The 576716-nt window shown below is 37.1% G+C and overlaps 1 protein-coding gene and 2 long non-coding RNA genes across 3 annotated transcripts in view; all 3 read right to left on the reverse strand.

Moving 5' to 3' along the window:
* Nucleotides 1-31840: 31840 nt before the first annotated feature.
* LOC309802520 lies at nucleotides 31841-306609 on the reverse strand. Its single transcript, XR_014293818.1, has 3 exons — nucleotides 306412-306609; nucleotides 173496-173574; nucleotides 31841-32009 (listed from the first exon to the last, which is right to left on the reverse strand). It is a non-coding gene; the product is annotated as an uncharacterized lncRNA (long non-coding RNA).
* LOC309802078 (large ribosomal subunit protein eL21-like) lies at nucleotides 233865-234393 on the reverse strand. The gene has a single exon (XM_082617316.1). It carries the CDS (start codon nucleotides 234373-234375, stop codon nucleotides 233893-233895), a length of 483 nt encoding a protein of 160 aa, XP_082473442.1. The 5' UTR covers nucleotides 234376-234393; the 3' UTR covers nucleotides 233865-233892.
* A 265401-nt stretch (nucleotides 306610-572010) lies between the features above and the next one.
* The window catches only part of LOC309802519, a 65992-nt gene continuing 61286 nt past the window's right edge, over nucleotides 572011-576716 (reverse strand). The window contains exon 4 of the long non-coding RNA XR_014293817.1: nucleotides 572011-572064. This is a non-coding gene — a long non-coding RNA (uncharacterized lncRNA). The remainder of the gene's footprint in view (nucleotides 572065-576716) is intronic.

A 576716-nucleotide genomic window follows, 5' to 3' on the forward strand; every position in this document is an offset into this window, starting at 1 on the left:
GTGTAAGTGTTTTCCAGTCTGTGAGTCATTCACCCAGCAGTAATGGATTTTGATTTTACTGTGATTGCGCCCCTCCTACCATCTCATTGTGGCTTCTCCTTTGTCTTTGGATGTGGGGTATCTTTTTTGTTGAGTTCCAATTTCTTCCTGTCGCTGATTGTCCAGCAGCTAGTTGTGATTCTGGTGTCCTCGCAAGAGGGAGTGAGAGCAAATCCTTCTACTCTGCCATCTTGGTTCCTCCCCATTTACATTTTATTTTTTAAATTTTTATTGAAATATAGTTGATTTACAATGTGTTAGTTTCAGGTGTACAGCAAAGTGATTCATATGTATATGTATATATATTCTTTTTTAGGTTCTTTTCCATTATAGGTTATTATGAGATATTGAATATAGTTCCGGGTGCTATACTGTAGGTCCTTGTTGGTTATCTATTTTATATATAATACTGTGTATATTTTAATCCCAAACTCCTTATTTCTCCCTCCCCACCTTTCACCTTTGGTAACTATAAATTTGTTTTCTATGTCTGTGAGTCTATTTCTGTTCTGTTAGTAAGTTCATTTGTATCATTTTTTTAGATTCCACATACTAGCAATATCATATGATATTTGTCTTTCTCTATTACATTTGATGAGAAGTTTCCTGTCAGTGTGAATACCTTTCCTTTGTAGGGTATCTGTCCTTTCTGTCTGATAGCTTCTAAAATAATTTTTTTATTGTTCTGAACTTTAGCTTAGCTGTGTCTAAGTTTATTTTTTATTTTTATTCATATACTTTTATTTACCCTGCTTGTTACTTTGAATCCACTGTTGATCTTAGGACACTTGTGAAATTCTCATTTCTTCAAAAATTTCTTCTATGCCATTTCCTCTATTCTCTTCTTCTGAAACTATAATATGATAGAAGTTAGGACTGCACATTCATAATCTATCCTCCATTGCTTTATTATCTTCCAGTCCACCTACCTATCTTTTTGTTGTTTTATCTGGCATGCTGCATTCTGGTGAATTTCTCTTTTAATTCACTAATTTATTCTTCTAATTTATTTCTTAATTTTGTCCAGTGCCAAGTTACTATGTCCTTTAGTGTTTGATTATGAAGACTGTATAACTCCTTTCCAACATTTTCAATTGGATTTGTTTCATATCTTGTTGATCTTGCTTCATTTCTGCCTTTTTTTTGTTTCATGTTGTTGCTTTTTAAAATAGAAATTATACTTCACTTATATTTGCATGCTAAACATATTTATTTTAAAGATTTATCAGACTGTTTCATCATATTAACTTCTTCTAGAGACAATGTATGTTTCTTCTGCTGATATTTTTGGCTATCTTTCTCAGCATCCACCTTAGTTTGGATTCTCCATGGAGTAGACCTTGAGAAAAAAATTTGAGTGCAGCTAGTTTATTTGGGAAGTGAAAAAACACCAATAGAAGAATAGAGAAGGGAGACAGGGAAACAAAACAGGTAATAAAATGATGCATCACCAAGTCAGTTACCCCTGTGTGTAACTAGAGGTCACTTCTACTAGGAAAATTCTGGGATTCAGTGTAGAACAGACGTCTCGGGGTTATCCCATCCATAGAGCATGAGGATATTTATGCACAAGTTTCCTTTAGTCAGTGTAAGGATGTGCCAAGAAGGCATTAGTTCTCCACCACTTTTAGTTTGTCAGATCAGTGGGCAAAGCAGGCTTCAGTTACCATAAAGAAACTAAAACAAAGAAATGCAGGAATTCCCTGGTGGTCCAGTGGTTAAGACTCACGCTTTCATTGCTGAGGGCATGGGTTCAATCTCTGATCAGTGAACTAAGATCCCACAAGCTAGTGGGGCCAAAAAAAAATTTTTTTAATGCAGGTGTTGGGAGTCAGACCAATGGGCACTCAAGTGGTGAGAGCAAGGATATAAAGTCAAAGCACCAAGAGCATCTATTACAGGATTAGATCTTTTCATGTTTTGGAATTTGTTTTGTGAGAGGAATTTCACTTGTATTTTGTTCTCTCCCTTTATCTATGTTTTACATGTTTTAGCATAGCATTTATCCAGCCTTCCATCCTTAGCCCATATGCATCCAAGAGCACATGGTGCCCTTCTGAGGCACCTGTCCCGCATGCTGCAGGGGCAGTACAGTTTCAGTCAATGGACTGCTAGCTAGGCTTCTCTGACCACTACCTTGTTGCAAGAATGTGTCTACGTTCTCACCTCAACCTGCAGCTTGTTAAAAAAGCCTTAGCTGTAGGGAATGTTCTGAAACTTTTTTCAGTCCTATTTTATCTAGAGAGCCTTGTCTTTAAGCAGTCTTGTTTACAATGCAGAATGTTCAATTCTGCTCATCACCTGCTTCTTACCCTGGAGGAGGGCAAGATTGTAAGTTCAGACCCTTTCACTGAGTCACTGATTTGCATTATTTAAACTTTCACTTTGCAAAGTTACTTATTTTCTTTTTTAATCTGGCTGTGTATTTTGGTGCTCTATGTTTATATTTTACCAATCATTTATGTGTATTTGGGCAGAGGAATACTACAAAGTGTAGTTTTACTGTGCTATGGCAGCTGGATGTTTATTACTTTTTATTTTAGATAAAATCATAGAATTTAAAAATTTAGATTATTTTTTTTGAATTCTTATTTACATGAAAGGAATGGTGCCTAATGGGAAATTATAGTTACACAAAGCTCGTGGAAACCATTTTCTTTTGACACTTTATTTTGTATGTGTCCTTTTTTAATTAATTTTTTCTCTATGTGAGTTTTTTGGGGAGAGAAGGGAAAATCCACCTTTCTGTACCCTTCTACAAACACTAAGTTGCCCTGAGAGAGTCTCAATTTAGAGTTTTCAAATTCATTTAGAAAAAGCTATAACTATAATCTTTTCTGTGTCCTAAATATGTCATCCTAAAAATAAATCAAAGCTCCTGATATTTGCTGTTGACGTAGATGTTCTAAAAATAATTTCCCCAATTTTTAAGGTATAGATAACTTAGAATGGTCCCAATAAGTAAATGAGACTAGTAAAAGTTTGAGAAATGAAATATCCAAGAATGGAGAATTTAAAATTGCAGATAATAATTCTGAGGAATTTTAACCACTTTCCATAACTATGTCAACAGCTGAAGTATGAACAGAGAGAATCTATCTCAGGTCCTCTTTCCAATCTTGCCCACACCCTCAGTCCACACTCCAGACTCTTCAGAGTTTGCACAGCTCCTGACCTTACATGGAACGAGAGTTCCTCATGATTGCTATGTCTCACATGTATGGATAAAGGAGACAACATAGACTTCCCAGGATTGAGGATGACGGCTATAAGAACAAAAGAAAAAAATATCCTGGGCAAAAGTAATTCTGATCAAAAGAGAATTTCACACTAGGACCTAGTTAAATTTTTTTCTTATTTCATTTTTTATTAAGGTTGAATTGACATATAACATTATATTAGTTTCAGATGTAGAACATAATGATTCAACACTTGTGTATATTGCTGTATGAGATTATGAATTCTTTTCAGGGGAAAGAAGGGAGCTGAAAGAAGCAGAGTGAGCATGCAGAGACAGGCTCCCCTGGCCCCAGAGTGCGCCTCTGCAGGCCCCCAGATGTGGGCCAAACCAGAAGGCTGAACCTCAGGCCAAAGCTCTAGGACAAGCAAACAGGCCTCTTCCACAAAAATACCGAGGGTGTGTTTCAGTCTGCTGTCTGTGTAGGGCCCTGGGGATGAAAGCTGGCTGAGAACTCTCTCTCTGATTGTTACAGCCCCACAGGACCCAGGAATGCAAGCTTACCTAGAGGTGTGTAAAACCCCTGCTCCAGAGATATCGGAGATATTGGTTCTCTGGAGCACAGCAGAGGGAGATACAAAGGTAGGGCCTGTCCTTGGAGGTCTCTGCAAAGGATTACAGCCTGCCCTTAGAAGTGTGTTTAATTCGAAGCCTGCTGCTATGAAGATATACTAGTAGGCTTCTTTCACAGAGAGACTGGGGTCCTGGGTCTGTTACCTCTTGCTGTGCCCTGGGGGTGGTCATTATTATTATTTTTTTTTAGAAGATGTTGGAGGTAGGAGTTTATTAATTAATTTATTTATTTTTTCTGTGTTTGGTCTTCATTTCTATGCGAGGGCTTTCTCTAGTTGTGGCAAGTGGGGGCCACTCTTCATTGCAGTGTGCGGGCCTCTCACTCTCGCAGCCTCACTTGTTGCAGAGCACAGCCTCCAGACGTGCAGGCTCAGTAGTTGTGGCTCACGGGCCTAGTTGCTCCGCGGCATGTGGGATCCTCCCAGACCAGGGCTCGAACCCGTGTCCCCTGCATTAGCAGGCAGATTCTCAACCACTACGCCACCAGGGAAGCCCGGGTGGTCATTATTTAAGAATCTTTCTCCATTGTTTACACTCCTGTGGGACCCGCGAGCATAAGCTTCACTGGCCATCAGAGCCAGGTGGTCTAGAGGTGTCCCCAGTGGCAGCCACAGAAATTGGGGCACCAGAGGATGGTACAGCCTCCTTTCTGAGGGGTACTGGTGAGCATAGGGAGAGCATAAAGATGGTGCCTGCTAGCCTCCGTTCCCACAGGGTACCCCAGCAGGCCCCTAGGTGTGTGCTAAATTAGACGCCTGCCCACCAGGCCAACACTTTACAATAAGCAAATAAGCTTCTGACAGGAAACCTGGGCATCTCTCAATAGGCTGCTTCTGTGCCGGACTCTGGAGGAGAGAATCTGAGTACATGGGGCCCTTTAAGAGGCATTTTTCAGTTCCCTATAACCTGCAGATTCTTGTGGATATAAGCTCTGTTGGTTTTCAAAGCTACACGTTGGGGGATGTCATCTCTCAGGTGCAGGTCTTAAAAGTTGGGGTGCCCGATGTGGGGTTCAAACCCTTCACTCCTCAGAGAGAAGCTCTGGGTTTTGAGTTCACTCCAGATTATGGGTCACTGTGCTGGTGGCGGGTTTTATGGTGAGATTGTGTCTAAGCCACCCCTACTCACTTCGATTTGGGTTTTTTCTCATTTGCCCAATGTGTAGCAGTTGCTTAGCTGGTTTTTAGAGTGTTTTCCAGAGGAAATGTTTCCATATGTAGCTGTGGATTCAGTGTGTCTATAGGAGGAGGTAGGTTCAGGATCTTTCTACATCACATCTTGACCTGGAACCCCTGGACCTGGTTAAATGTTGAAATTCACTTCCTTTACCCATTCCCTATTTTTACTCACACACACCAAGGGAACAAGAATAGTTCTAGAGATGATGTTCTAGAGATGTTCTGGAGGAGATGTTCTAGAGATGTTCTAATGCAAGGTAACCTACAGTTCTCTGCTCATGCCAGATGAGAGAGACAAAGACTCATCCATCTAACATCGCACAACAGTTTCTTTCACATCATGCATGTTTTTATATTGGATAGGACAAAACGCTATATTATAAAATTAAACAAACTACTACCAGTGGAGAAATCACAAAATCCCCAAATCCCCATCCTCAGAGAATTTTTAAAAAATAATATTAAGACCCAAATAGTCTTCCTGAAGACTAAGATGGAAACTAATATTGTGTGCCAGATAATATGTTAGGGAGGTGTGTGTGTGTGTGTGTGTGTGTGTGTGTGTGTGTAGGAATATATGATGTGTGTATATATGTGTGCAATCTTTAAGCATCACTTATAACTTGCCAGCCAAATATTGATAGTTTATCAATAAAGAAACTGAGATTCAGAGAGTCAGAAAGGAGGTGAGCCAGGATTCAAACCATTTCTGTCTCTCTTCTAAGCTTATACTCTTTGTGCTACAGTGTGGTGGTATAGTGTGAGGGCTGGAAACACTACATGCGTATCTGGCACATAGTAGTAACATGAAATAAATGCTAACAATCATTACTGTTATTACACATTTCCTCCAAATGGATTAGCACATGTCCTGTGCTACTTTTATAGAAGTAATTTATAGAACGTCTGCTTTCCATTTTTAGATCACATTGTGGCTACTTACTACTTATATACAAAATAGAGACAACCAAATTAGAGCAACCAAATTTGCTGGGGCTTTCAGAGAAAGCTATTCCTCCAGAGAATCAAAACCTCTGACCCATTCCTCACAGATGTTTACAGGGAGGCTTAGAAGCTGTGACTGGGTCTCCTGGTTAGACTCCTGATGTTGAATTTGACTCTTCAGCTCTTCAAGTTTACTCAATATTGGGGAAGTGCCAGGGAGAAGTAAGGGTGGAAAGGTTCATTTAGTTATTTGGGAGAATGAAATGCCAGTTGAATCACCACGGAGTAGACTAGTATCTGCTTACAAACCCCTGGGGCTTTCTGAATAAACAGCCAAGAGGGGACTGAAAAGTGCACTTGGGATTTTCTCTGACTTGAAACACTTGGAAAGACGCTTGGAGAAGTTAGAAGGAGTGACTATTCCATAGGGGACCTTCTCCCTCTCTTTGTCAGCCTTCTCCATCCTGCGCTCAGCTATTCTTAGCTGCCTATCACTCGCCACAGAGTATTTTGTTCCTTTAACTTCTTTTTTAACAGAAGACCAGAGGCCCTACTTGCATAGTAGACCCAATGAAATAGCTACATTTTAATGAAATTGGTGCAGCTTTTATGACACCAGTGGGTAGCCCTCACCACTACCCAGAGAAACCCCAGAGCCATCAGATGTACTTCACATGCAATTAATCTCTAATGCTCAATTTTGTAAGATATGTAATAATACTACCTGGATAGAAATGAGAGTTTCAGAGAAGAGTCATACTAAAGATGAAGAGAGAAGCTTTAGGAGGAATTGGTTTTCAAGAGAGCAACTAAGTGTGAACTTTATTAAAAGGAAAAGAAATAATGGGAATATCTTGCATTAAGTAAAAATGCCTGACATCTTCAATTTTTCAGTTTCTTTTATTTTACCCTAGACAAATGTTTGAGGGTTTGTTTTTATAATGTATACCATGTGTAATGTTACATTTGCAGCCTCAAAGATTTAATATTTGAGCAAGGGGAAGATTTGCTGTATCAGGAATTACTGAGAGAGAGAGAGAGAGAGAGAGAGAGAGAGAGAGAGAGAAGGAACCCCCACTGTGACTAAACCCTTCAATAGAATTTAAATCCCTTTCCCTGCAAATATTTTGAGAACTTTTCAATCAAGAGTTTTTATTTTTAACTATCAAACTAACAAAAGACAATAAAATGCTATCTAAATCACATGCTACATTTTGTAGTTTTCATGAAAAATTCATCATCTCACTTGATCCTCACACAGTGGGAGAAGGGAAGAGAAAGCATTATTACTCTCTTTTCACAAGTTACAAAATGGATATTTGTAGAGAGCAAGTTGTTTGTCCAAGGTCAACCAGGTTGCTGATGAAGACTGTGACTTCTGATTTATAATCTAATGACTTTTCCATTCTACCATCCTGATTCTAGTGTCATTTCCAGACCTTTTAAAAACTCTTTGTATATCCCAACATAAATGTCATATAATATTAAAGTCATAATAATGATTCTTGTTTAAGCTTGGGAGAAAATTTTCCTAGAAGAGATCATTCCATTACTTTCTAAAAAAAATCTCAGTTGTAACCATGTAGCTTTTGGGACACAAGACCTCTTTCTGGTACCTTCTTTTCAGGTTTCACCCTTTTCTTGGATTCTCCACGTGGGCTAACAGTATCTCCATCCACCCTGTAGGCCATGCTACACTTTTCTTGACTCTTTTCACTACCAAGTTCTTTAATCCTACCTTCAAAATATCTTTGATCCCAAATAACTCCCATTCTGCTCATTTCCACTGTCACTGTTCAGATTTAAACCCTTATCTCTTTTCTGAAATTTGCCCATAAACCATGATTCTAATTCTCCTCACTCTATCCTCCTTCCTGTGACTTGAAATTATTGTTGGAAAACTTTGCTTCGATCATGATTCTTCCCCACTTAAAAACCTTTATTGACTCTTTGTTTACAGGCAGGGTAACATGCAAACATGTTAACAAGTTATGTGAGACTTTCTACACCTACTACACTCGACACCTCTTTCTTCTCATTTCCTTCCTGTCGTTCCCTCTGTGCTGTACCTACAGTGGACAAATCCCTGACTCACCATTCCTTGAATGTGTTACGTATGTCCAAATGCCTGTGCCCTTGTTTGTGGCCAACTTCTTTCCCTTTACATGCCCAGGTCCATCTATAAAGTCCTAATCAATTTCTAGGACTCAGTTCAAATAAAATTTCCCTGCTACCCCCGTGCCCTCAAGGAATTTCTCAAAAGCCTCTCTCTGTTTTCCATCATGTTAACCATTCCTTTATTTCATCCCTTTCAGATTATGTTTTAATTATTCATTTTGTAGCTGATATTTGGGAAACAGAGTTGAACAGGGCTTCGTGGGAAGGGTCAGGGCCCCATAAATTAACCCTAAGTTATTTGATTAAATGTAGCTAGAATGAAGACTTGCACAGCCCACACTCTGAATTAGTAACATTTAGACTTCTCCTCTACCTTTCAAAAAATATCTTCCAAGCTTCCAGGGGGAGAGGGCAAACTTAATTATTTTCTTACAAGGCAGGAGGGAGTAAAAGGACCCAGCACCAGTTCTACATATATTCAGCATTATTAGCTACTAGAGTCTCATTTATATAGTCACTCAAGCGGACACCAGTAGAGTAACAAAGGGTTGGCCTGAGTGATAGAATACATGTGATTTGGTGGGCCATTCCAAACTCTGCCTGCTCTCCCACTATTTTAAGAGCAGGTGTTTGTGTGTGTGTGTGTTTGCATATACCTCTCATTCTCCTTGATTAGTACAGCTGTTCTAACCTTTTCCATTAACTGACAATGTAAAAATATGAATATTCACCGCAACACCTAAAAATACTTCTGCAGAGAAGAGCCCAAGCCTCCTTAGGCACCACTGCAGATCCTCTCTGCTTCACCTGTTTCTAGTTTCAGCCACTAGCTCTGGTGACCAGTGTTGAGCAGGCTCCAATCACATTCCCTCTGAAGCAATCCTATATGTTGCCCTATGGTCAGAGAACATGCTCTTTATAATTTTTGAAGGCTTGTTTCGTAGCCTGGCATATGATCCATTTTGGTAAAAATTCCATGTGCACTTGAAAAGAATGAATATTTTGCCACTGTTCAGGAATTCCCAATAGAGGTCAATAAGGTTAATTTTGTTATTTCTGTTATTCTATTTTCTATCATGTGGATTCTTTGTCTGCTTCTTACTGCACATTATCAGTTACTGATGGTCTCCTAAAAGGATTGCAGATTTTACTATTTCTCCTTTTATTTTTTTGCCCTATATATTTTGAAGTTATATTATTAGGACGTATAAAAATTTAGAATTTTTATCTTCTCCTTGTAGATTAAACTCTTAATCATTATAAAATATTCCTCTCTTGTTTTACTGTTGAATCTTCCCTAAGTGTATATTTGGAAGCTATGCTATTAGGTGCATAAAAATTTAGAATTGTTATGTTTTTCTTACAGCTTTAACTGTTAATCATTGTGAAATGTTCCTATTTAACTCTGGTATTGAATCTTACCTAAGATCTTTGTCTTCTCCAGCTTTCTTTTGGTTAGTGTTTTCATGGTATTCCTGTTTCAGTGTCTTACTTTCATCCTTGTATTTAAGATGTGCCTCTCACATGTACCATATATTTTTATTTTTATTAAATCCACTTTACCATTTATTGTCCAGTTACATTTAATGTAGTTATATTTAGTCTATCATCTTATATTAGTTTTCTGTTTGTCTCACCTGATTTATAAATTAGTAATTTTTAACCACTTTTCAAGTAATGCTAAAGCCTTAGAATACTCCTCTCATCCCCTTTTTGTGTCATGAACTTCTATTCTACATACATCTCAAACTTCACCAGAAGTCATTATTATTGTTTTGTACAGTCATTATGCTACGTTTTTATCATATCTGTTGATTGTCATACCTTCCTGCATCTTGGAGTTTTAATATAGGAACATTTTTCCTTCTACCTCAAGAACTCCCTTTAGTATTTACTTCAATTGGGATATACTGGAGATAAGTTCTCTCTGTACATGTTTGCCTAGAGACATATATTTTGTCTTCCTATTAAAGATTGTTATCATCAGATATAAAATCCTAAATTTGAATTTTAATTTTTCCCAGTACTTTGCAGATAGCACTCTACTGTCTTCTGGACTCCATCATGTCTGTTGAGAAACCAGCTGTAAGTCTTAATGTTGCTCCCCTGAAGACAATGTGCATTTTTCCTCTAACTTCAGTTAAGCCTTTGATTTAATCACTTCTATTTTATTTATATATATAAAATATATTTTTATCACTTCTATTATATATTTATATATATATATATATATATAATTTCTATGTATTTTATCCTTCATCGGGCTATAGAGTTCTGAATCTTTGGCATAATGACTTCTGCTAGTTTTGAAAAATTTTTGGCCATTCTCTTGAAAAATTCATTCTGTCCATTTTCTGTCTCCTGTAACTCCTATAACTGCATATCGGTTAGACCTTTTTAATGTTCCATATATCTCTATTGATATTTTCTGTACCTTCCCTTTTTTTTTTTACTCTCCATGTGTGAGTTTGAATAGTTTATACTCATCTCTTTTTCTTTGTCCAATTTGATATTAAAGCCATATGTTAAAATTTTATTTCAGTGACTGCATTTTTCAGTTTCAGAATTTTCACTTTATTATTTTTATAGACTTTTTATATGTAGTAAAATTCTTCATTATTTTACCCATTTTCTTGAACAAATTAGTCACAGTTATATAAACTAGTGTCTTGGTCAGTTGCAGGTCTGTTCGTATTGTCAATTTTTCCTTTGGGTCCTCTTTCCTGGTATGTTAGGTAATCTTTGTTGAATGACAGACTTTGTATGTGAGAAATTATAGACAATGGGTGTTATTCTCTCACTACAGAGGATTCCCTTTTTTTCTGGTAAGTGACTAGAGTAGACATCTAAATCCTATGAGAAAATGATTTGATTTCAGACTAAGTTTCAGAGCTCTTAATATCAATCTTACCTGTATTTCATCTCAACTCCTAAGGTGAAGTCCCCATAGGGGCCCCAAATGAGATTCTAGGGTGTTTATCAGGACCTTTTACATTTGCTGGGTCCTGAACTCACATTTTTTTCTTCAAAACGCTGAGAACAATTGAAAGTTTTATTGAGTTTTTTGTTTGCCTTTTATACCACACAACTTAAGAGTTGGCAAATTATTCAAAAGAGAAACTAATGTGGAGTGTCAGGCTTGCTTCCCTATACCTCACTTTTCTCCAGGATCCTGGTGTCTCAAATCCTGCTTACCTTAGAAATCCTAACTCTAATTTTTGTCTCCTTAGTGCCATGAGATCACCGAAACTTGGCTTATACTTCTGCTCTTAGCAGTTACTTTTTTCTGACTTCTCAGCCTTCTATCCTGTACTGCTTAAGAACTGTCATATGTCCCAAGGAGAAAAGTAGTAAGCAGACCGTTGGGATCACCTCAGTGAACTCTCCTTCTATTCAGGATTTTGGTCTCTCCAGTTATGAACTCCCTGAAAAGTCTCTGATGATTCCAAATAGATGTTTTCCAGACTGTATTCAGATTTTCTAGTCACTAAGTGAAGTAGAAATACATTAACTTAACAATCACAGCTTTTTGTATTGTTTCTCTTTCCACTATGAAGTGAGGCTATCTCTTACAAGAAAGGCTATGGTTTTGAAGAAAAAATATAAGCATGTAGACTCATTTTGTTAAACAGATTTACTGAGTATCCCATTACTGTTCTGGTGCTGTGCTAGGTGCTGAAAATAGAGTAATAGCACTATCTTTATCTTCAAGGATTCCCAGTCCAGTTGGGTGACAAGAAAGTAGACATATGATGAGTTCAGGTGTTAAGTGCTGTCATAGACATGTGCATAGGATTCTCCCATAAACTAAGGACAAGGAGATTCATTTAGTCAGACAGTTGGGGAGGAAAACAAAACAAATCCTGTCACTATGGCACATTCCGATTTTCTCCATTTAAAAGGTCCCTCCTGCTATATAGGATCAAAGGGTACAGCTCCCCAGGTATCACAGAGGTGGGTCAAAGTACTTTTAGCTCTTTATTGTCCACTACATATTAGTTACAAAAACACTGTGGGAAAGAAATGAATGTAACCTATATATCAGCTGGGGGCTTCCTGCCCTTTGGATTTCAGGGTATAATTGACCCAGATTCCATACAACTCCATAGCCTATGTTATCTACTAATTTCGAGAATTTATCATCTCAAGGTCCCAGGGCTACTGCCACCTACAACATGTACTGTGTGTAGTTTTACTCCAAGTATATGTCAGTTTGGAACCTTTATGTTGCAAAGAATAAGAATTCCAACTCAAACTATAAGGGGCTTAAATATTAAAGGGGATTTACTGAATTTCCTATCTGGAAACTTAAATTGAAGAGTGAAGATTAGTGAACTCCATTTTCCCACATCATTACCTCTGTGCTCTGCTGTTCACAGTGTAAGCTTCATCTAAGCCTGGTTCCCTCATGGTCACAGGATGCAACCAAAGTTGCATTCTTCTTCATTCAAGTCCACGTGAGAGGGGTTTCCTCTTAAAATTCCAGCAGAATTCCTAAACTTCATCCTGATTCTACCAGCTAAGGTTACATGCCTACCAGTGAAGCTATGGCTATGGCCAGGAAAATAATGTACTGTATGGAGTGGAGTTATCCTTCCTCAAGCACAAGAACAGTGATTGAAGGATGGACACCAGAATGAAATCTGGATTTTGTTAAGAAAGGCGAACAATAGACTACTGATTTTTGGTACATAAGTAAAAATGTCTACTATATACACCCAGACATACAAGTCAGTTTCCAAAGAATCTACCTACACACAAAGTTTAATGAAAAATGTAGGTGCTACCAAAGATTTTCTGAGCAACACAGAGTTAGTTGTGTAATATGCATATCACGGTGCATAACTGATAAGAAAATTCCATCTTAGCTATGGTTGCCTTCCTCTCCCAATTTTCTTTTCAACTGTCCCTTATCGGGTGTTACTTCCCTCAGACTCTTCCCAGAGAAAGTGTCCAGATTCTCTGATTTCTTTTTCTGTCTAGGAAGTCTTGATATCAGGCAGCAGTGGATTTAAAGTGGGGAGTGTGAAGAGACTTCTAGCTTCTTATTCACTTATCTCTCAAAAACTATGGTCTTCTCAAAAGGAATTAATGGAGAATAAAAATTTCCCCATCTTATTACATTATTAAATACTTCTTTTTAAAAGGGAAATATTTCCACACAATAATTTGTATGCAAATATAGCAGCATTATTCATGATAGCTAAAAGGTGGAAACATTCCAAATGTCCATCTATGGGTGAAAGGGTACACAAAATGTAAAGTATCAGTACAATAGAATACTACTCAGCAATAAAAAGGAACAGTTACAGATAAGGGTGCATTGTGAATGAACCTCAAAAACATCACACAAAGTGAAAGAAGCCAGATGAAAAAGGCCATCTATTTTATGTCTATTTATCTTAAATGCCAGGGAAAGCAAATCTATGGAGACTGAAAGGAGACCACTGGTTGCCTGGGCCTGGCGTGGGAATGGGGGTAGATGGCAGATGGGCATGCAGCTTCTTCAGGGGGTGAGAAAAATGTTCTAAAATTGGATTGAGGTAAAGGATGCACAACTCTGTAAATTTACTAAAAATCATTGAATATTTAAAATGGGTGAATTTTATGGGACATCAATTATACCTTAATAAGTCTGTTTAAAAAAAAAAAAGTAGGTGTGATTGTGCTTTGGTAACCAAAACATGAGTAAATTGAACACGTGTCTCTTTCAGGTGAAACATTGACAGCCAGCACATGAGTCACCTTATCTCTTTCCCCTGACTCAGTGGTCACAGGAGTGTTATGACAGAGCTTCCATCAGCCTGGGCCTCCGTGTGACAGCTAAGAGCAGAGCAGCCCACCGCCCCACAGTGAGCGTGGGCTGTGAGCAGAAAACAGACCCTTGTGGGATAAAGGCATTGGGGAGAAATATCAATATATATATTTTTTAAATACACACAATATAAACGAGAGGTATTAATAACACCAAGGTGCTTTTCATTAAAAACCCAGATTTTTTGGTACCACATAAACAGCCTATTGCTGGATATGGAATGGCTTTAGACTGCTCCTCGTAAGCCACCAGATAATTAAGGCTTCGAGGATTTCATATTCCATGAATAGGAAAAAAAAAAAGCCTATTTTGCCTCATAAATGCCACAAAACCAGGATGTGAGACAGTATAAGTTTCACCTGCTTCCTTGATTTTCCCAACCTCCACGAGTCTCATAGCAATGAGAGACAAAGCCATGTAATACTTTGAGCTTCTAAAAATAATTAGAAGCTGCAAGGTTTCTGTGACTTATTCTTAAGTCAAAATAATTTATGCTATTTATTATTTAATGACTGATGCTTTGACATTCTCATTGCACAGCTGCAATTGAAAATATCACATTGTGATATTTATGTTGGGGGCAGGCATTTTTGTTTTTATACTTTGTATTTACTTCATTCAACATCCTTTTCACTTCAGTGCTCCCTCTCTCCCCTGTCAAGAACAAACTCATGCAGGGAGCTCTGATCAGCTGTCAGGATCTGTGAGCTCTGAGAGGGACCTAAATTTGGTAGGATACCCTCCCTTCACAAGAGATATTCCAAAGGAACCAGCCAAGTGCTGGGCTTTCATCCCCTCACAACCCACATTTTTCAAAAGTCTTTAAACTCCTTCCTTCTCCCTTCAACTCTCAAGAGGAATTGCACTGATAAGGTTTCTGTTCATCAAAACAGTGGAATGGCAGTGGCTCTGCTATTCCCAGGACACTTCCTTCTGGAAAAGGGCGGCTTCTCCCCTGAGAAGCTATTATAAAGAACAGGAGTTCTCCAGCTCCCATCGTGAATGTATCACTCCACTTCAGTTATTGTTTCTGTGGATTCCTTTTCCTCCTGTCTCTCTCCCCCACCCTCAAGCAGTTTTTAAAATCCATTACCTAGGGAGTTTCAAACTGTATCTGACCTATTGATTCCATGGGCTGTCTGTGTCCAATGGGCATGCAATACAATATACAACCTGAAGCCCAGAAAAAGGCAACTCACTGAGGAGATAAGGAATACAGAACAGTAAACCACAATTTGGAATTTCGAGGGAAATGAAAGAAATATTTATGAAGTGTCCTGATAATGGGGCTGGGAAATGAGATGGTGTATGTAAAGAATCTAAGTAAAGCATAAAGCATTAGGCAGGTATAAGATATTGCCTTTATTAATAATAATTTAAAAATCTAATCTGAATTTGTTAGGGGCTACATGTGTTTCATCCAGATCTCTCCTGGATTTCAGGATGTTTTGTTGCTGGCATACACCCATAATCAGAGGCTATTTAAAAGGGAGGAGGGCATTGTATAAAAACTGTCCGTTTTCACACTTTTGTAAATCCAGGAAAAGGTTTTGTGGGAGGTAACAAGAACACCTCAGAAGTGAACACTGCTTAAACCACTCTGCAATGCAGGGCATCCATCAAAGAAGGGTCTGCTAGAAAACTGCATCTTTTGCTCTTTGTAGTGGGTATGGATGTCTGGTCTGAGATAACTGCCATGCCATGGACCAAAATATTGGATAATTTAATTCTGTTTAATTCAACCAAATCTTTATTTGGTGCTAACCTGTGACCCAATCGCTATGTTCGTCTCTCTGGGGATATTAAAAATATGTAAGACATGGCCCATAACCTCAAGGAGTTAAGATTATAATTGAAGGAGCTTACGATCGAACTGGTTTTAAAAGGGGGAAGGTGTTACAGATTGTAAAATTGATTCTTCATTTCTTTCTTTAACATATTAGCTTGAACAATCAAGAAATAGTCATGCTTTGGAGGAAAAATGAACATATACAAATAAAATGGTAACACGAGCTTTTATATTGTGCCTCAAGCAACAAAGCCTCCGTCTTCTCTGTTCTGCAGAATGAGTGGGGAGACCTATAGGATTAGATATATAATGTGTGGCCACTCTTCAGTAACCACTATTGAACTTCAAAATGAGTTTAGTCATTAGCTTTGACAAATGAGGAGCCTGCTATTGATTTTTACACATGTCTATCATGGGATCTATTTAAAAAGATCAGTCAAATCCAAGAAAGATTATGTTAATCTTATTGGTTTGATTTCCTAATAGGAGGAGAAGGAGCAGGGAGTGAAAGGAGAGGTCCAGAAATGGGCAACATCTGTATCATTTTCTTAAATCAATTCAAAAAACAATTTGGAGAAAAATCAAGTGCCTCTGTCTTATATAAGAAAGCTAGGAAGATATTGATAAATCATTCCAGACAATGTTAACCAACAGCTTGAGAAGTTCACGAAAAAGGACATTGACAGGAGGGATACAATTACTAATGTATTTGTCTTTTTATGGTTCAGTTAAGAGTATCTTAGGTAGTCGAGCACATGGCAGCTCGTCAGACTTCACAGGGTAGCTGTCAGAGTTTTGACTGATGTACAAGTGTTACTTGCTCACGTTTGCCCTTCCTTTCAGTCGAGTGCACACAGGTAAGACAGCTTGTTGGTAATTTTTATTTAATGCTCCCAGGATCTGTGGCTGAACTTTTATTGAAAGTTCTGACAGTAAAATTCCACTCCCTGAAATTTCCAAGATTTCTGCTGTAAGCACTTCTCCGCTTAAATAAGATCTTCCTCTGGGATTAGACAACTCTTTAGGGTATTTTCTGATGCTTTCTGGTCTTGGAGACAGCTGTTTAGTATTTGGGGAGCGTTTTATTTTGTTTTGTTTTGTGTTAGCTCCACTGGAAAGGCTAAAAGAAAAATAAAACACAAGGAATTAGCAGTGCAAAGACTCAGCAGGGCTGTAGGGAGGCCTTCATAATTCTGAACTGGCAAAAGCCAAGTTGTACCCGCTTTGACAATTTTCATCTTTCTTACTCTCTCTCTTCTTTCCTCACCTCCAATCTAATCTACTCATTATGTGAAACTGCTCATAACAGTCTTTGACGTGCTTCTAGAATTTTACCTTATTTTTCTAAAAATTGCGTCTTCTAGCCTAAAAGCTCTTTCAAACAGGCTTGAGTCCTGGACTGTTTGGTGTTTGATCAGAAGTCTTTTCAGGAATTACAGACCAGATTTTACACCAGGAATTACAGACCAGACTGTAAAGGAAATACAGACCTGTTTTTACCCCACTTAAAATCCTTGGGCAGATGTTTGAAGGCAGTCAATTGTAATATGGCCTTGAAATGCCTTAACATAGTAAGGCAGCCATCTAGTACACATCATCTGATAACTTCATCCATCCATAGGAGATTGTGTCAGTGAGATATTCAGAGACAGGTCACAGTGTTTCTAAGGTCATAAACAAAGCTATCATGATTCCCAATGAGAAACCCAAAACTTGATATTCTCACATAGAAAGTCTGAAGGGCTATGATGTAAGGCTTAATGAGCAGATCTTTTGAAGGCATACTTTAGCAGTTATTGGAATTAACTTCTCCTAAACTGGCAGTCATATGGTATATTTGTATTGTATTCATGTAACTTCTTGCATTTGCATAATTCCAACATTTTGGAATTCTACCTCTAACAGCATGATAATTGCTTCATACAGGAAATGATATTTTATCACAGCATAAAAATGTTGGAAGAATATAAACTCAGAATAAAGTCCAGTCCTTTAAACTGAACAGGTTTAACTTTATGGAAAAATCATTTCATTGTTGTATCAGTCAAGATAAGTTTGATCATTCTGCAGAAAAAAATAAGCCTAAAACCTTAGGGCCCTTAAAACAAAATGCATTCCTTGGTCAAGCCATGTGTATGCTGTTTTTTTTTTGTTGTTGTTTCATTTTGGTTTTGTTTTTGGAGGCTTTACTATATCTTTCCATAATGTGAGAAGCATGGAAAAAGTAAGAGAGTGAGGCAACCTACATGCTGCAACTTAACCTTTCTGTGTGGAAGAAATAAATACAATCTCCATTCATATTTTATTGTCCAAAGCAAACCACATGGGCTCAGCCCTGGCTCAGCAGGGTAGAAGTGTATAAATACTCTTACATGGAGTGGCTCTGGATATTAGTGGATATTATCTAGCCCATATTTTTTACCTTAAAGATGAAGATGTCCCAGTGATTTTTCACCTCTGTATCCTAAATGCCTATCACTCCATCTGACCCAGAGTATTAGTAATTGACTAAGAACTTAAACCCAGGTGTTTTGGCTCAATTTATTCCCCATCCTGAGACCCGTTCCAATAGTATCTGATACTGTTAAACGTGTACAAAGATAAAGATCGTATTTATAGAGAAGTCCCAAGGAATGCTCCCTTGTCATTATATTTTTGTTTCAGAACCATCCCCCAAGGTAATTATGACAGGTGTTTTAATCCTGATTATGGAGTTAAGGAAACTGAAGTCTAGAGGGAAGGAAAGTGGCTTACCCAAGATCCTATAATAAATGGTGGAATGAGAGCCTAAGCCAAGATTCCTGCCTAAATCCCTGAATCCTAGTGAGTTGGCAGGAATTGTGTATGTCAGCAGCCCAGTGGCAGTGAGCCCTGGGATGAGAAGTGCCCCTTTGACAGCTATTGCCCAGCATCTGTTTCAGGGTCAGTTCTCTTCAAACTGTTGTCTTGTGAACTTCTTTTCATTGAGTTCTGATTCAGTTTGGATGGGAAACCCTATAGGCTCGGTTTCTCTAAACGTGCTGAATCAATCCTTTGCCCTGACATGTCTCTCCTGACTCCAGGGCAGGCAGAGAATACACCCGTGTTGGGAGGTACTAGAGCTCAGGTCAAACTGGAGAGGTAGCACACGTTTCCCTTATGCGGTGAGTTTGAGACTTGTGGGCAAAGCAACACAAAATGATGGGCTGCTTACAGAAGAAATGCCCCCACAGAATTTGATTTCAAACTTTTTATGAGATTTACTTACAAAAAAAAGTTATAAAATATTATTTCTCATGATTATATTAATTTTTTGTTTTTGTGATTCTTTGATTTTATCATACAAGATTTTTTCCTTGTTCCTGTCTTATGTTACAGTATACTTTCTCTGTTTTATTGGCTGACAAACATTCAAACTTATCTCCCTTTTACTGTGAGGCACCAGGAAGATATAAAAGGATACTGTTTGTAACTCTCAACTTAAAAGAAACCTGTTCTGTTTTCTAAATTGCCACTGGTACTCAGCTACATGTACATGCTACCAAAAGGTCATCTCTCTTGTCAGCCTACTGAATTCTCCCTGAGATTTTGTCTCTGGGTAAAAGCATCTTTTTGAATCTTCAGAGAGCAAGTTTGCCTGACCCTCCCACAAAAGTATACAAAGATCAGATAGCTACACTAAGAACAGGGCTGTATATATTTATATTTTAATTGTAGTTACAGAAAAATCAAACATTTTCTTAGAAAATTATTTTATGCTGATAGGAATGTGGTTGTTTTAGGTGTTGAAGGACTATTCCTTTCCCTGTGGTTTCTGGGAAGTCCAGATGTTTTCAAGATGGTGTTACATGTGAAAACTGTGTATTTAGGAAGATCTGACATCTTAGACATTCCCTGGAGGTAAATAAATTTTACATTTTGAAGTTCTTACATGAATATAGACATTTATATAATGAGTTTTTGAAATGGCCTAGAAATTAAAATATCATTTCAGTTATGTCTATATAATCTCTTTAAAGTTATTTTATTTTAATATGCCAGTAAATCTCATTTAACATATATTTAGGTACTGATATGATCTTTGAAATGTCAAGTTATTAAATGAAAATTGAAAGATGTCAAAATTGATTTGTTCTGAGAAAATTGTGAAGTCCTGTCAATATTTAGGAAAATAGAGAATTCACCTTAAGATGAGTTAAAATTTATATTTTTCTTGTCTGTAAAATGGTGTGACAATATCTCTCAAACTGATATGAATATTAGGTATGTTAGTATTTAAGACAATGGCAATTTTGCTGACACTGGTGTAGAAACTTTTTTTCAGCAGTAACTTTAAAAATCAAGTGCTTATATAATTGTGGGTCTATTTCTGGACTCTTCTGTCTCATTGGTCTATTTGTGTATCTTTGTACCAATAATACATTCTAATTAGTGTAGATTTAGAAGTCATATCTGGTAGTGTAGATTGTAGTGTAAATCTTCTGAATATGTTCTTAAGATTATTTTAGTTATTCTTGGTCCTTTGTGTTTCCATAAAAATTTTAGAATGTTTGTCAATATCTGCAAAATGAAATTTTCTGGGATTATGATTGAGATTGGATATCAATTTTCCCAAAATACAATCTATAAATGCATCATATTTCCCACTTACTTTAGTCTTCTTTAATTTCTCTCAGTAGCATTTGGTAGTTTTCTGTGCAGAGGACTTGCATATTTTTTGTTAAATTTATTCCTAGTATTTTATATTATGCTCTTGTAAATGGTGTTAAGTTCCATTTTCCAAATGTCTGTGGCTAGTATATCAGAAAGCTATTTAGTTATATATATGTATTGATTCACTGTGTAGCCAGGGATCTTGCTAAATTCACTTATTAATCCTATTGGTTTTTGTGGGTTCTTTGGGAGTTTTCAGGAAAACAATCATGTTTTTTGTGAATAATTACTGTTTTATTTCTACATTACCATTCCATATCATTTTTTTCCCAGCTTTATTGAGATATAATTGACATATAACATTGTATAAGTTTAAGGTGCACAGCATTATTTGACACCTTTATGTGTTGTGAAATGATCACTGCAGTAGGGTTAGTTAACACCTCCATCTTCCTATATAATTACCATTTCTTTTTTGTAGTGAGAACATTTAAGATCTACTTCCTTAGCAATCTTCAAGTGTACTTTATTGTTATATTATATCTAGAACTTCTAAATGGAAGTTTTTGCCCTCCCTATACCTTTAGTTTCTATTTCTTGACTAGGACCTGTAGTACAGTGTTTAATAGAAGCATAATGCTCTAGGTTTGTGTGTGTGTGTTTAAACCATAAAGGGGTGTTGGATTTTATCACAAACTATTCTGGATCTATTGAAATCATAGGAATTTTTTCCTTTAGTATGTTAACATGATTACACATGTTTTTTAACGTTCTTGTCAGATTTGAGTTGCACAGTTATACTATTTTCATAAAATAAGTTGGAAAGCATTCTTTTTATATCCTTGGAAGAGTTGTGTTTGATTGGTGCTATTTTTTCTTTAGATATTTGAAAGAATTTATCTGTGAAGATATTTGGGCCAGTTTTCCTTGTGGAAAGATTTTAAATTCAATATTCAGTTTCTTTTTTTTTTATTATTGGAGTATAGTTGCTTTACAATGTTGTGTTAGTTTCTAGTGTACAGCAAAGTGAATCAGCCACATGTATACATATATCCCCTCTTCCATGGATTTCCTTCCCATTTAGGTCACCACAGAGCATTGAGTAGTGTTCCCTGTGCTATACAGTCTGTTCTCATTAGTTACCTATTTTATACATAGTAGTGTATATATGTCAATCCCAATCTCCCAATCCATCCCAGCCCCCTTTCCCCCCTTATTATCCGTACATTTGTTCTTTACATCTGTGTCTCTATTTCTGCTTTGCAAATAAGTTCATCTATACCATCTTTCTAGGTTCCACATATATGCATTAATATACAGTATTTGTTTTTCTCTTTCTGACTTACTTCACTCTGTATGACAGTCTCTAAGTCCATCCACATCTCTACAGATGACCCAATTTCATTCCTTTTCATGGCCTAGTAATATCCCATTGTATATATGTACCACATCTTCTTTATCCTTTCCTCTGTTGATGGACATTTAGGTTGACTCCATGACCTGGCTATTCCAAATAGTCCTGTAATGAACGTTGTGCTGCATGTGTATTTTTGAATTTTGGTTTTCTATGTGTTTATGCCAAGGAGTGGATTTTTGAGTCATATGGTAGTTCTATTTTTAGTTTTTTAAGGAAACTCCCTACTGTTCTCCATAGTAGCTGTGTCAATTAACATTCCCACCAACAGTGTAAGAGGGCTCCGTTTTCTCCACACCCTCCCCAGCATTTATTGTTTGTAGATTTTTTGATGGCCATTTTGACTGGTGTTAGGTGATACCTCATTGTAGTTTTGATTTGAATTTCTCTAATAATTAGTGATGTTGAGCATCTTTTCATGTGTTTATTGGCCATCTGTATGTCTTCTTTTGAGAAATGTCTGTTTAGGTCATCTGCCCACATTTTGATTGGGTTGTTTGTTTTTTTGTTTATTGAGCTGCATGTACTGTTTGTATATTTTGGAGATTAATCCCTTGTCAGTTGCTTCGTTTGCAAATATTTTTGCCTATTCTGAGGGTTGTCTTTTTATCTTGGTTATGGTTTTCTTTGCTGTGCAAAAGCTTTTAAGTTTAATTAGGTCCCATTTGTTTATTTTTGTTTTTATTTTCATTATGTGAATCTGTCAGTGTGATACACCACATTAACAAATTGAAGAATAAAAACCATATGGTCATCTCAATAGATGCAGAAAAAGCTTTTGACAAAATCCAACACCTATTTATGATAAAAAAAAAAAAAACTCTCCAGAAAGTGGGCATAGAGGGAACCTACCTCAACATAATAAAGGCCATATACAATATACCCGCAGCAAGCATCATTCTCAATGTTGAAAAGCTGAAAGCATTTCCTCTAAGATCAGGAACCAGACAAGGATGTCCACTCTTGCCACTATCATTCAAATAGTTTAGGACGTCCTAGCCATGGCAATCAGAGAAGAAAAAGAAATTGAAGGAATCCAATTTGGAAAAGAAGAAGTAAAACTCTTACTTTGCAGATGACATGATACTATACATAGAAAATCCTGTAGATGCCACCAGAAAAGTACTAGAGCTAATCAATGCATTGGGTAAAGTTGCAGGATACAAAATTAATAAACAGAAATCTCTTGCAATCCTATGCACTAACAACAAAAGATCAGAAAGAGAAATTAAGGAAACAATCTCATTCGCCATTACAACAAAGGAAAAAATACCTAGGAATAAACCTACCTATAGAGGCAAAAGACCTGTACTAGAAAACTATAAGATATTGATGAAAGAAATCAAAGAAGACACAAGCAGATGGAGAAATATACCATGTTCTTGGATTGGAAGAATCAATATTGTGAAAATGGCTATACTACCCAAAGCAATCTACAGATTCAATGCAACTTCTATCAAGCTACAAATGGCATTTTTCACAGAATTAGAACAAAAAAATTGTACAATTTATATGGAAACACAAAAGACCTTGAATAGCCAAAGCAACCTTGAGAAAGAAAAACGGAGCTGGGGGAATCAGGCTCCCTGACTTCAGGGTATACTACAAAGCTACAGTAATCAAGACAGTATGGTACCAACACAAAAACAGAAATGTAGATCAGTGGAACAGGAAAGAAAGCCCAGAGATAAACCCACACACCTATGGTCACCTAATCTTTGACAAAGGAAGCAAGAATATACAATGGAGAAAAGACAGTCTCTTCAATAAGTGGTGCTGGGAAAACTGGATACCTACATGTACAAGAATGAAGTTAGAACACTCCATAACACCATACACAAAAATAAACCCCTAAATGGATTAAAGACCTAAATATAAGGCCAGACAGTTTAAATCTCTTAGAGGAAAACATAGGTAGAACACTCTTTGACATAAATCACAGCAAGATCTTTTTTGACGCACCTCCTAGAGTAATATTCAGTTTCTTTAAAATATATAGAACTATTCAGTTTTCTTGTCTTTCGCCCATTTTTGGTTATGTGTTTTTCAAGGGAATTATTCATCTAATTTTTCAAATTTATTGATAAGTTGCTCATCATATACTTGTATAATCTTTGTAATGTCTGTACATATAGAGGAATACCCCATTTTTCATTCCTATTAAGGCTACTTGTGCTTTTTCCTCTTTGTTTTAAAATACATATTTCTAGAGGATTATTACTTTTATTCATCTTCTCCAAAAAACAATTTTTTGGATTTCTTCATTTGATCTATTGCTTTTTTTACAAAATATTTGGGGTATTTTTTAATTAACATTTTGTTATTGATTTCAACTTTAATTATGGTCAAAGAACATACTCTGTATGGTTTGAATACTTTGTTTTGGTAAATGTTTTATGTGTGTAGTTATACTAGCTTTCCAAAAGAAAATGTTTGCTGATTTTTTTTATCCTTTAACTTTTTTGTATGTTCATATTTAAGGTGTGTTTCTTGTGATTAGCATATTGTTCACTTGCAGTCTGACAGAATTTGTCTTTCAAGTGTAATATTTAGTCTCTTTACATGAAATGCAATTAGTAATATTTGTGAATTGAATTCTATTATCTAACTATATTTTTCTTTTTCTACCTGTTTTAATTTAATCTCATAAAACTTGTAAATATGCAATACAGTATTAACTTAATCACCATGCTGTACATTATATCCCCATGACTTATTTTATAACTAGAAGTTTGTACCTTTTGATACCCATTTCACCAAACCTGCACTCTGTCCCCCACCCTGCCCCCAGCAACCACCAATCTGATCTCTGTTTCTATGAGGTTTTTTTTTTAAGATTGATGTAAAAGTAAGATCATATGGTATATGTCCTTCTCTGACTTACTTCACTTAGCACACTCTCTAAAGTTCATCCATGTTGTCACAAATGGCAACATTTCCTTCTATTTATGGCTAAATAATATTCTGTTGTATATATATATATATATATACCACATTTTCTTTATCCAGTCATTCACTGATAGACAGGTTGTTTCCATATATTGACTATTGTAAATAATCCTGCAATGAACATAGGTGAGTATATATCTCTTTGAGTTAGTGTTTTTCATTTGCTTTGAATAAATACCCAGGAGTGGAATTGCTGGATGATATCATAGTTCTATTTTTAACTTTTTGAGGAACCTCCAACTGTTTTCCATTGTGGCTGCACCAACTTACAGTCCTAACAGTGCCCCAGGGTTCCCTTTTCTCCAAATCCTTGCCAACACTTGTTATTTTTTTGTTATTTTTTCTAATAGGTGTGAGGTGATATCTCATTGTGGTTTTGATTTGCATTTCCTGCATGATTAGTGGTGTTGGGAATCATTTCATGTAACTGTTGGCATCTGCATGTTTTCTTTATAAAAATGTCTTTTCAGACCCTTTCAGACTTTTTATTTTTTAATTTATTTGATTGAAATACAGTTGATTTACATTGATGTGTTAATTTCTACTATACAGCAAAGTGATTCAGTTATACATATATATACATTCTTTTTCATATTCTTTTCCATTATGGTTTATCACAGGATATTGAACATAGTTCCCTGTGCCATACAGTAGGACCTTGTTGTTTATTCATTCTGTATATAATAGTTTGCATCTGCTAATCCCTAGCTCCCAATCCATCCCTCCCCAACCCCATTCCCACTTGGCAACCACAAGTCTGTTCTCTATGTCTGTGAGTCTGTTTCTGTTTTGTAGAGAAGTTCATTTGTGTCATATTTTAGATTCCACATATAAGTGATCTCATATGGTACTTGTCTTTCTCTTTCTGACTTACTTCACTTACTGTGATAATCTCTAGGTCCATCCATGTTGCTGCAAATGGCATTATTTCATTCTTTTTTATGGCTGAGTAGTATTCCATTGTATATGTGTACCACATCTTCATCCATTCATCTGTTGATGGACATTTAGGTTGTTTCCATGTCTTGGCTATTGTAAATAGTGCTGTAGTGAACATTGGGGTGCATGTATCATTTCAAATTAGAGTTTTCTCTGGATATATGCCCAGGAGTGGGATTGCTGGATCATATGGCAACTCTATTTTTAGTTCTTTAAGGGTCCTCCATACTGTTTTCTACAGTGGCTGTACCAATTTACATTCCCACCAACAGTGCTGAACAGTTTCCTTTTCTCCACACCCTCTCCAGGATTTGTTAGTTGTAGACTTTTTAATGATGGCCATTCTGACCAGTGTTAGGTGTTACCTCATAGTAATTTTGATTTTCTGCCCACTTTTTAATTAGATTGTTTTTTTTACTGTTGAGTTCTATCAGTTCTTTACATATTTTGGATATTAACCTTTTATCAAATATATGATTTGCAAATATTTTCACCCATTCAGGAGCTTGCTTTTTCATTTTTTTTTTTTTTTTTTATTTTATTTTATTTTATTGTTACGCGGGCTTCTCACTGCTGTGGTCTCTCCTGCTGTGGAGCACAGGCTCCGGACGCACAGGCTCAGCGGCCATGGCTCACGGGCCCAGCTGCTCCGCGGCATGTGGGATCCTCCCGGACCGGGGCACGAACCCGTGTCCCGTGCATCGGCAGGCGGACTCTCAACCACTGCGCCACCAGGGAAGCCCGCTTTTTCATTTTGTTGATAGTTTCTTTTGCTGTGCAGAAGGTTTTTAGTTTGATATAGTTCCACTTGTTTATTTTTGCATTTTTTGCCTTTTGGTGTCAAATCCAGAAAATCATCCCCAAGACCAATGTCAAGGAGCTTACCACCTACTTTTCTTCTAGGAATTTTATGGTTTCAGGCATTAAGTTCTAATCTTTGATGTATTTTGTGTTGATATTTGTGTATGGTATAAGATAATGGTCCAGTTTTCCCAAAAGCATTAACTGAAGAGACTTTCCTTTTCCCATTGTTCTTGGCTCCTTTGTTGTAAATTAACGTACTACATAAGTGGGTTTATTTCTGTGCTCTCTATTCGGTTCCATTGATCTGTGTGTCTCTTTTTATGCCAATACTATACTGTTTTAATTACTATAGTTTTATAATAGAGTTTGAAATCAGGGAGGGTGATACCTCCTGCTTTGGTCTTCTACCTCAAGATTGTCTTAATTATTCATGGTCTTATGTCCCATTCAATTTTTGGTTTGTTCTGTTTCTGTAAAAAATGTCATTGGAATTATTTCTTTAACATCTTTATTGGAGTATAATTGCTTTACAATGGTGTGTTAGTTTCTGCTGTATAACAAAGTGAATCAGCTATGGATATACATATAACCCCATATCTCCTCCCTCTTGCATCTCCCTCCCCCCTCCCTATCCCACCCCTCTAGGTGGTCACAAAGCACCTGATCTCCCTTTGCTATGTGGCTGCTTCCACTAGCTATCAATTTTACATTTGATAGTGTATATATGTCCATGCCACTCTCTCACTTCATCCCAGCTTACCCTTCTCCTCCCCGTGTCCTCAAGTCCATTCTCTATGTCTGCATCTTTATCCCTGTCCTGCCCCTAGCTTCTTCAAAACCATTTTTAATTTTTTTAGATTCCTATATATGTGTTAGCATATGGTATTTGTTTTTCTTTTTCTGACTTACTTCACTCTGTATGACAGACTCTAGGTCCATCCACCTCACTACAAATAACTCAATTTCATTTCTTTTTTATGGCTAATATTCCACTGTATATATGTGCCACAACTTATTTATCCATTCGTCTGTCAATGGACACTTAGGTTGCTTCCATGTTCTGGCTATTGTAAGTTGAGCTGCAATGAACATTGTGGTACATGACTCTTTTTGAATTATGGTTTTCTCAGGGATATGCTCAGTAGTGGGATTGCTGCATCATATGGTATTTCTATTTTTATTTTTTAAAGGAACCAACATACTGTTCTCCATAGTGGCTGTATCAATTTACATTCCCACCAACAGTGCAAGAGGGTTCCCTTTTCTCCACACCCTCTCTAGCATTTATTGTTTGTGGATTTTTTGATGATGGCCATTCTGACCACTGTGAGGTGATACCTCATTGTAGTTTTGATTTGCATTTCTCTAATGATTTTGATAGGGGTTGCCTCGAATCAATAGATTGCTTTGGGTAGTATGGACATTTTAACAATATTAATTCTTTCAATCCATGAACTCAGAATATCTTTCCACATTTTTTTTTCTTCTACAATATTTTTCATCAGTGTCTTGTAGTTTTCAGTGTACAGGTCTTACGCCTCCTTGGTTAAATTTATTCTTATATGTTTTATTCTTTTTGATGCAGGTGTAGATGGGATAGTTTTAATTTCTCTTTCTGATAATTCATTTTTAGTGAATAGACATACCACAGATTACCATACATTGATTTTGTATCCTGTGACTTTACTGAATGTGTTGATTAGTTCTAACAGTTATTTTGATGAAGTCTCAGGGTTTTGAATAAATAATATCATGTTATCTGCAAATATTGACAGTTCTACTTCTTCCTTTCCAACTTGGATGCTTTTCTTTTTCTAGCCTAATTGCTCAAGCTAGTACTTCCAATATTAAGTTGGATGAAAGTGGTGAGAGTGGGCATCCTTTTCTTGATCCCGATTTTAGAGGAAAAGCTTTTAGCTTTTCATTGTTGAGTATGTTAGCTTATCATATCTGGGCTTTGTTATGTTGAGGTATATTCTCTCTATACCCACTTTGTTGAGAGGTTGTATCATAAATGTTGAATTTTGTCAAATGCTTTTTATGCATCTATTGAGATGATCATGTAATTTTCATCCTTCATTTTTTTAATGGGGTATATCACATTGATTAATTTGTGGATGTTGAACCATTCTTTCATCCCTGGGATAAATCCCACTTGATCATGGTGTATGATCCATTTAATGTATTCTTGAATTGATTTGCTAATATTTGTTGAGGATTTTTTCCCCCTATGCTTCACAGGGATATTGGCCTCTAATTCGTGTGTGTGTGTGACATCCTTGTCTGGGTTTTGGTATCAGGTTAATGCTGGCCTTGTAAAATGAGGTTGAAAGTGTTCTTTCCTCTTCTATTCTTCAGAAGAGTTTGAAGAGACTCTGTATTAATTCTTTTTGAATTCTACCAAACATTTAACAAGTGAAGCCATCCCCCAGTCCTGAGCTTTTTCTGTTGGGAAGTTTTTTTTTTTTTTTTTTTTTTTCTGATTCAATATTCTTGCTAGTAATCAGTCTGTTCAGATTTTTTATTTCTTGATGACTCAGTATTGGCAGGTTGTTTGCTTCCAGGAATTTAGCCATTTCTTCTAGGTTGTCCAACTTGTTGGTGTATAATTGTTTAGGCTCTCTCATCTGTATTTCTGTGGTTTGGGGTGTAATATCTCTTCTTTCATTTCTGATTTTGAGTCCTCTTCTTTTCTTGGTTTTGTTGAACTTTTCAAAGAACCAGCTCTTAGTTTCATTGATCTGTTTAATGTCTTTTCAGTCTCTATTTTATTTACTTCCATTCTGATCTTTCTTATTTCCTTCCTTCTATTAACCTTGCACTTAAGTTGTTCTTCTTTCACTAGTTCCTTGAGGTGTTAAATTATGTTGTTTGAGATTTTTCTTATTTCTTGATGTAGGCATTTATCACTATGAACTTCCCTCTTAGAACTGCTTTTTTTTGCATCCCATATCTTTTGGTATGTTGTACTTCCATTTTTATTTGTTTTAAGGTTTTTTAAAATTTCTCTTTTAATTCTTTGACCCAGTGGTTATCAGTGCATATTTTTTATCTCCACATATTCGTGAATTTTCCAGTTTTCTTTTTATAATTTATTTCTAGTTTCATACTATTGTGGTTGGGAAGAGATGCCTGATATAATTTCAATCTTCTTAAATTTATTAAGGCTTGTTTTGTGGCCTAATATATGATCTATCTTAAAGACTGTTCTATGTGCACTTGAAAAGAATGTGCATTCTGTTGCTTTGGGATGAAATGTTCTATATATATAAAAATATAAATATATATATTTATAAATATAAACGTTAAAAACAATATTCAACTGTCCTTTTTTTACCATTTAGTCAACAAATACAATGAATTTTTCTAAATTATTGAACTTTACTTTTTTAGAATGTTTGACACTTTTCCCATTTCTTCTTGAATATTCCTCTTACATAAACTACTCCAAAAATGAACTAATCTACTGTTGCTCTCACAATCCTGATTCTTCATTTTTTCCTCCGATTTCTCTTTCCTCCCCACATACAATGTACCTAACTGCTCTTCCCATACTTTATTTTCTTTCTACATTGTCTTAAGTCTCATTCATTCTATAGCAGCAATTATTTGTAAAACTATAGTTCCAATTTTCTGTTGCCTGTTGGATATTCTATTGTAAAAAATATCTGAACTTCCAACCTTAAAAGTCCAAAGAAGAGTTTTTTTCATCTCTCCCACTATTAAATTCTAAAGCAAAACACACATAGATTTTCACAGTTCTGTCACTGTTAACTAGGGATAACATTCTCATAGTTATCCAAGCTTGAAATTTTAGTTATCCTTTAATTATACAAACTTTCACCATGAAAGTGTCCATGAAAGTGTTCTAACTAAATTACTTAGTGTTTAAACTGTGATGAATTCATCTTGAATTCATTTTCTTCTTTCTACCTTATCTATAAATTCATCTTTTCACCTTAACCTAGACTACTGAATAGGCCCCTAAATGATCTCCCTGACTTTAGCTTTTCTCTTTGCCAGTCTATCCATCAAGTCACTTCTATTAACCATCTGATCATTCTGTCTTATTGCTTGGAAAACAAAACAATTAGAGGAAGAAAAAAATGCTTTCTACTGGCTAGAGAGCAAAGCCTGAAATTCCTAATCTGCTTTATTGATCCAACTTTTCTCTATATTCTCATATTCTCATATTCTCTTTCTCTATTCTATTTTTTAATGTGTATCTTGTACTATTCTTTTATACATATATTTCAAGTTCTTACTAGGAAAAATTAATCCATACTTTCTGAATGTAACCTGAAATCTTATACCTTTGCTAATTTTTTGTGCAGAAGTAGTACAAAGTTGGGTGAGTTTTAACCACTTCCTTATCCATGTCTGCTGGCCAGTTAGCCACCTCAAATATAATGCACACTTTCTAACCCAAGTGGAAATAGGGAACTGGTACTGAAAATATAACTTCAAGACAAGGCTCTATCAATCATTGAAGTTCCTGACAATCACATGTTGCTGCTAAGTCTGTCCCACTTGGAAATATTGAAGCAACCACTCTTTTGAAACCCTCCCATCCTATTAAATCTAAACTCAAATTCTAACACATCCATTCCTCTTTCTTTGATTCTTTAAATTGGAAGAATTTCTCCTGGCACTACTTTTAGCATTTTCTTTAACTTCTCCAATGATCTATTTTCTGTACAGTATTATATGTCTTTATGTACCTACCTTACCCCTGCTTATTTATAGACAAGATGAGGAGAGGGTTCATAATATGCTTTCTGTATATTCCATATTGTCCCTCACAGGCACTCAAATATTTGAACTATTTGTGCCTGCTTAAATAACTGTTTATAATAGTTTGAATATAGCCAGATTCTCCCCTTTTAATTAGGTCCAGTTGTGTGGCATTTGCTGACATCAGAAGTCTAATTATTTATATTTTTATATGACAACAGATGTTGTACCTGTTATTTGATCTCTTTTCTACTGGTCAACTTTTATTTTGCTTTAATATTATTCTCTGCTTCCTTTAGTATAATATCTTTGTAAAGAAATATATGTATATACATATTTATATGAATATACCTGAATAAATATATATCTCTATATACATCTAAGTTATAACTGCTAGGACATCTTCAGATGATACATTTCTTTGATTCTATGACAATGACTTGTGTGTCTATCTTTTTACATCCTGTCAGTACCTCACTCACTACCAGACACATAGTGCTTAGTAAATGGTCAGTTCCTGAATGTTTAGTAAATTGATTTTTTGAAAACTCAAAATACAGAGCACTGATTTGTATATTTGCATATTAATTATAACAATTTTTAGTATCTTTCTGTCATAACTAAAAATGGAACTGGTTTTCAATTCTCAATTAAATGTGACCACCAAGTCACTTATAAAGCAGGAAAAAATATTTAAACAACGTTTTGGGGAGGGGGACTATTTTCTCCTCAAAATCAAACTGAGGAATCTGTAGAATGCCATATACAGTTATGAATTTGGAGTTATTCTGAAATTAAACATCTGCATCTTCCACATCTGGGGCAGCATCTGTTCTGTGTTGCTAGAAGAAAAAAACAAGAAAAGTGGGGTAAACACCGCAGCACAATATCAAATTCTACAAATCTAACAAGTGTATTTATTTATTGTCGATCAAGTGGCCAAGAAGCAGTGTGAGGCCCATACTAAGATGCTTGATAATTGCATTTCTCAACTCCCTTTAGAAAATGCCATACTCTAGGCCTGGGAATAACAAGCTTTTGCATAACAGCACAGGGACCTATAAATAAGAAACTCATTAAGCTACCTGTAGCAGGCCTCTACTCCAACCCTGCACTAGCTTGGGGAACTTAATGAGGTGATAATGAGGAGAAAATGGTTTAGCTCCTTTTTGGCCTGGTTTGCAATGGTAGGGAAATCCCAGTCTTCAGTGAAACAGCCACCATAGAGCCCAATTCATCATTCAGGGTGGGTCTATACCAGAGAAATAATTTGCTTCTAGGCCCCGAAGTTATTTGGCTGCCCTGTCTATGGAAACAAAGCAAGCTATTCATTCACACTTGAAGGGACTGTCCGAATAACACCAATAAAGGGTGTTAAACTAGCTGGTCATTAGCATTTGAAGGGAATGGCCAAATAACACCAACAAAGGGTGTTAAACCAATCCACATTGTGTGTGTGTTGGGGGGTGGTGGTGGGAGCACTGTGCAATTCTAAGTGGATAAATGCCAGCATTATTTTCTCACTATAAGCCCAGCCTCCTAAGATTTCATATTCATTCACGGCTGGACCAAACCTTCTTGGCCAAGCTCTCCCCTTCTTTTTCCTATAAAGAAACTAAAGCAGTGTGCTGGGGTTAAGAATATAACATTTAGCATATTCGAGACGAGACAGAGATCGGATCACCAAACTGTTGGGCATCCAGGCTACAGTGCCAAATTCAGTAGGATATTCTATGGCGATCCCCAAGAGGGGTCCAAGAAGAATAGATGAATGATCAGTTTCATTAAATTTAAGCTTTTCTCAGTCCGGTTAAATGCTGCTATTGACAACCCTCAAAGTAAAGAAAAAACCAAAATTGACAAACAGATCCTAAAATGTATAGGAAAGAACTGAGACTAAAGAAAGTGAAACTCTTCCTGAAGGAATGATGGGAGCTTACTCTACCAGACACCAAAATTCATCATAAAGCAGTGGTAATTAGGGCAGTAGGGTACTAGTGCAGGGATAGATAAATAGATAAATGTAAGAGGAAAGAACAACCATAAACAGATACATGCATCTATGGAAATGTGATGTACAACAAAGGAGATGTTACAGATCATGGGAAAATGAGCAACCTGATTAAATGATGCTGTGGCAATTGTTAATCCATATAGAAATATCAACATATAGCCTTACACAATAAGATACAAGAAAATAAGCAAAATAAAAGTTGACCAGTAGAAAAAAGATCAAATAACAGGTACAACATCTGTTGTCATATAAAAATATAAATAGACTTTTGATGTCAGAGCAAACGCCACAGAACTGGACCTAATTAAAAGGGGGTAGAATCTGGCTATATTCAAACTATTATAAACAGTTAGTTAAGCAGGCACAAATAGTTCAAATATTTGAGTGCCTGTAATGGACAATATGGAATATACAGAAAGCATATTATGAACCCTCTCCTCATCTTGTCTATAAATAAGCAGGGGTAAGGTAGGTACATAAAGACATATAATACTGTACAGAAAATAGCTTGTTGGAGAAGTTAAAGAAAATGCTAAAAGTAGTGCCAGGAGAAATTCTTCTATAAATACACAGGGGTAAGGTAGGTACATAAAGACATATAATACAGAAATCCTCTCTATAATGTCTCTTAGGGAAGGACGTTTATCCTCTAGTTGAAAGCAGCCCAGAAAATTCAGGAAAAACATATAGTCAACTACAGTCAAGATTTCGTACTGTAGGTGTTACTATTATTCTACCAGGTGGAAGTGGCAAGATAATGCACATATGCTACAGTGCTCAGTAATTTTATTTACATTATTAATTCTTTAAATATTTTTGTGGGTTACACAATAAAAAGCCTCATTTTGTAGATAAGAAAATGTCAGCTAAGAGATTAAATAGCTTATCTTGCCTGAAACAACTAGTAAGTGCTGGAGCCAAAACTTCACACCCAAAGAATATAGTTTTCAGTAATAGCACATAATTGAGACCCAGAGAACCTACAGACCTCAGCTGATAGGCATGGTGATAATTCAGAGATAACTTTCAAGTAGAGAGTTTCAAGTAAATTATGGCCTATTGGACATATGAATTTATCTTTACCCTTCACCAAATCAACAACAAAGGATAAAAAGCATTGCAAGCTCACAAGGACAAAGCTAATGGGAGACAAAAAGATAGCATTTGAGAATGATGCACATTATATAACAAAGCACAACAAAAAAATAAAGTTGAACTCTTCTTATCCACAAGGGATAAGGGAAGGCAAGGCCAGTAAGAAGCAAGTCAATTCATGCTGCAGAATGGGGTTGAGGTTGTAGAGGTGTAGGAGTTTGGGGGGTTGGGGGAGGCAACAGAGCACTAAGCCAGGATGCAGGACAAGGCTGAAACAAGATGACTGGTTTAACACTTGTTCAACTCCCTGGCACTCTCCCCTCCCCAGGTTACGAGGCTAAGCAAATGTGCCCTCCCACACCCTGCATCTCCACAACAATTTGTGGTCTATTAGTCAGATTGATCTACAACTTCTGCCATAACCTTGAAACTCAACAGTCCCCAAAACTTCATTTTCCTCTTAAAACTAATTTCCCTTCTGAATTTCCTCATTTTGGTGAATTTTACCATCATTATTCTATTGGGTTATTTTATTAATTTGTAGTAGTTTTTTTTTTGATATACAGATATGCATCCTTATTGATTACATATTCTCCCAGTTTGTGGTTTATCTTTTCATGTTCGAATTTTAATAAGTAAATTTATAATTATATTTATCAAGATTTATTTTTTAGTTAGCATTTGTATGTGTGTCTTGCTGAAGAAAACCTTTGCAATTCTGAGTCTTTAAAGATAGTCTTCTATAATTTATTCTAAAAGCTTAAAGTTTAGACTTACACCTTTAATTCTAATCTATTTGGAGCTTATTTTCTTGTATCTATTGTATAAGGCTATATGTTGATATTTCTATATGGATTAACAATTGCCACAGCATCATTTAATCAGGTTGCTCATTTTCCCATGATCTGTAACATCTCCTTTGTTGTACATCACATTTCCATAGTTGCATGTATCTGTTTATGATTGTTCTTTACTCTTACATTTATCTATTTATCTATCCCTGCACTAGTACCCTACTGCCCTAATTACCACTGCTTTATGATGAATTTTGGTGTCTGGTAGAGTAAGATCCCATCATTTCTTCAGGAAGAGTTTCACTTTCTTTAGTCTCAGTTCTTTCCTATACATTTCAGGATCTGTTTGTCAATGTCCTGTAAAAATACCCATTAAGGTTATGATCAAAATCACACTGAAACTTTTTAGTAATTTTGAGTTTTTGTAAACCATGAATATGGTATATGCTTTATTTGTTGAGATTTTGTCTTTCTATATATATTTTTCATAAAAGCCTTGAATTTTTTAGATTTCTAGTTACCATCTATTTTTTTTATTTTTTTATTAGTTTCTGCTTTATAACAAAGTGAATCAGTCATACACATACATCTGTTCCCACATCCCTTCCCTCATGCATCTCCCTCCCTCCCACCCTCCCCATCCCACCCCTCCAGGCGGTCACAAAGCACCGAGCTGATCTCCCTGTGCCATGCGGCTGCTTCCCACCATCTATCTACCCCACGTTTGGTAGTGTATATATGTCCATGCCTCTCTTTCGCTTTGTCACAGCTTACCCTTCCCCCTCCCCATATCCTCAAGTCCATTCTCAAGTAGGTCTGTGTCTTTATTCCCGTTTTACCCCTAGGTTCTTCATGCCATTTTTTTTTTTAAATTCCGTATATGTGTGTTAGCATACGGTATTTGTCTTTCTCTTTCTGACTTACTTCACTCTGTATGACAGACTCTAGGTCTATCCACCTCATTACAAATAGCTCAGTTTCGTTTCTTTTTATGGCTGAGTAATATTCCATTGTATATATGTGCCACATCTTCTTTATCCATTCATCCGATGATGGACACTTAGGTTGTTTCCAGCTCCGGGCTATTGTGAATAGAGCTGCAATGAACATTTTGGTACATGTCTCTTTTTGAATTATGGTTTTCTCAGGGTATATGCCTAGTAGTGGGATTGCTGGGTCATATGGTAGTTCTATTTTTAGTTTTTTAAGGAACCTCCATACTGTTCTCCATAGTGGCTGTACCAATTCACATTCCCACCAGCAGTGCAAGAGTGTTCCCTTTTCTCCACACCCTCTCCAGCATTTATTGTTTCTAGATTTCTTGATGATGGCCATTCTGACTGGTGTGAGATGATATCTCATTGTAGTTTTGATTTGCATTTCTCTGATGATTAATGACGTTGAGCATTCTTTCATGTGTTTGTTGGCAGTCTGTATATCTTCTTTGGAGAAATGCCTATTTAAGTCTTCTGCCCATTTTTGGATTGGGTTGTTTGTTTTTTTGCTATTGAGCTGCATGAGCTGTTTATAAATTTTGGAGATTAATCCTTTGTCAGTTGCTTCATTTGCAAATATTTTCTCCCATTCTGAGGGTTGTCTTTTGGTCTTGTTTATGGTTTCCTTTGCTGTGCAAAAGCTTTGAAGTTTCATTAGGTCCCATTTGTTTATCTTTGTTTTTATTTCCATTTCTCTAGGAGGTGGGTCCAAAAGGATCTTGCTGTGATTTATGTCATAGAGTGTTCTACCTATGTTTTCCTCTAAGAGTTTGATAGTTTCTGGCCTTACATTTAAGTCTTTAATCCATTTTGAGCTTATTTTTGTGTATGGTGTTAGGGAATGATCTAATCTCAAACTTTTACATGTCCTTGTCCAGTTTTCCCAGCACCACTTATTGAAGAGGCTGTCCTTTCTCCACTGTACATTCCTGCCTCCTTTATCAAAGATAAGTTGGCCATATGTGCATGGGTTTATCTCTGGGCTTTCTATCCTGATCCACTGATCTATCTTTCTGTTTTTATGCCAGTACCACACTGTCTTAATTACTGTAGCTTTGTAGTATAGTCTGAAGTCAGGGAGCCTGATTCCTCCGGCTCCGTTTTTCGTTCTCAAGATTGCTTTGGCTATTCGGGGTCTTTTGTTTTTCCAAACAAATTTTGAAATTTTTTGTTCTAGTTCTGTGAAAAATGCCAGTGGTAGTTTGATAGGGATTGCATTGAATCTGTAGATTGCTTTGGGTAGTAGAGTCATTTTCACAATATTGATTCTTCCAATCCAGGAGAATGGTATATCTCTCCATCTATTTGTATCTTCTTTAATTTCTTTTATCAGTGTCTTATAATTTTCTGCATACAGGTCTTTTGTCTCCTTAGGTAGGTTTATTCCTAGATATTTTATTCTTTTTGTTGCAATGGTAAATGGGAGTGTTTTCTTGATTTCGCTTTCAGACTTTTCATCATTAGTGTACAGGAATGCCAGAGATTTCTGTACATTAATTTTGTATCCTGCTACTTTACCAAATTCATTGATTAGCTCTAGTAGTTTTTCGGTAGCATCTTTAGCATTCTCTATGTACAGTATCATGTCATCTGCAAACAGTGACAGCTTTACTTCTTCTTTTCCGATTTGGATTCCTTTTATTTCCTTTTCTTCTCTGATTGCTGTGGCTAAAACTTCCAAAACTATGTTGAATAAGAGTGGTGAGAGTGGGCAACCTTGTCTTGTTCCTGATCTTAGTGGAAATGGTTTCAGTTTTTCACCATTGAGGACGATGTTGGCTGTGGGTTTGTCATATATGGCCTTTATTATGTTGCGGAAAGATCCCTCTATGCCTACTTTCTGCAGGGTTTTTATCATAAATGGGTGTTGAATTTTGTCGAAAGCTTTCTCTGCATCTATTGAGATGATCATATGGTTTTTCTCCTTCAACTTGTTAATATGGTGTATCACATTGATTGATTTGCGTATATTGAAGAATCCTTGCATTCCTGGAATAAACCCCACTTGATCATGGTGTATGATCCTTTTAATATGCTGTTGGATTCTGTTTGCTAGTATTTTATTGAGGATTTTTGCATCTATGTTCATCAGTGATATTGGCCTGTAGTTTTCTTTCTTTGTGACATCCTTGCCTGGTTTTGGTATCAAGGTGATGGTGGCCTCGTAGAATGAGTTTGGGAGTGTTCCTTCCTCTGATATTGTTTGGAAGAGTTTGAGAAGGATAGGTGTTAGCTCTTCTCTAAATGTTTGATAGAATTCGCCTGTGAAGCCATCTGGTCCTGGGCTTTTGTTTGATGGAAGATTTTTTTTTTTTTATAAATATTTTTTTCTTAATCAATATATGTGATGAGTGTGGTCACTGTCAAATATTTTTTTTATAACAAATTTAATCAGTTATACATATACATATGTTTCCATATCCCCTCCCTTTTGCGTCTCCCTCCCAGCCTCCCTATCCCACCCCTCCAGGCGGTCACAAGGCACCAAGCTGATCTCCCTGTGCTATGCGGCTGCTTCCCACTAGCTATCTACCTTACGTTTGGTAGTGTATATATGTCCATGCCGCTCTTTCACTTTGTCACAGCTTACCCTTCCCCCTCCCCATATCCTCAAGTCCATTCTCTAGTAGGTCTGTGTCTTTATTCCTGTCTTACCCCTAGGTTCTTCATGACATTTTTTTTTCTTAAATTCCATATATATGTGTTAGCATACAGTATTTGTCTTTCTCTTTCTGACTTACTTCACTCTGTATGACAGACTCTAGGTCCATCCACCTCATTACAAATAGCTCAATTTCATTTCTTTTTATGGCTGAGTAATATTCCATTGTATATATGTGCCACATCTTCTTTATCCATTCATCCGATGATGGACACTTAGGTTGTTTCCATCTCCGGGCTATTGTAAATAGGGCTGCTATGAACATTTTGGTACATGACTCTTTTTGAATTATGGTTTTCTCAGGGTATATGCCCAGTAGTGGGATTGCTGGGTCATATGGTAGTTCTATTTGTAGTTTTTTAAGGAACCTCCATACCGTTCTCCATAGTGGCTGTACCAATTCACATTCCCACCAACAGTGCAAGAGTGTTCCCTTTTTTCCACACCCTCTCCAGCATTTATTGTTTCTAGATTTTTTGATGATGGCCATTCTGACTGGTGTGAGATGATATCTCATTGTAGTTTTGATTTGCATTTCTCTAATGAGTAAAGATGTTGAGCATCCTTTCATGTGTTTGTTGGCAGTCTGTATATCTTCTGTGGAGAAATGTCTATTTAGGTCTTCTGCCCATTTTTGGATTGGGTTGTTTGGTTTTTTGTTATTGAGCTGCATGAGCTGCTTATAAATTTTGGAGATTAATCCTTTGTCAGTTGCTTCATTTGCAAATATTTTCTCCCATTCTGAGGGTTGTCTTTTGGTCTTGTTTATGGTTTCCTTTGCTGTGCAAAAGCTTTGAAGTTTCATTAGGTCCCATGTGTTTATTTTTGTCTTTATTTCCATTTCTCTAGGAGGTGGGTCAAAAAGGATCTTGCTGTGATTAATGTCATAGAGTGTTCTGCCTATGTTTTCCTCTAAGAGTTTGATAGTTTCTGGCCTTACATTTAGGTCTTTAATCCATTTTGAGCTTATTTTTGTGTATGGTGTTAGGGAGTGATCTAATCTCATACTTTTACATGTCCCTATCCAGTTTTCCCAGCACCACTTATTGAAGAGACTGTCCTTTCTCCACTGTACATTCCTGCCTCCTTTATCAAAGATAAGGTGACCATATGTCCGAGGGTTTAACTCTGGGCTTTCTATCCTGCTCCATTGATCTATCTTTCTGTTTTTGTGCCAGTACCATACTGTCTTGATTACTGTAGCTTTGTAGTATAGTCTGAAGTCAGGGAGCCTGATTCCTCCAGCTCCATTTTTCGTTCTCAAGATTGCTTTGGCTATTCGGGGTCTTTTGTGTTTCCATACAAATTGTGAAATTTTTTGTTCTAGTTCTGTGAAAAATGCCAGTGGTAGTTTGATAGGGATTGCATTGAATCTGTAGATTGCTTTGGGTAGTAGAGTCATTTTCACAATGTTGATTCTTCCAATCCAAGAACATGGTACATCACTACATCTATTTGTATCATCTTTAATTTCTTTCATCAGTGTCTTATAATTTTCTGCATACAGGTCTTTTGTCTCCTTAGGTAGGTTTATTCCTAGATATTTTATTCTTTTTGTTGCAATGGTAAATGGGAGTGTTTCCTTGATTTCACTTTCAGATTTTTCATCATTAGTATATAGGAATGCCAGAGATTTCTGTGCATTAATTTTGTATCCTGCAACTTGACCAAATTCATTGATTAACTCTAGTAGTTTTCTGGTAGCATCTTTAGGATTCTCTATGTATAGTATCATGTCATCTGCAAACAGTGACAGCTTTACTTCTTCTTTTCCAATTTGGATTCCTTTTATTTCCTTTTCTTCTCTGATTGCTGTGGCTAAAACTTCCAAAACTAGGTTGAATAAGAGTGGTGAGAGTGGGCAGCCTTGTCTTGTTCCTGATCTTAGTGGAAATGGTTTCAGTTTTTCACCATTGAGGACGATGCTGGCTGTGGGTTTGTCATATATGGCCTTTATTATGTTGAGGAAAGTTCCCTCTATGCCTACTTTCTGCAGGGTTTTTATCATAAATGGGTGTTGAATTTTGTCGAAAGCTTTCTCTGCATCTATTGAGATGATCATATGGTTTTTCTCCTTCAATTTGTTAATATGGTGTATCACGTTGATTGATTTGCGTATATTGAAGAATCCTTGCATTCCTGGAATAAACCCAACTTGATCAGGGTGTATGAGCCTTTTAATGTGCTGTTGGATTCTGTTTGCTAGTATTTTGTTGAGGATTTTTGCATCTATGTTCATCAGTGATATTGGCCTGTAGTTTTCTTTCTTTGTGACATCTTTGCCTGGTTTTGGTATCAAGGTGATGGTGGCCTCGTAGAATGAGTTTGGGAGTGTTCCTCCCTCTGCTATATTTTGGAAGAGTTTCAGAAGGATAGGTGTTAGCTCTTCTCTAAATGCTTGATAGAATTCGCCTGTGAAGCCATCTGGTCCTGGGCTTTTGTTTGTTGGAAGATTTTTTATCACAGTCTCAATTTCAGTGCTTGTGATTGGTCTGTTCATATTTTCTATTTCTTCCTGATTCAGTCTTGGCAGGTTGTGCATTTCTAAGAATTTGTCCATTTCTTCCAGGTTGTCCATTTTATTGGCATAGAGTTGCTTATAGTAATCTCTCATGATCTTTTGTATTTCTGCAGTGTCAGTTGTTACTTCTCCTTTTTCATTTCTAATTCTATTGATTTGAGTCTTCTCCCTTTTTTTCTTGATGAGTCTGGCTAATGGTTTATCAATTTTGTTTATCTTCTCAAAGAACCAGCTTTTAGTTTTATTGATCTTTGCTATCGTTTCCTTCATTTCTTTTTCATTTATTTCTGATCTGATTTTTATGATTTCTTTCCTTCTGCTAACTTTGGGATGTTTTTGTTCTTCTTTCTCTAATTGCTTTAGGTGCAAGGTTAGGTTGTTTATTCGAGATGTTTCCTGTTTCTTAAGGTGGGATTGTATTGCTATAAACTTCCCTCTTAGAACTGCTTTTGCTGCATCCCATAGGTTTTGGGTCGTCGTGTCTCCATTGTCATTTGTTTCTAGGTATTTTTTAATTTCCTCTTTGATTTCTTCAGTGATCACTTCATTATTAAGTAGTGTATTGTTTAGCCTCCATGTGTTTGTATTTTTTACAGATCTTTTCCTGTAATTGATATCTAGTCTCATAGCATTGTGGTCGGAAAAGATACTTGATACAATTTCAATTTTCTTAAATTTACCAAGGCTTGATTTGTGACCCAAGATATGATCTATCCTGGAGAATGTTCCATGAGCACTTGAGAAAAATGTGTATTCTGTTGTTTTTGGATGGAATGTCCTATAAATATCAATTAAGTCCATCTTGTTTAATGTATCATTTAAAGCTTGTGTTTCCTTATTGATTTTCATTTTGGATGATCTGTCCATTGGTGAAAGTGGGGTGTTAAAGTCCCCTACTATGAGTGTGTTACTGTCGATTTCTCCTTTTATGGCTGTTAGTATTTGCCTTATGTATTGAGGTGCTCCTATGTTGGGTGCATAAATATTTACAATTGTTATATCTTCTTCTTGGATCGATCCCTTGATCATTATGTAGTGTCCTTCTTTGTTTCTTCTAGTAGTCTTTACTTTAAAGTCTATTTTGTCTGATATGAGAATTGCTACTCCAGCTTTCTTTTGATTTCCATTTGCATGGAATATCTTTTTCCATCCCCTTACTTTCAGTCTGTATGTGTCTCTAGGTCTGAAGTGGGTCTCTTGTAGACAGCATATAGATGGGTCTTGTTTTTGTATCCATTCAGCCACTCTGTGTCTTTTGGTGGGAGCATTTAGTCCATTTACATTTAAGGTAATTATTGATATGTATGTTCCTGTTCCCATTTTCTTAATTGTTTTGGGTTCGTTATTGTAGGTCTTTTACTTCTGTTGTGTTTCTTGCCTAGAGAAGTTCCTTTAGCATTTGTCGTAAAGCTGGTTTGGTGGTGCTGAACTCTCTCAGCTTTTGCTTGTCTGTAAACGTTTTAATTTCTCCATCAAATCTGAATGAGATCCTTGCTGGGTAGAGTAATCTTGGTTGCAGGTTTTTCTCCTTCATCACTTTAATTATGTCCTGCCACTCCCTTCTGGCTTGTAGAGTTTCTGCTGAGAGATCAGCTGTTATCCTAATGGGGATTCCCTTGTGTGTTATTTGTTGTTTTTGCCTTGCTGCTTTTAATATGATTTCTTTGTGTTTAATTTTTGACAGTTTGATTAATATGTGTCTTGGCGTATTTCTCCTTGGATTTATTCTGTATGGGACTCTCTGTGCCTCCTGGACTTGATTAACTATTTCCTTTCCCATATTAGGGAAGTTTTCAACTATAATCTCTTCAAATATTTTCTCAGTCCCTTTCTTTTTCTCTTCTTCTTCTGGAACCCCTATAATTCGAATGTTGGTGCGTTTAATGTTGTCCCAGAGGTCTCTGAGACTGTCCTCTGTTCTTTTCATTCTTTTTTCTTTATTTTGCCCTGCAGCAGTTATTTCCACTATTTTATCTTCCACCTCACTTATCCGTTCTTCTGCCTCAGTTATTCTGCTATTGATCCCATCTAGAGTATTTTTTATTTCATGTATTGTGTTTTTAATCGATGCTTGATTTATCTTTAGTTCTTCTAGGTCCTTGTTAACTGTTTCTTGCATTTTGTCTATTCTATTTCCAAGATTTTGGATCTGGGAAATAGAATCTTGGATCATCTTTACCATCATTATTCTGAATTCTTTTTCAGGTAGACTGCCTATTACCTCTTCATTTGTTAGATCTGGTGGGTTTTTATCTTGCTCCTTCTCCTGCTGTGTGTTTTTCTGTCTTCTCATTTTGCTTATGTTACTGTGTTTGGGGTCTCCTTTTTGCAGGCTGCAGGTTCGTAGTTCCCGTTGTTTTTGGTGTCTGTCCCCAGTGGCTAAGGTTGGTTTAGTGGGTTGTGTAGGCTTCCTGGTGGAGGGGACTAGTGCCTGTGTTCTGGTGGATGAGGCTGGATCTTGTCTTTCTGGTGGGCAGGTCCACGTCTGGTGGTGTGTTTTGGGGTGTCTGCGGACTTTTTAGGATTTTAGGCCACCTCTCTGCTAATGGGTGGCGTTGTGTTACTGTCTTGCTAGTTGTTTGGCATAGGGTGTCCAGCACTGTAGCTTGCTGGTCGTTGAGTGAAGCTGGGTGCTGGTGTTGAGATGGAGATCTCTGGAAGATTTTCGCCGTTTGATATTATGTGGAGCTGGGAGGTCTCTTGTGGACCAGTGTCCTGAAGTTGGCTCTCCCACCTCAGAGGCACAGCACTGACTCCTGGCTCCTCAATTTGGGATGATTTGCTGTCTATTCATGTATTCCACAGATGCAGGGTACATCAAGTTGATTGTGGAGCTTTAATCCGCTGCTTCTGAGGCTGCTGGGAGAGGTTTCCCTTTCTCTTCTTTGTTCTCACAGCTCCTGGGTCTCAGCTTTGGATTTGGCCCCGCCTCTGCGTGTAGGTCGCCGGAGGGCGTCTGTTCTTCGCTCAGACAGGACAGGGTTAAAGGAGCAGCCTCTTCGGGGACTCTGGCTCACTCAGGCCGGGCGGGAGGGAGGGGCACGGAGTGCGGGGCGAGCCTGCAGCGGCAGAGGCCGGCGTGACGTTGCACCAGCCCGAGGCGCGCCGTGAGTTCTCCCAGGGAAGCCGCCCCTGGATCCCGGGACCCCGGCAGTGGCGGGCTGCACAGGCTCCCGGAAGGGCGGTGTGGACAGTGACCTGTGCTCGCACACAGGCTTCTTGGTGGCGGCAGCAGCAGCCCCAGCGTCCCACGCCCGTCACTGGGCTCCGCGCTTTCAGTCGTGACTCGCGCCCGTCTGTGGAGCCCCTTTAAGCAGCGCTCTTAATCCCCTCTCCTCGCGCACCAGGAAACCAAGAGGGAAGAAAAAGTCTCTTGCCTCTTCGGCAGCTCCAGAGTTTTCCCGGACTCCCTCCCGGCTAGCTGTGGCACATTAGCCCCCTTCAGGCTGAGTTCTCGCCGCCAGCCCCAGTCCTCTCCCTGCGCTCTGACCGAAGCCCGAGCCTCAGCTTCCAGCACTGCGCGCCCTGGCAGGCGAGCAGACAAGCCTCTCAGGCTGGTGAGTGCCGCTCGGCACTGATCCTCTGTGTGGGGATCTCTCCGCTTTGCCCTACCCAGGTATGTGGGGAGTTTCTTGCCTTTTGGGAGGTCTGGGGTCTTCTGCCAGCGTTCAGTAGGTGTTCTGTAGGAGTTGTTCCACGTGTAGCTGTATTTGATGGAAGATTTTTAATCACATTTTCAATTTCAGTGCTTGTGATTGGTCTATTCATATTTTCTATTTCTTCCTGAGTCAGTCTTGGCAGGTTGTGCATTTCTAAGAATTTGTCCATTTCTTCCAGGTTTTCCATTTTATTGGCATAGAGTTGCTTATAGTAATCTCTCATGATCTTTTGTATTTCTGCAGTGTCAGTTGTTACTTCTCCTTTTTCATTTCTAATTCTATTGATTTGAGTCTTCTCCCTTCTTTTCTTGATGAGTCTGGCTAATGGTTTGTCAATTTTGTTTATCTTCTCAAAGAACCAGCTTTTAGTTTGGTTGATCTTTGCTATCATTTCCTTCATTTCTTTTTCATTTATTTCTGATCTGATCTTTATGATTTCTTTCCTTCTGCTAGCTTTGGGGGTTTTTTGTTCTTTCTCTAATTGCTTTAGGTGCAGGGTCAGGTTGTTTACTCGAAATGTTTCCTGTTTCTTAAGGTGGGATTGTATTGCTATAAACTTCCCCCTTAGAACTGCTTTTGCTGCGTCCCATAGGTTTTGGGTCGTCGTGTCTCCATTGTCATTTGTTTCTAGGTATTTTTTAATTTCCTCTTTGATTTCTTCAGTGATCACTTCGTTATTGAGTAGTGTATTGTTTAGCCTCCATGTGTTTGTATTTTTTACAGATCTTTTCCTGTAATTGATGTGTAGTCTCATAGCATTGTGGTCGGAAAAGATACTTGATACAATTTCAATTTTCTTAAATTTACCAAGGCTTGATTTGTGACCCAAGATATGATCTATCCTGGAGAATGTTCCATGAGCACTTGAGAAAAATGTATATTCTGTTGTTTTTGGATGGAATGTCCTATAAATATCAACTGGGTCCATCTTGTTTAATGTATCATTTAAAGCTTGTGTTTCCTTATTGATTTTCATTTTGGATGATCTGTCCATTGGTGAAAGTGGGGTGTTAAAGTCCCCTACTATGACTGTGTTACTGTCGATTTCCCCTTTTATGGCTGTTAGTATTTGCCGTATGTATTGAGGTGCTCCTATGTTGGGTGCATAAATATTTACAATTGTTATATCTTCTTCTTGCATTGATCCCTTTATCGTTATGTAGTGTCCTTCTTTGTCTCTTCTAATAGTCTTTATTTTAAAGTCTCTTTTGTCTGATATGAGAATTGCTACTCCAGCTTTCTTTTGATTTCCATTTGCATGGAATATCTTTTTCCATCCCCTTACTTTCAATCTGTATGTGTCTCGAGGTCTGAAGTGGGTCTCTTGTAGACAGCATATAGATGGGTCTTGTTTTTGTATCCATTCAGCCACTCTGTGTCTTTTGGTGGGAGCATTTAGTCCATTTACATTTAAGGTAATTATTGATATGTATGTTCCTATTCCCATTTCCTTAATTGCTTTGGGTTGTTATTGTAGGTATATTCCTTCTGTTGTGCTTCTTGCCTAGAGAAGTTCCTTTAGCATTTGTTGTAGAGCTGGTTTGGTGGTGCTGAACTCTCTCAGCTTTTGCTTGTCTGTAAACGTTTTAATTTCTCCATCAAATCTGAATGAGATCCTTGCTGGGTAGAGTAATCTTGGTTGCAGGTTTCTCTCCTTCATCACTTTAAATATGTCCTGCCACTCCCTTCTGGCTTGTAGAGTTTCTGCTGAGAGATCAGCTGTTAACCTGATGGGGATTCCCTTGTGTGTTATTTGTTGTTTTTCCCTTGCTGCTTTTAATATGATTTCTTTGTGTTTAATTTTTGACAGTTTGATTAATATGTGTCTTGGCGTATTTCTCCTTGGATTTATTCTGTATGGGACTCTCTGTGCCTCCTGGACTTGATTAACTATTTCCTTTCCCATATTGGGGAAGTTTTCAACTATAATCTCTTCAAATATTTTCTCAGTCCCTTTCTTTTTCTCTTCTTCTTCTGGAACCCCTATAATTCGAATGTTGGTGCGTTTAATGTTGTCCCAGAGGTCTCTGAGACTGTCCTCTGTTCTTTTCATTTTTTTTCTTTATTTTGCTCTGCAGCAGTTATTTCCACTATTTTATCTTCCACCTCACTTATCCGTTCTTCTGCCTCAGTTATTCTGCTATTGATCCCATCTAGAGTATTTTTCTTTTCATTTATTGTGTTTTTAATCAATGCTTGATTCATCTTTAGTTCTTCTAGGTCCTTGTTAACTGTTTCTTGCATTTTGTCTATTCTATTTCCAAGATTATGGATCTTGGAAATAGAATCTTGGATCAGCTTTACTATCATTATTCTGAATTCTTTTTCAGGTAGACTGCCTATTACCTCTTCATTTGTTAGGTCTGGTAGGTTTTTATCTTGCTCCTTCTCCTGCTGTGTGTTTTTCTGTCTTCTCATTTTGCTTATGTTACTGTGTTTGGGGTCTCCTTTTTGCAGGCTGTAGATTCGTAGTTCCCGTTGTTTTTGGTGTCTGACCCCAGTGGCTAAGGTTGTTTCAGTAGGTTGTGTAGGCTTCCTGGTGGGGGGGACAAATGCCTGTGTTCTGGTGGTTGAGGCTCGATCTTGTCTTTCTGGGGGACAGGTCCACGTCTGGTGGTGTGTTTTGGGGTGCCTATTGCCTTATTATGTTTTTAGGTAGCCTCTCTGCTAATGGGTGGGTTTGTGTTCCTGCCTTGCTAGTTGCTTTGCATAGGGTGACCAGCACTGTAGCTTGCTGGTCGTTGACTGAAGCTGGGTGCTGGTGTTGGGATGGAGATCTCTGGGAGATTTTCGCTGCTTGATATTATGTGGAGCTGGGAGGTCTCTTGTGGACCCGTGTCCTGAAGTTGGCTCTCCCACTTCAGAGGCACAGCACTGGCTCCTGGCTGCAGCACCAAGAGCCTTTCATCCACCCGGCTCAGAATAACAGGGAGAAAAGGTAGAGGGAAAGGATTAGTAGAAGAAAGAAAGAGAGAGGGAAAGAAAGGAAGAAGGGAAGAAAGGAAGGAAGGAAGAAAGAAAGGAGGGAGGGAGGAAGGATGGAAAGAAAGAAGGAAAGAAAGGAGGAAGGGAGGGAGGAATGAAAGCAAAAGGAAGAGTGAATGGAAGAAGGGAGGGAGGGAGGAAAGAAGAAAGAAGGAAAGGAGGAGCGGAGGGAGGGAGGGAGGAAGGGAAGGTAGGAAAAAAAAGAAAGAGCAGGTAAAGTAAATTAGAATAAAGTATGAAATATAGTAGCGTTATTAAAATTAGAAAGTAATTATTGGAAAAAAAAAAACGGACCGATAGAACCCTGGGACATATGGTGGAAGCAAAGCTATACAGAGAGAATCTTACACAGAAGATTACACATACACATTCACAAAAAGAGAGCAGGGGAAAAAATCAAAAATCTTGCTCTCCAAGTCCACCTCCTCAATTTGGAATAATTCGTTGTAAAAAGAGGAAAAGGGGGGAAAGTCTTAAATCTTGTCCTCAAAGTCCACTTCCTCAATTTGGGATGATTCGCTGTCCATTCATGCACTCCACAGACGCAGGGCACATCAAATGGACCGTGGAGCTTTAATCCGCTGCCTCCGAGACTGCACAGAGAGATTTCCCTGTCTCTGCTCTCACAGCTCCCGGGTCTCAGCCTTGGACCCGGCCCCGCCTCTGTGCGTAGGTCGCCGGAGGGCGTCCGTTCTTCGCTCAGACAGGACGGGTTTAAAGGAGCCGCTGATTCAGGGGCTCTGGCTCACTCAGGCAGAGGGGAGGGAGGGGCGCGCAGTGTGGGGCGGGCCTGCGGCGGCAGGGGCCGGCGTGACGTTGCAGCAGCCCGTGGCGCTCCGTGCGCTTTACCGGGAAAGCCGTCCCCGGGTCTCGGGACCCCGGCAGTGGCGGGGTGCACAGGCCCCCCGGAAGGCGGGGCGGACAGCGACCCGCGCCCGCACACAGGCCCCGCGGCGGCGGGCGGCGGGCGTCGGCGGCGGGCGTCGGCGTCGGCGGCGTCGGCGGCGGGCCGCGTCGGCCGGCGTCGGCGGCGGGCGGCGGCGGGCCGCGGCGGGCCGCGGCGGCGGCGTCGTCGTCGGCGGGCCGCGTCGGCGACGGCGTCGGCATCGGCAGGCCGCGGCGACGGGCGGCGGCGGCGGCCGCCCACGCCCGTCTCCGAGGTCCGCGCCTTACCCGCGGCTCGCGCCTGTCTCCGGCGCTTCCCTAAGCAGCCCTCTTAATGCCCTCTCCTCGCGCACCAGGAAACAAAAGGGAAAAAAGTCTCTTGCCTCTTCGGCAGCTCCAGACCCTTTCCCCGGACTCCCTCCGGGCTAGCCGTGGTGCACTAACCCCTTCAGGCTCTCTTCCTGCCGCCAGCCCCAGTCCTCTCCCTGCGCTCTGACTGAAAGCCGATACCCGAGCCTCAGCTCCCAGCCCCCCCGCCACGGTGGCCGAGCAGACAAGCCTCTCGGGCTGGTGAGTGCCTGAGGGCACCGATCCTCTGTGCCGTAATCTCTCCGCTTTGCCCTCCACACCCCTGTTGCTCCGCTCTCCTCCGCTACTCCGAAGCTTCCCCCTCCGCCACCTGCAGTCTCCGCCCGCGAAGGGGCTTGTAGTGTGTAGCAACCTTCCCTCCTTCACGGCTCCCTCCCACTGGTGCAGGTCCCGTCCCTATCCTATTGTCTCTGTTTATTCTTTTTTTCTTTTGCCCTACCCAGGTATGTGGGGAGTTTCTTGCCTTTTGGGGGGTCTGAGGTCTTCTGTCAGCGTTCAATAGGTGTTCTGTAGGAGTTGTTCCACGTGTAGATGAATTTCTGATGTATCTGTGGGGAGGAAGGTGATCTCCGCGTCTTACTCTTCCGCCATCTTCCTCCGGGGTCCCCCATCTATTTTTTTGTTATTGTAACTATTCTACTTTTTGCTGTTGTGTACAAATGTAATGGGTTTTTGTATAATGATCTTATATTTAGCAAACTTACTAATCTAATCTTCCAAAAATTGTTTTGCATATTCTTTGTAGTTGTCTATATTGAGAAATATTACACCAATTGTTTATAAAATGTTTTGTTTCTTCCTCTCCAAACCTTAAAAAAATTTTTCTCCTCTTATTGTATGGGCTGGAAACTCTAGGACAATTTTGGTAACAATTAGTGTTACTGGACATCCATCCTCATAGTAAGTTATGATTATAATGTTTCACCATTAAGATGTTATTTGCATAGTTTGCTAAAAGATTTTATAAAAATGTATTAATATTGACTTTTATAAACTGCATTTTATCAATTAAGAAAATCACTTTCTCAGAATCAATCCCCAGACAAAATTGCAGAGTAGAAGGACCTGAGCTCATCGCTTCTCATGAAAACACCAGAATCACAACTAACTGCTGAACAACCATTGACAAAGGACTGCACCCTACCAAGAACGATATTCTACTTCCAAAGACAAAGAAGCCAGAATGAGACAGTAGGAGGGGCACATTCATGATACAGTCAAATCCTATACCTCCTGGGTGGGTGATCCAGAAATAGGAAAATAATTATATTGCAGAGGTTCTTCCACAGGAGTGAGCATTTTGAGCCCTGTGTCAGGCTCCGCAGTCTGGGGCTCTGGCATTGTGAGGAGAAGCCCCCAGAGCATTTGGCTCTGAAGGCCAGCGGGGCTTGATCTTAGGAACTCCACAGGAATGGGGGAAACAGAAATGTCAGTCTTGGAGGGTGCACACAAGGTCTCATGAGCACCAGGACCCAGGGACAAAGCATTTACTTCATAGGAGCCTGGGCCAGACCAACCTGATGGCCCTGGAGAGCCTTCTGGGGTGGTGGGGTAGCTGTGGCTCACTGTGGGGACAAGGGCCATGGTGGTGGAGATTCTGGGTAGTACTTAGTGGTATGAGCTGTCCTGGAGGACACCATTTTGACACCAAGACCTGGCCCCACCCAACAGCCTGAAGGCTCCAGTGCTGGGACACCTGAGGCCAAACAACCAACAGGGCAGGTATACAGCCCCACCCATCAGCCATCAGCCAAGCTGCTTGAAGTCTGACTGAGCCCACAGCTGCCTCTAAACACACCCCTTAACACAGCCCTGCCCACCAGTAGGCAGGGACCAGTCCCTCGCACCAGGAAGCCTATACAAGCCTCTTAGACCAGCCTCATTCACCAGGGGACAGACACCAGAAAAAAGAGGAACTATAATCTTGCAGCCTATGGGACCACAAACACAGAAAGTTAGACAAAATGAGATGTCAGGGAAATATGTTCCAGATGAAGGAACAAAATAAAACTCCAGAACAACAACTAAGTGAAGTGGAGATAAGCAATCTACCTGAAAAAGAATTCAGAGGAATGATAGTAAAGATGATTCAATAATGGATGCACAGACCAAGAAGATACAATAAATGTTTAACAAAGAGATAGAAAAGACCTACCAAAACAAACTGAAAACAATTAAGAAATAGCAATAGGAACATATGTATCAATAATTATCTTAAATTAAGTGGATTAAATTCTCCAAGCAAAAGACATAGGCTGAATGGATAGATAAACAAGACCCATATATATGCTGTCTACAGAGACCCACTTCAGACTTAGGGACACATACAGACTGAAAGTGAGGGGATGGAAAAAGGTATTCCATGCAAATGGAATGAAAAGAAAGCTGGAGTAGCAATTCTTAGACAAAGTAGACTTTAAAATAAAGACTGTTACAAGAGACAAGGAAGCACACTAGATAATGATCTGATTAAGAGACCAATCCAAGAAGAAGATACAACAATTGTAAATATATATGCACCCAACATAGGAGCAACTCAATATATAAGGCAAATGCTAACAGCCATAAAAGAGGAAATCGACAGTAACACAATAAAAGTGGGGAACTTTAACACCCCACTTACACCAATGGACAGATTACCCAGACAGAAAATTAATAAGGAAACTCAAGCCCTAAATGACACAGACCAGCTAGATTTAAATAATATCTATAGGACATTCCATCTGAAAGCAGCAGAATAAACTTTCTTCTCAAGTGAACATGGAACATTCTGCAGGATAGATCATATCTTGGGCCACAAAGCAAGCCATGGTAAATTTAAGAAAATTGAAATCATATCAAGCATCTTTTCCAACCACAACACTGTGAGATTAGAAATCAATTACAGGAAAAATACTGTAAAAAACACAAACACATGAAGCCTAAACAATATGTTACTAAACAACCAGTGGATCACTGAATAAATCAAAGAGGGTATCAAAAAATACCTAGAGACAAATGACAATGAAAACACAACAATTCAAAACCTAGGGGACACAGCAAAAGCAATTCTAAAAGGGGAGATTATAGGAATACAATCTTACCTCAGGAAACAAGAAAAGTCTCAAATAAACAACCTAACCTTACACCTAAAACAACTAGAGAAAGAAGAACAAACAAAAGCTAAAGTTAGTAAAAGGAAAGAAATCATAAATATCAGAGCAGAAATAAATGAAACAGAGACAAAGAAAACAATAGCAAAGATCAATGAAACTAAAAGCTGGTTCTTTTAAAAGGTAAACAAAATTGAAAACCTTTAGCCAAAGTCATCAAGAAAAAAAGGGAGAGGACTCAAATCAATAAAATTAGAAATGAAAATGAGAAATTACAACTGACACCACAGAAATACAAAGGATCATAAGGACTACTACAAGCAATGATAGGCCAATAAAATGGACAACCTAGAAGAAATGGACAAATTCTTATAAAGGTACAGCCTTCCAAGACTGAACCAAGAAGAAATGAACAGACAAATCACAAGTACTGAAATTGAAACTATGATTTAAAAGCTCCCAACAAACAAAAGTCCAGGACCAGATGGCTTCACAGGCAAATTCTATCAAACATTTAGAGAAGAGTTAGAACCTATCCTTCTCAAACTATTCCAAAAATTGCAGATGAAGGAACACTCTCAAGCTCATTTTATGAGGCCACCATCACCCTGATACAAAAATGAGATAAAGATATCAAGAGACTGGCAACTTAAAACAATCTTGTACATATATAGACTTCTATATTGAAACCTCATGGTAACTGCAAACCAAAAATCTACAACAGATATGCACACAAAAAAGAAAAAAGAATTCAAATACAACACTAAAGGAAGCCATCAAATCACAAGAGAAGAGAACAGAAGAGGAAAAGTAGAAAAAAGACTTATGAAAACACTCCCAAAACAGTTAACAAAATGGCAATAAGAATGTACATATTGGTAATTACCTTAAATGCAAATGCATTAAATGCTCCAACCAAAATACATAGACAGGCTGAATGGATAGAAAAACAAGACTCATATATATGGTGTCTACAAGAGTCCCACTTCAGACCTAGGGACACATACAGACTGAAAGTGAGGGAATGGAAAAATGTATTCCATTCAAATGAAATGAAAAGAAAGATGGAGTAGCAATACTGATATCAGATAAAATAGACTAAAATACAGACTGTTACAAGAGACAAGGAAGGACATTACATAATGATGAAGGGATAAATCCAAGAAGAAGATATAACAATTGTAAATATATATGCACCCAACATAGAAGCAACTCAATATATAAGGCAAATGCTAACAACCATAAAGGGGGAAATCAACAGTAACACAGTAATAGTGGGGAACTTTAACACCGCACTTATACTAATGGACAGATTATCCAGACAGAAAATTAATAAGGAAACACAATGAAACTAAAAGCTGGTTCTTTGAGAAAATAAACAAATTGATAAACCTTTAGTCAGGCTCATCAAGGAAAAAAGGGAGAGGGCCCAAATCAATAAAATTAGAAATGAAAGAGGAGAAGTTACAACAGACACCACAGAAATACAAAGGATCATAAGAGACTACTACAAGCAACTGTATGCCAATAACATGGACAACATAGAAGAAATAGACAAATTCTTAGAAAGATACAATCTCCCCAAACTGAACAAGGATGGCTTCAGAGGTGAAATCTATCAAACATTTAGAGAAGAGTTAACACCTATCCTTCTGAAATGATTTCAAAAAATTTCCAAGGGGGTAACACTCCCAAACTCATTGTATAAGGCCACTATCACCCTGATACCAAAACCAGACTAAGATACCATACCACAAAAAAAAGAAAATTACAGGCCAATATCACTGAAGAACATAGACACAAAAATTCTCAACAAAATACTAGCAAACCAAATCCAACAATACATTAAAATCCCACCGTGATCATGTGGGATTTATCCCAGGGATGCAAGGATTTTTCAATATCTGCAAATCAATCAGTGTGATACACCACATTAACAAATTGAAGAATAAAAACCATATGATCATCTCAATAGATGCAGAAAAAGCTTTTGACAAAATCCAACACCAATTTATGATAAAACTCTACAGACAATGGGCATAGAGGGAACATACCTCAACATAATAAAGGTCATATGTGACAAACCCACAGCTAACATCATATTCAATGGTGGAAAGCTGAAAGCATTTCCTGTAAGATCAGGAACAAGACAAGAATAAGACAAGAAGTGCCCTTTTACTTCTTCATCATCAGAGTGCCAGAACACAAACGACCTCTTTGCCTCCACAGGATTGTGGCATCTGCCATGTGGTATCACCAGGTCCTATGTATGTCAGTTGCTGCAGAGATGGATTTGGAAGATGGAGGAGAGATGCCCAAGCAACAAGACCCCAAGTCTAACTAAACACCACAAGAAATCTTGAGATTTGGGAAGCAGGGGCCTCTCATCTCCTACTGGCTGGAGCCAAGGAAGTTGAAAAGCTCACTTCTTTGGAAGCACCTGTCCAGAAGGTGAACTTGCTTTCTGAGAGATGGAGAGTAATTTATTTGTTTTGCTACATACTGTTCCATATTTCTTTTAAAGGGACAGTAAAGCAGACTGTGATGGGGAGCATGCCAGATGTGGGCTTGGATGTTCCAGTGGCACATTCCCACATGGTAAGATATTCACTCACCTCCACTGTTCCTGCCCATTCCTCTTTTCAACTGAAAGACCCAATAATACTCCAAACTTCCCATCTCCTTTAGAGAGACATGAAACTGTCAAAGGAGCTAGACAATAAAAGGGTATGTTCCTAAAAACTTCTGGGTAAGATGGCGGAAGAGTAAGACGCGGAGATCACCTTCCTCCCCACGGATACACCAGAAATACAGCTACACGTGGAACAACTCCTACAGAACACCTACTGAACGCTGGCAGAATACCCCAGACCTCCCAAAAGGCAAGAAACTCCCCACATACCTGGGTAGGGCAAAGCGGAGAGATCCGCACACAGAGGATCGGTGCCGAGCGGCACTCACCAGCCCGAGAGGCTTGTCTGCTCGCCCGCCGGGGCGCGCAGCGCTGGAAGCTGAGGCTCGGGCTTCGGTCAGAGCGCAAGGAGAGGACTGGGGCTGGCAGCGAGAACTCAGCCTGAAGGGGGCTAATGTGCCACAGCTAGCCGGGAGGGAGTCCGGGAAAACTCTGGAGCTGCCGAAGAGGCAAGAGACTTTTTCTTCCCTCTTGGTTTCCTGGTGCGCGAGGAGAGGGGATTAAGAGCGCTGCTAAAAGGGGCTCCACGGACGGGCGCGAGTCGCGACTGAAAGCGAGGAGCCCAGTGACAGGCGTGGGACGCTGGGGCTGCTGCTGCCGCCACCAAGAAGCCTGTGTGCGAGCGCAGGTCACTGCCCACACCGCCTTTCCGGGAGCCTGTGCAGCCCGCCACTGCCGGGGTCCCGGGATCCAGGGGCGGCTTCCCTGGGAGAACGCACGGCGCGCCTCGGGCTGGTGCAACGTCACGCCGACCTCTGCCGCTGCAGGCTCGCCCCGCACTCCGTGCCCCTCCCTCCCTCCCAGCCTGAGTGAGCCAGAGTCCCCGAAGAGGCTGCTCCTTTAAACCTGTCCTATCTGAGCGAAGAACAGACGCCCTCCGGCGACCTACACGCAGAGGCGGGGCCAAATCCAAAGCTGAGACCTAGGAGCTGTGAGAACAGAGAAGAGAAAGGGAAACCTCTCCCAGCAGCCTCAGAAGCAGCGGATTAAAGCTCCACAATCAACTTGATGTACCCTGCATCTGTGGAATACATGAATAGACAACACATCATCCCAAATTGAGGAGCCCGGAGTCAGTGCTGTGCCTCTGAGGTGGGAGAGCCAACTTCAGGACACTGGTCCACAAGAGACCTCCCAGCTCCACATAATATCAAACGGCGAAAATCTTCCAGAGGTCTCCATCTCAACACCAGCACCCAGCTTCACTCAACGACCAGCAGGCTACAGTGCTGGACACCCTAAGCCAAACAACTAGCAAGACAGGAACACAACGCCACCCATTAGCAGAGAGGTGGCCTAAAATCATAAAAAGTCCACAGACACCCCAAAACACACCACCAGACGTGGACCTGCCCACCAGAAAGACAAGATCCAGCCTCATCCACCAGAACACAGGCACTAGTCCCCTCCACCAGGAAGCCTACACAACCCACTAAACCAACCTTAGCCACTGGGGACAGACACCAAAAACAACGGGAACTACGAACCTGCAGCCTGCAAAAAGGAGACCCCAAACACAGTAACATAAGCAAAATGAGAAGACAGAAAAACACACAGCAGGAGAAGGAGCAAGATAAAAACCCACCAGAACTAACAAATGAAGAGGTAATAGGCACTCTACCTGAAAAAGAATTCAGAATAATGATGGTAAAGATGATCCAAGATTCTATTTCCCAGATACAAAATCTTGGAAATAGAATAGACAAAATGCAAGAAACAGTTAACAAGGACCTAGAAGAACTAAAGATGAATCAAGCATCGATTAAAAACACAATACATGAAATAAAAAATACTCTAGATGGGATCAATAGCAGAATAACTGAGGCAGAAGAACGGATAAGTGAGGTGGAAGATAAAATAGTGGAAATAACTGCTGCAGAGCAAAATAAAGAAAAAAGAATGAAAAGAACAGAGGACAGTCTCAGAGACCTCTGGGACAACATTAAATGCACCAACATTCGAATTATAGGGGTTCCAGAAGAAGAAGAGAAAAAGAAAGGGACTGAGAAAATATTTGAAGAGATTATAGTTGAAAACTTCCCTAATATGGGAAAGGAAATAGTTAATCAAGTCCAGGAGGCACAGAGAGTCCCATACAGAATAAATCCAAGGAGAAATACGCCAAGACACATATTAATCAAACTGTCAAAAATTAAACACAAAGAAATCATATTAAAAGCAGCAAGGCAAAAACAACAAATAACACACAAGGGAATCCCCATCAGGATAACAGCTGATCTCTCAGCAGAAACTCTACAAGCCAGAAGGGAGTGGCAGGACATACTTAAAGTGATGAAGGAGAAAAACCTGCAACCAAGATTACTCTACCCAGCAAGGATCTCATTCAGATTTGATGGAGAAATTAAAACGTTTACAGACAAGCAAAAGCTGAGAGAGTTCAGCACCACCAAACCAGCTTTACGACAAATGCTAAAGGAACTTCTCTAGGCAAGAAACACAACAGAAGTAAAAGACCTACAATAATGAACCCAAAACAATTAAGAAAATGGGAATAGGAACATACATATCGATAATTACCTTAAATGTAAATGGACTAAATGCTCCCACCAAAAGACACAGAGTGGCTGAATGGATACAAAAACAAGACCCATCTATATGCTGTCTACAAGAGACCCACTTCAGACCTAGAGACACATACAGACTGAAAGTAAGGGGATGGAAAAAGATATTCCATGCAAATGGAAACCAAAAGAAAGCTGGAGTAGCAATTCTCATATCAGACAAAATAGACTTTAAAATAAGGACTACTAGAAGAGACAAAGAAGGACACTACATAATGATCAAGGGATCGATCCAAGAAGAAGATATAACTATTGTAAATATTTATGCACCCAACATAGGAGCACCTCAATACATAAGGCAAATACTAACAGCCATAAAAGGAGAAATCGACAGTAACACACTCATAGTAGGGGACTTTAACACCCCACTTTCACCAATGGACAGATCATCCAAAATGAAAATCAATAAGGAAACACAAGCTTTAAATGATACATTAAACAAGATGGACTTAATTGATATTTATAGGACATTCCATCCAAAAACAACAGAATACACATTTTTCTCAAGTGCTCATGGAACATTCTCCAGGATAGATCATATCTTGGGTCACAAATCAAGCCTTGGTAAATTTAAGAAAATTGAAATTGTATCAAGTATCTTTTCCGACCACAATGCTATGAGACTAGATATCAATTACAGGAAAAGAGCTGTAAAAAATACAAACACATGGAGGCTAAACAATACACTACTTAATAACGAAGTGATCACTGAAGAAATCAAAGAGGAAATTTAAAAATACCTAGAAACAAATGACAATGGAGACACGACAACCCAAAACCTATGGGATGCAGCAAAAGCAGTTCGAAGAGGGAAGTTTATAGCAATACAATCCCACCTTAAGAAACAGGAAACATCTCGAATAAACAACCTAACCTTGCACCTAAAGCAATTAGAGAAAGAAGAACAAAAACATCCCAAAGTTAGCAGAAGGAAAGAAATCATAAAAATCAGATCAGAAATAAATGAAAAAGAAATGAAGGAAACGATAGCAAAGATCAATAAAACTAAAAGCTGGTTCGTTGAGAAGATAAACAAAATTGATAAACCATTAGCCAGACTCATCAAGAAAAAAAGGGAGAAGACTCAAATCAATAGAATTAGAAATGAAAAAGGAGAAGTAACAACTGACACTACAGAAATACAAAAGATCATGAGAGATTACTATAAGCAACTCTATGCCAATAAAATGGACAACCTGGAAGAAATGGACAAATTCTTAGAAATGCACAACCTGCCAAGACTGAATCAGGAAGAAATAGAAAATATGAACAGACCAATCACAAGCACTGAAATTGAAACTGTGATAAAAAATCTTCCAACAAACAAAAGCCCAGGACCAGATGGCTTCACAGGCGAATTCTATCAAGCATTTAGAGAAGAGCTAACACCTATCCTTCTGAAACTCTTCCAAAATATAGCAGAGGGAGGAACACTCCCAAACTCATTCTACGAGGCCACCATCACCTTGATACCAAAACCAGGCAAGGATGTCACAAAGAGAGAAAACTACAGGCCAATATCACTGATGAACATAGATGCAAAAATCCTCAACAAAATACTAGCAAACAGAATCCAACAGCACATTAAAAGGATCATACACCATGATCAAGTGGGGTTTATTCCAGGAATGCAAGGATTCTTCAATATACGCAAATCAATCAACGTGATACACCATATTAACAAACTGAAGGAGAAAAACCATATGATCATCTCAATAGATGCAGAGAAAGCTTTCGACAAAATTCAACACCCATTTATGATAAAAACCCTGCAGAAAGTAGGCATAGAGGGAACTTTCCTCAACATAATAAAGGCCATATATGACAAACCCACAGCCAGCATCGTCCTCAATGGTGAAAAACTGAAACCATTTCCACTAAGATCAGGAACTAGACAAGGTTGCCCACTTTCACCACTCTTATTCAACCTAGTTTTGGAAGTTTTAGCCACAGCAATCAGAGAAGAAAAGGAAATAAAAGGAATCCAAATTGGAAAAGAAGAAGTAAAGCTGTCACTGTTTGCAGATGACATGATACTATACATAGAGAATCCTAAAGATGCTACCAGAAAACTACTAGAGTTAATGAATTTGGTAAAGTTGCAGGATACAAAATTAATGCACAGAAATCTCTGGCATTCCTATATACTGATGATGAAAAATCTGAAAGTGAAATCAAGGAAACACTCCCATTTACCATTGCAACAAAAAGAATAAAATATCTAGGAATAAACCTACCTAAGGAGACAAAAGACCTGTATGCAGAAAATTATAAGACACTGATGAAAGAAATTAAAGATGATACAAATAGATGGAGAGATGTACCATGTTCTTGGATTGGAAGAATCAACATTGTGAAAATGACTCTACTACCCAAAGCAATCTACAGGTTCAATGCAATCCCTATCAAACTACCACTGGCATTTTTTACAGAACTAGAACAAAAAATCTCACAATTTGTATGGAAACACAAAAGACCCCGAATAGCCAAAGCAATCTTGAGAACGAAAAATGGAGCTGGAGGAATCAGGCTCCCTGACTTCAGACTATACTACAAAGCTACAGTAATCAAGACAGTATGGTACTGGCACAAAAACAGAAAGATAGATCAATGGAACAGGATAGAAAGCCCAGAGTTAAACCCACGGACATATGGTCACCTTATCTTTGATAAAGGAGGCAGGAATGTACAGTGGAGAAAGGACAGTCTCTTCAATAAGTGGTGCTGGGAAAACTGGATAGGGACATGTAAAAGTATGAGATTAGATCACTCCCTAACACCATACACAAAAATAAGCTCAAAATGGATTAAAGACCTAAATGTAAGGCCAGACACTATCAAACTCATAGAGGAACACATAGGCAGAACACTCTATGACATTAATCACAGCAAGATCCTTTTTGACCCACCTCCTAGAGAAATGGAAATAAAGACAAAAATAAACACATGGGACCTAATGAAACTTAAAAGCTTTTGCACAGCAAAGGAAACCATAAACAAGACCAAAAGACAACCCTCAGAATGGGAGAAAATATTTGCAAATGAAGCAACTGACAAAGGATTAATCTCCAAAATTTATAAGCAGCTCATGCAGCTCAATAACAAAAAACCAAACAACCCAATCCAAAAATGGGCAGAAGACCTAAATAGACATTTCTCCACAGAAGATATACAGACTGCCAACAAACACATGAAAGGATGCTCAACATCTTTACTCATTAGAGAAATGCAAATCAAAACTACAATGAGATATCATCTCACACCAGTCAGAATGGCCATCATCAAAAAATCTAGAAACAATAAATGCTGGAGTGGGTGTGGAAAAAAGGGAACACTCTTGCACTGCTGGTGGGAATGTGAATTGGTACAGCCGCTGTGGAGAACGGTATGGAGGTTCCTTAAAAAACTACAAATAGAACTACCATATGACCCAGCAATCCCACTACTGGGCATATACCCTGAGAAAACCATAATTCAAAAAGAGACATGTACCAAAATGTTCATAGCAGCCCTATTTACAATAGCCCGGAGATGGAAACAACCTAAGTGTCCATCATCGGATGAATGGATAAAGAAGATGTGGCACATATATACAATGGAATATTACTCAGCCATAAAAAGAAATGAAATTGAGCTATTTGTAATGAGGTGGATAGACCTAGAGTCTGTCATACAGAGTGAAGTAAGTCAGAAAGAGAAAGACAAATACTGTATGCTAACACATATATATGGAATTTAAGAAAAAAAAATGTCATGAAGAACATAGGGTTAAGACAAGAATAAAGACACAGACCTACTAGAGAATGGACTTGAGGATATGGGGAGGGGGAAGGGTAAGCTGTGACAAAGTGAAAGAGCGGCATGGACATATATACACTACCAAACGTGAGGTAGATAGCTAGTGGGAAGCAGCCACATAGCACAGGGAGATCAGCTCGGTACTTTGTGACCGCCTGGAGGGGTGGGATAGGGAGGGTGGGAGGGAGACACAAAAGGGAGGGGATATGGAAACATATGTATATGTATAACTGATTAAATTTGTTATAAAGCAAAAAAATAAAATTAAATTAAATTAAAAAAAAAAAAAGGGTATGTTCCTTAAAAAAAAAAAAAGTGGTGCCACTCTCCCCACTTTCATTCAACATAGTTTTGGAAGTCCTAGTCATGGCAATCAGAGAAGAAAAAGAAATAAAAGGAATCCAAATTGGAAAAGAAGAAGTAAAACTGTCACTGTTGGCAGTTGACATGGTACTATACATAGAGAATCCTAAAGATGCTACCAGAAAACTATGAGAGCTCATCAATGAATTTGGTAAAGTAGCAGGATACAAAATTAATACATAGAAATCTCTTGCATTCCTATACACTAACAATGAAAGATCAGAAAGAGAATTTAAGGAAACAGTCCCATTTACTGTCATATCAAAAAGAATAAAATACCTAGGAATAAACCTACCTAAGAAGGCAAAAGACCTGTACTCAAAAAATTATAAGATACTGTTGAAAGAAATTTAAGAGGACACAAACAGATGGAAAGATATACCATGTTCTCGGGTTGAAAGAATCAATATAGTCAAAATGACTGTACTACCCAAGGTAATCCACAGCTTCAATGCAATCCCTATCAAATTACCAATAGATTTTTTTGCAGATCTAGAGCAAAAAATCTTAAAATTTATGTGGAAACACAAAAGACCCTGAATAGCCAAAGCAATCTTAAGAAAGAAAAACAAAACTGGAGGAATCAGGCTCCCTGACTTCAGACTATACTATAAAGTCACAGCAATCAAAACAGTATGATACTGGCACAAAAACAGACTTATAGATCAATGGAACAGGATAGAAAGCCCAGAAATAAACCCATACACCTATGGTCAATTAATCTACGACAAAAGAGGCAAGAATATACCATGGAGAAAGACAGTCTCTTCAATAACTGGTGCTGGGAAAACTGGACAGCTACATGTAAAAGAATGAAATTAGAACATTTGCTAACACCACATACCAAAAAAACCCCTCAAAATGGATTAAAGACCTAAATGTAACACTGGATACTACAAAACTCTTAGAGGAAAACATAGGTAGACATAAATTTACTCTTTCACATAAATTGTAGCAATATCTTTTTACATTCACCTCCTAGAATAATGAAAATAAAAACAAAAATAAACAAATAGACCTAGTTGAATTTAAAAGCTTTTTCACATCAAAGGACACCATAAACAAAATGAAAAGACAACCCACAGAATGGGAGAAAATATTTGCAAATGATGTGACTGACAAGGGATTAATCTCCAAAATATATAAATAGCTTGTGCAGCTCAATAGCAAAAAACCAAACAACCCAATCAAAAAATGGGTGGTAGATCTAAATGGACATTTCTCCAAAGAAGACATATAGATGGCCAAAAAGCACATAAAAAGATGCTCAACATCACTAATTATTAGAGAAATGGAAATCAAAACTACAATGAGGTATCACCTCACACTAGTCAGAATGGCCATCATCAAAAAGTCTACAAACAATAAATGCTGGAGAGGGTGTGGAGAAAAGGGAACCCTCCTACACTGTTGATGAGAATGTAAATTGGTACAGCCACTTTGGAGAACAGTACTAAAAACAGAGCTACCAATCTAGCTCTAGATCCAGCAATCCCACTCCTGGGCATATATCAGGAGAAAGTCAAAATTTGAAAAGATACATGCATCCCGATGTTCATTGCAACACTATTTACAATAGCCAGGACATGGAAGCAACCTAAATGTACATTGACAGAGGAATGGATAAAGAAGATGTGGTACATATATATAATGGAATGTTACTCAGCCATAAAAGGAATGAAATAATGCCATTTGCAGCAAAATGAATGGATCTAGGGATTATCACACTAAGTGAAGTCAGACAAAGACAAATATATCATATGATATCACTTATATCTGGAATCTAAAAAAAAAAAAAAAAGATACATGTGAACTTATTTACAAAACAGAAACAGACACCCAGACTTAGGAAACAAACTTATGGTTACCAAAGGGGAAATGTTGCGGCAGGGTGGAATAAATTAGGAGGTTGAGATTAACATATACACTGTACTATATGTAAAATAATCAACAAGGACCTACTGTATAGCACAGGGAACTGTATTTAATACTCTGTAATAACCTCTATGGGAAAAGAATCTGAAGAAGAAAGATATATGTATATGTATAACTAAATCACTTTTCTGTACACCTGAAACTAACACAACATTGTAAATCAAATATACTCCAATATAAAATAAAATAAATAAAAGAAAATCATTTTCTCCTTTAATCTACCTGTATAGTAAATTATAGTTGTATATTTAATAGCATTAAATCACACTGAAATTCCTATAATAAATGTAATCAGGCTTTTAAAAATAGGTTTTTGTGGAATTTTTCATATAAATTCATGAATGAAATGGGCTTGTGATTTTCCTACCTTGAACACCCTTTTTTGATTTCAGAATTATACTAGTCATATTATGACTTACAGTGCCCTCTATTTTTACGTCCTCTGGAAAAATTTATATAAGATTGAAATGGTATGTTCCTTCAATGATCGGTAGAACTTTTCAGGAAAATCATCTGGTTCTGGCTTTCAAATACTTTAATGAATACAGAATATATAGTTTTTCAATGTCATTTCAAGTCATTTGTATTGTTACATTTTTCTAGAAATGTGTCATTTTTCTAATTTCTTGTCATTAAGAGATTCACAGTTCTTAGTCACAATTAAATCTAACCTGTATACAGATAGAAAACCCAGAGATCAACCCACGCACCTGTGGTCAACTAATCCATGACAAAGGAGGCAAACATAAACAATGGAGAAAAGACAGTCTCTTCAATAAGTGGTGCTGGGAAAACTGAACAGCTACATGTAAAAGATGAAATTAGAACACTCCCTAACACCATACACAGAAATAAACTCAAAATGGATTAAAGACCTAAATGTAAGACCAGACACTATAAAACTCTGAGAGGAAAACATAGGAAGAACACTCATTGACATGAATCACAGCAAGATCTTTTTTGACCCACCTCCTAGAGCAATGGAAATAAAAACAAAAATAAACAAATGGGACCTAATGAAACTTAAAAGCTTTTGCACAGAAAAAGAAACTATAAAACAAGATCAAAAGACAACCCTCAGAATGGGAGAATATATTTGCAAATGAATCAACTGACAAAGGATTAATCACCAAAATATATAAAAAACTCATGCAGCTCAATATTAAAAAACAACCCAATCCAAAAATGGGCAGAAGACCTAAATAGACATTTCTCCAAAGAGGACGTATAGATGTCCAGGAGGCACATGAAAAGCTGCTCAACATCGCTAATTATTATAGAAATGCAAATGAAAACTACAATGAGGTATCACCTCACGCCAGTTAGAATGGGCATCATCAGAAAATCTACAAACAGTAAATGCTGGAGAGGGTGTGGAGAAAAGGGAGTCCTCTTGCAGTGTTGGTGGGAATGTAAATTGATACAGCCACTATGGAGAACAGTATGGAGGTTCCTTAAAAAGCTAAAAATAGAATTACCATACGATCCAGCAATCCTACTACTGGGCATATACCCAGAGAAAACCATAATTCTAAAAGACACATGCACCCCAACATTCATTGCAGCACTGTTTACAATAGCCAGGTCATGGAAGCAACCTAAATGCCCATCGACAGACAAATGGATAAAGGAGATGTGGTATATATATGCAATGGAATATTACTCAGCCATAAAAAGGAATGAAATTGGGTCATTTTCAGAGATGTGAATGGACCTAGAGACTGTCATACAGAGTGGAGTAAGTCAGAGATAAACAAATATCGTATATTAATGCATATTTGTGGAATCTAGAAAAATGGTACAGGTGAACCAGTTTGCAAGGCAGAAAGAGAGACAGAGATGTAGAGAACGTATGGACACCACGGGGGAAAGTGGAGGTGGGGGGGTGGGATGAATTGGGAGATTGGGATTGACATATATACACTAATATGTATAAAATAGATAACTAATAAGAACCTGCTGTATAAAAAAATAAAATTTAAAAAATTACTGTTAATTAAAGAAAAAATCTAACCTGTATACAATTATTTCCCATTTTCTTACTAATATTGTTTATGCATCATCTCCATTTTTCTGTTTTTTAAATCAATTTTACTTTAGGTTCTCTTCAAAGAATCATTTCTTTGTAGATACTCTCTTTTGTATTCTTGTTTATTTTTAATTTTATTTGTATTATTTCTAGTCTTCTATTGCTTTAGGTCTATCTATCATATTTAAGTTTATTGTTCTTTTCCTGACTTCTTATATTAGATGCTTAGGTTGTTATTTTTCAGCAATTTTTTAATTTTATGTAATGATTTAGGGCTGTAAACATCCTTCAAGTTATCACTTTTGCTGCATTCTACAAATTTTGTATAGTTTAATTACATTCAGTTTTGTTTTGTTCCTCCAATTCCATTCTATCTTCTTTGTACTGTCAGTGGTTGTGAACTATATTTTTAGTTTCTAAATTATGTTTTTTGGGGGTTTGTTTTTTTTTTTTGCGGTACGCGGGCCTCTCACTGTTGTGGCCTCTCCCGTTGCGGAGCACAGGCTCCGGACGTGCAGGCTCAGCAGCCATGGCTCACAGGCCCAGCCGCTCCGCGGCATGTGGGATCTTCCTGGACCAGGGCACGAACCCGTGTCCCCTGCATCGGCAGGCGGACTCTAAACCACTGCGCCACCAGGGAAGCCCTAAATTATGTTTTTAAAATGTACCTTTTTGTTATTAATTTCTTACTAAATTGGATTGACACAAAAAATCATGGGCCTAAGGCATAGTTTCCTTTCCTTATCCCAGTACTAGTATTAGCATTTACCCCAAAGGCAGAATTTACTTTCCTATTTGCTTATCTTGCCACTCTTTTTCCACTTTCAGCTCACTGTTCTTTTTCTTATGTGTTTATTGGTTCTAGGAAAGTTTTGCTCTTACACATGATTTCAGCAATGCATTAAAGAATAGTTGTGCTAGTGTATCCGGAACCTAGTTAGTTTCTAGTAGTGAAGCCTTTCATAACAACTGCTTAATACCTAGAAAACTCTAAGAATCTTCTCCAACTACATGTTGGCAATTTTTATTCACAAAGTCAAATGAAAATATAGGGCATTCAAAAGCTTGGAATGTTGTCAAATATTTTCACCTATTCAGACTACTCTTTATGGTCCCCCAACTGCATGCTAAGAAGAATAATGTCCAGAACTAGTAGTCTAAAAAGGTTTGCTTTAACTAAGTTTGCTTAATTTCAGGCTCACACCATTTCTGGTGTATGTAATTATGTATATTGATTTAAGAGATCTTCCTTTCTGGCTCTTAGTGAAAAACAAGTAAACAGAATAGACGGTGTTGTCAAATTTTCTTGGCTGTATAAAGAGGTGATTGGAATAGATAAGCTCTAAGATGCCTTTCAGTTCTAAGAAAATTTGCCTGTGTCTAAAAACAGTAAAACAGTATTTCCCATTAATTATGTGCCAGTAAATAATTGAGAGTTAAGTAAACATTGCATTTTCCCTCTGTTTATGGAGTAGCAACTTCTAAAGTATCTTTTCACCTTTTAATCCTTACAACAATCTAATGCTGTCCTCAAGTCACTAATAATTGTTGCTGTATTTACCTGTTCTTTATGGATTGAGATTTAGCACAGTCTTTGTTAATAAATGCAGGTGGGTAATCCATCCCTAAAATCAAAGTTCAAGTATGTACCCTTGGAACAGGACTCCAGGGAGAGAGCAACAGCTCATCTTGCATCCTGTAACCAGACAGTTCAGAAGGAACAGGCTTATTAAACTGAGGCAAATTCGACCCAGTGTTATTTATGAAGTCAGAAACCAGGAAGAGGAAACTGAGTTTGTAAGGTTAAGAAAATATAAGGAGTGACCTTGAGAACAATTGTCATGTTCTGTGGAAATAAGTACTGAAAGAATATTTATTAAAAATACAGGTAGTTTGTATATACACACATGAATTCACACACACACACACACATATATGAAATGAACTTCTAAGAATATATCATTACTTTCTTTGTAAAAGTCCTCTAAAACTAGGCTTTCTTTTTACTCAGAATAATTTAAATTTAATTGAAGTACTGAATACAGTAGAGTCCTTAATGGCCTTTGCAGGGTCTCAAATATATTCAAAGATCTATAAATAAAACTTTAGAAAATAAAACTTGAAAATGTTCATTCCTGAGATCACATTCATAGGAAATCTGTACATGTAACCACTATTGGCTTTAACTGTTACATAATAATATAATGTAAAAATAATAAATATTACTATGCAGAATGGAGATAATTATGTAATTGTTAGGCAATAATTGCACTTTATAAAAGTTAGTAAAAGGATTCAAGATTGATAGAATTGTATGAATCACAGTACTGTAAGGTACAACATTTTATATTTTTCAACTGGAAAGGTTGACAGTTGAAACATATGTGAAGGAGTACTAAGCAGCATACAGATATTCTTATTAAATTAGATAACTCAATAAATAAAAATCAATCTCTGCCATTAACTTTCTGGAAGTAAATGAACTTAATGTCTTTTTTTTTCAGGTTTGAAATTCCTGCTTATTCTCTAATTTTCAATTATAACTGAGAGAACTTAAGTCTAAAAGAGGAAGAAAAATGTCTGGGTAATGTATCTTATAACATTAATGGGTAAAAGAGAGGCTTCTATATAGTCATTTTAAGAAGGAGCTCATACAGAAATGGACTGGAATGTTCTCTCACTCTCAGAATTTTCTTCTTGTGTATCAATTTTCTTGTGGGAAGTGAATATAGAGAGTAACAGCAGCATTGTTTGTCAATGTCTTCATGTGACTGTTAGCAATGCATCCTTGCACATATTGTTTCAGACAAAAAAAATTAGTATTTTGCATTAGAAGAGGATAATTAGGCAATAAGATACAATAAGCGAGTGTGGTTATCATGAGATAAACACACACATGGGGTGTTATGAGGCACAGCCAAGTGTCTGAAATCCCTCTAGGGTATGATTATCTCGTGATAACCACACACCCTAGAGTTGCCTTATTGCTATTATAAAATATCTTTATTATAGGAAGAAATGTGCATTTCTGTGCAGAAAGGAGACGGAGCTGGCAATTTAGAATGCCAAACAGCAGTTTCAGCTGAGCTACGTGGTTTACATAGATAAATCTATCCCATTGGAGTGTTTCCCCAGCCAAAAACAAATGTTCCCTAAATCCAAGCAGTCATAATCTATAGTGATGTGCAGCTATTTGGAGCATTTGAGAAATTCCCTGCCTGGTTCTTAAGCTGTTGGTTTGATGGTTGTATGGGGTGAATGCTGAGATGCACAATGGCAACAGAATCTACACAGTGTCCTGAGAACCCAAATTGTGATTCACAGAAATGTCAACATTCTGGACAACTTTTTCTGGTTTCTTGATCAGAATTAATGTTTTAAATTCCTTACAGAAACAGCATCTAATAAATGAAAAGTTAGTAAGGGAGAGAAATTACTAGGGCTGAAACATGAAGATTGAGATGAACTCAAAATGGTGAGAAAAGAGTCTAATGAGGTTCCCAGATAAGAAGTTATAAACTTGAGGCCAATAGACTACAGAAACCAAGGGCTTTAAACCTAAAGAAAAGAAGGCCAAGGGAAAGAATGATATACATCCATAAATACCTGAATTATAATCATATGAACTGGATTTATTCTCTATGGCTCCAGAGACAGAATTAACTTAAGTAAAAATCATAGGAAAAGGGATTTCATTTTACCATAAGAATCCACTTCTAAAATTTGAGTGATTACAAAATACACTTGTTTTTCCTGAAAAAAAATTCAAGCAAAGACTGAGTGTTACATTGAGATTCCTCCATTAGAGATGTCCCATATCTCAAAAATTGATTCTCTAATAAAAATAAAAGTTATGGCTATATATAAAATCTGAGAAGAAGATTCAACAATACCTAATATGCAAGAACTGGAAAGAGACTGTGAACCTAAAGTATTTCTTAGATATCTTCTATTAGGAATAGAAATAACTAGTTCTTATATGTCATGAATTTTTAGGTATACTAAATATAATAAGATTCAATTGTATGAGACATCCTTGTATATATGTATAGAGGATTGGCTTACATGAACCTATTTGATTTAAAAATTAAGCTCACTCTTCTGTAAAGCTGATCAATTATTAATCTAATATTCTAAACTGTTGAAAACAGGTTGGGCAGTAAACATTTTATTTCGATAAATTTCCATTGTTAAATTGTGAGGTAATATCAGCAGTGGACCAGCCTATACATTGTGTGTAAAATAAAAATCAATATTTATATTCATGTTGGGCAGCCAAATCCTTGGAAAAAATTCAGAGAACTTAGCCCAGTTTTGGTACTTTCACAGTACTCATCAAAATGTGTCAACTCTAATGTAAAACTGTTGCTTAATATAGGATATGAAATCAATGTAATTGATTTGATTGAATTTTTTAAAAACCTTCTAAGAATATATGCCATACTTTAAAAAAATGCAACAAAGCCAATAATTGGTTTAAGTGTAAAAATAAATTGTGTCTAGAGATCTCCTACCCAGCCATGGTGATGCTTTATTGGTTTCTGCATTTCACTAACTGATATGCTTTCATGTAAAATCAATACCTCGCAGTCTAATATATTTTGCATTGTTATGGTGTGGGTTCTATAGGCTAAACTACATTTTTGATGTATAACTCCAAATCTTTATTTTACAATAAAACTTGCCATAGGGAAAATTTAAAGAGGCACCATTTGCTTTCTAAATATGCAAAAGCATCTTTCACATAATTGACAATTGTTTCAATGGAATGCTATCATTTCTAATCTAAATCCCCATGTTTTAATTTAGCCCTAGGCCATACCTTTTATAGAAATTGCCATCCATGAAATATCAGATGCTTCAACAGGGCCAGACTTGTGTACCTCCCTAGTAGAGCTGTGTGAAAATTTCACACCTGCACTGAAACTGCCAAAATATGCTTCTTCACTCTTTTCAGTACCAATGGGAAAACATGTATTTTTTCCCTTTGGGCAGTTTTGACAGTTTCAATACAAGTGAAAAACAGTTTTTGCCAGCATAAAAAAGAGAAAAAGGGAGAAATCTTGAAATTACAATGTGAGAACCTCAGAGTCTTAGGAGGAGGTGGAGGGGAGAGGAAAGTGAAAATCTAATACTTAATCTTATCCAAGGCTGACCACATGATCAGCAGAGTTCAGGGTTTGCTGGGGAGGATCACAGCAAGTGAAAGAGCCTAAATATTTTAAGGGTAAAGCCAATACTAAACAAAAATAATAAAAAATGGCAATAAAACTTGAGCCTCCTGCAGCATTTTCCCTCAGAGTTAGATCCTAAGTAAAGTCAATTACTTCCACGAATCTATTCCACATTGCCAAGCTTACTTTCTTCCCAGCTGGCCCCCACCCTGTGTACTGTCAAAATTTAGAAATCTTCCTTGGCTTTAAGGAGAGAAATAAAAATATAAAAGTCAACTAATATATCCCTGAGCCATTTCATTGCCCTATGGAAAAATCACCTTTTCTTTTTCATTTTCTTTCTCTTGAAATTTTTGAGGAATCCTGCACGTGTATGGGAAAGAAGCTTCTTTGCTGAAAGGGTTTTAAATAGAAAATTGTTATTTACAATGACCACTTTCCTCAATCACTGCAATCCCAGAACACTCAAAAGGCTTGAGTGTTCTAACAGGTCTAGAAAATACATCTAGATGTAGCTCAGGGAATTCAGCCAAGCAGAGAATTCTTCTGGACCCATGGATTCCTATAGCATTTTTACACTCTTTAGTCATGCTTTAAAACAACTGAATACCCAACATAAATATCAAATCAATGGAAAATCAAATGTGCTGAACCATTTTGCTTCCACCCAAACTCATCTGGTAGAGTACTATACTTTCAGACCACGTGAAATGAATTTTAACTTGACTCATGTGGAAGTCTGTACTACATGTAGTTCAAAGCATTTACATAAAGATGCATCTCTTGTCACTTTGAAGATAGGGTTACTGTGTAATGAGAGACAGAAATGATGGACCTTTTATAAATATATGAAGAGGGGAAATAGCTTTCGTCTTGTTTGGCTTTTGTGATAATTTTAGAAGGGGGACAATTCTGAGTTCTATATTTGTAATTTAGAGAAAAACTGCTGGTGAATGTATCTGAGGATTGCATTTGCCCTTTGGATTATTTTGTACTTTGTCCATTAAATAATGAAAACAGTCATTTGAGTAAATGCTATTATTTAAACTTTTGTGTACTCAATTACTGTAGACTGTTGGATTTGGGAAACTAACACCTAGGCATAGATAAGCAGAAACTATACCATGTGTCAACATTTTTGGGGGGAAGTAGACAGAGGTGTAAATTTGTTTTACTGTTTTTATAGTAAAAAAATAAACATGGACTTTTCCAATGACATCACACTAACTTTGTACTCTTATTCGTAGCTGAGGGTCAACTTTCTCTCCCAAGGACTCCTTCCAATCAATCATCTTCCAATATGGTGGTTCTGGGAATTGGGGCTGGGCTGACAGCGCCTTTTCACTGCCAATTGTGCCTTCTATGGAGTCATTTCCGGCTACTTTCCTCTACTGAGTTAGGACCTCCAGGCGGCCCGTGTGCCCCCTGCCCCATGCCTGCTAATGCCAACTCCAACAATCTAGTCCTGAAGCCACCTGTGCTGCCTCAGCACCACTGAGGCAGGTGTTATCATTGAAACTGCCTCCCTGTATTGCCTTGTCTGGAGACCCTGGAAGGTTGCTCCCAACTAACTCTGCATTACTCTTTCCAAACAGACTTTGGGTGAAAAATGTTGTTTCTTGTAAAAAATGTTTAGCTTTCTCTTTCCTGAGGACTCAGATACATGTGCATAGGGGCCAGTCAAAAAGATGTGCAGGTGACCTACCTCACGTTATCCTCAGTGCTGTTTCTTTCCTTCAACAATGGAAGAAATGCTATGGGACAAAGCTCTTGCCTTTGGCTTCCTCTTCGGACAATTTTTTTTTTCCAGATGGCTCCTCTGCTCATCCCGACTCCCAGACAAGAAAACATACCCCAAGTACACAGATAGTTTGGCCAAATTGTGGCAGACCCTGCTAATTTTCTTCTAGTGTCCATTTGCTCCTTCTTCATTTTAGTTATAGAATCTCAGCAGGGCATGTGGCAAGTCAGCTAGACACAATATTTCCCAGCCTCCCTTATGCTGACATATGACTTAGTGCCTAAGTTCTTGCAGTAGGTTTGGCAAGAAGTGGTCTTTTGAGGTTTTGACCTTAAAGGCTGTCCCACATACATTTCCCTCTTTCTCCTGGCTGGGAAATGGCAACAGCTGGAATAGCTGCCTTGGGCCAGAGATGAAAGGCATACACTGAGGATGGCAGAGTATCCAGCAGCCTGAGCACTACATTTCCTATGGACAAAAGGAAGCCTCCCTCCCTGGACTGCTCAGCTCTGAGCTGTAATGCGAGAGGGATATAGGCTTCTAATTCATTTGTTCTACTCTATTGTTGAGTATCTTTATTACAGCATTTTGACCTGTATTCTAACCAATTTACTAGGTTTGAGAAGAGAGGAGACATTCCACATGCATTATATCATATACCAGAAAGTGTAGTAAATTAGTGAACTCAATCAACTTTCTTCTATATTTTGGAAGCCTAGGTTTGGGAGAAAATAATCCCACAATTACATCATGGAAATGGTAATAAAAGATACCTGGATACCTTTAACATGGAGACTAATATAGCTTGCAAATAAACCGAACCAGTATCTCAAGATGAAAAATGAAACTGTATGTAAAAATAGATTGTATATGTAAGAATTTTGTGGACCATAGTGTTAGTTACATAATAATTAATGATTATTTTACCAATAATAATCATTATTACTTTTGTTTTATCCAGAGACCTAAACAGAACATATTTCTGCTATTATTTCAAGTATACTTTAAAAATCAGAAAATGGTATGTTTCAATCTTTGCAGTCATTCATTCAGTATATATTTGTGGACCATGTGCAGAAGAGTCTGACTATATACCATAGAAGGTCAATGTAACAGTGATCCTACAAAAACTCAAGTTTCATATATGTTTGAATTCAGATAAATATTCACACATGATTCTAAAACAAATGTCTCTAAGCAAATTTCCAAATGGCACATTTGTTGATCCGGGTTTATGAATATAGAAAATATGCATACAGAAAAATATATAGGACAAATGAGGACACTGCTTAAGAGAGGGTTAGTGGAATTTTTTTTTTTTTTAATTATAAGGAAACAATAACAAAATGAATGACTGGTTTAAAGAAGAATTGAATGAGAGGAGAAGGGTATTCCTATGGGGTTGCATAATATAGGAAACTCACATTTTTTCCTATTTGAAATCTGTGGGAAGCATTTTTTATGTTACGTACCTCTTTGTATGTGTGGTTACGTAACGGCCTTGTCTTCTCTTGAAGATAACTGGTTAAGCCTGTGAAATGTTCATTGATCTAAGTGGATGGGTCTGAGGGGAAGGGCTTGTCAGCTGGGACAGCTTATCAGAAGAGGGCTGTTCTTCTCACCCCCCTTCTTCCTATTTATTCCTAAACGAGAGAAAATTCCCCTGGGAGCATGGAGGCCTCAGCGGGAACATTGGAGAGACTCAAGAGATGAGAAACGGTTTGTAAATGAGCATTTAAAACATGAAAACACTCTTGCTTTTAAAGCCAATGAGAATAAAGTACCAGTGGGAGACGTGAGTTGACAGCTGGGACTCTTCATCTGTCTGGCCAAGGGATTCTGAGTCAATCTCTGACGGATGAAAAGTAGTACTGGGAGAACTCGGGCCTGTCAGAATCTGCTCAAAATTCCTGGGCTTGCCATTTCAAACCAAATTCAAACCTTCCAGAGCTTGAGATTAAAGAGAGTGTTTACAGAAAAATAAAAGAGGCTTGAAAATGCTTATTAAGAGGCATCTTAGAAATCTTTATAAAGCGTCATCTGGGATGATTTACATGCAAATGAATCTGAATGTGCTTGGCATACATTATGTAGGGTTTTCAGATTTGATCAAATCTGGGCTGATCACGGAGAAAGAAACACACACACTACAGCCACGAGAGACTGAAGCAAGGACAGCTTGCCCGTTCCTGGTTTGTAGCAGAGCAGGGATGAGAGAATACATGAGTGCTATTCATTCAGTCACTTAAGGACAACTTTTGCTCCCAGGGCTGTAGTTTTAGTCCAGAGATAGCTCAAGAGTTTTCTGGGAGCCTAAGATGCCCTCAGAGCTGCATATCTGTATCAAAGAAGCCTTGAGCAGGAATTTACCCCACATCCAGAAGATGCCAGAAGCTATACTCTTATTCCAGTGTTTCTTGGGGGTCTGCACTACTTCCATCAGGAGTATCTAGGCTTCCCAGATGGTCTCTTGTCTGAAGGGACCTCTCTCAGTGACAGGACAGGAACCAGGACCCTAGGTCTTTGCTAATCATAGCCTGAATTATTAAAGAGGTTTCCCAAGTTCAGGAAGTTGCCACAGAATGTAGGATGTAGATAAATGTAAATAGAGACAAAAAACTGCCACCAGGCCCTCAAACTGCCATAAGCAGGAAAGCCATGACAAGGTTATATAACAAGCTAAACTAGGTCTCTTGGAAAAGTTATGGAACTTCTGAGTTCTTACTTAATGCTAAGTGACTAATGGTCAGCACAAAAAATATGAGTCCTAGAAACTGCACAAAACAAACATGTAAGGGAGTATGTGTTGCTCCATCAAATAGATAGAATCATCTGCTTTGTGCATTACATAGTACAGCATCCCCAGAATATCAGGTAGTCACTAGCCCTGCCCTCTAGCCAGATTTTCCTGATTTTTTTCCCCCAGTCTCTTCTAGAATCAGCAACTCAAGCTCAAGGACAAAGTGGGCACTGAAGAAAAATATGAAGTAAGCACAAGTTTGCTTTGATGCCTGTTCCCTCTTATTTCTGCACCCTTGTTCATGTCTGTCCTTTATACCAAGTCTCCTCCAATCCCAGGTATAGACCTTACACTTAAAAATAAGCTCGATGCTTTGTGACCACCTGGATGGGTGGGATAGGGAGGTTGGGATGGAGGGAGATGCAAGAGAGAGGAGATATGGGAACATATGTATATGTATAACTGATTCACTTTGTTATAAAGCAGAAACTAACACACCATTGTAAAGCAATTATACTCCAATAAAGATGTAAAAAAAAAACTGGTAATGCTCAAAAAAAGAAATAAAAGAGCTTCAAGGATATATTTTACAATACAGGAAATAAAAAAAAATAAAAAAAATAAGAGTTGGTGAAGATGACCACTAAGGGTTTTCGTCCTCAAAAAATATTTGCTATATTTAAAAATAAATAAGCACCTATTATATAATAATTTAGTTTATTTTCTATAAATATCTAGTTTACCCATTAGTGTTTCATTGGATAAGTCTGGTTATCAGTACAAAACAAAATTTCCCCCAGATCATTCAAATGAAGAGGCTCTTATGAAAGGAAACCTATTGGAGGTGTAGGCAGGGTCAAGAGAACAAATGAAGAATGGTGAGGAACCCAGAAACCAGCAGCAGAAGAAACCATTAACACTCCTACTGCTGAAGGAACAAGTGGAAAAACAGTATTACTGGAGCTTAGAGAGAGTTGGAGTCATAAAGGGAGGCAGCTATTTCTAGAGGTATGATGACAAAGCAGGCAGAGAGCAGGAAGATATGCCCCAAACATGTTCTCCTCCTGCTGATGTTTCCCATTGGCTCAACTCAGCCAGAAGCCAGAGCACAAGGGAGTCCAGTCGCTGATGCATCTGTAGGGGTTGGCCAACCAAGGCACCAAGCAGGGCAGAGGATATAGAATGGAGTAGTGCATGGGTAGAAGGTAGAAGAAAAATCAGCTCATTAATTTTCTTTCCCTATAGCTCAGTGAGGATGTTCCTTTCTAACACCCTACATTCTACATGGTATTTAAGTCATTCTAAGTTCTGGTTGTAGGAATTCAGGTAAGCTCAGTTTCAAAATCCCTTTAGTATAACAAAAACTTCCTAATTATTTTCTATCTTCTATTCATCTTCTCAATAATTAATTTTCTGAAAATACTACACAATACAATTATTCTCTTACTGTAAAACCCAGCTCAAATGCCACCACTTTTATTATGATTTTCTTTGTTGTCCCAGGCACAGATGAGGCCTCCTGTTTTTGAATTCTTAAATACACTGTCTGAGCCACTTGCATGGTATTTATCACATGCCTCATCCAGAAAATTATATACATGTTTTCCTCCTATATCATATCAAATCTTCTTAAAAGCTGGGATGGCTTCTTGGATATATCCATATCCCTTACTAGGGACATGTGGGAAATAAGGCTGCTTATGGTTGGTGCCATGTGGTGGAGGACCTTGGTGTAGGAGCCTATGGTTGCAATCCATGGATGCTCTAGGACAGAGCAGACTGGAGAATGAGTCTAGCCACATAAAAGAATATACCTGGACAGACAGAGGAGGAGCTTCAAGATGGCGGAAGAGTAAGATGCAGAGATCACCTTCCTCCCCACAGATACATCAAAAATACACCTACATGAGGAATGGCTCCTATAGAACACCTACTGCACGCTGGCAGAAGACCTCAGACCTCCCAAAAGGCAAGAAACTCCCCACGTACCTGGGTAGGGCAAAAGAAAAAACAGAGACAAAGAATAGGGATGGGACCTGCAACAGTGGGAGGGAGCCGTGAAGGAGGAAAGGTTTCCACACCCTAGGAAGGCCCTTCGTGGGCAGAGACTGCGGGTGGTGGAGGGGGAAAGCTTCAGAACTACGGAGGAGAGCACAGCAACAGGGGTGAGGAGAGCAAAGTGGAGAGATTCCCTCACAGAGGATCAGTGCTGACCAGCACTCACCAGCCCAAGAGGCTTGTCTGCTCACTCGCCGGGGCAGGTGGGGGGTGGGAGCTGAGGCTCGGGCTTCGGTCAGATCACAGGGAGAGGACTGGGGTTGGCGGTGTGAACACAGCCTGAAGGGGTTAGTGCACCACGGATAGCCGGGAGGGAGTCTGGGAAAAGGTCTGGAACTGCTGAAGAGGCAAGAGACTTTTTCTTTCCTCTTTGTTTTGTGGTGTGCAAAGAGACGGGATTAAGAGCGCTGCTTAAAGGAGCTCCAGAGATGGGCGTGAGCCGCGGCTATCAGTGCAGACCACACAGACGGGCATGAAACATTGAGGCTGCTGCTGCAGCCACCAAAAAGCCTATGTGCGAGCACAGGTCACTATCCACACTGCCCCTGCCGGGAGCCTGTGCAGCCCACCACTGCCAGGGTCCCGTGATCCAGGGACAACTTCCCTGGAAGAATGCACGGTACACCTCAGGCTGGTGCAACGTCATGCTGAACGCTGCTGCCACAGGCTTGCCCTGCATCTGTACCCCTCCCTACCCCCGACCTGAGTGAGCCAGAGCCCCCGAATCAGCTGCTACTTTAACCCTGTCCTGTCTGAGTGAAGAACAGATGCCCTCAGGTGACAAACATGCAGAGATGGGGCCAAATCCAAAGCTGAACCCCGGGAGCTGTGCTTACAAAGAAGAGAAAGGAAAATCTCTCCCAGCAGCCTCAGGAGCAGCGGATTAAAGCTCTACAATCAACTTGATGTACCCTCCATCTGTGGAATACCTGAATAGACAACGAATCATCCCAAATTGAGGATGTGGACTTTGGTAGCAAAGATATATTATTTTTTCCCCTTTTTCTCTTTTTGTGAGTGTGTATGTGTATGCTTCTGTGTGTGATTTTGTCTGTATAGCTTTGCTTTCACCATTTGTCCTAGGATTCTGTCCATTCCTTTTTTTTCTTACTTTTTAAAAATTTTTTCTTAATAATTATTTTTTATTTTAATAACATTATTTTATTGTCTTTCTTTCTTTCTTTCTTTCTTTCTTTCTTTCTTTCTTTCTTTCTTTCTTTCTTTCTTTCTTTTCTTTTCTTTCTTATTTTTCTCCCTTTTATTCTGATCCGTGTGGATGAAAGGCTCTTGGTGCTCCAGCCAGGAGTCAGTGCTGTGCCTCTGAGGTGGGAGAGCCAACTTCAAGACACTGGTCCACAAGAGACCTCCCAGCTCCACGCAATATCAAATGTGAAAATCTCCCAAAGATCTCCATCTCAACTCCAAGACCCAGCTTCACTCAACGAACAGCAACCTACAGTGCTGGGCACCCTATGCCAAACAACTAGCAAGATAGGAACACAGCCCCATCTATTAGCAGAGATGCTGCCTAAAATCATAATAAGGCCAGAGACACTGCAAAATACACCAGCAGAGGTGGATGGACCTCCCCACCAGAAAGACAAGATCCAGCCTCATCCACCAGAACACAGGCACTAGTCCCCTCCACCAGGAAGCCTACACAACCCACTGAACCAACTTTAGCCACTGGAGACAGACACCAAAAACAACGGGAGCTACGAACCTGCAGCCTGCAAAAAGGAGACCCCAAACACAGTAATATGAGCAAAATGAGAAGACAAAAACACAGCAGATGAAGGAGCAAGGTAAAAACCCACTAGACCTAATAAATGAAGAGGAAATAGGCAATCTATCTGAAAAAGAATTCAGAATAATGATAGTAAAGATGATCCAAAATCTTGGAAAGAATAGAGAAAATGCAAGAAACAATTAACAAGGATCTAGAAGAACTAAAGATGAAACAAGCAACGATGAACAACACAATAAATGAAATTTAAAATTCTCTAGAAGGGATCAATAGCAGAATAACTGAGGCAGAAAAACGGATAAGTGACCTGGATGATAAAATAGTGGAAGTAACTACTGCAGAGCAGAAAAAAGAAAAAAGAATGGAAAGAATTGAGGACAGCCTCAGAGACCTCTGGGACAACATTAAACACACTAACATTCGAACTATAGGGGTCCCAGGAGAAGAGAAAAAGAAAGGAACTGAGAAAATATTTGAAGAGATTATAGTTGAAAACTTCCCTAATATGGGAAAGGAAATAGTTAATCAAGCCCAGGAAGCACAGAGAGTCCCATACAGGATAAATCCAAGAGGAAACACACCAAGACACATATTAATCAAACTATCAAAAATTAAATACAAAGAAAATATATTAGAAGCAGCAAGGGAAAAACAACAAATAACACACAAGGGAATCCCCATAATGTTAACAGCTGATCTTTCAGCAGAAACTCTGCAAGCCAGAAGGGAATGGCAGGACATATTTAAAGTAATGAAAGATAAACACCTAAAACCAAGATTGCTCTACCTAGCAAGGATCTCATTCAGATTTGATGGAGGAATTAATACCTTTACGGAAAAGCAAAAGCTGAGAGAGTTCAGCACCACCAAACTAGCTTTACAACAAATGCTGAAGTAACTTCTCTAGGCAGGAAACACAAGAGAAGGAAAAGACCTACAATAACAAACCCAAAACAATTAAGAAATTGGGAATAGGAACATACATATCGATAATTACCTTAAACATGGATTAAATGCTCCCACAAAAGACAAAGACTGGCTGAATGGATACAAGAACAAGACCTATATGCTGTCTACAAGAGACCCACTTCAGACCTAGAGACACATACAGATTGAAAGTAAGGGGATGGAAAAAGATATTCCATGCAAATGGAAATCAAAAGAAAGCTGGAGTAGCAATTCTCATATCAGACAAAATGACTTTAAAATAAAGACTATTAGAAGAGACAAAGAAGGACACTACATAATGATCAAGGGATCGATCCAAGAAGAAGATATAACAATTGTAAATATTTATGCACCCAACATAGGAGCACCTCAATACCTAAGGCAAATACTACCAGCCATAAAAGGGGAAATTGACAGTAACACATTCATAGCAGGGGACTTTAACGCCCCACTTTCACCAATGGACAGATCATCCAAAAGGAAAATAAAGAAAGAAACACAAGCTTTAAATGATACATTAAACAAGATGGACTTAATTGATATTTATAGGACATTCCATCCAAAAACAACAGAATACACTTTCTTCTCAAGTGCTCATGGAACATTCTCCAGGATAGATCATATCTTGGGTCACAAATCAAGCCTTGGTAAATTTAAGAAAATTGAAATCGTATCAAGTATCTTTTCCGATCACAATGTTATGCGACTTGATATCATTTACAGGAAAAGATCTGTAAAAAATACAACACATGGAGGTTAAACAATACACAACATAATAACCAATAGATCACTGAAGAAATCAAAGAGGAAATAAAAAAATACCGAGAAACAAATGACAATGGAGACATGATGACCCAAAACCTATGGGATGCAGCAAAAGCAGTCCTAAGAGGGAAGTTTATAGGAACACAATCCTACCTTAAGAAACAAGAAACATCTCAAATAAACAACCTAACCTTGCACCTAAAGCAATTAGAGAAAGAACAAAAAATCCCCAAAGGTAGCAGAAGGAAAGAAATTATAAAGATGAGATTAGAAATGAATGAAAAAGAAATGAAGGAAATGATAGCAAAGATCAATAAAACTAAAATCTTGTTCTTTGAGAAGATAAATAAAATTAATAAATCATTAGCCAGGCTCATCAAGAAAAAAGGGAGAAGACTCAAATCAATAGAATTAGAAATGAAAAAGGAGAAGTAACAACTGACACTGCTAAAATACAAAGGATCATGAGAGATTACTACAAGTGACACTATGCCAATAAAATGGATAATCTGGAAGGAATGGAGAAATTCTTAGAAATGCACAACCTGCCGAGACTGAACCAGGAAGAAATAGAAAATATGAACAAAAAAAAAATATGAACAAACAAAAGCCCAGGACCAGAGGGCTTCACAGGCAAATTCTATCAAATATTTAGAGAAGAGCTAACACCTGTCCTTCTCAAACTCTTCCAAAATATAGCAGAGGGAGGAACACTCCCAAACTCATTCTATGAGGCCACCATCACCCTGATGCCAAAACCAGACAAAGATGTCACAAAGAAAGAAAACTACAGGCCAATATCACTGATGAACATAGATGCAAAAATCCTCAACAAAATACTAGCAAACGGAATCCAACAGCACATTAAAAGGATCATACACCCTGATCAAGTGGGGTTTATTCCAGGAATGCAAGGATTCTTCCATATATGCAAATCAATCAATGTGATACACCATATTAAAAAATTGAAGGAGAAAACCATATGATCATCTCAATAGATGCAGAGAAAGCTTTCGACAAAAGTCAACACCCATTTATGATAAAAACCCTGCAGAATGTAGGCATAGAGGGAAATTTCCTCAACATAATAAAGGCCATATATGACAAACCCACAGCCAACATTGTCCTCAATGGTGAAAAACTGAAACCATTTCCACTAAGATCAGGAAGAAGACAAGGTTGCCCACTCTCACCACTATTATTCAACATAGTTTTGGAAGTTTTAGTAACAGCAATCAGAGAAGAAAAGAAAGAAAAGGAATCCATATCAGTAAAGAAGAAGTTAAGCTGTCACTGTTTGCAGATGAGAGAATACAAAATTAATGCACAGAAGTCTCTGGCATTCCTATACACTAATGATGAAAAATCTGAAAATGAAATTCAGAAAACACTCCCATTTACCATTGCAACAAAAAGAATAAAATATCTAGGAATAAACCTACCTAAGGAGACAAAAGACCTGTATGCAGAAAATTATAAGACACTGATGAAAGAAATTAAAGATGATACATATAGATAGAGAGATATACCATGTTGTTAGATTGGAAGAATCAACATTGTGAAAATGACTCTACTACCCAAAGCAATCTACAGATTCAATGCAATCCCTATCAAACTACCACTGGCATTTTTCACAGAACTAGAACAAAAATTTTCACAATTTGTATGGAAACACAAAAGACCCCGAATAGCAAAGCTATCTTGAGAACGAAAAATGGAGCTGGAGGAATCAGGCTCCCAGACTTCAGACTATACTACAAAGCTACAGTAATCAAGACAGTATCTTACTGGTGCAAAAGCAGAAATATAGATCAATGGAACAGCATAGAAAGCCCAGAGATAAACCCACGCACATATGGTCACCTTAGCTTTGATAAAGGAGGCAAGAATATACAGTGGAGAAAAGACAGCCTCTTCAATAAGTGGTACTGGGAAAACTGGACAGGTACATGTAAAAGTATGAAATTAGAACACTCCTTAACACCATACACAAAAATAAACTCAAAATGGATTAAAGACCTAAATGTAAGGCCAGAAACTATCAAACTCTTAGAGGAAAACATAGGCAGAACACTCTATGACATAAATCACAGCAATATCCTTTTTGACCCACCTCCTTGAGAAATGGAAATAAAAACAAAGATAAACAGATGGGACCTTATGAAACTTCAAAGCTTTTGCACAGCAAAGGAAACCATACACAAGACCAAAGGACAACCCTCAGAATGGGAGAAAATATTTGCAAATGAAGCAACCAACGTAGGATTAATCTCCAAAATTTACAAGTATCTCATGCAGCTCAATAACTAAAAAACTAACAACCCAATCCAAAAATGGGCAGAAGACCTAAATAGACATTTCTCCAAAGAAGATATGCAGATTGCCAACAAACGCATGAAAGAATGCTCAACATCATTAATCATTAGAGAAATGCAAATCAAAACTTCAGTGAGATATCATCTCACACCAGTCAGAATAGCCATCATCAAAAAATCTAAAAATAGTAAATGCTGGAGAGGGTGTGGAGAAAAGGGAACACTCTTGTACTGCTGGTGGGAATGTAAATTGATACAGCCAGTACGGAAAATAGTATGGAGGTTCCTAAAAAAAACTACAAATGGAACTACCATATGACCCAGCAATCCCACTACTGGGCATATACCCTGAGAAAACTATAATTCAAAAAGAGTCATGTACCAATATGTTCATTGCAGCTCTATTTACAATAGCCAGGAGATGGAAGCAACCTAGGTGTCCATTATTGGATGAATGGATAAAGAAGATGTGGCACATATATACAATGGAATATTACTTAGCCATAAAAAGAAACGAAATTGAGTTATTTGTAGTGAGGTGGATGGACCTAGAGTCTGTCATACAGAGTGAAGTAAGTCAGAAAGAGAAAAACAAGTATCGTATGCTTACACATATATATGGAATCTAAGGGGGAAAAAAGTCACGAGGAACCTAGGGGTAAGACGGGAATAAAGACACAGACCTACTAGAGAATGGACTTGAGAATATCGGGAAGGGGAAGGGGAAGCTGTGACAAATTGTGAGAGTGGCATGGACATATATACACTACCAAACGTAAAATAGACAGCTAGTGGGAAGCAGCCGCATGGCACAGGGAGATCAGCTCGGTGCTTTGTGACCACCTGAGGGGTGGGATAGGGATGGTGGGAGGGAGGGAGATGCAAGAGGGAAGAGATATGTGAACATATGTATATGTTTAACTGATTCACTTTCTTATAAAGCAGAAACTAACACACCACTGTATAGTAATTATACTCCAATAACGATGTTAAAAAAAAGAAGAAAAAGAAAAACAGCACTGGAGGAATTAGACTTGCTGACTCCAAACTATACTACAATGCTACAGTAATCAAAAGAGTATGGTAGTGACACAAAAATAGAAATATAGATCAATGGATCAGGAGAGAAAGCCCAGAAATAAACCCATGCACCTATGGTCAATTAACCTACAACAACGGAGGCAAGAACATACAATGGAGAAAAGACTGTCTCTTCAATAAATGGTCCTGGGAAAACTGTACAGCTACATTTATAAGAATGATATTAGAACATTCTCTAACACCATACACAAAAATAAACTCAAAATGGATTAAAGACCTAAATGTTAGACCAGATATTATAAAACTCTTTAAGGGAAACATAGGCAGAACCGTCTTTGACATAAATCACAGCAATATCTTTTTGGATCCACCACCTAGAGTAATACAAATAAAAACAAAAATAAACAAATGGAACCTAATTAAACTTAAAAGCTTTTGCACAGCAAAGATCATCATAAACAAAACAAAAAGACAATCCACAGAATGGGAGAAAATATTTGCAAATGATGTGATTGACAAGGGATTAATCTCCAAATTATACAAACAGCTCATGCAGCTCAATAGCAAAAAAAAAAAAAAAAACCCAATCAAAAATTGGACAGAAGATCTAAACAGACATTTCTCCAAAGAAGACATACAGATGGCCAAAAAGCACATACAGAGATGTTCAGCATCGCTAATTACTAGAGAAATGCAAATCAAAACTACAATGAGATATCACCTCACACGGGTCAGAATGGCCATTATCAAAAAGTCTACAAACGATAAATGCTGGAGAGAGTGTGGAGAAAAAGGAACCCTCCTACACTGTTGGTGGGAATGTAAAGTGGTACAACCACTATGGAGAGCAATATGGGGGTTCCTTCAAAAACTAAAAATAGAACTACTGTATGATCCAGCATTCCCACTCCTGGGCATATATCCAGAGAAAACCATAATTTGAAAAGATACATGCACCCCAATGTTCATTGCAGCACTATTTACAATAGCCAAGATATGGAAGCAACCTAAATGTCCATCAACAGAGGAGTGGATAAAGAAGATGTGGTACATATATATAATGGAATACTACTCAGCCATAGAAAAGAAAGAAATAATGCCATTTGCAAAGATATGGATAGACCTAGAGATTGTCATACAGAGTGAAGTTAAGTCAGAAAGTGAAAGACAAATGTATAATATTGCTTATATGTGGAATCTAGAAAAATGTACAGATGAACTTATTTGCAAAGCAGAAATAGAGTCACAGATGTGGAAAACAAATTTATGGTTACCAAGGTGGGAAGGATGAATTGGGAGATTGGGATTGACATATATACACTCCTATATATAAAGTAGATAACAAATGAGAACCTATTATATAGCACAGGGGATGCTATTCAATATTTTGTAATAACCTATATGGGAAAAGAATCTGAAAAAGAATGGAACATGTATATGTATAACTGAATCACTTTGCTGTATACCTGAAACTAACACTATATTTTAAGTCAGCTAATCTCCAATATAAAATAAAAATTAAATTAAAAAAAAAGAATATACCTGGCAAACTAGTTAAGATAGTTTTGGATGTGAAAATACTAATTTGTTATTCTTGTTGCTTTTTTTTTTTTTAATGGGTCTTCAGAAACAGTGCTTTAACTCACATAAGTGATTTTGGACTCTAAAATCTTACCACCAGATACATCCTTTATGCATCTGGGTGAAGAGACAGGTAATGTTGAACATGGTTTATCATAGAGTGTCACTTAAGAAGAGGGAGCCTGATGAAAAAATTCTCACATGAGAAACAAGGGAGTTCTAGAAGGAGGCTTTGGCTTACAAAGTTACAGTGTTGTTTAGGTTTCCAGGATGGTTAGAACTAATCTTCTGCTGGGTGATCTGTTGCTTTTCCTCACATATATATAGGCTGTTGATAGTTATTAGAAAATTATTTTAAAATGTCCCAGGTGCTGTTTCTTCAAATACTGTAATGCCCCATTCTCTTTTATCCTACTGGGGCTTGAATTAGAATATGTTATTTATTTTTCAATGTGTCCTATTTGTCTCTTATGTTCTTTAATTTTTCCATTATTGTTTCTCTTTGTGTTTTAGTTTGGATATTTTCTATCTATATTTTCCATCCATCCACATACCAAGTCATGAAAACTAGTTGTAGTTTTCATTTCCAAAATTTCCATTTGATTCTATTTCCTAGTTCTAAGTTTCTAGTGAAATTCTCCATTTTCTATTTGTTTTTATCCATCTTTTCAAATATATTATTAGTTTATTTCAGCCTTTGCTAATACAAATATTTAGATCACTTTCTTGTCTTGCCCTTTTTTAAAAAAACCTTGTTTTATTTGTTGGGTGGAGTTGTATGGTTCTCTCTCTTGGCATGACTATTTTTGATAGAATGGTTGATATTGCATATATGAATATCACAGGAACTAATATTCAGTTGATATTATCTTCTTTTACAGAGGTTCACCCTTTCCTCTACTAGGCAGATAGAGGTTTATCACCTTAATCCAATCAATCATTGAGCTGAGCTAAGACAAGAGTGCAAGCTTAGTAAAGCTCAGAGTAGTTCACTCTTGTTCTTAGGGTGTAGCTATCCATGGTTTTTCATTTTAGGACCTAGTATGTTCACCAGGATCCCCCCTTTTTTGGGATGGGGTGGCACTTCCTCCTATACTCAACACTCTTTTTTTGTAGTAAGGCAAGACTACAAAAAATTCCCCTCTGCTTTTTATAGGTGTTCTGCTTAGTTTCATGTTCTCCTGTCCTCTGTAGCTTCAGAACTCAACAGATACCTTGAGGGGGAAACCAGCTGTGTATCAGGCCAAGTTCTTTATCCGTTCCTTCTCACTGTGACCTTAAGTACTCAAATTTCCAATTTTATCTCCCAGTCTCATAAGACTGCTTGTTTCTCTGTGACTCATCAGTGACTCTCTATCCACACAAAATCTGGATTTTCAAGTTTTTTTCATGTGCTGGAATCAACAAATGCCTTCAAAGGAAAATGGCTATATTAAGCTCATCTTTGCAGTTCTCTCTCTCTGTAAAGATTTTTCTCTCTTGTCCTGGTTGCTTCAGTAGTTCTCTGACGTCTGTAACAGATTTTTTTTGGGGGGTGGTATGGATGACTTTTCTAGTGGTTCTCAATGGGATTGTTGGTCTATTAAAAGCTATTCTATTCTGCTCTACAGTTGTCCTAAATATCATTTCAAAAGAAAAGAAGTAGGTAAAAGTAATTGAAATACAGTTGACCCTTGAACATAGGTTTGAAATGCATGGGTCCACTTATATGTGGATATTTTTCAATAGTAAATACTATAATATTACATGGTCCGTGGTTGGTTGAATCCATGAATGTAGAGGAATTGCTGATATGGAGGGCCAACCATAAGATATATGTGGATTAACCCCTGAATTGTTCAAAGTTCAACTGTAGTGTACTCAAAAATCTGATTTGTTAACTGAGAATTAGGACACCTGGGATATATCTCTGGCTCTGCAATTAATGAACTATATAGCATTGGGCAATTTACTTTGATTTCCTACATCCTTGTTTTCCTATCTGAAAATTGAAAATATTAGACTAGTTAAGCTCCAAGATACTCTCTTTGATTCTGTGAGTTTGTATTCTCATGATTTGAACACTTTTGTTAGTTTATAAGTAGAATTTGATATACTGTCATAGGCCGTCCTACAGAATCATCATCATCATCATAATAAAAAATAGTAAGTAATTAAATCAGAGATATGCTTAGAAAATTATTGTCTTTAGGGTTCCATTTTCACTGTAATTTAATTAACATAACCAAAGACTTTTAAAATTACTAAGCTAACAAGTTTTTGTAAGTTTATTTATATTGACCATTACAATTAATGTGACCATACATAATTGTTTGCCTGGGACATTCCCAGTTTATATTTGTTGTCCCCAAATAATTAGGCACAGTTTCTCCATTCACTCTAAAAGTATTTTGTTCTGGCTGAAAAATTATATGGTCATTCTAGTTATAATTCCAAAAGAAAGAGGAGCTCTAGCTTGATTACATGCATAACCATTTTTATGAGACTGCTTTGAAATTAGAATATTGAGTAAGCCAAAAAGCAAAAATGACTATTGACAGAAACTATATTATATTAATTTCTTTTCAGATATAATACTGATAGAGTCTAGAATATTCAGGCATTGTTTGGGTCCCTAGCTACACAGTGATTTTCTAAATGTGTTCATGTTTCTCACAGAACAGAGAGAATCACTTGGACAAGAGGTTATTTTGCAACAGGCTAATAAGATATCCAGTGAGTATCAGGGCTTTTAACAAGCATAAACAACTACAGATACAATATCATCAAGAGTGCAAAAGTGAGTGATGGTGAACTGTTTGTAAGGGGACATGTACCTCTTATACTAATGATCTCTATGGACCTATCTACCTGGTGTTCAGAGATCTCATAGTTTAGTTGTGAGGTTACAATGACTTCAATGAAAATATTTCAGTTTATTACTAGATTTATATATAAAACAATATGTTACTAGTTGCCTATCTTACAGGCAAAAATGTGTGTGAGAGACATATTTTGAAAATACTCTGGAAATTAAAAGGAATTACCTTTATTCGTAGGGTTCCAGTTTAAGATGTGACTTAGGAAGATCCTGAACTCACCTCCTCCCATGGACACATTGAATCTACAGCTACACATGGAACAATTTCCTCTGGGTTGACACATAATCTCACTATAAAGCCAACCCCCAGCACAGCCACCCACAATTGGGAAGAAACTCAAAGCCCAGAGCTTCTCTCTGATGAGCAAAAATTTGAACCCCTCATCAGCATCCCCAATTTTAAGGTCTGCCTATGAAAGAGGAGCACTCAAAACATCTAGCTTTGAAAATCTATGAGACTCAAGTCTCCAAGACACAAAAGGCTGTAGAGAACTGAGAAATGGCCTTTAATGGGCTAACAAGCTTAGACTCACTGCCCCACCGCCCAGTGCAGAAGCAGCCAATTGAGGCACCCAGACTTTATGTGAAAGGGTCTGATATGATTATCTTAAAGTGTTGGCCTGAGGGGCAGGCATCTAATTGAATGCACATCTAAGGGCCAATTGAGGTAATCTCTGGGAATAGAAGCTGGCAGTTTCCATCATTGCACTCTCCCTCTGCCTTGCTCTAACTTGCTGACCTCTTCCAGAAAGGAACTTGTACCCTCTTCTGGGGCCCCAATTTTTTGTGGCTGACACCCACAGGACACTTCTAGATCCTCTGACTCTGTTGGCCAGTAGGGATTACACATGAGGGTCCCACAGGACTGTAGCCAATAGAGAAAGAGTTTTTAAATGACTACCATCTCCAGGGTACAGCAAGAGGAAGCATTCTGAAGAGCCTAGTCTTTTCTGTGAAAGAGACCTATTAGCATATATGCATAGCTACAGCCCAAGGGGTCTCCTAAGACCTCAGAAGACAGGTACCATCTTTACACTCTTCCTCTGTCATGCTCCAGGGTGCCAGCATCTCCTGGAAGAAAACTTTTACGTGCATCTGCAGCCCCGATTTTTATATCTGGTGACCCGGATTTCATGGGTGCAACCCAGGGGATTGCTCTTGATCACATGGCACTGGTGGCCAGGAGGACTAACATTCTGAGGTCCCATGGGACTGTAATCATCAGAGAGATGGTTCTTAACACCCCCAGGACACTGCATACACAGAAAACTGAAACGCAGCCCCAGTCTTTCAGTATAAGAGGCCTGTTTGCTTGTCCCAGAGCTTTAGCTTGAAGGAAAGCTTCTGGTTTGGCCCACATCTAGACATCAGTGGAGATATTCTCAAGGAACCAAGGCCAGTGATGCAATCTTTGTGCTCTCCCTCTGCCTTACTCCAGCTCACCAGTATCTACCAGGAAGGAGCTTATGTCCTTGTCTGGTGCCCTGACTTTTCTGTCTGCTGCCAGTAAACACCTATGGAATGCTATTGGACTTATACTTGTGGTCCCACAGAACCGTGTATATATATGCATACTTTAAAAGCTGCTGCCTGAGGGTATGACTTCCAATCAGCCTGAATCTAAGTGCTGACTGAGATCCTCCCCTTTGGGACCCAGACAGGTTTTGGCATACCCTCAAATACTGAGAACCATTAAAAATAAAATAGGCTTTTTGGACAATCTCAAGGTTTATAGAGACAACCAAGATGTAGAACAGGGTTAAAGAATGAGTTTCATCTCCTACTTGAGGCCAATCCTTCAAGACTGGGAGAGGTGGCTGTTTTATCTAGTGCATAGAAACCAATACAGCAAGTGAAAAAAAAAGATCAAAATATCAGAAAAAAAAAACTTCTTAATGAATTGGAAATAAATAATTTACCTGATAAAGAGTTGAAAATAATGGTCATAAGTGCTCACTAAACTTGGGAGAAGAATAGATGAACACAGTGAAAATTTCCATAAAGAGACAGAAAATATAAGTACCAAATAGAAGCAACAGAGCTAAATACAAAGGCACCCACACCAAGACATATTACAACTAAAATGTCAAAATTTAAAGACCAAGAGAGAATTCTAAAAGCAGCAAGAGAAAAAACCTTGTTATGTACAAGGGAATCCCCATAAGATAATAAGCAGATTTTTCAGCAGAAACTTTGCAGGCCATAAAGGAGTTGCACAATATATTCAAAGTGCTGAAAGAAAAAACTTCCAACTAAGAATATTCTGCCAGGAAAAACTGACATTCAGAATTGAAGGAGAGAGAGAGCTTCAAGATAAGCAAAAGCTAAAGGAGTTCATCATCTCTAAGCTAGCCTTGCAAAAAATGTTAAAGAGACTTCTTTAAGATGAAAGAAAGGATGCTCATTACTAACAAACAAACAAAAAAACATATAAAAGTGTAAATCTCACTGATAAAATTAAATACATAGTAAAGTTGGGGAATTAATCATTTATAAAGCTAGTATAAAAGTTAAAAGACAAAAATGGTAAAAATAACTGTAACTACAATAATTAGCTAAGGGAAACACAAAAAGATGTAAAATGTGACATCAAATATATAAATCATGGGGTGTGTGTGTAAAATGTACAGTTTAGCATGCTTTCACTTAAGTTGTAATATGTAAGCCTCTTGGTAACCACAAAGCAATAACCTATAGCAAATGCACAAAAGATAAAGTCATCAATTACAAAGGAAGAGAACATGAAGAAAGGAACACAAGAACTACAAAACAACCACAAAACAATTAACAAATGGCAATGTGTACTTACCTATCAATAATTACTTTAAATGTAAATGGACTAAATTCTTCAAAGATAGAGTGACTGAATAGATAAGAAAACAAGACCCATCTTTATGCTGCCCACAAGAAACTCATTTTAGATGTAAAGACACACAAAGAATGAAAGTGAAGGAATGAAAAAGATATTTTGTGCAAATGGAAACCAAAAGAAAGCTGGGATAGCTATATTTATATCAAACAAAATAGAGTTTAAAACAAATATTGTAATAAGAAACAAAAAAGGGCATTATGTAATGATATACAGGTCAGTTCAACAAAAGGATGTAACATTTATAAGTATTTGTCCACCTAAATATATAAAGCAAATATAAAGTTAAAAGGAATAGACAGCAATATAATAAGTAGAGGACTTTTAATACCCCATCGCATAAATGGATAGATCATCCAGACAGAGAAACAAGAAACACTGTCCTTAAACAAATCAGACCAGAGCAACTTAACAGACAGAAAACATTCCATCCAAAAGCAGCAGAATACACATTCTTCTAAAGTGATCATGGAACACTCTCTACGATAGATTATATGTTAGGCCAGGGGTCCCCAGCCTCCAGTCTGCAGACCAGCACCAGTCTGTGGCCTATTAGGTACTGGGCCACACAGCAGGAGGTGAGTGGCAGGTGAGCAAGTGAAGCTTCATCTGCTGCTCCCCATCACTCCCCATCGCTACCTTACTACCTGAACAAACCCTCCCCCCCTCCCCCACCCTGGTCTGTGGAAAAGTTGTCTTCCATGAAACCAGTCCCTGGTGCCAAAAAGGTTGGGGACTGCTGTGTGAGGCCACAAAACAAGTAAATTTATAAGATTAACATTATATCAAGCATCTTTTCCAACCACCATGGTAGGAAGCTAGAAATCATTAAAAGAAAAAAACGAAAATTCACAAACAAGTAGAGATAAAGCAGCATGCTACTAAATAACCAGTTGGTCAAGAAATCAAAAGAGAAATTAAAAAATACCTTGGACAAATAGAAATGGAAATACAACATACCAAAACTTATGTGGTTCATCAAAAGCAGTTCTAAGAGGGAAGTTCATGGAGATAAATGCCTACCTCCAGAAACAAGAAAAATCTCAAATGAACAACCTAACTTAATGCATCAAGGAACTAGAAAAAGAAGAACAAACAAAGCCCAACATTAGTAGAAGAAAGAAATGAAAACAATAAGAGTGGACACAAATAAAATAGAGACTAAAAAAATATTAGAAAAGATCAATGAAACTAAGCTGGTTCTTTAAAAAGATAAACAAAATGGACAAACTATCAGCTAGATTCACCAAGAAAAAAAAGGACTCAATATCAGAAATGAAAGAGGAGACATTGTAAATGTTACCACAAAAATACAAAGGATCAGGAGAGACTACTATAAAAAATATACACCAATAAACTGGACAACCTTGAAGATATGGATAAATTCCTAGAAACATACAACCTACCAAGACTGAATCATGAAGAAATAGAAAACCTGATCAGATGGATTACTGGTAAGGAGATTAAATCAATAATCAAATACTTCTCAACAAACAAAAGCCCAGGACCAGATGGCTTCACCAAGTAAATTCTACCACACATTTAAAGAACAATTAATACCAATCCTTTCCAAACTGTTCCCCAAAAATAGGAGAGGAAAGAACATTTTCAAACTCATTTAAAATCAGCATTACCCTGATACCAAAACCAGATAAGGATACCACAGAAAAAAATTACAGGTCAATATCCCTGATAAACACAGAGGCAAAAATCCTCAACAAAATATTAGCAAACTGAATTCAGTGATACATTAAGAGGATCCCACACCATGATCAAGAGGGATTTATTTGAGGGATGCAAGGATGCTTCAATATCCAGAAATCAATCAAGGTAATACACCACATTAACAAAATGAAAGATCAAAAGCATATGACCATCTCAACAGAGGCAGAAAAAGCATTCTACAAAATTCAACATCCATTTATGATAAAAAAAATAATCAACAAAGTAGGTATATAGGGAATATACCTCAACATAATAAAGGACATATGTGACAAGCCCTCAGATAATATCATTCTCAATGATATAAAGCTGCAAATTTTCCACTAAGATCAGGATCAAGACAAGGATGCATACTCTCACCACTTTTATTCAACATAGTATGAAAGTTATAGCCTAAGCAATTAAACAAGGAAAACAAATAAAAAACATCTAAATTGAAAAGGAAAAAGTAAAACCATCACTATTTGTGAATGACATGATTTTTTGTTTGTTTGTTTGTTGTTTTTTTTTTTTGTGGTACGAGGGCCTCTCACTGCTGTAGCCTCTCCCGTTGCGGAGCACAGGCTCCAGATGCGCAGGCTCAGCGGCCACGGCTCACGGGCCCAGCCGCTCCGCGGCATGTGGGATCCTCCCGGACCAGGGCACGAACCCATGTCCCCTGCATCGGCAGGCGGACTCTCAACCACTGCGCCACCAGGGAAGCCCAATGACATGATATTGTATATAGAAAACCCTTAAGACTCAACCAAAAATCTGTTAGATTAAACAAATTCTGTAAAGTTGCAGGATACTGTATCAATATACAAAAACCTCTTGCATTTCTATACACTAATAATGAACTTACAGAAAGAGAAATTAAGAAAACAATCCCATTTACAATTGCATCCAAAAAAGAAAAACCTAGGAATAAATTTAACCAAGGAGGTGAAAGACCTGTACACTGAAAACTATAAGACACTGATGAAAGAATTTGAAGAAGACACAAATAAATTGAAAGCTATTCATTGGTTATGGATGGGAATAGTTATATTGTTAAAATGTCCATATTACCCAAAGCAATCTACAGATTCAATGCAATCCCTATCAAAATTTCATTGGCATTTTTCATAGAAATAGAACAAACAATCCAAAAGTTTATAGGAACCAAAAAAGACTCTGAACAGTCAAAACAATCTTGAGAAAAAACAAAGTTGGAGGCCTCATGCTCCCTGATTCCAAACTCTATTACAAGTCTATAGTACCAAAGCAGTATGGTATAGGCATAAAGACAGACATGCAGATCATTAGAACAGAATAGATAGCCCAGAAATAAACCCATACATATATGGTCAATTAATTTATGACCAAGGAGGCAAGACTATACAATGGGGAAAGGGAATTCTCTTCAATAGTGTTGGGAAAACTGGACAGCCACTTGCAAAAGAATAAAACCAGACCATTCTCTTAAACCGTACACAAAAATTAACTCAAAATTGATTAAATACTTGAATGTAAGACCTGAAACCATAAAATTCCTAGAAAAAAATATTGGCAGTAAGCTCTCTGACATTGATCTTTCTGATGATTTTTTTGACTTGACAAAGCAAAGGCGAAAAAAGCAAAACTAAGCAAGTGGGACTACAAACTAGAAAGCTTCTACATAGTAAAGAAAACCATCAATAAAATGAAAAGGCAACCTAATGAATGGGAGCAAATATTTGCAAGTCATGTATCTGATAAGGGGTTAATATCTAAAATATATAAATAAATCATACAACTCAATAGCCAAAAAACACAAACAACATGAACAAAAACGGGCAGAGGATCTGAATAGACATTTTTCCAATGAAGACATGCAGATGGCCACAGGTGCATGAAAAGATGCTAAACATCACCATTATCAGAGAAATGCAAATCAAAACCTAATGAGATATCACCTCACACCTCTTAGAATGGCTATTATCAAAAGGCCAAGAAATAAGAAGTGTTGCAGAGGATGTAGAAAATAGTGAACCTTTGTGCACTGTTGGTAGGAATATAAATTGCTGCGTGCACTATGAAAAACAGTATGGAAGGGCTTCCCTGGTGGCGCAGTGGTTGAGAGTCCGCCTGCTGATGCAGGGGACACGGGTTCGTGCCCCAGGTCTGGGAAGATCCCACATTGCCGCGGATTGGCTAAGCCCGTGAGCCATGGCCGCTGAGCCTGCGCGTCCGGAGCCTGGGCTCCGCAACGGGAGAGGTCACAACAGTGAGAGGCCCGTGTACCGCAAAAACAAAACAAAACAGTATGGAGGTCCCTCAAAAAATTGAAAATAAACTACCATATGATTCAGCAATTCTACTTCCAGGTATTTATCTGAAGAATTTGAAAATGCTAACTGAAAAAGATTTATGCACTGCCATGTTCATTGCAACATTGTTTACAATTGCCAGGATATAGAAATAACTTAGGTGCCCATTGAAGGATGAACAGATAAAGAAAATGTGGTTTATATATACATAACGGAATATTTTTCAGCTTTAAAAAAGAAGTAAATGTTGCCATTTGCAACAACATGAATGGAATTTGAGGGCATTATGCTAGCGAGACAGAAAAAGACATCACTGTATGATCTCACTTATATGTGGAATCTTAAAACAAAAACAAAAACAAATACACAAAAAAACAAGCTCATAGATACAGAGAACAGATTGGTGTTGCCAAAAGTGGGGAATGGGGAGTAAGGGAGTGGGAGAAACGAGTGAATACAGTCAAAATGTCCAAACTTCCAGTTATAGGGATGTAATGTACAGCATAGTGACTATAGTTAATAAAAACTGCATATTTGAAAATAGCTTAGCGAATAAATCTTAAAAGTTCTCATCACAAGAAAAAAAATTTTAGAACTATGTACAGTGATGGATATAAGTAGACTTACTATGATTTTTGTACATTTTGCAATATATACAAATGGTGTACATCTGAAACGATTATGGTGTTATGTGTCAATTATGCCTCAATAATAAAAGAAAAATACATATGAAAAAATAATTCATCATTTTAGTATAAGGCCATCAGTGAGTTTTCTCTTTGGTTGATTATGGAGTGTACATAAAACTTTTAAATTGTTTTTAAAATTCTATGTCAGCAATAAAAAATAGTGTCAAAACTTTATTGGAGACTGAAAAAAATATATGTTTAACTATTCTTTTCTCTGTTTATGCAAATTTCATTTTGGTGGTGATTCCCAGCTGGCATGCAGTAAATTAGTGCTTAATTTTTCTAACTCTACTAGTAGAAGTGCCTAGAAGCAATAGTATGCCTGATATATCTGCAATCATTTCATTCACTAGTTCATTCATTCATCAATAAACATCTATTAAAACACTATTTTTGATGCTGGCTTATATTGCCTTTATCATTTAAATTTATTAAATCATAAGAATTTCCAAACTGTCTGGTATTTAAACCCATATTAATTAATGACTAATATGATTCCATTATCTATACATAGCAGTTTTCTTAATCATTCTATTGTTGGCTATTTTTGTTATTTCTGGAGTTTTTCACAACTGTAGACCTGTCATAAACATCTACATATAAAGCATTTTGCATGTTTGGGATTATTTCCTTAGAAATGTTTATCAGAATTAGAATTACTGGGTCAGTAGAAATAACATTTTTAAGATCTTTTATATATTACCAAATTGCTTCACAAACTGTATGTATCAATGTACATTACCAGCAGCAAGATATCAATTAGGCTTTAAAAATAAAACTTACCACTTTCATTATGGACAGCACAAATAAAAAAGGAAAATAGCAATAAAATCATAATACAAGGCATTACAAAGCAACTTTTATTCTTGAAGATTTCAAATACACATTACTTTCAAGATGAAAAAAAAATTTTCCTCAGTCTTTTCAGATGGCAAATTTGTTTCCTTTTAAATGTGTTTTATCTTTGAATTTACAAAAGAAAAAAATCAATTTTAACGTGTAATAAAGCATACAAATATCTGTAAAATAGAATACTTGACTTTAGGTGAAGAATTAGAACCATGTTTCTAAAAGTATAGTTTTATTTGTAAAAAAAAAACAAAATTAGAGACAATAATATTGTAGGTGAAGCTCTGCTTCCTTAGTAGCTTATGGTCTAACTTCCTCAAACGTACTTTTTTTTTTTTTTTTTTTTTTTTTTTTTGCAGTACATGGGCCTCTCACTGCTGTGGCCTCTCCTGTTGCAGAGCACAGGCTCCGGATGTGCAGGTGCAGCGGCCATGGCTCATGAGCCCAGCCGCTCCACGGCATGTGGGATCCTCCTGGACCGGGGCACGAACCCGTGTCCCCTGCATCGGCAGGTGGACTCTCAACCACTGAGCCACCAGGGAAGCCCCCAAACTTACTTTTAATACTACTAGGAGATTGACATTTACCAACTAATAAATTCAGAAGCATGTAAGTGGGCTTACACCCATAATTGTATTACTTATATTTGGGTACATAACATCTGCCCTTAATTCAACCTGACTAGAAACAAGTTTTATTCCAGCTTTGCATTTAGACTATTTTCCATATTTAAGACTGTGATATTCATTAACTTTCCCATACTGCTTTCACTGAGCAGCAATTCTAGTTAGTGCACTGTACTTTACAATGGATGTTTATTTAGTATGCCAAATAATAATCTGACATCACTTGGCTTCCTGATATGGTCTTTGATGTTCTCCAATAAAGTTTGATCCCACTTACATCCATATTGCTACTTATGGCAACATAGTTCTGGAAAACCTTACTGAAGAACCCCCTTCTCTTAAACACACACACAGAAACATATACATCAAAAAGTTAAATGCTAAACAAACACTCTTTGAATAATGACTAGGAAAGGAATCTCAACTGTTAATCTTCAAGAATTTTTTTACCAAAAAGAGAAATTTTAACATATTCCATTTTATGATCTAACACAGTCACCTCACACTTTCACGTATACACAGACTGTAGTCAAAGTTGTCTTTGCAAAAGCTAAAATACGTGAAGCATTCCATATAATCACCACAGCAGAACTACCCAGTTACAGCTCTCATTTGATCATTAATTACATTAAAAGTTTTCAAATTGTAACATATCAAATTCCTTAAATTTATTCAGAAAAAAACAAATGTATTAATTGATCAGGATTCAAGAGAATTTGATTGCTTACATGTAATACTTCACAGACTTTGCAATGCAAAAATCCATATTGAATGCTGTGATGATTGATTTATCATCCAAGTAATTATTGGGTAGAAGTAATTATTTTATGGGTATGCAACATATTTAATAAATCTTAATGCTGTATTTAGTACAGGAAATGAATGAACAGTCTTCAAAAATGGAAGCTTACATTATATTTATGGTCTGTTGTTTGGAAACCAATGATTTTTTCTTCTGGGCATTTGACATTGCATTCCCCTCCTGATTTCTATGATATATTATTCTCCTGACCTTAGTTCTCTGACTGCTATTCTCTGATTACTCTTTGCCATGAAATTAGTAACTCCTAAGCATATTCACAGAATTCCTTCTCCTTTTCACTTTAGGGAATTCATATACTCAAGAAGAAACACTTTACCAACTTTATTTTGTCTTCTCTCAGTTTGATAATGTAGACTTTTGCAGCTATGAAGGTTCAGGTGTCTCCTGAAAAGTATCATTTAGATTAACTATCAAAACCTAAAGGTGGATATGTCAGAAACTAAGGTTTGCACATTTCCTCCTCCACAATCTGCCACTCCTTAATTTTTCATTATTTTCTAAATTGTTACCATTTTTTTGTTTTCCTTTGACACCTCTAATCATCTTCTGTTTTCTCTTTCTTATCAGCACCTTTGCACCAGATATAACAAAGAGACCCATATCTTCTTTCCCTCTCCATATTACCCATCACAAGTGAGGCCCTAACCATTATCCAAACATGGATAATCACACAGATTTTAACTTTAGTAAAGCTTCCTTGAACTGCCTTGCTCATTGGACTTATTTGTGCTTGTAACATTAAATCTGAATTACTCTGACTTGCTAAATTGGTTTCACTCTCTTTCAGGTAAGTTTTGTTCAATACATACAATTTGTGTGTTTCTTTTGAATATACCATTTTCTTCCTTCTTCCCAAATCTATTTTCAAATAAATCCCTTCTATTCTTGGTTTGCATAAATTTCAGTTGCATTCAGCACTCTGCCATTGCAATTAGACTCCTAACTCTTCTACTTCTCTCACACAAAGTTAGAACAGTGCTTGCCAGGCTCAGCACCTACTATCTATTCAGTCAATACTTCTGTTGACTAAACTATGCCATGGGATAAATATACAGATTTATACATATATCTATCTTTAATGGGGAGATGGTGGTTTTTCAGTGTGTGATGGATAGCATCAGAATATTAGAATCTATAGGGGGCCCCCTTTCCCCCTATAAGAACATAGAAATCCAAGATTAAAATAAGAGAAAAAGTCAAATGTTTATAATAGCTATCTGCAGAAAATCACCCAAGACACTGTTTGTGATATGTGGCGGAGAAGCCTTGAGAATGCCTGGGCCCAATTGATGTAATGAGTGTGCAACCTCAACTTTAGCCTAGAAATATAATGAACTTGGAAACCAGAAATGAATCAGTCACATTGAGACCAGTCTAAAGAAAGGTGTGAGCAGAAATAGGTTGGTCTGAAAAAAGTCTAAAAAAAAAAAGATAAGTTGGAGACTATGAACATTCATGAACACTGTCAGAGGGAGAGGAATATTGAATGTGGGAGGATAGGAGCCTTCTGAGGAAGGAACCATTCTCTATGCCCTTCCATGTCATCAAGTAAAATTTCACTTAGGATTTCCATGGGCTCTGACTCAATGGACTGAATAAACTTTATTTGCCCTTCCAGATCCAGTTTCCATTCTTCTCTGCTTTGCTCTGTGCCCCAGGATGTTACCTTCCTCAGCCTGTATGCGAGGATTTCTTTAACTCAAACTTCTACTTGGTCTCAGTCAATGGGATAGAGGTGGGAGTGCACCAAGAGGGGGAGGGAACCAGGAGGAGAGGTCAGGGTGCAGTCCTTGACCTAAAGCTACAGTTTCTGTTAGGTGGCCTCTCTTCAAAGGCTACAGCTCTCACCAGGCTCTGGTCACAGCTAGCTCCCTTTGACCTTTCCAGTCAAGCATTGGGAATACTGGCCATTGTGTTGAGACTTCTTGGGTTCTTCTTCAGCTCATCATTATCCTTAAGCCCTGATCATGCCTATCTAAAGAGACACTTAACTATATGCTCTTCAATTACCCATTCTGTGTCATCTGCTTCTTCCTGGGACCCTGACGTATACACATCATAATCACCTATTGACTGCTTTCTAGCTTCTTTGGAACTCTGTTACTGAAATAAGGGATAGAAAGAGGCATATTCTGGTCAATAATTTTATACACATATGTATGTGTGTATATATTTAATGTGTGTACATGTGTGTGTATGTTTGTGTGTGCACATGCCTCCCTCATTATAAAAGAATGAGCTTTTGTTCTAACTTAAAAATCTCTAAAGGGTTTGGCTTGCCAGAATCAATCTTTGAGAACATGTTCTACTTTGGCTACACTGACAAACCTGAAATGTGGGGTCACTAGGCGTTATAGAACTTTAGGCTGAGTGAGAAACAGGCATAAGGATCTTACCTAATTTGGGAATTTTTAGGAAAATGTCAAAATTGAAGCCAGAAGCTAGTTTAGATTTTAATTATATAGTGGAAGTTGTATGATGGAGTTGGGCCGAATCTGGTTTCTTCTGTGGAGTAGAATTACTGGAGCAGTCCTATATTGGACTATGTTCTTTAGTTACATGATCTCTGTGTACTTTTTGACTACTGAGTCATTTTTTAGATCTGTAATGGGAATATTATCTTTCAGCCTGGGGCCAAAATGTTGCATTTTGTTGGCCTGCCTAGACAAGATAAAAACAATTCTTTAATTTTCTAAAAAGAGATAAGCAATAATCAACAACCATAGAGAAAAAAAAAACTTTAGACATAAACAGGCAATTCATAGAAATGACATGCAAATAGTGCTTAACAATATGAAAAGATGCTCAAATTTGCTCAAAAGGAGATCTTAGGGGTAAGTGAGAAAACTGACAATCTGAGCCTGAAATATTTCATCACTTTAGAAAATAAAATTTTTCATCACTACTAGGGTCATGTGAAAACAAAACAAAAACTTCAGAAACCAGCTGAAAGAGGCTCCCATTGTCCTACACAGGACAATTTGAGCATCAATAAGGGACAGTGTGTGAAGACAACTAAAGCATAAAACTATACTTAAATCCATGAGATCACAATGATATTAAAACAACAGCTAATTTGTCATATTTGAAGCATGCCAGGGAAGCAACTCCTTGTTTTAAAAAATGATAAAAATAATGAAAAGAAACAAGTGTTTATCCTGCACTTCCTCTACAAAATTACTTGACAAGGAAAGTTTCTCTTGATAGAAATGTTTCAACAAAAAAATGAAGAAGGAATGATAGATTCAGAATATCACCATTTTCAATCCCTAATGCAAACATCAGATAAAGAAAAAATCAGATACAATGTGGCTCCTGACAGATATGTATTACCAAAAGTATTCTTACTGAAAAAGAAAGAAAAAGTCAAACCTGAATTCAATCAAGCCACTAGACCTAACTACCACTAATCAGGAAATACAGAGGATAGTGAAGTATGTTAAATGACACCATGGGAGTAATCAACAAAATTCAGACTGTTAGAAATACTATGGGTCTGTGAGGTATTTAAATATTTGTAAAATTAGCTGCCAACACTTAAAGCTTTAGGATATTTTAAACAATAATCATTAAGGCCAACTTTTACTGAAAATTCAAAATATCTGGTAATACTGTGTCTTCAATATAGAAAGCAACATTTATCTTGGGCCAGGTAAAGTTATATCCTTAAGACAGGCCATGTTTTCTCCAATTTACCATAGAACTCACCAGGCTCTCTCATCCTGTTACTATAGGTCTCTAGATTTTCCATCTCTGTTTCAATGGATTTTGTCATCAACTATAAGACTGAACCATCAGGCGTGGTTGTGCTCCTACCAGACATTGTCTGGACGTACCACAGCTTTCTTATCCATTTATCTACTGAAGGACATCATGGTTGCTTCCAAGTTTTTACAATTATGAATAAAACTGCTATAAACATCCATGTGCAGGTTTTTGTGTGACATAAGTTTTCAACTCCTTTGGGTAAATAACAAAGGATGTGTTTGCTAGATCATGTCATGAGGGTATGTTTAGTTTTGGAAGAAACTGCCAAACTCTCTTCCAAAGGGGCTATACCATTTTGCATTCCCACCAACAACAGAGGAGATTTCGTGTTGCTCCACATCCTTGTCAGCATTTGGTGTTATCAATGTTTTGCATTTTGTTCATTCTAAAAGGTGTTTAGTGCTATCTGATTGTTTTAATTTGTACTTCCCTGATGATATATTATGTGGAACATCTTTTAATATGTTTATCTGACATCTGTGTATATTCTTTGATGAAATATCTGTTAAGGTCTTTGGTCCATTTATTTTTATCAGATTGATTGTTTTCTTATCATTGAGTTTTGAAAGTTCTTTGTGTATTTTGCTTAATAGTCCTTTATCATACATGTCTTTTGCAAATATTTTCTCCCAGACTGTGGCTTGTGTTTTCATTCTCTTGACATTGTCTATTGCAGAATATACATTTTTAATTTTAATGAAGTCCAGTTTATTAATTATTTCTCTCACAGAAAGTATCTCTGACATTGTATCTAAAAAGTCATCACTATACTCAAGGTTATTTAGGTTTTATCCTATGTTGACATCTAGGAGTTTTATAGTTTTGTGTTTTTTTTTTTTTTTTTTTTTTTTTGCGGTACACGGGCCTCTCACCGCTGTGGCCTCTCCCATCACGGAACACAGACTCCGGACGCGCAGGCCCAGCAGCCATGGCCCACGGGCCCAGCCACTCCGCGGCACGCGGGATCCTCCCGGACTGGGGCACGAACCCGCGTCCCCTGCATCGGCAGGCGGACTCCCAACCACTGCGCCACCAGGGAAGCCCCAGTTTTGTGTTTTATATTTAGGTCTATGATTCATTTTAATTTTTAAAAAGGTGTAAAGTCTGTGTCTAGATTTTTTTTTGTTTTTTTTTCCATGTAGATTTGCAGTTGTTCCAGTGCCATTTGTTAAAGAGACTATATTTGGTCCATTGTATGGCCTTTGCTCTTTCATGAAAGATCAGTTGACTATGTTTATGGGGTCTATTTCAGGGCTCTCTGCTCTGTTCCACTAATCTATTCATCTATTCTTTCACCAATACTACATTGTCTTGATTACTGTATCTTTATAGTAGGTCTTGAGTTGGGTAGTGTAAGTCCTCCAACTTTGTTCTTCTTCAAAATTGTCGTGGCTTTTCTGGGTCTTTTGCTTCTCCATATACAGTTTAGCATCAGTTTGTTTATATCCACAAAAATAACTTGCTGTGATTTTGACTGGGATTGCATTGAATTCATAGATCAAGTTGGGATGAACTGACATCTTGACAGTATTTAGTCTTCCTATCAATGAATTTGGAATATCTGTTAATTCTTGTTCAATTTTTTTTTCAGTTTTGTAGTTCTCCTAACATACATCTTGTTCATATTTTGTTAGATTTATCCCTAAGTATTTCATTTTGAGCAGTGTTAATGTAAATGGTGTTATGTTTTTAATTTCAATTTCCACATGTTCACTGGTGGTATATAGGAAAACAATTGACTTTTGTATAATTAACCATGTATCCTGCAACTTTTCTATAATCACATATTAGTTCTAAAAGGGTTTTTTTGGTCAATTTTTTCAGATTTTCTATATAGATGTCCATGTCATCTGTGAACAAAAAATTTTATTCCTTCCTTCCAATCTCTGTCCCTTTTATTTCCATTTCTTGTCTTATTTCATCAACAAAGACTTCCAGTATAATGTTGAAAAGGAGTGGTGAGAGGGTACACGCCTACCTTGTACTTGTTCTTAGTGGGAAGGCTTCCAGCCTCCCACCATTAAGTATAACGTTAGCTGTAGGTTTTTTGGTAGATCATTTCTATCAAGTTGAGAAAGTTTCCCTCTCTTCCTAACTTACTGAGACTTTCTATCATGAATGGCTATTGGATACTGTCAAATGCTTTTACTCTATCTATTGATATGATCATGTTATTTTTCTTCATCAGCCTGTTGATGTAATGAATTACATTAATTTTCAAATGTTAAACAAGCCTTGCACAGCTGGGATTAATCCCACTTGGTGATGGTGTATAATTCTTTTTATACATTGTTGGATTTGATTTGCTAGTATTCTGTTGAGGATTTTCACATCTATGTTCATGAGAGATATTTGCCTGTAGTTTTCTTTTATAACAAGATATCCCTGTCTGGCTTTGGTATTAGGGTAATGCTGGCCTCATAGAATGAGTTAGAATTAGTTATGAAGAATTCCCTCTGCTTCTATCCTCTAAGAGATATTGTAGGAAGTTGTTATGATTTCTACCTTAAATGTTTTGTAGAATTCACTAGTAAACCTATCTGGGCCTGGTACTTTCTCTTTTGGAAGGTTATTAATTGTTGATTCAATTTCTTTAATAGCTATAAGCCTATTCAGATTATGTATTTCTTCTTGTGTGAGTTTTGGCAGATTGTGTATTTCAAGGAATTGGTCTATTTCATCTAAGTTATCAAATTCATGGGCCTATGGCTGTTCATAGTATTCTCTTATCACTTTACATTTTCATAGAATCTGTAGGGATGTTACCTCTTTTCATTTCTGATATTAGTAACTTGTAACCTCTCTCTGTCTCTCTTTGTTGACCTGGCTAGAAAGTCACCAATTTCAGCTTTTGATTTCACTGATTTTTCTCCATTGATTTACTACTTTCTTTTTCATTGATTTCTGCATTACTTCTTTTTTTTTTAATCCAGAGAAACTAAGACACAAATTTATTCAAATAGAATATGACACACACTTCTACTGAAAACAAAAGTGAAATTATTTAGGGTAAATAAATGGATTGTTCTTTTTTTTGTTTTGTTTTTTGGTACGTGGGCCTCTCACTGTTGTGGCCTCTCCGGTTGCAGAGCACAGGCTCCGGATGCTCAGGCTCAGCGGCCATGGCTCATGGGCCCAGCTGCTCTGCAGCATGTGGGATCTTCCCGGACTGGGGTACGAACCTGTGTCCCCTGCATCGGCAGGCGAACTCTCAACCACTGCGCCACCAGGGAAGCCCTGGATTGTCCATTTTTTAATACTACTTATTCAGGTCTACCATTCTTATTCACTTAACCATTACCTCAGATAGTATTTATTTACCATACGTCCTCCCAAAACCTGAACCTAAACCCTGTTATTTGGGGTAATTTAAGAAATTAAGTAATTAGAAAAAAGCAAATTAAAAATGGGATTTTACTTTTTGTCAAACAAGTTGGCCAGATTTTTTAAATTAGTGTGAGTAAAAATGTGGGGAAATGGATAAATTAACACAATTTTCTAAAATTTGAACATATTTATTTGACCACATATATACTTATATTAAAAACAGTAGGTACTTTGATCCAACAACTCTTTTTGTTAAAGTCCATTTTTTTCTGAAAAAAAAATCTGCATTACTTCTTAATAAGAAGTATTTCTTAGAAATAATATTTCTTTTCTTCTGCTTACTTTGGATTTGTTTTTATTTTTCTAGTTTCCTAAGCTGGAACATTAGATGATTCATTTTAGAACCAGTAGACAGAAAATATTATACTTATAGATACTAATATACTTATTATACTTATAGAATTATAATATAGTTTGATTTTATAATTTTCCTCTGAAAACTAATTTCACTGCATTCCACAAATTGATAAATTGTTTTCCTTTCATTTTGTTCAAAATACTTTAAATTTCTAGTGAGATTTCTTCTTTGACCCATGTGTTATTTAGAAGTATATTGTTTAATCTACATACATTTTGGGATTTTCAGTTATCTTTCTGTTAGTAATTTCTAGTTTAATTCCATTGTGGTCCTTATATCCAGTTGAGTGATGGTGTTGTTGAATTCAACTATTTACTTATTGATTTTCTGCCTACTGGATCTGTCCATTTCTGATAGAGTGTTAAATGTCTCCAATGTGATAGTAGATTTATGTATTTCTCCTTGCAGTTCTATCAGTTTTTGCCTCACATAGTTTGATGCTCTCTTGTTAGGTGCATAGACATTAAGGATTATTGTGTCTTCTCAGAAAATTGATGCGTTTATCATTATGTAACACCCTTCTTTACCCCGATCTCTTTCCTTGCTTTGAAATATTCTTTGTCTGAAATTAACATCCTGATTTCTTTTGATTAGTGTTAGCATGGTGTATATTTTTCTACCCATTTTACTTTTAATCTAAATGTGTCTTTATAGGTAAAGTAGGTTTTTGTAGACATCCTACAGTTGGGTCATGTTTTTTGATCCACTCTGACAAACTCTTCCTTTTAATTGATGCATTTGGACAATTGACAAAGTAGTTATTGATATAGTTGGATTAATAGCTACCATATTTGTTACTATTTTCTAATTGCTGTGCTTGTTCGTTTCCATTTTTGACTTCTACTCTTTTTCTGCTTTTGTTTTAATTGAGAATTTTATATGATTCTATTTTCTCTCTTAAGATAGTAGTTATAATTTTTTTACTTTAAATGGTTGCCCTAGAGTTTGCAATATACATTACAACTAATCCAAGTCCACTTTCAAACAATACTATCACCTCATAGGTAGTGTGAGTACATTATAACAACAAAATCATCCTAATTCTTCCTTCCATCCCTTGTATAAATATTGTAATTTATTTTATTTTTATATATAAGCATACATAAGTGTGTGTGTATATATATATACATGCACACACACACATATAACTATGCTTAGGAGCATATAAATATATATACTTATATATACACTGACATAAGCATACATAAGTTATATACATAAACATATATAATCAAACATTGTTGCTATTATTTTGGACTGTTACTTGTTAGAGCAATTAAGAATAAAAAAGAGCTGTAATTTTACCATTTTTCCTTCTTTTATGTGTTTTCTTTATGTAGATCTGAGTTTCTGATCTATATCATTTTCCTTATTTCTAAAGAACTCCTTTTAAAATTTTTGCAAGGCAGGTCTACTGGTAACAAATTTCCCTCAACTTTTGTTTGTTTGAAAAGTATTTTTCCTTAATTTTGAAGGATAATTTCACAGGGCACAAAATTCTAGGTTGGTGAGGTTTTTTTCTTTCAATGTTTTAAAGCATTTAACTTTACTCCCCTTTTTCTTGCATAGTTTGGGAAGTCAGATGTGGTTCTTATCATTGTTCCTTTATATGGAAGTTTTTTCCTCCTGGCTTCTTTCAATATTTTTTTCTTTGACTTTCTGTAATTTGAAAATGATATGCATATGCATATATTTTTTGACATTTATCCTGCTTGGCGTTCTCTGAGATTCCTGGATCTGTGTTTTGGTATCTTACATTAAATTTGGAAAATCCTCAGTCATTATTGATTCAAATATTTCTTCTGCTATTCCCATTATATATGTATATATTACAACTTTTTTAGTTGTCTCATGGTTCTTGGATATTCTTTCTTTTTTTTCAGTCTGTTATCTTTACTTTTCAGTTTTGGATGTTTCTATTGAGATGCTCAAACTTAGATATTCTTTCCTTAGCCACATCTACTACTAATGTGCTACTAATGAAGCCAGCAAAGGAATTATCCATTTCTGTTAGTGTTTTTTTTTAATCTCTGGCATTTTTTTTTTCCTTAGAGGTTTTACCTCTCTGCTTACATTTTCCATCTGTTCTTGCATGCTATCTACTTTGTCCATTAGTCCCTTAGCATATTAATCATAATTGTTTTAAATTCCCAGTCTGATCATTTCAACATCCCTGTGATGTTTGTTTCTGATGCTTGCCCACTCTTCAAATTGTGTTTTGTTTTGATTTTTTTTTTTTTTTGTCTTTCAGTATGCCTTTTTGTTGTTGTTGTTGTTCGCTGGTTTGGGCTTTTGTTTTGATAACTGGACACTATATACTGAGTAAAAAGAACTGCTGTCAATAGGCCTTTGTAATATGGTGGTGAGGCATGAGGGTGGAGAGAAATGTTCTACAGTCCTGATTAGGTCTCAATCTTTTAGTGATCTTATGTTTCTGGACTATGAACTCCACAAGTGTCTCTGAGGTTTTTTCTCCCCACTTATGTGGGAGAGTATAGGTAGAGTGGGCTGGAGTTGGGAATATCCTTTCCCCAGGTCAGTTAGGCTCTGACATAACATAGCAGCTTAGGCTCTAGTTAATGAGCTTCTCCTGAATGTAGAACTTGTTAAGAAAAACAGAGTGCTTTGGCATATTTCAAAATGGTTCCCTTTCCCCACCTCCTGCAGAAGCATGAGAGGATTTTTCTCCTGTATTTACTGTGGGAACACGGTCAAGCTCCTAGAGATAAATCTCGCAAAATTGTGAGGGTCCCCCCTGGAGTTTTTAACTCAGAGTTGTCTACACTGAGCTTCTAGTAATTTGCCAATTACAGTTCAGAATTTTCTACCTAGCCCTGGGTACCACAGTGGTTTCTACTTAGGAGTCTCTGATAAAGTTGTTAGTCTATGTATTCACCTGTTGGTATCTCCAATTTGCAGGGCAGCTGTTTTCCCTTTGTCCCCACCACTTGCAGATGCTGGAAGAGTTGTTGATTTTTCAATCTGTTTAGCATTTTACTTGTTAGGACAGATTAGCAATCTCTAAACTCCTTACATGTGGAACTGGAAACCCTTGTCCTCATCTATACTTCATAGTATGACATTTGCTGACTCTGAATTATTAAAGTTTAGTTGGGAAAAGGAGTGCCCCTCAGCACAGATTGATGAAAAGGGAAAATAATGCAAAGTGATCTGAAGTTTGGATAACCAGAAGATAGAAATTACCAGTAGCTTTTAGAGAGACAATGCTCTGTTTAGACAAGATGATTTTGAGGTGATAATATTCATGTGAAAGTATCTCTTAGGAAGTTGGGAAGATGCATGTGGGTGTTTATTCTCAGTATTGCCCTATATGTGATGGTTCAGAACTGGAGATCTATCACATTCTATTTAGAGAGGAGAATGTCAAATATATTTTAACCAGTAATTTGAAAAGAAAAAATAGTCATCCAAATAAAGTAATATTATTTCCTGGTGCATACATTTCTGATCAATTCTTATATATCTGTCTACTTAGTGACTTCTCTATAGTGATTATTAATCCATGGTTAGTCCACCTTGCCTCATAGCAGAGTACCTAATCTACTTGTTCCACTGTCCCACTCTTCAGGTGATGTTTTTCAGGCAATGTTAATTAATATTTATATGTTTCTAAGCAAAATAAATTTAAGTAGTAAGTCTGCTTTTAACAAAACAATATCATATTCCAAAACTAAAAGTAAATGACCTTTGGATTATTTGTACTCATATGTTCTCCCATTGGCATGGAAACAGGAGAGTAGCTTTATGAACTGTGTATAAGGGAGAGGAAGGATTACAGAAACTGGAATTAGTAATAAGGACAGTCAAAACAAATGAGGAAAGATGCACAGACAGAAAATAAACAGAAAATAAGACCATTTTAATTAGTTAAGACAAGGACTTTAATTCTAAGCTTTACTTTATCAGATATTTTCCTTCAGCCTCCTAGAACAACACTCTTGCCCTGTGGACACACTTTCAGGAAGCAGAGCAGTGAGGAGAGGTTAACTACAGATTTTTACTTAGTAAAGTTTTCTCTTCAGCTACATCATTAAAATTGACAGAGACAACGCCAGAATTTTAGATGGGTGCCAAATGGGGCTCATGAATAAAAATAAGGAAAGATCAATTATAAATAGTTGCTTGATAGGAAAAAAAGAGAATTTCAGGAATGGAGGAGACTATTTCCATGTCCAGATAGTTCAGTGCTAACTCAGCACCCAATTTATAAATTGAATTCTAACCTGAGTATACATTTAGTGAAGCATTGCAGGTTTATAAATAATTCTTGTGACCTGCAGAAATTTGATTCATGGCATCCTAATTGAGCAGGGTGAAATGTATAGAACCTTGTGTGTATGAAAGAGTGTTACATGTACATGGGTGTTTGTCCATTGCACCATTATTTCTCTCAGCTCCCTATAACCTGAGGCTCAAACCCTCATCCCTGCCTTCTGGATAAATCCTGAACACTTGCCAAGCAGGAAGGACTCTCCAGAATTTTGCCCTAAAATGCATTTCCTCTTTGCCTCTTTATCTTCCATTTACAAATTTTCAGCTCTAGCCAAAATCAACTACTCAAGCCTCTTGCTTCTCAACCTCTTATTATTTGTGCAAGTAGTAGCCCCAGCTGCAATATTCACTACTTTGGGCTCATCTATGGTCTCCATTTCTTCCACAAAGCCTTTCCTGATTCTCCTGTTGGCATAATATTTTCCTCCTCTGAAAGCACTTATTGAATATACAAGTTTTTCGGCATACATCTCCCACGTCTCTTAACACAAGTTAATTTTGTGTATTTGGTATAAAGTGTCCATCAAACTATATCATTGTGTCTCCCATGACAAGTACTCATTACAGGGCATCCTACTTAGACCCTCACGCTCTGAAAAAGTGTCTAACTTGGGCATAGGTTAGTGATGCCTCCTACTCTCAAGTTTGATTTTTGCAATGTGCAGTCCCAGGGGCAATATCTTCTTTATGCCAGGCACTGTTTTTGAATGTGAGTTTATTATTTCTAACCTTCACCCTCCTAAGAGGTGGGTGGCCTTCGTCAGGAAACTTAGAATTCAAATAAGTTACTCAAGGTCATGAAGCTTATAAATGTCTGAGCCAGGTCTCTATCCCAGCCCCACCAGCCTCTATATCTTACTTGACTTTTACTGTGCCCTGATATTTTTCCTATATTTTTCTTATTTGATCATTTATCTTTAAAAAACAGAATAATTTCTTCATACAGAATGTGTGTCTGAGTGTACATTTTCTTTTAAGTACAGAAGCCCAAATTCTCCCTCTGCTCAGCCCATGTCCCAACTTTTTCCCTAACACCCCCCCAACCCCACCCCCCCACACACATTCACTTACTCTGTCTCTGTCTCTCTGATGTACATGTCTGTTTGGCATGTGGTGGAGGTTTCTGTGTACTTAATAAAAATTCTGGAATTCCTGCCTGGTTACTCCAAGAACTTCACAGGTAAAACAGTAGGATCCCTGACAGTAGTTGGGTGCAATATTTTCCACCATAGCCCCCTAAACTAAGACCACTGAGACCCCAAAGCCACTGGTCAAAGGACTCTCACCTCTAAGATTTATACCAAGGGAAGGAGCTCACTCTAAGAGGTGACAGCTTTTTGTACACAAACTTACTCCAAAGATGTTTTTGTGTCAAAAAGGAGTGATAAATGTTTACCAAATCCCTGCATTTATCCCTCAGATTATTCTCTGACCCAAATTTTAGGAATTTGTATCATGACAGTGTGAAAAAACATTAAAATAAACATACACACAGTTTCACCTCTATTCCCTTGCTCAGGAAAAGAGTGTTATATAAAAGAAATTATTCAGAATACAGCTTTTCCTTAGTTTGCATCCCAGTTCTACTGCTTACTTACTGTCTGGCCTTGCCTCAAAGTTATTATCTATAAAATGTGGATGATATCACTACTTATTTAGGGTTATTGTGATTGGATTAAAACAAGAAGAATGCATGTCTCAGAATAAGTACCCAAAATGTTAGCTATTACTATTATTATTGGTTTCTAAAAATTTATGGTGATTATTGACTCCTGATTAGAAGAAGAGTTGAAAGAAACTAATAGAGGCTAAATTGAGTTATATTACTTATGTTGGGATAAGATTCATAAAACATAAAATTCCCCATTTTAACCATTTTGAAATGTTCAATTTAATGGCTTTTAGTGTACCTATAATATTGTACAACCATCACAGTTATCTAATTCCAGAAGATTTTCATCACCCCAAAATGAAAACCATACCTATTAAGCAGTCAGTTCCAATTCTTCCCCAAACCCTCAACTTGGGGCAACCACTGGTTTTGCTTTCTGTCTCTATAGATATACCTAATTCTGTATATATCGTTTAACTGGAATCATAAAATATGTAGTCTTTTTGGTCTGGCTTCTTTCAGTTAGCATGTTTTTAAGGTTTGATCCTGTCGTAGCATGTATTCTTTTTTCATGGCTTCATTCCCTTTTATGGCTGAATAATATTCCATTGTATAGGCACATGATATTTTGTTTACCCATTAATCAGTTGATGGACATTGGGTTGTTTCCACCCAAATGTCAGCATTGTCTGAAAAGTATTAACTAATAGTGGGGTGGTGGAACAAGTGAATTATGTTTTGGCTATTGTGTTTTTCCATCCTCTCACTTTCAACCTATTTGTGTCTTTAGATCTAATGTGAGTCTGTTATAAACACCATATAGTTGGATCATTGTTTTTTATTCATTCTTCTGTGGAGTAGGTGATTGTAACAGCTAAGTTAAACACTACAAAGCTCTCTTACTGAAACAGAGCTATTCTTTCTTCACTGAGCATTCCCCTGGTTGTGGTATGTTTTGATTAGATTTCAGAGACCTAACCATTGCTTTTGTAGAAGGAGAGTTTGGAGTTCCCTACTCCATTTTTGCTGATGTCATTCAATCAATTGATTTGTATTTTAAAAGGATTGTAGAATTTGAAAAGCACAGCTGAAGTGTCAACAGGGAAAGGAGAAGAGAGATGGGAGCATGTGTTCTGGGTCCCCAAGACTACTCCCAGGTTTGATGATTCTCTAGAATAACTGGGTATGTAGTTGTACTCCTGATGATGATCTTTTACACTGAAAATACACAAAATGAAACCAGGAGAAAGAAAAGACACATGAGGCAAAGTCCAGAGGAAACCAGACACAAGCTATAAAGAGTCCTCTTTGAATGGAGTCAAATAGAGTGCACTTAATTCTTCCAGCAACAAATTGCAAAATCAATAGTGACAAGCTCATTAGAAACTCATTGCCCAGAGTTTTTACTGGGGGTTAGTCATGTAGGCACTCTCTGCCTGACTCAAAAAAATTACAGACTCCCCAAAAGAAATCAGGTGTTTGGTATAAACAACACTGTTTATAGAAAGAGTTTAGGCATAGTGAGCCATTCTTATCAGTGAGGGTGATGGGAACCCTCCTGAAATCCGAGGTCACAGATATCAGCCAACCTTGCAGCTGGTCTTTCCAAGACAGCAGTCTCAGGCCTACTATGCTAACTCCTTGTTACACAAGGCACTTGCCATGTGGTATTAAACTCTGGTATATAAGTGAGTGAAAAAGATACTTAGGAAGTTTTGTAGTATATTTTGTGATGAAAATTTCCCCCTTTGTCTTCTTTTCTTTATTAGGAGATGCCAATAAAGACTTTCAGCCTCATGGTAACCACAAGCAAAAACCTATAGTAGATACATAAAAGAAAAAGGGAAAGGATTCTAAGCATACCACTACAGAAAATCACAAAGTAAGAGAGCAAAAGAAAAATGGAACAATGGAACAGAAAAACAGAAAACAATTAACATAAGGGCAATAAGTGCTATCAATAATTACTTTCCTATCAATAATTACTTTAAATGTAAATGAACTAAGTTTTCCAATCAAGACAGTGTGGCTGAATGGTTAAAAAGGAAGACCCAGCTATATGCTGCCTACAAGAGAGATTTACTACAGATGTAAGGACACACACAAACTGAAGGGATGGAAGAGCTATTCCATGCAAATGGAAACCAAAAGATAGCTGAGTTAGCTATACTTATATCAGACAAAATGGACTTTAAAACAAAGACTGATATAAGAGACAATGAAGGACATTACATAATGATAAAGGGGTTAATTCAACATGAGGATGTAACATTTGTAAGTAATTATGCACCCAACATAGGAGCACCTAATGTGTAAAGCAAATATTAATAGGCCTAAAGGGAGAAACAGACCATAATACAATAATAGTAGGGGATTTTAATACCCCACTTTCATCAATGGATAGATCATCTGGATAGAAAATCAACAAGAAAACTTCCGCATTAAACAACACATTAGACCAGATGAATTTAAAAGATGAATACAGAACATTCCACCCAAAAGCAACAAAATACACATTCTTCTCAAATGCACATAACATTCTTCAGCATAGAACACGTTAGGCCACAAACACGTCTTAATAAATTTAGGAAGATTGAATTCATATCAAACATCTTTTCCAACCACAATGGCATGAAATGAGAAATCAGTTATAAGAGAAAAACTGGAAAATTTACAAATATGTGGAGATTAAACATATTTCTGGGCCTCCCTGGTGGCGCAGTGGTTGAGAGTCCGCCTGCCGATGCAGGGGATACGGGTTCGTGCCCCGGTCTGGGAGGATCCCATATGCCGCGGAGCGGCTGGGCCCGTGAGCCATGGCCGCTGGGCCTGCGCATCCGGAGCCTGTGCTCCGCAACGGGAGAGGCCACAACAGTGAGAGGCCCGCATACAGCAAAAAGAAAAAAAAAAAAAAAAAAAAAAAAACATATTTCTGATCAATGGGTCAAATAAGAATTCAAAAGAGAATCAAAAAATTCTTAAATTAAAATGGAAATACACATACAAAATCTTATGGGATGCAGTAAAAATAGGTCTAAGAGGGAAGTTAATAGCAGTAAATGCTGACCTCAAGAAACAAGAAAAATCTCAAATAAACAATGTAACTTAACATTGCAAGGAATTAGAAAAAGGACAAATGCAGCCCAAAGTGAGAAAATGAGTAAAAGGAAGGAAATAGAGATAAGAGAGGAAATAAATAAGAGACAAAAAGGACAATAGAGAAAAAAAATCAATAAAACTAAGAGCTGACTTTTTGAAAACATAAAATTGACAAGCAAGACTCAATTAGAGAAAGAGAAGACTCAAGTAAAATTAAAAATGAATTAGGACTAGGGCCATATCTCTTGCACCCGTGGCTGCCAGCTTCCCTGCACATTTGGCACTGCCAGGGCTCCTGCAATCCAAGCGGTCATACCACCTCTATGCCTGGTCCTCAAAGGGACAGACCCAAGAGCTCCAAGGTAGCCTTAGGATCAGATTCCTGTGGGTGGGCCACACACAGAAGTGGGGATAAAACCAAAGCTGAACCCCAGGGATGGGCTGACTAAGGAAGAAGACTGAAAATCTTTCTATCAGATGTACAAGCTGCATATTAAATCCCCGCAATCGGCTAGGTAGACCCTGCATCTATGGAATATCTGAGCAGACAATGAGTGTTCCCACAAATGAAAACAGTCTAGCTCTGGCAGCTGTGGACTTTGGGGGCAAGCACATGCAGGAACTGGGCCAGATCAGAGTCTAAGTGTTCCCCACAGGGCACACACCAGGTCCAGAGACAAGCCCAGAGGTAGAGGAGAGCTTCTTGCAGAGGCAGAGGTGGGTTGTGGCTCACAGTTTGTGCAAGGACACTTACAATGGAAACCTCAGGGAAACAAAATTATTACTATTAATTTTATTATGTTTTGATTCATTCTGTTGTTGGTTCTGGCTTTTTTTGTTTGTTTCTTTTTGTTTGTTTGCTTGCTGTTTTAGATTTTTTTGTTTGTTATTTAGTCTTTTGGGATCTCCATGTTTTATAACATATTTTTTATTTTTATTTTTATATTTCAATTTCTACTTTGCTTCTCTGTTGTCCTGTGTTCTTTCCCTTTTTATTTTATTATTTTTAAATCATTTTTATTAGTTCTGCTTCCTTGTTTTATTCTTCAGTTGGCACACTGCATTGGTTTTGTTTTTTGCTTATGTGCTTTTGTTAGTTTTAATCCTAAATGTTTGATTTCGTTTTTGAGTTCTATTTGCTTGATCTCTTGCTTTTTGTTTTATTTGGCTGTTTTTGTTTCTTTTACATGTGTGTGTTCCCTTGTTTCTGTTTTTGTTTGTTTCATTTTGTTTTTAACATTTTCTCTGGGGTTTTGTCTTTTTTTAATATATTTTCTATTTTAATTTTTTTATATTTCTATTTCTGTGTTGCTTTTCTTTTATTCTGTCTTCTTTGCCCTTTCTCTTTTTTTGTGCTAATCATTTTTGTGGTTTGTTTTGTTTCTTTGCTTTATTCTTCAGTTGGCACTATGCTATTGGATTTTTTTTTAAACATCTTTATTGGAGTATAATTGCTTTACAATCTTGTGTTAATTTCTGCTATATAACAAAGTGAATCAGTTATATGTATACATATACCCCCATATCCCCTCCTTCTTGAGGCTCCCTCCCACCCTCATTATACCACCCTTCTAGGTGGTCACAAAGCACAGAGCTGATCTCCCTGTGCTATGTAGCTGCTTCCCACTAGCTATCTATTTTACATTTGCCAGTGTTTATATGTAATGCTACTCTTTCACTTCGTCCCAGCTTACCCTTCCCCCTCCCCATGTGCTCAAGTCCATTCTCTGCTTTGCTTTTGTTTTGTGTTTTTGTCAGCTTTCTTTTTATAATTGTTTAATTTCGTTCTTGGGTTCTGTTGTTTGGTTGTTCTCTTGGTTTTTTATTTATTTGGTTCTGTTTCTGTTTCTTGCGTGTGTGTGTGTGTGTGTGTGTTTCCTTGTTTCTGTTTGTTTGATTTTACTTTATACCATTTGTCTGGGGGTTTGTTATTCTTTTTTTTTTTAATCACCTTTATTACCAGTATGAGCGACTTGTGGGTTTCTTGGTACCTCCACCAGTAGCCAGGCTTGAGGCTTGGGGATGGGAGCACTGAATCCAGGCTACTGGACCACTAGAGAATTTCTGGCCGCAGAGAAGATTAATCACTGAGAGCTCTCATGGAGACCACTATCTGAATCCAAGATCCAGCTTCACCCAACTGCCAGGATCTCCCAGCACTGGACGCCTCACACCAAACAACAAACAAGACAGGAACACAGATCCACCTGTCAGCACACAGACTACCTTTAAGTCATACAAAGCTTACAGACTCCCCAAAACACATCACCTGAAATGGCCCTGCTCATCATAGGGAAAAGATTCAGCCCCACCCATTAGAATGCAGGAATCAGTCCCTCCCATCAGGAAGCCTATGCAAGCCACTGGAACAAACTCACCACTGGGGGCAGAGAAAAGAAGCAAAAGGAACTATGCCCTGCAGCCTGGGGAAAGGAGACCTCAAATACTGTAAATTTGACAAAATGAGAAGTAAGAGAAGTATCTTACAGGCAAAGGAGCAAGATAAAAACCCACAAGACCAAATAAATGAAGAGGAAATAGGCAAACTACCTGAAAAAGAATTCAGAGTAATGATAGTAAAAGTGATTCAAAATCTTGGAAATAGAAGAGAGAAAATACAAGGAACATTTAACAAGGACCTAGAAGAACTAAAGAGCAAACACAGTAATGAACAACACAAAAAATGAAATTAAAAATACTTTAGAAGGAATCAATAGCAGAATAACTGAGGCAGAAGAACGCATAAGTGAGCTGGAAGATAGAATGGTGAAAATAATTGGCAGAGAGAAAAGTAAAGAAAAATGAATGAAAAGAATGGAGGACAGCCGCCGAGACCTCTGGGAAAATATTAAGCACACCAGTATTTGAATTACAGGCATCCTAGAAGAAAAAGAAGAAAAGAAAAGGTCTGAGAAAATATTTGAAGAGATTATAGTCGAAAACTTCCCCAACATGGGAAAGGAAATAGTAAATCAAGTCCAGGAAGTGCAGAGAGTCCCATACAGGATAAACCCAAGGAGAAACACAAAAAGACACATATTAATCAAGCTAACAAAAATTAAATTCAAAAAAAATATTAAAAGCAGCAAGGGAAAAGCAACAAATAAAATACAAGGGAATCCCCATAAGGTTAACAGCTGATCTTTCAGCAGAAACTCTACAGGTCAGAAGGGAGTGGCAAGATATATTTAAAGTGATGAAAGGGAAAAACCTACAACCAACATTATTCTACCCAGCAAGGATATCATTCAGATTCGATGGAGAGATCAAAACCTTTACAGACAAGCAAAGCTAAGAGAATTCAGAACCACCAAACCAGCTTTACAACAAATGCTAAAGGAACTTCTCCAGGCAGGAAACACAAGAGAAGAAAAAAATCTACAAAAACAAACCCAAAAGAATTAAGAAAATAGTAATAGGAACATACATATTGATAATTACCTTAAATGTAAATGGGTTAAATGTTCCAAACAAAAGACACAGACTGGCTGAATGGATACAAAAACAAGAATAGTATATATGCTCTCTACAGGAGACCAACTTCAGACCTAGGGACACATACAGACTGAAAGTGAAGGGATGGATAAAGATATTCCATGCAAATGGAAATCAAAAGAAAGCTGGAATAACTATATTAGTATCAGATAAAATAAAATTTAAAATAAAGACTGTTACAAGAGATAAGGACACTACATAATGATCAAAGGATCAATCCAAGAAGATATAACAATTATAAATGTTTATGCACCCAATATAGGAGCACCTCAATACATAAGACAAATACTAACAGCCATAAAAGGGGAAATCGACAGTAACACAGTCATAGTAGGGGACTTTAACACCCCACTTTCACCAATGGACAGATCATCCAAAATGAAAATAAATAAGGAAACACAAGCTTTAAATGATACATTAAACAAGATGGACTTAATTGATATTTATAGGACATTCCATCCAAAAACAACAGAATACACATTTTTCTCAAGTGCTCATGGAACATTCTCCAGGATAGATCATATCTTGGGTCACAAATCAAGCCTTGGTAAATTTAAGAAAATTGAAATCGTATCAAGTATCTTTTCCGACCACAATGCTATGAGACTAGACATCAATTACAGGAAAAGATCTATAAAAAATACAAACACATGGAGGCTAAACAATACACTACTCAATAACGAAGTGATCACTGAAGAAATCAAAGAGGAAATAAAAAAAATACCTAGAAACAAATGACAATGGAGACACGACGACCCAAAACCTTTGGGACGCAGCAAAAGCAGTTCTAAGGGGAAGTTTATAGCAATACAATCCGACCTTAAGAAACAGGAAACATCTCGAGTAAACAACCTGACCCTGTACCTAAAGCAATTAGAGAAAGAAGAACAAAAAAACCCCAAAGGTAGCAGAAGGAAAGAAATCATAAAGATCAGATCAGAAATAAATGAAAAAGAAATGAAGGAAATGATAGCAAAGATCAATAAAACTAAAAGCTGGTTCTTTGAGAAGATAAACAAAATTGACAAACCATTAGCCAGACTCATGAAGAAAAAAAGGGAGAAGACTCAAATCAATAGAATTAGAAATGAAAAAGGAGAAGTAACAACTGACACTGCAGAAATACAAAAGATCATGAGAGATTACTACAAGCAACTGTATGCCAATAAAATGGACAACCTGGAAAAAATGGACAAATTCTTAGAAATGCACAACCTGCCAAGACTGAATGAGGAAGAAATAGAAAATATGAATAGACCAATCACAAGCACTGAAATTGAAACAGTGATTAAAAATCTTCCAACAAACAAAAGCCCAGGACCAGATGGCTTCAAAGGCGAATTCTATCAAACACTTAGAGAAGAGCTAACACCTATCCTTCTCAAACTCTTCCAAAATATAGCAGAGGGAGGGGCACTCCCAAACTCATTCTACGAGGCCACCATCACCTTGATACCAAAACCAGGCAAGGATGTCACAAAGAAAGAAAACTACAGGTCAATATCACTGATGAACATAGATGCAAAAATCCTCAACAAAATACTAGCAAACAGAATCCAACAGCACATTAAAAGGATCATACACCATGATCAAGTGGGGTTTATTCCAGGAATGCAAAGATTCTTCAATATACGCAAATCAATCAATGTGATACACCATATTAACAAAGTGAAGGAGAAAAACCATATGATCATCTCAATAGATGCAGAGAAAGCTTTCGACAAAATTCAACACCCATTTATGATAAAAACCCTGCAGAAAGTAGGCATAGAGGGAACTTTCCTCAACATAATAAAGGCCATATATGACAAACCCACAGCCAACATTGTCCTCAATGGTGAAAAACTGAAACCATTTCCACTAAGATCAGGAACAAGACAAGGTTGCCCACTCTCACCACTCTTATTCAACCTAGTTTTGGAAGTCTTAGCCACAGCAATCAGAGAAGAAAAAGAAAGAAAAGGAATCCAAATCGGAAAAGAAGAAGTAAAGCTGTCACTGTTTGCAGATGACATGATACTATACATAGAGAATCCTGTACACAGGAAGACCTGTACACAGAAAACTCTAAGACACTGATGAAAATAAATTGAAGAAGTCACAAATAAATGAAAAGATATTATGTGCTCATGGGTTGTAATAATATTGTGTTAAAATGTCCAAACTACACAAAGCAATCTACAGATTTAATGCAATCCCTATCAAAATTCCATTGCCATGTTTCACAGGAATAGAACAAACAATACAAAAGTTTGTATGAATTCACAAAAGATTCTAAATTGCCGAAGCAATGTTAAGAAGATCAAAGCTGGAGGAATAACATGCTCAGATTTCAAACTATATTACAAAGCTATGGTCATCAAAACACTATGGTATTAGAAAAACAGGCACAGATAAATGGAACAGAGAGTCCAGAAATAAACGTACACATATATCGTCAGTTAATTTATGACACAGGAGCCAAGAAGTACAATGGGGAAAGGACAGTCTTCTCAATAAATGGTGTTGGGAAAACTGGACAGCCACATACAAAAGAATAAAACTGAAGTAATCTCTCATACTATACACAAAATTAACTCAAAATGGATTAAAGACTGCAAGGTAAGACCTGAAACCATATTGGTCTTGGCAATGGTTTTTTGGATTTGACACCAAAACAGGTGCAAACAGGTGTTGTCAAAAGGCAACAAAGCAAAAATAAACATGTGGGACTATATCACACTAGAAGACTTCTGCACAGCAAAGAAAACCATCAACAAAATGAAAAGGCAACCTACCAAATGGGAAAAAATAATTATTTGCAAATTATATCTGATAAGAGGTAAATATCCAAGATATAAAGAACTCATACAACTCAATAGACAAAACCCAAACAATCCAACTAAAAAAAAAAAATGGGCAGAGAATACAAATAGACATTTTTCCAAAGAAGCTATACAGATGGCCAACAGGTACATGAAAAGATGTTCAACATCACTAATCATCAGGAAAATGTAAATCAAAATCACAATGAGATATTGCCTCACACCTGTCAGAAAGTCAAGAAATAACAAGCATTGGCGTGGATGTGGATAAAGAGGAACTCCAATGTACTATTGGTGGGAATGTAAATTGCTCCAGCCACTATGGAAAAGAGTATGGAGGGTCCTCAAAAGTTAAAAAAAGAACTACCATGTAATCCAACAGTCCTACTTCTAGGTAGTTAATCCAAAGACAACAAAAACACTAATTTGAAAAAACATAGGCAGCCCCATATTTATTACAGCATTATTTACCATAGCCAAGGTATGAAAGTAACCTCAGTGTCCATCAATGGATGAATGGATACAGAAAAGGAGCTGTATATACAAGTACACACACACAAAGGAATATTACTCAGCCATAAAAAATGAAATCTTCCTATTTGGACAACATAGAAGGACCTTGAGGGCATTATGCTTAGTGAAGTAAGTCAGATAAAGACAAATACTGCATAATTTCACTTACATTGGGAATCTAAAAGAAAAAATGGGAGTGAGCAAATGGGTAAAAAGGGTTAAAAGGTACAAACTTCCAGTTATAAAATAAATAAGTCATGGGAATATAATGTACAGCATGGTGACTATAATTAATAAGACTGTTGCATATGTGAAAGTTGCTGAAAAAGTAGACCTTAAAAGTACTTATCACAAGAAAAGTAGATTTTGTAAATCTGTGGTGACAGATGTTAACTAGACTTATTGTGGTGATCAGTTTGCAATACATACAAATATCATATTATATTATACATATATTATATGTCAATTATATCTTGACTTTTTAAAAAAAGACTTGAAATATTTGTTAATGCTCTGGAGTGGTATTTTGTTTGGTTATAATACAATGCTGAGATGGATCTTAAGTTGGAAACATAAAACTCCAATTTTATTCAGATTTTAGGGGCAGAGTTCTGGGGAGAGGTGGGCTAGACTAAGGCAAATGAAAAAGCATGTCTCACTTCAGTGTCTCAAACAAACAAACAGAGCACCGGGAAGCCTCATTGTGGTCCTGATGTCAAAGTGTATACCATAAGTTAGAAGGCATTCTTCCATCTCCCCAGGGTATCTCCTATGGAAACAGTCCAGGCCATCATGGTAGCTGCTTAGGAGTTTGGGATTCAAACAATCAATGTGAGGACAACAGGAGACAAGACAGAAGTGTCAACTGCTATCAAATGGCCCCCAAAATGCACACCAAGCATATCATGGGAACAATGGAAGGCGTGGCAGTGAGGCTCCATGTACAGGATAAAAGGGGAAAACATGGTCATTTGCAAACACATGGGAGTCACCCATGAAATCCATCCTACTGGGCTTCGGCTGCCATTGCAAAATTCCACAGACTGGGTAGCTTAAACAGAAATTTATTTTTTTCACAATTCTGGAGGCTCGAAGTTCAAGATCAAGCTTTAGTCAGTTTTGATTCCTCCTGACACCTCTTTCCTTGGCTTGTAGATGGCCAAATTATCTGTGTCATCACATGGTCTTTTTTCTGTGTGTGCACATCTCTGATGTCTCTCTTCTTATAAGGACACCAGTCATATCAGATTAGGGTCCCACCCTTATGACATCATTTAACCTTAGTTACCTCCTTAAAGATTTTATCTCCAAATAGTCACACTGGGGGTTAGGATATCAACTTAGGAATTTTGAGGGGACACAATTTAGTCCATAACACCGTTCCACACCTATTCTATAAAAACCATCTTATTCATACCCCCTCATCCAGGGTCTGCAGGAGGTTGGAATTCTACTGGGTAAGCCAAGTTAACTGTATTGTTATTTTTTATCATATTATACTTTCTCTCTAATAACTCATCCTGAAGATGCTTTCATGGTTAATTTGAATATTTGAAAATGATTAAGTAAGCTACAAGCTCTTTTCAACATTTTTAGAAAAGAAGCAACACCATGCAGAATCTTACTACTAAAGCCAGATAGAACTATCATTTTTGCACCTAGCCCACGTTCAAAGAACTAGTTTGAATAAATTCACCATTTTTAGAACCACAATTATGTAAATGATCATCTCATTATATATATATATGAATATATATATATATGAATGAATAAATAAACATTTCTTTCTTACAATGCAAACTACATGTAGTTATGCTCATGGAGGGAAACAAAGAATTTTAGGTTCAAGCAAAATGCTGATCTCCAAAGTAGTAGTTGGCATTTTTAGGTAGTTTTAGATGAAAGCCTCAGTGTGAGTTCTTTGTCTGTCATGCCTTCCAGATGAGGAAAGATGTAATAGGCTGTTTGATGGTCTCAAGCCCAATCTTTATGCCTCTACCCTCTCTCAGTATGTAGTCAGGCAGTTTCTGGTTTTGTTACATCGTTAATTTAGCATGCTACACAATTTTAACTGGTTTTGTTTATGTCATTTAATTTTCTCTTAGGGTTCAGCACCACAAATATTTCAGAAACAAAATAAACTGGGTCACTGTGGTTGCTCAAATCAGTAGGACACCATTCACGTGGCTCAAATGCATCTTAGCCACTGGAGATGACCATGGCACACAATGGGTTTTTTTTTTTCTTTGTGTTTTCATTTTAAATAGTTTTATCACAAGATGTTGATATTCAGGACACTTTGGAGCAACCTTATACTTCTAATCAGAGTTTTGGTAACTGGTTTTAAAGTGTTACTTAAGTATTTTTCTCATCGTTACTTTCAAGCAAAAGTACTACTCAGTGATTAAGAGATGTTACTTTGATTAAACAGTTTATCCTTAATAACCTGAGACATCAATCCATGGATACCTTCTATGGTAGTTTTACAGTATTCTTAAGTAGTTTTAGCAAGTTTGTCTTCTGACTTTTGGTCATGTGTTTCTACACCAAACATGAAACTCCCTCATCTCACCTGGGCTTTTGACTGCTCTAAAACAAATCAGACAAATCAAACAGCTGACCAGTGGTACAGTCTGCATTAATCAGCAAGCTAGAGGAACACAGAATATTTACCCAGTATTTACTCCATGAAAGCTCAAGTGATTTGTGATCCAGAGGATTTGAAATATGAGACTTCTAAGACATGTTGCTTGCAGTGTACACCAAAGCCTTCTATTTTATTAAGTGGGGTCTGGTACTCAGAAGGTCCTTCTCTAGAGGTTTGTAACTCCTTGGATATGTCCTAAAGTTTCCAAGATTCATTTTGCCTGCAGATACTGTTCTGTTGGATATAAACAAGCCCCGGGTATAAACCTCCTGAGAATTAATGGGACCATCCAGTATAGACATACCCAAACTTCCTCTCTAGGAAGTGATCCAAGCCTAATGTACATTGTACACAGGACCTAAGATCATTTTCTACCCTCTGATGTTCTCTGTATCTCCCAAAGCAGAACAATGTTGGTGATAGCATCTAGAGAAGTGAGTGTTGACATCATTATGTCTAATTCTCTGTGATTTGGAATTTTTTATTAGCATTTTTACAGAGGATGTATTGACCTAAGCCCACTTAATTATCTAAAGCCTCAGCCTATGGGTAATAAATACGATTAATATAGTATTTAAGGTAAGTGGCACTGGGCAGACTCTCCATTGATTGTGGAGTGTGTTAAGGTTTTGTCTTTCATGTCCACATAAGAAAAAAGGAAAGCTTAAGGGAAAGGACTCATTAAAAGTCCTTTGTCTAAAAACCTAGGGAAGTTTGACATCGTGTTCTTCCTGACCTCTGAGTGATCACTACTATGGCCAGGACTAATGTTTTTAACATCGCAGCTTGAACATGGCCCAATATTTTAAATTACATCCATAGATTAAGCCTTCTTATAAATATCCTGGTTCTGATGCCTTACATTATTGGATATATTTCTGCTTCCTTTGCTATCATAGACCCTAGACCTAAATAATGAAAGCTCTTTATAGTTCATCCAAAGCTCACTGACTCTGACATGTGGTATTCAAATTTTGTGAGTAATTTCCAGGGTACTTCCTATTTTTCTGCTGAGTTGTATGCCAAGATAACTTTTGGAAGGTATAGCAGCATGGGTAATTGGCAATTATCCAGGTTTGTGTTAGATACATTATGGAGGTGTTTCTGTAAATGAGGAATCCATGCAAACAGGTAAATTTCTTTATCTAATAATAATTCTCATTGGGGTTGTTCCCTTAATTTATCTCCCTTTCTCATGTATTTATATGAAATTGCCTCAAATGATGCTTTCTTTTTTCTCTGAAAGAGCCCATCAATAGATATCCAAAGACAACCATAATTAGGTAAGCTGGCCAATTAAATAAGGAAACACAATATCTTGTTAGCAATTGGCATCAATTGTTGGGTGACATTTTGATAAACTGCTTCAATATAGCATATAGCATTTTGGCGCCTTTTCACTTCTTAAAAGGTCATGGTCTCTGAAAAGTAATATTGAAATAGTTTATATTTAAAGGGTATAGGAAAATTCAAATAAATAGCCTGTTCCACTTCTAGATCTTTCTTCTCACAATAAAATCCCTGACAGTCTATTTGTCTTTTCTTTATTTATTGTACTTTTTGAGGTTTCCATTATTATAAGGGGAAGACGATATATCTTTTTATCTCTAATCCAGATTTGCTATCACTTGAAGCCTCACTCTATTTTCAACAAAGAATTTAACAGGTGACTCACTTGGGAAGATTTGTGTGGTTACAAGTGGCTCCCCTCCTAAGAGAGAAATAGAAATATTTCTACACCAATACCCACTCGTGAGACTTATAGGAAACTTCTTCAAACCACTGTGAGGAGTGTGTATCACATTGCTCAAGGGTGGAAACCAGGGTCAACTCCACCAGGACTCCAGGTTAGTGTTTCTTACAATATGACCCCACAAACCATCTACCTTAAAACAGCACCTGAAGTGCTTTATCAAAAATGCAGATACTTGAGTCGAAGTCCAGATCAACTGAATCAGAATCATTGAAGGTGGAGCTGAGGATACCTCATTTTTACAAGATCTCCAGGTAATTCTTAAGTATACCTTTGAAAACCACAGCTCTGTGCCATAAACAGGTAATCTGACCATTGGGAGACTTTGAGCTCAATCCTGCCTCTCTTCCTTTACACATATTAAACTTCTCATATTCTCATCCAGCAGGAAATCACTTCTATTTCTAACTTTAAGATGAAAAAACAAGTTGCCTTTTTCCAAAATGACTCATCCTTGACTTTTTGTCCAGACTGATGCAAAGGATCTGTCCTGCACATTGTGGACTGCTCGTGGACATTTTGGGGATGTGTATAACATCATTTTATTAGGAGTGGATAATTTTTCTTTTCAATTGTCCTATGCAGTGTAGGAAGTGCCACATAAATTTCTTTTACAGCCTTGTTAGAAATGTCTGAGAGCTGCAGCAAATACAGGTCTGTGTGTGAGCAGAGTGTGATCAGGGCTTTGCTGAGCATGAATTGGTTGAATCAGCCAGTGGTCCCATCATTCAGTCAGTGGGCCACAATCACAAGAGTTCAGGTGACATAATTGCTCTTTCAAAAAAATAAAGCTGTACTTATTTTATCCTTTACCCACTACATAATAAGTTTTATTGATTGTAAATAAGTATTTGATATTTAGTTCAACAAATTTTGTAGTTTAAAGGTTCCAAAAAGCAATCATCCCACAACAAAATAGCTGAAAATACATTGTAGGTTAGGCAAATTGCAGGAGGTTAACAAGGCAGGAACATATTCATATCAAGTCTCCTCATTCCTAAATGCACCTGCCCTGGAGGTCAAGGCTCAAAAAGCCAGTAAGACCGCAATACATTCCAGGCCCAGGTAATGGTCACCTCACACATCTTATGAAAGAGTCCTCATTCAGCTTTGAGAAAGGAAATGAGGCATATCCTTCTATCCTCAGATCATACCCAGCAGCCTGTATAATTTAAAAGGCAGAATATTTAGTGAGCTTCAGCTATAAACTATTGCCCTACTGCCTAGAATATATCCTTTGGGGTCCTAGTGTCCCTCCTTCCCATGCTCCACTAGCTCTGAGACACTGGATGTCTTATCAACCTACAATGGGAGAATTCATCTTTTCTTTGACTGATTCTTCAGGTTCAGGGTCCTGTGCCTAACTGGCTTATTTGTGCCAATTTATATTTTGTGATTTTCCTCATATGCTTTGGATCTCCTGAAAAAGAATATGCTTCCTGCTTGTCCCTTTCTGAGGCATGGAAAGCTAGACTCAATACTCAGCCACGCCACTGGCCTTTCCCATTCTTATATGTCTGTGTTCCTCCTTTTCTTGAGCACCTGCTTTCTGTAGATAACATTTGCCCAGTTCTCTTAATCAAGTGACTCCTGGATCTGGTCCTTCCAGATCTACATAGCCAGTCATGACTTTGTACTGACAGTGAAAGTAAAGAACTACTGACTGTATAAAAATATAACCCCAGTTCCCAACTCCCTTTAATGATTCTTCACTGAATTCCATAAAGCCCAAGAAGAATTAAGAGATTGTAGTCCATCTTGGAGGTGGGGTAGAGAAATTAATATGTATGGAGTACCAGCTGAGAGCTGAACATGTGATCTTCCTTATGGTAAGAAAATGCTTCTTGGGGATGGGAAAAGGAAAATTGAGCACACACAGCAGTAAAACCTAGATAAAGTGATAAAAGTTACTTTAAGAACAAAAGTATGAGAGCATATCATTATTAAGAAACACTGGGCATAAGAAGGTGAAATATGAAAATAGTCAAGAGACTAAAAAATAATTCAATATTAAAAAATAATGCTTTGGAGGAAAGTTTAGAAATCAGATTCAGAAACTGAAAAGTTCACCCTTTAATACAATGAACATAATGATCATGTCTCTTGTGTTTATTACTCTATCTTCTTCTTAACATGTTTTTTGGCACTTGATAGGAACGCCAAAATATTTCTTAAATGAATGAATGAAATAATTTCTCGATCAGCAAAGTAAACTGCATTATACAGTGAAAATATGTACAGTGACATTGGTGCACTCACTAACATTTAAAAAAGTGACCTGAATGCCAGTGTCCAAAATAAACGTGGGTTTAGAAAATAAATTTTGCTAGTTGATATTATTCCAATAAAGGTTGAAATCTCAGTCATCTATCTGCCTACTTTCTTCTAAAACTATTAAAAGCTTTACTGTTTCTTAATGCATTATTCTTAATGCATTAATTTACTATTTCTTTGCATGGTTATTTTTCACATTATTTAGAGAAAATCTGTCTTCTTGCTAAAAATGTTTGCATTGTATATACAGTACTACTTATTGCTTGGATAATGCCCTATTAATTTCAATGGATTCCTTTTGACATAAAAATGGATTTGCACTGAAGGGCAAACACTACCTCCATATGTATCCAGGCTGCATTACAATTGAATCCATCACATTATACATTTATAGGTGTCTACCCCTGTTACACTGCTAAAATGGCCTGCCATAAAAAATGGCCATGTGAAAAGCTGGTTTAAATTTCATGCATTTTTACTTGCAAAGTATCTGGATAGATGAACAGAAGCCTCCAAGATGAAATCTTTTCCAACATGAATATGCTAACATGACTAACATGACTCCCTGGAAGCAACACCTCAGCACTTCGTCCAGTGTCTTTTCTTTAGATTCCAATGACAGATTTGTTTTAGGGTCAGCATGTTGGAAAGCAGTAAGAATTTATTTTTTCAAGCTCACAGTGGTAAATGGCACATTGAGAGAGGAAAATGTAATCTCTTCTGTTTTCTTTGGCACAACTGATGCTAGTAAATGAGGGCCCCTATATGGAAATCAAAAGCCCTATTTAGCATGTAGGACCTTTTGGATTATATCTTTAGAAATAACTGCATGGTATACCTATTAAAGTTTTAAGACAATTAAAATGTCTTCCTTTTCCTTATTAAGCATGGAAAACCATGCCTACAAAGCTGACTGAAGGTATGGAGGCAAAACATGATTCTCAGGGACAAACATAGAAACCAGACTTAGTAAGTCTTTCTATTTGGGGTGCTTCTAAAAAGTGAGGGTCAAGAGTTTAGGAGAACATCAATTTTGTGGGGTTTCATCAAGTTTCCTTATTTTTCCGTAAGTTAGAACTCTCAAACGGAGGTAAGTATATTATAGCAAATAATAACATACTAGTAGGAGGAAAAATAAAACACTAGATCTCTATCTATGACTTAAACAAGAAAAATTGTTGGCTCATGGCTTGAGATTTTACTTCTCACATAATAAAAACAAAATAGAACAGGAAATGACAATAACACCACCAGATTGGAATCAGAACATTTGGGTTTACGATCCAGTTCTGTCCTTTCTAGATATGTGATTTCAAAAAGTCATCGGGCTTCTATTATATGCTGTATATATAAAATGAGGATTTTCCATAAGAACTTGCTCCACATATTTTTAAAAATTAAGGCCAGCATTTAAAAATCAGTTTTTGCATAAAAACATACTTATGGTCTCAGTTGCTTTATATGTAAAATGGGGATAAAAATAATCTACTACTTTGTGTCCTTTATGTAGTGTGAATAATATATGGTTATATACTTTGGAAACTTGAAATTAGTATTATTTACCACTTATTAAACTCATATTATTCTTGACTTTAGTAGCTTCTTTTGTCTCTTCTAATTTTTTTTAGTTCTTTTTCTTCTTATGATCTCAGGAATTAACCACAATATTTCATACTTGATGCTTTGAAGACTACAGCTTTAGTTAGGCTTGGCCCATGAATTCTGACTCATAACTTTTTCCATTCAAATTATTAAAAGATGACTTTATTTATCATAATGTATGAATGGAATATAAATGAGGCTCAGTGTACATCAGCTCCCTTATATGAATACACATAGGTCTAGTACATGTACAAGGGGACATGAAGTGAATTTTGAGATGGTAAAGATGAGGGTACTGTTCAGTTTCTTTTTTCTTCCCTTCCATCAATAAAATCTATTGAAACACACAAGATGAAGAAATAATACATATTGATGCAGATTGAACTGGCAAATTGTGTTTTTAAATATAGGGTGCATATTACTCTTTTGTCCCTCAATATGTTAAAATATGTTTTATAAAATTGTATTGTAACCCTCAAATTAGTCTGATCTTTTTAAAAAAGTTTTTTTTTTTTTTTTTTTTACAGAAGTTAGTGGATCAAAGATAAATTTAAAAATTAGCCGTACCTTGAGTTACAAAGGATTTGTAGAACTCTTTCTGTAGCTGGGAGTTTGAGAACCAACTATTAATCATGTTATAACTTCAAAAGATATAAATGCATACCAAGCAGAAAGAATTCAGTTCAGGTCTGCTGGCCCAAATACAATGGGCTGAATACAAAGTCCTGAGATTTCTTAGATGCATAATGTACTTACAAATGGTCCATGCTATGCTAATAAAACTATTGTGACTTGGAGCTTTTGCAGTAGAAACTGACAGATGAGGCCGGGTTAAGTACTTTTTCAGACAAGCTACTACAGTAAATCATTAAGGCACACAAACAATCATCCTTCATCAACGTGCAATTTGTTTCATAGCAATTGCAAATCGAAAACAATGTAAACAAACAAATCGACAACTAATGAACATCCCCCCACGGCTCACTGTAAATAGATCTACAACTTAGAAGAACACTTTATCCAACACATTGTCAACTCATTGTAAACACATCTACAACTCATAAACAACTCATTACCCAGTCTGTTGTCACCTCATTGCAATTAAAGTTGAATGTTAACTGTACTGTATGTTCCTGCTCTGAATCAGATTATACCCTAAGAAGAAAATGCTAAGGAGAGCCCGTTCCGAAATGAGAAGGATTTTATTTTACTTTTCTCCCACATCAGCTTTACTTCTAAAATTACTTGACCAGGCTCACATAGAAATTAAACTGTATTTTTAGCCTTTCCTCAGGTATCCCACATTTTCCATTTGCATAGAGAAGGCAGTGGTTTCTTAGCACAAGTTTCTTTCATAGAGGAAAAGTAAATGTGTAAAGTATTCCCCAAGCAGTAGTAAAACTCACAGCTTTTACTGTAATTGCTTTGTGTGAACTGCATTTTGGTATCCCTACCTGGTATATAATCTTTTGGTTGGGGCCAGTTTTTCTTACAATCTACAGGATGAATATTTTTGGAAAGCAAACATGAACTTATGAATGTCAACACAATTCTCCTGTAATGTTAATTTTACCTAAGGATTTAAGTGGATTTATTCACCATTCTGATTTACATAATCCTTATATCACATAGTGTGTATTGCCAGATTATATGTGTGTGCTTATGTATAATATGTAGGCAGATATGTATGCAACACATAAGTAGACTTGGCGTTATTTGACCCGTTATACAAAGGGTTAGTTTTTGTGATGAGGGTACAGTTTTATAGTAAATTTTTTTTCTGATTCAGACTAAGCTTCAGCTTTCTTGGTTAATCTGTGTGGAAGACAGAAGGATTTGAATTGGAATTCTACTAAATGAAAATGATTTACAGATTCAAGGTACAATCCCATATACCAAACTATATTTATAATTTAATATGCTTATGAGCATCATACTCATACCAGTCAACACAAAAGGGCCATGGTATGGTGAAAGAACAACCAACAACGAAGGGGTCTTGGTTCTCTGGCCAATTCTGCTTCTAAAGAAATAAGATATTCCTTAAAGTTGTATTCCAAAGGGTGAGTCACAGATTCCTTCCGAGGAAAAATCTCTAAAGTTCTTTCCAACTCTAAATTTTATTCTGAATATTTTAAGCATGCATGGTATAGCTAGCACTGAGGTGCTTTAGAAAACATATAAGAAATTATTTTTATCTTATGAAATAGAAGGATGCATTAAAGTTTAGCAGTCAGATAACAATCTGAATACAGTTCTGTCACTTCCTAGCTGTATAATGTGTCCTCTCTGAGCCTTAGTTTCTATATTTATAAAATGAGTATGTGGAATTATTGTGAGAATTAAAGATTCAAATACTTGTCAGGTATCTAGTGCAATGCTTAGTGCTGAACAAGTGTTCAGTGGACAGTAGTAATGATGATGATGATGATAATCAAACTAGTTTATAATCTCTCTCTAGAGAAAATCCAGACCAATAAAAAATTAATTCATTCATCCCTATAACCTCTTGCATATTCTCTTGCCATTATAGAGAGACCATAACATTATACATTATTCACATTAATGTTTCTTGGGAAAATACTTTTGGGGAGGGCCATGGATTTTCTATTTCCTTCTTTTCTATTTCCTTTTTCTGTGACATATTCTATCATGAAGGCACCCTAAGTATTGAAGTATGAGCACCAGATTTAAATACTATTAAAAATAAGGATGATATTTTTACTGCAAAAGAGGCTTTTGAAATTTTTCTCTTGTATTAATTTAATATACTAAATTATTATAAAGAGAGGTATCTTGTTAAAGTAAAGATCAGTGCACTATGAACTGAGAAAGTGTAGGTTTTAGTCTTAGTTCTGCCCATAAGCAAGATATTGAGCTTAAGCAACTCCCTTAACTCATCTAGATGAAATCAAGTATTTGATTCCCCAGTTCTCTCTCCCATTTCCCACTCCAAATTCCTTCCAGATCATTTATTCATTCAACAAATACGTGTTGATCACTTCCATGTGCTAGGGACTCTTCTAAGTACTGGGGATCCATTATGAGCAAGACGGACAAGTCCCTGTCCTCAAGGAGCTGACGTTTTAGTGGATGAGACAAAGTGAGTAAGTAAGCAAGTTAGGGCAATATCAAGTAAAATTGTGGTAAAAAATGAAGCAGGTAAGAGGCTTGAGAGTAATGGCAAGTCATACTCTTTAGATAGAATGGTGAGAGAAGTCCTCTCTAATGATGCCATTTGACTACAGACCTGAATTAAGTGAGAAAGAAGTCATGCATTTTTATAGGAGACTCAATAGTTATAGAATACAAGGATTAAAATGTTATATCTTTCTGTTTCTGTCTTAAGGCTAGCAGAACCCATTCCCACCATTCTTCATAGCCTCTGTCGTTTAAGGTGCAGGAAATATGTTTCTCTCTTCTACCCCACCACACACGAATTTATCATCCCCATCCCCTGTCTTCTTCTGATATCAGAAATCAAGACTTTGTACATTTTTCATAGGTTTAGCTTTCAATTCCCGTGGCTGCAAATCAAAGTATTATTTATAAAAAGTGAATATGTTAGAATGAACACAAAGAGGCCAACCATTTGAGATACAGAGTTACAGGAGATGAAGTCAGGGACTTAGCAGAGTTGGATCATGTAGGATGTTCCAGGCCAGCATAAAGGCTCTGGGTTTTGTTCTGATCAAGATAAGATTCTGCTGTCACTCTGTGCTGGATAGACTCTAACAGGGCAAAAGTAGAGAAGAGAGATCAGCCAAGAGCTTCTTACAATAATCTAAGCAAGAGATGATGGAGGCTTGGACGAGTATAGTAGCAATGGGGGTAGTGAGAAGTAGTTGGATTTGTGACTTTTGAAGATCTAGGACTCAGGACTTGTAGATGGGTTGGCTAATGGTGCAGAAGGTGAGATGAAAAGAGAATTCAGTGTCCTGCAGAACTGATTGTGCTTGACCAGTTATGAGTTGAAAGACCTTAGGCAAGTCAGTTCATCTCTCTGACCCTCAGAGTTCCCTCATCAAATTGTTATGAAGATTAAATGGATTGGATGGCACATAATCACCCCCCCCCATAAATATTAGCTTCTATCTCCTCATCCTTCCTTTACAGTCCAAACATGCTAGAAATAGTTCTGAGATTATGACACGGATCATTTTATCTTGTGATTGTTCTTAATGATACATAGAAAAGATTTTAAAAATAAATTCTGAGACAGATAATGAAAATAATAATGTCATAAAAAATTAAAAGGTATTATTAGACACTCCAGATAAATGTTAGAAACCACTTTTCTTGACCAAAATCTATGGATTCCCAGTAGTAGTAGCTACAACTTACAGGTATGAGTCAGCAAAGAGGCTTCCCAGTAGAGCTGGCTATGGGCTTTCCTGAGACCTGATGCCTTCTGGAAAAATTGGGCCTGGCTTCAAAATGGCTGTCAGCTTCCTCTGAAGTCACAGGCAAGGCAAATGTCTTACTTCCTTGGGATATTCTGACCTAATCAAGTACTCAATTTTTGCCCCCAAAGATTTCTATCCATGAGAATGTTAACCATTGACACATTCTCAGGTTATCTAGTGCTCAGATCAACTATGAAGAGAAAGTCACCATTGCAAGATGCTTTCTAGACAGGTAAAACACTTGTGGCCACAGACTGCATTTCTAACCCTCAGAATGATATGTTCATGAAAGTGAACAGAGGAGAGATGGGAAAACAGAATAACATGATGATAATAGCCAGTGTTTATTGAGCACCCTCTATATCCCAAACACCTTACACTTAATAGCTCATTTGCACAGGTCCTCTGTGAAATACGTACTATCCTTATAATTTCTACTTCCATAAGTAAACTGAGAGATGGAGAGGCTAATCTTTTTTTTTTTTTTAACGCAGCTAAGCAGTGGCCAAGCCAGGATTTGAACCCAGATCATCTGGCATCCGAGGCTGCACTTTGAAGCATTTTTCAATACTGCCTCTATCATCATGTTCAGAAAAATAAATCAAAGAACAAAGTATCAACTTATACTAAGCCATTAAAAACATTTCTCTGTGTTAGGAACAGCATTTCATTAATACTAATATGATGAGAGAAGGTGAGCTGAGAGGTAAATGAAGATCTGAAAGCTTATTTACACTCCAGATCTGTGTCTGATAATCTTTACCATTTAAACGACCCAAATCCCTAATGCTGCAGTATAAGCCACATTGTTTTAGATTTCTCTGAGACAGTCTTTAAGTCAGCTGTTCTCCCCATTGCCCACCAGGTCAGAGCTTCTGGGTGGCCTTCAAAGGAAAAGTCAACTAGAATAGACTGAAGAGTTTATGAAGTAAAAAGAAAGGATGACAAGAGCTCAGCAGGGAAATAATATTATACCTTCCATGTGAAAATTCCCAGAAAAAATATGTTCATTCTTACCTCTCAACTCTCTCTTTTTCCTCCACTCATTCTTTGTCCTATACACCCAGATTCTTCTTGAAGCCTATCACATTTCCAGATGAAAATATGTGCTCAAAATGTGCTAATATTTTACATGTGTATAAAACAGATGTATGCACATTACACTATAGGTACTAGGCATTTAAGACACATAGTTGCTAATATTTGTATCCTAAGCTTTAATTCAACCAGGATACTACATAGCACGTTGCTCCGTGTCACATGTGCTTCAAAGTAAACAGGGTTGGTGATGCTTTAGAACCTCCATAAAAGTAAACATAAATGATTTTAACAAATGTTCTGCTTTATTTTTTCTTTCTGGTTAATTTTTTATTTTTTAAGATCTAGGTTTCTCAATGATATGCATTTTTCCAGTGAATCATGTCACTTACAAAATTTACTGTTGACCTGTAGTTTGATGCTTACAATATTATTAGTATCTAAAATCATATGCATTCCTGGAAACAATAGGAAAGGACCCTTTTCATAAATTCAAGTAAACCTTGCACTGCCAGTATAGAACTCACCAAAGCTATCGAAAATTCAGGGTATTATTGTACTTAAAACAAGTGAATTCTACCAACCTCCACACCATCTGTTACTTTTTTCATCACTTTTCCATAATGCATCCTCTTCACTACTTCTGAACTTCTCTTATTCTTCTGCTTCTTTTAAGTCATGTCAGAATTTGCCTATTTTGGCACTCAATGGAGACTATCTTAGAACTTTCTTCTAAGTCTTGGCTGACTTCAGGCTAAATTCCAGATAACTAGGTGGGTTTGAAATATGTATGTAGAGAAATTTTATATGAAACATCTGTTGTACAAATGGAGATGATTTTTAACAAACCCTAGTCTTTGTTTGATCTAAATAAATTTTGTTTTCATTTTGACTTCCTACATAAGATCATAGCTATATGGTCTTCTACTACCCCTTCCCTCAAAACTGGAAAAAAAAAAATTCATTGCTAGGTACTGTGTTTAAATACCTACCCACAGTGTTTTTTATGCTATTCACAGAAAACTTGGAAAATGTAAAGAACATAATATATTAAAAATCACTGATACTAAATTTCCTTTGAAAACATAAAATGTCTTATGTGTTAGATATTTAGACTATTTTCTATGTTTTACTGTTATAAACTAAACAGAAGTGAATATTCTTGAACACAAGTAGTTGTTAATTGGGATTTAAAAAATATATATCTTCAGCCATTTGTCATCAAATTTCTATTTTTCAGAAGGCAGGGATTTCTCAGAAGTCAGCTGAACTACACATTCATAGATCTTAGAATTTAGCTCTTTCTTCTTATAGTCTTGTTATCTAAAATGTCTAAAGAAGTTTTAAAATCACATATTGCAATAAGTGCTAGCTATAAAATGTTTATAAAATATGTTTTAATTAACTTTTCAAATCTGCTTATTAATTTTACAAAGAAGGGACTACTAATGGAACACTTCATAAATTAAACATCCTTATGTACTTAGCATGGAAAATGTCTATGAGAATCTCGCAGGAAAATTGCAGTTTTTCTATTGTACTTTAGCTATCATAGATGTTGAAAATGACTATCAAACACACCTTATAAAAATAAATATGTTACTTATTTACAATTTTGTTGACTTTTTTAATATATAGTTTTTTGAGTCACCAATTATTTTATTTCTAATTTTCACAAAGAAATTACAAAAATTTCTTAACCATGAAAGAGTTCGGACTCTGAATGAGATGTTTCAACTGTTGGATTTGTGACCTATGTAGTCAGTGAGTGATGGATTAGGAGCAAAAAGGTTAAGCCGTGTGTGTGCTGCTACTCTTTAGCCAAGAAGTAAGTTCAGGACACCATAGTTCAGATAGGTCAAAGCCTAGTAAAGGCAAAGATCAGGGAAACGAAGGGTTCAGAGAGCTGGGGTCCTGGAGAATTTCAAGGAAGCAAGGTCTAAGAACCTCTATTGGAGGTAGGGGCCAGGCTATTGTGCCAGTCCTGGCCCAGAACAGAGACTAATGTTGTAATCCTGAACCACTCTCTCTAGGGTGGTGTTTTCTGTCACTGAATAGGCTGGAACTGGTCATGGGGAAAAGATGAAGGGCCTCTTTTCTTGAATTTCCATGGCTTAGTTAATTAGAACCGATAGGGCACAAGATTCAGAAGCCTACAAGAGAACATTAAAACCAGTGGAACAATCTAGCCTCCGTTGTTAGGAGGGTTTGGAAACAGATTAGACTAGAGGACAGAGACTCCACTAGACCTTGACCCAAATGAACCTCGGCCTCCTGGCTACAGTCCACTAGCATACACGCAGCTTAAAATAGTCAACAACAGAGTTATCAGAATCAGGTCCTTCAACTGGAGTAAAGATGTGTGAGAGAATCATAAGAATCACCAATCACCAATGTGATATATTGTAGGAAAAGCACAGTCAGAACAGCCAGATGAAAATCTTACCCCTGTATTTATTAACTGTGGCATTAACTCATTGATCCAACTCTTTGAACTTTAATTTTCTCTTTCATAAAATACTAAGTAACAGCACTACCTCTTTGTAGTTTCTATCATGCATTAGGGACAATCTAAACAAAAGGTAAGACACATGGGATGTGCACAATAAGTAGAAGGTATTATTACCATCATTATTATTACTACTATTATTTAAAATTCTACAGAATAATAGATATTATTATAATATAAGGTGTTATAATAATACAATAAAGAGAAGCCTTAAGATTCTCAAATAACCAACAAAATCCAGTGGTATTTCTCCTTCCACTTTACCTTAGTTTGTCCAGTTAACCATTTTCTCCCAAAAGCTTAATAATTTTCACTCCATTCTGACACTTTCAAGGACCCAGTATAGTTAGGATTCATTTTGTCATTTAAAAACAAGTCGTTAGAATTACATAGGTGAAATCTTATAATAATTATAAATGCCATTTACTGAGAACCTGCTTATTACCAGCACAGTGTGTTAGGTGAACTCCACATATTAGTTCTCATTTTATATTCACAAAACTCTACAAGGTAGGTATTATTATCCATTTTTTTGTTGTTGTTGAATGAGTAAATGAAGTACTTTATCTATGGTTACCTAGCTGACAGGAGGTGGAACTAGGAATTGACATATGTTTAAATGCAAGGATCTAAAATATGCACCTAGTGTTCATTTGAAGGCTTATTTAATCACAACTAAACATGAATTTATATAGTTTTCCCCTCTCTTTCACAGGTATGGAGTTTCTTCTGATTTTTGAGCCTTCTGCAATTCCTAGGATGATTTAGGGGAAATTCATCAATTCCTTCAGTAGTCAGTCAGTGATTCTTTATTCTGTGCCTACATTCATCAGGGACCTAGTAACTTGAGGGTCCTGTTGGCTCTTTTTATGTTGTTATGAACTAGAATGACTGTGATATGAATATGGGTTTGGAGGTCAGAAAAGAGGTCAGGACTAGGGATGCAGGTTTGTAGCTCACTGACACATAGAGTGCTCAATAAATATACCTGTGAAATCAGTTAGTTTATTAAGCCACAGAAATGGATGAGTTCATTTAAGAGTGACTTATATGGTGAGAAGAAATAAACAGAAACTGAGGAGCATGTAAAGATTAGTAGAGGAGGCCATAGGACATAGAAGTAGGAAAAAAACCGGGAAATACTGACAACACTGGTCATAGAGCCCAAAGGAAGCATGATCTTCAAGAACTGAATGATTAATTTTTTCCAATTCTATTATAGCCAGGGCAATAATTGAAAAGCATCCAATGTGCTAACCACAGTGGTGAGGCTATTTTTTTTTTTTTGGACTAATGGTATCAGAAACCATATTGCAATGTGTCTCAGAAATAAAGAAATGGTAACATAAGTGAAGTAATAGACACTGTTCTTTCAAATACCTTATCTGTGAAGGTAAGTGGAGTGGTGATGCAGAAGGTAGAGGACATTTAAAGTTAGAAAGGAAGAAAAATATCAATATGCTGCTGAAAGTTGAGGCTAAAGATAAATGTCCAATCTGAACTATGACTGAAGTCTTTGAGGGAATTAGGGACTGGGGTGGGGCTAGGCAGGGGATCTGTGGTCTAGGAAGCCATTTCCTGCCTGGAGTTAGAGGACAGAATCTTCTTAGATTAAGATTTGAGAGGTGAAGGTAATGAGATGCCCATAAACTTGGCAGAATTCGAAGTTGAGCATATTCTTTGAGAAGAGAGGCTGTGGAGTATGGGCTTGAGGAAAATAGTAGAAACCTGAAATAATTGTGTAGCTGATAAGACACCTGAGCTGGCAGGCAGTGTTGAGAACTTTAATAAAGTTCTGATTCTTGATTACTTGGGTTTTTGTTCTATTTGGAAACAATCCCATAAAACACCCACAGATTTCTTTATAGCTTTAAGGTTACCAACCAGTTGAAGGTCAAATGACTTACTTATCTAAGGGTATTTTGTTGGAAGAAAGACTTAGGTTCTAACTAATTTTGTAACATTAGGTGAAACACGCTTCTTCAATGAATAATAATGAAATATTTGTTCTGAGCAGTGCTGATTACAATAGCAATGAAAGTCTACGACGCTACCAGTAAAATGATTGCCATTTTTTCTCAATTTGCAGCAAATATGCAAGAGACCTGGAAAGGAATATTTTATAACTAAACAGTGTATTACAAATAAAGGCATGATTTTATATACATGAATATTACAAAATTCTAAAAAATTAATTGCTTAACAGGTCAAAAACTCAGGTCAAAATCAGGTTCTTTAATGCTATACTGCTCTATATATCACTTCAAAAGTTGGCCCCCAAGATCAGTGAAACTTTTTTTTCCTCAGTTGTGGCTAGAAATAAGTTAGAAGATTTTTGGTTACGATGGATATCATAAATAAACTATTAGTATGGGATAAGAAAAAAAGACTTGATATATTCTAAATAGTACTCATAGAGTTTGGATTTTGTAGCACCTGTACAGTTTGTCTATTCAGCAGTTCTCACCTAGTCATTATATTCCCTGGTGGGTCCTCATCTCATTGTAGGGATTAATTTTAAGAAGAAGGATAAAATTCTTTAAATTACTTCATGACACCTCATGTAGTAATATCAAAAAAAAGGAAGGTATTTGGAAATGTCATTCAGAATCCTTACTCCTAACCTTACAAAAAGGGACAAAGAAACTTTTTAGGAAGTGTAGTTCAGAATCATTATTCTTGAATGCACTTGAAAGGAAAGGTGATTCAGTGAAGCCCTATTGAAAGAGCTGATGTGAAGTGACTCAGAAGAGTCTTTTCACTTTTAGTGACAAGTATTCAGCTTAATATTGTTACCTATTCATCAACCATCTAACAATTCATAAAACATTTATTTTGAGTAAGACACACAGCGCAAGGATTCACAGTTTCTACCCTCAAGGTGTTCACAGTCAAGTACAGAAAAACACCATTAAAAAACAAAATTATAACTGAGGGTGATTCATGCACAGTGGATGTACACATAAAGCACAAAAATAGCACAGAGGAGGGAGTGATTTCTTCTACTGGAGGGTCAGAAATGCCTTTCAGGAGAGATAACATTGATTGACATTGGACAAATCAATTTTAGTTCACTGTGTATGATTAAATGAGATAGCTACTTCCCAGTTTACAGACAACTGCCATAAGAAAGGATGAATAGCACTAGGATATAATGTCCAAATCAAAACCTCACACCCTCCAAGTTTCCCTGACTCACTCGTTTGATCATCCTGTATTTTGTGTTTCTACTGTACTCACACGTGGGTAACTATTTCTATATTTGTTTTTAATTGTTCAATTCCTCAAAGTACTTCATGTTTTTCTCCCTAAAATTTCTCACTCTGATTCTGTCCCAAACTGAACTATTTTGTGCACAAATACCTCAAATGCTATTTGAAACTCCATTCATAATAACCTGTGTTTCATTTCATCACTAGAGTGAAAAAGGGGCACAAGCATGAGACTCAAAAGTTGTGCCTCAGTAAAGCCAAAAGTCTGTGGTGAATTATTTCTAGATGAAAAAATCCATAACAAAATGATTCCTCATCAGATTATAGTCTCAAATAGAAAGAGTTGCTAAATTTAGAGCAATAAAAACAGATAATTAGAAGAAGAGTCTGTGTGTTAAGCTGCACAGTGTTTTTGGAACCACCTAATACGTTCAGAGTTATTTGACTTCTTTTAATATTTTAAACATTTATAGTATATATTTATACATTTAAATAAGCTTATTTTTTTTATCAAGAAAGATATATTTTAGGTGTTTTTCATTCTTCTGACCCTAACCTTTGCTTCCCACTATCTTTTTATTTAAAAAATACATTGTTGTCTTAGTTCACAGTTATCCCAGACCCTTTTTGAATAAAGAGTCTTCTAAAGGAAGCCCTGACTTCATTACAGTTCTCTTTTTAATCTGTTAAAATCCATCCAAATTTGTGTTCTCTAATTGCATAGGAGGTTTAGAGAAATGTCCAAGAATCTCCAGGACTTGTAACCTTTTTTTCCCTTCACTTGTTTCCAAACTGCATCTGTGTTGTCAGGCAAAATATTAATAGACCTTGCTTAGCTAGATTTAGTAGAATCTAGGACAGTGATTTATAGCGTAGAGGGAAATCCATGTTAAACCTTCAGGTATGGAAGTTCACAGTTTATGCTGATATCTATTTGGATTCGTATGTCGTTTCCTAGCTTATAAAAATAAAATGATGTGTGAATGGGTAACCCGGAAATACAAAACATAATGTTTAACATTACACTTACCACTTGCAAGTCAGAAGGTGTGTTAGTACTTTAAGGATTCCCAAAGTGAAAACATGTCAACACAATATCGGATAGAGTTGTGCTCTGAGACTATATTGAAGGGTGAGCAATATCCTTTTAGACTAAGAAGGACAAAAAGTAAGGTTGGAGGCCTATTGTCTTCATATTAGACTAGAAATTAGACTAGGTGTGCAGCACATCTGGACTTTGAATACATGTATACATATGTATACAAACACAGAGCATGTATGGCACAGTTAGTATATATGTGTGTGTTTGTATACATACACACGCAAGCACACATGGAGTGTATGTGTGTTTCTAAATATATACACATATACTGTTGTTGTCATCCTTAGGGTATTGGCTTGTCAATCCAGCCGCTGAGAAACAGGCCAGATTGGCCTTTGCCTCCAGCAGGATATCCTGAGGTAGAATTTTGCATGTGGCAGGCAGCCAGTATAATACATCACTACAGCTGGATTAGGAGGATAACACCAAGGCCAGACCAGGAATAAGAATAAATCCTTTTTGTAGAATTGTATAGGGGGTTTTGAAGATGACTTATCTTTTTTTTAATCCAAAATCACTAAAACGGAAGGAAACATTTGTCATCAAGGAAAAGGTGAAGAAAAGGACAGTGGGGCTCTTGAACTAGGGCATGAACCTACATGAAGTTGAGACTCCAGCCAGCCATTGAAAGGGGAGGGGGAGGGGGTGACTGCACTGTGGATACAGCAAGACAGGGTTCAAAGGCAACCAAGAAGGACCTCAGGAGTTTGGATCCTGGATTCAAGTTTCTCGGCCCTATTACTGAGCTTTTCCCCAGGAAATTTATAGGGATTTAAAAATAGCTTCAGTGTAGAGTCCAGTTATACAAATACCTTGGTATTTTCAAATATGAGCTAATAGCCAGGCCTTAAATGAATGGCCCTTCTTCTATCCTATTGATGACATTTAATCTCTGAGTTTTTAACTGAGTCTCAGCAATCTGCTTAAATCAGATCATCTTCTTAAGGAAGATTTGAAGTTTATTTTGCCAGAATCTACTTTGGTTAGTATTTAAACAATTTTACAGATCTCAGAAATGATTTTAAATAAGCTCATAACAATACAAGAACATTTTGCTTATTAGCATAACCTTTTACCAACCACATCTACTCCCCATACAAAAACATAAGAATTTAGAATTCACACTTGGTGGCCATCTGGTTTCTCTCTGAACATTACTTTAAGTCTCTTTCTTTGGGTTGTTATTAAGATATTTTAAATCGTGATGTTCTTGCACAGCATGTCAGATAGAAATAATGATAATAAAATAAGTGTGTATAGCAATTTACTCAGAAACAGGAGAGAGCAAAAGAAAATTAGCAAATGTTTAATTCTAGGCAGAGGGCCAAACTATCCCAAATCCCCTCCTCCATCTGCCCTTGCCATATTTTTAAAAACCCACCTTCAAGAAGTAGAAATTTCTTTGTCTATGGCAGCAGAGTTTTCATAAAGTAATAGGTAATAGAGGGGTTAAGTGCAAGACTCTAGAACCACAGTTCTGCCACTTATTTGCTGCATGACTTTTGGAAGTTTACTCAACCTCTCTGTACCTTGGATTCCCCATCTATAGTACAAGAGTGATATTCATCTAAATTAGATTTACTGTGAGGATTACCTCATGTAATGTATTCAAACAGCTTGGTAAGCACTAGGACAACCACAGTATAAGGCCTCAAATGGTTGGTTATTATTTATTTATTTTTAATTTTATTGAGGTATAGTTTATTTACAATGTTGTATTAATTTCTGCTGTACAGCAAAGTGACTCAGTTATACATATATGTATTCTTTTTCATGTTCTTTTCCATTATGGTTTATCACAGGATACTGAATATATTTCCTGTGCTATACAGTAGGACCTTGTTGTTTATCCATCCTATATATAGTAGTTTGCATCTGCTAATCCCAAACTTCCAATCCTTCCTTCCCCCACCCTATTATTACTTTTTTAAGAATACTAATTATTAGTCATTTGCTTCATTAATCTGTCTTTAGTCAAGGCTATATACCTTGTGTAGTCTTTAAAATCTTTATAGGGGACCACTTCTAGTTGTATCTGTACTCATGAAAATGCAATTTCTTAGTACATCTGGATAAAATTTAGCTGCTCATCCTTAACTCCCAAATCACCTATTCTTAATAGGAGCAAAGGGATTTTCTGTGGAATCAGCACAGTGTCATGTCCCAGGTTTCCCATGGTTAGTGTATATTTGGATTGTGGCCAAATCCCTATTAAACTTTATATCAATCATGTTCATTGGATTCCACTGGAAAAGAATGATAAAGGAACTAGAGAGGGAAGTGTCTTCATAAAAACTCAATGTGTACTGTTTCTAAACAATGAGCACTTGGGGTCTAAGCTTCTACATTAGCGATATTTGTAACTTAATGTAAAATGATGACATCAGAAATTATTTTTTTTGGTCCCTCTTTAAAAATGTGCCAGTATATGGCTACCCAGGTACATTTTTATTGTACATTCTCATAGCAGAAGGGGCATTGGGGATGCTTTTACAAGCAGTTGGGTGAGGACCTGGCTGTAGCTAGAGAACCTCATTTAATGGGCAAAAGGAGATGATGACTCAAAATTTCACAACTGTCTATTCCCCTTTACAGTATTTAAATTTCCTTTTCTTTTTTTTTCTTTGCTCTCCTGATTCCTGAAATAATTATTAAAATCTCTTTAAAGTTGACATCTAAAATTTTCATAACAAGTTAAACAGCCAGAGTATAAAATTCCTGGTTTGCCGTGAATATTGACATTTAAAAACAAAATCCCTAAATACTTCTGGAATTTCAATCTACTGTAATCTACTTTCAAAAAAATAAATAAATGAGATTGCTTTAACAGTTGAGAATTTTATAGCCTTCTCCTCAAATTGTATATTTATTCCAATTTCCCAACTAAATTTTATCCCAATACACACATTTTTACTTGTGAAGGTCTTTTACTGATTGCTCTATGTTACTTGTCTCTAATAAAAATGTGTGTAAATTAATCTTATTTATTTCCCTTTGGTGTAAGGCTCTACAAAAAAATTTTCTAATTTGGTTATGATTACAATTATTATTAGTACTAGTAAACAAAGGATGAAGAGTAGAAATGACATAAATCTGTATAGATAATAATTATATATGATAAATTTCATTGGAAACTCATTTCATAATGAGATGGATGGGACTGGTTTCATTTTCAATTGATTCATGTGTTTATGGATGAATATTACTGCCAGAAGGAAGCAGAGTTGAGCATCAATTCTATTCCTTTCCTCATTTATGGATATAAACACTACAAAACCTTGTGCACATAAGTAGGTAGATGGAAATGGAAGGAATTTTATTATAGCATCATCACTCAATTCTTGGTATTCCTCTGAGTTATATGCCAAAATATCACATAGTGATCTATCATCAAAAAATATTTCTAGTATTCTATCAGCTAACAACTTGACTAGGTGCTCCTTTAATTTCACTGAAAAACAAAGAACTATAAACAACCTGTCTTGAGAAAGGCTCTGTCACCCAGTCATTAGAGTCATTCATTGCCTCAGTTTCTGAGAAGTATACCAAGAAGGTTTTATCAATACCTATCAAATAACTATTAATTATTCCTGCCACTCTTTTACTTTGAAGCATCTTGTATGAGTCATGATACACTCAAGGCTGGAAAAATTAAAATATGGTTAATTTCAATACATGTTTGCCAATATATTTTTAAATAAAATGCTTTTATCTTATCACATGCTTTGAATATATTTTTTTCAAAACTTAGAGCTGAAGATTTAGTTCATTCCGTTTTTGGAAGATGGTGGCCATTTAACCTACTTGGCAAAACCAGTTCTCATTGTCTAACCAATCAATCAAATCAAATTTACCTTTAATAGAAAAAAAGTCTGACATTATTACATCACCCTGTTACACATATCACTCCTGAATTCCAGCTCTAAGGTACACTAGGTAGGTAAGTAAGTAGGTTGGTAGGGAAGTAGGTAATTATAAAGATAGATTAGGCATGAAAATTTGCCATAAATCTGTTACCTCATGAACCTCCATATTTCTCATAGTCTCTCTTTGCTTTGCTCCCAAGGGTCTCTCCAATGAGAATTATTCATTCTTTGACAATAGTTCACAAAGGAAAAAAGACAAGATTCTTGGAAGAAAATATAACCTCTGTTACCTACTTTACAAATATACTTGAATTAGAACATGCCAGAGAAAGACAAATATTGCTTATATGTGGAATCTAAAAAAAGATACAAATGAACTTATTTACAAAACATAAATAGACCCACACACATAGAAAACAAACTTATGGTTACAAAGCAGAAAGGGGGGGGAGGGATAAATTAGGTGTTTGGGATTAACATATACACACTACTATATATAAAATAGATAACCAAGGGGCTTCCCTGGTGGCGCAGTGGTTGAGAATCTGCCTGCTAATGCAGGGGACACGGGTTCGAGCCCTGGTCTGGGAGGGTCCCACATGCTGTGGAGCAACTAGGTCCATGAGCCACAATTACTGAGCCTGCGCGTCTGGAGCCTGTGCTCCGCAACAAGAGAGGCCGTGACAGTGAGAGGCCCGCGCACCGCGATGAAGAGTGGCCCCCGCTTGCCACAACTAGAGAAAGCCCTCACAAGGAAACGAAGACCCAACACAGCAAAAATAAATAAAATAAATTAATAAACTCCTACCCGCCCCCCCAAAAAAATAGATAACCAAGAAGGACCTACTGTACAGAACAGGGAACTATACTCAATATTTCGTAATAACCTATAAGGGAAAAGAAAATGAAAAAAGAATATATATATATATATATATATATATATATATATATCTGACTCACTTGGCTGTACACTTGAAACTAACACAATATTGTAAATCAACTATATTTCAATTAAAAGAAAAAAATGTCATCTTGTGCCACACCACCCCGTTCTAATGTCATTCTTCATTCTCACAGCACTTTGGTCACAGGAGGCTTCACAGACAAACAGTTTTAAAAATTATCCCTTCTTTTGGTATGCTGGACCTTTTTACACCTGGGGCCAAACTGGTGAGTGGTATGACTTTCTTTTATAAAGTAGGAGGATAATTGTTAAAGAGGAGATATGAAAAAAGAATCAGGATGGTGCATCAGCCACAGACCCATTACCAGATAAAAGTTCATGTGGATGTTGAGGACCAGGAAATTTATTTCCTTAAAAACTACTGCTGCCACATAGACTTTGGAAAGGCATGCCTCCCATGTACATGTATCCTGCATGAATATTGCTCAGCTATAGGGCTCCAAGACCCTCTGAAAGTGATCTTAGCAAAGGAACTGTGCAGACCTCATGCACTAGGAGAGTAAGGGACTATCAGTTTGGTATGAATTCAAGTGCTTGAGGTGTTTCTCAATCCCACTGCCTCAGCTTTTGATGCCTGGAATTCCATTATCAAAGATTAATTTTACTTTCATCAGCCATAAAATGCTCTTTCAACCCCTAGAAAGATATCATTGAACCTTGTAAGCCACTTGTATCTTAAAACCTTAGTGTAAATGAGATTTTAATCCTTGTCTAAAAAATGTAAAATTGGAGAGCATATAAGTATTAATGGAGGTAGAGGGAAATAATGACATAAAAATGGCTCACTGAACCTAGACTGTTTCATTCTGTCCAGGACTACTTTGTTCTCTGGCTTTCAGCTCCAAGGGTCTCTTGACATGAATATGTGATTTTCTATGACCTGTCAATGTAGATGAGTCTATTTGCATCAGTAATTGTAGCCATGGTTTACTGCATGATATAGGGTACCTATCTCAGTCTAGCTTCCATACATATTTTATCACTACTTTAAAACTTGAGATGATCCCCTGTCTTAAGTATCATTATCCCAATTTAGGAAAAAGGTCTCCTTAGTCACACAGGTAGTATGTTTGCCTGGTTTCAAAATTCATGGTCTTTACAACGTATGTAAATTTCCTTAATCTATAAGGCTATGTTATAGCGTCCAAATACCAGGCATCCTTTCATCCTTATTTTTAGCTTCCACACATAATTATTAGTGAGCAATGTATAAAAGTGAAGATGACTTAGGGAGGTACAAGGGAAGATTTCAATCACATTCACAACCTCAGACATAGCTCTTGTTCTTATCTTTTTGGTATGAGATGGAGCAGTCTCTTCTTCCCATGTGATGTAGCCTTGTTGGCTCTTGTTTTTTCCTCCCCAGACATGATAATCTCCAACCTCGAATGCCTCTCCCCTCTATTATACAGAGAAATTCATCTAGATCAAAATTATATCCCCAAATGGCATATCTTTGTTCATTTAAACCAAAGACCTGACAATTATCAGACCCTACTAGTCTTTGTAAACAAATTAGAAGCTATTTCTTGTGTTTTTAGCATGCTCTTTAAAAGTCTTAGACTCATCTTAAGGGGCTCATCATGGAAGGGTCCCAACAAATGTGGACTTTTCCCTTCATAGAATTCTCAGACCAGCTACTAAGCAAATAAAATATTCTCTGTGTTGTTTACATTATAGTCCCATGTTCAATAGATAATAAGAGTTCACTAAATTTATGGTGGTAATCATTTCATGATGTATTGATATGTATGTCAAATAATTATGTTGTATACCTTAAACTTATATAGTACCATATGTCAATTACATCTCAATAGAACTGGAAAAAACAGAAGAACCTTAAACTTATACATGTCAATTATATCTCAATGAAGCTGGAAAAAAATAAAAAAATAGATAAGAATGGGTAATGAGGCAGGAGATGGTTTGTTATTAGTATTCTTGTTGTTACATCGAATCATAAGGTAATTTAACTTTTCAACTTGTAACTTTCCTATCAATTTCACAAAGTTGTTGTGAGGATCAAAATTACTTATTTTTTCTTTGAAAACTATTTGCTCTGAAAGGTATAAAGTACCATGCAAATGTAAATGATATTATTCTAACAGATTTTTAAAAAACATCAGAGTATTAGGCAGATGGGTCGTGAAAATAGACTCTGTGGGTCTAGAAAGATATCAGTGTTTAATCATTTAGTGAATCATTTAGTGAAACACATGCAGGTAAGTCAAGCGTGCATGCAAGGTTGAAACCACTGGCTTACAGAAAAAATTATGAAGTATAATCTAAACTATTTATTATGGCATAAAATGTCCTTCAGAGTTTGGCCCCTGCCTCCCTTTTCCCCCCAGCTTTATTGAGATATAACTGACACATAACATGTTAAGTTTAATGTATATAATGTATAGATTTGATACACTTGCATATCATAAAATGATTACCACTGTTGCATTAGCTAGCATATCCATCACTTCCCATAATTAACATTTCTTTTATGTGTGAGAACATTTGAAATCTACTCACATAGCAACTTTCAAATATATAATAATACAGTATTGCTAACTAAAATCACCATGTTACTTATTAGATTCCCCAGAACTTACTGATCTTATAACTGGTATCCTTTGACAAACACCTCTATTTCTGCCACCCCACGAACCCGTGTAACTACATTTCTGTTTCTATGAGTTTGCCTTTTTTAGATTCACATATAAGTGATATCATACAGTATCAGTCTTTCTCTGACTTATTTCACTTAGCATAATGCCTTCAAGGTCCATCCATGTTATTGCTGATGACAGGATTTTTCTTTCTCATGGCTGAATAGTATCTTATTTTATACATATATACACCACATTTTCTTTATTCATTCATCCATCAGTGAACACAGATTGTTTTGATGTCTTGGCTATTGTGAATAATGCTGCAGTGAACATGAAGTGCAAGTATTTCTTTGAGATCATCTTTTCATTTCCTTTAGATATATACCCAGAAATGGAATTGCTGGATCATATGGTAGTTCTTTAAATTTTTTGAGTAACCTCCAAGCTATTTTCCATAGTAGCTGTACCAATTTACACTCCCACCAACAGTACACAAGCATTCCCTTTTCTCTACTTCCTTGCTAACATTTGTTATCTCTGGTCTTGTTGATGTTCTAATAAGTGTGAGGTTGTATCTCCTTCTGATTTGCATTTCGTTAATTATTAGTGATGTTTAGCATCTATTTATGTACCTGTTGGACATTTGTATGTCTTAATTTTCTGCTGCCTTTAAGTCTTATCTCCTCTGTCCCTCCACTCCAGAGCACCTATCTTCTTAAATTCCCTACACTTTCTTGTCTTGTCTTTGCATGTGTTATCTCCCAAGCCTGAGATTTCCTTAAGCTGTTTAAGTCCCACTGGTCCTTTAAGACCCAAATCTGACTTCCCTAGGCAAAGTCAATGTATAGTCCTTATACTATTCCGGCAGGGTTTTCCATGCACATCTGCTATTCTGACTACTCCTACTAACCATTGTATGCACTGTCTGTTTGCTTTTTGCTAAGCAATTTATTTGGTTCATTATATTGAATATCTCAATTCTCATGATTAAAATGTAATCATTTGTTGATTTGTTATTTCAAGTTAATGACAACTAACATTGTTAGTTGCACTTTGTATGTCACATGTCAGCTTTTGAACAAATTAACATACTGAAATCCTGGTTTGTGGTAGCACAATACTTGGCACTGGGATAGAGAAAATTAGTCTTTTTTTTTCTAACATCATTATTGGAGTATAATTGCTTTACAATGTTGTGTTAGTTTCTGCTGTATAACAAAGTAAATCAGCTATATGTATACATATATCCCCATATCCCCTCCCTCTGATGTCTCCCTCCCACCCTCCTTATCCCACCCATCTAGGTGGTCACAAAGCACCAAGCTGATCTCCCTGTGCTATGCGGCTGCTTCCCACTAGCTATCCATTTTACATTTGGTAATGTGTATATATCAATGTTACTCTCTCACTTCGTTCCAGCTTACCTTTCCCCCTCCCCGTGTCCTCAAGTCCATTCTCTACGTCTGCGTCTTTATTCCTGTCCTGCCCCTAGCTTCATCAGAACCACTTTTTTGTTTTAGATTCCATATATATGTGTTAGCATACGGTATTTGTTTTCCTCTTTCTGACTCACTTCACTCTGTATGAAAGACTCTAGGTCCATCCACCTCATTACAAATAACTCAATTTCATTTCCTTTCATGGCTGAGTAATATTCCATTGTATATATGTGCCAGATCTTCTTTATCCATTCATCTGTCAGTGGACACTTAGGTTGCTTACATGTCCTGGCTATTGTAAATAGTGCTGCAATGAACATTTTGGTACATGTCTCTTTTTGAATTATGGTTTTCTCAGGGTATATGCTTAGTAGTGGGATTGCTGGGTCATACAGTAGATCTATTTTTAGTTTTTTTAAGGAACCTCCACTCTTCTCCATAGTGGCTGTATTAATTTACATTCCCACCAACAGTGCAAGAGGGTTCCCTTTTCTCCACACCCTTTCCAGCATTTATTGTTTGTAGATTTTTTGATGATGGCCATTCTGACCAGTGTGAGGTGATACCTCATTGTGGTTTTGATTTGCATTTCTCTAATGATTAGTGATGTTGAGCATCCTTTCATGTGTTTGTTGGCAATCAGTATATCTTCTTTGGAGAAATGTCTATTTAGGTCTTCCACCCATTTTTGGATTGGGTTGTTTGTTTTTTTTGATATTGAGCTGAATTAGCTGTTTGTATATTTTGGAGATTATGCCTTTGTCAGTTGCTTTATTTGCAAATATTTTCTCCCATTCTGAGGGCTGTCTTTTCTTCTTGTTTATGGTTTCATTTGCTGTGGAAAAGCTTTTAAGTTTCACTAGGTCCCATTGGTTTATTTTTGTTTTTATTTCCATTTCTCTAGGAGGTGAGTCAAAAAGGATCTTGCTGTGATTTATGTCATAGAGAGTTCTGCCTATGTTTTCCTCTAAGAGTTTTACAGTGTCTGGCCTTACATTTAGGTCTTTAATCCATTTTGAGTTTATTTTTGTGTATAGTATTAGGGAGTGTTCTAATTTCATTCTTTTACATGTAGCTGTCCAGTTTTCCCAGCACCACTTATTGAAGAGGCTGTCTTTTCTCCATTGTATATTCTTGCCTCGTTTATCAAAAATAAGGTGACAACATGTGCGTGGGTTTTTCTCTGGGCTTTCTATCCTGTACCATAGATCTATATTTCTGTTTTTGTGCCAGTACAATACTGTCTTGATTACTGTAGTTTTGTAGTATTGTCTGAAGTCAGGGAGCCTGATTCCTCCAGCTCTGTTTTTCTTTCAAGAGTGCTTGGCAATTTAGGGTCTTTTGTGTTTCCATACAAATTGTAAAATTTTTTGATCTAGTTCTGTGAAAAATGCCATTGGTAGTTTGATAGGGATTGCATTGAATCTGTAGACTGCTTTGGGTAGTATAGTCATTTTCAGTGTTGATTTTTCCAAGCCAAGTACATGGTACATCTCTCCATCTGTTTGTATTATCTTTAATTTTTCATTATTGTCTTATAGTTTTCTGCATACAGGGCTTTTGTCTCCTTAGGTAGGTTTATTCCTAGGTATTTCATTCTTTTTGCTGCAATAGTAAATGGGAGTGTTTCCTTAATTTCTCTTTCAAATTTTTCATCATTGGTGTATAGGAATGCAAGAGATTTCTGTGCATTAATTTTATATCCTGCTACTTTACCAAATTCATTGATTAGCTCTAGTAGTTTTCTGGTGGCATCTTTAGGATCCTTTATGTATAGTATCATGTCATCTACAAACAGAATTTTACTTCTTCTTTTCCAATTTGTATTCCTTTTATTTCTTTTTCTTCTCTGATTGCCATGGCTAAAACTTCCAAAACTATGTTGAATAATAGTGGTGAGAGTGGGCAACCTTGTCTTGTTCCTGATCTTAGAGGAAATGGTTTCAGTTTTTCAACATTGAGAATGATGTTGGTTGTGGGTTTGTCATATATGACCTTTATTATGTTGAGGTAGGTTCCCTTAATGCCCACTTTCTTGAGATTTTTTTTTTATCATAAATGGGTTTGAATTTTGTCAAAAGCTTTTTCTGCATCTATTGAGATGATCATATGGTTTTTATCCTTCAATTTGTTAATATGGTATATCACATTGATTGATTTGCATATATTGAAGAATCCTTGCATTCCTGTGATAAACCCCACTTGATTACTGTGTATGATCCTTTAAATGTGCTATTGGATTCTGTTTGCTAGTATTTTGTTGAGGATTTTGCGTCTATGTTCAGTGATATTCGCCTGTAGTTTTCTTTTTTTGTGACATCTTTGTTTGGTTTTGGTATCTGGGTGATGGTGGCCTCATAGAATGAGTTTGGGAGTGTTCCTCCCTCTGCTATTATTTGGAAGAGTTTGAGAAGGATAGGTGTTAGCTCTTCTCTAAATGTTTGACTGTCTTTCTTTAAGGAAGTCACCACATAGTGAGGAGTCAGGCATTTAACCAAAAAATGAAGTTAGAAAGGCTTAACATCAAGCAGTACAAGCCTGACACTACTTAAGAGTACATGGAAGAAAGTGGCCATAATCCACTACAAGATGAAAACAGGAAAACATGGGACAAGGGAAAAGCTCAGCAGAGCAGGATATTATTCCCATTACAAGAAGTGAAATATATGATGCCTATACGACCAAAAATTTCGATCACATTGCAAACTCTGGGTTGCTTTGTAAAGTGATGAGAAATGCTACAAGTTCATATAGCAGTTGACAAAAATGTATCAAAAATCAATTTTGTCAGCAGCTTCTCTAAATCCCAGAGCTCAAATAGGAAAAGTCACCATCCTGCTCTGAAGGTTCCACCTGCCTTCCAAATGGGAAATGCCAACATGAACAACATATTTGGAGCAACTGCAACCACCTGACTTCCTCCTTCAGTGGGCTTTCCTCTCGTTACTCAACTGGAAATCTTTGTTAGCTTTCAACCTAGGGACTATGAAACAGCTGGCATTTCTACCTTTCTTCCTGTTTCCAAATCCAAAAGAAGTGATCTGGTAAAATGAACATTGAGTATGAGAAGTAACCACTGCACAATCTTTTCCCAAATCATAATCTATTATTAATAGAATTCAAATTAACTGAATTTTACTCTATGACATATGTTAACATTGTTAGGTATGGAAAATACATCAAAATACATAATACCAAATATGGTAACATTTTAATTACATTTAACAAAGATTTACATAAATTAATATATGGTACATCTAAAATGTTATTGAGGAAAACTGTAGTGCCACTACGAAGTTGTAGCTGGGGAGGTGAGAAATATAAACATCTTTTTAAATGTTGAAGTCATGGAGACAAGTGTTTGTCTAGCTGCTTTGATTTACTCTGTTCTGTTGGCTGGTGGGTAGGAGGGAAAGAAAGGAATCTTGGCAAAAAGTATACAATTCTAGTATATGTTGTTTTTAATATATATTATTACCTTAGAATATACTAAAGTTAAAAATATAATACATGTTAATTTGCACAATATTGATGTGAGTTTGAGATGAATGTAAAGTAACTAATACAGTGCTTAGTAAAAAGCAGATAGACAATGTACACAACTGTCAGTAGCAGGAGTAGTCAGAACAGTAGACACACACACAAAACTCTGCAGGAGTAGAGAAGACCATACAATTCTTTTCACCTAAGGAAGTCAGATCTGGGTCTTAAAGGATGACTGGGAGTTCATCAAACAGCCCAGAAAGGAAATCCCAGGCGTGGGAGACAGCACGTGCAAAGACATGGAGATAGACTATACAGCATTTAGGAGGGTGAAGGTGAGGTATGGGGAGGGGTTGGTGAGACTTGGAAAGGAGGCAGAGGCCAAAGTCTGAAGGATCTTTTATGCCATAAGAAGACATTTAGATATTATTTTATTCAAACTTTTTCCTATAAGCCAGTGGTTTCCATTCTTACCCAGGGAGATTTTCAAAATACTTATGTTCAGCTTCCTCACAACACATGCAAACATATAGCCAGATTTTGCAAATAAAAATACAAGATACCCAGTTAAATCAGAATTTTAGATAAACACAATTTATTTTTAGTACATTTTTTTAAAGTGTAGATATGTCCAGTGCAGTATTTGGAACATACCTAAAATAAAAGTATTTGTTTGCTTGAAATTCAGATTTAACTGGGTGTCCTGTATTTTTTTCTGGTAAACTTGCCCCCTCAAAATAATCAAATCAGAATCTCCGAGGTGGGGGCCTAGCCACCAACGTTTTTTAAAGCTCTCCAGGATTTTTATGTGCAGGCAGGGTTAACAACAATTGGTCTAAGTGATGAACAGTCAAAGAGTTTCAAACAAAGGACTGACATGTTGAGAAAGATCACGGGGAAGAAAGGTCTGACCAGTACAGTAGAGGGTAAAGGAGGGAGAGGCTGGCGGCAGGGAGCCTGTTAAGAGTTACTGCAAGCATCTGGTGAAGACATGGCATTGGCTTGAACTAAAGCAGTGGTAGTAGAGACAGAAAAAATGAGATTCTCGACCAGTGACAGGATGTGTTGACTAAGAACTTGTGGGAAGGAAGGGCACAGTAGGAACAGAAGTGCCCACTCATCCCTGCCAATGTTACCATTCCTTAGCTCCCCCTCTCCCTCCCCACTTCTTCAGCTTGGGTTTGAGCACAGCTGCATTTTATTATCTAGGTGACCTTGGACAAGATACTTAACCTTTGTGAGACTCAATAATTCTTCCATAAAATGGTGAAGGGGTAGTAGTAACCTATCTTGGAACATTATTTTTTAAGGATTAAATGAAATACTACATTTAAAATCCTCATTATTCTGCCAGGCATGATAAGCACTAATATGTTTTGGCTATTTATTGCTATGTTGTTGTAATTATAAATTTAATCAACCTGATTCTGATTGCTTTTTTTTTTTTCTCTTCACATTCTCTCCCTAGTTCTTCCTCATTTCTGATTTCTTACTCATGTTTTCCCTTTTCTTATCCTTCAATAATGACTTTTTGAATCCCAGAGTGTCAGGAGTTACCTCTTTAGGAACAGATTTGCTGAGGCCAGTTTAGAATCATTTAAGCAATGACAAGATAGAACCAGGCTCAATATGGCAGCTATAACTAATTCTGAGATTAAATGACTGAAAACAGCTTAGGGAATCACCAAACTATTCCATTATTCCACTCTTTGGATAGCCAGTGTCACAACATCACAGGTTCCAAAAATGTCAGAGTGGAAAGGGACTTTAGAATGTATAGACCTACTATGATAATATATAAATCAATATGATAGCTGCACTTAGGCACAAACTTTTGTACTTAATTCTTTTAACCTGTGACAATCTCACTCCAAATCCAGTATTCTGGAGAGGCTGTAGATAAAGTAGTTAAGAGGGCAAGCTCTTCCTTGATCGGACCCTGAATCAAAAATAATAGGGTCAGGGCTTCCCTGGTGGCACAGTGGTTGAGAGTCCGCCTGCCGATGCGGGGGACACGGGTTCGTGCCCCGGTCCGGGAGGATCCCACATGCCGTGGAGCGGCTGGGCCCGTGAGCCATGGCTGCTGGGCCTGCGCGTCTGGAGCCTGTGCTCCGCAACGGGAGAGGCCACAGCAGTGAGAGGCCCTCGTACCGCAAAAATAATAATAATAATAATAATAATAGGGTCAAAAAGTCATTTGGGGGGCAATCTGGGAAATTTGCATATAGACTGGCTAGTAGATGACATTACTAAAATGTTTATTTTTATGCTGTGGCAATGGCATTGTGGTTAAATGGGAGAATGTTCTTATTTTCAGAAGTATCATAATGACTAACTTACTTTCAGGTGGTTTAGCCATCTGAAAAAGTATGTGTGTGTTTGTTGTATACTCTTTTTTTAAAAAAAATAATTCTAAATGTTAAAATAAAGAAGCGTCAAAGAAAGTAAGTTTTTAAAAGTAATAGAATAAATGACTATTGTTACCAAAAAAAAAAAAAAAAAAAAAAAGAAGGAGGAGCAGGCTCTGGAATCAGATCAGGTTCCAATCCTAGTTGGCAACACTGGACAAGTTAGAAAACCTCCCTAAGCCTCAGTTTCCTTATCTATAGAAACAGGTTAATAATTATAAGAATACCTACCTGTTATTCCACTGTCATCATTGTAATAATTGAACAATAAAGGTGAAGTGCTTAGCACCAGGGCATGGCCCATGCCAAGAGCCCAACTGGAGTTCTTGCCCCAGCGTAATCTCAGAGCACATGGGAGTAAAATCAGGAAAATACTCTCTGTTCAATCCATGGTTTCTGTCAGATCACTTTTTTTTCCTTAACTTTTTAAATTGATCTGTCTGCAAGAAACTGGGACATCAGTAAAAAGCTGGACCACTCTTTTGTGGGATAAAAAAGTACAAACAGAAAGCCTCTTACTATAGAGGAGGTAGCATAAAGGTGGCATTCCCCCTCACTGTCACCTCTAAAGCCAGCAATAAGCAAATCATAAAAGAAATTTGCTTGGAACTTTCAGCTCCACAGTAATAGCTGAAACAAAGGTAGAAAATTGCAGCTCTCTGTGTAATAACTAAGTCTCTTGTTATGTGATGCTGTATTAAATATAAAACATTTTCATTTCCTTTGTATAGGAAATTCAATAGGACCTGAAAAGGGGGTCAACCAAGTACTGTGACTCCCACAATGAAATGTGAGTGGTGCTAATAATCCTTTTTAAACTCTGGAGTGACTGCAAATAACCAAACAGATAAAATGTAGCTTTCATAAAACTCGAGGTTTGGTGGAGAATTAGCACGAGACTGGTGCTTGCTACTTGCTAACGGAAGGCTGGCCAAGAGCTCAGATTTATGCCATGAAATTTAAATGGTTTTCTCCTGAGGTTTTCTTCACAATATCATTGTATGTGGCTGAGTTACTTTATTGGCACTTTTGTATGGGGATTGTTTTTGGAGGAGTGGGGAGTGTAGGGGGTAGGGGCAAGGGTAACCTATTTCTTTAAGAAACCCAGCACTTATGGGGCTCTAGGGGATTTTAAAGCAGGGAATTTGGAAGAGTAACACATGCAAGAGTCTCCAAATGGTGAGGCAGAATCAAAAACATTTACAAAATTACGTTGGGGAAAAAAATAACATGGTAAGATCACAGTTCTTTTGTTGGGGTGTTTATAACATAACACATGGCTTCATCTCACTAGGCTTCTGAAATTAGAATGATATTGCTAGAAGATTTTTATGGATCAGGCTTTGAATTTGAATGCAAGTTTGCAGGGAATTTTGTACAAAGAAACCTCAAATTGAATTCAGACCTGGGTATTCTAGCAGCCAGCAAAGGTTATTCATGGTGTGTCCAATACAATGTCACTAACTAACTTAGAAACAGGAGGTCACAGACAGAAGTTAAGGAGGGTTAGGCCTATCAGCAATTCAAGCAGAATTTAATTACAAAAAGGGTAGCTGAATAATGGCACTCATAGCTAAAGGCAGCAATAGATGCAGGAATTGTAAATCAGTTCAAGGAAGGGAGAGAAAAAGAAAATCAAAAAGAAAAACAAATCAGCTTTCTTAAAAATATCCTAGGGTTAACTGAGCAAGCCTCAATGGATCAGAGAGTCAAGGCTTTATCCTTTCAACATCCCTGTGCTTTGAAAAAGACACCTAAACAGCAGTTCATTGATTTCCACAAAGGCCAAAGACCTGTGTCATCCACCCAATTGAATTCTTTTGTGCTGTACATGTGCTTACCCTATATTGTCTATCCCCTTACAATTTTATCTCCCCATGTATACATTTCTCACACCCTGGGTAGGACACAATTATTCCATTCTTGCCAACATGCACTATATAATCACCTTGGGAACTGACATTTCATTTTTGCCCTTGCAATACACAAGAGGAATTAAAGGTCCATGTCCTCAGTGTCTTTAATGTCTCATTCCTTCCGTGCATTTCAAGGGTAGTAGCTAAATGCAAGAAAGAATTCATCTCAAGCTGGAACTTAAAAAAATGCACATCCAATAATAATTATGCTGTTTTTAAAATGACTGTATTCCTGGACAAGGAAATAAAAAGCAGCAAGGCCAACATTAAAATGCCAAAATAGCAGAGGATGCCTGTGAAATGGAGCTTACAATGGGACTGCCAGAAAGCTTGAGCTAACATTAGAAGCATGTGAAAGTTGGCAACCCAGGCTCACGTGGAGCTAAAGAAAGTGTTTTTGTATATTCCAGTTCCTGTTGGTTCTGATCCCTTGAATGTTGCTCGGGGTATTACACTCCCAATTCCAAACAAATTTCAGCTAAACCTCAAAATATTTTCAACTATAAGAAACCAAACATGATTTCTCCGAAGCATAATAAATCAGCTCAAATTTCAGTAAAGCTTTAAGAATCTACGTAGAACACTGAGGTGTTAACAAAGTCCCTAGGAAAGAACTAACCATTCTCATGTCTAATTTTTAATGGTTTTTTTTTTGTTATCTATTTATGCTTTATGTTTTCCGATTTTATATTTTTAAGCAGTTTCACTCCTACTGCCCTGTACCTCTCAACCAAGCATTCCATGCTTTTGAATCAGGCTGCTTATTTAAAAAAAAATAACCCAATTGACATTTATTGGACAGGTGGTAGGCAGGCATCTCCTCTATAGGGAGAGAAAATGATTTTAGGTGTTTTCCCCACTCTCCTGCCTTTCTGACTAAGTGAATTTCAGCCCCTGATCCAAATCACAAAGGTCATCCATTAGCAGAAAGCAGAAACTAATTTGGCTTTTCCTGGCACCTTTCATACTCAGTGACTGTCTAATAGTTTGCATAATGAGAAGGTGGAGCCTTGGAGAATGCTTTGTATGCAGGTTGCACATTAGAATGTCACCGTATTCTTAGGGCCAACTTATAACACAAATTTAGACATAAGAATCTATTGAGAGAAGGTGGCTGTTAAATGTAAAGCATGCCAGTTAATAAATTAACTGCCTTTTCTAATTTAACTGGGTCTCAAATAACTATTTTACTCTTCATTATTAACCATAAAACAACAGCTACACAAGTAGATTAATGGTGCATTTTTTTCCCTGTTGTCACACTGTCTTCTCTCCTCTGTCATTAGTTCAACACTTCAAAACAGTAGGCCTAGGAAAGATATTTGAGAGTTTTAAACCAATATTTGATTGGCAATATGGTTACTGTGACATCCTAGATATAGATGGAAAGTGTGAAGTGGATTTACCCTCTGCTTTCCAATGGCTTCTCTTACAGAAAAAAAAGAGAGAACAGATTAAGAAAACCTAGAAGAATAAAGGTGAAGAATCTGCTGATGCAGTCCTACATGAAGAATTGCATTACTTATTTTTAGATTTATGCTTAGAAGACAAAGAAATCTATATGAGCCCTTGCCTGCCTGCATCTTTCCTCTAAGCTCTTAAAAATAACACATATATATACACATACATATATATATATTATATTCAGTCCAATCACTTTGATATTATTCCAGAGAAATACTTTTTCATTCTCTGCTATTGATTTATAAATTCTTACTTTTCTTACGCTTGTCAAAACTTTTCACTTATAACCCAAGAGCTAGGAAACCAAAACAAGTACTGTCCTGAGTGTCATTGTGTGGTGATCCTAAGTAGCCCCTAAACACTTTTGTCGATATTTATTGATGGGATCCACAGGCACTCTGAGTGATCCCACTCTGGAGTGGCATAAACCCATGGCAGAGAGGTGGTCCAGCTGTAGGCCAGAGCTGGTGAGGCAGCGACAGGATGCTCAGGGGCCATTGACAAAATGTCAAACATTTCAAATTTCTGACTAGCTCTCTGGCTAATGCCATGCTAAGCAGAAACATGGCTATTTCCTCCAAGGAACCAACAGACACACAGACACACAAACACACAGAAATAAACACAGATTCTGTCTTTCCTTCTCCTCCAGTTGCTCACTCTGTCTCACATGCATGCGTGTGTGTGTGTGCACACGTACACACACACACACACACAGTCTACAGGGAAATTAAGCGGTGCCAAAGTAACAGTGTACTGAGAAAGTTCTTGGATAAATTAACAACGCAATTACATTACATGACATGCCACAAGATGGATGAGGAAAACTTGGCTGGTATTATGTTCTGTTTTCAAATTGCAATTTATTTGAGGGTTTTAATGGATGCCTTATTAAAACATCTCGGCCCTGGTCAGGTTTCAGCATATGTCACAGTGGCCTGTGATTGATGACACCCTCTGCTGCTTCTCTTGCACATTTGCAGGGAATTTAAGCAAAGAGGGAATGAGCTGAGGCCCAGCTTTGTATTGATCGTGTGGAGGTGCACTGCCTGGGAGCACAGTCTAATAACATTCTCTTAGCTGAACTGCTTCACATGAAGGCATTTATTACAAGAACTAAAATGTTATATTGCTCAGAATAAAAGGATATTGTACAAACAAAAGAGTTAGCACTGAGTGGGGGAGACTGAGAGAGGCTATGGCATGCTCCGAAACCATGCCTTGTTATCTTTCACAGGCCACATTTCTAAGCATTGATGGAAAAAAATGAATAAAGCTGTGCTTAAAAAGGTAAAATGCTGCGAGCTTTATTTTTGCTTATTTTAACCAGTTACAAGTAACAGCTGAATTTCATGAGAAAAAGATGCCAGGTGGGGACTGAGAGGTGAGCAGCCTTAAAGTCATTTGGAAAATAAGTATCAAAATGGATCTCAGGACGTTATTTGTAGTGCCATCTGAAATCTCTCATTTCATATATGCCATAGTTAATTTTTTTGACATGCTCCCATCAAAACAGCAAGAGCTATTCGTACCTAAGGAGTAACTGTACTACCACCCAAACAATAGAAATTTGATAGACTTTTGTCACATTTTAATTATAAAAGGGTTCCATTTGAAATTTTATTACTTGAAGTTTTATAAGCCTTTTTGTTTATTGTCAAGAAATTTATATTTCATACTGCTTACTCAAAAAGCATGAATCCAGTTACATATGTCATATACATGTGTACATCTAGTCATAGAAAAAAGACTAGAAAGATACAAAATAAAAGGGTAATGCTAGTTATCACTAGAAAAATAATTATTGTAATTTCTTTGTGCTTTTCTGTAGTGTAATTTTCTGCAATAAACACATTACTTTTAAAATCAAATAAAAAAGCATTTCAAAGACATTTGTAACATCTTGATTTATAAAAGTAATTAGACAAATAGGTATCCTTTGAAAGAGTCTAGAAAAAATATAATCAAGGAAAATGATTCATTTTGCAGTAATATTTGAGTCTTTCTTAGTAAGCAGAACCTATGCATTGCAAATTTTAAAAGAAATCAGTAACAGTTGAGACAGAATGAAAATATCCCTGTGCAATACAAAAAAAGTTTTAAAAAACTAAAAATAAGGAAAAAGTGTTGCATTTCCAAACTCTGATAATGTTAAGGTTTGTCACTCAGTTCAAAGGCTTTTTTTTTTTTTTTTTGCTTGACCTGCTATGATTGCTATTATTTGAACTGCCACATTTATTATTTTGTTAGCCTTTGAGGGCCTATAAAAATCTCACCTAATTATATTGGAATCACCTAGCATCACAGCCAAAGCCAAAGAAGATGAGAAAATGGCCAACAGCTTTTCTCAAAATGGAAGAAAAAAGTTAAAGAATGAACAAACAGCAGAAACCAAGAACACTCAGGAAAGCCAGCTTTATGAGTCTCCCAAGAAATGGATAGAGAAAACATTTTTTAAACGTTGACAGAAATTGTTAAGTTGTAAAAATGGATTTCCTAGCATTGTCAGTTGAATGTACCTTCTAATGCACAAAACACCAAATTTACAGTCTTTGAATAGATTGTGACAGCTTTGGTGGAGTGATGCTGTGCAAGAAAAGGGAAATGTTACTTAACCTCCAAGGCCTCTTTTTCTCTTGGATTTTAGATTTCATGTTCCTCTTCTGTCTTCTCATGGCCCCTTATCTTTTAGTGACTGAATATTTATCTGTGTATCAAAAGGGAATAACTTTCTTTTTACCATGAAAGTAGTTACATAATATCACAAACTATGGGTTCCTTTGTTCTAGAATGAAGACCAATTCTCCAAATTTGGAAAATTACTTAACTTCAATTCAGTGAACATTTATTGAGCACCATCTACCTGTAAAGCAGTGTGCCTGGTAGTAGTAACATGATTCTTTGCCTCTTTGTGATGATAGCCAACTTTAAAAGTGAGGATCTTCTCACTATAAATTGCATAAACTACATCCACACATGCCACAATTTAACCACCCATCAACCTCAGGTTAGAACTGAAGCAATAAAATGACAAAAAGCTATTGCCCTTAAAGTGGTAAGGACAGAAACATGTATCAATACACAGTTCAGCCTGTGAGAAGAGCTATGGGTGGAAAAAAAATTAATTCATTGTCTTCTAGGATAATTCACATTGTATGTGAATTTTACACCAAGTTTCCTATAGCATAAAGCAGGTGATGAGCTCAAAGCAGATGTGAAAGGAGAGCAACAGCACATGGCAAATGTCAGAACAACACTGGGAGGCACTGGGGTAGCACAATTTTCAAGAGCAGAATCCCCGGATGGCATGGGGAACAGAATGTAGAAACATGGGGCTAAGGGAAAAAATAGACACACAAAAAAGTTCAGGAGAATACAGGAATAAAGAAGGAATGCTGTATACACCTTAAACTAATACAACATTCTATGTCAATTATATTCAATGAAACTGGGAAAAAGAATGCTGCTTAGGACACAAAGTCTTCAAATACTGTAACTATTCTTTGAGTATCTTCTAGACTGAGCTCCATACAACATATGTGAAAAGTAAATGGAAACTCAGATTCCCACCCAGAGGTGGCTAAGTTAATACCACTGTCTGTCTCATAAAATGTTCTATCAACTACTCTCTGGTGAGGAATATTTCATAACCAAAACTAATTAACATACATATGATTCACTCGTAACTTCTAAGTGAATCTGTGTAAGTATGTTCATGGTGGTTGTGTGTTCTTCTCAAGTAATCCCTTTACATTTTCAAAGTCCCTATGTTATTTTTGGGTTCTTGGTTGCATTAGCGACTAATTTTGGCTAAGTTAGTAAAAGGCAATTTCCTGGAAAACTTTCAAGAAGCTCAGAGAGCCAATGAGAGGTTAGGTAACACAAAACGGGGACAGGAAGATCAGCTGAGGACTGTCTGGTTCTAGATGACCTCACTCCCACATCTGATAATAATTTTGCAAAGAAGCCACTGGTTCAGGAAATCTCTCTTCACACATCATACCCTAGGCCTTTTTACATTGTGGATGGGTTCTAAAAGGAGCAAGCAAGAGAGGGTAACCTAATGGATGAGCACTTTTCAAGCCTCTGCTTGTATCATGTTTACTTATATCCTATTGGCCAAAACAAGTCACATGGTCAAGCCCAGAGTCAGTGTGGTGGGGAGACACAACCCAATGGGTATGGAAGGTATAATTTATCAGGAGCCATTACTCTATTTATACATTCAGCTTCTGGCTTCATAGAAGGGGAGTGCCTGTAATTTTCCTCCAACAAAGCTTATTCACAATGAACAAAATAATGAAATAAAAGGGACTAGGGTAATATTAAGAAGAAAATGGGTAATGGGTGGCAAAATAAATGATAAATGGCCACAGTGGGACCCTATTTAGATTTCTGAAATGAAATTAACTGAATCCAGATAGACACTATTTTATTCCTCTGAAAATTCTGGGCTATAGATAGGTATCATCCAGAAGGGATTCACGATTTTCCTAAATGACCAGTTTCCCATTACAATGCATGTGAACTTTCCAGACTAGCTAAGAAAACTATGAATTATTATCTTGGTCTCTTTTTTTTGAACAACCTTAATAAACATTCCTCAACTGATTTAGGTTACATCTGTTCACATTTCAGTTCTTGTGTCTAAATGAAAAATAATAGAAGCCAAATATGAAATGTATATTTTGAAAGAATCTCACTGCTCTAGAAACTTGTTATCTTATATGTCACACACTTTCATTCAGTTTGCTTAGTAAATAACAGTTACTGTACATAACCACACTACTAAAAGTACATAGAGAAAGGAAAATAAGTAGATATTTTCTGGCATTTTAGTGCACAAAATATAACCTCTTAACCTGCAGCCTCCAAACGTTAAGTCTCAAAACCGAGTCCATTAACCTTTCTAAATGGTTGTGATATTAAAAACTGACTCTTAACAGCTATGGGTCATCATCTAATGCAATAACCATCAGCAATAAAGAATTATGGATTAAGAACATTATCTATCTGTAAAATGGTCATTTATGACATTTGTACACAGACCACCTCTAAAATGCACAGATACCCATGACCAAGAGTTCAGACCTAATAATATACATTATGCTTTTATTAGTATAGTTATGATACTAGTGAGTTTTTAAGAGAAAATCATTACATTTATAAAAGTTCAGGGTGTTTACTGCAAACATGAAACTAACAAAGAAAAACTTCAGAATTCCCTTTCATTGAACTATAACTCAGCCAGGTGGGGCTAATTAACTCAGATGGTCAAATAAAAAAAAGCATGATTTTGTCTAGTCGTCGTGCTACAGGACAAATGTGGACTCTTCTACATAATTGAGGAACAGCAACTCACATGAAAGCTTCTGTGTCTTATCAAATAGAAAATTGTTCATTTGAATTGAGCTTTATTTTGTTTTTATAATTTAGACAATTAATTCAATATACTCTTATGCAATAGTTACTATGTACCATCAACAAGGTGTTTGAATTCCATAGATATGAATGACACTTCGATTTAACAGGGACTTAGCCTCAGTCAATATTCTGAAAGGCCAGAAGTGCCACAAAATACAATCTTACTCCTGCAAAAACAGATCTACAAAATTAACCTAAGAGAGCTGTATTTTCTAAACATATTTACTGTATTAACTTGTGTTTTGTCTTTAACACTACAAAAGCAAGAGGAATTGTATTCAGGGTTGAAATCACATTGGACCTTGTTCTTAGGAGGAGAAAGACAAAGATACAGGAAAAAAATAGACAAGAATTAATTTGGGGTGCTTTACATCTTGCTTATCTTTCTAAAAAATCTTCTGAGAACTTGTGTGTTGCTAGAAATTTGTTTATTTAGATTTCTCCCTCTACATTTAGTGAATACTTTATATCTTCACTGGAACTATATGACTTTTGGGTACAGAATTAATGCCCCTTATTCATATCATTTTTATTTTAAAATCCAAAGTAACAATGAAATAAGAAAATGCAGTGTTCAGAAAAACAAGGTGTAGTTTCATTAATAGGGATCTGCTGTTTATGCTAGATTTTTCTAAAATGTTTAAAAACACATTTACAAGCAACTTGTAAATACGCATTCTCCATCTCAAAGAGCAATAAACAGGTCATCCTTAATGACTCAACTTTAAAAGTTGTTTTTTTCCCACTGCTTCTAGGAATCAAAGTTCTGATGAATTAGAACCTGAGCCTGCTGTAAAGAGGCAATAACCTCTTGGTCAGTGAAGATCTTTATCTCCATGATATAACTCAGATCATCTGGGCCACACACTTTCGTCCCAGAGTCCCTCAAGATACCTCTCACCAATGTCTTTATGACTCTCTGGGCTAAGATAACAAATACCTGATCTAGTATCAATACATAATGTGTAAGGCTGAAAAAAATTTTGTCAAATTGAATTGTTAAAGAGAAACCTCTTTTGTACTCCCCCGCCCATAATTCACTCCTAACTTATTGTTACTCCAATCTCAGGTCAGCTATTTCAGACCAATGCCAAAGAACTCAAGAAATTCTACAGGGTTGAATTAGTAAGTCATATTAGTAAGTCACATGTCATATTCAAGTTGTTAGGTTAATAGAAAAATAATCTCTAAGACCCAGAGAATCTATAATAATCATAGAAGCATAAATTTTGATTTTTATTTTCTCTTATAGAAGCCTAAATATTTATTTGGCATGCCAGAGTATAAGCTCCTTGGAAGAGGGATTTATATTTTATTAGCATTTGCATCCAGCATGTGTAAAATAGAAATCAGAGCTTCATGCATGATATTTACAAGTTGATAATAACAAGTATCTAGCATCACATAGTTGAATGTTCAATGTATTTCAGAGAGTCTAAGCTCTTAAAAGAGTTTCCAAATCAAATTCTCAATAGGACCACCAAGTATAAATAGAGTTGAAGCAGACAGATTTCTTTCTTTTGGTAATTTTCCTTAGAATCTGTCCTGTAATGTGGTTAGTTTGCCAGATTGCTTTCACCACAGGATGTTAAAACAACACAATAATCAACCAAACTATGTTAACCAGAGTCCCTAAAGGCATATATTTTAAGAAATAAGTAGAAGCAATGCAATTTCACAATAAATATAACATCGTTTTAAATTCTGTTGTCAGCAATTCTAATTCTCAAAGGTGCCTCGTGTATTATCTCTTTATAAAAATATCTAGACTTTACTTCTGTAGTTATCCTTGTAACTTTTATAATAACCCATTGGGATTTCAGATATATGTTCCTCTTTCTTATTTTTTCTACTTCTGCTTCTTCTTTATCTCCTTTACTCTTCCTCTTATTCTTCTCCCATCCCCCCCTCCACTTTCCTTTTGCTTGTTGAAAAAAACATTATTCATAGTATGGTAGATATCCCATCTCTCCATATTTCATTTCCACAAATGCTGGTCATCCAACAAGCTTGATTCCAACCACTGTCAGCTGGATCATTAACCAGGCACTGACATAGAGGGAAAGGGAAACTGCTTTACATGAAGCATTACCCTAAAGCACAATGTAAGTCGATCATTTTTTAATTATACAGAGGAGTATTGAAAATAGTCACCTTCGTAGGCTATTTACTTATCTCAACAAAACAGGTACCACTCAAAACAAAAAAAATTGGAACTTCCCTTCTGAAGTTGTACTTAGGGCCTATGACATTTATTTATTTATTTTTATGACATTTTGTTGAATAGTTATTTAGATATACACATTTGAGCACTTTTTATTTAAAAATGGTTCAGAGAATAAGTTGGATAAACAGCAGCTTTTTAGACTTCACCGTAAGTCAGAAGTTTTTTATATACAAATATTTTTAAAGTTAGGTTTTCTTTCAAATAGAAAGAGTTCTGCTTAGATGATCTGGCAGGACTTGCCTTCCTTTGGTGGAAGGGCTGAATTCCTATATGCCTTAAGGAACCAGACAACTGATGACAATCATATTTACCTAAAATGGTAGTTATCTTTGCAATCCTTTTATGACTTGAAGATCTTTAAGAAAAGGTAGGGAATAAAGATTATGGGGATCTTTTCCACTGGGAAGCTCCCCTCTAAGAGCACTCAATTATAGTAATGATAACAACATGGAAATATAACAGAGAACGTGAGCCCCTTCCATCTGCTTCCAGTTGGATCTCCCCAAAATACTATATATTAGTGTGTTACAGTTCACTGATCTCAGCAAATCCTGTCTGATTTGCCCAGGAGAGAGACCCAGAAGTTAACACAGACTTTCTGACTTGTTTACTACTTTTCTATCCTTACTCCCACTGTTCTTCACTCTAGCACCTGACACAGCACATAGCACATGGAGACATTCACTCTATTTCCTAGGAAGATGAAAGAAGTAATAGATGGTAAACTTTAGTATGTTGCCCACTCGTCCTCTCTCCACAGATGCAAGGGGAACAGGACTTAGGATACACCTTAGGATATTAGGCTCTCAAATGAAATATCCAGTACACATTGATATTCCCTCTATCTTTTCCTCTCTCCAAACGATTTTTTAACCACTAAGATTCTGGGAACTCACCATTATTTGGACCTTGGCATAAAGCTACCTATTTTCCTAGTGAAAATAATTTCTCTACTCCATCCTCATCTTCTCATCTCATATTTAAAAAAAAAGATATGTGGGTGTATATATACCTTTCATTCCCTTTAACACAGGTTGGTTTTGGGGTAGACATGCAACCAAGTTGTAGGTGACAATATATGTTATGTGTGAGGGGAAACATTCTAAACACACTTCTAGGAAAGGTTTCTTTCCTGAACAGAAAAAACACGAAATACAGGCAGTTGCATTTTCTGCCTCTAGTGTTGGTATACGGATATGTGATACCTGGAGATGTGATACCTGGAATTATGTGCCCATCTTGAGACCAACAGAGATAATAGTTACGCTGAGGGTGACAGAGTGGGAAACGGAATAGGATCTGGATTCTCAGTGATGAAATTAAGCTGCTATATTACCGAATCCTGAGATTCCATACCCTCCGACTTATTATATGACATTTTTAAAAACTTCCCGTTTGGGATATTTTGAGTTTTCTGATGAATTACAACCTTAAACATCCTAACATTTCTCAAAATGAATTTTAAAAACACTCCTTGCTCTGCATCTCTGAATCTGGGAATCGTCTTATTTTCAACAGCGTCTGATCCTTATCTGAGGCCCTTAAACTCCTAGGGCTGTTTGGCAAGAGGTTTAAGGAATCATCTGAAAATCTTCACTCACTGCTGTAACAGACATGGGATCTTGGATTTTTAGACATGGAAAGAAATTCCTCTCCTGATTTTGGTTCTCTGCTTTTCATTTTGTCACTTTAATTTCTTAAACCATTGAAGTTATTTATCTTCTGTAGCTTGTAAAAAGGCAAGATAGCAAAGTAGTTTAAAGCATAGGCTCTGCAATCAAAGGTCCCTGTTCAAATGTTATGATCTTCTTTACCTTGAGCAAATTATATGACACTTGTAACTATTAGGGCCTCTCTTTCCCAGCTGTAAATGGATGTACTAGAACCTGCTTCATAAGGTTATACCTCAAACATAGTTAGCCCTGACTGCAATAAACTTATTTTATATTCATTAAAACTTCAATTAAATTTACCTTGACAGACAGGCCACCAATAGACAGACTTTGGGAATGTTCAGGCCAATCCAGATAGAGGATTATAGGCTTAGAAGGAATAATTAGGCATGGAAATATAACTACTTATTTGGGGCTTCATTAAGAATTCTGAGCAGAATCTTGTGTCTCTTGAAGGAGACAGGAGAAAAAAGCCCTCTATCCAGAAAGAGTGCTGATGGAGGGCTTCTTCACCCTTGTACTGGAAAGGACACTACTTATGAGCCCTGCCAAGCTGAGATGAGAGCACCAAGTTGAGTATCACCCAGAACCTTCCCTAAAGGGTGTATGTTTCATGTTATGTCTGTGAAGAGGAATGGAAATAGAACATTTTTATATACTTTGAGAAGTAACAAAAAAATATTGAAAGCTCTGCCATTTCCTTGATTTCATCTCACCTTTGATTTTTTTTCCCAGGTCAAATGGTCACAGCACTGAAGATTTGACCATAAAACAGACCAAAGAATTGCAGAAGAGCTCCCTGTCTCTCAAAATAAGTTTAAGCACCTAGTACAGTGGCAGAGCTTATAAAAAATTAAATAATGGATGAACACTGCTGTACCTTCAATGCATCATTCAAGTCTTGGAACATTTGCAAGTGTTTATTTGCAAATAGGTGTTTCTGGGCTTTCACATCTCCAAATTCCAATTTTGCATACTTTAAATTCTTAACATGTAGATAATGCAATGTTTACATGTGGACTCCAAAAGTCTATCTTTATGGCACTGACACTACTTAAAGCAACATTTTCTGGTAATAATGTGAAAACCTTGGATTTTAAATGTTTCCTTTAAGAATAATTGCCTAGTTTAGCACTGCAAATGGTTTGACAAGGCAATAAAGCTTTGTGACTTTACAGCCCTGTGCTTAGTTATGCCATGACATTTGGTGACTATTAGGCACACTTAATCTGATGGCTTCCCTGCACTTAGCCCACTCCACACCCACCAAGAGTTAAAATTAAAAAAAAAAACAAAACTCTCAGAACATTAGGATAATTTTTGAAGAGTTCCATTGTTCCTGGAGTCCTCATCTCATTATTAAGTATTCATCAGTGCATCCCTGGGAGAGGTAATGGAAGCAATCATATTTGGGGGTTAATTCCAGGGGTATGAGACAGTCATAAGTGGGGAAGGAGCCACAGAAAAGCCAATAGCACCTTTTAAACTCTTAAGATTTGTGCTGTACTAATTATTATTTGGCATAGACAATCATCTGTGCTTTTTACAATTATTAAATTCCCTCTATTCACTGGGGAGAAACAGTTACATGTTTTGATATCTGCCTGTACCTTAAAGTAGTCTTTGAGGAGTGCCATGTTAAGTAGAAGTACAAAACCAAGCCCATGTGTTTTCTGACCTTATGGGAATTTGATATCTAACTAAGCACGGACATGCATTAAATCATATTCTTGTCCAAATCTCCAAATCTCTTGAATTAAGAAACTGTTTCAGGAAGTTTTTTTTTTAAACACTTTGTCTACATGAGAAACAAACCTCAGACACAGGCTGGGGTCTTGCTCAGGGGAAAACTGTTAAAACGTAGCACAGCAGAAGCACTACAGAAACCCAGTATTTGCCTAACAGATTTTGCACAAGTCTCCAAGGTACTTTGTACCTCACCACTTACCCTTCTATGTGATTTGATTTGGATGTATGTGGCCTCTCCTGTTGAGGAGCACAGGCTCCGGACGCACAGGCTCAGCGACCATGGCTCACGGGCCCAGCCGCTCCACGGCATGTGGGATCCTCCTGGACCGGGGCACGAACCCGTGTCCCCTGCATCAGCAGGCAGACTCTCAACCACTGCGCCACCAGGGAAGCCCTGTAGGCTAAGATTTTTATGTGTCCCCCTTTTTTATGATCATCTCTAAACTGTGCCCTTAAAAATAATAGACTTTTAGAATATCTAGAATACTAAAATTTATCTTTCTCACCTTATGTTCATTTTCTTCCAAAACACACATATCTTGTGGATTTCTTTATAGAAAATAAAATGTTATCAGCCACTTTCAAATACAAAATAAACCCAGTTTACCCTAATAGAGTTATCGTTACAAAAAGAAGCTTATCCGTAGTATGTAGATAGCTAATAAAGGAATGTACCTACAAGATACTTTGCCTGCCCAAGAATGCCAGGACCTCCAATATATTTTTTTCCTGAATTCTGTTAAACTAATTCTGTGTGATAGGCAAATATGTCCTCCACATGCTGGTGAATTAAAATTCAGCTTTCAGTGAATAAGATTAATTGCCTCTTCAGACAAAGCTGGATTTGCGCTCCTATTAAAGACAGGGAAGGGGGGTAGAAGCAAGGGGCAGGGTGCCAGCTAGACTGCAGTATTCAGTTACACGTGAAATGATTTGTAATTCTGAGTAATCACTTAGGACAAGCCCTTGCACCATTTTATCTATACATGACTCTAGGCCAAAGTCAATACTCATAGTAAAATAATGAGATGAAGCTAACTGAGCCCTTTTATTAATGCTCCAAGGAGCAAATCTGATGCTTGAGTTTTTCCCCATTGAAAGTATCCACTTCTTCCTAAAAAATGAACAAGTGGGTCAGGATGCCCAGTAGCAGCCAGGGTATCTGCTTCGGCAAAAGCATAAATAACTGACTCTTCCCACCTCCTTCTTTCTGTTTGTGCACCAGGCTTCGCCCGACTGCAGGTGAAAGCACATGAATTTTGCATTACCTCTAGGCTCATTAAAGAGATCTGGCTCTCCCCTAATAGTTTCCCCTGACTTAGGGGGAGACACACATACACACACACACACACAGCATGATGAACCTTAACAGAAACAATGCAAAGTACTTTTTCTCTTCCTCATCAGTCTTATAAAGAAAATCCACTGTTCTAGCAAATGCACAGCTTGGTGACAGAGTTAGCAAGCAACTGTTAGGGAAATGAGATGGATAACCAGCTGTCCCAGCATCTTGGATATGGGGCACGGAAGAGAGAGGGTGCTGGGAAGGAGGGGGAAAGGAAGGGTATGGGGAAATCCTTGATTGTAGCCCCCAAATTGCACTTTCCACCTGTGTCACCACCAGTCAGGTAACCAATCTGGCAATTAGCATTAAATGTCTCCCTCACTAAGTAATGGGCAGTGTATTACTCTTCTCTGTGCTTGTTGAAGGCTTAAAGATCTACTAGGAATTTAAAAAATATATATCCTTAATGTTGTTTTCTAAAACTTGGAGAAATATTCTAATTTACTTGGTGGGTAAAATTGTCTTTTATTGGAAAAACCCAATAGAATATTTCCGCTCTTCACAGAAAATGTCTGAACCAACTTTTACTTATTAAGGCAAATGCTTCATACGTATGTACTCCAAAATAAAACAACGTAGGTATAATAGAAGAAAGGAAAAAAGATACCTGCAAATTCCAAATTTGTCTCCTATTAGCTAGGTGATTCTTCCACGTCGCTTGACATCTGAGCACAATCTTCTCATCTCTAAAATGAGGATTACACATTAACAGGCAAATTGTGAAGAGCAATGCTTAGTTCAACATCTGACACATAAACACAATTATGCATATCCCTCCCTTCCTTGGATTATTCATGTTACAGGAAGTGTGAAATATCGATATAAACAGACCATACAGAGATTTCAGTTAAATTACTCCTTCCAAAATTTCTCTGATTAGGGCTTTCTGTAGAGGACCAAAATAGCTTTTTTGAATTCCATTTCCATTAGTGTGCTCATTGGTAGAGATACCAACAAATATGAAATTTCCCTCCAAAAAGCTTTAATGAATTGTCAGTCAAACAATAAGTGATGAACCACAGAGAAATTGCTGAAAGATTCAAGTACCTACATACAGAGCACATACAAAATTCACATTAATTCTATTTTTCCAGGCTATAACACAGTGTTGCACACAGCCTGAACTTGGAATGGTATTTTTTTTAATGATTTCAGGACACACAGTTCCTATGACTAAATAGCTCACACTGTCCTGGGAGAAACTTTGAGTCTAATGAGGATTCAAGGTACACAGCACACACACACATTCACATGAACACACACAAAGCAACTTGCCAGACATACAGGGAAAAGGGACTTTAGGTAGAAGACACAGCACATATGAAGTCACCAACAGTTAAGAAAGCTTCACGTTAGGGGGGGCCTGCAAAATGTTTGGCGTACCTGGAGTGCAGAGAGTAGGTGGAGGAGTGGAAAGAACTGAGGGAAACAAGGGGAAGCGCAAGCGTCAGATGGTACTTATCAGCAATTCTGAAGTGTTTGCACCTGATATGGAGGCTAGACAGGCTCAAATTCTAGGGTGAAAAAGAATCACGGGTAGGGAGCTTGTTAAAAATACAGAGTCTAGGTCCTTCCACCATCAATTCTAATTCAGAAATCCTGCGGTGATCCCCGAGACTGCTTTCTAACAAGCTCTCCAGGTGATTCTGATGGAAGGTGATACACAAAACCCACTCTGAGAAACTGCTGCAGTGTATGTACTAAAAGCCATTTTATCAGGGGAGTGATATAATCAGATATATGGGATAAGAAGATAAATAGTTCCCAGAAGAGGATAAATTGCAGGACACCAAGACTAAAAGGATGTGCATAATCCAATCAGGAAGCTTTTTCAATGGAGCATCAGGGAAATAATGAGGCCACTGAACTAAGTACTATTAGATAAGAATGTAGGAAAGAGGTACAGAAATTTAGCAGGATCTGGTGGCTTACTGCTTGGAGAAGGGAGGAATCTAGCATGACTTCCAATTTTCTGTTTTGTGTTCTGCTGTAGATGACTATGTTAGCTGAAATGAATTATATAGGGAGATGAGTAATTTAGGGAATATGCATTAAATTTTGGATATATCAGGTTTAGTAAAGTGGTTAAAAGTGTGGGCTTTGGGGTCCAATAAGCTGGGTTTGGAGCCTAATTTTGTCACTTAATTTCTATGCGACACGGACAAGTTGCTTTACCCTTCTGATGTAGGAGTAGGGGGAAAAATTCAGACTTTTAAGTTAGTTAATATAAGAAAAGACCTTAGCAGAGTGCCTTAAAGTGATTAATAAATGTTAATAATACTAATACTAATAATTAATTTTAATGTCATCATCATTAGCTAGCTGGAGATATTCCATAGAGAGATGAAAATATCATACAGATGGTTGTTAAAACTTTATTACAGATAAGATCATCCAGAGAGAGAGAAGCACTTGAAGAAATAAGGGCTAATAGAATCCAGGAGAATACAAATACTTTAGTTGATAGATGAACTCGATAAAGCTGAGGAATAGTCATACAGAAAGAAAAGCAGAAGATATACAGGTTAAGGGTATACAGCTGCTTAAGATAGAGAAAGCTGTCAACAGTACCACATGATTCAGAAAGGTTGGGTAAAATAAAAGTCAAAAAATGTCCATTGTATTTGACAAATGGGAAGACGCTGGTGACCTTAACTAGAATGATTTCAATGATTTGGGCAAAAGTCTCTTTTTAGGATGTGGAAGAGTGAATGGGAGCTGAGGGAATAAGTAAATTGATTGTGTAAATGGAGAAACAATGTGATAGCAAGGAGAGTCATCAGGTAGAAAAGGATTGGGTTTTCTTTTTTAATATGGAAGGGACATGAGCACATTTTCAAGCTTAGAGAAGTGACCCAGTGCAGAGGAAGAAAGAATCGTTGACAGAGGAGAGTCTAAGAGGTGATGGAAAAGGATGAAATAGAAAAAAAAAAAAGAGAGAGAAAAAAAAGTGGGTCCTAGCCTTGGACAATAAAGGGAAACATCTTCCCCTGGCTCCGAAAGGAAGGACCTAAATGAATGGTCAACGTTCTAGAAGCTGAGGTAGCAGTATGTAAAGATGAGTGTACTACAAGAGAATATCAAGTTTCTCTCTAAAATTGGAGGAAAATCTCTGGTGAAAGTGAAGGGGCTATACTGGGAAGCAGACTAGGAACTAGAGGAGAGAGCTAAGAATTTGGAATAAATAACAAGGGACAAGGAAGCTGACCAAGGACTGTAAAAGCCACCAGGCAGCACAGAGGCACATAATGGTCTGTGAGCTTATTTGGTTTTCTCTAGCTCTCTTCAAAGCATGGGTGGTTTAAGATCAAAGTAGATGGATTGTGGGCTTAATTTAATTTACATCTTACAGAGCAGATGTGGTAGAAGGACAAGGCAATAAAAAGAGAGTGTTGGAGAGAATGGAGTTAAAGTACCAGATCAAGTTTAATAGAGAAGCAAGTGAAGGTGGAGAAAAGCTGTTAGTCTGAGAGCAAAAGGAGCACTCAGAGTACTGGAGGGCTCAGTGAGGTGGAAGAACAGGCCAAGAAGAGCAAATGAATACGAAAAATGGAAAGACAGAATTGAGGGATTATAGTATAAATTTAGGGGCATATCATTTCAGAGGTGAAATAGTCTCAGATATTGATAAAATTGTGTGTATGGCCATGGACAGGGTTGATATTCAAACCATTTCATGACAGGTCAGGCTGCCCCTGAAGCTGGAGCAGCGTCTTGCTGTTTCTCAGAATCAGGGATATTCCCTTTAGTTGCTGGACTGTGGAGAATTCTAGAGAGGTCCCATAGGAGTGGAGAGACATGGCAGAGGGGGGAGGGAGCATCTGGGTAGACAGTGTTTAACATCCAGTACACATGTATTTTACTATTTCAACAGCCAGGATATACTGTTTGAATACCAGCTCTAGCCATGAACTGGGTGACTGAAGGGGAGGAAAGATCAAGATCATTGCAGTAAAAGAAGTTAAGGAAGGGTGCTGAATGTGTCATCCTCATGAATGTGGAAATCTTCCAAGATGATGAATATAATCCATATGAGAAAATATGGAGGGGAGGGCTCAATTATTCAATGAATACAGGCAAGTGCCCTGGTGATTGGTAGAAAATATCCATGAAGAAAGATGAAAACAATATGATCTAATGCATAGCAATCAAAAAAAAGACAGCAATTTCCCAATAAATGCAGGAAATCAATGATCTGTAAGCAACAACTTGAAATTTAGGAAGTTGACTTCTATTCTGCTTAGAAATATGGGAATCGGGAGAAACAATTCAAGGCACTTGGTTTTGTTTTTATTTTTCCTTCTCTTCCAAAGGCAAGGGCCCAAATCTGAGGTTTACTTTCTGCTTCTCAGCCTAGAATATCTGGCTATTGTTCATGTCAACTCCCATGTCATGTGACTTTTAACTCCTGGCCTCTGTCAGGTAGACATTGTCATTGTTTTCATTATTCTTTGACACTCCAGATAAAGCAGATTATGAATTTGTTTATTTGTCATCAGGAGACTTTGTATTTGCCTTTTGTCTAAAATGGGGCCATTTAAGCAGAGGCTGGCTGGGGTTTGGAGGTGATCATTGGAACCCTAGAATGCCAACCATGTATAGCGCTTTCCATTGCATTCTTCCTTCTTTTTTTTCTTCGTTCCTATCATCCTAACTTCCTACTTCCTTTTGTCTTTATTTTTTATTATTTCCTCCCAGCTTCTTGTTTAAATCTAAAGTTATTCTCAGATATTCTGAACTACCCAGCTGGCCTCTCTCCGTCACCTGCAAACCTAGAATCTCTTAAAGCTGGAGAAACAAAGACAGACATATAAATAAAAATCTATCTGTTTGGGCACCGGGGCATCCAAATCTATTTGTGTCATTAGTTCGCCTTTGTGTTTTGTAAACCCAAATTAGTTATTTACTTCCCAAGTTTTGGCAATGGTCTCTGAAAAGTTCTCTCCCTCAGTTTCCCCTATGTAGAAAAATATCCATCATTTACCCCGTCATTCTCCTGAAACTGTTAACAGATTTAAAAATTTAAGCTACTATGTTAAAAAGGTACTACATTTTTAAAGCCAAAATAAAGCTGGTGTGACTGTAAAATTGGCATTATTAAAAGCATGTTATTCAACATGCTTTTAATAATGTATGCTACATAAGTGGTTAAAATAATTTAAAATGAGTTTTTATTGTAAATTAGAATATAGAAACATTTAAACCCTAACTTCAAGTAAAAATTGACCTATTTGAGGGATTTTCTCATTTAGCAAATGTCTACTTTTCTGTAACATAAAGATAAAAGGAAGTATTTGTACTTACGCGTATGTAAAACTAAAAATATGTAGATTTGATACATAGAAATGCACTTAGTAAAAAGTGAACATTTTCTCTATTAAAATAAAACAACTAATAACTCTTGATATTTCATTTAAACATGTTATTAGAAAATGGGCATCTCAAAACCCTGCGTGTCTTTTTCTTCTTCTTCTTCTTCGTCTTTGAATAACTCCAGCAGGAAACCTCAACATTTTATTTGATTATTTAAGAGTTCCCTTTGGAGTGGAAGTAGATAGAGCTTGATATCACTATGTATAAATAAATAATTAGAAGGTTTTCTATGTCCAGATAAAATTCTAAAATCTGATAAGTAGGTTTCATTTTATCTCTTGTTATTTTAGTGGTGGGAAGGTTAGTTTTTTCTTCCCCTCAGTGGCCTGTAGTCCTCCCAAGATTGCTGCCCCTGGGCTCTCCTGTGGCTTGAGGGTTGTATTTAGGATCTCATCAGCCCTTTTAATCTGACTGCCATTCTGCATTTTAATCTCTGCTCCTCAGTCCTCTCATAAATAGGGAAGTACTACAGCATCTTCCCTTTCTCTCCACCTCCTAAAACCACACTCAGTCCACAACAGCACAGGAATTATAAAATGCCAGATTATAGATCTGCTTCATTATGAAAATGTTTGGTGATACTTTTCTTCTGACAGTCAACAATGTAAGATTCAGTAAACAACTTATAATTGTGTATGCCATTTAATATTGTGATGGTTGCTAGTGATGGCTGCATGCTTTATAAAAAGGTAAATGGAATTCATCAGTTCACTTCTTAATTTTTTTAAAACAAATATTTGCTTAACACCTAAAATATGCCAGGAATTGGGCTAGGCATTAAAATACAAAGATGAATAAACATGTTCTCTGCTTTCAAAAACTCACAGTCCAGTCAAGAGACAGTCATGTAAATAAACTATTATAACAACGTATGTCAAAAAATAATTAACGTATAAAATTACATTTGGGCACAGAGAATGGATGAACTAACTGACTAAGTGGAAGGTCAGGAATGGTCAAGTTGGATATCACACAGAAGATAATGTTTGCACAGTTTTTGAAGGAAGAATATGAGATAATAGAAGGAAGCCATTTCAGGCAAAGGCGTATACAAAGGCCCAGAAGAAAACAACAACAACATGACAGTGTTACATAGCTGTCAGTAGTGTGGCATATAAAGAATATAAGGTGACACTTGGCATATTGCTGAATTTGGACATTATAAATTCCTGGGAGGAAGTAATGTGATTTGTTTTCCGTATCAGAATCTCCTCAACTTGGCTTGTCCCTGAAGTCCCAGGGTAATGCAGAAGGAGACAGGTATGGCTCCTAGAATCTTAGAAAAACCCATCAGATTCATGATGCTTTCCAGAAATATATAATGTGATCATTCAAGCCCAGTTCAAAGGAGTGCCTTTCACAAGTAAGGAAAAAGTAAAGGCAATTTTTTCTAAGACAAAATAAAATGTATATTATCCTTGCATAGCCCTATCAGAGCACAGAACAGAATTTGTAGGAGTTTAGAGAAATGTAATACCTAACAGAGTTCATCATCAACAACTATACCACAAGCAAAATCATTCTTTTAAAGATCCTCTGCCATTATCATACCTTGTATTCTTCTGGAGCATTCCCACTGTGACACTGACCTCACAGAGAACTCCAATACTTTATCCTTACTGCTTCATTTCTATCTACCAACCCCCTCAGGAATTCACTTCCCTCCTTCAGTTGCTCTTGTTCCAGAGCCCTTCTTTATAATGACTATTTTGCAAATGTCCTTAATTCTCTGAGCTTTCTCCTTCCATCACATCCACTTTGCAAACCCCAGTGGTGAATCCAACAATGCATTTTCTCTGAGTAGCATCCACAGAACTAAGCACTGCTGGACAAAAATCTTACAATAGAGAAGACTGGGATGGTTCATTCATGGTCACCAGCCTCAAATGGTCATTCAACAGAGACTAAAGTGATTGCCCACTCATCACCACAGTGACTATTCAACACCTTCTCCATGCCCTTTCAATTGTCCCACCCGCTTTTGTTCTCAGCAGATAACCCAACCTTATGGTTCACCGAGAATATAGAAGCGACATAATAAATACTATATAATCTTCTCATGACTAAATCTGCATCTGCAGTCATCTAGTCATCTCCTTCTTCCCTGTTATTACACAGAAGGAAGTAACCCTTCTTTCAAAATTCTTTTTCAGTGTTTCATGTAACGTTTTAAAAAATTTAACCCCAGCTCAATGCTATTACTTCCCAAGGCAATCGTGCTTATATTCCCACCATTCCAGCTCTTTCTTGGATCACCAATGATTTATATCATCAAACCAGTTCTTGTATTACTCAGCCTCTTAGTTACATTCAAAATCCTTTCCCACTCTTCCCTTCCTGAAAAAGTCTCTTTGCTTCTGCAATAGCACATGCTCCTGGTCATGTTTCTGTTCCTTTGGTCCTTCCTTCGTGGATCCAAAGCAGAGCCTGAGATGAGGATTTGTGTGCAAGCAGTTGATTTGAGAGGTGATCCAAGGGCACAGGTGTTCCTAGACTTTGTAGAGTAAGATAGGCAAAGAGGCTAAAACAATAGAAATGTGTTATCAAGGGCAACATGGTAGGAAAGAGGAGCAAAGAGATTAATTCCTCTCAGGCCTCCTGAGAAGTATATAGAATGCTTCCCCTTAATTGTCTAAAAAATTTTGCTGTTTCTTCCTTCTTTTCCTATCATTTAAATTTTGTGTTCCTCAGAACTCAGTCCTGGGCCATCTTCTCTTCAATATCCCTTCCCAGTAATCTCAGACATTCTCATGCTATCAATAGCATAAAAATGTTTATAATCCCTAGATTTTTATCTACAATGTAGATTGCTATTCCAAGTACAGCTTTCTACATGATATCTCCATTTGGAGGTTCAGCAGGCATCTCATATTTAGAATTCTCTTGATCTTTCCCCACTTCTGGCCCAAATCTGCCTCTTCTTTAATTTTCCATATCTTTATAAGTTGCACTTCCATTTGCTCAGTTATACAAACGCAAACCTGAAAGTCATTTGACACCCCCCCTTCTTCTCCCTACCTGCATCCAATCCATCACCAAGTTCTATTAATCCTACTGCCAAATTATGTCTCAAATTTGTCCAATTTTTATTATCTCATTCCTCATCTAGACTACTGCAAGAGTCTGCTTCCATTTTTGCTTTCCACCAATCAACTCTGCACAGAGTAGACAGAATGATCTTTCAAAGGCATAAATCAAATTTTGTTATTCCACTGCCTAAAGGATTTGTGTTCATATTATCTTTAAGTAGATAACAATTTGTATGAGTTTTCTTGGGACAAGTCCTGGTTTGTGCCAGCTTAACTATTAGCAGTGTTCACTATCATTATCCAAAGGGCCCCATTTTGGACAATAAATCATAGATCACCCTACTCTTAAATACAAATTCCTGTAATTAGACTTACTCCAAACTCATCTCATGTTATTACACACTAGCCAACTTGAAAGCACCAACTATTTTCTGTTTCAGTTTCCTCGCACATGCTGTTCCCTCTGTGTACAGTATACTCTCGGAGCCTCCACCTGGGCAACTCCTACTCTTTCATCAAGAATCCATTTAAGGCCACCTTCTAAAACAGCCTTTTTTCAATTTTGTCATACAAATATTTTCACTAGGACATTTCCTTTTTTTTATCCTCTCACTTTCATTTGTAATGTAATTATAAATTTATCTGTACATTCATTTGTTAATACATACCTTCCCCATTATATAGTGAGCATGAAGGCAAGAAAACACATCCTCCACTTAGTAATGTATATTCCAGCACAGCCCTGGACCCCACTGTGGGTGTTCTCTAACATTGTTAAAAGAATGGAGAACAGAGGAGAGAGAAATACCAATCGAAGCCTTTTAATACACCCATTTTCTAAATCTGAATAAATACAAAACCTCTTCTTACTCTGACCTACTAGAGTGCAGTGAAGATGTTGAAAGAAAACACCAACATACGAGGTGCACATAAAATTTTCTAGTACTTTGTGAAAATGAACAAAATCATTTAAGCACAATGGAGACAAGTTCCACATAGGTAATAGTTTAAAATGCCTTGATCAATAGGGGAGATTTATTATTTTATTAGCTCTCTCAAAACAATAAACTAAAAAAAAACATAATGAAAAATTCAGATTAAAACAAAAAAGCATTCATATGAGAATACATACCAAATTAGTTCTCTGATTAAGGATCATAGATTGATGAAGTGTTAGAGCCAGAAGTCCCTGGACATGAGCTAGTTCAGTTCTATCATCTTGCAGGAAAGGAGCTGAGACACAGGGACCGGAGATAAAGTTAGAAAGTTCACCGTAATGAATTGTCTCCCAAATTTCTTCATAATGAGACAGGCCTATTATAAAAATATTTATTTTATAGTGACTGATACAAAATCTTAATAATACATAATATGTACTTCTTTAGAAATGAAAATAAATATACTAGGCCTATAAGAAGATGAACTTTAGGTAATCTTTTATACTAAGAACTATCTTCTACACATTGGTCTCATATGAGGGAGAAATTAAGATGTTGTGGAAAAAATACACATTCAGATTTGTAGAACCCAGCTGAAAGGTGAATTATTAAATTACATTTCAAAGCATTTTTTCAGTGAAATAAGGTATCAACTATTGTCATATAGTTAAGGAATTACTTTATTTTCTTTAATTAAAATGTGTTCTTGGTTAGTTTTCTCCCCGTTGATGGCTTTTATTTTTCACTTTATGAAGAAAATATCTCTATGTAAGTGATTCTGACAATGAATTCATAAATCTCTCACTAAGTTTTGAGCCTTCAAAAACTGACACATATTTCACAGAGGGGTACTTGCTTTAAACAGTTTGGCTCTAGCATCATATACCAGATACTTTCTTTGCCATGTGAAAAATCACATATCCTTTACAGAAAGCTCACCCCGTTTGTCTTTCCAAAACAAAAGAGTCACCAATCTATCTCCCCACCCCAAATTGAAAGGTCATATTGTAAGAAATGTGATTTCTATAGACGACCAGCATCATTGCCGTATGGCAACGTGAAAGGCTACAATGGCAGGATTAACTCAAGGGCATAAGAAACACTGCTCTATGCCAATATAAATATCCCATTGTAACTTCTGAGAGTGTTCTGAGAGGCCAAACATTTTCCATACAGACATTCTATGCCCTAACAAATTCTTCTCCAAATTCTTCTGAACAAATCCAGATTTAGTGACTCACAGATCTTACGCACAGTACTTTAATTCCAGAATGTAAATATGGTCAGCCAACTCTTATGCTGTATCCTAAATTTAATAAATATTAAAATGATGTTACATGCTTAAATATGAATGTTAAAGAATGCAAGAACTTTTAGTGCATATTAAAAAGAGTAAATTTCCATTCAATAAAAATACCTGTCAAAGAGCCTCAATAATACAACAAATGAATGGAATGGAGAGATAGATATGGAAGAAATTATTTCCTCATCAAGACTCTCCAATATGTGACATTTTTCAAGCTGGAAAACTTACCACACAGAATATTCTCCACCCCAGAAATGTAAGCCGGTATTTAGCAGTTATGTGAACAATGACTTTGAAGGTTGCTAAGAGCCCCATGTGAGGTTTTCATTACAAAGACCTTATTTCAGATATGTCAGGTCTAACTTGGAAATTGTAATTATTTCTATAGAAGTTCAGGGATTGACTTCTTTTCTTGGGTATTTTGGCTTCCCTTGTTTAGGGGGGAAAGTGACTAATGATGCCCTGGAAATGATTAACTTAAAAAGAAACAGCTAAGAGTATTTGATCCTCCTTTGATGAAGTGTGAACACTAGATCCTTTTCCCCAAAAATGGAACCGGACTAAGCTAGCTCTGAGGGAAGGAAAAGGGTGTAAGTAAAAAGGAATGCATTTGTTACTGTCCCTTTATCTCAGAGAAGCTATTTCAAGTGATCACTGGTGGAAACTGCTGATAGTCAATCTCGTATTTTCACTCCACGTTTGACATCAATGTTGTCAATACGACATAATCGTCTCTGTCAAAAGCATCATTCATTTCCAAACTGCAGAGTTATTTACAGTCGTGTCTTCACTCAATGTAACACTACCACTCAACACTCAGCTGTCCCTTCTCTGTTTTAAGTAAACATTTGGGCAGACTTTTAAAGAAGCTCTATTTTAGGTTAGGCTAACAACCTGAAAATGAACCCAAAGAGAAAAACTTCTTCTCTTGTCCAAATACCATTTGGACAAATGGATAAAGTTTTTCACAGAAACTAGCACTTCAAATTGAGTTCTGTTTGGTAAGAGACATGGTGCTGAAAAGTGACATGTATAATGACAGCAATATGGATCCCCAATAAAGAAGACTGGGTTGTATTTTGTTCTAATTATAACCATTTAAATTTGTGTGCGCATTTTTTAAAATTTGGAAATCAATTATAATAATGTAGCTTCTAGTTAAGCACCTACTCTAAATCTTTTTGCAAAACATGGCTGATGTGGGTGTTTGAATACAATTAAATAGAAAATGTTGTGAGGAAAACTCAGTCTTATGTTTCTAAACACCCGAATGAACGACTACTTATTTCATGGCTTCTATGCACTCAGTATGGTGCTAGCTGTATAGCATATGAAAAAATGATGGCAATATGAAGGAAACAAGGGTAAATGGAAATCAGGCTGTGTTTTTAAAATAAATTTGATTTGTCTTTTCCATCTACTCTTTCAGAGAACAAATCTTAAAACTCTTGGTATATCCAGAACTATTTCCCAGAGGCAACTACTTATGTCTTTTCACTAGCAGAGGACATGATAATGGTAAAAAGAGGTGGATGGAATTTTGAAAATTGAAAGCAGGATTAAAGCTAATTTGACAGACAAACAGAATTTTGGTGGTCTAATGACTTTCAGAAGCTACTTATTTTCAGAGCTTTTCCTAAGAAAAGTATAAATATCACTATCAATCTGTGTGGGATCCCTTCTTCTTGATATAAAATGCATCAAGCATATAACCTAAAAAATAAATCAGGCATTCTAAATGTATTTTTGTTATCTGAACAAACTGGAATGGGTTATTTTGGAACCAGTGCATTTGAAAATAATAATAGCTACTTCTTACTTTGAGCCTACAGTATGTCGGACACTTTGCATAAATGAGCTCATTTAGGCCTCCCTCCAGAACATGGATGTGTTATCATCACTTTCATTTTACGTATTAGGCATCCAAGATGGACAGAGTTTAAGGGCTTTTCTTGAGGTTCTATAGTTAATATTAATAGTGGTTTAGCTAACATTACCATCAACATAAATACTATGACTTTTTCATGGGCTTTCTCTTCTAATTCTCACAGAATTTAGAGTTTGGGACTGTTAATATCCTCATTTTAAAGATCAAGAAACCAATTAAATCTTAGACTTATAACAACTAGTGTTATAAAAGATATTACTTTGCTAGTTCATGATTGGGCTGAGATGTGAACATAGGTTTTTTTACTCCAGAGTCAGTGCTTTTCTCAACTAGACATGCCCATCTCTCCAAAACCAAAATTGGAATTTGAATCTATATCATTTGTTTTTTGTAAGTGCACAAGTTCCATTTTACCTCACTATCCTAATAGAAGTTAAGAACATCAAAATGTAGCTTATTGTCTCTATTTCTCTGTCTTGCAATTTCCTTTTGCCTCCCTCTTCCTTATCCCATGCTTATCCAGGCCTACCCAGGACCCTTGGACTCTCTAATGAGAATTCTTCCTTTAATTTTGTTTATCACATGGTTTCTGGGCCAATGCTAATGTTTGTTTTTCATTTTATTGTGTTTTCCAATATTTTCCCAGCTTTTCCTATAGCACTCTAATACCAAGAGACCAGGCTCCTAAGAATGCAGACCATTCTTCATGCTGAATACCACACTGTAATTTTCTCCAATTCATTCTATATCATGGTTTGTTGGTTGGAGACAAAGCACAGCACTACCAGATATGCTGCATATCTGATTATGTCCTTGGCCTCAAGCCCTCCTTTATTACCAAAATTGTTTGCATTGACTATATTCTCATCGTGTTTCCTCTCAAACTCTTGCCTTTTTTCCTCCCATTTTCCATTCATTTTTTTACTATTTTATTTTCCTTTCTATTTCCACATGTGCATGCCCCTCTAGCATTCCATTTTGCTCAATCTCCATGCATCCTCTTCATGCTTTCTATACACTCCCATCACCGCTATTTTCTTGCCCACATCAGAATAAAAAAAGATTTTGAGTCCATTTTGGGGTTGCATACACACCGTTGAGACAAGCAAAAACAATATATCCAACTACACAACAACTCATACATAATGATAGTTGTGAGTTGTTTTTAATAAACACATCTTTTACCATGATTGTTCCTGTCTTTGTGCATGTGTCTGTAATTGTATGTTTTATGCTTCCAGTTTACGTTCCTACTTCTTATGTTCTTGATTAGCATTAAAAAAATAAAAAGGCCAGTTAATAAGCATTAGTTATTGAATTGTCACCTCCTCATTCTAGTCACTGACAATAATTTGGAAGTAGCACACATCTCATCTGATTATTAGGCCATCAATTTACTGTGACCTGGGGCCACTTCTAAGTGATTAACGGTGTGTGAGCTTGTTGCAATATTAAAAAGATCACCCTGAACCTTAACTCTAAGCATAACAACATCTTTAGAGGCTTACAATAGTTTTATTTATTTCTAGATATCTACAATCAAATAATCACATAAATAAATCTATTACTTCTTAATTTTGAAAAATAGGCTTAAATTAATTATGTAAAATTTAATATCTATAGTTATTATGAAAATTTGTGTTCTTCTAAAATTTGTTAGCCAGTGATGAGCAGCCTGGGGGACACACACACACACACACACACACACACACACACAAACACACACACAGGCATACTTATATGATTCCAAATGAGAAAATGAAAGCATCCCTTTTAGGGACATTTTACTTCCAGGTATTACAATTCTATGGGATATTTCAGAACCCTTCTTGAGTTACAAATTTCTTCTGAATAGTAATTTACAGTCTACATTGTATCTCACTTACTTCCTGCAAGGTAGCTAGGGCAAGTAATACTAGAAATGGAATGGTATTGGGGACAATTAAATGGTTTTCCAAGGTCAGGTACTAATCTGGGAATTGAACCTGGTCTTCTGATTCCTAGCTCATGGTTCTTTCTATTTTACATAGTTACTTAGATATTAGATCAGATATGTACTACCTAAAGTGAAAATTAAGCTTTAATTCTTTAGACAGAATGAGGTTTTAAAAACTTATTCCATCATACTCTATTTGTGATGAAGGAAAGGAGCATTCTGATTAATTTTGTTTTCTGGTTTGTATTTCCAAGAATTCAAACCTGGAAAAAATACATTTAATATCATGAGAGAATTTAAACTAACGTTAATTCAAAGAGCACTTTAAAGTCTTGTAGGACTTTAGGGTTTTAATTTCTTCCATTAATTTCTATTGTTTCATAGAGATAATGTCAGCTAAGAAACTTCCAACACCAAAGCATTTTTTTTTCCTATCTGGAATTTGTGTCAATATAAATAAACCACAAAGTAATAAGTTGTTGCTGTTGTTGTTTTTCAGAGCAGAAACATTTTAAATGCTTGCACATTTTGACACACAAAAAAAGCTTTTAATTATGTGAGTATACTATTTCTAAGTAAGGGCTTCTTTCTCCTTAAAATGATGGTTGCAAATATTTTGAAAATACACTTTACTATGCTTTCAGATGGAATATTTATTTTAGATATATGCAGTAATCATCAGTTTCACTTGAAAACCAGGCCTATAAATATAATATACATTTTTCCCTGAATGTCATATATATTGAGTGAGGAAGGTAAGAAAGATAAGGAAGATAAAGGCTAAAATGAATCATAAAATAGAGGAATGAAGCTAACCTCAATAAAAGTGTGTTTTATGTGTGTGTTAGTTCCCTACTGATGCTTATTAAACTACCAGCAATGTAGTGACTTAAAGTAGCATAAGTTTATTATCCTATAATGCAGGAGGTCAAAAGTCTAAAATGGGTCCTATGGGGCTAAAATTCAAGGTGTCAAAAGAGCTGAGTTCCTTTGGAGGCTCTATCAGAGAATTCATTCCTTGCTTTGTCTAGCTTCTCGAGACTGCCTGCATTCCTTGGTTTGTGGCCACATTACCCTGACCTCTGCTTCCATTGTTACATCTCCTTCTCTGACTCTAACCCTCCTGCCTCCCATTTATAACGACCCTTATGATTATAATGTGTCCATGCAGATAATCCAGGATAAGCTCCCCATCTCAAGGTCCTTAACTTAATTACATTCACAAAGTCCTTTTTTCCATGTAGGTTTTGGAGATTAGGATGTGGACATCTTTGGGAGGTCATTCGGCCCTTCACAATGTGCATAAAATATTATAACTTTTAAATCAACATAGAGATAATGACATATTTGAAAAAAATACTCTTATGTGGATTAAATGGATATTGGGATCTGTGTAGAAAAAGTATGGGATGTTAATGTTACCTGTCAGTTGTTTTGAAATACATTTAATATTTGATTAGTAAATCCAATACCTGAAAGCAGTCTTCTAATGTGGGAGCGTGTGTTTCTTCTTTTAGAGTAGCATGCAAAAATTTAAATTTTGAAAATGTGTTTTAAGCCAAACTTGTACTGTGGAATATGTTTAAAAAATAGTTTTCATTTAAAATTGGCATTCATGAGTATCCTGCCAATAGCCTCTATAAGATTAGCTATGACATCATTAGTAAAATAAGCAGTAAGGAAGGCCAGAGTGTATTATTAAACTGATTTCCAATCTAATGGTGTCCTAGTGAATGAGGAGTTAAGGAAATTTTGTGCCACCAAAATTAATTGAGGTAAAGGCAGAGGGTAGTTTTTGTGACTCTTGTGCAAGCACTATCGCATCCTATGTTTTTGAAGTTACTTTTAATAACACCTAGAAAATGGGCAAATTAAAATGACATCCTTTAATACTTTGAATCAAATAACTTTACTATTTAAAGATGTGAGAAAAAGACAACAGGTTATTATTATTATTATTCCATCCTAATTCTTAAATATGACTCTCTAGAAATTACTAGATTTGTCTTTTATGATAATTCTATTCTTTGAATATTTTAAATTTTGTCTTACCTTTATGTATTTGTCCCCTGGTTCTACTAACTGCGGCCTAGAATCAAGAAAATGCCATCTATATATATATATATTATTCCAGTGATGTGTTAGAGCCTGCTTGCACCAGATCCTGAGAATTGATTTTGTGTGTATCTCCTCCCAGCTCTGAGTTCACTGACATAATACTAGTAGCTTGAAATGGGCCATGGTGGGAGTATTTACACCACAGAATCAGCAAATGCTACAAATAAGAGCGTTTTCTCTCCCAGAAAGCTGATTATTAAACATTTACTAGCATTTCTCTGCACACAGAATCAGTGCTAATTGGGTTAAGGATTTAAAGAAGCTTTGAATTAATCATGACAACTTGGAAGCTAATGTGATTTCTATTAAGTGATGTAACATGGCATGTTTTGAACTGTTTAAACTTTCTCGCTTGTGAGATCTGTGATGCTGGATTATAGTTCATTAATATTGTCACACAATTAAAAGGCAAAGATAATGTAGGAAAGTAAATTTCTACTTTGTAATACATAATATTGATTTCAAGTACCCCCTAATATAATGCACTGAGAACACACCACTTCTGGTGTATTCTTGTCAAAAATGCATAACCTTAACTATGAGAAAACATCAGACAAACCCAGTTGTAGAACATTTTACCCCCAAAATGATCAATACTCTTTAAGTGTCAAGGTATGAAAAGACAAAGAAGAACAGAGGAATTGTTGCGTACTAGAGGAGATTAAGGAGACGTGACACCAAATACAAGGTAGGATTCAGTATTAGATTGTGAACAAGAAAAAGGAAATTAGTGGGAAAATGGGCAAAATCTGAATGAAGTCTATAGATTAATAAATAATATTGTGTGAACGTTAATTTTCTGTCTGCAGTAGTTAATCTACATTTATGTGCGATAATAACTTCAGAGGAAGCTGGTGAAAGTATATACAAAACATTTTATACTCTTTTGCAACTTTTAAGTCTAAGGTCACATCAAAATACAAAGTTAAAAATGTTTCTTTAAAAGAACATGTGCTTTGGAAGTAGGCAAATGTGGATTTGAATCTTGGTTTTACAAAGATTTACTGTGTGACTTTGGACAGAGTATTTAAAGTACTTTTTAATGATATAATGCTTCCTAAACTTTCTAACACAGTGCCTGAAACACAGTATGCATTGAATAAACAATATTTAATGAAGTTTTACTGATGTTGAAGAAAATGTAAGAAAACTGTTACTATTTTTTTTTGACAATTTTAAGTTTCTGAATGTCCTTATATGGCTCTTCCAAGTCCTTGGATATATGCATGATTGCAAAAAACCAAAAGTTTGTGTTTCCAGCTCATGCAGCTATATATATATATATATATATATAATATATATATGTATAATATATATATATTATACATATATATAATATATATACAAACAACACAATCAAAAAATGAGCAGAAGACCTAAATAGACATTTCTTCAAAGAAGACATACAGATGGACAAAAAGCACATGAAAAGATAGATGCGCAACATAACTAATTTTTAGAGAAATACAAATCAAAACTGTAATGAGATATCACTTCACACTGGTCAGAATTGCCATCATCAAAACGTCTACAAACAATAAATGCTAGAGAGTATGTGGAGAAAAGGGAACCCTCCTATACTGTTGGTGGGAATGTAGACTGGTACAGGCACTATGGAGAACAGTATGAAGGTTCCTTAAAAAACTAAAAATAGAACTACCATATGATACAGCAATCCTACTCCTGGACACATATCCAGAGAAAACCATAATTTGAAAAAATACATGCACCCCAATGTCCATTGCAGCACTACTTACAATAGCCAAGACATGGAAGCAACCTAAATGTCCATCAACAGACGAATGGATAAAGAAGATGTGGTACATATATATATATATAATGGAATATTACTCAGCCATAAAAAAGAATGAAATAATGTCATTTGCAGCAACAAAGATGGACCTAGAGATTATCATATTAAGTGAAGTAAGTCAGACAGAGAAAGACAAATATCATATGTTATCACTTATATGTGGAATCTAAAAAAAAATGATACAAATGAGCTTATTTACAAAACAGAAACAGACTCACAGACTTAGAAGACAAACTTACAGTTACCAAAGGGGAAAGGTGGGGGAGAGATAAATTAGGAGCTTGGCATTAACATACACACACTACTATATATGTTGATAAAATAGATAATCAACTAGGACCTACTGTACAGCATAGGGAACTCTGCTCAATATTCCATAATAACCTATAGGGGAAAAGACTCTGAAGATGAATGGATATATGTATATGTAAACTGAATCACTTATCTGTACACCTGAAACTAACACAATATTGTAAATCAACTATACTCCAATATAAAGTAAAAATTAAATTTAAAAAAAGGTATGTGTTTCCAAAAGATGGCATTAAAACTTCCATAGAACTTCTGTTGCATAAGTGTCACAGCCTTGGGCCTAAAAGAAGGAAAAGAGGGTGAAGAGTCCTAGTGCTAGATTGAACTGGCCTAAGGTAGTATGAGCTATACTTTGAGATCTGGTAATGTAAACAGAGTGTCATGGCCTTGTTATTAAACTCTGAAGACACAGATCTCATAGTTTCTGAATTGGATAATAACGCAGTTGTCTGCCAACTCCTTTATGCAGTCTCCAATGTTGTGCAATCATATCTTCCTGCACAAATGCCAACTATATGGCAGCTTAATTTTAATCATGTAAATCTGGAAGTGAGATGTGCTTCTAGGTTTACCAGAGATTTCCCCTGGTGACAAATAATTTATACTTTCTAATAAGTTTTAGCCTTGTGGGTTAAAGGCCAAATGTTCCAAGAAATGCTGCCCAAGACCCATGCTCACTATTGCTCTCTCTGTATGAATGTATTTATACACACATATATACATAAATATACACATACATATATATAAAATGTTTATATGTGTATGTATATATATATACTATATACAGTTATATCTACATATGTGTGTATGTATATACATTAAAAATCTGTATATATATATATATATATTTATACACACACACATATACACATATACTTCTCAGTCTTATCCAAATATAAGCCCCATTTGTGACAGCTAAACCAAAGCCAAATTAAGGGGATGACATCATCAAAGCATATGTTAAAACTTCTCTTGTAATTAATAAAAAATTAATTTTAAGAAAGTAAGAAAGGTGGCCTTTGTTTTATTATGCTAAGTTCTCAATATGATATTCATTTTTATTTATTTGGATTGATCACGACTTCCAAATAGATTGGCTAACCACCGTGAAGCCATGTATTGCTTTTGAAATGTGTATAAATTATTTTAATAAAAATTTCACCTGTAGAAAAAACCACCTACTCCCATTCTCTGTAACCTCATTCTTAAAGCAAACTTTACATCTTTTAGATATCAGCCTAAAAATAGAACAACAAGCAAATGACCCAATAACATCAGTAATATGAAAACATAAAATCATGAAAATTCTTCTCATAGTTGCCAAGAAGAAACTGAGAAACGGTACTCATGAACTGTCTTAACTGATATCAGAAAGCCCCTTGCATGTGGTTACGTCTAAAAATATAGGTTTCTAAGAAACATAGGTTTCTAATTCTCAGTTCAGAATGTTTTTCACCCAAACATTCTCCACCCAGGCATGTGGAAAGCATTCTGTGAAGTGAGTAGCAGGTTTCAAGAACAGCTTTCAGCTGCAGAATCCAGACTTTGCTATTCATCTTCGTGGCAAGGAAGGAAAGACCACTCTCAAGTACTTCCAGGGGCTTTATAGGTTCTCTTGTTTCAACTTAGTATTTCTAGTCTTCATAAAACAGGAGCACTGAGGATGACATAGTGAAGTAGTCAGTTTATTCCAAGTGCTGAAGTGCTTACTCTACCTTAAATTTTACAAGTTTAGGGCTTCCCTGGTGGCGCAGTGGTTGAGAGTCCGCCTGCCGATGCAGGGGACACGGGTTCGTGCCCCGGTCTGGGAAGATCCCACATGCCGCAGAGCGGCTGGGCCCGTGAGCCATGGCCGCTGAGCCTGCGCGTCCGGAGCCTGTGCTCTGCAAGGGGAGAGGCCACAACAGTGAGAGGCCCGCCTACCGCAAAAAAAAAAAAAAAAAAAAAAAAAAATTTTACAAGTTTACAGTTTTGAAGTCATTTGAACTCCTCATTGGCTCAGTGGTGCAATATTTTTTTTAGGTTATTTCTGACCGTAACAGACACTTTTAGACCTGCAGTGATGAGCAAACCCCAGAGGCAAAATACAATAAAGATTTAAGGGGCTGTTCCATGCAGCACTGTAGCTGCTTTGTGTAGGAGAGGAACAGAAGTAGGAGGGCTGACCTGGTGTGATTATTTCTGACAACTCTGTAGTTTGTTTAATTTTCAATGTATGCTAGCACTTTGGGGCATTGGAAAGTATGGTCCAAAGAAAGATAAGATTTCATCTAAGACTGTGAAAGGGTTTTTTGTTTTTATGCTGTTATTCTTTTTAGATTTGGTAAACAAATTGTGTTTGAAGGAGATATAATATCCAGAAACCAAACTCAAATTACCTCCACTATACCCACACCAGCCCCTTGTGATTGGCTTTCTTTGCATGTGGGAAAAGATGAAACACACTGCATTCTATATTTCAATTATTTTCACTGAATAAAGAAAACCCAGCTTATGCTATTGTTTATTCTATATGATAAAGGAAATGTAATCTATTTCTTATCATAAAACTCTGAGTTTACTGCAATATTATCAGAGATATGTTTGCTGTCTCTGAAGACATCCGTCTTGGAAGTGTTTGGGTTATCCTTGTTGGTATTTTACTTTACTAGATCTATAAACTGGATTATAAACAATTCAGTTGAGCTTTCATTAGAGAACCATAGAATTTTACGGGGTCCCAGGCTCAGCCAAATATTCTTTTATGGATATGTTTAGCAGATTCCTTTCCTAGTGAAAGCAATTAATGTGAAATTTCTTATACTCTTTCTTCAAGAGTAATACTGGTAAAAAAAAAAAAAAGAAGGAAGGAAGGGAAGAAGGAAGGAAGGAAGGAAGGGAGGAAATATATTTTTATATTTTATATATGAACATATACTGTTTATAATATATACTCATTTATATATATACTCATATATACATACATACATATACACACACATACATACCAGTTGGCATACTTACTTATCCATATGTGTATATACCTATTACATATATCGTTTTATCATATTTATTGATGATCACATGGATGTGGTACCCTGATAATTGGCTGAAGACTACTTCACCAGACTACTGAAGACTACTGAAGAATTTGCTATGGTGACAATTCACTGGCAAATATGAATGTAGGGGCCAGGAGCTGAAGGAGCTCTGAAATCACACAGAAACCTTTGTCTGTCACACTCGTTCTCCTCTAAATCTTCAACTTTTCCTTGTTCCTTAGCTCCTTCCTCTTGTTAGCCCAGAGGAATAAATTCTGGCCTACCTGTCTTTACAAAAAAATATATTTTCTCCTTGCCACATTGGTATCCTACTAATTGCAAGGATTTCTGCCTATTTCTTTTCTTATAATCAAGCTTCTGGAAAGAATAGTCATCATTTGCTGTCTCTAGTTTCTTACCTCCTTTCCACCCTTAACTCTGTAATCTGATTTCTGACCCCATCAATCTTTGAAACTAGTTAATTTTCAAACTGGCTTCTAGTATCACGTATATATTAATGAGTCCCAAAGGATTTCATATAGATAAACCCACAGGTCAATGATCATTCCTCATCCAACTTGACCTATCAGCAGCATTTGACAAAGGTATCACTTCCTCTTTCTTGGAATACTTTTTTCACTTTGCTTTTGGAATGTTATACTCCCCTGGGTTTCCTCCTGCCTCTTTAGTTGTTTCTTCCCATTCTTCTTCACAGGTTACTTCTCACCTCCCAGATGTCTCAACTGTCAAGTGTCCCAGGGCTCACGCTGGACTTTGTCTCTTTTACATCTACACTAGCCTTGGTGATCTCATCCTATACAACAAGGTTTTAAATATCATCATAAATATCATGGGTGACTATCAATTTATATTTCTAGTTTGGATCTCTCATCTGAATGCCAGACTCATATACCAACTATTAAACATCTCCATTTGGGTATCTGATACTCGTTTCAATTTGACATTTTCAAAACCAAGTTTTCTATCTTCTTCACTCCCTACACCATCTCAGTTAATGGCAACTCTGTCTTTCCATTTGCTCATGCCAAAACCTTGGACTCATTGTTACATCTTCTATTGCCCTCACACTCCATATATAAACCATAAGCAAATACTGTTGGTTCTTCCTCAGAATAAACCCAGAAGCTCACTACTTCTTTCCTTTTCCACCTCTATCACCCTGTCTAACCACCATCATCTCTCTCCAGGATTATCACAATGGCCTCCCAACTGATTTTTTTGCTTCTAGCCCTTGTTCCATTTAGTCTATTCTCAACACAACAGCCAACGTAATCCTGTTAAAATGTGAGCCGGATAACATCATGCTGCTGCTCAAAACTCTATAATGGTTTCTCAGTCAGAGTAAAAGCCAGAGCTTTTACAATGTCCTACAAGATCCTCTATAATCTGGCTTGCTCTTCGCTTCCTCTTGCTAATCTCTCCCTCACTCTGCTCTAGCCTCACTGCTCATCCTCTTTTCTCTCAAACTTGCCAGGCATGTTCCAGGCTTGGGACCTTTGCACTTGCTGTTCCTTCTTCCCTTGATATCCACTCTTCCCTTGATATCCACATAACTCACTCCCCTGACTCCTTTATAAATGTCATCTCTTTGAGGTCTTTACTGGACACCTACTCAAAACTGTAATGCCACCATCCCTGTTATCTTCTTTATTTTCTCATTAACACTGAATATTACACACATTCTATATATTTTAATATTTTCACTTGTTATCTCTCCCCCTACCTCACCTTATTCCCACTAGAATACAAACTCCATGAGGGCAGGGATTTTGAGCTGTGTCTTATGTCTACAGCTGTAACCTGTAGAATAATTCATTTGCCTGACATATAAACGAATAAACAAATATAGGAATGAAATCTCTTGTTTCCCAGACATATAATTTCAACTAGATATTTGGCATCCCAATATATGGCTCACTGCTGCCTCAAACATAAATCCACAACTAAGCTCACCACTTCACCTATGTGCTGAAACCTCAGTTCTACCACTTCCAGTTAAAAGATTTCATTCAATCTTCAATACCTTTCCCTGTAGAGATCAAAATATACTCAATATTTGTTCCTTCCTTGCCTTCAATCTCTACTCTGCTTTTCATCCTACCACCCTAAATATCTGTTCATAGTCTCCTTCTGCTGGATGGTACTTGTCTTCTGAATGTCCATTAAATGATGGTATTTCCTGCTCATCCTTGAAAATTCTGTCCAGAGTTCTCCTCAGGAAATCTTTCCCTGCTAACTCCTCCTTCACCCTATCTCCTCACTCTCACATCTCTGTACACACAATGACTGAGCACCCTGGGTAAGCACTAATGTGATATTTACCACATTGTATCAAGAGTATCTTCTCACCACTCAGCCTCCCCATAGACTATAAACTGCAAGGGCAATAACCACATCTAAATCACCCAAGCCTTAGCAGAGAACCAGACCCATGTTACGTGCTCAATAAATTATGGTAGAATGACAAATAAGTGAGCAAATAGATGAAGGAATAAATGAATGCACTAAGATCACAAAGAATATTAGCAACAATGGATTAGTATTTTCTTGTATACCCTGAGAGCTTTGCACATTTTTATTGGAGCATTTAGCAATACAGCTTACAGATGAAAGTAAAAGATTCATGATAACATAAAATATGTCTTCACTACCTACACTAGCTAGAAAACAAATAAACTAACATAGTTTGACCTGAAATTATCCAGTGAAATTCTTATGTCTATTTTTGCAATTTTCTGCATAAAGTGGCCTCACAACTTTCATAGCAAATTTATAATGAATGTAGAAATGTAATGCAGGCCAACTTGGAGTCTTCTGTGTTTCACCATTAAATGGAGTTTAAGATGGTCTTGAATTCTGGCCAGTGCCATAGAATTATTTGCTTTCTTCCCCTTTGCCTTTTTTTCTCTAGATTTCACATGAGAAAGTCCAGTATTTAATCAAATTACCTTCATGAACTGTATTTTCATTTAAATAACACAGAGATCAAAAGAGGTAATAGTTCTGGAAATTATGCTACCCTTCCATAATCCACACTAACACCTGTGGAAATCCTACAGGAAACTATTAATAATTGAGTCTGACGTGGGCAGTAAAACTCACAGTATGCTCTTATTAGGTTCGTTATTCATGTTGCTTCCAAGCACTGTATTCCATTTTCTGTGAATATTATTTTTTTTTTTTTTTTTTTTTTTTTTTTTTTTTTTTTTTTGCGGTATGTGGGCCTCTCACTGTTGTGGCCTCCCCCGCTGCGGAGCACAGACTCCGGACGCGCAGGCCCAGCGGCCATGGCTCACGGGCCCAGCCGCTCCGCGGCACATGGGATCCTCCCAGACCGGGGCACGAACCCGCATCCCCTGCATCGGCAGGCGGACTCTCAACCACTGCGCCACCAGGGAGGCCCTGTGAATATTATTATTAACTTTCATAATGTGCAACATTCATATATGCATGCCTTAAAGAAAATATAAAAATATAGATGCTATAAATCAAGGGCTAAACAGAAAGCTATTTGGAATTTCATTATTAAGAGGATAAAAAAGAAAAAAAATTCCCATTATTTTATATAAATAGCATACCAGTATGATTTAGGGAATGGTTACATTTATTGACCATGCTTACCATTATATTAATTAAGTGCAAAGGTGATCATACATTTTTCCCTCCATGATGTGGGATGCATAGTTTGTGCCTTGACTTTGTTATTTAGGTTTGGGGCTTTGTTTCTGCTGAGTTAGCTTTAAAAAACTGTTTTGAGGAAAACGATATTGACTAAAAAATCTTAATGTGATGTTATCTATGGTGCTTTGAAATATTAAGCTGCCTTAAGAATCTGAAGACATCCTAACTTTTGTCTGTATCATGTGAAAGACGAGTTGTGTGAAAAAATAAACTATAATGTGCCATTTATAGCATGATGAGAATTATTCTCAAAAATAATTTTTCTAATTTTTGAGTGGCATCAGCTGCCTAAGCAAGGCCAAGGGTATTAATTATAGAGAAGATGCTAGAGAGGAATACTTATGTACCTTTCATTGTTATAGAACCTCATTTGGGAGTTAATATCAGGGCTGTCTCCAGTACCATTCATCTGACACTTGGTAAATGAGTTGTCAGTAATGGTGAAAATATATTAATACTGCAGATCACTTGAAATGGGTGCCCTTATGTGTTTTACCAGAAAATTCTCCCTTTGGTTAACTCAATAGCTTTTCTGACACATTTTCGTTGCACTGAAATGTCAGAGTTATGAATACTGATAGACCTTCTCCTAAAGTGCCCCTCAAGTTCACTGCCATTTACTCATTAGGTTTGCTTTTTATTGCATGTCAGAAAGTGCCTCTTTTTAAGCACCTACTAATAAATGGGAATTGATGAGAACTGTATCTCCAGAGCAGGCAGTAAATTCAAAGGTCCTAAATGAGGACATCTGTGAGGCATCTAAGACCAGGGCATGTGCCCATGGATCTTGATCTGGCTTACAGGGGATAGTTGATTTGATGTTAAGATTGAAGAGGCACACGTTCCTAAGTGGTGCTTGAAGTCCCAAAATGGAAATAGTTCCTTTTCCCATTGACAAAAGAACATAATAAGCTATCCTTTTATTTTATTTTATTTTATTTTATTTTTTTGCGGTACGCGGGCATCTCACTGCTGTGGCCTCTTCCGTTGCGGAGCACAGGCTCCGGACGTGCAGGCTCAGCGACCATGGCTCACGGGCCCAGCCGCTCCGCGGCATGTGGGATCCTCCCAGACCGGGGCATGAACCCACGTCCCCTGCATCGGCAGGCGGACACTCAGCCACTGCGCCACCAGGGAAGCCCTACGCTATCCTTTTAAAGATGTCTGCAGAATCATTTTCAATGGTAATTTATTTAAATGAGTCACATGAATTGTAACTTTGCAGAAAGCGTTAATACACTATTTCCAACTCTAACATAAAATGTGTAGGGTGAAGGTGGCAGGGGGTAGATGAAGATGCAAAGATAAAGAAAATGGTGGTGGTTGCTAAAGGTGGAGACAGAGGCAGGAGGTGAGTGCATATGCTCACTCAGTCATCTTAAGAATCTGAGGGTGAGGCTGCGGCAGAAGAGGCAAGGGGACGGGAGAGAGAGTGATGCCTCTGTCTCAGGTATAGGGCTCTCTTGGGCTGAGCATGGTCTGGAGATCCAACCCTGTGCTATTTAACTCTGGGAAACTTCTGAAAAGCAAGAGTATCTCTAGAAAATAGGTCTTTAGTCCATGAAGTTGTTGATGAGCTGGCCTTGGTAAGCTCCTATTAAATGGAAAAAATTGTGAATTAGGCTTGCTGCTGAAATGAGATATAGGGAAAATGTTGGTTGTGTGAGTTCCAACTGTGGCAGGTAATAGCTTGCTGACTCAAAAGGAAGGCAGGAAATCAGTAAGTCAGAAAGGTATAACTATCCAGCAACAAACCATTGGTAAGAGAAGGGAAACCTAGAACCCAACAGTTTTTCAGATATTCTGAATCAGTGTTTACCAATGATCTATTTACCACCTTCATGGTTTAGGCATATCCACAAGTATTTTTAAATTAATATTTTTACTTAAATCAACCTAGTTACTTTTTTACCTAGCCTTGTTCTGTGTGATAATATATGTGATATATCTTTTATCTTTTCTAATATATATTAAAATAAATACATAACTGTTAAAATTAAAAATTTAGGAATCTCTGGTCTACCTTAAAATTTTTCATGTTTTGCCTTTGGTACAAGTCCTGTGCTTTGGGAACTCTATTCTAAATATGAAGAGTGAAATGTCTGTCACAGATTTTGGAGGAGGACCTGACAAGCAGGGACCAGGGGAAGGGACTTAATATTATTTGTTTGCAATTTAGATCCTGCATCAGAAGGATTTAAAGGCAACTTAAGACATGTATGCAAAAAGAATGTTAAGGTAAAAAATGTAAATATCAGAAACTTGTAGAAAAAGAAAGCAAATATACTGCCCCTCCAGGTTAAAATGGTTACTCTGTTGAGTATTAAACTTAGTTCTGTGGCTTCTGGAAAGGTCAACATTATATCCAACTTGATCATGGGCTCTATGACCTCTGTTGACCCTTGTTACCTAAGGGAGATACCCATATGGTGAAGTAGAGCATTCTTTTTCTATGTTAAGAAACTTCGAAGTTCCTAGAATTTCTATTGAAAATCCACATACCCAGCCATAACCTTCAAACCTGACAGATTTCACTAACAGGAAGAGTGGGAGAGCTGGATCTGTCAAGGTGAGCGGTACTCACGGGAGTCAGTGAAGCTTGACAAGGGGCTTGCCTGGCAGAGGTGAGAGTGCATCTGAGGTTTGATGTTATGAATCTGTGGGCAGCCAGGACTGCTGACTTCTGTGCCAACTATTCCAGTTGCTTTTGCTCTGTAACAAATCACTTTAAAGCTTAGTAGAATTAAAATAAAAATTAGTGTATCTTAAGGTCTGTGAATTAACGGGTCTCATCTGGGCAGCTTCCATTTGGGGTCTCTCATGCACTTACAGGCAGCTGTCAGATTGGTCTGGGGGTCATCTGAAACTCAACTGGGCTGGGCGTTGAAAATGGCACTCTCCATGGATAGCTATTAATACTGGCTGTCAGAGGCCTTCAAGATGGTGGAGGAATAAGATGTGGAGATCACCTTCCTCCCCACAGTACATCAAAACTACATCTACATGTGGAACAACAACACCTACTGAATGCTGACAGAAGACCTCAGACTTCCCAAAAGGCAAGAAACTCCCCACGTACCTGCATAGGGCAAAAGTAAAAAGAATAAACAGAGGCAAAAGAATAGGGACAGGACCTGCACCAATGAGAGGGAGCTGTGAAGGAGGAAAGGTTTCCACACACTAGGAAGCCCCTTCACTGACGGAGATGGGGGATGGGTGGGGGGGAAGCTTCGGAGCCATGAAGGAAGGTGCAGCAACAGGGGTGCAGAGGGCAAAGTGGAGAGATTCCTACACAGAGGATTGGTGCCGACCAGCACTCACCAGCCTGAAAGGCTTGTCTGCTCACCAGGTGGGATGGGCGGGGGCTGAGGGCTGAGGCTCGGGCTTTAGAGGGCAGATCCCAGGGAGAGGACTGGAGTTGGCTGCATGAACACAGCCTGAAGGGAGCTAGTGCAGCACAGCTAACCTGAAGGGAGTCTGGGAAAAAGTCTGGACCTGCTGGAGAGGCAAGAGACCTTTGTGAGGAGAGGGAATTCTGACTCCATGTGCCCACAGAAGGCAGAGCACTGCCTAAACAAGCTCCAGAGATGGGCAAAAACCGTGGCTATTAGCTTAGACCCCAGAGACGGGCATGAACTGCTAACGCTGCTGCTGCTGCCACCAAGAACTTTATGTGCAAGCGCAGGTCACTATCTACAACATCACCCCCCAGGAGTCTGTGCAGCCCACCACTGCCAGAGTCCCGTGATCCAGGGACAAGTTCCCTGGGGGGCACACACACCATGCCTCAGGCTGTTGCAATGTCATGCCGGCCTCTGCCACCTCAGGCTCACCCCATGTTCCAATTATGACTACCTTACCCCTCCTTCCCGACGGCCTGAGTAATCAAGAGAGCCCTAATCAGCCGCTGCTTTAACCCCCTCCTGTCTGGGATGGGAAAAGACTCTGAGGGCAGCCTAGATGCAGAGGCGGGGCCAAAACCAAAGCTGAACCCTAAGAGCTGTGTGAACAAAGAAGAGAAAGGGAAATTTCTCTGTGCAGCCTCAGGAGCAGCAGATTAAATCCCCACAATCAACTTAATAAACCCTGCATCTGAAGAACACCTGAGTAGACAACAAATGTTCCCAAAATTGAGGTGGTGGACTTTGGGAGCAACTGTAGACTTGGGGTTTGCTTTCTGTATCTAATTTGTTTCTGGTTTTATGTATATCTTAGTTTAGTATTTAGTGATTATTATCTTTGGTGGACTTGTTTATTGGTTTGGTTGCTCTCTTCCTTTATATATATATATATATATTTTTTTCCTTTTTCTCTTTTTGTGAGTGTGTATGTGTATGCTTCTTTGTGTGATTTTGCCTGTATAGGTTTGATTTTACTATTTGCCCTAAGGTTCTGTTTGTTTTTTGTTTTTGTTTCTGTTTTGTTTTATTTTTCTCTCTTCCTTTCCTTCTGAGCCGTGTGGCTGGCAGGCTCTTGGTGCTCCAGCCGGGTGTCAGGCCTGAGCCTCTGAGGTGGGAGAGCTGAGTTCAGGATATTGGACCACCAGAAACCTCCTGGACCCACGTAATAACAATCAGTGAGAGCACTCCCTGAGATCTTCATCTCAACACTAAGACCCAGCTCCAACCAATGGCGAGCAAGCTCCAGTGCTGGACGCTCCATGACAAACAACTAGCAAGACAGGAACACAACACCACCCATTAGCAGAGAGACTACCTAAAGTCATCCTAAGTTCACAGACACTCCAAAACACACCACCAGACGCAGCCCTGTCCACCAGAAGGACAAGATACAGCCCCACCTACCAGAACACAGGCACTAGTCCCCTCCACCAGGAAACCTACACAAGTCACTGAATCAACCTCAGCCACTGGGGGCAAACACCAAAAATAGCAGGAACTATGAACCTTTAGCCTGTGAAAAGCAGACCCCAAATACAGTAAGTTAAACAAAATGAGAAAACAGCAAAGTACACAGCAGGTGAAGGAGCAAGGTAAAAACCCACCAGACCAAACAAATGAAGAGGAAATAAGGGAGACGGAGTCAAGATGGCAGTGTGGGAAGACGTGGAGTTAACATCTCCACACAAGTAGGGTGCCTGTGGGCCACTGGTGGCAGACTCTGATGCCCAAGGAGATGGGAGGAACTGCAAAATGAACTGTTAGGATGTAGGGGGACTGAGGGGGGAGGAGAAGTGGAGGCCACACAGGATCGGCACCCCTGAGGCCAGGGAGATCAGGAGAGGCAGGTGGGAGGGACTCTCCAGGAAGAGCGGGAGAGGAGTGGAGGACGATTGCCTGGCCTACTTTGGCCGGGGAGCCTGCTGAGCTCCCAGGCCAGTATCCCCCCTCCAAAGCCCCAACCGGGCCTCATGGGTCCTTGGGAACATAAGAGGGAGGCTGGGGAGATCAAGAGAGGCAGGTGAGAGAGGCCCTCCAGGAGGAGTGGGAGAGGAACAGAGAGCTATTGCCCCAACCACTCAGGGCCAGGAGCCTGCTGAGCTCCCAGGCTGATACCCCCTCTTCAAACCCACCTTCAGGCCACGTGTGTCCCTGGGGGCATAGGAGGAAGGCTAGGGAGATCAGGAGAGGCAGGAGGAGGGGTCCTCCCAGACCAGAGGAGCAGGAGAGGAGAAGAGGAAATTTACCCAGCCCGCTTGAGCCCAGGAAGCCTGCTGGGTTCCCAGGTGAGGTCCCCTGCCCTCTGAGACCAGGTATGGGGGGCACACCTTGGCCCCTTCTGTTCCTTGAGCCTAAGCCCCACCCACCACAGCCCCCAGGTCCTTATCCAGCCCTGTGGGTCCTGAGCATTGGCCTTGCCAACCACCCAAACCTCACCCTTGCTTACACCCTGCCCTCAAGAGCCATGGCTTTCCCCCTTCCTTTTTTTCCTCCTTTTTTACTTTTGTGGTACTGTTGTACCTTCCACCTGTTGATTCATCTATATTTTTATTTTTATATTCTTCCTAACATAACCGTTAGTTTCCTAGTCTAATTTTATTTTCTATTTTGTTATTTTTATTTTATTTTCTGCCCCAGGCAGCTTGCAGGATGTTGGTTCATGAGCCAGGGGTTGGGCCAAAGCTCCTGCAGTGAGAGCTCTGAGTCTGAACCACCGGACTAGCAGAGAAACTCACACCCGAGGGAATATTCATCAGGGTGAGGTCTCATGTAGTTCCTCATCTCAGAGCCAAGACCCAGCCTTACCCAAAAGCTTATAAACTCCAGTGTTGGAAGCCTCAGGCCAAACAACCAGTAAGAGAAAGGAACACAATCTCACTCATAAAAAAAAAAAAAAAAAAAAAAGATGGCAAAAAAATATGTCATAGATGAAGGAGCAAGTAAAAACCTATAACACCAAATAAATGAAGAGGAAGCAGGCAACCTACCTGAAATAGAATTCACAGTAATGATAGTAAAGATGATGCAGAATCTCGAAAATAGAATGGAAGCATGGATTGAAAAAATACAACAAATGTTTAACAAAGGTATAGAAGAACTAAAGAACAAAAACAACAGAGATGAACAACACAATAACTGAAATAAAAAATACACTAGAAGGAATAATTAGCAGAATAACTGAGGCAGAAGAACGGATAAGTGACCTGGAAAACAAAATGGTGTGAATAACTGCCACAGAGCAGAATAAAGAAAAAAGAATGAAAAGAATTGAAGACAATCTCAGAGACCTCTGGGATAATACTAAACACACCAACATTCGAATTATAGGGGTCCCAGAAGAAGAGAAAAATAAAGGGTCTGAGAAAATATTTGAAGAGATTACAGTTGAAAACATCCCTAACATGGGAAAGGAAATAGTCACCCAAGTCCAGGAAGCACAGAGAATCCCATACAGGATATCCCATACAGGATAAAACCTAGAAAAAACACACCAAGACACATATTAATCAAACTAACAAAAATTAAATTCAAAGAAAAATATTAAAAACAGCAAGGGAAAAACAAACAATAACAAACAAAGGAATCCCCATAAGGTTATCAACTGATTTTTCTGTGGAAACTCAGCAGGCCAGAAGGGAGTGGCAGGATATAGCTAAAGTGATGAAAGAGAAAGACCTACAACCAAGATTGCTCTACAGCAAGGATCTCATTCAGATTCAATGGAGAAGTCGAAAACTTTTCAGACAAGCAAAACCTAAGAGAAGTCAGTACCAACAAACCAGCTTTGCAACAAATGCTAAAGAAACTTCTCTAAACAGAAAACACAAGACAAGAAAAAGACTCACAAAAACAAACACAAAACAATTAAGAAAATGGTAATAGCAACATACATATGAATAATAACCTCGAATAGAAATGAATTTAATGCCCCAACCAAAAGACCCAGACTGGCTGAATGCACACAAAAACAAAACCCATATATATGATGTCTACAAGAGACCCACTTCAGACCTAGGGACACATACAAACTGAAAGTGAAAGGATGGAAAAAGATATTCCATGCAAATGGAAATCAAAAGAAAGCTGGAGTAGCAATACTAGTATAAGATAAAATATACTTTAAAATAAAGACTGTTACAAGAGATAAGGAGATACACTACATAATAATCAAAGGATCAATCCAAGAAGAAGATATAACAATTATAAATGTTTGGTACCCAGAATAGGAGCACCTCAATACATAAGGCAAATGCTAACAACCATGAAAGGAGAAATCCACAGTAACACAATAATAGTAGGATACTTTAACACCCCGCTTACACCAATGGACAGATCATCCAAACAGAAAATAAGTAAGGAAACACAAGCTTTAAATGACACAACAGACCAGATAGATCTAACTGATATTTACAGGACCTTCCACCTAAAAGTGGCAAACTACACTTTCTTCTTAAGTGCACATGGAACATTCTGGGGGATAGATTACATCTTGGGTCACAAATCAAGCCTCAGAAAATTTAACAAAATTGAAATCATATCAAGCAACTTTTCTGACCACAACACTATGAGATTGGAAATCAATTAGAGGAATAAAAATGTAAAAATCACAATAACATGGAGGCGAAACAGCGCACTAATAAATAACCAAGAATTCACTGAAGAAATCAAAGAAGAAATTAAAAGATATATAGAAACAAATGACAATGAATACACAATGACCCAAAACCTATGGGATGCAGCAAAAGCAGTTCTAAGAGGGAAGTTTATAGCAATACAATCTCACCTCATGAAGCAAGAAATATCTCAAATAAACAATCTAACCTTATGCTTAAAACAACTAGAGAAAGAAGAACAAAGAAAACCCAAAGTCAGTAGAAGGAAAGAAATCATAAAGATCAGAGCAGAAATAAATGAAATAGGAATGAAGAAAATAATAGAAAAGATCAATAAAACTACAAGCTGGTTCTTTGAGAAGATAAACAAAATTGATAAACCTTTAACCAGACTCATCAAGAGAAAAAGGGAGAGGACCCAAATCAATAAAACTAGAAATGGAAATGGAGAAATCACAACTGACACTGAAAAAACACAAAGGATTATAAGAGACTACTACAAACAACTATATGCCAACAAAATGGACAACCATGAAGAAATGGACAAATTCATAGAAAGGTACAATTTTCCAAGACTGAACAAGGAAGAATTAGAAAATATAAACAGACCTATCACAAGTAATGAAATTGAAACAGTAATTAAAAATCTTCCAACAAACAAATGACCAGGTGGCTTCACAGGTGAACCATATCAAATATTTAGAGAAGAGATAACACCGATCCTTCTCAAACTCTTCCAAAAATTGCAGAGAGAGAAACACTCCCAAATTCATTCTTCAAAGCCACCATCACCCTGATACCAAAACCAGAAAAAGACATCACAAAAAAAGGAAAACTATAGACCAATATCACTTATGGACATAGATGCAAATATCCTGAACAAAATATAAGCAAACAGAATTCAAAAGACCATTAAAAGGATCATACACTATGATCAAGTGGGATTTATCCCAGGGATGCAAGTATTCTTCAATATATGCAAATCAATCAATGTGATACACCACATTAAAAAATTAAGGATTAAAAACCATATGATCATCTCAATAGATGCAGAAAAAGCTTTTGACAAAATTCAACAATGATTTAAGATAAAAGCACTCCAGAAAATGGGCATAGAGGGAACCTAACTCAACATAATACAGGCCATATATGACAAACCCACAGCAAGCATCATACTCAATAGTCAAAAACTGAAAGCATTTCCACTAAGATCAGGAAGAAGACAAGGACATCCACTCTCACTACTCTTATTCAACATAGTTTTGGAACTCCTAGCCATAGCAATCAGAGAAGAAAAAGAAATAAAAGGAATACAAATTAGAAAAGAAGAAGTAAAACTGTCACTGTTTGCAGATGACATCATACTATACATAGAAAATCCTAAAGATGCCACCAGAAAACTACTAGAACTAATCAATGAATATGGTAAGGTTGAAGGATACAAAATTTATGCACAGAAATCTCTGGCATTCCTATACACCAACAATGAAAAATCAGAAAGACAAATTAAGGAAACTCTCTCATTTACCACTGCAACAAAAAGAATAAAATACCTAGAAATAAACCTGCCTAAGGAGGAAAAAGAGTTGTACTCAGAAAAGTATAAAACACTGATGAAAGAAATCAAAGATGACCTAAACAGATGGAGAAATATACCATGTTCTTGGATTGGAAGAATCGATATTGTGAAAATGACTACACTACACAAAGCAATCTACAAATTCAGTGTAATCCCTATCAAACAAACAATGGCATTCTTCACAGAATTAGAACAAAAATTTCACAATTCATATGGAAACACAAAAGACCCCGAATTGCCAAAGCAATCATGAGAATGAAAAATGGAGTTGGAGGAATCAGGCTCCCTGACTTCAAATTATACCACAAAGCTATAGTAATCAAGACAGTATGCTACTGGTACAAAAACAGAAATATAGATCAATGGTACAAGATAGAATTCCCAGAGATAAACCCACACCCATATGGGTACCTATTTTTTGACAAAGGGGGCAAGAACATACAATGGAGAAAAGACAGACTCTTCAATAAGTGGTTCTGGGAAAACTGGACAGCTACATGTAAAAGAATGAGATTAGAACACTTCCTAACACTATACACAAAAACAAACTCAAAATGGATTAAAGACCTAAATGTAAGGCCAGACACTATAAAACTCTTAGAGGAAAACATAGGCGGAACTCTCTATGACATAAACCACAGCAAGAGCTTTTTTGACCCACCTCCGAGAGTAATGGAAATAAAAACAAAAATAAACAAATGGGACTTAATTGAACATAAAACTTTTGCACAGCAAAGGAAACCATAAACAAAACAAAAAGACAACCCTCAGAATAGGAGAAAATATTTGCAAATCAAACAACAGACAAAGGATTAATCTCCAAAATGTACAAACAGCTCGTGGAGCTCAATATCAAAAAAACTCAAAAAATCCAGTTAAGAAGTGGGCAGAAGACCTATACAGACATTTCACTTAGGAAGACACACAGATGGCAAAGAGGCACATGAAAAGATGCTCAACATCATTAATTATTAGAGAAATGCAAATCAAAACTGTCATTACGTATCACCTCACGTGGGTTAGAATTGTCATTATCAAAAAATCTAGAAGGAGTAAATGCTGGAAAGGGTGTGGTGAAAAGGGAACCCTCTTGCACTGTTGGTGGGAATGTAAATTGATACAACCCCTATGGAAAGCAGTATGGAGGTTCCTTAAAAAACTAAAAATAGAACTACCATATGACCCAGCAATCCCACTACTGGGCATACACCCTGAGAAAATGATAATTCAAAAAGAGACATGTACCACAATGTTCACTGCAGCACTATTTACAATAGCCAGGACATGGAACCTACCTAAATGTCCATTGACAGATAAATGGATAAGGAAGATGTGGCCCACATATACAATGGAATATTACTCAGCCATAAAAAGAAATGAAATTGAGTTATTTGTAGTGAGGTGGATGGACCTAGAATCTGTCATACAGAGTGAAGTAAGTCAGAAAGCGAAAAACAAATATCATATGCTAACACATATATATGGAATCTAAGAAAAAAAAAGACTGTACTGATGAACCTAGTTGTGGGGCAGGAATAAAGAGATAGACATAGACAATGGACTTGAGGACATGAGATGGGAGGGACAACCTGGGGCAAAGTGAGAGTACCATCAATGTACATACACTACTGAATGTAAAAGAATTGGCTGGTGGGAAGCAGCAGCATAGCACAAGAGGATTGTCTCGGTGCTTTCCAATGACCTAGAGGGGTGGGATAGGGAGGGTGGGAGGGAGGCTCAAGGAGGAGGGGATCTGGGGACATGTGTTTGCATATGGCTGATTTGCTTTGTTGTGCAACAGAAACTAACACAGTATTGTGAAGCAATTATAGTCCAATAAAGATCTATTAAAAACAAACAAACAAACAAACATATAAAATGGGGGAAAACAGGAAGTCTACCTGAAAAAGAACTGAGAGTAATGATAGTAAAGATCCAAAATCTTGGAAACAGATGGAGAAAATACAAGAAATGTTTAACAAGGACCTACAAGGGCTAAAGAGCAAAAATACAATAATTAACAACAAAATAAATGAAAATAAAAATACTCTAGAAGGAATCAATAGCAGAATAACTGAGTCAGAAGTACGGAAAAGTGACCTGGAAGATAAAACTGTGGAAATAACTGCCACAGAACAGAATGAAGAAAAAAGAATGAGAAGAATTGAGGACAGTCTCAGAGACCTCTGGGACAACATTAAATGCACCAACATTCAAATTATAGGGGTCCTAGAAGAGGAAGAGAAAAAAAAAAGGGTCTGAGAAAATATTTGAAGAGATTATGGTTGAAAACTTCCCCAGCATGGGAAAGGAAATAGTCAATCAAGCCCAGGAAGCACAGACCATCCCATACAGGATAAATCCAAGGAGAAACATGCCAAGACACATATTAATCAAACTATCAAAAATTAAATTCAAAGAAAAAATATTAAAAGCAGCAAGGGAAAAGCAACAAATAACATACAAGGGAATCCCCATAAGGTTAACAGGTGATCTTTCAGCAGAAACTCTGCAAGCCAGAAGGGAGTGGCAGGACATATTCAAAGTGATGAAAAGAAAAAACCTACAATGAAGATTACTCTACCCAGCAAGGATCTTATTCAGATTTGATGGAGAAATTAAAACCTTTACATATAAGCAAAAGTTAAGAGAATACAGCATCACCAAACAAGCTTTACAACAAATGCTAACAGAACTTCTCTAAGTGAGAAACACAAGAGAAGAAAAGGACCTACAAAAACAAACTTATAACAATTAAGAAAATGGTAATAGGAACATCCATATCAATAACTACCTTAAATGTAAATGGATTAAATGCTCAAACCAAAAGACACAGACTGGCTGAATGGATACAAAAACAAGACCTGTATATATGCTGTCTACAAGAGACCCACTTCAGACCTAAGGACACATACAGACTGAAAGTGAGAGGATAGAAAATGATATTCCATGCAAATGGAAATCCAAAGAAAGCTGGAGTAGCAATACTCATATCAGACAAAATAGACTTTAAAATAAAGACTATTACAAGAGACAAAGAAGGACACTACATAATGATCAAGGGATCAATCCAAGAAGAAGATATAACAATTGTAAATATTTATGCACCCAGAATAGGAACACCTCAATACGTATGACAAATGCTAACAGCCATAACAGGGGAAATTGACAGTAACACAATAATAGTAGGGGACTTTAACACTCCACTTTCACGAATGGACAGATCATCCAAAATGAAAATAAATAAGTAAACACAAGCTTTAAATGACACAATAGACCAGATAGATTTAATTGATATTTATAGAACATTCCACCCAAAAGTGGCAGAATACACTTTCTTCTCAAGTGGACATGGAACATTCTCCAGGATAGATCATATCTTGGGTCATATATCAAGCCTTGGTAAATTTAAGAAAATTGAAATCATATCAAGTCCTACCACAGTGCTATGAGACTAGATATCAGTCACAGGGAAAAAACTGTAAAAAATGCAAACATGTGGAGGCTAAACAGTACGCTACTAAATAACCAAGAGATCACTGAAGAAATCAAATGGGAAATCAAAAAATACCTAGAAACAAATGACAATGAAAACACAATGACCCAAAACCTATGGGATACAGTAAAAGCAGTTCTAAGAGGGAAGTTTATAGCAATACAATCTTAACTCAAGAAACAAGAAAAATCTCAAATAAACAACTTAACCTTACACCTAAAGCAATTAGAGAAAGAAAAACAAAAATACCCCAAAGTTAGCAGAAGGAAAGAAATCATAAAGATGAGATCAGAAATAAATGAAAAAGAAATGAAGGAAACAATGGCAAAGATTAATAAAACTAAAAAAGCTGGTTCTTTGAGAAGATAAACAAAATTGATAAACCATTAGCCAGACTCATCAGGAAATAAAGGGAGAAGACTCAAATGAACAGAATTAGAAATGAAAAAAGAGAAGTTACAACTAACACTGCAGAAATACAAAGGATCATGAGACACTACTACAAGCAACTCTATGAGAATAAAATGGACAACCTGGAAGAAATGGACATATTCTTAGAAAAGTACAAACTTCCAAGACTACACCAGGAAGAAATAGAAAATATGAACAGACCAATCACAAGCACTGAAATTGAAACAGTGATTAAAAATCTTCCAACAAACCAAAGCCCATGACCAGATGGCTTCACAGGTGAATTCTATCAAACATTTAGAGAAGAACTAACACCTATCCTTCTCAAACCCTTCTCAAAATAGAGCAGAGGGAGGAACACGCCCAAACTCATTCTATGAGGCCATCATCACCCTGATACCAAAACCAAACAAAGATATCACAAAAAAAGAAAACTACAGACCAATATCACTGATGAACATACATGCAAAAATCCTCAACAAAATACTAGCAAACAGAATCCAACAGCACATTAAAAAGATCATATACCATGATCAAGATGGGTTTATCCCAGGAATGTAAGTATTCTTCAATATACACAATTCAATCAATGTGATACATCATATTAACAAACTGAAGGATAAAAGCCATATGATAATCTCAATAGATGCAGAAAAAGCATTTCACAGAATTCAACACCTATTTATGATAAAAACTCTCCAGAAAGTGGACATTAAGGGAACCTACCTCAACATAATAAAGGCCATATATGACAAACCCACAGTCAACAGCATTCTCAAATGTGAAAAACTGAAAACATTTCCTCTAAGATCAGGAACAAGACAAGGTTGCCCACTCTCACCACTATTATTCAATATAGTTTTGGAAGTTTTAGCCACAGCAATCTGAGAAGAAAAGAAATAAAAGGAATCCAAATTGGAAAAGAAAAAGTAAAACTGTTACTGTTTGTATATGACATGATACTATACGTAAATAAACCTAAAGATGCTCCCAGAAAACTACTAGAGCTAATCAATGAATTTGGTAAAGTAGCAGCATACAAAATTAATACACATAAATCTCTTGCATTCCTATACACTGACGATGAAAAATCTGAAAGAGAAATTAAGGAAACAATCCCATTTACCACTGCAACAAAAAGAATAAATTACCTAGGCATAAACCTTTCTAAGGAGACAAAAGACCTGTATGCAGAAAACTATTAGACACTGATGAAAGAAATTAAAGATGATACAAACAGATGGAGAGATATATCTTGTTCTAGGATTGGAAGAATCACCATTGTGAAAATGACTATACTACCTAAAGCAATGTATAGATTCAGTGCAATCCACATCAAGCTGCCAATGGCATTTTTCACAGAAGTAAAACAAAAAAATTTACAATTTGTATGGAAACACGAAAGACCCCGAATTGCCAAAGCAATCTTGAGAAAGAAAAACGGAGCTGGAGGAATCAGGCCCCCTGACTTCAGACTATACTACAAAGCTACAGTAATCAAGATAGTACGGTACTGGCACAAAAACAGAAGTATAGTTGAATGGAACAGAATAGGAAGCCCAGAGACAAACCCATGCACATATGGTCACCATATCTTTGATAAAGGAGGCAAGAATATACAATGGAGAAAAGACAGACTTTTTAATAAGTGGTGCTGGGAAAACTGGACAGCTACATGTAAAAGAATGAGATTAGAACACTTCCTAACACTATACACAAAAACAAACTCAAAATGGATTAAAGACCTAAATGTAAGGCCAGACACTATAAAACTCTTAGAGGAAAACATAGGCGGAACTCTCTATGACATAAATCACAGCAAGATCCTTTTTGACTCACCTCCTAGAGAAATGGAAATAAAACCAAAAATAAACAAATGAGACCTAATGAAGTTTACAAGCTTTTGCACAGCAAAGGTAACCATAAACAAGATGAAAAGACAACCCTCAGAATGGGAGAAAATATCTGCAAATGAAACAATTGACAAAGGATTAATCTCCAAAATATACAAGCAGCTCATGCAGCTCAATATCAAAAAAACAAACAACCCAATCCAAAAATGGGCAGAAGACCTAAATAGACATTTCTCCAAAGAAGATATACAGATTGCCTACAAACACATGAAAGGATGCTTAACATCACTAATCATTAGAGAAATGCAAATCAAAACCAAAATGATGTATCACCTCACACTGGTCAGAATGGCCATCATCAAAAAATCTATAAACAATAGATGCTGGATAGGGTGTGGAGAAAATGGAACCCTCTTACACTGTCGGTGGGAATGTATCTTGATACAGCTACTATGGAGAACAATATGGAGGTTCCTTAAAAAAGTAAAAATAGAATTACCATATGACCTAGCAATTCCACTGCTGGGCATATACTCTGAGAAAACCATAATTCAAAAAGAAACATGTACCACAATGCTCATTGCAGCACTATTTACAATAGCCAGGACATGGAACCTACCTAAGTGTTCATCAACAGATGAATGGATAAAGAAGATGTGGCACATATATACAATGGAATATTACTCAGCCATAAAAAGAAATGAAATTGAGTTATTTGTAGTGAAGTGGATGGATCTAGAGCCTGTCATCCAGAATGAAGTAAGTCAGAAAGAGAAAAACAAATACTATATACTAAGACATATGTTTGGAATCTAAAAAATAAAAAAAGGTTCTGATGAACATAGGGGCAGAATAGGAATAAAGACACAGACATTTAGAATGGACTTGAGGACACGGGGAGGGGGAAGGGTAAGCTGGGATGAAGTGAAAGAGTAGCATTGACATATATACACTACCAAATGTAAAATGGATAGCTAGTGGGAAGCAGCCGCATAGCACAGGGAGATCAGGTCGTTGCTTTGTGACCACTAGAGGGGTGCGATAGGGAGGTTGGGAGGGAGACACAAGAGGGAGGGGATATGGGGATATATGTATACGTATAGCTGATTCACTTTGTTATACAGCAGCAACTAACACACACTGTAAAGCAATTATACTCCAATAAAGATGTTAAAAAAAAATGCCAGCTGTCAGCTGGAAGCTTAGCAGGGCTGGAGCATCTAGACGTGCCTTTGTCATGTGACTCCTGCTTCTCACAGTGCAGAGACTGACTTCTGAGAGAAATGTCTCAACAGTAGACACTCCAAAAAGCAGGAAGCAGAAGCTTCCAGGCTACTTAAGTGTTATGCTCAGAACTGGCACACCACGACTTCCTTTGTGCCCTACTGAAGATAACAATCATAGGATTCATTCAGATTCAAAGAGGTTGGAGAAATAAACTCTTAATGGAGAAATGGAAAGGTCACAATGTAGAAGAGTATGTGAAATGGAAAATATTATGTGACTATCTTCAGAAAATATAATCTACTATATCCTCCAAGAGGCCTCTGCACTCTTTATTAAAGGAAAACCACAAACACAGGAGTAATCTGGGTTGGAGGATAGTATTTTAGGTATTGTGTAAAGTTGTGTAGGCAGTGAACTCTAAGTTGTGGTGACCTTGGCATGAAAAGGAATTCATTATGTAATACTGTGAGAAGAAAGAGCCCTAGACTAAAATTCTCCTGGCTCTGCACTTTGTTAACTATGTAGCCCTGGGATAGTAACTAGACCTATATCTCTGTATTACTAACAACAATTCAGAGTTGAATGATCTATGAGAGGCTTTCCCATTCTTAATAATTAGGAAGCTATGAACTTAATGGTCACTTGCCTGCTGTGGATCAGAGGGAATGATATGATGAATGAACTGTTCATAAATTAAAAGAACACATTTGGAGCAGGGTTGGCTTTTCTGGGAATCAATAGTTGACATTAAATACTGTAGAGAAAGTTATTGATGGCATTGATTGCTAGATTATTCCTTTGGCTCTGTACTCCTAGGAAGGCATTTCCTAGTGATCTTCTATAATGGAAAAACTTTTAAGTTGTTTTTTTCTTTTCTATGTTTTTCACTCTAATCTAAACTCCAGTAAATAATCTCTCGTCTTCTATCAGGGGTAGAAGTTTATTAATTTATTTTTGATCAGAATAATCACTTCTTAATATTGGTTTATAAATCCATATTTTCATTCACTGAATGTCTTCAAGTAGGAACAGGATAGACCCAAGTCTATGGCTGTGGATTGCTACATGTGACTTCGTACTTAATATTAAATGAGATAATGCATATCTCTGCCAAACTATATGTGAGAGCTGAGCTTAATAGCATGTAAAAGAGGACCAAGCCAGTTCATAGTCTCTCTGCTTTCAAGAAAAATGTGAGCAGCGCATAGACATAAAACCTGTGCTTTATGCAGGTGCTATGGGAACTTGAAGCTTTAGTGAATGAGATGTGTTCTCTCTGGTGAATAACCCAAGCAAGGGCTGGAAAGCAAATGTAAAATGTCAGACATCTTCTGGGTAGAGTTCATAGCGGATCTTAGCACAGGATATATGTCTTGCTAGATTTTTGCATAATGAAAAGTTTAAACAATAGGACCAACTTGTATTTTCTTTGACAACAACCACTTCCTGGACTTCTGGGGCTTCCCAAGTAAAATTGGTATCAATCTATCTCACTCCAGTCATGAAAAATTGCCTCCTCTCTGAAAACTGTCCCTCATTTACCTTTGCATATTAAATGGCAGAACAGCTTGTGGCATATTCCAAATTTTCTACTTAAATTGTACAGAAATACAACTGTATACTATCAACCAAACATTCATTGAGTGACCATTAGATACAAGGCATTGTATTTGAAGGCTATCAAAGGGTTTACTCATTCAATTCTTTTTTTTTCTTTGCATATTTAACAAATATTTTGAGCGCCTATTCAGTGCCAGGCTCTGTTCACTATGACAGAAGTTATTGGTTGTCTACCTAATAGACATATGCCTCATCCCATCACACACACCCTTGCACAGAGGCAGCCTAGTATTAATTTTTAAAGTACCACCTCTGAGGCCAGACCACCTGGGTTACAATCCTGGTGTCACCGCTAAATAACTGTGTGACTTTAGGTTATTTAATGTCTCTGTAAATCATAGATAATAGTGCTAACTACCTCATATCCTTGTGGTGGTGATTAAATAAGTTAATATACTATAATCAGTGGAAAAGGGCCTAGCACATCGTAAATGCCATATAAGAGTTAGCTATTACTATTGCCACTATTACTAAAACTACTACTACTACTACTAATACCACAAACACTACTAACAAACTCTTGATTTTGTTCGAGTATTAGTGGCTGTGTCCTTCAAAGGAGGCCAAGTCCTAGTCCAAAGATGCATATCGACCTTAGTTGAAATTGGTCATGTAAATTCCATTCCTATTTTCGTGGTTGTTTTAGAAATAGGCACGTGATGCCATTCTGTCCAGTGAAATGTGAGGCCATTATTGTTTGAGCGTGAAAGCTTGAAACTGCTTTGGAATGCAGGAAACTAGCTTAAGGATGAACACGTGCATTCTGAGAATGGCAGAGAAAAAGATGACGATTTCATTGAGCTCCTGAGTCAACAAACCCCCAAAACAATTATACTGGACTTATTGTTAGATAATAAAGATAATAATAGCTTTGTATAAGTTATTTTCAGTTGAGTTTTCTGCAACTTACTGTTGAACGTATCAAATGAAATGATGTATCATTCCTAATCATGATGATTCATGACATCATTGAAGTTCCTTATTTATTTAAAGAAATATGAGAATCATATCCAAGGCTTTCTCATAAGGAAGAATGAAAGACCACTGGCAGAGGATGGAAAGTGTATCCTATTTACCCTAACTCAGATGTGGTGATATTTATTTTAACATCTACAAAAATTACAGTAAAGATAAGTAGAAAAAGGTATAAGTTTGATTCCATTGGTCTTTCCACATAAGAGCAATAATCCTCTAGGTCACTCTCATTCTGCACAGAGACATAACACTGCATAAGGGGAAACATCATCATGGGTCTATTCTGTAAGATGTGTGATAGTTGATTAAGTGTAATTAATCTATTAGGAAGTACCAGTAACAAGAAAAGTTAATTTGAGCCAGAGTTTCTCAGGTTAAACAGGAACTACTTAGATAGGCTCTCTCATGCCCTGTTTCAAACATTCTGACTCAGTAGATTAAAAAATGTCTATGGGCAACACTTGAAGAAACACCAGTTTGAGCATAGATTCAAAGATATGTAAAAATAGATTATTGGTCTTCAGTTTAAACAAATATCATTTGCTAACAGAAGAGGAAAAATCGAAATGAATGTTTTAACTCTTCAGTGAGATCATCTTAATACATACTCTAAATTAGTTTATAACCTGTAAATAAAAGGTTAATTTTGGTTGAAAAGAGTAAAATGACTTCATTTACTATATTTCCATCAACTCTAACCCAATGCCCTAAATACTTTACTGAAGAGAATTTGATATCTAGTAGTTCCACCTTGAGAAACTACCTAGGATCACAGAGGAAAATTACACAGAAGTAATTCTCACCTTTGTAGGAAGAAAGCACACATTAAATATCTATATCACCCTATCAGGATCCAGGCAGTGCCTTGAAAAAACCAAGGTACAGGGCTTCCCTGGTGGCACAGTGGTTGAGAGTCCGTATGCCGATGCAGGGGACACGGGTTCGTGCCCCGGTCCGTGAGGATCCCACATGCTGCGGAGCGGCTGGGCCCGTGAGCCATGGCCGCTGGGCCTGTGCGTCCGGAGCCTGTGCTCCGCAACGGGAGAGGCCACAATAGTGAGAGGCCCGCGTACCGAAGGAAAAAAAAAAAAAAAAAAAACCAAGGTACAATTAACCCATAGATATATGACCATTTAAAGTTTCGTACCTGATGGAACTATCCATCTGAATAATCAGATCACACATCTGTGTTATTGAGTTCTTGTTCTTACATTCTAATCCCCTGTTACCTTCATAATTTATGTATCTGAGACGTCATCTGCCTGTTTGCCGTCAGATCCATTCCCTACCCTCTGCTACTCTAGCTGTATCCCAGTCTCACTTACTGACTTCTAACTAGGTTCAGCTGATAGAAGGCACCAAAAGGAATTGGGAGGGTGCATAAAAGGAAAAATAAATGGATTTTTCTGTCTCTATCTGTATGTGTCTCTGTCTCACCCTCTCCCTTTCCCTTAGGTGACATCTATGATAGCAACTGGGCCTCTGTTCCAAATCAGGCCAGATGTTTCTGCCTTACTGGTTTCAGCTATCATCAGGCATACCTAACATGGTTTCTGCTTCTGAATGTGGTCCCAGAGACTGGGAACTAATACTATCTTTTCCCTTTAACCCCCCAGCCTAGTGGTGATAGTGGCTTTTTGCTGTTGCTAATTATCTGGGTTACCATACTGTCATCTTTTTGGTTTCTCAGCATTCCCCTGTATTAAAATTTCTCTTGCCTGGAGTGGTTACTGTTTTCTTGACTGATATGCTATCCTTGGTTCTTATTCTGAACTATGCAAATTATAGACATTTTTTGTAACATTCTAGATTTAACTTGACTTCTACCAGTTATCCTACTTTTCCAATCATTGACTATTATACCATCTTCACTTGTATTCAGAAGTGACCTACATGCCCCTGATTTCATGTATTCCCCAAACAAGATCAACCTGGTTGAAACACAGCCTAGTTTTATATCAGTGTGTGATTAATTAGTTGTTTCATTTAACCTATGAATAAATGTGAGAGACCAAGAGGGTATCTGAACTTATATAAAAGCCATGTTATAATGGACTTCTAATGTAGTTTTCTTAACTGTATATGATGGAGCTTTCATGGAGAGACTTTCAGATATAAACAGTAGAGAAAACTTTTAATATGAAATGTCCCACCTAAGAAAAGCCACAACAGAAGGCATATAAAGGGAACTATTGAAGGACAAATGAAAGGCAACAGGGTAAGAGAATTATGTAATAGCAGAGCTAAAAGCTGGGCAAATTTAAATTTCTGAAAAGGTATGCTGTGTGTTAAAGTTATCATTGTTAGAGAAATGTAGAAATTGGCAAAGGAAATTCACACATAACAATATACAGTCCTAAGTATTGCCATATCATCTTTAATTTTCGCAGACTTTCATTTAACACACATAAACCTCCGAATGTTCCAATACTTAAGGGCAACCAATAACAAAGGAGAGTTGTGTGGGGGACCACATCTTTTATTTTTACTCCCTTTGAGAAAATGTGCTGAGCTTAAAGGCTAGTTGCTGCCAGGCTTCAGTCTGCCCCACAGAGAGAGGAGTTTTCAGCAGTTCAAAAGAAATTTTATCAGGTAAAGGTCATATTTTAGTTAATGATTTCCCTGCTTCAATTCCTCATAAACTGTTTTGTCTTTGAAACATGCCAAGAGATATATGTAAGCTGTCTGGTACATAGTGCTTTAACCTGTGTTGTTTCAAATCCATAGCAAAGCAATTTTATGTAGTAGGAGTAGCATTCTCTTACATCTGCTATTCCTTTCTACAAGCAAATGGGATCATCAGACACTATAAGCTCTAGCTATAGTATTTGAAATGGATTAGCAAAACTACTCTGAGCTGTGGATTTCCTGAAGTCAGAGTGTTAACTATCTATCATGTATCATGGTGGAGGAAACTCCTTAGATAAAGAAAAACTCAGTTTCATTGGCTGACAAATAATTAACCTTTAAGGAGGTGATTAGCCTCATTTTCCCCCCTTATGTTTGGAAGGATCTGATACCTTAAAATTTTTGGAGATAGCTCTGGGAGATGGCTGAGTGCAAGAGCCACAGAGTCAAGAACTTGACAGGGTATGATTGGGAATCCTGGGTTTGTTTATTAAACCAATTTCCTAACTTTAAAAGTGACAATAAGAGTAATGGGCCTTAAGATGTGTTGTGAATTTCCCATAGGAATATGTACACAAAATCAAACTCTGCTTTACAGTATGGCAATTTTAGCAATTTCTTGAACATCTCTATTTCCACCACTACATTTTAGTACTCAAGGTAAAATCCTCTCCAGACCAGAAGGATGCCACGTAAGGGAAAGAACAAAAAAAAAAAAAAAAAAAAAGAAAGAAAGAAAGAAAAAGAAAAATCCACTTTCTAGAGTATATAATTTTCTTTTGAAAACAGAAGTTTGTGGTGTTTACCTATAATAAAAGTGTAATGGTAAAGTTCGAACATGTTCATATCACCTCCTTGCATTTTTAAATTTCAATTTTTGGCAGTCATCAGGGAATAAGACACTTTTAGATCCATCATAATGACCCCACTACCCCCCACAAAAAAACCCCTCAAATTTTCTAGGCGTTTCTGATGCAAAATAGTTTGAAGATGTATGTCCTGGCTGGGTCTAAAAGTCAAAATGGAATTGCTCCTTACATGCTGTGGCATGTACCTTGGAGACCTGGGTTTAGATTCCATACTTCTACTTACTAGCTGTGTGACTTGATAAGACATTTCATCTAAGTTTATCTTCTCATCTGAACAGTGGAGGTTATTCCTACCTCACAAGGTTGTTTGGGTAATGAAATGAGATAATATAAGGAAAGTGATAGCTCATAGTTGATGTTCACTTACAAATCTCATCTACATGACGTTTCCCTCTTAATTACCTATTTTAATTACAAAAATCTAAATGCTATTATCCAAACCATTTGCCCTGAAACATATAATTACCAATGCAAAGTCAAGGCTACCACTAGCCTGTAAATGAAGAACTTGGTAATTGCTCCTTCTCCTGCCCTAGCCATCAGTTACCTCATCACACAAAGCTTCTCCAATGTACCTGTCCATAACTATCTCAAAACCTAGGACGTCTACTCACAAATGTATTACAAAGAACAGAGCTAATTTTTTTTTTTAAGAACAGAGCTAATTTTAATGTTCAACCAAGGCAGTAGCAAAAGGCCAGAATCCCTGTTCCTTTCCTAAATAGTGTGCCTTGTAGCATCCTATAATGTCATCTTATAGGTAGTTGCCTATCCATGTGTGCGTACCACTGGCTTTGAACCAGTATGTGTGTATACAATTAATTTTGTCTTTAGATTGAATCCTTCCTGATCTTGTTCTAATAGGCTGAAACCAGATAAATAAATGATGAACAAAGCTGATTATAAATGTGTGGACGAAAATGGATTACTAAAACATATTAGAATTACAAGATTTCAGACCCAATAGTTTCGTTTTGTTTTGTTTTGCTTTGTTTTTTAATGGTTTAATGGATGGGGGATCTTACACGTCTGAAGCAAGGTCCTGAAGCAACAACCCAATGTGTGCAGCTGATCGCAGGGCAGGACATGGCAGCAAGCTTCCCTTTGGGGGCAGGGGGAGGCTACCAGTTATAGGGGGAACTGAGGGCAGGTTGGCTCATTGGTTGCCAGCAGAGGAGCACATCCCTCATCAACCCTTTGATAAGCTATATAGTGGTTAAAGTTAGAAAAATCATTAGCTGGGGCCTGGGGCAAGCATGTAGGAAGGGCAGTTAGGCTAGTAGGATACAAGTGAAGCAAGCACTGGTTGAGCTTTGCAGACAGAGTAGTTCTTTTTTTTTTTTTGCTTTATAACAAATTTAATCAGTTATACATATACATATGTTCCCATATCCCCTCCCTTTTGCGTCTCCCTCCCACCCTCCCTATCCCACCCCTCCAGGCGGTCACAAAGTACCGAGCTGATCTCCCTGTGCTATGCGGCTGCTTCCCACTAGCTATCTACCTTATGTTTGGTAGTGTATATATGTCCATGCCGCTCTTTCACTTTGTCACAGCTTACCCTTCCCCCTCCCCATATCCTCAAGTCCATTCTCTAGTAGGTCTGTGTCTTTATTCCTATCTTACCCCTATGTTCTTCATGACATTTTTTTTTCTTAAATTCCATATATATGTGTCAGCATACAGTATTTGTCTTTCTCTTTCTGACTTACTTCACTCTGTATGACAGACTCTAGGTCCATCCACCTCATTACAAATAGCTCAATTTCATTTCTTTTTATAGCTGAGTAATATTCCATTGTATACATGTGCCACATCTTCTTTACCCATTCATCCAATGATGGACACTTAGGTTGTTTCCATCTCTGGGCTATTGTAAATAGGGCTGCTATGAACATTTTGGTACATGTCTCTTTTTGAATTATGGTTTTCTCAGGGTATATGCCCAGTAGTGGGATTGCTGGGTCATATGGTAGTTCTATTTGTAGTTTTTTAAGGAACCTCCATACCGTTCTCCATAGCAGCTGTACCAATTCACATTCCCACCAGCAGTGCAAGAGTGTTCCCTTTTTTCCACACCCTCTCCAGCATTTATTGTTTCTAGATTTTTTGATGATGGCCATTCTGACTGGTGTGAGATGATATCTCATTGTAGTTTTGATTTGCATTTCTCTAATGAGTAAAGATGTTGAGCATCCTTTCATGTGTTTGTTGGCAGTCTGTATATCTTCTGTGGAGAAATGTCTATTTAGGTCTTCTGCCCATTTTTGGATTGGGTTGTTTGGTTTTTTGTTATTGAGCTGCATGAGCTGCTTATAAATTTTGGAGATTAATCCTTTGTCAGTTGCTTCATTTGCAAATATTTTCTCCCATTCTGAGGGTTGTCTTTTGGTCTTGTTTATGGTTTCCTTTGCTGTGCAAAAGCTTTTAAGTTTCATTAGGTCCCATGTGTTTATTTTTGTCTTTATTTCCATTTCTCTAGGAGGTGGGTCAAAAAGGATCTTGCTGTGATTTATGTCATAGAGTGTTCTGCCTATGTTTTCCTCTAAGAGTTTGATAGTTTCTGGCCTTACATTTAGGTCTTTAATCCATTTTGAGCTTATTTTTGTGTATGGTGTTAGGGAGTGATCTAATCTCATACTTTTACATGTCCCTATCCAGTTTTCCCAGCACCACTTATTGAAGAGACTGTCCTTTCTCCACTGTACATTCCTGCCTCCTTTATCAAAGATAAGGTGACCATATGTCCGTGGGTTTATCTCTGGGCTTTCTATCCTGTTCCATTGATCTATCTTTCTGTTTTTGTGCCAGTACCATACTGTCTTGATTACTGTAGCTTTGTAAGTAGTTCTTATTTATTTATTTACACAGCCAAAATGGTAGGCATGTCTTTGTTATTTCTTAAAGCACATAGGAAGTGAGAAGAAAGATGAAGAGGAAAGGACTTCTAGAATCTTTCTATATTTTTCTGAGCTCACTAGCATAAATAGCCTAACTTACTCATCCATAGATGAGACTTTCTCTTGCAGAATTTGCATGCATCCTGAGGTATGACTGAAAATTATGAGTTGACAATGAGACTTTAAACTTTGACTAATGCCCTTTGGTTTTGTTATTGTTTTTGTTATTTGTCTTGTTATTGTTTTTGTCCTAAGTTTCAAAAATAAAGTTGGAAGATACATCTCTAGAGCTTTCTCTCTTGGAATTCCAAGGAAATATTAAAAAATTGCTTTACTATTCTTGAGGAATAATAATAACATTGATGTAGGCACCATGAATAGAATCATTTATTGATAGAATATTGTAGACATAAGGAAATTTTATTTATTCTTCTAACATATCTTATCCTGAAGTGTTATCTTTATGATGACAACATTATTAAAACATGAAATATTCGGGGGTTTGTTTTCCTGATATATGCATGTATGCATATGTGCAGGAGGGAGTGGGCAGGTGATATATGAGAAGAGGGCCTGCTGATTAAGGAACCATACCTGATGCCAAATGACCAGTATACCTGATCCTCCCTATCTGCTCCTCATACCCCAACTTAACCAGTTGCCATGGCATTGATAGACATAGCTCAAGATAATCAAAGATTTCCCATTGGTCTGTCACTATGATGTGTATAAAATTCAAGTCTCTCTAGGTCACATTTAATAGCCTAAATAAAGACAAAAAAATGAAGTTTTACTGCTATTTAAAATAAATCACAGTAAATGAAAAAAAATTGTCAAAATAACAATATTGTCCTAATATAAACCTATGGTACATGGGAATCTGAGTCAGGGCAGCACAATGATCTTAACAAAGCAGTGCAGGGCCCACCAGTTACACACATATGGCCCAACAGCCTATTTGCTTTTGCTGACCCTTTGAAGGCAACACACATGCCACAACTGGTTGGAAGATCAGAATTGAAGGCAGAGACCTGAAATTTAGATTTTGTTAAAGAAGGTGTTTCCTGAAACATACTTACCTCTCAGGCTTACATTAGGTCTTTACATTTTATAAGGCATAATTTGAAAATTTCTGGCACACCCAGACACGGGGCCAGAAGACAATGAAGTTATTCATTACTTTTGGCATGAATCCATCTGTTCCTAGAAGAATCTTAAATTGTCATTGATTTTATAACATTTTCAGCTTGAAAACACATACATCTATGTAAGTCAATGAGTTCTTTTTGTACTCCTGTATTCTATTCCAAACTCAGCCACAAAAGTAAACTTTTGGCAAAAATGGTTCAGGTTCAGCAAAATACCAAATAGGATTTGCCAAACATTATTTTCCCTTACATTTTAAGGCCCTCCCTGCTCATTCTGGGGAAAACACAACCCACATATCTCTAATTCATTTATATTTAATAAAGTGAAATATTTTGTCAGTGGTCTGCTGTCCAAAAGGGCTTTGGAGGTTCTTGAACAGTCTTCTCCTTGTCTTTCATGTCTCCACTGATCTGATTCCAAAAGACATTTTCTAACTAGTGATGCTTAAATAGTAAAAGATTCCTTTTAGTTTGAAACCCGGTAAAATGTGCACTTTTTTTCTCACTTTTTATCAAAGTTCTTATGACCTGATCTTTTAAATATAGTTTTCAAATATTTAACACAACCTTACTGAGTTATATGTTTTGTTCTGTTTTCTTTCTCTTTGTGGTACATAGGCCTGTCACTGCTGTGGCTTCTCCCTCTGCAGAGTACAGGCTCCGGATGCACAGGCTCAGTGGCCATGGGTCACGGGCCTAGCCGCTCCACGGCATGTGGGATCCTCCCAGACCAGGGCACGAACCTGTGTCCCCTGGCATTGGCAGGCAGACTCTCAACCACTGCGCCACCAGGGAAGCCCCAGTTATATGTTTTCTTTTCTTTTTTTTAACGTTAAAACAGAAAAAAAAAAAAAAAAGAACTCTGAATATGGTAAAGTACTTTGCAGCTTGCCAGTTTGTGTCAGAATGAAGATTAAATAATCACCACCTTGTTCTTTTTGCTATTTGACTCTACTTTAAATAATTTAATGTAGATTAATACAGTCTCTTTTTCTGTAAGCAGCACCCAAACCACGATGTGTCTTTTCCCATATTTAATATTAATATATATTATTTAATATGGAAGAGTTGGCTTTTCCTGACCACTCTTACCACCACAGTCATACATACCCAATCCCTATTATTCATATTTGATTTTCATTTGAAAATAATGCAACACATCTGCTGCAATCATGGAAAAAACAAAAAAATATGTAAATTCTGGGGAAGTCAGACATGTTGATGACAGTCTGCAGCCTGATACATTTGAAAAGACTATGCAAGATGCAAAGGAAATTTCATGAAATAATAAACCACAAAAGAGTGCTATATGTGAAGAACAGCCATGGAGCAATAGAGTTGGAGTGCTACAGCATGATGACAGAGACTATTTTCCAGAGAAGTAGATTCCCTAACCTCAATCTTGATGTCAAATGGACTAACAAAACGCAGTCAAAATATTTTTTTCTCTAAGCTAAATATCTCATATTATTATTAAATTATTTTATTTCATCAAGTTATCTGTAAACATTCAATCAGCTGGATTCCAAGCTCTCCTATAGCAGTGGGTTCCAGTTTTGAAAATCATCAATAAACCATAGGACCTTTGGAAGAGGACATAGACAGAGACATTGAGGAACACTTCATAATGGAATTGACTGGAGAGCATAGCACATTATTGGGTAATTGCATAGGTGTTCCTGTGTTTAAAACCTTCCTCTACCATTTACTATCCATTCTCTTTGGATAAGTTACCTAACTTATCTGTGCCTCAGTTTACTCAAATAAAAGAGATTATAAGTAGCACTTACTTGATATAGCTGTTGTAGAATTTAGTAAAGTACTTCCTGTAAAGCAAGTATATCTCTCATAAATAGCTCATCCATGTCCCTCTCTACATCTTTCCAGAGCCCATTGCCTGCTGCTTTGTCAATACTTGCTCAACTGAATCTTCAAAACCAGGCTACACATATATTTCCTCCTTGAAGAGCTCTGCAATCAATCTAGTTTAACTCCAATCTCTTCTACTCAATCTTACCTCAGGACTCCAGTAGTGATTAAACTATTGTTTTGGGAATTTATTGTTTTGAAATGATATCAGCACTTTATCTGTCTGATTTCTATCTCTCCAATTAGAAAGCCAGCTCTTGAGAGTAGAAATATTTTATATTTTTATTTATTTATTTATTTATGTTTTTGAGGTACGCGGGCCTCTCACTGTTGTGGCCTCTCCCATTGCGGAGCACAGGCTCCAGACACGCAGGCTCAGCAGCCATGGCTCACGGGCCCAGCCACTCTGCGGCATGTGGGATCTTTGTGGACCGGGGCATGAACCCATGTCCCCTGCATCGGCAGGCGGACTCTCAACCACTGCGCCACCAGAGAAGCCCTTATTTTGTTTTTTGCTCCATCTTATCTTCTTCTCTATACCATGTATACATACAGCAATATTCAAAATAATCTCTTTAGTTCATTCATTTCTTTAATGAAGAAGGAAATGTTACTTAAAAAAGGATTTTTTTACTTGATTTTTTAAAACTGGTAAATACATGCAACTTAAAATGTAACCATTTTTAAGTGTACAGTTCAGTAGCATTAAGTATATTCACCCCGTTGCACAACCAATATCCAGATCCTTTTTGTCTTGTAAAACTGAAATTCTATACCCATCAAAACAAATCCCCATTTCTCTCTCTCCCCAGGTCTTGGCAATCACCATTCTATTTTCTGTTTCTTTGAGTTGGACTACTCTAGGTACCTCATATAAGTGGGATCATACAGTATTTGTATTTTTGTGACTGGGTTATTTCACTTAGTATAACATCGTCAAGGTTCATCCATGTTGTAGCATATGTCAGAAAATCTTTCCTTTTTAAGGCTCAATAATATTCCATTGTGGGTATATACTACATTTTGTTTACCCACTTTTTCTATTGATACACTTTTGCTTACCTCCACATTTTGGCTATTGTGAATAATACTGCTAGGAACATGGGTATGCACATATATCTTTAATATCGGCTTTCAATTCTTTTGAATATATACCTGGAAGTAGATTGCTGTAAAAGAATTTTGATATCTAATAAATGAAGATATTTTTACTGCAGTTAAAGAAATGATTGATACCTTATTTATTAATTCCATAAATAGTTATTGAATATCAGATACTGCACTAGGTCCAGGAGTGAGGGGGGCATGCAAAGATCAACAAGTCATGGTCTGTACCTTAGGAAGCTCATTCACATGATTTCAACTTCCTGTTGTATTAACAATAATAAAATGTATGTGAGTCCTAAGAAGGGAGAAAAGGCTTCATCCAGGAGGTAATCTTTGGGCTGATTCTCAAGTCAAAAGTAGAAATTTACTAGGTAGAGGATAAAGGAAAGGCATTCTAGGGAAAAGAAACAACAGGTACAAAAGCACTAGCTGTGGGGAGGGGTCGGGAAGATGGTGGAAGAGTAAGACGCGGAGATTACCTTCCTCCCCACAGATACATCAGAAATACATCTACACGTGGAACTGCTCCTATAGAACACCCACTGAACGCTGGCAGAAGACCTCAGACCTCCCAAAAGGCAAGAAAGTCCCCACGTACCTGCAGGGTAGGGCAAAAGAAAAAAGAATAAACAGAGACAAAAGAATAGGGATGGGACCTGCACCAGTGGAAGGGAGCCATGAAGGAGGAAAGGTTTCCACACACTAGAAGCCCCTTCACGGGCGGAGACTGTGGGTGGCGGAGGGGGGAAGCTTTGGAGCCACGAAGGAGAGCACAGCAACAGGGGTGCGGAGGGCAAAGCAGAGAGATTGCTGCACAGAGGATCGGTGCCAACTAGCACTCACCAGCCCGAGAGGCTTGTCTGCTCACCCACCGGGGCAGGCGGGGCTGGGAGCTGAGGTTCGGGCTTTGGTCCCATCACAGGGAGAGGACTGGTAGCGTGAACACAACCTGCAGGGCGTTAGTGCACCACGGCTAGACAGGAGGGAGTCTGGGAAAAAGTCTGGGGCTGCCGAAGAGGCAAGAGACTTTTTCTTCCCTCTTTGATTTGTGGTGCGCGAGGAGAGGGGATTAAGAGCGCTGCTTAAAGGAGCTCCAGAGGTGGGCACCAGCCGTGGCTAACAGCGCAGACCCCAGAGACGGACATGAGATGCTAAGGCTGCTGCTGCCGCCACCAAGAAACCTGTGTGGGAGCACAGGTCACTCTCCACACCTCCCCTCCAGGGAGACTGTGCAGCCCGCCACTGCCAGGATCCCGTGATCCAGGGACAACTTCCCCGGGAGAACGCACGGTGTGCCTCAGGCTGGTGCAACGTCATGCTGGCCTCTGCCGCCGCAGGCTCGCCCCGCATCCATACCATTCCCTGCCCCCCACCTGAGTAAGCCAGAGCCCCTGAATCAGCTGCTCCTTTAACCCCGTCCTGTCTGAGCGAAGAACAGACACCCTCAGGTGACCTACATGCAGAGGCGGGGCCAAATCCAAAGCTGAGCCCCCAGAGCTGTGGGAACAAACAAGAGAAAAGGAAATTTCTCCCAGCAGCCTCAGGAGCAGTGGATTAAAGTTCCACAATCAACCTGATGTACCCTGAATCTGTGGAATACCTGAATAGACAACGAATCATCCCAAATTGAGGAGGTGGACTTTGAGAGCAAGATATATTATTTTTCCCCTTTTCCTCTTTTTGTGAGTGTGTATGTGTATGCTTCTGTGTGAGATTTTGTCTGTATAGCTTTGCTTTCACCATTTGTCCTAGGGTTCTGTCTGTCAGTTTCTTTTTTTTCTTTTACTTAAAATTTTTTTCTTAATAATTATTTTTTCTTTTCTATTTTAATAACTTTATTTTATTTTATCCTCTTTCTTTTTTCTATTTTTTCTCTCTTTTATTCTGAACCATGTGGATGAAAGACTCTTGGTGCTCCAGCCAGAAGTCAGTGCTGTGCCTCTGAGGCGGGAGAGCCAACTTCAGGACACTGGTCCACAAGAGACCTCCCAGCTCCACGTAATATCAAACAGTGAAAATCTCTCACATATCTCCATCTCAACACCAAGACCCAGCTTCACTCAACGACCAGCTGGCTACAGTGCTGGACATCCTATGCCAAACAACCAGCAAGACAGGAACACAACCCCACCCATTAGCAGAGAGACTGCAATAAAATCATAATAAGTCCACAGACACCCCAAAACACACCACCAGACATGGACCTGACCACCAGACAGACAAGATACAACCTCATCCACCAGAACACAGGCACGCATCCCTTCCACCAGGAAGCCTACACAAGCCACTGAACCAACGTTAGCAACTGGGGACAGACACCAAAAACAACGGGAACTACGAACCTGCAGCCTGCAGAAAGGAGACCCCAAACACAGTAAGATAAGCAAAATGAACGGATAAGTGACCTGGAAGATAAAGTAGTGGAAATAACTACTGCAGAGCAGAATAAAGAAAAAAGAATGAAAAGAACTGAGGACAGTCTCAGAGACCTCTGGCGCAATATTAAACGCACCAACATTCAAATTATAGGGGTCCCAGAAGAAGAAGAGAAAAAGGAAGGGACTCAGAAAATATTTGAAGAGATTATAGTTGAAAACTTCCCTAATATGGGAAAGGAAATAGTTAATCAAGTCCAGGAAGCACAGAGGGTCCCATACAGGATAAATCCAAGGACAAACATGCCAAGACACATAATAATCAAACTATCAAAAATTAAATACAAAGAAAACATATTAAAAGCAGCAAGGGAAAAACAACAAATAACACAAGGGAATCCCCATAAGGTTAACAGCTGAACTTTCAGCAGAAACTTTGCAAGCCAGAAGGGAGTGGCAGGACATATTTAAAGTGATGAAGGAGAAAAACCTACAACCAAGATTACCCTACCCAGCAAGGATCTCATTCAGATTTGATGGAGAAATTAAAACGTTTACAGACAAGCAAAAGCTGAGAGAGTTCAGCACCACCAAACCAGCTTTACAACAAATGCTAAAGGAACTTCTCTAGGCAAGAAACAGAAGGAAAAGACCTACAATAACAAACGCAAAACAATTAAGAAAATGGGAATAGGAACATACATATTGATAATTACCTTAAATGTAAATGGATTAAATGCTCCCACCAAGAGACACAGACTGACTGAATGGATACAAAAACAAGACCCATATATATGCTGTCTACAAGAGACCCACTTCAGACCTAGGGACACATTCAGACTGAAAGTGAGGGGATGGAAAAAGATATTCCATGCAAATGGAAATCAAAAGAAAGCTGGAGTAGCAATTCTCATATCAGACAAAAGAGACTTTAAAATAAAGACTACTACAAGAGACAAAGAAGGACACTACATAATGATCAAAGAATCGATCCAAGAAGAATTGTAAATATTTATGCACCAAACATAGGAGCATCTCAATACCTAAGGCAAATACTAACAGCCATAAAAGGGGAAATCGACAGTAACACATTCATAGCAGGGGACTTTAACACCCCACTTTCACGAATGGACAGATCATCCAAAATGAAAATAAAGAAAGAAACACAAGCTTTAAATGATACATTAAACAAGATGGACTTAATTGATATTTATAGGACATTCCATCCAAAAACAACAGATTACACTTTCTTCTCAAGTGCTCATGGAACATTCTCCAGGATAGATTGTATCTTGGGTCACAAACCAAGTCTTGGTAAATTTAAGAAAACTGAAATTGTATCAAGTATCTTTTCTGACCACAATGCTATGAGACTAAATATCAATTACAGGAAAAGATCTGTAAAAAATACAAACACATGGAGGCTAAACAATACACTACTTAATAACAAAATGATCACTGAAGAAATCAAAGAGGAAATCAAAAAATACCTAGAAACCAATGACAATGGAGACACGACGACCCAAAACCTATGGGATGCAGCAAAAGCAGTTCTAAGAGGGAAGTTTATAGCAAGACAATCCTACCTTAAAAAACAGGAAACATCTCAAATAAACAACCTAACCTTGCACCTATAGCAATTAGAGAAAGAAGAACAAAAAAAAACCCCAAAGTTAGCAGAAGGAAAGAAATCATAAAGGTTGGATCAGAAATAAATGAAAAAGAAAGGAAGGACACGATAGCAAAGAGCAATAAAACTAAAAGCTGCTTCTTTGGCAAGATAAACAAAATTGATAAACCATTAGCCAGACTCATCAAGAAAAAAAGGGAGAAGACTCAAATCAATAGAATTAGAAATGAAAAAGGAGAAGTAACAACTGACACTGCAGAAATACAAAAGATCATGAGACATTACTACAAGCAACTCTATGCCAATAAAATGGACAACCTGGAAGAAATGGACAAATTCTTAGAAATGCACAACCTGCCAAGACTGAACCAGGAAGAAATAGAAAACATGAATAGACCAATCACAAGCACTGAAATTGAGACTGTGATTAAAAATTTTCCAACAAACAAAAGCCCAGGACCAGAGGGCTTCACAGGCGAATTCTATCAAACATTTAGAGAAGAGCTAACACCTATCCTTCTCAAACTCTTCCAAAATATAGCAGAGGGAGGAACACTCCCAAACTCATTCTATGAGGCCACCATCACCTTGATACCAAAACCAGACAAGGATGTCACAAAGAAAGAAAACTACAGGCCAATATCACTGATGAACATAGATGCAAAAATCCTCAACAAAATACTAGCAAACAGAATCCAACAGCACATTAAAAGGATCATACACCATGATCAAGTGGGGTTTATTCCAGGAATGCAAGGATTCTTCAATATACGCAAATCAATCAATGTGATACACCATATTATCAAATTGGAGGAGAAAAACCATATGATCATCTCAATAGATGCAGAGAAAGCTTTTAACAAAATTCAACACCCATTTATGATAAAAACCCGCCAGAAAGTAGGCATAGAGGGAATTTTCCTCAACATAATAAAGGCCATTTATGACAAATCCACAGACAACATCATCCTCATTGGTGAAAAACTGAAACCATTTCCACTAAGATCAGGAACAAGACAAGGTTGCCCACTCTGACCACTATTATTCAACATAGTTTTGGAAGTTTTAGCCACAGCAATCAGAGAAGAAAAAGAAAGAAAAGGAATCCAAATCGGAAAAGAAGAAGTAAAGCTGTCACTGTTTGCAGATGACATGATACTATACATAGAGAATCCTAAAGATGCTACCAGAAAACTACTAGAGCTAATCAATGAATTTGGTAAAGTTGCAGGATACAAAATTAATGCACAGAAATCTCTGGCATTCCTATACACTAATGATGAAAAGTCTGAAAGCGAAATCAAGAAAACACTCCCATTTACCATTGCAACAAAAAGAATAAAATATCTAGGAATAAACCTACCTAAGGAGACAAAAGACCTGTATGCAGAAAATTATAAGACACTGATGAAAGAAATTAAAGATGATACAAATAGATGGAGAGATATACCATGCTCCTGGATTGGAAGAATCAAAATTGTGAAAATGACTCTACTACCCAAAGCAATCTACAGATTCAATGCAATCCCTATCAAACTACCACTGGCATTTTTCACAGAACTAGAACAAAAAATTTCACAATTTGTATGGAAACATAAAAGACCCCGAGTAGCCAAAGCAATCTTTTTTTTTTTTTGTAAGTAATATCTAGCAGTTTATTAACCAATGGAGTATACTGCACAACCAACTACCTCACATCTTTCAGGAACAAAAACCACTAAATTTGAAAAGTAAAAAGATGTCACCCACTGAATTCAGACACAGTTAAAATGTGCTTTAAATATTTGTTTGGGTAAGGGGGTCACACGCTTCTACTCAATTAAGAGAAACATTTATACAGGCCAGGTCTTTTATTTTCTTTACACCCATCATGCCATGAATTCATAGGTAATGGGCTCCAACAGTTCAGGCTCCTTTCCATTGGTTCTCACTAAGTGTGCTTCTCTGGGTGGAGCAGGCTGGCGCTTCAGTTGAACCCAAGTACCTTTCTCTTTGGTTTCCTTCTTTTTCTGATCATTTTCCTTCACCTGTTTCAGGAAGCTATCCTGGCTCTTAGAGTGCATAATATGCTTGATACGCACATTAATTCTCTTGGCAAGAATCTTGCCCTTAACTTGTTTGTTTACAATGATGCCAACAGCATGCTGGGTAACACTGTAGACTCTCCCAGTTTTGCCATGGTAACATTTGTGGGGCATTCCTTTTTGAACAGTGCCCATTCCCTTGATATCTACAATATCACCTTTCTTGTAGATTCGCATGTATGTGGCCAAAGGAACAACTCCATGTTTTCTAAAAGGCCTAGAGAACATGTAGCGGGTGCCCTTCCTCTTTCCCTTTGTGTTGGTCATTTTGGCGAATTACTGGAAGATGGTGGTTCTGGCCGAAAAGAAGCCCAAAGCAATCTTGAGAATGAAAAATGGAGCTGGAGGAATCAGGCTCCCTGACTTCAGACTATATTACAAAGCTACAGTAATCAAGACAGCATGGTACTGGCACAAAAAAAGAAAGACAGATCAATGGAACAGGATAGAAAGCCCAGAGATAAACCCACACACATATGGTTACCTTATCTTTGATAAAAGAGGCAAGAATATCCAGTGGAGAAAGACAGCCTCTTCAATAAGTGGTGCTTGTAAAACTGGACAGGTACATATAAAAGTATGAGATTAGATCACTCCCTAACACCATACACATAAATAAGCTCAAAATGGATTAAAGACCTAAATGTAAGGCCAGATACTATCAAACTATTAGAGGAAAACATAGGCAGAACACTCTATGACATAAATCACAGAAAGATCCTTTTTGACCCACCTCCTAGAGAAATGGAAATAAAAACAAAAATAAACACATGGGACCTAATGAAACTTCAAAGCTTTTGCACAGCAAAGGAAACCATAAACAAGACCAAAAGACAACCCTGAGAATGGGAGAAAATATTTGCAAATGAAGCAACTGACAAAGGATTAACCTTCAAAATTTACAAGTGGCTCATGCAGCTCAATAACGAAAAAACAAACAGTCCAATCCAAAAAATGGGCAGAAGTCCTGAAAAGACATTTCTCCAAGGAAGATATACAGATTGCCAACAAAAACATGAAAGAATGCTCAACATCATTAATCATTAGAGAAATTCAAATCAAAACTACAATGAGATATCATCTCACACTGTTCAGAATGGCCATCTTCAAATAATCTAGAAACAATAAATGTTGGAGAGGGTGTGGAGAAGAGTGAACACTCTTGTACTGCTGGTGGGAATGTAAATTGATACAGCCACTATGGAGAACAGTATGCAGGTTCCTTAAAAAACTACAAATAGAACCACCATACAACCCAGTAATCCCACTACTGGGCATATACCCTGAGAAAACCATAATTCAAAAAGAGTCATGTACCAAAATGTCATTGCAGCTCTATTTACAATAGCCAGGACGTGGAAGCAACCTAAGTGTCTATCAACAGATGAATGGATAAAGAAGATGTGGCACATATATACAATGGAATATTACTCAGCCTTAAAAAGAAATGAAATTCAGTTAGTTGTAGTGAGGTGGATGGACCTAGAGTCTGTCGTACAGAGTGAAGTAAGCCAGAAAGAGAAAAACAAATACTGTATGCTAACACATATATATGGAATTTAAGAAAAAAAATATCATGAAGAACTTAGGGGTAAGACAGGAATAAAGACACAGACCTACTAGAGGATGGACTTGAGGATATGGGGAGGGGGAAGGGTAAGCTGTGACTAAGTGAGAGAGTGGTATGTACATATATACACTACCAAATGTAAAATAGATAGCTAGTGGGAAGCAGCCGCATAGCACAGGGAGATCAGCTTGGTGGTTTGTGACCACCTAGAGGGGTGGGATAGGGAGGGTGGGAGGGAGGGAGATGCAAGAGGGAAGAGATATGGGAACATATGTATATGTATAACTGATTCACTTTGTTATAAAGCAGTAACTAACACACCATTGTAAAGCAATTATACTCCAATAAAGATGTTAAAAAATAAACAAAAAACAAAACAAAACAACAATAAGAAAACACTAGCTGTAAAAGAACACACCACATTGAGGAAATCTCGAGGTTGCTATGGATGGAACATAGGCCATGTGGTGGGGACAAGGGACTAAAACATGAGGCTGAGGCCAAATGTAACTCTGATTGTGAAGGACACTGGATGACAAAGTAAGAGTTCAAAATTTAACTTCTAGGCGAAGGAGCTCCAAGAGGAGTCAGTTAGGAGAGAATGCTGATTTGAATTGCTTCTGGGAAGATCAAGAGCAGTATGAAGATGATGCCAGAGATAGTGGATAAGAGGCCATTGAAACAGTGCAGGCAAAAAAATAATAATGTCCATCTTTCTGTTTGGTTATTTTTGGCAAAAGTGACTACTGAATAGGGTTTAGAGGCAGAAAACCAGAGACTGAGGCCTTGCTTTTCACTTATTAGCTGTCACTTAACCTTCTCTGAGTTTTCAGATCCTATCTATAAAATATGAACAATAATACCTGGAGAATTATGAGGATCGAGCAAAGGCATGCATATGAATGCACTTTGTAAACTGCCAACATTCTGTGCAAATGTAAAGTAATATCAATATTATCATTATATACTCATCAACCTGATAGTTTATTCAAAACAATGCATTTTTAAGTGTATTTTCCAACTAACAAGGTATCCTAGTTTCAGTAATAACACAGGTTGAATAAATCAAATCTCATTAAATAGAAGTCAATTTTTTCCAGTCTCTTGCATTTAATATAAATGATGTAAAATAGTGTGGTAGAAAATAAAATTGGTCTGACTAATTATTTCTGATCTACTTGAATTCATTTTTGCCCATGTTTTCTCCAAGTTACATGATCCTTTTACTATCAGTGAAGACTGCAAGTTTCAGATGTGTATACAACCCCCAAAAGTTCTTGTTTAACCTCGCAGTTTTCTTAGCCACACACACACAAAGATAGAAATAGGGAACATTTGTCAAGATGATTTGATATTGTGCAGATGGGCATTATATAAATGCAGATACTGTTGGGATATTTAAAGTACTGTCAATGAAAAGGAGGACATTTTAGTTCCGAACTGACATAGACTCTAGACACAATGATGATAATAGGAGTTAGCAAGACTGTCCATTTATTCCATGCATTAGCAGCTCTGAGTTGTACATTTCCCAGCTACACCATGAGAGGAAGTCATGGCAGGCCTTGAAGGTTCTTCCCCACCCCACCCCCCGAGAAGAGATAGAAAGAAAATAGCAATTATTTTTTGAATCTATAATAAATTTGCTAAGAATTTGACTTGGAAAAGTAAAAATGGAATTGTGACTACCCTTCCTCTCATTCGTGAGGAGTCAGGAGGATAACTGTTAGAATGATTTGGACAGAAATTTTTAACTAAGCAAAAGGGTTACATGTCAATCAGAAAGTAAGTAATAGGTTGTTTGCATTGATTGGGTCATGTGTCAATATTTTTGGCACCTATAGTTTGAGCAAGACAGTAATCCTTTATATACAGGGTAAATTGCTTTGCATTTCAAATATGCCTTCAATTTAGGAGAGTAAGTGGTAATGAAGTTCAAAAGGTGGCATGTTGTACTTCATATTCAGTGATGGCTGCAAGTGTTTACTTAAGGATCTACCATTAGAATCCTGCATGGATTTCTTTTACCAACTCTGTCTCTGGTTTAGTAGAGCTGCTACCTACTATGCTATCAGCTCCAAATCAAAAACTTTCCTGCTGCCTCGGTTTCCTTTGTCATAACTGTATAATTTTTTTCTTTCAAACACTGTGAGCTGATTATCAATTTTTAACCCCCAAATAATAGTTGGTATTTTATTTATAATGTACACTCTATTTTTTCCATAATGGATCTGAGTCAGAATTACAGGAACATTTTAGTGCATATCTTCATAAATATTTGCACATTTCTGACTGCTTTCTCTCTCAGTGTTTACCTATCTATAAGGATATATTTCCTTCCTGTCTCCTGTCAGCCAGCCCCTTTGGCCATGTCAAGTTGGTTCCTACAGTTAGAAGAAATTAACAACAGCAATATAAATACACTTCTCTACCAAAGGACATTATTTGGCGGAGTAAATCCCAGTAGAATGATTCAGATAGTTTTTCCAAAGTTAAAAATGAACAATTAAGTGAGATTTTACAAGCTGGTAGAGATAGATAAGTCAAACTTAAGCAAAACCTAGAGCTCAGGCATAGCCATCCAGGAAAGGAGTGATAAATAAGAGAACCGCATGTAATAGCTGCTGGTCCAAGTCAGCAGGGCATCTTCAACAAAAACGTGATCTTAAGACACACCAAATGAATGAATGAATGATAAGTGACCTCAGGCATCTAGAAGTTAATTAGTAGAGAAAACAAACAAACAAACAAAATATACTTTCTTTAAGCCATTCCATACTTCTGACAGTTTCAACTTCCTTAGTTAGTTTCTTTATTATTTTCCATAGTGTATAAAAGCACCTGGCTGATATGCAGAAAAAGAGAGAAAGTACATTTGTGGATGTATTTTTCTTTGTGTTAGGAGGCTATATATTTGTCATAGCAATATTCCCTATAAGCTATTTTCTAAACACAGATGAGAAGAAGAGCTTAGATTGTGGTGCCAAAACTAGAATAAGATGTGTGATCACCTGCAAGGAGGAGGCTGCCTCCCAGGTAGGCATGGGAGTATATGCTTTTGTCTTTTTTTCCACCCAGCCTCCAATCCCACTTGAGGTTCCCTTTGGAAAGCAGCCCCTTCCCTTGTGTGCATTTGTGTTAGGAGTTGGTGCCCACTGCCTTCTATAGGAGCTATGGTGTCCAGATAATCCCCTTCCCTGCCTCAGCATCATCAAGGAGACACACCTGACTCACGCTCAGCAGATTAGACACGCTTTTCTGGGAGGTGAATTTAATGGGGTGCAATGAGAAACATCAGCCTCTTCCTGCTTCAGAATCTGTGCTTCAGTTCTTGGTTCCCAGTCCTCCAGAATTCCTCTCTTCTTGCCTGTTTTTCCACCTGATCCTCCAGGTCCCCACTGATTTGGTAGTCCCAGAGATTTCCAGGTAATCAGGAAATTCCCTTCTGGCTCAATATAGACAGCCATTTCTGATGCTTGCAGCTATGAATCCTGATTAATACAGGTAGAGTTAACAGACACGAATCTTGCTTAGAGTGATATTTGGGTACTCAAGCTCCTTGTTGTAAGTGTAGCATGAACTCAACTTGATGAAATTCTCTCTGGCACTAGATGAGTGACCTACTTAGTCCACTGAGATCCATTACATCTGACAATCAGCAAACAAGCACTAAGGGTCACAGATGTAACACCAGAACATAGAACTGCAGGAAATGCTAAAATGAAAGGCAGATTCCACTGTTAACCCAGTGGATGGAATGACCCACTGTGATTCTTTCACTAAGATAGGATAGAATCATAGAAGACTTTCAAACTTTAGGCTGCATAAGAATCACTTTGGAAGCTTGCTTAAAAAATGCAATGCCCCACTACTTTATATAAAATAGATAACTAATAAGGACCTACCATATAGCACAGGGAGCTCACTCAATACCCTGTAATGACCTATATGGGAAAATAATCTAAAAAAGAGTGGATACATGTATATGTATAACTGATTCACTTTGCTGTACACCCAAAACTAACACAACATTGTAAATCAACTATATCCAATAAAAAATTATTTTTAAAATCCCATGTCCCAATCATCCTCTCAGAAATACTAACCTAAGTGTTATGATTTGAGTCCTACTTCATTTAAAGAATATTCCTTTCTCCCTTCCCAAGTTTCCTACAATTTCTATTAGGAAATTGGGAAAATTGGGAGGAAGAGAGAAAAAAATATTGTCTATAAAATGACTCTATTACTTAAGAAATGTAACAAATCAACATACAGTAGTGTTGTATCCAAAGTGTACTTAGCCTGCTAGGATTCAATTATGTCGGCTTAGAAAATGGAAACAAAACAAATAGAGAGAAAAACTATAAACAGTGTAAGCGATTCTTTAGAAAAGGGCATGTGTCGTCAGCCAGGCTCAGCAACACTGCACCTCTCAAAGTGACCATTTCACCAACTGCAGGTGATTCTAGTGTCTATACATGTGGACATTTCTATCAATATGGTCCCCAAACATGCATCAATTACTTTATCAGGTATTCAACCGAGCAAGCAACAATCTGTCCCAAGCTGTCAGAAAAAAATACCACATTGGATTTATCAAGAGACTTCCTTAGGAATCTTCAGGGTAATTTTGCTAGCAGTGATTTTAAGCTACATAATGAGCTCAGAACTTGATCCCCTAGTAAGATGACTCTGCTCTTATTTAGCCCATCACTGACAGAGGCAATACAGTGTAAATCAGAGGTTAAATGCCTTCATTCTAGAGCCAGATTGATTGAGTTCAAATTCTTGCTCTGGCATTTATTAACTGTGTGACTTTGAGCAAGTTGCTTACCCTTCCATGCTCAGCTTCCTCATCTGTAAAATAGTCTCTCTTTCATAAGGAGGTACTCCAGGTTACAGAGTGGCAAAACCACACGTAAATCTTGGTGCAGATAAAAGATAGAATCCCTTCCTCACTTTTCTCCACTTCCCAAGACCAGAGTCCTTCAACGGGGCGCTCGACTAATGTTGCTGCACTGAAATTCAAGCCAAGTGAAAGCAAGGCAAATGCTGGAAAAACATCTGCCTTGGTTTCAGTTGGCAACCACTGTGGCTGTAAGTAAAGCCACAGTCGCAAGATTCCACATGTGTGCTGAAAAATTCAGCCAAGTCTTTCAGGTACCGAATTATCAGAGTAAGGATCATGACTTGGATTAAAACTGGAAGCCTAGGGCTTCCCTGGTGGCGCAGTGGTTGAGAGTCCGCCTGCCGATGCAGGGGACACGGGTTCGTGCCCCGGTCCGGGAAAATCCCACATGCTGCGGAGCGGCTGGGCCCGTGAGCCATGGCCGCTGAGCCTGCGCGTCCGGAGCCTGTGCTCCGCAACGGGAGAGGCCACAACAGTGAGAGGCCCACATACAACAACAACAACAACAACAACAACAACAAAAACTGGAAGCCTTCCCTGACCACCAGCCTAGATTGGGTCCCCCAGTGGTATACTCTCAAGGCATCCTCTGATTCTCCATGGTAATACTTAAAACAATTTTATTTAAACAATATTTAGTGTCTATCACTCCTCTGTCCATGATATCATTCAGCCCCAATGCCCCCAGAATGTAAACTCCATGAGGATTCATCCACTTCTATATCACCAATATTTAACATAGTGTTGTGAGCAATTCAGGCACACTCAATGAATATTTCCTGAATAAATGAATGTGTGAATGACAATCATATACATGTATAGATTTAGATATTTTCTATTTTTAAAGTGTAGGCTATGAGTAAGGAATGGGACCAATATCTTTTTCTATATTGTCAGTTTTAAAGTCAGCCATTTCTCCACCATACTAAGTGTTCACTCAATTCATCTGAATTCAACCACACTTCTTTAGCACTACCATGTGCTACAGTGCTCAGGATACAAAGATGTTCTCAATGAGTTTATCCTCCCACACATTCCCTTTTCCCATCAAACACACAGGAGGGGGAACTTCATGTTGTTCTTTCATTAAACAAGTCTTTTTCGAGTGATTGTTGTATGCTCTTTCTGTGCCTTCTTTCAATGGTATAGACAAGGACATGTACTCTCTTTGTCATGTATTGTGTGACTTTGCCTGTGAATAATTATTCATTTTCTGCATGAGTATAAATGGGTCCCCTGGTTGAGCCACCTGGGTCTGAGGCAATGATATGTTCTTGTCTACAGAACAGATAACATTGCAGTTAAAGACCTCAAAATCTCACTTACTCAAATGTATTTCTTACTCTCCCAAGTTCTTTGCAAGTTCAATGGCTCTCCAGGGCAGCTCTCTTCCAAGTATCAGTGATCTGATCATTTCCATCTTGTGTCTCTGCTATCTCAACATTTAGCTTGCAAGGCTGCTATGTCAGGGGAGTAGAGACAATGAAGAACTCACATTGCTCTTCTATTCTTTACTCCAGAGAGACATTCTATCTAGAGTCCATTGATCAGAAAGAGTCACATGTCCCTACCTAACTGTAATGGATCCAGGAAGGAGAGGAGAACCAGATATGGTTAAATGCTGAAAGTTTCCACCATGTTGTTGTATCATATACTTATCAGAAGCAATCTCAATCAGTGGAGTGAACGCTGAGATAATAGTAGACCACTAAAGCTGGACTAGATATTAGGGAGTATCTTCCATTCCCCTATTTTATAATAAAGGAGACTGAGGCTGAAAGATCATCCATGGCTTCAGAACTACTTAGAGGAAATACCAGAAGTGGAAATTAGGTGTCCAAAATCTCTATCCAGTATACTTTCTCACTGCATAATGATCCTCTCAAAACACAGTCCACGTGACATTCTACGTGGCTTCCGATCAGTAGGAGGCTGCAGAATGAGATAAAAAACAGAGCCTTTATGGTTCAACCAGAGCCAAGTGTCTCATGTCGGTTGATTAAATGGATTAGAGCTGTCTATCTAATTTCAGTAGAAATTCCATTTCTTTAGACTTTCCATTTTCCATACACTATGTTATTTTCAGTGAGAATTTCAGTAGGCAGGAAGTAAATTTGTTGAGCCCTGAGGCTTGGATTTTAAATTTTTATTAAGCATGTATGTTGACCTCCCACATCAAGCAGATAGCTAAATTCTGGTTTGGAAAATTTGCTGGCATTTATTGGGCATATATGAACTGGATTGTATCTTGCAGCACAGTGAGCTTGTTTTATAGGTTATTCTTCTCTATTTATAATTTTTACTGGTGTTGAAAATAGGTTTAAAATTGGGCAGTTTAATTCCCATAATAGCTGAAAACACATTTGGTACAGGGGAAGTTTTCAAAGAGAGTATATTTAAAGTTACCTGATCTAGGGTTCAGTTTATAAGCGGCCAAAGTGTACATAATGTCTGTCTCTCTTCTTTCTCCAGAGTCTCTTCTTCTCACATATTTGTACCAAACATGCTTCTCTACTCAAAGGCCTTTTTCACTCTGACATAAGCGGTGACAAAGAAGGTGATGGTGGCAAACATCTTCTTGGCAGGAGATGGAAACTCATGGTCGCTCAGACAGACATCAACCAAACCCCAAAGTGCCCCCTGACACAAGTGTGCCCTCTAATGTGCTTACAAAGTCCTTTTAGGGGCACAGTAGCCAGAAGCACATCTTCAGGCCATTTCAAGTTCCGGTCAACAGCCACTTCTGGACATTTCCTAGGAAACTTATCTCTGTCCTCTGGCACTCCTTCAGCACAGCCCCTCCCACTGTACCTAGCAGGCTGAATAGTTCTGACACCACACCATTTTCTTTCTAAGTCACACTCACAGTAGCATGGAAGGAAGGAAGGAAGGAAGGAAGGAAGGAAGGGAAGAAGGAAGGAAGGAAGAGAGGAAAGAAGGAAATTATATTCAAAATAGGATTAGGTCTCATTTTCTTCATCCCTTTCAAGTTATGTTCTTTAGCCCAGTGCCCTCCAGCTGTGCATGGAGATCAGTGACTTTTTCAGATTCAATGCCAATGATCAGTCAGCAAATTGTCTGGCAAGCAGTGCCAAGACACCAAGCAATTGGCTGGTGCCCTCTGATGAATGTACACTTTCCCTCCCCTTCTCTGTAACCCAGTTAGCTACATGAGTCGCCATGACTCTCTCCAGTCCAATCCAATGTCCAAAGTGGGCATTATAGCATACAATTCAATATGTTCCTATTTAGCAGTAGGACAGCTCATGATAGATTTTATCACAATGTTCTATGAATTATTGGGAGTAGAACAGGTAAGGTTTGTCAGGGCAACTAGATCATACTCAAGAGAATGTCCCTTTACATAGCCCCACAGGAGCACAGCATTTCTCTGTAAGACACCATATTTATCCTTGATACCCTTACCTATCACCAGACACTAAATTATGAGACATTGGTCAAGTCACTGAACTTCCCTCCATTTCACCCCTCTGAACTACTGAGTGGAGATCTTAAGGTACTTGTTCTTCTTTCTCACGTGGTATGTAAGGATAAAAATGAGACATAGTTATAAAATGCTTTGAACAATTATAAAATAACATATGATAATTACATGCTCATTTGTCGCTTGTGCGGGTATTAAACAATACAACCACTGAGAACTAACTTGGAGTATTACTGCATTCGTTGGAATTATATCTGGCTGGCTGTGACAGAAAGTCTAAAATAACAAAGGCTTATACAAGAAATAAGTTCATATTTCTCCAATAAAGTCTCAGGGAATAAAGTCTGTTGCTGGTAAGGCAGCTCCAGGAAGTTACCCAGGTTCCTCCTGGTTCTGACTTCCTTACAGCAGGGCCCTTATGCTCTTAGTCCAAAATGGCCCCTAGACCTTAAGTCAACATATCTGTAATTCTGATACCAGAAACAAGGAAGGGAACAAAGCAAAGGAAATGTCAATGGGTATATGGCAGCTACCTTTTAAGGTCGTATACTGAAAACTGTCATACAACATTTCCACTTACATATCATTAGCCAACATTTAGTTAAATAGTCAGACTTAGCAGCAAGGAAGGGTAGGAAATGTTTCTTACAGACAACCATGTATCTAACTGAAAATCAAGGAAGAATGAGTTTTAGGGTTGGCAACTACCAGTTTTTGCTCCACCTAATAAAATTGAACCTGCACATACCTTATGATCCAGCAAGTCCATATCTGGGTGCATGCCTTAGAGAATCTTTATCACATGGCAAGACTGACAAATGGATAGAAATTTTCATTGTGGCACGATGTCAAGTAGTTAAACTGCCTATCATGAGGGGAACGGATAAATAAACTGTGGTTTATTCTCGCTATGGAGCACCATACACCAACATTCATGATTTAAAATAATTAATCTTATTTACTTAAATCAATCTAGATATATCTCGAACAACTTTTGGGGAAAATAGCAAGTTACAAAATATATATGAAGTATGATACTGTTTATACAAATTTTAAAAATACATGAAGCAATACTATGTATTATTTGTGGACAAAAATACATTTATAGAAAATGTTTAAAATATGTCTGGAAATGGTATGAACGTCAGAGTAACTACCCCAAGAGAGAAGGGGGGGAAGGATGGGAGAGTGGGCTTTAACTGTATTCTATAACATCTTCTTTAAAAACAAGCAAAAACAAAGAAAGTTCTGAAGCAAAATGGCAAATTGTTAACTTCTATTAAATCTGGGCTATGAGCATTTTGATATCTGCCTCGTTATTGTCATCATGTTTGAAACATTTCATGATTATAAACAGAACACTTAGTTATAGAATATTAGGCACAGCACAGGGTGGTGTTATTGATGGCAGTTGCTGTTTCTTGGCGCATACAGAAATTTCTTATGGCAGAGATAGATTTGTGTATAAGTCTGTGATGGTTAAGAAACGTTCTTGGCTCATACAGAAATTTCTTATTGCATTAGTTCTGCAGCCATGCAGTAGGTATCAGTTGCATAAATACAATGGACAGTGAAGGTCTGTCCAGTGGTATACATATATTGACTTCCAAAAATCATTGGAAAGAACTTGGGACAACCTCTCTTCTGGAAGCTTCCCTGAATAAAAGGAAACAGGCAGCAGTAGGACCCATCACCAGCCCATTGCTCCAACCTCATCTTCCTCCACTCACTACTTTATTCTCCATACTTGGTGACACCAATTGTCTTTTTGAAGCTTCAGTCATTTAAACTTATTGTTTCTCTTACCTAGTATACCTTTCCCCATGCAGCCTCTTTCTCAACACTCAAGGCTCAGTTTAAAAGACACCTTCTCAGAGAGGCCACCCAGGACCACCCTAACTAAAGTTGATTCCCCAACTCCTACCCATATCACTCTCTATTCCACTACCATGCTTTATTTTAAAATTTCCTTCACATTGATTATCATGATCTGAAATTATTCTAATGATTTTTTAATGTATTTGTCATCCGCCACAAAGTGCAAGCTCCATGGGGGTAGGTACTTGATCCATTTTGTTTACTGCTGTATCTCCAGAATCTAGAACAGTAGAGACTTGGCACTATTGGCTCTCAGTAAGTAGTTGTTGAATGAATAACAAATGTCAGCACATGTTATAACCTCTAAAAATCAAGGAGGGAAGCTTAGAGGTTTTTCCCTACTTGGTTAGGGAAATTAATGGCCCTAGAGACCAATAATTTCAAGAAAGCATAGTTTTGTTATTGTTTTTTGTTTTAATAGACTTTTTAGAGCAGTTTTAGCTTTACAGAAAAATCATGTAGAAGGTACAGAGAGTTCCCATATACCCCTTTGTCCCTTCACAGACACCTTGCATTAATGTGGTACATTTGTTATAATTGATGAGCCAATACCAATACATTATTATTAATTGAAGTCCATAGTTTACATTAGGGTTTGCTCTTTGTGTTGCACAATGTACAGGTTTTGACAAATGCATAAAGTCATGTATGCACCATTACTGTATCATACAGAATAGTTTTGCCACCCTAAAAATTCTCTGTGCTTCACCTATTCATCCCCCTACCCTTCCCCTGAAGTCCTGGTAACCATTGATCTTTTTGCTGTCTCTCTGGTTTTACCTTTTCCAGAAAGTTGGAATCATATAGTAGGTATCCTTTTTAGATTGGCTTCTTTCACTTAGCAATATGCATTAAAGATTCATCCATGTATTTTCCACTCTTTATAGCTCATTTCTTTCATTGCTATTGTAATGTACTGTATTGTAATATTTATACTTAAATATAAAATGTATGTTTATTTTATTTTAATGAATAATGATCCATTGTATATATGTTTCATAGTTTATCCATTCACCTACTGAAGGACATCTTGGTAGTTTCCAATTTTTTGCAATAATGGATAAAGTTGCTATAAATATATATATATATATATATATATATATTTTTTTTTTTTTTGCGGTATGAGGGCCTCTCACTGTTGTGGCCTCTCCTGTTGTGGAGCACAGGCTCTGGACGCACAGGCTCAGTGACCATGGCTCACGGGCCCAGCCGCTCCGCGGCATGTGGGATCTTCCCGGACCGGGGCAGGAACCTGAGTCCCCTGCATTGGCTGGCAGACTCTCAACCACTGCACCACCAGGGAAGCCCAAGTTGCTGTAAATATTAATGTGCAAGTTTTCATGTGGACATAAGTTTTAAACTCATTTGGGTAAATGCACAGGAGCACGGTTGCTGGATTATATGGTAAGCTTATGTTTGTAATAAACTGCCAAGCTGTCTTCCAAAGTGGCTCTACCATTCTGCATTCCCACCAGCAATGAATGAGAGTTCATGTTGCTCCACATCCTTGTCAGCATTTGATATTGTCAGTGTTTTGTATTTTAGCTATTTTAGTAGTGTATCTCATTGGTGTTTTAATTTAAATTCCCTAGAGACATATAATCTTGAGCATCTTTCATAGGCTTATTTTTTCCATCTCTATATCTTCTTTGGTGTGGTACTATTCACCTCTTTTACCCATTTTTAAAAAATGGATTGTTTTCTTATTGTTGAGTTTTAAGAGTTCTTCATATATTTCAGATATAAGTCCTTTATTAGATATGTATTTTGCAAATAATTTTCTCCCAGTTTGTGGCTTGTCTTTATTCTCTTAAGAAAGCACTAGTTGTCATAGAGACAGTTGCCTCAATAACTTTACCTAGTGTATTCCTAATGTCCTCTGAGAGCCCAAGCGTGCCTGGCTCTTTGCTTCCAGTGCCTGATTTCTGTTCCTCTACACCCATTTTGCCTCATAGCACTGACATTAGGAGGGCAGGTGGGAAAGCAAAACATCAAGTATTATACCAGTTTCTCTGAATTCATCATATGAAAGACATTGATTTAAAATTGACTAGTAGTTATCCAAAGGCTCTGTACAATCTATTCCAGAGGATGGGGCAGAGACTTGTACCTATAAGAAGGTACAGTTTACTAATTTTTTCTCTTTTGTACTATATTAAAAGCTTCTAATTCCATTGCTAGAGATACTTCCCTTTCGCAATCCTGTGCCACCCCTTCCCACCCTTCAGAAAGGGGGGAATTCAGGGAGACAATGCATTTACAGTTAACTCTCACTAGAAGAACACAAGTTTGTGGAGAAAATTCATCAGTAGCTATTGTTAAAGAAAACTCTTCTGCTAGTTCTCCTGGAGATTATTGAGATACATAATAATCATTTATTGACATAAAGGCCTATACCTACAGAAACAAATTGCTTTCCTTTAAAGTCTTGGCAATCAAACATCCTCTGATTAAACTCTAAATTAAAAACCTTTCCACTGATTACTAGCCTGCTTATAAATTTCAGTTTCCAAATGCCACGGGACTATGTTCTTGGTCTTGGGTATATTATTTCTTCCAATAGACTCCTATATGCACAAAAAGGTTCATGCAATTTTAGAGGTTCCATTACAGATCCCCAAAGAGGATTTATTTTCCTTGTTTCTTCCTGGTTTCAGGCACAGTAACTAGAGTTCTCAAAGGAAATTCCATTGTCATGCTAAAATTTGAAATAGCAAATAAAATTTTTCTTATTACTTAATAACAGCATAAGTTATTTTCAAAGGGGAAACAAGGTAGGTGTTATTTTTAAAAAGGAATGAAGATAGTGAAAGAAATAAATATTGCTTAGTTTCCAATTCTTGAGGGCATCGTTTCCAAAATGTCTCATTTGTATATCATTTGAATGTCCAAAATTGACTCCTTTCATAGATGGAGTAGACACCCTCTGTGACTTGCTTAGAGAACCTTCAGTGTAGCCTCCAAACTAAAACTATTTTCTTCACCGAGTTGTCTCTGTGCCCCAAATCCCTACCAGGTATGTTTTCCCTTTGTGCCTCTACATTCCTTATAAGAATTCTCCTACTCCCTGCTGCTCACAAAGCAACAAAGTTGATAATGTACATTATAATATTGGAGCAAATAATATATTAGATTATCAATAGTTTATTATTTTTGTCATTTCATAGTATTCCATTGTATTATGTTCCACAATCTGTTCATCCATTTACCAGTTGATGACTATTTGAATTTTTTCCACTTGGGACTATTATGTATAAAGCTGCTATGAACAATTCATATACAAGTCTTTGTACGAAGGTATGCTTTCATTCTTCTTGGATAAATAACCAGAAGTGAGATTGCTGGATCATATGGTAAATGCATCTTTAATCTCATAGGAAATGGTCAAACTGTTTTCCAAGTGGTTTACTATTGTACATTCCCCCCAGCAATGTATGAGGGTTCTAGTTTCTCCTCATCCTCAAGGCAAGTAACTTATAGAGGAGGATAGAAAGAATAACAGAAAGAGATAGAGGGATTGGTACAATATGAAGCCCTTGTCAGGATCTCCCTGTATTGGGAGATACCTCCCAACAGCTGCCCTTCTCTCTCATCTACCTCACTCACCTCTACCTGCAGATGCTCAGAAATGGGTATTGCCCTAGTAGGAATTGTCCCTGGATGAGACAAAGGTCTGCCTTAGATTATCAAAGTTGTTTTGTAGCCTATCTACCTGGTTCCTTTCCCCAGCCTTTTCAGATCTCTCAGTCCTCCTGACCCTTTTGCCTTCATTCGAAGCCTTTACCTCTTTTGATCTTAGTTAGTTGTGCCCTCCTGGTTGTCACCTGTCCAGTGGGCCTGTTTTACCTTCCCTTTTCATTGCTGCCTGGACTTGGGCTCCTTACGCATAAACCTACTTTGCTCAGCCTGGTGGCTTTACTCTTCAACTCTTTTTGCAAACTGGCCTAAGCTAATTTGCTCACATGTATTTTGACCTTTTTGGTATATAATTATAGTTACTATATATAATTACAGTCATAGCCTCTTCAATAAGGATACGTTTCTGACCAAAGTCTCCCAAATGTGTTGACATTTATTAAACATTTACTAGCAAGCAGGCATAGAACATTTTGTACAGTTTGCTCCATAAGTTCAAAGAAACAAATTCTCTGTGTCTTAAGTGTGCCTGCCACACCTTGTATGAGAGATGGTCATCATCTAGTCACCCCTGAAAACTGAATTTCTGATTAGGACAGTGCATAGCATGTGACTCAAACTAAGAAGTACCTACATACATCACACATGTTGCTTTTTTTTTTCTTTTTGCAGAATTATTTTAAAGTAAATTATAGATATCATAACAGATCTTGAATCCTGCCTTTGAAATAACATTTATTGAGTACCCACCACATACCCGGCGGTCTGCTAGGTGTTTTAAAATTGCATTTATATTCTTCAATTAGAAAATTATATAATAACTCAGTGAAGCAGGTATCATTGTATGTCCCTGTTTTACAAATAAGAACTGTAATTTACCCAAAGTCATTTGAAGGGATAGAGCTCTAGTTCAAATCTAAGTCTACCTACCCCCAAAGCGATATTTCAGCCATCTTTCAGTTTAAGCAATATAAACATAGTTTTTTAGTATCCACTCAAAGATGTAACTAACTCAGTGTTTATTAATCTTTCTTATACTTTCTGATTAATGAATACCTACCTTGGAGAATGTGATGAAAGCACTGGCATCTCTCCTATCAGAATGGACGTACATGGCTTATTTTGTCAATAACTTCAAGAAATTTGTGAAAACTTCACCTTTCCTCCCTATGCCCACATGAATCTCAGATTAAGATCCCTGCAATAAGGAACATGAAGTGTTTCCCTACTTTAGGACTGTAATCTACAGTATTTGCTCTGGTTCCTCTGTTTGTACTTCTGAACATGTTACTTGTTTCTAAGGTACAGAAGCTATTTACCCTTTCTGTAATGGTGTTCCTATTTCTTTGGTTTAAAATGCCCCTAGACATAGGCAGTCAATCTGCAGATATTAGCAGCAGAAACCCCTTCTTGGTGACTATACTTTGTACTTACAAGGTATAGTTTTCCCTGAATTCATACCTCAGAAACTGTACTTAATGAGTACAAAGCCACTGTGAAAATAGGGTCTTTAACCCAAAGACCACATCCCTGCCCATTCAGAGGTCAACTGCTGCCTGACAGGTTACTTCAGAGAACTGGCCATGAAAAAGCATGACCTTTATCACCTCAGCACAACAGCACACCTGTATTTTTCTGTTGCCCTCCAGGTTCTTCAATGCTTTTGACATTATATGAACTTTCCTAGGTTTGGCATGTTGCCAGGGCTCTGTGTCATGTGACCAAGGGCCTTCTCTAAAAAGAATGCACAAACCACTCATTAGCATAATTTAAACATTAATTATGAAAACAGTCCCCCAAATGCCATGAAAGCAAATAAACCGCTGAGCAACTGCCAAGCAAACTATTTTACTGCTGAGGTTCAGAAAAACAATAGAATGATTATCAAAAATGCATTACTAGGCCTAGTTATATTTCACACAATATTTGATAATCCATAGGGCCCACGTCTGTTTGCCCATAAATAAGATATACAATTAATGGTTCTCTTTTATCTGACACATCATAGTGAATCTGTGAGAACATCACTTAACCTCTTCAATCCATCTTTCAACTACTGTATACTTACATATAGGAATGAACGGAAATGTAACTTTCTTGATTTTATTCTGTGAATATGTACTTTTGTGTTGCCTCTGATAGAGTGAAAAATGTATATTCAAATACAGAAAAATTGCTATTGTCGTACGTTAAGATTCTGAAGCTTGTTAAAATGTAATAAACTACTGAATTTGGCATTGTTGGTACTTGTTGAATCCATTCCAAGGTATTTCATTATTCGGAATTACTAGAAGAACCTCATCACAGGCTAGCTTTTCCAATAACTCAATCTTGAGGCATGAGTAGAAATTATAGCCTGAAAATGAAGCTATAATGTAAACTGAACATATATGAGTTTTATCCTAGGCAGAAAATAACCTAGTATTATAATTAATCTCTGCTTTAAAAAAAAAAAGTGCTTTTAAATCATTCAACACTGATTCTTAAAAGAAGCTATTATCTATAACGTGACCATCAAACAAGTTTTGGTAAAACCAGATATAGGCAACACTGTGAGAAGTTGCATTTTCCTAAGAAACTATCTTTTTCTTCCCTCTCTAATATTCATAGCATTTTGATTTTAGTTTTTAATCTCATTTACAAAATTTAAGATTCAATGGGTCAATTAATTTTTCTCATATATAAAATGGGGACAATAATAGTAACTACAGGCACACTTTGGAGACATTGCAGGTTTGGTTCCAGACCACTGCAATAAAACAAGTACTGAAATAAAGTGAGTCACACAAATATTTTGGTTTCCCAGTGCATGTAAAAGTTATGTTTATATTATACTATAGTCTTTTAAGTGTGCACTATATTAAAAAAAGTATGCCTTAATTTTAAAATACTTTATTGCTAAAAAATGCTAACCATCACTGAGCCTGCTACAAGTTGTAATCCTTTTGCAATTGTACATCAAAGATCACTGATCACAGGTCACCACAACAAATATAACAATGAAAAAGCTTGAAACATTGTGAGAATTACCAAAATGTGACACAGAGATATGAAGTGAGCAAATGTTACTGGAAAAATGGTGCCAACAAACTTGCAGTGTTGCCACAAACCTCCAATTTGTAAAAACTCAGTATCTGCGAAGCACAGTAAAGTGAAACAATAAAACCAGGTATGTCTGTACTCAACTGGCTTCTTGAGAAAATTAAATATAATAATGCATGTAAAGATCCTGGCATGGAAGACTTCTAGGTTCAGCTCCAACATGGAAACATCTTGGATGTTGTCACTCCTGTCTCTATAATAAGAAAAAGCTGGACAAATAAAAAATCAACAACTCTTTTGGATTCATAAGAGAAATGAGGTCACAAGGCAAACCAGCACCCACAATCTGGAAAGACAAACAAGTCTAGGGGGTCACAGCCAAGATCTGCTTACCTGGAACAGAACAGATGGAGTCATAAACTAGTAAGAACACTTAAATGATAATTTTGATGAATTGTTGAAGGCTGAGTCTGGACTAACATGAGAGTGAGAAACTCTCGGGGGCTGCAGTCTTAGGAAGGCCCCCACACTCTCATGGGTTTTACCTCCAGGAATCTCACAAAGTTCTCATGGTGAAAATAAGCAAAAGATCTCCTAGTTCATGGCTCTGGCTTTGGCAGGAGTTAGAGAAAAGTAATCACTCTGTAGTAAACCCAGACCTTCTCCATAACAAAGGCCTACTCTCAAAGACAGAAGACTTTGCCAGAGCCTTATCTCAGCTGGGGGATATTCCCCCAATAGCCTTCCTGTCTCACCTAAGATTAAAAAGAAAAATCTACAGGGGTCAGGGCTTCAAAGAAATAGGAATGCTGAAGCCAAAGAAGTGAATGGGGGAGGAGGAGAAAGCTATACCATGGAGAAATACTTGTGAAGATTGCTTCCCAGAGACACAGTCTCTCTAAAAGACTAAGATTTATTCACAAGATTATAGAACACTTCCCTTCCCCCATACCTGACCATCACATTAACAAGGCTGCTATTGATATATAATAGTGATATATTATAGCTAAAGAGCTGCAAGCTGCAGACTCCCTCTGGGAAGGAGTATTTAGGGAAGCCTAAAGTCAAGAAAGGAGACAAAAACTAGGACAATGGAGAAATTTAAACCCTCTATTATTTATAGCCACAGCAAATATTAAACATAGTCCAACTACTAGATGGATTTATATATCTCCTTACACTCAATCCTATTTACCTCAGTTCCTATTACTCAATACATTTTTACTTTCAACAGAAATTACAAGGCTAGTGGGAATGAAAAAGTTACAGACATTTTGGAAGACAACTTGGCAGCTTTTATAAAGCTAAACATAGAATTACCATATAATCCAGCAATCACACTTGTATATATTTACCCAACTGATTTGAAAACTATGTCCACACATAAACCCGCATATAAACACTTACAGAAGCTTTACTCATAATCACCCAAAACTGGATGCAACCATGATGTCCTTTAGAGGAAAATAGATAAATAAACTATGGCACATCCATATAATGGAATATTATTCATACACTAAAAAGAATGAGCTATCAAGCCACAGAAAGACATGGATTACATAAATATATATTACTAAATGAAGGAAGCCACTCTGCAAAGGCTAAATACTTTAAGATCTCAATTGCACGATATTCTATAAAATGCAAAACTATAGAGATGGTAAACAGATCAGTGATCACAGGGGTTCAGAGCAGGGGTATTAGTAAGTGGCACACAGGTGATTTTTTTTAGGGCAGTCTAATTGTTCTGTATGACACTGTAATTATGGATACACGACAAGATGTATTTGTCAAAACTCATAGAAATTTTCAGCACAGAAGCAAACCTTAATATATAAACATTAAAAAAAAAAACATTTAGAATGTTGGAGGTTCCCAGGATGAATTGTAGAATGTGAAAAAATAATCTAACTGTATTACAAATATATGTAACAACCTCACTGAAGGAGGTAGGGTGAAAAGGTCTTTATCTTTGTAACTATGGAAATGAGTAGAGTCTGCATGACTAAAGGCAATAGAAACTGCACATAAGTACTGTACTCTAGTTGATTAAGTTGCTTCCCATAGAGGCATGGGTTAACAATTCTGCAACCACTACTTATAAGCAAGAGGTTGAGGCTAGAATGATCCATGATGTAATGGATTCGAGTTAGAAACATCAGTATTAATTCATATTTAGTTTAATATAGATATTGATGGTTACATGTAGAAATATTTATAAATATGTGTATATACAGATGTTAGTATACACATATGTTTCCTTGCTATGTCAGCTAAGAGGGGGGAAAAGCAACAACATCCCAGTAGCAATGAGCACATCTAGCACCCAGATCTTGATTTCTAATTCTCCATTGGAAGGAACCAGGGATCCTAGAGAAATTGCTGAGTTTAGGACTGAGGCAGGAAATATACAAGATGAAGCTGACGCATCTTATAGTGTCAGAAAGTAAGCAAGTGCTCAAAAAAGAAAAGAAACCCACAATAATCAGGGCATGTTAAAGGGACTTGGAAGCCAATCAACAGAGCTCCCTATTGCCAAAGTTGGAACAATTTAAGCAGGAAAATAAATAATGTTAGATTATAATAAAAAATATAAAGCAAATACCATGAGTCCATATTGATATAACAAATCATTTGGATAAATAAATAAGTTGGGGAGAGCAGACAAATCCCTCATGTAGAAAAATTCTAAATAATTTATGTATCTACTCCACTCTCAATGAGGTAGAACATAACTCCTTACTTGTTAAATGTGGGCTATACGTAGTGACTTCCTTCCAAAGAACAGTATGGAAGGGGTTAGGGAGGGAGGGAAACTGTAACTCTACAGTTGAGAGAACCTGACACACACTACCTCAGCTAGGTGGTCAAGGTTAACATCAATAATGATGTCATCTTGACAGCATGAACCCTTGCTCTGACATGATGAGAATGAAACTTTATTCTGTAAAGTATCTTCCTATTATCTTATTAAAGTATGTTTGTTATCTTCCTCCCCAAACCCATAACTTCAGACTAACCATGAGAAATATCAGAAAAATACAAATAGAAGAACATTCTACAATCTATACCTGACCATACTCCTTACAACCATCAAGATCATCAAAAACAAGGAGTTTAAGAAACTGTCACACCAAGAGGAGCCTAAGGAGACAGGACAACTAAATGTAATGTGTTATTCGGGAGAGGATCCTGGAATAGAAAAAGGACATTAGATAAAACTAAAGGAAATCTGAATAATGAATTTTAGTTAATATGTATAAATATTGGCTCATTAAATGTGATAAATGTACCATATTAATGTATATGTACCAGATGTAGCATTACATGTACATATAATTAATTATTAATAGGTGGAATTGGGTACAGGGTATATGTGAACTCTCTGTACTATCTCCTTAATCTTTCTATACACATAAAATTATTCTAAAACTAGAAGTTTATTTTTTAAAAAAGGACCTGACATGGGTCCTTCCTCATAAGAAGTACTTGATAAAGGTCCGCTGTTATCATCTACATGATAAATATTACGTTTTCAGGGATTTCTGTGGTCAAAGAGTAGTCAGATAATTATTAGATATTTGAATAGACTATTGACTGTAATTAACCTGAGTAATTCAGAAATTAAAAGGAATTGCTGAACCATGGATTAGCCAGATTACCTGTCTCCCATTTTGCTTATGAGTCAACCATAGAATAAACAGTCAAAATTTGAGGTAGAAAAAAAGCAAATCTTAAGTGATTTCCCTCTTACCACCCAAAGGAAACGTGAACAGTATTGCCTCCTGATTAAAAACCCTGTATTGCTTTCAGGGTGGTGTCATCCAATACACTTCTGAAGGCTTGTGCACAGTCCTCTTAGTGCCATTTACATTTCAGTAGTGAACTCCTACAGATCTAAAGACCCTTAAGATACAAGCAGGCATCCAATACTACTAAGGCTCAGAGAGGCTCTGGAAAAATATGAGAAGGGATAAGGTATGCGAATAATAATGATAGACTATTTCATTGGAAGAGTAATTGAATTGTCTGCTTTAAAAAATTTACTCCTATGCCTTGGCATTCATTTCTTATCTCATCTTTCAGTAGATCCTTTTGAGAACTTCTTAGTTGTTGAAGAAATTGTCAATTGACCATTCATTTACAATCAGGGCCACACAGCAGGGGGGAAAATGCCAAAGTTTTATTTTTAGTTCACTTTACAAATTTAAAAGAATCACTCAAACTCCTATAAATCTGGGTGAACCACATAGACATAACCTCACCTCTGAATTCACTGAACTTTATCCTACCTTCATGTGTGTTCTCTTTTAGATGGGTTACAATTGTTGATGTTTGCCTCCATCACCTCTGGTATCTCTTTGGATAAATAAGAATTTAACAAAACCATGAGGACCTCTGGATTTAAAGGTTTCATTATTACATTGTAAATAGAAAAGCAGGCACACAACCTTGTTTCTGCCATTGCCTGACAAGGTCCATCTTATTTTAAAATTTTATGAATTAATGAAAACCACTGTCTGTTTAATTTTTTTTAAGTAAATACTAAATTTATCTACCAAAGATGAAGCTTAGTGTATAAAAGGATCTGGTTTTTAGTACTCCAAAAAGGAATGTGCCTACCAATAAGTCCCTCTGAATCTCCCTTTCATCAGGATGTACACATGAGAGTGTGCACTCAGTGGCTACACTGGCCAGTAAAATGTCCGCGTCAGCCTGAATTATGAAGCTGGTCAAGTTAGTCATGGGAAGGCTCTATTTGTCAGCACACAGGTCCCATTCTTAGAAGCACTTGCTTTAAACATGATGTCAATAAATCCTCTCCAAAGTGTAAATTTGTACTAGAATAAAGTATATTACCACCCTTTTCAGGAGTATTTGCATTTTGATAGCAATGCCTAAAGATTAAGAAAAAAATTCCATAAAATTGAAAGGTGTACCTCTCTAATAGTGGAATTTTAGATTCTGTCAGATGATGGAGAGAGAGGAAAGGAAAAATGCTTAGAAAGGTTTTTGCTCAAAACCTCTTGAATCACAGCAGACAGGCAACCTCCTATTCTTCTGTCTCCCAATTATTTCTCTCTTTACATGGCCTCTTGCTACATGAAATACTTGACTTTATCTACATTATATTTATTTTATAGAGTTTTAACAACATTGAATGACATTTTCAGAATAAAATTCATATATAATCCCATGTCGAACATAGTTTTTGCAAGTGTTTTTACATAGTTATATTTCAGTGTAATCAGCTTTACTGATTGTGTTTTATTCTTGCCAATGTATTCATCCATTCAACAAACATTTGTTAAATGTGCCAGGCACCATTCTAGGTGTTAGAATATATCATTAATCAAAACAAAAAAAATTACTGATTGCATGCAGCTTACATTCTTTTGGAAGAAAGAAAGATATAAACAATAAACATAATACCTAAAAACTTGTATATGCTATTTTTAAAAATAATAAAGTGGGGTAAGAAGGGTTGGTAGTGAAGATTGAGGAGAAGGATAAAATTTTAAATATTATATCTGGGGTAGGAATCCTTAAAAAGTGACGTTAGAGCAAAGACTTGCAGGAGGTGAGTTAGACGTTGTAGATACTTAGGGAAAGAGACTTCCAGACAGGGCAAATAGTCAGTGCCAATGACCCCTTAGTTGGGGCTGTGTCTTGCATGTCTGAGGAGCAGCAGAGAGGCCAGTGTGGCTGGGGCAGAGTGAGCGACAGAGAAGTTACAAAAAGATGATGTCTGAGAGCTATTGAAGTCTAGAAAATGTAAGGCCTTGTAAGCTACGGTAAGGGCTTTGGCTTAACTATTCTGTGATGTTGGACAAGTGGTTAACCATTGTAAAGCTCAGTCTAATCTGTGCAGTGAGGAACAACCAACTGAAAAGAGAAGTATAGCTAATATACCAGCAATGGAGAGGAAATGGAAAAATAAAAATTAATTAATATTAAAAAAAGCCCCAAAAGGGGAACAAAAAAGGTGGGACAAAGAGAAAACAAATAGTAAGATAGTACATTTAAACCCAACCATAATGTAATAATAATTACATTACGTGTAAATAGTCTAAATACTTCAATTAAAGAGCAGATTGTCTGATGAATAAAAAACCAAGACCCAACTGTATACGTCTATTAGAATCACACTTTGAATATAAACTACAGAGTGGTTACAAGTAAAAGAATGGGAAAAGATGCTAAGTTTGATAAAAAGAAAGTTGGAGTGGCCACATTAATATCAGACAAAATAGATTTCAGAGTAAGGATTGGGGCAGATACAATTAGGATTGCCGTGTTTTATCAATGTATTGACCCTTTTTCAAACATCCACATCCATTCTTGATAAAAATGCTCAATAAATTAAACATAGAAAAGGACTTCCCCAATTTGTTAAAAGGTATGTTTGAAAAACTCACATTTAGCATCATACCTATTGGTGAAAGACCTTGTAAGATCAAGAACAAGGAAAGGATTCCCCCTCTCACTGCTTCTATTCACATTATACCGAAGGTACTTGCTGATAAGGAAAGAAGAAAAAAAGAAAAGGCAGACAGATTAGAAAGAAATAAAAATTTCTTTGCAGAAAATATGATCATCTATATAGAATATTTTAGGCAATATAAATTTTATCTATGTATAGTAGTAACAAACAATTGGAAATTTCAATTTAAAAATACTATTTACAATATTAGGGAATATGTAAAAACTTAGGGATAAATTTTATAAAAGGTGTATAAGAATTGTACACTGAAATCTACAAAATATTGCTGAGAAAAATTAACAATGATTAATAAGTGTAGAGATATATTATTCTTAAGATTATAAGACTCCGGACTTCCCTGGTGGCACAGTGGTTAAGAATCAGCCTGCCAATGCAGGGGACACAGGTTCGAGCCCTGGTCTGGGAAGATCCCACATGCCACAGAGCAACTAAGCCCATGGGCCACACCTACTGAGCCTGCTCTCTAGAGCCCGCCAGCCACAACTACTGAGCCCATGTGCCACAACTACTGAAGCCCGCGTGCCTAGACCCCATGCTCCTCAACAAGAGAAGCCACTGCAATGAGAAGCCTGTCCACCACAACGAAGAGTAGCCCCCACTTGATGCAACTAGAGAAAGCCAGCGTGCAACAATGAAGACCCAACAAAGCCAAAAATAAATAAATTAATTAATTAATTAATAAGCAAAACCACTCTTACTTTAAAAAAAAAAAGTTTATAAGACTCAATACTGTCAGTATGTCAATCCTCCCCAAACTGAGGTATATATTCAATGTAGTTTAACTCAAATTCCAGTAGAAACTCTCATAGATTACTAGTAGAAATGCAAAATGGTACAGCCACATTGAAAGACAATTTGGCAGTTTCTTATAAAGTTAAACATAGACTTACCACATGACCCAGTAATTTCACTCCTAGGTATTTACCAAGTGAATTAAAAATTACATTCACACAAAAACGGGTAGTAGCTTTGTAATTGCCAAAAGCTAGAAGTAATCAACTCAATAATAAATAAACAATCCAATTAAAAATAGTTTAAAAAATTAGAATTTAACCAGGTAAAAGATATGGATGCCAAATAAGCACATGAAAATATACTCAATAACATTAGTCATTAGGGAAATGCAAATTAAAACCATAATCAGATACCACTACACATCTAGTAGAAAAGCTAAAATTTCAAATACTGACATTGCTAAATTTGCAACAAATTCACATCCATGGCTGGTGGAAATGCAAAATGATTAACTACTTTGGAAAACAGATAGTGGTTTCTTAACAATGTCATCATAAACATTTGCTACAAAGATTTGTATAGACATATGTTTTCATTTCTCTTGGGTAAATTTATAGGAGTAGAATGATCCAGAGGACTTTCTAAGTAGTGAGTAATGAACTACATGGTAGCAGTAGGAAGAAAGATACTTTCCCAGAATTTCCCAGTGTTAGAAAAGAGGAGAGTTAACAATGAAGTTCAGGAAAGTGAACGGTGTTACCTGGAGCACCATGAACAGTGAGAGAATTGATGAAGAATCCTGGAAAGGGAACAGCTCTGGAGGTAGGTAAAATAAAGGGTTCTATTCTCTAATATAAACTAGAGGGGCATGGCCCTTGAAAGGGGCTGAGAGGAAGAGCTGACTTAGTTAACTTGTAGGCCCACAATCTTTCCAAATCAGTTCTGGGACAATAAGCAATCTCATAAATGTAATAGAAATGTAAGCACCCACAAAAGATCTGAGAATTTATCCTCCAGATCAGGATGCATGCCACTCAACATTCCCCAAATGTAATGTGGCTCCAAGAGCTCTAGTTGTTACAGGGAAGACGTTCTAGGCTGAACTAGTCATAGAAGCCCAAGGGCATGCAAGAGCAGTGGGTTGTGTGATAGGACTAGGCACATGAGGGAAACACTAACTTAATTGACTAGAGCATAAGGTGTGTGAAGAGGAAAATAAGATTGAGGAGAAGTAAATCGAGGCCAGACTCAGAAGGGCCCTGAATGTCCTCCTTATGATTCTAATTCTATTGTATATTTGGTGCTTAATTCTAGAATTTCACAGTTGGAAGAATAGAGAACATTTTGTTAAGAACTATATGATTGCATGGTGAAAGCATTATTTTTTTAGGGCTCATATTGCTGTTAGCATACATTACAGGCTGAAAGTGCACTAACTAGTCTTTACTGTAGGGAATTGAATGGTGTGGCTCCATCTCCTATATGCACCGGTACCTACGGTACTAGCTACAAATGATTTAAAAGAGAGAACTCAGTCCCCTTCATGCCTTTGCTCATACTGTTTCCCCTGCTAAGAATATGTGTCCCTCCATAGGAACCACATCCTATGGTTTAATGGTTAAGAAAAAAGACTTTAGAGTCAAAGAGTGCCTGGTAACATAAGAGCTCCGTAAATGTTAGCTGTTTCTATTAATACCCATCCTTTAAGCCCACGTGTCAATCCCTTGATAGTTTCCCTTTCATGCCCTCCATATCTCTCTCTTCCAAGCCATAAGGATTCTTTCTTTCTTCTGAAAATCCATATCACTCTGCCAATGTCTACTCTTTAGTTGGCACTCTAATAATCTGTATACATTCATTATCCCCCTTGCTAGATGGTGAGCTCCTTGAAAGCAGGTCCATACCTGTCTGCCTTCATGTCCCTCACAATGCCTGAGAGGATGCCTTACAGTAGATGTCATAGTAAGCATTTATTGATCATGATGTCATAAAAAGGTATCATTTAGCTTTTAAAGATATTTCCTACTCTGAAAGCTGAAATTTGGTAACATATGAAAGGCAATGATCATTATGAAAGTGTTTTTGAAAATATCAAGGTACTAATATTTGAAACTAACCTGCCAAATACAGACACAGATGTAGAGAACAAACTCATGGACACCAAGGGGCGAAGAGGGGGCGGGATGAATTGGGAGATTGGGATTGCTATATATACACTACTATGTATAAAATAGATGACTAATGAGAACCTACTGTATAGCACAGGTAACTCTACTCAGTGCTCTGTGGTGACCTAAATGGGAAGGAAATCTTAAAAAGAGGGGCTATATGTATGCATATAACTGATTCACATTGCTGTACAGCAGAAACTAACACAACATTGTAAAGCAACTATACTCCAATAAAAAATTTTTTTTAAAAAGAAACTAATCTGCCCCCTCCATACTGAGATAATCAAAATAAATAATATATAAAGAAATCTGCACATCCATGCAGTGTATGATAGCTATACTGATCCAGCAGAGATGACAAGGAGAAGCTATTTCATTTTGTTTTTGCTAAAGAAACATATAACGTTCATCAGCATAATTTTATGTGAGATAATTTTAAGAATCTCATATTCTTAAAGAAAGCCTTAGTTATTGTTTCTTTTTATTCTAAATTACAAGAAGAAAAATTTATTACTAATTCCTCAATTATTTCATTATGCAGCACTAATAAAAAGTCTTGACATCTCCATTATGTTTGAAAATTTTTAATAAATAGTTTTTGACTAAAGTGATTATTTACTTAAAACAGAAAATGCAGAAGGGGCTTTAAATCATATTTTTCTGGTGCCATATAATAAAATAATTGTGCAATTAGTAATAAACAGTGTGCAAGAATGACAAGTTTATTTAAAACTTGGCGAACAAAAGCACATCACTTGTGTTTTTTCCAGGCAAACACAGTCCTGTGGTATATTAATCAAAGGGGCTTTTTTATGCCTCTGGCAGCAGTGTTTTAAAGTAAACCCTTAATATCAGATCCCAAACCCCAGTTTCAATTTGCTTTCAATGGAAAGGACATTAGAGTTTATAAAATACTCCTTGATTACTTTTTTGAAGGCCTGAAATCTTGACATGTCCATGACTTGCTCGCACTGCATCAATATACAGTGGTTGAAAGAGCAATACCCATCGTGAACATTGCCACATTGACTTATAGAATCATGCCCTTGAGAAAAAGCCAGAGAGAAAAAAGGAGCAGCAGGCAGTGACAAAAATGAAATAGAACTGTCATCTGGCAGTTCTTCATAGTCCGTCAAGGAAACTATTAAAGATGTACAAAGAGCCAGAGAGTGCTTGGGCAAAGGTTGTTAAACTCGCACTTCAAGGGCAGGTCACTGCAGGCTGCTCAAGACTCAGTGAAAAGACCAGCCAACACTCACTGAGGGGGCTCTGGGGCAAAGGAAATGAAGCTTTCTGTCCCAAGGCAGTTGAAGATGAGGAATTTAAAAGAAATTGTAAATTAACTCCTAAGTGTATCCTTTTTCTAGTAGCAGATATCATGGAGATTATTTTTGGCCTGGTTAAGAATTTTATTAAGAACCTTCCTGGTGTCATTTAACCCAGGTTCAAATATCAGTCTGCACAGTTTGCAGCACCTTTACCAAATTATTTAGATTCCCTGAACCTCAGTTTCCTCCTTTTCACACATAGGAAGTATGAAATTAGAACTTGTCCTTTACCTCCTTCCTTGTTTGCACCTGCTCTATTTTTCTTATCCAGTGTTCTGCTACTCCTCTGTGTCCCCCTCATTTGAGAGTTTCCTAAATCCTAAATCCATTAGATCAGATATACTTCACTGGCCAACTATTAGTTGATTTGAAGAAAAGTAGTGGGACCTTATGGGGATCAAGGGGCATTTTCAGGGAACTTCTCCCCCAACCCTCCCCCTCAACACATACACACACACACACACACACACACACACACACACACACACACTGCCCTGATGTCATGCATATCAGCTTTCTGGAGGAAGTGTAATTGTTCCTGAGGCCTTTGTCTATTCCTCCAATTATTCTAATAGTCAGAATTTCATCTAGGAAAGGAGGAGCAAATGATGCCACATCCAGGCATTTAGGAGAGATATTTGGAGAAGGTTAGGCCTTTTTCTTCGCTTCGTATCACCCAACATAGATCCCCATCACTCAAAATAGAATTGGTGAAGTTATCTAAAAATGGAATAAGCTCAAATATCACACTATGTAAAACATTGGTGACAAATATACCTTGTCCTTAAATCTCATTATGATTTGGGTTTAAAATAAGTAATAAGACATCTTGAATATGAAAGGCAATAGAAAAGTATAATTCAATTTACAAAAATTAAAAGTTTAGCTTCAGTCACATATAGTAATTAAATCCAAAAAAGTGATTATGAGAATAATGGTAATTCAAATTTTATTCTATTTTTGTTGTTAAATCAACTTTTATGGTCATTCAAGCTCAAAATCTTTATGTGTGTGTGTGTTTGTGTGTACGTGTGTGTGGTGTATGCGACCATTTATAGGCCTCTCTAGAAGACAGTGTGCTTCTGGATGCAATTTAGAGTATTCACATAATCTAAAAAAAGGAGAGAAATCCAGTTTTTGAGAGTGGGGTGAGAAGAGCTTATTATGATCCTCTTTTCTAGCCATAGTCTTATAGTCATTTTAATTCTAACATGTTATTATTTATCCCAAAGAATTTATTTTTCCAAATAGAGAGTACCACATTCAGAATAACTTTCGGTTTTTTATTCTAATGGAATTTTCACCTTCAGCTACCACAGTTTAGTGGGCTATTTTGGAGATATTTCTTTCACAATTCTCATATTTAAGAAGTGTACTATAGACTTTTAATAGTAAGTATACTGTAGACTCATAGTAATAATGATTTTTTCATTTCCACTAATCTCTCATGCAGATGGGACATATTATTTTATTCTAGGCTTCCCCCATATTTCTTTGGCAAGACCATACATACACTATTTCAACCCAAAAGATTTTGTTTCTCATAACATTAGAAGGTATGCTGTAGAATTCAATTTACAAACTTGGCTACAGACATAACTACAACAAATAATTACAAAAACATAATATAAAATGAGTAATTTCCTGCTGTATGGCAGATATAGAAACCTGCTGTAGAATCCAATTTTTTTGGACAGATCATCAGGGGGCCATCACCACAATTGTCACTAAATACTTTTAGCAGTGACCCAAAGCTTCTGCATTTAAGAGAATGGCCTCTTACAAAAGAAATTGATTCTGCCCTCTGGAAATTTCCTTTTCAAAGGAGATGAGAGACAATAGGCATGGATAGCATTTAATTCACATATTATAGTTTTGGGTTTTTTTCTTTTTTTTGGATGGTAGTGCTTTTAAATATGTTCTCTTTTTTTCATTCCCCAGTTAATGTAATCTATAAATTCTTCTTCTGCTAAAAGAATACAAAGCAAATTGTTCCTGACTGCTCACTGTGACCAGAAAGAGGGCCAGGTACATATAAGAAATAAGCAAAACTATAGAGGCATTGTTAATTTCAATGATCACTTAATACTGAAGCTCTGTATTGGTTAATAATTTTGCCCAAATCTGCACTATGCTAGAAATTGTATGTATATGGTATTAATCATACTAATGAGGAGGAGAAGGAGGAAATCTAATATGGGTAAGGCAGGTATTCAACATACATAGTCATATTTTTTTTATCTCAATCCAAACTAATAAGTTGTAATTGACATATGATCTTTATTTGTCATTAGGAAACCTCCTGATTATTTTTCTTTGTGTATATGTGTGTGTGCAGGCACAGGAATATTAAACACATTTTTAATAAAATCATCACTTCATAACACAAATATTTTCATTTTAATATATTATCAGCTTTTGTCTACTTATATGTATATTTTTCATAGTTGAATTTGTAAAATGTGTTTAAATTTAACGTTTTTTTCTCCAAACATAACCTTCAATTGTTAGCTAACCATACATAGTCATATTTAATAAGAACTTTATGAGAGAGAGAGACTTTTATTTTCCCCTTTTTACAAATGAGGAAACTGAGGCACAGCCAGTAACCCGTGTGAGGTCCTAGTAAGTAGCAGAACCAGGATCTGAACCCTGAACTGTTTGACTCCAGAGCCTTTGCTCGCAGTTGCTGTACTTACAACTTGGAGGTATAAGAAATACACATATAGGAGTGTTCATGAATATGGCATCAGAGCACTGCAGATTGATTCTAAGATATAGACATTGGACTAGAACCATGTATTTTCATGTTAATGGTGTAACGTAGATAGTAACTGTAAAGGTGATTTATTAAAGAAGAGAGTGATGTGAGTTGGCATCATTGCAATAAAATGTTTAAAGAAGGCAGAACCTGAAAATGAGCAAAATCTAGATCAGCTGAGACTGGAGTGCAGGAGTGAAAGATTGTACACAAGAGAATAATATGAGTATGGGCACATGGGTGCAAGTTGTACATGTATGTCCCTGGGAAAAGGACAGCTGCAAAATTGCCTTGAACTGTCCCAGTCAATCTCTACTACATTTTAATTTTACCCCAAATATTGTATGGGACATACTTATGTTATAAAATTATTATTCATCTGATATTGAAATTTATCTCAACAGCTGGTATTTTTATTTGCTAAATCTGACAACCCTATATAACACTTAAATTTACCTGATTTTCTTAATTATCTATCCTCCCCTACCCCCTATGCTAAAATATATGCTCCATTCAACCAGAAACCTCCCCAGCCTAACCTCAGTATGTAGAACATCACCTGGCATTTGTAGGTGCTCAATAGATGCTTGTGAATGAAAGAGAAATAGGCTTTTTACTACATATTTAATTCCACAGTTGTCAAGTTTGAAAGCAAAGGGGCAAAAAATAGGAAATTTAAGATTGGGTTGGGGAATGAAGGATAGGATACAGAGAGGCAGTAAATACGAAAATATAAACCTAAGTAAACTGGAAAGGAAAACATGCACAGCACATATGGAAGGGTTTGGGGGAGGAGGAGAGGAACAGGAAGAGGAGGAGGGGGCAATCTTTTACCTGGGAGGAATATGAAAGGGAAGAAAACAGAGTTTTTATTGACAGAGATAGGAAAGGATGAGGGGAACAATATCAGCTTGCTTTAATAATTTTAGTGAAAAAGGCAGTGCAAAATCCTTAGAATTTTTGTTAAGGACTACAATTTTTAAAAGAGAGGGAGAGAGGCCCTCTTCAACTACGATGGAACCTGATGTAGATGGAAAATGACATGAATAGCAACAGATGTTCTCCTTATAACTCTTCTTTTTTTTTTTCTCGAAATACCAAGATGGATTAGAAATGTGCAAAACAAAAGAGTCAAACTAACCCAAATTCTTCTAATTCTCTAACTGCAGAAACAGGGCTGTAACCAATTTTGCTTTTTGCTTTTTTCTTTTTAGTTTAAAATGGGGAATAATTTTATCCAGACTAGTACTTCCATCTTTCAGCCTATGAAATATAATATTGTAGAGTTGCTCTTAACTAAAAAATCACATTTCTGTTGGGTACACATTTAGGCTATTTGAACAATCATTCTGGTAGATGTATTTGGAGGTTTCATGACCAAAATTGAACAATGCAGACTTTTTCTCAACTCATTAATTTGTAAATCAAATTTCTTTGAAGTATTTTCATCATAGTTTTTCTTGTATATTTGGCACCTGCCACTCTTCATCTATAGGAGAATCTAGCATAAGATGGCATGTGATTTAGCACAAAATGGTACATTACACAATTTTAGCTTTATATGTCAACATTTTATGATGTTCAGTAAATGCCATCATGATTTCCAGATGTTTCACCACCTGAATCAGATTTAAATCATGGTAAAATCTTTGATACAGATGCTTGAGAAATAAAGAGGATCATATATGTTTGAATATATCATATCAGCCTAAGCTCAAAAAATACCTTCTCTCCAGCCAGGTCACCAATTTCAAAATTCACTTAAAAGTCTCCCCAGTGGGAACTGTATCCCACCCTTTCCTGTTAGTGTTAGTACAGCAACATTCACCTCCCTTTTCCCTGGGGACCACTGATGGGATTAGTAATGCTCGATGTCATGAGCACTACTGGTATACAGAAGTGATGACTCAATTAAATCAAGTTACCAAATAACTAAAAGACAACTAAAGATAACTAAAAGACAACTAAAGATAACTAAAAGACAACTTGTGCAAGATAAGGTGCTCTGAAAGTTGCCTGCCCTCAATGAGAGCAAAGTCGAATTGGCAAAATGCCAGGTAAATATGACCAGGTTAACTTAGTACAATATTTAAGAAAATATTGATTTAACAGATAGTGAAAAGACATACATGTATGCATTTTGACAATAAATTGAAACAGAAAAAGAGTCAGTAATAAAAGGGAAAGATAATGGTAGAAGGAGAAATACATGAAAAAAAAAAAGCGAAATGGAGAAATACATCCAGCTCCTGCCTTTGTGTGTTACAGTGCTCACAACCAAATTACAAGTTTTTACCTTTACTAGTTGGTTTAAAAATTGAAATGTGTATCTTTGTTTTATTATTGCTTCTGGTCAGTACTACCCCAAACTAGTCTATATACTAAAAATATATAACAAAATAAATTATAAAGGGTATAAAGACCATCTTTGTATCTTCCTCCTAAACCCAGAATGGAGTCAGAAACATAGTAGGTGCTTCATAAATGCTGAATTTATTAATTAGTTAACTAAATGTTGAAATATTATTATTGATCAGGTATAAAGCTATGATTCAAATATGTATATATTACATAGAATTTCCCAAACCATATTCTATAAAATATTAATTCAGCTAGGTGTACCACTGGGGGTGGGGAGACAGATTCTGAATTGAAATAGATTGTGGAAACATGCATAGTCATATTTTCTCTCTCCAAGATATCCAATGCATATTAATGTAAAGAGTTTGAATTATAAGTTTTCTAGTTCCAAAGTGGAAAAAGTTGTCATGCAGCTAAGACACCTTAAATTGAAAAATATATATACTGCCTTTGTTACAAATAAAATATAGAAGGAAGAAATTTCTATAATATCAATCTGATTTACATATAATTGTTTGATTGGTGATTATTTTATGGGTAATATGGTCACTCTATGGCATTCAAGGAACACATAAATCATGGAGCTCAGGAGTCCAGGTTGGTCATTTTTTGGCTTCAAAACATTCTATCTGATACTTAAATTTATGAATTAAAAAATTTTTAAATAGTAAAGAAAATGTGAAAGGAGAGCCCTCATGTACTAGATATATATGTAAACTACACACATATTTGGGAGAGACCAAGTATGCAACAGTCAGTCAGTCCCTCTTGGCACAGCTGGCTAATTTTGACAATGACAACAAAATATCAAATTCACCGGCTAGCACAAGTGTATGTGGGGCCATACTCAAGACCATATTAACTTAAAAAATGATGTTCTGCAAAACAGGTACAGAATAGTCCTGATCACAGTAGTAAAACATCAAGAAAGTCACTTCTCCTGCCTTATAAATTACACAAGGAAAGTCTTGCATTTAAGCTCTGTTGTTGTGACAGAGTGTGCTACTTAGATACATTCAATTATCTTTTTGACTTCTGGAAACTGGATACATGGTGGTTGACAACTATGGTTAAGCATTTAAACAAATTACAAATTATTATTTAAATGTTCAATAGTAAATGATTGTGGGTCATGGGACTTGACACCTCAGTGAATGAGATCAGAAGGAGACTCAGCTTTAGGCTATATGTAGTACCTGACTAGAGAGATCTATATATTTTTATTTTTGTAGCCCCCATCCCCTATCCTAGTACATGTTATTAATTGTTTTGAGCATTTTTTTCAAAAAGTGTGATCCTTTTGCTGTATTAATAAACAAACTATGTCTTTTGATTTTTGTATCCCCAGGGACCAGACCAAGGCTATGTATGTATATACTAGGTGTTCAATAAATTGTTGTATTTAACAGTGAATGTGAATTAACCAAAAAGCTATTTCAAACTATCTATCCCTTAATGTTAGGCAGCAGTGGTAAAAGTTCTCTGTGATTGTACATTTCTGAAAATGTCATCACAGCATCTTCCTGGATTGATTAGGCACCCTGTCCAAGTTGCTTATCTGATGTATATTAGGATTAGAGGAAATGTCTATGGACGTTCCACAGAAGGCATCTGCAAATCCCTGCCTCTGCTTGACTATTTAGAGAGGCTTGAAACATGATATTATGTAACATCCCAGTACCTTAAGACAGTGTTTACCAAACCTTAATCATTAGTAAACCAACATCATAATTGCTCAATCCTCAGACTCCAGAGCATCTTACAATTGCAACTGCAATTCATATGGCCTAGGTGAATTGTCATGGCACTGCCTACCTTACACTTAACCTAAGCACTGTTATCCATAAAACACACTGAGTTCAACAAACTTTTATTAGATAAATATTTTCTATATGCCAAACATCATGTACTAAAAGTAACTATAACTGACAGAACATTCATTCTTAGGAATTTATATTCTGGAGTAGATAAATTTTTAAAATGCAATATGTCATTAGGGGATATATGAGTTATATTTTGCCATAATAATGTGGTATAACAAAGCACCCGAATATTGAGCATCTTAAACATAATCATTTATTTCCTCCATGAGTTTGTGGGTCATTTATTTAGGACTTGGCTGTTCAGCTCTCTTAGTCTCCAGTGAATTTGCTTACAAAGCTGAAAGTCAGCCAGCTATGGGCTGCTCTAGACTGCTGTGGTTGGGATGAGAGGGTGATTCAGTCTTACTCCAGGAAACTTATCCTCCAGCAGGTATTCATAGAAAGTGCATAAGAGCAACAGTCAAACAGAAACAAGCACACACTTTTTCAAGCTTCTGCCTGCATCATATTTGCAATATACCATTGGCCAAAGAAAGTCATATAGCCAAGCCCAGTGAGAGTGAGAGAGATTAGAGTCACATGGCAAAGGGGGCAGATACAGGATGGGATGACAAATAGAGGCCATTTCTTCAGTCTACCACTGGGCATAACAGCTATGGAGAAACACAAAGCAGAGTGAAGAGACAGAAAGTGAAGTTACTAGGGAAGGGGCCAAATCAGGTGATATTTGAGCAAAGTCTTGTATTCAGTGAGGAAGAGAGCCATGTGAATAGTTTGGAAGAGAATTCTAGAAAGAGGAAAGAAAAGAAATTCCAAAGGCCTGAAACCAACTTACATTCATCATGATGGAGAAATAGCAAGGAAGCTGAAGCAGAGTGGCAGGAGATAAAATCAGGCAAGTAGCCAAAGGAAAGATCTGGCATGGCTTGTGGGCCATGGCAAGGATGTTGGCTTTAATTTTGAGTGAGAGGGAAAGCCACTGCAAGATTCTGAGCTGACAAAATCAGGACCTAACCTATGTTTTTAAAGCTTATCTCTGGTTCCCATGAGGTAGGAAGAGTAGAAGCAGGGAGGTCAGTTAGGAGACTATGGGCTTAATTTAGCAGAGACATCACAGTGGATGGGTCATGAATGTAGTGTGAAGATGGTGAGATGACATACTGGATATTTCTAAGGTATTGCTACCAAGATTTGTTAAAAACTTTATACACACACACTATGTGTGTGTGTGTGTGTGTGTGTGTGTGTGTATTCAATTACTCTTTAAAATATCTACATAGTTAAAACAAAAAGTGCTCATTACTGTAGCACCTAAAGTCATCTCATGTACCACCCAAAGGTGATTATGTGAGAACTAACCTTGGGAAACAATGCCTTGCCTTTAGACAAACACTTAGACTAGTCACCTAAAACTCCTAACATGAATTAAGTGGTCAAAGACTCTTGGATTAAAAAGTCACAGACCCTTAAATTGCCTTGATCACTCAAAATATAAAATCAAAGTAAATGACACATTTATTTTACTAGAACTTTGCAAAGGGAAATTTCTCTTGTCCTCAGTGCTTTCCATGTCTTAATGATTTCACCATTATCACAGAAATTTCTGGCATTGACTCCTCACATCAGAGAAATTTTCTCCAAGTGTTTAATAACCTAGGTTTTATTTCCTTGGTTTATTATGTTCATAACTTGTGAAGCTGCCCAAGAGTTCTTTCTTATGGGAAAAGAGGCACACACAATTCTCAAAAATTATAAGTACCCACTACTGTTGGGAAAGGTGCTATATAAATGCAAAGAGAACAGAGTACTGCCGCTCCCCCTAAAAATTATAAGAATCTAATTGTTTTATACCTGTTGTCACTTTATTAAAATGGAAATTAGTTTTCACAGGGATTAAATTTTCATTTTGCCTCAGAAAAAAGTGAAATTTTTCTGCAAAAATTATAAATTTCCACAGCAGCAACTTCATAAAAATGTATGATCCTGCCCCTCAGAGTGCCTGCTCACTTATTTGAAATGAAAAGCTGTTTGTATTCATGGTTAGAAATACACACATGAGGAAAAATTAATCATGAAAATATTTACAAAGTGGGAACAGTAATTGATGGGAGCCTCTGCAGTGAGCTGGGCACAATACCACAGATAGAAGTGCTAGAGAGAATTCTAAAGAACAACTCATTTGACAAAACCAGGTCTGAAGTCCCATCTTATGGACTGACAATGCTATAAAAAAACATCCTGGGTGTACTTCTTACAAAATTATGTAAGAAGTGATGCCAAATATTATGAGAGATAAAATAATTTTCATTAAACATCTGCAAATGGTACAATGGAAGGGAAGATTTAGAAATTAGAATGGGCATTTTTTTGTGGAGGGTGACTATTTGCTCTGCCAATGTTCTTCTTATCATTATCAGAGGAATATTATTATGAGACTTCAGACTTATTTGATTTATAGTTTTCAAACGGGAAGGGGTACTATTTTTATTTTGTAAGTCACTTTAATGTTTATGGGAAATCTAATTTAAAATAAAATGCACTTGTTACTTTAAAGGATAAAAAGTAGACTGGTCCCATTGGAAGAGTATTACCAAGAGCATTGGGAAGGGATTTTGATGAGTCCTGTGATGGTCCTGTGTATAACCTGGAACATGATGCTGGGTCTCCCTGGATGAAAGTCTGGAGAGCTGGACATGAGACATGCTTAAAGGCCAAACACTCCCTTATGTATCTCTGCCTACAGATCTCTATATTCCTTCTGCTCATAAGGGATGGAAGAAGAAAGAAAGCAACTTAGTATGAGAGCAAATCAGAGGTTCCTGACAGGACTGACTATATAATGAGTAGAGACCAGTGCAAAAGGAAAATGTGAGGCTCTTTGTTCAAATATTATTAAGAAACTCAAGATGGCAGCAGCAGAGCATGAAGCAAGCACGGAGCCCTAACTGCACAGGTCACATACCCATGAAGTTAGTATTGCTTCCTAATACAAGAAATGTAGGCCTCAAATCAAGAATCTTATGCGTTTTTGGTATTCAGGCCAAGCCGCTAATAGGACACCTCTGATCCGAAAGGAAGGTACTGAGGGACTCACTCAGAGGGGTTCAAGAAATGTATTTAACAAGGCTTTCTGGATTGGGTGTTTTGAGAACTATAGAATCTTTGTGCTGTCCTTTAGTTTCCCATTTAAAATGGCATCTTGGAATAAGATGAAAGCCAGCATTACATTTTCTAAACACTCGAAGTTTTATTTTATCTTATATCTTAGAACTTGAAGGCCACAAGCAACTGCTACGTCATTCTACATCCTCAGCTACATAGGTGGTCATGAAAGCATCAATACATGCTTAAGAGAATCATGCCAAGACCCCTCCCCTGATTTCGTCTAATCCTGGATTTTCTCATCGTCAAGGATTCTGTATAAATATCTATTATCCACTTAAGGTAGATGTCCCAAAGAAGGCATGAGAAATTGCCAGAAACAAACAATAAAATTCAACCCCTCAAATATGTAAATAAAATGAAAAAATGGGCAAAAAAGAAATAGTATTTTAGGTATGGACTTCTTGTTGCCGTCATTTGCTTTCTGATTTTCTTTTAGTGATGATACATGATGATTTCTTAAGCATTCAAACCACTGAACACTACTATCAGTATATTCCAATAATTATAGTGATTGCTGTCTACAGTGACCAAACTTTCTTGATGTGGTGAAGTCTGCCAATTTTTGAAGTTGGAGAGAAAAAGGTATTTTGTTCTTTTATGACGCATCAGTAGTAAAAAAATAAGACACAATTTCTCAATTAGGTGCTCCTTCACATATCCAATCAGCTCAGGAACATCAATATTCTCACCTAAAACCAAGATAGAGAAACCCTTGAGATATTCCCTCATCTTGGCATATCTTCAAGGCTGACCAGAGTGATCAAGTTGTGCTGTTAAAAATGTCGTTGAAGGAGGGTGAGGAAGAGTGCAACTTTGCCCTCACTCTCACCTCTGGTGACCCTCTGATTGTGGTGTCAAATGGATTCTAAACAGTCAACTCTCCATTATCTGCACTGTCAGTCCTCTGGTGTAATTCTTGCTTTCATGTTCTGCTGGAATAACTAAGCTTGATACATGGACCCAATTAATTATCTTTTGCTTATTTTTACCTCCCTATGCAGCCTGCCACCCCAGCAGGAGGACTTCAAATCCCAACACTCAATTACCTTCTCCAACCCAGGAGAGGTGTGAAAAGTAAATAGAGTGAAGTCAGTAAAGAAAAATCAAGTTTTATTAGGCTGATCCATCATATGAACTCTCAGTTGACTATAGTTTTTGGCACAGAGTAGGAAGCAGACAACAACTCTATGCAAGGAGTAGAATGCAAGCACAACCTTCAGCTTCTCTAACCAATGACAGTACATCACCAAACAGCTTTGTGATGGAGTTTATTGTATAGGAATGGCTCCTGCCAAAAGAATACTATTGACTCCAGAAATGACAGACAGCAAGGAAGAAGTCACAATGAGGATTCTGCTAATTTCACAGGCATCATTATCAGGAACCTCCAAAATACTGTATACAAAAATTTTATTACAACCAGTTTTAACTTGCAGTAAGCTCATAGAAGATCTCCCTTTTGGTATCTCTTCATAAGATACAGGTCTGAGTGGAGAAAGTGTAAAAGCTAAAGGGAGTCAGAAGAAAAGGAGCAATCTCAGCCAGCAGCCTCAGTGTTCATCTCTCATATGTGTAAACACCACATAAGCATTTCTTGCTGTTTAAACTACAAAAGATGTAGGGTTATGGGTGCTTTAAGAAATCATTATTGCTTAAAAGTTTGGAATTTAAATTTCTATCACTGATTCAAAGTGTTATGAATTCCCAGAACATCAGACAAATCCTTATGATTGAGGACATATGTGATGTCAAATACACATTCTAAAACTATGTGATCCTAGATCATCCTTGGTGGTGCTCCCCTCCAATTAACTAGATTATCCAACAAATACATGGATACACATTATTGTCAGAGGCTTTGATCCAAGAAGAAAACTAACTGTGGCACCATTACAAAGGCCTGACTTTATCCTGACCAGTCCACCTGGAAACACCAGAAATCCATTTATATTTTGGTATCTTATTGATTAACTAGATTAATAACTTTGATTTTTGAAGGCTTTTATGTATAGAGGGAAATGTCAAATTGTGTCACTTGTACAAAATGTTATGCTCATTGCCTTATTCTTCCTACCCACCACTACTTATGAGACAATACACTTTTCAAACTTGCTAAAAATGCGGCGACAACACTAATCACCCAAACTAGACCCTTGGGCTTCAGAGCTGAACTTTCCTACAGGCAATGCTGCAGTCTTCTGAAAAGTTCAGGGATCTCTCTAATTAACTTTCTAAAGGGGAAAAAAGATGATTTAATACTTTATTTTGCCAATCAAAAAATATCCGTGGTATGGTTTTTGGCATTATAGCTTTTGGCATCACCAGGACTGCACACCTACCTACTCTTTCTTGTTAGTACTTTTTGGTCTTTCATGTGACAATGACTTGTAATGTGTAGTTGCTGTCTCCTAGCAGGGAGTGAGGTGGGGAAAGAGGGGGAAAAGCCCAGCAATTACTATGCAATACTCAAATCTGCCTGCCAACAAGAGAACGGTGATTTGTGAGACACATCAAGAAGTGCTGGCAAGATCAATCCGCGGAGATCCCTCTGATAGGGGAATAATGAGTTGACAAAGACCAATGTTCAATTGGGTCCAAGCCCAATAAGATTACTGTTCAGCATCATCAATATTGTCTCTGTTTGGAACTGACACAATCAGACTGGAATCAATTGTATTTTCCACAGCACTGTCACACATGATTTTAAACTTTGGCTCACAACTCTGTAGAGGAGCTTGCAGATGTTGGCAGATTTTTGCTAACTTATGGGATGTTGTTATTAAGTAGGAGTTGCACCCCACAGTAATTTGTGGTTCTGTAGTGTTTCTCTGAGGTCTGTATATTGAAGAGAGAAGACAAGGAAGAAGAGAAGGAGATGAGAGATTAGCATGACAGAGAGATTTTCTGTTTAACCTCTCTGATTTTGTTTTTGTTTTGTTTTTTAGTGTAATGACCAAATACCATATGTAAATATGTAAGCTAGTTCTTAGCTTCAGCTCAATTTAAGTTGGGGATCAAAGATTTTTAATGAAACACAGAATCATAAAATTTTTTCTGCTATGAAGCAACATAACAATAAAATTGTTATGTTTTACCATCCAAAGGCAGAGGGTATATGTAGATGGCTCTGTCTAGAAAATATTAGCAGTTGTTCAAGGAGCTGGAAAATCTAATAAGCAATTTGATTTTTAAGCAATCTCTCCAGTCTTCTCCAGTGTGTTTTATAAGACATTACTCCCACCAAAGAAAGCGATCAGCTTATTTCATGAGATGAATATTTGCCTCTAGTCTTGCCCAAATGGGCATCCTAGACCCCTGATACTAGCTGACAGATCAAGTTATCCAGTAATATAATGTGGTTCATGGCCACAGAATTAATATTGGAAAAATCCGATAAGGGACACGGGCTGGATTTCTCTCTTGCCACAAGCATACATAACAATGGCATGACTAGACCTTCCCCCACTGAAATCCACCTAAATGTAAATTTTGTGAGAAGTAAGTGCTATGGAAAGACAACGAAATTTGCTATTCTGAACTCTCCAACTTAATAGGCTTAAATTTTACCTAACAAACTCAGGCTTTTAAACCTGATCAAATGTCAGTAATCCCATCCCTTCAAATCTAATCCCAGTTGTTATAGTGTATCTCTCCCCAGTCCAGGATGACATCAGTGTTTCAGAATATTATGTAAAGCAAATATTTATGGTAGCCTCTCTGGTCTCTGATCACCCCTGACATGGTTTTTGTCCAAGCCCATGTTGGTCCCTAAGAGGCAGACATGTGCCCACCTTCTTGGGCAGGATATCTTTGTGGAGCCTGGGAACCTTGTTACCTATGGTCCAGCCTCCTTAGGTGAATCACAGTCATTTCCTTCTGATGTCCTGCTTCCACTCCAAGGCTCTGTGAAGAAGTGAAAGCACCAATTCCAAGGTATCTCAAATCGCTGCTGCTTCTCCTTTGGGAAAGTCTTCCTTTCCCTTCATGCTCACTGCAGCAAATATTCCCCTCCCCTACAAGGCTCTCACTGCTCTCCATTTCCCTGGAATAACCCCCTCAAAGAGTTCAGGTTAGAAAACAAAGCTGGGTTACTTTGATGTTGACCCCACCACAAAGGGCTCAAGAACAAAAAGGCCAGGTTACCATTTCAAGATGAGGTTGGAAAAATTTAGAACAAATTGAAAATTAAAATCTTAATGAATAATTCTGTCACACCTGCAGCTAGGTGGCCTTGAAAAAGACCTAGAATAATCCCAGATCTACAGCATCATCATAATCCCAGATCTAAAAAAAGAAAAATAATACTTGTGAGGATCAAAGGAGAATATGCGTATGAAAATGTCTTGTTGATACTAAAATATGAGTGGCAGCAGTTATTCTTCGTTGTTTAATGCCTCTTGCAAAGCAGATAGCAATTTGCAGCTGAGAAATGAGAGAGAAAAAAGAGAGACCAGTCTTCCTCATACTTGATTTCTTAGGTGGCTTGGATCTGGTCTGAACAGCCTGTTCTATTGGGCTCCAAGCTAACTGAAACCCCTGGAGACTTTGCAAAGTCATTGTATTCAGACCTCCTCTGGCAGATTAAGAAATGCCAGTTGCCCTATTAGGCAAACTCACAGAGGAGCAGCTCCATTCTCATGGGAGTTCCCAACATCAGCTCGGCCTTAAATATTGTGAGCATCTAGGGAAGCAGGGGCAGGAAAATGTCAGAGTGTGTGCTTGGTTTGAATCTCTATGTGTGCAGCATTAAAGACTTGAGTGTCTCTGGAGGGTATTTAAATAAATTCCAATGTTCAGGGCTGGCCTTACATATAAGTGAAATAAGCCTCTGCCTATTGGGTTTAAACATACCAAAGCATCCCTGACTGAAAATGGAACTCCTATCAAGTATTTCTATAGCCCTGGAAGTACTTCCTTAAGGAAATGCTTAATTTAACTTGGATTAGATATTATTTGAAACCTTATAGAGAGCAGCAAGGAACAGTTTATCTGACCATCACACAGCAGAATTTTGTGTCTTGAGGGTCCTGGACAGAGGAAGAGTACATTGTCTTGTGAAGAGGAGAGAAAGTCAAAGCACAAATGGGGGAGTAGGTGTTGTGGATGCTGAGTGGAACAGGTAGAAAACCAAAAGCAGAAGACATTGTGCATGTAGGAAACAAGCAGTGGGCTCAGGCACCAGATCAGAGAGCAATGAAGAGAGAGGAAGTGCCAACGGAAGAAAGAAAGGAAAAGCACAAAAGATTTGCCTCTGCTACAAATGCTTGCCAGGGTCTTTCCCTCATTCTCATTCAATTCAACAGATATTAACTAAGCATGAGTATCATAGACAAATCTTTTCTACAAAATATTTTCATAAAAATTTGACAAACATGGGCTGAAGACACTATTCAAACACTAGGAACCATGTGCCTGGTCTGTAGTTCAAATCCAGCATATATTAGCTATATACTCATAGCATTTACGTTATCTGTCTCAGTTTCTTCATCTAGAAATTGATGAAATTGATGATAATAGTCTCTGTTGGACTTGACAGAGTAAATCTAAGCATATCCCCAAGAGGATCAACCATTTCTCCCACTGACAATATGCAGGAAAAGAAACAACAAACTCTCTTCCACTATTCTTCTGGCAATAAGATGTAAGAAAATGGATTAACATGGTAAACTGAGCCCAGGTTCACTGCTGGGTCTGTCTCCTGCTTAGACTCCAAAGTGGAAATCACATTTTAGGGACTCCAGTTGCCTGTCTAATGTGTTTCCATGTTTTTCACACATTTTTCTCCATGAACTCCATTGATAAGCAGCTGTGATGAGAGCCCAAAGGAGGATCCAACCCCTACACATGGATTGACATTTACAAATGTTCCTTTACTATCCGCCCATTTCTGCTTTTCTAGGTTCTACCCTGAGAGACTCACCCTGCGAGTGAGACTAAGAATTTCAATTAGGAATATTCAGTGAACTACTCAGTCCTTTGCTAGACTGCTAGCTTGACCTGCTGAAGAGTAGTTCTTAAACTATGAGGTTCATAAGAATCATCTGGAGAATTTTTTTTAATGCAGATAATTCCTGAGGCCTCTCAATCTGCTAGATTTTACTTTCTCCTGTGAACTTTCCAGAAAATGCTCTTGGATTAAAAATTATTGCCTCTTCATCCTTGTCTTGCTACAATTCAATTTCATTATTTCCTACTCAATATGCCAAATGTTATGGCCTGGATAGATATAATTTGGTGTTATTTTTCTGAGGGTAAATGGCAAAAATATCATTACAGAAAATTTTTCAGAATTATCCTAGCTTTAATGATACTCCAGAACCTCAGTTTTACCAGACAGTATGAACATTATAATGAACACAGATTTGTATATTATATATTTAATTTTATGCTCAAATAAAATAAAAATAACTTTAACACATTTATGTATGTGCATTTTATATTGAATTTTATTAGATGTTTTCCTTAAGTCAGCACACCACTCCTTCAGCAAGTTTCTGCATCTGCTATAGTGGGCCACATTACTGAATATTGTTATAACTGGAGAAAAAACTAAAATGAAGGAACAGAGAGTGAGGTAGTATATTTCTTAGCTTGTGAGTCCACGTAGTTCAATGGTCCCTCTATTAAATCATTTCCCCACTCTCCTTGGATATGAGGGAATTTTCAGTCTGACAATCTCTTGTTGGGTTACACCTTTCTCATTTCTCCCCTTCCTGGGGTGAGCTGACAATATTAACAATAAAAGAATATGGAGTTTCTCAAAAGCAATAGCTTTGTGCTTCATTTTAGGAAGAGTCAGGATAGTAGAATGGTTAAAAGCATGGCCCTGGAGACAGATGTTTCTGGTTCAAACCATCATCCTGCCATTTATTAGCTACACAGCCTCTCTTTATCTCAATTTCCTCATTTGTAAAATGAAGATGATAATAGTACATGTCTCACAGGAATTCTGTAGGATTAAGTGAATTAGTACATGCAAAGCACTCAGAGCAGTGTCTGGGACATGGAGAGCAACAATTAATGTTAGTTATTTTATGAGAAGATATAGGTGCTGTGTTAAGAAATTAAGTACTATATATGCTGAACCCTCATTATGGGTATTAAATGTTATTATTTGTTAAAATGTTAAATTAGGTTTTAAAATTAAAACCACTAACAAATTACATTTAAATAATTTAGAGGCTAATAATATGGAAAAAGATTTCTAGGAGGAGTATATTCAAAACTTTAAAAAAATTTTACAGAAAGACTACTGAGTTATTTCAGTTAATTGAGACAGACTAGGACAAAGCAGACCTGGAAACACAGACTGGAAGGAATTGCAGACTATGAGATAAAACATATCAATTAAAGAGGATGTTAATAAATGGATATTAGGACAAGCACTAAGGGCTCTATTACCACATAATAGGGAATGCAGAATGGTAGTTCAAGACCCATACCAGTGAGACAAGAAAATCTAGGTACAGTAGTCCCCCCTTATCCATGGGGGATACATTCCAAGGCCCCTTATTGATGCCTGCAATGCAGATAGTATCAAATCCTCTATGTACTATGTTTTATCCTATGCATACATACCTATGCCAAAGTTTAATTTATAAATTAGGCACAGTAAGAGAATAGTGGAATTGCCAGCATCACTACTCTTGCACTTTGGGGCCATTATTAAGTAAAAATAGGGGTTACTTGAACACAAGCACTGGGATACTGCAATAGTAGATCTGATAGCTTAGATGGCTAAGTGACCAATGGTGGGTAACAGGGATGATTGACCTCCCAGACAGGACAGAGTAGGACAGTGAAAGATTTCATCATGCAACTCAGAACAGTGTGTAATTTAAAATTTATCAATTGTTTATTTCTGGATTTTTCTATTTAATATTTTTGGACTGTGGTTGACCGTGGGTAACTGAAACCACAGAAAGTAAAACTGCAAATAAGGGGGGACTACTGCAATGGTGATATATTCATAAATCTTAGCTAGATGGGCCTTGGGAGAGATCTGTGAGCAGATAATGGAGAGCAGTGTCCCAGCTTAGAGCTGGGATATAAGATCAAACTCCTGCCATTGGAGTCAAGTCTGACAAGAATAAAGGATCCAAATCTTTTTGTGATGTGAAGGCGGAAATTTGGTCTAGGAAAGAATAAAAATCCAGTTATGAGAAACAGAGCATGGGTTGGTGGCCTAAACCAGTGATATTCTGGTAGATGTTCTACTAACTCTTCAGGGGAAAAGTGTGTTTTTTTAGAGTTTGCCAATTTCTGTGGTGTAAATACTCCCAACATGGCTGATTTCAAGCTACTATGCAACATCTGCCAGCTTGCATAATTCCTCATAAATGAACAATTGATTTCCATGAGCCAATACAAGTCAGCTCCAGCACACAGTAGGAGTCCTGGTTTTCAGAATTGAGGGAGACGTTTCAAGAATATCAATGATAAGTCAGAATATCAATGCTGAATCACCAAATGGTAAACCAGACCTTCTTCTTTCTTATGCTAAAGGTCGAGTATGATCTTGAGACAAAGGGCAAGGCTAAGCTTTTAAGGAAGGCAATCAGAAAGCCCCAGTGGAGAGAAAAGATATGAGCAAGCTCCACACCCCTGGGCTGCCTACACTTCAGCTGCCCCCATACTGTTTTATCTGCATGGCTTAGACTGGAAAAAGTACAACTATGTAATCCTGAGCCAACAACACTGGCTGACCGGCCAGTAGGCTCAACACAAAGTCTGGACCAGCAAAATGGACTCACCAGTTAAGCACCACAGACTGGGAATTGGTAAATGCTCTTCTAGGAAAGGACGTGTTATCTCATTTCTCCTTTTGTAAATTATACTACTTTCTCCCAGAATGAAGTCTAAAAACAACTGGTGACAATAATAACATTAACAGTTAGTGTTACTTGAGTAAATATTACACGGCTGGCATTGTTCAAGGTCCTTTACTTTCATGGTCTCCAATAACCCATATCAAAGTGGGTCTCTGTCATTATTCCATGGAGCTCAGAGCTTCATGGAGATGCCTGAGGGGTTACCCGAAGAAGGAAGACAAGGCCAGGGCATGGGGCTTTGTCAGCATAGTAGCTCCGCATACATATATTTGTGTAACGAAGTTTCACATAAGATGCCTTTTCAAAAAGGGGGTCTATTGATAAAAAACTTTTTTGAGAACAATCAAAACTTAAATAGTCCTACCAGATTGTTATATTTTTTCTTGTTTAAAAAAATGTTTAAATCTATCTAAGGTAAAAGACAAATAAAATCACCTCCTTAACATAACTACTGTTACCCATTTGTTGTATAACCTTCCAGATTTGTTTTTTAAGGTACACATATTAGGGTAGGTTTTATTTTCTACATTTAACATCTGAAGAAATTTATTCTTGCTCAGAGTAACACAGATGAGAAGGGATCCTAACTCAGGCCTGTCCCTATGTTCCTATCAGGAAAAACAGGCAGTTACCTCTTATTCTCTCATACAAAGACCATATAAGTTAGTCCCTTTGTCTTTCTATGAAATCTAGTGTTACAACTAATGATGGCATTCACATCTGCCTACTCTCTCAGTTATAACTGAGTCAATTGTCCCCCAGAGGCGAAAGCCCCACACTAAATTCCAGAACATATACTGCATACTCATGGGAAGAAAGCAGACCAGATAGACAGTTTATACCCTGGCCCCATGCGTTGGTATAGTTCTTCAATGTTATCTCTTCCTTAGGCCAGGCTTTTAACATTAAGCATTAATATCATTTAAAATGGATAAAAATTGTTATAAACTTTGAAAGGTTTCAAAAGCAAATAAATGCTAGCTTATCAATTTCACGGTCAAAAAATATTAAAATTAGATTAAAAATATACAATTAACCTAATACATTTTGAATTTGGACTAATTGTTTGACATTCAAAAGGACCCCAGGATATTTTTCACTTGAAACACAGAAATAAAAAATTCATACTAAACAGTCAGAGTTTGCCCTCAAGGTTGAAAACATTAATCATCTTGCATCTAACTGTTAACTGTAAAAAATCATTTTTCTTCTGATTTAAAGGGAATTATTTAGTGAGTGTTTTTAACTTCTCAGCTTTCTCAAGCAGAAGCAGTAACACAGGGTCAGGTTCCAGGCTCCTCTGCCCCTTCACGTCTCCCTTCTCTACAAAAAGCTGCCTTTGATATACGAGGAAGCTCCTGGCCCAGAGAAGAATACACAAAGCTCAGGAAGAAATGAGAGTCTGCTAGGAATGTAATTGAGATTTAGTTACTAAGTTCTGGAAATGACTGGAGTTGTCTTTCTAAGAAGGTAATACTAACCCCAAGTAAACATGAACTTGAGGTGACAGATGAATCAGTAGGGATGAGTCTTCACAGAACTTCCAAGTTTCTGAGAATCTTTCCATAGTTTTAAAAAGATCATCAAGCTAGAAGTAACCACTTTAAAGAAAAAGGTGGCTTTCCATAAAATGGACAGGCACATTTCATATCAGGAAGGAAGTAGAATAAATCAAATATACTTAATAGCCTATTTGTGCTGCTTTCTTATGGTGCCAAACCATCCCAACGACCTGACAGGTCTATAACATTATGTTTGGGCTCTTCAGTATTGAAATTGCCTTAGGTGGGATCCAAGATAGCTTTCCTGATATAAAATTATATTCCGCAAGTAATGTTGGAATAACACAGAAAAGGATTCTTTTTTTTTTTTTTTTTTTCGGTACACGGGCCTCTCACTGTTGTGGTCTCTCCCGTTGCGGAGCACAGGCTCCAGACGGGCAGGCTCCAGACGCGCAGGCTCAGCGGCCATGGCTCACGGGCCCAGCCACTCTGTGGCATGTGGGATCCTCCCGGACCGAGGCACAAACCCACGTCCCCTGCATCGACAAGCAGACTCTCAACCACTGCGCCACCAGGGAAGCCCTGAAAAGGATTCTTTATCTCTGACTTTGGGGTTGATATTTGGCTCACAAGGGAGTTTTAGATTTTTTTTAAAACTTCTGGTTCTGGACAGCATTCCTTTCCCTGTATAGGTATTAATTTTAGAAAAATGTCCATTGTTAATTAGCTAAAAAATTTCTTCTTTCAAACTACAACATAAAGGTTAACTAAAAATGCTTGATTATATGTTAGAGCAAGTTTTTTAAGTGATTCTCCTTTCTTTCTCTTCCTAAATATATGGAGCCATGGAGTTTGTTATAAAATCTAAGGAATCGTAGATAATAAGTGCTTAAAGTCACTGTCATCCACCCTCTAATCCATTCTTCTATAGTGACCCCAGAATGGGACTATAGAAGAATAATGCAGGGACTCTTTGTATATAATTATTATAAGGAAAATACCCCACACTAGTAATGATGTTTTTATATAATATTAATGAAATCTCTGGGCATATGCTGTCTTCTGAAATTAATCCTCATCATATCTTTGACTAGTAAACTAGATTGTTATTATACTCCTAATAGCATACTGGATGATCAGAGGTTATAGCAACATGTTCGCAGTCTAGTCAAATTATAGAAGGTTCACTTTAGAAATGTGGATAATTCAGAGACTAGTTTTAACATAATTTCAGTATTCTTTATTTTATACCTTTAAAGACGTGAAATAGGGCCTCCCTGGTGGCGCAGTGGTTGAGAGTCCGCCTGCCGATGCAGGGGATACGGGTTCGTGCCCCGGTCTGGGAGGATCCCATATGCCGCGGAGCGGCTGGGCCCGTGAGCCATGGCCGCTGGGCCTGCGCATCCGGAGCCTGTGCTCCGCAACGGGAGAGGCCACAACAGTGAGAGGCCCGCATACCGCAAAAAAAAAAAAAAGACGTGAAATATATTGAGCAATTTACTTACTATGTGCTAGGTCCTGTGCTACTTAGGGACAAGTACTGCTTTGCAGGTACTGATAATATTACTACTCACATAGTTAAAGAAAATGCTAAATTTTATTAGAGGTCAGTAAAAATACAAGTATATTTTCTTCCCATTGAAGTTGTGGACTCCCTGAATTGCATCCATGGACCTACATTAAGACAGAACCTTATAAGTTATTGCAGCCACTATCATTACTCTGCACATATCTCCTTAGATTCCTTTACTAATTAGATGCATACCAGCTTCCAGTGTGCTTTTACTGCAAACAGTCTCTGCATTTGTAACTGGAAAGCAGGAAGTATACATATTTATGTCACCTTGGGGACATCCCTTAAACAATGACTGAGAGATACAGGGGTCAAAATATTCTAGCTTCTTTTGCCCCAACTTGAATTCTTCTGAGGTGTGACCAACATGGTCTTCAGAGCCCCTCTGCATGATTATGTCAAAGTTACAATTCTTGGATCTTGCATCCTTCTCTTCTAGGTCCCTATCAGTTTTTCCCAGGAACAGTTCCCAATAAAAAACATTCACAAGAATATTCATCAGAGTATATGCTTCTGAACCCGAGGCAGTGACACATTGTGGTTAAGACTCAGATCAACAAGATGTAAAATACTGACATATATGATCCAGCTTACTTTGTATAAATAATCAATAATTTCCCAAATAAAATTTAATCTAAACTTTAACCATAAACTATTCAAACTCATAAAAGACTGAGAAAGATTTAGGACAAATGTAAGGAGAATACTTCCACTTACAGTAATAGCAGACCAGGTAATTCAGATTAAACCACCTCCTGAGGAAGTCCAGAGTCTGAAAAAAATACACATCAAAAAATATGTGTTTAAAGGCATAGGAGAGCTACTAAAGTAGCAAAGACTTATCAGTTGAAGATCTAGGGAAGAACAGAGACCCAGGGAGATGAGTGTATTTTGAGGGCCCCTTTTCCTCCGAGAGCATCTGTTAATTTTAAGAAGGGGAAGCCTGTTAAGTATAAGGGACCTGTATCAGAGTCCATGGATCTCCAAGGAAAGGGGCTCTATAAACTCCCCCTGCTTTGGGTTAGGATCTAGAAAAGCTATACTGTAAAAGCAAGGGTAAACTAGAATTAGATAAGACCTTAGAATGACTGTATGGCAGCTTTAAAGAATCCCAATATCAGACACTGGATTAACTTCCCTGCATGAAAATTTCTACAGAATATTCTCCAGGCATCTGGAAGAAGCAAATAAAATATTATCTAGAAGATATCATCCTAGTTTTCATATTATTTCTGTAAACAATTTTTCACATACAATAAAAAAAAACTAACCAGGGACATGGACAGACAAAAATAATGTAACTTTAAAAATAGTAAAAACCACATTAGAAACAGACTCACAAGGACTCAGTATAGATCCTGTAGATCTGGTTAGACATAGATGCCACAGTTAAAAGATCTACAGTTTGAAATATATAGTTCAAAGTCTGAGAAAGAAAAGAAAGAGAATGAAGCAAGGGCAACATTTGAAGACATGATAGCTGAGAACATTTTTAAAACTGATGAAAAATATCAAGCCATAGATTCAAGAAACCCTATGAACCCCACAAAAATAAATACAAAGAAAGCTATACCAAGAGATATAATAGCAAAACCACTGAAAAGTTGCAGATTATAGCCTATTTCTCAACAGAAACAATGAAAGCCAGAAGATAATGCAAAAATATCTTTAAGGTATAGGAAAAAAAGTTTCTATCAACTTAGAGTCCTAGTTTTCTATAATTATTCTTCTAGAATAAAAATTATTTACCTAGAATAAGAGCTTAATACAGTTCAGACAAACTAAGAGAATTTGTCAGCAACAGACCTACAATAAATAATACTCTAGGGCTTTCTTCATATGAAGGAAAATAATCTTAGGTGGAAGCCTGGAAACTAAGCAAAAATTGGAAACCTACAAAACACAAATATTAGAGTAGATATTAATAAATATTTACTACAAAAATAACTAAATTTTTTCATTTACATTTATATATAAAATAAGGAGAGGGTAAATGAAACTAAATTATTCAAGAAGAGGATAAGAGCATCAATTAATATTAGGAATTTTTAAGTCAAGGATGAATGCTGTAATTTCTAGTGTAATCATCAAAAGGACAATAAATGAATTTATAACTTCTATGCCAACAGAATCAAAGTAAAATTATGAAAAATAATTACTCCAAAAGAAAATAGTAAGGAGAAAAAGGAACACAGAGCTAATGGCACAAATAGAAACACTTGAAACAATAGTAGATTTAAGCCAAATATATCAATAAATACGTTAAATGTAAGTGGACTAAATGTTTCAATTAAAGACATAGACTGTGAGATGATTAAAAAGAATGCAAAGGAAACCATCAACAAAACAAAAAGACAACCTACAGAATGGGAGAAAATATCTGCAAACAATGCAACTGACAAGGGGTTAGTATCCAAAATATACAAACAGCTCATACAACTCAATGTTGAAAAAACAAACAACCTAATCAAAAAATGGGAAGAAGACCAAAACAGACATTTTTCCAAAGAAGACGTACAGATGGCCAATGGGCACATGAAAAGATGCTCAACATCATTAATTATCAGAGAAATGCAAATCAAAACCACAATAAGGCATCACTTCACACCAGTCAGAATGGCTATCATCAAAAAGTCTACAAATAATAAATGCTGGAGAGGGTGTGGAGAAAAGGGAACCTTCATACACTGTTGGTAGGAATGTAAATTGGTGCAGCCACTCTGGAAAACAGTATGGGGTTTCCTTAAAAAAATTAAAAATAGAGCTGCCATATTATCCAGCAATCCCACACCTGGGTATATATCTGGAAAAAAGCAAAAACTCTAATTTGAAAAGATACATGGACCCCAATGTTCATAGCTACATTATTTACAACAGCCAAGACATGGAAACAACCCAAGTGCCCATCAACAGATTACTGGCTTAAGAAGATGTGGTATGTATGTATGTATGTATGTGTATATAAATATATACATATATATATATATATACATATATATACACATACATATATACACATGTATATACATATATATACACACACACACACTCACAATGGAATATTACTCAGCCATAAAAAAGAATGAAATCTTGCCATTTGCAGCAACATGGATGGACCTAGAGGGACACTGTAATGATTAGAAATATAATTCAGAAATTATAGCAATTTTAAATGCTTATGCCCTTATCATAGCCTCAGATATATAAAGAAAAAACTGACAAAACTAAACAAATAGACAAATGGATGATCATAATGAAAGATTTTTCTCAATAACTTGATAAAACACACAGGCAAAATTAGAAATTATATAGAAGTATTTAACAATATGATCATAAACATATTTAAACATGGCCATCATTTCAGAATACACATTCTTTTCAAGCATATAGGAAAATTTCCCCAAACTGACCATTTCTTGGGTCATAAAGCAATTTTAACAAATTTCAAAAGAATGAAACCATACAGAATATGTGCTCTCATATCAATGCAAATAAACTAGAAATAAGTGAAAGCAATTTAGAAAATCCCCATATGTTTGAAAATTAAGCAATATACTTCAAATAACTCATGGATGAAAGTAAAATAAAAATGGAAATTAGAAAATATTTTGAACTAAATGATAATGAACTATGACCTCTCAAATCATGGAATGTTGCTAAAGTTATTTGTAAATGGAATTTATAGCTTTAAATGCATATATTAGAAAAGAAGAAAAACTAAAACTCAATGAAGTACACATCCATCTTTTTAAATTACAAAAGGAACAGAAATTTAACCCAAAGAGAATAGGTGGAAGTACATAAGGAAAAGGGGAGAAATTGCAAATTAAACAAATGTATAATAGAGAACATCAGTAAAATCAAATTTGTTTTTTAAGATTGATAAAATTGATAAATGCTGATAAAACTGATAAAATTAAAAGAATGGTAGGCATAAATAATCAATATCAATATTTAAAAGTGACTTCTCTATGGATGCTACAGGTAATAACAATGTTATGCCAATAAATTTGAAAATTTAGATTAAATAGAATATCTAGAAAAATTAACTTAAAAAAAAGTGACCAAATTTTAAAAAATTTGAATAGATTACCTGTTCATCAAAATACACTAATTTGAGGGTAAAAAGACAAACCACACAGTGGAATATCTGGAGCACGTAACTAATAATAGGCTCCTTTACAAAACATTAAAAAATGAAAACTGTGATGAATCAATAAAGAAAAGACTGCCTCTCACAAAAAGTAAACCAATACATACATGAAGTGTTCAACCCCATTACTAATAAGAGAAGAGGAAATTAAAACCACAGTAAAACACCACAAGAATGACTATTATTTTCAAAGATTAAAAATAACTAATGATGACAAAGAAGTAGAGAAATCAAGACTCTCTAATACTTCTAACAGAAGTGTAAATTGATTGGTACAGCCACTTTGAAAAACAGATGGACATTATCTTCTGGAGTTGAGCATGCATATACCCTATCTCTCAGCAATTCTTCTCATAGACATCTACCCAACAAAAGCTCATGCACATGTGTACCAGGAAACACGTAAAAGGTTTAAGGTGGCATTGTCTGAAATCATTTCAAACTGAAAAGTAACAAAATACCCATCCATTCAATAAAATATTATACAGTTCCTGTAAAAACATGGAAATTTATAAAGAGCCAGACACTAAAGAATGCACATTGCACAACTGAATCTATGTAAGTGTAAAAAGCAGATAAAACTAAACTTAGACTTTAGGTGATAAAAGTAAAAGAAAAGAAGTAAGGATGGTCGTTACTGTGATGGGAGGCGGGGGAAGGCAGTGATTCGAAAGAAGTTTCTAAGATGCTGCAACTGATACTTCTTCATCTGAGAGGTGGCCACCTGGGTGTTTCCTTCATGGTAAGTCATTAAACTATACACACTTGCTTCATAAATTTTTCCATATACATGTTATATTTTTAATAAAAGTCTTAAATAATCATTTTAAAAAGTAAAATTATAAAATTAATTCTTACCATTGGAAATGTTAATGTTACATAGTCTTTGTTTTTATTGTTATCATTGGAATGACCAGATTCTACTTCACAGACAATTTCAGAATATTATAATATTGGGCTGCTCACAAACAACCGGTAACTGGCATTTCTGAATACAAGTCTTTAGAAAATTCCAATAAATGCGGCTTCATTTAAGTCAGGCCTGTTCTCTACTAGACATGGAATAGGGTATTTGGGTTATTCAACTACTCTAAATAGTAGAGTTACTATCTATATCATATACAAATTATATATTATTAAGGTGTTAGAATCCATTTTTTAAAAATCACTTTATACTAACAAGACTGGGCATAATTAAACTATTAGTAATTTGAAAAGCAAAAATTTACCTTAATTGAGTCCTTTTAGGATAATCATAATGAGTATCAATTGTCATTGTATTGTTGAGTCTTAGAAGGGCCAGGTAAAAGTAAGTTTTGGTTAATGGAACTTAAAATAAGAGCATTTCTAGTTAGTGTCTCAAAGGGCAATTATAGTGCCTCCCTATCTGGAAAACTGAAGTTCCATTTGTACAATATTCAAAGCATATTTTGCCTTGAGTTTCAGTGACAGAAGAACTGCCTTTCTGCTCACCTCTTTCCTCTGACATTACAATAATCTGTACCAAACTTAAGCCTTATTAGTGTATGAACACATGCATGTGCGTGTGCGTGCATACACGCACACACACAGAGAATGGTTTTGAGTTTACATTTATACAGATTGTTAGAGTATACACCTGTTTTCTATCACTCCCAAAGACTTTTCAAGATTTATTTTTAGAGGGCAGAGGATCAATACACAGATAATACAAAGATGTTGCTATGAATTCAAAGACAGTACTACTATGTGTCCAAGACATTGCAATCCTAATATTAAAGAGATAAGGGTGATAATGTAAGTTACTCTAGGGATGAAACTGCCTATTATAACCTTTGGCTCATAGTTTTATACAAACACTGAAAGTGGTCTAAAATTTCTAAGTTCTGTGTGTAAGTTGGAATGTAAAAGTCTTTGGATGTTTTTCCTTTCACTTGGTTTCAAAAGCAAGGGCCTTAAAAATTAACAGTTTAATCTAAGTTTAGCTTAAAATTATAGAACTATTCTCTCTCCAATATCAGCATATAACCTTCCCAACACACACATACACACACACACACACACACACAGGCTATATCATAAAAAAAAAACCTACTCCCAATCTAACTTATCACATTTTTATTATCATGGCTAAGGTTTAACCAGGACTTTTAGCAATCTTGTAAAATTTCAGTGACAGTCAAAAGTAAGTAAAATAGTTCAAAGCCAGGGTGAACTAACTCATAAAGTGTCCTGCCTCAGAGAACAATAACGAATGGTATCCTCCTAAGTTCAGAGACTAAGAAAAAGTTTGAGCTAAATCCAGATGATTTAAATTTTTCTCACAGAGAGAAAAGTGAATTTCCTCTACCTATACTGTTCTATTCCTATAACTAAGTTTGACATGGTTCTAGTTTAAATACAATAGAAACAAAGAGAGGAAGTTATGCTTGGTGTCTTTAACATTTATATCTTCAAGGTTGTTTGGAAATCTTTTAGGCAGTTTTCCTTTCTCCAAAGTTCTCTTCCGCTGTTTCTTTAACTGAAAGAGGGTTTTTTTTTTTTTTTCATTTTATATACTGTACATTTCCAAAGTATATATATGGTTCTGGGCATGGTATTTGCTTTCCTTAGAGATATAAATTGCTTTTGTTCATTTACTTTCTTTGAAATTCATTTCTAGTAGCTGCAGAACTGCTGCTATGAGTGTTAATAGGCTTCTCTAACATAGCTGTCATTTCAAGTAATAGGTGCCAAGCTTTCAGCAGCTTATTAACACATTGTAACAGCAACCCCTATACTAAACAAACAAATTGCACAGAGGAGGACACAAGCAAAATTAGTGTATATAAATATATATATTCTTATGTATACATACATACAGTATATACTTAGGACTTACCAACATGTTTGGTTCCATACATGATTAGCCCAGAATTGGCACTTTGTTTTTTATGAATATTCACAGGGAGAAAGAGTGGATCGGATTTGTATTTGGTCCCAAATGTGAGACGAATACAAACTGGTATAATTACTGAAAGATTTCCATCCTCTCAACCCAGCTATGCTCTCAAGACTGAAAAATTGCAGACTTGTGGTATTTCACATCATGGAACTGTGCTAACGTGATCTTTCAGCGCCACTTCATGGGGGATGTTGCAGAGGAAGAAAAGTGGAAATAAGCAAAGAAATACACCAACTGGCAAAACTACTGAGAAAGGAAGACATGCAAATATGAAAATTTGCTTCAAAGAGTCAAAATTTGCATTTGGATATGAACACTGGACCAGCTCTCTACAAACACAAATATATTCTTCCAGATGCAGGGGCAGACATATGTACAGATAAATATGAGAGTGTGTATTCACACATGTTTTATATAAATATGTATAAATACACGTACACACACTTATATACATATGTATGTATACAGAGATACACTGTCCTTTACAAGTGTTTGTATATTGAATGGTTTCACAAAAATTTTTAGCAGCTTTCTTGAAGACATATTTCAATAAAGGCTCTAAATTTTACATTGTAGTAAAAGCTGACCTCTTTTTTATTCAAAAAAAATCCCAAAGCAATTTATAATCAACTTAATATATTTGGAGGTTGTAAATATGTCAAATTCAACTTTTAAGTCAGCTGCATCATTTTCTAAAATTTACTAAAATCTGTAGTATTAAGGAGGATGACTTGATAGCCTCTAGCTATCTTGCAAGATTTAATATGTGTTACTTTTATCGTCACTAATAATGACAGGGGGCATTATTAATTGTTCAGCAAGTACAAGTGCTGAACTGGTAACTTTATATTATCCTAAATGTTTCCACTATCTCCAGACAATTTTTAAATCTTGGAAAATGAGAGAAATTCAAAACAAAAAAGCCAAATTTAGTGATAGAATTTCAGTTAACTGACTAATGATTGAGTTTTTCAAAACAAACAATTCCTCCCCAATACTATTCTTGCTGGACTAGATGCAACTCAACATCATAGTTGTAAGGAAAATTATTTTGAACCTTATAATAAAAAACAATAATTGATTTCAAGAAAATCTGCTACAGAAAATGTCCAAATCATATAGTACAAACCCAGGACCGACTGTAAGAACCTCATAAAGCTTACTTTCCATGATGGCACAATTCACAGGAATAATTAATGCCTTTTAGCAAAGAACATTTTCTTCTCAAGGTGGAAATAGTAATATGTAAGTAACAAAGTCCCAGATTTGGAGATCTATCCCAAGTTTCTCTCAATCCTTACATTTGGTTCCCATATATGTTGTCTAACAATAAATTTGTAATGCTACCTTCATTGTGCTCATCTTGTGTTTAATACTTCAAGTTGTTTTTTATACCTGAAAAGCCTTTGAAAACTAAATAATTTCTTTTATTTGATACTCTGGAAGTCCTTCTGTGAATTATACTCCTCTCTACTTCACTCATTTCTAAACATCTCAGATCACAATAGTATACATACACACTACTCACAGCATTATAAAATAAGCTAGTTAAAGATGACATCCTCTAGATGCAAGCTCCTTGGGAGAGGTCTGTCTCTTGTTTGTCTTTGTTTCTCTCTGCCAAGTATAGTATCTTGTGCATGAGAGCTGTTCCTTAAGTGCTGAATAAATGAACAAATTAATAAATAAAGACTAGGTCTACTCTATTTTTTCTAAACTGTCCTAGCTCTTGCTGCTTAGTCAAATTCAATTTCATTTTCCCATAAATATCTGCTTCTAGTTCTAACAACGATCTATACCTTAAGTTAGAGCCAGAAAAAGAGAAGTGTCTGAAAGTTAGGACCTCATCTTTCTCTAAGAACTTCTCCTGTTTCTTTGCCTGAGTAAATTGATGCCTACAAAAAATAAATATGCAGTAGGGTCAGGGCCAAGGGTCCTTTTGTATGATTTTAGTAAAAACATATTTTTTTTATAGAAAAGTATCTGCAATAGCCTCCCAAGAGTTTGGTCAAATCACCCCAGAATTTGGTTTCCAATGACAGTTATATGATATATGTGTGAAAATAATGGGCAATGGTTTCAGATTATGAATGTTATTTTGGTTGACATTCCGAGCAACTACCATGATTTTAAAACGGGAGAGCAAAAGTAAAAAAATAAATAAATAAGAGAAAAGGGAAGAAAACAAAAACAAAACAAAAAGTTCTAGCTATATCTCTACAGAAACTATTCCAGCCAGTTTGGAAAGGCTGAATGTCACATGACCCATAAAATATGAACTTTGAGTTTCCAAACAAACTATGAGGGGAAGTTGTTCTGCATTTCCACCAGAATATTTTTTAAAATGTCCCCTATAAATATATACATGGTTGGACTCTATGATTATAACACACTAATAAAGGTTTGTAGGAAAACCTGTTTTCCCCCTCAACATTGTTTATGCTATTTTAATAAGTTGAATAAACTTAGGAGACTACGAAAATGTCACTTTTCGAACTCTGCTAGGAGGGAATCTGACAACTGTGACATAATCATTGAAATGCTGCAATTTGTTAAAATGCTCCTAATAATTTTTTCCTGACTTTTATTCAAAGACTAACATATGACAGAGAGAAAGAGAAAGAATTAGGCTAATGATGATTAACATATTGCAGGAGGGAAGGTTACAATGACGTTTAATTTCAGAGTCAAAATGCTAGGGAGTTGGCACCTTCATAGAATCTCTGATCATGGGAGGGAGCAGGAGTTTGAAAAGAGTGCAGAAAAACATAGCCTTTAAAATAATGAACAGCTTTCCCAAGTCTTTCCATATCACAAAGACACCCATATACCACACATGCATACAATTCCCAGGTCCTCATAAATTACTTTAGTGACAAAGGTTGTACCCTGAGTGATAAAGGTCCAGTACTACTATTATCTTATGGATAATTGGGGCCATAAAATAGTTCCAAAGCACCTTTTATTTGTCATTTGTTGACAATTCAACCAACTCTCCTGTCTGCCATCCTCTATATTTAATGGGTCCCTATCGAAGTATGCAACACACTCGTTTGTATGGGAAGGATGTCTTCATATTGCTATGCTGTTGCATATCCTTTACTTCCCTATGTTGTTCATCAGTCTACCTCCTGCTCTTTTTTCCTGTGACACCTCTGAGATGGTACCCATAGCAACACCTCTGAGAATAAGGTGAAAGTGAAGATGCCGCAGTCATCTGCAGCACACAGTGCTGGCAATGCCAGTCATTAATGCAGCAGCTTCTGCCTACTCAGATCTCCCTCGCTCCTCTCTGGTCTTGTTTCCCTCCAGTGGCAGCCACAGAGCTCACTCAGGGAGATCCAGAGACTTGCTGTTAATGATTTGTCACTTGTTTAGAACACCTCAGGATGGCAGCTCTGTATAATCTGCCCTCAATGGCACTGCCAGGTTGCATTAGGAAACAATTACCTAGTTTATGACTAGTAAAGTAGGCACCAGAATTTCCAATTAAACTTGCATGTTTCCAAAGGAGCCTGGGTGCCCCTATATTTGAGGAAAGGAAGAGAAACCACCATTACAGATAGTTCTACTCCCTACTGCTTCACAGTAAGCCATATGAGATTCAGTGCACTCTAGATTAATAAACTGAGAGTCACAGGATATATAGAATGATTTTATGTGAATTGTCATTGCCATTTATTAGGTTCTCACCCTTTGTCAGGATTTGGGTAAAATGAAACAATGCACACACTTGCCTAAATGCTTTTACAGTAGAGAACAAAAAAAAAAAAAAAAAGAGAGAAGCTAACATGCAGCTTTATTACTTCAGTCACTGCCCCTCTGCGTGTGTTTGCTCACACCCATGTGTATGTGAGCACATGATAATTATGGAGTTATTTCTTTCTTTTACACTTTGAATAAATGCTAGAATTTGTAGATTTTTATCAAAATGAAAAGTATACTGCATTATAAAAAGCATCTATGATTGAATGTTTAACATCAAATATAAATATAAGCTTGTATAAATTGACTAATTTAAAATATTACATTGGACAGACCTTGACTTAAATATACCCTATGGATCTGGAATCACTATATTTATTGAGACAGAATAATATTTTCTTCAGAGGTAAGAAAGGTCAAATGTTATTGAATGTCAACTCCAAAAAGTTACAGTCCGGATTTTCCATGCAATAGCTCTCATAATATCACATAATAATAATAATAATAATAATAATAATAATAATAATAATAAACAACTTAGAGTCATTAAAAATTCCAGAAAAAAAGTATACGGACATTTAATAAAGGGTCTGTGTACACAAATATCACATATTCCTATATATCTATTCCGTCCCCTCCAAAAAGAGGAAGAAAACTAACCATTTATCAGTAGCAGTGTGAAAGGAGAAGATTTATCATTTAAAATTTTTCATTGCAGATGGTTTTCATTTTAAAAGGCAGGGAAGTGATTTTTTTGAAATCATTTTTTTCCCTAATGCAATTGAGCCAGACATCTCTCATAAATCTTGTTGCTTTAGTAGACAATACTCAATTCTCTAAACTTTATATGCAATAGCCGGCTTTTTTTTTTAAGATGCTTGTCTCCCAGGCATGAAAATGAAAGCCACCTGAAAGGTGGCATCATATCCAAAGTGTGCCCCCCAGGCCACTCCCCTTTTCCTTAGCTCACAGCTCTAGGCTATTCATCTTTGTGCCCAAACAAAATGATAATGTTTCAATAAAATTTTTTAAGATTCCTGTCTTCCCTTCTTCTTCTTTCTGTATTTTGGTTTTTGTTTGTAAATAGGGAGAAAATATATGAGTCTGCCAGTCGATATATCTTGTGAGTCAAATAGCAAACTGCACCCAGTGCTTCACTAAGTTCGTTGGGTCAGGGAGTCAAGACAAAAAAAAAAGCAACTCATGAGGGAAAAAGCAGGGAGGGGATGCTGCGTTTGTAATTAAAAGAAAAAAAGAATCATTTAATACTGGATTTGAAGTTCTTGCATGATGTCACCTCCTTTAAGGAAGAACAATTTAACATTTGTGGTACAGCACTGGATATTCCCACTGAGCAAATGACATGATGGTACTGTACTGACTAGATTCATTGTTATTCATAAAGTACATTAGTTTTTGAGGCCATGGCATGCCTAGAATCAAAATGCTCATTAAAATGCCATCAATCAAAAAAAGAAAAATACCATCAATTGTCTTCACATGAAAAGTTTAGTCATATATATATATGTGTATATATATATATATATGTGTGTGTGTGTATATATATATATGTGTGTGTGTGTGTGTGTGTGTGTGTGTGTGTATATATATATATATATATATATATATATATATATATATATATATAACATGTTGCTTTTATAGATACTGAGGTTGGTTCTCTTGTGAACATTTATGTCCCCAGCTTCAAAGATACCAAGGATTGAATAAAATACAATCATTGGTTGGCATGTATTTTGTAAGCTCCAAATGGGCAGATCCAAAGATGAATTCTACCTAAGATTTTAGTAAATCAAGATTCACATCTGCAAATATTTCAGAGACCCAACCAAAAATCAATACCTACAGAAAATCCTTCCTTTTAGAATCAACAAAGGTGGTGAACGGTGGCCAAGATCTCTTTGATGGGAGTGATAGAAGGGGTACTAGATTCTCAGTCTCCTGATATCCAGTTCCGTGCTCCTGTTACAACCTGTGGCTTCATACAGAAGTGAGTGAATACTGACCATATAAGAAATGCAGAAAATGATCTTTAATCAACTATCTTTAAGTTCATTCCAAAGGGCATGTCATGACATTTGTTTGCTGTAGCATAGAATACACTTCTGCCCTCTCAATCCCTTTTATGCTTATATGGCTTTCTACTATCAAAATATGAAAATTACTGGGAAAAAATAATTCCATTTTTTGAGGCTTCTATTTCCCTACAGCAAAAAATTATATTTATTTGAAAGACATTTTTTCCTAAACATCTGGAAAATATGCCACAGTGATAAGCTGAGATACAAAAATCCTTTGCTCCAAGAATACATTCTTAAATATAATGTTGGAAAGTATAAACAGGAAAATGAAAATCACCCATAATCCCATCACTAAGAGATTATATATCTTATGTGATATATATTTATTTTTCTAAATCAAATCACATTTGACGTAGAAACTCACTCCCTAGGGTTTGATAGAAATACAGTTTAAGTCACCTTTTATTTCTGCTCCTTAACAATCTTGCACAGAACTTAGGACTTAAAATCCAGAAAATTGTGGAAGAGGGGTCTCTGTCTTTGAGTCATCTGTAGTCTCCATGGCAATGATCTCAACTCAAACGTATGTTCCTGGCACCTCCTCTGCTATGCCATCCCCAGTCATGTGGACACACTGCTGTAGCTCAAGCCCAGGTTAAATATTCTTAAAAGCATATATTTTTTTTAAGACAAAGGTCAATCTTTTAAAAGCATATTTTTTATATTTGTATAATGTTTCATCCTATCACTCTGCCGTGATTTCTTCAACCATCTTTGTAGTTTTTGATATTTGGATTCTTTCAAGAATTTTTGTTATTGCTGATAACCCTACATAATACTACATTCATACATAAGCCTCTGGCCACATCTTCAACTATTTCATAAGGAATAGATTCTTAGCAGTGAGATTTCTGTATTAAGGAGTATAGACAGTTTTAAGGATCCTTATTCAAACTTCAAAGTTACTTTTCCAAAATCAAGTTAACATATTGATGATTTAGTCCTTTCAAAATATTTTTTGTAAATTTCCTTCCTTGTCTACCTTTCACATTTTTTGAAACAAATTGAAGTTTTAAGTTGTTATGTAGTTCAATTATGCTATATGTGTAGGAATTACTTCTGTATCCTGAGATCTAATATTATTCTCTTATACTTTAATTTTATTTATTTAACACTTTTAAATTTATTTGCTACAAAGAATGAACTTAGGGTATATTTTCTTAAATAGATAAATCAATTTTCCCACCACCACTTTCTTTCCCCAGTAATTTATAATACTATCTTTTACAGATGACCTAAGTAGCCCTATGCTGGGACCAAAACTTGGATGAAATGAGTGAGGAGTTTACCTGCAGGGCAAAATTTAAGGAGGCACTAAGAAAACCTCAATAATCAAGATAAATAATATTTTGATGCAATATTTTAAAAAATCAAAACTAATGCAAAAATTTGTAATAAGCAATATATTAAAATTTTAAGTAGAGACAGAATCAAGTCCTGTAGCTTTCTGGGGTTATTTTTTAAAATACAATCTATATAAAGTCACACGATTACTAGCAGTCTTCCCAATATTCCAGGGATTCCTGTGGAGATTTACATTCTCTGGTGCTCACCTCACATAAAAATCTTGCTCAATTGTCAACCACTTCTAACCATCTCATCACCACTCTGCACAGCTTCATTCTCTGCATGGGCACAGTCCCTTCATCTTTATTTCCCAAGGCACTGCTAACACAGGGCTATTATGCATAACAGATTTTTACTGAAAGTTTGGAGATAATTGAAGGAGAGTATAACATGGAAGCGGAAACACCCTAAGATTCATCATAAAACATCACTGTGTCTAAAATTTCACAGCAGCACCCTCCAATCACTGTCACAAAGATTTCTCCTTAGATTGCCCAAATGCCAGTTGCTTTCTCCCTGCTGAGTTCTCTCACCTGTCATATGTCTTTCCGGAGCTCAGCAATTATCAACCGTCCTTCACCACCTTTTTTCAGTTCAAGTTATCACAGGAAAACTAAAAAGTCTAATTTCTTTGCTGTGCAAAGCAAATGCCTAGAGTACTGGCTCTTGTATCAGACACTGCTACTTCTTCTTCATCTATATCCCCTTAGCACTTCAGAGCTTACTGGCCTGACTTCCAGCTGCCAACACCTGGATTTATTGCCTGAGGCATTATTTGGCCACCAAAGTTTGTTTGGTCCATGGGAGCAGAAGGTTGGAAGTATCCAGAGATTACTGCCTGCCCCTTTCCCAACCCAGCATCCCTCGACAAATAACTGTTGTATAAATACCCAAGTTCTCTTACCCTTGATGGGTTGGAACAGAAGAGTCTAGGTGCATGTTTTACACCAGCTCCCAGATTTTCCCAGCGAGATCAGGCTCCATTTGCCCACAATGGCAATGTGATTAACAACAAAAACTTTCTGGGCTGCCTTCCTTCTCTGTCTTATTTCTCTATTCCCTTGTCAGTATTTCCTAGGATTACCTCCCAAATCAACTACTTGCACTCCAATACTTATCTCAGGGTCCTCTTCTTAAGATAGCATTCATAACTAAATGGGAAGTCTAACTTGGTCCCATGGATTTAGCTTGGGGCCAAGTTAGACTTGGGGCCAAAGAACAGGCAGAGCTTTGGAATCAGAGTTTGTCTTTAAAATGGCTTCAAATTTTGTGTATTAAATCCTTTGCTTGAATTAATTTCCCACTAACACCTCTATAAGCAGAAGGGGAGAAGATATTGGGCAGGGTCTGAAAGACAATATTTATTCTCCTGCTATCCAAAGCACATTCCAGAGGATGTGGCTCTTTTTTATCTTTCCATTTCACTTAAATTTTAGTATATATTGGGACTTCCCTGGCGGTCCAGTGGTTAAGACTCCACGCTCCCACTGCAGGGGGCACAGGTTCAATTCCTGGTCGGGGAACTAAGATATAAAAAAAAAAAATCTAGTATATATATACATATACAATACTGGGTCTTTTTTCCCCTGGTTTCCATTTTTATTTCCATTGATCCATATGCCAGTACATATTTTTTATTATTATACTTATTATGGGTTTTTAAAAATTACATATCACTTTTCCTCTAATACCTGCCCCCCTGCCTTATTTTCTTGTCTAGTATCACTCTTTTATATTTTCAGGTCAACTTAGAAATATCTAATTTAACGGGAAAAAAACTTTCTAGAATCTAGAATAAAATTGAATTAAACCTGGAAATTAGGAAGAAGTTAGGTTTTGAAGAATTCTCTTTCTATATTGAAATATGGTGTGTCTCTCCATTCATTTCAGCCTTCTTTTATGTCTCTCAGTAAAACATGGGTTATTGTTTCAAATAATGAAGCACATCTTTCTTATTGCAAACATGAAGTTCATTTGGCTGCAAATATGAAGCCCATATTTTTCAAAGCGAAATTAGACCTACAGCTAAAAATAAAGGTTAAAAAAAGATTGTTTCCATTATAGTGAATTCATTCACAATATGGTACAATGAAATGGATACTTGCTCCAAGTATAGTGATCTATGTCAGTTTACAGATAAAAGTTCAAAAAATTTTAATTCAAAAATGGCTTCTAGCATACAGGCAGTTTTTACAAGTCTTCAGTGCAGACTTAATACTATTAAGTATCTGCAACCTTTAATTTCAGAGAAAATCAACAGAGTAGGCAATGTAACACCAAGTTTATGATTGATAATTTCATTTTTTTGAAGTTTCAAATTTGCTTATACCCATTCCCCAAAATGACTTGAAATAGCTTAAAACAAAGGACATGGATTATAAGGTTAATTAAATAAGAACTAAGAAAAGGAAAAGGAAGCATTTTTCTTTCCCACAGAAATATTTATTTAGACTCAGCCTTTTTCATTTAGGTACTTTTAGGTTCTGGGGCCAGTACCAAGTGATCTGACAGCTTTAAGCATAAGACTACAATATGACTGAGAGATCATAAACTTTAGAAGATGTATAGTCCATGAAAAACATGGTCAATGTTTTTCATGGGGCAATGCCCATTTCATGGGCATTGCCGTAAACTCATGAGAACCTGAAGTTACAAGTCTTGCTCTCATCTGTGTAGGAGAATGGGCTTCAAAACCTGCCTTTGCCTTTAACTCTCTGTGAGATATTGGCCAGATTATACAACCTCTCTGGGTCTCTAGTTTTTGCAACCAGAAGAGTTATAAATTATCTTCCAGCATTCAAACCTTTGGTCTAAAATGACACTTTGAATAGCTACATCTGGGTGACTTTCTAAACAATTTATGTGTGTTTGCATATGTTTACTCACTTGCAGCAATCCAGGAAGTATACTTATTTTTTAACACCTTTATTGAAATATAATTTACATACCATAAATTCACATCACCCATTTAAAGTGTACAATTCAATGGTACTTTTAGTCAAAATTCCATGAATTGGGTAAAGTGGGAGGGGTCGTTTAGACCATAAATTCTTCTTTTTAAATGTATGGCAAGTTCACTAAACCTATTGGTAGAATGAGAAGGTCAATGAAGTTATATTTTTTCAGTGTGCTTTCATTTTATTTGATGCATTTCAAATTCCTATGATATCAGACATAATACTCCAAAATGTCTACAAATATTTCAGATACAAATGAAATGTATTTGAGGGATACTCAGGACTCTGCTTAAGACATTATGATAGGCAAACCAGTTTCAGATAATAAATAGTCAGAGACTCACAGACAGATGGTATGGCTCAACATCCTAACAACAGAATAAAAAGACATGCACCTGACATTACACTATCCCTGCTCTGTGACCATTGGCAAATTCTCTATGCCTTTGTTTTCTCATGTTTGATAAAATACAGTCAATTATACTACAACCTCTCTTTATAAGTCTGACAATGATAGATAGTTTTATTAATTACAATAAATATCATATGATATTAATATTAACTATTCTCCAAAATTAAATCTTGGCCCTCAGATACCATAAAATATATATGCTTTGATGGGAACCAGTGGCCATGGTTGGAATTTTATGCAATTGTGATTAAAAAAAAATATGTGGAGATTAAACAACATGCTACTGAACTGAATAATGAGTCAAATAAAAAAATCAAAGAGAAATTTTAAAGTACCTTGAGACAAATGAAAATGAAAGTACACCAAAATTTTTGGAATGTACCAAAAGCTGTTCTAAGAGGGAAGTTCATAGCAATAAATATTTACCTCAAGAAACAAGAAAAAAGTCTCAAATGAACAACTTAACTTTACACCTCAAGGATCTAGAAAAAAGAACAAAGTCCAAAGTTAATAGAAGGAAAAGGAAATAACAAAGATTAGAGAAGAATAATAAATATATACTAAATGAAACAATGTGCTCAGAATAAATGAAATAGAGCCCAAAAAGACAATAGAGAAGACCAATGGAACAAAGAATTGGTCCTTTGAAAAGAGAAATAAAATTGACAAGCCATCAGTTAAACTCACCAAGAAAAAAAAAGCAAGAAGACTCAAATAAATAAAATCAGAAATGAAAGAGAAGATATTACAATGATACCACAGAAACATAAAGGACCATAATAGACTACTCTGAACAATTATATGCCAAGAAATTTGACAACCTAAAAGAAATGGATAAATTCCTAGAAACATACAACCTATAAAGACTGAATCATGATGAAACAGAAAATCTGAACAGACTGATTACTAGTAAGGAGATTGAATCTGTAATCAAAAACCTCCCAACAAACAAAAGTCCAGGAACAAATGGCTTCACTAGTGAGTTCTACCAAACATTTAAAGAAGAATTAATACCAATCTTACTCAAACTCTTCCAAAAAATAGAAGAAGAGGAAATTCTTCTAAACTCATTTTATGAGGCCATCATTACTCTGATACCCAAACCAGATGAGGATGCCACAAGAAAAGAAAATATCCCTGATCAACACAGATGAAAACATGCTCAACAAAATATTAGAAAACCAAATTCAACAATACATTAAAAGGATTGTACACCATAATCAAATGGCATTTACCCCAGGGATGCAAGTATGGTTCAGCATCTGCAAATAAGTCAATGTGACATACTGCATTAACAAAATGAAGGATAAAAAATCATATGATCATCTCAATAAATGCAGAAAAATCATTTGGTAAAATTCTACATCAGTTTCTGAAAAAATCCTCAACAAAGTGGGTATAGAAGGAACAAACTTCAATACAATAAAGGTCATATATGACAAGTCCTCAGCTAGTATCATACTCAGCAGTGAAAAGCTGCAAGATTTCCCTCTAAGATCAGGAATGAACAAGGATAACAACTATCACCACTTTTATTTATGGTACTGGAAGTCCTAGCCAGAGCAATTAGGTAAGAAAAAGAAGTGAAAGGAATACAAATTGGAAAGAAAAAGTAAAATTGTCACTAATTACAGATGGCATGATAGTATATATAGAAAACCCTAAAGACTCCATCAAAAAACTCTTAGGACTAATAAACATTCAGTAAAGTTACAGGGTACAAAATCAATAAGCAAAAATCTGTTGCATTTCTATACACTAATAATGAACTATCAGAAAGAGAAGTTAAGAAAATAATGCCATTTACAATTGCATCAAACAGAATAAAATACCTAGGAATAAATGTGACCAAAAAAGTAAAAGACCTGTATATTGCAAACTACAAGACATCAATGAAAGAAATTGAAGAGTACACAAAGAAATGGAGAAAGACACCATGTTCATGGACTGGAAGAATCAATAATCTTGAGATGTCCAAACTACCCAAAGCAATTTACTGATTCAATGCAATCCCTATCAAAATTCCAACAGCATTTTTCACAGAAAAAGAAAAAAATAATCCTAATATTTGTACAGAATCAGAAAAGACTCTGAAGAGCCAAAACAATCTTGAGAAAGAACAAATGGGGAGGCATCACACTCCCTGATTTCAAACTATATTACAAAGCTATAGTAAATAAAACAGTATGGTATTGTCATAAAGCCAGACACATAGATCATTGGAACAGTATAGAGAGCCCAGAAATAAATCCATGCATATTTTGTCAATTAATTTATGATCAAAAAACCAAGAACATACAACTGGGAAAGGATATTCCCTTCAATAAATGGTATTGGAAAAACTGGATAGTCACACACAAAACAATAAAACTGTACCACTATCTTATACTATACACAAAAATTAACTAAAAATGATTTAAAGACCTGAACATAAAACTTGAAACCATAAAACTCCTAGAAGAAAACATAAGTGGAAGCTCCTTGATATAGGTCTTGGTGATGATTTTTTGGATGCGACACTAAAAGGAAAAGCAACAAAAGCAAAAATAAAGTGTGATTACATCAAAATAAAAAGCTTCTGCACAGCAAAGGAAACAACAAAATGAAAAGACAACCTATTAAATAAAATATTTACAAATCATATATCTAGAAAGAGGCTAATATTCAAAATTCATAAAGAACTCAGCGACTCAGCCGTAAACAGAAACAAGCAATCTGATTTAAAAAGGGACAGACTATCTTTGCCAAAGCAGACACATAGAGGACCAACAGGTACATGAAAGGATGTTCAACATCATTAAACATCAAGTAAATGCAAATCAAAACCATAATAAGAAGTCATCTCACACATGTTAGAATGGCTATTATCAAAAAGACAAGAAATAACAAGTGTTGGCAAGGATGTGGCCAAAAGGGAATCCGTGTAGTATTGGTGGGAATGTAAATTGCTGTGGCCACTATGGAAAACAGTATGAAGTTTCCTCAAAAAATAAAAATAGCAACAGAACTATCATATGATTCAGTAATTCCACATTTGGGATTTTATCCAAAGAAAACCAAAACACTAACTCAAAAATATATGTGCACCCCATATTCATTGTAGCATTATTTACTATAACCAGGGTACAGAAACAAAGTGTCCATTATTGGATGAGTGGATAAAGAAATTGTGGTATATATGCACAATGAAGTATTATTCAGCCATGAAAAGAATTAAAACTTTCCATTTGTGACAACATGGATGGACCTCAAGGGCATTATGCTAAGTGAAATATGTCAAACAAAGAAAGACAAATACTGTATGATCCCTCTTATATGTAGAATCTAAGAGAAAAAAAAAACAAGCTCATAGATACAGAGAACAGATTAGTGGTTGCCAGAGGTTGGGGGTAGGGGGTGGGGGTTAGGGGGTGGGGGTGGGAGAAAAGGGTGAAGAAAAGCATTTTAAAAAACTATATTAAAAAGTTACGTGTTTTGGGCTTCTCTGGTGGCGCAGTGGTTGAGTCCACCTGCTGATGAAGGGGACACGGGTTCGTGCCCCGGTCTGGGAAGATCCCACATGCCGCGGAGTGGCTGGGCCCGTGAGCCATGGCCACTGAGCCTGCACGTCCGGAGCCTGTGCTCTGCAACGGGAGAGGCCACAACAGTGAGAGGCCTGCGTACTGCAAAAAAAAAAAAAAAGTTACGTGTTTTGATGGAAAACGGTGGCCATGGTTAGAATTTATGCTATAGTGATTATAGAAAAGAGATAGGGAAAAAATGTACTTGGTCAAATTTAAATCAAAGTAAAAGATTCATATTCTTAATCTGAGAGTAAATTATATACAAATGCATTTAGTTATTTTTGTAGTGAATAAAGATTTACTATATTTATTTAAACTCCCCTGTGCAAGAAGTTTCTGAGATGACCCACTATATTCAGGGGAAGTCAAATTTAATTTCATGGTTGATCTGTATGATCTGCCAAATTCCATGTTTGATGGCATTCCACTTATGATACAAAATATTGATTTAACACGATTTTTGGCTAGTGTGATTCCTGCTTTCCACAGTGGAATTGTTGTCTGAGTGAGCTGGATAGAAATGTCGGGGGAAATGGGTGGTGGTGAACATGTGGACCCTGAGCTGCTTCCAGTATGAGTTATCAAGTTAGTCTTTGCTCTCCATGCTGTTGCACTGAAAGAAGAAATTCAAAGGTGTTGACTGCACATAGATGTGTTTCAAAACCGTGTGGCCTGAACAATAAACAGTTCCTCACATTAACAATCAGTAAAATATTTATTGAACACATACTATAGGCAAAACCCTGTGCTAAGTGTTGTAGCATATGCAAAGATGGATGATAGAAGGTCCCTGGCTTACAAGAGTGTAGGGAGTATGCATAAGTAACCTTAAATCAAGGCAGACTATGAGAGAGTATTATAAGAGAGCAGGCAAGACAAACTGACTGAGTGTTCAAGGAGGCTTCTTGAAAGAGTGGAGATTTAAGCCAGGCTTTAAAGGTAGACCTTAATTGTCTACCTGAATCCAAATCAAGTTACCATGAATAGATACATTTTAATTCAAGGCCTTAATCATCAGAAAAAGATTTGCCAAATCTTCTATGTGTATACAAAGTAAATATTAAGCCACATGTTATGTATATTGCTTTTGTAGAAAACTCTGTAATATGAATGTTAGAAAAATTAAAGCATGATAGTGAATGTAAAATCGGAAAAGTTACTCCTTCATGTATAAAATGTAATTCCCATGCCTAAATATTCAGATACAAACACTATCCTATGGCTTCCAGCAGATATGATACAGGAATAAGAGGCTGATATTTTTTTTTTTTTTTGCCACATTGTGTGGCTTGCGGAATCTTAGTTCCCTGACCCAGGGATGGAACCTGGGCCCACCGCAGTGAAAGTGCCGAGTCCTAACCACTGGACCACTAGGGAATTCCCAGGAGGCTGATTTTTTAAAAAAATCAAACAATACCTTCTTTTTTTTTTTTTTTTTTTTTTTGCGGTATGCGGGCCTCTCACTGTTGTGGCCTCTCCCATTGCGGAGCACAGGCTCCGGACATGCAGGCTCAGCGGCCATGGCTCACAGGCCCAGCCGCTCTGCGGCATGTGGGATCTTCCCGGACCGGGGCACGAACCTGTGTCCCCTGCGTCAGCAGGCGGACTCCCAACCACTGCGCCACCAGGGAAGCCCAATACCTTCTTAAGTAATGCGAAAAATGAATAATCAACTGCAGGAAATTTTAACCTGGAGTTTAATGCACTGGAAATAGTTGGGTCTGTATTTGCAGTGTTCCTCTTTCTAGACTGTTCAGGTTTCATGGCATCATCTCCAGTTCCAGGTCAGTGGGGACATCACCCTCCAGGCCACTGCCCCACCCTCACTTGCCCAGGATGCCATTGATGTATGATGCTGAATCATCATATAATGAAGAACCAAGTACTCAGGCTTTTCTAATTTTCACAGAAAATGAACTTTAACTCAAAACTATGCCTGGTTAATTAAACTTTCCTGTGATCTAATTTGCTCTAATTATTTCCATAAATTGAGATGTAACAGGGTTTATATAAAATTATCGTAACAGAAAATTGAGTTTTAGTCTGAGTTTTAAGCTAGGATGAGGTTTCTGAATTATTGCAACCTGTTGCTGAATGTAAATACTCTTAAACAAAAATCAGAACTGTGCAAAATAAAATAAGGTTTTTCTCTCCCTCTTTGAAACCCTAAGGTAAAGTTTCACTCTCTTAAAATACTAGAGACTGAGGTTATACTGCACAAATAAAGCTGAACAATTTTCAATGAGATCCAATGAAAAACTGAGTAATCTAAATCTAATACATTTACCATCCACTACTAACTATAAGCCAAACTACTACCTACTTCCTGAAGGGTGTAAAATCTAATTATACCCTGTATTAAAAAGCATTCACATTCTCTATCAAATTATATTTTCATATCTCTGTGGCACTAGGATGGCAACTTTTGAAATATTCCCAACAGTTTGTTTGTTGAAGAGAAAGAAGGGAGAGGGCAACAACCTATGGGGGAAATAAAATGATTATCACAAATGGGAACATGTTAAACTGAACCACAAAGCTTTGCCCAGAGTTAGAACCAACACTCAGAAGAAGATATGAACAGAATGAATTCACAACCCAAATCATTAAAACAAGCAAGAGTTTGGACCTTAGGATATCCTTCACTGTGGCTAACTAAATCACTTTCTACTCATGCTGGTGTAAATCTGGCAATAACACAGAGCCTGGACTTCACCAATGGGAATAACAGACACCTATAGAAGTCTTATGAAACTGCCCGATAAAAGATTTTTTGTAAGCAATTAAATAAATATATTAAATTAAACTCATCTATATTTTTAATGCACCTCATTGTAGTTCATTATGTAAGACCCCCATATGTTCTGTATCATTAGTGAAATTCTCAGTGGTGTAATGATGTAGTACATACACATGGGGTAAAGTAATGCATTTTTCATTTCTTCTACACATTTCATTACAGGGTGGAGATGCTGTAATTTTTCACTTAAGATTCCATTTTGGTGTGGGAAAGGGGAAATAGACCCAGAGCCAGAGCTGCTTCCAATTTCTCTAATTTCATAATTCAGCAAACTGATAATTTGCTGAGGATAACTTTTCTTAACATTTCTCTTCCCATGAGTGCTCAGGAAAAGAGTGATAGAGGTTGCAGTTGCTAGCATTTTTTCTTTTCAAACAAACCCGAGGTGTTTGATTTTTGAAGAAAATGAATTCTTTCATTCCCATTTTTGGCAATAATAAGTATAATTTTTTTTTTTTTCCCTGTACGCGGGCCTCTCACTGTTGTGGCCTCTCCCATTGCGGAGCACAGGCTCCGGACGCGCAGGCTCATCGGCCATGGCTCACGGGTCCAGCCGCTCCGCGGCATGTGGGATCCTCCCAGACCGGAGCACGAACCCGTGTCCCCCGCATCGGCAGGCGGACCCTCAACCACTGCACCACCAGGAAAGCCCTAATTATAATTTTTGATCTAATTCCTTAAAGGGAAATTCCAGTTTATGGAAGATGGGAAATGTAGGATCCCATACTAATCAAAGTTAGTTCTTTGCTTTAGGGATTATCCATTAGTTTCCTTTTATATTTTTATTTTTTGCTTGATTGGTGTAACTAGAGTTTTTTGATGACCTCAACAAAAATGACTGTTCCACAGAGTAGTCTATAACTCTCTAGGATGATATGAAATGCTGTGGGATCACAGCCTATAAATAGCTGTGCACTGATCCCATGGCATTTCTGTTTGTAATGAAAGGTTACAAGCCAACATAAAGGTACAAAAGTTAAGTATTTCCATGGGATGTTTCAGGGCCCCTAGTGTTTATAACTGCTGCTTCTCCATTTGCTGAGCTTGTTTGTCCTTTCCTTTCTCATTTATCAACAACAATGAAAGGGCTTCTCAGAATTTGAGCACTAAACTGACTGTGAAATATCCTTCCCCCAGTCTCTCAGCTTCTGCCTCATCTTGGCCCAGGTATGCAATGCAGCTGCAACAGAACCTACCTCACCCATCTCCATCTTCCCTGTGCCTTTATCCCTCACCTGCACAAGTGAAGAGGGAAGTCTTTCTAGAAGGAAGATACGTTATTACACATTATTTCATTAGAAGAATCCTGTTGAGCAGGGACAGCCAGTGGGCTCAGTGAAATGATTCTTGGGATGTATGTGGCTATTACAGGTTGATACCAGACAACATGCTTCATTTTCCCTGGGGTATATCCAGCAACATGCATTTTTCCTTCTCACCCTTTGCAAATATATGATCTATAACATATTTTCCATTCCTTCACTTTATATGAATTTTAATAATTACTATACTCTTTTCCTTTGAAGTGTTCATGTTAGGATGAGGCCTGGGCCAGGGAGAAAGGAAGAAAGAAGGAAAAATAAGTAGCAGAAGAGACCCCCATGGGTTGGTAGGAGGGAAAAAAATGTTAAAGTAATAGCCAACAAGCCAGCAAGTCCCAGTTGTCTACTAAGTGCCTCTTTAATAATGTCAGGGAGACAATGACATTGAACAGTTGCTGTTTTCTGTTCAGCATCACTTCCTTGTCTGACATTAAGTTGATGTCCACCAAGGCCATGGCAGACCCAGTTCTTCCTGTGCTCCTCAATCTGGAATACTTGCAGGATAGTCAAGGCACAGATGATGCAATGGATGTAGTATTTTGTTGCAACAAGAGCTGATGAAGAACAAAGACCCTGGCAAATGAGTGAGCTGGCTGCCCTAATGCCCACTCCATTGTTCTGTTTTCTAAGGTAAATTTCTCTGCAGAATGGGCACTCAAAGAAAAATAATTATAAAGGCCAAACTGAAAGGCAAGGCTAACTATATTTGCTGCCTCCTGTAAGAGATTTCCTTTCAGTTCATCTGAAGTGTGCAGCATCTACCATGTGATATTCTGTTCCTCGACAAATAATGACCCACATACAGCTGTGCACATTATCTGGCAGACAGATGTTGGATTAGGGCTGCAGTTGATATAGTTCATATGCAGAAAGAAAAAGAACAGTCCATTAGCACTAATTCTCTTCTTTCTTAACAGGTTCACTATTTGAACCAGACCCTCCACTTGGTTTATCTGTAAAACATAGTAGATTCAGTCTCTTCTTGATGTTCTCCTGTTTCAGAGAGGAGTTAATCGGGTTAAAGGTTTTGGCCTTTAGCCAAAACCTCTGATTCCAGACTTTAAACAGGAATGCACTCACTTTCCCCCGTCTCCATAACTACGTTCTCGGGGGACTGGGGAGTTTAAGCTGAAATTAGATGGCTACAAGTGCTAACACCTGCTACAAGTTCATCAGTTTTTGCTGGCTTTACAGCAGTGTCGGCTGTTTCAACAGTTTGTTTAGTGAAAGATGGAGAAGGGAGCAGTGGCCTTATCAGTCATGGTGTGCCATTTCTTCTCAGTGTCTTTTCTCATTTTTCTACCTTCACAGCCATGCTATGACTGAGCATGGCTGTCCTCTCTTGGGCTTCCACCTCATTACTGATGCCCACAGAAATAAGACCAGTGGAGGTAGCCACAAATGCCTTCCTCAGCTGAGAGAGCCAGAAGTGCCTGAAGGTGACCTCAGTTGTTTATAGATTTTCCTTTTTCATCAGCACGTGCAGGCTGGGGTGGTGAGGAAGATGGCCCACTCCTCTGTTCTCATGGGAAAAAAAACCCACATTTGGGGGAGGTCTCAGACTTATGTGGGAAATGAGAACCAGATGAAAATGTCTTACCAGCCACTCCCAAAACAGAGCACAAACAAATGAGAATGGATCTCAGCTGGAAACCTCTAGACCTGCGAGGTTAGGAGAGGTGGGGAGAATGAGGAAGGGATCGAGAGGTCCTGGAATCAAAGACTAATCCTTACCATTCCCTCTTCACCACGAAGGACCCTCAAGATAGGGAGGCTCCCAGTCCAAAACGTCCTGTGCCGCTCACAGCTGCTCCTCCAAAGGCGAGACAAGCCCCAACAACAGCTCAGCTGGGAGAGAGCACAGAGGTATCCACTGCCCTGGTCGGCTCCTGTCTAGTTGTGCAACTTGCACTAAGTTATAAAGCTCTCCTTGTAGTGAATTTCAACATTAAACAGCCTCTTTCCTGGGTTCTAAACTCCTGCTTTCATCCCTCTCTTCCTTTGCAGCCTATCATTTTAAACTCAAGCAAGCTCTTGTCATCTATGCCTTTCTACTTTCTGGAAGCACAAGTTGTGTCCTGCTCTCTCCTTTTGAGTATTCTGCTTTAATTGTAGTTTATAAAGGTATTTCTTGCTCCAAGTCTGCTGGCATGTGTGGGACCTAACCCAGTGAGTTCTTTTCTCTCCATTTTATTTCTAGCAAAATGCTTCCTCATCCCAGCAGGATTTGACTCTATCTCTCTTCCCTTTCTGGGTTTTGAAGCACTCATACTACTAAAATCGGGACCCTCGCCCATCTCCTTGGTGCTGGCTGGGAGGATCCATAATAAATACATTTCTAACACCCATTTGCATTCAAAGGTAATATCGGCACCCTTTCTCTAAAAGCCCCATTGTCCCAGAATCCTGGATTAGAGCAACCAGACATCTTCAAAAGGCAGTCATTTCTTTCAACTTCATTTTGCTAGAATTGAAGCTGAGGCACAGAAAGATGAAATACTTTGTCCAACTTAGTGTTTTTCTCTTAGAACATTTTTAAAACTTAAAATTTGCTTTATGCACGTTAAAACACAAATCTCTAGGCCCTTGGTTAAGAGGAGAAGCATCTAGCTGGAGGGTATGAAGTGGAACTTCCTTTTAATTCCATTCTAATTTGCCTCTAGACTGTCCTCACCTGGAGGCTGAGGCGCTGGTGGCCAAGCCCTTGAACCAGAGGTCAGCTGAAAGCACACGTGCCATCAGCACCTTTGTACTTTGTCCTGCATCGTGGAGGCAGAATGCAGGCTTTGTACCACACGCAGATGACTCCCTTCAAACCTCGGCTGCAGGTCGAAGCACAGCAAGGGCTGTGGGCAGGCAGGGTTTTCTCATCTCCAGTGAGTATTTACTTAACACCGCAGGGTAGATGATCACTTCCAAACAGATACCCTCTTAGGATGGCCTAGGAAACACAGTGGGCAATTAACCTTCATCTCTGGGTCCTGAGCCTAATTAAGCTCACCCCTGGAAAGGCATTGGGTGGCAGTACATGGCTTGGCCCCTTCCTCAAAGTCCCCAGGTATCATTTTGAGTGGCAGGCTGTGACCAACACCAACCCAGAGCGAGAAGAGTGGGAAGGTGGCGGATGAGGACAAAAGTACAAGGGAAGGTGCCCCACACTGTCCTGTTTCCCTTTTAAGCCTCTGCTGTGAGCTTCCACACACACAGATAACATTCACTCAAATTATTAAAGAATGGAGAAAAAAATCCTCGTCACAATTACATGGATGTTCTGTCAACAGCAGTAACAGTAGCAGTTACAGAATAACTACAGATAATTACAATCATTTAATTCAAAGTACCAAGTCACTTCATGCAGAACATGACTCATTTATCATTATTGACCTTAGAAGAAGCAAATTTACCCAAATCAATAAAGGTTCCAAATATCCATTAGAGCAGACAGAGATTGGCTACAAGTGCTAGGAGGTTCTATATACCTGGATTAATAGGGGGAAGTAGATCTGGATGCTTTTGATTAATGAAGAGATTTTTTTTTTCCTTTTGAGACAGTTATTTGAAAGAGAATTGACCTTAATTTCTCCTTTAATTCATGTTATGGAAAGTCAGTTGTTTTTGTTAAGAAGTTTCACTCCCATTAGTTGCTGAAACATAGTATAATTACAAAGAGAAGTAATTTATAAACAGGTAGAGCTCAACTTTGTTTTTAATGGACTTTTCGGGGCTCTCTGAATATTCATATGGCAGAGATCCATCTGGTAGGAATGAGTCAGAGAGTCTGGTGGGAATGACCAGACATCATTGTGGTTCTCTTTTAAACTACTGCTGTGCGCTTCCTCACACTCGGATAAAATTCACCCAAATTATGAAAGACGAGAGGAAAAAAATTTCCACCACAATTACAGAGATGTTCTATCAACAACAGTAGTAGCAGTTTCAGAATAACTACAGATAATTACAATATCCCTGTTGTAATAAATGCTGGAGAGGGTGTGGAGAAATGGGAACCCTCTTGCACTGTTGGTGGGAATGTAAATTGATACAGCCACTATGGAGAACAGTATGGAGGTTCCTTAAAAAACTAAAAATAGAACTACCATACGACCCAGGAATCCCACTATTGGACATATACCCTGAGAAAACCATAATTCAAAAAGAGTCATGTACCACAATGTTCATTGCAGCACTATTTACAATAGCCAGGATGTGGAAGCAACCTAAGTGTCTATCGACAGATGAATGGATAAAAAAGATGTGGCACATATATACAATGGAATATTACCCAGCCATAAAAAGAAACAAAATTGAGTTATTTGTAGTGAGGTGGATGGACCTAGAGTCTCTCATACAGAGTGAAGTAAGTCAGAAAGAGAAAAACAAATACCGTATGTTAACAAATATATATGGAATCTAAATTTAAAAAGTGGTTCTGATGAACCTAGGGGCAGGACAGGAATAAAGATGCAGATGTAGAGAATGGACTCGAGGACACAGGGAGGGGGAAGGGTAAGCTGGAACGAAGTGAGAGAGTAACATTGACATATACACATTACCAGATGTAAAATAGTTAGCTAGTGGGAAGCAGCCGCATAGCATAGGGAAATCAGCTTGGTGCTTTGTGACTACCTAGAGGGGTGGGATAGGGAGGGTGGGAGGGAGGGAATATGGGGATATACGTATATGTATAGCTGATTCACTTTGTTATAAAGCAGAAACTAACACACCGTTGTAAAGCAATTATACTCCAATAAAGATGTTTAAAAAAAAAAAAAAAACCCTGTTGTAGAAATGAGAAGGTTTAGGCTGCTTTCTAGAGAGTTTGGTATTGAAAAATAAAATTGAATGTGGAAGGAAATTGAGGTAATAAGTCAGTTTAGTCGCTTAAACCTCAAATAGTTCAAATTGATTTCCAGGTATGTAGTAAACATTACCTCACTTAATCCTGATGCTGAGGTCTGGTAGGGAGGAAGGGGAGAATTGGAGGGAAAATCTGCCTATCTCAACTAAATACACACAGATTAGAACATGCCCCACCCAGCATCCCAATCCTAGGTCCTAGGATAGAGAATTCAGATTTCTGTCAAAAAAGGAGTAGATCATGAAATGTGTTAGCATTAAGTTGGCTATTGTGTGAAAAAAAAGAAAAGGTTATAGGTCTATTTATTTTTAAAATGTCAAAATTACAAGATTTCCTTCATGACAAAAAGTTAAAATGTTGAAAACCTAGGAATATTATCCCACAGGAAGTCCTATCATTACAATATCACACTGTTCTCCTGCTCCACTCCCAAAACTGTAAGTCACACCACTAGATCCTCACCCCAACTGGCTGAGAGGGAAACTGAGGCTAGCTTTTCCAAGGTCACCCAATCAGTAAAGATGGAGCTGACATCTGAGTCCACCTGAGTTTGGCTGCAAAGGCCATCCCTCTTCCCGCCATAACTTGCTATATCCAGTAGAGATTGAATGATCCCTAGCAGGGAAGGCATTCTACAAAGAAGTCATCTGGAAGAACTAAATCAACATTCTGAAATAGGTTTTGAATGCTCCATATCCCCAAGAAGAATAAAGGATCTTTCCCACTCCTGTGGGGGTCTCTCAGAATAGGTGCAGTGTAGCCCACACTTTACGTTTAGTTCTTGTGAAAAAAGTGAAATTCCACAGCCCTTTTATAGAGTTTAAAATCCTTACTTGAGGAACTGAGAAAATTCAGCCCCACTAAAAATCCAGCCCAACAGGAAATACAGGTACTGGCAGGGAGGGAATCAGCTGGAACCACTAAAGAAACAATTGCTTCCTTAACACCATCTGGGGAAGAGAAGCTAGAGTGGGGGCTGAGAACATGGAAGGAAGCTCTAAGGAAGAGAGAAAACTGCACAAGAAGCATAAGTCACTGGGACTGAAAATTTGTTCCATTTGTGTCTCTCTGCAGGAAGAAATAAAGAAATGCTGACAAGGCATGCCATTCTGAATTCCCTGAGCAGTTGGCCTGTTTGACTTTGTGTGATGGTGGGCCAACCTGTGTGCCTGCCGGCTCACACCACCATAGCTCTTCAAACACATTCTATAGATCCCGCTAATAAATTCCGTTTGGCTGCAACAATTTCCCAGTTCCAGGCAGTCGCCTCTGAAGTGTAAGTGCAGCCTGTCTTTAAGCCAGGCTACTGCCACTTACTGGTGATCTGTACCTCTTTGGAAAACTAATCTACGCTGCATTTGAAGGCAGGAAGCAGAGTTTGAATGAAAATGCAGTACCATGGCTAGAGGACACAGAGCTCACACCTTCTGCAGTTCCAGAATAAGTGCTATGTTTTAAAAATATATATGTATGTGTTGGCAACATTGAAAAGGGGGCTAAAAAAACATCCCCCACAGAAGTGAGAGCAGCAGCAAAAGAAACGTTAGCGCCCTGCTGACGGGAACAATAGAGCATATGGACATCACACTGCGCTTGCCAAGCAGACGAGGGCAGGATGATCAAAATGGAGTCAATCTGCTTCCCTAATAGAAGAATCGCCTGTGTGAACAGTGTCTCCAAGTGTGCACCGAAGCTCTTTAATTGCCTGAGAAAGGAAAGAAGGTTCGGTTCACATTTTAGCTAAGCATGTTCCTTCCACTGGGGCCTTTATCTCAGGGCACGTCACATGATAAGTCTCACAAGTGGCCACCATCCGTGGATCTACACACCTGAGACCTGGCACTAAAGCAGAACACCACCCAGCCGGGGCTCTCACCCCAGAAACCATTCTTGACTGTCACCAGGGTGGAGTTGACTCAACCCACAGCATAGACAAAGCTACAAAGCTCAGCTCAAGCAGAGGCTCAGCATTGTCTACCAAGCAACTTCCTGGTTCTTTCATATTTCCTTCCAAGTTTAATCCCTTTGCCCTTCAGGAAATCTACTAGCATAAAAGTTTACAAACCTCAATGTCAACTTTTTTCCTTTTTTGTAAATTTTGCATCTTTACAATGGTGATTGAAAGGGGGATGCAGATGGCTTGATGCAGCCCACCACCTTTTCTGAACACCCCCTGGAAATATATTTCTAATTGCTGTGGGTTGATTAGTAAATTGCCTATCTTACAGCCATGTTTGAATGACATTCTAGTATCCTGTTTCCCTTTATAGGAACTTTTGACCCCAAAAGCACACTGTGAGCATAAGTAGAGGCCTTGGATCTTTTACTCTTCTCTGTGACTAAAGTACTATACACTAATACAACTCCCAAATTTATATTAAAGCATGGAACCCTCCTCCGATCTCCAGACTCATGTCTCTAAATGCCCATTTAACATCTCAACTTGGAGGTCACACAGGCATTTATTTATTTATTTATTTATTTATCACACAGGCATTTAAAATTGTGCAGCAAATACATTGATATCTGTCCCCACTGCCTCTCCTCCAGTTCAAATTACATTGTGTTTCACCTGGACAACCATGAAATTCTCCTTGATGATTATCATTCTTCATGAGCTCCCTACCATCTATTTTCCAAACAAAAGTTAGAGTATTTTTAAACATTAATTGTATGACTTTCCTACTTCAAATGTTTCAATCATTTGTCATTGCACTTCCATTAAAAGCCAAACTCCTTCCCACAACATTTGAAGTCCTGTACAGTTCCATGTACCCTCTAATTTCATCTGTTCAATATAGTTTTCTCCAACATCCACCGGGCTGCATTCACAGTGGCCTCCTTAATTTTTTTGAACCTGTGAAATACTTTCCTGCCTCAGTGCCACTACATATGTTGGAATGCTCCTCCCCTACCCCTCCCATGGTTTAATTTTCTACTTTCCTCAGTTCACAGCTAAAATGTCACTTCTTCAGAACCTTCTGTGATAAACCTCTCTAATCAGGGTTCCCTGAATCATTACATCATTATTGTTCATCCCTGGATCATATTTATTTCCTTCATAATATACACCATAATCTATTATTATAAGTTTATCTGTTTATTTTTTAATTTATTTTCAATCTCCTGTATCCCACCCAAAACTCCATGAGATGGGAGAAGACCCAAGTCTATTTCTTTTACCACTGTCTACTCAGTACCCAGCAAACACCTAATATGTAATAGGTATGTGGTTAATATTGTACTAGCTGAATGAATGAATGAACATACCAAATGAGAAAAAGGAGCCAGAAGAGCTGAAAAGGGAAGAGAAGAAACAAAGGAGGAAAGAATAAAACAAGAAGGCAAATGGGCATCAGTATAAGCTTAGGTAAGATTAAGCAGAAGCAGAAAATGTTCAGATAGTACATGCCAGGTGTGGAAGAGGGAAAAATCTCAAAGTCAAAGGGTATAATTTTCTATCAGACATAATTTTACCATACCAAAAAGCATGTTGTCCCTCCTAAATACCATTCAATATAAATTATGACCTTCAGGAAAATTAATATAATCATAACTGTATTGATCAAGGCAATGCTAACCATTGTAAGAGATAAACCTACAAATATCAGTGACTTAACACACTAAAAGGTAATTTCTCAGTCTCATAATTGTCCAGTGTAGGAGTCTCTAGTTGGGTAGATCTTCATTAAGAGATGAGTCAGAGACTCAGGTTCCACCATCTTCATCAAGTGTCTCCCAATGTCACCCTGGGGGCTGACTCTATCCTAGCTAACTGGAAAAAGAAAAGAAGATGAAGGGTCATGAGTGGGGAAGATTTTATGGGCCAGGCCCACAAGCGGGTATGTCATTTCTGATCACATTCCATTGATTGAAACTCTGTTTCATTGACTGAAACCCAGTAGCTGCAAAGGAGGGCTGGGAAGTGGAGTTAGCTTTGCCACCAGGGAGTAGAGGAAATGGGTTGGTGATCCGTGTCACAATATTCTCTAACTTCAAAGAATGCCTTTTAAATATTTTATTCAAGTTGTCAGTTATGTGAAAAGAAGTGATGTTTACAGCATATGACTGGCAACCCTAAAAACAGAATGAGCCCATTTAGCACATAATTTGTAATAAAATTTTCCTCAGGTGCCGTAGGGCACCTTCCTTGAGGTCCTAGTCAGTCTCCCTCCTTCACTCACAAGTGAGCTGCAGGATACAGTGAAACGTACTCTCTGCTCGCGTCCTTAAAGTGTTAATGTGCAAGGTCTGTGTGCAGAAGGCAAGCTGCCATAGATCTCATTGACTTTGGCAGCAACTCAAGGGTTATATTTTTCTCAGGGATGAAATATTCTTGGATAATTGTTCCAACATGTGAGACCCAAAATTTTTTTTCAGAAAAGATCTCAGGAAATAGACACAGACCAAAAAACAACAACAACAACAACAACAACAAAAAAAACCCTACTAAGTTATCTAGTCCATCCCTTGAGAATCCAAGCAGATTTATATACTTCAAGGTATTTCACAGGATAATCCATTTGTATGTGGAACAGCCAGCCATGGACCTCCCTGTCAGCCAGCCTTTATGGTGCATGACATACAACCTCACCCCACGCACATGCACAATCATCATCTCTCTCAAACACAGGCTGAGTTGGCTTTATAAGTGTGCATAGACTGAACAGATGCCAGTGTAATATGGTATGAAAGATGCTGGAAAAAGGCTCCATGTCCAAAAATATCTCCCCACCTAGTGTGTAACACTTTCCTACAATTCTGCTATGAACAGATACAGAATATGAACCTCTCACCTTTGTGTGAATTAGGTTACCAGATCCTTCTCCTCCAGAACACTTTTCCAAGATCAGAACATTAGCATTTTAAAGATAAAATAAGATGGAAAAAGATAAGTATGGAGTATACGACTCTGTCCAGGAAGAAGATGCTCTAGGCACCTGCAAATTGGAACTAACTGTGCAGAAAAGACATTTATGTCATTATCAGATGCTTATGTAAATATTCAAGCTCTTTCACTTATATTAAATTCAATTATGGCAAGTCAGTTCTGCAAGATAAGTGAATAACTACATTTTATTTCATTTTAACTTCTGAATAGATTCTTATAACCAATTCATGCAATCTATTTCAACCATATTTATTGGTCTTAGGCCTATGATTCCCTCCTGGATAATACATTTTTTAATCCTCCCATTTCACAGATAAGAAACTGAGGCCTGGAACATTAAGATCTCATAGTAGCAGAGCTAGGACTATAATTGAGTCTCTAGATTTCTCATTCATTACTGTTTATATCACGTGATGGTATTTAATATTTATAAAGTCTTTACACAGTCCTGGGCACTTTGAGTTAAACAAAGAAATAATATGGTATATGCCTGCTCTCAAATATCTTAGCTTTGGGGGAGATTATATCTACACATGTAAAATAATTAGCAAAAGACACTGATGTTAATGGAAAATATATTTTTCCCATCCCTTGCGTTTCCTTCCTATGAAGGGAACCTAAAAAGTGTAAATCTGGGTTTCACCCTGACCTTGGGGAAGTAGACTGCTTTATCTTACAGTTTAATTTGGAAAGGATCACTGGGCGTGCCTAGTTCTACTCTGTCCTTCTTCCTCTTGTGAGCAATTCTTACTGAAGAGACCTCTAGTTCATCTCTGCACCTCCATGCCCAAGTCTTATGCCCAAAACAAAGTCGATAAGCCTGCCCAATTTAGAGCTTCAGTTACAAGGCCAGTGGTCTCATACTACACTAGGTCCTCCAAGGCAGGTGAAGAAAACTACGATGGACCAATGAAGACACTGGACTGTGCAGATAGAGAGGAAAATTTATGTTGAGGAAGAGAAGCCTAAAGTCTCACAATTGGAAGAAATCTTTCAAATCAGATGTTGAAAACTCAAAGGTCTTCAAGAACTAGGCAGGTTGAAAACAAATGTATGCAGCAAACAATTATGAGAATAAAATAATGTGGACTCTGGCAACTAATAAACTAATGAGTTCTGTTCCATCTAAATGTATATAAGTTCTTTCTTTAATTTTTGATGGTAATAAATGGGTCAATCAAACAAAAAATACATCCATGAGAATATCTAATTGATCCCATCTGATCACTCCTAAAAAGTAGATGCCCAGTGTGTACCAAGTGACACCACTTCTAGAGGTGAGCTAGGCTACCTAGGTACCACTCTGATAATCAGAAAATATTCTTTTACAGAAGCAAAATCTGACTCCTATAAGTTCATACCCCTTACTTGCTAATTTCATCCTTGTGGTCATACAGAGCTAGCCTAATTCCACTCATACCTTAGACATTCAGTTGATCATCAGAAATCAGTGCTCTTGTCTCCTTCTGAGTGTCTTCTTAGGATATGTTTTTTATTTCCTTCACTATCCTTGCTGTTCACCTTTGAAAAAATGTTTCATTCTGTCTGGGTTAATTTTAAAATGTGGTCCCCAAAATTTTATAGGAGAGACTATTACAGAAATCTTAGGCATTATAGCTTTTTTCACGCCAATGAAGGAGAATATAGGATTATATCTTCCAGTGCTCTACATAACCTATTTATTCCTATTGATGCTACCTATAATTACATTGCTCTCAAGTGAGGTTACTGTTGACTAAACCTCCAGGTCACCTTTATTCATGTAGCTGATAAGCCACATAGCCCACCCTATGTGGCTTATACTTAAACAGAATATTTTTCACATTCAATTTCACCTAGTTAGGGCTGGCCCCTTATTCTAATGAACAAAATACAGCAACCAGTCAAGTACCCATTAGGTGCCTCTTGTTTCTTTGGGTGCTAACAATTTAGAGAGAGAGATAAAGGTAAAACTACTTGCCATCAAACAGCTCACAGGTTGCTATGACACTGAGAAGGAAATAAAAGAAACCACAAAGTGATAAATACTATGATGGAATGCTTATGAAAAATGCTGTGGGAACAAAAGCTGAAGAAGCATTTATTCTTATTAGGAGGGTTGAGGGAATTGAGGAAAACAACAGAGAGAATATGGTATTCAGCTAGGCCTTGAAGGATAGGTAGGAGTTTTTTGTTTGTTTTGTTTTATTGACTTTATTTTTTTTTAATGTAGTTTTAGGTTCACAACAAAATTGAAGGGAAGGTCAAAGATTTCCCATACACCCCCTGGATAGCCTCCCCCAATTATCAACACCCCCCCACACCAGACTGGCAGATTCGTTGCATTGATACATTGACACATCAAAATCACCCAAAGTCTACAGTTAACCATTCATTCTTGGTGTTGTATATTTTATGGGTTTGGACAAATATATAATGACATTTATCCATCATTTTGTCATCATACAGAGCATTTTCACTGTCCTAAATATCCTCTGTGCTCTGTCTATTCATCCCTCCCCTGCCCACCCACCCCAACCCCTGGCAATCTTTTTATTTTCTCCATAGTTTTGCCTTTTTCAAAATGTCATATAGCTGTAATCATACAGTATGTAGCTTTTCAGATTGGCTTCTTTCACTTACTGATATGCATTTAAGATTCTTTCATGTCTTTTCATGGCTTGACAGCTCATTTCTTTTTAGAATTGAATAATATTCATTGTCTGGATGTACCACAGTTTATCCATTCACCTACTGAAGGACATCTTGGTTGCTTCCAAGTTTTGGCAGCTATGAATAAAGCTGTCATGAACACCTGTGTGCAGGTTTTGTGCGGAGATAAGTTTTCAACTCATTCTGGTAAATATCAAGGAATGTGATTGCTGGATGGCATGATGAGAGTAAGTAGGCTTTTTTTTCAGAATAAGGAATACCTGTAGTATGAGATTATTTCCAAATGATGGAACCCCTTGAGGAAAGTTACTGAGGTGTGAAAAGGCACAACACATGAAGGAATTGTAAGGTGCAGGGAACACAATGACAAGAAATAAAGACTAATGTTCCAGGATGAGAATCATGGTCTCCAGGCTGAAGACAATAGAGAACCATTAAGAGGTTATAAAGAAAGGGAGTGATGAGTCTATATCTTGTGGATTCTGATTCTTTTCAAGCAAAGTACTCCCTATTCCTTTCATAGTCCTGCCATCTGCCTATTTGATAGTGATTTGTATATTTTGTCCAAGTTAATTGATTAAAATGTTGACAAGGGCAGCCCAGCCAAGAGAAAGCTCCCTTTGTGTTTATATCAGCCCATTCATCTAGTGCCAATGGAGGTAGGGAAGATAAGATGAAAGAAGGAGTCTAAGGAAAGGTATGAAGTGTTCTGCACATGAAAGAAAGTTAGAATTTGGTAACAATCTGGTTATGTGGGATGATGGAGAGGAAAAATCAAGGATAATTTCAAGGTCTTTAGCCTGGATGAATGGGAAAATTGTAGTTCTGGAAACAGAGAGTGAGATTTTGAAAAGAGAGAGAAGGTATGGGAAATGTGCCCGAGTTTGGTTTGAGAACTATTGAATATCAGGAGTCTTCAAGACCATAAGATATAAAGGTCTCGAAGCTTGTTATAAATTGAGTACTGAAGTTTGAGTGAGAGATCAATGCTGAAAATGGAGATTTGGAAGTCATCCACTTGGATGGATATCTGAAACCCTGAGGGTAAATAATGTTTTGGAGGGGAGCAAAGTTGAAAAGTTAAAAATAAATAACACAACATGATTTATTTTGCTCAGCTCTATTATATTACAAGTTAGGTAGATGATACGCATTTCTCTTATCCATCTTTAATGATCCAGGAATATGTGAAGAATATTAGATGAGTTGAAGAGAATTTCAATATTCAAGGATTACCGTCAATAGGCTGATTCTTCTCTGCATACTGGAGAGTCAAAGAAACATAACTGAACCCAGGCTATAATCTATGCTCTGAGTTTAAAAACATGTCCATGTTAAAAATTTAAAAAATGAATCTCTTTCCTTGAAATGTTTCACCATCACAGATAGAGAAAAAATGATGCTGATAAAAACACAACATAGAAACAAAGTGATGCCATTTGTATTTGATTTGTATTTAATAAGGTCTGCTTTTGTTGTTTACCACTCAGCCATAGAAACACTGTTTACTATTTCTTCATTGAGCTTTTGTTAATCTTCCTTCAGCCTAGCTTTAACCCTTGCTTCTGTTGGAGTGGGTGGGGGGTGCATGTGTGTAGGACACACAATGTACTATATTCTGTTTTGTAAGCCATTCCTCTCCACTGAAAAAGTACAATTTTTAAAGGTTTGATCATAGAATAATTGCCTAAAAGCCAATTTCTTCATTTCTTATATATCTGTATTAGAAAATTCATCTCTCAAACCATTAAAAGGCACTAGGAAAAGGTGAATTTGGGTATTGGTTTTTGTAAAATTATTTTACAATTGAAAATAAAATTCTGGTACAAAATCGTTTTTCAGTTCAACCTTTCTTCACTCCTGGCATCCTGCAACAGGCACACACATGTGCATAGACACACTCTGTTCCACTGCATCTTCTTATCTGAAATTATTAATTTGATGGTGAAGGGCTCCCATTAATATTGTTCTCCTTTAGCAAAAGTCATCTCTCCTCAGAATCACCTTCAAAATAGCTTGACCAGTGATTAAATTTGTGAATTTTTAAAATATTGTCAGTCAGCATCAAATGCATTTACCTACTTTAAATGAGTTTTGTTTCCACGCACTTTGCTGCCATCCATGGTAATTGGAAAGTCAGTTTGAGATATCTTCCAATGTGCTTTTTAAAATTGACCAAGGCTGAAGAAACAGCTTCTTAAACCAAATATAATTAATTTCTATCTGTCCAATCTGATCACTGTAAGCTGACAGTCCCTCATATTCTTTATTTTTAATGTATGTGTATTTTTTTTCAATAGAGAACATTGTCCTTCCATCTCTATCCTTTCCTTCAGCAAATTGGCACTTTCTGTCTTCTAGGAGTTTCATTACAATCCAGTGATTTTTTTTTCCACTTCACAATAAAGGCACTAAACTGGGGCACCCACAAGAAAACACGCACACCTACCTATATAGCACATTTTCTTTTCTTTCTCTGAATCTTCCTCCATGTGGTCTTTATGCTTTCAGTAGCTCTCAAGTATCAACAGAGACCTGAAACTTCAACCATTGGCTGCCTACCTCATTCGCCCTCCATTCCTCCCAGGCAGCATCCTAAGTAGAATGGAATGTCGAAGCACATGATTGGCTCATGGGCAGAGCATTCATTCTCCGGGAATGCCCTGTAGATACCAATTGAAACTGCATCATCCATAAAAGTAATCCATAGACCCATTTGCTTTTCATTTTTGGCTTATGATAGCAATAATGACTATAACATAGGACCCAGGAATTGATGACCAGCTGGGGTTAATGGTCCTTGGCTGCACTGTGGGCTATCAACTCCCCCAGCTGGTCATTAATCCCCAGGAAATGCCCCATACCTTGATCGTTATTTCTTAATTAATGCCTCTTTCACTTTCAGCCTAAGTGGTCAGAGCACAGTAACCCTAACAGCATCTTGCAGTTGGAACTGCGTATTTCCACTCAAATACTGGAATTCCCTATGGCTGCATACATATTTTAAATTTTTCCTAGAATAGTTGATTATGTTTGCCTCAGGGCTTTTTTTTTTCCCCCTTGCAGGGTGGAGGGGCGGTTGTGAGGGTTTATTTTTCAAGTGAAAATTTGCTACTTGCATATCAGAGCTACAAGTTCAAAAGAAAACTTGAATGTGCTCATCTTGCCTTTTGTTTTTAGGTTTTTTGGAGTGTTTTTTCTTCCAGAGATCTAAATGCAGAAGTAAATGGGAGGAAGAAGGGGACCATCCCTTCTGTAGCTGCTTAGAACAGACCTCACAGTCCTTGAAACGACATAACAGAATTTATTTTACTGTTGTAAAACCCCAAGTGCTTTCATAACTAGTTAAATAACACCCCAAATATTCTCATAGTATTAACATTACTATGTATTATATTTTCAGAGATTTCTCTAAACTATCACTGAAGAATAAGTTACCAGGCTGACAAAGAAGGTAGATTTCGTTTGGTTTAGTGGTAACTGGCAAATGTGACTAAAGGAAAATATAAGGGGAGTTTTGTCTGAGCACACAATTACCACAAGGAACAAGGCAGATGCTGCTTTGGGTCAGCTGGGTTTATATACAAAGAACTGACTGTTTATAAACCAGATACCAACCCCAGGTGATCTTAACTTCTTCGGTCTCAAGTAAATGTCTACATTTATTCTCAGCAGAGGCATAAAAGAAATGCAATCCTTCGTTCCTCTCCATATTCTGAGAGAAACTGATGTTATCTGGAGAAATATGTTTCTAAGAGATTAGCAGTGATTCATGACCATCGGAGGCTCATGTGTGTAGAACAACTTCGAGGAGATCATTTGGGAAGATCCGAACTGTAATGCCTTATCTTAAAGTTTACTTTGAGAATCACACATCTCCAGGATGAATGTTATAAGTAGAAATGAACTCTCACCACTGGAACCATTGAATCTTAGGATTGGACAAAGCATTTTGCAATCATTTAGCTCCCTGACTCAACTTCATACAAGCTTAGGCATAAACTAACTCCAGTAGATAAAAAATCTACCCAGAATAAAGTTGTATGACAACTTCCTTAAATATATCTTAATGATAAACAGTTGTAACTGATGGGTAATTTTTTCTTGTACTCAAGTTTGAGTTCATTTTCTCTTCTGTCATCAGTTCAAATGGAAATTCCTTGTCTAGCCGTGAAGATTTTTATTAAATTGTCTTCTCTTTTAGGCCCCTAAAGAAACAAAGTGCCAGTTCCTTTATTCTTTCTTTTGAAGCCTTATTTCCCTACAGACTGTCATCTTTGTGTCACTAGTTCCTTTCAATTCCCTAAAATCTGCCTTTGGTTGTGTGTTTGCAGATTGTGTATAGGTTGTGTTGTGATCTAAACAATGCAAGGTATTAATTGAGGATTGCCTCATGGCTCATGATGTCTGCACTGAATTACACAACATTGGAATCTAGGTCCTTCTCTGTTGATACCCTGTCAAATACTTGAGAGGCCTCACAATGGGTACCCTGCCTCATTTCTGCCAGTCTTCGTATTCTTCAAGCATAGGGACAGTATTTACTGTGATTGCACACTGCACTAAGAATGGAACATACAGGGCTTCCCTGGTGGCGCAGTGGTTGAGAGTCTGCCTGCTAATGCAGGGGACACAGGTTCGAGCCCTGGTCTGGGAGGATCCCACATGCTGCGGAGCAACTGGGCCCGTGAGCCACAACTACTGAGCCTGCACGCCTGGACCTGCGCTCCGCAACAAGAGAGGCCGCGACAGTGAGAGGCCCGCACACGGCGATGAAGAGTGGCCCCCGCTTGCCACAACTAGAGAAAGCCCCCGCACAGAAACGAAGACCCGGCACAGCCAAAAATAAATTAATTAATTAATAAACTCCTACCCACAACACCTAAAAAAAAAAAAAAATTAAAAAAAAAAGAATGGAACATACAGAGATTCAAACAACAGAAAAGAGAAGGAATTCACAAATGACTGCAGGAGACTCACAGATAAATAGAAATGGTTCAGGTCAACAGATCTGCCTCTAATAGATAGAAAGTTCAGGACACCATGAAAGCACAAAGAAGGGGCACCTAACTCAACCTGGAGAGTTAGGAACCTTTCCCCCAATACCCAAAATATAATATCAGAACTGAATTGTAAAGATGGAATTGAAGTTAATGAAAAAGGAAAAGAAGAGTGTTCCCAATAAAAGAAGCAGCATTTATAAAGTCACAAAGATATGAAAATAGGTGCTCCTGGCAAATGGTCCAGATATTGACATTCATATTGGTCCTATGGCCTCTTCTACTCATTTAATGAATTTTGAAATTATTTCTTGCTGAACCTTCCCAGCTCTGATCCTTTTCCTCTCCCTGAATCTCATTTTCCACTTGCCTCACTAAACATTCTCCCACTTCTGCATCTGGTTTTCTGAGCAGGTCTGGCTTCCAGGGCTACCACTGTCTCGGTCTGACCAGCCTGTTAAGCTCTGCACTCCTGTTCAGAAACCCCCTTAGCCCTACCCTGGACATCTATTAAGTGGTGTTAGTCCAACAGTTACACATCCCTACTTTGCACATTATTGTAATACATTATCATGTCCTGTAATATGCAGTTAATTCTATAGCTATGCTTAAATCCAGCCAACCTTTTCCAAGTATGTGTATTATTTTGTTCTTTTGTGACTTTAACTTATTATCCAGGCTTAGAATCCAAAGTGAGTTATATTCACCATAGGAGAACTGCATGAAATCTACTTTGTCACTGATGAAAATGTTAAACACTATATAGTCCAAGAGTAATAGGAATGTAGAATACTCTTAGCTGTGGAAATTATTCACATTTTATTTTCTAATACTTTTGTTATAAATGAAGCAATCTCGTTCACATTTCTTTGGTCATATACTATATAAAATTGAATATGATTAAGAGAATAATACAGAATATAATTGAATATAATTCTATTTAAAATTAGAATTTATTTCCAAAAGTTAAATCAGATCTGAAATATGTAAATTCTTGTACGAGGTAGGTTATGATAGTAAACAAAAATATCAATACAACCATACACAAAGGGTATTTTTTAAACATTCAACAAGCTTTGTATTTTAGAAAATTTTTAGAACTACAGAAAAATTGGAAAAATGTTGCAGAGAGTTCCCATATACCCCATACCCAAGTACTACAATACATTTGTCACAACTAATACCAATAATGGTGTATTAGTAATAATTAAGGTCCATACTTTATTTAGGTTTCCTTAGTTTTTACCTAATGTACTTTTTTGGTTCTAGGATCCCATCCAGTATATCATTTTATATTTAGTTATAAAATCTCCCTAGGCTCCTCTAGACTGTGAAAGTTTCTCAGACTTCTCTTGTATTTGATGATCTTGACAGTGTTGAGGAGCACTAGTCAGGTGTTTTGCACAATGTCCTTTAAGTTGGGTTTGTCTGATATGTTTCTAATGGTTAGAGGAGCTTATGGGATTTAGGAAGGAATACCACAGAGGTAAATCATCCTTATCACATGATATCAAGGGTACATGCTATCCACATGACCACTGATTACTGATGACTTCTCTCTTAACTGGCTAAAGTAGTGTTTGCCAGTTTTCTCCAATGTAAGTTACTCTTTTCCTCCCTTTCCATACTGTACCTTTTAGAACAAAATTCCCATGAGCATCTCACACTTAAGCAGTGGAGAATTTTGTTCCACTTCCTTGAGGAGAAGTACCTACATAAATTAGTTGGAGTCGTTCAACAGATACTTTTTAGTGTACAAAATTCACTTTGTAATAATATATATAATCTGTCAGTGTATGTATTTTTAAAAAGACAATAGATAGATCAATAGATAAAGGTAGAAATGGGTAAAGATAATATAATGAATATGGAAGGACACATAAACCAAGAATATGTTTTCCTTTAGGAGGAGAAACTGGAACAGTGCAGCAAGATACCTCATTTACAACTGACTACAATATTCAGTTTTGTATTCTTAAATTATGTACTCTGCCCTTCTATATTTTTAAGTATTTAAAATGTAAAATATAATCATCTATGGGTGTAGGTTAAAACAATACAGAGGAGAGATGAATGGTCACATTGTTTTATGGATATTGTTTTTGCAATGAAGAATAGTACCAGATCAGTGATCTCAATTATCATTCTTTGCACCTCATGATAGATCCCAGAATGCCTTAACGTATACAAGTGAAAAGTAAATGTTAGTCGCTGGTTTTGATAATGAATAGTGTATGCCAGAGTTGTGTGCCTGTATTTAGTGGTAAAGGCAATTGCGCAAGAGAATCAATACCCTGATTAAAAACAGAAAGCCCAAGAGTCTTCTAAACTTAAAATGTTGATTTGCTATTTTAGTACATGTCATTGAAGGCACAAACTACCCTGGTCACCAGATTTACTAGGAGAATTACCCTCCATGTAGGTTTCAACAAAGATTAATATTGGCACTGATAAGGAGAAACACTCGTGTTAGGTTATCCCCTTGAAAGGTACTTTATATTATATTGTATAACCATTGATTCCTATGGGACAAATATTTTGAATTGCATCTCACAGATGCATTACAGAACTAGTGTTTGTTTGTTTCGAGTTTCTACTGAAGTAAGCTTTCACCATTTCACTTATATGAGACAGGGGTTATGTTGCTCAATGGTTCATTGGAGAGAGTAAACTAAAGGACAAATTAAAAGAAACTCTTCTAAGTTCGGGAGCAAAATATTGTGGCAAGAGTTAATCCAGATAAACTAAGAAGAATCATCCAAAAAGAGCCAAAATGAAAGCATCTGAATTAAAAAGAAGAAAAGTGGAATAGTTTTTTAAAAAGATCAAAATTGATCATTTCTGACTGTTGAGAAGGGAGAAATAGACATTAAGAAGAAAACAGATGTGTTAGCTCTCTGACAGGAGGAACTTCTTTGATCTTATATGGCTTTCCACACAGACCTTTGCATAGATTAGGCACTGTTTTAATATTGATTTTTTAGCTTTGTATAGATTGTGATGGTATCTGAAGATTCTAATTTTTTACATGATACATAAATAGTCAAAGAGAAAAAGGAGAAATCATAAGGCTGACCTAAGAAATTAGGTCTGAGAAACAAGCATAGAGTAACATGTTTTTAGAAAATTGGGTTGTATAGAACATATTTTAGACCTTTTGGTCAACTCAGGAAGGCAGAGCTTCTTTTCAGCTTAATGCATATGATCTGAAACATCTTTTTAAAATTATAGCCATGACCGTTAATTAAACAAAGCACGCGCTATACAAAATTCTATGCCAAATTTCAACTAGTATAAAATGAGCTCTCTCTGCCTTCTCTGCCATACAGAGTATAATAAATTGGCAGTTCTTTAATTGGGAGGAGACTATAACTTAATTCTTATACCAGCCCACTATAAAATTTTATCAGTACTGTTCCAGCAAGGATGGATACAGAAGTAATATTGTCTCCTCCTAATATGTTATTTTAGGTCAGTGTCAGATTCACAAATGGAACTAAAAAGTCTTTTAAGATGAACCCCCCTACTCTACAAATTTAGCAATATTTGCATCAAATTTGGAATTTATTTCATGATAAGTCTAGAAAATTAGATGGCATTTGAATGAATGCATTATGTATCCCTGAAATCTAAAGTGGATAACATGTATGGAGGGGTAATGATTTATCTGATTTAAAAGGTCAATGCCATTTTAATTTCCAGACAATATGTTGACTACTAGGGTATTAGTGACTGGCATATAAATGATCTTAATCATATTATATTTTAATATACAAAATAAGTATTTTATTATAGTTGTACTATTGAATGGTGTTAGGTCATATGGATCTTGGTCTAAAAACAGAATGTGTTTCATCTAGTGTTTTAGCATTTCTAGTAGATAAGACTATGTCATTAGGCACTACGTATTGATTTTAATTAGAACAGGCACACCACCATAAATATGAGTTGTGATGCCACTAAGGCAGTTGTCAAGGGGGAATTAATTAATTAATTGTAAATTAATTAATTTAGAGTGAATTAAATCAACCTAATTAATTAATTAATTGTAAATTAATTAATTTAGAGTGAATTAAATCAATAGAACTTGGGGAGGAGGGTTAAACTCACAAAACAGATTGAAAACCCAAGACAATCTAAATTGTTAATCAAGATAAGAAAATTAAGCAACACATTATAAGAGAGTACCTGTTGTTTTTGAGAAAGCAAAGTAATAGCAATAAAAGCAATAAATTAAATTTAACCATTTTCCTTAAAAATAGGAAATGAAATTGTGGAGAATACTAAGAGTTTTTTCACTTTATGTTTTAGACCTAGAAAAATGATTTGTAGTATGGTATACTTAATAACACTCATCACAAATTTAATCACTTCATTTTCTGTTTGTGATTAAAGAGGAAATTCACTCAGATGCTTAAAAGAAAATAAATACACCAAATTGAAGAAAAAAGGTCTATTTTAAAGAGAGAGTTGTGCCCTTTTTTTTATGGGTTTCCTTATCATTACTGGATTCCAATGTTTATGAAACTCAATGCTTCAGCACTGAGCAGCATAGATGGTTAGCTAACAATTGAAGGGTATGTCTGGAGAAAAAAAAACATTAAATTTAAACACATTTTACAAATTCAACTATGAAAAATATACATATAAGCAGACAAAAGCTGATAATATATTAAAATGAAAATATTTGTGTTATGGAGTGATGTTTTTATTAAAAATGTGTTTAATATTTCTGTGCCTGCACACACACACACACAAAGAAAAATAATCAGGAGGTTTCCTAACGACAAATGAAAGATCATATGTCAATTACAACTTATTAGTTAGGATTGAGATAAAATAGTCCAAAGTGAAAATTAGAGTCAGATGTGTATGTCTCTGATTTCCAAAAAATACATGTTCTAGATAGTCTACACTTTTAGACAATGACTTCCCAGAGGCAAGGCATTGAAAATGAATGCCAGGAAGAGAAATGTTATTTGCTCTTGCTGTATCTGCCTGCAAACATGATGTTACCTCTGCTAAAACATAAGCAGAAACCACCTATAATAAGCAGTGCTACATTGTATTAGATCTTTGTTAGATAATCAATAAACAGAGTGGCAAAATGTCAAATGGCAAGAAAAGGGCATGCCTCTATGTGCCCTTAACAGGTTTAGGGGCTTCTTTGGTCAAAGGAACACACTGCATTACATCACAATGATCTCTGATTTAACCTTAAAAGCAGGGTATGATATGAACCTGCCTATAGTAACTGCCTATAATCACAAAAAGTCAGTTGCAATTTGTCCTAGGATAGTTGACCCTGTAGTACCTTCAAAAATGCACTGTAATTTCTCAATGTGAATTTAACATTGAGAAATAACAACTGTTTATTGTGCATATACTATAATTCATACACTGTTCCAGGAGACTGGGATATATGGATAATTTTTTAAAAAATACCTCTGCCCTTAAGAAGTTTATATTCCAGCAAATTGACATAAAAAATAAACAAAGGGGGGCCTCCCTGGTGGCGCAGTGGTTGAGAGTCCGCCTGCCGATGCAGGGGATACGGGTTCGTGCCCCGGTCTGGGAGGATCCCATATGCCGCGGAGCGGCTGGGCCCGTGAGCCATGGCCGCTGGGCCTGCGCATCCGGAGCCTGTGCTCCGCAACGGGAGAGGCCACAACAGTGAGAGGCCCGCATACCGCAAAAAAAATAAATAAATAAAAAAATAAAAAATAAAAAAAAAAAAATAAACAAAGGAAAAGCATAAGAAATAATGTATTATATTAGAAATAAGTTGGTGAAAAAAGAAAAAGTAGATCAGGGTATGGGGAATTAGAATAAGAATTCAATTTTAAATAGAGTGATTAGGGTATACACCTAATCACCCTATTTGATTAGGTGATTAGTCCTTGGCCCTTTTCAATTATACACCTCACCTCATTGAGAAAAGGCACATTTGGAATGTTTTTATTCCACATAGAAGAGACAGCCAGAAAAAAGTTCTGAAATGAATAAAAAGTTCTGAAACAATTACCTCCCTGGCATATTAAAGGAACAGTAAGGTGGATGAGAATAGTAAAGAGGATGTCAAAGAGAATTTGGAAGGCCAGGACGTGTAGAGCTACACCTGAGTAAAATAGAGAACCATTATGTGATTTTGGGGAAGAGAACTGATGAGATGTAACTTAAGTTTCAAAAGGATCACCATGGCTGCTCTCCTGATGGTAATGGACAAGGGTAGGAGCAGATAGATCGGTTAGGAGGAGATTGTGATAATCCATAAGAGAAATGAGGAAGGCTTAAATCAGGGTGGTATCAATAGAGACAATAAAAATTGATCCAATAATCCAATTCTAAATATATTTAGATGGTAATGCCAACAGGATTTGCTAATGTAGTGAAAGTGGGATATGAAAAAGAGCAAAAAAGAGAGTATTACACCATGACACCAAGGTGTTTGACCTGAGCACTTGGGAGGATGGCATTGCCTTCAATTAGGAGGGGATAAACTGAGAGCAAGTTTAGGAGAAAAGATACGATTTGGGCAGGTTGAGTTTGAGATGCCTAGTAGATATCCAAAAAGAAATGTCATGAAATAGTGATGAAAATTGTATTTTATGCCATGAAACTGGGTATCACCAAGGGAGCGAGTGTTGACAGAGAATTGAAAAGGGCCAAGGACTAAGCACTGGATCACACCAGCATCCTACTCCTTGAATAAAAGAAGAGGGATCAGCAAAAAGGACAAATGGATTGACCAGTGAGGTAGGGAGAAACCTGAAAGAGTATGAGGTCCTAGAAACCAAGTGAAGAAAGTGTCTCCAGGAAGAAGGAATGATCAACTAAGTTGATATCCAGTTGTGATCAGGTGGAGTAGATTTATAAAATATGAAACCCACTCATTAAAATTAAAGACCAATTAAATAAAGATCATTTAACAGCAAAGTTTTATATGATTATGAGCTCTAACTCACAGTCTCCAGCTAGCTGCTTTATGCTTTGTGAAGCTGGTTTCCTGGATACCTACCTGACAGGAAAATTCAGTGAAATAATTTGCGTAGAATTCAGTGTAAAATTCAGTGAAATAATTTGCATAGAATCACCAATGAAATGCTTGTGAAGTAATAGGTTCTAACTTTAAATATAACATGTATACAAATAATACAAATATTAATGAGCCCAAATATTTTATTATATAATTGTTATATTATTATAGTCATTATATGACTTCTGCTATTTGTAATATTACTCACAATTCATTTACTCATTTGTTACATCTATTATGTATTAAATATTCTTTAGCATTTAGTCTTTGCCAGGTACTGGCACCCAAGAAAACAAAGATACACAAGACATGGAACTTATCATTCCTATAATTAAAGTACACTAGACTCTGCAACCTATACTTTACAGAGTTTATTTCTTCATTTCATGTGTGGGACTTGGGCAGTGGTTCTATCACCTACTAGGTAGGTGAACATAAATAAGTTAAGCTCCCTGACCCTCAGAAAAATGGGGATATGTTGTCTCTATTTGCAAGGTGGTTGGAAAGATTAGCAAAGATACGGTAAATATTCTAGCATACATTACTGAGTAGGCATTCACTGCATAGGTCATATTAGCACTGTAAATTCTGTACATTCTGTCAAAGAGAATATGGACTTTCTTGAAGTGAATAATTCATGGTTTTCACTTTTACTGAAAGTTGACAAGTTTTTAAGACAAGATAAACCGGCACCCTGATAAACAATATTTTATTTATTTATAATTACTTATACCCTGTCTCTTTTCACAGAAGATTTGAGAGAGTTTATGTAAAGTGATAATAATGATAAAAATATAAAATCAAGAATGCATATATGCAGAACATATTTATGCTATGACACCTATTTAATTTTTTATTGTGTATTTCAAATTTAATTCTGAGCTTCCTGGCAGCCGAAACTAAATAGAAATATCAGTTAAACAATTCTATTTATCAACAAAGAAGATTCCAGATTCTTATAAAAATAAATTTTGCTTAGCATTGAACTCTAAAAAGATATATCTTAGTAGAAACTCCATATAGGATATATGGAGTAATACAGATTATAATCTTAATTATTTTTATAACAAATTTAGTTATAAATTTTATAGAAATGTCTCTTGCAATACCTTTTAACTAACAATTGAGTTCTAATGTAAAAAACAATTGAGTAATAATAACTCTGTGACGAGTTGATCTAACACGGTCCAAGTATGTAATAACTAGACTATGTGATAATCCAAAAATGTTCTCCAATTTTCTGTGTGCATCTTATCACCCCCAATATATTTATATGCTTGTTTGTTTATTTATAAACTATATATGTGTACATATAAACACATATATATTCTTTTATATTTGTATCAATTTAGAATTTTTAGAGTAATAAATGACCTTTAAATCATCTACAATAAATATTGCTCCTCAGACTTTCAGTGGGAGCTGAATAGTAGACCAAGACCTAGGCACCTATGTTCCATATTGCTAGATGAGGACAGAGGAATATTCTTCAGAAACCAAACTAACATAGTAAGTTTGACATTCCATTAGAAAAACTATGACCGTTCCAGGATTTTCACATTGATGGACATCCAGGTAGGTACTCTTGCCACCATATGACACTAATTCTGATGGTTTACAGATGATATCAGGATTTTTCTCAGGAAGAATTTTTGGTCAACTATCATATAAACAAGTACACCTTTGAAGTCCGAATAGTAAACTCTGTTGGAAATATATCTTTCCAAGAATATAACACTATAATTTTTTTTAATGCAAACCCAGACACTCATAAAGGCCTCCTGGGCCTGGTTCACATGTGAAAGAGAACATCCACATCTTGCTAGTTTCAATTTTTATAGAAATTTCTGACATTCTTTCTCTTTAGTTGTTGTCTTTTTAAAAATAAATTTATTATTTATTTATTTATTTATTTTTGGCTGCATTGGGTCTTCATTGCTGTGTACGGGCTTCTTCTAGTTGCGGCGAGCGGGGGCTACTCTTTGTTGCGGTGCACGGCTTCTCATTGCGGTGGCTTCTCTTGTTGGGAGCACAGGCTCTAGGCACGAGCGCTTCAGTAGTTGTGGCACACAGGCTTAGTTGCTCCGTGGCATGTGTGATCTTCCCAGACCAGGGATCAAACCCGTGTCCCCTGCATTGGCAGGCGGATTCCTAACCACTGCACCACCAGGGAAGCCCCTAGTTTTTGTCCTTTTTGTTTGTTTGTTGTTTTTATTGCTGTTGTTATTTCCCCCTCCTTTTTAAAAGTTCCTGGCCAATCCTGATTTTCCTTTAATGATGCACTTGATGCTACTGGGGAAATGCTAGAAATAAAGAAGAAAAATCCTAACATGCTGTCCTACTGAAGTCCATCTTTTGAAATGAAAAACACTCATAATGAAAATGAGTTGACAGCTTACTTGATGATATTTACATCTGGATGTGACGTCAATCGGAAGGATAGTACAGATCAATTTTAATGGCAAGCAGCTAAGCACGCTTATTGATCTAGCAGCTTGCTACTCTACAAATGGCAAAGACCATTAATATGCTAGCACCAGGAATGTGGGAGAAGCATAAAACAACAAGTGACTTTGAGCCTTTAAAGAAGATAATTTAAGAGTGCTGATTTGATGATCACAAGGGAAAGTGTGAATTCATGATTTAACCTCATTCACTACCTCTCAGCTAAAAATTGATCACTGCTCCTAGGAATCATATTTCATTTGAAAGGAATTTAATTCATTTCATAATTTCCTCTTTAAGCCTTTTGCTTTAAGGGATGCCATTTGCTGTCCAGCTAATCCTAATGTAGATGTTTTTTCCCCTGAAAGAACAGAATAATTTCTGCTAGAGAAGAATGACCACATAGGTGAAACATGAACCAAAAATATATAAGAATATCATGTGTCCCCCTTGTCTGCTTCCATATTTCCTTTCTATCCTGTAAGGACGATAGCATTATTCCCTCCCTGGAACATGAAAGTGGCTAAGATCATGTCTTTTAAGTGTTGCTAGAAGACATTTATTTTAGGAACCAGAAAAGGCATCAGTAGTACCCACATAGTAGTCAATATTACAAATATATATCACTAGAATATGGCCACTGCTATTGAGAGTAAACACTTCCTCATCTGGAAGAGATGTGAATACTCTGCTGATCACTGAATAAACTTTTCATTCAGACATCTCAAATTGTATTTTAATACCTAATGGAGTCTAACCAAATGGTTGTTGGGTGGGCTGTCTGTAATAATGAACTTCCTAACCTCTAGAGAGACAGTACATCTGTTCAGATCAAAATGTGTTGTTTATGAAGCTCCCACACTCTGGAGACATATGTACAGTAACAATGTGAAAATAGCAAGTTTCAAACCCTTCAAATAGTTCCTAGTTAGCCAGTAAGGAAACATTAACCCCCAAATGTGGAATGAATCCTTCTGCAAATGTACAAATGCTTCGAATCCTCAGTAACAGTATCTGATGTACAAAGACTCTTACATGGTCATAGTTGGAAGATAAAATGATCAATTTAATCCAAAGAGCTTTGTGTTTTCCTGCATAAGTCCAAGTGGCCCATTAAGGTGAAAGTAGAGAAGAACCAAATCAGGAGTTCATTGTGGTTCATTGTGACCTCTTATAATCAAGAATTTTTTCCCCTCCTTTCTTAATGCTGACTAATACATTAAAATTCATTTTTTGGTGTGGTCTTATAAAAAATTTTAAAATAGCCATTCATTTCACCAAGATGCATATTCTCAATACCTATTATTAACACTCAGTGATGACCTTTGTAAGAAATTTGAAGCTTCCTAGCCATTTATAAATCTTAGTGCTAACCTCCAAATGTATAAAGGCAGTTCCAAATACTGTACTTATAATACTGCCATTGCTCTCTTATTTTATGAATGTCAATTATACTTTTCCCCCCTTTTCTTCCTATCACTTTGTTTATTAAGATTATTACTTCATTCTATGGAAAAGTTTGGGTAAAATAAAATAAAACAATTTCTTTTGTTGAAAGCACATATCCTATTAACATTTTCTGGGTGAATAGGAATGGGTAAGGAATCCATAAAATATAGATATGTAACATTTCTAGTATCCCTTGCTATAAAGTAACTCCACATTAGGATTTACTAATATTTATATTGCTTCAGAACACTCCAAAATTCAACCACTCATCAAAAATAATTCATTGAGCAGCTAAACAATTTTGCTCTAACAAAGTATCAGAATATGAAATGCATGTTTAGTATATTAAATAAGAAAGCTGTTAAAATTACTAAAGATGTTACAACTAATATTAATTTAATGTTAAATTAAACATTTTAAATTTATAACTTTTTCAAAAATATTAAGAATGTTAAGAATGAAGAATTTCAAATAAAGTGAATGCCATTGGTACCCTTCACAGATCCCTTTATTGGGTAAGTGTAAGATGCTGTGAGTGTTGGAGAATAGTCTTTGACCTAAGGAGAGCCTCTTCACCTGGGAAATCACACACACACACACACACATGGGACGAGGTGGTGTGAACAACCTCCAGCCAATGACTGACTCACATGGAAGTATATAAGGTCAACTCTTTACCTCATTGTGAAAGACCAAATCTAAGGTACAATTTATGCTTCAGAACTCCCTGGGGGATCAGTCTGTGAACCACATCCTTGTTTAGATCTTTTCTTTACTGTATCCTACTTCCTCCCCTCTTTCCTCTCAAGAGCATCCACTCAATAACATGCATCCAAATTCTTGTCTCAGGCCCTACTTCTAGAGACCCTGAGCAAGATATCAATTAAGTACTGGACTTCCAAAAACAAGAAAAACACATACTTCTGAGTCCTTCCTTAATAAAATCTTAGCAACAGTTTTGTTTTCTTTTTAACAGGCAGTTTTAGAAAAATCTTGGTGTAATAAAATGAAACCTTGACAAGTGATTAAATAATTTCATATATCAGAATTCAAATTTCTAGCTTTAGAAATTTTGACTTGCTGTGAGCTCTTACCTTGATAGCTAGACTCTTACCATTCCCTAATACTAATATTTCAGTGCTGGCTTTAGTAATGTTTATTTCTTTTTTAAAAAAATTTTATTTATTTTTTTATACAGCAGGTTCATATTAGTTATCTATTTTATACATACTAGTCTATATATGTCAATCTCAATCTCCCAATTCATCACACCATCATCCCGACCCCCCGCCGCTTTCCTCCCTTGGTGTCCATATGTTTGTTCCCTACATCTGTGTCTCAATTTCCGCCCTGCAAACCGGTTCATCTGTACCATTTTTCTAGGTTCTACATATATGCGTTAATATACGATATTTGTTTTTCTCTTTCTGACTTACTTCACTCTGTATGACAGTCTCTAGATTCATCCACATCTCTACACATGACCCAATTTTGTTCCTTTCTATGGCTGAGTAATATTCCATTGTACATATGTACCACATCTTCTTTATCCATTCATTTGTCGATGGGCATTTAGGTTGCTTCCATGACCTGGCTATTGTAAATAGTGCTGCAGTGAACATAGGGTGCATGTGCCTTTTTGAACTACGGTTTTCTCTGGGTATATGCTGAGTAGTGGGATTGCTGGGTCATATGGTTATTCTATTTTTAGTTTTTTAAGGAACCTCCATACTGTTCTCCACAGTGGCTGTATCAATTTACATTCCCACCAACAGTGCAAGAGGGTTCCCTTTTCTCCACACCCTCTGCAGCATTTGTTGTTTGTAGATTTTCTGATGATGCCCATTCTAACTGGTGTAAGGTGTTACCTCATTGTAGTCTTGATTTGCATTTCTCTAATAATTAGTGATGGTGAGCAGCTTTTCATGTGCTTCTTGGCCATCTGTATGTCTTCTTTGGAGAAATGTCTATTTAGGTCTTCTGCCCATTTTTGGATTGGGTTGTTTGTTCTTTTAATATTGAGCTGCATGAGCTGTTTATATATTTTGCAGATTAATCCTTTGTCCGTTGATTCGTTTGCAAATATTTTCTCCCATTCTGAGGGTTGTCTTTTCATCTTGTTTGTAGTTTCCTTTGCTGTGCAAAAGCTTTTAAGTTTCATTAGGTCCCATTTGTTTATTTTTGTTTTTATTTCCATTACTCTAGGAGGTGGGTCAAAAAAGAGCTTGCTGTGATTTATGTCAAACAGTGTTCTTCCTATGATTTCCTCTAAGAGTTTTATAGTGTCTGGTCTTATATTTAGGTCTCTAATCCATTTTGACTTTATTTTTGTGTATGGTGTTAGGGAGTGTTCTAATTTCATTATTTTACATGTAGCTGTCCAGTTTTCCCAGCACCACTTATTGAAGAGACTGTCTTTTCTCCATTGTATATCCTTGCCTCCCTTGTCATAGATTAGTGGACCATAGGTGCGTGGGTTTATCTCTGGGCTTTCTATCCTGTTCCATTGATCTATATTTCTGTTTTTGTGCCAGTATGATATTGACTTGATTACTCTGGCTGTGTATTATAGTCTGAAGTCAGGAAGTCTGATTCCTCCAGCTCTGCTTTTTTCCCCTCAATACTGCTTTGGCTATTCGGGGTCTTTCGTGTCTCCATACAAATGTTTAGATTTTTTGTTCTAGTTCTGTAAAAAAATGCCATTGGTAGTTTGATAGGGATTGCATTGAATCTGTAGATAGCTTTGAGTAGTACAGTCATTTTCACAATATTGATTCTTCCAATCCAAGAACATGGTATATCTATCCATCTGTTGGTATCATTTTTAATTTCTTTCATCAGTGTCTTATAGTTTTCTGCACACAGGTCTTTTGTCTCCTTAGGAAGGTTTATCCCTAGGTATTTTATTCTTTTTATTGCAATGGTAAATGGGGGTGTTTCCTTAATTTCTCTTTCAGATTTTTCATCGTTAGTGTATAGGAATGCAAGAGATTTCTGTGCATTAATTTTGTATCCTGCAACTTTACCAAATTCATTCATTAGCTCTATTAGTTTTCTGGTGGCATCTTTAGGATCCTCTATGTATAGTATCATGTCATCTGCAAACAGTGACAATTTTACTTCTTCTTTTCTGATTTGGATTCCTTTTATTTCTCTTTCTTCTCTGATTGCCATGGCTAGGACTTCCAAAACTATGTTGAATAATAGTGGTGAGAGTGGACATCCTTATCTTCTTCCTGATCTTAGTGGAAATGCTTTCAGTTTTTCACCATTGAGAATGATGTTTGCTGTGGGTTTGTCGTATATGGCCTTTATTATGTTGAGGTAGGTTCCCTCTATGCCCACTTTCTGGAGAGTTTTTATCATAAATGGGCGTTGAATTTTGTCAAAAGCTTTTTCTGCATCTATTGAGATGATCATATGGTTTTTATTCTTCAATTTGTTAATATGGTGTATCACATTGATTGATTTGCATATATTGAAGATTCCTTGCATCCCTGGGATAAATCCCACTTGATCATGGTGTATGATCCTTTTAATGTGTTGTAGGATTCTGTTTGCCAGTATTTTGTTGAGGATTTTTGCATCTATATTCATCAGTGATATTGGTCTGTAATTTTCTTTTTTTGTAGTCTCTTTGTCTGGTTTTGGTATCAGGGTGATGGTGGCCTCATAGAATGAGTTTCGGAGTGTTCCTTCCTCTGAATTTTTTGTAAGAGTTTGAGAAGGATGGGTGTTAGCTCTTCTCTAAATGTTTGATAGAATTCTCCTGTGAAGCCATCAGGTCCCGGACTTTTGTTTGTTGGAAGATTTTTAATCACAGTTTCAATTTCAGTGCTTGTGATTTGTCTATTCATATTTTCTATTTCTTCCTGGTTCAGTCTTGGAAGGTTGTGCATTTCTAAGAATTTGTCCATTTCTTCCAGGTTGTCCATTTTATTGGCATACAGTTGCTTGTAGTAGTCTCTTAGGATGCTTTGTATTTCTGCCATGTCTTTTGTAACTTCTCCTTTTTCATTTCTAATTTTATTGATTTGAGTCCTCTCCCTCTTTTTCTTGATGAGTCTGGCTAATGGTTTATCAATTTTGTTTATCTTCTCAAAGAACCAGCTTTTAGTTTTATTGATCTTTGCTATTGTTTTCTTTGTTTCTATTTCATTTATTTTTGCTCTGACCTTTATGATTTCTTTCCTTCTGCTAACATTGGGTTTTGTTTGTTCTTCTTTCTCTAGTTGCTTTAGGTGTAAGTTTATATTGTTTATTTGAGCTTTTTCTTGTTTGTTGAGGTAGGTTTCTACTGGTATCAACTTCCCTCTTAGAACTGCTTTTGCTGCATCCCATAGGTTTTGGATTTTCGTGTTTTCATTGTCATTTGCCTCTAGGTATTTTTTGATTTCCTCTTTGATTTCTTCAGTGATCTCTTGGTTATTTAGAAACATATTGTTTACCCTCCATATTTTTGTGTTTTTTACGTTTTCTTCCCTGTAATTGATTTCTAATCTCATAGCATTGTGGTCAGAAAAGATCCTTGATATGATGTCAATTTTCTTAAATTTATTGAGGCTTGATTTTTTTTTTTTTTTTTTTTTTGCGGTACGTGGGCCTCTCACTGTTGTGGCCTCTCCTGTTGCGGAGCACAGGCTCCGGATGCGGAGGCTCAGCAGCCATGGCTCACGGGTCCAGCCGCTCCGCGGCATGTGGGACCCTCCCAGACCGGGGCATGAACCCTTGTCCCCTGCATTGGCAGGTGGACTCTCAACCACTGCACCACCAGGGAAGCCCTAAAATCTATTTTATCTGATATGAGTATACTACTCTGGCTTTCTTTTCATTTCCATTTGCATGGAATATCTTTTTCCATCCACTCATTTTCGGTCTGTATATATCCCTAGGTCTGAAGCAGGTCTCTTGTAGACAGCATATATATGGGTCTTGTTTTTGTATCTATTCAGCGAGCCTATGTCTTTTGGGTGAAGCATTTAATCCATTCACTTGAAGGTAATTATTGATATGTATATTCCTATTACCGTTTTCTTAATAGTTTTGGGTTTTTGTAGGTTCTTTTCTTCTCTTGTGTTTCCCACTTAGAGAAGTTCCTTTAGCATTTGTTGTAGAGCTGGTTTGGTGGTGCTGAATTCTCTTAGCTTTTGCTTGTCTGTAAAGCTTTTGATTTCTCCATCGAATCTGAATGAGATCCTTGCTGGGTAGAGGAATCTTGGTTGTAGGTTCTTCCCTTTCATCACTTTAAGTATATCATGCCACTCCCTTCTGGCTTGTAGAGTTTCTGCTGAGAAATCAGCTGTTAACCTTATTGGAGTTCCATTGTATGTTATTTGCCATTTTTCCCTTGCTGCTTTTAATATGATTTCTTTGTGTTTAATTTTTGCCAGTTTGATTACTATGTGTCTTGCAGTGTTTCTCCTTGGGTTTATCCTGTATGGGACTCTCTGTGCTTCCTGGCCTTGGGTGGATATTTCCTTTCCCATGTTAGGGAAGTTTTCGACTATAATCTCTTCAAATATTTTCTCAGGTCCTTTCTCTCTCTCTTCTCCTTCTGGGACCCCTATGATGCGAATGTTGTTGCGTTTAATGTTGTCCCAGAGGTCTCTTAGCCTGTCTTCATTTCTTTTCATTCTTTTTTCTTTATTCTGTTCTGCAGCAGTGAATTCCACCATTCTGTCTTCCGGGTCACTTATCCGTTTTTCTGTCTCAGTTATTCTGCTATTGATTCCTTCTAGTGTATTTTTCATTTCAGTTATTGTATTATTCATCTCTGTTTGTTTGTTCTTTAATTCTTCTAGATCTTTGTTAAACATTTCTTGCATCTTCTCAGTCTTTGCCTCCATTCTGTTTCCAAGGTCCTCGATCATTTTCACTATCATTATTCTGAATTCTTTTTCTGGAAGATTGCCTATCTCCACTTCATTTAGTTGTTTTTCTGGGGTTTTATCTTGTTCCTTCATCTGGTACATAGCCCTCTGCCTTTTCATCTTGTCTATCTTTCTGTGAATGTGGTTTTTGTTCCACAGGCTGCAGGATTGTAGTTCTTCTTGCTTCTGCTGTCTGCCCTGTGGTGGATGAGGCTATCTAAGAGGCTTGTGGAAGTTTCCTGATGGGAGGGACTGGTGGTGGGTAGAGCTGGCTGTTGCTCTGGTGGGCAGAGCTCAGTAAAACTTTCATCCACTTGTCTGCTGATGGGTGTGGCTGGGTTCCCTCCCTGTTGGTTGTTTGGCCTGAGGCAACCCAACACTGGATCCTACCCGGGCTCTTTGGTGGGGCTAATGGCGGACTCTGGGGGTGCTCATGCCAAGGGGTATTTCCCAGAACTTCTGCTGCCAGTGTCCTTGTCACCATGGTTAGACACAGCCACCCCCTGCCTCTGCAGGAGACCCTCCAACACTAGCCGGTAGGTCTGATTCAGTCTCCTATGGGGTCACTGCTCCTTTCCCTGGGTCACGATGCACACACTACTTTGTGTGTGCCCTCCAAGAGTGGAGTCTCTATTTCCCCCAGTCCTGTCGAAGTCCTGCAATCAAATCCCATTAGCCTTCAAAGTCTGATTCTCTAGGAATTCCTCTTCCCATTGCCGGACCCCCAGGTTGGGAAGCCTGACATGGGGCTCAGAATCTTCACTCCAGTGGGTGGACTTCTGTGGTATAAGTGTTCTCAAGTTCGTGAGTCATCCACTGAGCAATTATGGGATTTGATTTTATTGTGATTGCACCCCTCCTACCATCTCATTGTGGCTTCTCCTTCGTCTTTGGATGTGGGGTATCTTTTTTGGTGAGTTCCAGTGTCTTCCTGTCGATGATTATTCAGCAGTTAATTGTGATTCCAGTGCTCTCGCAAGAGGGAGTCCATCCTTCCCATTTTCATTCACTGAAACCAACTCCTGCTGCGTCAGAGTCTTCTCCCCTGCATCCTCACCGGGCTGGGCACAGAACCTCGTGTTTGCGCTGAGAAGAATGACGTCCTGCAGAAGATGCTGGAGTGCCGACACTGCGGAAACCCTGAGCTTTTACCACATGCTGCACTGTTTCATCCCAACGAGAAATCTGACCACATGCTGCACTGTTTCATCCCAAAGAGAAATCTGACAGAATCAAAGTGGCTGCATGGCCTGAACTGTTTTAAGGAACCACAGGAAGATGTTGAGAAATGCCAGGCGGCCGGCAGTCTGAGAGGACTAGCGAGGTTCGGCTTCTGACCCGATGACTGTGGGTTATAAATATGGGGAGTACAAATCAATCCTGTTCCCGCAACAGCCTGCTCAACCCGGGAGCTCCCTTCCCCTTTGTGCCCAGCCCACCACCTGCTGCTCTGGGGTCCCGGACCAGCTGGAGGCGCAGGCAGCAGCACAGTCACAGAGCGAGCCCTTCACAAAACCTGAGGTTTATTTCTAAAGTCAGCCCATACATATCACACTCATCTTGTCTCTTCACTCAGCCTCTCTCCCACTCTATTCAATATTTTGTATTATTACATGTCTCATTTCTAGGACAAGGCTTTGAGCAGTCCCTTACACAGTGGGAATTATTAAATATTTGTTAAATCCATTTGGCTATATAAATCAATTATTAAGGTCAAAGAGAGAAAGCAGGAATATTTACTGAAATGCCCATGTACAGTTAGAGAGAAAGAATGGGAAACCACACATTCCCACACAGGTTCTGAGGCAAGAGACAGAGACTCGTCCCTAATCATTGTCACTGGTTCCAGAGAGGACCAGAGACACAGGAGGATGCCAACATTAAATTATTCATGACTCCTCTTGACCCCCCAAAAAAGAGTATTTATTTCCCTTCAATTCACATATGCTTCCCAGAATTGAGCTTCCTGGAATTTCTATTAAGAATCTGGATTACATAGCAATAATTTTTAGGTGCCACAGTCTCTGCTAACAGTAAGCTCTAAAAGAAGGACAGTGGGAAAGAGATAAGCCATAAACCAGTCCAGAGCTGCAGAGATTTGGGACAGTCTGAATGGATATGCATGAAGGATGGAATTTACAACAGGTAGAACTCACAGTTCACAAATTCAGCGTGCAAGAAATACACACTATCTCATTTTTCTATAAGCCAATTTCCTTTCTCTTTCAAGCCCTAACCCTTGATTCTGCTGAATTAGCAGAAAATTTCATATCACTATTTTGGGGGGCTCCTACTCCTCTTCCTCAATGTTGATTAGGTCCCAGGAGATTTACATAGGACCAGGGTACTTTGAAAATACAGTGTGAGTAAGGACATAGGGAAGGGAGTGATGGCTGGCAGTCACATTTTTTGTGGTTGACCTGTTCCTGATTCCTGTCCACAAGGCTTCCTTGAGCAGCGGCTCTTCCTGCAGGGCCTTGCCTGGGCATATCTGTGAGGCTGTCTACATGCATATTTCAGCCTTCCTCTCTTTGGGGTCAAAGCAACTGTCCAGTCTACTGGACTAATTTCCCAGGAGTTTACTGACCTCTCTACACTCATTACTATTCTGTATCTCACCTCCTCCTCCTGATCCAGAGGAATCCTTTCTATTCTAAGGGAAAACCTATCCTTTTCTTTTCAAATTTGCCTCAAAAGCACTTTTTTTTTTTTTTTTTGCATTTCCAGGTATCAGTAGGGCCTCAAGCTTGCTGGGTCCTCAAATTTTCCCTGCCGCTGAGTAGTAAATTTGCACAGGGGAATGACCAAGCATATATTCCAGTCTTGGGCTCTATCTTCATTTATTTTCTAAGAATGATACTATCACCAAAAGCTATTGCAAATCAATCAGTTTCTCATAGATGACGAGCTAGTTTCACGATTTAAAAAAGTTGACAACCCAACTTTGAAATTAATGAAAGTGTGTTTACATTTAACTGCTTTTACTCATAAGGTGACCCTCTGTTCCCAGAGAACCTTGTGAAATACTCCCATTGAATGTTCACCCATATTATTACTATATACTAAAAAGTCTGTTAATGGTAAATGACCTCGCCTATTAGAGAGTGCCTGCCAAGTAAATTCTCAATGTTTCCAAGATAAACAAATTAAAAGGAAGAGGGCATGCCTGGCAAAGATGAGGAAGCAAGGAATACAGTCAGCGAATTCAAGAGATACCAGTTTAGCCTTCAGACAGCACCAATGCTGGCAAGGCTCGAGTCACTTTCAAATCAGTTTTAATAGTTACATGTCAGAAATTCAAAACAACTCTCCATATTATGAGAAAAAAAAAGTCCTTTTACTATGTAGGAAACGTAATTCTCCATCCATGGAAGAAAAGAGTTAAAATCTTTCTGTTTTTAACTCCCAAATAGTAAAGTTTTTGAGAAATCCTAAGAGATGGAATAGAACCAAGTCTAAAGTCAGTCCCCTTTCGTTTTGATTTATTTCAGTCTTTTTTCACAGAGACAGCCATTGAGACAAGTATTTTTTATGTCAACTCGCTGAGGACTAACTGCAGTCATCGGAAAGATGTAATAATTGATTTCAATAATTAATTCCTGCTTGCCGAAGTAATGTTGCTTAGGCACTCCTCCACTGGCCCCAGTTAAAAGGAACTCAGAGGCAGGAGTGCATAAACAGCTACATTACTTTGGGGAGTGAAAGTCCCCTAACATACTGTAGATTTGGGAAGAGCTTTTAGGCCTGGGGCTATTTAAAGTTAATTCCTACAGAGTCCCCTGTTACCTCACAGTGTCCGTGATTTTCTAACCAATTCAGAGGAGTAGAAAGCCAAGTGGAGAGATAGGCATCTTTGCAACAATTGATCTCTGCTCAATCAGAAAATCCATCTTCACACTATATCAAAGTTCTCTCAAAAACAAAAGGGAGAGAGAAAGAGTTCTGGAAATTAGGGCATCAGGAAGGAGGAGACCTAGGAGTAGAAAAATAATCAGAGATGAATGTCAGGAGGAAAACAAAGTAAGTGGAAAATGCTATTTGGGAAACCAAAGGACCCCTGGTCCTTTTCATTGAAATGATTTCTAAAACCCCAAACTGCTTCTTACTATAGCCAAAAATGTTAAAATGAAGTCATTTTATGGTAATTTCAAAAAGGTTAAATAGGCTGTGCTTTCTTGTATGCCTAATATAAACAGAAACTAAACTGACTCCATATGACAGTATTTTATTGCTTCCTCTAAGATATTTCCATACATTAAAAAATAATAATATTTTGTATGCCTTAATACAACCATTTAAAAGTAAAATTCAATTCAGATGCAATATTTTAGAATATTTATCCTTAATGGAAATGCTGTTAAACACTCAGATCTTTGCAAATTTATCACTGAAAAATAACTTTAACCACCTCCTTTACCCCAGATTATGTATTCAGCTCCCCTTGACCCAAGATATGTCACAATATAGGCTTTTCACTAATCAGGAATTTACAACCCCAAACTGATTGTGCTGTCGATACTTTACTGTTAATGAAAGCCTATAAAGGACTGAAAAGCATAAATGGAAATCAGGCCCTTATTAGGCATGGACCATGCGTAGCCATGCCCAGGTACAAGAACTGACCTCTTGTTACTACTTGGTCCCAGGGCGATAAGGTTCCTGATGTAAAGAACAGATTAAAAGTAAAACTAGACCAGATGTTTTTCCTATTAGATGGATTAAGTCAGACCAAACCTAAAATTAGGAAAACACGCAGGGCTGATTTACTACTGCGCTGTGATCGGTGGCTGCGCTGGGAGCCGTGGCCAGTGGCTGCAGAGCCAGCTCTCCATTTATTAATGGGGCTGTGGGAGCAGGAAGGCCTCACCCCTGACTGCTCTAAAAATGCTGAACGAGGACTCCAACCTGGTGATGAAAGCTGCTGTCTGAAGGTGGAACCTTGGTAAAAACAACATTAAAATCTACTTCAAACACAGCTGATGATACAAAGGGAAGAGGGAAAATCTAAGCTTTACTATCTTCCTTAATAAAAATATTTGAGGAATAAGAGTACCAAATTAGACCAGCTGAAGGCACATTTTTTTCTGAAAGTACAATCTTGTTATGACTAGGAAAATCAACTTCATTGAGTCTCATGTAGACCCAGATCAGACAGTTCAACCCCAAGTGTTTCTTTGCATGCTGAGCTCTGAGAGTGTCTAATAGAATACTGCTACTGTAAGAGTTTGCCAGATTAACCTTACCAGATAGAAGGAGGGAGACCAGGTTTAACACAGCAAAGAGTCAGAATGTTCAGAAACTGCTGCAACTGCCAGTTCTTTGTATTGCAGCAGTTGAATGTAGCTCCTTGCCAAGAACTTGACATAAGAAAGAATTATTTGAAGAATAGCCTTTATCTTAAAATCTTATTTAAAACTTTATAAGTTTTAAGAAAAACTCAAAACAAATTTTCCCAGTGTATTAAGAGTAATATCAAATAATCATTTGGACAGTTTCACCCTTGATAGAGTCTTATTCAAAAGGTAAATTTCTTCCTATTTCTGCTAAGTTATTTATAACATAGTTACTCTTCAGTATCTTTAAATAAGTTTTGTTGTTCTTGCTGTTTGTTTTGTTTATGCTTTTATTTTGCATCCTCACAGCCAACTTTAATGTAATAGAAAGGCTATGTGGATACAAATTCAGACTTGGGTTGGAACTCCTGAGGTGTCACATCATAGCTGTGACTTTAGATATGTCACATAAACTTCTATGAACCTCAGTTTTCTTAGTAAAAATAAGGTCAAATGTGCATCTTATAAGGGTGAGATAAGGTAATGCCTCTAAAAGTAGGAACCCATTCAATCCATGCCAATTTTGTGTCTGCCAACCTCCTTAAGGTTTGCATTACACCAGTTCTCCTAAGAAAAAGTTTGCTCAAGATCACAAAGCTGACAAGAAAGCAAGCCTTAAGTCTCCTCCCAAGACCATTATCTCAGTCATAGGGACTCCTGGGAAGACTAACTCTTTCCCACTTTTCCAGAGATTATGCTGATGAATTTTCCAATTTTAAATTGTTTTCAGCCCTCAAAAGTCTACATAGGGTTAAATAACATTTTTGTTAGCAGGACTGAGTTATGGTAGCCTCTGTGGGTATACACTTAGTTTAAAGCCAAAACGGAGTGCCCTTGGGCAATCAAAGAGGTCCACATTGCATCTTGGTAGGAAAGAAGGGGACACAGACAGACCCTAATATAAGACTAATAGCCAGCAGATGATGTATTCATGGCTAGAAACCAGATACCTAAGCTGGACCCAAAAGCAGGAAGGTAAGAGACAGGCACAGTCATGGTTTCCAGGGAGTCAAGAAACCAAGCCAAAGGAAAAACAAAGGGACACTGAAAAGAAGAAAACTCACATGCATATGTATACATGCGCACACAACCACACACAAGCTGATAGGATGGGTCTTTCCAGTTTTGCCTTTTTTGCTACAACAGGCAGCTTCAGAGAGCAATATCTATAGGTGAGGTAAAATGATGCCACAAATACTGTACTGAAACTTTTAAACAGGCATTTGGGAAATCTGCTGTTTGTATTCATAAGCTGTTTGCCAGCAGATGGAAAAATATTACTTTTGTAGGAACAAATGGTCACCACCTAATTTACAGCACTCTCAAAAATATTGCTCCTCTATTTCTTGTGGCTGAGGGGACATATCAGAAATTATGTACAGCAACAAGAGTATTTGTTGTACCTGAACATGTTAATTTGGAGCTCATCTATGCTGTACCAATGGCCAGGCACACCATTTTGAAGTGTTTGACCTTATATTTTCACTTGTAGAATGCCAGAAATGTGATCTACTCTAACATGATAAATTATATTCCAAAATAGTGGTTAATGCATGATTTGAGTGTGGCAATAATCTAGTAGAATGGCTACAATATAATAATGGTGGTGGTATCATTTAGTGAAACTTGAATTGGTCTTTCTAGCTGGGTTCTTGACATTTAGTATGATTTCAGTTCTTTGGGGAAGTATGTCTAATTTTCCCAAAAAGAAGGAATCTGTCACTAGACACTCCAGGTTGGAGTAAACATATACTAAAAGCATCAGTAATTGTGATCTTACTTGTACTTAATATTTTCTTAAGTCTAGAATTCATGTAGCCTTTTATAGCTTGTCGAGTTAAGTACAAATATATGTCTGCTGTCAAAATACTTAATCCAGTTTCCTACTATGGTATATACAAGTGTATTTGTCAAGTGTGAAGTGAGGGCCATGGTGTTGAGGGAGAGATGGGCCATGTGTTTATGTGTTTGTAAAGGATCTCTATGCAACTGGCATTACTCAAAAACTATAGCCTCCCTGAAGACAGTTACTCCATCCCTAAGAGAAATGATCTCTGATTTAGTTACAACTGAAAGTTTCTACAGGTAGCTACCCTAATTATTACAGAACTAAGAAGAGCATTTGAAGACCACTTTTTTCACAAACTGTATTCTCAGTGAATGCATTCTCAGTGAAAAACACTAGTTAGTTCATACCTTGATATAATGTCAGCTCTAAAGAGCATAAACGTCTCTCTAATTTCTTGAGATAGTGGTGTGTAGTCTAGAATTTAAAGAACTGTCATGAAAAATCAGCAATTAATGGATCGTGTTCTGATGACACATTCTTTTCATTAACATTTAGTGTAGTCCTATATTTACCTTAAAAAAGAAATGATTTTAGTAGACAAAATGTGTTTGGTATCCATCTTTATAAAAATTCCAAATTATGTATCAAGTTTTACAGAAGGTGTAGCTTTTGTCTTCTCTTTACAACTGTTGCTACAGTAATCACAAGGCAGAATGGGATCTTAAGAACTACCCAAATAGCCTCTTGCCTCTAGACATGTCTATATTTAAACCAGAAAGATGGCTATTCACGCTGTTCTTTAAAACCTCCGAGGAAGCACATAGTCGTTAGATTATCATGGTAGTTATGCAATACCTGTGAGTAATATATACAACTGCTTTTTTATGGCTACTGCATTAAGAGTATTTCCATTCATTCCATTTTGAATTCTGTTCAAATGTAAGTGTGAATTCACTGTTAAACAGGTACATAACCTATGTAACTCAAAGGAGAATAGAATGTCAAAGAATGAAAATTGTTCTACATGAAAATCCTGTTATATTACTTTGGCAGTTTAAACTATTAAATTAATAAAAATGTTCAGGTGTGATACTCTTTACGCAGTAAAATACTTCTGAAAATGTCTGCAAGGTGAATCATATTGAAAGCTTTCCATTTAAAGTAATCATATAATAAATACTTTACAAAGTAAATAATCTTTTTCATGAATTCAAGCATATTTTCACCTAAACTGACACTCACCTGTATTCAAGTTTATTTTAATATTCAAGTTATTAACTGTCACACCAAATTGTATACAGCCCTCTTCTACTGGGCCAATAGGAAGTCGAATTTTCGGCTTGATATCTTTTATTACAAGGCCATTATCTGAGTCAGTTTTTTAATTCAGGCTACTATAATAAAAATACCATAGACTGGGTGGCTTAAACAGCAAGCATTTATTTCTCATGGTCCTGGAGGTTGGGAAGTTCGGGATCAAGACAATTGTAGATTCAGTGTCTGGTGAGAGCCTGTTTCCTGATTTATAGATAGCTGCCTTCTCACTGTATCCTCACATGGCCAAAAGAAAGAAGGGAAGCAAGCTCTCTCATGTCTCTTCATATAAGGACACTAATCCTATCATGATGGCTCCACTCATGACCCAATTACCTTTCGAAGGCCCTATCTCCAAATACCATCACATTGGAGAATAAGGTTTCAACATATGAACTTTGGGAGACATAAACATTTGGTCCCTAGCAGTTGTTTTGAAGTTATTTATTTTTAATGAGGTATAACATCAAATTATACAAAATTCAAAAGGGGTAGAAGAGACTATTGTGAAAAGTAAGTTACCCTTTGCTATGGGCTGAATTTTGGTCTCCTCCAAAAATTCGTATGTTGAAGCTTTAATCCCCAATACCTCAGAATGTGACTATATGACAGGGCCTTTAAAGAGGTGATTAAGCTAAAGTGAGGTCATTTGGGTAGGCCTTAATCCAATCTGATTAGTGTCCTTCTAAGAAGAGGAAATTTGGACACACAAAAAGACACCAGGGATGTGTACTCACAAAGGAAAGCCCATGTGACTACACAACAAGAAGGTGGCTATCTATAAGCCAAAGAGAGAGGCCTCAGAAAAAATGAAACCTGCCAACACCTTGATCTTGAACTTTTAGCTTCCAGAACTGTGAGAGAATAAATTTTTATTAAGCCACCCTGTCTGTAGTACTTTGTTGTGGCAGCCCTAGCAAACTCTTTGGCCTCTCTTCTTCAACTTTAGCAGTTTCTTATGTATAGTTCCAAGGAGATTTTATGCAATATACGTGCATGGATACACAATACTATACACTCTCTTCTGGATCTTTTTTTACTTAGTAATAGATCATGTACAGAACTTCATATCAAAATGCCCACCATAGGGGTGGCCGCGTGGCACGGGGGGATCAGCTCGGTGCTTTGTGGCCACCTGGAGGGGTGGGATGGGGAGGGTGGGAGGGAGGGAGACGCAGGAGGGAGGGGATGTGGGAACAGATGTATATGTATGACTGATTCACTTTGTTGTAAAGCAGAGACTAATAAAAAAAAATGCCCACCATAGAAATTATATCAATTTAGACTCATACAAAAACAATGTATGGGAGTATCTATTCCTACACTCTCACCGGCATTGGCATATATAAAACTTTATATGTGGTTTCCCATTGTAGATTTTTTTTTTTCGGTACGCGGGCCTCTCACTGCTGTGGCCTCTCCTGTTGCAGAGCACAGGCTCCGGACGCGCAGGCTCACCAGCCATGGCTCACGGGCCCAGCCGCTCCGCGGTATGTGGGACCTTCCCGGACCGGGGCACGAACCCGCATCCCCCGCATCGGCAGGCGGACTCTCAACCACTGCGCCACCAGGGAAGCCCTCCCATTGTAGTTTTAATAGTACTTCTATTATTATGAATGATATTAAGCTTTTTAAAAATTCTTTTTAAGAGCTATTTGGATTACCTTTTCCATAAACCATTTGTTCAGGTTTTTTCCCATTGTTCTACTGGGTTGCTGATAATTTTATCATTAATTTGACCAATTCCTTACATATTAAGAACATTAGCCTTTGCTCTATAATATGTGTTTACAAATTATTTTTTCTCAATTTATTATTTGTCCTTTGCATATGTTTATGACGCTTTTCCCATGTACATTTTAATGCAAATTTATTAACTTCCTTAAGTCTCTAAATTATGTGTCACATTTAAAAAGGCCTTCCTCTGAGTTTTTTTAATCTTTATTTCCTTCTAATAACTTAGTTTGAACTTTTCATTTGAATCTTTGATCTATCTGAAATGCATTTTATTGAAAGAAAGGAAGTAAGGAGTGAGTAATTTTTTAAAGACATTTATCACATTGTCCCAACACTCCTCATTGAATAAACCACCTTCTCCCCATTAATATGCAGTGTCGCCTTTATTACATATATATATATGTTATGTTTTGATACATTCTTGAATATTTGTTCTGTTCCATTAATCTATGTGTAAATTCCTTTCAATGCCTAATAATTTTCACTCTTGTAGAATTATAGTATGTTCTGACATCTTTTAGGGTACAAATTTCCTCATGACTTTTCTACTTATGAATTTCCCTGACTATTCATGCACATTTATTCTTCCAAAATTCTTTTAAATCAGTTTATGTAGTTGCCAAGAATGATTTGGATTCCATTAAATGTGTACATTATTTTATAAATAATTGATACCTATATTATATTGAGTCTTTCTATATAGTACTGACAACTTCTTTTCCAGGTACATTATTTTAGAGTTTCCATTAGTATTATGTTGTTTCCTTTATACAGATCTTACACACTCATTGTTTTATTTATTGCTAAGTATCTTACCATTTTTTGCCTTTTAAATGGAATATGGCACATTCAGAAAAAAAAGATGGAAATCTAAGTATAAATAAAGAAATCACACGTCAAGACAGAAAAGAGATTACCAATAAATAAAAATTAATCAGACAGTTATCAGACCTCTCATTTACAACATTTGAATCTACCAAACTAGAGATTACTGATGGAGAGAAATTAGTCACACATCAAGATGGAAGATAATTTTAGACTGCAATAAATCAGAGAGTAATCACTCAATCCATATCAACAATAAATAAACAAGGACTCTAACCAAATAACAAATGAGTAAAAAATCAGACTGTATAATGAGGAGAGGTGAAGAGAAGAAGGAACCAGGGTGAATAATAAACTCCAAAAGATAGAGAAATAGGATAGATAGATAGATAGATAGACAGATGGTAGATAGATGATAGATAGATACTGTAGGATAACAGGAAAATGTTATATGAGTGTTTTTAATGTGTTTTGAAGCTGAGAAAACATACAGCAAAGAAAGTTCTAATTATAGTCCAGAGCCAAAAACACTAAACTGTCTAACTGAAACTTAGAAATCTGGGTAGGGGTAAGGACAGGAGGAAGTAATGTTCTAAAATTTAGGTTGGAGTAGGGGGATGGAAAGATAAGTAAAATCATCCTGATAGTTTTCTTTTTATGAAGGAGTAAGGAACCAAAGGAAATAGGGCATCTTGCTGAATGACATGGTATCTTGTTTCCAAATAGCAGTAGAAAAAATATTTGTCTAAATATGAGAGCTGGGAAGGGGATATAACCATAAGGTAAATGGAAAATCAGAAAAGAATTTCCAAATTAACCATGGGGGAAAAATAGAATAAATGGCAACTTAATCTAACCAACAAAAATAAGGGAAAGGAAAATTAAGGGGGAAACAGATTAAATAAATAAACACAAATGTAAGATGAGAGGCATAAAATCAATGAATTTTTGATTACACTAAATAGCCTGAATCTCCCATTAAAGGTTTAAAAATTGTCAAATTGGGTCTACAAAAGAAATGCCAGTTCTATGGAGTTTATAAGGAATATACTTAAATTGAAAAATAAAAACTTGTATTGCAAATCCTATAGAAACTACTAAAAGTTTTTAAAAGAGGTATAAATATTAAATAAATAGAAATAAAATGGAATTATAAAAAATGTTCAATTAAATCCCAGAGTAGACAAGAGACCCAATTCAACAGTAAAGATGGCGGAAGAGTAAGACGCGATCACCTTCCTCCCCACGGATACACCAGAAATACAGCTACACGTGGAACAACTCCTACAGAACACCTACTGAACGCTGGCAGAAGACCCCAGACCTCCCAAAAGGCAAGAAACTCCCCACATACCTGGGTAGGGCAAAGCGGAGAGATCCCCACACAGAGGATCGGTGCCGAGCGGCACTCACCAGCCCGAGAGGCTTGTCTGCTCGCCCGCCGGGGCGCGCAGCACTGGAAGCTGAGGCTCGGGCTTCTGTCAGAGCGCAGAGAGAGGACTGGGGCTGGCGGCGAGAACTCAGCGTGAAGGGGGCTAATGTGCCACAGCTAGCCGGCAGGGAGTCCGGGAAAACTCTGGAGCTGCCGAAGAGGCAAGAGACTTTTTCTTCCCTCTTGGTTTCCTGGTGCACGAGGAGAGGGGATTAAGAGCGCTGCTTAAAGGGGCTCCACAGACAGGCGCGAGTCGCGACTGAAAGCGCGGAGCCCAGTGACGGGCGTGGGACGCTGGGGCTGCTGCTGTTGCCGCCAAGAAGCCTGTGTGCGAGCGCAGGTCACTGCCCACACCGCCCTTCCGGGAGCCTGTGCAGCCCGCCACTGCCGGGGTCCCGGGATCCAGGGGCGGCTTCCCTGGGAGAACGCACGGCGCGCCTCGGGCTGGTGCAACGTCACGCCGACCTCTGCCGCTGCAGGCTCGCCCCGCACTCCGTGCCCCTCCCTCCCGCCCGGCCTGAGTGAGCAAGAGTCCCCGAAGCGGCTGCTCCTTTAACCCTGTCCTGTCTGAACGAAGAACAGACGCCCTCCGGCGACCTACACGCAGAGGCGGGGCCAAATCCAAAGCTGAGACCCAGGAGCTGTGAGAACAAAGAAGAGAAAGGGAAACCTCTCCCAGCAGCCTCAGAAGCAGCGGATTAAAGCTCCACAATCAACTTGATGTACCCTGCATCTGTGGAATACATGAATAGACAACACATCATCCCAAATTGAGGAGCCAGGAGTCAGTGCTGTGCCTCTGAGGTGGGAGAGCCAACTTCAGGACACTGGTCCACAAGAGACCTCCCAGCTCCACATAATATCAAACGACAAAAATCTTCCAGAGATCTCCATCTCAACACCAGCACCCAGCTTCACTCAACGACCAGCAAGCTACAGTGATGGACACCCTATGCCAAACAACTAGCAAGACAGGAACACAACGCCACCCATTAGCAGAGAGGTGGCCTAAAATCATAAAAAGTCCGCAGACACCCCAAAACACACCACCAGACATGGACCTGCCCACCAGAAAGACAAGATCCAGCCTCATCCACCAGAACACAGGCACTAGTCCCCTCCACCAGGAAGCCTACACAACCCACTAAACCAACCTTAGCCACTGGGGACAGACACCAAAAACAACGGGAACTACGAACCGGCAGCCTGCAAAAAGGAGACCCCAAACACAGTAACATAAGCAAAATGAGAAGACAGAAAAACACACAGCAGGAGAAGGAGCAAGATAAAAACCCACCAGATCTAACAAATGAAGAGGTAATAGGCAGTCTACCTGAAAAATAATTCAGAATAATGATGGTAAAGATGATCCAAGATTCTATTTCCCAGATCCAAAATCTTGGAAATAGAATAGACAAAATGCAAGAAACAGTTAACAAGGACCTAGAAGAACTAAAGATGAATCAAGCATCGATTAAAAACACAATACATGAAATAAAAAATACTCTAGATGGGATCAATAGCAGAATAACTGAGGCAGAAGAACGGATAAGTGAGGTGGAAGATAAAATAGTGGAAATAACTGCTGCAGAGCAAAATAAAGAAAAAAGAATGAAAAGAACAGAGGACAGTCTCAGAGACCTCTGGGACAACATTAAACGCACCAACATTCGAATTATAGGGGTTCCAGAAGAAGAAGAGAAAAAGAAAGGGACTGAGAAAATATTTGAAGAGATTATAGTTGAAAACTTCCCTAATATGGGAAAGGAAATAGTTAATCAAGTCCAGGAGGCACAGAGAGTCCCATACAGAATAAATCCAAGGAGAAATACGCCAAGACACATATTAATCAAACTGTCAAAAATTAAACACAAAGAAATCATATTAAAAGCAGCAAGGGAAAAACAACAAATAACACACAAGGGAATCCCCATCAGGATAACAGCTGATCTCTCAGCAGAAACTCTACAAGCCAGAAGGGAGTGGCAGGACATACTTAAAGTGATGAAGGAGAAAAACCTGCAACCAAGATTACTCTACCCAGCAAGGATCTCATTCAGATTTGATGGAGAAATTAAAACGTTTACAGACAAGCAAAAGCTGAGAGAGTTCAGCACCACCAAACCAGCTTTACGACAAATGCTAAAGGAACTTCTCTAGGCAAGAAACACAACAGAAGTAAAAGACCTACAATAATGAACCCAAAACAATTAAGAAAATGGGAATAGGAACATACATATCGATAATTACCTTAAATGTAAATGGACTAAATGCTCCCACCAAAAGATACAGATTGGCTGAATGGATACAAAAACAAGACCCATATATATGCTGTCTACAAGAGACCCACTTCAGACCTAGAGACACATACAGACTGAAAGTAAGGGGATGGAAAAAGATATTCCATGCAAATGGAAATCAAAAGAAAGCTGGAGTAGCAATTCTCATATCAGAAAAAATAGACTTTAAAATAAAGACTACTAGAAGAGACAAAGAAGGACACTACCTAATGATCAAGGGATTGATCCAAGAAGAAGATATAACAATTGTAAATATTTATGCACCAAACATAGGAGCACCTCACTACATAAGGCAAATACTAACAGCCATAAAAGGAGAAATCGACAGTGACACAATCATAGTAGGGGACTTTAACACCCCACTTTCACCAATGGACAGATCATCCAAAATGAAAATAAATAAGGAAACACAAGCTTTAAATGATACATTAAACAAGATGGACTTAATTGATATTTATAGGACATTCCATCCAAAAACAACAGAATACACATTTTTCTCAAGTGCTCATGGAACATTCTCCAGGATAGATCATATCTTGGGTCACAAATCAAGCCTTGGTAAATTTAAGAAAATTGAAATTGTATCAAGTATCTTTTCCGACCACAATGCTATGAGACTAGATATCAATTACAGGAAAAGAGCTGTAAAAAATACAAACACATGGAGGCTAAACAATACACTACTGAATAACGAAGTGATCACTGAAGAAATCAAAGAGGAAATTAAAAAATACCTAGAAACAAATGACAATGGAGACACGACAACCCAAAACCTATGGGATGCAGCAAAAGCAGTTCTAAGAGGGAAGTTTATAGCAATACAATCCCACCTTAAGAAACAGGAAACATCTCAAATAAACAACCTAACCTTGCACCTAAAGCAATTAGAGAAAGAAGAACAAAAACATCCCAAAGTTAGCAGAAGGAAAGAAATCATAAAAATCAGATCAGAAATAAATGAAAAAGAAATGAAGGAAACGATAGCAAAGATCAATAAAACTAAAAGCTGGTTCTTTGAGAAGATAAACAAAATTGATAAACCATTAGCCAGACTCATCAAGAAAAAAAGGGAGAAGACTCAAATCAATAGAATTAGAAATGAAAAAGGAGAAGTAACAACTGACACTGCTAAAATACAAAAGATCATGAGAGATTACTATAAGCAACTCTATGCCAATAAAATGGACAACCTGGAAGAAATGGACAAATTCTTAGAAATGCACAACCTGCCGAGACTGAACCAGGAAGAAATAGAAAATATGAACAGACCAATCACAAGCACTGAAATTGAAACTGTGATAAAAAATCTTCCAACAAACAAAAGCCCAGGACCAGATGGCTTCACAGGCGAATTCTATCAAGCATTTAGAGAAGAGCTAACACCTATCCTTCTGAAACTCTTCCAAAATATAGCAGAGGGAGGAACACTCCCAAACTCATTCTACGAGGCCACCATCACCTTGATACCAAAACCAGACAAGGATGTCACAAAGAAAGAAAACTACAGGTCAATATCACTGATGAACATAGATGCAAAAATCCTCAACAAAATACTAGCAAACAGAATCCAACAGCACATTAAAAGGATCATACACCATGATCAAGTGGGGTTTATTCCAGGAATGCAAGGATTCTTCCATATACGCAAATCAATCAACGTGATACACCATATTAACAAATTGAAGGAGAAAAACCATATGATCATCTCAATAGATGCAGAGAAAGCTTTCGACAAAATTCAACACCCATTTATGATAAAAACCCGCCAGAAAGTAGGCATAGAGGGAACTTTCCTCAACATAATAAAGGCCATATATGACAAACCCACAGCCAGCATCGTCCTCAATGGTGAAAAACTGAAACCATTTCCACTAAGATCAGGAACAAGACAAGGTTGCCCACTCTCACCACTCTTATTCAACCTAGTTTTGGAAGTTTTAGCCACAGCAATCAGAGAAGAAAAGGAAATAAAAGGAATCCAAATTGGAAAAGAAGAAGTAAAGCTGTCACTGTTTGCAGATGACATGATACTATACATAGAGAATCCTAAAGATGCTACCAGAAAACTACTAGAGCTAATCAATGAATTTGGTAAAATAGCAGGATACAAAATTAATGCACAGAAATCTCTGGCATTCCTATATACTAATGATGAAAAATCTGAAAGTGAAATCAAGAAAACACTCCCATTTACCATTGCAACCAAAAGAATAAAATATCTAGGAATAAACCTACCTAAGGAGACAAAAGACCTGTATGCAGAAAATTATAAGACACTGATGAAAGAAATTAAAGATGATACAAACAGATGGAGAGATGTACCATGTTCTTGGATTGGAAGAATCAACATTGTGAAAATGACTCTACTACCCAAAGCAATCTACAGATTCAATGCAATCCCTATCAAACTACCACTGGCATTTTTCACAGAACTAGAACAAAAAATTTCACAATTTGTATGGAAACACAAAAGACCCCGAATAGCCAAAGCAATCTTGAGAACGAAAAATGGAGCTGGAGGAATCAGGCTCCCTGACTTCAGACTATACTACAAAGCTACAGTAATCAAGACAGTATGGTACTGGCACAAAAACAGAAAGATAGATCAATGGAACAGGATAGAAAGCCCAGAGATAAACCCACGCACACATGGTCACCTTATCTTTGATAAAGGAGGCAGGAATGTACAGTGGAGAAAGGACAGTCTCTTCAATAAGTGGTGCTGGGAAAACTGGACAGGGACATGTAAAAGTATGAGATTAGATCACTCCCTAACACCATACACAAAAATAAGCTCAAAATGGATTAAAGACCTAAATGTAAGGCCAGAAACTATCAAACTCTTAGAGGAAAACATAGGCAGAACACTCTATGACATAAATCACAGCAAGATCCTTTTTGACCCACCTCCTAGAGAAATGGAAATAAAGACAAAAATAAACACATGGGACCTAATGAAACTTCAAAGCTTTTGCACAGCAAAGGAAACCATAAACAAGACCAAAAGACAACCCTCAGAATGGGAGAAAATATTTGCAAATGAAGCAACTGACAAAGGATTAATCTCCAAAATTTATAAGCAGCTCATGCAGCTCAATAACAAAAAAACAAACAACCCAATCCAAAAATGGGCAGAAGACCTAAATAGACATTTCTCCACAGAAGATATACAGACTGCCAACAAACACATGAAAGGATGCTCAACATCTTTACTCATTAGAGAAATGCAAATCAAAACTACAATGAGATATAATCTCACACCAGTCAGAATGGCCATCATCAAAAAATCTAGAAACAATAAATGCTGGAGAGGGTGTGGAAAAAAGGGAACACTCTTGCACTGCTGGTGGGAATGTGAATTGGTACAGCCGCTATGGAGAACGGTATGGAGGTTCCTTAAAAAACTACAAATAGAACTACCATATGACCCAGCAATCCCACTACTGGGCATATACCTTGAGAAAACCATAATTCAAAAAGAGACATGTACCAAAATGTTCATAGCAGCCCTATTTACAATAGCCCGGAGATGGAAACAACCTAAGTGTCCATCATCGGATGAATGGATAAAGAAGATGTGGCACATGTATACCATGGAATATTACTCAGCCATAAAAAGAAATGAAATTGAGCTATTTGTAATGAGGTGGATAGACCTAGAGTCTGTCATACAGAGTGAAGTAAGTCAGAAAGAGAAAGACAAATACTGTATGCTAACACATATATATGGAATTTAAGAAAAAAAAATGTCATGAAGAACATAGGGTTAAGACAAGAATAAAGACACAGACCTACTAGAGAATGGACTTGAGGATATGGGGAGGGGGAAGGGTAAGCTGTGACAAAGTGAAAGAGCGGCATGGACATATATACACTACCAAACGTAAGGTAGATAGCTAGTGGGAAGCAGCCGCATAGCTCAGGGAGATCAGCTCGGTGCTTTGTGACCGCCTGGAGGGGTGGGATAGGGAGGATGGGAGGGAGACGCAAAAGGGAGGGGATATGGAAACATATGTATATGTATAACTGATTAAATTTGTTATAAATTAAAAAAAAAATCCCAGAGTACAGAGAAAGAGGGGGAAAGTAACAAAAAGCTAATAAAAACAAAATAGTAAAAGGCTAGTATCTTTCTATATCTTAATCCAACCTAATCAATAATCACTTTACATAAGAATTATCTAAACATACTCATTAAACAACAGAGATTCTCAGATTGGATAAAAAGACAAGACCCAGCTAGATGTCATTTCAAAGCAACCCACTTTAAATATAAGACATAGGTTCATTAAGGTGAAAAGATAAAGTTATAGCATGCAAACACTAACCAAAAGAAAGCTGGAATAACTATACTAATTTCAGATAAAATAGACTTCAGAACAGGGATATTAGTAATGATAAAGAGGGACTTCACACATTAATAGTAAGGTCAATTTTCTACGAAGACATAAATATCCTAAATGTGTATTAACAACAGAACTTCAAAATGCATGAACCAAATATTGATAGGTGTTAAATAAAAAGAAAAAAGAAAGAAAAGAAAAAAAATAATCAAGTCCATGATTTAGAGTTAGAGGATTTTTCTTTCAGTAACTGATAGAATAAGTAGGAAGAAAACAGTAACGACTTGACCAATATGATCAGCTAACATAACCTAATAGATATTTATAGAGTATCCCACCCAACAGAAGTATATCACACATTCTTCTCAAGTGCACGTGGAACAGTCACAAAGATATCTTCTGTGCCATAAAAAAAAACTTTAATAAATTTGAAAGAATATCAATAGAAACTATACAAAGTATGGTCTCAGATCATAACAGAATTAAACTAAAAATGGAAAGATATCTGAAAATGCTCACATATTTGAAAATTAGACAAAACACATTTAAATAATCTGTGAGACAAAAAGGAAGACTCAAGGAAAATTTTAAATATTTTGAAATAAAGGAAAATGAAAATACAACATGGTAAAATTTGTGGGATGAAGCTAACAGTGCTTTGAGGAAAATTTATAGCATTAAATGCTTGTATTAGAAAAGAACAAAAATCTAAAATAAATAACTTATCTCCCTACTTAAGAAACTAGAGAAAGAGGAGCAAACTATACCTAAAGCAAGCAAAAGTGTGTGTGTGTGGGGAACATAGAATTGCATACTACTTTATTAAAATGTTTTAAAAAATCAACTAGGATGATAAGGGATGCAGGATGGAATGTACACTGTAACAAATGAATCTAACTGTATTACAAATGTCTATGACATAAACTCACTGAAGGGAGCAAGAGGTGGAAGAATGAGCTCTCCTCAGTATCTTTGGAAAATGGTCATTTTATTGTACTTGACACTCTAAAGACAAAAACAACAACAACAACAACAAAAAACCCAAAGCTGCACATAAACATTGTACTTTAATTGGGTTTTTTTTTTCCTCACAGGGCAATGAGTTAGCAATTCTGAAACTACTTTATACATATTCCAGATTTGAACAAATTAATAAATTGTAGATAACGGGAGAGAATAATCTCTCATTGTAAGAGAAATTTGTAAGAGATTACAAATAAATAAGTGGTGAGGGGTGGCAGATTTAAATGAATCCTTTTGTGCTGGATTAGAATCACAGATGTCAGTATAAATTTATGTTTATTTTAACATACTAATAGGTACAGAAATATAGATGTGTGAATGTGTTTTAATGTACAGGAAATGATTCCTAACACTGTCTACTAGAGGGTCTAGATGGAGTGACACCTCAGCAGCAATGAGCACACTCATCATTCAGATTTTGTTTCCTAAGCATCATTCTTCATTAAGAGGATCCATTTCTCCAGAGAAATGGCTTATTTCAGAAATGGAACAGAGAAAATATGAGACGAACCTGAAGCATCTTGTAGCACCAAATAAGGAAGTGCTCAAAAATTTAAAAATAAAAAAGAATGGAAGCATGTCAAAAGGACAGAGAAGCCAGCCTAAAAGAGCCCCCATTGGTCAAAGCTGTTTTTGTTTGAGCATCAAAATTAACAAACATAGTATTGAGTTATAACCAAAAGAATAAAATAAATACCCTTGAGTCAACGCTGATATAAATACATGATTGAATGAATAAATAAATATATAGATAAATAAAAATTGACAAATCTTTACAGAAGAAATCTAAGTAATACACATAAATATTCCTCCTGTCAGAAGGTGGAACTTAATTTCCCTCCTCTTCAGTGTAGATTGGACTTAGTGATTCATTGATAGTGATTTGAGTATAGAAAAAGAAAAAAAAATAGTAGCTCTACACTGGAGAAACCTAGCAGACATCACCTTAACCAAGTGATCAAGGTTAATATCACCATTGGTAAGTCATGTTGATCTCATGTACTCCCTGATGTGATGAAAAGGGCACTTCACCCCAGTGCTATTCTTCCAAAAGAACCATAATTCCAGTCTAATCATAAGAAAACATCAGACAAATACAAATTGAGGGACACTTTACAAAACACCTGATCAGTACTCCCCAAAACCGTCAATGCCATGAAAACAAGGAAGGACTTAAGAAACTCCCATGAGGTTTAAATGAAGAGATATGAATGTTAAATGCCCCACCGTAACCTGGGTTGGATGCTAGAATAGAAAAAGGACATAGCAAATTTTGAATGAAGTCTATTAATTATATTGAACCTATGTAAATTTTTAATTTTGACAAATGCACTATGATTATATAAAAGATTAGCATTAGGTTCCCCTAATGCTAACTGGAGGGAGGGTATATAGGAACTCTCTATACCACCTTTGCAAGTTTTCTGTAAAACTAAACTTTTTTTCAAAATAAAATTTTTAAAAACTATCTGCCAAACATGACTATAATCTCTGAGTAGAGTCTCATATAATAAAAATGCTAATAGAGTATTGAAACACACACACAGAGGAAGTAGCACAAAAGAAACATTATTTTTTGAAATAGGATGCCCATATTTTTAAGTTACTTTCACATCTATAGAAGTGTCTCACTATAGTTTTTTTTTTACTGCATAGTTCAGTTATAGTGGTAAGCTCCTTAAAGTCTATATAAACTCTTGTACTTTTTCAAAAAAAAACTTGCTGTGATTGCATGCAGTGATAGAGATGCCTTTAAGAATGTTTCACAGATGCTTCAAATCATTCATTTCTCATAAACATATGGGGTCTATTCTTCTGTCACTGTGTGTAATTCCTATTGACACTAATGGGAAGTATGCATGCATATCACTATAATTTGCCTCAAACAAACCGAAAATCATCACTGTTGAGATGAGAAAGTAAAAAAAAACAAACAAGGAGAAGAACTGACTCCCTAAAACTCAGATTCTAGAATTTCTTGTCACAAGAAATTCCAGTCAAGGAGAATTAATCCATAGTGATTTCAACACAATAAACTACAATAATTCAAAATATAATACTGAAGGAGAGCAGAATTTGCCATCCCAAAATATGCCTCTTTGGCATAAGGATTATTTTAGGCTGATTATTTTTAAGAAACAGCAGACACTGGAGAAGCTGTGAAAACCAAGTAGAAGTTGCCCTTTTGAAAGAGATATTTACATTTATAAGGGAAATCTCCATTTTTAGGTTGTCTCCATCTCTGTAGTGGAAATAGAAGGATGACCCTAAATCTCTAGAAACTCTTATCAATGTAGAAGGCAGGGACTTAAATCTGCTTAACAACCTTACCCTTATTCACTGTGCTTTTCTTAGCAGCTTCCCATACTGGCCTCCTCCCCCACCCCACCCCCAAATCTTTTGTCTTTATCTGGAGTTGATATTTAAGATGATGGCTTGGCCCATTTCGGGAGGCTACTCAGTTTTCCTGGGTATCTTTTTGGGTCTACAGGAGGTATACATATTATCTTTTGTTTATTTTTCTCCCATTAATCTGTCTTTTTATTACAGGAGTGTCTCTGCCAAGAACCTAGAGGGTAGAGAGAAATTTATTTTTCTTCCCCCACAATACTTAACAATTATTATATTTTTAGAGCATATTATCTTCCTGAATGTAATAAATTATCTTCTTTCAACTGTAATACAGAAATAGCTAAACATTTTGTGATACAACTGAACAAAAATCCCAATGCTACAAAAATAGCTCTAAGCTACTAGGTGGCAACACTATGTGTTATATATTTTTAGGACTTTTATTCAGATCTATTGGCTGCTCATTTGTTCAAATCTCCTTTTACAAGATTATATACCTATTTTTAAACCTTAAGTTAAATATAGAATTTTTTCCTATTTAAAATTTAAGATTATAACATGTATCCACCAAGAAGGAGAGTCTCAAATTAGGGAGATTTGTTCACTGTTCCATTATCTCATTTCCACATCAGAAAACATAACAAAGTTCCTGGTTGTGTATCTCAGCAGTGTCATTTTGGCCAGATTCCAAGATGTTGCTTTAGATCTCAGTGGGAGGCAGCCATTATGTGTTTGGGGGAAGCCATCTGAAGCTGGCAGGTGAGCCAATTCTATCACTGAGGAGAAAGTACTGCTAGTAAAGTCACCTTGTGACAAGTGTCTCCCCGCTGTGGGTTAACTTCCAGAAAGAAGGTTTGGAGAACACATAACAGTTCACAGCAAGGAAATCAAGCAAAATAAATTGGGCATAGTTTGACACTGTTAAAATAAGAAGGGTCACTGGTGCAGCTATGAAGTAGGAGTTATGAAGAGCTTCTCTGAGATTAACCATTTAGCTAGACAATTAAATAGCTTGCTGGTCAAGCCAAAGACATCACTCTTAATGCTTAAACTGATGGAGACTAGTGAATAAGGCTTTTTCATAAGCAGGGCTGCCAAAGAGTAGCAACTAGGTCTTAAGAGGCATGCATGTGTTCGTGTAGTTATTATGCTGCAAGCAGAGAGAAATAGAAATATCATTGAAAAAAACAGAGTATGATGAGTTTTAAAAGAAATTTTCAACAACTGTATAGAATTGACCAGAAAAAAATATTGTGTGGGAACATAGCTTCTCTTCCAAATCCACTTGGCTCTTATTAGACTGAACAGAAATAATTCCACATTATAGTTTTCTAATACCAAAATACTGTCATTCAATTTTCAAATGTTCTTCAGCACATTTCCAAATGGTTTAAACTATATGTAAGACATGTCCAGTGGAAAGAAGATGAAGTCACATGAAATAGCTCAGACAGAAATATTGGCATAAATTAGCCAAAAAAAAAGAAAAATCTCAAAGTAATAACAGCGTCTTCAGTGCTTTCACAGTTGTACGTCCCTCTCCCACTTACTAACAAAAGTAGGCCATACGTGCTTTATTTATAGGTGCCCAGTGCTCTCACTTGGACTTTCACTTCAGCACTGCACACCTACTTAGGATGAAACCCTGTTCCTCACTCTTTTCCCTTATTTATGTAATGCTAGTTGATTTGAAACTTCTATTAGAAAGAAAGCAATTTAATTAAATGAATTCACACTAACATATGAATCACTACCCTTATAACTTGTTTGCCCCTTAAAGCAGTGTTTCTCAAAGTCTCACTTCTGGATTGCTGCACCATGCTAATGAAGGTGAGCAGAATTTGTCAACCCAAAACATGGCTCTTTGGCAAAAGGATTATTTTAGGATGCTTATTTTAAGAAAGCAGACACAGGAGATCTGAAAACCAAGTAGAAGTTCCCCTTTTGTACGAGACATTTACATTTATAAGGGAAATCTCCATTTGTAAGGGTGCCTCCCTCTCTATACCAGGAAGAGGAGGATGACCAAATTTCTAGAAACTCTTATCAATGGAAAAGACACCGAACAATCTGCATAATAATCATATTCTTGTTTACTGTGCTTTCTGGTAACCTTCCGTAACCTGCCTCTTCTCATCCAAAATCTTTTGTCTTTAGCTGGGGAAGATATTTAAGATGGTGGCTTGAGCCATTTTGGGGAGTTACTCAGTTTCACTGGGTATCTCTTATGTATACAGGAGGTATATATGTTATTAAACTTCTGCTTGTTTTTCTCCTATTAATCTGTCTTTTATTACATGGATGTCTCAGCCAAGAACCTAGAAGGGTAGAGAGAAAATTATTTTTCTTCCCCCACAATACTTAATATTCTACTCCAGTAGAATACTAACATACTAACATACTAAACATTCACATTTCTGCGTCCGTTATTGAATCAGAAGTGCTGCATATTAAACAACTTCCCCTGTTGGTTGTTATGGAAATGATTTAGGGAATCATTGTTAAAGAAAACAATAATAACTCAAAACGTTGGCCTCTAGAATTGCAAAGAGAGCAATTGGGAGAGACATTTCCTGAAGGATAACTTTTCAAATCATACAAGTCATTTTCTTGGGTGTGGCCTTGAGTCTGGTTAATTGGCCACATTATTAATAAACTACTGATGGTTTAAATCCTATAAAAATTGTGAAAGACCTTTGAAATCAGGGAAGAACAGAAAACCAAGAGATATACTTGTCCTAGCCATATATCTTGTTGGTTTGCAATGCTGATTTTCAAACATATATGGGTTAAATAAAACAACAGCCTTTTGCCACATAATGATGCTATAAGATACAATGAAACTAACTCATTTTATTTTCTTTGACATGCAAGGAAAAAGTGAATAAGAGAAAATAATGCAGTATAACCTCAATTGTTAAAATAAGAACTCTTAGATTATGATTTGGCCAGCTGAGAATAAGTTTTCCCAGATATATCCTGTGCTTTCCTACCTCCATGCATTTGTCCCTTCTTTTCTGTCCCCTTCTGTACCTCAATATCCCACCTATCAATTTAGGATCCAAGTTGAAAACCTTCTCCCTCTTTGACTCTCCAGCTTAGAATCATCCTACAAATTCTCATAGTAGTTGATCATTACTGTGAAGATATATAGTACTTTCTAACATATTAATATTATATATATATATACATTATATATATACATATACATACATACACACACACACATACATATATGAAGGGGAATAGGTTTTGCTTCCCCCAAATATGCCACATTGACATGAGGATTATTATAAGCTAAAGGACCCAAAACCCAGCAGATTCAGGAAAAACTCTTTACATCCCTGTTAACTGCCTAGTTTACATTGGAAAGGGGGCCTATATCAGAAAGAGAGCTATTAACAGAGATACCTTTTTACCTAAGATATGTATCTTCATAACAGGGTAACCTTTGCTTTCTAAACATATCCTTTGCCTTCCTGTGAATGGCTTTCCTCTCCTTTGTATCCTCAGACCCCTAACCCTTTCCTTAGTTCAGGATATTATATGAGCTTCAATTATCTGGCTGTCTTTTGAGTCTTCAGATCTTTATGGGGCTCCGCTACATATGTAATTAAATTTGTTTTCTCCTGTTAATCTGTCTTATATCAGTTTGATTATTAGACCAGCCAAAGAACCTAGAAAGGGAGAAGGAAAAATTTTCCACCCTTACAGTTGGTGACCATGAAGGGACCTGCACTACCTGGACACTGTTTGCTCCAGGATTGCTGCAGCTGAGATATCCTGGGACCTCTCATAAAAGCCAGCAGAAGGTAAAAATTCTTACCACGTCAGTCTCCCAGATCTCCTCTTCCTTTTCTAAACGTAGATTAGCAGAAGAAAATATTTGTGTGAACTAGTTTCTTGGGTATAGCAACTTTGGTAAAATTTTGATGTGAGTGAGTACTCTTATTTTCTATTCTCCCCTTTTCTCCCAGAGATGGTCATTGTTTTCTTTTGTCTCTGTCATCTCGCTCTATGTCCTGAGAGCTTTTAACCAGTTGAAACCAAGCAGGACACTGTGGGGCTCTCCCAGGTACAAAAGCCCCTCCATATTCCCTGATTCTCATTTATAGAAAAAGGCTTTAGTTTCCTAGGCCTTCCCTGAGTTCCAAAGAGCAGACTCAAGCAGTTACTAATTAGGGAAGTGAGGGAATGCAGAAACAAAGGAAAAGCAGTCAAGCAAGGAAAGTAATGATAGTTTAAACAATAGTTCAGTCATAAACAGAGTCCTAGCTCCTGCTCAGAGGATATACATAACAATCTGATGCATAACTTTGAGTTGTTCTGCAGACACTAAGATCCTCACCTAGGTAGAGGATGATGACTACATGCTGACCACAAGCATGGAGACACCAGACTAGTTGGAACCAGAAGGTTGATGATTAAGACTTCTGAAACATCCCCCTGTTACCTCACCACCAACCAGTCAGAAGAAAGTCCATGAGCTGCAATCCTTACCCCAAATGTTGCCTTTTAAAACCCTTCCCTGAAAGCCATTGGGGCGCTTGGGTCTTCTGAGCACAAGCTGCCCATTCTCCTTATTTTGCATCCTGCAAATAAGTGCTGTACTTTCCTTAACCACAACACAGTGTCAGTAGATTGGCTTTGCTGCATGGCAGGTGAGCAGACCCAAGTTCAGTTTGGTAACAGTGAGACTATGCTCTCTGGTATCCACCAACTGGAGGATGCATCTGATGAACAGTTGACTAGGCTGTGGATCTGATAAGTAGTGTTTCCTTTGTTCAACTTTGCCAGCTTTCAGAGGAGTTTGTCATAAGAGGTCCCAGTCCATAAAGGGCCTTTGCTATCTCAATCTTTGAGGTGTCTCACATTCTCATGGAAAGCCAGAGACACCATTTGTACTATACCATTCTTACTGCTTGTGACGACAAATGTCTTTATTTTCTTAGGCTAACTATGGGAGTAAATTTTCTGGATCTTGTGAGGACTGCATCTTTTGCACTCTCCTGTGGGATGCCTCTTGTGTCCATGGTCAATCATAAAAAGGCTTATTAGTTTGAGTCACTATTAAGATTAATATAAAATCCTACTCATTAATGGTCAGACAATGGATTCTTTGAATTGGCTATACTTAAAAAAAATATTTAGAGGGCTCTCATTCTAAGCAATTGTCTTATTAGCGTAAACTTTAAAAAAATGTACAATGTGAGAGTTGCAAGTTAAGTTTTTTGGGGGCAAAATGAGGACTGCAGCCTGGGAGATAGCACTTCAGATAGCTCTGAGAAATTGCTCCAAAGAGATAGGGGGGAAGTCAGTATATATGTGATTTGGGTGAAGGGGGAGCACATGTAATCAAGCACGTAATTTTTGCAGAAGTTTTCTGCTAGTCTCATGAAGATTACTGATAGTCACAAGGAGCAGATGTCACCATGAAGGATTTTAGTGCTTTTCTAGATATGAGGAGATACAAGAGTTGGGTTCATAAAATAGACTCCTGAAAATATCTAACTATCTGAAGACCTGTTCTGCCAGTTTTTCCCGGAGCACAGAGTGCCTCATTTCTGGTCTCTACCCTGAACTCCTTTCAGGGGCTGTTGAAAATCAGCAGCTGCAGCAGCACATGATTTAATCCTTATAGAGATAGATGGCAAGTGCCAATGGCAAGTGCCAATTTATAGCTGACATTAGTACCTATGGAAAGACCAAGCTGAAAAGTGGATACAAAGGAATAACAGCTAGCCTTGGGGACTCCCTTGATAAGATGAAAAAACAGAAATTGGACCTAGAACAACAATTAAGGACTGCACCTTATGAAAATCCCACTTCTCCACCCTCTTATACACTCCTTTATCTCCATATCCCTGTACCTGCCCCTCTTGAAGATATTTTGGACCTCTGGGCCCCTGGTATAACCCCCTCCCCTCAAAATCCAGCCCCACTTCCCTCAGCAAATTTCTTTAGAGCCCCCAAACTCTTCCAACTTCCCCAGGAAATCCCTTAAGCACCCAGCTGCCTGTTTTGACTTCCCACTCTTTATAAGGTTTACAGAGAGCACTCCAGCCTCATATCTAGGTCCAGGGTATACTGGTTACTTATGTAAATACTAAAAGCCAAGAAATAAATTTATCAGAAGCAGCCAGGACAGGTGGTATGGTTTGCTTTGCTACTCCTTACAAGTCCTCCTACTTTCCAGAGCTCTGTAATTAGGCTTTGCCAGCTTCAGACCTTCCTATGCAGTGTCCTTTGTAGATGTATTCTGGACCTCCACCACAAAGAATTCATGTCCCCTGGACAACAGCAGCTTTTCTAAATTATAATACTCCTTTACTTCCCCTTTAAGAAAAGCCTACCAAATTTACAGAGGAGTTAGAAAGATTAGTGGCCATTCACAATCCCACTCACAGGGAGCTAGATTGGCTGTTGAGGAATGTTCTTCCAACCCATCATTATACTGTAGTTATCAGACAATCCATGCACCCCCCTGAGGAAAACCGTCCTCAAAGAGAAAACAGATGCTAAAATTCCTCCCAGATCCTCCTATAAATGACCAGGAAAGTCTCAGTTTGAGGCTGATATTCAGAGGCTGAAAGGAGCAATAATAGAGGATTTCCCCCCTAAGGTGAATTTGTCTAAGGTTGAACTGTGTACTCAGAAAGAAGGAGTGAATCCAAAGGCTTTTGTTGAACCCATTATAAAGACTTTTCAAAGGCATACTGCACTAAACCCTGAAGCTCCAGAGCATAGAAATCTTTTAATTTCCATCTTAGTAACAAATTTCCTTCCTGATCAAAAAACAAATTCAAAAGAGTATGTTCCAGTGGGCTAGTCAACCTCTAAGCACTATAATATAAGCAGTGACCCAATTCTTTAAAGATTTAAAGGTTGCAAGAATGCAGGAGGGAAAAAAATGAGTTAAAATCACAATTCTTAATGTGCAACTTGAATCTTTAAAGAAACAAAAGTATAACTCTGAAAGCAACTGAAAGTCCACTCAGATCTTTTTCTATTTGTCTTCAGACATATGCAGATATTGTTAAAAAAAAAAAACACGTCAGGACATTGGAAATACAATTGTCCTGTACTTTTAAAAAGCTTTTTTTCTTTTTTTTTAAAAAAGTAAATAGTAATTACTCTGGACCTCTGATAATAGGCAAATATGCCTTCAAAACTTGAATACTTTTTCTGTGCCTTTGTGTTGTAGATTTTCCACCCCTAACTTCTCTAAGACCTAAGAGCCATTCTTTAAAATGCAAACTTTAAGAAGAAATTTCTCATCAGAAGAAGAAACAAACTATTTAGAAACTGGGCTAATGAAAAATCTTAAATGTCTTCTCTACAAATATTAGTGAAAAGCTTTAGCCATCTGAGCAGGTGAAATTAATTTATTCCAACTGCCAAAACAAAATTTGGATCCAACTGTCCTTTTATAAACTAGTGAGTTTTGTATTATTTTATGTGACTCATGGATGAAATTTTAGAACAAAAGCTATATAAGATCTCTGTATCTGTCTGTATGTTTGTGTCTGCCTATATATGTATGCTGTAGATGTGATATTTTTCTACCTCCAAATGGTATTGCCAAAATTAAATTGTAATGAGGTTTATTTAATTGGATTAAAATTAAGTGCCTATGAATTAAATATTCCTAAAACTCAGAAATATGGAAACTACTCCACATATTTTTGAAGTTCATGTGATCTGAGATAATCTTTGATAAATAAAAGCTAGTTGAAGTTTGTTTGAATAGACATGTCTTTAGAGTTATCAACATTGAATATAATGCAGATGTACAATTTTTATTCTACCTGGGTTTATTAGTCAAATAAATTCTGGACACATCTATTACAAAATTTGTCAAAAAGAAAAAAATAATAACTTAGAATGATGGCTGACACTGTCTAATTTCTCATGAAGTTTTTTTGTTTTGTTTTGTTTTTGATTTTTTCTGGTACGTGGGCCTCTCACTGTTGTGGCCTCTCCCATTGCAGAGCACAGGATGCGCAGGCTCAGCGGCCATGGCTCACGGGTCCAGCCGCTCTGTGGTACACAGGATCCTCCTGGACCGGGGCACAAACCCGTGTCCCCTGCATCAGCAGGTGGACTCTCAACCACTGCGCCACCAGGGAAGCCCCTCTCATGAAGTTTTTGTGAGTAGTCTAAACATAATTATTGGGAGCAAGTAAATTTGATAGATATATCTGAGATAAGAGTTTTTAGGTAAACTTTTCAACAATAATTATATTTTATGGATTGTGTACTTAAAATAGTTTCCCCAAATCTTTTTGGTAATTTAAAACCTTAGAGTTTTACTAAGTTTGGTTAAGTGATGGAAATTCATTGAGTATCTAGATCATTACACATAAGATAAAGTAATGAAACATTAATTACTGAACATAGGTTTATATACTTTGTGTTTATTATAGGGAAACTAAAGATATTTGGGTTTGTTAGTAAACACGTCTTGTGCCACATTGAAACAGTGTACTATTTTTTAAAAGGACATATGTTTCTAGAAATTATAAAATGTATTCATAAATTTGTCAATCTAAAGAATACAGGCATAACAGGCAGTTTATAATTGCCTACTTGTTAGTTTTCACTGGAAATTAATGTTTCTAAGGGTAAAGGATTCTAATTAACATGTGTAATTAAAGCTACTAGAAATAATAAGCAAAACAACTCTGTATGCAAGGAAAGTAAAAGTGTTTTGGGGTAAGGAAAGGTATGAGGTGTGAAGATACATTTTTGTTTAGGGAAAAGTAAAAATGGTTATTTCAGAATGGGAAAGAGAAATATAAAGGATAAAATGGTATAGAAAGTTGAGAAGAAAGCAAGCAAAAGAGAGAATTTTACCTTGTGCAGTCAAGTTGACTAAAAATTAAACTATTATTATAAGGGTTTGAAAAATAACCTTTAATAGCAATAGTTTACTTTTCTGAAATTAAAACTTGATTTCCTTTCATCTGCTAAAAGGACAAAGTTTTATTGGACAATGGATCTGCTCTTGATAAGATATTGTGAAAGGTTTTTTTCCTTACCTTTTAAGTAATCTGTCTAGAAAGCAAAAATTTTGCATCTTAAAATAATTTCCTGTGCTTCATGTTGTCTTAATTAGATATTTGACTACTTAAAAAAACTGAATCTTCTCCATATTAAAAGAGCTAAGTTTTGCTCACAACCTTCTGTAGTTGCCTTTGAAATCTCTTATTGTCACTTTGGTTAAATAGATAACTAAGTATTATTTTATAATAATCTGTGATCCTTATTTATTCCTGTGTCCAAACATTTTGCTATTTATGACAAACTTCCAAAATGAAATTCTAAATGAAGTATTTTCAACATCAAACTAACTTTGGGATTTTTTCAGAAAGCTCTCAGAACATCTCAAAAGAGTGTTTTCTCTCCTATTAAAAAAAAAAAAAAGAAAAGAAAGCAAGCAAGAAAGAAATGCTAAGTTAATTAGGCTTATTTGATACATTAAACTACATGGGAGGCATTGTCAAATAAGGAGTAATACTAAGCCTTCTTTATGTTATATTCATATAGGTATATAGACATGCCAGAAATTGTATGAAATTCCTAGAAATCAGATTTCCTGGTATAATGTAATCACTTGTAATTCTAGTTATCTTAAAATGTTGTGTGTGTCATAGAACGAACCAAATTTCCCTGTCAATTGCATTAATACAAACTCTCATCAGATCTTTAACCATGGCCATTTTTAAGCCTTTTGTCATTTACAGTTATTATTTGATGCTTTTGCAAATGTGCTTCATCTTCTAGGAGATGGAAAGGACCCTGACAAGCTCAGGTTTCTGTTACCTTTAAGATTATAAAACTAAACTGGGAAAGAACTAGAACAAATGGGAAGACTGGATTCAAGCAGAATAAGAAATAATAACATGGGACTGAATGAACTGATGAGGATGATTATAATTTTTATAACTTTTTGGATAAAACTGATGGTTCTTTAATATTTTGTTTTTTGAGATTTAAGAAAATGTTTTTTATCTCTCTTAAGTTAACTATGACCTAGAGCAATTTGGTAAAGTGTAATTTTGTAAACAAAATAAACAAATTATTTTTCCTCCCTACCTAATCCCTCTTGAATTTGAAAACTCTGAATATTCTTATTTTTCACGGCAATATATTTATTTGCATACATTCAATAAGAATCTGTTCTCCTTATAATAGGACACAATTGGAAACATTGGTTATATTATCAAGGCCTTCACTGGAATGTCATATTTGAGAAAGATGTGCATAAAATCAGACATGGCAGACAGCTTTAAGGAACTAAGGTTGACTTTATGGAGCCAATAAAGCCTCTTGGTAAAACATCCTGGTACCTTGCGTACAGGGCTCTAAACAGCCTAACCAAGTAAGAAAGGTCACTTCCTGCTGGTGCAGGAAACTCAGGATATTTGGGAGACCTCAAGAAGAAAGGAATTCACCCAAATCTGTATATATTGCAGGCAAAATCTGATGTCAAGTTCTCGGCTTGTCTTCTTGGCCTCCAGAGGCTTTTCAAAGTTCAATCTGAGATTTCTTACAAAAAGTTCCAGCAAAGCAGATTTAAAAGAGCCTATATGGTCAAATCACTATTCTTGCTGTACTTAGGGAAATAATCAGGCCACATTTATTGAAATTAGACTTATTTCTGCAAACAAATTAGTCTTACTGTGGCTTTCTTTGGTAGAAATAAGGGTGACTTTAGAGAGAAAAATTATGTCTCAGTAGTAACTATAATACACACTTGTGGATATCAGGTTTTATTTCTTTTAATTGTCTTTGAGGTGTTCTTTTCTACCTCTAAGCTCAGCTGGATACTGAATTCTTCTAATTTCCTCAAATATCTGTCTAATAATCTCCAAACTAACATTTCCAATTTTCTCCCACTCTTTTGATTTGGAATCACTAAGAAAAAAACTGCCTTTTTCCCTGTAGCCCTGAAAAACTGAATATAGACATCTCGATATAAACCTCAGAGAAATCACTGTAATAGCTATGTTTAGACAATCTTTGTGCTGCTGCTGTGTGGGCCACTCAGAAAGTTTACATGAACACCTAATGACATCATCAGAGACATTCAAACTGCAAAAGGTGCTTTGATCCCTACATCTGAAAATCTTCTCTTCTCTCAGCTGGTTGCCTTCTGGACCCAGACTGGGTTTATCATCTGCTCCAATCATACCCTTTGGTTTTCTTTAGTTTCCATAGAAATGCCTCTTATTAAATACATTATTGCTTGCTTATACAATAAAGGCCTAATTTTGAGGCCCACCTGCATCACTGCCTCCTGAAATGAGACACAACTGTTTAACTGAATTGACCTATTCTGAGGCTGGCTCAATGATATACAGAGCAATCTAACAACTTAGCTTCCAGATTATTAAATTTCTTATTTGAAGTTTCAAAGACAGGACTGAAAGGGAGCAAGTTTTTCCACCTCAAACTATGTCACTTTGGCATAAAGATTATTTTGAGCTAAAGGCAATCAAAAACCCAAGTAGACTCAGGAAAAGCTCTTTACCTCCCCCTCAGCTACCTAAATTTACATTAGAAATAAGATCTTTACCAGGTAGAAATCTATTATCAGATATAACTTTTTACCTAAGAAACTTGTCTGCATAACAGGGCAACCTTTATTTTCTAAACATACCTTTTCTCTTCCTGTGAATGTCTTTCCTCCCCTTCATGTCCTTACACCATTACCCCTTTACTTAGCTCAGAATATTATACAAGCTTTAATTACCTGACTGCCTTGAGTCTTCATATCTTTATGGGGTCCCTGTATGCATGTAATTTTGTTTGTTTTTCTCCTGTTAATCTGTCTTGTATCAGTTTGATTATTAGACCACGCAATAACCTAGAAGGGAAGAAGGGAAAGTTTTCCACTCCTACAGTTGGAGATCATGAAGTGACCTAGCCAACTGGACACTGCTTCATATGTATATTAAAGAGCTCCCATATGTACATAATTAAATTTGTTTTTCTCCTATTTATTTGTCTTATATCAGTTTAATTATTAGGCCAGCCAAATAACCTAGGAAGGACTAAGGGAAGTTTTCACACATATATATAATCTTCCACCCTTGAACATAAGCTGTGTAGTGCAGTATGCTTGCTATGCTTAAGGAAGGAAGAATGGGAGGAGGGAGGGAGGGAAGAGCAGCCTCATCTGTCACAGACACAGGAAAGAATTTTACAACTTTACTAGTGCAACCTTTCCTTTTAGATAGGCCACCCATTAAATGAGGAAGGTGGGCTTCTGTGAACTTCCTCCCTTCTCATATTTTAGGAAATCCCCTACATGGTCTGTATTCACCCTTTCTCTGAATTCAATAACTTACCCTATGTTGTGTGTTTCTTATCGCAAACCACATCTTTCTAATTTCATACCCATATATACAATTGCACATTTCTACCAAGATAACAAGAAACTGGGAACTCTGTCAATAAACATTTATTGAGCACATACTATGTGCTCTTCTGTGTGTCAGGGATACAGCAGTAAATATACCAAACTGGGCTGCTGTCATTAAGGCACTTATGTAAATATGTGATAAAATTCACATAGTAATCAATGTGATGAAGAATGCTAGGGGAAGAAGGATTTGCTAAGTTTGCTAGAGAAGACTTCTCCAAGAAGGTGACTTTTAAGCTGAGACTTGAGTGGCAGAAGCCAGCCCTGTGAGCTCTAGGAGGAAGGACATTTCAGGCAGGGAGCAACAACTGCAAAGGCCTTAAGATGTGGCATCCATGTTCAACAAACAGCAGGAAGACCAGTGTAGCTTAAATAGATAAATGAAGACAGATAGATATTCAGCAAGATCATGGGCAGGCTTAGAAGCCATGCTCAGAACTTTAGATTTTATTCTATAATAGGAAGCCACTGGAAGTTTTTAACCAGGGAGTAACATAATCTGGCTTATTATTCAAAAGAAGCAGTCTGCCTGCTGCCAGAGTAGGGTAAGATGAAAAACAGGGAAACAATTTTTGAGTCTATTGCAATGATCCAGAGAAGAAATGACTTGGGCAGAGCAGTAGCAGCAAGTGGTCAGATTCAGGATATAACTTGAAGGTAAAACCAATGGAATTTCCTGAGAGTTTGTATGAAAGGTGCAAAAGAGATATCTATGAACTGTGTAAAGTGTGGTGCCATTTTGTGAGACATGGAACACTAGAGGAAGAACAAATTGGTGGGCAGATGGATAAAAGCAGTTTTATTTTAAACATGTAAAATGTGGTGTTAAACATTCAGGTGCAATATTAGGTAGGCAGTTAGATGTGAATCCAGAATTTAGGAGAAAGGTCAGAGCTAAAGAATAAATGTAGTGATCACATGAATATAAATGGAATTGACAGTCACGTAACTAGAGATGACTTAGAAAGTGAGAATACCTAGAAAAGAGAAAAGGGCCAAGGAAGGAGGTAGGGAGTAATCCTTATCAGTCCCACACACAACCCACTCCTTCTGTATTTCCTGTTAACCCTTTAAGATTCAATTTAAATGGGAGTTTTTCTATCAAGATTTCCCTACTCTGCCTGCTCCCATAGCATCCTATACATGCCATTGCAATAGCACAAAATGATACAATGTTGGGTTTTCTTAACATGCCATAAACTTGAAGTTTCTGAGGTTGGGACTGCACTAATTATCATTACATCCTCAATATTTTCTGTGGTCACTGAAATATAGAACACGGTCATTAACCTGGTTGACCAAAAAGAAGGAATGAACATTTACTACTCCATTAGTTAGAAAAATACAGTACTATTTAAAGATTCACTAGTGTAAGGTAGAATTGGTTATCATTTTTATTTCAGCTTTTTCTAGGACAAACAAAGAGTTTTTCATATTATGAACCTGGAAATTAGTAACATTCCGGAGAGGTACATATAATTCTTTAAAATAGAGCACAAATCCCCAGAGGAAGAATTAAAAATAAATCTGCTACAAAGAAGTCCTATCAGAAATCCAAAACAAATTTGGTTAAAATTTTTGGCAAGAATCCTAAGCATATTGAATAGTTGAAATTATAGACAATGAGAGCAAAAATCTGTAAGACCACTTCTTGAAACACTTTAAAAAATTGAAAATAATCTGATCTATATTTTCTCTTCTTTCATGTCTAGCTCTTATTTCTCTGATGTCAAAATAGTCTGCTCTATGTTGAACTATTGTGGAAACAAAACAAAAGAAATTTATAGAATTATCTATTATTTAGGATAAACTATAATTGTTATAAAATATCCAAAGCCTTCCCTAAAATTAATATATTTTATCCTAGGATTATTTAAAATCTAAAACATATTGCTAAGTACTGATTTATATAATAGTTGAAAACTGCTGTTAACAAACACTTTATAATGTCTATGGAAAACTTACTTTTTAAAAAAGGGACAAAAATCTCTGAATTTATAGTAAATATACTAAAAATAGTTTACATTTATACAATATTCTTCCAAGGAAATTCTTTTTTACACATTAGCACATTTATTCCAATTTGTTCCTAGATTCTATCATCCTCCTGGGAAGTTTCGGAATTAGTTATGTTAGATTGTTTTTTATTTTCATTTGTTTTGGAATCAGGAAAAATGAAAGACCATGATTATATGTTACCTATCTTGGAAAACCTTCTCAACTCCCCTTGTGCCTTCACCCCAATCAACCTCCTTGTTCACATTCTTCTTCCTTCTACATTTCTATACTTTAGGCAAAAGAGAGGAGAGATTTAAATTTAAAAAAAAAACAGAAAAAATAAGAGTAGAAGTAGAGGTTCCTAAAGGACATGAGCAGATTGAAGGAAAATGGGAGAATCATCTGTTGCTTCCCCCATCTAAGGAATGGGTTTGAAAGCTTTATTTGAAGCCTTTGGGAAGTTATTAAGAATATAAAGATAAGTAAAGAAATGTATTTAGATAATGCAGTGATTAAGTTTTAAGAGACAGACATAGACAGACAGTGGTAACTTTATAAGTGAAACCTCAGTCCATTAGGATAATTGTTGTTCAATTATTGCCAACAACGACAAAAACAGAAATAGGTTTAGAGGTCTGCTGCCTCTTTATTAAACCTTCTTCAGCTGGCCTTCTTCTGGTCATCTTTCTGATGCCCCAGGGCTATTACTCTTCCCATCCTGAGCCCCATTCCCCACATCAAACTTGAGTAACTTTAGGGTGCTTCAAACTTGTTTATTCCCCCCAAAAAAACTAGTATATCTTCAGCTTTTTGTAGGTGTCCTTTAAAAGAGAGTTCCATAGTCAAAGGGTAGAAAATACTGAAATAAAGTTAAATAGGTTGACTCATTTATTATGTAACATATATTAATTCTAATAATATCTAAGACATTTTGAGCATTTCCTAGGCACCTGGAACTGTGCTAAATACTTTACATGGAATGTGTTATTTAATCTTCACAAAAACCCAGAGGTAGACACTATAGTCCTCTCTATTTTGTAGTTGAGGAAACCAAGGGTAGGAATGTCTTACTATTTTGATAGGTTAAGTAACTTGCTTAGTTTTTAGCAGAGTTGAGGATCAAGCTAAGACCATTTAGCTCCAAAGTCAAGCTGTACATTTAAACAGTTTGATATGTAGTCTCCCTGCAGGATTTTATCAGAGCATTTAGTAGGCTAATGTGATTGTGAATCTCCAATAGGGAGATGCAATAAACAGCATTTCCCATTTATTTTTTTATAACCCCCCTTTTTCTTACAGAATCCTGAGCCACTTGAAGAAAACTCTTCCCTGTTCTCCTCCTCAGGCGAGGATAGGATTTGCCTTTTTCTCTCTCCCCCATTCTTCTTTGTCCTACTCCTTTCAGGATGGGCCCTACAGTTGTACATTTTATACTCCTTTAGGAACTAATTCTCAATTAAAGGAAGACTTGTCCCCAAAAGCCAAAATATTCACATTTCTTAATATCTTGGTCCTGGGATAGTATGTCCTGTGCCACTGATTCTTCCTAGTAATAACAGAAATTTCTCCCGAAGTTTTTATTATTTTTCCATGACCTGAGGGTCTAAAAGAAGTCAAGGACTTCAAATTTTATGATCTGTTAACTTTTCCTGTGTCCATGTTGAGTCTTCTATGTGGCAGATACTGTCTTTTAATATATTTCATGTTTACGAGTGCATTGCAAACAGTAGGTATTTAAGGGTAATTAAGGCCATAAATTGTCAGGTCCTTTCCAATTCTAGGAATCTATGTTCATATTGGAAATATAATTTATTCTTTATGCATTCCATACCAAATACAATAAATTAGTTATGTTTTAATTGGCCAGCTCTCCAAATACCAAAAGAAAGAAGGAGAAAGATTTTCAGTAGCTAATTGTGATCATGTTAAAATCCATAAATGAGAGTTCTACTGAAAATTGCTATTCCTTTTCCCCTCATTTCTTACAGTTTATTGAAATGTGACATACATGGGTATTCATGTACTTCTCACATGAAGTTTAGCACAAGGTTGTAGAGTATGTTTTTTACATTTATCAGCCCTTTAAACCTAATCTTTTAAATATCCATGAATGGAAAACTGGCTAAATAGGAACTTAAGAGAGTTCCTTTCCTTCTCATTGTACTACCCATCTGCCTCTTAAAATAGATCTACACATAGGCCTAATTGGTAATGCATATCCAGATGCATAGTTAGTTGCCCAATCACCTAGGCAACTGGGTCACAATGGGTGTAGATGTATTTTTCTTAGAAGCTCTTCTGGTAAATAGCTTCAGTGATTTAGCCCATGGAAAATGAGCCCTGTTTTGCTTGATGTTTTAGGTTAGGGAGTGGCTGGCAGCATTCTGTGAAAAAGTGACACTTTCAACACTGTAAGTGATTTGCTGACTTTATTTAACAATATCTAAACCATTTTAACCAACAGTATCATATAGCTTGGCACATTATACCACTACAGATCTTCCGGAAAGGATGAAATGGCCAAATATTTACATGTTTCCGTTTTCTTTACATATTTGTATTTCTACCATTTTGAAAATTAGAATATAAACATTCTGTTTAAAAATCTGTTCTCCCCCACATACTACATATTCAAAGAGCAAACACACTTTTTTCCCTTTGGTATATGTATGTATATATATATATATATATATATATATATATATATATATATATATATATATATATATATGTAGGTGTATCTGGGTTCCCATACTTTAAATATCAATGACCACTTAATAGCCCCAACCCTTTGTTTTATGATGTGAAGCAGAATTATAAAATCTGCTATCCCTGTAATTACATTGCCCTTTGCCATCTCTTAAAAAAATGGGGGGAAAAGGTTGAGTTCAAATTTTCCCCCTGTTTTATTTTCACCCTATTAACAACTGTTACTGGAGCTTTAATTATGCCCCGGTGATTACGGAGTTGTGGCTGACTTGTGTCATTTTCCTCCCAGGGGATGCTTTATAATTACCAGCATCCATCGTGGCTGCCTGTAAGCTGATGCTTTTTTATTACCAGTTCAATAATCACTGCATCCTTGCGAACATCTGCTCTGCAAGCCATGCATCGGGGGTTCCAGCGCCTGTCACTTGATGTTCCCTCACCATAGTGACCCTGGTGCCCTCGCCTTCGGTTTATATCTAATTTGTTTACCAGAGGCTCTGTCCAGAAAGTCTCCCAGGAATGCAATTAATGCACCAGATTTGCAAACAAAAGAAAATTTTGCCCTTTCTCTCCTTACTCTTTTTCCAGATTATTGTTTTACTCTTAGATTCCATAATTTCTATTCCTAGGAGAATGAATCTGTTTAAGACTTACAGGAACAGGGAGAATGAAAGATGAGTTTATTTGGGAGCTATTCTCCTGCTTGTATTGAAAAGTAGGTGGATGTTTTGTAGTATATTTTCTCTTGAATATATATGATGGTGACTAGCAAGTGAAAGAAGGATATTGTACATGGAATACTCCATTTGTGTGAAGGAAAGGACAATTCATTTGTCCCTAGTCTGATTTTATTATCTTCCTGACCTCCTGTCTCATTTTCTTCCTTATTCTAAATACACTCTCTGCTCTTTGTTTTATGGAATAATTCCTCCCTCTGCAACCATTCTCCTTCCTCAAGTCTTTTGCTCTACTTCGTCTATCTTTTCCTTCTGGCCTGCCACTTTACTTTACAAAAACAGTACAAGTAAAAGATTAAAATGGGTAAAAACAGCACATGTTCGGCATGGCTGCTGGTCCTCCTGATGGTGATTCTCCCTTCTGACTCACAATTTATACTAGTAAAGCTAATCCGGGCACTGCTTACTAATCCTGGTTAGGTCTGATTTCTTTAAATAAAAAAATAGAGTTTTAAAGTTTCAGTTATTTTCATAAGCATATCACAAGCTGTGCTGATCTTTTTAGAGCAGATGAGAAAAAGCTGAACTCCTTTGGTTGTGCTGACCAAATCCACGTAATCCTCTGACATGCACATGTGGCCTTACCCTCTCATGTTCTTAAGTAACTGACATTGCAGACCTGATGAGAACATTTCATGAATGTCCAATGCAGGTGCATTTATTTATTGAACCACTTGAACCATAGTAATTCCTAAAATCTCAAAATTAAGTAGAAATGGAATAGGTCAAACTTCAGCAGCAAAGTCAAGGACAAGGGAGGTTATCTATTCTGCCTCCTCTACTGGCCTAAGAGAGCACTAAGGAGGGGCCTCTACCTACTTGTTCTCTGTACCCACAGGAACTAGTGTTCTACTTAGTTCATTCTATGTGTTGGTGAAGTGATTCTCGGCTGATTGAATTATACTACTTGTGGAAGAAATTGTATTTCAAATCCATTAACATAATATACCACTTAGCCCCAACCTTGGATGAAAACTACACACACACATACACACACATGCTAGAAGAATAATACTCAAGAACTTGAGACTACTGGTCAAGACTGTCATTCAAATTCATGCTTTAAGACACCTTCCAAATACAGAGTTAAGTTGAACCTCTGCAGAGAAACAGGAACTAAAATGCACCCTCAGGAGGCAGGAAGCCAAAAGAAAGCTCACTGCTTAAGAACAAGTGCTTAGTAACACTCTCTCCTTCTCTTGCCTCCCCATATTATCAAATCCCACTCAAGAAAAGAATCTGAATAACACTGCTACTGACTGTAGCCAAAGGCTATATCTCACAGGGAGTAAGACTGTTCCAGTCTAGATCTGGTTCAATTCATCAAATGGCTTGGTGACCGAATCTAAGAATTATCTAATGGCACTGTGGAGTATCAGACCTGACTTATCAGTTTAAGACCTAGATTTGAACTAGAGAACTTAGGAGACAACCTTGAGGCAAGCATATCAGAGAAGAGTTTAGGGGAAGAAGGAGGAAAGGAGGGAGGGAGTGAAAGAGGAAACAAGTAAAGAAGAAGAAAGGAAAGCCATAGCCAACAAAAGCTACTTGGGAGATTAATTCAATATTGATGAAATGAAAATACCACCACAATCTGGAAGTTACTTTAAAAAGATAGGTATATTCAGTGCCCAAAGAAGAATTAAGAAAACAAAAGCAGGGCTTCCCTGGTGGCGTAGTGGTTGAGAGTCCGCCTGCCGATGCAGGGGATGGGGGTTCGTGCCCCGGTCTGGGAGGGTCCCACATGCCGCAGAGTGTCTGGGCCTGTGGGCCATGGCCACTGGGCCTGCGCGTCCAGGGCCTGTGCTCCGCAACGGAAGAGGCCACAGCAGTGAGAGGCCCACATACTGCAAAAAACAAAAAAACAAAAAAAAAAACAAAAGCAAACAAAAAAATCACCATGGCTTTTTAAAAAAGAAAAGATATCATAAAAAAAGATTAAACAAGGTCAGATAGATATGAAAAAGAACCATTAAAAATTCAGAAAATGAAAAACTATATAAAATGATTTAAATTTAAAATCTCACAAATTAAACTGAACATAGTTGAAGAGAGAATGGGTAAATTAGGAGAAAGTATTAAGGAATTGCCCCAGAATGTAGCACCAAAAGATAAAGGGAATAAATGACATGAAATAGCAGTTAAAAGAGAAGGAAATTAACTTTTGAGGCTTCAACATACATTTAATATAAATTCCAGCATAAGACGTTGGTGGAATGGCAGAAAAGTGAAATTTTTAAAAAGATAACACTTAGGAATATTCCAGGATTGAAGAAAGACAGGTTTAAGTGTAAAATGTAAACATAGAGTTGGAAAAATGAACTAAAATATAGTGTTTGTCAAATTTAACATTATTTTTAAGAGTTTCAAAATATTCCAAAATTAGAAAGAATCATGGACAATAAATATACAATCACTTATACAACCCTTCTAGCCCATCTCTTAATATATTCTGTGTATGCTCAATTTTATTTGTCCCATTTAAAAAATTTCTTCTCACCTTTTGTTTGTTATCTTTACTTCTGCCATATTTTGAAGAGAACATGAAAATCTTAAACAAGAAACACACTTTAGACGTTAATCCAATTTTAAATGTGTTTAGCATAAAACTTCGTTAATGTTGCAAACTTTAAATCTCAGAAACTCTATAATCCCACTTTCATTTATGATAATAAGATACAAGAAAAAGCAAATTTTTACAGCCTCATATTACAATAATATAGGAAACTGGTCACTGTACTGCTACATAATAATGGTGCCTCATTTGCTAAAGTTCCTAAGAAGTTTCCAGTGCGCATGAAACACTGGAAACTATTTGTCACCACATTTTTGTAGAGGGGAATCTAGCTACAAGGGATTGAGATTTGTATCTATTCTGAAAACCTGGGTCCATCAGACTCAGCTAATACGAATATAAAATACAAGTCAACATGTTTGAATTAAAAGGAATCATAAATTATAGAAAGTGATTCACTCTTCAGTAATCAGCATTTTATTTCAGTTCATTTGAGAGTCTAGGGGTTTTATCTGATGCTGTTACCTAGAAGGTGGAACAAACAGTATCTGGTTGCCCCAGGCATGGAGGAAGGGAAGAGGGACAGAGAGACAGACGACAAGCAAGAAATGTCTGTTCTAGTGTCTGTATTTGGATGTGTTGTTAAGACAGATGATTGGTCTGTTCTATCCTTTAAAGTTAGCACATCAAAGCCTCAATAGCAGCTGACATCACCACAAGTGGTGTCCAACATGCTCTCATGCAGCTCCAATGGCTTCCCCCAGCCTTTCCTGCTATCAATTCTTAACTGCTCATGATCCCTAAGGCATTCTTTCTGCTTCTCTCCTTTGTTCTTCCATTTGCTCTTTTGCCCCTCCTTTCCAAGACTGCTTGATGTCCGTTGCAGTCCTCAGGGTCTTTGGGTCAGAATAACTCTACCCAATCCCCACCCCCAGGAGCCTGCCACCTGGTTTGTCAAGCCCAGTGCTGAGGGAGAACTCAATACCTTCATCCTAAAAGAAGGTCATAGCAGAATGGGACCAGAAAACACTTCATATCTAGGGTGCTGAGGAAGCTCTTCACAGGGAGGGATCTGCTATTAAACTGCATCTGAGGGTGCTGCAGGAAGTTGTCGGACACCGGGTGCTGCTGACCACAGTGGCCTGCAGGAACTGGGTGTTGCAGGAGCATTGCACTGGAAGTTACCCTGAGATGCAGGCAGGACTGGCTACATAATTTGCAGGGCCTAGTTCAAAATGAAAATGTGGAGCCTCTTGTTCAAAATGTATTAAGAATTTCAAGATGGTAACAGCAGAGCACAAACCAAGCATAGGGCCTTGGGTTTTTGCACAGATAGCATGTTCATGAAAATGGCCCCTCAGTGTAGAAAACAGGTACTAGAGAAAACCTCTGTGCTATAGGAGCCTGCCCAAAGAAGCACAAAAGTACCAGGAAGAAAAACCTTCTCCTCCTGCAGTGTCTTGCCAGTGCCTTCCATGGACATAGCTTAACATGGTACAGCAGGAAAAAGGAAAATATTTGAAGGGCTCATCTTTGTTTTTGCAAATCAGTCAATGATGGGTGGATTTGGAGCTGGAGGCATCAAATTGATAACTGCCACAAGTAGCAAAGGTCCATAGTACTGGAATAGGGTGAAATCACTGGCCCATGTAGAACTCAAATCCACAAATTTGACCTCATTAAATGTATTTCTCTATATACTTTTTACTGAGGAAAACACTTAAAAACATTAGTTGGCCATTCTGCTTTCCACACAGGCATAGTCAGCATACCACTGAAGCTCAAATACACAATTCTCTTGACCAGAACAAATACAGCCTTAGGCTCAACTGTCTAATCCTTCCATTAGTCTAGTAAGTGTACATAGACTATGATGCTCTGTCAATCTAATAGCCAGCCATTTATTCTATCAGAGTGTATTTCTAACAGTTTCCTTTTTCTTTCTTGTATTTTTTTCCAAAACAGAAAAAAGTTGAGTAATTCATAATATGTTTGTTAGTTGACTCAAAACATTTCACTAAAACATAGGATTAAGATGCATTTGACAGACAAACCCATTAGATCTTTTCCTGCCCTGGGCAGATTCTTGGCTTCTGGCTCTATTACCTGATTGGCAAGTGATTGAAACTGATTGACAGATGTGGCAGTGAACACCTCAGTGCATTAAACCCAGAATGTCTGGTTTTACAAATGCAATGCTTAGACTAAGAGAGGAGATTCACAACAGGTTGACTGTAGCACAGGGACTTCCTACATCACTGCACTTGGAAAGTAAAGCTTGCAGAGGCAAAGCTGGCATAAAGGCTGAGACGCCTCAGCTTGGTATATGCTACCAAGGCACAGGGAGGGTGCCATCACCATGGCAGTTTCTGCCCAGGGAACCTTCCTCATGCTGCACTATTTACAATAGTGATGAGGGCCTAGGGATGGCAGGGGGCTGAATCAACTTCTGGAATCACCTTCCTCTTCATTTTTATCCCTGAGAGCTGTGCAGAGCAGGAGTGCCCTAGACCTGTCCCCTCTCCTTTTATACTTTACAGCGGACTCTAAGCTCCATCAAGATGGAGAGGCTTTGGCTGTTTTGCTTTCTTGGTGTGCTTCCAGCTACTGGAACAGCATCAAGCACTGCTTAGTGGTGGCATAAATAGCACTGGATCTAGAATGGAACCACCATGAGGACAGGGATTTTAATCTGTTTTGTTTACTGCTGCATAACCAGCACCTAGAAGAGTTGATACTTCAGTAAACTCAACTTTTCTCTCTACCCCTCTCCTAAGAATACTCTTTCTTTTGGTAGTGACAATATGGAATTGCCTGCCCAGTCCCTCCCCTCTTACTTCCCCTTGGATCTGCACTGGTGAAACTACCTCCTCTGTCCCTCAATATCTATATGGTGAGACTCATAAGTTCATTCCCAAATACAGTTGTTTAGCTCAGGAGTAGCCAACTAAAGTCCTCCCCTGAGATATTTCACTCTGTTACTGGGGGATAGGTTTGATTCTGATGGTAGAAGCCATGAAGATATAAAACTTAAGAATGGTCTGTAGCCATGTTGCCTCACAAGAAAGAAATAGTTCCATCTAAATTAAGGGAAAATAAAGTTTATACAAGATATATAGGATAAAAAGATAGAGAAAAAGAGTCCTGGTAGCATCTCAGACTCTAGTTTTCCATTGTGCCTACCTGGACCCAGCTACATCTCTCGCTTTCCCATGGGTTGGTTCTACAACCCGTCCTGGGTTTTCATTACTCAGTAGATTTCCTTTTTCCCAAGATAGCTTAGGATTAACTTAAAGAGTATGACATTCTTGAACTCCATGATCTATTTTCCACATAGCAGCCAGGGAGACATGTTTAAAACATCTCTGCTTTATTAGAATTCTCCAGTGGTTTTCCACTGCATTTAGAATAAAATCCAAACTCCTCTTTTACAAAACCTCTGCATTCATCTTTAACCCCATCCTCCTCCTTGTTCCCAGCCGTTTTTAAACTCTTTAAACAGTCTAAGTCCCATCCTATTCAGAATTTTTGCACAAGCCAGTCTCTTTGCTGGGAATGTCCCTTCCCCCCATCTTTATTTTCCTGAGTCTTTCCTGTCATTTGAAGCTCAGTTCAAGTGTCACTTCCTCAGAAAGGCTCTTTCTGACCATCTGATATAAATGGCTATTCAATCACTCTGTATGTCAGTACTTTTTTCTTTTGCAATAGCAGAAAATTATCATTACATGGCATTTTTCTTTTTTATTCATCTTTTAAATTGTTGTCTGCCCCTTCCCACCCTTAGTCTGCAGAACAGAAACTTCATGTGTCTTATTTACTTACATATCCCCAATCCCCTAGAACTGTGCCTAACACATAGTCAGTGTCAATAAGTATTCCCTGACTAAAGAAATTCATTACACACCTTGCCATCCCAAATTCCAGGCATCCACCAGGCTCCAAAATGAGGAGAGTAGCTCCTATAACAAACAAAGAGTTTGGGGACCTTTCATTCTACTAAATTACCTTGGTAAAATATTTCAACTTAAAAACAGTATACAGGACTCTCTATTTGATATTCAGCAAGTAGAGTACCCATAATGATTAGATAGGTAGATGATAGATAGATAGATAGATAGATAGATAGATAGATAGATAGAAGATAGATAGCAAACTGTAGGTGGTTAGGCATTAGGTAAGACATCAGCCTACTTACCAAAGGACTTGTCAATGAAGAATAACTGATGTTATGAAAGACATATATAAAATAAAACAGGTTATCTTTATTAACCTATTACATTATGCTAGGCACAAGTGCTTACATGTATTAACTTGTTTAAACCCCATAAAACCCTATGAGGTAGGTACTATTATTTAAAGATTAGGAAACTTGCCCAAGGTCTCAGGCCCAATATGGAGTAGTTCCAGGACACAAGCACACAGTCTGCTTCATGCTTTTAATATCACCCTGCACCATTTATATATGCTATGAGAATACACCAGAGCCATCAACTATGTTTGAGCAATGTTAAAGAGCCATCATCTATTATTTGATTTGGGGATTCTATGTAGCCCATAACTACATAAGAGCTAGCTAATATCTCTTATATGTCCAATAAGTAATAAAAAGCACTTATCAACATAAGGATAATTTTCTTTAAAAACAAGCACAAATATTAATGATAGACACCACAGAGCTAAGCATGGGGCATTGGAGGGTGGGGTACTTCTTCATTCCCATTCTCATTATTTTTACTTCAGCTCATGAATAGCTAGATGGAGTTTGTGGTCTTCTTTCCAAATCAATGAAATGATATTCAAGTTGGGTAATTTAAATTTACTGTCCATATATCTAAGTCATTGCTACCTCTCCTCTAAACCTCATATATATGATTATTTAGGTATCTTTCAAGTTTAAAGCTAGTGTCTACATGATGAATATGCAGGTCCCCATATCAAACACCCCGATTAATGATAATGTGATCATTTGTCAGTGTTAAGTTATCAACATAACAGAAGGCGAAGCATAATGCTCCCCACCCACCACTCCAATCAAAACTGGCTGGGTCTCCACCCACAAGAGAAACATCAGCCCTTTAACACAGCATGTCACACCACCTGCTGACAGAGTCAAAAAAATAAGAAAAAGGGTACGTGTGTTCGTGCTTCAGTGCTGCCTTATTAAACATGGTTTACTTTGTGTCTAGGTATTGAAGGGAACACTAGTTTATGGACAGCAACTTTTATTAATAAAAGAGAACTAATTTTTGAAAATCCTATCATTGCTCATTTCTCCTCCAAGGGACTGAAATTTTTGTCCAGGAATTTATTTTTGAGCTGAAGGAGCAAAACAGTAGATGAGTCCCTCTTTTTCTGTCTATAGCTAGAATCTAGAGAAAAAGGAAAAATAGAACATACTATGTATGCACCAGTAATTGGACCATGATGAGGGTAAAGTTGGTCTAACGGAGCTCTTTAGTAGGGAATGTAATTTTACCAAATCATCACTGATTATCTTAAGTAATTCTTTGAGAACAATTATAACTCATCTTACTTTATCTCAGTAAATCCTGCTTTGGAATTTTAAAAATACATATCACTATAATGACTGTAGTATAGGCCTCTGAAATATGTGAGGACAATAAATTCAACAGTGTTGCTCAAATAGAATAGATGGAAAGCAAATGATACAGGTTTAATGCATGCAGCAATAGACAAATTAGTTTGTCTCATTGTCTCAGTTTCCTTATCTGTAAAATGATTTGAATATACCTAACACATGGAGTTACTGGAAGTTGTACATGAACGTTTATATACATCACCTAGCATAGTGCTTAAGGCTGACAGACATTCCATAAATAGTAGCTATTATTATAATTAATAACAATTTATGCAATTATTATAATTATTTATAGCCATTGTGAGAAACTAAAGGGTTGCATCACTGGTGATAAAGATTATTTAAAGTTTAATTTGAGTTTCCGTTGATAACATGGAATTTTTTCAGCAGCAATCTTGTCTATCTTATTCTTAAACATGAAATATTCAACTTGTTCTGTTCAGTTATACATATATTCTACTATTCAATATGTACATTAATGTATGTAGAATTAACCCTTAGTTTATATATTATGGAAGAAATAGGGCTATTAAGTAAATATCACTTACATAAACTTATATAATTTTCATTTTTTCATTGCTCTCCATGACTTTTCTACAAGAAAAAAATCTCACAAGTAATTAAATTGAAAAATTGAGTTGAAGAGTAGTGTGTTTTCATATTTAGCATATCTTCTTAGCTATGGCATCTCTCCTTATCATTTACTTGACTTTCCTTTTTTCCTTCTTCATTTCAATTGTTTCTAGGCCATAAGAATGTCTACAACTAATAACAGCACTCTAACAAACATCTCAAATGTCTGGAATTTCTCTCTCCGAGTCCTCTTTTAGTCTGAGTTTCTATAAATCAGCAGAATTGGGATGCATTAAAACCTTTTTTTTTTTCCATGTTTTCTAATAATCTTAGCGTAATGACTCTGAAAATGGGTTTCAAGGCTATACTGCCTGAGTTCAAATCTCTGCTCTGCCACCTCCTAGCTGATAATCCTTGGACAAGAGACTTCACACTCAATTCTGAAGACTTCTCTTCTATAAGTGAGAATTTTGATAGTAATCCCTATCCCAAAAGGTTGTTATGAGGATTAAAGGAGTTAATCTGTTTAGCACCTGCCACATAAAAATCACTCAATTTTTGTGATTTAATGTTTGTTATTATTATAATAGCTCCTACATTTTTTAGTTTAAGATATTTTCAAGCACGACAAAATAGTTTTATGACCTTAATTAATGTTTCCCCCGCCTTTTTTCCCCTCAATTTAATGGCTCTAAAGTTCTGTTAAAAACGTCTACTTAAAATACAGTCTTAAAACTGTATGATATTTCCTATGACTAGTACTTTTCTACTAGTGAATATCCAACAACATCAACTTATCAGCAGACCAATTCTACATTGACACTTTTTTTTAACCATGTTTTATTTAACTAATCGATAGTTTCTTAGGGTTTATTAGCACATCAAATGCATGATTCTTAAAGTTTGGCAAGGAGAAAAGTGATACGTTTATAACTTATTCTTTGTCCTACATAATTAACTGTTAGCAGCAGATACACCTTCAGCTGTCCTAATTGGGGAAAAGTAAGCCACAAATGAAAGAGAAATATTTACAGGCTAGAATGTTGCCCTAGTCATTTCTTCAATTGCTTCCACCTTTAGAAATGCATCATGGAGATAGAAATTTTAAATTACCTAGGAGGGCTCTCAAAACAAGTTCTGTTAGTTTATCGACTTTTAAAAAGTCTTTGCAACCATAAAAAAAGATTTGAAGCATCTTTACAAGGTCTGAGATGCAAGTTTGGAACTAACAAACTAGACACTTGGGTAAAGTCTAACTTCTGTGAGACATGAAATCTGCATAACATAGGAATACCATCTGCATTCCTGTTGAGAAAGCTCCCACTGAGTGTCGTTCAAACACCAGTAAGAATTTCTTATGATACTCAAATGGTTTGTAAAGTATCATCAAATGCAGTTTCTCTGGTAACAGGGGACAAATTTTACCTGTTTTATTTTTCATCCTAGCACAGATCAGGTCTCTTTCAAATCTTTGTATAAGATAGTCATTTATCAGCCTCAAAGTCTTTCTGATAGCTTGGGCAGCCACTCTAGTTAGGGTCTGTGCCTTTTATTGGTATGCTATTTTACTGACTGGTTTCATATGTAGGAAGACCTTTAGGCTATATTAATTCTTGTAGTTTACAAATTAACTTCTGGTCATTCCTCTTATGTTCACTTTTTTGAGTTGGGTAATTAATTTCTATTTTTTTTATTCATCATCACAAAATGACATGCCCTGCTTCTCCCTACAGGCCTGCTGTGTTGCCCAAAATAGGAGAGAACTCTATAGAGGAGATATAACTTTCCACATTAATGCTAGGTTTTTACTTAAGTGCAAAATTCTCAGAGAACACAGAATGCATAGTCTCCAAAGCAAAAGAAAAAAAAAATCTCAATAAAAAATATTTTACCTCAGTGGAAAAGAAGGGCAGGGGTTTTAGAAGATCATTAACTCCTAACACTGAAAATCACAATGTTACAAACACGAAAGCCATGGCATTGTTTTCATTTCAATGATGTCTTTCTTCTTTAAGGTGAAAAAAAGAAGTGATTGAAAATGCAATTTCTGTTTATTTACAATGTGTTAAGTAACAAAAATATTTGCCAAATATTGGACATTTTATTTATTTTCATGAGCCGAGGGGAGCAGAGTCTTCATCAATAAATATTTTTCATTATCAGGTTAAAAGCATGACTTTCATGAAATTGTAGTGTCATTAATCCTTTACAACGAGCTGTCATTTTTTTAAAAAAGAGTCTACAACGGATTATGCTTTGTTGCAGGAATATTATGTAAAAAAAAGTTTTCGCTACTGCAGATAAAGTCACAGCCGGTATTCCTTCTGGTCTCACATGATCTCCACTTGTTCTTTCCTCATGTAAAAGGCAACTTCACTTACAATGGACGTTTATTTGAAACTCATATAAATAATGCATGTTCCCATTGTTTGTCAAAGATGAATAAACAAACTGCTCCTATGTCTCAGGACTAGTTTTTGCCAAATCTATCTAAGGTTTTTATGTTCTAATTTATATGAGATTGTCAGTGCTTTTTACTTTCAAGAATTTCCTTTTCCAGAGACCAGACTTGAAAACACTTTTCGAGCCAAGTGTTTACCTAAGGTCCTGGGTGACTGACAGATCTAGGGCAGACCCAAAGTCAGTTTTGAGCTTGAAGATCAGCAAGAGGACAATTCAGACTAAAATTAACTTTGCTTTTACTCTGGTTCACTACTGAACTCGCAAGTAAATTCTGTGAAGAATATATAAAGTAAGGAGACAAGCAAATGCACCACAGCTTACTGATGCATCTCTGGCTTCAAAGACGTGTTCCTAAAGTAATTTGATCAACTCAGCCCAAACACAGTGAAAAATCTGCCAGGAGACAGGAACTCATGATAGGGACTCGCTGCCCTTTCGACAAGGGGCCATGTCCACACCACAAAAAGTGGCCATAGTCCACTCTACAACCATGTAAGAATGTCTTGCCATAAACATTCTTCTGATTCTATGACACACTGTGTAGGTGGGCCTATGGCAGGTTGGCCATGGCTGATGGCTCTGTTTCTTGCCAGTTAAGTCATGTACAACCCTCTGTCATTCAAAGCACTTCATAATTTGGGCCTGACTTAATGTACAAACATCTGTCTCTTCTCTCTCCATCCCTCACAACCCTCAGCCCATTCAGCCCTTTGTCTATTTATTATTCACATGATTTCTACCCCATGGAATAGCCCCTGCCACCTGGAAAGGTTTCTCTTCTCCTTTCTCTTAGTTGTGTCTATACTTAAACATGAAATTTTTCCTAACAACACAAACTCATCCCAGCTTCTCATCTCTCCTCATCACTGACTCCCCAGCATTTACTGCTGTTAACAAGTCTACACAAATTAGAAACTAATACAACTTAGCTCTTAAAATCATCAAGTTGTATACATCAATTTTCTACAGCTTTTATATATCAACAAAAATTAAGACTAAAGACATAGAGTTACAATGGGAGGAGAGAGTTTAAAAAATATTAAGAGCCTTCACAATTACTCACTTTCCATATCCATTACTGTCTTTCATACTCACTGTTCTCAATGGTTTATTTTTCTTCTACTCTCTCATCCCCCATGCATTTATGTACCCAAAAAAGTAAAACCTGAACATTAGTGGGAAAATTAGCAAAACCTGGATAAAGTGTACTTTAGTTTCAAAAAAATAAGAAATCAATACAAATCAAATATTAAAAGTGTGTAAGCGCTTCAAGGGCAAAGAATATGTTTTTATGACTCATAATTCCATAATAGACACTAAGTATTTCCCACTGCTGTTTCTGCTAACAATAATTATTTTGGATATTCTTCGCCCTTCTTCTAGTTCTACCTTCCACCCTCTCAGTCTCCTTAACATCCTGACCTCTATGGACTGCACCAGTGTAGCTCCCAGTTGTGCTCAGACAATGGGAGGCACAAGCAGTTGATCAGAGGTGGCAGAAGAGAGATTGGGGTATTTACTGCCCAGGCTCTCTCCCAGCTAGACTGCAGATTGGCAGAGACTGAATTTCTCCACCAAAGTTTTACAGCTCTTATTGATCATTCTACAGCTGCAGCTACCAATCCCCCTCCAGGTTCTGGGAAATACTTCATCTTCTTGCTCCTTCAAGCTTAATAGTAATGGCATCTTCTCCCTGCTAGTCCCAGTATGCTTCACTATCTCTTGTTGGTTTCCCATAATTCTGTCCATATCTATTGAAATGGTCCTATTGTAAATTCTCTGCTGTCACCCCATTTAAGTGCCATCTATTTCTTGAAGGGTCCCAGAGAAATATGAGGAGGAGGAGGATATGTTTTATATCCCATCAAAAATTCATCAATTTGCTTCTATTTAGCAGCAGCTCTCAAACATTTTAGTGAGAAGAATGGCATTTTCACATATTTTTTGATATCTGACTTAATAAAAGAGTCTAGATTCTCATATTTGCTTCTGCATTCAATCTGTCGTGATATGTTGTGTTGGTGTAGTACATGAAGAAAATCCAGCTTCACATAGACATGTAGATAGAAAAAGGAGTAATATAATTATCCTTTCAGATAATTATGGATGTTCTTATTTGATAATACATCAAAACTTGACAATTAATAGTTACTTAAAGGTTAGTGGCAATGTAGAACCTGAAATTTGTCAATAAGCTTTTCATTTCTCTTTCCATTAAAATCCACTGATTGCATTTACGTGTCTTTCACTCATACATGATTTTGTAACATCATAAACTAGTCATTTAGAAAATATTATCTCACCATATTATATAGATCTTTCAAATGTCACATTTTATTGTATAGTATCAAAAATAAAATTTAATTATATCACCAACAAAATTATGAAAAAGTTTTTTAAAAATATTGGAATGCTATTAAGCTCATTATGAAGAATATGAGTTTTCCAAAATCACACAACAGTTACACAAGTGCTTTTCCTCAAGATACCCATTATACTTAGGCATGCAGCAGAAGTGCTTTATCCATATTTCCCATAGATTACAAAAAATATATACATTAAAAGAATGAGATTTAATAAAATTTATAATTGTTATTGTTTCAAAAAGGACATTCTTAAATGAAACTAGTGTTTATTTTACTGTGAGTGCATGTTGGGGATGAATTCAGTAACTGCCAGTACAGTTGGGGGCCACTGCCTTGATTCTTGCTAAGGAACCAGCAATTTTACCCAGCAATGTTTTTGCACCATCAGAGCAAATAAGAAAAAACTGTTGGTCCAGGACAAACTGTGAGATCCAAAACAGCTATTCAATACTTTAAAGTACTGTGAATATTTCAGCAGTACTTGTTTGTTTGCCAAGTATTCACACACACAAACAAAGATCTTTGCTGATTTGTTGGTGCAGAGACCAGGAAAACATAAGCAAAACAATAAGTCCAGCCGTGGCTGTAAAGTCGCCCTTTTGTAAGGCAAAAAGCATCATCTGCACAAAGATATTAACTCAGCCTTCAGGTTTAGAGCTAAATCTTTAATTCAATGAGTCAATTGGCACTGCCATGATTTTTCTTTTTTACTGATTTTTTTATCCAGCAGGAAGTCAGCACTGTAAACCGTACAAGCTATCGTGTGTATTTCTCCAGTCAAGGCAATGCGATAACTTACCCTGTAAGATGATTCATTTTTCATTTCTAGTTTGAAAAAATGTAATGAACAATTTTTGCCTTTTAAAGTGTTCAGTATGTCTACATTTAATATCTCAAAATAATGCTACAACATAGCTGGCACCTTCCTACTATTCAAAAATATTCTGATGCATAAGATACACTAAGGTAAATGTCTAACAACTATAAAACCAAGGATAAGATAACTTGCATCATATTTCCATTTCTTTTTTATGTTTTTCCCAATTTCATTGAAGTAAATTTTTCCTTCCATGAGATTTCATCCTTTTTGGCAACTTTAGACAAAGCACACAACTATACAGAGAAGGCAAGTCTTCTACTCTCCTTTTTTAAAGCAAATGATCCAACTTTAAATACAAAAATACATTAATTTTAAAATTTTAGAACAAATATTACTAAATACTAAATACAGCTTAAATAAAACGAATATTTATATAATACTCAAAAATATTTTTCTTAATATTATTGCAAAACAAGACACAAGGTGCACTTACCTCTTGTGTTTCTATGTAGTTGCAAGGGAAATTTCTGCACTTAAAAGTAAAAATTTATTGAATAATAACGAGTTACAGAGATTATAGGAGGCATAATCAAAATAATTGGTAAAAGCAAAAGAGAAATAATTGAGAACAAATGGAGTTAATTTCTAAAACCACACATGTATTTATACCCCCAAATCACTACCTTAGAAAATTCTATTAAACAAAAGAATTCACAAGCAAAAAAAAAAAAAATCTATTATTGTCAAATAAATAACAGTAGCACAAGTTATGTGGCATCTGGAAAGCTTTATACTCCTGAGAGAATGAGAGTGAAAAGGCAAAAACATCTTAGTGTTACTATGAAAATAGCTTTGTCCTTGAAGACATCCTGCAAGGATGTGAAGGACTCCTAGGGGTCCCTTGAGCCACACTTTGAGAACCACAGATTATAAATTGTTATGGGTAGAATTATTTTATCATTTGCCTTTGAGTTATCAATTTTGAACAGCGAAGTGGCTTGAATTCATTGGCTCAGCAAACTAAATCCTGGCACTACTAAAAACAAGGTTAGAAGTTAAAAATATAATAAATCTCATGTACGGGGCAGGACTAGTTTACAAACATACTGCCAAGTGTCTAGTAATTTTGTAAGCTCATATGATAAATGAGCATGAATAAGATTATGACTTTTTAAGTCTAAGGACATCTTTTTTAACCTTCAAAAATATTTGCAAAAATTCCACGTGATAGCAAATGTACTTTTAGTTTCCATTCATTGAAAAAGGAAAGGGGTGTTATGAAGACTACATGGGATAATAAATGCAAACTGTCTAGCACAGTGACAGGCACCTAGTAAATGCCAATTAAGTCTATTCCTCCTCACGCCCAGAAAGTCTTTCTTCAACCTACTGAGTAACACAAATTTACCAAAATTTCCAGGTAAGAATTTAAACTCTGAATCAAAGCCACAAAAGGTCTTAAGTGCAAAAATTTCAAGAAATATCTTATAATAACCTATAAAGGGATATAATCTGCAAAAAACTTAATCACTCTGCTGTACACCTGAAACTAACACAATATTGTAAATCAACTATATCTCAATTAAATAAATAATTAATTAAAAATTTCAAGAAATATGTATTTATCATAGCAAGGATTTGCAAATTGTTTAGAAAGATTTAAGCTGATTCCAGATAAGTTGGATGTGACCTTGGGTTGGCATCAAACTTCAGGATTATATATATGTAACTGAATGATGAATTTTAAAAGTTTTATTTGCAAATTCCTTTGAGGTCTTAAGACTTCAGTGTTTTCAGTATTATAGAACCTTTGTGTCTATTGGTAGTTATCTCTTCTATCAATTAAAACTCCCAGGTATAGAGTATTTATTTCTATAGATCGATGTCATTTCTAATACATAAATGATATTAGAAAAGTAAGACATACTTTCAGCTATTTTTTCCAAAGGGCAATAACAAACCCTGAAATATGCTCTGAATTTATTATTTTTCAATTTGTATCTCTCAGTGAACCCATCCTTACTGCCCTTAGGCAGACTTTTTTAAAAAAGAAATTCTTACAATTAAATCAAAACATGCCATGTAAGTGATCAGCAAGACAAACAAACAATAAAACAAATGTCAACTCATTCTCAAAACTAACATCACCTTTTAAAACAAATTTCCCTGTCTCAGCAACAAGTTCCCTGGAGCATATGCTCTAGCAAATTGATGGATCTTGGCTATGAAATTAAAATGCCCAGAACCTGTTAAAACAATATTGGAAACTGGTTCCATAAAGGATTATCTTCTATTTCAAATGGTGTGTCTCCTATACTCTATACTGTAAATCCATGGCAAGCAAGGCCTGTGGTCTAGTGGATGGCTTTAGGATCAGAAACCTGAGTTTATGATTTGGCCTGATTACTAGTAGTTGGTTCTCAATAACATTTATTAAATATATTAAATTATTGCAATATACTCATGAGTCCACTAAATAGTTAAACAGTGAGCAATTTTAACCAAAACAATGACATAGAGAAGAAAGAAAAAATCTTACATTGTAATATATATGATGCAAAGGGCTTTTAACTAAGGAGTCCCTTCCACAGAGCTTTAGCTTTGTGGAGGATATAGCAGTATATATAAATCCCTTCTCACTAGAGCAACACAGAGAGATGGTAAAGCATTTAACAGCAATGGTGGTAGGCATATGAACAGAAACTAGAGGATTTCAAGACCTCTTGAAGTTCCAGTATGTGCAAGAATGATGAAAAGCAGCTTAACAAGTGAGAATCAACAAGTGATCCAGAGGTAGAAGACCAAGAAGGAGCAGAACTCAGATCAGAAGCAAGATGTAGTCACCTCTCTTTATAGCTCCTAGTTAAGATTTTCACATTTTCTTAGTGGATTGGTTTACTGTATGTAAATATTATACAATTCAGTGTAATAATAAAGTTTAACAAATAGAACTGTGATACAACTATTCTGAGGTCCAAAGTACATCAGTACTTCTTCATATAACATGTCCAGTTATTTCAGTTAAATCCTGTCTCTTTAGTGTGTACTTTATGTGACATTTCCCTTCCTTTGCTAACTTCATCCTCTCTAGGCAATGAGGTAATTCATAAACTCACATTATGTAGGTTTTTATGCAGTTGGACTCTGTTGTGTTGTTTTTCTTGTTGTTTTTTTGAGTCTTGCTTTGTTTTATTGTCTTAAGCATTGCTTTCAATCATTTTTTGATAGAGTAAACTCTATGGATTCTTAGATAGCTTACTGCTTCCTGTTTGCTTGATTTCTGACAATTTTGCACTTCTTTAACTTTTCATGAAAAGTCAAGGTAGGCAAAGAGATAATAAGTCAAAGAGAGCACTATTTGGCTTGCTTATTGGCAGTTTGGTAAGCGTACTGAAAAATTAAGATCATTAATTTAAGTTTTGTATTTTGTGTGTTTTCATTTAATATTGTATTTATTTTCTTTCCTCCTATAAGCAAAAGTTGGCTTGGTAAATAATTGCTTTTGTTCCTATCTGTATGCCCTTGATTAGCTGTGGATGTTTCTCTGCTTTGTTGACGTCTTCTGCAAATGTTTCAGCTCTTACCAGTAAAAGCTAAAATTGAAACAACCTAAGCAACTCTTTGGCCTTTACCTCTCTAGTGAAATTTCATGATCTCTTCTGACTTACTTCAGGACTAGATTACAGTCAATGGTGGCCTGCAACAGAATAGAGGGGTTTACAACAGCCTGGGAAATAAAGCTTGAAGCTGGTCTTCCAGGCTACTTTCTGTTGAGGAATTTGTCCTGCCTCCATACTACCATCTTTGCTCAATCAACCTTCATATCTCAAAAGTCTGTGCCCCTCAATTTGAGCTTAAGAAATAAATTATGCAGATCTTTCAAAATTGGAGCTCTGTCTACCAGACATCGGTCTCTCCCTGCAAGAAGTGGAATAGGGTGTGGAAGTGAGGAGGGAGGCAGGCAAGTTGAGAAAGTGGTGAACTCTCTATGCCCTAGTGAATAGAGACAGGATGAGAGTACATTCCATTCTCTCAGTAGGGCAATGCCCTCATATTCAAATGTAAATGAATATAAAAATGTCCCTCCAGAGACAAATACAAACACTCTAAGGATTTCCCTTCTATCAGTGCCAAAACTTAGAAGTTGACAGTACCTTGCTAGCTAGGGCTATCTACCCTGCAGTCTTTATCCTTTCAGAAAATAGCTAGCCAAGAAATGCCAGGCTCTGCTCTACAGAGCACGAAGGATATCACTTAAATAAATAAAACCATTCCCTAAAAACATCACCATGTTTGGATTTCTAAAGCTAAACAAAACGATATACATTTAAATATGGTATGGGTTTCTAATCTATGGGTTTCTACCCTTTGCAGATTGAACCATTACGGTTTTGTTTTGTTTTGTTTTTTCTATGTAAACACAGATCTTGAAGTAGCTCATAAAAATGAAGTATGTTCACTTTTCAAAGAGAGTTAGTCACTGGACTTTTAGAGAAAATGCCCCAGTCTTCCGCTTCCTTCTATTCTTTTAAATATATCTTCAGTGGAAATAGTGGCTTCGTTTAATCTGGCTCAGAAACATACCCAGTTAACTGGAAAAGGAAAACGTTACAGCTGGGCCAGATTACATGGTGTTCATGGTAGGCATTATGCATTTTTGTGTGTTGTGTGTGTGGGGGTATTTGTTCATTTATACTTAATGAGCACCTGTGGAGAGACAACATAAGTAAGTCAATATTTATTCTCCCATGTACTTTTAAGAACATTTGGCAGGTTATTTGTTAATGAGTAGGAGGAAAGGAGATGGAAGAGCATGGCCAAAGCTTTTTGGCATGGACTGCCATTTCTGTAGATAAAGCATTGAACAGATAGCTGTGGCTTCACAAAATTCTAGTTTTAAAGTTGATCACTCTTAAAGGAGCTTGGATAAACCCTTACAAATTCTGGTTACTTTAAACCAAACTTTTATTCTTCATCATACAGAGTAAATCAAGTTCCCAGTATGATTTTGTCATTAACAAAAACTCTGAGGGTGGTTTCACAGGGATTTTTATGCATTGTTCTATGTTCTTTGATTTACAAACTGCTGAGGGGAAATGGGGCTGTAAACCTAATCCAGGTTTATGATATAAAAGGGCAGCACATTTTAGAAACACCTTGTGGTCTTACAAATAGAGTTAACTTTAAGCAATTTATTTAGCTAAATAACTGACTCAACTATGTATTAAATTGCTGCCAGTTGGAAATAATAGAGCTTGGCAGTTTTACTGTCAAATATAGTGGGTATAGGAAAATATGTGGAGACTAGAGACTTGCAAAAGACTGAGCTGCTGTAGCGTTTAGTGATGGAAAAATCAAGTAATTCACCTTGACTATACTCAAAGGGAAAAATTTGAAAAGCAAGCTTCCACTATTAAACAGTTAATTATAGTGTGTTTATGTGTACAGGGCTTGATTGTTAATTGCTAAAGCTAAGTTGTCCTATAAAGACAAGTTCTCTCTTAGATTCCTATGTGCTTAGAGATTGGTCTGAGTGGTGAGCTGGTCTGTTTTGCAGGGTGTAAATTGATTGACATAAATTTGTAGTCTGAATTTTAGAAAAGAGGTTTTATTGAATGTCTTGAGCGTAAGACAAACTATGTGGAAAACCCACAGCATTAAGAGTAAAATTTAAAATATTACATGCTCAGTCTTACCACGACTTTTGAAGAAGCATTTCTTAGCCTCTTTATCCTTTCAGTGAGAAAAAGAAAAAAAGAAAAGGGGGGAAAGAAAAGAAATATAACAGATTCTGGATTATAAGATTTTATGGGTTCAGAGGATTTGTGATTAGTTATGGAAAATAAGATCCCTGGGAAAAGATCAAGAAACATGGAATTGTTTGGTGCCAGATCAAGGAAGTTGGAGGATTAATATAAAAGATCTTCAAGCCTATGAAAGCCATATAGGAAACAGACAATCAGCTATTCTTTTTGAACATGCACATGAAGCTTAATAGGCAAAAGTTGCAATAGAAACAATTTGGGATGGAAATAACATGAATCTATAACTGTTCTTAAAGTTTTTTTTTTTTAAATTAGACACTAGGATTATAAGACGACATAGTGGCATTCCATATAGAAAATAGACCCATATTTCAAACTCTGCATTACAAATTCTTATAAACTTTGGTTTTCAAGTCTTCAGATTTGATCAGCATAGGCTTCAGGAAAACTATTACTATGACTTATAATTTGTTCAAATTATGTAAACTATACCATGTAGTTAAATTGTAGGCTTATAAATATCCAGAAGAAAAAGAAATAATGATAAAAAGTAAACCCAGTGTCAGGTGAGGTCATTCTGTCCTTTAAATTTAATTAAAATTGGCTCAAGGTCCCTGCCCCATGTCCCTTGAAAGGTCCATGCCCTCCAAGATTTCTGAAAATTTCCCAAGGCTGAGAGCCCCATGGCTTCAAGGCTAAGAGCTCAAGGCTCTTTCCCAAGGCTAAAAGCCCCATGGCTTTCTTTGAACTTAGAACACTGAGTCTCACTTGGGTCTCAAATTCCAATTTAAAAAGTCATAATAATAAACCCAGTGTTATAAGGCATTGTGTGTAAAATGGACTTTCACATCAAACCAAAATTTTCTTCTTATCTGAATCTCTGTGTAGGTATGCTAGTATTCTCAGACGTTAAGTGCTGTTAAGTGAGTGAGCCTCCACTATGTTGAGTAAGGATGGTCTACAGAAAAGTATAGCTAGTCTTTGTAATAAATCTGGGAAAAATATACCAAGTCAATTCAAAACGCAAGTCACCAAAAGCAAGTTTCATCATGCCTTTCTACATTGCCGGCTGTCTGTAGCTTACAGAGAAGGGGACATCTGATAGAATTCAGGAGAGTAATTAACTGAAGGACAGCATGCAGTTTTGAAGTAAGTTGTGTCTGGTTCAAATCAGGAGTAGAGAACAGAGCTTTTTGTTCTTTCCTTCTGTGAACTTCAAGCTCTGTGGTGTAAAACTGTTCAAAAAGGGAGTGTGATGGATTAAGCTAAGAGATAAGTATGATCTTAAAGTGATATAATACCTCAAAAAATCATTTTTCTCATTAATAATGGAAGTAAACAAAGGCCTTTCCAACATTTCTTATTTATAATAGTCCCTGTTTATGTTGTTTTATCATGCTTGGGGCTTTTCCCCATTATTCTTACTAGCTTTCTTTGAGTTAAAGTATGGCTCTATAAAAAGGAATGAAATCATCTGTTCAGTAACTTTCTATCCAGTAAACTTCTTTTTCCTCCAACTACAGCACTCATAATTTTACTAGTTACCATTCTTCTCATCTATTTTCACATTCTTTAGTTTGCATGTCAGTCCCAAATACCTCAACCCATCAGTTAAATTAGTTCTGTTTTTACAACAGCTCACAAAGGGTTTACAGCTGAAACTCTTCCTCTAATCTAGCTCTTCTCACTACATGTACTATTTCTTTATTGACCTTAGCTTGGGAGAGCTTTAAAAATAATACATATCAGCAAGAGTTGCATGCTTTCTAATCATATGTTTTCTCCTGCTAATCATTGTTACCTGATTAGAAACAGATGCAACCTATTTGAAACGTGGACTTAAGAGTGAACTGCTCATAATGGTTGCATATTTTTGAGATATTCTATGTCTATGTTGTGAAATGCCCTAGAATGTTTTCAATAGCAAGCATTTAGATGATATTTCATAGCTACAAGCCTTTTTCCTACCAAATTACCCATTCCAACCAATACAAACTGATAAACAAAACAAGCAACAACATCCAACCAACACTGAAAGCCCTGACATTTATAAGTAATCAGCAAACAAGAATACTGTAACTGTGATAATACAATTTTAAAACAAACAAATCCCCTGCTTTCAAAGAGCTCATGGTACATTGGGAGAAGTAAACACATAAACAACTATTTATTATCCAAAGCAAATGTGATAATTACTTTAAATAAACTACATACAAAGTGTTAAGTAAAGAGAGAGGAGAGAAAAGAATACTTCTGTCTAAGAAGTGATCCATATCAATAGCCCAATGCCAACCAAAGGGACTTGAACTGAGCCATGTACAAATTTTGTTTGTAGAACTCCAATTATAAATATACTCAAATATTTGTTTAATCAGACTGCCTACTGAACTGAAATTTTCTTAAAAGAAAAAAATGAGTAGAGTGAATCTCTTCAAATTAGAACTGAACCTATGTGGGCTTCTTTATTAAGACTTTCTTTTTTTAGGGCAGTTTTAGGTTCATAGTAAAATTAAGGGGAAGGTACAGAGGTTTCTCATCTACCCCCTGCCCCCAAGCACGCATAGCCACCCTCACTGTCAACATCCTCCACAAGAATGGTACATTTGTTACAACTGATGAACAATGGATTGACACATCACAATCACCCAAAGTCCACAGTTTACATTACAGTTGATTGTTCTTACTTTTATAAAAATAACAAAATCAGGGCAATCAGCATGTTCTCAAAATCAAATCTGAGCTAAACTGATATTTATTACATCTGGTTCATATCTGTGGTTGTCAATAAAACACCCATTAGGTCACCAAAATTTGAACAATAAATTTTAAGTCTTAGTAAACTGAGGCTTTTACAGCGACTATTGACCATTTGGAGAGTTTTTGTTTAGAAATTCTCATCAAAGGCAAAACACAGGGAGAAAGTTTCTAAGCTTAAATTCCCTGGTTCAGCATTTAAATTACATTCTTTCCTGTGGCCAAATGGTTTGTTCAGACAATTCAGGGTGGATACAGAAGTAGTTGTTGGGGGGGGGGATAGTTTTGCTGAGGACCAGTTAGTAATAATAATAACCAGACACACCAAAATTTGCTGCTTCCTAATAAATAAATGCTTGTCAAGTGACTGCTGAGCTCATCCCAATGTACACTCTTTGTACACATGGTCCTTTCAGTAACCATGAGAAGCAGAGAGGCAGGGATCTGACAATTAAAAGACCCTTTTCCCATTGCTTTGATCCACGACCAATTCTATTTAGTCATCTCTGCTCTGAAAACCGAGTTTCTCCATAACTCTGAGGGCACACGATGGCTTGCTTTGGCACTAACTCTGTGGAGCTAAAACTCTGGGCTACAGAAGCAGAAAGATTTAAGAGCCTCTCACCTCACAAACTTGAGTTTCAGGTTGGGGCAGTGACAACCTGTCAGAATCTCGTTTGTGGCACCCAAGCAAACCAAGCACATGGACAGCGGAAATGGCTAGAAAAATCCTTAGACCCTGGTTCTCTTGGTCATTAATTCCATGGATGATTTTGGTGTTTAAATACTGAGACAGGCCCTGGTGCCAGCCAAAAATACAACTAGTCAACTCACATTTCCCTTGGCCTTTTAGAAAATGCAGACGTGCCAAAATCCTAAAAAACAGCTGAGTTAAAAAAAAAAAAAAGGTGGGGGGTGGGGGAGAAAAAGAAAGGAAAAGGAAAGAAGCAGGGTGGAAAAGTGTTCCAAACAAACGAAATGTTGATCTGCCTTTTATTAATTTCATTTTTTATCTTCTTGTGTACAGACGTTTGACAGCTGTGACATTCATGGGCAATGCATTTGAAAAAGAAGACATAAATATTCAGAGACATATTAGAATGCTGTTCAATGTAAGCACCTGTCTACTTAGTGTTGACAGAAAATCATTTACTTTGCTTTATGCATGTTCCCTCCAGAGACCACAGAGGTCCTATTTTATTTAAAGAGCTGGTCCCAATATCAGTGCTTGCTCTCGAAACTGCAGTATATACAGCTAATTATATTTATTGAGGAAACAATTTTGTTTTATATTTTCAATAATACTTAAACAATTTTGTCAATCTTGACCTCAGAAACAATTTCCCCAAGGATTCAGTTAACAAAAGATTTCATACAAGGCCTGATACCAATGTCCTTACACTACACTATTTCCATTATCACCTAGGGAAGTTTTTCAAGTATAACATTCATGGAGGAGAAGTGTACAAGATGAAACTGCAAGATCTCTGTGGATATTATGAAAAAACATCACAGTCAATGAAATCCATGCTGGTATCTGTACATATGCATTTATTATTTATTATACTTTGATTTATATGCTCAAACAATATTAGTTTTGCGTAAAGTAATACATTATTAAAAGACACATGATTCATGACTTTTAAATCATATATATGAAATTTGGTAAATCTTTGTTCCTTCTCTGGTCAAATCACAAAAGTAATCTTGGAACTTAATTGAAACAGGTGGCCAAGCACAGAGAAAAGAGAGAAAGAAAGAATAAAGAAAGAGGAAACTTTGTCAGGATCCTAAGATTGCTGTGGGGACCTCATGAGGTGGTTTTGATATGTGTTCTCGAAGCCTTCCGACTTGTTCCCAAGTGATTAAAATAGGTATGCTTAAGTTAAATTAATTATTCTCCCAAAATTTAATTTCCCTTCCTGTACTTGGTACAATGTCTATCTTGAAGGTGTATGGTTTGCAATGGGTTAACGTTGGACTACAGAGAAGCCTCCGTTAGCTGAATCTCGGGTCAGAATTACAAATGTACCATATTATCAGAGATATAATGAAACACAGACCGAAGTGAACAAAGCCTAATTTTTTGGCTATGACATTTCTCTCCCTTTTAGTTTTACCTGACCTGAGTGTGTAATGATGTTAGCTCGGCATGATGAGGTGGGGCCGGAGGGTGCGGGGGGGGGGGGTGTGGGCTGTTGTTGAGGGGTGCAGGAAAAGCAGAACAGGCGAAGACCTCAGAGCTCAAGACTTCCAAAACCTTACAATGCTGCCACCTACAGGCCAAAACTTTCCAGGCGGATTCCATCAATGTTGTTTTCCGACGCTTTACAATGAAAAACATGTCAAATCGTGGTAGGAGACCAGAGCCCCAAACTCAGAATCCCGCAAAGAGTTAAATCGCCAGGTGATATGAAAGCACAGGCCCTCTGGCTTAGCTAGTTCAGTGCCGTTACATAATTTAATTAGGATCATCACACGGCAACCGAGGCTGTCTAAAGGAATTATGAGCCACAAGTTCAGATCACATGTGAATCCCTTTGCTCAATTAAAGCTAAGCAATTTTTAAGGTTTTTTTCCTCTTTGCAGTATATGCAAAGAGCACTGAAGCGTGGCCTGCATATTTTTCACATTAAAATTATTATATAAAGCCTGTAGCATTTGAAATACTTATGGAAATCAAAATGTTACACTCTGATCTTGGGCATTTAAACTTCGTCATTTTTAAAGCTATTGTTGCCATGCTCTCCTTTGTTCTAAGAAAATTACTGTGGTTAGTTATAAAAGCAGAATGAATACTTACCGCGAGAAGAACAAAAGCATGTAATAGTGCTGAAATAATTCTTGAGCCTGTGTTACCACTGAACAAAGTTTTATTCTGTTTTGAAGACCCAGCATTGTGACTAAAGGCATTATCCTACTTCTCCTTACCCTACTGTGCCTACCAATAAAAGTCACCATTTCCCTCCTCAGCAGACTATTCAGTCTGCTTACCTGTATGTCAAGGAAAACTCTGCTAAGAACTTGATGAGGGGAGAAAATTCCTGGAGGAGTCTGTATTTTATGCTGTAAGCACATGTTAGGTTCCTTACCAAGCTTTTTTCTAAAGTTTTAAACTTCCTTCAGGCTTTTAGCTTCCTTTCTCACTGATTGTATCAAGCAGACAGAAAAGATGGCAGTACTTCCTAGTTTTAATTATGCTTTAAACTTATATAATCAGACACAAAATTATAATTTTAGTTATTTAAAATTACAGCTTGGGATCATACTTATTTGTGCTTATGAAAATGAATACTTTCAAATCAAGCTACTTTAAATTCCCCAAACTAATGGGGATTTAAAGTTAATTTTTAAATGTTTATTTTGGGAAATAAGTATTACTTTTAATAAAAGATCATTCTAATAAAAATGACAAAATGGAAAGATGCAAACAAATGTCAGCGCTAGGCAGAAGGTTACATTCAGTTGAGAATCTCGGCAACTTGGAGTTGTTTTATTTTTTATTTGTTTGCTTTGTTTTAAAAATCCTCAGTATTTCTAGATCTATTGCTTAAGACAGTTGAAATTAGAACAAACAATAAAACTTCCAGTGAGTACTGTGGGAAATTCTTCACTAACTCATAGATCAAAGAGAATAGGCAAAACTCATTTTTCAGTAGTACAGCCTACTTATTATTTGCAATAGGAAAAAAACATTTCTAGATTTGAAGGGCACACAGTGTTTCCAAGTCACATATTATTTATTAATATCTTAGACAAGAGGTACATAAAATGCAAAAATGAGGCAATCCTTATTTTCACAAAATCTGAAAAGGTTAATTCTTTCTTCTTTTGCAACCAGATATTTGCAGGATTAACAACTTCTTTAAACACTAGTTGGATTTGGCTATAATAAGAATATAAATACAATAAGACATTCCTAAGGAGAATACAATTTTAAAAAAATTTCCATATTTGCTACAATAAATGTTATGCCTAGAAATTTTATAGCTAACAGAAACACAGAAAATACTACACCCAGAGCTAGAAAACTGTTCTGGTACAAAGCAAGTCTGATATATTACCTCCCAAATACACAGCATATCCCTGGTAAAGTTGTAAATTATGGTTGCAAATGAGGCCACAAAAAAAATTTTGCTCAAGGCATGAATCATAAATTCAAACAATAATCATATCCTACGTGATGCACAACTACTTTGTTTACTTCTTAGACACTGTTTCCCAAACATGAAGATGAAAGTAGGTCAAGGAAATTTAGCATCTTTTTCTCATGAAGCATGATCTGATATTGGGTGCACTGTCTTATTTACAGTTGCACAAACCTTTTAAATATTAAAAATGTGTGTTTTCACAATGCTGGGTCCTTAAGCATATTGATGCTTTACCTGATGATGACACAATGTCATCAAAACTATAGATGATTACTGAGGAAAAACAAGCACATCAAAAAGTAACCTGCTATGTGGAAGTCAGAGGTATTTTTCATTTTGAAAATAAAAGGATATTAAGCTAATGTTCAGTGGTGCTTTTAATCTACTTATTAGATATAGTTGTTTGCTATCACTTGCACGTATCTGAGGAGTCAAAGGTTTTTCTTTTTACATTTTAGAATTTCTAAAAGCCTAATACCACTAAACCCTTTTTAAGCATGAAGCTTAAGAGGGCTGTCCTTTAATTAAATCTGTTCAAATCATAGAAAGAATCATTAAGATAAATCACTTAAGCACCAGTTCTGAGGATTACCTTGAAAGAGCATACACTTGTAAAATATTGTTTGGAATGCAGATTTTGAATATTACCCTAACGATTTCTATTTATGGATAATAAGAATGAATAGCAGCATGCTTGTTCACCTCTAAGGGACCTAAATGTCACAAACTTCCTGTTTTTTCAGCAATGAATATCAATAGCAATAACAATCATCACATTAGTGTTTACAATATACTTAAAACTGTGCTATGTACTTTATGTGAATTATCCCATTTAATTTTCACAATAACTCTTTAAAGTAGGGGTGATGTTTATATCTGTTTTTGATTATGAAACTGAGACTTAGAGAGAAAAAGTAAAACACCTTTTCCATGTCACCATGAGCTAGGCACTGGGTATTCAAAGATAGGGGGAAGGGCAGCCTATTTCCCGAAGAAACCGTTACAGTTTTGTACCAGTGTATAAACCAAGGGGAGACACATAAAATTTGATTTCTTTTAAGTCTATTCAATTGAAATAAGACAACTTACGGGTAGTCATATGAACGAATAAACTGGCACAATGAACTATGTGATGCAATCATTCACAAAGTATTTATTAAATGCCTAGTGTGTACCATTATCTACTAGGTGGTATGAATTCAGTGATGAGCAAAATGGAGGTATCCCTGTTTCTGCCCTCAAGGAGTTTTTGTAGTAGTGGAAAATCAAACAAAATATTTTTAGGAGAAACCAGAGTATGTATGCACCAGGAACAGGTGTGTGGTGAGTCCAAAATGAAGGGTCTTTGTTTTCACATCCACCCACCAACCTTCTCCGTCTCATTCACATTACCTCCACCCAACTGTCCAAGATGAAAAGATAGCAGTTGTACTCAATTTCTCTTGGCCCTCACACCCCGCATTCACTCAATCCACTAGCCCTGTTAGCTGGAACACATTATTCTGAATCTATCCACTCCTCTTCTATTCCCCATCCCAGTCCAACTTATACCCATCTCTTGCCTGGACTACTGCTATAGCTCCCTAACTGGGCTGCCTGCTTCTACCTGGCTTCCTTCAATTCCATTCTCCTCACTGCAGCCAGAGTCATCTTTTAAAACCCTCCAACAGCTTTCCTCTGCTCTTCCTTCTGATATCCATATGATGTGTTCCATCTTGTCTCTCAGATTTCCACTTAAATACCACCTTCTAAATGAGGCCTTCTTGCATAGCTCAATCCAAGATGGGACCTGCTCATTCTGGCACATTATATTTATTCTTTTTAACTTTCTGTTTATGGTGTATCTTCATCTCCTGGAACATATGCTTTTTGAAGAAGAATCTTGTCTATCTTAGAAGCTGTGTCTCCATCACTTAGAACAATACCTAGCAGACAGCAGACACTCAAACTGAAAGGGTTGAAAAAGTATGCAGAGGTCAAATCATCCCTGGATCTTTTGGCCACAGTAAAGAGTTAAGGTTTGTATTCCAAATTCAATGGGGAACTTTTGGGAGATTCTAAGCGGGGGGACAGAAATCACGCTGGCTATTCTTTATGAAGAATAGACTAAAGACGAGCATGAGTAGAAGCAAGAAAATGGATTAGGGGGCTTCCCTGGTGGCGCAGTGGTTGAGAGTCCGCCTGCCGATGCAGGGGACACGGGTTCGTGCCCCGGTCTGGGAGGATCCCGCATGCTGCGGAGCGGCTGGGCCCGTGGGCCGTGGCTGCTGGGCCTGCGTGTCCGGAGCCTGTGCTCTGCAACGGGAGAGGCCACAGCAGTGAGAGGCCAGCATACCGCAAAAAAAAAAAAAAAGAAAAAAAGAAAAAAAAAGAAAAAGAAAATGGATTAGGAAGCCAATACAGAAATCCAAGAGAAAGATGGTTGTAGCTTGTACTAGGATGGCAGTATTAGGGATAGAGGAGAGATGGGTAAATTTGTGATATAATTTCACTTGCTGATGGAGGAAGGAAAGTAAGAGATTAAGAATTATTCATATACTTATATATTGTATGTCATATATATATGACATACTATATATTTTATATATATATATTTGGCCTGAGATGGCAGGAAAGGAGGAGTTAAAGGAGGATGGACCTGGAGGTAAGACAATGAATTTGAATTGGATGCAGTTAATCACCCTGAGCCAGATTTTATTTTCTGGTGACACATTTGGGTTTGCCTCAGGTCTGGTATTTCTCCTCAGAGGGGCAATTTAAGGAAAGGTCAATCTATGAATGGAAACAAATATTTCTTTAGCAGCCTTCCTGCCTTGATTGGATGGAAGCACCATAAGATGCAAATAACAGCCCAGGAAGGACGATGAACATTTAGCTCTTTGTTTTTTTATACTGGTTTTCCAAAGAGGCTGAAAATAATTTTGTCAAAGAATTTCCAGCCCTAAATATAATACATGGAGGAACTCATGGATTAGTAAGCTTTACTGCACTTAGTTGAAAGATGATGATGCTGTAGCTTTTTACTATTCCATTCCACCTCAAAATCCCTCCATGCAATCTGTAGCAACAGGGAGATGCAGGACAGAGAGGAGTAGAGATGGCCGGATGCCATTAGCAATGTGTTAGTCATTGTTAGTGAGGGAGGCCTGAGAATATGAATCATGGCAGTAGAGCTGAAGGAGAAAGCCTATGTAAGAGTCCAAGAGTAACAGTGATTGTGGTAGGAGCAGTGGTTAAAGGATAAATAAAATTGGATAAAGGAGCATAACAAGAGAATGCAAAGTACCTTGGGTGTCTCTTGATTCTCAAATGAAATGAAATGTTGCTTTTCAGAAGGTTTCCTAGTCCATTTGAAGATTGATGTTCTAGTAGTTATCAGATTATTAAGAAATTAAAAATCCCTTTCATGGATATTTTCTTTATGACCAAGGTAGCTGTTATATTCATCTTCATTCTTCTAGTAATGTTGTTTATGAAACAAGAATGTACTTGGCTCTAATATAATTCCAAATTTGTGAACATCTAGTAAACATAGATTTTAAATGCATGGTAAAGATTCAGAATGCAACCAAAAGTAGGTAAATGACAACAAAGATGTTACTTTGGATATAAATTGTTCTTAACGTCCTTGCAGAAAAAAATTAAATAACCATTGAATGTGACTTCTAAGAAAAAAACAGAACCATAGTCAATATTCTACTTGACATAGGTTATAAGAATTGAATGATTAATATTTCTAATTATAATTTTAATGTTGTAAAAAAAGGAGGGGAGAGAATACCAAAAGTAATATGATTGTAATGAACATAATTGAATTTTAATAGTAACCTTAATACATAACCAAATAAAACATGGATAAAGGGAAAGCACGCACTAATGTAAGATCAACAAAATAAGCTGGAAATCTCCTTTACAACATCCTTGTATTGTTAATTAAGAAATTTGTGCCAGGGATGTCTACCTGCTGCTCATCCCAGCTGTGGATGGTTTGAAATACTTAAGTACAGGCATAAACTACAGGCACAGGAGTGTCTCTCCCTCCATTCTACTGGGTCCAAGGTCCTGTTAGGGATTCTAAGTCTCCTGGTCTCCTGGGGCACAAATAATCATATTCCTCAAGGGTCCAAACATCAAGTAAGCATACATTCAGCCCCCAAATAGTACTGATTCCCTCCTGTAATGACTGGACAATATGCTGGTAGGATGAATCCTCCTTTGGCCTCTATTTTGGGGCAGGTTCTGATTCTCTTCTACATAGCTCCTGGGTACTTGAGAATTTAGCTTCATAGCAGTTCTTCTCCCAGGCAATTGGCCACAGCACCTTTTGACTGCAGGCTGCTTAGTGGATAACTTTCAGGGATGGGGGACACATCCAAACATTCCTGTCCCCCTCTCATTATTTTTCGAGCTTCCTTGCTTTATTTGCACTTCCTCTATCTTTATCCTTCATCCCACTTGTTTTCTCCCCATAGGACTTAACATCCCATCAGAAAGAGAGTGTCAGCAAGGACCTCAGCATTCAGCCACATGTAATTTATTTACCTTCTTTGAAGTAGAAGGTGCCAAATCCTCAATACACAACCTCCTTTCATAAAGGAGAGAGGAAATGTTTTTACTCCTCTTGGTGTCTTGGACATTTTTAGGGTGGCTTGTAAATAGAAAACATTAAATAGTAAACATACACACAGAGGGAAATGTGTTTTCATACCTGATTATAAACACTCATATTTAAATAATTCCTTTCCATCAAGTGACTTCCTAAATCTTTAGATCTTACCTCCTTTCTCTTTTGTAAAATGGACTAAAAATGACTCCTTACATGACAGTGATGCTTTGAAGCATCAGAGAACCTCAAAAATGTATCTTGCCAGCCTAGAGCAAAGTGCTATTTTAACCTGAAACCAAAAAACAAAATGAAAAACCCGAAACCAAAAAAAATTTATCAATACTAACCTGACTCAATTTGCATATGGCAAAATTAGTAAATAGAGCAGAGTATTCTAGAATACAGTGTCCTTAAGTCCCTTTGAGAAGGAAGACAGAATTTCTAAAACTTTAATTCTTCCAAAAAATAAAATGAAGTGGTTCTTGTTCTCCCACTTCAGGTGAATATATATTTATATATAGTGAAACCATTTAGGCATATGATAAAGCTGAAAATGGTGATACACCTGCATAACTGAATAAAAGCCAGCATAGTTGAAAAGCCCACCAGATCCCCCCAGTAGAAGTGATGCCATCTACCCATTAGAACATATTTGTAAAGATATTGCCATAACCTGTTAGGGTTAAAGCAGACTATTTTGAACTATACTTTACCATAATTTAGACCCCCATTCATATTAAACACAGCACTCCATTGGTTTTGAAAATTTGTACTAATTCACACTTCAAAACTGACTGAGATCTCATCTTCTGCTCTTCAGTCTGGGCAAATATTTTATAGGCAAGTCATAAACCCTAAATATGGACAGTAGTGATGAAAAGTACAAGCCCCCCCAAAATGATAATAATACATTCAATAAATCTTTTCTTTCTAGTCTTACCAAACTACACGTGAAAAATGTAAGCATATAAATTCGTACCATGTGTAAATAGAATGGAGGAATAAAATCCAGTAGGAAATGAGAATCAGAAGCTGTAGCCTTAAGTATGCAGGTACAGTGAGAGTTTCAAGAGTTATTTCTCTGCTTCCCATAATTTCATTAATGTGTGCTATCTAGCTTTGCTAATGCCTGATACTCCATTTTTTTTTTTTTTTTTTTTTTGTAGCAGCCTGTAAAACAGTCCTGTGAACTGCATCAGTACTATTCCTACATTACAAATGAGACACTGAGGGAAAGAATGGCCACACAGCTAGCCAAAGTAGGTAAGGAGAGATTCCATACTCTTTGTGTTTGACAGCTCTGCACATTAGGGGTCAGCAAACCATGAGATTCACGGTCAAAATGTAGCCAAAAGCCATCAGGCTGCCCAAAAGATTGCCTTCTGGATTCAAGAGGAAATGCTAACATAGACAAAATATGATTCTGGCAACCTCAGATTTTGTTTTAAATCCATCAATGACAAGTACATGTTGTCTTTCTCCTCTTTGTCACTATTTTCTGCTACACTGTGTTGAAGGACTATACCCACATGTATGAAATGATTGGCAAGGCTATATAGGCATTTATATTAAAGATATGGGTAATTTACACATGCCTATGAAGACAATACTTTGTATCCTTGGACCACTTTCATGATAACAGTCTCATACACCAGAAGTCAATAGATCAGTGATAAAAAGAATAAGACAATCACCAAGTAAATGAGTACTGACTGATCAACCAAGAAGAGAGAAACTCAATGCTTACCTGCTGTTCAGCCCTCTAAAGAAAGAACTAGAAGAGACAGTATAGCCCACTAAAACCTTTTGCTAAAGGCTTAGAGGCATGATATCATTTGCTTCAAGAGAATTAAGGAAGTAAAAAAGCATTCTTCTTATTCTAGAGAAGCATAAAATCCCATTGAGAGGAAAAATAGATACTATTGGGGACAAAAGAGACTTGAAACCCTTCAAAGCAATAAAGTCAAGAATGAAAAAAGTAAACAGTTAATTTTCATAATGTGATAGTAAAATTGAAAGAGGAGGGATTTGGAGTCAGAGAACCAGGGCTCCATCATTCAGAGGCCAAATGGCCTCAGGCAAATTCCCAAATTCACTGACCCTCACTTTCTTCATAGTGAAATGAAGACAATACTAGCAATTGTTACCACAAGAGTGTGTTGTGTGCAATAAGTTAGTTATTATAATCCAAAATGAAGTCAAGTGGAAACCTCACCAGGAAAGCCTTGTGACTAAGATGTCAAGTCTAAATTTGAATAGTTTATCTTGAAGAGTTTTCCTTATCTATAGCGTGCTGTCAGAGAACCCAGGAAATTCAAAGACAGTGTCTAGGTAGAGAGATTTCAAGACATTTTAAAATGGAACTGAGTAAATGAAAAATAATTTATAAAGTTAAGGAAATTAAAGCATACGGCAATTAGTTACTTACCCAGACTTCTAAAACACTTCTAAATGTATAGAAGTATTTTAACCAAGAGTCCTTTCTAACTCTTGATAACCCACAGTGACAATAGGAATTTTATCTATAGAAGTAGCTCTAAGGCAAGGCTTGAGAGCCTATCTTGTACTGCAAGAATCAACAATGATTATTGAACATCTATATGCCTTCCCAATGCTGTGATATTACCAAGTACTCTAAAGATTTTGCATTTAACAAAAATCACATGTTTTTTTTTTTCTTATCCTCCTCCAATTTAACTGATCTCCATGCCTCGTAACAGCCTGAGGTCTGGAGGCCTGGCTCATATAAGGACTCACATCTGCTGGTTCTGTAGAGTCTCAGGGGTTTCTGCAGTAGCAACATTTACATTTTCATTACAGAAACTTCCCAACCAGATAATCTCACCTCATACACTATAGACCCTCTGGTCTTCCAAACGCTTGGCATCGGCTCCACATGAGCCTGTTCTTATTAGACAGTTTCCTTTCACTCTCCTTGCACTAAGCTGCTTGCTAGGCCAAAGATTCGCCTTACCTTGCCTTATGACCCATTTCTTCAAGATTTTCCTTTGGCAGCAAGACTCCCAGGGGAGTCAAAGTATCGAATCCCTGGGTGCTTTTAGTTGCACCTGTTTTATGCTTTATGGAGTCATTAGAATTTGGCTGAGATGACTGAGCAGCAGGTAAGCACTGAGTTTCTAAACGAGTAGCTCAGCATGGCATTTTTTTCCAAAGTGCAATGGAGTGCATCTTATAACAGAAAATTTAGCCACAACCAACCACCTTAGAGTTTTATAATTTGGTGCTCTCATACTATCCGTTCCTAGGATTTCTCCCTCTGGTCTTGACGCTTCAGGCAAACTCTGAATAATGAATGGGAGGAGCTGGGGTGGGGGGGGCTGGGGAGAAAGTGTCAAGAACCCTATACCAGGAAATGAAAATAAAAAGACCCTGTGCAGTCTATATTGGATACAGATGTACACAAGGCAGCAACTCCATCCTGTAAAGTTGCCAAGAATGCACCAGCTACATATGGCCTCGTAGTAGGATGGAGAACAGTGATAGGATAATCTAATAAGCATTCTTTTACTATTAGAAACAGAGCTATAAACGGCGCTGTGGTCCTGGATCTACCTGATACCTCAGCAGTTAATGAATACCCAGTGTGGGCAGAGGACTGGGTTAGGGCCTGGAACCATGTCTCTCCTATTTGCCTTTTTTCCTCCCATGCCCACAGTCACTGGTCAGGCTCTCATTAATTCTCAGCTGGATTCTTAAAATCATTTTCTAATAGATCTCTCCCCTTCCAAACCAGCTTTCCCACCACCATAGGATTGATTTTTCTAAAATATAGCTTTGATCATTTTACTCATCTGATCAAAAGCCTTCAGCAGCTCTCTACCATAAACCCAATTAAGTCCAAAGGTCTCAGCTTAGCATTTAAGACCCTTTACAAAATGGTCCTTTTCTCCTTGCCTTTCCCCTCTGCTCTCTCTGGTCTGGCTTCCGGGCAAATCCCATGAAGTCAGCAATTCTCTAGACTCTCCAAGGTAAGCAAGTGTGAAACAGCCAGGGTGTCAAGGCATTCTGGGAATTTCCTCTAGGCTCAGGGATTGAGGGTGTGCAGGAGTATCCCTGGTGGAAGGAAGGTTGGTGATGGCCAACAAACTGTAGGAAGGGATTCATGGTAAAGCTAGGAAGGGACCTCCAACCTGCAGAGAGTGTAGATGTTACGTATTTCACTCACATCACTCAGCCAGATAGTTCTCACTGGAAGCCATTCTCAAAAGCACAGAGCTAATATGTATAAAATGGATAACTAATAAGAACCTGCTGTATAAAAAATTAAATGAAATAAAATTCAAAAATTACAAAAAAAAAAAAAGCACAGAGCTAAGCCCACACAAGGCTAGTGATCCCTGATGTTTGCATATGAGGACATGGTGGTAACAGCAATTATGCCCAGCTTTCCTTTTCTCCCTCCCTTCCACCAGCCTAAGGACTGACCATGCAAGCCATCACTTTTTCCTGCCTGACTTGGAGAGTATTCTTTTCTTTTTTTTTTTTTTACAAAGAGCTCCAGATTACATAAGAAAACACTTGTTACTTCAAATATTGTCACCCCGTTCTGACTGGCATTCTATATGTTTGTGTACCTTAAAAGTGCAGGAAAGAGCAACACTGAAGTCCTAAGAGGTAGAGATCTGAGTAAAGTGAGTGCAGACTGAGTGTATGGATCACCTGCATGGCACAATCACCAACACCTCCTCCCTGAGATGAGAAACAAGACAACCATGTTTGCAATTTCCACTTCCATCAAACACTATACTGGAGGTCCTGGAGAGTAAAAAAAGGCAAAAACAAAGAAACAAAGAGTTTATAAGACTTGAGAGCTCATTATTCACAGATGACATGACTGTGGCTGAATAACCTACACATACACTCTCAGAATTAACAAATTTAGCAAGGTCACTGGATACAAGAGCAATGTACAGAAAGTTATTACATATCAGCAAAAACAATTAAAAACAAAACTTCAAAATTTTAAAAAATATCATTTACAATAGCATTAAAACCAATAAATACCTAGGAATAAATGTAACAAAAAGTTGTACAAGTCCTCTAATAGAAAACTAAGACCTAAACATTGGAGGAATATGTAATGGTTGTGGATTGGAAGACTCAATGTTCTAAAGATCTTAATCCTCCTCAAATTGATCTATAGAGTGAATCAAAATCTGACCAAATGAGGTGGTTATTTTTGTTTTGTTTTGGTGTTGTTTGGGAATACATGGTATGTATGTGTGTAGAAATCAACAGGCAAATTCCAAAATGCATATATAGACCTGCAAGATGTCAAAAATGGCCAAGACAATCTTGAAGATAAAGAACTAAAGTGAAGGATTTATACAACTAGATATGTAAATTTATTATAAAACTGTAATATTTAAGATGTGTGGTACTGACACAATGATAACCAAAAGGATCAATAGAACAAAAGAGACCAGAAACAGATTCATGTATTTATAGAGACACCTACTTTATGACAAAGGTGGCATGACAGTGTGATAAGGAAAAAGGCGGTCTTCAGAGTCAAACAGTGATCTATACGGAGAAAAAACTCATCTTGACCTCCACACCTAATATCATACATTAAAATTAATTCCAGTTAGACTGTAGATCTACATGTGAAAGGAAAATCAATTCAGCTTTAGGAAGATAGGAAATATTTTCATTAGCTTGGAGTAAAGCAAAAACTTTCTTAAACAAGACACAAAAAAACCTTATCATAAAGGAAATGATTGACTTGAAATACATTAAAATTAGAAACTTCTTTTCATCAGAAACACAATTAAGGGAGAGAAAAGGCAAGCCACAGAATGGCAGAAAATGTTCAGAGTAAATATAATCAACAAAGGACCCATTTCTGGAATGATAAACAACTCCTATAAATCAATTTATAAAAGACAGATAACCCAATAGAAAAACAGGAAAAGATTTGAGTCGATGCTTCACAAAAGGCTATGCAAATAGAAAATTATCATAAGAAAATGTGTTCATCCTCAATAGTAATCAGGGAAATGCAAAATAAAACCACAGTATACCACAACATACCTGCCTAAAATTGCTAAAATTAGGAAGACTGACAATATCAAATGTTGACAAGGTTGTGGAACAACTGGAACTCTCACACTGCTGCTGGGGCAGTAAATTGTACAATTGCATTTGGAAACTGTTCAGCCTCATCTATTAAAGCTGAGCATATACTAACTCTAAGACCCACCAATTCCACTCAAAAGAAATGCATACATATGTGCACTACAATTATGTACAGGCAGCTCCTCAAAAAGTTAAACATAGAATTAACATATGACCCAACAATTCCACTCCAAGAGAAATAAAAACATACATCCACACAGAAACATGTTTGAAAAAGTATATAGCAGCATTATACAATATATATTTTGAAAATAGTCAAAAGGTAGAAACAACCCAAATGTCCATAGATGAATGCAAGAACAAATGGAGGTATATCCATGCAATGGTATCTTAATCAACCATAAAAAGTAATGAAGTGCTGACACATGCTACAACTTGGACGAACCTTGAATACTTCATGCTCAGTGAAAGATGCCAGATACAAAGGTCACATTTTGTTTGATTCCTTTTATATGATATATCCAGATAGGTAAATCCACAGAGACAGAAAATAAATTGTTAGTTACCAGGGAATGGGGGAGGGAAAATAGGGAGTGATTACTAAATGAGTACAGGATTTTTTGTTTTCAGTGTGATGAAAAATTCTGAAAGTTGAGAGAGGTGGTAGTTATACAAAATTGTGAATACACTAAATGCCACTGAATTGTACACTTTAAAATGGTTAATTGTATGTTATGTGAATTTCGCCTTAATTTTTTAAAAGATATTAAAAATGGCCCTTTTCCATCCTTACTTTAATATTCTCTGGAAACTATATCCTTATTCTATACAGGCAGTCCTCACCTTGTGTAGCACTTGTGTGAATTTCAGTTACCGCAGTTAAGTTCAATTATACCAGTCCCCCAACAAAATGGCTCCAATTTCAGTAACCACAGTATACTTACTATGAGTAATTGCATGAAGTACAAACTTCGTACCTAGGTCTTCAGTCCACAAATCACTATGTAAATAACAGCCAAGCATCAGAATCAGTGACCGATCACATCACTTTTTCAAAGTCTGCCAGTGCAGACTGCACATCTGATACTCAGTTCCAGCATGAACAGGGAAGCATACAATTGTGTTGTTCCCCAGTGATAAACTCACATGCCATTCTATAAGCATGGATAAGTGAAAGAGGGAATTGGCCAACAAATATAAAAATGCTAGCAAAGAAGTGAAAAGTGATAACTTCAAAAGTGAAATTCTAATCCAATGTAAATAGAGTTATGGAAGAAATAGCTGACCATGGGATTGTTGACAGGGCTACCATTTGAGAGACTCAGGATATACAGCCAAAGGAACTTAGTAAAGGTGAACTTATCAACATACATGAGGAAAGTGGTTTTGACAAAAAGATTGAAGATGTCCCAGAGGAGACGATGCTGGCAAACAACTTCAACATTAAAGGAGCTCTCAGAAATATTTTGCAACATTGAAAGCACAAACAATAAAATGTTGGAAATTAATCAAAACTTAGAAAGGAGTATAACAATATGCTAGTGCATAGAAAAGTGTTCACTCCCTATCATAAATTATAGGCAAGAAAATAACAAGTACCATTAAAACTACTTTTGATAGGTTTTTTACAAAAATAATAATGTATTTTAATGTTCAATGTTTCTCATGTATTTGATTAGTGTATTAAATAGTTTCAATGTTTTAATTTCCCTATATATTTATAACTGAGAACAACACAGTTTTTACTCTTCTGACAGTAATTTTTTAAAAGTCACTGAACAATTGTAATTTTCCCATTGATTATTTAGTTCACTTTGCACGGTTTCAGCTTGCACAGCCATTTTTATGATCCCACACTACTATGCAAAACTACAACAGCCTATACTCTATCCTGTATACTCCATATCCCAGTCAAATATTCACTATTAACACCAATTTAAAATATTTCTATACCTCCTAGCAATATCTCTGCCACATGATATTGGCTTAAGAAATTTTATTTACACTACTCCCTCCCCACCCAGTGACTTTGATTGATATTTCCTTACCCTATAATTTCTTCCTCTTACAATTTTAAATTCACATTCCTTCATGAAGACATTTTCTGATTTCCTGCTCCCCAAATTAAGGGGATCCCTCCCTCCCTCCTTTGAAGTTTCTGCCTACTACAATAAAAATACTTCTTTAGAATTAGCAACAAGCACCTCTTAATACACCTTTGTTGTAAAGTCATATATGTCTGGGTTTTGGTTTTGGTTTTCTTTTTTGTCTATGTTTTTGCAAATAGAGAATTGTGTGATTAAAATGGCATATAGTTGAACATGTGCCTATAAAAATAAAGGCAAAATGGATAAAGGAAGGGAAAACTAGAACTTCTCTTTTATTTTTAATAAATATAAAAATTCCAAAGCAAAATTTTCCTGGAAAACAGTTAACATACTATTATGGCTTCTTATTTGAGTATTTATAGAATATTGGATACCCCTAAAACATCTATGTTAATAACAAAAACTATGTGAGTTTTATTCCTCAAGGGTGTGGGGAAAAGACAACACTGTGCACTGTAAGTATTTCAGCAGTCACTCTAGCAACCTCCCAATTGCTGTGTTCAATTGCACTTTTATATATTGCCCTTGAATAAATAGTTACTTGGCTCTGAAATTTCTTGAACCGACAGCTCTTTGTTGAAGACCTCACAAGACTTTTAATAAAGACAACTAAAAAGCAATTGATTTTCCCCCTGGTTGGAGTATGTATTCAAAAAAGTGGTAAACAATATCCACCATGTTCTCCCTTAAGAATGCATCCTTTGATTTGTACTTTGAAAAAATATATATAAGTCAATATTTGTTTTCTTTGTATAATAACCACATGCAGAGTTTTCTGGGACAGTAATACAATATAGCTACTGTTGTTGAAGATTGGGACAAATGGTTTCTGTTCACACTCTCATTCTATGTGACTTAGTTGAAATTAGTTCTAGCTGATACATCAGTTTCTGCCCACATCACACACAAACATGCTATATTACACTGCTGGGCACTCTACATCCACTGCCACTCCATCCATGAAGGTAGACACATCAGCTGTCACTTTATTTATAAACCCACGCCCTTGGCCATGCTGATGGGACCAAGGATGTGCACCTGCCTCAATCTCAGCCTAACAGACTCCCTTCTCTCAGAAGCTGAATTTACAACTTAAAGGCAGTCCTTTTAAGTGTGTCTGGACCTGTGAGATGTATACTTAGAAATGTGAGAGAAAGATTTCATTTGTCATGCAGAAGAAACCAGTCTTCCGAAAGGGAAAAAAAAAAGTTTTCTAGTCCTTGGTTTCAACTCCTTCCTAATCCCAAATTCCTTCCCACTACTAGATTCCATGAGACATCCTTGTATCTTTTTTTTTTTTTTCGGTACGTGGGCCTCTCACTGTTGTGGCCTCTCCCGCTGCAGAGCGCAGGCTCCGGAGGCGCAGGCTCAGCGGCCATGGCTCACGGGCCCAGCCGCTCCGCGGCATGTGGGATCCTCCCTGACCGGGGCACGACCCCGTGTCCCCTGCATGGTAGGCGGACTCTCGACCACTGCGCCACCAGGGAAGCCCTCCTTGTATCTTTATAATGTATTCTTCTTGCCAACTTAAGCTTACTAGAATTGCTTTATGTTACTTGCTACTGTGACTCATAACAAAAACAAGGAATTTTCTAATATGGTTCTGTGTAGAAACTTCATCTTTGAAACAGGAATAATGATGACATTATTATTACAAATCTCAATAGTAGACAAGCAGAACAATGAATGCCATTTTAAAATTGGAATCACCTACTAACTATTTTTACATACAAAATTTTCAAGCTTTTCTCAAGAAGGCTTTCTTACCTGTCCTAAGCATGCTGTGTAGGTCTAAACTGATAATTTGCTACACTCAAATTGATCTGCTACTCCACAAAAGCACATCAGCCTTTTAAGCCTGCAAGTAACTCTCCACCTGAGTGGGATATGTAGTCTCAAACAGTGTAGTACATCTTCTATATGAGACACTCTTCTAAATGAATAGCAATTTCAACACCTTAACAGAGTTTGTGTTGGTTTCCCTGGTGCCACAAGGTCCTTGCTGGGGAAAGTGTCTCTAACCTGACTACTGACCATAATGGTGCTTGTTTGATCCCTGTCTAATATTATTTACCTTTAGAAATGTTTAGTTATGAATTTTTTTGACTTAATATTTTCTAAAATGCACCTCATATTCTCTCCCAGAGGATTTTTTCTCTTTTCCTATTCAATTTCTCATGGGTCTTTAATCCCATTCTCATCACAAAATGGTATACAAGAATAGAATATCTAAACTTGCTATAAATTGGGAGAGCTGGATAAACGGATCCTAAGTATAAAGGTAGGAGAAAGGCAATATTGTAAGTTTAGCAGACAATGCAGACCATTATTCTCCCCCAAGGCCATTCTTAATTTATTAAAAAAGAATGATTATACAATCAAGACCCAGAATAAAGAGTCATTTCTCCTTTACTAAATACACAAACAGTAGGATTTATTTCCAATATTTGTACTTACCTTTGAAAAAGTTCTCAATTATCATCAGATGGTTTAAAGGTATCTAACCTCCGAATTTTTACTGGTCCCAACAACACAGTTCAGGCTAACATTTCAAACAATCAATTAGCTAATCATTTATAGATATCTAGAGAACAGTTGGGAAAGCCATTAATTTACTATTGTACTGTCAAGGTTAATAGTTTCTTTCTTTTAATTGTGATGTGTTCTTTTATTTAAGTCTTCTTTCCTTACTGTAAATTAAAACGTGTTTGATTTTTATAAATATGTTTAAATAAAATAGAACATTTCACAGTTAGGATATGGGTCCAGGTAATCTTTTCAGGAAAATGGGGTATTATATAAATAAACAAAAAAAAAGGGTAAATAATAACTATAAATAATAACTATTATCAATGTAATTCCTAAAAATGGCTATTTATTTATCTATCTATCTATAATCAACTATGTAACATTGATTATCAATTATTAATATAATCATTTTTTTGGTTTGTCTCTAATACTGGCTGCAATGGCATAGTAAAAATTTTGAGTCAGAAAGGTTTAAGGAACAAGGAATGGGTGTTTAAACTAAATTCAACTTAACTATCCAATACATAAAATGGAACTCTAACCAAGGAATAGTTTGAACAGAGAAGTTAAAGTAAAAAGAAAGCATAGGAGGGCTTCCCTGGTGGCGCAGTGGTTGAGAGTCCGCCTGCCGATGCAGGGGACATGGGTTCGTGCCCCAGTCCGGGAAGATCCCACATGCCGTGGAGCAGCTGGCCCCATGAGCCATGGCCGCTGAGCCTGCGCGTCTGGAGCCTGTGCTCCGCAATGGGAGAGGCCACAACAGTGAGAGGCCCGCATACCGCAAAAAAAAAAAAAAAAGAAAGCATAGGTAAATTGATAGAAATAGGACAGTTGTTGAATGTCAATTATACATTATTGACTTATAAATACTTATATTTTTGCTGCTTTGGAACACAGTTTGGAAGGTCCTCAAAAGTCAAACATGGAATTACCATATGACTCAGCAATTACACTTTTAAGTATGTTCTCAAGAGAATTGAAAACAGTTGTTCAAACAAAGACTTGTACACGAATATTCATAGCAGCATTATTCAAAATAACCAAAATGTGGAAACAATGTAAATGTCCTTCACTTGATAATTGGATAAACAAAACATGGTTTATTCATACAATGGAATATTATTCAGCCATACAAAGAAGGAAATAATCAGCAAACTGATTCAAATTTTATACAGAGAGGCAAAAGACCCTAAATAGCCAACACAATGTTGAAGCAGAAGAACAAAGTTGGAGGACTGACACTGTTTAACTTTAAGACTTACTCTAAAGCTACAGTAAACAAGACATTGTGGTGCTGGTGAAAGAATAGAGAAATAGATCAATGGAACAGAATGGAGAGCCCAGAAATAGATCCCCATAAATATAGTCAATTGATTTTTGAAAAAGGAGCAAAATCAACACAATAGAGAAAAGACAGTCATTTCAACAAATAGTGCTGAAACGAATGGACATCCACCATGCAAAAAAATGAATCTAGACACAGATCTTACACACTTAAAAAAAATTAACTCAAAATGGATCACAGACTAAATGTAAAATGCAAAACTATAAAATTCCTAGAAGATAAAATAGAAGGAAAACTAGATGACCTTGGGTATGGCAATCCCTTTTTAAATACAACATCAAATCATTGATAAACTGAACTTTATTAAAAGTAAAAATTAAAAAATTTCTATGAAAGACAATACCAAGAGAATTGGAAGAGAAGCCACAAACTGGGAGAAAATATCACACATGTGATAAAGCAGCAGTCCCCAACCTTTTTGGCACCAGGGACCAGTTTTGTGGAAGATAATTTTTCCATGGACCAGGAGTGGGGGTGGGAGGGGGGATGGTTCAGGTGGTAATGCAAGTGATGGGGAGCCACAGATGAAGCTTCACTCACTCGCCTGCCACTCACCTCCTGCTTTGTGACCCAGTTCCTAACAGGCCACGGACTGGTACCAGTCCATGGCCCAGGAGTTGGAGACCCCTGTGATAAAGGACAATTATCCAAAATATTCAAAGATCTTTTAAAACTTAACAATAAGAAAACAAAACCCAATTTAAAAATCGGCCAAAGACCTTAACAGATACCTCTCCAAAGAAAATATACAGATGGAAATAAGCATATAAAAAGATGTTCCACATTATATGTCACTGGGGAAATGCAAATTAAAACAATAACATACCACTACACACCTACTAATATGGCAAAAATCTGGAACACTGACAACACCAAGTGCTGGTAAAGATGTAGAGCAACAGGAATGCTCATCCATTGCTGGTGGTGGGAATACATAATGGTACAGTCACTTTGGAAGATAGTTTGGCAGTTTCTTACAAAATTAAACATACTCTTACCATATGATCCTGCAATCACATTCCTTGGTATTACTCAAACTATGTCCACACAAAAACCTGTACACAAATGTTTATAGATATTTTATTCATTATTGTCAGCAACTATGACAGCAACTATGATGTCTTCAGTAGGTAAATTTGGTACATTCAGACAAAGGAATATTATTCAGCACTAAACAGAAATGAGCTATTAAGTCATGAAAAGACAAAGGGGAAGCTTAAATGCATATTACTAAGTAAAAAAAGCCAACCTGTGTAAGCTACTGTATTATTCCAACTATATGACATTCTGGAAAGGCAAAACTATGGAGACAATGAAAAGTCAGTGGTTAACAGAAGTGGTAGTGGGAGCTGTATAAGTAAAGCACAGAGGACTTTTAAGTCAGTCAAAATACTCTGTAAGATAGTATAATGATGGAAATATGTTACTACATACTTGTTCCAACCCATAGAATGTACAACATCAAGAGTGAACCATGATGTAAACTCTGGACTTTGGGTGATTATGATGTGTCCATGTAGGTTCATCCTTGGTAAAAATGCACCATTCTTTTTTTTTTTTCTTTTTTTTTTTTTGCCGTACGTGGGCCTCTCACTGTTGCGGCCTCTCCTGCTGTGGAGCACAGGCTCCGGACGCGCAGGCTCAGCGGCCATGGCTCACGGGCCCAGCTGCTCCGTGGCATGTGGGATCCTCCCAGACTGGGGCATGAACCCGCGTCCCCTGCTTCGGCAGGCGGACTCCCAACCACTGCACCACCAGGGAAGCCCCAAATGCACCATTCTTGTGAGTGATGTTGATAACGGGGAGGCTATGCATGTGTGGGGGCAGGAGGAATATGGGAAATATCTGTAACTCTCTCTTAATATTGTTGTAAACCTAAAATCGTTCTAAAAATGAAGTCTTTATAAAAATAAAAAGAATGAAATACTGATACATGCTACAACATGGATGGACCTTAATATATTATGCTAAATGAAAGAAAGCAGACACAGAAGGCCACATATAGTATAATTCCATTTACATGAAATGTCCAGAATAGGCAAATTCATACAGAAGGTAGATTTGTAGTTACCAGGAATTGGGAAGAGGGAAGAGTAGGGAACTGACTGCTTATGGGTATGGTGTTTCTTTTGGGGATGATGAATATGTTCTAGAGTGGGGTAGTGGTGACGGTTATATAACTTTATGAATATACTAAAACCCACTGAATTGTACCCTTTTAAATGGTAATTCTATAGTATGTGAATTATATTTCAACTTGAAAATTTATATGAGAGAAAACATTTTTTACAGATGAGAAAATTAGGTAGAATATAACCAATGCATGTGATAATAAATCATTTGATTCTGGTCATCATATTTCATGCTAAAAATGGACTCAATGCAGTTATTAATCTGTGTGCACAGAAGCATTCCCTCACAAATAATCACCATGCACAAACAACACTTCCTGGGTAGAGTGGGAGCCACACTGGAAAGGACTGGGAGGGATCCAGAGAAAGAGAATGGTGTAAGCTGTAAGCAGGCCCAGAAAAAAAAAAATAGTGTTGCACTCCAGAAGCATCTTTGGGACTTTGGATCCTAAATTATTAGAACAGGGGTCCCCAACCCCTGGGCCATGGACTGGTACCGGTCCGTGTCCTATTAAGAACCAGGCCACACAACAGGAGGTGAGCGGCGGGCAAGTGGGCTGTATTTACAGCCGCTCCCCATGGCTCATGGTACCACCTGAGTTCCGCCTCCTGTGAGCATTATGGTGAGTTATATAATTATTTTATTATATATGGCAATGTAATAATAATAGAAATGAAGTGCACAATAAATGTAATGTGCTTGAATCATCCTGAAACCAACCCCCAACCCAGTCCGTGGAAAAACTGTCTTCCAAGAAACCGATCCCTGGTGCCCAGAAGGTTGGGGGCCGCTGCATTAGAAGACTGCTAAAGTAGAAATACGAATTTAGAACAGCTTGCAGAAAATGGACTGAAGTATCCATCTAAATTTGGATGTTAGTCTAGTGCTAACCACATGACGTTTCTCTGACTCTTTGCGTACCCTGTGTTAGTCCTAATGCCAGGCTTTCCCAGATGTTTTTCTTTGCCACAAAACATCCAAGAAGGAAAAGAAAATAAATTTTCAGTAGTCATGCCAGTGAACACGGTTGGGGTTTTTCATAGGAGTGATAGAACATTTCACCTTTTTGATGCAGTATCTTGATAACACCAACCCTCATTTTGTTCCCTCCCTAGGCAGAGCCTTCTATTTCCCCCAGTGCCTCAGAGAATGAGACCCCAATTCCTTAGTGTACAAGTGTTGAAATTTATCTGTAGTCCCAGGCAATGTCAGTATACCAAAATGGATGCATTTAGTGTTAAGTACCTTACCAGCAATTTCCCTTTTGAGCACTGGAATGTGATAAAGCATCAGAGTTTTACTCTTTGGAGTGAAATGTAATACTGCATAGGCTGCAAGAAAATAGATTGGGGAGAACTTCTTGCAGCCATTTGTCCCAGTAATTGACCAATAGAGAACAATAAAGCAGTATTCCTCAATGCTAGTATCATATTGGAAGCTTCTTGCCCTTCCTCTTACACATTTTATAAAGTAGAATGCTAGTAGGACAAGCACACTTCCCCATTAAATGGATAAATTTGGTCCCTGGAACATGAGCAACAGCACCGTAGCACCTACAAACAACAATGAGGAGATCCATTTCCATTGCTTCCCAGAACTTCTGGGCCTCTTTAAGGATGAAAGTAATCTTTTCACATTCCATCTTGAGGTAGTGACCGGATTGGCTCTGAAGCTGGCGCCTGCATCTGTCTCATTCTGATAAGAAGCATCTCCAGCTGACTTTCTTTCCAAGTAATTCCCAAACTTTACATAATTAAATAAGCTGATGGAAAGAGTGAAAGGGTTCCACTGCAGAAAGAATACCATGGCAAACAGAAAAGTGAGGATTTCACCAAAGACTGCTTCTTTCATGGTAAAAATGCATCATGCACATGTGCAATAATTAAGGGATCCTGTTCATCTGAAAAGCATCATCTCCTAACACATCATTTTACATGATAGATCATCTAGCAATCTACTCATTTTTGGCTTAAGTCTATAATAGCTCAGTTGGAATAGTTTCACAGAAAAGAAAAACGTTCTTTCCCTAGGTAACAGTCTAGTAGGTTTTCCTGCCTCGGTTCCTTTTTCTCTCTACTATCTCTGGCCCCAGTGTGCAATTTTTTTTAAAGCATTGCAAAATGTCAATACACAAACAAAGGAGACCAGAAGCAAACCTCTGCTATCACAAAATCTTGTTGTATAAACTGAGAAACAGTGACATGTAATGAAACCTTATTCCCTTTTTTCCCCTCCTCTTTGTAAATGATTTGCTTCCCCCTCCTTCTTCATGTATAAATAAACAGAAAAGTGTCTGTGTATTTGGTGTTTTTTCTCCTTTGGTCTTCATAATCAAGGGCTATTACAGCAATAGATCTTATCTGTAGAATGGCAGTCCCTCTGCACCTTCAGTTCAGATTTTTGTTTATGCTTGGCTGCCATTGTGGCTGTTCCTGATAGTTTCAGGTCAGCCATGACAGACTATGGGTGACACTAAATAAACAAGCTGGGAGTCTGGGACCAGCCAGGAAGGAGTGATACTAGGGCTCACAGTTTGATTTTCCTTGATTAATCACCCCTTTTACTTAGAATAACTTACTGTGTACAGTACCTGCTTGTCTGGCTAAGCAAATTACACCATCAACAGGCAAGGACTTAGAAATCCTCATAAACAAAGAGAAACAAGGAAGACAAGTACAGCTTACTCAACTGCAAAGTGAAGCTGCCGGCTTTAGGAGCATGATCACGGCTGTTTATTTATTTTCTTAAATAGCATATAGCTCTTTCTTCTGCTGCTTGTTATCCTGCTCTGACCTAAGTAACCTTGTCAAGCCACCTCCCAGGTTGCCCAGATGGCCACAACCAGCAGACTAATCATTCTGAATGATAAGAAAGGGCATGATTCCTAGTGATCAGTGTCTCAGTATCCATCTTGGCTCCCCAGAAGCACTCTGCATCTGAGTGTGTGTGTGTGTGTGTGTTACAACTATTAGGTTTAGAAAAGAGGCTGCTGAATGGGATCACACTTTATTATATTTTCTGCTCTGAAACTCGGTTCAGAATCATCCTCAGTTCCTACTGTGTGTCAAGAGCTGTAGCACTTTTGTAAATAATCATTATCCATTAATTTCCTCAAATTGTGCTCATGAATTAAGAAAGACTGGTGACTTGTGTAGCTGACTATAACCATTTGGGAAGAAAACAATTTATTCCTCAAATTTTATGTAGTTAAAAAGCATGTCTGTCAGGAATATTGAGAATTCTTCAGTTTAAATTCAGCAGGTTAACAAATGGTCCTAGGAGTTGTCTGCATTGCAATAACGAAGGTAAGAATAAAAGAATAAGGCTGCAAGAAAATAGATTGGGGAGAACTTCTTGCAGCCATTTGTCCCAGTAATTGACCAATAGAGAACAATAAAGCAGTATTCCTCAATGCTAGTATCATATTGGAAGCTTCTTGCCCTTCCTCTTACACATTTTATAAAGTAGAATGCTAGTAGGACAAGCACACTTCCCCATTAAATGGATAAATTTGGTCCCTGGAACATGAGCAACAGCACCGTAGCACCTACAAACAACAATGAGGAGATCCATTTCCATTGCTTCCCAGAACTTCTGGGCCTCTTTAAGGATGAAAGTAATCTTTTCACATTCCATCTTGAGGTAGTGACCGGATTGGCTCTGAAGCTGGCGCCTGCATCTGTCTCATTTGAGTTTAGAAAAGTATGCAGATATTTAGATGAGAAAAACAGCTACCAAATGCTATGTACAGAGAATTCATGGACAAATATAAATAAGGAACATCACCAGTAATGAAAGAGGATAAATAGTATTAAAATATGAATTTTCAATTATTAAAATAGCAGAGTTTTTGTTTTTTTTTTAAATTAAGGGTAATAATCCATGCTGGTGAGATTATGGTGAGTTGAGTTTTCTTATACTTTGGGAAATGTCTACATTTAGGAGATGAGTAGATAGAGAGAAAAAAATGAAAGAGTCCGTATTTGTTTGCTAGGGCTGCTGTAACAAAGTAAATGGACTGGATGGCTTAAAACAGAAATTTATTTTCTCAGACTCCTTGATCTCTGGAGTCTGAGATCAAGGTACCAGTAGGGATGGTTTCTTTGGAGGCCTCTATCATTGGCTTGGCTTATAGATGGCCATCTCCTCCCTGTATCTTCACATGGTCTTCCCTCTGTAAATGTCTGTGTCTTAATTTCCTCTTCTTACAAGGACACCAGTAAGGCCAATCCTAATAACATCATTTTAGTTTATTTACTTCTTTAAAGACCCTATCTCCAAATATAGTCACATTCTGAGATCCAGGGAGTTAGGGTTTCAACATATTAATTTGGGGGGAACACAGTTCAGCCCATAAGAGAGAATGACAAAGAATTTTCAAAAAGATAGAAAGAACTAGCATTGCACTCTCAAAATCTTAAAGAAGTAGAATTTCAGTAATGAAGCCCAGAAACAAGAATGTAATGGGAAGAATGTGGATGAGCTGTTGGAAGAACCACTGGATTTATAATTTGGAGGTTTTGTTGACATTTGGAAAAGCAGTTTGAGTGATAAAACTGGGGGTGGAACTCAGAGTAGGAAGGGGAGTAAGTGAAGACCTCACAAAAAGATTAAAGAGACCCACTGGATCAAGTAAAACAAGCATAAATCCTTAGGCAGTCCTTGGTCCAGGCTTGCTGTGACCTAACAACTCCCTTTCTATCCCACTGAGGTACCGCTTCACTTATGCAGAAGGAACCCAAGTGTCTATACCTAAGAAAATGTGTAGTCCTAGGTCCTGGGACCACACTCATTTCAGTACTACCCTCTGAACATTCTGGTACCTTTAGAGTAAAGTGTACAGTGGAAATCACTGACAAATCATCTGCCTCCAGTAGATAGAGTTTACCAAAGATCACTAGCTTCAAAGAGAGGAAGGAAAAAAGTTCTTTTTTTCTCAAAATTATTCTGGGACAAAGGGTTAACAGTGAGGCACCCAAGTGCCTTTGGTGTTTATATATCATTTGTATCATTTATGATATCATTTCCACAGCATCATATGGCAAGGTCATGAAGTTACCCACACCACTCTGGCAAAACTCCCTACTGGCAGATATCAGGAAAAATGAAGTAAATTTAAATTTAATAAATTATCTCAGTCATTCCAGTGTAAAGCTGCCTTTTAGTTTAGGCATTTAATTCACTGATAATTCATTTTTAATCAAGATCCACTCAAGTACTCTCGTTTGGATATCTGCACTTGGCAAATTTTGCCACCTTCTCCCTTCTCTTCTCAAAATGGTATCTGGGTATATGTTGGGGAAGGGGCTTACCAGGTCTTTGTGTCAGTGGACTGAAGGAGTCCTCAGAGCTGATGGTAACTCTGCTATCATATTTCTTTTTTGCCTGGTTGCTATTCCCTCTGCTGGCACTCAGGTCTGAAGTCAGTAACTGGTGTGCTTGATGGGTGGTCCGTTCCAACTTGATTGGGGTCTGATGGTAACCCCCTGACTCTTACTGTTGACTTGATAAGGGCATCCAGCATTCAGGCTGTGCTTTGATTTACCTCACCAGAGCAGATACCATCCCATCATAGGCCCACTGGATCCCAACTCTACCCCAACTAGAATAAGAGTTCAGCAAGGGCAGAGATTTATCAATAGATTTTATTCACTGCTATATTCTCAGTGCTTAGAAGGGTCTCTAATCCATAGTCATCATTCAATAAATATTTGGGAGAAGTGAACTTTCTAGGCTTGGCTCTCACCATGCTAAAGGAAGAAAATCTTTTCTCAATCTCTCTCTCTCTTTCCTCTTCTCACCTAGTTTCGAGTTTATTTGTCAAAATCCTTATTCGAATATCAGCAACTGAATGTTAACTTTTTAAAATTTGTATCACTTCTCTAATGAGTCTAAATCCTTCCTCCTTCCTCTCTTCTCACCTCTCACAGAGGGAGATATTTCCCTCAGCCCACAGAAAGAAGGCCATTCAAACACACACATGCATGCGTGCATGCGTGCACACACACACACACACACACACAAACACACACACATTTAGTGGCCCCAAAGTTCATAAAGAAGGAAGGTGCTTCCAAAAAATCTTAGGTTCCATGTCTTTCATGGCCAACTGAAAGGAAAAACCATAAAAGGCAATATCCACCAAAATTCAAGCACCCTTGTTAGGAGGCAATGTTTCTTCCCCCTCCTATGTCTTTCTGTGAGGGAGTTCAAGGACAGTAACACTGACCTTTTGCTCTCCTTTCATTTCACCAGCAAAGATGAGAACATAAGAGGCAAATGGAGTTACTTATCAGATTAATAAATGTGATAGGACCCCACCCCTCCCCTTGCCCCTGGGAGCAGTCCTGCCCACCTGCCATAGGTCACTGTTGCCTGTGACTAGTGCATGAAGCCCACTGGATTCTGGGATTCAGCTCTAGCCCATCTGAATGCACTCTAAGATATATTGTTCAAATTTTATCAGTAATAAAGGTGATCTTTCAGTACTCCATTAGCTTACTGCTGATTTATTACTTGATTAGTTCAGAATCTGGGCAAGGTAGAGAAGCATTATTTATTACACTGCCTCAGAAACCCCCAAATTGGAATATTCTCCTCAACCTAGATCTATCAATAGATACTTAGTCATGAGATAATGAAAATCCAAAGTGTGCATAGTATGGATGAAATAAATGCCTAGGTTGAATCATTTAATATGTTGCAGAGTGTAGGACATAACAGAACTCCAGCATTCTGACACTAACCAGTCCCCTCTCTTTGCTTCCATCTGTGCCAGGGCCACTTATCTTCTCCAGATTTGTTGAAACAAATTTCAAGAACTTTCTTTGTTAACCATTTCCATTTCTTTTAAGATTAGCATTATAAAATTCTTCACTGGCTTACAGTAATGCAATGGAAGAACTCTCAGCTAAGAAACAGAGAAACTTAGTTTATATCCCAGCAGTAAAGGGGACAGGTAGACTAGATGTGCACTAACATGCCATTCTGTACCTTTTCTAGACAATTCAGCATTTTTTTCTCATAAAATAAGAAGAAAGTTGTCTCAGTTAGAAAGCAAAGATAATTGATCAGCATTCTTCATTAAGTAAACTTTTATAAAGTCACCTTTAAATTAAAGACATTCTTAAACTCTATTTTTCTAATCTTAGTAAAATCACCTTAGCATATAGCTTCAAGATGGTGGAGGAGTAAGATGCAGAGATCACCTTCCTCCCCACAAATACATCAAAAATACATCTACATGAGGAACAACTCCTACAGAACACCTACTGAACGTTGGCAGAAGACCTCAGACTTCCCAAAAGCCAAGAAACTCCCCACGTACCTGGGTAGGGCAAAAGGAAAAAAAAAAAAAAAACAGAGACAAAAGAATAGGGATGGGACCTGCACTTCTGGGAGGGAGCTGCGAAGGAGGAAAGGTTTCCACACACTAGAAAACCCCTTCACTGGCTGAGACGGGGACTGGGAGGGGGGGACGCTTCAGAGCCACGGAGGAGAGCACAGCAACAGGGGTGCAGAGGGCAAAGCGGAGAGATTCCCGCACAGAGGATTGGGGACGACCAGCACTCACCAGCCTGAGAGGCTTCTCTGCTCACCCACCGGGGAGGGTGGGGGCTGGAGCTGAGGCTCAGGCTTCGGAGATCAGATCCCAGGGAGAGGACTGGGGTTGACTGCATGAACACAGCCTGAAGTGGGCTAGTGCACCACAGCTAATCAGAAGGGTATCCGTGAAAAAGTCTGGAACTGCCTAAGAGGCAAGAGAGCATTGTTTTGGGGTGCGCGAGGAGAGGGGATTCAGAGCACTGCTTAAATGAGCTCCAGAGACGAGTGCGAGCTGCAGCTATCAGTGAGGACCCCAGAGACAGGCATGAAATGCTAAGGCTGCTGTTGCAGCCACCAAGAAACCTGTGTGTAAGCACAGGTCACTATCCACACCTTCCCTCCTGGGAGCCTGTGCAGCCGGCCACTGCCAGGGCACTGTGATCCAGCGCCAATTTCCCCGGGAGAACACACGTCATGCCTCAGGCTGTTGCAACATAACCCTGGCCTCTGCCGCCGCAGGCTTGCCCTATTCTGTACCCCTCCCTCCCTCTGCCCTGAGTGAGCCAGAGCCCCCTAATCAGCTGCAACTTTAACCCTGTCCTGTCTGGGCAGGGAACAGACATGTCAGGCAACCTACATGAAGAGATGGGGCCAAATCCAAAGCTGAACCACAGGAGCTGTGCGAACAAAGAAGAGAAAGGCAAATATCTCCATGCAGCCTCAGGAGCAGCAGATTAAATCTCCACAGTCAAATTAATGTACCCTGCATCTGTGGAATAACTGAATAGACAACGACTCATCCCAAACTTGAGGCAGTGGGCTTTGGGAGCAACTGTAGACTTGGGGTTTGCTTTCTGCATCTAATTTATTTCTGATTTTATATTTATCTTAGTTTAGTATTTAGAGCTTATTATCAATGGTAGATTTGTTTACTGATTTGGTTGCTCTCTTCCTTTTTATATATATATATATGTTTTCCTTTTTCTCGTTTTGTGAGTTTGTATGTGTATGCTTCTTTATGTGACTTCATCTGTATAGCTTTCCTTTTACCATTTGTCCTAGGGTTCTGTCTGTCCATTTTTCTTTTTTTTTTTTTTAGTATAGTTTTTACCGCTTGTTATCATTGGTGGATTTGTTTTTTGGTTTGGTTGCTCTCTTCTTTCTTTCTTTCTTTTTTTTATTACTTTTTTTCTTTTTAATAATATATTTTTTATTTTAATAACTTTTTAATTTTATTCTATTACTTCTTTCTTTCTTTCTTTCCTTTCTTCCTTCATTTCTTCCTTTCTTCCTTTCTTTCTTTCTTTCTCTTTTCTTCTTAGCCATGTGGATAAAAGGCTCTTGGTGTTCCAGTCAGGTATCAGGCCTGAGTCCCTGCGGTGGGAGAGCCAAGGTCAGGACATTGGTCCACCAGAGACCTCCTGGCTCCATGTATTTCAAATGGCAAAAGCTCTCACAGAGATCTCCTTCTCAACACAAAGACCCAGATCCACTCAACGACCAGCAAGCTACAGTGTTGGACACCCTATGCAAAACAACTAGCAAGACAGGAACACAACCCCACCCATTAGTAGAGAGGCTGCCTAAAATCATAATAAGTTCACAGACTCCCCAAAACACAACACCAGACGTGGTCCTGCCCACCAGAAAGAAAAGATCCAGCCTCATCAACCAGAACACAGGAACTAGTCCCCTCCACCAGGAAGCCTACACAACCCACTAAACCAACTTTAGCCAATGGAGACAGATACCAAAAACAACAGGAACTACAAACCTGCAGCCAGTGAAAAGAAGACCCCAAACACAGTAAGGTAAGCAAAATGAGAAGACAGAAAAAGACACAGCAGATGAAGGAGGAAGGTAAAACCCACCGGATGAAACAAATGAAGAGGAAATAGGCAGTCTACCTGAAAAAGAAATCAGAGTAATGATAGTAAAGATGATCCAAAATCTTGTAAATAGAATGAAGAAAATACAAGAAATGCTTAAAAAGCACCTAGAAGACTAAGGAGCAAACAAACAATGATGAACAACATAATAAATGACATTTAAAATTCTCTAGATGGAATCAATAGCAGAATAACTGAGGCAGAAGAACAGATAAGTGACCTGGAAGATAAAATAGTGGAAATAACTACCATGGAGCAGAATAAAGAAAAAAGAATGAAAAGAATTGAGGACACTCTCAGAGACTTCTGGGACAATATTTAAATACCAATTATATGGGTCCCAGAAGAAGAAGAGAAAAAAAAGGACTGAGAAAATATTTGAAGAGACTATAGCTAAAAACTTCCTTAATATGGGAAAGGAAATAGTCAATCAAGTCCAGGAAGTGCAGATAGTCCCATACAGGATAAATCAAAGGAGAAAATGCCAAGACATATATTAATCAAACTATCAAGAATTACATACAAAGAAAAAAAAACATTAAAAGCAGCAAGGGAAAAGTGACAAATAACATACAAGGGAATCCCCATAAGGCTAACAGCTGATTTTTCAGCAGAATTTCTGCAAGCCAGAGGGAGTGGCAGGACATATTTAAAGTGATGGAAGGGAAAAACCTACAACCAAGATTACTTTACCCAGCAAGGATCTCATTCAGATTTGATGGAGAAATTAAAATCTTTACAGACAAGCAAAAGCTAAGAAAATACAGCACCACAAAACTAGCTTTACAACAAATGCTAAAGGAACTTCTCTAGGCAGGAAACACAAGAGAAGGAAAAGACCTACAATTACAATCCCAAAACAATTAAGAAAATGGTAATAGGAACATAGATATTGATAATTACCTTAAATGTAAATGGATTAAATGCTCCAAATAAAAGACATAGACTGGCTGAATGGATGCAAAAACAAGACCTATATATATGCTGTCTATAAGAGACCCACTTAGGACCTAGGGACACATACAGACTGAAAGTGAGGGGATGGAAAAAGATATCCCATGCAAATGGAAATCAAAAGAAAGCTGGAGTAGCAATACTCATATCAGACAAAACAGACTTTGAAATAAAGACTATTACAAGAGACAAAGAAGGACACTACATAATGATCAAGGGATCAATCCAAGAAGATATAAGTATTGTAAATATTTATGCACCCAACATAGCAGCACCTCAATACATAAGGCAAATGTTAACAGCCATAAAAGGGTAAATCAACAGTAACACAATCATAGTAGGGGACGTTAACACCCCACTTTCACCAATGGACAGATCATCAAAAATGAAAATAAATAAGGAAACACAAGCTTTAAATGATACATTAAGCAAGTTGGACTTAATTGATATTTATAGGACATTCCATCCAAAAACAACAGAATACACTTTCTTCTCAAGTGCTCATGGAATATTCTCCAGGATAGATCATATCTTGGGTCACAACTCAAGCCTTGGTAAATTTAAGAAAATTGAAATCGTATTAAGTATTTTTCTGACCACAATGCTATGACGCTACGTATCAAGTACAGGAAAAACATGGCAAAAAATACAAACAGAGGCTAAACAACATGCTAATCAAGAGATCACTGAAGAAATCAAAGAGGAAACCAAAAAATACCTAAAAACAAGTGACAATGAAAACATGACGACCCAAAACCTATGGGATGCACAAAAAGCAGTTCTAACAGGGAAGTTTGTAGCAATACAATCCTACCTCAAGAAACAAGAAAAATCTCAAATAAATAACCTACCTTACACCTAAAGCAATTAGAGAAAGAAGAACAAAAATACCCCAAAGTTAGCAGAAGGGAAGAAATCAGAAAGATCAGACCAGAAGTAAAGGAAAAAGAAATTAAGGAAACGATAGCAACTATCAATAAAACTAAAAGCTAGTTCTTTGAGAAGATAAAGATAATTGATAAACCACTAGCCAGACTCATCAAGAAAAAAAGGGAGAAGACTCAAATCAATAGAATTAGAAATGAAAAAGGAGAAGTAACACAGATACACCAAAAATACAGCAACACATGGAACAACTCCTACAGAACACCTACTGAATGCTGGCAGAAGACCTCATACCTCCCAAGAGGCAAGAAACTCCCCACGTACCTGGGTAGGGCAAAGCAGAGAGATTCCTGCACAGAGGATCGGTGCCGACCAGCACTCACCAGCCCAAGAGGCTTGTCTGCTAGCCCGCCGGGGCGGGCGCGCTGGAATCTGAGGCTCGGGCTTCGGTCAGAGCGCAGGGAGAGGACTGGGGCTGGCGGTGTGAACACAGCCTGAAGGGGGCTAATGCGCCACAGCTAGCCGGGAGGGAGTACGGGAAAACTGTGGAGCTGCCGAAGAGGCAAGAGACTTTTTCTTCCCTCTTGGTTTCCTGGTGCACGAGGAGAGGGGATTAAGAGAGCTGCTTAAAGGAGCTCCACAGATGGGCGCGAGCCACGGCTGAAAGTGCGGAGCCCAGAGACGGGCGTGGGACGCTGGGGCTGCTGCTGCCACCACCAAGAGGCCTGTGTGCGAGCACACGTCACTGGCCACGCCCTCTTTCTGGGGAGTCTGTGCAGCCCGTCACTGCCAGGGTCCCGGGATCCAGGGACGGCTTCCCTGGGAGAACGCATGGCGCGCCTCGGGCTGGTTCAACGTCACGCTGGCCTCTGCCGCTGCAGGCTCGCCCCGCACTCTGTGCCCCTCCCTCCCCCCTGGCCTGAGTGAGCCAGAGTCCCCGAAGTGGCTGCTCCTTTAACCCTGTCCTGTCTGAGCGAAGAACAGATGCCCTCCGGCGACCTACACACAGAGGCGGAGCCAAATCCAAAGCTGAGACCCGGGAGTTGTGAGAACAAAGAAGAGAAAGGGAAACCTCTCCCAGCAGCCTCAGAAGCAGCGGATTAAAGCTCCACAATCAACTTGATGTACCCTGCATCTGTGGAATACATGAATAGACAACAAATCATCCCAAATTGAGGAGCCAGGAGTCAGTGCTGTGCCTCTGAGGTGGGACAGCCAAATTCAAGACACTGGTCCACAAGAGACCTCCCAGCTCCACATAATATCAAACAGCGAAAATCTTCCAGAGATCTCCATCTCAATACCAGCACCCAGCTTCACTCAACGACCAGCAAGCTACAGTGTTGGACACCCTATGCCAAACACCTAGCAAGACAGGAACACAATGCCACCCATTAGCAGAGAGGCTGCCTAAAATCATAAAAAGTCCACAGACACCCCAAAACACACCACCAGACGTGGACCTGCCCACCAGAAAGACAAGATCCAGCCTCATCCACCAGAACACAGGAACTAGTCCCCTCCACCAGGAAGCCTACACAACCCACTTAACCAACCTTAGCCACTGGGGACAGACACCAAAAACAACGGGAACTACGAACCTGCAGCCTGCAAAAAGGAGACCCCAAACACAGTAACATAAGCAAAATGAGAAGACAGAAAAACACGCAGCAGGAGAAGGAGCAAGATAAAAACCCACCAGACCTAACAAATGAAGAGGTAATAGGCAGTCTACCTGAAAAAGAATTCAGAATAATGATAGTAAAGATGATCCAAGATTCTATTTCCAAGATCCAAAATCTTGGAAATAGAATAGACAAAATGCAAGAAACAGTTAACAAGGACCTAGAAGAACTAAAGATGAATCAAGCATCGATTAAAAACACAATAAATGAAATGAAAAATACTCTAGATGGGATCAATAGCAGAATAACTGAGGCAGAAGAACGGATAAGTGAGGTGGAAGATAAAATAGTGGTAATAACTGATGCAGAGCAAAATAAAGAAAAAAGAATGAAAAGAACAGAGGACAGTCTCAGAGACCTCTGGGACAACATTAAACGCACCAACATTCAAATTATAGGGGTTCCAGAAGAAGAAGAGAAAAAGAAAGGGACTGAGAAAATATTTGAAGAGATTATAGTTGAAAACTTCCCTAATATGGGAAAGGAAATAGTTAATCAAGTCCAGGAGGCACAGAGTCCCATACAGAATAAATCCAAGGAGAAATACGCCAAGACACATATTAATCATACTGTCAAAAATTAAACACAAAGAAATCATATTAAAAGCAGCAAGGCAAAAACAACAAATAACACACAAGGGAATCCCCATCAGGACAACAGCTGATCTCTCAGCAGAAACTCTACAAGCCAGAAGGGAGTGGCAGGATATAATTAAAGTGATGAAGGAGAAGAACCTGCAACCAAGATTACTCGACCCAGCAAGGATCTCATTCAGATTTGATGGAGAAATTAAAACGTTTACAGACAAGCAAAAGCTGAGAGAGTTCAGCACCACCAAACCAGCTTTACAACATATGCTAAAGGAACTTCTCTAGGCAAGAAACACAACAGAAGGAAAAGACCTAAAATAACGAACCCAAAACAATTAAGAAAATGGGAATAGGAATATACATATCGATAATTACCTTAAATGTAAATGAACTAAGTGCTCCCACCAAAAGACACAGATTGGCTGAATGGATACAAAAACAAGACCCATATATATGCTGTCTACAAGAGACCCACTTCAGACCTAGAGGCACATACAGACTGAAAGTAAGGGGATGGAAAAAGATATTCCATGCAAATGGAAACCAAAAGAAAGATGGAGTAGCAATTCTCATATCAGACAACATAGACTTTAAAATAAAGACTACTAGCAGAGAAAAAGAAGGACACTACATAATGATCAAGGGATCGATCCAAGAAGAAGATATAACAATTGTAAATTTTTATGCACCAAACATAGGAGCACCTCAGTACCTAAGGCAAATACTAACAGCCATAAAAGGAGAAATCGACAGTAACACAATCATAGAAGGGGACTTTAACACCCCACTTTCACCAATGGACAGATCAACCAAAATGAAAATAAATAAGGAAACACAAGCTTTAAATGATACATTAAGCAAGTTGGACTTAATTGATATTTATAGGACATTCCATCCAAAAACAACAGAATACACATTTTTCTCAAGTGCTCATGGAACATTCTCCAGGATAGATCATATCTTGGGTCACAAATCAAACCTTGGTAAATTTAAGAAAATTGAAATTGTATCAAGTATCTTTTCTGACCACAATGCTATGAGACTAAATATCAAATACAGGAAAAGATCTGTAAAAAATACAAACACATTGAGGCTAAACAATACACTACTTAATAATGAAGTGATCACTGAAGAAATCAAAAAGGAAATTAAAAAATACCTAGAAACAAATGACAATGGAGACACGATGACCCAAAACCTATGGGATGCAGCAAAAGCAGTTCTAAAAGGGAAGTTTATAGCAATACAATCCTACCTTAAGAAACAGAAAACATCTCGAATAAACAACCTAACCTTGCACCTAAAGCAATTAGAGAAAGAAGAACAAAAATATCCCAAAGTTAGCAGAAGGAAAGAAATCATAAATATCAGATCAGAAATAAATGAAAAAGAAATGAAGGAAACGATAGCAAAGATCAATAAAACTAAAAGCTGGTTCTTTGAGAAGATAAACAAAATTGATAAACCATTAGTCAGACTCATCAAGAAAAAAACGGAGAACACTCAAATCAATAGAATTAGAAATGAAAAAGGAGAAGTAACAACTGACACTGCTGAAATACAAAAGATCGTGAGAGATTACTACAAGCAACTCTATGCCAATAAAATGGATAACCTGGAAGAAATGTACAAATTCTTAGAAATGCACAACCTGCCAAGACTGAATCAGGAAGAAATAGAAAATATGAACAGACCAATCACAAGCGCTGAAATTGAAACTGTGATAAAAAATCTTACAACAAACAAAAGCCCAGGACCAGATGGCTTCACAGGTGAATTCTATCAAGCATTTAGAGAAGAGCTAACACCTATCCTTCTCAAACTCTTCCAAAATATAGCAGAGGGAGGAACACTCCCAAACTCATTCTACGAGGCCACCATCACCTTGATACCAAAACCAGACAAGGACGTCACAAAGAAAGAAAACTACAGGCCAATATCACTGATGAACATAGATGCAAAAATCCTCAACAAAATACTAGCAAACAGAATCCAACAGCACATTAGAAGGATCATACACCATGATCAAGTGGGGTTTATTCCAGGAATGCAAAGATTCTTCAACATCCGGAAATCAATCAACATGATACACCATATTAACAAATTGAAGGAGAAAAACCATATGATCATCTCAATAGATGCAGAGAAAGCTTTTGACAAAATTCAACACCCATTTATGATAAAAACCCTGCAGAAAGTAGGCATAGAGGGAACTTTCCTCAACATAATAAAGGCCATATATGTCAAACCCACAGCCAGCATCGTCCTCAATGGTGAAAAACTGAAAGCATTTCCACTAAGATCAGGAACAAGACAAGGTTGCCCACTCTCACCACTCTTATTCAACATAGTTTTGGAAGTTTTAGCCACAGCAATCAGAGAAGAAAAGGAAATAAAAGGAATCCAAATCGGAAAAGAAGAAGTAAAGCTGTCACTGTTTGCAGATGACATGATACTATACATAGAGAATCCTAAAGATGCTACCAGAAAACTACTAGAGCTAATCAGTGAATTTGGTAAAGTAGCAGGATACAAAATTAATGCACAGAAATCTCTGGCATTCCTATATACTAATGATGAAAAATCTGAAAGTGAAATGAAGGAAACACTCCCATTTACCACTGCAACAAAAAGAATAAACTATCTAGGAATAAACCTACCTAAGGAGACAAAAGACCTGTATGCAGAAAATTATAAGACACTGATGAAAGAAATTAAAGATGATACAAATAGATGGAGAGATGTACCATGTTCTTGGATTGGAAGAATCAACATTGTGAAAATGACTCTACTACCCAAAGCAATCTACAGATTCAATGCAATCCCTAGCAAACTACCACTGGCATTTTTCACAGAACTAGAGAAAAAATTTCACAATTTGTATGGAAACACAAAAGACCCCGAATAGCCAAAGCAATCTTGAGAACGAAAAATGGAGCTGGAGGAATCAGGCTCCCTGACTTCAGGCTATACTACAAAGCTACAGTAATCAAGACAGTATGGTACTGGCACAAAAACAGAAAGATAGATCAATGGAACAGGATAGAAAGCCCAGAGATAAACCCACACACATGTTGTCACCTTATCTTTGATAAAAGAGGCAGGAATGTACAGTGGAGAAAGGACAGTCTCTTCAATAAGTGGTGCTGGGAAAACTGGACAGGGACATGTAAAAGTATGAGATTAGATCACTCCCTAACACCATACACAAAAATAAGCTCAAAATGGATTAAAGACCTAAATGTAAGGCCAGAAACTATCAAACTCTTAGAGGAAAACATAGGCAGGACACTCTATGACATAAATCATAGCAAGATCCTTTTTGACCCACCTCTTAGAGAAATGGAAATTAAGACAAAAATAAACACATGGGACCTAATGAAACTTCAAAGCTTTTGCACAGCAAAGGAAACCATAAACAAGACCAAAAGACAACCCTGAGAATGGGAGAAAATATTTGCAAATGAAGCAACTGACAAAGGATTAATCTCCAAAATTTATAAACAGCTCATGCAGCTCAATAACAAAAAAACAAACAACCCAATCCAAAAATGGGCAGAAGACCTAAATAGACATTTCTCCACAGAAGATATACAGACTGCCAACAAACACATGAAAGGATGCTCAACATCTTTACCCATTAGAGAAATGCAAATCAAAACTACAATGCGGTATCATCTCACACCAGTCAGAATGGCCATCATCAAAAAATCTACAAACAATAAATGCTGGAGAGGGTGTGGAGAAAAGGGAACACTCTTGCACTGCTGGTGGGAATGTGAATTGGTACAGGCACTATAGAGAACGGTATGGAGGTTCCTTAAAAACTAAAAATAGAACTACCATACGACCCAGCAATCCCACTACTAGGCATATACCCTGAGAAAACCATAATTGAAAAAAAGACATGTACCAAAATGTTCACTGCAGCTCTATTCACAATAGCCCAGAGATGGAAACAACCCAAGTGTCCATCATTGGATGAATGGATAAAGAAGATGTGGCACATATATACAATGGAATATTACTCAGCCATAAAAAGAAACGAAACTGAGCTATTTGTAATGAGGTGGATGGACCTAGAATCTGTCATACAGAGTGAAATAAGTCAGAAAGAGAAAGACAAATACTGTATGCTGATACATATATATGAAATTTAAGAAAAAAAAATGTCATGAAGAACATAGGGGTAAGACAGGAATAAAGACAGACCTACTACAGAATGGACTTGAGGATATGGGGAGGGGGAAGGGTAAGCTGTGACAAAGCAAAAGAGTGGCATGGACATATATACACTATTAAACGTAAGGTAGATAGCTAGTGGGAAGCAGCCGCATAGCACAGGGAGATCAGCTCAGTGCTTTGTGACCGCCTGGAGGGGTGGGATAGGGAGAGTGGGAGGGAGATGCAAAAGGGAGGGGATATGGGAACATATATATATGTATACCTGATTAAATTTGTTATAAAGCAGAAAAAAAAAAGAAATATGACAAGTAACAACTGACACTGCAGAAATATAAAGGATCATGAGAGATTTCTACAAGCAACTATATGCCAATAAAATGGACAACCTGGAAGAAATGGACAAATTCTTAGAAAAGCAGAATCTGCTGAGACTGAACCAGGAAGAAAGAAAACATAAACAGACCAATCACAAGCACTGCAAGTGAAACTGTGATTAAAAATCTTCCAACAAACCAAAGCCCAGGACCAGACGGATTCACAGGAGAATTCTATCAAGTATTTAGAGAAGAGCTAACACCTATCCTTCTCAAACTCTTCCAAAATATAGCAGAGGGAGGAACAGTCCCAAACTCATTCTATGAGGCTTCCATCACCCTGATACCAAAACCAGACAAAGATGTCACAAAAAAGAAAACTACAGGGTTTCCCTGGTGGTGCAGTGGTTGGGAGTCTGCCTGCTGATGCAGGGGACGCGGGTTCGTGCCCCGGTCCGGGAGGATCCCGCGTGCCGCGGAGCGGTTGGGCCCGTGAGCCGTGGCCGCTGGGCCTGCGTGTCCGGAGCCTGTGCTCTGCGGCGGGAGAGGCCACAGCAGTGAGAGGCCCGCGTAATGCAAAAAAAAAAAAAAAAAAAAGAAAACTACAGACCAATATCACTGATGAACATAGATGCAAAAATCCCCAACAAAGGGCTTCCCTTGTGGCGCAGTTGTTGAGAGTCCGCCTTCCGATGCAGGGTACATGGGTTTGTGCCCCGGTCTGGGAAGATCCCACATGCCACAGAGCGGCTGGGCCCATGAGCCATGGCTCTGAGCCTGTGCGCCCAGAGCCTGTGCTCCGCAACAGGAGAGGCCACAACAGTGAGAGGCCCGCATACCGCAAAAAAAAAAAAAAAAAAAAAAAAAAAAAAAAATCCCCTACAAAATACTAGGAAATAGAATCCAACAGCACATTAAACAGATCATACACCATGATCAAGTGGGGCTTATCCCAGGAAAGTAAGGATTCTTCAATATACACATATCAATCAATGTGATAAACCATGTTAACTAATTGAAGGAGAAAAACCATATGATCATCTCAATAGATGCAGAAGAAGCTTTCAACAAAATTCAACACTGATTTATGATAAAAACTCTCCAAAAAGTAGGCATAGAGGGAACTTACCTCAACATAATAAAGGCCATATATGTCAAACCCAGAGCCAACATCTTTCTCAATGGTGAAAAACTGAAACCATTTCTTCTAATATAAGGAACAAGACAAGGTTGCCCACTCTCACCACTGTTATTTGACATAGTTTTGGAAGTTTTAGCCACAGCAATCAGAGAAGAAAAATAAATAAAAAGAATCTAAATAGGAAAAGAAAAAGTAAAACTGTCACTGTTTGCAGATGACATGATTCTATACATAAATAATCCCAAAAATGTTACCAGAAAACTACTAGAGCTAATCAATGAATTTGGTAAAGCAACAAGATATAAAATTAAGGCACAAAAATCTCTTGCATTCCTATACACTAATGATGAAAAATCTGAAGGAGAAATTAAGGAAACACTCCCATTTACCATTGCAAAAAAAGAATAAAATATCTAGGAATAAACCTACCTATGGAGACAAAAGACCCATATGCAGAAAACTATAAGACACTGATGAAAGAAATTAAATATGATACAAAACAGATGGAGATATATACCATGTTCTTGGATTGGAAGAATCAACATTGTGAAAATGACTATATTACCCAAAGCAATCTACAGATTCAATGCAATCGCTATCAAACTACCAATGGCATTTTTCACAGAACTAGAACAAAAAATTTCACAATTTGAATGGAAATACAAAAGACCCCAAATAGCCAAAGCAATCTTGAGAAAGAAAAATGGAGATGGAGGAATTAGGCTCCTGGACTTCAGACTATATTACAAAGCTACAGTCATCAAGACAGTATGGTACTGACATAAAAACAGAAACATAGATCAATGGAAGAGGATAGAAAGCCCAGAGATAAACCCACACACATATGGTCACCTTATCTTTGATAAAGGAGGCAAGAATATACAATGGAGAAAAGACAGTCTCTTCAACAAGTGGTGCTGGGAAAACTGGACAGCTACATGTAAAAGAATGAAATTAAACACTCCCTAACACCATACATAAAAATAAACTCAAAATGGACTAAAGACCTAAATGTAAGGCCAGACACTATAAAACTCTTAGAAGAAAACATAGGCAGAACACTCTACGACATATATCTAAGTCAGATCCTTTTTGACCCACCTCCTAGAGAAATGGAAATAAAAACAAAAATAAACCAATGGGACCTAATGAAACTTAAAATCTTTTGCACAGCAAAGTAAACCATAAACAAGATGAAAAGGCAACACTCAGAATGGAAGAAAATATTTGCAAATGAAGAGACTGACAAAGGATTAATCTCCAAAATATGCAGGCAGCTCATGCATAAAAAAAACCCCAAAAAACCCAATCCAAAAATGGGCAGAAGACCTAAATAGACATTTCTCCAAAGAAGATATACAGATTGCCAACAAACACATGAAAGGATGCTCAACATCACTAATTATTAGAGAAATGCAAATCAAAACTACAATGATGTATCACCTCACACCAGTCAGAATAACCATCATCAAAAAATCTACAAACAATAAATGCTGGAAAGGGTGTGGAGAAAACAGAACGCTCTTGCACTGCTGGTGGGAATGTAAATTGAAACAGCCACTATGGAGAACAGTATGGAGGTTCCTTAAAAAACTAAAAATAGAACTACCATACAACCCAGCAATCCCACTACTGGGCATATACCCTGAGAAAACCATAATTCAAAAAGAGTCATGTACCACAATGTTCACTGCAGCTGTATTTACAATAGCCAGGACATGCAAGCAACCTAAGTGTCCATTGACAGATGAATGGATAAAGATGTGGCATATATATACAATGGAATATTACTCAGTCATAAAAAGGAACAAAACTGAGTTATTTTTAGTGATGTGCATGGACCTAGAGACTGACATACAGAGTGAAGTCAGAAAGAGAAAAACAAGTACCATATGTTAACACATATATATGGAATCTGAAAAAAAAATGGTCTGAAGAACCTAGGGGCAGGACAGGAATAAAGTTGCAGATGTAAAGAATAGACTTAAGGATATGGGGAGGGGGAAGGGTAAGCTGGGACGAAGTGAGAGAGTGGCATGGACATATATACACTACCAAATGTAAAATAGATAGCTAGTGGGAAGCAGCCACATAGCACAGGGAGATCAGCTCGGTGCTTTGTGTCCTCCTAGAGGGGTGGGATAGGGAGTGTGGAAGGGAGATGTCAGAGGGAGGAGATATGGGGATATATGTTTATGTATAGCTGATTCACTTTGTTATACAGCAGAAACTAACACACCACTGTAAAGCAATTATACTCCAATAAAGATGTTAAAAAAATCACCTTAGCATTCTTTCTTATGTATTATTTGTTAAACAGTTCTGAATGGTAACTTTTTGCTTCCAAAATGCACTTTAAACAGTGATGCTTTTTTTTAAGTGGATATTGGCCAGAGTATCTGAAACCAGGATAGTTTAATTAGTTATGCATTTGCCTCCTATCCAGGTCCAATAAATATGCATTCATCAGCACAGCTGCATCTCAGCATGCACATTTAAATTAAAGAGGCTTTCTCAGAGGCTGAGGCAGTCCTCGCATCTCTTCACTTTGCCAGAAGACACATCAAATACTGAATCAGTTGTTTCCTTCGAATTTCTTCATAGGTTCTTCTTGTGACAATCATAAACATGTTGCCAGATTAGATTTTCACAATGTTGCCTAATAACCTAGGGATTATTTTTAAATGAAATAATAGCACCTAGTTCTTTAATAAAATCAATTTTTTTCCTCTCTTTCTCTTAAATAAGTGCATAAATGATATTTGATATAAGAGATTCAAGACTATTGTCCCATGCTTTTCCTTTGATATTCACTGCAGCTTTTCTAGAATAAAGCATCATTAGTTGAAAATGAAATTAAACCCCTAAGATTCTATTTTTTGTACATTAGAATCCAAATGTAAGCTACCCTAGCTAATAGACATCAGATTAGCAGTTATTCAAAATGGGATGCTATTTCTTGAATGTTAACATTTAAAATGATGTAGATATTATTTTCTTCCCAGTCAGAAACCCCTAGCTCTCAGGGAAAAGGGGCGTTGTTATGGAAGTTCTAACCAGTGTCAGTCTCTGAAAATTCATCCACAGCTTGCACCTGACATAGGCAATGACGAATGAGCCAACTTGCTGTTTGCTCTCCCCTGTGGAGAGGGCAAGCTTCCTTTTTTTCTAGAGAGCCAGAGGGAAAAAGATGAGAAGGAGATGGATGGGTATTTAAGAGGTACCTGCAGGGGCGCTGTATGTGTGACAGGCATCAGTAGCACCTTCCACCACATGGAACCAGGCCAGAAGGCTTTAGGACCTGCATCAAGTCCCCCCAGACTTGGTCCTCAGGGTCCATCCAGAGCAGAAAAGACGTCACATAACCATGTGTAAGTGACCTACTTGAGGGCTGCCCACATTGAGACTTTACAGATGGGCACCAAGTTACAACTGCTGCCATCCACATGTAAGTAGGGAACTCTACACATCTCAAAGACAGCTATAGCATAAATGAAACCGAGGGGAAGAGTATGGTGGGGTGGGATGGGAAGGGGCCGGGGTGGATGAAGAAGGGGGAAGTGAAAAGAGAGGTGGTGAAGAAGATCTTAGAGTTTCTTCCAACTGTTCACTTCTTTAAATAACAAGAAGGTTAATGGTTTCTGCAGTCTTAAAATATACCTATAACTGCCAGGTTCCTGAAGGTTAATTGCTGCTGCTAGGGAAGCTGTCCTAATTTGTTCTGCCTTATAATGACCTGCCTATAGGCAAACGCCAGAAGAGGCCTGCCTGCAGGTGTGCTGCATGCACAGGAGATGATGACCCCTCCTAGAGAAATGGGGAATATGAGGTTGAGTTATTGGAAAAGTTTATCAGTGATTGGCAGTGATTGATATTCAGGGGCAAATGTTGCTAGACATTTTCACATTTTCATCCGTCTTATAGGCTTTTTTAGTGGAGTTTTCAATTACATGTCATCTGTTCCTTTCCTGTCACCTTGAAGTTCCTATACTATCCACAACATGCTCCTGTAATACACTCATGCCTTTGAGAGGTTGACAAGAGAAGTGAAGGGCATGAGGTACCCAAGATCACAGCCATACTGTTTCCCTTTCCCCTGGTGATGACAAATACGTTCAAATCCAAAAACTGAGATATACTGACACCTGTCTGAAACGGGGAATTCCAGGACATGTAATGACCATAACTTTTTACAACAAACTAGTTCTTAGTGACTCAGTGATTAAACTGACCTACATTAGGCCAATTTCCTAACCTGAAAAGTGTATATTAAAAATGTATATGATGCTATTATTTTGATAGAAATGTAGAAACTGTTACTATGCATTCAGGTTAGTTTAGCCACTCATTTTCACTAGCAACATTGAGAGATTCTTTGCTTTCCTTTGAAGCAATTCTCATACACATGACCATCTCCCATCTTTTTAATCAACTGACAATGAGACACACTCATACCCCCTGGTCCTCTACCTCAAGCTATTTCTAGAAGTAGGTAGAGAAGCAGGCAGCCACCTCTGTGCTGTGTAAAAGGAAAGGAGAAAAAACCTTCTTCCAGTAGTAGTCATAATTCTAGAATAACTCCATTCAGGCAGTCCAGAGGGGCTGCCCTTACTATCACTGTAGCTTCATTTCTTTGGTTCTGGAAAAAAATTTCTATCTTCTTGGGGTCCTCTTTTTTATGGTAATGAAATTGGTAGGGGCTACATGCTTTATTTGCTCACTGTATTAAGTATAGTGTGGGAAAAAATAAACATAGCAATGGGTTTAGTGTGGAAAGATATGATTTTGAGTCTCAGCTCTATCACTGGGAATTAGAATCAGGCACTTTGCTTCCTTATGCTTCACTTTAGTCATCTGTATAAAATGGAGTTAATACTCTTTGTCCTACATATGTCCCTGGGTGGTTGTGAGGGTCAAAGGAGATATTTTAAATAGAAATGCTATGTAAACTATAAAGTCTCTATCAATTCAATATGTTATCATTATCAATTAATATCTCGATCAAAATCAAGTAATAGCTCAGTTAAATCAAGTGCAAAACGTAGAAAAATGCCTGGACTGAGGTGGGTAGTTCTAAGCTGATGAATGCTGATCATGGTGAGGGAAAGAAAAGTATAGAGAAGGAGTGAGGCATCTAGGGTAATCAATAGTGCTATTTATCAAGTATTTATTCCTTTCCCAAGCACATGGAGGGATTTAATTTCCTTGCCCAACTAAAGATATTGTGCCCATGTTATTTGCTTCGTAATGAAATATGAGCAAAAGAAAACATGTTCATCAGCAGGATACTTTTACCTACTAGATCCTTGAGAGGCTATAACATATAGGAATCTCTGGTAACCAATCTTAGATATGAAGTATGAGTAAGAAATAAAATTTTGTTGTGTTAAGTCATTGAAATTTTAGGATCTGCTAGCCTATTCTGCTGCTATGGATCAAAAGTAAATTTTGTGCATAAACCATCTCCTAGATTTGACCATATCTCTGCTGTACTTTATATCCTGCTCTTTGAGGGAGACAGAACTTTGATAATGGTTTCCCTATGGATAATTTACATTGTATAATAGCGATTCAGGGTTGGTCTAACCAGTAAGTTATTTTGGTTTACTTCATTAAAAAGTACAGGAGTGGATACGGAGTGTCTTAATTTTTTATTTGCTTAACATTTGGTGGCTTATTCTGATGCAAATGATAAGGGATCTCCTCTGTGCAGGGAGAGCCTTTGATGTTTGGCAAATAGCAAATTACTGATAAGCAAATTCTGGAGGAACGCTGAATGAAGTTAGTTTTCACGAAAAAAAGTGAAGTTTGAATAAATACCATAAAGGATGAAAAGGTAAAGTTTAGTAGCATGAGGAAGGAAGAAATTTTAGGAAAACCAAAGAGTAAATTTCTAGTCCCAAAAGAGCCTGTCCTGCTCTTGACCAGAGGTGGGAAAACCAACTGCACTGGAGGATATTTGAGGCCAATTCCATTATATCTCAATTGGAAGTCTCTGGTTTGTAATCAACAAAAACCAACTCTAATTTATTCAACAAAAACCAACACTAAACAGAAGTTTATTGGAAGGATAATGAGTACTTCACATCATCGTGAAGAAAGCTGAACAGTCAGACTCAGCAAGGATAAAAGGTACAGCAACATTGGAGGTGCAGGGAGCAGGGGCAGATGGGCAACCTCCTTGGGGTGAATGAGCTCCTATCATTTTCAGGCTTTTTGTCATTCTGCTCTGCCAAATTTCAGGGAAAAGGTTTGGATCATGGACTTTTGCCTAGGACAAAGGAGGTCAGGGCACCTTTATTGACAGTTTCAGTAGATTTTATGCAATAGAGCAAAATTGAGGTAATGTTACCAGGAGAAATGAGTGTTGTGTGGTAAAAAAAAGTTCCACCAAAACCAGCAATAGAAATGTAATCCTGTAGTCATAAGACTGAGTTTATATTTGGCTTAACAAATAACTAGAAGGTATAGTAGGTAGACTGCACATGGAAATGGCATTCCCTAAATGCCATGTACTTCTAGTAGATGATCCTTACTTTGTGTACTGGACAAAAAAGTAAAGAAGATAAAACCAATAGTGGGGTAATCGATTACTGGAATAGTATGCATTCATGTCAAGTAGTCACTTCCTGGGAGGTGCTGACTTTTCAAAAGAAGGGATGAATCTGAACCCTCTGAAAAAAATGTCAGGGGGTAGCTAATTTGGGGATTGAAAGAGAGGGGAGCTAAAGGCAACTCATGCTGCAGCAAGACAATCAAATCATGTAGAAAAGTTTAATACTGAGCAGATAGTAGTAATTAAAAATGATTCTCATTTAACAACTTTGAATGCAGCACACTGATTTAAGATCTCTGCAGTGAGTAATCTTTTTCTCTACATGATAAATTGAACTGAATTTCTATGTTTGGACTCAGTGAATGCTGATGGGTCCAAAATCTCCTTTTAAATCCATTTTTTAAAAATTCTTTGCCTCTCTTCCTTCAATTCATCACTGTGAGGAATGTTCTTCAGATTGTGGTGAGTTCTAAATGGATTGATTGCTTGTTTTAAATAGCTCTCTCATTTCCTTTGGGGAAGGAATTGTACTTTTAAGAAGGTCTGCTCTGAGGCATAATGCAAGATTACAATTCAGGGCTCCTCTTATATTTTAAATCAATAATATGAAACAAGACATCTACAGTACCTGAGGAGAGTTAGAACTTCTCCGAAGACAGGAGATTTTGGTTTTTTATCTGCATTGTGTGTGTGAATGTGGGGTACACACACGCATATTCACAAGGCTTCAAAGATAGGCAGAGAAAGGGCAATAATGTTGAGAAGTGTGAAAAAAGCAGCACTAAAGGAAGAGAATGCATCCTTATAGGGAGAGAGGCTGTGACAAGGAGGAGGGGAGGCTTTCGGATGACAGACTATGAAGTGGGAGGATAGAAACTTTCAAAGGTTAATTACTTAATGAACTTTAAGTTTCCAAAAAAGGGGGGAAAAGAAGATATATGTTCCTATTTAAGAACTCTATACTCAGAGTTAAGAATGTCATTTTACTTAAGCAAAATAACTTGTACAGAGGAAAGAGTTTGGAATCTAAGTATTAGGTTTAAAATATACCTTACTCTAGGAATAATGAGCTCCAAGTTCATCTGGCTTTGCACATCTCCCCCTACCGCTACAGAGGGACTAATTGAAGAATGGACTTTGAAGAGAGATCTTTACTGGGGCCTTTCAGAAGATCTTCAGAACCAAAGTATTTTGTAGTTTGAATGGACTAAAATGAGTCCCTGAGGCTTAAGACTCTAAAAGAAATCCTAACTCTTGGAGCAGATTTGGAAGGCTTTTTATTTATAAGGTTCACATACAAAAAATGGTGACAAGCTGTTCTCCTGGTCTGATCCTTGCCAAGACCAGAACAAGACGAAAGGATCTAAATCACAAAAAGAGGGTGGTTTAATCATAAGGAAAGACTTCCTGCTTTGATTCAGCAGGGAAAAAAACACTGTACTATAATCCCCAAAACACAGATTTAGGCAGAGCTTTGTCACTAACTATCAGATTGAAGAGCACAAGTTATATAAAGTGTATGAGCCCCAGTTTCCTCTTCTTTAGAAAAATGGTGTTGAACTAGATTCTCATTCATGTCACTTCTACAGTAGTGGCAGAGCTGCGTCTAGAATCCATGATTCTAAATGCCATTCACTTCCTTAACACACCATCCTCTTCCAACCTATGTAATAGAAAGCTTGTATAGACTAGGGAGAAAAGAGGTCAGGATTTCTTTGGAAAGAGTTGATTAGAGTTACACATTTGAAGGGAAAGTGTGCTTCCTTATGATCAAGCCAAGTTGACAAAATGATTCAAGAAAACCTTGAGGATACTAGAACTGTCCTTCACCTGGAAAAGTTTAATGATGAGTAGCTGCCTCTATTAACAGAGAATAAGGACTACAATAGATGCAACACTTTAATCAACCGCAGGTAAATGTGCTTCTTTCTCTTAAGTGGCATATAGTAGCAGAACTTGAGTACTTGAAAGAATCCTACCCAATAGATCTGATAGGCTGAAAACCTCTGTGAGTAGTATATCACCAGAAGCAGGAGCCAGGAGTGGTCATGCAGAAGGTACATCATCTGTTCCAAGGAATGGTTAAGCAAGAGGTCCCTGCCAGGAATCTCAAAAGAATCCACAAGATATTTCATGATACAAAGGGCCAGTACCTTGCCATGTGCTATACATAGGACCCCAATTTATATTACAGAAGACTAGCCACATTAGAACTTGCTCTTTCCTTCTAACCACCCTTCTTTCTGGCATTCAACTTTGAAGAAGCCAGAAATAGTATATAAAGTTAGAAAGCAGGAAAGCAAAGAAAGGAGAAGAATGGAAAGAAAGAAAAAAAGAAAGGGAAGGAAGGAAGGAATAAAGGAAGGGAGGGAGGGAGGGAGGGAGGAAAAGAAACTGGCCATGCTCCCTTTCCCCACTACAGACTTCTAAATATGGATCAAGCCTAAACTACAGTGGGGAAAGGAGAAATTTAGGATTAGATAGGATATTAGAAATGTGATATTAAACTCAACTGGAGCTAACTTTTTTTAATAGTATATAGATGATTGTCCAGCAAAGATTCAACCCTCTCTACCTCCTGGAGGAGCACGCCTCTCTACTTATTCAAATATGTTGGCTGGAAATGACTGTGTGAACATTCCAAGCCTAGACCTTTAGTTAGAAGCATGAGTGTTTTTTGTCACCTCTCTGGGAACTCTGGCCTACTACAAAAAGAACATGTCCCAGAAAGTCTCTGCCCCTCCAGCTGGGGCCCCAAAATAAGACAAATGAAATAGAGCCACCACAGGCAATCTGCACAATTGCAGCCTGAAGCAAGCCACTCAGCCGAACCACTTGTCTATGAGCATGAGAGTCAATGCTTATGGCCCTGAGTTTGGGAGTAATTGTTATTATGCATCATTATTGTGGAAATAGCTGACTGAGCTCAATAGCAATACATTCAAGTAGATTAAAAGTCAAAGAGAATAAAAAGACAATCAGTGAAAAGTTTCCTTCCCTGTACAGTTACCCCAGCCAACAACTTCACCTTCCCATGGGCACATATTTTTATTAGTGCCTTGGTGATATCCCAAGTAGTATTTAATACACATATAATTAAATATAAATATGTATGTTTCCATTTATTACATATTGGTAGGTTATTATGTTCACTCTCCTGTTTTTTTCCTCACTTAATATTTTGTTTCAGTACATAAGGAACATCTTCATTCTTTTTGCCACCACATGGTACCCATTATATTAATGCATGGATTACAATTTCTAATACAGTACCTGAAAAGTGATCAAGAGAAGTTAGGGGATCTGCTCAATATATTGACCAGGGGTAGTCATGGAGAACTAAGGGAATGAGATTGAAAGGCTGTGTTAGGAAGAGAAAAATTATTTCCTGCCTTGAACCCTACTGAGCCCAGTCCATTCAATAAGCCAGTTGTTAGGATTAAATGACTTAATACATGTAAATCACTTAGAAAAGTGTTTGGCACATGGTTAAGAGTTCAGTATATATTTACTATTATACTTAACAATCTGAGGTCCACCCCAATCAACATATTAGAAAACTCTCTGAGGTGGCATCATGGGGCGTCTTGCCACTCACCCCAAATTTTTAAGTTCTCACCCCTCTCTTCTGCCACATTTAATGTAATTGTTCCCTCCTTTCCTTCTCTCTAGCTTTGGCTGTACTTGCCTCATACAACATAGAGGGTTTTCTCCCTCTATCCCTTGGAGGACATGCATGCAGTGTCCTCATCCCTTCCCCTTATTGTCTGTGTTTCACACATCTCCATCTTCTTAAGACCTGCATCATATAGATTTGGAAGTCAGACAGACAGGTTCAAATCTGAGTTGTGTGTTCATTCTTGTGTGATCTTGGACCTTGCTATGCATCAATTTTCTACTTTGTAAAATGGGGAGAATTATATATATATGTCACAAGATTTTTGTGAACTTTAAATGAGATGTAAATAACATGCCTAGCACAGAGTAGCCTCTCAATAAATGTTAACTCCCTTAACTCCAATCTTCTCTCCTGTCTTTTTTATTGAGTCTTGTCTTTTCCATTTCATGACTTCACCTACTATCTCTATGTAAGTGACCCTAAATCTCTATAGATCATCTCATTTCTATTTTGCAAATGAGAAACTGGAGTCTTGCTCTGTCTCAAGTTTCCAAGGAGCTATCAGATATCAGAAAAAGATGTCATTGGCCTCTCTATTGCAACAGATCCAAACCTTTCTTTGCCCACTGATTCCAAATTGTTCTCTCTGCTTGACTCTCTTGTCTGTGAATGACACTAGTCACCCATTCTTCAAACCATGTTTGATTCTTTCTTCTCCCTTCCTTATATTTCTATTCTTTTGCCCAGCCCATATATTCACAATAATTTTCATGTAATTAAAGTCTTCAAAGCTAGGAGGAATTTAGGTGATCACATAGGAAACCATCCCCATTGCACAGATGAGGAAAACAGAGGCCTGGAGAAGTAAGGGGAGGTCTAGTTAGAGGAGAGGTAGGACTAAGACCTGAATCCTTTGAGATGCGGGACAGTGTTCTTTCCATGTCACTTCACTAATAGACGTCTTTCTCAACATTTCTGCTGCCTCCACCATGGTTCAGGCCATCATTATATCTGTTCCATTATTGCAGTAGCCTTCTACCTCTTCTCTCTACCACAGTTTATCTATATATACCTCCTGACTAATCTCATGACAGTACAGTCTGCCATTATACAGGAGTATGGCATCTGTTCTGGTTCCCACAGTGCAGACCTAGGGTATTGTTTTTCATACTTGGTCATTTTGTAATCACCTTCACAGCATCAGTCATATTCATATTTACATACATTTAACATTTACTTAATAGTTTATCAACTCAGCCTTACAAAGACTCACTTTCTCTTTCCTTAACTTCATCCTATGCAATAATAATCTGTGAAATCATGAGTTTGGTACACTAGTATATTTTTTGAATGTATGTTGAAACATATAGTACCATTAAAATTCAAAGACAATTTCCCGTATGTCACCTAAAACCATGTCAAATACCACATTTTGCAAGACACTAAACCAGCAAATGAGTGAAAATCCAAGGATGGTTGGTTGAAAGAAGAATTTTCAAACAATTAGAAGGTTCTGAAAATTAGGTAGTAAGTTTCCATTCACTAAAGATATGCAAGTCAAGATTTGTTAATCCCTTTTTTTTTTCTTGCGGTACGCAGGCCTCTCACTGTTGTGGCCTCTCACGTTGCTGAGCACAGGCTCCGGACGTGCAGGCTCAGCGGCCATGGCTCACGGGCCTAGCCACTCCGCGGCATGTGGGATCTTCCCGGACTGGGGCATGAACCCGTGTCCCCTGCGTCGGCAGGCAGACTCTCAACCACTGAGCCACCAGGGAAGCCCTGGTTAATCACTTTTAAGGGATATTGTAGAGGGATCATATGCATTAAAAACTTAGAATAGGTTATCCTTAAGGTTTTGTCCAACCCTGAGATTCCATGATTTTAGGGACTAATCTAATACTTTTTAATTAGTTACTATCGAATTATTGTTTTGTAGTATAAATTTTAACTCACTCGTCCCCTATGAGAAAGTTGTGATTATTCTCTATTGCCTTCTAAATGAAGTATTTTGTGAAATGAGTAGATTACTCCTTCCTTTCAACTTGGAAGTTTCTAATGAATAAAACCTACTTATTTCTTCAATCAAATAATTTCTTTTCACTTACACTCCTCCAGACTCTCATTTTAGCTCCTCTCCCAAAAGAAGACACTTCAACCCCAAGTCTAAGGTCATTCCTTAAGTAGGAACTTCATTAAGCCAATAGAAGGCATGAGTCTTTTAATTCTTTTAGAGTTAGGAACATTTTTGCCTCATACTAGATCACAGAATTAAACCTAGACTACTCCAATTCCTGAATTTCTATTTTGTTTTTACTTCCTATTTCTTTAAAAAATAACAACTACAATATTCCTCAAAAGGGTGAGAGGGTCTAGACTACTAATCTCTCTCTCTGAAGAAAAGAAAGAGAATTTATAGCTTTTAATGGTTGTGAAAACCAGGAAATAATAGAGAAATCATGCATTCTGCAGGAATTCTCCTGAGTGTATTAAATTAAACTGACAGCATTGATATCGCTATTCATGTTGAAATAATTAGCAATTCTAAGGCTATTAATGGTGTATTGTATCACTGTTTTAGAATTGGTAGGATGAATGCAAAAACCTTTTGGTGACTTTTGCTCCTACTAAAATTTAATTAGCCTTAGTTACTGACCTCATGTTTTATGTAACAGTACACTCCAAAATGATCTCATGAAGAATTGAAGTTTAGAAGAAAGTCATTCTTGCTTTAAAAACTAGCATCACATAAAAGTTCTCTGAGTGTTTTTTAACTACTTTTGCAAAGTATTCTTATAATTGCTAACGTTACATATGGGACTGACTGATTTTGAATTTAATTGAAGCAAAAATGCATCTCTTTGACAAGGTCGCTTTTTAAAGTGGAGCTGTGCTACTTTGCATTACAGTTCTGATTTTTTTCTTTCTAAATTAACTATGATCTATAAAATTATCGATAAAGAGTAATACCTTGGCCATCAAATATTAATAATGATTACAAGAGGGGGAAACTACCTTTAATGCACATAAAATTTATGGATGGTAATGATCTCTGCTAAATCTGGAAGACTGGGTCTGTGTAGCTGGGGGTGGGCAATGCATTGGGGTTCAATGGAAAGATCTGAGCCAGAACAACTATGCTTCATAAGAGATTGGAGACTAGCAAATCTAAACTAGCTGAGACCAAACAAAGGCTTAAAAACAAAACAAACAGGAAGTACCACAGATGGTGAGGTGGTATTGTTGTTTGGGGGTAGGTGGGAAGGAGTTAATCCACCAGTATCTCTATGTTGCTTAATTGGAGTTTTACTAATGCTTTGTGATTGTTCACATTGTTCTAAAAGCACATTATGGAAATGACTATTTTGTATTAATAGATCATCTTTCTTTGACAATTTTGTACACATTGGACTTTCTTCTCTTTAAGAAAGTTGCTACTAAATGTACCCTCCTCATTCTGAGAAAAAGGTATCTGCGAAAAAGGTAAAGGATGTTCTAATCTTCCCCCTGGTGGGTCAATTGGCCCAGAAGCTTACACTAAACTTCCTTTTGAGCTAAAGCCAGAATCATGCTGGTCAAATGAAGCATGAGTGCTCAATATGCTCAGAGTGCAATGTTTGAGCTACATGTGGCTCTTTTTCATGCAACTTTCAGTTCTTTAAGGCCTCTTATTTCAGTATTACAATTTTATTATGCTAGAAGCTACCGAGCATATAGTAGTCAAGGGGCTCTCTTGGTTAACAGTATTTGCAAATATCACTCGAGGCAGGGTTGTTACTTCGGGATGAGTCACAAACTGTGAGCATTGCAGTGATAGCTTTATGGAATGAGAAGCAGCCTGGTGGGTTGGAAAGAGCATGAACCCCAGAGGTAAAAAGAAACAAAACAAAACAATACATTGGGTTCAAGGTTCGACTACTTGTAAGATGTGAATATGGACAAATCACTAAATCCTTGGGAGCTTCTGTTTTCTCTGCCATAAAATGGAATCAATATATTGACTCCCAGTTTTCTTGTGAGAATCAAATGAGATAATATATATTAAAAATACTTGAATTTCCAAAGAACTGTTATTAATAAAGATAACTCAACTTTGCCGGGTCAGATCATGCTCTCATTTGGCGCTCCCTGAACAGGTTACAGGAGCTACTAGACGCACTCCTCTTCTGGTTCTATCCCATCTCCACAGAGAAGAAAGAGTTGTACTAATCCTATACATTGTGAAATAATTTATCGTGCCCATGATTCATGTCATATTATGATCAGTCAAGTTTATATCTATTGCCTGCTCTGTATGGAGCTATATGTTAGGCCCTTTGGAGTTAAAAAAAAAAGTGATTAAAAAGAGGAGTGTAATTAAAAAACTGAATAGACACATCAAAGAGCTAAAGAAGGGATGTGAAAAATATATGAGGTGAAATGAAGCTATCTAGGTATTCATAGATTACTGAACTATGTCAATAAAGGAGGCTTAATTAAAGAGGCAACTTTTTAAAAAGGTCTGGTCCTGGAATAGCAGAGTACAAGGGGGAATGGCATCTTCTGGGAGAAAGAATAGTATGGACAGCAAGGACCTAGTCCATAGCCTCCTGCAGTTGCCTGTTTCATCTAGCAATCATATATTCTCCCCTTGCTTCTCCTCCTGACATTTGTCTTGACTGCTGTAGAGATTAAATATATATCTGCCTTTTAGAAGCATAAATCCTAAAATAAAATTAAAGCAAAAAATGAACTCTGTTAGGAAGATTTTAAAATATTCCACATATGCCCTTCCAATAAAGAGGGCTTCTTGGAAAAGATGATTTTTTTTTTTTTAACACAGCGAGCTTCAATGGACACACATATATGTTCCTAGTTTTTCCTTTTCTTTTCTTTTCCAAGGGAGAGCAGGGTTGTGTTGGGCATTTTTTTTTTCTCATAGATACAATCCAGCACTAGAGGTAAAAAATGTGAGTTTTGTGTACAATGAGAATTGGTGACCTTGGCAAGTCACTTACCCTCCTGAATCTCAGTTTTTCTATTTCAAAATAAAAATTCTTTGTGCTAGCCAGAATTTTTACAACAGAGTATATTGAATTCTTCATAAAAGAAAAAATACTATAAAGATTATTTATTTCTGTTAATACTGTCTGAAAAACAAAATCTAAAATACCTGTAAAAAAAAACTTATCAGCCTTCCTTGAGCACAACATTTTCATAATAGTTAACTCTTATGTCAGCTGGAACTGAGCCATAAGAAAGTCTGCGATAGATAAGAAAAGCCTAAGATGAAACTTGGCCCTTGTTGAACGGAAGTCTATGACCCGGAGATGTGCAAAAAGGTATCCAACCAAAGAAGAGAGGATTATTCTACCTCATCGTGGATGACTGCTCTTCTGCTTTTATTGAAATTTTTCTAAATGCTCTACTAATTACTGCTAAATGTATACATAAATTAGCCACTCAACCAGAATAGTTAAAATTTCCTTCCAATTATATTTCTGGACTTCAGCTTCTCAAACTAGTCAGGAAAAACAAAGAATTCCATTAAAAAAAAAAAGCTAACTTCTCTTAGATCTTTCCCATAAAATGATCAGGAAATATGCCTTCTTTAATGACAGTATGATGCGATACAGTATAAATCAAAAAAATGTGGGAGAGGGTATCTGATCCAGAGGCCTACTTTAAAAAAAGTAACAAGTGAGTAAAAAAATCATGAATTCGCAGTATCTTCAATAATTCTACATGGGTGTTCAAAAACAAGGACTTACCTCTCATTAATGCAAGAGAATGTAAGAAATGCTATGCTTTATTTTTTCACATGAATTTTAGGTGAAGACTTGAAAATGGATTCTCTGAGTGGACAGCAACTGTAGTCAAATCCCATCCTCTAACCCCATCCCCAAAGGTCAGGAAAAGCTCTTGAAAGTGGCTTATTTTACATCATAGCCCCAGGTTAAGCCAAAATAATCCAGGAGGAGGAAAACAACAATCATAACAACAAAAAAATTCCCACAGTGAGCTACACACCCCAGATGCCCAGACTTTCCATGGGATCTTAATGGGGGTCAGAGGTCAGTGCTAAGGAGCCTGGTGAAACAGTGAGAACCAAGATCCTGTTTCCATTTTAATGCCCTTGTGTTTATGTTTTGCGCTCTGCAGGGGAAAGACGAGACAATCCCACTTCCAGGGAGGCCAGAGAAAAATGCACTGGATATAGTAGTTTGACAGAAAAATAGGGGTGTGCTATGAGGCCAAGGGTAGCCTCAGTTCAGAAAAACACAGAACTGCCAAAAAGTATACTGTTAGCTGAAATTTCTCCTCCAACACTGGCCTAAAATTAAAGTTCATTATGAAAAAAAAGACCATTGTTTTCAATCTGCCCCTTCACCTCTCCACCCACACAAGTCCAGAGAAGGCTGCTCGTGTTTAAATTTAGCGGAGATGTTAGTTACATAATAGTCATGAGCCAGCTCAACATTCCAGTCTCCCAATTTGTCACGCCTGACCTTCCTATCGCACTCTGATAAACTTCATTCTATTATAGCTGCTTATTTTGTTTATCTTAGAGACTCAGATTATAGTTTATCATTAATTTAAAGTTACCTGCTTTCTTGGACACTATTTCAGTCAAAACTTGTTTTCCTCTCTACAGAATAATTTTCCCCTATGGGTAAAACGCTAGATGCCCTCCCACCAACACTTAAACTTCCATCCCTTTCTCAGCTCCTGAACCTTTGATAACCTTTGAAACTAGATCCAAATCAACATTTCATGGAGTTCCTGAGCTTACAGCTTTGGGTAACTTTAGCTTCTGGTTTCCAGGACAGGCCTAGCTTGAAATCCTGAAACAACATGAGTATGTTCATCCTAGAGGGAAGTCCAGTGGGGATCGGAAATGCCAGTCTCTTCTATTCTGACCTCACCAAATGTCTAGTTTGTCCTTACTGAGATTTAGAAGGAACGAGTTTCACAGACCATTTTGTGGTTAAACAGATGAGAGAAAATGATATGACAGCCTCATCCAAGAGACCAGGGAATGCGGTTCTTCAGCCTAAATCTAGTACTAAAAATAAAATAAGCCACAGTCCCTGATGGTTAGCAATAGCAAAGTTTATTGAATCCCTATTCTGCACCACATCCTGGGATGTGCACTTTTTTTTTTTTGAGGGACTTTTTTTTTCTTTTCCCTTTGTGCTGAGTCTAGTGTCACTTTGCCCATAGAGGGCAGCATTCAGAGGCCTTGCATGGTTTACTTCAGACCAGAGTTCCTGGATTTTATATGGATTATCTCCTTGAATCCACCCAATGGTCCTATGATGGTAGTTATTTTTATTCTCCCCATTTTATAGATGAGAAAACTAAGGCTCAGAGAAGTTAACCTTAAAGTTAAAAAGCTAAAAAGGGCTAGAGCCAGGTTTGAAACCCAGTCTTGGTTGAGAGGCAGCAGCCTGTTCTCTTCACTAGGGACACATTCTGTTAGCATATGGCTGTGTGCCAGAATAACCTGATGAATTCTGATACTGTACACCTACCATCAATACCGATTCCCAGAAAGATTCCATTCTCTAAGTCAGGTTGGGTTGCAAACATCTGCATATTAAAAAAAAAAAAAAGTCTACCCAGGTGATACAAACCAGAGTTGGAACCACTGACTACTATAGATAATAATGTAGGTCAGGGACATCCCCAGTGGCACAGTAGTTAAGAATCTGCCTGCCAATGCAGGGGACACGGGTTCGAGCCCTGGTCTTGGAAGATCCCACATGTCATGGAGCAACTAAGCCCGTGCGCCACAACTACTGAGCCTGCTCTCTAGAGCCCGCAAGCCACAACTACTGAAGCCCATGCGCTGCGCAACAAGAGAAGCCACCGCGATGAGAAGCCCATGCACTGCAATGGAGAGTAGCCCCCGCTAGCTGCAACTAGAGAAAGCCCGCCCACAGGAACGAAGACCCAATGCAGCCAAAAATAAATAAATAAATTTATTAAAAAAAATAATGTAGGTCAATAGATTTATGAACTGTCAAGCACTCCACGAATGCTTTTAGAATCAATAGGCTCCTTGTGGGCAGAGAATTCATCTTACAGATCTTTGCATTATTTTTTCTACCGCGTTCATTGAACAAGTATCTACTAAGTGCCTACTATATTCCAGGAAGAGCAAGTGTCTTTCATAAACATCAGACAAGGTCTCTGGACTCATAGAGCTTAAGCCCAACTCTGTGACACCCTATTTCAAAGCAGTGCCACAATGGGCATTCAAGACTCAACTATTGAATTGTTAAAGTATTTAGTATATGTAGTGCTTTGCTTTAACCTTTTAATTGTAGTTTGGGGCAGATATAATCTCTAAGAATCACCTTTTTAGTTTAGTACTACTACAGGAAAAGATCGTACAGCCTGAATCAACAGTCTTCTAGTACCATCACCCCAACCTCCTTTCTTTTAAACACTAAGCCTCTGCTTCTATGTGGTTTGTAGCACAAACATGATGCTACCTGCCCATCAGTGGGGAAGATGTTTTTGATTTTCTTTTCTAATACTGATATTGGTTCTATGTTCTTAATTCATCATCTTTGGAGACCTTTGAAATCCACTGTAAAGTGGTAGTTCGGATTGACTACATTCCTAAGTTCTCAAATTTTAGTTTGATTTACCTCCAGTTTCCCCTTGGTCATAAATCAAGCATTTTTGTTATCATAACCAAAAAAGCAAACAAAGAAACAAGATTTATTGTTTAAAATCCTAAAGAATCCTAAAAACATGGGTTGTACACTTAGAATTTTCTTTTTTTTTTTAACAATTTTTAAAGAAATTTGTTTTGTCTTGGTTTCTATGCCTAACAAACAGGAAGTATTCCAGTAGCAGTCATAGATTAATGCATTTCAGGAATGTAAATTGTTAATCTAAAGAAAAAAAATTATACCTGTGAACTAGCATATATCAAAGTATATAGCTGAGATGACTTAAAATACAGTTTTCTTTCATCAGACAAATATTCCTTCTTTAGTGATCAGCTCTCTACTGTCAACTCATTCTCATGCCATTCCACATTTATTTTTTCTTAAGATAATGATTGTAAAAATAAGTATCTAATAAATCACTCCTTAAAATGAAAAAACAAAAAAAACCCCTTTCCAATCTCTTTTTTCCTCCTTTAAGTTGCTCCCCTTTTAAAATATACCTAATTTCTGGAAATTTTCATGATTTTGTTTTACATGAGCATGAAAAATAAGCATACATAATATTTAACAGTAATAATTCAAAAATAACATATATTTTATATTAAACATTTCCCAAAAAGCCAAGTCCTTCTTTGGCTGTCTAAAAGAGGTGATACCTAAAATAGGTGATTGGAATCCAATCTAGGAACTTCTGTTTAATTGGAATCATGACCACGAACTTGGGAAAAGAGATCAGGCCAAAAGTTTGACTTCTCTTTGAGGCAGTTTTTTAAGAGTGAAAATAAAAGATTCGTTTACACAGAGGTTACTCTAAGGACCCTCACAGGCAGTCTAACAAGGGAAAAGCATTGTTATTAAAAAGGAATGCAGAGGAATGGAGGGTAGAATCATCTGGTTGGTGACCCTAACCTCAAGAGCCTAAGCTTGCCTCTCAAGGGGCAAACTGGAAACAGAGTGAGGCCCAACAGAGTCTGGGTGATCTCTCTGGACCAGAGAACTCGAAATTGGGCCTGAGAACCTTTTCACTTTGTTTTGCAGTCAGACTATAAACAAAGATATTTTTATTCCCTTCTGAACAATTTCCCTTTCCAAACACCATTTGTCAATCAAGTTGGGCATACAGAGCATACTCAAAGGTCTGTGAAAGAAAACTTCCCTATGTAGGCTTGAGTAGCATCCAACCCAATACCCAGTGCCTATTTTTTGAGTCTCTTCTGCTTACTAAACACTGGAAATTCAATGGAAAATAAGACAAGCAGGGTGAGGAAGGAGAGTATCAAGAGACCTGAGATGAGGCTGGGAACTGTGTCATAAATAATGGAGTAACATTTGCTCAATGAATCAGTTCTATAAATTGCAATCATACCAAGGTTTTTTCTTCCCAGATTCACTATATCTGAAAGTTAAAATCTAACAAAATAAAAAGTAACAAAATCTATAAATTATTTTATTACACAGTTGAATTTCCATTTATTTTATTTTATATTTTTGTTGCTTTTGTGTGTATAAGAAAGGGTCAGAATGTATAGCATCTAGAGGAAGTAGCCACGGAAATCAAATTTTCATTAAACTTATCCATGGCCCTACTATAGCTAGTTGTCTTAGAGTTGTTTTACAACCCACAGACGAGCACTTAACTGTGAGATGTTTGTAAAGAATAAACTTTAGGTTATGGGACAAACCTTTTAAAAACACGCAGTCTCACTTCAAGCAAATAAATGTTTTGAATAAGTTGAACACCTTCTGTTTTCTTCAGCTATAAGGAGATTTTACACCTCAGTCAGTTCAGATAATATCTTAGTGTTTGGGGCAGTGTCTCTTTCATTGTCAAAAGGATCCAAATGATCTACTGAAAACATATCTTTTTTAATCAGTCTAAAAGTAATGGATATTTCCTTTTCTTTTTTAAAGGCATCTTAATGAAGGGAAAATAGTTAAATTTCTCCTTCTTTCTAAGAAACACATTTCCTACACTTCTACCCCAATTAGCCCATTAAAAAGTTACCAGATCTTTTAAAAAAAAGGATATATATATATATATATATATATATATATATATATATATATATGGTATTGAATTTGAGGTCCCATGGGGGCTCACCAGATATAAGCAGAGAAAATAGGATTTGATCCCTTTGGAGTGGTTTTAATACCAAATGTTCCTATTTAGGTTTGATTAACTGCTCTCTAAAGGGGTCTTAACACTAGAAAATGCAGGCTTTATAAACTCCTTCCCTAAGGATGCAAAGTTACTTATTTCACAGGTATATGAAAAGATTCATCATATTATTATATCAGATTGGATCAAATTGTAGCACTTCAGAAAGTGTGTGTGCTTTTCAAAGAGGTTAAGGAAAATGGGCTCCTGAAAGTCTCTCAGATAGATAGCACAGTGGGAAGGAAACAAAACGCCCTTCTGTTTTCCATTAAAGTTATGTTCTGCACCAAGTTTGATTGCTAAACATCTGGCAGTCTTTTCTCTGATAACGTAGTTCAATAGGGTGGACAATGCTAAGCCTTTGAAGGTCTCCCTGTAACTCTTAAGTGGTAGGTGAACAAGAGAAAGAGATAAGAACTCTAGATCTTTCCTTTCTATCAAAATTGGCAAAAGAGGTTTACAGTCTTCTCTTATTTTCTTTATTCTTTGAGGTCTCATTATTCCCTTTCCCTTGAATAGGATATAAGCAAAACACAGAGAAAGTCAGTAAAATGTTTTACCCATCTCCACAGCCAGACACAAAGCCTTCTGGCTTTTCCTTCACTGTTAGAAAGGAACCAAGAACTGACTGAAATACTCATAATCATTTCTTTAAATTCTTTGGGTAAATCTGTAGTGAGAGAGAAAAGAAATATCCAAAGTGATAAGATCTGAAAGATTTTCCTATATCATTTGGCTCTGATAATATTATGCATCACTTGTTTCCTGAAGAGTATTCTCTTCATTTATCCATGCTATCATTCTTCAAGAAGAACTTATTTAAATTATAAATCTGCATTTTGAAGCTGGAAAAAAAATGTAAAAATCACCTAGCTCAGCTTTACATTTTAAGAAGGAACTGTGTCTCAAAGAAGCAAAATGACTTGCTCAATGGTGCACAATTATAAAAGAATAATTGATGTGGTTTACAATATGAATACAGTAAAATAAGTTTTACAGATAAGGACATGGATGTTTATGAAACTAAAGGAGGGAGAAACAAAAGTCTATGATGCAAGAGTCCTGTGTAGATAACTAGAGATGCGTTGGTTACAGATTTGCCTTTGAGACTCCTAGCAACCAATGAAAACAAACAAAAAAATTATCTGTTACATATTCACTGTCCATAGATTTTAAAACACCAGTTTTTACCCAGATTCTCATTAAGAAGTCCCTGCATTACAGTGTGAATCACTCCTAGAGTAAATGCATACCTACAATAGTAAGTTCCATGGGGAACATGTCCCTTAAAACAGTCTTATGGCATAATGCTGAAAATTCAATAAGCTCACTCCTATTAGAGACCAAAATGATTCCATGTAGGTATATAGCCTTGAGGTCTGGCTTTATCTGGGAGAAAATTTGTATGAAGGAATGGAAGGACTAAAGATCTTTCAACACAGATTTATTGATTGAGCACTTACTCTTTGCCAGGCTGTATTCTAGGAGTTTTATGTGCATGAACCAATCTCATCCTCAGCAACCCTGTGAGATACATACTAAGTCTTCCAGTTTTACAGATGGGGGAAATAGGTGCATGACTTGACCAAGTGCATGCAGCTAGTGAGAGCTGGAGACCCAAACTCTGGCTCCAGAGCCTGGGCTGTAAGCCAGTCCTGCTTGACTCCCTAGTAGGCCATCTTTCTCTCCTATGTGTGCTAACATTCTTTCAACAGTTCTCAGCCATAAGGTCTACTAATAAGTAAATATTGATATCTTTTTGGAGAGTATAGTGCTGTTTTTCCAACCTGTACAACAAAAGTAGCTGAAAGTTGATATTTTTAAGCCCTGAATCCATGCTGAGGAGAAACTATTTCTTAAATTAATTTTTACCAAAACTAATCAACCCTTAGAAATGCTAAAAAAGGACAGTTTTCTCCTGATCTCTGTAGGAAAATAGAACAAGAAATGCAAGTCAAGTTCCAGGGCTTCCATTGCAATAATTCACCATAGAAAAGTCTCCTGACACCAGAGGGAAAAGGCATTTCTGTTAACACTTCTAAATGTCCCTTAGCCATGCTCTCCTACTTACTTTGTAATAATTGCATGTTTTCCCTTTGGGCCTACTAAAGTATTTAATTGCAATTACACTCATTTACATAGCAGATGAGGCTAATTGCTCGTATTAGTTACCAAAAGTATGCTTGTATTGTGAGGGTGAAAAAAATGCCCTACAGAAAAGAAAACGATTTTGCCTCTAATTAAGGAGTTATGAAGTCAGAATGAGCTGGCTCCAAGATGTAAATATGAAATTGAGGGCTTTCAGGACTCTATAATGGTTTTTTATGACTCCATCTCACTTCCTTGATTACACACAATGTTTAGGGACTAAAGATAAATACAGTGCAACGTTCATAGTGCTGACCTGATTGCTAGTCACATTCTCTCACACGTAGATTGAAATTAATGCAGTTGTCTGGCAAACCCATGATAAATGGTGGGTTATGAGTACCTGGTCTTTATTTACTTGGCTATTCAATTGCTAATTCTGGCTCCACGTATTGCAAGAGCAGCTTTGGCATCATCAAATACACACAAATCAATATTTGAAGCTTGTTAGGCATACTTGATATAGAATAAACAAAGAAATAATGAAATGTGGTACAAATTTTGGGGGAAGACCAAACGTTAGAGACTTCTAGATGTACTGTTCTTCCCTGATTCATTTCTGTGTTGGCACTATAATGTCTAAAAATGGAACTTTGTGGCGACCTACCTTGAGGACGCTTACAATCTCATTAAGGAGACAGAATTCATCCCCCTGAAACCATACCCATGTATGTATTTTCCCACCTATTTAATGCCAGAACGATTTAAGGCAGAATGGTAGCCAACAATAAAAGATGGCAGTATTTAGTACTAACTATAAACCAAAAGGTCAGAAAGGCAAGCTGTCAGAAAGGACAGGAGCCTTTTGAGAATGTGTCATAAGAAAATGTCTTCTCTTAATAAAGATTTGCAATGAACAAATATGCAACAACTCTCACAGTCACAGAATTCCAACTGTGAATTGGAATCAAACTCAGTTATTTAAGAGTTTCTGTTTTTTACAATGATTTTTCACGAGTAACTTTTTTTTTCTTTTCTCATTCCTTTCTTCTTCTTAGTTCTGGCTTCCCACCATCACCTCCCACACCTTCTCTTAAATTGTGTTTTTAGAAAGAGAGGGAGAGAGAGAGAAAAAATGAAGGAAGGAAGCAAGGAAAGAGAGAGAAAGAAAGAAAGAAAGAAAGAAAGAAAGAAAGAAAGAAAGAAAGAAAGGAAAGAAAGAAAGAAAGAAAGAAAGGAAGGAAGGAAGGAGAGAAAGGAAGGAGAGAAAGGAGGGAGAGAAAGGAAGGAAAGAAGGGAGAAAGAAAAACTTTTCTGGCCTTAAAATATACTTGCTCTGTTCATTTTCTCTTTACTGAATGCTTAGTTATAAAAATATTACACTGTACAGTGTTCAGTTACCTATGCAGGTCATTTCATGAAATGAGTCTGGCTGTCAGCCAAGCTTCTGCCTCTCCCTTTTCTCTTTGTTCAAAAAAAAAAAGTATTGAGGGGGAAAAAAAAAGGAAGAGAAAGGATAAAGAAAATCTTCCATGCCACCAAAAACTGCATTCCATGGATGCCACGGCCTCACCCTTCTTAGTAAGCATTCTTTTAAAATATAAGCCCTTGATAAACCAATCCCAGGTGGCATAATGACAGGGTCAGCTGAGTGTTATTTTTTAAACTTGTGTGAAAAATCCATTTTGAGTTTCATCTCATCTCTGGGGCACTCAGGCAGTGCAATCACTAGGCTCTGGTGCCAAATGTAAACAGGACATCCTTTCAGATATCCAGGTCCAGCTGGTAAGAACACACACCCACTAGTTCTTGCCCAGTTCGGGAAACCGACCCCAGTCCTTTTACAGAGAGATGCTGAAGCAGGGAAACCTACTTCTGCATGTGGGATGTAAACAGAATCTTTCAAAACATCTTTTTCTCGCTATTGTTTGATGTGTTCCTCCCCATCTCTTAATTCTTCTTACACCACAGCAGCACCTGCAGGCTAAAATTGTCACAAACATCCCATGGTTGTGATTTGTCACAAAATTTTCCATTCACTGGGGAGAGTTTATATCTTAGACCCTGGAATCAGAGAATGTTAGGGCTAGAAGACATTTGAGAGATCATCCAGTACAATTTTTTGATTTTTCCAGTTAATAATAGATGCTGAGGAGTAAAGAAAGGGTACAGCCCTTAAGTAGCCCAATCTCCGGGTGAATCACTGCCTTCAGTGCTCTTGGGAAAAGGTGGGTCATAAAGAAACAAAAACATGAATCCTACTCTGAAGAAGGTATAAATGTATATTCTTACCATTTCTCTGCATAACACAACACTTAAAATGAGATATTATATTAGCAAGAATACAACAAGAATTATAGACTTTTAGAGGTTAAAGGCATCTGTGAGAAATGACTAGTCAGAAAATGCTTTAAGTAAGAGGTGAAGTTCTCACAGCACTCTCCACCTCCATGCTGGTAAAGGAGAGGAAATATTCTCAGTCAGAAGTGTAAGAATGGCTGACTCTAATCCTGGTTGATAAAAAGTTACTTTTACCTCTACTGCCTTTTATTTCTTTTATCTTTTACATCTTCCTTTCACTTTTCCCTACCCTGTTGTAAAGTTTGAACCCCGTTTCAAACTTTACGCTACCACTCTTGGGCATCTATCCAACTCAGCTGACTTACCCCGCTTTGGAAATTGCTCAAAGTAGCAGGTGGTCATCTGGCTAGTCTTCGTTAGTTCAGTTCCCCACTCACTCCACCCATCTCTATCATAAAGAGGTGATTCGATCAAGGTTCGATGGCTGATCCAAGTTGGGTCAATCCATTTCTCCCAGGAATTTGGAATTAGATTATCAGAGAGTTCAGTTAGTTTCAACATGCGATTGGAAGTATAACAAATTCCTGTGAGAGCTGTGTACTGTCCTTCTGTACCTGAAGCAGAAAGATAGCTGGAGCTGGCTTTCATAGGCACTACTTCAATTCCTTTCCAAACACTGGCTGCACTTTTGCCCTCAGGTACCTAGCGATATCCCTGTATTCCTATAATAAATTCCTAAGTAGTTTGAGTTGTTTTCTGTTGCTTGTAACCAAAGAGTCTTAACTAAACTTAAGTCCTGGACTTGAATATTTTCCCAGTAGTTCCACGTGAGAAAAAAATGTCTCCTTTTCCTGACCATCTAATTCCAGAACCAACCTATCCCCAAGCATTAAGAGTGAATCCAAAATTGTCCATATCTATTTTCACCCTCTGGATCTGTCAAAGGAATAGCATGGTCAAGTTCAAACAGGATTTAAGACCAGTTAGCTAAAATCAGATTCCTCCTAGCAGCTTTTAAAATAATAATTAAATTTAAGGAAGTACCCACTGGGATCTCCAGTGCTGCCTAACACCTAGTGTATTGACTTATCAGAGCAGTCCCACTTTAAGTAAGACTTGAAATAATATTGTTACTTCATGTTTTTACAAGCTAATATTTATATAATTTAATATGGTAGTTTGCTTTTCTAAAATAATTAGTAAAGCAAAAATATGCTTATATAATTGCATGGGACAATTATTTAAAATAAAATATTTATAAAAGAAATTTGGTTTTATAATAAGAATTCCTAAGTAAATTTGAGTAAAGAAACAACTGACTATGGTTAAAGTTGATTTCACTAATTTCATGTACAGGTCTGAAGAGAAGAAAATATCTATGAGAAGACTGAACATTTTCATTGGACTATCAACGTACATTGCCCATTGTCAGGCAAATACATCAGGAATAACACTTTTAGAGACATTGATCCTTACAATCAGACTGATGTTTTCTGAATAATCACTAATTTCATGTTTCCTCAAGAAGGTCATAAAGACACCAAATCATCACCTCCCCCTCCCATGTCTTATTTCCTAACAACTCTCCATCAATTCCCCATCATCATAGATGAGCTCAGGACCAAGTCCAAGCTAAGTTGTGAAGCAGAGCTCTGTTTTAGTATCCTCTCCCAAGATAGGCTCTTAGAATCCTCACACCACCTCTACTGACCAGGGATCCTCCCTGTGGCTCACCCCACTTCCACCCCCCACACATTTCTCCTGGACAAAGCCCAGTGTGCTTGGCTTCACTATCCTCCACCATCATCATTTATCCTTCCAAGTCTTTTTACCTTAGGGCCCTGTTGTTTGCTGATAAAATGATAAGTATTTAGTGGTGTTGATAAATTAATTCATTACTTTGTCCAGTTAACTAGGTTTGCATTTTAAGAAGCCTTCTAGAGGCAATGTTTATACTCCAGAAGGTCAGGAATATGTCTTAACCCTTTCTACACATCCTACAACATCTAACATGGTATAGATCTGGTAATAGGTGCCAAATATAAACTTGAATTGAATTCCTAAAAAGAAACCAGATGAGTCATTCTAGGTTTTTCCCAATGTCTTTCCTTCCATCTCCCCTTCCTTCCCTACATAACCATATGTCCATGCCAGAAGAGATTATATTAGTCAAACTATATGTGGCTCTAGGTAAAAACCACAAAGTTAATTTAGAATTTAATAGCTTGTTTCAATATTATGGCCCCATTGAAGTCATTTGGCCATACTTTGTCTCAATTTCCTCTTCAATGAAATGGGGTTATTATTGATCTATTACTCCTAGAAATTTTTGGTAACATTCTGTTTTGGTAAAAACATTTTAGGAGCCTTCCAGGAAAACTGTCAGAGAAAATTAAATATGGTCTTAATTTTTTAAAACAAATGTATTGAGCACCTATGGTGCACAAAGCAGTGTCAGCTCTTATGGAAGACACAAATATGGCTAATATTTTCTGCCTTTTTAAAGCCTGCAGTCTAAAGTGGAATTTTATAATCTAGGTTGTTTTACTAATGATAAAATCACAATATAAGCAACAACATTTCTGTAACTGTTGTGCAAAAGAGACAAGCATCATTTTTACTTATCTTTCAGAATGTTTCCCATAAATAAATGTGGAAAAATTATGACAAACCTCACAACTTACTAAAAGGTGTGGCCCAAAGAATTTAGGCAAGTACCTGAACAATTGTCTATGCTTGATCAGATAGCTCAGCAGAAATTGACCTTATGTCTTCATAACTGTCCTGTGAATGCCATTCATCTCTATGGACTCTAGGAATTTACTGTAGAGTGCCTTGCTAACAGTGTTCACCTTGTTAACGATAACCATGAACTTGAGGTCCTGCTGGATGTACTCAAGGGACAATATAACACAAAACTTCAAAGCCCAGAGATAGCTAAAGAGAAATGAAAAGAATAGTTAAACTAGGGAAACCTGGAAAATTTTGAGTGGCTCTAAATAGAGTTTCCCCCAACACACACACCTGAGCCATCAGAAGGCACATCAGGTCAGATGTTTGACTGCACACTTGACCCTGTCACGCAGCACAATTGCTGGAACGAATTTATATTATTCCAAGAACTATCACCTCTAGAGAGCAGATTCATCAGAAAAAATCATGCTGTGTTATAGGGAAATGCTGAAATTTTAACACTGAGTCCCCTTCTATCAATATTACTTTATGGAAAATCCCAGGAATTATAAGGTCAAATATGCCTAGGGATGTTCTGAACATTCATCAAAGATGCTGCTATCTCTAGGATTAAGGTGAGTCATTATTTTTCTTCCTAGTTCCTGTTCATATGGAGGAAATGCATTTCTGAAAAGAATGGTCATTGAATGTTCACTCCAAAAACAAGCAAAGGAAATTTAAGAGAGAATCAAATTCTCTCATTCTGGACTTGGAGGCTGATCTGCCAGCTTCTTACCCAACATTCCAAGGAAAAAAATTCTTTTCTAAGAATGCAAATAAAAGCATCTCTCACTTCAAATTTTCCTATCTTTGGAAATCATAGTTTTTGAGTCAGGATATGAACCTAGCATTAAAAGCAGCTGTCCAAGAAGTAGGTGTGTACAGGAAATGGGAGGGTGACAGACAGGGGACATTGAAAGGGCATTTTTAACTGACCTCTGAGAAAGCTTATGGAAAATTTTTCCAAACATTTTATGGAATGACAAAAGGAGTCAAATATTTGGAATTTAGGTAAAAACTCTTCCAATGGAGGACTATGGCAGACGTGTTAAGCACAAACTTTTCCAATTTTAGGCTTTGGGAAGTTAATATTGTGTGTGTGTGTGTGTGTGTGTGTGTGTGTGTTTTAATTGGGAAGTGCTAAAAATAACTCAAGTCTTGGACAATCACCTTTTTCCTTTCTTATCCAAAAATGCCCACCTATATTAATTACGGGTATGGTTAACTTTGTCTCTTATTTGAGTATGATCCTACTACAGAAATTAGGATCCACCAAAAAAAAAAAAAAAAGAAAGAAAAAAGGATTTTCTCTACCTTCCTCTTCTATACATTTTCTTTCTTTCTTTTTTTTTTTTTTTGCAGTATGCGGGCCTCTCACTGTTGTGGCCTCTCCCGTTGCGGAGCATAGGCTCCGGACGCGCAGGCTCAGCGGCCGTGGCTCACGGGCCCAGCCGCTCCGTGGCATGTGGGATCTTCCCGGACCGGGGCACGAACCTGTGTCCCTTATACATTTTCAATAATAATCTTTCCTTACCACTACTCCCTACACCTTTCCCTGTGTCCACTTTGTGAATTCAGCACACCAAGTCACAGTATTAGGTTCTGAATATCAAATAAGTTTTGTTACTTACTTGCAAAGAAAGTGAATATAATTTATTTAAAAATCAATTTACCTCAAGAAATACAACTAAGAACTTAGAACAGAAAGATGGATCTTGGCCATCACTGTATCTCTGCAAGCTACTCTTTTTTCATATTGGTCTTTGGCCTGAGCTGGTGAAAATTTTTCAGTTTCAAAGAAGCCTGGAATTTAACAAAAAAGCTAATATTCTCCCCATGTATCTGCTCCTTTTGTTATCATTTTGTGTTAAAATAGCCAGGTTGTCAAGGGCTTTGACTTTTCAGAGATGAGCACTAGAAATACATAAATACATAGATGTCTTTTTACATAGGCTCTTTCTAACCAAATTTAGCTGCAGAGGGATATAAAAGACAAACGTGTTGACAAATGACAAGATGTTACTCCTTGTAAAAATATTATTGCATGCACACAATTTCCTGTTATGGTGCATATATTGAATGCAACTTTGTTCAAGATGAACTGCATATTAAGAGAAATCTTGCCTCTGATCTGTGCTAGCTTGATTTTGAATGCTCTGGAAGTAGCTGTTTAAAAAAGCTTGCCCTGAACCTAATAATCACAAATAGATGTGAATTTCCCCCAAGAGATGCCACAAATTTAAAAAATGGATTTTATTTGGATCAAAAGTAGTTTTGGCCAGAAATTGATAAAAATATTTCAGATAAAGTATATGAGGGATGTGACTCTGGAGACACATTAGGAGTGTTACTGCCAACCTCTGCTAAAATGCGTGCTCTTCAATAATGATGTACAGATAGTCATGTGGCTATTTTAATTTATTATCTATATTTCAGTTAAGTCAAAGTCTTAAAGATAAATCTGGGCATCAGAAATATTATTCATCTTTTTGTGGACCTTACAAAGTAACCTCATAAGTGTTTATGTATAATTGGTTCTAATATATTGATTACCCAAAGAATATATATTATACTTCCAATATCTACTAGCATTAATAACAAGATCTTGTAGTCCAATTTATTATTTAGCTGAATTGGATTATCTTTTGGTACAGATATCAAATGTTAAAAAGGATGTAACAGGATTTCATATATTCTTATTCTCCATCAAACCTGGCATATTTAAATCTAGGTTAATATCACATCACATCATCATAATTAATGAGTGAAAATTGAAGCCAGCAACTGGAATAAGTTATACACAAAAAGAGCAAATCTGAATGCACTTTTATTAAGCAACTCAGGACTCTTGGACATAGAACTCATTTGGCTTCAAAAAAACATGTCACAGAGGGCATCAGACCTCGGCTAGGGTTATGAACCTAGATGTCTTATTCAACTGTTGAGCCAAAATAACTCTAGCCAAAGGCTATTCAGTATTCTCAGTGTTAATTACAGTTGTCCTGGTGTTTTATGTTATGTCTGGAAAGAGCATGACAAACAAGCCCATTCTGAATTAGACAAGGCACATGGTAGACACAACACTGAACTCCACGTCTATATTTGGGCTTCAGCATGGGCAAATCCTAACTGTGTTTGGCAGAAATGCAGGTCTAATGATCCTCCCAAGACTAATCCAAACACAGGCAAATGGCTGGTTTTAGTAAAGTTTTAAGCATACCACGTTTCATATAAGAAATAGGTCCACTGCTTTGCCCAAATTTTATTTGAAGTCAATATTTAACTGTAAATTTTTCCTACTGTCTTCTCCAGCCTACATATCTTACAGAGCCACCACAAACAACAAGCCAAATATTTTCCCATTAGATCTTAAGGGTGGGGATTCTATTGAGGTCAGTGTTTCGGAGCTTGGTACAGGATGTCCCTTCAGCTTTCTGAATCCTGGCTCAGTGAAATCACTGATAAGCTGAGCCTTTGCTCTTGATTTCCCACAGAACTGAGGGAAAAAAAAAAAGGATAGCTGAAGTGACTTGGGAGAAATGGGTAAAATGTATTTTCCCAGCACCGCAAGCTCGCCCTGCCCCCCACCACATACTCCCACACATCATCTCTGTCTCTTTTTTATTTTTTTCCTCCTCTTTGGCTTATGCTGTTCTTTTTTGGTCTCTGGCCCTAGTTATGACAGCTGATTGACAAAGCTGGCAGTTCCCTTGGTGTCTGGTTAGGCAGAATTCCCCCTGCAAAACTAGGATGCAAAACAAAGAACAGACAACAGTGTAGAAAGGAAGACCGAACAAAACAAAACCAAGAAAGAAGCAATGTTGTTTGCTGACAATATTTTTAAATTTTTCAGAAAGAGAGAGCAAACCTTTAAAAGATTGTTTTAATTTTCTGTGTTCTTTTTTCTTCCCTCTTCTCTTTCTAGCCATCCCTTCCCCCCACTCCATACACACCACTTTTTGGCTTCCATTTCTCCATCTGCCTTCTTCCTTGTATTTTTTTTCCTGAGTCATAAACATTTTATCAATAAGAAGTCTTCCTATATCTTACCTTCCTCAGAGCCAAGCATTTGTATTATCTTATTTATTTTTCCATGTGGAGGGTAGAATCATGATTGCATCAAGTGAAATTGTGAGCAATTATTACTCTGCCTCCTTTTATTTAAGACCTTTCTTCTATTCTTCTACAGGAAACTAGACTTCATGCTGCCCCCAACACTACCACTAGGCAGGGTACAACACCCGCAGCCTGAGATACTCTTCACTAAAATCTTCTTTCGTGATAGATGGCCCTCTCTATTTTCCCTCTGTTGGGTGGATCATTTGTCTGAGAAGTTTCTCTCAGTTCTCTATCACATTTCAAAAGACCATATAAAATTACATTCATTGAACTGTTGGTAACTTAATACATCATCCCTTTGATAGTATATTCTTTTTAGTATTATTAAGGCAAAGAAATAAATATAAGATGGAAATGCAGGCTTCAGCAACTGGTCTTCTGAATTTTTTTTGATTTTATAATGCAACTAGCTATACTGTTTAGGAGAGAGATTTGTCCTATGTATCAGGCAGGGTCCTAGAAACTCCTTAATCCTCTTTTTCTTACAGTAACTTTGTATAAAATTTGAGCTCAATACTTTTTTTTGCTCATATTTATGCACTTAGTTTTCCTGAACTTTTAGATGGAGGCTTAGCTTACATAGCCTTTTTACCTTCACAGAGAATTCACTTATGTTATTTTTGTGTATGGTTTATATATATATATATATATATATAATATCTGATAAAGGACTTGCATCCAGAATATATGAAGAACTCTTAAAAGTCAAAACCATGAAAACAAGCAATCCAATTGAAAAATGGCAAAAGACTGAACAGACGTTTCACTTCACCAAGAAGATACATAGATGGCAAATTCCATGCATAGAGAGATAAGATACAAAGATGCTCAATATCATTAGTCATTAGAGACATACAAAGCTGAAACCATGAGATACTACTACACACCTATTAGAAGGGCTAAAATTAAAAACACTGATCATGCCAAATATTGGTGAAGATGTGGAGGAACTGGAACTCTCCATACACTGCTGATAGCAATGTAAAATATTACAACTTCTTTGGAAAACAGTTTGATAGTTTCTGAAAAACTTAAACCCACACCTACCCTATGATCTAGTCTTTCTACTAGAAAGAGACATTACACAAGAGACATTAAAGCATATGTCCATGCAAAGACTTGTATGCAAAAGTTCATAGCAGCTTTATTTATAACACTCTCACACTGGAAACAACCTAAATATCCAACAACAGGTGAGCAGATAAACAAATTGTGACATATCCACACACTAGAATACTACTGAGCATTAAAAAAGAATGAATTAATGTTATATACATGCAACAACATGGATAAAAAAAATAGAAAAAAAAATAGTAAAAAAAATAGAAAAAGATAACAAACTTTATAATGCAATTTATATAAAACTCTAAGAAAATGCAAACTAATCTACTGTGACAGAAAGCAGATCAGTGATTGCCTGGAGGGGAGCTGAGTTAGGCAGGAGGGTGAGATCACAAAAGGGCACTAGGGAACTTTCAGGGATGATGGATATGTTCATTATCTTGAGTGTGGTGATGGTGTCACATGTCACAGCTTGTCCAGTTGCACACTTTAAATATGTGCAATTTATGTATGCCAATTATATCCCAATAAAAATAATCTAGTGGCTTGCCTTTTGATACTTCTTTGCTCTGCTTTCTGCCACCTACATTTAATTGACTTTCTCTTTCCTTTTTCCATTAAATTTTAATTCTACCTCCAGCAGTTCCTCCTCATTATGGGACCCTGTCCTGCAAGGGAGCCGTGGCATCAGTTTCGAGGGTATGTGGGAGCTAAGCAAGGGCCATGGGTTGCTTGAACTTTTCAGCTCTTAGAGTAAGCAAAACCTCTTCCAGTTTGAGCTGCTTCTTAAATTGATCCACCACATTGCAGGGAGCACCTTTTGTCTACTTTGAGGCTCTATTCTTCTCACCCCATTGCTTCTTTCCACTTTCTCTCTCACTGACATCAATAGCATGCAGCTCTTATGGCTGTACGTGGTTTGCCCCTATCCACTTGTCTTTTGGGGTTCATGAGGATACCTTATCACCTAGTTTTATCTTAAGGGTTATCTATGGGGTTTTTATTTAGCTATCTTTTCTCTCTGTTTTTATACAGATTTTATAAAGGAAATTCCAAAAACTGCACTGCCAATGCTATCTCCATCTTCTTAACATCCCTGATTGACATTCTTTTGAATTTTTGAGATTCCTTTTTTTCAGGAATACTTTTCTTTCTCTGTTGACAAGAATCAAACATCGTGCTTTGGTAAGGCATCACATACTAAAATTGGTCATTCATTTAAGTAATATTTGTTGAGTGCCTACTACATGCCAGGTACTGTTCCAAGCTTTGGAGATGCAGTGGTGAACAAGGTAGATAAGGCCCCTGTTTGCATGTGGCTTAAATTCAAGAGGGGAGACAGGCTAACAAATAAAATAAATAAATAATACATTGATATGGTCTGAATGTTTGTGTCCCCCAAAATTCATATGTTGAATTCTTAATCCCCAAGATTATGGTATTAGGAGGTAGAGCCTTTGGGAAGTGATTATAAAGGCTTAGTGCCCTTATAAAAGAGGACCCAGAGAGCTCCCTTGCCCCTTCCACCATGGAGGACACAGCAAGGAGATGTTATCTATAAACCAGGAAGCAGGCCCTCACCGGCCACCAAATCTGCTGGCACCATGATCTTGGACTTTCTGGCCTCCAGAACTATGAAAAAGAAATGCTTGTTGTTTAGAAGCCACCCAGTTTATGGTGTTTTGTTATAGCAACCTAAAGAGACTAAGACATATAAATATAGTAATATATTATTTCAGTTTTTAAAATTGTCAGCATGGGTTGTAATTGAACCCCTGGTACTAAATGATGTTACTTGGAAATAGTATGTAGAATTAGAAGAAACATAACCCTCAATCATATTAAAAGATTAGGTGCAGAATTAAAAGAGAACCCATGAAACAGACTGAGAAAGAAAAATCAGAGAAATGGAAGTAGGACGGGAAATCAGGGTTAGAAAAGAAAATGGAGAAGAGTTTATAAAAGGAGGAAGATTATGATTTCATGGAGCTTGTCCATGAAGAAATGAGAAAGGGCAGTAGCAGAAAACAAAAGATGCAGCTCTCAACAGTTTGTTTTGTTAGAGAGAAACTTGGTGGTTTCAGTTACAGTGAGGAAGCAACAGGAAGGGAGAAAGTATTAAAAAAAAGAAAGAAAGAAAGAAAGAAACAGTCATTTTTGCACCACTAGAATCCCTGTATGGAGCACATCCAAAAATTTCCCAGCAAGCTTTGATGGAGTTAGGGCCAGGCACGGTGCTAGGCACTGGGTATGCAGAGACATAAACCCATCCTCTCCTGCCCCATAAAATAGTCACAATCTAGTGGAAAGGGTAGCAAATAGACTTAATTTATAAATTACATTAACTATCTTAAATTGGCTATATCAGCATTGTGTGCCAGATTGTAAATTAGCTGGTGGAATTTTATTCCTTCAAGGGGCCATAGCAAATATCTACTGCCTTTTTTACATGATAAAACTAAGTCATAAAAAGTTTAATAGAAGATTCACAATTAGGACAGAGTGTCCAAACTCCCAGGAATGTTTTTACTCGAAAAGCACAATACCTTACTAAAAGCATACATATTCACGTTACTTTTAAATACTCCATGCATGTTTTAAATATTTAAAATCTAAATAGTCAATTTCAGCAAGAAAAGCAAACTTGGATAAATCTGAAACCATCCTGCTACCAACATCTAAAATAATGGAAAAACACAACAAAATTTTTAATGCATGTCCAAGTTTGAAAGGAAAAAAGGGAAAGTCCCAGGTGGTAGAAACCAGGGAACTAAAAGCCCTAATTGTAAGCACATGAGCTGACTCTGCAGTTGCCCTGAGGTAGGGTCCTTTAGTTTGGTAACAGCCAGAGGCTTAGGTTTACAAAACACAGGAGACAAAACCTTGGGCCTTTATGATGCAAGGTATTAGAACTGAAACTGAGCATAAAGTCAGAACTTTCAAAGCCACACCCTCAGAGTAAAGGATAACAGAAAGAAAATAGACCACCACCCAAGGGAGATTACAAGGAAGTTTGTCTATGAACTCTAGGGAAAAGAAAATGATAAAAATCTCAAGCAACATGCACAAATTTAGAGACTGAACTTAGATCACCTTCATAGTTCAAGATTCCCCTAAAAATGAGAAATTAATTTAAAAATTAATTTTTCTCTAGGGACACAAAGCAGAAGTAAAAGTAAAACCACTCTGGAGGGATACTTCTTAAATCCGAAGGCAGAGAATTCACAAACACACACACACACACAAAACACACACCCGCCAACACAGCACCACTAAAGATGAGCTCACAGTTCAAACTGACAAAACACACATAAGCAAAAGTCAGCAACAAACCAATGGGAGGATTAACTGCCTGTAGCAAATGTTGATTGCCCTGCCAGTATGCTTTTGGCTTTGGACTTTACCACTTCATGTTTGTTGTCAACTCCCAACTGCAGGTACCAGCATGACTGCCTGAGGGCTGTTTCTAAAGCAGCAGCAATAAAGATGCAGACATAGAGAACGGACTTGAGGATACAGGGTGGGAAGGGGAAGCTGGATAAAATGAGAGAGTACATTGACGTATATACACTACCAAATGTAAAATGGATGGTTAGTGGGAAGCTGCTGCATAGCACAGGGAGATCAGCTCGATGCTTTGTTGACGACCTAGAGGGGTGGGATAGGGAGGGTGGGATGGGGGCTGAAGAGGGAGGGGATATGGGGATATATGTATACATATAGCTGATTCACTTTGTTGTACAGCAGAAACACAAAATTGTAAAGCAATTATACTCTAATTAAGATATATATATAAAAAAAAAAGCAGCAGCATAAGCCACTCTGTCCTTGCACATAGCAGGCTACATGTTCCAAGGAGTTAACACACTCAGAGAAGCCCTCAACCAACGACTAATATGTAAATATCCCAGCACCCTTGCTCCTGGGCAAGGGAGGGAGGTGTGATAACTCTGAGAAGTATTCTAGCTGTTTCCCACACATTTCCTTCCCCTCCCAAATAAACCACTTGCACATGAATTTTCTCAAGGTTGACTTCTGGAGAAACCAGAGCTAGTAAAATAATAGAACAACAATTTGAACAAGAATATAAAGCAAATACGTTTAACAGTGTTAAAGACATGAAAGAAGGGATAGAAACTGTAAGCCAAGAGCTATACCTATGGGCAAAAGAAAAGGCATATATAGAAAGAAATGAATAGAAGTTACAGAATAAAAATTGCCATCATTGAAACTTTAGTAAATGAGTTAACCAGAAGTTTAGACATAAACATGAGTTAATTAGTAAACAAAAGCATAAATCTTGGGAAACTATTAAGAATACAGCACAGACAGTAAAAGAAAAAAATCAATGAAAAATATGAAAAATAGTTAAAAGCTTAGGGGATAGACCAAGAATTACCAATATATCTCTAATGGATAACATAAAATAAATGGAATAAAAATAGTATTCAAAGATGCAATAGCTTAGATTTTTCTAGAATCAAAGAAAGTCAAGAATACCCAGATTCAAGAAACACAAGTCCTGAGCAGGATATATAAAAGAAGTAATGATCACTTATTTAGATGGAGGAACTAAAGCCAAGGTTGTACCAAAATACTAGGTAATAAAAGCATGCTAGATAGAGATGGTTATAGAAGTTAAAATACTCTAATGATTTTGCATTGCTTAAAAAGGAACATAGGGGCTTCCCTGGTGGCACAGTGGTTGAGAGTCTGCCTGCCGATGCAGGGGACACGGGTTCGTGACCCGGTCTGGGAAGATCCCACATGCCGCGGAGTGGCTGGGCCCGTGAGCCATGGCCGCTGAGCCTGCACGTCCGGAGCCCGTGCTCCGCAACGGGAGAGGCCACAACAGTGAGAGGCCCACGTACCAAAAAAAAAAAAAAAAAAAGTCAGGATAACTACTGAGAGAAATCAAAAGTATTTCTAACGGATTAATAGAGGGGAAAACAGGAAAATAAGAAACTTTGTCAATTCAATATAAAGCAAAGAAGAATAAACAATGGATAACAACAAAAAAGTCAACAGAAATCACAAAAGATGCTATGTACATACACACATACAGACAACATAATCACAATGAAAGTATATAGACTAGTATAGTATATGCTCAGATCGGATTTACAGTTATATGATATTTTAAAGGAACTCAAAAATATAGCAGAAGTAAGACCAATAGAAAACTAATGGTAAAATGGCATATTAAAAAAGAATATTAGGGCTTCCCTGGTGGCGCAGTGGTTGAGAGTCCGCCTGCCGATGCAGGGGACACGGGTTCGTGCCCCGGTCCAGGAGGTTGCCACATGCTGCGGAGCGGCTGGGCCCGTGAGCCATGGCTGCTGGGCCTGTGCGTCCGGAGCCTGTGCTCCGCGGCGGGAGAGGCCACAGCAGTGAGAGGTCCGCGTACCGCAAAAAAAAAAAAAAGAATATTATCAGTAATTTAAAAATTAAAGTGACAAAGGAAAAATTTTAAAGGCATATTGTTTGTGTCAGTTAGCTATTGCTCTGTAACAAACCACCCCCAAATTCAGTGACTTAAAAATGTAAGTATTTATACTTGCTCACAAGTCCCAAATCAGCTGGGAACTTGTGCTGATATGGACCAGGTTCAGCTGTCTGTGACTTGGCTCACCCATGCATCTATATTCAGCTAGGGAGTTGGCCAGAGGCTGCTGGCCTAGGACGGCTTCACTGCATGCTAGCTCTTGGATGAGGCAAGGAAGGAAATGGGCCATATCACTCATCATCCAGTAGGGTAACTTGAATAGTTGCAGGATTCTAAGAAAGAAAAGAAACGCAAAAGGCCTCTCAAGGCCCAGACTTAGAAGTGGCACTCTGTCATTTCTACTTCATTCTTTTGGCCAAAGCAAGTCACAAACCAACTTGGGGTGGTGAAATAGACTCCACCTTTTCACAAGAGGAGCTACAAAGTCATGGCAAAGAGCATGGACATCTATAGAGGCCATCGACTGGAATTATCAATATAATCAAACTACCACACTCAGCAAGTACAAACAAAAATAAAGCCAATAATACTACACTATAATAGAAAATATATTCTAAGTTTAAGAGCAATTAAAACAATCAGAACCAGTATATCTTATGAAAAATGAATATGTCATAGAAAGCTATAAAAATGTCAAACCTATATCTACTTAATAAAAACAACTCTAAAAAATCTGACTAAATTACATAGAAAATTTACAAGTTCATAATTACAATGAGCGGTATTAAGGGACCACACAAATTGATCAAAAAGACTGAAAATTAATAAGGATATAGAAGATGTGAACAGCAATATAATCACATTTAATCTAATTAACATATATAGAGTTCTGCATCTGAACATTGATGTATACACATTTCTTTTAAGCTTATATTGGAACATTTACAAAACTGATCATGTAATTAGCCCAAAACAAAGTACCAATGAGTACTGAAGAAATTATACCATACCTACCATCTTATATCTCTGACCACAAAGCACAAAAGGAGAAAAATCAGAAATTTATATCAATAAGATAGCTACTCCCTAGTATTAAAAGATAGTCCCTGCACCAAAACAAACAACAGAAACAAACAAAAAACACTTAAGTTTGGAAATTTAAAAACACACACATAATGAATCAAAACTGAAGTCGTAATGGTAATTAGCAAAATTTAAACCTGAAAAACAATGAATATATTGCACATTAATATTGAAGGGTGTAGCTAAAGCAGTACTTAGAAGAAACTATATGGTCTGTGGAATACCAACTAGCAATAAAAATCATGAGACAAATATAATAGGTAATGTTAATTCAACATTAATGCTCTGTATATTTTCATTTAATCTCAGAACAATCAACCCACTGAGTTGACTACTATCATGATTTTACAAATGAGGAAACTGGATCTCAGAACTTCACTAATTTGCCCAAAGTTACAGAGTAAGCAACAAAGACAGGATTCAAACTGAGGCCTTCTTACACCACAGCACATGCACTTAGGTGATATATAACTATGCATGTATGTAGTGCCATGAAATGATCTCTAAGAGGCATTTTTTAGGTAAAACAGCAAGATTTCTAGTAATTCCTATGCATAAACCCATTTATGTAATATCAAATTCTAAGACTAGGTATAGATTTATATAAATAAATATTTTATTTCTTAAGTATTAAGAATGGAAGTGAGGAGAACATAGAGGGGATGTTCAAGTTTTGGACTACGTACTCACTGTTTGAGTATTTTTATATTGTGAATATACTCATATATTACTTGCATACTTAATTCAGAGTGGAAGGGGAAATGGTAAATTTGAAAGTCATGTTGGAAAATAGTTCTAGAGCAAAAACTTCAAAATATAAATGCACAAAAATCTATATACAGTTGACCCTTGAACAACACGGGTTTGAACTACACAGGTCCACTTACAAGTATATTTTTTTTCAATAAATACATGTTACAGTACTACACTATCCACTGCTGGTTCAATCTGCTGATATGGAACTGTATATACGGAGGGCAGACTGTACTGTTATATTCGGATTTTCAACTGTGTGGGGTCAGTGCCCTAGCTTCCACATTGTTCAAGCGTCAATTATATATGCATGTAAGAGCAAACAAGTTGTTCAGACTAGTAGTCTGGAGAAACAGTGCTAGGTGTGTGTATGTTCTATATACATACAGTTTCAATTTGCCCTTTGGAGTAAGTTTGGATTATTCTCCAGGTTTGGATTATTCTCACATTGAAATAGTCTTCAAAGAGCTAACAAAGACTTGATTATATAAAGATTAACTTGCTTTATTTAACACAAAAACTGTGTACCAATCACTATTCTAGATTCTGGGATATAACAATGAATTAAGATCATAGTAATTTCCCTAAAAAAACTTAGAGTTTAGTAGAACTTGATGGATCTCTGTGCTCTATATTTAATACTAGATGTCAGGATGTCAGTGGCTAATACATAGGATTTCTGGAGAAAAGAGAAATCAGAACTGATTTAAAAATGCAAAAAATAAGTAGGTATCTGAAGATCCAAAGCAAAATTAGCAAAGATAAAAAGACATAAACAATGGAGGGGGAGGGTGGTTGGAGACATGTTTTGTTTTGTTTCCCTGAAATCACCTGTGTGCATCACTTTTTAGATGATGAAAATCTTTCTTCTATTGCCACCACACATTCACAATCACCTTCTTATAACATTTGTCCTACCCTTGCTTATATCCCAAGAAATAGCTGCAACACAAGCATTCCAAAGGGTATGGTGAATTTCCCTCCATCAGAACAGTTTTCAATATCAGAAGCATTTCAACCTGTTCTGAACTTGTTATTATCATACTTTCTTGCTGCTTTGGGGTTTAATCTTCCCAATTTAGCTGACAAGTACAGAGCAGGCAGGCAAATTCTCTAAGCAGTTATGCCTAGGGGGTCCATGACAGAGTAACGTTCTTACAGACCATCAGAGCACTGGAATGACTAAATAGTTTCTGAGAAAAAGGAAAAAACAGCTGAGCATGTCAAATTAGATTGAAATCCTAAGTACTTAACCCACTGAGGTACAGAAGACTAACATGTGGACCACAAAGAAAAAAAACTGCTGTCTTCTTTATTAAATTTCTAAAAACCTGTACAATCTATTTGGGCAAATAATGGTACTAGAAGAAATAATCTGAAAGATTACAGATGGCAAATATTTGACATGTTTTAGGAGGTGAAATTTGTGACTGTAACCAAAGTGTTTTTCAGAGTATTTTGTATTTAAAAAGGATTTCCACTTTTATTTTCTCAACAGACTTTAGAATAGCAAAGGAAATACAAATACCTCGTGTTAGATAGGAAAACAAAAACTCAAAAGAGTAAAATGACTTAACCAGGGTCACACATTAGGATTCAACGCCTCTGTTATTAGCAAAAACAGAACAATAAATCTGTTCCTTCTGACCCTCTTTGTCTTGATGACTACCTATTGCAAATTTAATTCCATCCTTAGGAGTCTTCTCTAGTTACCCAGGTTTGATTGCTAAGTTTACAAATAAGGAGATCCACTTGAGGCTAGGTCTCTTCTTCTTGAATGGATTCTCAAAGTGTGAGGCAAAGAAAGAAAACTGTTTATCTATATTGGATATTTTTACATTACCTGAAAGTTACTGATTTTTGTAACGGAGGCATTTGTGGCTAGAGCCAAAATAACATACTGTCTGATTAAAAGATGTTATAATAATGCTATTCTTTTGAGAACTGTTTTTTTTTTTTAATTTAGCTCCTGATAAGAGAGAAATATATGCTGAAGGGATAAGAGAGAACAAGTGTCAATGCACTGACTTGAATCTTTGGTCGTAAATCATGTTCTTTAGGCCATTTGTTAGTCGTAAATATCTAATCACCTCAACACTCTCTTTTACTGCCTAAGGAAGATGAGACTCTGCTAAATATTTATAAATGGCAATTGTGTATACAAACTATGCTATTTCCTGGTATGAGGGAATGCAAATAAGACTGAGCAAAAAATATATATAAATAAAAGCACCAGCTTGCTCTTCCCAGGAAAGTATATCGTGCTATTTCTGTATTAAGCTAACCTTGAGCTAAAGTACTATGAGACAATGAAAAACAAAAAAGAGCAAGAAGCATGCAGAATGGTTAAAGAGGGCTGGGGTCATCAGTCTAGGTGTGGGGGAGGAAAAGGAGAAAGAAATCACAGAGTTATAATCTAGTTGGGAGGAGAATACCTACACACATGAACTGACTTATCTGGTGTGATGGATTATCAGCAAGTGTAAATTAATATGCACGAAAATTCCATTAAACAGCACCATTAGGCAATTAGCATGGACTGAAATTAATTCCGTTTTTTCAGTCATATGTGTTTAGCTTGGCGGTGGGGATCGGCAAAGCACCACACACACACATTTTTATCATTTAAAAACTTTCCAAAATGTGCTTTTGGACCTTTACTGTTCTAGAAGTAAAATATAGTTACAGTAACCATGGATATTGGATTTTCTGGGACAGCTCCCATTTCAAATACTTGGCAACACTGCTTCCATTAATCTTTCAATCCAGATTTTGTAAAGACTTGAGGCTATCAAGCTGAATATCAGCAACCTCATATAGATCTGCAGATTAAGAAGTTATAACAGGTTGCCATAAATGCATGTAATGCATGGACATACTCTGTAAGTTTCTTTTATGAAAAATATGTTTATTTTATTACTAGATTTTCTTTCAAAATAAAGCATATCAAAGAGATTACAGTTTGTCCAAGATCCTCGTTAATTTATCTAACAAAGAGTTCACAAGTATAAAGAAAACATTCATAGAGACCTGACCAGAGTCAATGAAGTTACTCCAGATGTTGGACTCTAGTCATGACTCTGAAAATATAAACTGGCATTTTAGATACACTGCAATATTAATTACAACATCATGCCAGACAGTGTAGATTAGTCGACTCAAAACTTTTTCCCCCAAATCTTTCTTCCTTACCTTCCTCTACTCTAAATATTGGAAAGCTGAATATTCCATTTCCCAGACTCTCTTGTAACTAAGGTGGCCATGTGATAGTTCTCTACCATGGGAGAGAGGCAGAATTCTGTTGAAAAAGGCTTTCCTTGCAGAACAAAAGGGCAAAGCATCACAAAGTACTGTTTTCGCCTTTTTCCTGTTGAAAATACAAATGCCTGGAGGTTCAATAGTCATCCTTACACCAATGAATTAACACAGTAAGATAAAGATGAAGAAAACCCCAGAGATGTGGACCCTGGTAGTTCAAAGCTACTACATCATTGCCAGAAGCAACACTTTGTGACTTTTGTTGTATGCAACACCAAAAAAAAAAAAAAAAAAATCAAACCTTTTTTTTGAGGTATTGTTTACTCTGGTACTTAAAAGCTGAAAACACTCCTAACTAATGAAAATGTCTCCTATTTTTACACACTTTCCCCTCATTGTTTCTAACCACAAACATGTGAAGTAAGCTAAGTATTAGTGTAGAAGTAGTAACAAGATTAACAATTATAGTAACAATAGTAATAATGATGATAATAATAATAGCTTAGATTTATAGGAATTACCATGTGCTGTCAGTATGCTTAGTGTTTTGTTTTTTGTTTTTAGTTTTTGTTTCTTTTGGTTTTTTGTTTTTTTTTTGTTTGTTTGCGGAACGCGGGCCTCTCACTGTTGTGGCCTCTTCCGTTGTGGAGCGCAAGCTCCGGACGCGCAGGCTCAGCGGCCATGGCTCACGGGCCCAGCCGCTCCGCGGCATGTGGGATCCTCCTGGACCGGAGCATGAACCCGTGTCGCATGCATCTGCAGGCGGACTCTCAACCACTGCGCCACCAGGAAAGCCCCCTGGTTTGTTTTTTAACATCTTTATTGGAGTATAATTGCTTTACATTGTTGTGTTAGTTGCTGCTGTATAACAAAGTGAATTAGCTATACTTATACATATATCCCCATATCCCCTTCCTCTTGCGTCTCCCTGCCACCCTTCCTATCCCATCCCTCTAGGTGGTCACAAAGCACCGAGCTGATCTCCCTGTGCGATGCGGCTGCTTCCCACTAGCTATCTATTTTACGTTTGGTAGTGTATATATGTCCATGTCACTCTCTCATTTTGTCTCCACTTACCCTTCCGCCTTACCATGTCCTCAAGTCCATTCTCTATGTCTGCATCTTTATTCCTGTCCTGCCCCTAGGTTCTTCAGAACCATTTTCTTTTTTATAGATTCCATATATATGTGTTAGCATACGGTATTTGTTTTTCTCTTTCTGACTTACTTCACTCTGTATGACAGACATGAGAACCATCCACTTCACTACAAATAACTCAATTTCGTTTCTTTTTATGGCTGAGTAATATTCCATTGTATATATGTGCCATGTCTTCTTTATCCATTCATCTGCCGATGGACACTTAGGTTGCTTCCATGTCCTGGCTATTGTAAATAGTGCTTCAATGAACATTGTGGTACATGTTTCTTTTTGAATTATGGTTTTCTCTGGGTATATGCCCAGTAGTGGGATTGTTATGTCATATGGTAGTTCTATTTTTAGCTTTTTAAGGAACCTCCATACTGTTATCCATAGTGGTTGTATCAATGTACATTCCCACCAACAGTGCAAGAGGGTTCCCTTTTCTCCACACCCTCTCCAGCATTTATTGTTTGTAGATTTTTTTGATGATGGCCATTCTAACCAGTGTGAGGTGATACCTCATTGTAGATTTGATTTGCATATCTCTAATAATTAGTGATGCTGAGTATCTTTTCATGTCTTGTCAATCTGTATATCTTCTTTGGAGAAATGTCTATTTAGGTCTTCTGACCATTTTTGGATTGGGTTGTTTCTTTTTTTGATATTGAGCTGCATGAGCTGCTTGTATATTTTGAAGATTAATCCTTTGTCAGTTGCTTCATTTGCAAATACTTTCTCCCATTCTGAGGGTTGTCTTTTCGTCTTGTTTATGGTTTCCTTTACTGTGCAAAAGCTTTTAAGATTTATTAGGTCCCATTTGTTTATTTTTGCTTTTATTTCCATTTCTCTAGGAGGTGGGTCAAAAAGGATCTTGCTGTGATTGTTGTCATGGAGTGTTCTGCCTATGTTTTCCTCTAAGAGTTTTAGAGGGTCTGGCCTTACATTTAGGTCTTTAATCCATTTTGAGTTTATTTTTGTGTGTGGTGTTAGGGAGTGCTCTAATTTCATTCTTTTATATGTAGCTATCCAGTTTTCCCAGCACCACTTATTGAAGAGGGTGACTTTTCTCCATTGTATATTCTTGCCTCCTTTATCAAAATAAGGTGACCATATGTGTGTTGGTTAATCTCTAGGCTTTCTATCCTGTTCCATTTATCTATATTTCTGTTTTTGTGCCAGTATCATACTGTCTTGATTACTGTAGCTTTGTAGTATACTCTGAAGTCAGGGAGCCTGATTCCTCCAGCTCTGTTTTTCTTTCTCAAGATTGCTTTGGCTATTCGGGGTCTTTTGTGTTTCCATGCAAATTGCAAAATTTTTTGTTCTAGTTCTGTGAAAAATGCCATTGGTAGTTTGATAGGGATTGCGTTGAATTTGTAGATTACTTTGGGTAGTAGAGTCATTCTCACAATGTTGATTCTTCCCATCCAAGGACAGGGTATAACTCTCCATCTGTTGGTATCATCTTTAATTTCTTTCATCAGTGTCATACAGTTTTCTGCATAGAGGTCTTTTGTCTCCTTAGGAAGGTTTATTCCTAGGTATTGTATTCTTTTTGTTGCAATGGTAAATGGGAGTGTTTCCCTAATTTCTCTTTAAGATTTTTCATTATTAGTGTACAGGAATGCCAGAGCTTTCTGTGCATTAATTTTGTATCCTGCTACTTTACCAAATTCATTGATTAGCTCTAGTAGTTTTCTGGTAGCATCTTTAGGATTCTCTATGTATAGTATCATGTCATCTGCAAACAATGACAGCTTTACTTCTTCTTTTCCGATTTGGATTCCTTTTATTTCCTTTTCTTCTCTGATTGCTGTGGCTAGGACTTCCAAAGCTCTGTTGAATAATAGTGGTGAAAATGGACATCCTTGTCTTGTTCCTGAACTTAGAGGAAGTGTTTCAGGTTTTCACCATTGAGAATGATGTTTGCTGTGGTTTTGTCATATATGGTCTCTATTATGTTGAGGTGGATTCCCTCTATGCCAATTTTCTGGAGAGTTTTTATCATAAATTGGTGTTGAATTTTGTCAAAAGCTTTTTCTGCATGTTTGAGATGATCATATGGTTTTTCTCCTTCAATTTGTTAATATGGTGTATCACATTGATTGATTTGAATATATTGAAGAATCCTTGCATCCCTGTGATAAACCTCACTTAATCATGGTGTATGATTCTTTTAATGTGCTGTAAGATTCTGTTTGCTAGTATTTTGTTGAGGATTTTTGCATTTGTGATCATCAGTGATATTCGCTTGTAGTTTTCTTTTTTTATGACATCTTTGTCTGGTTTTGGTATCAGGGTGATAGTGTCCTCGTAGAATGAGTTTGGGAGTGTTCCTCCCTCTGCTATATTTTGGTAGAGTTTGAGAAGGATAGCTGTTAGCTCTTCTCTGAATGTTTGATAGAATTCGCCTGTGAATCCATCTGGTCCTGGGCTTTTGTTGGTTGGAAGATTTTTAATAACAAATTCAATTTCAGTGCTTGTGACTGGTCTGTTTATATTTTCTACTTCTTCCTGGTTCAGTCTCAGAAGGTTGTGCTTTTCTACGAATTTGTCCATTTCTTCCAAGTTGTCCATTTTATTGGCATAGAGTTGCTTGTAGTAATCTCTCATGATCTTTTGTATTTCTGAAGTGTCAGTTGTTACTTCTCCTTTTTCATTTTTAATTCTATTGATTTGAGTGTTCTCCCTTTTTTTCTTGATGAGTGTGTCTAATGGTTTATCAGTTTTGTTTATCTTCTCAAAGAACCAGCTTTTTGTTTTATTGATCTTGTTACTGTTTCCTTACTTTCTTTTTCATTTATTTCTGTTCTGATCTTTGTAATTTCTTTTCTTCTGCTTACTTTGGGGTGTTTTTGTTCTTCTCTCTCCAGTTGCTTTAGCTATAAGGTTAGGTTGTTTATTTGAGATGTTTCTTGGTTCTTGAGGTAGGATCATATTGCTATAAACTTCCCTCTTAGAACTGCTTTTGCTGCATCCCATAGGTTTTGAGTCATCGTGATTTCCGTGTCATTTGTTCCTAGGTATTTTTTGATTTCCTTTTTGATTTCTTCAGTGATCTCTTGGTTGTTTAGTATCGTATTGTTTGGACTCCATGTGTTTGTATTTTTTTTTTTTTTTTTTTCTTTTTGCGGTATGCGGGCCTCTCACTGTTGTGGCCTCTCCCGTTGCGGAGCACAGGCTCCGGACGCGCAGGCCCAGCGGCCATGGCTCACGGGCCCAGCCGCTCCGCGGCATATGGGATCCTCCCAGACCGGGGCACGAACCCGCATCCCCTGCATCGGCAGGCGGACTCTCAACCAGTGCGCCACCAGGGAGGCCCATGTGTTTGTATTTTTTAAAGTTATTTTCCTTTAACTGATATCTAGTCTCATAGCGTTGTGGTCATAAAAGATACTTCATATGATTTCAATTTTCTTAAATTTACCCAGGCTTCATTTGTGACCCAGGATATGGTCTATCCTGGAGAATGTTCAATGACACTTTAGAAGAAAGTGTATTCTGTCACTTTTGGATGGAATGTCCTATAAATATCAATTAAGTCCATCTTGTTTAATGTATCATTTAAAGCTTGTGTTTCTTTATTTATTTTCATTTTGGATGATCTGTCCATTGGTGAAAGTGGGGTGTTAAAGTCCCCTACTATGATTGTGTTACTGTTGATTTCCCCTTTTATGGCTGTTAGCATTTGCCTTATGTATTGAGGTACTCCTATATTGGGTGCATAAATATTTACAATGTTATATCTTCTTCTTGGATTGATCCCTTGATCATTATGTAGTGTCCTTCTTTGTCTCTTGTAATAGTCTTTATTTTAAAATTTATTTTGTCTGATATGAGAATTACTACTCCAGCTTTCTTTTGATTTCCATTGGCATGGAATATCTTTTTCCATCCCCTCACTTTCAGTCTGTATGTGTCCTTAAGTCTGAAATGGGTCTCTTATAGACAGCATATATATGGGTCTTGTTTTTTTATCTATTCAGCCAGTCTGTGTCTTTTGGTTGGAGCATTTAATCCAGTTACATTTAAGGTAGTTATCAATATGTATGTTCCTACTACCATTTTCTTAATTGTTTTGGGTTTGTTATTGTAGGTCTTTACCTTCTCTTGTGTTTCCTGCCTAGAGAAGTTCCTTTGGCATAGCTGGTTTGGTAGTGCTGAATTCTCTTAGCTTTTGCTTGTCTATAAAGGTTTTAACTTTTCCGTCAAATCTGAATGAGATCCTTGCTGGATAGAGAAATCTTGATTATAGCTTTTTCCCTTTCATCACTTTAAATATGTCCTGCCACTCCCTCTGGCTTGCAGAGTTTCTGCTGAAAGATCAGCTGTTAACCTTGTGGGGATTCCCTTCTGTTTTATTTGTTGCTTTTCCCTTGCTGCTTTTTATATTTTTTCCTTGTATTTAATTTTTGATAGTTTGATTAATATGTGCCTTGGCATGTTTCTCCTTGGATTTATTCTGTATGGGACTCTCTGTGCTTCCTGGACTTGATTATTTCCTTTCCCATATTAGGGAAGTTTTCAACTATAATCCCTGCAAATATTTTCTCAGTCCTTTTCTTTTTCTCTTCTTCTTCTGGGACCCCTATAATTCGAATGTTGGTGCATTAAATGTTGTCCCAGAAGTCTCTGAGACTGTCCTCAATTCTTTTCATTCATTTTTCTTTATCCTGCTCTGCAGTAGTTATTTCCACTATTTTATCTTCCAGGTCAGTTATCCGTTGTTCTGCCTCAATTATTCTGCTATTGATTCCTTCTAGAGAAGTTTTAATTTTATTTATTTTGTTGTTCATCATTGTTTGTTTGGTCTTTAGTTCTTCTACGTCCTTGTTAAACATTTCTTGTATAATCTCCATTCTATTTCCAAGATTTTGGATATCTTTTCTATCATTACTCTGAATTCTTTTTCAGGTAGACTGCCTATTTCCTCTTCATTTGTTTGGTCTGGTGAGTTTTTACCTTGCTCCTTCATGTGCTGTGTATTTCTGTGCCTTCCCATTTTGCTTAACTTTCTGTGTTTGGGGTCCTCTTTTCACTGGCTGTAGGTTCATAGTTCCTGTTGTTTTTGGTGTCTGCCCCCAGTGGCTAAGGTTGGTTCAGTAGGTTGTGTAGGCTTCCTGGTGGAGGGGACTGGTGCCTGTGTTCTGGTGGATGAGGCTGGATCTTGTCTTTCTGGTGGGCAGGACTGTGTCCAGTCGTGTGTTTTGTGGGTGTCTGTGAACTTAATATGATTTTAGGCAGCCTCTCTGCTAATGTGTGGGCTTGTGTTCCTGTCTTGCTTGTTGTTTGGTATGGGGCGTCCAGCCCTGGAGCTTGCTGGTCATTGAGTGGAACTTGGTCTTAGCATTGAGACAGAGATCTCTGGGAGAGCTCTCACCAATTGGTATATTGTGGGGCCAGGAGGTCTCTGGTGGTCCAATGTCCTAAACTCGGCTCTCCCACCTCAGAGCCTCTGGCCTGACACCCAGGCAGAGCACCAGGACCGTGTCAGCCACACAGTGTAGACAACTGTGACAAAAATCTTACTGGTGTCTTGGATTTTTCTTTGCTGGGCGATTTATCCTGCTGGCTGCTCATGGCTGGCTGCTCATGGCTGCGAGTATGCACTGGTGGCAACTGGTGGCTCCTGGATCGCTCCTGCCTGGTGCCCTCAGGAAGCCCTCAGACGAGAGATGTAGCCCCTGGGGACAAGGTAGTCTCTGCTCCCCATGCTTAGTGTTTTATAAGGCATTATCTAATAGGAACCTTAGTCTTTTTAAAGCACCCAAGAATTTTTTAAACTATTAGTTTCAAAAACACACCACAAATCATTCTTAAATACTTATCAAATTTGAATTCAAAGAGTAAATACTTCTTAGCCATTTTTAAAATGTTTTTCCCAAGAAATGTCAGTAAGAGGCAGTTAGCCATATTCCAGTTCTATGTAGTATTTTCAAGTCAGGACATTCTTCCTTCCACCCTGCCCACTGAGCTGGATTGGATATTGTTCCTGTGCTCTCAGAACAACTTTTGAACATCTCCATCATATCTCTTGCCACATTCTATTAAACTTATCTCTCTGTCTGTTTCCCCAACAAGATTTTCTTATGCATCTTTGTAATAATGGTACCTAGCATACTTCATATAACATTGTTGTAAGTATCCAGTAAATGTCCATTAAACAAAGAAACCTTTTAAAAATTGTCTTCAACTTTTTTCTATAATAACTTTGTTCTTCCCCTACAATTATTTCATTGGGTTATACTGTCTTTAATTTCTGTCTCTAGTAAAATTTTTTCTAATAAAAATCTGAAAAGGGCTTAACAGCAATTTGACTTTGTGATTGTGGGGACTGGTTCACCTCCAAGATGTTAGCATATTTTGTTTAATTTATAAAGATGGTGAGCCTCTGATGTTCCTTCCCCTCACTGAAGAAAAAAAAGCGAAAATAGTAAATTTGATGTTGAGTCACATTACTTGTTTCAGTTAAGGAATTGCCAATTCAAACACAATGGTAAATATTATCTGTTCATAAAGCACAACTTAAGTCCAGATTATATGTCTAAAAAGCGGAAAATATTTCCTCATTGGCTAAGACTTATCTGTATCAGTTTTTTTTTCCATTATCAGAATAACAGAGGTAGTTTTTCCAATGTTAAAATATACAAGCATTTATAGATATATGTATACATACATGTACATATATACAAATATGTATATATACATGTAAACATATATGTATATTTATGTATGTATACATGCTTGTGTGTGTACAGCAGCCCCCCTTATGCATGGTTTCAATTTCTACAGTTTCAGTTGCCCTCAGTAAACCAAGGACTAAAATTATTAAATGGAAAATTCCAGAAATCATTCATGTTTTAAGTTGCACACCATTCTGAGTAGCGTGTTGAAACCTCACACCATCCCACTCTGTCCACCCAGCCCAAAATCTCCAACCATTGACGTCGTCCACTCATGACATCCAACCATCAACATCATCATGGCTCTATGATCCAGGATCACCTGAAGCATATGATACTTATCTGCAGATAATTCTCATAAGTCACACGTCAGAAGGTCAGTAGTAGCCAGCGCTACCTCACAATGCCTATGTCATTCACCTCGCTTCTCTCATCAGGTAGGCATCTTATCATCTCATATCATTGTAAGAATAAGGATGAGTACACTAAAATAAGATATTTTGAGAGAGAGAAAAACCACATTCATGTAACTTTTATTACAGTGTATTGTTACAGTTTTTCTATTTTATTATTAATTATTGTTGTTAATCTCTTAACTGTGCCTAATTTATGAATTAAACTTTATCATAGGTATGTATGTATAAGGTTGAGTACTATCCACAGTTTTAGGCATCTACTACGGGTCTTGGAAGTTGTAGGTATGCCACACAGATAAAGGGGGACTACTTTATAATACACACACATAAACTACATGTGTGTATTATATATATTGGCTTACTACATGTGCTCCAGAATTCATAAAACTGGTAAATTTCAACCTCAAGACACTTTACAAATAATGACAAGATAAATGAAACCCCAAAGTTGATGCACAAATTCACATGCTTAGTCTCTGAATCCTTTAAGTGAATAATTTGCATTCACAAGATCTGCTGAACTTGGCTTATATATTTACTATCCTAGTATACCTTATATATTGAAAAATCAACAAAATTATTTAAAATTCAAGGAATAACATTTGTGTCTTTGATAACTGTATTCTTGGAAATAATCTCATTATTCTAGCTATCAATACGTAGGGTTTTAAGCAAAGGGTTATATAAATGTTATTGGTCTATGTCTTGTTTAGACCATTATCAGTTTGCAGTCATATGATTTTTAAAGTGCATTAAGTCATTAGATCAACAAGCATAGAAGGAACTAAGGAAGGAAAATTGTTACTGCTATAATTATGTCATGGGTCTAAAACTGTACCTATGAACAGATTTTTGAATGAAAAAATTCAAAGTTATAAAATTATGGTTGCATGTGGGATTGCACATGTTTGGGATTATATTATATAAGGCAACAAAACTGTAAGCATCATCTTTCCTTTCTTCCTTCTGAGAAAGCAAGATCCCCAAAGTAGCTTTGAGGATACTTTATTTATGGGCCTGCTAGTTCAGGAGCCACACACCAATTCATCATGCTCCTGCTTTGTGCCATCTGTTATAAATAAATATCCCTGCCTGCAACTTTCTGTCAGGGCATGTGTTTACTGTTATGCAGATGAATGCAATATGGGAAGACATTAAAGTTAAAAAAGAGAAAAATTGCTTATGAAAATGTCTATCGAACGTGTGTATTCCTTCTACTTGTGTACAAAGGTTAGGATCACATGAAGGCCTGTAACCCAAGTAAGTCTGACTCAGAGCTCCTCGTTTAGCTTGCAACTACCTGGGGAATAGGTGAAAACAAGCAGGGAGGACGTGGCCAGATTTACAAAGAAGTGCACAGCCAAAGCCTCTTCCCTGAGCCCTTTTAGCCATTTCACACAACATATTGCTGTGACTTTGGGGAGGGAAGGACAGATAGGTAATGTGGGAACAGTGTGAGAGAGTTTTGAAGGCAGCAGTCAACATCCAAGCTAAAGAGTGAAGAGAAGCCTCTGGGGGCCTGTGAAAAGCAGACTGACATGGTCAGAGTGCTCGGAAAGCGAAATAATTCTGAGAAGTGTGTAGAAAATATTTGAAGTGGAAGGAGGCTGGGAGGTTGGGAATCAAGCTAAACAGAAAAAATGATGACAGTGACTCCAAGAGCAAGAAACCCTAAGCATTTTGGTGCATTCTGGAACCAGTTACTGAATGCACAAACACACTTGAAACAGTAGAAGGCCCTTTTCTTCTATAGCATATTATGCCTCTTCTTTACCACCTTGCCAGAATTCCCACAGACCTAGAAGTAGGAAGGATCCAGCCCCAAGGAAAGAGCAGAGTATATCAACAACACACTACATTCCAGTATGTAAATAGAGTTATCTGTAACCCCACATGTTGCTGAGAAGACATAAGCCCCAGAAAAGTAACATGTAGATATATAGTGATGAGAAAACATCTCACTGACTTACTAAAAGCCTGAACCAGCCTTTTTCCCCAAATAGGAAGAACAATAAAATTAAGACAAGCAATCTAAAGACATTTATTTGACTTTTGGTTGATTCAGCTAAGTTTAGAACATATACAAATAACCATACATAGTATTTTTCATACCATTAGTATCTAAAACATCACTGTTTTCAGTGGTGAAATGGAGAAATTTACCATTTACTTAATATGAGTACTTAATATGAGTAATTTTACCTTAAAAATTTATAATCATGATTATTCTTCATATTATAAATTTTTTAAAAACTATGTATCTTGGCTGTAAGTTTTTTGGAAGTACTTATGGCCCAGGTAGAATGTTTTACTTGATAAATCTATAAGAGAAAAGGGTACCTCCAAATTAACATAAAAGAATAAATGATTTCCTGACTTCAAGATAAACTACAACCCTCATCCCCAGGGTGTCATTAAAGACTTGATATATTTTCTGAAGAATATTTTTGAAAGTCTCTTCTATTGGCATTATAATATTCTGCAAAGTTTTCTGTCAGTCATTTTATTATTTCCTTTAAAGATTTAATTCAGTTCTCTTTAATGTGTTTCTCAGAAGATTAATTTTTCCCATTATTTATTTTTAGAACAAGATTTTTCCTTGAAAATAGGCCTTGATCCTTTCCTTTCTTATTGGACTTAAATATTTCTGCTTGGAAATGAGAGAGTTTGCAGTTGAATTTGAATTAAAAAACAGAATACCTTTCAGTAAATACAAATATTATCACTCTAACCAAATTGTTTTATTTGTGGTGTTTTCCAATTTTGAAGATTTCCAGAATGCTAATTTTAAAACTGCTTGTTGTAGAAAATAGATTGCTGATAAGAAAGCATCTACAGTTACTCATTTTATATCAAATTGCTTGATTTGGGGTTGCAGTAATTACTAAAAGTGATAAATACTAATTAATTGTAGGGCAAATTAATAAATGCCCAATTACACTTCTAAATCATGATCTGAATAGATTTAGAGGTCAGGAATGTAGACATTACCTGTGTATTTCTCCAACTGGAAGAGTTAGAAATTAAGAAACAAGTTTTACACCTGGACTCTTTAAAGTGGCAGAGTGAATTGTACTTTTAATTCTCATGCTCCTTTAAGCTATTGCACCAGCAGTTACTGGAAATGAGCTTTGTACTAAACAAAAAATCTAAACTTAAGTAAGGCTGAGCATACATGAGTATCTATGGCTAAACACAAGAAGATTGCTGTGGGGCACAGGGCAAGTTTCAGGTCTTGATATTTTCTACTTTGCCAATCAGGCTGTTTCTTATTTCCTTTGCACCTGGACTGTTTGCTGAATAAGAGATGGCAAATAATGGAACTGATAGTAACTTTCCAGTGAGTAAGAACAGTCTCTTCTATCTGAGAGGAAGAATGTCAGGTTTGAAAAAGCCAAATGATCCAAAGCACCCAAGAGGAAAAACGCCCGAAGTGACTCCAGCACCTTGGGTCTCCTCCCCAAACAAACCCTGTGCTGCTATCTGGTTTGATAAGCAGGCTTTCCTCACCCATGAGGCTATAACATGATAATGTCATTCAATAACCCTCACACCCTTTCCTGCTATTTGTCCAGCACAGGAAACTGAAGATTTTCTTGTCGTGTGGACACAGCGGAAACATCTAACCCACAAATACTGACCCTCGCATGCAAACAGACCTATATCCTCTTTCCGCCTGACAACTTCCTTCCTGCATGCCAAGAACAATCTACCCTTCATTTTTTTTCCGGACTTTATACTGACTACTCTGAAAGTCCTTGGGGAGAAGACCCATGTAAACTTCCACTCAACAGCTGGATTCTCAGACAAATAGGCTGCCATGGTTGAGATATTAAAGATGCCCTCTAAATATGGTGATATTGTATTGGAAATGGTTACTACATACCACAAATAGTGCTTGTGTTTTGACAATTACCTGAAGAATTTGGCCTGTATGGACAATTGCACTAGATGTTTCAGACTCAAATCTAAGATATTTAAAATTATATCATAGGCCAGAAAGTTCTCTTTTCTAGTTATCCTGCAGAACTAGACCTGATATCATTTTATGTTCTTCAAACCTGAGAATTTAAGACATAGACATTTAAACCTAGAGAGGCACAGGATATTACAGTTGCACATCCAAATTAGCAGCTAAATCCATTTTGCTCACCCAAGCAGATTAGGCTTACTAGAGATATTCAAAATCACTATTCTTTGAGCTAGGTAGTAAGACTGATGAGGTATGTTATATTGCTGCTTAATCACACTTCACACCTCAGGCAAGGACAGTGTGGCTTTTCAAATTTCTTTCTGAAATACTGAAAGCTTAAGACTGACAGTCAAGGGACTTCCCTGGTGGCGCAGTGGTTAAGAATCCATCTGCCAATGCAGGGTTCACAGGTTCGAGCCCTGGTCTGGGAAGATCCCACATGCCGCAGAGCAACTAAGCCCGTGTGCCACAACTACCACACCTGTGCTCTAGAGCCCACAAGCTGCAACTACTGAGCCCGCGAGCCACAACTACTGAAGCCTGCACACCTAGAGCCCGTGCTCTGCAACAAGAGAAGCCACCGCAATGAGAAGCTCGCACACAGCAATGGAGAGTAGCCTCCACTCACCGCAGCTAGAGAAAGCCCACGCACAGCAACGAAGACCCAACGCAGCCAGAAAAAAAAAGACTGACAGTCAAAAACCTTATTCATGTATATTTACTTATCAGAATAACTTCTTGATATTAAAAAGACAAAGAGCTCAAGCTCTGAAAACCTAACCCAAACTTGAAAAAAATGTTACTAGCTTTTGCATCCTTTTATGAAATCAGTTTCTTAGAGTTAGGTGGTTTATAATGGGCAAAGTTAAAATGCTTATTTAATAATGTTGTCAATAATTTCACTTGGTTTAAAACATTTTACTTCCTGGACAAGCCTAGTGTCAGGATATGCCTATGCAGCTAAACCTCAGAAAAGTGTAGCAGGGAGGAGGAGAAGGCTATACATTGAAAGCAATGCTGCCAAGAACAAAGTCTGTTATCACCAGCTGCCTTTCTCCTCATATGTCCTCAAGTGCTCTCTAAAACTTCTACATATAAAATAATACCCAACAATGATAGAAAATAATAAACACTTCTATTTCTTTATGGCAGTTGTTGAATTGGTAAATAGTATTCATGGCCAAATGATTAACTTTTACCAATTTATCTAACTAATAAGTTTTTACATTTTTAATCCACACAGTTTATTTAACAGTTTATTTTAAAATATGATAATAAAGGACATTAAAAAGTACTTTGAGAGAGTTGTCACCAGCATTCATGTGAAGGAAGGACTAAACCTGTCTCAGTCTCCAACCAATAACTCATTTGAGTGTATATTTCATCACCATGATGGCATAGAATAAACATAAAAATAATATTGAAAGGACTCCAAACACTAATTGCTTCTTTTTTGCCAGGAAATGTCTAAGCATTTTTCATGAACTATCTTATTTAAACCTAAAAGGTAGATATTATTTTACACTATTGTGTTAATAGCTGACACTGACCACTTACTACGTGCATGTCACAGTTTTTAGAAAACTAATTAAATTAATCCTAACAAGAACCCTAAGATGGAAGTGTTATCCCAACTTTTACAGATGAAAGAACTAAGACACAAAAAGACAAAGTATCTTTCCCAAAGTCATAGAACTAGTAAGTGGTGGGGCTGGGGTTAGGAATCAGGGAACTTGAAAATTTAGAGCCTAAGACCTTGAGTGAGTCACTTGAGTTACAGGTTCCTCATCTCTAACTTGGGTCTAAAATAACTGCCCCTCCACATCACAGGGCTGTTACATGGACCAAATGAGAAAAGGCGTGTGAATAATTACCATGGACTTTCCCTTACCCTTAACGCACACAATTTTGAATCACTAGGGCTAAACAACAGGCTGTATGTCAATTAAACATAAAAGCCACATTTCTCCTCTGTGGCTTTTTGTTACTTCACTTCCTTTAACAATTTCTGACATTTTCATAAGCTTGTTCAAAAGAAAGAAACCCATGCCATTTTGAGAGCAAAGAGCAATTTACTTCATAATTGATTGGGTAAAATGTCAAGAAAACGAAGAAACAGAAGGGTATTGGTGTTGGCTGCAGCTATGAAAACAACCCAGCACAACTTGGATGAAGGTTCTTAAAAAGTACTATAAGAGAGAATTTTATGCATCTATAGTTATTTGCTCAAAGATGCTGCTACATCAGCTCTAATATGCATCCCTGGAAACAAAGAGGCACTGATTAGCCCATTTTAGTTCAGTGCTTCTGAGGGAGACCTGGTCTCAGAGGGAAGGCACAAAGCAGGAGGGACACTCATTGTTTTTATCATGGGATTTCAGTCTTAGGGAGGCCCCTGCTCACATCTGCACACCCACACAAGGCCCCAGTCTCACAAAGGCAGCTCATGGGAATACTGACCCTCCCAGGAGTGAAGGTTGGCATGAATGAATTAACACATTCATTTCTGAGTGATTCCTTGGCTTGGTTTGAATAGATGAGAATCCAGAGCTGGAAAGGAGAGAGTTTTTAATAATTTTCTATATTATCTGCTTCTGTTCTCCCTTCAGTAAGGATGGCTGGATGGTGATAATAGTTAATGTTTATTGACTACCTCCATGTGTAAGGCACTTTGCCGAGCAATCCACATTCTCTCTCTTATTCCTGACCACATCCCTCCTGACCACAGTATATAGACACCATTAAAATACCCATCTTAAGCACAAAGAATCTGAGGAACAGAGAGGTTAAAGGTATACAATTATAAGTGAGAGAGCTGACACAAATCCTTATAGCTAGATTTTAGCCCTTGTACTCTATACATTAAGGGATAGCTTCTGAAAAAAAACAAAATAGAAGAAGAAAAAATGAGTTTATTTCAATCCACAAATCAACAGACAGTTGTGCCATGCTAGGTAAAAAGTGGTAAACAAGGCAGGCATGTCTTGCCTCTGTCAACATGTAACTTTCTATGTACGAGGGAAAACAGATACTGAACAGATAATTTTAAGTGTATTGAATCTTATTAAGTACATATGCTAACAGAGCATTCCTCAAAGAACTTTAACCTAATCCAGGGGATACCTGAGGTAGCAGTGTTTAGATGGAAAGAGGAAGGATGAGCAAGTATTAAGTAGATAAAAGGAAGATGAAGAGTCTTCCAGGGAGAGGTAGTGGTGTGTGTGTGAAGACAGAAGAAGTATTTCAATACCAAACTCCATACATCCCTATTCACACACTATTCATATACAAAGGTTGATGTGATTATTCTGAACTATACAAAGATGAGTGAGGGGAAGTCACCTCTTCAGTAACTAACAATTCAGTGAAAGAGACAAAGCCATACATAAATACAGGGAAAACAGTGGTAGGTGGCATAAGAAGATACAAACAAGATGTGAAGGGAAGGCAAAGGAAGACATTAACATTGATGTGGAGGGGAGCTTTTAACTGGTCCTTTAAGGATAGGTATAATGTTCAAAATGTAGTGAATTCTCTACTCTTAAGTGGGGAATAAATGGGAGAGTAGGAGTTAGCCCAGCAGATAAAGGCTGTGCAACACTCATCCTGCAAAAAATGTGAATGAGATCCCAAACTGAGGGAATCAGAAGTAGCTAATGAAAAATGAGGCATGGAGATGACAGCAGAGACAGCAAGAGGAGATGAAGTAGGAGGGCTATGCTGAGTAAATTCCTGAGTAAATGGGACATTGTTCCCCATTGGTTTTTACCTTCCCCGGAAAATGTGCTGTTGGCAGGGCAGGCTAACTTTAAAGGCAGAGAAAAGACCAGTCAGACATCTGTACCCTATGCAGCAATGTGAAAAGAACAAAGAGGTTAAAGAGAGAGTGAGAAAAGACATTATCATACTTCAGAGAAAAACAGCAAAAAATGTAGTCCAGAGACCTTTTTGTAGTTGGGACAACAAAGCCCCTGAAACATAATAACTAGTCACTGAGTAAGTGTAAAGAGAATCTGAAAGTCCACAAAATATACACATGAACTGCATAGAAGCAGAAAAAAATAAGATGGAAAATATGAATGCAGTTAAGAGAAGGAAGAAGCTAGAGAACTGACCTGTGACTAATAAACAATTGTTGACTCCCTAGTACAATATACTGTAATAAATAATAAGCAGAACTATACCTATACAGTATGCCTGCAATAAATAATAACAAATAACAAATATCTGTAGAATTATTTATAGTGCCCAAAGCATGTATTTTGACATATATTATTTCAACTAATCTTGTAAACCACCTTGTGCGATAAGCGCAAATCATGTCAAAATGTAATGTCAGTAGATACTTATCTATTGAGAGATAAATGGCCAAGAAATAAGATTCTAAATTCCTAAATCCTGTCCTACACCAGTCATCTCTCCACAAGTTCCCTGAATTTAAAAAAAAAAAAAGTGCCCAAGGAGACAAAGAGCAATTTATTATTATCTTACTATCTGGGGCTTTGACCCCAACACTGACGTGGACTCTAGTCTTCTGGTATGGGCCATGTGGAAGACTTATTTTGCCCTAGCAAAGTAGACTTAAGTAGAGCAATGTCAAAGCAATTCTAAAGGCCTATACTGCTTCTTACCACTGCAATCCAAAGCCTGACTATCAGATCTTACCATTCCAATGGAAGAAAAGACCAATCTAGAATGCATGTGCCATTAGGCCATAGTAGAAATTCAAATCAAGAGAGTGGCTGCCCTAGATCTCAGTCTTCCAAGTCACTCTCATTTCATCATCCATGTGACAACCCAAGAGATGGCCTGTTCCCCCTACAGATAACTTACCCAAGCTCGTGGGGAGAGGGAAAGGGGACCTAAAAGGGCCAGGTTCAAGTGTGAGCCAGTCTTTAATCTGGCAGAGCTCTTAGTGCTGTGTCAACAAAATGAACCCAAACACTTCACAGCAGCAATCCTCCAGGGAAAAAGCCCTCAGCTTCTTTCTCCTGCAAAGAATTATTAGTATCCCTGCTTTATAGTTGTCAATGGCTTGACTAAGAATATACAATAATAAAAAATGAAACTAGAAATGGAATTCAGATTTTCTACTTCAAATTCCCTGCTCTTAGTTAAAATGAAAACTTTAATGTTTTATTAAATCAAACCTTCCCAATAAGATTTGTATATTCACAAATAATACCTTTGTTTCCTAAATCCCAACTTCAAAACTCATCTTGGGGAGTAAAAATGCCTGAAGCAAGGCATTTTTATATATTAAATAAAACATTGATATTATCACTATGCTAATGTCTTCTTTGAAACACTCACATTAGTGCCCAAGGAGGGTCTTGAGACTGAGGACCACAACCCTGATTTGTGTGAGGAGTACACAAAGTACCTGCAGACCTGAGGCCACATGTATCTGGTGACCTTGAAGCAGGACTATTGTGTTCCTCAACGTCTTTCCAAACACAGGGGAAAGCCCCAGTAGTTGGAAATCTTGTTCTAAGAATCAGGGTTCTGTATCAAGGGAGTACAATGACCTGCCAACAAGTTGATGGGTATATTTTGGAAGCCATTTTTATCTAATATTTTGCCTCAGGAGAGCTTGTTTGGTTTTAATAAAAGTCCTCAATAAAAATGGATGAGCTAGTGCATCAATTCTCTTGCTTCTAATTTAAGAATCTGGTACATAAAAGCACAGAGAGTGTGAAGGAAATAGATCATGACCTTATGACATTTGGCATGATTTCTGAGGCAGGTGTCAGATAGGTTCATAAGCAACTATCTTGCCCAAATCTTATCAAAACCTAAAAGACGAAAAGAGGAAAAAAAATACACACTTTATAATTGACATCAAAAAGGAAGTCATTTTATTTTTAGTACATTTGCTTTGGAGGGAGAGCCAACTAATTGGAAAGAGTCCATAATTTAACCAACATCAGATCTCTTCACTGCATTCCCCATTGAAACTTAATAAATGTTAGTTTCCAGATTCACTCACTTTACAGTTTTCTCTAGTTAATGATCAGCAAGCACCTTTTATTACTTTAAATGAAAACAAAATGAAGACCTGAAATCTCGTGATCAGGAATTTGCTGGCAGATGAGCAAAATTGTTTGGTCTATTTTTATGGTTGATATAATTGTATTCAAAACCCGTAAACAATGTACACCCACTTCAATATTTTTCAGCCCGTCTTTGGTCATAAACTTTAATTAAAACAAAACATCCCCTAGGTAAATCAAAGGAAGTGCCATTGAAATAATATAAACACCCAAGGAAACGTTGGGCTGTTTCCATGCTCAAGTCTGATTAGGTGGAAAAGCACCAAGCACTTGTGTTGGTAGACCAACCAATAGAGTGTGTGATTATAAGCACTTTCTCTAGTATTAAAGATCTTTCACATAGTTTCTGGGAAAAGTGGTGCCAAATTTCTCTGTTCCAAGAGAGGGTTTTCCACTTGGAGGCTGTGGTATCTATAAAGGCTATCTTTCATGAGCAGGGTGTCCTCTATTTAGCTGTCAGAAGGCCTGTCTATCGCAGGACTTAGACTGTCTGTCCCATTTGGCTGATGTCAGAAACTTATGCTAGAGTTATGGCAGAGGAAACATGTTTTCCATTACGCCTGCACCAAAGTGTTGATTAAGGTGGCACATGTCAGACCTGGGAGTAGCCAGCACTCAAAAACCGTATAGACTTTTACAGATGCTGAAATTGTTTCCAGAAAATTCAGCATCTCAGCTTATCTTTTTTTCTTTCTCTCTCTCTTCTATTTTTTTTTTTTAAAGAGAGAAAAGAACCCAGGGCATTTTGCCCTTATTTTTAAACTAGCACTTTAATCATGTCTGATTTTTTTTTTTTACCACATTCAGACATTTCCTTTGTGTTTGTAGTCAAAGAACCTTTTGATAACTGGCAAGTAGATTCTACAAGAAGCAAAGATTCCAAATTTTACTTGAGATCTGGTGCTCTCTGTAAAGGGTGCTCTCTATAAGATGATTCTTAACATTTTTAGAATTCTGAGCCCTTTCAAAATCTGTCAAAACTATGCATTCTTTCTCAGAAAACAACTGCGCAAGATCACAAACCTATGTGGAACACCTAGAATTCCAAGGGCCTCAGGTTAAGGACCATTGTCTAAGTGAAGACAGAAATAATCATACAGCTGGCAGATTGAGTTTTTACTAGTAGATAGGAATAGAATTCCTTCACAAAACATAAATATTAATGAGCCCATATAATTTAAGCAGCTGTTGGCAGTTGGTAGATTCTTCTCATTCTGGAAAGTAGGGAAAAGCAGAGGTTATCCCAAAGGCCAGCAAGCCCTTATGTGTAAATCTCCTTAGAAGGCCAACTCCTTAGAGAATGTATTGGTTTTCAATGACCATCAGTCAAAACTACATTGTTTCAGAAACAGAATCAGGGACATAGAGAATAGACTGGTGGTTGCCAAGAGGGAGGTGGCAGGGAGAGGGATGGACTGGGAGTTTGGGATTAGCAGATGCAAACTGGTATATATAGAATGGATAAGCAACAAGGTCCTACTGTATAGCACAGGGAACTATATTCAATATCCTGTGATAAACCATCATGGAAAAGAATATGGAAAAGTATGTATATATGTATAACTGAGTCACTTTGCTGTACAGCAGTAATTAACACAATATTGTACATCAACTATACTTCAATTAAAAAAAAAGCTGTTTTGTTTCTCCTTAAGGAAATAGAGAGTCTCAGAGTGATAATGAGTAGGCTTGCCAGATTTAGCAAACAAAATGAGGGACACCCAGTTAAATTTGAATTCCAGATAAGTGAGAAATAATTTTTAGTACAAGTATGTCCCAAACATTGCATGGGACATGCTTATACTAAAAATTATTCGTTGTTTATCTGAAATTAAATTTAACTGGGTACCCTGTATTTCAGCTGACAACCTTATAAGTACCCAAAATTTTACAGCCAGGTCACTGGCTGAAAGTGGGATCTGAGTTTCTAATACTTTCTAAACAATAAGTAATGAGAATTATCACTAGATTTCATAATATCACTTCAGTGAACTCTTGGGCTATTAGCAGTTAAGGCAAGCCAGAGTGATGAGATTGATATTCAACATTTTGGTTTTTGCCCTTAACTGTCTGACTCTGGTTCATTAATCCATTTGTTCTTCTTTCACTCACCCCTAAATTTGGGTATTTGACTATCTTTTGTCCTCAACCCTGTCTATTCTTTATCCTTTCAAACTTTCTTTGCATTTTCATTTACCCTACCACATCAGTATTTTTACCAGTGACTCCCCAATCCACACTGCTATTTATTCTAACTCAAGACTAATTTTTCCATTTGCCAGCTGAGGCTTATGCCAGAAATGGACTCATTAAACCCCATAATGACATCTCAACCTACCACCAAATAGTAAAGCATCATTGGTCCTCTTATTTCTTTTTTCCTTATTTCACATTCCTAAAATTAGTTAACTAAATCCTGTATATCTATCTGTTAAATATTTTCCCATCCACTACCTCTTTTCATTTCCCTTTTCCTGTACTCTAGTTCAGATCCTCATCATCTCTTTCCTGTATTATTGCATTAGTCTTGAATTCATTTCCCCAATTTTAGTATTTTGCCACTGTACTGCATCTACATTATAGTTACATTCATCTTCCTTTTCTATTTAACCATTTATTGAGAGTCTACCATGGATATACAAAAGCAGTAAGACTAATATTTGCCCTCAATAAAAGTACATTCCAGTGGAGGAGGTAAAAATATGCACAAAAGAATATAATTGGCCCTTGGCCAGAGAATAACACAAAATACAGCGGTTACAGAAGTATGTGAGGGGCATGGGTGATGGTGGTAGGAAGGTATTCTGATGCTTGGATGAGATAACACCTGAACTGAGTTTTAAATTGGATCAGCGTTGGCCATTAATCAGGGAGACCGGAGTTCCAGGCAGAAAGAATACCATATACAAACACATGGCAGTATAAAAAATGTGACACTTTCAAGAAACTTCAGTAGTCCATTATGGCTGGAATATGTGATTCTAAGACAGGAGGGATGAGGTTATACAGGTAAGATGGGCCACAGAAGTCACGTTAATAATTTAGATTCTACCATGAAAGCAGTGGAGAGTCTTTGAAGCTCTTTATGTAGAGTGATGACAAGATCAGATTTGTATTTTGAAAAAGGGTGTGAAAGGTTATGAAAAATGGTTTTTAGGTGGCAAGGCCTGAAGGAGAAAGATGGTGAGATGCTATGGCAGAGATCTCTGTGGCAATGATGCAGGCCTTTCCTAAGTCAGTAGCAATAATGATACAAAGAAAATATTCAAGAGATATTTAGGAAGAGTTTAGATTACTTGGTGATGGCTTATATGTAGAAAAGAAGGAAAAGCATTTCTTTGATTATATGAAGGCTTGGTGAAACCTGCCCTGATTCCCATTGTCTACAGTAGAGATTTTAAGTACCCAGAAACTAAAGTAATAATTTACTATGAACCATTTCAACATAAAATATTTTGCATTTATCACTTGACACATGCTATTCTTTAAACATTGTCCTGGGAGGCGGGGGGGTGGTGGTGGTGGCAATTTTCCCCCCTAGGGAATATGGTGAAGTCTGGAGACATTGTTGGTCATCAGAAAAAGGGAGATAAAGAGAAGAATGCCACTAGGCTGGACAGGCCCTGACAACAAAGAATTATCTGGTTTCTATTCTTAGTGCCAAAATATCCATAGTGGCAAGGTTCAGCAACTGTGCTATACAGCATCAAGTGGATCTCTTACCCTGAAATGTAAGGCTCTTCAAAATATTGCCCAACTTCCTTTCCAGACTAAATTCCTATAGCCCTGCAAGTCTTCTACAGACCAAGCAAAAACAACCTATTCCTGATTTCCCAAATATATCTCTTACTTTCCACCTAACCAATCTTACTTTTAATATTATTCTCTCACCCAGGAACATTTTCTCACCACCTGTTGGGCTGCACCCCACAGGCCTTTAAGTCCTGTGCTTGCCCAGCTTCAAGACCAAAGAAAGAGCCTGGAGTCAGCAACAGAGACATCAATGGTTTAATGGATAGCAGGGGAGCTTACACGTCTGAAGCAAGGTCCTGGAACAACACCCCACCATGTGCAGCACACGGCAGGCAGGACATGGTGGCAGTCTTTGCTCCCAAGGTGGAGGGGAGATTGCCAGTTATAGGGGGAGTTGACTTCAGGTTGGCTCATTAGTTACCAGAGAAACCAGCAGAGGGTCATGCCCCTCACCACCCCTTTGATAAGCTACCACTAGCTGGGACCTGGGGCAAGTACATAGGAACGTCAGTCATGTGCATTGGGTATAGGTGAAGCAGGCACTGATCTGGCAGGGGATGGACAGAGAGCAAGAGAACAGCCATCTTGAGTGGCCTGACTATACACCACCCCACCCCAACCCCCAGTTGATTGTCAAAGTGCTACCACTGTCTCCTCCATGAAGTCTTTTATAATTTGCCCCTCCAGATAAACCGTCTCCCTCCTCTGCATCCATTTTGTGGCATTCATTACATTGTACCTGGTAAATGTACTACTAGTGGATTGACTTTGTCTTATCCCCCTCCTTGAAGAAAGACCCTATCAGGCCAAGCACAGTTCCTTCAACAAAATAAGAATTCAATACATATTTGTTAAAATTAAGCATGATCTTCTAAATCAGTTGTCTAAAATCAATGCCTAGGCTTCCATTGCATTCATGTGGACAATTCAGAGTTGACAGGTTCTCACTTATAAATGCTAAATAATATGTAGTGCCAGTAAACTGTAACCAATACTTAGTTCTACAAATATTGTGCTTTTAATTTGAATATGCTTGTCACCACACCCCACGAAATATCTGAGTTTTGTCCTTAAGTTCTCATTCCAGTCCAGGTTTTGGATTTGCTTTGTAGAATAGATGCTTAAGATTCCTTATACCTCTTTATGCACAGATTTACCTATCTACCAGGTGTTGTACATTGCCTTCCAACTGCTCACTTTAAGCTATTTAATTCTGCAGTGCATGTTTCATTGTTGATATCCTTAGAAAATTTTTTCTGCCTGGTAAAATAAAACCTGTTCCTTGTCAGCTTAATAGATAACTAAACTACTTCATAGAAACACTGGGAAATATTAATGGTATGGGTGGCCAAGACTTTGCTTCTAGATTTTTACTTTATTGCCTTTTGACTTTTACAAGACTTACTTAAGGACAAGGATGGAATATTGCTTAGTCCTCTGAGGGCCATGCATTCATGACAGGCATTTCCTTTGCCTAAGCACTAATTCATTTCTACCAACCCTGAGACAGTTTTTCCTCCCCCCAAACCCAGTAAGGTCTATGAAACTGAAAAGAACCTGTGGATCACCATGTTACTTACCATACACAGTGAGGGTAGGCTCGGCAGTTCTGGTTTCTGCTGCCATGTTTGGCCTTAGGATATGTGTAACAGCCTCAGCAACAGAACATGCACAAATCCTCAGCAGGCAAGGTGGTGTAGAAACCAAACAACCTTCCAAGCTATAGAGAAATTTAGTTGGTAAAAAATAGATCTAGGCCAAGTATACTGTTTCCAAAGCAGATATTTGTAAATCATCTGGACCAGGATGGCTTTGTGCACCCAGATCAAAAAGCTATGGCCTGACCCCTTCCTCCCAAACAGTTCCATCTTCATGGCAAGAAAGTGTCTGAGTTGTTGGCCATTGTGTGATACAAAGGATGAAGGATGGGCTCTAATTTTATTCTTCTGTCTTAGTCTATGATTGGTGTCAATTAATACTCTGGGAGATGATAGAGAGATAGATAGATAGATAGATAGATAGATAATAAATAGTTTAAAGATAGAAAACGAAGCTCTAAGAAGCCAATTCCTCCTGAGAATATTAAAATTTGGAAGAGAAAAAGAATGTTTTTGATTTTTTAAATTTAGGTATAAGCAACATATAACATGAGTTTCAGGTGTACTACATGATTTGATAATTGTATGTATAGTGAATGATCACCACAATAAGTCATTAACATCCACATTTTTGGGGGCTTCCCTGGTGGCGCAGTGGTTGGGAGTCCGCCTGCCGATGCAGGGGACATGGGTTCGTGCCCTGGTCCAGGAAGATCCCACATACCACGGAGCGGCTGGGACCGTGAGCCATGGCCGCTGAGCCTGTGCGTCTGGAGCCTGTGCTCCACAACGGGAGAGGCCACAACAGTGGGAGGCCCGCGTACTGCAAAAAAAAAAAAAAAAAAAAATCCACATTTTTAATATTTTCTTGAAATAGCTATTCTAATTAGAATAATAAGCGATTTATTTCCATCCTCCTTCCACTGGACTGACATGGGGAAAATGCATTTTTCTTATTTATGCCTGATCAAATGTGAACATATTTCACTACAACATGAGACCCTGAAGACCATGGATCATATCTTATTCATCTTTGTTTGTCTTCATATCACCTGGCCCAGAGCTTTGTATGGTTTAAGTGTACAGTAATTGTTATTGATTTCATATTTGATCAGTCTTGTGGTACGGAGACAGGTGTGGTCTGCAGTGGCACTACCAAGCGCCTCTATCAGTTCTCTCTGTATATTGATAAGTTTTTAGACTTCAGTTTTCAGATGAAATTCTCAACTTAAATTTATCATACTGATATAAATATATATTTGTCTATCATGAAATTTGAAAAATATCAAAAAACAATTATTAAGAAAGAAAAATGGAGGAAAATGAAGAAAATTATTGATATTATAATAGTAAGAAACTGAATACATTTAACTGTTGAAAAGACTAAAATAGTAATACAATGGAATTTTGTCAATTATATATTTTATCCAAGTGTTTAAATTGTCCAAATGCCTATTGTGATTCACTGTTTTGATACAATAGTAACAATGAAATGAAATCCAGTAAGCTATAAGTAAAGGGCATTAAACTGCAACTTTCATTCTCAAGTGGGTACCTCTAACAGCATCCTTCCCAAAGTATTCAAATAATATTCAAGGTCTACTTCAGGGCAACTCCAGCCAACATAAAGTGAAGCACTTGTCAATTATATGTTAAATATTACAACTTTTATAATAATGATTCTATATACAGAGTCATGAAACACTTTTTACTTCTTCCAAGAGCTTCCACACACTGCTCTGATTATTATAATCTTGAGGTGAACAGGCCAAACATCATTCTTTTCCAGTTTACAGATAAGAAAACAGGTCAAGATTTTAAATAACTTGCCTGCATACATCTTCTTTCAGTAAGGGGCAGAGAGGAATGACACTCATCAATAACTCCAAGGCAGACTGTGACTGCCTCCCATACTTGTTTTACCAGAACATATATAGAAGAGTTCTGGCATACCATAAACACGCAATCATTTCAATTATTCTTTTATTCAAAAGTGATACTGAGTATTCATAATGAAGGAATAAACATCATCTGACTCTAAGACCAGAGTTTTACCTTAAATGTATAGGTAGTAAATTCAGAAAGCAGAGAATGCTGTGGTGCAGCACCCAGGTCCCCCTACAGGGCTGAGGCATTCTTTCTCCCAACTCGCAGATCACAACTGCATCCTCCTATAGAAATTGCCCTTGGCCAATGGAAACTGTTTGGCCCAAGATTATGTTTCTTCCTGGAGTCCAACTGTATCTAATGACTGGTCAATGCAAGATTAAAAAGCCTGGGCCCTTCGCCTCAATTTGGGAAATCTTCAAAGGATCATTCCAGCTTCAACACTCCCAGTGGGATCATCTGAGGCTGTTATTGCAACCACATTACAGTTCAGTTTCTTCAGCTGCCCATTCCTGCTACCTTTGTCCTCTCACAGGTGTTGTTCCTGAGAAGGCACCTCAATAAATCTCCTGCATACAAATCTCCAAGTCTCAAGTCTATTTCCCCAGGATCCTGAATTGTGATGGTTAGTACAAGAGTCCAGTGGGATAGATTCTAAAGTGGAATCTTCATTTCTGGATACATCCAGAGTCTCATTAAACATTAAGTTTCAGGTGACTCGTGGTTACTTTGGGTTCCTATGAACAAGAGATTAGCAGATAGAGAAAGGAGTCTCCATCCTAACAGAGACAATTGACCCTGATCATCAGGAAGATGTGGGTCTATTTTCACACAAAAAGGACAAGGAAGAATAAGTTTTGTGTCCAGGTGATCCACTGGGGCATCTCTTGGCAATCTAATGGCCAGTTTTAATGGCAAATGGACAAGTACCTCAGTCATGGCCTAAGAAGAGTATGGTGACCATAGGCTCATGGATGAGAGTCTAGTCACCCTTGCAGGTAAGCCACGTGGACCAGCAGAGTTGTTAATCAAGGGTGAGGGGAAATCTAGAACGTATAGTTAAGGACAGAGATGGTGAGTATCAGGAACAGCTTTGAGACCAGCTGTCCTGACTGGGGCTAGAATTCCTCTTAACTTTCTCTTGAAAGTTTTCCCAGGAAAAGAAACCATCCAGAATGAAGTAGGTCTTCCCAGATGGGTTGAATTTACTATATGAAGCAAACAGATTTGAGTGGTAGAGGGAGTGGACTGTACTGGATTCTGTAGTGTGCCCTTCATATTTCCCCGAGGACCAAGCCATTTATTTTTTCAACTGTAACCCTCTCCAAGAATTGCCCTTGGCCAAAGGGAGCTGCTTGACCTAGAGACAGACCACATCCAATGACTGATCATTGCACGGATACAAAATTTCAATCCCCTTGCCTCCACTTGAGACATCTCTGAAGGGATATTCTAGCTTCAGAACTCTCTCTGAGTTGGCTGAAGCTATTGTTGCAGCTGCATCACAGTTTGATTCCTCCCTCTGTCCAGTCGCACTTTCCTTTGCTACTCAGTAAACTGCCTGCAACCAAATAGCCAAATCAGTCTGTTTCCCAGGGAACCTTGTCTTTGACAACCAAGAATCCAACTGTATATAATTCCATCCTTTATATTATACATCCTTAAATGATCCAAAATTTGTTTTTTCTTCCTCTGGGTCAGAATTTGTCACTCAGGTGACAGAAGCAAAAGCAAAAAAGCAAAATTATTACTTTATTTTCCTCTAATGGTTCTGGCTCTTGGGTTATGATCACCTTACTTATCTGAAAACTGACTATAACTGAGCTTTAATTTCATCTTATGCAGTGGCTTTTCTACAGCAAATATTTTATAGGGCTTGTCTTCCTGCTGAATCAGAACCCATGTGGTAGCAGGTCTGACAAAATAGATTGTCATGATCTATTAAATCAATAATCCATGCACTAAAGAAAATTTACACTATGAGTTCCACTCTACTCTCCAATATGCATCACTATAAAGCTTGAGGAAAAAAGCCAGCTGCTGCAATGGTGCATAAAGAGGTAATTTTTAGGTGTTTTTCTTATGTGATACTGGGATCATTCAGTGAAATTTAGTCCTAAGGCATTCTAGTCAATCACACTAAAATTTAGCATCACAGAATCAGAGAGACATCAAAGTGAACAGGACCCCAAGAGATCATTTCATGCAGCCTGACTCAAGCAAGTTTGCTTGAACTATTTCAAATACATTATTTTGTAAGGTATTCTTCAGCTTTCAAAGAAGTTACCCACTGCAGGATCCCCATATCCTTACTGTTAATAAATTCTTCTGCATGTGATAATAGATTTTTTTCATTTCCTTTGTATTGGATAAGTAATGTATTTGGCCAACAAATTTCTAATCATCTTTCCTATACTTGGAGAAAAGACTGTTTCAACTTTTCTTTAATAAGCTTTTTTTAAACTTTCATTAGATCTTGTTTTCCAACCTTGCTTGTAAGTTTAAATCTTTCTGTTAAACATAGAGGAGCTAGAGTAAAAATTTGACCGAAAAAAAATTAGTAGAGCCATCAACAGTGAGATTTAATCTTATGATCACTAAACAAAGTTGATTAATTTGTGGCTGAAACAGTTGATTGGCTCATGAAAATCTCCATTCCCAACCATGTAGTAGCAAGCAAGTGAACAAAAAATCAACACAGCAAGGACAGTGGACCAAAACTATAGAAAAAGAGCTTGAGTCCTCAATGGCATCTTTGAGCAACTGACCAATAGCACCAGCACCTATAATAGCCTGTCTCCTGACTTCTCATTATATGAAAATAATGAAACCTTGTTTTAGTCATTCATCAAGTGTTCTGTTACTTATAGCCCAGCACAATTATAATTGATATCATGATCATTATAATGAGGTATTTACTGTGGGACTTCTACCAATGAGGTACATCCAGCACCAGTCTTCCCATCTTAGTGGAAATATTCAGTCAGTACTCTACCTATTATCCATTTATATCATTTTCATTAATGCAAAATATTTCTCAAATTTGTAAGTTGTTTTCCCTCTCTAACTTCACCACTCTTCTCAGTCCAGGAGGGGACAGAAAATTACCAAAGCAGTGATGGCAAGAGAGAAGGCATAAGGTAAATTACAGAGTCTTTGGTTTTTTGGGGTTGTTTTGTTTTGTTTTTTAAGAATTCACATGCAGCAACATACCTGCCATCTCCTGGTCCCTCCACAGGGAGGTCCCAATCCAAAGTTATAAATGCCATTTGTTTTGTTTGTTTGTTTGTTTGTTTGTTTTTCTTTTTGCGGTATGCGGGCCTCTCACTGTTGTGGCCTCTCCCGTTGCGGAGCACAGGCTCCGGATGCGCAGGCCCAGCGGCCATGGCTCACGGGCCCAGCCGCTCCGCGGCATATGGGATCCTCCCAGACCGGGGCACGAACCCGTATCCCCTGCATCGGCAGGCGGACTCTCAACCACTGCGCCACCAGGGAGGCCCTGTTTGTTTGTTTTATAAAGTTATTTATTTATTTTGGCCTCATTGGGTCTTCGTTGCTGCACACGGGCTTTCTCTAGTTGCGGCGAGCGGGGGCTACTCTTCATTGCGGTGCACAGACTTCTCTTTGCTCATGGGTATTTTGAATGAAATTATGTCATTCTGGCTTTGGGTGGGTGGAGGGGGATGTGGGTAGGGAGAAGAATCCTTAGTCATCTCAGGATCCAGCTGCATCTGAATTATTTTTCTGTGGGTGTCTTGTTTCCATTCTTTGCCACATGAAAAGTAATGAGACAAGTATACTAAAACCTCACTCAAAATTATTTCTTTAAAGAAGAATGTCTGACAAAGACAGTTTCTTTCCCGACCAAGGATTCATTTTCAATACCAAAGGTCTTTTTAGTAGGTTTAGCCATCCACTGGGTGGTCCTACAGCTTCAATTCCAGTGACAGCATCAAAATGAGATTCCAGTTTTTATTTTTGTGGCCATAGGAAGCAGGCATTTGCAAAAATTTTATATTCAGCAACATTATCAGTAGGATCAGAGTATTACCCTTCTGAATGCTACCCCTGCATAACCCATAAACACCACCAACTGCTTTGGTGGATGCTATTTATTTCTTGGGTTTCTAGGAACAAACGTACTTTATAGATGTGAAAATACATGGTTAATGGAGAAACATGATTCCATGTTAATTTTTTCAGATATGTGCACAATTGTCTTAAAAAATTACACACACACACACAGAAAGAGAGATTGAGAAAGAAAGAGAAGAACAGGGAATAATTATGCACAGTGTAAATGCCAAATTATTTTAGTTTTCTGGAAGTATTTTCATATTCCTGAGCTTATGAAAGTAGTGACCATGTCCACTGACCTATAAATAATTTTTTAGGAGGTGAAAGTCGAAGGAACTAGAGCTCAGTAAGAATTCTTAATCTGTGATGTGGCTTTGCTAACTTAGATGAAGAAAAAAACTCCATTCCTCTGGGAAATGAGACAACCTTGGCCTCATTATAAAGGTGTACTGAACACAATTCAGTGATCTAAAACACCCCATTCTTCCAAACACTGTTTTTAATCAGGAGGTTACTATAAAATCACATTACATGCCATCACAGAAACGTAGATAACATTTTGAAGTTTATCCATCATGCTTGTCATAATTCAATAGGAATGTATAAGATCACTCATAGATGTCATCAATTATTCACCTGCCTTCTTTGCATCTTAAATAGCCAATACAATTCTCTACTTTAAAAAGGAGTTCATTTTCTTTATTGAAGACTATAGGAGAACCCCGTTTACCTAAGAATCTTTTGTAAAAATATCATAATTAATGAACAAAAGATGCCAAACTCTATCAAGATTTATTGGTGATTTGCTATAATCAGACTAACTTAAGCACAAATTTGTACCTTGCCCAATTTTATCTAAAGACTACATAATGAAAAAACGTTTGACAAGTTGATTAATAATACTGAGCTGTTAAAGTTCAGCTGAGTGAGCAATTAAACATTCCAAACAGCAATGAACCTTCAGAAGGTAATTTATGATAATTTTATGCACAAGAGCTCAGTGGCTTTTTAATTTGATAGAATGTTAGTAGCACGAATTTCTAACAAGGGAGTGTCAGGGTTCCATACATCACTGAGATTACTTAAACATTTCAAACGTGGCTGATGAATGAAGTTTCTTGAGATGTGGGGAGATACAGGAGGTGTTGGAAGGTTGAGATTATTCATCATATCAATTATTGAGAGTAGATGCACTGACATCACACTCCCTGATCATATTTTATGTCCACAGTAAAGGTAAGTCAAGCTTGAAATAACAGACTTTCCCAACTACAATATCTGCAGGTAATTCAACTCCCTTTACCTCCTTCCCCTCCTTCTTTACACCTTCCTTCAAATTCATTGCCCCTCTTTTATTCCTACCCAGATTTTTAAATACCCAGACCCCTTACTTGAAAAATCACAGATAAATAAGTAAGAATAAGGACAAATAGAGAAGTGAGAATGAGTACAAAGCAAGAATCATATCATAGACTCACAGAACCAGAAAGAACTGATGGAATAATTTAGTTTAGCTCCCACTCTTTTCACCAGTACACAAATACACACACATACACATACCACACACTTTCATGCCCCCACACACACACATGCACACATCTCAGATATGAAAATCCCCTCTACCATATCTGCAGCAATGGCCATCTAGCTTCTCCTTTAGCATCTCCATCCTTGAATTAACATGCCGCCATCTCTGGCAGGCCTTTCTCTTTTCAGATCGTTAATGACATAGTGTGTTTTGAGTAGAAGTAAATTTCTTCTTGCTGCAATTTCTGTCCTCGAGTCCTCAAATTTTAAAACCAGAAGACCCCCTGGAGATCCATTAGTCTAGAGTCTGCATTTTTAGCTCATGGAGCATTATGTAGCCTGTTAACCTGATTATTTGATCCACACATTTTTTTCTTTTCTTTTTTAAAAAAATTTGAATGAATTACCCTCCTTGAAAAACTGAGCTATTTTACACAAAATCTAGATTTCTAAACTGAAAAATTAGAAGCTTTGGAAACAGGTGTCCTTCCATTCCCAAATAGCAATATTTGCCTGGAGCTTGGTAGCAGCTGCCCCTTTAAAGGAAACATGCTCTCTCCAGTTCATCACAAGCCCCACCACCACCTACAAGCTTACACCTGGGCAGATGTACTCATGTATGATACCAACCTGGACCATGTAGAAATTTGAATTTGTTACCATTTACTTGGATTAACGTCTTTGTTTTATAGTCTGGGAAATGAAACCAGTAGTAATAACATGACTTTAACCAAGGTCACCAGCTAGTTAATGGCAGAACAAAAATCTTTTAATTCTTGATCCCGTGCTCATTTCATTACACAAGAATTTTAGCTCATCATCTTTCTCATCACTTCTCTGTGTTCTGTTATCTTTTAATGTAAAAAGGGGAAAAAATACACTAACCTGATCATAATACAAGTTATGCCTCTGTATCAATTTCAACTCAGTGAAATAAGAATAAGATAAACCAGGCTAAACTTAATCCATAAGCAATAAAATATCTTTGACATGAAGGTGCTTTATTGTCTACTCAGTTCTCTCCATCTTCTCTAAAATCAAAGTAGCACATTAATTAGAATTACATCACTAAAGTAATAACAAATATGGACTGTCTCAATACCTACTTTTGTTTTCTTCTATATGTGTTAGATAGTTACACAGCAAATATCAAATGCTGACACAATGTCAGTTATGTTTCTCTGCTACAGACACAGAAATTGAGTGCAAGATCTTCGTGACTATTTCCTAATGTTTTTATTTCATCAGATGGGTTGGAAAACAAAACCAAACAAGTAAACACAAGCTCATCTAGCTATCATCTCTGCAGATGTCGTTTCTTGGTAATGTGCTATTATAATTCATGTCAGGTAAACAGTCTTGCAGATGAAGTCAGAATTATTCAGGCAAGTTTCTTACCACCCTGTAAAGCTGTTTCCCACACATAAGAAACTTCCACAAAGACTACTTGTTTACAGAGACCATGTGCCACATGATCCTCTTTTGTGTTTCTCCCTCCCTAGTACTAAGCATATGTTTTTAATGTTAACACTCCCTCATCTATAGAGACCATCTGCTTATTAAAAAGAGTGTTCTCCTCCCTTCTTAGCCAGCTTTTTTGCATGGTGAATCCTCTATGCCAGTTCCACAGATTCAGGGGAAGGAGAAAAGGCTATGGTTTCCAGTTCCAAATGAGACAGTTTGGAACTTGAGTGGCCTTTGTAGAAGGAGTGGAAGGTGCTCCTGTGGATTCAGAGAAAGAGAGGATGTCACACACCTGAGGGCCTGAAGCTGCTTTTTCTGCCCATGTAGCCAGTGGATAAATCTTGAGGGCCCTATCTCCCTTATTTCACCACCACCTAACCTTACAGATTCAGGTACTTTATTTTCCATCTTTGCATCTCTGCCCAATCTCAGCAATACAGATATTATGTTAATAAGATGGAGGTTTCCCTGAAAACAATACACTTAAAGTTCTGAAAGATGCATAGGAATTGATCAGGCAGATGATAGTTACAGGCAGAGAAAAAAAAGTCCACATGCAGGGGTAGTTTAAGAGCATGTGATCTATAGAAGGATAAATTGCTTGATATTTTTAAAGCTTAGGGTATGAATAAAGAAGAAGCAAGAAACAAATGAAAGAGAACTGGAGGAAGACAAAATATAGACTATGAAAAATCTCATAGTTATTTAAGACTGATTTGGCTTGTAAGTCCTGAAGTTCAATTTTGATGCCCTTGGTTTGAGGAAGATCTCACTTCAAACAACAAGAAAGGGCAAGAAAAGTTGTTGCAGCTGCCTTGATTTGGAGACTCAAAAAGGAGAGTAATCTTGGCACAAACTCCTTATATGGGCTGTGTATCCAGTAGTACAGGAGTCCTGAAAAACCTCAGCTGTCATCAGCCTTATGGAGTCTTCTCCACCCAAACCACAGCTGCTATCTACAACCTTACTTTGTACTGCCTGGAAGAGAATGGGTTGAGAAAGAAAGTTTCATAGTGTGGTATAGTGAACTTTCCCCCAGTGAAGCAGTGCCCACTGGTATATGGAAGAAACTTCATAACTTAATTGGGAGTTAGTAATGGGGAGCAGGCAGTGATGAACAGCATGGGAAGGCAAGAGGAGGGAGTATAGCTCCTCTGGACTAAACTATCAACTACCCACTCTGGAAGGAGAGACGTGGCTAGAAAATGGCGGGGAAAGCAAGCTGCTAGGATTATGAGCTCTCCTCTCTGCCATGAGGACATAATGAAGCCAGGAACGGAACTGGAGAAGTATTGGTAGTTAACATGCCCAGATGCTTTAGTGCCCAAACTGGTATATTTTTGAGTAAAAAATGGCATAATTAGTAATTGTGGGACAATAGCCATAAATTAGACTGTCCTGGGAACAGCAAAAACAAATAATCACACTACTTAAATGACACCAGCATTTAAAAGGCTGCCTCCTAACTGATCTCTCTTCACTGGGTTCTCTGTTTCCCTCTCTTCCCCCCAGCCTTCTCCAACTTAATGGTTAGTATCACCATCTACCAGGTGACTGTGCCAGAAAATTGTTCCCACATTTCTCTCACCTCAGATGCTACTCCCTTTCTTAATAATCTGCACTTAAAAGAAGAAAATCCATACTCCTTATCATGGCCTACACAGGTTTGCATGACCTTGCCCCTTGCCTATCTCTTGAACATCACCTCATGTTATTTTGTGTTGTTTTTCTGTCTTCTGGTCTTTTTTTGTGTCTAGAATCAGCTAAGCACTCTTCTGCCTTGTGACCTTTTACTGCTGTTACCTGTGCCCATTATGTACTTCTCCTAGTTCTTCATATGCCTGGCTTATCATCCTTCATCTTAACCCAAGCATCTTCTTCTACAACAGGTCTTCCTTGACCCCCATCTAAAAAAGGGTATCTTCCCCTACACACACAAACACACACACACACACACACACACACAGAGCAGCCTGTTTTATTTTCTTTATAGTATTTATCATAGTCTGGAATTATCTTGTTTATCAAGTTAGCTCACTTACATAAAAACAGACCCATAGACCAATGGAATAGAATCAAGAGTCCAGAAATAAACCCATGCATATACAGTCAACTAATATTTGATAAAGGAACCAAAAATACTCATGGGAAGTGAGAGTCTCTTCAATAAACGGTGCTTGGAAAACTGAATGACTACATGCAAAAGAATGAAATTGAACCCTTACCTTACACAATTCACAAAAATGAACTCAAAATGGACTAAAGACTTAAATGTAAGATGCAAAACCACAAAACTCCTAAAAGAAAATGTAGGAAAAAAGCTCTTTGACGTTGGTCTTGGCAATGATTTTTCTGGGGATATGACACCAAAAGCACAAGCAACAAAAGCAAAAATCAATAAATGTGATTACCTCAAACTAAAAAGCTTCTGCACAGCAAAAAAGCAATCAACAAAATGAAAAGGCAACCTATGAAATGGGAGAAAATATTTGCAAGCAATATATCTGATAAGGGGTTAATATCCAATATTTACAAGGAAAATATATAACTCAATAGCAAAAAACCAAATAATCTCACTTAAAAATGGGCAAAGGACCTGGCTAGATATTTTTCCAAAGAAGACATACAAATGGCTAACAGACCAAAGAAAAGATGTTCAGCTTCAGCTATCATCAGTGAAATGCAAATCAAAACCACGATGAGATATCACTTCATACCAGTTAGAATGGCTTTGATCAAAAAGACAAAATATAAGTGAACAAGAGGATGTGGAGAAAAGGGAATCCTGTACACTGTTGGTGGGAATGTAAACTCATAAAGCCTCTGTGGAAAACAATACAAAAAATTATAAATAAAACTACCAGGTGATCTAGCAACCTCAGTTCTGGGATATATCCAAAGGAAATGAAATCACTATTTGGAAGACATATCTGCACCCTTATGTTCATTGCAGCATTATTTACAATAGACAAGACATGGAAACAATCTAAGTGGTGTCCATCAATGGATAAATGGATAAAGATGTGGTATATATAAGCAATGGAATATTAGTCAGGCATAAGAAAGAAGGAAATTCTGTCATTTGCAACAACATGGATGAACTTAAGTGAATTCTGCTAAGTGAAATAAGTCAGACAGAGAAAGACAAATGCTTTATGATATCACTTATATGTAGAATCTAAAAATGCCAAATTGATGGAAAGGAAAGTAGACTGATGGTTGCCAGTTTCCTGGAGGTGGTGGGGATGGGAGATAGAAGTCAAAGGATACAAACTTCCAGTTATAATATGAATAAGTTCTGGGGACCTAATGTACAGCATGATGACTATAGTTAACAATACTGTATTGTATACTTGAAAGTTACTAAGAGAGTAGATCTTAAATGTTCTTACCACACACACACACACACACACACACACACACACACACAAGGTAACTATGTGGGGTAACAGATATTAACAAATCTTAATGTGGTAATCATTTTACAATATAAATGTATATCAAATTACTGCATTGTACACCTTAAGCTTATACAATGTTATATGTCAATTATATCTCAATAAAGCTGGAAAATAACAGTCATAAGGAATTTTTAAAAGTTAGCTCACTTGCATATTGTTTCTCACCCAGTAGTAAGCAGGAAATAGGACTGTTTTGTCCACATTAACTTGCCAGTGATCTAGCCCAGTACCCAGCTTTTGGTAAACATATACTAACTCTTTATTTGACTGAATGTTGAATCATTGAATAATGTCTAAGGCAATTTCCCACCATCAGAACCTAACATCAAGACAAAGAGAAGGAAAGGGAAGATAATGAGTCCTCACCTCTGCACACCAAAAAATAAAACAAGATGAAACAAACCTCCCAGGACAAAATTTTTAGCCTATCCCTTGAGTATCCTTCAGGATTTCCAACTCCCTGCTGAAGAAACCACCTAATAAAGGACTGTGGGGACCTATATGGGGGACATTAGGGGTCACCTTATAACTCCCAGAACTCCTCTCCTGCTGTCTCTAGTGTTTCAGAGATATCAGCTTGATATACTTTGAACATGGCTAAGAACCAAAACTGGGCCTGCTGGTGGATTTCTCATAGCTCCAGGCTAAACATCTTTAGTTATCTGACAATCAATATACACAAATGTTATTATTTGTTTTCTAGGAGTTAGATGAACAAGATCACTCTAAATTCTTGTGTTATTAATACATGGTAATGAAAGTGAAATATTAATGACTTAGTCAAGTGTATTAAGAATTTGAAGTGCTGTGCGAACTAAAAACTTGCATCTTAGAGGAGGAAAAAGCTCAAATGCACCAGATGGCTTGGTGACAGCCATTTTATTTAATGCCATCTCAGCAGATATGTTTGATAGCCTTCAGGAAAGGCCATCAGCTATGCAAGGGAGGGTGCTATACCTGATTGTCTGGGAGGGCCAGGCCAAAGACATCAAAGGGATGGAGCTGAACTGTGCTTCTTTGTGTCTCAAGTGTGCACGGCCCTGAATGAGATATTAGGGCATCTCGGGCTGTCAGTGAACCATGGTGGCAAAGTCTGCTGGTTTGTCCCCCTTCCCACACCTAGCTGTCATATCTATGACTGGCCTTAGAGTAACGATCTTCCTACATCTTAAAATGTGACCGAGTGGAAACAGCCCTAGACTAGGAGTCAGCAGAACTGAGCTTGGGCCAGCCTGACCACAGAGCAGCCGATTGGCCCTGAGCAAGCAGACCATGGATTTGGGGTGAAAATTCTTTGTCTCCAATCTGCAGATGATAAAACCTAGTTATCTTACTCTCTGAGACTGCCAAAAAGATTTAAAGAGATAACACTTTATAATAAATAAACAGACTATGTAAAATGCAGAGTGAAATTGTTTTGAGGCTGAATGTACTTTATCAATTCTGTTACATTTTTCTGTCTGGCTTATTTATTCTTATATAAGAGGCACATCATTCAATAATACTAGTTTCTTTTTTGTAGTAAATATATACTCAAGGATTGTCTTTTTCTTTTCTTTTTTAAATCTATATACCAGGCACATAGATGCCTTTTCTGTAATTTCAGTGTACTGTTCTTAATTTATTCTGCATACTAATTTCAACATTCATTAACAGTATTGAGGTAAAAGTCCTGATATGACAGGAGATATCTATACGTAGATCTATCTATAGATATCTAGGTAACTATATAGATATATCAATCTTAGATAGATAACTCCTGTCATTTTACATCCTTAAAAGAAAACTAATTAATTAGTGTGTTCACAATTTCACAGTCTGATATTCTAGCTAAACATCTACTGGCCACAATACCCATCCTCCATCAAGGATCTGGAATGTTGGTTTGCCCTAGAGCAAATAGAAAGAATTGGCCCTGGTCACATGACAGAGAATGGAAGGTAATAATGACTAGAGAAATAATTTCTGCTTTTTCAATAGGGAGAATGTGTCTCTTCCTTGTACTTTGTTTATTATGATCCTACCAACTCTATGGAGAAGATGTCCTTTGAGTCAGGAAGTATCAGCTAGATAGAGACTCCCCAAGAGATAACTGAGAAGCTGACAAAATTTCCTCATTAGCCCATACCCATTTCCTGCTCCCAATAAATCACAAAAAACAGTTTACCACTGGACACTACTAAGGGAGTTCAAATTCTGCAAATTTAATAGCAATTTTCATTTGATAATCTTTAATCTCCTCTTTGCTAAATTCTGCTTCTAACTCTAGATAATGTATATTAGATATTTCTGGATTTTATCACTAATTATTTCCTCTGGCTCTGTCCTAATGTTTTCTCCTTATAACTACCCTGAGTTTGTGTATTAATCTATCCAGTGAATATTTATTGAAAGCCTGCCATATACCTAGCACTGGTCTGGACACTAAAAATGTATACATGAACACAAAATCTCTACTCTCAAGGATCGTATAATTGAGTCAAGGTTATTATCATTCAAACATGTTTAATCTACTCTCAAGGATAGTATAATTGAGTCAGGGTTAATATCATTCAATCATCTTTAATGATCTGATCATCAAAACACATAAATAAAATCATTACCCTAATAATCAGGATAGAATAGGCTATGCTTTAGTAACAAATAAACCCCCAAATTTCAGTGGCTTAACATAATGGAGAATAATGGAGATGTATTTCTTATTCATGCTACAATCTGATACAGGTTGCATGCCTATTCTGTGCTGGTCTCTACAAGTGGAAATTCAGAGCACTAGACTGCTTCCAACTTAAAACTGTCATCTCAAAGTCTTTCAATTCCAGCCCCAGAGGTTAAATGTATCCCTTACTCTCTCCTGCCTCCAACCAGAATGACATTACTTCTTCTCACATTCTATTAGTGAGAATTTGTCAAACACCCCACACAAATGCATGGGAACTGGGAAATACTGAGGAGCAAATGAAGTTTTGGTAAATACCAATATTCCCTGACAGTCCTCTAAGAAATATATGAATAAGCATATTACTTCATTTTTTTTTCTTTTTTTAAAGTGATCACCATCACAAGTCTAGTTACCATCCATCATCATACATTTGACATCCTTCACCCATTTCACCCACCCACAGATCCCCCTCTGGTAACCACTAATCTGATCCCTGTATCTATGAGTTTGTTTTTGCTTTATTTTGTATGTTCATTTGTTTTATGTTTTTAGATTCCACATATGAGTGAAATCATATGGTATTTGTATTTCTCTGTCTGGCTTATTTCACTTAGCATAATCCCCTTGAGGTCCATCCATGTTGTCACAAATGGCAAGATTTCATTTTTTTATGGCTAATATTCCATTGTGTATATATACCACAATTTCTTTATTCATTCATCCATCAATGGACATTTAGGTTGTTTCCATATCTTGGCTACTGTAAATAATGCTGCAATGAACAAAGGGGTGCATATGTCTTTTCAAATTAAGTGTTTTTGTATTCTTTGGATAAATATGCAAAAGTGTAATAGCTGAATCATATGGTAGTTCATTTTTGAGGAAACTCCATACTATTTTTCATAGTAACTGTACCAATTTACAGGCCTACAAACAGTGTATAAGAGTTCCCTTTTCTCCACCTCCTCTCCAACATTCATTATTTCTTGTCTTTTTGACTATAGTCATTTTAACAGGTGTGAGGTGATATCTCATTGTGGTTTTATTTGCATTTTCCTAATAATTAATGATGTTGAACATCTTTTCATGTGCCTGTTGGCCACTTGTATGTTTTCTTGTAAAAATGTCTATTCAGATCCTCTGCCCATTTTTCAATTTGTCCATTTGTTTTTTTGATGTTGAGTTGTTAGTTCTTTGTCTATTTCGGATATAAATCCCTTATAGAATATATCATTTGCAAATATCGTCTGCCATTTAGTAGTCTGCCTTTTTTTGTTGATAGTTTCCTTCTCAGTCTGATGTGGTCCCATTTGTTTATATCCACTTTCATTTTTGTTTCCCTTGACTGAGAAGACATATCCAAAAAAATATTGCCAAGACCAACATCAAAGAGCAAACTGTCTATGTTTTCTTCTATGAGTTTTATAGTTTCAGATCTTACAGTTAAGTCTTTAACCCATTTTGTGTTTATTTTTGTATATGGTGTGAGAAAGTAATCCCTGACAGTCTTCTAAGAGATATATGAGTGAGCATATTACTTCATTTTTTTTCTTTTTTTAAAGTGATCACCACCACAAGTCTAGTTACCATCCATCATCATACATGTAGCTGTCCAGTTTTCTCAACACCACTTATTGAAGAGGTTGTCTTTTCCTCATTGTATATTGTTGCCACATTGTCATAGATTAATTGACCATATATGTGTGGGTTTATTTCTGGGCTTTCTATTTGTTCCATTTATCTATGTGTATAATTCTGTGCCAGTTCCATACTGTTTGATTACTGTAGTTTTGTAGTATAGTCTGAAGTCAGGAGTATGATAACTCCAGCTTTGTTCTTCTTTCTCAAGATTGTTTTGGTCAGTTATTCAGGATCTTTTTTGTGGTTTCATACAAATTTTAGAATTATTTCTTTTAGTTCTGTGAAATATACCATTAGAATTTTGATAGGGATTGTATTGACTCTGTAGTTTGGAAATTTTAATAATGTTAATTCTTCCAGTCCATAAACATGGAATATCTTTCCATTCATTTGTGTCTTCTTCAATGTCTTTCATCAGTGTATTATAGTTTTTAGTGTACAGGTGTTTCACCACCATGGTTAAATTTATTCCTAGGTATTTTATTCTTTGCAATGCAATTGTAAATGGGATTGTCTTCTTATTTTTGCTTTCTGATAGTTCATTATTAGTGTATAGAAATGCCAAAGATTTCTGTGTATTGATTTTGTATCCTGTGACTTTACTGAATTTATTAATTAGTTCTAACAGTTTTTTGGTGGAGTCTTTAGGGTTCTATCTATATAGTATGATGTCATCTGCAAATAGTGACAGTTTTACTACTTCCTTTCCAATTTTGGATTCCTTTTAGTCTTTTTTCTTGCCTAACTGCTGTGGCTAGGACTTCCAATGCTATGTTGAATAAAAGTGGAAAGAGTGGGCATTCTAATCTTGTTCCTGATCTTAGAGGAAAAGCTTTCATCTTTTCACTGTTAAGAGTGATGTTAGCTGTTGGTTTGTCATATATGGCCTTTATTATGTTGAGGTACATTCCTTCTATACCCATTTTGTTGAGAGTTTTTATCATAAATGGATGTTGAATTTTATAAAATTCTTTTTCTGCATCTATTGAGATGATCATGTGATTTTTCTCCTTCATTTTGTTAATGTTACATACCACATTGATTGATTTGCCAATGTTGAACCATCCTTGAATCACTGGAGTAAACTCCACTTGATCATGGTGTATGATCCTTTTAGTGTATTGCTGGATTTTGTTTGCTAATATTTTGTTGAGGAATTTTGCATCTATGTTCATCAAAGATATTGTCCTATAATGTATTACTTCATATTTTGAAATGTAGAATATTAATGTCCACATATAAGCTAATTCCCAGCACAAAGTCTAATACATAGCAGACACTCGATAAATTTTTGAGAAATATAGCAAAGAATAAATAATGCTAGTGGAACTAATGATTTACACAAATATAAAAAAATGCATAAATGAAAAATTACCTTAAAATACAAAAAAACACACTATACCATTTTATATTGCACATAACTGACAAGTAAATTATACGGATCATACATACTTAAGAGATGGAAGCAACCACCTTGTACTGGCATAGGCAATTATGTTGTTTTGTTTCATTTTATTTTATTTTATTTTATTTTAAGGTGGTGGGATTTGGTTGAAGAAACAGTTAAGATTTGGACAGTGAAAAAGGTCATGTCTGATAGAGACCTTTGTGATCAAATATATACAAATAGACAAATGCAAAATGTGTTTGAGAATCACTAGGTCAAACAACCTGGTAGGACAAGAAGATCAGTCTAGGAAAGTTACTGTGAGAGAAGTTTGGAGCAAAAGATTCAGAAATTTAAATTTAAATGACTATCTGCAACCTACACGATAAAAGTTTTTTTGTTTTTTGTTTTTGTTTTTTTTTGCGGTACGCGGGCCTCTCCCATTGCGGAGCACAGGCTCTGGACGCACAGGCCCAGCGGCCATGGCTCACGGGCCCAGCCGCTCCACGGCATGTGGGATCCTCCCAGACCGGGGCATGAACCCGTGTCCCCTGCGTCGGCAGGCAGACTCTCAACCACTGCGCCACCAGGGAAGCCTTAAGATAAAAGTTTTGAACAAAAAGTAGCAACCTAGAGGTCACAGAGGTAATTTTGGCTCCTGATGCTGTATTCCAGCCTACTCTAGATATAGATCTTGAGTGAAAGTCCTGTCTCAAAATAAATCAGGAGGGAAAATACAAAGTATAAATTCCTGCACTAAACCACTGTAAAATAAGTGCCCCAACATTATGGCAATGTCAAACTATATAGACTAAAAGGTATAGACCATGAAATTGGTATAGCAAACTTCGGCCAATTTTGTGAGCCCTAGGCATCTATGAATGACAAATAACTCAAAGATATGAAAGGAACTTAGTGTTGGGTTGGGTGCATTAGCCAAACAGGATATATTGTCTAATCAGTTAGAAAAATAATTTATACATATTTATAACTTATTTATGATTATATTGAAAACATTTCTTTTGGAAAGGGAATGAATATAGATAATTGGGCTCTTGTAGGCGTTTTAGTGGTTCTCTTTAGAAAGCTTGTTAAAAAAAAAAAAGCCAAAGTTACAAGAAAATTGAACCATAGGAGTGGTTGTTCAATTTACAAACATTTAGCAACTATTTCCTTTAAATGTTTTTTCCTGATATATTTAAATATAGTTCTATGTTTAAATCGTTCACTTAAAGCCTCTAAAAGTAGTTTGCAAAGCACTTCCTTGCAAGTTATCCCTGGCAACATTGTTCAGCTTCATCTGTAATTAACCCTAAAGAAGGTCAGTACTTTGTTGGAAGTCAAGGGGTTTAGCTCAGATATTTGCAATCAAGCTATTATACATGATATTGAGTCTCATGAAGCTACTTATCTTACCAAAGGAAAAAGGAAACACTAACTACTCTTTTCAATAAGAAGAACAAGGCAAAATGTATTTGAGTAACAAAGGAACGAATGACAGGACTGAATCCATTTAGCCAATAAACTGTCCATAATCTAGACCAGTGATTTTCAAACTGTGGAATGCCACCCAGTTGGTGAGCCATGACATCAGTTTAGTGGGTCACAGGGTTGCATTGTTGAGAAAAGGAAGAGAATAGATCCAAATATAACTCAAGTAGTAAAGACAGATATTTATGAAAAATTTTAGTTACGTGTGTGCGTATATATTGGAGTACAATTAAAGTTATTTCTTACTGTAGGTCAGGGTCAAGAAGTTTAAAAATAACTGACACGCAGTTATCGTAAAGAAAATGTGTGAAGTCATGTCAAAATAAAGTAGCTATTAGCATTCATTGTGATCATAGCATAAAATCACATCCAGAAAAACTCATTTCTTCTTAAGGATACTAGGTAGATATTGAGAGCATCTTACTGTTTTCTAACCATTTTCACAGAAACATTTCTCTCTTAATTGTGGTAGGTTCATCCCTTCTTGACAGAGGGGAAACAAAATTGGGATTAATTGGCTCTGTTTTATCTGTTATCCTTCTTCCATTTGCTCCTAGCAGAAGATCAACGCCTTTTTAGTTTTCTTGTTCTGAACATAACTGAAACCAAACTCTTTGGTCACCAGCATTCCTACCTGACTCCAGCCCTCTGCCTTTAGTTTCCTGATCCCATTCTAATTTTTTAAAAATATATTATTTCATTCTAACTGATTTGTGCCAAACTCTATATTGATCCCTAGTCATGTAATTTTTTTTTGGCTAATGATTGTTGGAAGGATGGATTCATTTGAGATCTCCTATGCAGTAACAGTAAATTATTCAGCTGTCTCCCTTTTCCTGTATGTCATTTACAATTTCATACCAGCAGATTGTTTCACTTATTGTTAAGCATCTATTTTAGGGTCCTTCGGGAAGCAGCCTTGAATCCAACTTTCCCAACATTTTATTTTCCCTTGGTTGTATCCCACCCTCGTTGCTAGAACAGATCTCTTACCACAGCAGTACTGCTTTATTCTCCACTGACCTCTGTTCTGATTTATTTTTCAAATGTCCACTGCCTCTTAGTTCTCGGAGATGCTCTTGGCCTTTTGGTAAATCCTTCATTTTCTCCTGCTTCACTTGACCTTTCTCCTTGGCATCCATGCATGATTCTTTATTCTTCAATTCAATTTGAGCACTAAAGCCCTGTAGCTATTCCCTGCATAACGGTCCCTTCGGATTTCAGTATAGACTAAACAGTTTTTCTCTTGACATTATTCTCTCCTGACCTCTTTGCTTCCAAAAATGGTGACCTAGCTTAAGTAGGCCTTTTGTGAAGACGGTTTTCTCTATTTCCTGAAATATTAGATACTTTCCCTGAAGTTATTTCACTTTTTACAAAGTAATAAGCAAGGGAGTCACTGTGTAATAAACATGGGTTCTCCCACTATAATAATAAATTGTAGGACAATTTATTCTAATTTGATGAATTTTTGAATTATTGTTTTCTCCTTTACATAAGGCAAATAATGTTGATGACTTTGAAGGTCTGTTCTGCCTTCCCTTCCCTCACAAAGCAGAGTATTGCTCCCTTTTCCATTGCTCACTGGGACATGCCACATAGTACTGCAATGGCCATGTCTGCAAAGGTGTCAGAGACATTTCAGCACAGAATCAATCACCATCAGTTTAGTAAAAGCAGCCCAAAGCACATTTTATCAAACTGCTTAACTCTCACTGTTTCCCTCTTTCTGAATGAACTCTGTTTCCCCTTTGCCCGTGTGCCATTCCCTCAAACCCAACATTCCCATGTACCTAAGATCACTCTTAATATGGCAAAAGATAAATCTGATAAGCTAACTTGTATTAATATGTTATTGACTTATATTGTTACCTGTTGTAAGAGAACTTGCTTAAGGAAGGTAATATTTTATTCAAATATATTACTTTCATTGGGAAATTCAGGCTCCCTTAAATGTGTTTCGGGAGAAGAACTGGAAGCCGAGGTGACTGGCAATTGTGCCATGTAGGTGACTGATCTTTGCATCTTCATAGAGATTTAACCCAGAGACCAATTTGGAAAAGGCCTTGTTTCACTTTGTTTCTAAAGAGACATTCATCTTCTAAGGAGTTCACATCTGTCAGGGAAAGGCAGCCCATTTCCCATTGCTCATTATTACCTCTGCAAAAATAAAAGCAGAGCCCAGTTTCAATCACTGTATACCTTGAACTCTATGGAATGTGGACAATAATTAACTACAGAGAATTGACTAACATAGTTCCCAATTATTAACTCTGCCACATTTTGATGTTCAATAAATTTAGAAAGATATACTAAAGTAGAAAGGGTGTGAATTCCAGGTAGAATATAATAAAGATTTATAAGGTTTTTGCAAAACCCTTGCCCTTTGCAAATATTAAGAGCCGAATTTACCTGCTCTTCAGCCTAAGAGAAAATGGCACCTGAAGAGCCTCAGGAATTAACAGTTTTAAACTCTGGTTGAACCCCGGGTGCTAGCTCTACCACAGCACTATCTTTCTTTAATAGAAAGTTATAAGTTTCCAGAATTCACAGGAGTCTGGCTGGCTTCCATCCAGGACAAGAGTGTAGAGGAGAGGTAATCAATATGCCCTAGCCTATCCTGCAAGGTTTATTTTAAAGATTACCTTGAGTTATGGTAAGGTCTTTGTGAAATACATCATCCTTACAGAGTAAAGCAGATCCATGGGGGTGTCCTAGATGGGTCTTCAGGGAACCACAGCAAACTGTCAAAAAGCCCTCGAAATCTCTGTTTTTATTTTATGAGGAGCAAAGGATCGATAGTAGTGATTGGTAGAGCCCAGTTGATGAAAAGGTCCATAACTTGGGAGGATGCTTCCAGCTGTGATTGGCAGAGGGACCAGGTTGCAGCTTAGAGCCAAGAATTAAAGTTGCATAAGCAGCATGAACTAAGTCCAAATGCTGGGTAATCTAGAAATAGCCTTGTCAGAAAAGCCATGCTAGAGAGAATAACAGAAATCAATTTTGGTTGCAAGCGAAGCCTTGTTTAAAATTTCAGTTTGCTAGATACTAACAACTATGAGACATTCTTCGATTCAAGAAAATTGGAGGTAAATGCTTTGGGATATGACTGTGTGATTGACATAGTTGAGTTCCAGGAGAGAATTGTGTTGTCTTTATAATGAGGTTTGGAAAAGATTCACATACTGCTATACCATAGTAGTAGTTTTATTATCACTCTAAATATTACTAGTAGGTGAAATTAAAATCTTTATGAAAGTCTTCATAAATTAAAGTGCTTACATTCATAAATAGTTGCTATCAGTTTACTTCAATATTAATTCATTTGCTCAGAATTAGTAGAGTCCTCTTTTTCAATCGATCAGAGTTTGTGATAGATGAGAGTAAATTCTGTGACAACTGAAAGCTTAAGTAACATAGCAATTGTGATAGGACTGCTTTTGGTAGTGATGAGAGAAGCAGATGAAAGCTATTGGCAGTCCATTTGGCCTGTGAACCTGATGAGATAAAATACGCATAGAGGTAGTTTGACTAAAGTCGCTCCTCATAAGCTATGGATTCTGAGGGAAATTTCTTGGCTCTGTTGTTTTTACTCACTACATCTCCTCTCTGCCTTCAGTGCTTATGCTTATCACTCAACTTGTAAACCTTTGCCTTGGTCCTGCCATTCCTTCTAAATATGGGACCAATTCATAACCAATCTGCCTTAATTTCTTCTTCTTCACCTTCAGTGTAACCACTTAACTCCATTGCAATCTGGCCTTTATCCCCATAATTCCACTGCAACTAAATTTCTCCAAGCTTATCAATAGTTTCTTCTACATCATACTCTTTCAAATTCTGTATGACATTTAATGTTTTGATCACCTGCCTCCCTTTAAAAAAATTGGTTCTCATCTAACCTCTATAACTGCTCTTTCTCTGTTCCTCATTTAATAGTTCTAGAGGTCTCCCTTCCCTCCCCATCCCCCAGCTGTCATTCAAGTTTTAGTCTTTGACCCTATGCTAACTGCCCTCTGCTTTCTCTTCTTCACAGAGTTCTTGAGGTTTCAACCATCATTTTTGTCTTCCAAATGTTACATGCCAGGTAACACTTCTCATGTATCTCTGCTAATTAATCTTCAAAAACTCTTGTTTTGTTCATGTTGCTCTCCACTTTGAGAGTAACAAAGATGCCTGGATTCTGAGACCCAATCTCCACGCTTGACATCTTCCATGAGACATATCCAGGCCAATTCTATTTCAATAATAATACTGCCTTAATGAAACTTTTCTACCTCTTTTCTATGTCACACAATCTAGAATGTACTTTCTGTTGCCTTTTATTATCTAGTCTATCTAGATCATCAGTCTCAAAAGATAACATACTGTATGATTCCATCATATGATATTTTCAAAAAGACAAACCTGTAGTTATAGTAAACAGATCAGTGGCTGCTAAAGGAAGGGGAGGATGTGACTATAAAGGGATAGCACAGAGGGCTTTTGGTGGTGATGGACCTGTTCTGTTTCCTAATAGTAGTGGTTGTTACATAAATCTATCTGTGTGTTAAAATTCACAGAACTTCATACTGAAAAAAAGTTGATTTTACTGTATGATCATTTGAAAAATAAAACTTAAAAAAGACTTAGGGATATGAGTAACTTTTCATTTCTTTTTCATTTTGAAAACTTCAGAATAGAAAGGCTATGAAAAGAGTAGAGCTGGTCTGTGGATAAAGCTTTCAAAAATCAGATTAATCTTCTGGGTTATGCATGCTTCCATGATGAGAGCATGGACACATGTGGATTAGCCATAAATATGAAAAGGAAGCACAAAATAAATTAAGGTTTTACACTGTCACTCAGCCAATGTAGCAAATAAGCAAAGGCTAGGCGTCCCAAAATATCTTCTCATGGATTGCAGCTATGAGTGAACATGACAGTAAAAAGCTAAGGTCTAAGACATAGGCACAAAGTATTAACTCTGAGGGTGATTGATAGAACCTAGAAGGCATCCAGGTCATAATTCTTTCCCTTAACCCTAGGTCATTAATAACTAGTAAAGAGTCCAATTTCATCTAGATTCCATAGCTTCTCTGTGTTTTCATTTCCTATCTTGATGGAAACAATTATATTTTTACACAACCGAAGAACAAATATGACCTGTTTCACAATTTATGCAGCTGACCTGCATGTATTTTTGACAAAATTATCAAGTTTCTTAGTTATAAATGTTTCTCCTTCTGAAATTTGGGATACAGTGGGGAGCAAGGGGGAATATATCATCTGTGACTCCCTTCTGATGCTACATTCATGGCTAACTTCTTGATTCTGGATGAGCCTTACCAACAATCTTCATTCTTTGGAAAGATTTTCCTAGTCTCTTATAATCTTCATCAATCAAAAGTTACCATCTGAGGGACCATGCTTTCTTTGCAGGTAGCTAAGACTTCCACACACTTCGTTAAGCAGAACTCTTGACTCCAGGCTTGATGGATATATCTTAAAGCTAGAGGTAGTTCCTTTTGCTAAGGTTGTCTACAGCAATTTCTTTTATTGCCATTCACAGCTGGAGACTTTCTTATTGAAATGTAATCAGCGCCATAATAGCCTTGGTACTCTCAATGCTCCCAGTGATCTCTTCAGAGGCCTTGAAACACTGCTCCTTTAGGAAGACTGGATCAAGCATAAGAGTTCATATAACATCTGCGATGGCCCCAGGTTCTCTGTGGGACATTTCAGATATTAAGTGATGGATACTTGCCCCTCCTGAAGCATCTCATCCAAGCATGCTCTTCAAGGTTCAAATGCTTCCTTTCCAGGAGCGAAAAGAGGACTTGAGCATAAACTCCTTTATAGACACTGGGTTCAACAGGGGAGAGCTCTAACACTTATAGAATGCCTCATCCCAGGGCTTTGGGCTGGATCACCATGATGTCAAAGAGCACCAAAGAGGCCCACTATATCATTACTACCTGTCCCCTCTACTTCAAGCACTATTGCCACATTCATATGGGTACTATCTCAAAACCATTTTCTTAAAGAACTCTGTGTCATGTGAGGAAGGTTTACTTAACTACCTTCAGGCACACCCTTTAGGGAGTTTAGCAGGTTCTGTTACCACTGGCAGGCTATATGACCCTTTTAAAGAATTGTTTTTGTAAACATAGAGCAAAAAAAAACACTAAGCCAGAGAGCACGGGCTCTTGCACAACTTTGGGATTATTCTTAGAGCCCCACCACCCATAGGAAAATGGACCCCTAAGTGGTCAGATAGCACCTCCCCAGCCCAGCTGTTAGAGAATAAGCACAAGTCATGGAAGAGAAAGGGTATTGAATAGACAAAATTAGGGTAAATGTAATGCTAAATATCACCAAAACAAGCTCTAACCAACAAAGGATGGTTCCTCACCCTTCCTCACACTTCATAGGGAAAATTCTGAATCATATTTCACATCATCTCTGAGTTCCCCAGCAAGGCTAAGCCCAGTTGCCCACAGTGAAAACTCACTTATTAATATACAGGCCTCCCCACCTCCCACTCCCACCCTCCTACCCCGACTTTCTAAAAATTCTCTTTACACCGTTTCACTTTTACAAAAGACCTACATTAGTACATTTCTTGCTAACTGAAAGAAATACGAAAAGATTTTAACTTTTGCAAAAAAAGCAAAAAGTAAAAATAGCATCCAGCCTTTTTTTGCAGTGAGCCCTGATAGAGGCATCAAGCTCCTTGAGCAGCAGCGAAAGTGGCACCCCCAAGCTCCTTCCCGGGAACTACACTCAGCATCTCAGCATCAGGCCACCATAGCTTTGAACTAGTTCTGTGAGCAACTGTGCTTTATCTGGATTTATTTTATACATCCATTAGCAAGATGTGTCCTAGGGTACTTGCATCTTCTTTGCCTTATGCCATTTCAGCTTAGAAATGTTTCACAGGAATGCTCTACTTTCAAACATCAGGGGAAAACTGTACTCTTTATTGACTTCCCTTTCTTCCATCTCTCACTTCCTCACTCACAGTGCTTCCTAAGGTAACTTTCCAAAAAAAACTCCTTATACCCAATCATTGTCATAACATTTGCTTTGGGGTTGGGGGGAGGAGACCTAATTTAAGACCCTGTCTTTTACTCATACACAAAATTTCTGTGATTTCAACTGCCAGGCTTTCTGCCGATTGGATTTGATTTATTTTTACTCAGAGAATATTCATTGAATACCAGCAATTTTATATTACCATGGAATTCTTAGGTTAGAAAGAGAAATAAGAGCTGCAAGTAAAAAGTTGTACTAGAGTATATAAAATTGGAGTAATAAAAAAGTTACAAATATGAGAGGCAAAAGAGGGAGCTCAGAGGACCAGGACAGAAGAACTGAAGAAGGTGACATTGGAGCTGGACCTCGAGGTGCAACAGGATTGGGCATCTGAAAGCCCTGAAGAAGTGCCTGATGGGCAGAGGGAATGATGAGTGAAGACACTGAGTCAGGAACGTACAGGGTGTATATGAGAAGCAAGAGGTAGTTCCATCTCTTTCAAGTACAATATGTAATAAGGGCAAGTAGAGAAAGATAAAGATGGAAAAAAAGGATATTGTCAGATGGGACTTCCCTGGTGGTCCAGTGGTAAAGAATCTGCCTTCCAATGCCGGGGACATGGGTTCGATCCCTGGTCAGGGAACTAAGATCCCACATGCCATGGGGCAACTAAGCCCACGTGTCACAACTACTGCGCTCATGCGCCTCAACAAGAGAGACTGTATGCTGCAAACTACAGAGCCCACGCTCCCTGGAGCCTGCACACCACAACTAGATAGAGAAAACATGCAGGCCACAGCTAGAGAGAAGTCTGTGTGCCACAATGAAGATCCCACATGCTGCAACTAAGACACAAGGCAGCCAAAAAATAAATAAATAAGTAAATAAATAAATAAATCTTAAAAAGGATATTGTCAGATAATTGATTCTCAATCTAAGTAGTTTATAAAGAAAGCAATGGTAAGCCATTGAAAATATTTGAAAAAAAATAGTGATATCTTATCTTTCATGTCTCAGTTTGCTATCAGTTCAGGTACACTACTTTTACCCCCTTATACTACTGTCCCTATCCCTCTCTATCTAGGTTCTTTGCTTTTTTCCTTTATAACATTATTATAATACTATGTTGGTTTTATTAATTTCTGTACTTATTTTTTTCTCCCTCAGTAAAAAGTAAGCTGTCAGATAACCCATTTAATATTATGTATCCAGTGTTTTTTATGGCATCCTGCAAATAGTAGGTACTCAATTTGAGTTTTGTTGAATAAATGAATGAATGACATGTTTTTTGATGGCTCTGATACTTTATCTGATATTTCTCTGACAAAAGACTCTTCACTTTCTCCTCTCCTCATAGAATCAGTGTATTCAAACACAAATCAAACTCACAACACCTAATGTATCCCATGGTTTCCAGACTCACACAAACAAGTTTAACTTGAACTATGGTTACATATGATTTGAGAGTGTACCAAAGACCCATCTAGCAGGCTCTAAAACTTTATTTAATCAAATCTGAACAGAGAACTTGACTGTTTACTCTCCTGTTACATCTGAAGCCCCAGACTTGAGGGCATGGCTGGTTGCAATGCCGAGCTGGTCCTTCCACCAGGTAAGGTATTCCTACTACATCACAGGTTAACCCAGGTGAGTACAAGAAAGCAGAGTGGCATGCTTTTGTTGTGACTGGCACAAGCTTTTAATTGTTCCATCCAGGACTCCATCTTTATAAGTCTACACACCCCTTGGTGAGAACACAAATTCCTGTGTTTTAATGTTGACTTTTGATGTTAGGCGCTAACAAGAAGGCCATTAGACTGAGGTGGCCTGCTTAAGCAAACCAAAATCTAAGCCTGTAAATGTCTCAAGGTAATGAAAGCAAAACCCAAGGACAACAAATCACAAACAGACAACTATAGCCAATTAAATAATTTCTTCTCTGCTTCCATACCTTCTCTGTATAAATCCCCAGCTCCTGTCAATGAAGTGTCCTAATTGATTCTGTTTTGGCACTGCCTGATTTAAATTGATTTTTGCTTAAACTCTTAAAAATCTTTATATGTCTCAGTTTATCTTTTAACAAAACTGAGTGTGTTATGGGAACCCAAGTCTCCCATCTCTAAAATTAAGAAAGGATGTACACCAACCCAGGGAAACAACTCCCCAGGATTTACCACAAAAGGAAGAAACTCTTGAGCAGACAGATGATATCTGTGACCACCTGACCTGAGCATAGGTCATTCCTCTATTGGTGCAGGAATGGCCTCAACACATTATTGCAATACTCTTGGGTAAAAGAATGCATAGAAGCTGATAGCCCCACTGATTATTGGCTATAGACACATCAAAAAATAATCGGAGCAGATAAAGTAAGAGAATTCCTCTCCCTACCCAGAACACAGAGAGACACGTGCAGGAACTCAAAGAAAATCAGCATAGTTAGCCACTACGGTGATTAGCAATAGCAGTGATCATAATAGGAGGGAAAATTTAAACAACAACAGGAAAATTACTAGATAAAAGAGAAGACAGGTGGAGATAATCTTAATTTCGGTCTGAAAATGCTGGATTTTGAATCTTTCTGAAAGATATTCCAACTTCCATCATCTGTGGCCTAATTTTTCAACTAGTTCAGTCAGTGCCTCTTATTTTCAATTTCCTAGCCCAAACTCCCAAATGCTTGCCTGTTTATCCATCCTTCTCTTCTCCCTTTCCAGATCCTCTTTCCTTTCATTTCTTTGTTCCTCCGTGTCACCCATACTTGTTAAAATTATTTGCATATAACATTCATAATAACTTCATACCCTAGCAAAGTGACTTGCATGGGGGAGGTTTTCAATAAATATTCATTTAAGATGACTTTTTTCCACTCTTCTTTTGTCATAGCTCCCCATCCCACCGAGCCATGAGACATTGGTCTTATTGTAGGTCACAAAATAATGAAGTACAAGGATTTCACTTTAGGAAGAAACAGGAATCAGGACTTTTGTCACTGACTTTCATGAACTGGGCTTCCAACTTTTAAATGTGGTGCATAATTGACACTTTGATACTTTTAGGCTATGGTGTATTCTCACACTCTCATGGGGAAAAAATACTTGCTGACACAATCAGGAAACAGATGGTGACAAAGATCTTATACTTTGGTGCCAATCAATATGTTTTACTTGCCACTACTAAAATCTCATTTGAGGGACCCAGGAATTTAAAGGAATTTTTCTGGCTTTTTTCTCTATCCTTTAAAGACTATTTTTAAGAATCTTCAGGGCTTAAAAGTTTTACTTCATTTTTCCTCTTCAGTTTATTAAGTCAATTCTAGAAGGGTTTTGGCTTGTAGCTAAGAGAAAATAGTGAATTCAAGTATTTTGTTCTTTACCATCAGTGACAGAATAGTGTCTTAACTCTTGCCCCCTTCCTTCCAGACACCACCCTTGAGTACAACTACCCTAACCTTGAAAAATTAATCTTCTGGAGAATGATGAGTTCTGTAATTGTGCATTGACATAACAACAGAAATGTTTCTCCCCATCCCTTCATTCCTGCTTCATTTACAAAATAGCAACTGTCTGTCAAACAAGAAAATAAAAGGAGGGACTTCCCTGGTGGCGCAGTGGTTAAGAATCCACCTGCCAATGCAGGGCACACGGGTTTGATCCCTGGTCCGGGAAGAACCCACCTGCTGCGGAGCAACAAAGACTGTGTGCCACAACTACTGAGCCTGCGCTCTAGAGCCCATGAGCCACAACTACTGAGCCTGCGTGCCACAACTTCTGAAGCCGCATGCCTAGAACCCATGCTCCACAACAAGAGAAGCCACAGCAATGAGAAGCCCGCACACCACAACAAGTAGCCCCCACTCACTGCAACTAGAGAAAGCCCGTGTGCAGCAACGAAGACGCAATGCAGCCAAAAATAAATAAATACACAGACCCTTAAAAAAAAAGGAATGTTTCTGGAAGGAGTAAATGATAACATTATTATCCAGAATACAAAATATTAATGAGTTGAAACTCTATGTCTGAGGAGAAAGAATCAGATAATCACATCCAACTAGGAACTTCTCCCCCAGATCAGAAACTTCTGAAGGGCAAGGACAATGTTTTATTCTACCTCAGAGCCCACATAGCCATTTTTAACAAATATTTGCTGAGTTGAATCTACAGCAGTCCATGAACTGGCCAGAGAGATGTCCACCAAAAGAAGCCCCCTTTGTTTATGTATCTCTAGTATATTGGATTGCATTGTGACTTTTAGGGTTTGGGATGCCTAAGAAATGTGTAGGTGAGTGAACCTTTATGCATCACCTGCCTAGGCAACTATGGGAGCCTGATTTAATCAGGTGTATTCTATTTCATTGTGCTTTTTCTCCCCACTGCTTAAATTGGTCACTAACATCTCTCAGATAATTTGAAAATATTTGTTGAGTATGACTTCCATAGAGGATACAGAGGAAGAAAACTACAACGTGTTGAACATATACAATACTTTATGCCAAGCACACATAGGATATATAATTTAACCCTTAAAACAATTGTGTGAGGGTGCTGTTATCAATATCCCTATTTTATAATGAGGAGACACAGGTTCAAAGATATTAATTAAGTAGCCTAACATCACACAGATCATAGCATAGCTGGGGTAGAAACCTAAGTCTGTCTAGTTGCAATGTCTATTGCACAGGAATGAATATTAATTTTACTTCCATTTTCTTGAATCTACACAAATTCTGTGCTACTACTTCTAGGATCATAAATAGGTCATTACTTCTAATTTCTCAGTTAATTGTTCAGTAACTTACTCAGCAAGATTTTGGCTCTGACATCCTAACAGAGTTCTGATATGGGTTTGGTTTTCACCCTCATAGCAGTCCTTCATAGAAATCCACAAAAGGTCTAAAGTGTGCTGATCTTACTCTTCTTCATCTGCCAGGCTTCCTGAGAAACTCTACAAACTCCACATTGGTCACAATCTGAGCAAACATGTTTTTGTAGAAACAAATGTATGGCATACACATCATATAATTCCTCTGCTCAAAACTCTCTAATAAATCTCCATCTTGCTCAAAGTACAAAATTTTTGGCTTTCCAATAACCTAGAGGGCATTACATTACCTGGGCCACCTCCCTTACCTCTCTGGTAGTCCCTTCTACTGTTTTCTCCCTGGCTCATGTTCTCTGGCCACACTGCCCTTCAATGCCTTCCAGTCTTGCACCCATATCAGAGCCTTTGCATTGGCTGTTTCCTCTGCCTAGTGCCTTCTTCCCCAGATTTTCAGACAGTTTACTCCCTTACCTTCTTCAAGTTTTTGTTCAAAAGTCACCTTCTCAATGATATCTACCCTGATCCCCCTATTAAAAATTATAACCAAACAGTCAAGAATTCTCAGTCTTCTTTACACTACTCGGCATTTTTAGGTAACATTTATCACTTTCTAACAAACTATATTTCAACTGTTTTTTAGGCTCATTATTTATTGTCTGTATCCCTTCACTAGAATATAAGCTCCACAAGGACAGGGATTATTTTAAATTTCATGCATGGATGTATCTCAAGCACCTAGAAACAGTATATATAAGAGATGCTCAATAAATGAATAAATATGCATGTAAACACACATACATTTGTGAACTCTTATAACACCTGAATCTCTCAGGAGTATCACACACTATTAAGAATTATAATAATTACCTGATTTATGAGTTTAGATTCAACCCACCCTACTTTATAGTTCTTTTTAATCAATAAATTCGACAAGAGTATGTTAGCAGTGAAAAAATAGATCCAGCTGCATACATTCCTTTAAAAGGCACTCAGTAACATTGAACATTTTCTTTTCAGTAGTAAAATGACTTATTTGAATCAGAGACCTTAAAGTCCATTTATGGGGAGGAAAATATTCTCACATAAACTGAAAAGTATATGCAGGTCAACATATAAAGACTGGTCAGACTCTAGTTTGCATTTTCATCTGTCTCTCTCCGGCTGTCTGCGCATGGTTCAGCTTCCCGCTGCCTCTTTTCTCCCAGCTCAAGAGGAAAACAGTCTTCCATCAAACATGGTGCTCAGGCTCAGACTTTCTTAAGCACTGCATCAGATTTATTGCTGGCTTCATCACTTATCAATAAAACCGGCTTACACACCTTGCTCTATCTTGACAGCCGTCTCTCCAGACATCAGGAACCAAGGTTTACATAGACTCTGGACTTTATCTGGGCCCTGTGATGTACAATATCATGGCAACAAGGCCTTTTCTCTTTGTTCTGGGGAAACTTGAGCCATAATGTGCCAGCCTGGTGTTCATGCTGATTGTGATAAAGAGCAGCACACAGCTTTTTCTCTCACTCTTCTTTCTCTTCTCTAATTTTTTTCTCCTCTCTCTTTTAAAGAAACAGGTGTTGGCATGGATTAGAGAAAAATTACATCATCTTGAAGAGAAGAGGAGAAATGGAAAGGAGGGAAAAAAATAGGAAAAAAAAAAGTGGCAACCAGACCCAAATACATTTGCACATATAAAGCTGTTCTAATGAGAGCCAAATTGATTTGACATTCAGTGGCAGTTTGAAGCCAAGAAAAGCAAAGCAGCCTACAAAAGGCCTAGCTCATTGTTTATGGAGTGTCATACTCTATCATCTGTGAGACCAATAACAGGGATGGGAAGGCCTTTAAAGGCAGGGTGTGTGCTGGGAAGGGTTGTGTGGATACCACCAGTGTCAGATCTGATAGACTGATTGAACGTGGCTTCCTGAGCTGAGATGGGGTTTGTCAGATGAGGCGGATATTATCTGCAGATTACACATTAGCCAGCAAATTTATAAAGTAGTAGCATTCTTTGAAGATGTGTACAATGCTTAGGGAGGCACATTTTACACTGGTCTAGGGAGAAAAAATTCTCATAAAAATACTAACCAATGAAAGACAGTAATGAATTATATGTCATTCAAATGGAACTATATGCATAATATAACAGAAGCATCATTATCATCACAAAAAGAGTATGGTTCCCTCATAGCAAGCAACGTACACTGCAGGTATGCACATGTATACAGCTGATAGAATGAAAAAAAATCATACTAAAATAGAAATTTTTTCTATTAACTTTATTTTTCAAGAAAGAATGTTTGGTCATTTCAATATTTGTTAACTGGCCAGGGATTTAGCATTCTGCAGCTCACTGTTAAGAATACCTGGGGAGGAATGAGGTGTTTATTAAATGTCAGCACATGACAAGGTAGATTAAATAAGTCTTTCTAGAAATGTGAGAAATGCTAGAGTGTTACAGTCTGTGTACAAAGAAGAGTTCCTCTTTCTCCATCCCCTCCAGCCTCAAGCCCAGTCTAAGTATTACTTTGATATTAGATTCAGTAGAAGATTCGGATACTAGTGTTTACTTTTGGGCTTCACAAAGGAAAGTTGATTTTATTGCAGGGTATTGCTGAGTGATATCAAATCCAAAATTTCAGCCTCTTTCATCTCAATTTTCTAAACACTTATGGGGTTAAAAATAAAATTTGACCTTAAGTAATCTAGACTTCAGTGTGTTTCTCTGGTATAGATTTTATGGCACCATAAAATACTGTGCATATGAGACAAAGATTAAATATCAAAATGGTGTCAAAGGAAGCATATTAATACACCATGAATAAATTCAGAACTCCTATTAATTTAAGCATATACATCTTTAATATAAATTCAAAAAGAGAAATGGAAAGTTTTTTTGTTTTTTTTTTTTGTGGTACGCGGGCCTCTCACTGTTGTGGCCTCTCCCGTTGCGGAGCACAGGCTCCGGATGCGCAGGCTCAGCAGCCATGGCTCATGGGCCTAGCCGCTCTGCGGCATTTGGGATCTTCCTAGACCGGGGCACGAAGCTGTGTCCCCTGCATCGGCAGGCGGACTCTCAACCACTGCACCACCAGCTAAGCCCGAAAGTATTATTATTGATAGGAATAACAGTGCAGATTAGAATTTTGTTATGCACACTTATCTCATACAGCTATGAGATCGTTACTTGATATTTCTTGGGACTGGATAAGCCTTGATGCTTCTTTGCCCCATATTGCTGAAGGTCAGGAGGACTGGGGTTTCTGAGGAATTACATGTAAAGAACAACTGGAATTGTTTACCAAGCCCATTGCCCCCTAGTTACCTGCATTCAAATAGTGGGTTACAGGATTTTTATAGAACCCTTAAGGAGCATAAACACCTCACTCTAAACCAAAACAGAATTCCTTAGCCTGTACCCTGTGCAGGATATAAGGCTGAAAACAGAGGCAGTGGCCAGGCTGGAACACAGTGTTCAACACACAGCTTCTCTCCCTCCCTGTTACCACCAGACCAATGGAGTCACCACAAGGAGTTCAATTCCACAGACATTTATGCTGGGAACACAAGTTAAATAAGATCTTAGTCTTTACTCTCAAGAAGTTTAACATAATTTACGGAGTTCCAGACAAGGACAACTCTTACTTTCTCCAAATCTCAGGCCCTCATGCTACCATCAGAGCTTATGCTATCTGGTGGCATATTGTATGCCTCACTGAACAGAGGGATAAACATTTCCTAATAGGGATTTGATGGACCTGGAGTCTCAGAGAGTCTAAGTGGACAGATATGGAAGCCTAAAATTAAAACAGTAACCCTTACTTATGGATTACATGGCTAAGGAAAATAGGGGTTCAAAATAAAAATATAACTAATTGTATAGTGGTTGTTTTCAAAATGCTTTTACATAGGTAATTTACTGTGATAATGTCAAAGAATTTGGCCATTTGATGGGACAGTTAGAATTAGGAACTGATAGATGGATTATAGTTATACTCAACTGTTATGGACTGAATATTTTTGTACCCCCAAAAAATCATATGTTGAAACCTTACCCACCCCAAGTTGATGACATTAGGATGTGGTGCCTTTGGGAGATAATTAGAATTAGATGAAGTTATGAGGGTAGAGCCTTCATGAATGGGATTAGTGCAATTATAGGAGTCACCAGAGAGTTTGCTTCCCCTCTCTGCTCTCTGCCATGTGAGGATACAATGGGAAGCTGGCAGTCTGCAGCCTGGAAGAGGGTCCTCACCGGAACCCAACCATGCTGGCACCCTGATCTCAGATTTCCAGGCTCCAGAACTGTGAGAAATGAGTATCTGTTGTTTATAAGACACTCAGTCTATGGTAGTTTATTATAGCAACCTGAATAGACTAAGACATCAAACTAAAAGAAAGATCTGGCATGATTAGTGTAGACCCCACAGATTGCTCATTAAAAAAAAATGAAGATCTTCAGGAAGTTCTCTAGCTTTGACAGGATTTGTTCTTATTTAGATCCAGGGGTATGCTTCCTATGGATACAAATAACAATAAAAAATGATTTGAATTCTTCTATCTATAGGTATTAGATGACTTTGTGAAATATTTTAAGGACAATTTGGGTAAAACCAATCAGTCTATGTGTTCTGTAAGGAAGAACAATTAATACAATGATACTTCCAAGTCTTTGTCATATAAACTGATCCCTGATGATTAAGCTAAAATAGCTATCAAAATCATTCTGCCCTCACTTGAAAATTATAAGCAACCTGCCTGTGCACCCTTCTACACTGTTGGTGAGAATGTAAATTGGTGCAGCCACTATGGAGAACAGTATGGATGTTCCTTAGAAAACTAAAAATAGTTATGATCCAGCAATTCCACTCCTGGGCATATATCTGGAAAAGATGAAAACTCTAATTCGAAAAGACACATGCACCCCAATGTTCATAGCAGCACTATTTACAATAGCCAAGACTTGGAAGCAACCTAAATGTCTATCAACAGATGAATGGATAAAGAAGATGTGGTATATATGTACACTGGAATATTACTCAGCCATAAAAAAGGATGAAATAATGCCATTTGCAACAACATGGATGGACCTGGAGATTATCATACTAAGTGAAGTAAGTCAGAAAGAGAAAGACAAATATCACATGATATCATTTACATGTGGAATCTAAAAAAATGATACAAATGAACTTATTTCCAAAACAGAAACAAACTCACAGACATAGAAAACAAACCTATGGTTACCAAAGGGGAAAGGGGGTGGGGAGGGATAAATTGGGAATTTGGGATGAACAGATACACACTACCGTACATAAAATAGATAAACAACAAGGACCTACTGTATAGCACAGGGAACTACATTCAATATTTTGTAATAACCTATAATGGAAAGGAATCTGAAAAAGAATATATATATGTATATATATATAACTGAATCACTTTGCTGTACACCTGAAACATTGTAAATCAACTATGCTTCAATAAAACACACATACACACACAAAGAGCAACCTGCCTGTGTTCAAATATTGCCTCTGCCTCTTTTTAGCTAGGTAACCTAACACAATTTAATAAGCCATTTTGTGCCTCAATTTCTTCATCTGTAAAATGGGGATACTAAAGGAGGTGTTGTAAAGATTAAACAAACAACACTTGTAGAAGGCACTGGCCATATATTAAAATAACAATGCAAACAATGATAATAAGTTTTAATTTAAGGAATATTCCAACAACATATCTAAAGCAATTCAATAATTGTTTCACTAGATTTGTAGTGAATTGTTTCTTTTTCAATTTTGGAACCTCTATTTCTTTAATGTTGATGGTAATGTTAGGGAAATATAAAGAATGATGGCAGAAAGTTTACTGATCATTTCTACTAATCCAATAGTATTCCTTTTAAAAGTCCTGGACTCATTGTACTTACATTTTATCCATCCTCCTACATGTATCTTTTCTGGTACATGAATATGTAGTACTTCATATTGACCAAATTAATAGTCTTTCTTTCTGGTGTGAAATATTATCAGCTCTTTGCAGGGTTTCTCATTATGTATGCTGTCACTGCTTTTCCTCACAAGCCATAGATGCCTTTCTGTAAAGCTGGCCACCTTATCCTTAGTTGAATTACTTTAAAACCCAATATCAAATAAACCTGAATGTTGCTCTTTTTCAGAAGGAAAAACTATAGATAAAGATTCGTGTTTTATTTTCTCAGTTTTGTTTAAAAAGTGTCACTGGGCCAAAATACAACAATAATAATAGCTACACTAACTTAGTGCCAGGGAGTAGGTATTATTACTATCTCTACATCACAGATGAGTAGGGAGGAGTGTAGAATAGAAAGGAAGCATCATACAGCTGTTACACAGCCAAAACAAGATTAGCTCCAATCTCTCAAGCCCTTAACCCCAGTTGTACTGCCTCCTGGGATTATGTCTGAACTGTCACCTCAAAGGAATCAGAACCCTCGGTGGCTAAACAATAAATGGGCATCTCCTAGAGATAACAAACTGCCCTTTCAGACTCAATGATTAGTGACTGTAATTTGTGGCATGTGCAGCTCCAACAAGTTCAAGTGTTACAGAGAGAGATAAAGCAGTGCATTTGAACATTTTTTGGTACATGTTGCAAGTTAATCTTCAGTAGTTGAACCTATATTTTTGGTTATAAAGTTTAGATGAAATGCCTCAATAAACATATAATTAACAATAAAATATGATAAAATAGATAAAAAATATCCATCCAAGACCACTGACCTAACCAGAAATCTGACTCTCTACTTTTAAATTTATTAATTCACATTTAACATGGGTATTTTTTGTAATCCACATGGTTATGCTTAACAGAGTGCTATAGGCTAAATAAGTCTATAAAGTAACATTACTAAGCACTTGGCAAAGTTATTTTGTCATTATTTCCACTCCCATCCCCTTACGTTGCACAGACTGCCATGTTAAGAAATAGTGTGTGAAATAATGGAAGACACCTGAGTTCTAAATTGATTCATGAGCTTGGTGCTCTGGAAGAGATAGTTTAGTGTTGAATCTCAACAAGCTGAAAGCCTTATGCCTCTTCCCAATACAAAGAGATGAATTCCTGTTTGGCAAGCCAGAACAGGTCCATTATTTCTGACTCTGTTATCACAGTGAAATTTATCATATTTAGATCTCAGATATTTGAAACTTTAGTTATCAGGCAAACAATCTTAGGTCACAGCTTATAAGAATGAAAACAAAAAACAAAAAAAAAACAAAAAAAATGCCCGTGATTAAACAAAATGTCCCCAAATCCATCATTATAACTTATGCATAGATGAGAATCCTCAGAACATATTTACACTTGCTTTTTCTACAGTTCAAAAGAGGCTTTTTTTCCCCCATTTCCAGTCCCACAGTCGATTAAATACAACAAATTAATGGGTGATAGTTGCTATCTGCAGACACATTGAAAGTACACGAATGTGTTAGTGGTCTGATAACAAGAGGGAATGTAAAGAAATATAAAAACAACTTGAACCATATTCCCACCTGGGGCCATTTAATGTTGGAGAAAGCAGCTACTTGAAATTCAAAACCCATAGTATTATGTGGATCATTAATATATTATAGAAAACTATAATTTACATCCATGATGATTATCTTGTATAAATAGGATGTCACAAAAATTATGTTCAGTATATTCTTTAAAAGAAGGCAGAAAGTTTTTAATATATTTAAAGAAATATTTCCATACAAAATGCTTCACATATTGGCTTAGCTTTGATATTTAAAGGATAAACACTAAAATAACCAGAATGCCCAAATGCAAAAAAATCATGCATTCCCTGAAGGCTCTAGACTATTGTGGTTTTATTAAATATAATTGTTTTTGAAGAATAATACTGGTATGTCTGAACTGGTTGGTGCCCTTAACAGCTCCCTCTCTACCCACAAACAAGGCCAAGTGCTTTCTATAACCACAATTCCAATACATGTTCCAAAAAATATTTCTAAGCTCTATTTCCTATCCACCCTTCCAAATCCACTAGCTCTGGCTTGGTGTCCCTAGTCACTACCCTGTTGCCTTGTTCCTGCTTTGTGTTTCAATTGCTTATTTAGTTCCCAACTCTGGCTTTAGCCCTGGATGTAATTCAGATATCCCATAGCTCCATGCCCCAGAATAGCACTGTCTAAGATAAATACAATGTGAGCCACATATAAAATTTCCAATTTCCAGTCACTACATTTAAAAAGTAAAAAGAAACAGAGACAATTAACTTTGTAATGCATTGCATTTAGCCCAATATACTGAAAACAATCATCATAAAAATATTAATGAGATTTTTTTACATTTTTTCAATACTAAGTTGGAAATCTTGTGCATCTTTTACACTTATAATATATCTCATTTTAGACTGGCTACATTTCAAGTGTTCAATGGCTACCTGTGGCTAGTGGCTACCATATTGGACCATGCAGCTATAGAGCACTTAGGTCATAATCACTCTCAACTCCCAGAATTCCCACCCTGGCTGGAGCTTCAGATTACCTAATGGTCTCTGAGGGTAGTTCTTAAAGTACGCCACATTATTGGCTAGAAGTTCCATGTATGCATTGGTATGTACCTAATAATAATCTCATTTTAAACAACTTTGTCTTTTATAAGTTTCACTCCAAAACACTTTTAAATCTTTTTCTCTTCCAATGGCACCCACATCAACTATGTGATGTAAATAAAGCAGGCATGAATATCCCCATTTTATAGATAAGGAAACTGAGACTCAGAGAAACTTAGTGATTTATTTAAGGTAGCCCAGCAAAGATAACAATTCAAGGGGAAGTTTGTGCTTTCTAGTTTACAGCTGTTTCTACAATTCCTTATTACTCCTTAAACAATTAGAGGAAGAATCTATTTACTGATTCTTGGATGCAAATTCCCAAATAATGCAGACGTCTGGTCATCAGTAGCCTAACTCTCTCTCTTGAGCAATGATATCAAATATATATTGAAACATGCACAGTCAACCCAGAGATATCAGGGGTAATAGAAGAAAGTCTGCGTGAAATATGTGGGAAAGAGGTTTTCTCTTCACGTATAAGTAGAACTAACTCTTGGGCAATGATTAAATCACATTGAGAAACCTCAAAGACACATAAAAAGGGAAATTCTTTGGGGGTTTGCTTATTGTTTATTTTTCAGAAATGAAGTGATCTAAAAAGAGAGAACAAGTTCATTCAGTTATAGCTTTCATATAATTACCACAAACTCTAATGCAAAGTAGACTGTAGGTCTGCTCAATGTACATTTCTGTGCTTGCCAAATTATGTTTGGCAGTGTGGTCAAGCAAGAACAGATGCACACTGGGCCGAGTTTTCTTGGGCTGTTCAATAATTAGGAGGACCATGTATTATAATAAACCACATCCCCTTGGCTAAGATTTGGATGCAAATTGCACACTAATTCACTTCCAAGTTTTTTGGAAGCTCACCAAGAGAGATGAAAATCAGGGAAATATACTGTTTACTTCAGGAAATTTGTTTAAAACTAAATATGGCTCATTTATAAGAGGCGTTGCGGAACTCCATAAGAAATGTAACAATAGCTTTTTTTCAGGTTCCATTCAGCAGGAATAAGGAAATGCTAAGAGGCTCCTTTGAAGAGGTGTCCTGTGTTATATGCCAGTTCTAACCATCTTCTTATGAATGCATTGGAAGAGTTCTAATTGGATGATAAACACTCATATTTGTAAAATATCATGTTGCTCAAATGGAGGGTGAAATAAGTTCACCCTCAGTGAGTGAGGCCTTGTCAATATTTTATACTACTAACTGATAGGTAGCAGGCTGCCTCAAATTTGGAAGTGGGTGGGTTGAAACTTTTTTTCTGCAAAGCCAAAATATCCATTATAATAAAAGCTCTTGCATCACTTCATCTGGTATTGCTTAGTAATCCAACAATTGCAAGCACTATCTAGAATGAGGTATTTTTAAAAAGGCAAGACCTAAAAGACCAAAGCCTATGTCATATTCCCTGCATATCTTTTTCAGCTTGCAGAGAGAAGCCAATGCCTTTCAGCATCACGCTTGTTCTTAGAAGAAATTACATCCAATCATGTTGTGAACTGCATGTGTGTTCTCAGTCTCATTCTCCAAATTACATTTTTTGACTACTTATTTGAGTTCAATATTAGCTCAGTCACTGACCTGGGTCTTTGTATGCCAACTGTGTCAACACAAAGATACACTGCCTGAATCCTCCTTCCAGGCAGGACTTGCTGCCCAGCTGTGGGGAATGCAGTCAGCAGAGAGCCTGAAGCTGCCAGCTTTTTCAGGATCTGTCTCAGTTACAGAGAGCCACTTCACTTGAGGTCATGCCCTCTGAGGGTTGTCTACATTTGATGACTGAGTAAGGGCATTGGGTACAGCTGAGGATGACTCTGCAAAGCAATACTCCATCCAGAGCTTGAGTCTACTCAATCCTTCACTTTTCTTTCATAGGTGTCAATCCTTAACAAACACCCTAAATTCCATCTCATCATCTGCTTCCAGAAAGCCTAGCCTACAGTCAAGCTTCTGCTCATTGTCAGTGCCCTTCTGCTCAACCTGGACCTATGACACGAATGCTACCACTTGATCATGTCCTCCAACTGGACTGAATACTCCAGCCTCTAATCTTGGCATCCATTCAGGATTCACAGTAAATCACTCCTTTCAGCAGAGTTCCCAACACTTTATGACCTGATCCAATCAGTCACTTGATATCATTCTCAGGCTAGTGTCTGCAGAAATGGTAATACACACTCCTGTAGTGGATTCATAATGGTAGTGAATAATCATTTTCTAAGTTTTTATTTTGAGATAATTGTAGATTCACATGCACTTTTAAGAAGTAATTCAGAGAGGTCCCAAATACCCTTCAGCCAGTTTCCCTTAATGGTAACATCTTGCATAACTAGAGTACAATGTCACAACCACTAAATTAAGATTGATAAAATTCACTGATCTTGTTCAGATTTCATTAGTTTTATATGCATTCATTTGTGTCTGTGTATGTATGTAATTCTATACAATTTTATCACATATGTAGATTGGTGTGATCACCCTAACAGTGAAGATACAGAACAGTTCCATCCCAAGGCTTCCTGGTGCTACCATTTATAACCACAGCAGTGTTTCTTCCAATTCTCCTCCCTAAACCCTGGAAACCACTAATATATTCTCCATTTCTATAATTTTGTCATTTCAAGACTGTTATATAAATGAAGTCATCCAGTATATAACCTTTTGAGAGTGACTTTTTTCACTCAGTATAACTCCCTTGAAATCCATCCAAAGGATGTAGCAATAGTTCTCTTGATTGCTGAGCAGTGTTCCATAGGAAGCATGTACCACAGTTTGTTTAACCATTCATCCACTGAAGAACATTTGGGTTATTTCTACTTTTTTGGTTATTAAGATAAATCTACTTTGAATATTCATGTATAGGTTTTTGTGTGAATGTACATTTTCATATCTCTTGGACAAATGCCCAAGAGTGCATTCACTTGGTCATATGGTTAGCACATGTTTAGTTTTGTAGGAAATTGCCACACTCTTTACCAGAGTGGCTGTCCCATTTTAAATCTGCACCAGGAGTGAGTGAACCAGTGTCTCTACACCATTGCCAAGATTTGGTGTTATCATTATTTTTTATTGTAGCCATTCTGAAAGGGGTGCATGATATCTCATTGTGGTTTTAATTTCCCTTCCCTAACAGCTAATAATGGTGAACATCTTTTCATGTGCTTATTTGCCCATCTGTTTATCCTCCTCAGTGAAATGTCTGCTTATGTATTTTGCCCATTTTCTAATGAGATTATTTGCATTATTACAGTTGAGTTTTGAAAGTTCTTTATAGATTCTGGATACAAGCTCTTTGTCATAAATGTGGTTTGCAGATATTTTCTCCTAGTCTAGTTTGTCTTTTCCTTCTCTTAACAGAGTATTTGGCAGAGCAAAAGTTTTAAATTTTGATGAGGTCCAACTTATCAATTTTTGTTTTAATGGATTGTGCTTTTGGTGTCTGAGAAATCACTTTTCATTATGACTTTTTTTTTCATTTTTGAATGTGTAATAAGAATTTTATTTTACCTTTTACAAGTTAGTATATGTACAAGGTAAAAATAAAATTCAAACAGTCCTGGAAGGTATAAAATCAACAATGTATGTGTTTTTATGGAGCATATACAAATTATTTTTTAAATCAAAAAGCAGGAAGCTTTACAAAGTGAAAATATTATAAAAGACAGTCAGCTTGTACAACAGTGAATATAATCCCATATTTTATTATAAAATATTTGAAGATGATCTATTTCTTTCCAATTCAGTGAGATTCATGGTTAACTTATGAATGGGGATAGCTCACATTGCATTCAATATTTATTCATTTATTCATTCAACCAATATTTTGAACAATTACTACAGGCTGGGCATAACCTGTCTCACTTTCATTCCAAAATGCTTAATGATGTAGTTTTACATCAATCTTAAACCAATGGATTTCTTTTACATTGCATTAAGTCCACAGAAGATGTAAAGTTAAAAACTTTCAGTTTTGTTCCAAAGCAATTCATAATTTGTTAGAGGTAAAGGAGCAGTATCTGTTTTGTGATGGAAAAAGGTCAGTAGTAGGTGTCAAGTGATGACATAATTTACTACAAAGACAATTGATATGTTATGTATTTAATAAACTGTTCAAATGTAAAAATTATTGACAGCACCAAGCAATTAAGTTGAGGCAAAACTGAGAAGATATGATGGCTTCCAGAAAAGCCTTGATAATGTCAATTAGTAAATGGAATGAAACAAAATTGAGACCAGATGAACATAAAGTAATACACAATGGCAGAAAATTTTTAATTATATCTGTATACATGTGGGTTCTAAATCAATTGTAATCATTCAAGAGCAAATAGACATCACTACAAGTCAATCAATAAAACAATAATAACAGTGGTCTTTAAAAGTGAGTGGGACTTTAGATTGTGCAATGGTAAAAAAAAATAATGTGGAGAATATTTTGATACTAACTATATTGCCATATCAAATAGTGAATTCAAATTAGTATTCTTACCTACCAAGCACTATCTAAGTTCATCAAGATTTAATAGCATTAAGCATATTATTGAAAATAGGTAAAATAATATTGTTTCAATAATATTTAATAATATATTTTCTAGTAATCTCAAAGTGTTTTGCAAATAAATTCATTTTGTAAAGGAAAATACTACAAAAAAAAGAAGTTTCTACAAGTCAATGGAACAATAATATGTAAATCTGGCAACTGTGGAGTGGACACATTTAACCATACAGAATGGAGAAACAGAGAAAGCCAGTCCACAGAGACTGACAGAAAGATGCAGAGATAAGAGATAGGGAAAGGAAGTATTGCCTGGGATGCTGAAGGTTATAAATTCCTTATTCCTAAATCTTGGTTGTATTCTTTTCCTTGAGTTTTTTTATATGCCCTTCTATACCATAAATTCCCCCTTCCCTTTTATTTTTCATTTAAAACATATTATGCCCAGCCATGATAAAATATTAGCTACTCGATTTACCCCATATCAGTAAACAACTTAAAAAAAAACAGACAAAAGAGATAGAAAAGAAAAACCACACACACACACTGGACAACGGGAAGCACTAGACAGTGATCCCTGAGAGAGTAGAAAAAAATATTTGATCCCAATAAATGCTTTAGCTCACTATTTGAAGAGATTTTCCAGGTCACCGCACAAGGAGGGGACACCAAAAAGAGACTGCAGTCTTGCTGAGTTTCAGAGAAATAATTCAGAGTTTGGGGAGGCCAAAGTGGGTATAATTTTCAGAGCAAAGAACCAAAGAAGGAGGAGGTTGCCACTAACAGAAAGAACGCAGGAGAGCTCCAGAAAAATTATTCTTGAGTCATTGGCTGGGTACTGATCTACACATGCATGTGAGGCCAGGAAAGAAACCACCAGAAAAGAAGAAGCAAATCAAATCCTTGAAGGCTAAATTGGCCCAGAAATAGGTTCCATTCTCAACATAGTAGAAAAACTTCCTAATACATAAATGGGGTAGAGTCTTCAGAAGTATACTACCTAAATAATGACAGCAAATTAACCTAGAATTTATCTGCACTCATGTTAACAAATCTTGAAAGGAAACCCCAAAGGATAAAATTGGATCCAAGTAACTTAACTTTATCCCAGAACCAAGCTCCCAAATATTCAAAGTATTACCCCCCCAAAATCCACAAAACAACAACCTAAAATCCTAGCTAGCTTCCAATCAAAATTTACCAAACATGCAAAGAAGCAAGAAAATATGACCTAAAACCAAGAGAAAACTATTAGAAACAAAACAAAAATTACACAGAGAATAGAATTAGTTTAAAAAATAGAATGTTAAAACAGTTAAAATATATATACTCCATATGTTAAAGAAGCTATAGGAAATCATGAATATTTTGGAGAGGGAAATGGAAAATCAAAAAGAAAAATTAAATTTCTAGGGATGAGAAATAAAATATATGAAATAAAAACTACACCAAATGAGATTAAGAATAGAATAAGCTTTACAGAAGAAAAAGTCAGTGAACTTATAAACAGAGCAATGTAAATTACACAAAATGAAACACATAGAGAAAAAAAGAGTGAAATTAAAATAAAAAAGAGCACCAGTGGATTGTTAGAAAATAACAAAAAACTTAACATAAGGGTAATTGACATCCCAGAATGGGGTCTGGGAGGGCAGAAAAAATATTTGAAGTAATAATGGCTGAAAAATAATCCAAATTTGATAAAAAAACATAAATCCACAAATCCAATAAGCTCAGCAAAAGTTAAGCAGAAAAAAAAAAGAAAACTATACAAAGGCATATCATAATAAAATTAATATAAACTTTAGGGGGGGAGGGTCAGTCACAAAGGCAACCAGAGGGAAAAAAAGACACATTGTGTGCAAAGGGAAAAGAATGCACTTCTCATAAGAAACCATGCAAAGCAACATAGAAGACAATGGAATATCTTTAAAGTACAAAAAACAAAAAAACCCAAAAACCTGTCAACCTAGAATTCTATACCTAGCAAAATATATTTTAAAAATGAGGATGAAATAAATAGCTATTAAGGCTTACCAAAGCTGAAAGAATTTATCCCCAGCAGACTAGAACTACAGAAAATACTGAAGGAAGTTCTTCAGGCAGAAGGAAAATAAATCTAGATGGAAATGTAGATCTACTCAAAGAAATGAAGATCACAGGAGAGGTAAGTATGTGACAAAATATAAAAGATTTTTTTTCTCTCCTTAAAGCAAAGCAATGATCACATATTGTGGGGTTTGTAGATCTGGAAATACAACGTATTATAAATATAGCACAAAGGCTGGGAGGGACAAAATGAAAATACATGATTACAAGTTTCTTACATCATATGCCAAATGATATGACATTATTTGAAAACAGACTGTGATAAATTAAAAGTATATAATGTAAACTCTACACTGACCATATAGAAAATGAAATAAAGACACATAGCTAACATGATAATAGTGGAATAAAATAGATATATTAGAAAAAAAAAGTAATCTGACTAGAAAAAGTAACATAGAAAAAAAAGAAACAAAGAAAAGATAGGATAAATAAATCCTAAATAGCAAGGTGGCAGATTTAAACCTGACTGTACCAATACTCATATAATAGCTTATACTCATATAATACAATAGCTCAGTGATGGAAAGTTTTATTATTTGACTGTTGTGATGTTTTCATGGCTGCATATATAAGTCAAAAAAGATCTAATTGTATACTTTAAATATGTACAGTTTATTGTGCTTCAATTATACCTCAATAAATTTGTAAAATAGGTAATGAAAGAAGATAGAAAAAGAAAGAAAATAATGTAATTTTTAAAAGTCTCAAAAATATAAAATACTTAGAAATAAATTTCCAAATATTCCAAGTAAAAGGCATACATTATTAAATTACATGAAAAATAAACAATGCCAACTTTATACTGTATTAAGGAAATTCACTTGATATATAAAGTTATAATATGTTTAAAGTAAAAGCATACCAAAAAGATATACCACGGAAACCCTTGTCAAAGAAAGCAGAAGTGGCTGTATTAATATTAGACAGAGTGGACTTCAGAACAATGAATATTACCAGGGATAGAGAGGGAAATTCATGATGATGATTGAGTCAATTTTTCAAGAGGGATTAATTATTATGTTTTTGTACTTAATATCAGAGATACAAAGTACATGGAGCAAAATCTGATAAAACTAAAGGCAGAATTAGACAAATCCATAATTATAGTTAGAGATTTTAATACTCTCAATAACTGATAAACAAGTTAGAGAGAATATCAGTATGGCTATATAAGACTTGAACAACACTATCAACCAACTTAACCAAGTGTATGTTTATACAATACTCTAAAGCAATAGTAAAATGCATATTTTTTTCAAGTGCACATAAATCATTTAGGAAGGATAGAGCATTTTTTGTCTTCAAACAAGACTCAATAAAACTTAAAAGATTGAAAAAATACACAGTATGTTCTCTGATCACACTGATTTACATTAGAAATCAAATTTTAAAAATATCTGGACAATCCTAAAATATTTTAAGTTAAATGACACACAGCTAAGTAAATCCTAAGTCACAGAAGAAATCACAACATTAATTAGAAAATATTTGTAACTATGAAAATTAATATACAATATAACAATATTTCTGAAGCAGTGCTTAGAGGAAAGTTTATAGCATTAAATACTTATGTTGGGAAGAATCCAATCAACAATCTAAGCTTCCACTTTAAGTAATTAGAAAAAGAAGAGAAAATTAAACAGAAGTAAGGAGATGAATTGATATCATAGCGATCAGAGCAGAAGACAATAAAATATAAATGGAAAAACACTAGAGAAAATCAAAGCTGCTTCTTTGAAAAGAACAAGAAAATTGATAAACCTTTAGTCATGCTAATCAGGAAAAAAGAGAAGACACAATTTACCATTATCATGAATGAGAAACAGGACATCACTACTGATTCTATAGTCATTAAGAGATTAATAAGGTAAATTTATGAACAACTATATGCTAAATAATTTGATAACAAAGATAAAATGGGCAGTTTCCTTGAATGACACGAACAACTAAAACCCACTAAAGTAGAAATAGATAAGCTGAATGTTCTTATATATCTATTAGAAAAATTAAATTATTACTTTAAAACATCCTACAAAGAAAACTTCAGGCCCAGATTAATTCACTTGTGAATTCTACAAAATACATAAGAAGGAAATAAAACCAATTCTGCACAAACTCTTCCTAAAAGTAAAAGAGGAGGGCTTCCCTGGTGGCGCAGTGGTTGAGAGTCCGCCTGCCGATGCAGGGGACGCGGGTTTGTGCCCCGGTCCGGGAAGATCCCACATGCCGCGGAGCGGCTGGGCCCGTGAGCCATGGCCGCTGAGCCTGCGCGTCCGGAGCCTGTGCTCTGCAAAGGGAGAGGCCACGGCAGTGAGAGGCCCGCATACCAAAAAAAAAAAAAAAAAAAGAGGAGAGAATTCTTTCTAACTCAAACAAGGAGACCATCCTACCTTGATACAAAAACCAGAAAAACAAATTATAAAAATGACCACTCTTATCACTTTAATTCAATAATATAGTGGAGATCCTAGCCAGGGCAATCAGGCCAGAAAAAGAAATAAAAGGCTTACAAATTGAAAATGAAGTAAAGCTGTCTATATTTGTTGACAGCACAATCATCTGAATTGAAAACCCTAAGGAACCTACCAAAAAAGGCTATGGAATAAATAAGTGAGTATAGCAAAGCCATAGGATACAATGTAAAATAAGTTGTATTTCTACATACTAGCAAATTGAAAAAAAAATCAATTGCATTTCTGTACACTAGGATTGAACAATCAGAATATGAAATCACAAAAATGTTTCTTTAAAAATTGAACATTCACATGCCATACAACCAAGCCATTCCACTTCTAGGTATTTACCCAAGAGAAACAAAGGCATATGTCCTCACAGAGACTTGTACACCAATGTAATTCACAGCTCTATTTGTAACCACTGTAAACTAGAAACAACCCAATGTCCATCAATGGGTGAAGAAAGAAACAAATCCTGCTGTAGCCTTACAATAGAATACTACTGAGCAATAAAATGAAATGCATAAAGAAATTTTGAAAGGTGATGGTAATGTTTTTTGTCTTGATTGTGATGATAGTTTCATAAGTGCATAAATAAGTCAAAACTGATAAAATTGCATACATTACATATATGCATTTTGTTGTACTTCAATTATACCTCAATAAATGGGTGGAAAAAATAACTAAAAGAGATATAAAAACACAGAAAATAATTCAATTTAAAGTAGCCTTTAAAATATGAAATACAAAAGGGACAAATTTTGTAAAAAAATCCTAGAGTAATGGAAATAAAAATAAAGATAAGCAAATGAGACCTAATGAAACTTCAAAGCTTCTGAACAGCAAAGGAAACCACAAACAACACGAAAAGACAACCCTCAGAATGGGAGAAAATATTTGCAAATGAATCAACGGACAAAGGATTAATCTCCAAAATATATAAACAGATCATGCAGCTCAATATTAAAAAAACAAATGACCCAGTACAAAAATGGGCAGAAGACCTAAATAGGCATTTCTCCAAAGAAGACGTACAGATGGCCAAGAAGCACATGAAAAGCTGCTCAACATCACTAATTATTACAGAAATGCAAATCAAAACTACAATGTGGCATCACCTCACACCAGTTAGAATGGGCATCATCAGAAAATCTACAAACAACAAATGCTGGAGAGGGTGTGGAGAAAAGGGAACCCTCTTGCACTGTTGGTGGGAATGTAAATTGATACAGCCACTATGGAGAACAGTATGGAGGTTCCTTAAAAAACTAAAAATAGAATTACCATATGATCCAGCAACCTCACTACTCAGCATATACCCAGAGAAAACCATAATTCAAAAAGACACATGCATCCCCATATTCACTGCAGCACTGTTTACAATAGCCAGGTCATGGAAGCAACCTAAATGCCCATCGACAGATGAATGGATAAAGAAGATATGGTACATATATGCAATGGAATATTACTCAGCCATAAAAAGGAATGAAATTGGGTCATTTGTAGAGATGTGGATGGATCTAGAGACTGTCATACAGAGTGAAGTAAATCAGAAAGAGAAAAACAAATATTGTATATTAACGCATATATGTGGAACCTAGAAAAATGGTACAGATGAACCAGTTTGTAGTGCAGAAATTGAGTCACAGATGTAGAAAACAAACATATGGACACCAAGGAGGGAAAGCTGCGGGGATGGGGGTGGTGGTGGTGGTGTGATGAATTGGGAGATTAGGATTGATATGTATACACTGATGTGTATAAAATTGATGAGTGGGCTTCCCTGGTGGCGCAGTGGTTGAGAGTCCGCCTGCCGATGCAGGGGACACGGGTTTGTGCCCTGGTCCGGGAAGGTCCCACATGCTGTGGAGCAGCTAGGCCCGTGAGCCATGGCCACTGAGCCTGTGCATCCGGAGCCTGTGCTCTGCAACAGGAGAGGCCACAACAGTGAGAGGCCCGCGTACTGCAAAAAAAAAAAATTGATGACTAATAAGGACATGCTGTATAAAAAAATAAATTAAATTACATTAAAAAAATACATGTAAGACCTTTATACTGAGAACTACAGAACATTATTAAAAGATATTAAAGATGTAATAAAGATATTAAAGATATTAAAGATATATACTGTACTCATGGATTGAAAGAATCAATATTGTTAAAATGTCAGTGTTCCCCAAATTAATCTATAGATCCAATGCAACCCCATTCAAAACCCAACAGACTTTTTTTTTCAGAAATTGATAAATTAACTTTAAAATGTATATGGAAATGCAAAGGACCTAGAATGTTCAAAAAAATGTTGAAAACAAAAAATTGTGAGATTTACATACCTGATTTTAAGGCATAATAAAGCTATAATAATCAAGACATCGGTACAAAAATTAATATATAGACAAATGGAACAGAGTCCAGAAATAGACCAATATATATATGTGGTCTGTTGAAATTTGATAAAGGTGCCAAGGCAATTCAGTGTAGAAAATTGATTTCCAATGTGCTAGAACAATGTGCTAGGACAATATACACATGTCAAAAAAAAAAAAAAAGACCACAACTCTGGACCCTTACCTTTATATATATAAATTGACCCCAAATCGATCATAGACCCAAATTTAAAAGCTAAAATTATAAAATGTCTAGAAGAAAATTTTAGTCATCTTAGACCAAGCAGTTTTCCTAAATGACTCAAATATTACAGACTATAAAAACTGGTAAATCATATTTTGTTAAAGTTAAAAATTTCTTCTTTGAAAGACAGTGTTTAAAAAATGTAAAGGCAAGCTTATATCTTACTCAAGAGCTAAAAAATTAGTATCTCCAAAGATGGGGTTCCACATGTCATTCTGAACCATGACTAATGAGAATTACTGCCTTAAGTTCTCAAAAACAAAAACTTGAGAATTTTATTATACTGTATTCATGGCCTCCACAATGAACCATAGAAGAGTCATATGGAGAATAAATGACATATATTTTCTTTTCTCCACATCCTCACCAACATTTGTTATCTATGTTCTTTTTGATGATAGCCATGCTGACAAGTGTGAGGTGATGTCTCATTGTGGTTTTGATTTGCATTTCCCTGATCAGCAATGTTGAGCATCTTTTCATGTGCCTGTTGGCCATCTGCATTTCCTCTTTGGAAGAATGTCTATTCAGGTCTTCTGCCCATTTTTTAATTGGATTTTTTGTTTTTTTGATGTTAAGTTGTATGAGCTGTTTATATATCTTGGATAAAAACCCCTTACTGGTCATATCATTTGCAAATATTTTCTCCCATTCCATAGGTGGTCTTTTTGTTTTGTTGGTGGTTCCTTTGCTGTGCAATAGCTTTTAAGTTTAATTAGGTCCCATTTGTTTATTTTCAGTTTTATTTTCTTTGCTTTAGGAGACAGATCCAAAAAAATATCGCTACGATTTTGTCAGAGTGTTCTGCTTATGTTTTCCTCAAGGAGTTTTATGGTTTCTGGTCTTATATTTAGGTCTTTAATTCATTTTGTGTTTATTTTTGTATATGGTGTTAGGGAATGTTCTATTTTCATTCTTTTACATGTAGCTGTCCAGTTTTCCCAGCACCACTTATTAAAGAGACTTTCTTTTCTCCATTGTATTTTCTTGCCTCCTCTGTTGTAGAATAATTGACCATAGGTGTATGAATTTATTTCTGGGCTATCTATTCTCTTCCATTGATCTATGTGTCTCTTTTTGTGTCAATACCATACTGTTTTGATTACTGTAGCTTTGCAGTATAGTCTGAAGTCAGAGTGCATGATTCCTCCAGCTGTGTCCTTCTTTCTCAAGATTGTTTTGACCATTCAGGGTCTTTTGTATTTCCATACAAATTTTAGGATTATTTGTTCTAGTTCTGTGAAAAACACCATTGGTATTTTGATAGGGATTGCACTGAATCTGTAGGTTGCCTTGGGTAGTATGGTCATTTTAACAATATTAATTCTTCCAATCCAAGAACACTGTATATCTTTCCATCTGTTTGTGTCGTTTTCAATTTCTTTCATCAGTGTCTTATAGTTTTCCAAGTACAGGTCTTTTACCTCCTTAGGCCCTTGTACACTGCTGGTAGGAATGTAAATTGGTGCAGCCACTGTGGAAAACACTATGGAGATTTCTCAGTAAACAAAAAATAGTACTACCATATGACCTAGCGATTTCACTCCTGGGTATGTATCCGAAAAAAACAAAACACTAATTCGAAAAGATACATGCACCATAATGTTCATAACAGCATTATTTACAATTTCCAAGATATGGATGCAAACTAAGTGTTATTCAACAGATGAATGGATAAAAAAGATATGGTATATACATACAATGGAATACTACTCAGCCATTAAAAAGAATAAAATTTTGCCATTTGCAGCAACATGGATGGACTTGGAGGGCATTATGCTAAGTGAAATAAGTCAGACAGAGAAAGATAAATACCATATGATATCACTTTTATGTGGAATCTAAAAAATATAACAAACTAGTGAATATAACAAAAAAGAAGCAGACTCACCAATATAGAGAACAAACTAGTCATTACCAGTGTGGAGCGGGAAGTGAGGTGGGGGCAACACAGGGATAGGAGACTAAGAGGTACAAACTATTATACATAAAATAAGCTACAAGAATATATTGTACAACACAGGGAATATAGCCAACATTTTATAATAACTATAAATGGAGTATAACCTTTAAAAATTGTGGATCACTATATTGTACACCTATACCTTATATAATATTGTACATCAAATATATTTCAATTTTTAAAAGACATATATTTTCTAAAGGAAATTAGACCTAGAGGGATCTATTAATATTGGCCTGCAAGTGCATGAATGATCTCTATGTGGAGATCTGGACACAAATGCAGTAAATTAAAAGAATGGAAAAATAAATATGAGAATTTTAGGCTAAAAAAAATAAACCTCCTTTTTGATAGTCAGCTTCCAAATGAGGTTGTGAAATCTTCTCAAATGCTCATTAAGATAAATTGTCACTCAGTAGGTAAAATTATCCTAACCACAAGAAGATAATCTAGAGAACTTAAAGTTTTCTCCAAGGGAGAAAAAGGATTACCACTGGATTAGACCAGTGGTCCCCAACCTTTTTGGCACCAGGGACCAGTTTCATGGAAGACAATTTTTCCACAGACTGTGGTTGGGGGGGATGGTTTTGGGATGATTCAAGTGCATTACATTTATTGTGCACTTTATTTCTATTATTATTACACTGTAATATATAATGAAATAATTATACAACTCACCATAATGCAGAATCAGTGGTAGCCCTGAGCGTGTTTTCACTTGCCACTCCCTGGTAGGGTTTTGATATGAGTCTGCAAGCAATTGATTTATTATAGTCTCTGTGCAGTCAAACCTCTCTGCTAATGATAATCTGTATTTGCAGCCACTCCTCAGCACTAGCATCACCGCCTCAGCTCCACCTCAGATTATCAGACATCAGATTCTCATAAGGAGCGGGCAACCTAGATCCCTCTCATGTACAGTTCACAGTAGGGTTCACGCTCCTATGAGAATCTAATGTGCCACTGATCTGACAGGAGGCGGAGCTCAGGTGGTAATGCAAGCGATGGGGAGCGGCTGTAAATACAGATGAAGCTTTGCTTGCCTGCCCGCCATTCACCTCCTGCTGTGTGGCCCGGTTCCTAACAGGCCATGGACTGGTACTTGTCCATGGCCCAGGGGCTGGGGACCCCTGGATTAAACTCAAGGGGCCCACTCTATGAAGCTCAAATAGTGACATCAAAGTCCATTTGCCAAGAAGTGCCCATTCACAAATTGGGTGTCCAGAAAATTCCTACACAAACAATCTATATCCTTCTGTCCCTGTGTTAAGTTGTACAATGTTAATGTAATATTGAAAAACTACAAAATGATAGTTTCCTCTTTGTCAGTCTACTTATAAGCAAAGAGTAGTGGGTAAGAAGGGAGATGAGGAAAAGTTGTTAAACTGTTTGAATTTATGTGTGTCAGAAACAAGATCCCTCCAGGTAGCAAGAGTATGTGCCAGGGTAAAATCTAGTTAATAATCAACCCTAGAAACCAGTGAGATAGCAAGAATGAAACAGCTGAGGGTTTGTTCTTATTGTATACCCTGATTTCCCCCAACTGAATGCTGGAAATCAGGATGTATTGCATCTGAAGGAAAATCACAAAGCAGGCACTTTGAAAATAACTTTTATTATTACAAAAGTAATGCATGTTCATTTTAGAAAATAGAGTTAAACACACATACACACACACACACACACACACACCAAAAGAAAATAAAATTTTTCATAGTTCCACCACCCAGAGATAATTACAATTAATACTTGGGTATCAACCATCTATGTGCTGACCCATCCATAACACCAAAATGGAAGCAGGCAGTACATATTGTTTGTGATCTTGAGAAGTACATTCTCTTGGTAATATATGGATGCCTCTGCTGTTCCAGCTATTATGCAGGATGAAATTCAGCAAGCCTTAATTAAACATGTGGTCCCAAAGAAATGTAAGAGTAGATTCCTAGCGAAAAAGAGTTCACTTACACCAAATATGTATGTTGAGAGTTTGGTAACCTGATTTATCTGATTACAACAACCACAATCGAACTGTGTCTTTTCCTCCTTGTCACCTTGTATTCTAAACATAGGGATACCATTTTTAATGTCAATGTCTTACTTTTTCTTTATCTCCAATTTTCTCCATTGGAAACTACAATTTCCCACTTAGTTGCAAAATGGATATTAATTATCAGCAGAGATCAAAGGATCAAAATTTACCATCCTTACAGAAATTCAAATTCCTTCCTACTTTTTCATGAGGCTTTGTCCCTAAACTGTAGCAGTAATGACTTTCTCATATTAAAAAAAATATACTATATAAACAGAAATTATTATTGTTGCTCATTCTTACTGTCCTTTTTCCACAACCACAGGGAGCCAAATTGCTAATTCTTTATTGGATTTGTCATTGGAAATGTTGCCAACGTGGAATTAGAAAGAGAAAACAATCGAGCTTCCTAAGAGCACAAATCCTCGAATTAACTCTAATAATTAAGGCATCTTGTAAAGGGCTTCAATGACAGGATAAACTCATCTGTCCCTCGCACAGGACCCATATCAATTACCCTGGGCATGGGGAGGCTGGTACACAACAAAAGGAATCAAAATACAGAGGCTGACAATCTAGACAAAGCCTGACTCTGGTCAAAGGCAGCCTCTCCAAGTGTTATCTTTAAGCCAAGTGGTTTTAAATACCAATAGGGGGTTAATTTGGACCCAATTTGATTTTATTTCTGAATTAATGCTTTTAAAATCTGCTTTTATAATTTCTGCTTATCAAGGATTGCCCTTCTGGTATAAAAACTGAGCCAAGACTCAGTTATCAAATACTATGAAGGGTTCTGTTAATTAGATAGTTTATCTGTGATGAGTTGTTGACACTGAGATGATGTGTTAAATAATTTTAAAATATTCTGTGGGGCACTAACTTGGTGGCTCAAAGCACTGTTCTTCCATTTTTCAGACCCTGATTTGAGTCAAACTAGAAGCTCTTAGTAAAAATTAATGTGATGGTTGTAACACATTTCTTAAATATAGAATCATTCATATCTCAAAATTATACATATGAGAGAATAAATCTTCTGGCACTCTTTATTAGGTTGCTCTAGACCATCCTAATTCAGCCTCTCTCACATGCTGGTTGGTCTTTAACTGCTCAGTACAGACTGCCAGGAAATTCATCCTTGCTGTTATTAAACACAATTCTCAGGATTTGCTCTTTTCATAGTGTTTCTTTTAAAAGCTTTTTTGGTGATTTTTCCTCTGGCTTCTCTTTCTACCTTCAAATCAGGCAACCCAGGAGAAATCTCGGAAAATGAAATATTTTTTCCCATGTAGGTAAATTAAAGCTCTAGCTGTTAAGGTTTTTTTCTTTCTGTCTGTCAATTTTCTTTTTCTAGTTATAGTCTGTGACAGCAGAGGCCAAGAACAGTCTACAGGGAATGGCTTGGAGCCTTAGAACAAGCTGGTATCTTTGTATTTTCCAGAAGAAAAAATATTGGACACTAGTCTTTAACATCAGGAAAGCTGCTAATTAATGAACCCATAATTGTTAAAAGCACAAATCACTATTATCTATGGAATTTCACTTTAAGTTCCATTTTAAATATTGATTTTTATTTATAATTTTGTTTAAATGTTTGCTATTTTCTTTCCTCACTAATTCTCTAAGACACATGGTATACTAGAACAGCTGTGTCTCATGGAATCTGGAGCCCTAAGCCTTCCTTGTCTTTAATTTAAATTAATAGCCATAATGTGTTCAACCATCATGCATCTGGCTCAGAAGAAGAGATGGCTCTTCCAAGGTAGTGAAGCTCTCTGCAAGTCACTAACCTCAGAGAAATGCTGAGTTCAGATCCCAGTGTTACCAATGTCTGTGTCGCCTCAGGCAAGTTGACTCCCTCGGCCTTGGTTTTTGTATTTGTAAATAAGGAGATTAGAATCCATAAACCCCTTTCAATTCTAATATTTTATGATTCTTTTCATCAGAGGAGCTTACTCTTGTGAAAGAATAAGAATGGAGCTCACATGAGAAAAAACTTGGCAAGCAGCCATTCTAAACTGGCTTTGTTCAGTTTCTTCAGAGGAGGTTTTGGAGAAAATTATCAGAAAAGAAAGGAGAACATTAGGCATCAGGTAAAAGGAAAGAACATTAGAAAACAAGGAGGTATCTTGTTCTAGTCACAGTTGTGCCATTAGCAACTTAGTAATCATGAACAAGTTACGGAATTGAAACCTCTGAGGCCAAAGATTGGACTCAAAATTGAAGAGTTTTGATTTTATTATCTCTTAGTCTCTTTCAGTACAAAAATCCGATGATTCTATAAAATGTCCCAAAAGTCATGGAGGAGGTGTACCTGAAAATGTTCTAACAACTATTGACAATGAACTCTGCTCTTTTGATCCAGGTTGGAGAATGTTGTTCAAAAGCATGCTGTCCCAGACTGTCAATTCAGAAGTAAAACATTAGCTTGGGGACCCTAAAGAAGTGCTAAGGGTAACTTTCTGAATCTATAACATCTTAGTTATCATAATAGCAATTTCCCTCATGCCCACTCCAAGAGTTAAGGATTATAAACAAAACTGTTCCACGCATTTCTTTTATTCCACTTCTTGATTTCTTCTGTCCACTTCTTTACCAAGAATATAGCTGAAATAGCTAATAAAAATCAAGAAACAACTAAAATTGTTAAGTCCTAGTGGTACATCGCAGGACCTTAGGGCATGTGAAGTGCTTGCTCTTTCTGCAAACCTTCCTTGACTAGGCACTCTCTAAAACACTGAATTTGGCAAAGCAACTATAATACTAATGCATCCCAGCCTTTTAGCAAGAGAAATACCATCATTAATATTTTTCAAGTTCTAGTCCAGTTAATAAATCTGAAAGAACCAAGTATCAAAGGGAAAAAAATGCCAAAATAATGGTAGTAGGAAGGATAACTTCCAGATTTCAATAATTTACCAAGTGAAAAATATAAAAGGTAGTGGGATTTTTTTCTCCTGAAACATCAAGTACTGGACACTGCCCAAGGTAAGACTATGAAGGCAGATGGTGTCATCATCCATTCCAGATAGTCAGTTCTGCTTTTTTTTCTGATCGCCTCCTTGGATCCCAGCCAAATGCTTTCCTTTTTTCTTCAGGACATTGACCCTTCCCCTTAGTGTCTGGAACCTCCACTTTTTGCAAGCCCTACTTATAGGATAAGCAGCAGCTTCCAATAGCCCATGCTTTGAATCACAGTAAAGAAGATGGAGATTCTGGTCCCAATTTTTTATGAGCCTTATATGCTACCTGGGCCAAATCCCTTTAACCAACTCCTAGTGTCATGCTTTGATTTTCCTTTCATTGGTAAGATAATAAGTGGCAACATTTGAATGAACTTAAATATGCATTAATGATTATAACACATTGTGCC

Source organism: Mesoplodon mirus (assembly GCF_964341445.2).
Source record: "Mesoplodon mirus genome assembly, chromosome: 4".
Taxonomy (NCBI): Eukaryota; Metazoa; Chordata; class Mammalia; order Artiodactyla; family Ziphiidae; genus Mesoplodon; species Mesoplodon mirus.

Excerpts from the sequence above, each read along its gene's own strand:
- LOC309802078 (XM_082617316.1), bottom strand. The coding sequence starts at position 234,375 with ATGACCAACACAAAGGGAAAGAGGAAGGGCACCCGCTACATGTTCTCT.